A 561,408-nucleotide genomic window follows, 5' to 3' on the forward strand; every position below is an offset into this window, starting at 1 on the left:
GAAGCCAGGGCTTCCCTCCCATCACAGCTACATGGCTCTGGGCAGGGGTCTCACCACGAAGGCTCCACGCCCTTCCACCAGCCGAGTTCCTGGAAAGAGGCTGCTCACTGGCATCTGGGAACCAGGAAGTGCCCTCAGCACCAGCCCACAGGGACACAGGGAGACATCGACCTGCCCCATCGAGTGGTGGTTTGTGGGAGGCTGAAGCAGGAAGTGCCTGGTGCCAGTGCAGTTATTCCCTGGGCCAGTGGATGTGGTGGTGCACGTCTGTGATCTCAGCACTCAGCAGGCTGAGGCAGGAGGATCTCCAGTTCCAGCCCAGCCTGGCCAACTTAATGACTTAGTGAGACCCTGTCTCAAAAAATAGAAAGGGCTGGGGATGCAGCTCAATGGGAAGGCCCTGGGTTCAATCCTCAGTACTGAGAAAAAGGAAGGAAGGACAGGTGGAAGGAAGGGAGGAGAGCGATCATATACACTCGGCACATACTCAGCACTCAAAGGCCGGCTGCCGTTACCATGGTATCAGATAAGTCTATGTAGGCCCGTTTTAGCAATTACACATTCATTTCAATGTCTATATCCCCAAATTTACGTACACATCCACTCTGCTCAAAAAAGTAGATATATCTTGGCTTAAAGCTGCATTTAAAAAAAATAAATGTTTTGTTGGAAAGAACCGGAGAGGAGGAGCCGGTGGAGAGACAGCAGTGGCCAGTATCGGGGAGGCCTGCAGTGGGCCTCGCTGGAGTAACAGATTTCTCAGCCCCTTCCGGAGCCTGGTAATTAATCCTGAGGGGCTTCCGCAGCCACCACTCAGGGCCCAGCTCCAGGCCTCCTGTCCTGCAGGGAGGCCCCGCCTGGCCTGCCCCATCCTGCTGTACGGCACCCACCTCCCTGGGCTTCCTGGTCGGGAATTAAGGTCTAGTCAGGCTGGGGCTCCGGGCGGGTGGGGAGGAGCGGGACACAGCCTGTCCCTGTAAGACACGGTCGCTAATCAATGCAACTTTTCCCCCTATCAAATTAACACCTCGATGAGGGAGGTTGGTGAGGGTTCCAGCTCCACGGGCCTCTGTGCTGCTCCTCCTACACACTGGGCTTCAACCTGCCCTGGGGCCCTTGCACATGCTGTGCCCGTGGCCGCAGTGCTCTTCTTCTGGCTCCCCGGAGCTGCCCCTTTCTCTCACTCTCTCAGCTATGAGAAAGTATTTTGGTCTGTTACTTTGTTTCTTGTCTGTCTGTTGCACTAGACCAACACTTCATCCTGTTCAGTTAGCCACTTCACAAACCCTTCAGAACCCCGCCCTGATGCAGGACAGAGCCAGATGCCTCAGCCTGTGCTGTACAGCTGGAATAGGACTCCGCCTGACACGGGGTGCTGGTGAGAAGTGCCGTCTTCACCACCTGGAGGTGGGAGCCTGGGAGGTGTGTGGACAAAGGGAGCTGACTCTGTGCTCGTGGACCGCCTCTCGTGGCCACTGCGGTGTAAAGCAGCTCACTGACAATTCTGAACATCGAATGCATGCTGCTGTAGTTTGGATCTGCAGCGGCCCCAAAGGCTAAAGTGCTAAAGGCTTGGCCTCCAATCAAGCACTGTTGAGAGGTGGTGGGACTTTTAAGAGGTGGGCTTAGTGGGAGGAAGTGAGGTCATTGGGGGCGTGGCCTTTGTCTTTGCATTGGCCAACAGAGGGCGATGTGCCTCAGGGCTTGTGGGAACCTGGAGGAGGAAAAAGAAGTAGTTCAGGGAAACTGCTGGTCCTGTGTGGTTGTTGTCTAAATTCTTACAACTCGCACCTGTTTGCCGCCCAGCACCTTTCAGTGTCTGAAGCAGTGAATCCTGCTCTCTGAGTGAGGATTCAGACCCCAACCTTGACCCACTTTCTCCTGGCAAGTGGGGGACAGAATTAAGCTTGTAGTCACCTCGCCAGTTCTGCAACATTTATTGGACACCTACCGTAGGCTGCCCTTGATTGCCACTCTCACCCCAGATTCACCCCTACGACGGGAATGGCTTTTTGTTCGTTCCTTTGCGTTACTGGGAATGGAGCCCCGGGGCTTCACACTGAGCTCCATCCCCAGCCCTTTTCATTATTTTTGTTTTGAGACAGGGTCTGGCTAAGTTGCCCAGGTTGTACTCGAATTTATGATCCTCCTGCCTCAGCCTCCTGAGGAGCAGCTGGGATGACACAGAAAGATCTTTTTCTTTTTTTCCAGATGAGAAAACCGAGGCTCAGCCGGGGATTTAGCTCAGTGGTTCTGCCGCCTGCCCCGCAAACGCAAGGTCCTGAGCTCAATCCCCCGTACCAAAAAAGAAGGAAGAGGAGAGGAGAGGAGAGGGGAGGGGAGGGGAGAGGAGGGGAAGAGAAGACTGAGCCTCAGAGAGGAAAAGCATTTGTCCGAAGTGGTCCACCCAGCCTGGCTTCTGCCCCGCCCGGAGGCGTCCAGGACCAGCTGCCCCCAAACCTGTAATAAGGCCCTGGGCAGCGCCAGGCAGGCGGCGACCAGCTGCTCTATCTGTGCTGATCAGCGGCGCCCAGGAGCGGGCAATAATTAATTCCGTTTGCTGGCGCCACGCTGACAGGGACTGCAGAGGAGGGTCCCAGGGACCAGGAGGGGCAGCAAGTGCCGGGCTCCGGCGCTCACCCTCGAGCCTCGCAGGCGAGTGGGGAAACACACGCTGAATGGATAACGCTGTAAATAATTAACGCTGCAGAGGAAAGGAAGAGGCTGCTGTGCGCATACGAACCAGGACGCCAGGGCCGTGGGGGCGACACATACATCCGCAGACGGAAAGGTGCTGGGGCTCCTGGGGGCTGAGGCAGCCACACAAAGGCCCTGGGGTCGGCAGCCACCCCAGAGCTCAGCGAGGCCAGCAGCCCTGAGCGGACACCACGGCCACCTGGGAGAGCAGGGCGCATCCCCCACCGCCTGGGGTGCTGGCCGGGCCGCTTCCGCCCCGCTGGGCCCGACGTGAGGCCTCGCGCCCAGAGCTTCGGTTGTAGCTTTTATTTCTTACAACGCCTTGGCTCTGGGAGGCTTCTTTCCAGACCCCTGGGCACGAAGATGACTCAAGGAGCCTCTGCCAGTGGACAGAGCTCCCCATCACCCCCCAGCACCTTGGCAGCCAGGGGGGAAACTGAGGCTCGGGAGGGCCCACCGTGCTTATTCAGGGAGGGACTTCTGGAAGCCCCAGGGGCCAGCCCAGCCCTGCTGTTTCCATCCCTGCTGCTAGACTCAGCCCCAGGAGGGCCCCGCCAGGCGCCCTGGTCACCATGCTGTCCCCAGCTCCCTACGCATGGAAGATGCTATGGCCCCTGTAGCTCTTCAGCATTGTTTCCTTTGGCATAGCTGAGGGTTGAACCCAGGGCCTCACTCTGAGCTCCATCCCCAGCCCTTTTTACTCTTTGAGACAGGGTCTTGCTAAGTCTCCAAGTTCCCTGGGCTGGACTCAACCTTGCGATCCTCCTGCCTCAGCCTCCCAGAGTGCTGGGATGACAGGTGTGGGAGACAGAGACAAGAAGAGAGGCACAGACACACAGCCAGGGGTGTGGAGAGATAAAGAGGCAGAGATGGGAGGCAGACAGAGAGGCCCAGGTGGAGACACTGGAGAAGGGGGTGGGGGAGAGAACGAGAACAGGCACAGAGAGGAAAAGGCAGCAGGGCCAGGACCACCATGATCAGGTCTCCTTCCTGGGACTCTCTTGCTCCCTCAGCTGGCTGCTCTTGTGCAGTGAACAACCAGACCCACCAACTGTGGCACCCGGGCAGGATTTATCTTGGTATCTCCAGTAGCACAGGGCTGGATCCAGAGAACTTGCCTAATAAATGCCCATTGAATGAATGCACCAAGGAGGAGAGTGAGCGCCTGAAACTTAAGCAAGAGGTGTGGGTGCCGCAGTTTCTGGCTGAGCCGCACGTGCCTCCTCGGAGCAGGAGCACCTGGTTTCCTCAGCCCTAGGAAATGCCGCTCAGCCTTCCTGGTGCATGCCCAGGTGGGCGGCGGCCCCTCCCCCTGGACGCCTCAGGCCCCATGGAGCCAGAGTGGCTGCCAAGTCTCACCGAAACTCTTCTCAGCCCAGACTTGCTCCCAGGGTGGAGACAGAGCCCGAGGCCCTGGGAGAGCAGTGTAGGCAGCTGGGTGCCCCCCCACCCCGGCCCCCCAGTTTTGCAGCCCAGTCACGGAGCTTGAACTTGATCTTGCTTTCAGACACTTAGTCTTTTATTCAGAACAGCACACCCAGGACAGTCCCTCTGTCCCTAGTCCCAGACTGAGTGACTCCAATGGCTTCAGAGCCGAGTCTTCAAGCTATTGGGAGGGGCCACAGACCTCTCCCGGTTTTGTGCATCAAGACTGAGACAGAAATCTTCGGCAGCAGGAGCTCAGAGGAAAGTGGAGGCTTTTCTTGGATGGTGTATGAGAAGGGGCATTGAAGCTGAGGTGTTGAAGGATGAAGAGGAGTTTGCCAAACAGAGAGGGAGGAAATGTAAACCCAAGGGCAGGCACTGTGGGCAGAATCCAGGGAACATGCTGATGGAGTAGCAGGAGAGTCGAAGGCTGGAAAAGCAGGACCAAGTGGTGTGAGAGCCAAGGCCAAGAACCACCAGGCCTCCACACAACCTGACCCCTGACTCTGCCACGTCAGTTCAGGCCCAGTGCTTCCTCAAAGAAGCTTTGGCTCCTCCTCCTGTTGTCCTCTCTCCTCCTTGGACCATGCTTCTGCCCACTGTGATGAGGGAAGCTTTCCCCGGTGTGGAGGCAGAACAGTAGGCCAGGCCCATGCCTCAGTTTACCAATCTAAATCAAGGGATGCTGGAAGCCACTTATGTGTCTCTGGCCATCTCAGGACTGGAAGGACAGGAAGGGAGGAGGAGGAAGAAGTTAGGGAGGGAGGTGCAGGTGGAAGGGAAGGGGAGAAGCGGGGTCCGGCTGCACCCCTCAGGCCGTCACTGAGGGACTGGACTGCATTCCTATCCCAGCGCAGCACACCCCAGCTGTCAAGGCTTAAGGGACGGATGGTGATTTGCATGCCATTTGCATTCATTTGCATACTGTTTGTTAAATGTCAACACAACCTGTGAAGGCTTCCTCCCTCCCCGGCTGCTCCCCCAAGAAGCCCGCATAGAAGCCGGGGAAGGAGCTGGGACAACAAAAGGTCCCCAAGAGTTTGAGGGGGCTCTGGGCTCCAGCGAGGGTACATTAGTCCAAACTCCTACTCTGCAGCCCTGAAGCCACCTCAGTTCCTGTTTCCCCACGCCAGAAGCGGGCACAGAAAAGAGTGCCCTAGGACTGGCCACTGGGGGCTTGGGGACCCGGCCCTGGCCCGCACCAGGGCAGGCATGGGGACAGAAGGACCCCAGTCTTGTGGGGAGAGGCGAGGCCTGGGTCACCCCGAGTCTGAAAGCAGGGTGGGGGGATGTCCCTCAGGCCCCTGCTCCATTTGCACCGCAGGACAGCAGCTGGAGGGAAAAGGCGTGCGCCCATACTCAGAGGGGAGGCGAGCTGACCCCGTAGGCCTGGTGCAGTGCGCGCCCTGGGCAACTGGGAGGGGCGGAGGCGTCCTGGGTACCGAGGCAGTGGGCACCTGGTGGCCTGGCCAGTGTCGCAGTCCGTGGGGGACCCCAGAACCTGTGGGCCGAGGGGAAGAGCAGCTCAGCCCAGAGGTCCCGGCCACTGCTCCCCACCGCGCCCGCCACCCCCGGGGTCCCCGAACTCTCGCAGGGTGGGGCGCAGCTGCCTGAAGCCGCGCGACGGCAACCGATTCCGGAATTGCAGGCAAAGCTCGTGCCCGCGCCTTCCCCCTAACAGCCTGGCGGGGCGGGCGAGAGTAGCGCTTGCCTAGGAGCCCAGCAGTCCGAAGGCTGAGGCAGGGGGATCACCGCGAGCTCCAGGCCGGAGTGAGCTACATAGTGAGTTCAAGGCCAGTCTTTGCTACATAGCGAGACCCTGTCTCAAAAAACTAAAAGAGAGCCCAGAGAGGACTAATACTCCCCAGGTCGCCCAGCAAGCTGGGGACGACACTGCCCGGCCACTTCCCTTGGGCCTCAGAGAAGGAGCTGTGAATCCACATGTCCATCCAGGGCTGGCCGGGTAGGGAGGCGGGCGGCGTGAACACAGGCCAGCCCTCCCCCCTCGTAGCCTCAGTTTCCCCCAATCGCTAAGGTCCCTTCTGAGTCCCCAGCCTGGGCCTGTCTCACCTGGAGTGGGTTCCAGGCTCCCCGGGGGTGGGGAGGCGTCTCCCCAAGGTGTCCCTGACATGGCCTCCTCCTATTCCCGCCACCTGTTGTCCCCTGGTCATGGCTCCGCAGCCTGCAGCCAGAACTACCTGAGGAGAGGACAGAAAGACACGGGTCTCAGACATGCACGGCCCTGACTTTGGCATTCAAGGCCTCCGTGATGGGTCAGTGTCCTGAGGCAGGAGCCCCCGCCCCACATCCGGGCCCTGGGGGTGGGCAGGGAAAGGCTGGGGCGGAAGCTGTTCATCGGGTATCTCCTGAGCCCTTCTCAGAGGCCCCCCAGCTCTGCGCGCCCCTCCCCCCGGGTCACCCTGACCGAGCCGTCTCTGGGGACCCCTGATGGCCAGGGACAAGCGCGGGCAGCGAGGGACAGGATGGGACTGCGGGTGGGGCTGGGGTGACACAAGCGGCCCGGAGACACAGAGACAGGGAAAAAGACACAGAAAGAGTTGGCCGCGGAGGCGCAAGCCGGCCAGCCCAGCACTGGGGAGGCTGAGGCAGGAGGATCGCTGCGGGTTGGAGGCCAGCCTGGGCTACCTAGCGGGACCTTGCCTCAAAAACCAAGCGCACAAAAAGACAGCCGGAGGAGGCGGAGGGGGAAGCGGAGGGGGCAGGACTGGCCCGCGCCGCACCTGGGGTCGTGCAGCAGCAGCAGCACCGCGCCGTCCTGCAGCCGCGCCTCGCGCACCGTCTGGGAGTCGCGGAGCGCGCGCGCATTGTAGTAGAAGGTGCGGCGCCACGAGCCCACGCCGCGGCCCACGAGCTGCGCGCGCACGTCGCTCAGGGTGTCCCCGGGCCGCACGGTCAGCGGCAGCAGCAGCGCCTCGTCGGCCAGGTGCACCTTGATGTGGAAGCGCTTCCAACGCCGCAGCCCCCGGCGGAGCCCCTCCATGGCTGGCCGGCCGGCGCGGACGGGCGGGACGGGGCGGGGACACCAGGCGGGCGGGCGGGCTCCTCCTCCTCCCCCGCCACCACGCCCCGGCCTGGCCCGGAAGTCCCGAAGCTGTGGAGCGCCGCGGCGGGCGGAACCTGGGTCAGAGTGTAGGCTTGGGAGGCCGAGGCAGGAGGCTCGCCGGAGGTTCAAGCGAGTTTAAGCCCAGCCCGGCCTACACAGTGAGATCTGGTCTCCAAAAACAAAGGTACACGCGTAAACATCCTGTGGGAGACGTGCAGAGAGAGCCAGCAGAGGAGAGGTGAGGGCGAGATAAGAGATCGAGGTTGAGGGCAGCCTTTGTCTGAACGGCACTCTGAAGAAGGGGCTGCCGGCCCTGCAGAGTCAGGGGCCAAGGGGGCTGCAGGCTGAGGCGGGAACAGCTGTGCAAAGGCCCTGGGGCGGCACAGAGCCCCGTAGGGGGATCCCGAGAGGGGATGGGTGGGGCTGTAGGAGGAGGCGCTGCCTCCGGGCCCCGTGGGCAGGAGGCTGTTACTCAAGTGGGCCTCATTCCTGAGGACGCCCTCAGGAATCAGAGAACCCTCCCTTGGGCTGGGTGCCAGTGGCCCCCAGCACCCCCAACCTCACATCCACCCTGCAGGACAGACTTCCCAACCCTGCACAGCCAGCACTTCCGCCAAGGGGTTTGGGCTGGGGACACTTTAACAAAGTAGGAGGCACTGGAGCTGGGGCTTCAGCAGATGAGTAAGAGTTCAACACTTCCACCCAGGGGGCACCTGCCCAGGATCACCAGGCATACAGCTCAGTGTGTGGCCAGGGGCGTCAAGGACGTCGCCAGCAGGGGACTCCCCCGCCCCTACATCCGTGCTGTCCTCCAGACACTTGGAGTCCTGTTCTTGGGCCCATGGCCTTTCCCACCCCACTTATGACCCCAGCACCTGCCTGAGAGCTTCCTGTCCTGGTTGCTGCCGCCGCTGCCCTGACAGGACCGACCAGTTCAGGGTGGCAGAAGCTGGCTTGGCCTGGCCATCAGGACTCTGCACTAGGAAGCCACCCTCTCCCTTTCGTCTTCTCTTCTTGTTTTGTTTCCTGTTTTTGCTTGTTTGTTTTTTGAGACAGGATCTCACTATGTAGCCCAGGGTGGCCTCAAACTCATGGCGATCCTTCTGCCTCAGCCTCCCGAGTGCCGGGATTACAGTGGTGCACCACCACAACCGGTGGGATGTGATGGGAATTTTGTTGTTGTTGTTGTTTTGGTGGTTGTTGTTTGTTTTTGGTACCAGGGATGGAACTCAGGACCTTGTGCTTGCATGGCAGCCTCGGTGCCACTGAGCTAAATCCCCGGCCCCCCTGATGGGGATTTTAAGGGTAGCTAAAACCAAATTAAATTACAGACAGACTTCCCCCCCACCCACCCAGGAAAAAACTATAAAACCGAGACGAAAACATGAGTGTTAATAATAATAATAAACCCAGTGTACTGAAGCTTAGCATTAAACCTAGAACCTTTAATTAAAGATTTGTGGCTGGGCGTGATGCCCAGGAGCACATAAGGAGGCTGAGGCAGGAGGATCAGCATGAGTTTGAGGGCAGCCTGGGCTACTTAGTGAGACCTTGTCTGAAAAACTAAACCAGGGCCAGTAATTTAGCTCAGTGGTGTTGCTGCCTGCCTCGAAAGCACAAAGACCCGAGTTTGATCCCCGGTACAAAAAAAAAAGAAAAACTAAACCAAAGCAAAGGAAAATAAAGATTTGTGGGTGCAGTGGTGTACACCTGTCATCCCAGCTACGTGGGAGGCTGAGGCAGGAGGAGTGCAGGTTGAAGGCCACCTGGGCAGCTTCTATCTCAAAATAAAAACGAAAAAGGGGTGGGGATAGAGTTCAGTGTGAAGGCCTTGGGTCCCCTCCCCAGTACTGCAAGGAAAAGAGGAAAAAAGAAGGAAAAGTTTGTTAATTCTCTGTGTCGCTGGATTTTGGGGTGATAGCAGCCCATGTCCATCCTGGGAGCATTCTGGGTGCAGAGAGACGAGGCACTGGCCAAGCAGCTCAGCGGGAGGCTGCTGCGGGCCAGAGCTCACAGGAACCCAGGAGGGAAACAGACCCAGGGGCGGCATAGTGGGCAAGCTCCACCTCCCGCAGGACTGGGTCTCCCCGGCTGGCCAGGCCGCCTGCCTTGCTGGGCTGAGCTCCAGGCAGCACCCACTGCTCCTGCAGGCGTCCAGCCCGATCCAAGCCACGCCGGGACCTTCGCTCCAACAGCTGTTGGTGCCCAAGCCGCGCATGCTCCATGCCAGCCCGGGTCAATTCTGGCTTCCCTGTTCCGCCCTCGCAAAAGCCAGGCGGCTTCCGGTGGCCGGGTGTGCCTGGGCCACGCGATTGGAGCGCCCCTGCTTTCTGCCACCGGGACAGGACACCGCAGACAGCAGGGACCCAGAGCTCTGGGGCAGTCACGGGCTCCAGGCCCTCACACCGCTCCTCCCTCCTCCTGAGACTCCTGGAACTGCAGCTCCGAGAGCGAGAGCGAGAGTGGCTGAGAAAAAGGGCATGCCTGTAATCTGAGCTGCCTGGAGGCTGAGGCAGGAGGGTTGCCAAGTTAGCAACTGAGCAAGATGCTGCCTCGAAATTAAAAAAAAACAAACCCAGAAAGATCTGGGATGTAGCTCAGTGTGAAGGCTTGGGGTTCAATCCCCAGTGACAGAGGGAGAGAGAGAAAGAAAAGAAACAGTGGGCACGTTCTAAAGTAGCATTCTTTATATATAGTGTTGTTAGAATAGGGGTCCACATACTTCAAACGTGGGGGGGGCACCACTTCCAGCTGCTGTGTTTTATCAAAGGCTGCATCCACACCATCTACTGTAAAGAGGGTACAATCCTCTGTATCGTGTCGAGACTGATAGAGATCATACATGAACATCTGTCCCATTTTATAAACAGGAATGGTTGCGTAGACAGCGTAGTTCAGACCCAACAGCATAAGGGAGGGCACCAAGATGGAGAGACAGGGTGAGGGTTAGACAGCAGCACTGCATCAACCTGGTGAATGAGCTTCCTCAGGGAATCTGTGATATCCATAGAAAAGCGTTCATCCCAGCCACAGTCCAATAAAAATCTAAACTCATCAACCTGGAGAAGATAGCAAAGAACAGACTCTTCTTGGACCCCGGACAGAGTAATTAATTTAATAATAGATGTCATCTTTTTGGTCCAGTAACAGCAATCTAAAAGGTTCGGGAGGGAACAAGGTCAGGGACCCACACCATGGCTGGCAGAGGCTGGCACTGTCCTTCCGGAAGCTGAAAGGTCAGGGTGTACTGAGAACCTTCCCTGGGTCAGAACTGCTGAAGTGACTTTCGTTTGTTGAGTGACAACTTCAACTGTACATGGGTATGTCCCCCTCAGACAGGGCCTCACTAGGTAGCCCAGGCTGACCTCAAACTTGCAGTGATCCTCCTGCCTCAGCCTCCTGAGTGCTGGGGTGATGGGCGGCAGCCACCACACCCAGCTGTCTCTCTTGTTCCCTGGGAATCCTTGGTGTCCGGAGCAATGCCTGGCTCTGATTTATATGCATGGCACCATCTAGTCTACTCGTGTTTCTGTACATGGAAGTTTGAGAACTACATCGCTGAACAAAAGAGATTTTCTGCACATCTAACCTATTTCTGAAGTGAGTGACGAATTCTCAGGGGCTCCTGCAGACCCCTGGTGAATGGATGTGCTTGGGTTAGAAGGATTAAATGAGAAGCCAGGTGTGACTGTGCATGCCTGTCAAACCAGCACTCTATGAGGCTGAGGCAAGAGGGTCTCAAATTGGAGTCCAGGCCAAGCAACTTAATGAGGCCCTGTCTCAAAATAAAAAAAATTAAAATGGGCTGGGAATGTCGCTCAGTGCGGAGGCCCTGGGTTCAGAAGAAAACAAAAAAAACCCAACCACGCAGGGCCCTTCAAAAGGCACGCAGGATAGAGGCCAGCACCCCCACTCCCCACAACCCTAAAACCCCCAAGGCAACCACAGACTGGCACACACCAGCCAGGCCCTGGCCTGGGGGCTCCGCAGCCTGCACGGGAGCCCGCTAAGACTCGGGCAGCCAGCTGGGAGCTGCAGCTGCAGAAGCGCGGGAGCGGCGGACGCTGGGCGCAGCGCGTGGCTCTCGGGCGCCACACGGTGGCCAAGTGGGGCAGCGGCGGGCCGTCGTCTCTGTGGGACTTCTTTGCAACCCCCGCCCCAGCCCCCATACTGGGGATTGAACCCCAGGGTCTTCACACTGAGCTACATCCCCGTCCCTTTTTGGTTTTATTTTGAGACAGTGGTTCCTGCAGTCACTAAATTGCCTAGGCTGGGCTGAAACCTGGCATCTTCCTGCCTCAGCCTCCCAAAGTGCTGGGATTACTGGTGTGCACTGTCATACCAGGATTTTTAAAATTGAAAGCCCTTTTTAATGACTTTGCCTTTGAAATGATTAGACTAGGAATAACTGCAGTTTGAGACTGGGTCACTGCAGGCTTGGGACTTCCTGCAAGGCGAGATTTGACCTGGAGCTGTTGTGAAATGTGACGCAATCTCTTTAGGACAGCCTCTCACTACACTGCACAGACTGGCCTCAAACTCATGATCCTCCTGCCTCATCCTCCCTAGTGCTGGGTCAACAGGCATTCGGCTCCTTGCCTGGCCTAGTGAAATCTCTGTGAGCACTAAATTTAGCCAATGGTGACATTTAAAATGGTATTCTGATTTTGCTGCTTTCTTTCCACGTTGTCACAGCTGACCATTTCTTCCCTGCCCCTCAGAGGCCCCCCTGCAAAGCATGAGAGCCCCAGCCCTGGCCTGCAGCCTACAAACATGAGGATTTACTGCATGCCAAGCACAATTCCAGACTTCGTGATGTGCTTTAATCTTCACAAAGATTCCTATGGTACATACTATCACTATTCTCTTTTTTTTTAGGGAGTCAGGGTCTCGCTATGTAGTCCAGTCTGGCCCTGAACTTGTGGCGATCCTCCTGCCTCAGCCTCCTGAGTGCCGGGATGACAGGCCTGCCCACCACGCTGGCCTGTTAGTCTCCCCTTCCAAGTACAGAAGCCGAAGCCCCCCCATGCTGCTGCTCCCCAAGGTGCCCAATAGCACCTCCTCCCCCTGAATACAATCCCTCTTAGGGCTGGGGTGCACCCTGGTGAGGCCCTGGCTCCTACGCCCAGCACCACACACACACACAAGCCATCCACACTGTAAAGGGTGAGCCAGGTGGGGCAGGGAGCTGGTAGGTGGTGACACGTCTGAACTCAGAGAAGGGCGATGTGGACAGGCATGCATGCAGGAAAATCTGACAATGGAGGCAGAGACCAGGGTCACAGTTCTGGTGTTTTCTTTTTTGTACCAGGGATCAAACTCAGGACCTTTCACTTTCAAGGCAGGCAATAGCACCACTGAGCTAAATCCCCAGCCCTGGTTTTTGTTTTCTGAGACAGGGTCTTGCTATGGAGCCCAGACTGGTTTTGAACTCAAGGTGAGCCTCCTGCCTCAGCCTCCTCAGCGCTGGGATCACAGGTGTGCACCACCACAGCTTCCAGGGTGATGTTTCTACAAGCCAAGGGCACTGGGGTCACCAGTGTCCTTAGGTTCTGGAGAGCTAGCCTGGGCCTTCTGGCCCCAGCACCTATCAGAGAACTGCCGGGAGTGGTGTGCTTCAGCACCACAGCAAACAGTGTTTGTGTTTCACGCTTGTTTCCAGCACTGGGGACTGAACAGACCCTTGCACTGAGCCACAGCCAGAGCCCTTTCTAAGCCAGGGTCTCACTAAGTTGTCCAGCCTGGGTTCACACTTGGATCCTCCTGCCTCAGCCTCCTGGGCAGGCAGAATGACAGGTGCATCCCACTGTGCCAAGGGCTAGTAATTGTGTTTCTGTGGTAGGGAGGTGGGTTTCGCCCGGTAGGGCATCCGGGGGTCTGGCCGGCACCTGGACAGCAGTGCCACACAGGGAGGTCAACAGGCCCTACTGCAGGCCACCCAGCCCAAGCTCCAAGGGATTTACCTGCAGCCACCAGAAGAGACAGGCCCTGGGCCAGAGCCGCCTGCCAGGTGGCAGGTTTCTGTGGCTGCTTCGGCACCCCAGTGCCTGTGGGACTGGGGAGACCTAGCCACCACCCAGCCATGGAGGGCAGAGGGGTGCCCGGCAGCCCAGGGCAGATCACATTCAGCACCTCACGGGGACAAGGGGCCCCTCCCCTTCCTGGGCCCAGGGACACAGGCAGCCCAAGGCCCCAAGGGGGCCGTGTGTATTGTTTTGCTGAAAGGTCGCTGAAGGAGGAAATCAGAGGAGACAACACACAGGAACGCACTTTCGGACAGGCGCTGGCTCTGGCTTGGGTGAGGCATGCTTACTTGCACACAACACATGCGAGTGCGAACTGTAAACGTTTATTAATGGAAAATGGAATGCCTCGTTAACAGAAACCTTGTCTTAGAAACGGCAGAACAAGAACACATTTATTAAAAAAAGAGTTCACATTGCACCGAGCTGCAGCCCGGCAGCAGAGCGGCTTGCGTCCCCGCGGGGCGCCTCGGTTTGGTTCGGCCAGGCCGGGGGCGCTGGGCCCGGCCGGTCCAGCGCAGGCTTACGCGCGCCCCCTACAGGCGCAGCGCTCTAGTAGCGGCGGGTGAAGTGCGGGTAGGGGTGCGGGACCCTGCTGCCGCGGTCCTGGCTGGTCACTCCGCCGCCCTCCAGGCTGCCGCCCGGCACCGCGTGACCCTGGGAGTGTGCGCCCTGTGCGAAGCCGCCGCGCCTGGGAGAGAGCGGGGTCCCTGGAGGCGCTGCCCTGACGGAGTCCCCGCACCCGTCCCAGGGCTGGAGAGGCAGTTGCTAAGCTGCGCTCCGGTGTCTGCTCCTCCGCCCCCAGAGCCGGCTGACTACATGCTGGAGCAGGGCAGGCGGAGGGGAGCGAGCAAAGGGCCGCGGCCGCGCTGCTTACCCCGCCAGGCCGCCCCGACTCGCTGCGTGCCCTGGCCCCGAGGGCCCAGATAGGCCCCGCTCGGCACCTGCAAGAGAAGCGGCTTGCAAAGCCCTGCCCAGTCCCCTGCCCGGGGCGCGGCCTCCGCAGGCCACCGTACCTGGCCAGCGCGAGTGCTCCCGGCCCACCGCGCCCGCGTCCACGGTGCCCTGCCAGGCACGGACGGGGTGCTCCTCCAGCCGCGGGTTGTGCTCCGCCCAGTCCCGGCCACCCCTGTGTAGGAAACAGCAGTCACATGAGGGGCAGGGGGCAGGAGGGACAGCTGGATGCGCTCCTTCGGTGGCCCGGGAGTGCACGGCGTGCCAGACGCCACGTGGGCTTTTGTGGACAGGAACTGTCACCCAGGACAGGAGACACCCGAGACGCGGAAGTCCTGGGTGCGGGGCGCCACAGACTAGCTCGTGGTGCTTAGGGGTGCAGGGTTTCTTTGGAGGAATGATGAAAACCTCCTCATCTTTTTTAAACTTTTGAGACAGGGTCTCACTACAGTTGCCCGGGCTGGCCTTGAACGCATATCCTCCTGCTGCTGGAGTGGCTGCAATAGCTGGAGTTGAACACTGTGCCTGGCTTGGAAATATTGTAAAACCGTACTACTAGCTGTCCAACTCTGGAATGTACTAAAAGCTGATGAGTTGTGCACTTTAAATGGGTAAGTTGTAGGGCATGTAAATTATACTTTATTTTTTTGGTATTGGGCATCAAACTTGGGTCCTTGCCCTTGTGAGGCAGGTGGCAGAACCACGGAGCCAAATCCCAGGCCCTCAATAAAGCTGTTTTTAAAAAGCTGCAAGGCAGGCATGGTGGTGCACACCTGTGATCCCAGGATTCTGGGAGGCTGAGGCAAAAGCATCCCAAGTTCCAGCCCAGCCTGGACAACTTACTTAAGATCCTTCCTTTTTTTGATTGAGACAGGGCCCTGCTATGTGGCCCAGGCTGATCTCGAACTCTTGGTGACCCTCCTGCCTCAGCCTCCCGAGTGCTGGGATTACAGGTGTGCGTCACACCTGGCCTTAAAATATGTTTTCTAAAAGGGCTGAAGATGCAGCTCAGTGGAAGCGTGTTTGCCCAGCCCGGTTCAGTTATCAGCGCCGCAAAAACCCAGACCAAAGCAAGCTAGAAAAAAGCTGGTGAAACCAGACTCTCCTCCAGCCCCTTCCTATCCTAGGGCAGTTGAGGCTCAGGCTGAGCAGCCAGGGCCGCCGCACTGGGTGGTGGGGTGGGAGTGCCAGCCACCTCTGTCTCACCCCACAGCACTTAAGATCTGGAGCTAAGCAGGCTGCTTGGGAGAGAGCAAGCGCCTGGCCACCTCAGACCTCTGGAGGGGCGCGCCACACAGCTCCAAGACAGGTGTCCCCAGCAACAGCCACAGGAGAAGGGACAGCCACCGGGTGCACCCAGAAGACACCTGAGATGACGCAGGAACCACCCAGACGACAGCCGCACGGAGACAGGGAGAGCATCAGCCACCGGCACCTCCCAGACCCGCGGGGGGCAGACAGCTGAGCCAGCCCGGGAGCATGGACCCTTGCGCCAGCACCTCAGTTCCTCATGAAGACCCTGTCCACTGCCCGGGAGAAGGTCCCCACCAGGGAGCCCCACAGCCAGCCATGCCCAGGTGACCCTGTCTCACCTGCCACCCACCTCCCGCACCTGAGCCCTTCTGGAAGCCCCCTCACCTGGGGGGTGGGGGCAGCCCTCGGCCTTCACTCAGCCTCTTGTCGGAAGCATAGCCTCCCCAGCCATCGCGGGAGTCCCGGCTGTGGTGCTCAGGGGGGCCGCCGTGGCCGTGGCCGTGGCGGTCATCAGAGTAGTGCTGTGGGGCAGAAGAGGACAGGGCGATGTTCCGACCGCGTCCCCCACCCAGGCCCGGGCAGGTGTGCCTCACTGCCCGATGCCACGCACACAGGGGACCCTGCTCCCCGACTCCCCTCCTTGGGGCCTTGACTCTGCCACTCAGCCCCAGCCCTGCCAGCTGATACCACCCTCCCTTCTGTCTGCAATGGGGCTGAGAGAGGATGCGTCATGTTCTCCTGGAGAAGACACTACCTCAGAGGCTGTGGCACTGTTGCCCACGTTCCTCAGCCCGAGACTCTGGGCCACTGGCACGGTTGTCCTGTCCCTGAGCCCAGCACAGGCACCAGCAGAGGACCCCGCCGCCCACACATGCACAGCCCACACACGGCTCCCACTCACCTGCCCGTCCCGCTCGCCCATTCCTGGCCTGGACCCTTCCCTCCTGCAAAAGGAACAGAGCTCACTGGAGCCACAGCCGCGGCTCCGACGCTCCTGCAGGCCACACCAGGGTCCCAGATGGGACACTTGTTCCTGCTCACAGCGAAGCCCCAGAATGAGCAGCCTGGGGAGAAGCACAGCTTGGAGCAAAGCGGCTGGCACTCAAATGCTCCTCCCGGAGGGCAGCGTGCCAGAGTCCCGGGCGCTAGCCCCTGAGGAAGGGCTAAGAGCGGCCAGACCTCAGGCCTTGGCCCTGGGAGCTCAGCCCCCACCTGGATGACCAGGCCGCTTTAACAGGGCCAGGCCTCGCTGTAGAGGGGACTGCCAAGCCAAAAGGTGAAGTGGGGTGGCACCATGGAGCACAGCATCTGAGGAGGCTGTGCACTCCTGGGGCAGCCCCCGATGCCCCCTGCCCTGGCCTTCCCACCTGTGGTCACCCAGAGCCAGGCGGCCTCCTCCAAGCCCTGCCCAAGTAGGAAAGGGCCAGTGGCTCAGCAGGCATGCCCAGGGAAAGCCATGGTAACCCTGCCCTCCACAGTGCCCAATGGGGGAAGTGACCGGGAGCGACTGCAGCGTGCCCAGCCCAGGACCCAGCCCTACACGGGAGGACGCTGACCTGTCGGCACTGTGGTCCTGGTACTGGCCCCGGTCTCGGTGGTCAAAGTCGTGGAAGCGGTGATCAGGCCGGGGGAAGTCAGCGCGGTACCTGTCCTCCAGGGCCACTCGCTTTCCTTCCGGCCAGTAAGCGTCGTCTCGCCTGTTTGTGTTTTATTTTGCATAACAAGTTTATTTTTTTAAAGGCATACAGACCATACAAAGTAAACATTTAAACAGATTTTAACTTCTGCCCTAAAACTGTTCCATTAAGTGTCAGTCTCTAAACATTTCTAGTTCCGTAATCATCATCTTCATCAGAGTCCATTACTTTTCTTCTGTTGAATTTAACTGGTTTTCTGTTTGCTGACTTACTTTTTCAGGGATTTCTATTAAACCTTGTTCTGAGACCTTCCCACTTAGCTGTCTATACTTTGCCATCTGTATAAAGTAATTCTCTACTGCTTTCATTTTTTCAGGCTTTACAAGTGCTAAGTTACTTAACCTGGCCCAGGCTGATTGATCCAGAACTCACACTGAGATACTGTTTCTCATTTCTGCTTCCCTGTGCTTTGCTTCCTGTTGTGCTGCATCGTTAGGATCTTTCTGGAGCCCCAACTCCGACAGTAAACTCCGTCGGGGCGGAGGCTGCTCTGTCCCCGCAGTACTCACAGCACTTGGACCTCAGCAGACCCTAAATGAATGCTGCCTGCTCGGGACAGAGCAGCTCAATTCTACCTGTTTGTGTTTTAAAGAGAAGGCAAATGTCCCTTATGGATGAGAATGAAAGGAAGGAAAGGGTGGAGGTGGAAGCTCTCCCCAGATGCAGCCTCATTTAAAACATCCTGCAGGGCTCTCTCTAAACCTTCCATTGTTACCACTTTCGTTACACAAATTAAACCCCCAACCTGCCTGGCACTCAGCACGGCTGAGGGGGACTGCTGTGAGCTAATGCAGCACATGGCTGCCAACACCCGGGTCCCGTGTGAGGGCGGGCGACACGTGGGGAATGAAGAGTGACACTCCCCAAGTGCCACTCAGGGCCACACTCCCACCTCCCCGTCTTCTCGCCTGCAGCAGCCTCCTCTGGGTTTGTGCAGAAACAGAGGGAGCGAGATCAGGCGGCGGTGAACTACACAAGGCTCAGGAAGGCATCCAATCATCCTCTCCCCGGCTTTTACCAGAAAAGGAGACTCCCGGGACTGAGATGACAGTGACCGTCAGGCAGCTTGGAGCTGGAGACCAATAAACCTACTTTCTGGACTGGAAGGGGCACCCCCGGCACCACCTCTGCCTCTGCTCCAAGGGCACCGCAGAGGAGAGAGCAGCCTGGCCACCCTGCCCGTGGGCAGGAGAAGCGAGAGCCAGGAGGGAGAGCTCACCGGGCAGGCAAGGGGCTACAGGCCGAGCACAGGCCCCTGGCTTCCATCCCGGACCCCCATGTGACTGAGCCACCAGCTGCATGGGGCTGCAGCTGCAGGCGCTCACCTGTCCAGGTCGTAGGGCCGCCTCAGTGCAGGCCGCCGCTCCTGCTCATAGCGCAGCTGCTCCTGCTGGCGCCGCAGCTCCTCGCGCTCCCGGTGGATGCGCTCCTGCTCCTTCCTGCGCTCTCGCTCCACACGCATGCGCTCTCGCTCCAGCCGCTCCCGCTCTAGCCGCTCGCGCTCCAGCCGCTGCCGCTGGCACTCGAGCTGCACCCGCTCCCGCTGCAGCCGCGCCTTCTCCTTGCGTTCATGGAAGGCCTCCAGGCGCTGCTCCCGCTCCCGCTGCTCGCGCTCCCTGTGGAGCATGACCATCAGCACCCTCCTACTCACCAGGACCTCACCCGGGTGGGCCAAGGGCACCGTGGGCAAGGACGGCGGCCTCGGTCACAGTAGCTCAGACCCAGCAAGTCTGGGCTCAGAGACACCAGGAAGGACATGGCCACATGGAGCAGGGCGTCCTGGGTGACAGGAACATGCAGGGAAACCCTGCAATAAGCACCGAACAGGCCGAGCACCCCGAGCTACAGAACCCTACAGCCCTGAAACTGGAAGTCTGGGCGCCACACAGGGAAGACCCCTTCCTGGCCTTGCAGGAAGGGCCACAGGCAAAAGGTGTGCACACTGAAAGGCCAGGAAAGGAGGTACCCTGGGAACAGCAGAGCCTGTCCTGTCTGTCCCCTCCTCAAGGGACAAATCCTGGCGTGTCGAATCCTTCCCGGGCTGCCAGCACCTCTAATCCAGGTTCACTTGGGCCACACCTGACCCCTCACACACTGACTGCGTACAAAGGCTCAGAGTCAAAAAGAGCACCAAAAAAAGCCACCTGTGCATACAGAAAGAAGGAAGCGACACCACTCTAGAAGAGACAACATAAGCCCCACTAGAAGGAGTTGCCCTTTGTGGGCTCCAGCTCAACAACCTGCCCTGGGGGTAAGCCTTCCACCATAGGGTCAGGAAAGTTCCTTCCCTCCTTCCTGTGGCTGTACTGGGGATGGAACCCAGGGCCTTTGCACCAAGCCACATCCCCAACCCTTTTTAGATTTTACTTCACTAAGTTAGCCAGGCTGGGCTCAAACTTGGCATCCTCCTGCCTCAGCCTCACAGAGTGCTGTGGTGAGAGGTGTATGGCATCATGCCTAGCTTCTGGAAGGGTTTTTCCTTACTAAGTGGTATTTGAGAACCGAATATCACTGTCATGGCTGAAGGTCCCAGCGGAGGTAACAAGCTCATGACAGAACTATGCAGGCCGGCGTGGGTGCGCACCTCCACCCAGAGCTGGGACCTCCTGGGAGTGGGCTTCCCACACGCCATGGGCTGACTGCACCCAGAGACACATGGGGAAAAATGGTCTCTGCACAGCTTGAGGCCATGTGTCACAGGAGCAAGGGTTCTGGCGAAACACGCATGGCCACACACACACACTCAGCCCCACCCCTGCCTGCACTGCGCTCACCGCCGCCGCTCTGTCTCCCGGATCTCCCGCTCCCGCTGCCGCTGCCGCTCTCGCTCCCTCTGCTCTTTGATTTTGTCAAATGACAAGATGTCTCTCTTCTCCTTGCTTTCCGATTTGCGATCCTGGCTCTTGGAGCTCTATGTATTAGAGGCAGTGACAGATTACAGCACCGTAAACAGCAGCACACGGACATTCCAGGAACTAGGATTCTGAAAGCTTCTGCCCTGGTGAAATGCTCAATGTCTGAGGTGACCGGTAACCCAAACCTGGTTTACCTTAAGCAGTGAGGTTTCACTTCTGTTACAGGTAGGAAAGAAACGCACTCTGCAGGGCAAGCATGGCCTGACGAGGAGTCAGAGAAGTGCTCTGCAGGAGAGGGCAGCCTGCGAAGCCCGACTTAAACCGGGCACGGTGTGCATGAGTCTCCACAGACCGGACACTGGTGCCTAACTTGGGTTGCTTTTAGTCTGGGACAGCGCCTCACAAAGTTGCCTCAGGTGGCTTCAAACTTTTGATTCTCCTGCCTCAGTCTCCCAAGCAACTGGGACGACAGATGTTCACCCTCCCGCCTGGCTCAATTTTCATGTTTTATTTAGCAGTTAAAAAATACATTTACTCGGGCAGGGGATTTAGCTCAGTGGTTCTGCCACCTGCCTTGCAAGCGGAAGGACCCGAGTTTGATCGCCGGTATCAAAATAAAAAAACCAAAAAAACCCAACAAACCATTTATTTAAAAAAAAAAAACTTTAAAGAAAGAGTGACTGCAACCAAAGCACAGAATGAAGTGCAGCCCTGGACAGACTGCGCTCTCCGGTCCCACATGGCCCAGCACAGGCTGCAGCCTCACGCAGACGCCGCTCCCAACACCGCAGGGCACTCGAGGGCAGCCTTGTGGGGGCAGCAGACAGAGCCACAGCCTCGCAAGGCCCAGCCACGCCAGCCGCCCACCATGCCAGGGAACAGGGTGGCTGACCACAGTGTCACCTTCCCACTGGTGGTCCAGGCCCCCAGCAGCCCTGAAACAGAACCAGTCAAAGGATTTTCCTGCAAACTGGTGCTCCTGATGACGCCCAGGGTATGCTAGACCTGGGTGAGGGAGGACAGGTCTCCAGGCTTCTGAGCTACAAGCACACACACCCCAGGGCCTCCTGCTGCCCCCAGGACCCTGGGCAGGGAAGGGGATGGCATTTCTAAAATACACCACAGCTTAGTTCCTCAACTAAGCAGTGCAGGAGTGGAGTATAACAAAGACCAAGCACAGGGCATGGTGGCACACACCTGTCATCCCAGCACTCTGGGAGGCTGAGGCAGGAGGATCAAAAGTTCAAACCCAGCTTGGGCGACTTACTGAGACCCTGTCTCAAAATAAAATTTAAAAAGCGCTGAGGATGGAGCTCAGTGTGAAGGCCCTGGGTCCAGTCTCTCAGCATTCCCCTTCTCCTCCCCCAAAACGGACAGAATTAGGCTCAGCCACAAAGCAGTTAGGAAGTTAGGTGTGGCTGCACACACCTGTCATCCCAGCACTGGGGAAGCTGAGGAAGGAGGATTGCTGTGGGTCTGAGGCCAGTCTGGGCTACATAGTGAGTTCTAGGCCAGCCGGAACATCACAGTGAGACCATCTCAAAAAAGCAAAAAAATAAAACAAAGATAAAAACATCAAGTCCTTTCTGTGGGTGCCTTCTCTCCACTTCTCTAGTGCATGGTCTCTGTGTGGCTCAGGAAGCACAGGAAGTGCTGCCTAACAGAACCCACTCTCATTTTTGCTTTTGTCTCCATGACACTGGGGATGGAGGCAGGGTCTTGCACTTGCCAGGCCTGCGCTCATTCTGAAGCCTGCAAGCTGCAGTATGACCCTTGCTGCGAGCGTTTCCACATGAACATCCAGCAGCTGGGAGGCAGAGGTTTTGCATTTGTTCTTTTGTTTTCTCTGGGCGTTATATAACCCAGGCTGGCCCCAATGTCACAGCTATCCTCCTGCCTCAGCCTCCCAAGTGCTGGATTACAGGCACCGCTGAGAAACACAGTACCTTACAACACTGTCTAGGGCCAGGCTCACTTTGGCTAACCCAGCACCCACTACAGGATCACCCAGGTGGGGCAAGGTGACCTGCTCTGCCCTGCAGACAGCCCCTCCAGGAGCCAGTACGGGAAATGTGCTGGAGAGGGCCGGGATTCGCTGTTCGTCTACATACACAAGCAGAAGAGCTCCATGCGCCTGAGCACTAAGTAAGTTTTAGAATCTCAAAGGGAAAAGGGGAGCCAGAGGCAGGATTGGGAAGTTGAGCCCAGCCTGGGGATATCAGTGAGACCCTGTCTCAAAAAAAGGGCAGGGCATATAGCTCAGCACGTTCAACCCACAGTACTGCCAAAAGAAAAAAGAAAGACAAACAGACAAAAAGAGGAAGGAAGGAAAGAAGGAAGGAAGGAGATAAGACGAAGCAAACTCTGGAGCAGAGGTGCACTTGCTCCCTGAGCAGCGGACACTCACCCTCTCCTTGGACCTGCTGGTGGTCTTGACACTGATGACGGGCTCACCCTTGGACTTGTCCATCACCACCGTCCGCTCTGTCCCTCTGCTTCCTTCAGGAAGAAAGGCGGACATCAGAGTGTGTGCACACCTCAGCCCCCACAGCCCTGTCTCCTGTCTTCCCCTCACTATGACATCAAGCGAGCCCTGCAGTGGGGAGCCAAGGGACACAGTGGCCTGGGCACTGTCAGCTGGGTCCTGTGCCCGAGGAAAGCAGGCACTGTGCTGTCATCCCTGAACATCCAGTGTCATCCCTGAACATCCAGTGTGCAGGGATGAACTGTCCCGCACAAGTCCATCACCTCCACTTCTGCTGAGCCCTGGCTGCACGCCTCCACTCCACACACACACACACACACACACAAGCAAGCCCGAAACGCGGGCCTGGGCCTGGGCCTGGGCCAGGGCCAGGGCCAGGCATGACATTGTCCCTCAGGAGTGCCGCACCAGCTGGGCCACTGCTCCCTGACCCAGCAGCAGAGACTCCAAGAGCAGTTCTCACCCACAGCATGCCCATGCCTAGGTCTTGTGCTGGCAGGCTCTGCAGAGCAGTAACTCGTGTGGGGAAATTTATGATGCTGCAGGAACACTTTAAAAGCCTGTTGCTTGAGAGATTGCTGCTAAATTATCCCAAACACCCAGCACTAACTGGCGCTGAGCTGCTCCACATTGAGGCACTCCAGGTGGCTGGGCTCTGGGTCTTTTTTTAGAGATGGGGTAGGGGGGTAATTTTCTGCCACACATGTGGAGCTGCACACAAATTTGTTGGTGCCAAGCGCAATAAACATTTATAAATGACAACAGATCTGGGATCTTCCTAATGTAACTACTTCTACGGGTGTATATGTTCCGAGATTGCAGTTTTCTGTTTTTCTTAAGCAACCAGCTATGCCCCCCAGGCTAGCCCCAACTCCCAGCTCCATCAATCCTCCTGCCTCGTCCTCCTAAGCAGCTGGGACTACAGGTGGACACTGTCATGCCCAGCTGTTTTCTTCTTTCTATCGCTGGGCTCTGACAGCAACTCAGGAAAGGGGATCCCACACTTGCACCAGCAGATCAGCTGCAGGGAGCCAGGTGGACTCCCTCTTGCAAACTGTGGATCTCATCCTGCCCCAGACCAGGGTACGCAGGGATGGAGAGCTCACACCCGACCCAACCTGGATCCCCTGCACCCTACCGGCATGGAACAGGACTTCGCAGGCCACTGCTCTGCCAAGGCGGCTGCCCTGTGGCAAGCAAACCCCCAAGGGCCCCTACTAGCTAGGTCTCTGCACCTCCTTAGCAGACCCTATTGTCACCTGACTTAGTGACTCTGGACCGGTTTGCAGGCCCTGGTTTCAGCTCGTCTTGGTCTTTTTCTTCCATTTTAATATCTTCCGGCCTCTTCTCCTCCTTTTTTTCAGTCTTCTCTTCCTTCTTGATTACAGTTCTATTGAGAAACACGGTAACCACATTAGCGTTCATGGGAGTTGATCACAGGCGCGGCCCGAGCCCTATCCGAGCCAGCATCTGAGTACCAACGGGAAGCCGCACGCACGCACGCTCGCACGGTCCCTCCCACAGGAATGTGCCCGGAGCCCAGGCCGCACACACGTAGGCTGGGCAGGTGCCCTACACCCGCGCCGCAGCCCAGCCTCTTCCCGTCTGCTGGTAGTACTGGGGATTGAACTCAGGGGTGCCCCACCCATAGGCTACACCGGATCCTGCTATGTAGCCTAGGCCAGCCTCAAACTCACACTGGTCTCCCTCCTGAGTGCTGGGATAACAGGCGTGCACCACCACTTGTTTACCTTTTGAGACTGGGACTCGCTGAATTCCCCAGCCTGGCCAAGGTTCTTGCCACAGCCTCCCTGAAGAGCTAGGGTCACAGGTGTGCTAACACCCCGGCCACGGCCAGGTCCCACTCAGCTATCTGCTACTGAACACACAGGGAGGCCGTGCTAAGGATTTGCGCTGCTTCTCCGAGACACCACACAAACTGACTTGAGACAGACTGCAGATGTGCAGGAGAAGCTCCCCAACTACCTAAGGATGCCTCTCAGATGTGTTACATTGGTTTCACTATGTATGCATGAAATATTATTTTTTGAAGTGTTGGGAAGACAACATTGCTTCCAAATAAAGGCAGTGCAGCAAGGACAGAGGTAAAGCAATGAGCAATGCAGGCCTGCAGGGCTCAAGACTACAGCAAGTCTTAAAATGAACAGAGGTCAACTGAGGTGGTTATTTGAAGAAAAGAAGAAAAAAAAAGATAAAAAGGCTCCACTTCCTAGGTAAACCACCCGAAGGCAGATTTTTTTGGTTTGTGATACCAAGGGTGGAACCCAGGGCCTAACACACCCACTCTACCAGAGCTATATCCCCAGCCCTTTTCTCTTTTTTTGTTTTGTTTTGCTTTTTGAGACAGGGTCTCCTTATGTAGTCCAAGGTGGCTTTGACCTTGTGTTAAGACCCTTGCCTTAGCCTCCTGAGTGTTAGGATTACAGGCATGCGGCCCCCACATGTAGCCAGCCCTTTTCATTTTTTGAGACAGGGTCTCATTAGGTCACTAAGCTGCCCAGCCTGGGGTCAAACATGCAATTGTGTCTTAGCCCCTGCAATAGTGGGAATTACATGTGTCATCACTCCTGGCTATAAAGCAGTTTTTTTGTTTTTTCTTTTTGTGACAGGGTCTGGTTGTAGGTGAGGCTGGCCTTGAACTATTACCCTCCTGCTTCAGTCTCCCCAGTGGTGGTATTGCAGGTATGCAGCATTTTTTTGGTACCAGGGATTGAAATCGGGTCCTTGCACTTGGAAGGCAGGTGGCCGAACCACTAAGCTAAATCCCCAGCCCAGCAGTTTATTTATTTTTTTGTTTTAATCCTTATTTACACTTTCAGTTTCCCACACTAGAGAAACTATTCAGTATTTACACGTGTGTCCTATTTATTTCACTTAAGAGTATGGCCTCAATATGCATCCATTTAGCTATAAATGACTCTAGTTTCTCATTGTTTATGACTGAGTAGTACTCCATTTTATAAAAAAACCACATCTTCTTTATCCAGTTTCCAGTTGATGGGCACCTGGGCTGTTTCCAAGCTTTAGCTATTATAAACTGCCACTATAACCATGGGTGCACATATATTGCTGTGGTATGATTCTTTTAATTCTTTGGGGAAGGTACCCAGCAGGGGAATAGCCCAGCAGTTTATTTTTAAGTATCTTAAACCCACTGTCCAGAACAGGCCATGGGGCTCGGAAGAGCCATTCAGGTTAGATGCCGGCCTTGCCACTTACTGGCGGGGCTGGTGACCACAGGCTGGCACCTGCCTTCTGTGGTCCTGCTTCCACTTCTACACAGGGCACAGCTTCCCAGGACTGCTGCTGGATGCAACACGGAGTGCGGGCTGCTGAGCAGCTGCTAGCTGGCCACCATCTTCCTTTCCCACAAACACATCTCAACTTTGGATCAGAACAATGAATAACTGCACTCCAGGATGCTAAGAACGTCCGGTAGGCCCCATTTCCCAAAACAATGCTGACAGGACGTTTGTCTTTGAATAGGGTCTCACTCAAACACCTGAGGAAGGCTTCCAATTCCAATCAGGCCCCCAACTCCAAATGGGGATCACAGTTTTCAAATCCCAGTTCCATCTGAGTGTTACAGGGCATGGGGGCACATGTCTGGCATCTCAGCACTTGGGAGGATCACTGTGAGTTCAAACCAGCCTGAGCTACACAGCGAGACTCTGTCTCAAAAACCAACAATAAGGAGGGCCTGGGATTTAGCTCAGTGATGCTGCCCCTTGCCTCACAAGTGCAAAGTCCCAAGTTTGATCCCTGGTACCGAAAAAAACAAAAACCCAACAAGGAAATCCTTATGAATACTAACAGCGTCCACAGAAATGTTTCCTCCACATATTTCCTTATATAAAATGACACCAAGACAAATTACCACAGGACAGATTCTTAGCAAACAGCTCTGATTTTAGAGCCTGGATGCAGGGGTGAGAATGAATCATGTTGATGCAAATGCGGCCACAACATGCGGCTGACACTGAGCCCCTCTCCCCACCCTGACTTCCAGCACCTCCTCCAGAGACTGTATCTCTACCATGTGCACCCCAAGCTGGTTTGCCCCGGACAGAGGCCGCAGATTTGATAGGGAGACTTGCGTGTCCACAGCCACGCTGCTGGAGAAACACATCCCCCTCTGTGAGAAGTGCTGCTGCTGTCCCGCTCCTACCCTGCCAGGCTGAGGTGCCCTGGGTGCCTGTGCACTCGCAGTGGCTCGGAGTTATTTTTAATTTTGGACGTAAACAATGTGATGCCCAACATCTGCTGCGTACAGCAGAAATGACAAGCTCAAGGTCACCTGCTGCAGGAGGAGACTGGGCTGTGCTCCCCTGGTGGCCTTTTATCTTTGGAAAACTGGGTTTTTTGGCAGTTTCAGTGGTTAAAAGAAAGGCACAAAAATCAGTGCAGATGAGGAAATGATGTTACAGTCTCAGTAGCTGTGCCAGGGCCCAGGATGTTCACAGTGAAAGCAGGGCGCTTTTGTTTTAGGTGCCCCTTTCTCAAACACCACCAAGGGCGAGGATGTCACTTACAGGGATCACCTGCAGCCAGGTAAGGGGAAAGATCACTGGGCTAAAGGCTCTGGAAGGTCTAGGCTGTGAGCTGAAGAGAGGAGCATGACACTGCTCACTCATGGGGACATGGGGGTTGCCACCCGCCTCCTCCTAGGACCCCAAGGGAAAGTTTAGAAACTACATTACTTTTCAATTTTGACCTCCACAGGGTGATGTCTGTCAGCACTGGATAACTTTTCCTTCTTCACCTCACACTCTTTTCTGTCCAACAGTTTCTTCCCAGCAGGTTCGTTTTTGGCCTGAAGCAGAACACGGACAGGGATGATGTGTGGACCAGGGCTTGTCCCTTGTCAACTCTGTGAGTCACGACAGACAGTGATGGCCTCACCTTCTCCACCGAGATCATCCTTCCATGCAGCTCAGTTCTGTGCAGGTGGCTGATGCACTTGGTCGCCTCCTCAGATGTCGACATGGTGACAAACCCATAGCACCGGGCCCCAGGACTGCGGGCATTGGTCACCACTTTGGCCCCGACAACCTTCAAGAAAAAGGGCGCTCTTTTTCTCATACCAATAACCAGACAACTTCTCAACATTACCAGCTGTTAAGGGACGATCAGCATCACTTCCACTCTTTGCTGCTTCCACACAAGTGGGGGGGGCGTTTCTTCATAATTAGCTCTAAAACTGGTTCTAACGAACCCAGACCTACCGAAACATGAGCCCTCCTGACACTAGGTCAGCCCTCACAGTGAACATCTCCTTCACCTTCACCAACCTCAGGCCGGCCCTTGCACTTGTGGACAGAGGGGGCCGACTCGGCAGCCAGGCTCCCGCAGCAGAGAGGCCTTCTGTTCCCAGCCCTGAGTGCCCCGGGGTGGGGACAAATCAAACCTACAGGAAGGAGGGCCCGATGCCTTCACAGCCTGGCCTGCAGGCTGCCCAGGACAGCAATCCCGAGGGATCCCTGTGCTCGCCCCTCTTCCTGCCTGCAGCCTCCAGACCCTAGGCAGGGAGGTGGGTTCCCAGCGAGCTGGGGAGAGTGGAGAAACTGCAGATCCAAGTGGCAGACTGGAGAGAACTGCAGAGATGTGCAGAGGGCCTCTCCTCTCCTCCTGGGCACACAAGCGAGGAGCGCAGAGAACAATCCTCAGGTGGCAGATGCCTCACTCTTCCTGTGAGCCAGAGGGGAACCAAGCTTCCATCCCAAACGGGGTTGGGCAGAGTATTCAGAAAGCTATTGCTCCAGGAGTGAGACCAAGTTTAGCCCTAAGCGAAGGGCCGCTGGGGCCCTGAGTAACAAATCATAAAAGCAAGGCTCAGAAGGTCCAAGCTGTGCTCCAGAGAAAAAGGATTACAATGATAGGCACCCCAGAAGGTAAAATTCGTAACACCTGACACCTCATCAAAACTCTCACTAGGCATTAAAAAAAAAAAAAAAAAAAAAAATCACTGGACCCACATAAGAGGAGGAAAAGTTAACCCACAATGGAGAAAGACCCAATCAACACAAACTGGCCCATACATGACATGGATGAAAGAAGTAGCAGTCATGGATTAAGAAGTTATTTCAGCCCGGTGTGGTGACACACGCCTGTTGTTTTAGCTATTCAAGAGGCTGAAGCAAGAGGATCCCAAGTTCAAGCCAACCGGTGCAACTCAGCAAGACCCCAACTCAAACTGAAACACAAAAGATGGGGAGTGGTCAAGTGCCCTTGGGTTCCACTCCCAAGGTAACTGTTTAATGCAAGAAAGTCCAACCAAAGCAAAGTCCGTAAGGTATAGAGTGATGACTATACAGAAGTCAAGTGCTGGGAGACTGGGAGAGGGGAACAAATAATAAACGTATTCCCACCAAGTTCTTATACTCACACAAGCACAGAACTACTTGGAGATATAAGATGTGTATTATCATTCTTAGAAAACAACCACTAAAGCCCAGTATGGTGGAACTTTCCCATAATCTCAGCACTTAGCAAGACCCTGTCTCAAAATGAAAAAAAGGCTGAATGGGCTGGGGGTTTAGCTCAGTGGCACCATGCCTGCCTCACAAGCACCAGGTCATGAGTTCGATCTCCAGTAAAAAAAAAAAAAAAAAAAAAAAAAAAGGCCGAGAATGTAGCTCAGTGTGAAGGCCCTAGGTTCAATCCACAGCACCGGGGAGAAAAATAGTAAAAAAATAAAAATAGGGGCTGGGGATTTAGCTCAGTGGTTCTGCTGCCTGCCTCGCAGGCACAGGGTCCCGAGTTTGATCCCTGGTACCAAAAAAAAAAGTTTATAGCTAATAACCAAAGGTCATACAAAGAGACTCAGTCCATAAGAAGACAGATGAAAAAAAAAAAAAAGAATAACAAGGCAAGGGCTAACAGAGAGTCAGGTGGGTTCACAATGCTGGTTTAAAGTGCACAGTCCTGGCATAGTGGTGAGCGTCTACCCAGCATGCACGACACCCTGGGCTCCACTCCTGCTACCCCCAAAAGTGCACGCCTGGTGCCTTAAGGCATTCAAAGCTGCAAGGGGCAGGGCCAGTGACTTGGAGCAACGGGAAAAGCCCGGGACAGCCAGGATAGTCTCAGGCCCTCCCAACACCAGTCAGCTTCAGGAGGTCACTTCCTCTCCCTAGACTTGGGGGGCACAGTGCTCTGGGTGCTACTGGACACTGAGGGACACAGACGAAAGTCCCTGTATCAGCAGTGAAGCTCCGTGTTTCCCTCCCCAGTCAGGAAGCCAAGCCAGGATGGAGACAGCTCAGAGAGGTGAGGGCATCACCTCGGCACCAGACCCAGTGGCATAGCCAGCAGCCTAGCTCCAGGTCCCCACCCTGCCACCTGGCCTGACCCCTCCAGCACCCTTCCATTGACCGCATCCCGTGGGTCGCCTGGTCCCTTCCTGTGCCATGACAGAGACATGGACCAGGGAATGAGGCCACTTCACAAAACCTCACCTTCTCCCCAGGATCCTGCACCTTCCCAACACCACGGGGTCCCGAGCTTCCCCCACCAGCTCCGCCTTAAGGGCTGCTGCTCCAGGCACCAGAGGACCAGCAAAGTGCCAGGAGCTAAGCCCAAGAGCACTCCCCGGACTACACATCTTTCTAAATGCCCCAAGTCCCCACAGCAGGAATCTGGATCAGGTAGGGCTTCTGCCACCCTCCAACACAGCCTGGCACATCCCAGTCATCAAACTACACCCTCGCACGCAGCAACGAGGTCTTCACTGCTGAAGAGAGACTCAGATGCCAGCGCTTGGCTCTGCCTGAGCCAGAGACAGACACTTCTTGCAGACAAATGACCAAAAAACACAGGCACACCTGGGTGGCCACTGTCTGCCGAACCTGAGCAGACCTAAGGCGCAACGAACCACCTTGCTCCCTGTGCTCCTGGCTGCCCCTTCTTCAGTCTTTATTTTTACTTTTTTTACGATACTAGGAATTGAATCTAGGGCCTTTCCATTGAACTACACCCCTAATTTAAATTTTGAGACAGGGTCTTGCTAAGTGACTAAGTTGACCAGGCTGGACTTGATTTTCTGATTTTCCTGCCTCAACCTCCAGAGTGCTGGGATGACAGGTATGCACCATGGCACCCAGTCCTTTCCTTTTAATTAAAAAACCAGAAATGAGAACCAGTGAAACTGACAGCATGAACTGAGCTCTCAAGTTTCTTCTTTGTGTGGTCTGGAGCTACACATGTCAAGCCAGTGGCACGGAGGGGCACCCCCGCCCCTGGGCTTCTCTCTCCAATGCGCCCAGGTCGGCAGGGGCACCTACCTTCCCATATTTGCTGAACAGGTTCTTGAGGTCGGTGGCACGCGTGGTAGAAGACAGTCCGCTGACCCACAGGTTCCGCCCAGAGCTGCTGCTGACACGGCCTGGCGCAAGAGAGAGGCTGTCACATGGAGCCTCGTGGGGGACAGAGCACCACTGCTTCACAGTGCAGCCCTCTATAGCCCTCGTTACACCAACAGCAGGATCGGGGCCTGGCTCTCTGCTGGAGGAGCCAAGGGACAATCCCAGGCGGAGAGGCCTCTGCAGCATGGAAACCCATTATGCTGTTACTGCATGGCCAGAGGTCCTGACGTGGGATGCGATCGGCACCACCCTGACAAGCAGGACAGAAATGTAAAATACAGATGCCCCTGACACCGCCAACTCGGCTCTGCAGAAACCACTGGGGGGAAAGTCCCGTGGCCCATAACGTAGGACTTAAACTCCCGGGTGCAGAGGGACATCTGAGGCCCTTCCTCCCAACGCAACTCGAAGCACGTGGCCCCCAGCTGTGTACGTTCAACCATACCTTTTTCATCTTTAATGACTGGCTTTATATCTTTTTCTTCCTTAAAGGAGCTAGAGACAAAAGTTAATGTTACTCATACAGGAAAAAAACTAAAGTGAACTAAATTAAAAGTATGATATGTGCTAAAACTGAATACCTACCAGAATATTAGTCTGAAATAAAATCTTAACAGGCACCTTTGCAAGCTTATATTGGAAAATCTGACCCGAAAAGTACAATGTCAGATTCATAAGTCAATTCAATTAAGCTGAAGATAACAATTAATGACAATTTAAGAACACAACCGTGGTAGGTTGAGAAAAAGAAAAGAAACCGAATCACCCATTAAAAATACACAGAGAAATAAAACATTGTTTGGAAGTAAAACTACAATTTCAGCAGTCTGGCTGGCCAATTGCAGAAAAACAGCTTATGTGTGTCATAAATGACCAATGAAAAGGAGATAGCGTCTGGTCTAAAACTGAGAAACAACAAACCTCATTTTCTGATCAGCGCCCTCACTGGTTGAGGACTCTTTAGGAGCCGGAGGGACTTCATTACAAGCGTCAAACTCAAACTTCTTCACGTCTTCCTTGCTATCTCGGGGCTCCGGGCTCGGGGCTTCCGTGGGCGCTTCTGCCAGCTCCTGGCTAGAGGCCTCCGGCAGCTCGGAGGCCGCGCTACTCTGCTCAACTGGCTTCTCTAGCCCTACAGGCTCACAGTCCGTCCTCGCGCCTTCGCCTGTCTGCTCCACGGGCTCCCTTTTCACTACCGCTAACAGGGTGTCTGCCTCGCTCCACTGAGCGCGCGTTGACTCGCTGGCCAAATCTAAATCTCCCTCCTCCTCCTCCTCTTCTTCCTCTTCCTCCTGCTCTTCCTCCTCTTCCTCTTCCGGGTGGGCGCTGCCAAAAAGGTCCTCTTCCTCCGCCAGCTTCCTGTCTGGCCCCACGCTACTTGTATCCTGTGCAAATGGCTGCTCCAGCTCGGAACCTTCTTCTTTTACTGGCTCAGATTTACAAGTTTCCCCCAAAATGTCGAGTATTTTCTCATTTTCTACGGATTTAACAGGAATAGAATGGCACAAGGTTTAATTACCAGGGAAATAAAGCAATCACAAATGTGGAACTGGCACGGCTGCCACACTAACACGAAGAGCACCGCTAGCTACACAGAGATTGGAAAACCCGCGGGTACACACAGTTACACTGTACACTACCTGCGCTCCGACCACTGCTACGCCAGCCTCTAGCTACGGGGGAGAGAAAAGGCCCCAGACTCAGCAACTAGAACCACTGGCTGCTTTGCGACAGCCTTCTTCTTTCTGGATTTTCTTCAAGTATGGGTCTTCTGACTGATTGTCCAATGTCCACGGTGCAGAACCAAACAAATCACTGTTCTCCGAACAGCTCAACTTCCTGTTTCTTTGAGTTGTGGTTAGCGAACAGTTCAGCAGAGCCTCTTCCGTCTTTGGTGGGACAGAAACATAGTCCAGTGGGGAACGGCAGGTTCAGAGTTTTCTCGAGGAAACCCTGCTCTTCTCTTCGGGGATCCGGCCCCTTCTCGGGCGGCGCGTGCCCTGACACCAGCTTAGTCTGCCTCAACTGCGGTAACCAATCGACTGCAGCCAAATATCACAAGATCTGTTTTGTGTGTGGAAATGCGTGGCGGAATCATGGGGACATTACTTAAATGCCACTCTGCGTGGTCAGAGATGAAAAGCACCCCTGCGTCTCACGCACTACATTTGCCCTGGAGAGGCCCGGACGGCATGCCCACAGATCTGGTGATACGCATGGGTTTCCAATCTCTGACCCTCGTACCACCTGTACTGTCCACCACTAGGGTGATTTACAAGACCACACCACAGCTTAAGATACACACAGCTTTCAAACAGGGCTAGCGTGAGACCTTCCAAACCAGAACTGTCGCGTTTCTCTTATCAGTACCTGGCTCCAAGAGAGGTTCTTCAATATCCTGTTAAAAAGAGAAGAAAAGAGCACATCCACCCGTCACTTTAGGAACTGCACAACTCTGGCTTCTGAGAACAGATCTGCTCCGGGAACACTGCCGGTGCATGCCTGCGGGACCAGCGCTGGGCAGCGGCCATTCCTGGCCGGCCGAGGTAAGCCTGAGTCTGGGTGCTGGCCAAGGCTCTGGGTCAGAGCAGAGGGAATCACACAGCCAGCCAGCCATCGGCCATCACACTGGACTTGGGAACTGAACCACTTCCCCAAGCAGACTACCACGTGGGAGGAGAGCCTGCTACCTTCAACAAACCCGTCCACACTGCTCAAACCTCCGTGAAGTCCCACTGGCTCAGGACACCAGGCCCCACTGTTCCCCAACTTAGGGGCTGAGTTGGTCGCCCCCTTTCTGCAGCAGCTCCTCTGCACTGCCCACACCAGTGCACCTGGCTCTGCTCTCCCTGCTGTTTGGAACAGCCCCAGCAGAGGGCGCGTGCAGGGGCTGAACATGCTCAGCTGACCCTGGCTGCCTAGCTCAGCACCCCACCGTCTCTGCCACACACTCTCCTCAGCTGGGAAAACCACCACGCATTCGTCTCCAGCATCAGCTTACCGGAGTTACTTTGGAGTTCAGTGATGAAGCTTCCAAAGGGTTCTCAAAGTCTTCCCCATCCACCTGAAAGAGGAAATGAGGACCGCTCTGTGGAGACCAGCGCTGCGGCACCAAGGCTTCCACCTCTCTGCCATCTAGGCCACCTATGGCCACATCTGTCCTCTCAACACCTGCTACTCCACTCTGGAGCGCCGCCCCTCACTCCCTCCCTGCTCTGCCACACCTGCACCAGCGGCCATGGCTCTGGCTGAATGAAGGGGAAATGAGCTTGCCTGCCAGTCTCTGCACACTGGTGACCGACTTGTGCCCCCAACTGCACCTGTCCCAAACAACTCCAAATGATCAGGCAGATTTCACTTGGTGACAATAAATATTGTAGCTGAATGCCTGCATCTAGGTTGCTTTATTTATAACATGTATTTTTTTTTTTTTTCAAGACAAGGTCTTGGTATGTAGCCCAAGCTGGCCTTGAACTCACTGCCATCCTCCTGCCTCAGCCTCCTGAGTGCTGGGATTATAGGCATGCACTACGATGCCTGGCTTTACAATACGCACTTATTATGTCTTTTTTTTATTGAGACAGGGTCTTGCTATGCAGTTCAGGCTGGTCTTGAACTCACCATGTAGCCCAGGCTGGCCTTGAGACCCTAGCAATTCTCCTGCCTCAGCCTAAGTGCTGGGATTACAGGTGTGCACCACCACGCCTGGCACGACACATATTTAAAAATTGATGGCCAGGGATTTAGCTCAGTGGTTCCGCTGCCTGCCTCACAAGCGAAAGGTCCTGGTTTGATCCCCGGTACCAGAAAAAAAAAAAAAAAAAAAAAAGGATCATTTTCTTTTTTAGCTCGTTATGAAACAAAAGGAAAAGTGTTACCACCTTAAAGTCCACTAAAATTGAAGACCCTTATCTCTTCATGTGAAAAACAAAAGCATCCCTTCCTCCTCGTGCAGTCGTTAACCTAGCACATGTTTCGGGGGCACAGACAAGCACTCAGAGAGAGCCGCACGGGGAGGAGGGCAGACCCCTGTGGCTTGAGGTGTCCACTGCCCCTCACCCCCACCCCGGGGCAAGCCAGGGACATCTGGAGTTGGTGATTTCTGACTTTAGGGCTATGGTATAACCCTAAGCACTTCCTCCAAAGTGGAAAACTGTAATGCTTCCCAGGAACAACAACAAAACCCCAACTATAACAGCTGGCTGCGCAAGGCCAGTCAGATTAAAATGACAATCAGAACTGGCTCCGGAGGTGTGTGCCCATCATCCCAGCGTTCTGGGAAGCTGAGGCAGGAAGGCTGTGAGCTCAAGCACAGTCTGGGCAACTTAATGAAAACGTTACCGCAAAATAAAAACCAAAAGGGATAGAGATGTAATGCACTGCAAAGGCCCTTTAAGAAAAACCAAAAACAGAACTATTTCTTGAGCCAGATGCATTGGGACCCGCCGGTCACCTCAGCTGCTCGGGAGGCAGAGACAGGAGAATCACAAGTTCAAGGCCAGCCTAAGCAACTTAAGACGACCTTGTCTAAAAATAAAAAAAGGCTGTCCAAAAACTCCCTCTTAAATGGAAAAGGCTATCCTTAGCTGTGCTGGCCTTTGATTTCATAACCTAAATGGTCAGAAAGAGTCTTCTTGCCAAATATTCTAAAAATACTCGCCAGGACTATTTAGCCACATTTAGACAGCAAACTGGGTTCGGGGGACTTAGCGGAGCACTCCCTCGGGACAGGCCCTCGCCCCCGGCGCATACCACGCGTCTCCAAGTTACCTACAGCGTGTTCCGAGAGCCGAGCTGGAAGCTGTCCCAGCTGTGCAGCCACGTACTCTTTACTGTCACACAAGGGACCGAGAATGCTGTCGTCACCGCCGCCGTCCTCCCCGAAGTCCGGAGCACTGCTGTCCTCAGCCTCGTCTAACACGCTCATGCCCACCACGCCCATGCCCTGCAGGTTCTCCAGGCTCACGTCCACATCCTCCTGGAAGAGGGGGTGGCGTGTCAGCCACCACGGCAGCTGGAATTCAGCGCTGCCACACTCTCCCGAGACGCCACGTACCTGCCCGTCTCGAGAATCTTCTTCCAGGCCGTTGTCTTCTGTGCCTTCATCCTCCATCTTTTGCCCTAATTACAGAACAATTGTTTGATCAGGTAACACTCAAGTACTGGCCTCCTACTTAGTTGACCCAGGATGACAGCTCTCAACCTCAGTCAGAACACGTCACAGAGAAGTCAAAGTGTCTGCTCTGTCACTCGGAGTTCCGTTTCAACTGGTGCTCTACAGAAGCCCTCATCTGGGACAGGAGAGGTGAAGACCTCAGTGACTGATCAGTGCTCTGAGATTTTTCACAAGATAGCTAAACACTTCAAAAGACTTCACAATTGTTCCAAACTAAAACAAATACCCCAAAAGAAAATTGAGCCAAAGATAAACGCAAGGCTTTCCCAACCAACCCAGCCAACACAAGGCTCATGAGTAATCACGGAACTGCACCCCACACTAACACACTGTGCAGGGGTCTATCTCCGGGGTGGCACGCACCCAGCACCAAGGCCTGGGCTCCATCCCCAGCCCCAGGAAAAGCCCACCCAAACCATGCAGGCTGGTGCCCAGCTTGCTCGGGCTCCCGCAGCCGCCCATCCTCAGCGCCAGGAGCCCCGCCTTTGCCCCCCTGCAGCTCTGCAGGCAGTGTGGCAGAGGCTGTCACAAAGCTATCGGCCCCGGGCCTTGTGATGGCAGAACTATGCAGTCATGGTAGCTCCTCCACAGGGCTCGGGGGGAGGTGAAATGAAACTCCAACTTGAGAGGCAGAAAAAACTCTGGGGCGCCCACATCTCACATTTGTAAACTTCGCACACCCTCTGCTCCCAGTCAGCTTTCGGGGTGCTCAGTAAAAGTGTGGCGACGAGTTCAAACCAGAGCTACTCTCCTGTCTAAAAAGACACAATGCAGACACCCGAAAGGAAGTCACACCCGCCCGTTTTTGCTCACTGGCAGTAGACAAGGCAGACAGTAGCGCTCAATGGGGCAGGTAGTACAGCCACGGTGGAGACAGCTCTGGTCATCACAACTAAGGGGTCCAGGGGGATCCTGGTGCACCGACGGTAGAGGCCAAGGGGGCTGCCACACGCCTGCAGTACATAGGCACTGCCAGCCCAGAGCACGCAGCGGTGCCCAGGTGAAAGCCAGGGGTGCCACTGGAGCCTGACAACCTGAAAGGGTCTCGCTTTGAAACAGTAATGACACAGGAAAGCTTATGAAGTACACACCAGGTAAACAAAAGCTACTTTTATTAAAAACCTGTATGTGCTGGGTGTGATGCACACCTGTAATACCAGCACCTGGGAGGTTGAGGCAGGATGGCAATTTAGGACCTTGCATGGGTAAATTAGTGACCAAAAATAAAAAAGAGCTGGGGGTGCAGCTCAGTCCAAAGTCCTAGAATTCTATCCTCAGTACCAAAATAAATACATAAAAACAAAAGAAACCCTACAACTTTGCGCGCGCGCGCGCACACACACACACACACACACACACACACACACACACACACGAGTGAGGCCACATTTGTACAACTCACAGATGCATGTGGCTAGGGCCATTACCACTGCAGTTAAAATACTACTAGGTGTTAAAACCCTGACTGGCTGAGGCTACAATTTTATGTTCACGTGCATTTTTCCCATTTTCCAGGTTATCTGTATTTTCAGTTTCAAAAGTAAGAAAATTAAGCATTAAGAAATCTGATTATCAAAGGTCCTCACTGGAGTGTTCACAACATAGGAAAGCCGGAGCACGTCAGTCGCGGGGACCGCCAGGCCATCACCAACAGTCCCCACAATACCTGCAGGTCTCGTCATCCCCGCCTCCCATGGGACAATTTGGTTCCACTCCAGAGCTGGGACTCCCAACTCCACTGTCGCGCTCCCCATGACATCTATACACAGCCTCTCCTTCCCAAACCATGGTTAGGACCGTCCACCAACAGCACTGGCTCCTAGGTCTCCAGAGCCACCTGCAGCTCCCCTTGGGATTCGAGCAGCAGGGACACAGCCCATTGCCCTGTAGGTAGGGGGCGCCCCAGCGCACAAAACCAAATCTTAGGCCCATGCCCAACCTAACCCCGAATTGTCATCTTTCAGCACCACTGGTTACCAACCACTGTGCCTGGCCAGACAGGGTAGGGAAAGTGCTCTCGCTCCAATCTACAGTAAGGAGCTTTCTTTCTGTCCACGAGTTCAGCCACTCTGCCCCAGGAAGAGGCGGCAGTTCCAGGGAAGGTCTCCAAGGAGCCCCGTGACCAAGTGCAGCAGTCACGGCCTTTTCTGTCCAGAGTCTCCAAGCTGGGAGCTCCTGCAGTTCTAGGTGGGAGACTGGGCCCACTGAGGACCTGGGCCACCTGACCCTCCTCACAGGGCCGGACCACTTCCCTGCAGGAAGAAGAAGGGACCAGAGGCCCTTCCAACCCCACTGGAGCCGAAGCTACAATGCTCTCTACCAGGGGAACTCGCACATGACCTTTCCTGACAAAACACTAACTCTGAGTTGCTAGGATTTGACTTGAGCTTTGATCCAGAAATCCAGACAAGTATTGGAAGCACTAATAGCTACAGCTGGCACCAAATCTTCAGAGAAGGGTTAGTTTCTCTAATGATGCAAAAATCTCTGGTGGAAGCTGAGGACATTTGTTAGTATGTCTTGAACTTCACATTTAAATGAGCATGGCTGTTTAAGTTTCATTGGGAGGCTGAGGCAGGAGGATCACAAGTATGATGCCAGCCTGGGCATCAGAGCAAGACCTTATCTCAAAATAAAACTTTTAAAAATGGGCGGGGCTGTGGCTCAGAGTGCTTGCCTACCGTGTACGAGGGCCAAGGTTCAAAGAAAGTTTTAAACTCTAGTAAAGTTTTCTCACAACTAAACAAAAACACATTTCCAATCGCGGCTAATTTCACATCCATGCAGGAGAGATACCGGTGTGGCTCCTGCGGGCCACCAGCCTCTCCCATTCTCCAGCAACTTGGTCAGTTTCTTAGCTGAAATCCCAACACTTCCAAGGACAACAAAAACACATCAATGTCCCAGACGTAAATTCTAATTTCAATTCCTTATGTTGCCTAACTGAAAAAGCTAACCTTTCGAAACACTTGCAGCAGTTTTAAACAGATGTGTTATGGAGAAGTTGTTCTTCTAGGAGCAGCAGCTTAAAGATAAAGGGATACTGTTGGAAGGGCTACCGTTTAATTTCTTTTCACTTTCTCAGCAGCTGTCCTCACTACCTGAATTTAGGGTCTCTTCCCACGATGGGAACATGGGCAGCTGTGAGAAGTTCCACACGGCACCTTCCAGAAAACAAGTTCAGGCTGGGGGAATGAGCTCCGTGCTCAGGACACACAGGCCCGAGCACCGCAAAAGACAAAACCAAGCCCAGCACCCAGAGTCTCAAATGATACTGTCCTTCTCCCTAGAGAATCTGATAAGGACAGAGCCAAGTAGGACGGTGAAGGCTTCAAAGTCATGAATTCAGAGGTCTCTGAAAATAACTTATCAATCACAAAAAGTATGAATGAAATACTGAAATTAGGTTACAAGGCTGAGGGTCAAAAACAGTTACTCAGTAGAAGAAAACACAAAACACCACACCGTGTGATCCTGATCACATGAAATGTCCAAAACAGGCAAATCTAGGCAGAAAGTAGATTCGTGGGTGCCAGGGGCTGTAGAGAGAGGGGCCCAGAGTGACCACTAATGGAGATAAGGTTTCCTCCTGAAATGACAAGAATGTTCCAAACCAGATAAGTGATGGTAGCCATGCAGTCCCATGAATATCCTAGAAAGCACTGAATTGTACACTTTAGGTGAAAGTTTAAGAGCTTGTAAATTATTAGTGTTTTTGGGGGGGTTTTTTTGAGACAGGGTTTCCCTATGTAGTTCAGCCTGTCCTTGAACTATGTAGCTCAGGCTGGCCCAAACTTGCAGAGATCCTCTTGCCTCAGCCTCTTGAGTTCTGGGATGACAGGTGTGCACCACCATGCCTGGTTTTTTTTTGTTTTGGAGACAGGGTCTCACTATGTAGTTCAGGCTAGTCTTGAACTCACAGTGATCCTTCTGCTTCAGTCTCCTGAATACCAAGATTATAGGCCTGTGCCACCATGGCCAGCTGCATCTTGATTTTTAAAACAACACCAGGGTTGGAGGCAAGTCAGTGGCAGAACGAACAACTAGCAGTGCAAGGCCCGAGTATGATCTCAACATCGCAGAAAAACAAAAGACAACACACTGGTAAAAATAGAGGCTGGGTGCAAATATCCCAGCAATCTATTTTGGACCCCAGGGAAGCCAGTCCCTCTTCGGCCTCAGGTTCATGACATTTTCCTTGGTTTAAGACCTATTTTTTGAACAAGGAAGAAAGCCAGGCAGAGGCAGCATTTGTTGCTTGGATTGGTTGGGGCAGCTTTCCTCTGTTCTTTCCTAAAACAAAGGCTGAAACGTTTCCATATCTATTTTAACTCAACTCAGCACCTACATGCTGTTTTGCAGCTTTGACACAACTACCTGACAGGGAGCGAGGAGACAGCTTCCATCCTAGAGGGGGAACTGATGGCTGGCAAAGCAGTTTGGACAGCCAGACCACAGAGCAATCCCTCTGTTCTCTAAGAGAAGACGTGTGGCTACCTTTAGCACATCTCTTTGCTGTCTTCTTGCTAGTGGTTTCCAACTCAATGCCAATTTCATCCGGATCTTGCCCTTCTTCCTTAACCGCCTGTTGGAAAGAAACAGAGTTTTACAAGGTTACTTATTAAGTGCGGCGTGGCACACCCTGTCCCCTAAGTGGCTACTCCCCAGAGCACAAAGGGCTTCTGTTACGTGGGCTGCAACTCCAAGGTACAGGACGAACCCAGCACAACTTGGTTCTGTCTGGGCCCAGGGCCCAAATGACACAGGACAGGGACGCTGTGGATTTTGCTGCAAAATCAGGGTCAACGAGCATTCCTGAAAAGGTCACTTAGCCCCGTGTCACCCAACCCTGTACTTGTCGTAGTTCTGAGAGAGCCTCACTATGTAGCCCAGGCTGGCCTTGAACTTGCACTTGCAGGGAGATCCTCCTGCCTCAGCTGAGACTACCAGGGTGCACCACCACGCCCAGCTTGCAACCCCGTACTTAAAAGTCACACACGGGGACAAATAATAACAGAGAAGAAAAAACAAAAACCAAAAACAGAGAGACTACATCTGGCCCGGCTAGGGCAAAGGGTTGGGTGGGGTTACGTGGTTTTATATATACCCACCCGGTATTTCAATGCCTGAGAAATCATCAGGTCCCCACTCAAGGTGCATGTCTCAGCTGTGGACACCCACAAACGTCACACACATGTCAACCGCTATGAAGCTAAGAGTGTAAGCTCAGGTCCAGGTCTTGACACAGGTGTAGGGAGGTGGAGCCCCACCTCAGGGAGAGTGGTCGGGAAGTGACAGCTTCTACAGCTCCCAGGGTGACCACGGGCTCCACGCAGAAGACCTGGGACACCTGGATGGAGGTGTGAATGCAAAGGCCCTGGGGTAGGGAAAGCCCCGCCCCCTTCTATGCCTCTCAGGCACCCATTCTGCCAGGGGGAAACTGAGGTGCAGAGGGGAAGGAACCCATGTTCAAGGTCACCTGTTCAAGTGTCCACCACGAGCAGAGGGAGCTGCCGGGGCCAGCCCGCAAGCCACCAAGAGCGGCCTGAAGCGCCCTGGGGGCGAGGGGCTGGAAAGAGGCTGGGAAGCACGGCAAAGAGAGGAGCAGTGGCAGCCAAGGTCACACAGCGGGGACCCTGGAGACTGACGGCGGCGGCTGAAGGGGTCGCCCAAAGTCCAGGATCGCGGTGACAGGCCGAGTCCCCGCGCCACCTCACCTTCTTGAGCCGCTCCATCAGGACACTCTTGTTGCCACCGGTGTCCAAATTCCGCTTCTTCAGCTCCGCCCGCAGGTCGATCACTCGCAACTCACTGAGCCGCCGCGTCCCAGTCTCCGAGGGGCCCGAACCCAGAGCAACCGTGCCAGAGCCCGAGTCACCCGACCCTGCCAGAGGTTCCGCCATCCTCGCTATCGCGGTTTAGCGCCCTCACCGCCGGCGGCTGTAGCGGTTCTGAGCACAAAATGGCGCCGCCTAAGAGGAAAACGCACTCGCTTCCTCCCGCCCCGCTTTGCGGCCGCGCATGCGTACCACCCTCACGAGCGTTCTCAGCCTCAGGCAAGCTCGCTCACCGACCAACCTCATGTCCCTCGCCACAACGCGCAGGCGCCGCCACTGCAGCACGCATGCGTCGAGATCGTCCGCGGCGGGAGGCCCAGAAGGAGAAACGCGCCTGCGCACATCTCCCCGGGGTTCTCACCACGCATGTGCAGATGAGACTTGGAGCGTCGGTCTCGCGCCGGATGCGCCTGCGTAGAAGCGAGGCGCGCCGGGCGGCTGGAGCGGTTTCCTCGCAGGCGGCGCCATTTTGTGCTAGAAGCCGAGAAAAAACCGGCCCGGTTCTGTGTGAAGGGGGCGACGGAACCAGGGTCCCTGGAATGGCGGAGACTCTGTCGGGTTTAGGAGATTCGGGTGCGGCGAGCGCAGCTGCTCTGAGTTCCGCCTCGTCGGAAACCGGGACGCGGCGCCTCAGCGACCTGCGGGTGATCGACCTGCGGGCGGAACTGAGGAAACGGAATCTGGATTCCAGTGGTAACAAGAGCGTTTTGATGGAGCGGCTGAAAAAGGTAGAGCGGGGCTCTAGGAGTGGGCCCAGGGTGGCTTGAAGAGCCCCGCAGGCGCGACTGTGTACCCTCGGCTGCCCCCGGCCTGGCGCCGGGGTCTCTTGGCTCTTTCAGGGCCCGGGATGCTCCGAGGCCGGCTGGCCTCGCCGCACTGGGGCGAGGAAAGGGGGGGGGTAAAAACAAGCAAGGTGCAGAGGGGAGAAGCGGTCGCCGTCCCAAGGTCCTGGGAGCAGTGACATCGGCTCCGGCGCTGAGGTACCTCCTCCGCGGGTCCCATCTCGGGTTCTAGCTGGAGCGGGACCCCAAAATCCGCACTGAGTGAGATTGAAGGCGTTCGGTCAAGGTCACACAGCCGGGGCGGGGAGTGTCGGGATTTGAACCCAGACCCGTCCTCCCCCGGGGCTTCAGTGCTGGGTTCCCGGCGGGGGGGGGGGGACGGACACCGAAAAGTAAAGGTAAACTGCTCAGGGAAATATCCGAGGCGAGGAGAAAAAAAGAAACTGGTTTTAACGATTTTCCAAGGACTAGCCGGGGGAAGTAACGTGGCAGGAATGAAGAGCGCCTGTCAGCTCTGGGAAATGTCAGATACATACTGTTACAGTATTTTTTGTTTTGTTTTGTTTTGTTTGAGACAGAGACTTGATTTGTAGTTAAAGCTGGCCTTGAACCCAGTGTTTATCCCAGGGTAGCCTCAAACTCGCGGAGATCCTCCTGGCTCGGCCTCCAGAGTGCTGGAAAACAAGCGCCATCTCGTGCACTTGCTGTTAGGTTTAAAAAAGAAGGAAAAAAACATCGGAACTTTGCCAGTTGTGTCCATCTGGCCTTGCTGTTGGGCACGGAAGACCTTTAACCTCTTGTGGGTCTGTTGTTTTGAGGGTGGGGAAGGGAGAGATTGAACCCAGGGCCTTTGCACTGAGCTACATCTCCAGCTCCTTTTTTAATTATTTATTTTGAGACTGGATCTGGTGCAGTTGCCCAGGATGGGCTGGAGCTTGCAATCTTTTCTGGGGGGGGGCGGCGGGTACGGGGGATTGAACTTGGGTCCTTGAACTTGCTAGACAGGTGGTGAAACTACTGAGCTAAATCCCCGGCCCAGGAGCTTGCAATCTTCCTTCCTACCTCACCCTCTTAGAGTGTAGGGATTAAAGTCTTTTAAAAGAGAAATGATAGTGCTTTGGGATTAGATAAGGTCGCGTGGCATGGTTTGGCATGTTGCCTGGCACAGCTAAACACTACTTGTGATTGTTATCACAGTTTGATTTTCCTGTCAGTGTCACCTTTTGTCATTAATAGATCAGGTCTCTAACCTTGAGGGATTCTTTTTTTCTTTCTTTCTTTTTTTTTTTTTGATACCGGGGATAGAACTCAGGACCTTGCGCTTGTGAGGCAGGCGCCAGAACCACTGAGCTAAATGCCCGGCCCCCTTGGATTCTGAGGGATCCTTTTATAGATGTGGTGAGCACCCCAGTTAGTCCCTATTTTCCTTGTTCTGGGGGGAGAGGGCGATGCTTTTTCTCCTTTCTTTCTCCTATTAGAATCTTGGGGCCTCTCCTCTGCAGTCTTTAGCTGTACCACCTGCCCTCCAGCCCTTTCAGACAGAGGCTGGTGACTCACTCCATCCTCCTGGACGCTAAACAACCAAAGAAGTTTACGGTTTTAGTACCAGTTACTATTAAGATGAAATAGGGATTATTTCCCATTTTTGTAAGGAAGAAGCTTAGGCTCAAGAGTGGTACCTGATGTGCCTAGACGTGCTTGGGCCTTTTTAAAGCTCAAGCTTTTGTTTCTTTCTGTGTAGTTACTGAGTGTTTATTGAGACAGAGCAGGAACTCTATTGACCAAGAGATTTACCTGGAGAAAATGCAGGAAGAGTGGAAATTCACCACTGGGAAGGTGTGGGCCCTGTTCTTAGAGCTTCGTGTCAGCCAAACCAATTTGGGGGGGCCTTATCCCCAGTGAGTAAGCCTGTAAAGCTTCGATGGCCTTGAGTTTCTGTCAGGCTAGGGGCTGGGACTAGTGTATGACCTCCCAAATTGTTTTCTCATTGCCCCCCTGGAGGGCACAAATGTATCTCCCTCTTCTCAGGAATGTAGAGTCAATGCAGAAATGCCACCAACCCATAGGCTGTCTGTTAGCGGGCCTCAGCAAGGCTGGTGAGGCAAGGCTGGTGTCGTGGAGCTTCTTTCTTTCCCACTCTGTCACCGAGTTGGTATCCTGTTCTTGGTTTTTGCCAGGAACTGCAAAAGAGCAAAAAGTGGAGGGATTTGCTGAGGCCTGCAAGGATGACTGTAAACATTGTGCCCATGGGAGACACCAGGGGTTGAATGGGACGCCTCCTGCCTGGGGCAGCTCTGTTCATGTGACAGTTCAGAATTGGCTGTTGCTAGGAAGAGAGCAAGAACTAATTGTGCTTTTCCTTGATCTCAGAACAGAACTCCGATTCCTTCTGGTGTTCATGTAGAGGAGAGATTGTCTTTGCTGTTGGTAGAGATTCTGTGCAGAACCCCAAAGTCCCAATACTAAATTCAGACTTACCAAGCTGGGAAACTCCTGAAAAATCTTAGAGATGTCTGAAGCTGTAGGTAAAACACAGCACTTAACGTGGCTTTAAACAAACCATGTGTAGGTGAGGGTGTGGCTTAATGGTAGAGAACTTGCCTAGTATGTGCCAAGGCCCTGGAACTGGCCCTTAGCACTATGAGAACAAAACAACACAAATGAGAATTTGAGCTCACAAGATAGTACAATAATGAGAGAAAAGGTTATAAGTAAAACCAAACTTGAACCCATTTATAGGAGTGCTGTCAACAATATGGTTACTGATTTGAGGAGTGTCTGCTCTGTGCTGGCGGGTGCTGTGCTGCAAAAGGGGATGAATGACAGATGCTTAGGGTGAGAGGCATCACCTGCCCAGAAACCCTTACTCAGTATGCTGATCGGTACAGAGAACTGATGGCCGAGGAAGGTCCTGGAGGCAGTCGGGGTGTGTGTGGTCCTGTGCCCATCACACTGTGGGTGCTCAGCCAGTGAGTGTCAGTGTTTTACCCAGACTGTTTGGAGCACAGCCGTGCCATAGAGAGGTGAGGCTGGAGGGCTAAACTGCATGTTGCTGGGTAAAGCTGAAGGGAATTCACCGGTGCTTTTCTTTTTTTGAGTTCTTTTGGGCCCAGGAATAGAATGAACCTTTTGGTTGTTGAGTGTTTGCTCTACACCGTGCCAGAGTCTGCACAGCAGCCTGTGTTCCAGAGAGCAGAGTAAAACTGCCTGCATCCCCACACTAAGAACTCATGGTCTGTTTACCTTCAGAGCCCCTGTTCCCATGTAGAGCAGGATAAGAAATGGATGGGAAGATAGGTGTCCATTGGGCTGAGGGCATTTTCAGATTGGTAGCAACTGTGTTCTCCTAAAGATGAGGATTCTGGGAAAGTCCATGTGGGTGTGTGTGAGTTGTTTTTGGTTTTTTAAAAGAGGACTTGTAGTGTTGTCAGGGTTGATCAAACTGCTGGGCCCAAGACGTCTACCGACCTGAGCCTCGTGAGCCACTGGGACTGCAGGTGTGTGCCGCTGCACCGGGCTGTGTGGTTTCTTGGGTCAGCTTCTTTTATACCTTCCCTTTAGGCAATTGAAGATGAAGGTGGTAACCCTGATGAAATTGAAGTTACGTCTGAAGGAAACAAGAAAACATCCAAGAGATCCAGTAAAGGTATGAGGGATTGATAAGCATGTGTGATGCTCTGTGGTTACTGGATTGTCTTTTGTTTTTTGTTTTTTTGGGTACTGGGGATGGAACTTGGGACCTTGTGCTTTCGAGGGAGGCATCGGAACCACTGAGCTAAATCCCCGGCCCTGGATTGTCTTTGGACCAGCAGCTACCCTTCCCAGTCAGAGGCAACACACTAGTAAAAGTTGGGGCCTGCTCTCCAGATTTCCTATGTATATACAGTCATTTAAATAATATAATTAGTTTGCTTTTTTGTCCCCCCAAAGACAGGGTCTCGCTCATGTAGCTTTGGCTGGTGTCAAACTCATCACGATGCTCCTGCCTCAGTCTCCTGAGTGCTGGGATGACAAGTGTGTGCCACCACACCCAGCAAGTAGCTACTAGATAGATATGCATACACAGTTGAATACACACATCTTTGTTTGAAGAAATTGGCCCTGTTACACAAAATCTTATGTAATTTGCTTTTTTCACTTAGAATGGGATATCTTTTCTATGATGGTACAGATGGAATAAATAGGCCCTATTCTTTATCTATAGACTAATACCCTGTATACCAAAGTATTAGTGTTTAGTTCATCGGTCTGTCATAGGTTTTTGCCAGGTTTTACTGGGCATTTCTAATTTTCAGTGTTGGCATGAGCCAGAGGTACTTCTTCAAAGTTAAAGGAATATTTTTGTTTTGCTTTTTGAGATAAAGTCTCACACTGTGTTGCCCAGATTAGCCTAGGACACCTGGGCCCGAGTGATCTTGTCTCAGCCTCCCAAGTAGCTGGGACTACAGGTGTGCACACTTCTATGCCCAGCAGGGAGTGTGTCAGCAAGGAGTGTGTTTTTGATAACTTAGTAAAGGCAGAATTTGGGGGTCAAAAGGTATGGCATTCTATTTTAAACTAACTAGAAACAAATAGCTCTCCAACAGTACTGGTTAATGTCTGTCCAACAGTGGTTGCCTATTTCTTTAAACTCTCATTAACAACTGAGGTTTTAAATTTTTTTAAGTTGTCTATTAGAATAAAAATATTTCATTGTATTCATCTGCATTTCTCTACAGGTAAAATTTCATTTGCATTTCTTTACAGGTTAGACAAGCTTCTGATTATTGGCCATCTGTGTTTTCTCAATTGCCTTTTTATACCTTTTGCATATTTTTTACTGAGTTGTGATTGCTTTCTATAGAAAATATTGCACTTGTTTATTCCAGTCTGTTATTTGAGTTGTTTATGGTGCTTTGGCTAGTGAAGTCTTACTCTTCTATATGGGCAGTGTGGCCAACCTGTTCTATATGGCTCCTAAGCTTTATGTTGTGGTTAAAAAGAAAGATTACCCTATGTTACAAAGTAATGTTTATGTCTTGTTTTGTTTTGTTTTTGAGACAAGGTCTCCCTAATATGTATTTCAGGCTGGCTTGAACTCTCAGAAGCCTCTGGAGTGCTGGGATTATAGGCATATGCTACCACACCTGGCTAATGATTTTATTTTTACCTCAGGGTATTGAAGTCATTCAGACTTTATCATTGCATATGGTGTGAGTGGCAAGTGGAATCCAAAGCATGGAACATTTCCCACATTGAAAACTAGTCACCAGCTCCACCCACCCCAGCCAAAACAAAACACTGTTGTGATTATTTTCACTAGAGATTAGTTTCTGTTTTTCTAGAACTTCATGTAAGATGGCGTCATGCAATAAAACCTTTTGGTGTCTGGTTCCTCCTCTCCCTTGGTATAATTATATTCTGGACCTCTGCAATCCATTTTGATATTTAGTAGCACAAGTCTGGTAAGTTTACTGAATTATTTTTTGAGTACCTCATTAGGTTCTTATCAACATTTTAATTGAAAATAGAGTGATGTGTTTAATGAATGAACTCGTTTAAAATTCTAGAAAGCATAGCTCAAGAAATCTCAGCACCCCTCACTACATTATAGTTTTACATCCATAATGTTTTTAGCAGAATCTTAAAATAATTATCAGCAAAGTAAATTTCTTTGTAGTGGTATTATCACAAACACAATTTAATAGACTGTTTTGCAGTGTTTGAAAATGTAGCTTGGAGACGCAAAGTCAGCTTTTTAAGTATTACTTAATCCTGTGCATTTTGGTTGTTTTGGTGTAACATTTTCGTATTTACAGAACAGTTGTGAGATTAGTGTAAGGAATTCTTGTGTATTCTTCACCCAGATTCACTAAATGTTAACATTTTACTACCTTTGCTTCTTCCTTCACCCTTTTTCCCTAAACTCTGGTTGGTTGGTTGGTTGGTTATTTTTTTGGTTTTGTGAGACAGGGTCTTCCAAGCTGGCCTTGAACTAACCTGCACCCCTGCCTCGGCCTCCAAATGCTGGGATCATAGGTGTGGACCATCACACAGGGCTTTCCTGAACTGGTAACAAATTGCAAGGCATGTGCCTGTTACAGAATTTCCTAAAGGTGAAAGAACTTTATATAATCATAGCTTCCAAAATGAAGAAATTGACAGTGAACTGGGTGTGGCTCAGAGGTGGAGTGCTTTCCTAGCATGCAGAAGCTGAATTTCATATCCAGCAATGCAAAAAAAGAAGAAACTCCACTAGCAGTGCTCTATGCTTCTCAGTATCCTTTTGGGGACGCATGCAGTTGTCATTTTGAGCCATTTCTGGCCACATGAAGTGACCAAAGTGCTGGTGGTCACCTTCCCTGCTGATGAATTTAGGTGCTCCCCTTTCTGACTTGTGGGGAGGATAGTGAGATTGTACATATCTAGTCTGTCTCCACAGGTGCAGAATCCACTGATTTTGTGATAACCTGTCAGATGGTGATTTTCTCCTTTCATTTTTCCTTCTGTGCCAAATTTGGTTTTCTGCCTTAAGGAGTAACTTACTCTTCTCCCCACTTATTAGTGTAAACTCAGACATCTCTATTTTATTTGATAGATGATAAGCCTTTATTCTAATTATGATATGCTAGTTGTTCCAGTGGAAGCCCCATCAGATGGGCTCCTGTATTTCTTCCAAATGTCATTCCTTGAGTGCTCCTATATTTCTGTACTTTCTGGCACAAGAGAGTACTCCAGTGTCACCTATCCTGTTCCATCCCCAGAAACAGGTGTCCTGGTTCCTCATGAACAATGGTGTGAGAAACCAAGGTCTGGATGTGGAGGTGTGCTCTTAGCTACTGGGATCTTCACTCCTCAGCTAGGCCTGTGGTTGTGGAGTCTCCTAGGCTGAATGGTAAAGCAGTCTGAAGCCAGAGTCTTAAACATGAAAAGGTCACTGGCCTGGTGGGACTCACTTGTAATTCTAGCCCTCTGAGAGGCCGAGGCAGGAGAATTGTAAGTTTGAGTCCAGGCAGGGCAACTTAATGGCTTAGCAAGACCCTTTCCTTAAAAAAAAAAACCTGGGGCCGGGGATTTAGCTCAGTGGTTTCGCTGCCTGCTGTGCAAGCGCAAGGACCCAAGTTCGATCCCCGGTGGGGAAAAAAAAAAAAAAAAGATTGACCTATTAGAAAGGATTTTATAGTAAATAATGTTGAAACAGTTGGTTTGCTGGTGCTGGGGAAAAGGTCTAGTCTCAGATCTTTGCATGCAAAATAGACATTCCAGCTAGGGAAGAGAAGTTCTAAAGAGCCAGAAAGAAAAGTTATTAAAAAAAAAAAAAAATATATATATATATATATATATGTGCACATATCTACATACATAAAAGTTTTTAAATCCTATATTAACAAAAGACAATAGCCAGTTGTAGTGGTGCACGTCTAGTCCCAACACTTAGGAGGCTGAGACAGGAGGATCTCAGAGTTCAAGGCCAGCCTGGCCTACAGAGTGAAACCCTGTCTCCAAAAAAAATAAAAAAGAGTAAGTAAGATACATAGCAGTGGGAGAAGATATTATATAGTGTAAAACAGGCAAACGTGTTTAATAGTATTTTCTACAAATTTATAAGGACAATGAACTCAAGAAAAGAGCTTAGACTGGTGATGGCAAACCTCTTAGAGCTTTCAGTGATACAATAGCCCACTGTGGAACTCATGCCGTAGGTTCACCACCACTGGTTTAGACTGAACAGGGAGCCCACAGATAAGGAAGAAGCAAGCATAGCTTAAATACATATATTCCCCCTACTATGTATTAATAGAAGAAAACAAGGTAATAGTCAAACCATTTTTGCTTCAACTGGCAAAAATTTTCACAGTTCCTAATATCCAACATTGGTAAAGATGTAGGGAAATATAGCTGTTGATAGTAAATTAATGAGAAGGTAGCTAAACTGGGGAGTATCCATTTTATAGTATGTAAAATGTTCCAAAGCCTGCTGTTTATTGAGTAATGAAAACAAGTTGTGAAACTGGGCATGGTGCTGCACACTTATAGTCCCAGCATTCGGGAGGCTGAGGCAGGAGAATCGCCCTGAGTTCAAAGCCAACCAGAACTACATAGCAAGACCCTGTCTTAGGAAACAAAAACAAAAAGTTGCAGAATGTACTGACACTGTGACTTCATTTGTAGGACAAGCTTATTTCTGTGTATGAGTGGTTACCTCTTGAGAGGACTGTGGGGAAAAGGCAAACTAGCTTTTTACTTTATATAAAGGTGAATTTTACCTAATTGCATGAGCGTATTTGTATGAAGAAGATTGGCTCTAAGGGCCAGGGTGTAATTTAGTAGTAGAGTGAGGCTAGCATGCTCAGGGACCTGAGTTGCATCCCCAATGCTGCAGGGGAAAAGTGAGAATGATTCTGTACCTGCCTCTCTTAAGGGGGGAGGAGGGCAAGTTTGGGGTAATCGACTTAAAGTTTTCCTAGTAACCAGGGTACAACTGGACAAAAACCAGTGTATATGTTGTGGGATTATAGCAATCTCATCACCTGTGATTATCTGGTAGAAATGCTTCTGGTGCATCTTCCTCCCGTGTTTACAAAGACCAGTGAGTTGAGTTCCAAATGTTTTTTGAAGCTCAGCATTTTTGCCAAAGAAATTATAAAACAAGAATGGGTGACCAGCTGACCAAGGCTGTTTGCACATAATATACTGGTATGATAGTCCTCTGGGTTTGTAAATAAAATAATTTTGAAATATAAATAGAATTAGTATATAGAAAAATCACACAGTATATACTTACTTGTCAGGAGGAAATTTTTTTCCCATTACTGAAAATAGAACCCAGGGCAAGTGCTTTGCCACTGAGCTGCATCCTCCAGCCCATCATGGGATTTGTTTTGTTTTAAACTTTCTTATAGGTAACAATTTCTTTATACAGTATAGGGCTTGTAGATCACTTCTCTGACATGCTTGATGCCGTAGAGCTGGGCCAGAAGTTTTTACATGGGCCAGAAATTTTTACATGGGCCATGAGAATAAGTGAGCATTTTTTACAGGGACACATGATCAGCGACAAAAATTCAATCAAAGCAGCAGGTCAGATAAATTGGAGTTAAAACAAGAATCCCTTTTTGGCCTGGCAAAGATGCAGAAAGATTGGGACTTTAATTCCTTGTGCTAGAACTATGTAAAGTAGAGCAACTTTCATCTGGGCTATCTTGAGGGTATGTGGAAGGTTTTTTGGTCTCCTTTTAAGTTTTAAAAATGGTGCCTTTTTTAAATGAGGGTGCTATTTCTAGAAATATGTCTTAAGATGAAAATTACCTGTTGCAAAAAATCACCATGATATTCTTCTTCATAAGCAGTGTCTTCACTAAGTAGTGCTTAGATCATTGGTGATGTATCTGTGTAATGCTGGTAAAGAATGTAGAAACTGGGATGGGGGTTTAGCTCAGTGGTTCCGCTGCCTGCCTCGAAAGCCCAGGGTCCTGAGTTCGATCCCCAGTACCAAAAGAAAAAAAGAATGTAGAAACCTGGTCACAACACATTAAGCAAAATTTGTATACAACAATAGTGCGTTGACTTCTTTCTATTTTTTCCTTTTCTTTTTGAGACAGAATCTCACTGTGTTGCCCAGGCTGGCCTTGATCTCTTGGGCTCTGCCACAATCCTGCCTTGGCCTCCCATGTAGCCAGGATAACCAGCCCGTGCCCAGTTAGTGCAGTGCCATTTTTGTAAGGAGCACAAGTGTGTCCACAGCCAAGTGCAGAAGTCAGTGTGAATACGTGATAGCCAGAAAGCTAACCCAGCACTAGAGTTCTGAATGATTTTCACTTCCTTTGCTTTGCTTGTTTGCTTTGCTTATTATTGTTTCTGTGGGGAGCATGTTATGTGTACTCTCACCAAAAAGCAGCACCTTGGTATCTGATGCTCCCCTCCCCCCAAAAAAGCCTCTTGACAAGGAGGCCAGGCCTTAAGATCTGGTTGGCCTCCGCCCCTGAGATCCATTTCCAGTACTGCCTGCTCACTCAGCCAGCCGCTAAGAGCAGGTGGAGTGGCTGCTCTTCTTTCTCCTTGAAGCAGGGGTGAGACTCTCCAGCCGTGGGTGCTGCAGTGTTTCTTTCTCATGCCTCCAATGCTTATCTCTTCAGGGCGGAAACCCGAAGAAGAGGGTGTGGAGGATAACGGGCTGGAGGAGAATTCTGGGGATGGACAGGTAAGTGCAGCCCGGCCCGTTGCAGGGGAACTTGGTGGTGGCCAGCAGCAGTCACATACATGATGGGCTCCTTTTGCTTTGTCCCAGGAGGATGTTGAGACCAGTTTGGAGAACTTGCAGGACATAGACATGATGGATATCAGTGTGTTGGATGAAGCAGAAATTGATAATGGAAGCGTTGCTGACTGTGTGGAGGAGGAGGATGCTGACAACCTTCCAGAGTCCCTGTCTGACAGTAGAGAGCTAGTTGAGGGTGAAATGAAAGACCTCCCGGAGCAGCTTCAAGAACATGCTGTAGGTAACTCGGCAGTGTCTGGAATCCACTTTGAGTGTGGCACCCACAAATACTGTGGGAGATGGATATGGTTTATAGTTGGCATGGAAGTTGTCTTTTACTGCCAGCTAACTAGAATAATAGTTAATCCATGTACGTGTAAAATTCAGATGATTCTGAAAACGCACAGGTTGAAAGTGGTCTCACAAAGTACACAGGTGACAGCATGGGATGGTGAGGACCGATGTCCAGACCCTTCCTGCTCTGGGGAGTGGTCTGTGTGGGTGGGGCGTGGATACTTAGAAAATGCTGAGATAGGAAGGGGTTGGGAGTTGATCTTTTGAGATGGGGGCTCACTTTGTTGTCCAGAGTCACTCTCAGGAATCAAGATTCTTCTGGGTCAGCCTCTTAGATAGCTGGGATTGCAGGCAAGTACTGCTGTGCCTGGCTTTGGACGTTTATCTTTCAGTTGCTGTCTTCAGAAGAATCAACCTTTAATACCAACCCTGACATGAATTTTAAAGCCTTAGTCTTTTCCTGTTAGAAACATGTCACCTTATAACAGGCATTGACTTTATGACTTGTAATCCTTTCACATCAGTACCAGATAAAGATACTTTTGTCACGCCGAGGATTTAGCTCAGTGGTTCTGCTCCCTGCCTCACAAGCGCAAGGTCCCCAGTTCAATCCCCAGTACCCCCCTGCCCCCCACAAAAGATACTGTCGTCCTCATTTTCCAGTTGATGAAATTGTGGAATAGAGAGGAAAAGAGATACTTCTATCCTGTAGTGGAATATAAGTTAAGCCAGGCTGATTCTAGAGTTCATGTGCTTAACTTATATACTGCCCTGCCTGGGTGCCATGCTTCATTTACACTAAGATGGGTGCTGTCAGGTGAGAGAGAAGCTGGGAGTTGTGTCTCTGAGGCCCGAGTGAGGGCCTCACTAAGTGTGGGTCCCCCTGCTCTGGGCCTGCTACGCCTGACACCCACACTCCAATGGTTCCTGCACATCCTCCTGCAGCTGGCTCTCTGCATCTGTAGATGAGCCAGATGTATTCGAGTGGGGAGTTACATTCTGAGCTAACTTCAGCGCTTTTCTCACTTAAATAGGGAATAGATTTCTTTTTTATCTTTGTTTGGATTCTCATTCACTGGAATGAGGAATAGCAGAAACATTTGCATAGTCGGGGGCAGTAGGCATATTTCTAATTAGCTGCTTTTTTCCTTCCTAATTGAGTCAGGGGTTCACTGTGTACCCCAGGCTGGCCTTGATCGTCCTCCCTCAGCCTCCCGAGTGCTGGGATTATAGGTGTACACCAACCGCACCTGGCAATACATTTTATAATAAGAGCTTGGAAACACCTAAGTGTCTGTCAGTAATGGTTAAATATACAAGATTTAATAGAACCAGTGTAGTTTAAAAGTTGAGAGAATTTACTCAAGATCTGCCAGTTGCTGGTACAGCCTTGGCCAAGTTCATTAAGATCTCTAGGCCTCAAATTTTGAAAATAATAGATTTAGTGAGGATCAAACGGATGGGCCTTTATCACACCCTCAGAACAGAAGTCACCAAGCTAGGCATGCACTGTGTAGGTGAAGTTTGAAGCAGCGTCACGTCCTTCTCCATTGTCATTCGCTGCTCTCGCATTTCTCTGTGTAGCAGAGATCAGTAGTTGTGTCTGAGACCCTCCTACAAAGCTTAAAATCCTTACTTTGTGACCCTTAACAGAAGTTTGCTGGCCCCTGACCTAGAGCAGTGCCCAGTATCTAGCAGGCACCATGGAGTTATTGTGAAATTTACTCTGACTAGTAATAATACAGAGCAGATCTGTGGGCCCTAGACTGACCTCCAGGGGTTGGGAACGTCATGCCACCTCCTGCAGTTGGAGAAGGAGGGAGGGCTGTGGTGCACACACACGCACAGCTCCTGGGTGTCAGTTGCTTTCATTCATTCATTCATTCATTCATTCATTCATTTATTTATTTATTTATTTATGGTACTGGGGATTGAACTCAGGACCTTGTGCTTGTGAGGCAGGCAGCAGAACCACTGAGCTAAATCCCTGGCCCAACAGTTGCTTTCAGTGTGTGAGCCTTCATTGTACCATTTGAGGTCTTGATCATGGGCACATCTTTCCCACCCAAGCAAAGGCGATGAAGAAGATACATGTCTCACAACTGTCCCCACTAAACTCAGGCAAACATCATGGACTTTAGGCAGACACCCAGAACAACTCTTGAGGCACAGAGCATCCCTGTCCTGTGCTAGGGGATCCTTGGCTTAAGGGAGTAGAACCCCCACCCCCAGAAGAGACGCACTGTGTGTCCAGTCCCCCTTCCCCTGCAGGCGGAGTGTAGACAGGTCACCTGGGCTCCTGCTCTGGGCTTTGGAAGCTGATGTTGGGAGGCAGGGCTGTCCAAGATGCATCGGGGCCGCGGTCCTGGCATCAGTAGCATCCTGTCTTGGGCATGTAGTGGTCAGAGGCTCCACGTTGCAGAGGGGTTATGGACTGTTTCTGGAAGGACAGCCTCCAAGGGCTCCGCTCCACCCAGAGAGTCTGCATCCTGCCCAGTCTGAGTCTCTAATACAGGCTATTTTCTTTTTCCTTTTCCTTTTTTTGGTATTGGGGTTCAAACTCAGGACCTTGCACTTGTGAGGCAGGTGTGGTACCACTGAGCTAAATCCCTGGCCCCAGGCTGTTCTCTGCTTGGGTTTTCATCTTAAACCCACACTTGTACTGCTTCAGTGGATTTCCTAGTCTGGAAATGGACTTTTGCATGTAATATTTCTTTACTCTCGCTGGAATCTTACAATGATTTTTTTTTTTTTTTTGGTTTGTTTGTTGGTTTTCGTTTGGGGTCTCCCCCCAATAAAGACAGGGTCTCATTAAGTTGGCCATGGTGACCTCAAATTTGGTGATCCTCCTCTCCTGCCTTAGCTTCCCAAATAGCTAGGATCACAGGGATGTGCTCCCACGCCTGGCTCTATAATGCTATTTTAACTCCTGTGCAGTGTTATTTTGTTATATGATCTTCTTGGCTGGTACTTTTCATTGTACAGATGTGAGTTTTGTTGCCTTATTGTTGGTTTATGTGTTCACTATTTGTTTCACAGGTAGATGACAAAGAAACTATAAACAATTTAGATACTTCATCATCTGACTTCACTATATTACAGGTAAATTGTTATATATCTCAATTTTGGAATCAAAGATTAGACCACAGTTTCTGGAAACCACTTCTGACCCTGCATGACAGTCCTGCTAGCCGTCATTGCAAGGTTTGTTCATTGGTCAGGCCCTTCAGGGGCTTGTTCTCTACTCTACCCCAGTGCTGCATCTCAGTTGCCAAGGGCTTATCTCCAGCTTACCTGGCGCTCTCAAAGCAGTGTACTAGTGGACTAAGAGTGTATTTGGTGACACTGGTCACAGGTTGAATATCCCTTACCCTGCATACTTTGGACAAGAAGTATTTTTGGTTTTCAGGTTTTTTTCAGAGTTTGAACTGTTTGCTCACACATAATGAGATGCCTTGGGGATGGGACCCAAGTTTGAATACAGAATTTAAGTTTCACGTATACCTTATGCACGTTAGCCTGAAGATCATTTTATGATGCACTGTTTTTAGTGTGCCTGGGTCTCAACCACAACCTGTTGCAGGAGGTCATCCAAGTCCGTGCTCAGAACTTTTCTGATTTTGGGCCTTTTCAGATGAGGGATGCTTGGCTTGTGACTTTATTACTGGGAGGGGCATCTGGATGGCAACCCCCTGCAGAGTGACTGCCCCTGCCCGGAAAGACATGCAGGACACAAAGGTTGTGTGAGGGGTGGGTCCGGGGGCAGGGGCCACAGCAGGGACAAGTGAATCTCCAGGTTCTGCTCCTGTCTTTAGGGTGCTTTTCTCTGAGAAGCTGCCCAGGTTTCTTTTTCTTTTTCTTTTTTTTTTTTGGTACCGGAAGTCGAACTCAGGGCATCGTACTTGCCAGGCAGGCACTGTGCCACTGAGCTACATCTCCAGCCCTCAGGTTTCTTTTTCATGAGTATCATCACTATCTGTGTAAATACTAAATCTTAGAACAAATCAGAGGAGACCTAACAGGATTTTCATGACCTTGAGTCTTGGGTTTCCTCTTAATATTTTTGCAAGCCTACAGAGATGTAAATTTTAGGGATATGCTTACCTGGTTGCTGTTTAGCTTTTGAACAGTTTTTTGTTGTGAGAAAATGAAAGTACAGGCAGCCTTTGCCCCTCCTGCCCCTTAATTGTTGCTTATGTTGTTTAATTAGAAGTCATCTTTCAGGGCCGGGGATTTAGCTCAGTGGTTCCGGCGCCTGCCTCGCAAGCGCAAGGTCCTGAGTTCGATCCCTGGTACCAAAAAAAAAAAAAAAGTCATCTTTCAGATGAGCTCTCCATTTGCTCCCATCGAGCAGGGGCAAGGGAGGTGCTGAGAAGCCAGAGCTCCAGCCTCAAGGAAACTGGGTGCAGCCAGCTGGCCCTCAGAGCTGATGTCTCCAGCTGCAAAGTGACGCAGCCATTCCTGATCAGAGAGGAGAGGAGGAGCTGGATCTTGTCACTCTCTAGTGTCTTTCTAGGTCAAAGACGCCCAAGTTAACATGGAAAACATGTGGCCCCTCCCAGAGGCAGATAGGAGTAGATTTGCTTCTCTCTGAAGGGAGTAAAGGGGGGGAATAATTGTTTTGCTGAGATCATTTGCTTCAGTCATAGTCTTTTTTTTTGAGACAAGGTCTCGCTTTTGTAGTTCAGGGTGCCCTCAAACTGATGGCATCCTCTTGGCTCAGCTTCCTGAGTGCTGGTATTACAGGCTTGCACTGCCATGCCCAGCTCAATCATAGTCTTAATCCCAGTGTGAGGTAGGTTATGGGAGGGAGGAGCAGAGTGACAATAAATCAAACCACAAGGAAATGACCCGTTTCCTATGATGCCCCGGAATAGGATAGTTCCCAGTGGAAGGAACAGACTACTCATAGGCATTGTTAATGTGTGGGCTGCTATATCAGCTACCAAGGCACACAAGTGAAAAATGTGTACAAATGTGAAGTACACAGCATTGGGCTTGAGGGGTTAGGAGCACAGATGGAGTCAAGTGGCCTTCAGCCTGTTATCCATGTGCTGTGTGTCCTTGAGAAAGTTACTCAATTACTCTGGGTCACAGTGTCCTCATCCGCAAAAGGTTGGATGGTATGGTAGCACCCCTCTTGGGCTGCCCGATGACGAATACATGTGTACCCAAGGTTCTTAGCTCTGCACCTGGCTGGAGTTCCAGGCAGTGTTCCTTGTGTGCACAGGGCATGTGGGGCCTTTCAGGGGGATCAGCTGGAGTTGAGGTTAAGAGAGCCGGCTGTTGGGGAGACCATTCTTTTTTTTTTTTTTTTTTGGTACCGGGGATCGAACTCGGGTCTTTGCGCTTACGTGGCAGGCGGCGAAACCACTGAGCTAAATCCCCGGCCCCATGGGGAGACCATTCTTAATGAACCGCTGGAGGTGGCCCGAGGAGCCCTCTCATAGCATGGCACTCACGCCAGACGTCTGGTAGGCAGGAGTGAGCTGCAAGGGCTGGGAGACAGGGCTTCTTGGGACCACCTGGGTGATAGGTGGACCTGGCCCAGCAGGCACATGATCGGAACAGGGTGGAGGTGAACAGGGGAGCATTCCAGGGCCTTAGCTGCCCTGTGGTAGGCCTGGTGCCATGAGGTAAAGTAGGAACGGGCATGAAACCACCTGTGCCTGCTGTCCCCAGTGCTTGGAATTTTTGGAGTTGGCGCTAGGTTAGCAGAGACAGGGTGATTGCCGGAAGGTGGTAGGCATTCAGTGAGGCACTCAGCAGAATGGTGACGGCACTGCCGGCCCAGCTTGAAAGTTCATCTAGAATGACAGGTGGGCAGGGGACTGCCCCTCCCTGTGACAGCCAAGACCTTTCCAGGCTTTGCAAGAGCCACACGAGGGGAGCCAGGTCCCCTTGAGAGGAGACCGGCATGTGGGGCCGGGGCCATGGGTCCTGCACCTGTTCACGGGGTGAGCTTCCAGTCTTGTAAAGTCGCCCTTCTTGCATGGGAGAGCCACAGTGGTGATGAAGCCAAGGTTTCCTCTGCCTGGCACAGTCTTACTTCTGTCTTTTGTTGCAGGAGATTGAAGAGCCATCTCTGGAGCCAGGTACTGTTCAATGAAAAACTTACCAGCGGGGGTTTGGAACCGTCCTAGTTTTCCACCTTCTCTAATTTAAAGTCTTTAATTTAAAAAAGTTACCGTACTATAGTGTACGTTGTTCTAAAGGTTTACAATCCAGAACATAACCAGGATCATAGAGATTGGAAACCCAGCCATATCACCAGATCTGTGAAAGTGGCGAACCTCTCATTTTATAAAATATATTGGTGAAATGAAACAGGCTCAGGCCTTTTTAAACAGAAATGCATTTAAACATAGTGGAAAGAGTGGGCACGCTCTCCAGAACTCCGGCCCTGCACCCCACGAAACAGATCTTGTGATATCGGGCAGTACCTTGACTGTGTGGTGTTTGGTGTAGGCAGTGCAGGCAGTGGTAGGGAGACCACGAAACCTTCGGACATGATGGATTCCAGAAGAGCAAAGAGCTGCTTCATGAGAACACCTCGTAAACATGTTCCCTTCTGGACTGCAAATGTCTCAGCATCCACAGAAGAGTCTGGTATTCATGTTGGACTGTCTGTTAAACGAAATTCAAAGAAATTTGGAAATTGAGCTGTTCAGTGAATGGTGATACAGTCATTCAGTTAAGCAACCCGGACTTCAGAAGCTAAATTTGGAAGAGTCATGTGTACACAGCAACAGAATGAAGATTCTCAAGAATCAGCCAGAAGGTTTTGGGGGTTAAATCTCTGGGATGCTTTTTTCTCCCCTGTAGCTAGAGGCTGGCGTAGCAGTGGTCGGAGCGCAGGTAGTGTACAGTGTAACTGTGTGTACCCGCGGGTTTTCCAATCTCTGTGTAGCTAGCGGTGCTCTTCGTGTTAGTGTGGCAGCCGTGCCAGTTCCACATTTGTGATTGCTTTATTTCCCTGGTAATTAAACCTTGTGCCATTCTATTCCTGTTAAATCCGTAGAAAATGAGAAAATACTCGACATTTTGGGGGAAACTTGTAAATCTGAGCCAGTAAAAGAAGAAGGTTCCGAGCTGGAGCAGCCATTTGCACAGGATACAAGTAGCGTGGGGCCAGACAGGAAGCTGGCGGAGGAAGAGGACCTTTTTGGCAGCGCCCACCCGGAAGAGGAAGAGGAGGAAGAGCAGGAGGAAGAGGAAGAAGAGGAGGAGGAGGAGGGAGATTTAGATTTGGCCAGCGAGTCAACGCGCGCTCAGTGGAGCGAGGCAGACACCCTGTTAGCGGTAGTGAAAAGGGAGCCCGTGGAGCAGACAGGCGAAGGCGCGAGGACGGACTGTGAGCCTGTAGGGCTAGAGAAGCCAGTTGAGCAGAGTAGCGCGGCCTCCGAGCTGCCGGAGGCCTCTAGCCAGGAGCTGGCAGAAGCGCCCACGGAAGCCCCGAGCCCGGAGCCCCGAGATAGCAAGGAAGACGTGAAGAAGTTTGAGTTTGACGCTTGTAATGAAGTCCCTCCGGCTCCTAAAGAGTCCTCAACCAGTGAGGGCGCTGATCAGAAAATGAGGTTTGTTGTTTCTCAGTTTTAGACCAGACGCTATCTCCTTTTCATTGGTCATTTATGACACACATAAGCTGTTTTTCTGCAATTGGCCAGCCAGACTGCTGAAATTGTAGTTTTACTTCCAAACAATGTTTTATTTCTCTTTGTTTATTTTAGACTGATTACGTGATCTTTTTTCTTTTCTCAACCTATCATGGTTGTTTTCTTTAATTCTGTCTAATTATCTTTAGCCCAGCAGAATTAATTAACTCCTGTGGGTCTGAAATCTTATGGTTAGGTCAGATTTCCAATACACGTTTGTCGGGGTATCATTTTTTCAGAGCTAAATTTCGGGTAGGTATGCAACCTCAGCACGTATTTTATAATTTTGAGTTTGTTTCTCGATATTGCTGCCCCTGGAGTGACACTATCTTTTGTCTTTAGTTCTGTCGAAGATGACTCGGACTCTAAAAGGCTTTCCCGAGAGGAGAAGGGTAGGTCACCCGACAGCCCCAGTCCCTTGGAGTATGTTGGGTTGAGGCGGCACCCGAATATTGAATACTAGTTCCCCACATCTGGCATTTCCCACCTAGGTCTACCTGAGTCTTTCAGAAAGTCTTTCCCATTCTCCACTGTTGGCTCCACAGCTCCTGGATTGTAGCAGCAGACTACTTCCTAAGGGCTGATGCTGTGCCCTGATGCAGACCCTGGCTTTTTCTAGAGTGTTCTTAGTTCTTAGTTCCTTGATCCTCTAGCCCTCTAATATAAGTAATTATATTAGATCCAGGTCATACTGGACTCTTTCTAAAAAGGCTGTAAGTACGGAATAGAAACAACTAGAAATGACAGGAACATCTTCACGCTGGCGTTGGCTACTTCATGTTAAAGAGCCACCTTTAGCTGAGACTCACTCAGTGGTGAGCAGTTGCTTAACGTGTGAGGCCCTGGGTTCAACCTCCAGCCACACCCCGCACACATGCAGAAGAAAAAGCCACCTCAGTGTGTGGCCCAGCCAGCCACTAGGTCACTTTTTAAGGAGGCCTCATGCAGTGTCCCCAGCTGGGCTCCCCATTGAAGTGAGTGTTTCAGGCCACGCTGTCAGGCAGTGGACAGGGAGCACAGCAGGCCCAGCCACCAATCCAGCTGGCTTTGGGTGCTGCTGCCGTCTGGGAGCAAGGAGGGACTGTATTGTGGTTTGGAACAGCTTAGGAACTCGGGACCTTGTGGGTGTTGTGCTTTTGATCAGAACTTTCTTTTGAAATAGGTCGTAGCAGTTGTAGTAGAAATTTCTGGGTTAGTGGACTTTCTTCTACGACCAGAGCTACAGATTTGAAGACTCTTTTCAGCAAGTATGGGAAGGTAAGAGCCAGGGCCCCTTGGAACAGGAGGGATCACTACATACACCCTGTTGTGCAGCCTGCCCTTGGCACGCGATCACTGAGCCTTGGGCAATGCTCAGTGGCCTTGGGGCTTCCTCTGGTGTTGCTGTGCTCCACTCAGCCACGCCCTGGCCCACAGATGCCGCTCCGCCACCCCTTCACACATACATACACCTGCCGGCCACCAGGAGCAGGAGTGCAGCCTATGGGAGACAGTAGTGATTGGGGAAATGCCACGTGATGCTGAATTGTAGCACTCCAGAGCAGAGGCCAAGGTGGCCCTGCCTGTGGATGTGTCACAGCCCTTCTCCGAACCCCACCTCTAGCTGGTGACGTGTGGAGTGGCTGCTTCTGTGGCCGAGTAGAGGCAGATCGGACCCCTGCTGCACCTGTGCACCTGCCGTCCCCTGTGGGTTGAGGCTTCTGTTGGGAGTTCTCTTCCTCACTTTCTCACACTCTCACCTCAGTCCATTGTGCTTCCTGGTCTCACTTAGGCATTCTGGACTCCTCGTCTCTCAGGGCAGTTTCAGGGGAGCAGAAGTGAACTTTAGCACAGACGCTTAGCCCTACTGAGGGGTTGGTGTGTCAGAGAGAGCACCAGTACTACGCACGCTGATTATTTATGTGGAAGGGCTGACAGGAGGAAAATAGCTGGGCAAAGTGCTGCATGCCTGTCTTCCCAACTACGCTGGGGCAGAGGCAGGAGGATTGCAAGTTCAAGACCAATGTGGGCAACTCAGACTGTAAGAATGAGGGGTTGAGGTGTAGTTCAGTACAAAGGCCTTGAGTTCAGTCTATCGGAGTGCGCGCGCACACACAGCCCCCAGTGTAGCGTGGTTATAAAGACAGGTACCAGCTACCCAGAGGAGGACAGGGCTAGGTGCACTGCTCCCCATACACTCACAGTGGTCCCTGGGAGGGCAGTGCCGTCAGAGGAAAGGGTCTAGTTGGCGCCTACTGAGCCTGGAGTGCATCACAGCCTTCCATGGGCCTAAGATTCCATGTGGAATCCTGAATGTGGTTGCTGGCAGTGGCCTCTGACACCCATGGGACTGTTCTGAGCCATGGTATCTTGCCATGAAAGGCAGGTGTCACTTGAGCCTGCCAGAGCTGTTGAGAGAACCAGTCCGCACGTGAGAACATGGCCATAGTGTCTGAAACAGCCCTGAATCATGTTGCGAGTGGTCGGGAGCCTGACATGTGGGATGTGGCTCTCTGGGGTGCTTTGGGTTGCACACTGCTCACTCGTATAGCACAGCTGGGTGTCATGTTTCCTACCTGTACAGCACATGACAGAAGGGGCAGAACTTGGTGTTGTCTCGCTTTCCTTCTGCCCCTCAGTCCCCTGGGGGAACCTAGAGGAGGGGCTGAAGAGGGAGGAGCAACAATGAGACTACTGTTTGCTCTCCCAGGCCACTTGTGGCACTGGTCAGGCACTTGGGGATGTGGTGTCCCACTAGCCCCCGTCCCGGGCCGGCACACTGCCTGGGCCTTCTCCCATACCTGTGATGCCCTGTCCCAGGGGTAATGGCTCCGAAGCCCTTCCTGCACCTCGAGTTTAGTAGTTTGTGCCTCTCCTTCAGGTGGTGGGCGCCAAGGTTGTGACAAATGCCCGGAGTCCTGGAGCTCGCTGTTACGGCTTTGTCACCATGTCCACAGCCGAAGAAGCAACGAAATGCATCAACCACCTGCACAAGACGGAGCTGCATGGAAAGATGATCTCTGTGGAAAAAGTGGGTGTCAGGGCTCCCTTGGGTACAGCTGGGTGGGGACGGGCGGTGGCACTTGCACTGGACTCTCTCCTTTAGGCGAAAAATGAACCAGCCAGCAAGAAAACCTCTGAAAAGAGGGACAGCGAGGGCAAGAAGGAGAAGTCAAGCACTAGTGACAGGTACTTCTTTCCCGGTGAGAGGCCTTTGTCACCTGTGTGCGAGCTGGGAGGCTGTTGGTTTCCTTTCCTTTGGTTGGAAGGCTGTGCCCCTGGTAGTGGGAGGTGATTTCCTTACTCTGTCACTTGGCGCTCATACTGAGGGTCTAGACGGGACTGGTCCAAATCCCTGCTGTGACACTCTTGGGGATCCATGGCTGTCACAGATCCGCGAACCTCAAGAGGGACGATAAATCTGACAGAAAAGACGACAGCAAAAAGGGTGAAGATGCAAGTGGAGAAAAGAGTAAAGACCCAGATGAGAAGCTGGGCTCCTCGGAGCGATCTCGAGCCACAAAGTCAGGTAGCCGGGCATCCCCCGCACAGGAGGTCTTGTCTTGTTTCCTGTCCCCAGCCAGCGCGGTGTGTTAATTTGTTCTCATCAGGTGACAACACAAAACCAGTTCCTTTGCGCAACATTGGGAGTGCGTTCTCATCCCGGGCCTGTTTCACTTTTTTTCTTCCTGTAGGAAGTCGAGGCACTGAGCGGATTGTGGTGATGGACAAATCGAAGGGTGTGCCTGTTATCAGTGTGAAGACATCTGGATCCAAAGAGAGAGTGAGTGTTGTTTCCTAATTAAGGTGTTGAGTGTATTTTATGGGGTTTTTGTGTATCTTTAAGGGATCCTTAAGCTGAATTAGAGAAAAGCTCTCACCTTTTACAAAAATATACATATCTTAAACTTTAAAAAAAGAAAGAAACAAGATGTGCTGATACATGCCTCATGTCCCAGCTACTCAGGAGGCTGAGGCAGGAGGATCGCTTAAGCCCAGGAGTTCAAGACCATCCAGACTCTCTTAAAGGGGTTGGGGGCAAGGATGCATATATATGAACAAAGAATCCAGGCACAATAGTACACAGTACACAGTAGTACAGGGGGATCCCAAGTAGTATCAAAAGTCCTGTCCCAGCCTTGAGCAAAACAATTTAAAAGGACTGGGGATGGAGCTCAATGCAGAAGCCCCTGGGTTTGATTTCTAGTAACATCAAAAGAGAAATTGTAAAGCTTTTCTTTGTATTTGATTTTGTGGTAATGTCAGTTGGTGCTATTTCTTTACTTTCTAAAGCTAACTTTCAAGGACAAATGAGAGCAGCTGCTTGCTGCGATCTCCACAGCTCTTTCCTTGTGCAATACAAGCTGCCCACACAGCCACCTGTGCCGGCCCACCCCATCTCCACACAGCTGCTTGGAGCCTCTGCCTCCCTCTCACATTTTGACAGCCTCTCTGCCTTGATCAGGCGTGTCCCAGACCACCCCACACTCAGCGAATCACTGGGGGTCCAGTAGACGTCAGGTGGAGGAGCACTAGGGCTGGGGATACTGCTGGCTGCCTTGTGACTGCCACTCCATACAGCAGTGCCAGTGGGCACAGCAGCACAGGGGGCTTGAGAAGCCTGTCGAGCTTCAGCACCCAGGCCTCAAGAAGAAAGCAGGTGTTCAGCCTAAATGACCACTCACACTTGCAGGGAGTCACCTGTTTGTCACCCTTATAGCTAGCTGTCACCTGAGACACTGAGCCCAGCACTGCCTTGCTCACAGCCTGAGGCTGCCAGGCCTCCTGCATGTGGCTCACAGCAGTGCAAACCCACTTTTCTGTCAGGCGTGCTGTCAGGTGCATTCAGTGTGTGTGCCGATACATTACTGCATTGGAGCCTTTTCCCTTATTTTGTAGTGCAAAAATATGAATTCTGCGGCCGGGGATGTAGGTCAGTGGCACAGGGCCTGCCTGGCAAAGTGCAAGGTCCTGAGTTCGATCCCTGGTACCAAAAAAAAAAAAAAAGAGCGAAAAATATGAATTCTAGGGCTGGAATGGGGAGCTCTCATAAAAATGTAGTCACTGGTGAGAAATTGTTAAACATGACAAGTGGCTACATTTGAGAATCTGTTGAATACTACGAAGGAAAGAACAAAATTAAGGAATGTATTTTGGATGGCAAAGACAAAGCATAAAAGTAAATTGATCTTATGAAAAGTTTTTAGGGGAAATACTCATTTCCATTTTGATCCTGTTGACATACTTGATCCTATTTTATTCTTGTTTATTTTTATTTATTTGGTTTGGTACCGGGGATTGAACTAGGGACCTTGGCGCTTTTGAGGCAGACACCAGAACAACTGAACTAAATCCCTAGCCCCTTATTTGATCCTATTTTAGCCTTAAAGGTCAATGGACATCTGTGACTTTCAGCTGTGAAACATGAGGCTTGTTGGTTGGTTTGTTTATGGTACTGAGCATTGAACATAGGTCCTTCTCACTGAGCTACATCCACAGCCCGCGTTTTATTTCTTGAGACAGGGTCTGGCTGATTTGTCGAGGCTTGGCTCACATTTGTGATACCCCTGACTCAGCCTCTTAGAGTGCTGAGATTACAGGGATGCACACCACACTGGGATACGTGGTTTCTCCAGAGAGAGAACACTTCATTGTCCAGTTGTTTCATTAACCATCCTGTAGGGCTGGGGATTTAGCCCAGCAGCCCCACGCCTGCTTTGCAAGCCAAGGTCCTGAGTTCGATCCCCAGTACCAAAAAGAAAAATTAATCATCCTGTAAACCAGGTGTGTTGGCACACATCTGTAATCTCAGCACTCTAGAAGGCTGAGGCAGGAAAGTTGCCAATTTAGCAATTTAGTAAAACTGTCTCAGCAGAAAAAAACTTAAAAAAAAAAAAAAGGTGTGAACTGTAGCTCAGTGCAGAGGCCCTGGGTTCAGTCGTCAGTGCCACACAAGCACACAGGAAGATTGATCATCTTGTGGGACCTCACATTCGATGCTAAGATGGACATGCCTGTTCTGTTCACTGTCATTTCCACTTGAACTTTTCTGTGTTCTTTGATGAACTAGGCCTCCAAAAGCCAGGATCGCAAATCAGCCAGCAGAGAGAAGCGGTCCGTTGTATCCTTTGATAAGGTCAAAGAGCCTCGGAAGTCAAGAGACTCGGAGTCCCGTAGGTGAGTCGGGATCCCGAAACACTCACTGCTTTGGTTGTGTCCCTAGACTGGTTGTCGCTGTGTCCTGTGAGGGCTCAGTCCCTGTGGGTCGAGCGTCCCCTTAGCCTCGTGGTCCTTTGGCTCTCGCTTCACAGGCCTGTTGTGTTTGGCCTTCATCCCTGGGTCTTTGCAGGTGATGTCATTTAGATGGGCCCTTCTCTCCCCTCAGATTATCAGGGTAGCAGAGGCGGGAGGCGGGGTTTCTTCCTGGTGCAGCAGAGGAAGCCAGCACACAGTACCAAGGTGCTGGGCAGAGGGGAGCAGAAGCAGCCAGCCCCAAAGAGCACCCCGAGTCCTCCTGTAAATAAGCCAAAAAGCATGTCATAATTGTGAAAAACTGAACAATTATTGGTCACTTTAGGCCTCAGTTAATCTTTCCTATCCAGAAGCAATTTGTTTTTCTTTTCTTTTTATGAGACAGGGTCTCACTGTGAAGTCTAGGCTGGCCTTGCACTCACTAAATAGCCCAAGCTGGCCTTGAATTCAAGCAATCCTCCTGCCTCGCCCTCCAGAGTGCTGGGATTACAGCTGTGTGTCACCACACCTGGCTTCAGGAGCAGTTTTTAAAGCATATTTTAAAAAAATAAGAATTAGTAGTTTAAAAAATTAAAAGGCCAGGGATGTAGCTCAGTGGTGCCAAGCCTGCCTGGTAAGCACAAGGTCCTGAGTTCCATTTCCAGTACCAGGAAAGAAGAAAAAGAATTAAAAGCTAGCAGATTAAGAGTGGGAAAGGACGCTGGAGCAGGAGAGTCTCTGATAACCCCACACGGGACTGGTGGCTATAGAGGAAGGAGCAGCAGCAGCTTGCTTTGGCTTTGAGGTTAGCAGCACGGGGCCGTCATGGCATTTCCCACCAGTGGAGAAAGGAGACTCCAGGGACAGCTCAGCCCCATTCTTGTGGGCCAGGCCTCACTTGCATTGTTAGCAGACAGCATGCACCGATGACTGAACAGAAAATAAAGCCGTCAAAAAGCCAGGCATAAATAGAAATTCCATTTGACCTTGCTATAGATCTTCCCAAAAGAGAAAGAAAATCAGCGTATTACAGGGACACATGGAAACCAGTGTTTATAGCAGCACAATTTATAATAGCTAGATCTTGGAAACAGCGTATGTGCCCATCAACAGATGAACAGGTAAGGAAAATGTATACCCAGTGGAGTACTGCTCTGCCATAAAGATAAACTGGTGGCGTTGGTAGGTAAATGGATACTTGAGGCGATAGAAGTCAAAATAAGGGGCTGGGGATTTAGGTCAGTGCTTCTGCCGCCTGCTTCGCAAGCGCAAGGACCTGAGTTCGATCCCCAGTACCAAAAAAAAAAAGTCAAAATAAGCCTAAATATCGCATGGTTTCTCTTATATGAGAAACTGTGTGTGTGTCTGTGTGTGTGTGTGTGTGTGTGTATAAATAAAGAACAAAATAGAAGATACAGAAGTAGTGAGAAGTTGGAATAACTCCCCAAATTGCCTGTCTGTGGTAATTTGATTCATTTATACTATTAGTAATCTCCTAGTTCTTTGAAAAGAAAATTTTGTGCTATCATGTTGATTTCTTTGTAAGTTTTTAAAAATCTGTTTTATACTTTGAGTAACTGCTTTTAACATGACCCATAGTATATTAAGTATGGTTACCTCCTTAAAAGAGGGCGGGTAGGTGTGGTGTGGGGGTGCACTCCTGTCATCCCGGCACTCTAGGAAGCTGAGGAAGGAGGATCACAAGCTCCAGCCCAACCTGGGTGACTTGGTGACTTAGGGAGACCCTGTCTCAAAATTTAAAAAAGAGCCTGAAGATGTAGCTCAGTGTGAAGCCTCTGGATTCCATCCTCATTACCACAAGAAAAAGATCATCATGGGCCAGGGATTTAGCTCAGTTCCGCTGCATGCCTCGCAAGCACAAGGTCCTGAGTTCGATCCCTGGTACCAAAAAACAACAACAAAAAAAGATCACACTAGTTGTCCAGCATGAAAGTAAAAGTTTATGGAATGGTTTAGAAACCCTTAAAAGTTATAAAGAAGTTTACCGTTCTGTGCCATGAAAAACCATAAAGTCAGAGACATGGCAGGTGGGAAGACCGTGACTTGAGGTAATAAACAGATAGAAATGCACAGCCCAGTGGAGAAATGGACAGGTCATGGCAGAGGAGCCACAGGCCGGGGCTCGGATACAGACTTGTCCGCCTCTGTGGCCTGGGAGAGGCCCCTACGCCTGGAGGGACAGAGCTGTGTGGAGACTTGCAGGTTCCTCTCCGAGCACTGCTTCTTGGAGCGGTGTAGGAGGGTGAAGACTGCCTCGCCTGGACTGAACCGAGCTGGCCGCGGCATTCTTAAGACAAACGAAATGAGAGAGTGAGAGTGCTTCTGCTGGCATAGCTGCACCTGGGGACACGGCCAGAGACAAAGCGGTGGCCACCTGCTGCGCCTCCTGTGGCGGAGGAAAGGCGCCCGCGTCCTGCACATAGTAAAGGTGCCCAGCCCTGCCTGTGTTCCACAGCATCTCACTGAGCCTGGTGCTTTAAAGGGCAGGCGTCCCTTGCAGACTGTGTGAAGTAAGGCCCGGTTTCTCTGTTAGTATCTGGTGTCTGGAGACATGAGGCGCAGTTCACACAGAGGCCCCTGCACCTGCACCTCTGCTTCCGCAGCTCCTCCGGCCTCTAGCGTGACCCTGCTGGGGTGAGGTGCGCCTGACCCCAGTGTGCTGTCTCTCCAGGGAGCGGGAGCGCAGTGAGCGGGAGCAGCGCCTGCAGGCACAGTGGGAGCGTGAGGAGCGGGAACGGCTGGAGATTGCCCGCGAGCGGCTGGCCTTCCACCGGCACCGGCTGGAGCGCGAGCGCATGGAGCGGGAGCGGCTGGAGCGCGAGCGCATGCACGTGGAGCAGGAGCGCAGGCGTGAGCAGGAGCGCATCCACCGCGAGCGCGAAGAGCTGCGGCGCCAGCAGGAGCTGCGCTATGAGCAGGAGCGGCGGCCGGCTGTGCGGCGGCCCTACGACCTGGACAGCCGGTGAGCTCGGCCTGGCCGCCAGCCCGCACCATGTTAGCGTGTGGTCTCCTTACCAGGACAAGCCAGCACGTGCTGCTGCAGGTGGGAGCTTAGGTCCCATCTAAGCGCAGGCTCTGGGGGCGCTCAGGTGTCCAGCGCAGCAGGTGACGACACTGGGGTGGTGGTGCGTGGCCTCTCCCTGGACCGTCTCCCTGCCGTGGAGCCCTGGGCCTCCACAGACTCTGGGTGCTGGGGTCCCCACTCTGACTGACGTGAGAGACAACACAACTTGTGCCCGTCAGCTCTTGGTGGAAGAGATGATGTCCCTGAGAGCATGCCAGAAGGTGGCAGGTGTCCCACTGTGTGACTGAGCCTGCTCACTGATGCTCCCTGCCTGGGAGCCTGGTTGCTTCAGACCCAACAGTCGTGCAGCCTGAGCTCAGAATGGCTACCTTGCCCCGAGACAGGGTGGGGGCCAGGTTCACCAGCCCCCCAGAGGCAGGCTGGGAGGAAACACCTGTCCTGTCCCTTCCAGGAGGGACGATGCCTACTGGCCAGAGGCCAAGCGGGCCGCTCTGGACGAGCGCTACCACTCGGACTTCAGCCGCCAGGACCGCTTCCATGACTTTGACCACAGGGACCGGGGCCGCTACCCCAACCACTCTGTGGACAGGTTAGTCGTTTGTCCTCGAAGCTCCAGAGCCCCTGGGGCCAGCTGGTGCGTGCTGCAGAGAGTCACCGCGTGTGGCCTCTTCCTCACCTCACGTATGATTTTAACCCCTTTTTCAGGAGAGAAGGTTCAAGGTCAATGATGGGAGAACGAGAAGGGCAGGTGAGTCTGGGGTGACGTGTGGCTAGCTCCCGCCTGGTCTCGGCCGCCAGAGCAGACAGTGGTGCCAAGGCTCCCTGTGCACCGTGCTGTCTGCACCTGGGTGGCTGTTGGGGACATTCCGGGCACTGAGACTGGCCCTGTGTGGTTTAGCTGAGGTTGTGCTTATGCTCGACCCTATGTACGCATTTCCTCAGCAGAGGACCAGGCCAAGCGGCTGGTGGTAGCAGCTGGCTTCAGGGAAGGCAGGCACTGAAGAGCGAGTTATCAGGAGCCTCAGGGTCTCTTGACTGCTCATGGAGTAGGTTGCTTGGATAGGAAAACTTTGGTAAAATTTTAAATTGTTGCAAGTCCTAGTCCTAACTTCTGCTAGGTGTTTCTGCCCAGTTTTCTGCCTTAAAATTGAAGGTCGTTGACAACAGTGCGGTCTCTTCCTCCTGATTGTCTGTCTCTAAAATTGAGTTGGGCTGGGTGTGTGACGTCAGCGTGCCACGAGGACTGTCCCGGGGTGCTGTGGATCTGCGCCGCCCCCTTTCCCTCTGGCCCAGGGCTTGCACACCGCTAGGGGAGCCTTGAGCTTGGCGGTGGCTCCTCACCACCTGGGTGTCCCAGGCAACTCTGGCCTCCTTTGCTGCAGAGGCAGAGATTTGCAGCAAGTAGAGTATTGGCGGGCGGGCACGAGATTGTGAGCCTGGCCTTCGTAGCACAGCAGGTGAGAGGACGCCCCTAACCGTACACACTCGGCCCGTGAACGCCCTCCTGAGTGTTGTCTGTCGTCCGTGCCCCTCGGCACAGCTGGTCACGTGTCAGGCGAGGTCCCTGCGGTGCGAATTCTCCGCCTCGGGACCAGAGGACCTCAGCCAGGAGCTCTGGGTCCCTTTGCTCACCAGCTTGAGCTTGGCCAGATTTCAGGCCCTTGCATGCCACCAGCGCTTGTGTCTGGGTTATTGTCCTTGTTATCAGTAATGTGTGGCCCGAAAGGCTGCTGAGGCTCCTCCTCATGTGGCTCTCTAATGCCCAGCATTACCCCGAGCGCCATGGAGGACCAGAGCGCCACAGCCGGGACTCACGCGACAGCTGGGGCTATGGCTCGGACAAGAGGATGAGCGAAGGTCGGGGGCTGCCCCCTCCCCCCAGGTTTGTGTCCCTCAGCCCCTCAGACAGGGCCCAGCTCGAGGTGGTTCCTGAGCCGCATCGGGCAAGACCATTCCTGCTCCCCAGGGTACTCGGGGAGGACACAGGGTAGGGACAGGGTGCCGAGTCCATGCTCCAGACGCCCCCGTCCCCCACGTGTGTCCGGCGGACCCTGGAGTCAGACCACTCCAGATCAGAGATGTCTTTCTCCAAGGGACAGGCGAGACTGGGGGGAACATGGCCGAAGACTAGAGGACGACCGGGCATGGCAGGGCGCTGCCGACGGGGGCATGATAGACCGGGACCACAAGAGGTGGCAGGGTAAGGAAGGGGTCACTGCCCAGGCACCACCTGTCTAGGGCGAGAGCCACGGGGAGGGAGGTTGCTGCTGTGCAGTTTTGCCAGCGGCCGCTCAGGCCTTCACTGGCCACCCAAGCGGTGTGGACAGACACTCTGGAGGTCCCGGTGGTGGGGGCACTGCACCGCACGCTGAGGTGGCAGTGGCAGTTGTGAGTCCTGAGGGAGCAGAGGGACTGTGCCCCAGTGAGTGCGCCTTGTCTCTCTCGAAGGTGGAGAGAGGAGTATGTCCGGCCACTCGGGGCCTGGCCACATGATGAACCGGGGCGGCATGTCAGGGTAAGGCAGTGGTGGCCCCGGCTGCCCTGGAGGTCGGGAGGTGGGTCCCCCTTGGGGACCTGGGGGGCAGAGCTGGACAGACAGGCTGCTCGTATGTGTTCCTAGGCGCGGCAGCTTTGCTCCGGGTGGGGCGTCCCGGGGCCACGTGATCCCCCGTGGAGGGATGCAGGGCGGCTTCCGGGGACAGAGCCGGGGGAGCAGACCCAGCGACACCCGCTTCACTCGCCGCTACTGAGTTCTTCGAATCCTGTGTCCTGTCCTGTGACCACAGTATGTTCTGTTAGGAGTTCTCTAAACCGTGTACAAATAATTTTTTTTATCTGCTGCCATATTGTAGCTCAATACAATGTGAATGTTTGTTTTTGTTTTTTTGTAATAAAGGTGTTTCCGTTCACATACCCTAAAGTGCCATTTCGTTTCCACCAGCGAAAGGTGCTTAGCTAAGGATTGGGAGCCCTGGCTGTGAGCGGCGACCGTGCGGTCACGGGCAGCCACAGTGCCATGCATGGCCAGCTGTGACTCAGGGCTGCCTGGCTCCCCCCACTCTGTCTCTACAGCCCCAGGCCACTCTAGGCGCCTGGGGTGCGGGGGGGTCGCCCCACAAGTATGCGTCCTCCCACAGTGAGTCAGGCCTGTGGGTCACCGCACAGGCCTAGGAGCAGCGGCTGCTCTGGGGGTCAGGCTGTCTGCAGGCCACCGAGCACAGGGCGGGCAGTGCTGGAGAGGTCTAGGGGGTGTCCTTGTCATGACCAGCCACACCTGGCTGTCCCACCGAGTGTGGCCTTGCAGGGACACGCCTGGCACCTCCCTTGAGGCTTTGTTGCATTTGCACCTTCTCATGCCAGTCCCATTGCGTGGGCTGCGTGGCTCTTCGGTGAGACCCATGTGTGGGTCAGACCACCACTGGGGCCTGGGGTACACTCAGTGGGGAGTGGTGCCCAGCGGGACCCTGGGGACCAGGGCATCAGGCTGTGCGTGGCAGTTTTTTGCTGAGATTTAAGAGGTTTTACTGAAGTGCAACGCACTGTACTGGTGCCGTCATGTCCTTTCCTATGGACACAGTCACTTCCTCTTGGGAGGCTGTGCTCCCTCAGCCTGCTGCCCCAGTTGTGATCACTTCAGGTCTTCAGTTTGCGTTGGGGGACAGCAGCGTGACTCCCCATGCAGTGCAGTGTTGTCAGGTGTGTGCTGGCCCCTGCCAGCCCCAGAAGCCCAGCAGCACCATGAGCACCTGCCCTTCCCCTGCACCCTGCCCTGACAGGCCACTCGGCTCCCCTTGGGACAGGAAGGAAGTCACCAGAGAGGATCAGCTGACAGCAGACTCTCCTGGGTCTAAGGAGATGGCAGAGTGGTACATGTCCAGGGACAGGAGTTTGAGGGGAACAACTGGGACTCCAGGCGCCAGCAAGGCTGGAGTGAGTGTTCAGAAGAACTGGAAACCACGTGGTGACCCAGCCACCACCTCTGTTGCCCTCCTTACCTTAGTTCAAATGCACAGCAGTACATCTGCCTTAAATTTTGTTTTGTGTGACACTGGGGATTGAACCCTGGGCCTTCACACTGAGCTACAACTTAGCCCTTTTTAGTTTTTGAGAAAGGGTCTCACTAAGTCGCTAAATTGCTCAAGATGAGCTCGAACTTGTGACCCTCCTGCCTCAGCCTCCTAGAGTGCTGGGATGTCAGGCGTGCACCACCAGCCCAGCTAGGATAATTTTTATTTTTGTCAAACACAAAAATGTCAGTACCCACAGCAGGTGCGTGGGCTGAGCATGTTCCTGCAGACTCCGTATCGAGTGCTTTTCTTCGGTCGTATGCCAGGCTCCGCCCCTGCTCAGCGGCCTTATTCCCCCCAGGTGTTAGCAGTCAGGCTTCACAGATGGGGAAATTGAGTGCAGACTGGACTTGCTTCAGGTGGGAGCACTCGGTGCCCAAAGCAGTGACTCCTGCTTGTCCCATCACCAGGGTCGCACACCAGGCTGGGAGAGTTGGAGGGGAACAACTTAGTGAGACGCCGTCTCCCACTTTCAGCAGGGAGCGCGTGCCCAGCACAGTTCCATCTCCAGCACTGGAAAATACAGTATGACTGAGGGCTGCTGGGCCATCACCTGCTCCTCTCCAACCTAGTTCAAGCTGGCTCAGCCCCTGCCCCCACACAGCAGGAACCCAGGCTGCTGCCCTCCCCTCCGGCACCAGGACGGGCAGGCCCAGAGCATGCCACCTTCCACCTCAGCCAGGACCAGAGCCCCTGTGCCCAGGAGCCCTGGCCAGCGTCTCCGAGGTCCTGTGTTTAGGCTGCAGCCACCATCCCTTCCTGCCACCCCTACTTCTGCGAAGTAGCAGCAGAGAGCCCTTGACAGTTGTGTTTAGGGCAAGAGGTGCCTTACCAGGTCCTCCCCTCCAGGCCACCTCGCCTCTGGCACAGCCTAGGCATCACAAGTGCCGACCCCTCCTGTGTCCCAAGGCTTAGGACCCGGGTGCGAGTTTGACATCCTGTGCTCAGGGAGGGTGCTGCCAGCACGGAACGGGCTTTCTTTTATTCGCAGTACTGAGAATCGAGCCCAGAACATGCTATCACTGAGTTATAGCCCCAGGCCTTTTTATTTTGACACAGGGTCTCACAGTCAAAGTGGGAGCAGCACTTGGGAACTTGAACTTGCGATTCTCCTGCCTCAGCCTCCCTAAGTGTTGAGATTACAGGTGCGCCACCACCATGCCCAGCCAGGGCAGGCTCTGTGTCTGACCAAGCAAGTTCTCGCCTTCCAGGGCTTCTAGGCCAGTGTGGGCTGCATGTGGTGTGGCTGGCTTGTGTTCCTCGAAGACCCTCTGGGTGCTTACTGGAGACCTGCTCCCACCCCCGCAAATGACCAGCAAGGATGGAAGGATGGCCTGCAGGTGACACAGTGTGGGGGCCATGTTCCTAGGGGACACATGGCATGGGTGCTGTGGGTACTCTGCTCCCTGGGCCAGGCCAGGGATTCCCTCGGGCCTACGATGCCCACAGACTTTCATTGGGGAGCTGAGTTCAGAGTCAGTCGGTCTGGGGAGCTGCCTGGGGCCTCTATCCCAGCTCCCTCATCTGTAACTTCCATCCCCCCAAGAAGGCCCAGGATGGTGCCACTACCCAGGCCTGCTCCAGGCTTCTGGGCGGCATCCGGGAAGGTGTCTGGCTCCCCCCAAAACCAACTCCTGACATCTGCCGGGTGGTACTGCTGTCCAGGTTCCTGGCATAGGCTTTCGGCCATCATGGTCTTCAATGCCCCCCCGTGGCTGGGTGCCAGGGTCTCCCCAGGAACCACTAGACAAAGCCACATTACCAGGGCTCACAGCCCAACAAGGGACACAAAGAGGCTGCAAGGGTGACAGGGTTGGCAGGGCAGGACTTGTGTCAGAGCCCCTGAGCGCCCCTAACTACAGTACCAGCGTGTGGTCCCTGGGAATCCAGTACCGTGGGCACAGTGGAAGGACGGTGTGTCTGGGAGAGGAAGGGCAGGACAAGGGCTCCATCGAGGTGCGTAATGGGCTTGGGGATGTGGCTCAATAGTTTCTTTTTTTTTTTGGTACTGGGGATTGAACTCAGGACCTTATACTTGCAAAGCAGGCGGCGGAACCACTGAGCTAAATCCCCAGCCCAATGTGGTTCAGCAGTGAGCAACTGCCTGGTCCCCTATGTTCCGTGCTCCAAGTTCTGTCCCCAGATCCACCAAAAAATGACAGAGAGAGAGAAATATTCACTTTCAAAAGAAGAAGTGAGGCACAGTGGTGCACACCTGTCATCCCAGCAAATCAGGAAGCTGAGGCAGGATTGTAAGGTTGAGACCAGCTCGGGCCACTTGGTAATATTCTGTGTCCAAATAAAAAACACTCTGGGGGTGTAGCTTTGTGGTAAGCACCTCTGAGTTTGATCCCTAGGAGCTCCTGCCCAGCCCCACACCAAGGAGGCACCAATTCTGCCACCTTCCCAGAGTCCCCTCTAACCCTGGGCTCAGCCCCCCAAGAACAGTGAAGCCCCAGACCTGGCTTGTGCTCAGCACCCTCTCGGCCCTTCCTGGGGCCCCAGGTGCTGTCTGCAGACCCAGGGACCGGCAGCCTGCTGTGACTCCCCACAGCATGTCCACAGCCAGAGCACACCGGGTCTGCGTGAGCTCAAAGCCCCCACCCTGCCATTCCCCCCAGGCCCAGCACGTGGGGCGGGAAACACTTCCAAAGTCCTTTATTGGGCCGGCAAGGCCAGGAGCTGCCCTCAGAGTGGGGTCCCAGTGCAGAGCTGAGTCTTTGGCGTCCCTGCCCCTGTTGTGCCAGGGTGGGCTTCAGCTTGTGTTGACCTGCTACTTGGTGCGCTCCTTCACATACTCCCAGCCCTCCTTGGAGTACTCGAGGGCCATGGTGGGGGCCACCGACAGGGCTGACATCACTTTGATGATGCCTACAGGGGAGATGGCTCGGTGAGGCCCCTCACCCCAGGGCAACCACTTCTGCCAAAGTAACTGAGGCAGAGGTGGGGCAGAGCTGGGCTCACAGGATGAGCTCTCATGGGGCCCCAGGTGCCCTCCCTCCCATGCCACCAGACAACAGACAGCATCCAAGGGCACTCCACCATGCCCAGCTCCTCTCCGTGATTCTCCACCCTTTCCCCTCCTCTAGGGGAGACACAGGAGCAGGAAGAGGGATCAGCAGAAGGAACGGCCAGGAAGCAGGGAGGGTGCCATGCTGGGTGCCCAGGGCCACCTCCACGCAGAGGCACTGGGCCTACCTGAATTCCAGGACTCCCGGAGGGTAAAGTTAATCTTTGGTGGGGCTGGGAGCTGGGAAGAAAGAGGAGCGAGGGGCTAGTGCCTAGGGAAAGCTCAGCAGCCCCAGCACCCTCAAAGGCGGAGTGAGGGGTGCGGGCTTTCAGGACGGGCCAGCCCTCCTGCAGAGGACACCAAGCAGGGCTGGAGGCACCTGTGCCCAACCCCCGGTACCTGTGGGATCTGCAGGCCCGTCTGCTTGCGCACATACTGGCTGAACTGGTACATGGCCGGCGGAACCACCTCCTCCGCCCGCCGCAGGGCCGCCTCACTCTTGTCGCTGGGTCCCAGCAGCTCCTGGTCATACACCAGGTAGACGGCACCCCCAGCCACGCTGCCTTTGATGAGAAACCTGCCGACGGAGAAGAGAGGGACCCAAGCTCAGGGGACACTGCTCCCCACCTGCCCTCCTGGACGTGCCACGCATGGGCCCAGGGAGCTCATGGGGGAAACACAGGACACCGTGGGCGCCCACAGGGCCGGATCCCTCTGAACGGGACGCGGTGTACACTATGCAAGGCAGGGCCACTTACTTTAACTAGTAAACTGAGAACAGAAAAGGGGCAATGGTTCATTCGAGGTCCCGAAAAGAAAGGAGCAGTGAAACCTTAAGACCCCTGACCTCCTAGAAGACTCCGCAACCCGCGAGGTTTTTACTAAGTGTCCCGGTGCACTTCTTGTCTGTCACGGTGCTCTGGGAGTTAATGGGCATTCCCATTTCACAGACACGGCCACGGTGGCTCGCAGAGCTCTCGGGCACAGTGAGTCCAGGGACAAGGGCTCGCTGGGAAGCAGAAGGGAGGCGAGGAACGACCCCAGGAAGCCCCTATCCGTGGGTCTCAGTTTCGCTCTGTGCGCCAGGGGAGGTGGACTGACACTCCGGGAAGCGCAGAGCAGATGGAGACCCAAGCTGAGCGGGTGGGTACCAGCAGGAGGGGCCTCCCTCGATGGCTCCGGGACCGCCCGGCGCCCTACGCACCTCATCAGCGACCACACACGGGCCACCATGGTCGCTCAGATCCGCGCGCAAGGACACTCGACTCGCCCGCCGCTTCCGGTCGCGGGGGCGCAGAGGCCTCTGGAAGGTGTAGTCTCCCTTGTTGACCGCAAAGGCGTCGGGGAGTGGTAGTCTCGATAGGGCTCTGAGATGGCGCAGCAGCGTGTAGTCCCACGCCAAGAGGCCTCTGGGAAATTCTGGGCCACCGCAAAGCTGTCTGGGAAATGAAGTCGAAACAAGCCCAGAAAGCCCCGGTCTGCCAAGCCTTCTGGGAAAGGTAGTCCACCTCGGCCCTGGCAGGGTGAGATGTAAGAGGCGTAGGGGGTCTGGATTAATCCTAAAGGGGACCCTGGAAAATGGAAATGTCAGACACCAAGAGATCCACCCAAGCCAGCGCGAGTGATCTAGGCCTTGGACCTAGGAAGTGCAAGCCTAGAAGTGGGTTATCAAAGCAACGCTAAGAAGAGATTGTCCCAGGGAGGCGGGCCCGCTGTCACGTGACATGGCTTGGGGGTGTGGCTGCTGGCCGGGGATGGGGCCAGAGCCCGGGCCTTGACAAAAGGTAAAAGCGGACGCTGTTGCCTAGCTGGCACTGGTGGCAGGCTTAGTGCTTTCACTTTGCAGATGAGAAACCTGAGGCTCGGAGGAGCGGTGGGACTTGTCCAGGACACGCTGCCCTGGAGCTCTCCCCATGCCGCACCTGACCCCCAAGCCCCACCTGTACTGCTGTCTGGCCGAGCCGGAGCCCCCGGCTGCAGGCCGCTCAGGGGCACCAGATACGGGATCCCTGGAAGAGGAGGAGAGAGCATGTTCTGAGCTGGGTCCAGCCTCCTGTGTCATAATAAAATCCACCTTCCCTCACCTGTCTCTGAGGCTTACATTTCCTCACGCCTCCTAAGTCACAGGAGCTGGGAGAGGAGCCCATTTCACAGGTGGAAAAATGGAGGCTGAAGCAGAGCTGAACCTCATTCAGTAAGTCAGGGGGAGTCTGCTGGGCGTGATGGTGCACACCTGTGGTCTCAACACACTGGGCGGCTGAGACAGGAGTCCCAAATGGTGAAGCACTCCCGCTATAAAGAACGCAGGTATAAAAATAAAAGCTGAAGAAGGAAACAATGCTATAAAATGCTGCCCCTGTGGGCTAATGACCATTTTAAGGTGAGAAAGGCTGTTCCCACCCCTTGTGGTGGCCTATGGCTGTTATTCCAGGGGTCTGGGGCAAGATAGCAAGTTGAGGCTTAATCCTAATCAATTTAGCCAGACCCTGTCTCGTAATTATGTGTGTGTGTGTAATTTTTTTTTTTTTTTTTTTTTTTTTGGTACCAAGGAATGAACTCGGGTCCTTGCGCTTGCGCAGCAGGCGGCGAAACCACTGAGCTAATCAGTACGCCCTAGGTTTAATCCTCAGTACAGAAGAAAAAAGGTTATCCCAATCAGACCAGTCCCAAATTGAGACTCTTGTCTTGGAGCTAAAACTAAAGGGGGAGAGAGAGAAAGAGAAAAAACAAACACAAAAAAAGAAAAACCAGAAGCTGTTCTTTTGTTGTAACTTTATCTGATTCAGTTATTTAGGGTCCCATCCCTGTGACCTCTTAAATTAGCTCACGTGCCACAGGAGAGCACTGTAACACAGCTGTTCCCTGAAACCAGTACCCTTGTTGATGGTGGTTTTATTTCACGGCATTTGCTGTGCGTGTCCATGCGTGTGTATGTTGTGGGAGTTGAAACCAAGGATCTTGCACTGGGCTACATCCTCAGCTATGTATGTGTGTATGTATGTATTCATGTATGTATGTATGTTTAGAAACAGGGTCTCGCTAATTGGTAAACCATGCAGCTTGGGCTCGAACTTGGAATCCTCCTGTCTCAACCTCCCACAGTGCTGATATGACAGATGTGCACCACCATGCCTGTCTCCAGGTACTCTTCATATCTGAAACAGGCCCTGGAAGCTGAAGACACTGGCTCAGGGTCAGAGAACCAGCGCCAGAAGTGGAACTCAAATCTTTTTTTTTTTTTTTTTTTTTTTGGTACCGGGGATCGAATTCGGAACTTTGCTCTTGCGAGGCAGCCGGCGGCACCACTGAGCTAAATCCCCAACGTGGAACTCAAATCTTTATTCCACCCTGAGACAGCCACCACAAACACGCCTACAGGGTCTGATTCTCGGCTCGGGGCTGGGCTGTACCAACGCGCCTACTGAGAGAGCCCACAGATACCTCCCGCCGCCAGGGGGAGCGCGCGACCTTTGTGCCACTCTGGGCCTCAATTCTGGCAGTGAGTAGATATCCCAGAGTTCCGCTCGGCGTGGGTCCTTCCGCTGCCGCAGCCATTGAAGAGCACCAGGTAAGTGGATTGTCGCTGCCGGCATCCTCCGCCATCCGGGACCCCGGTCCCGTTGTATGGGTTCGAGGATGGATAGGTGCGGCGAGTGAGCCCGAGGAAGCCGGGGCGCGGGGTTCCGAGCCTGAACTCATTTTGTTCTTACCCCTTCTCCCTCCGCTTTCCCCAGCCATGGCTCTACGCTACCCCATGGCCGTGGGCCTCAATAAGGGCCACAAGGTGACCAAGAACGTGAGCAAACCGAGGCACAGCCGCCGCCGCGGGGTGAGTGTAGGGGTCGGCGGAGTCTCGGGGAGGCGCTGCGGGCGGGGTGCTTAGCATCTTGGGGGATTCGAGAGGAAGGGGGGTGTTGGGCCGCCCAGAAGCGCGGCCTAGACTCCATCGCTCGCCTGAGCGAGACAGACCCGGGGGGCGCACGCTGAACCGTCGGGCCGGGCAGATAGGGCAGTGTTGGGGCCGACCTGGGGGTAGCGGGCTTGCGACGTGCGTGTGTGAGCGGAAGTTTGCTCTACATCAGGGGCTTACCCGAGAATGGTGTATGGAGGGGAAGACGAGGCCTTTCGTGTCGTGTTTGGAGGTTTGATTTGGTAGGGTTTTAGGAGCATTCCTGACCCCACGGTACCGGGGACAGTTGTCCACAGCGCCAGGGCTGGCGGTCAGTGCTTCTGTCCCAAACACAGTGAAAGCTTTCCTGGTTTTGGTTCCTTGGCTACTGGGGGGTGCACCCTGGGCTTTCTGCCCTGAGCTACAGCTCCAGCCCTTTAACTTCTCATCCCGAGACAGGAACTTGTTTTATGTTCGCCTCAGCCTCCCAGAGCTGGGGACTAAAAGCTTGTGCGACTGTCTGGCCTCTACCTTTTTTTTTTTTGTTACCGGGGAACGAACTCGGGTCCTTGTGCTTGCGAGGCAGGCGACGGAACGACTGAGCTAAATCCCCGGCCCTCTACCTTGTTTCCTGTATGTGGTGCTGAGGATAGAATCTTGGGCTTGGTGCAGGCTAATTGGTTACAGGCACTCAGAGCAGCCAGGGAAACTGAGGTAGGATGCAGGGTGCCTACGTTAGCGAACAGTGCAAAGGGCTGAGTTCCACGTGACGCCTGCTTTGTCCCCCAGCGCCTCACCAAGCACACCAAGTTTGTGCGGGACATGATCCGGGAGGTGTGTGGCTTTGCCCCCTATGAGCGGCGTGCCATGGAACTGCTCAAGGTCTCCAAGGACAAACGGGCCCTCAAGTTCATCAAGAAAAGGGTAGGTGAGCAGCAGCGGGCACTGGGAGGTGGGGCAGGACCGCCCGGCTGATGGTGGCCCCCCCTTGCTGTACAGGTGGGAACACACATCCGAGCCAAGAGGAAGCGCGAGGAGCTGAGCAATGTGCTGGCCGCCATGAGGAAAGCAGCTGCCAAGAAGGACTGAGCCCCTCCTCTGTGCGGAATAAACCTTTGCAGAAAGTTCTGTGCGGCCTCTTCTGTCCCCCCGCTGGCCAAGGCCCCATTCCTCCTTGGGTGCAGGCAGACACAGGCAGCAGCCGCACAGTACTGAAAATGCTTTACTCGTGATTAACAGCTTCATGATTCAGCCGGTCAGGTCTGGGACCCAGGCCAGTGTCCACAGTGCCGAGCCTGCAGCCCCTCCCCAGTGCAGCTTCCATGTGGCTCACAGTTCTGGAGCCATCACCGCTCCACAGCCAGGGCCTCTGCGTGTCGCTGGGGGACAGGGAAGGCAATGTCGAAGACCTGGGAGTAGTGCTCCACGAAGTGCACCTCCAGGCCCTCGGTGATGAAAGCTGCCAAGTCGTAGAAGTCCTTCTTGTTTTCGGCTGGGAGGACGATGCAGGTCACGCCAGCACGCTTGGCCTATGGGGGGGGCTGGGTGGTCACTCAGCCAGGCCTGGCTGGGTGCAGCTTAGGGTGGGGAAACTGAGGCCTGCCCGCTGCAAAACCATAGGCCCCCACAGACCTCAGTGTAGAAGAGGGTGCTAGGCCCACCCCAACCCACTGGGAACCCAGGCTGCTTTGCACCCTTTGCCCAGCTGGCTGTGCCCCCAACTCTCCTGTACCACATGCCCCGAGCCTGTGGCTGCTGTCCCTCAATGGAGCTGGCCATGTAGCCCAATTCTCCTGCCTCAGCCTCCCAAGCAGGCCCCACTCTTCCAAGACAGTGTTTATGTTTGCCATCAAGCACTGGGCAGCTCCAGAGACAGGAAGCACTGGCCCCATGAACACCCCCCATTTACAGTGCAAGGGGAGGCCTCAGGGTCCCTGCCCAAAAACCCCGTGCAGCCCTCCCCATATGGGCCCCCCCAGGCAAGTGGGCACTTGTGGGGTGATAGGAACTGGGTGGGGGCAGCTGGGACAGCACCCGGCTCACTTGCTTGTCACCATGGCACCCCCAGGACGGGAGCAGTGGCAGGGAACCCTCACCGCAATTGTCTTCTCCTTGATGCCTCCCACCGGCAGGATCTTGCCCGTGAGGGACACCTCGCCTGTCATGGCCAGGTCCTGCTGCACAGGCTGGTCCAGGGCTAGGGACAGCAGGGCCGTGACAATGGTACAGCCAGCACTGGGCCCGTCCTTGGGAGTGGCGCCCTGGGGGAACAGCAGAGGTGGGTGGCCATGGCCACAGTGGGGCAGTGGGCGGGGCGTGGGGCAGGGCTGACCTCTGGTACGTGCAGGTGGATGTGTGAGGTCACCAGGTAGTCGTTGCTGGGGTCGCGCTGCAGCAGGAAGGCCCTGGCGAAGGTGTAGGCGATGCGCGCGCTCTCCTTCATCACATCCCCCAGCTGGCCGGTCACCTCCAGTGAGCCGTCCTTGTTCTCCTTGCTGTCCCTGTCCCTCGGCCGCCGCAGGGATGTCTCAACAAACAATGTGGAGCCTCCTGGGAGAGGGGTGTGGGGTGCTGAGCCCTCCAGTCACCGCCAGGTGGCAGAGCCAGGACATGACCATCGTGTCACATTGTGCGCCCCTCAGCTGGCCAGCACTCAGGCCTGGAGCCCACCCCACCCCGCCCGAGTGTGCAGGGTCCCTGCCACTGAGGCCCAGGACCATGAGGACCCAGATCCCACTGCCAAAGCCGGCTCCCTGGGGTGCCCTTTCCCTCAGCCTCCTGGGCGGTGCCTCTGCATGGTCGTCTGCTGGGGATCTCCCTGGCCAGTGCGGTAGTCACCCCAAGCCCTGGGGCCTTGCCCCACACTGCCCTTCAGTGGGGACAGCAAGCTAAGCCATCAGCGGGTACGGGGCTGGAACTGTCTGGGGTGAGGCCAGCTGGGGTTCCCGCTGTGACAACTGGGCTCACCCAAGGCGGTCCAGGCCAGGCCCATGACCACGCCGGGCGGCGTGGCGTCGTACATGCGCTCCACTGTGAACACCGGCTTGCCCACGAAGTCCTGCAGGTTTTCAGGGGTCACCTCCACCGTCTCGGCCTCACCGCTCACGATCTTGTAGGCCGCCTTTCGAAGCACCTGGGCGGACAGGCAGGCGAGTGGGTGGGGGAGCAGGCAGCCGAGCAGGGACCTCTGGCGCCGGGACACCGCTCACCTTCTCCACCTGCTTCTGCAGGTTGCGCACTCCACTCTCGCGGCAGTACTGCTTGATGAGCAGCGTCAGCACGGGCGCCGACAGCCTGGCCCTGCTCTCATCCAGGCCGCACAGGGCCCGTGCCTGGGGCACCAGGTACCGCTGTGGGCAGGAGCAAACGTCACGGGGAGGGGAGGGCCCATCAGTGCCACCTGTCCCCAGGCTTTTGACCATGCCTCGTCCTGCACCCGGGTCCTCTTCCTACCCCACCCCATGTCACTGTGATGCCACTTCCTCCATGAGGGCCTCCTAGCTCCCAGGGCTGAGCCTGTTACCCACAGCCCTGGGATGCTTCCCGCCAGGTGGTACAGCTGAGGGCATCCGGGTTGCAGGTACAGAGCCACACTGTTGCTCCGCACTGGCCTGGTCCCCACCCCCCACAAAGCTCAGTCCTCTGGGAAGTCAGAAGGGGTGGGTTCAGACCTCCCAGAGGAGCGAGTGTGGGAGGACCACTGGCCTTCCAAAAGCAAAGCACCCTTCCGGACGCCCAGCTGAGAATCGTAGGCCCAGCGCCCTTCCCAGGCAGGGGCAGGAAGGACACGCCCTACACCTCCGCAGGCCCTGCTTGTGGGGAGGCTATTGGACCCAGCTTCTAGGCACCTCGGCTATGGCCAGCTTCTCCTGGGCCACATAGCCGGACACGTTGATCATCTCCATGCGGTCGCGCAGTGGCTCGGGGATGGTGTCAGTGACGTTGGCCGTGCAGATGAACAACACCTTGGACAGGTCCACAGGCACATCCAGGTAGTGGTCCAGGAAGTTGGCATTCTGCTCAGGGTCCAGCAGCTCCAGCAGTGCCGATGACGGGTCCCCCTGGTAGCCACGGCCAATCTTGTCCACCTGGGACAGTGACAGGAGACCAGGGCTGGGACACTGGGCCCTGGCTGAGGGCAGAGGGACATGGCCTCCTCCCTCACCACCAGCAGCACCACGGTGCTTAATTTCCTTTCTCGGTACTGGGGATTGAACCCACCAGCTCCTTGCCTGAGCTCTTTTAGAGGCAGGGTCTCACTGACTCACTAAGTTGCCCAGGCTGGCCTGGACCCTGCCATCCTCCTGCCTCAGCCTCCTGAGTGGCTGGGATGACAAGAGAGGGCAAGGCCTTGGGCACGCCCCACTGGGGCCTCTCGTGAGCCTGAGCTGGTGTGAGCTACCTCATCTATCAGCACCAGGGGGTTCTCAGTCTTCGTCTTCTTCAGGCACTGGATGATCTTCCCGGGCATGGCACCCACGTAGGTCCGCCTGTGGGGCACAGACGGGTCAGAGCCCTCGGGACCCCGGGTCACACACCCTGCACCCTGCACTGCAGTGTGCCACGTGCTCTCCCAGGCAGCTCAGAGGTGGTGGGGAGATGCGCGGCCCCAGCCCCAGCAGAGCTCAGGTGCACATGTGCCAGAGGCCACCTCGCTCCCTCCTCACAGTGCCCACCCGGCAGGCAGGGCCAGGAGCAGTCAGGCCCAGGACCTCACAGAGGTCCCCACCCTATGTCTCCTGTGTGCCCGAGCTGAAGCCGCTACAAGGGTACACGGGAGATGAGGCTCAGGGCCCACATCTATAATCCCAGCATTTGGGAGGCTGAGGCGGGAGGGTCGCTGCGAGCTCAGGCCAGCCTGTGCTGCAGACTGACTTGAGGCCACCTTGAACTAACAGTGAGACCCTACCTCAAAAAACAGAACAAAAGGCAGAGGAAATCACAAGGCAGGGAGACTGCACGCCCAGAAGGTCAGGACTGAGGTGTCTAGCATGCTGCTTGTGGGGTGTGTGTGGTAGGTATTGAGTCTGCGTGTGTATATGCGTTTGCATGTGTGTGAAGACCCAGAAAGAGGCCCTGGCCAAAGGTCAGGAGTAAGCCATGTGGGTGTCAGAAGCTGCAGTACATCAGGTGGAGAGCGTGGCCGTGCAAAGGGTCTGGGGCAGCATGGGGCCCAGCAGGAGCAGTGGGGAGCCCATGTGGCTGGAGCTGAGGGAGCATGGGGACTGGCGTACTGCAGGGCCCTGCGGGATGGAGGGAGGCCCTGTGGGATGGAGGGAGGCCCTGGGCTCTGGCCCCAGGGAGGTGGGAGCCATGGAGAACAGAGGGATTCTCTGCTATCTCTGTGCTCTACTCAACCCCCAGGGTCAGTTTGGTGCCCTCACCCTCCGCGGCCCTCTCCTCAGCCCTCCCCAGATGTCACTTCAATGCCGGGGACATCACTCCTTCAGCAGGTGCCATGCCCTCTCCTCACCCCCAGGGTGGCCTTGGCCTGCAGCTCCTGGACAGAGGGCCCGGGCCTCAGAGCAGGGAGGAACCAGACAGGGCTTGGGGTTTCCTAGCCGGTTGGCACTGGCGAGCCCGCTGCACCCCAGCTCTCACCCCTGGGCCTGGGCTGGGCACACAGCCCACAGGGCCATGAGGCCTCACTGAGCTCCGGCTGGAGTGGGCTTCCAGGTGGAGAGGGGGTCCAGCCACACGCAGTCCTAATTCAGCCAGGCCTGACATCACCCACACCCGGACATTTCAGTTCCGTCCCCCAGCAAGTGGAGCTCGGGGCTCACAGCCAGAGCACGCTAACAAATACAAAAGGCCGACAGGAAGGCAGAGGCCGGTCAGCAGGGAGAGGACAGGACGGTGCCTACCTGTGCCCCTTGATCTCAGCCACGTCAGTCATGCCCCCCACACTGAAGCGGAAGTACTCGCGGTTGAGGGCGCGGGCAATGGAGCGCGCAATGCTGGTCTTGCCTACACCAGGAGGGCCGTAGAAGCAGAGGATCTTGCCCTGGGTGGAGCGGCGGAGCTGGCTGACGGCGATGAACTCCTGTGGGCAGAGGGGGCAGTGGCACTCCTTCCCAGGCTCAGGGCTCCGACCCCCTGGACGTCTGGGGCTGTGGGAAGGGCCAGGCTTGTCCCCGAGGGCCACCCAGTCAGAGGGGCACCTGCCACAGGGGGCAAGGGCCCCCAAAGACCAGGGGGACAACTAGGGCCCAGTGCTGCCGGGCTGACACACAGTGCGCTCCCTCCCCCGGGCCCGCCTCTCTCAGCTGGGCGCCTCTGGCTTCCCCAGCATGACATGGTGGCAGGATGGGCTAGGGACCCCGTGGGGCTGCAGCAGTTCCTCAGCTGGGCCCCTCAAGTCATGAAGCATCCTTAGCTATAGCCTGGGCCCCGCAAACCCGCCGGGGGCTCCTCGGTACAGACTCACAGCCCCACATAAACCCAGAGCACGCCAGGCATGGCCTGGATGTCTGTCCCGGGCACATGGTCCAGGGCCGGGGACACAGGTCTGTGCTGCCTAGTGGGGGCCAGGGCTGCAGTGCCTTGTGGCCCTCAGCACTCGAGCACAGGAGCCCGACATCTGGGAGAGGGGCTTTCGCATGGTGCAGGGATCAGATGGGCTCATGAGCGCAGGGACCTCGCATGGCAGTGGTGGCTCAGGGAGAAGAGACCCCAGCTGGCACCCTGCTGTGTGGCACTCACTGTCCCAGCCTCCAGAACTCAGGCCACATGCACCCTACTCTTCCTTGGCCCCCCGCTGTCTGCAGTGCAGCTGCAGCAGCAGGAAGCAGGCCGGGCCGCGGCCTCACCAGGATGCGCCTCTTGACGTCCTCCATGCCGTAGTGGTCCTCCTCCAGGACCGCCTGGGCCCGGCTCAGGTCCAGATTCTCATCACTGTGCCTGCCCCACGGGACAGATGTGAGCCAGTCCAGGTAGTTGCGGGTGACACTGCGTCGGGACAGAAAGAGCTGGTGAGCAGGTTCATGCCACACACTGGGGCCACTGTGTTGGCGGGGGGACCTCTTAGGAGGCCGCTGGCTTGGCTGGGAGGAAGGGGGGCTGGGCCCTGCTCCGGAAGCCACATGGTGGGGGCACAGCTCGGGCTTCTCAGCACCAGACCCACCCCCCCAAGCTAGACCTGGCACCTGTGGGGACGGCAGCCTGGGCTGTGAGCAACGGTGGGCACAATGGGCACAGACAGCTCTTCTCTTAGGGGTGAGAACTGCTACAAGGGGCCCGGGGGAGCTGGCACCAGGGGCCAGGCAGCTCAGGGATACACAGCCACCAAGGTCACTCTGACGCACAGGATGTGCTGGGAGAGGCCTTCGAGGACATCAAGGGCAGAACCAGCCCTGATCTGCAGGAGCCACAGGCTGCTCTGCGGAGACCAATCTGGAGCTGCTGTAGGCATCGGGGACACGGGGGTGCCCAGGGCTGGTGGACAGTGCCTGAGGAGGGGCAGCAGAGTGGACTGGTCCTGTGGCTGCCCAGGACCTGGGGACAGAACCCTGAAGGAAGGGTGGGCCTGTCCTGGAGGGTGCTGCCTAAGCCAGCCGGCACCCGCCCTGGCCCTAGCGAGCTGAGACATGGGGGACGGACGAGCCCCCAAGAGGTCTACACCCATGCCCAAGACCTGTGGACACACCACCGCACACGGCAAGGAGGCCCTGCCAAGGGGAGCAAGTTAAGGACCCTGGTAGGCCAGGGCTGTGGTGGCAGGTCCTGTCATCCCAGCTTCCTGGGAGGCTGAGGCAAGAGGAGCCACTCAGGTGCCTTAGTGAGGCCGTTTCAAAATAAAACAATACGGGGCCGGGGATTTAGCTCAGTGGTTCTGGCACCTGCCTGGCAAGCACAAGGTCCCAAGTTCGATCCCTGGTACCAAAAATAAATAAAAATGTAAAAAAACAAAACAATAGTGAGCATGAGGCTCAGCAGACTTGCCAGAGACTTGCCAGACAGAATGCATGAGGCCCTGGGTCCAGCCCACATCATCAGGGGCTCAGCACCCTCACAGGGCCTTCTAGGGGGACACAGGAGGATCAGAGGAGGCCATGCTGCCAGCTCTGCAGATGGAGGATGGGGCCACGAGTGGAGGAGCAGCCCTGGTGCCCACGCCTGGATGCGGTCCATGTGGACTTCAGACTCCCGAGACCATGGCAGACACCAAGATGACAGGTTCTGAACAGCCACAGAGGGAAACTCCTCAGCTGCCCCGAAGCAATGTGCAGTGGCTTTGGGGCGGGAGCCCTGATTTCGCCCTCTGTGAAGTCAGGGAGACTTCTGTGCATGTAAGGTGACTGACACGTGACCAAGCATAGGTCAGCACGGTGATGGAGGTGGCAAGAGGTGCGCTGCTCACTTGAACTCCGAGGAGTGGTTGTCCAGCAGGCCCAGCTTGCTCAGCTCCTCGTCCACTACATCCATGACATGCTTGGGCACCACCAGCTCCCGAAGCCGCTCACGGAACTTCTCCTCAATGGCGTCCTTGTCGTCCTTCTCCAGGCCCAGCTCCTTTTTGATGATCTTCAGCTGCTCCTGCAGCAGGTACTTGCGATGCGTCTGCTTGATCTTCTCCTCCACCTGCACTCCGGGAGTGGGGTCAGGTGAGAAGGGGCGGAGCCGAGTGAGAAGACACCAGCCTCAGGTGAGGGCAACCAGCCTGGCCTTGCCACTGGCCCCCAGCCTGTCTGCTTTCTCTTCCTTTTTGTGATGCTGGGCTGAGCCCAGGACTTCCCTTGGTCAGTGAACTCCACCCCCAGCCCTGTAAATTTTTTCAGACAGGGTCTGGCTGACTTGCCCTGCTGGCTTTGAACTTTCGCTCCTCCTTCCTCAGCTTTCAGAGTTGTGGGGTTTCAGAGGTGTGCACCGCCATGCCAGCTCCTCCATCCACCCCAGCATGGGCCTTGCTGACAGCAGTCCTGGGCCAGATGCCATGGCAGGCCCTGCTGCCCCCTATTCTGAAGTGCTGGGCCTCCCTCCTCTCCTCTGAGAGACACAGGTGCAGGAGGACAGCCGAGGTCTGCCACTGCCACATCCCTAGGGCTTGTTAATCAACGGCCAAGTGTGCTGTCTTCCAAATAAAGATGGGAGGGCTGGGGATTTAGCCCAGTGGTTTCGCCACCTGCTGCGCAAGCGCTAGGACCCGAGTTCAATCCCCGGTACCAAAAAAAGACAAATAAAGATGGCATTCAAAACTGTCGTAAAAGTAAATGGAAGGGCCAGGGATTTAGCTCAGTGGTTCCGCCACCTGCCTTGCAAGCAGGAAGTCCCGAGTTCGATCCCCAGTACCAAAAAAAAAAAAAAAAAAAAAGTAAATGGAAAAAGCAAGTCAAATCTGAAAAGCAGTTAGGGGCCAACAACCCAGGCTGACCAGATAGCTCAAGGGGCAAGTGGGCCCCTGAGGGGCCTGAAAGTTGAAAAGAGCATTTCAGCCTTCCTCAGCTGGGCCCTGATTTCCAGGACCATTCCCAGGGTGGCAGAGGCCCAAAAACGTTCCTCAGCGTCAAGACAGGTCTGAGGCCTCTCTGGGAGTGCTGGGACACTAGGGTTGGTGTCATGGTCCCCTCATAAGTTTCAGCACCAGAGCAAAAGTGGCTGGGTACATGTGGGAAGAGGGAGACGACCAGACAGTCGCGGGCACCTGCTGTCACCGCTACTCAGGAAGCTAAGGCAGGAGGATCCAGGTCATCCTGGGGGACACCATGAGACTCCAGCTCAAAATACAAACTACAAGAGATGGAGATGCCTTCCCTGCTCATGGAATCTCGATGCCACCAGTGTATGCTCCAGGCTCCAGGCCCTGGCTGCCAGCGGGCAGCCCGGGTCAGCCCAGTGTCCTGGCCACAGGCCCACAGGCCACAGGCCACAGGCCACAGCCCACAGCCCTTGCTCCGCCCCTCCCCTTACCTCCCTGCCCAGGCGCTGTTGTAGCTTGCTGAGCTCGAACTCCTTCTTCAGCAAGGACAGTGCCTTGTACAGCCGCTTGGGGATCTGTGGGGAGGAGCACAAGAGTGAGGAGCCTGCGTCAAACTCGCCCCACATCCAACACGTCAGGCACACCCCATGGGGCTGACAGCTTGGGGACCCGCTATTCACAGCACGGCTGGGGACACCTACACAGCAGGCCAGGGATCAACCAAGGACAGGATGATACCACACATGCGAGTGGCCACCAGGAAGCCACTCGGGAGCAGGGCAGGACTAACGGGCACCTGTGCGCCATGGCAGGACAAGCAGTCAGGCGCAAGCCCATGCACGGGGACTCACTCACGTTGGCCTCCTCTAGGACGTCCTGCAGCTCGTGGGACTCAGCCCCGGTGAGTGCGGCGCCCATGTCGCTCAGATAGATGGGGTTGTCCACCACCCGCTGGCCAGCCTGCATCATCTGCAACACCGACTCTCTGTGGGGAACAGAGGGGGACAGGGATGCTGCCTCCATCCCTCGCTGGACCGCACCCCCCAGGAGCCCGGGTCCTGGTGTCCTCTTCCCTGGTGGCTCTGAGCAAGGCCTTGGGGACATTGGCGGCAGCCAGCTCTGCTGCCCAAGGCTTCCAAGTTTAGGACTGAAAAGGTCTGTTTGTGTGAGCCTAGAGACGAACACCCATGCAAACCAGCTGACACGGTAACCCCACCATACTCCTTCCTTCGTCCCCCAGCTGCTGACAAGGAAGGCTTTGGGCCAACCCAGCAAGGGACACAGTGTGTAAACAGTGTGGGCGCAGGAGGAGGGGACTTCCACTGCAGAGGGAGGACCACGAACCCCAGCCCCTTGCCCTGCTCCCTGATAGAATGGTGCCTGAGGAAAGCCGTCTGCCCAGCTGTGGACTCTGACCTGTACAGCGGGTTCAAGGCGATGATGTCCCGGATGGTCTTCACGATCTCTGCGGTCAGGGCCTGGGGAGTGGACACCATGCTTGTCACAGGCACAGCCCAGAGCCCTGCCCACCACAGCTTCGCCAGCTCCCCACCCGGCCCTCTGGCAACAACCCCTTGAAGGCCAAGGAGGGGAGGGACAGGGACACGGCACCAGGGGACCAAGAGCTAAAGCCAAAGCTGTCTGCTGAGCCTGCCCTGAGCCTGTCAGCACAAGCAGTCTTAGGAAGAGTGGGGCTTGTTCTCCTTCCCTCCTTCTCCCTGCCTTCTTCCCTCCCTTCCTTCGGTGCTGGGAATGAACCCCAAGCCTCGTGCCTGCTAGGCAAATGTTCACTGTTGAGCCATACACCTAGCTGCTTTTATCAGTTATGCTGAGAAATGGTCTTGCTATATCGCCTAAGCTGGGCTGCAACTTGTGACCTCCTATTTCAGCTTCCCTAGTAGCTGGTGGGAAGCCAGGTTGCACTGGCCTTTTAGAAAATCAACAAGGTGGGTACTGATGCCTTGAGCTGGATCACTAATGTGCCAGGAATGCTACTGGCTCTGGAATAGTGTAATCAAAAACACAGGGAGCCCACCACAGCCAAGCTGCTCACTGACACCCGCTGCTCTCGAGCTGCCGGCCTTGGCCCTAACTGAGCTGACTTTGCACAAGGAACCAGAGCTTGCTAGCTGGAAGTGCTGGCACCTGCCCTACCAAAAAGGTGCCCACTTAGCCAGGTATGGTGGCACGCACCTGTCATCTGAGCATTCTGGGAGGCTGAGGCAGGAGGACTGCAAGTTCAAACCTAGCCTGGGAAAATTAGTGAGACCCTGTCTCAAAAAGGAAAAAAGCACGCTTCGTGTCTTTGGGGTTGCGAGTCTCCTCATCATGCATGGCATCTGAGACCTCTCTCTGGTCTTCCCTCACTACAGGATTCTCATGGAAGATGCTGAAGCCTGCTGCCCAGTACAGCAGAGTCATGGGGAGCTCTCTACATTTCAACTAGTTAAAACTAAATGAAACTGCCGTCCTACTCCTTGGGCACCTTAGGCTATTAAAGCACTCAAAAGCCACAGGGGGCTGAGGGTACAGAATGGCCACCAGGCCTCGTCCTAGCAGCACCATGGCAGACATCACCAATCAATGGTGGCACTACCCATGTCCCAGGAGGGCCCTGGCAGACATGACCAATCGATAGTGGCCATACTTCCCCCCCAACTCTCTTGACAAAGCACCAGACCCACCACGACCAAGAGGGGTGGGACCAGGACCACTGCCTCCACTTGGCGTGTTCCTCTCTGGGAGATACCCAGTGACATCAGGCACACACACAGGAGCTGACCCACTCCAAGTCTTTGACTGAAACCTCTCCTGTCAAGTCACAATGCAGAAAGGACAGCCCAGGCAGGTCACTGGGGTGGCCAGAGATTGTTCTGTCCCCTGCTTCCTCGCCCCACTGCCTGGGCATGAAGGGGAGGCGCTGCGACAAGACTGGGGACTCTCCCTCCCTCATGAGTGCCTAGGGGCCCAGGGTACTGCCTTTACCTCCCAGGTCCATTCCTTCCAAAGACTGGAAGGAAAGGATGTCATTTATGTCAGGAGAACTAGGTACACCAGCCCGGCCCAAGTGACCCTCCCTGGAGAGGCTGCACGGCCTACTCATGGGGCCCCACATGACACTCACGGTGACTTACTTTCACTTCTTCAGTGACCTGAAAGTCTTCGTGGACCACATTCTCGACCTCTACCATGAGCACCTCCCCGGCGGCCTCAGTGGCCGGCTCCTGCCCCACCTCCCTCGGAGTGCTGGGGCTCAGCTCGTCCTCCGCCTCCTTCTTCCCCCGCTTGGCCTTCCTGCGGGGCTTCTGTCTGTTCTCCAGCTCAGCCTCCTCAGGCTCCACTTCCAGCTGTCGGTTGATATGGATCCTGGTGGGGGAGCAGGGCCCAGGTGAAGGCTGGGGCTGGGGGCCCACCCAACTCCGATCACTGACACATAGATACAGAGATGGGGCCTCAATACCTATGGGGTCTCAAGCTGGATACTGAGCTGCAACTCCACAGCCAGGATCCCCTCTACCAGGGGCTTCTGCTAGAGTCCCACACTCCCTGGCTCTACGGCAATGCACCACACGCCTCCTACTTTATTTTTTTTTGGTGGTGGTACTGGAGATTGAACCCAGGGAGTGTCACAACCCTTTTTACTTTCATTTTAAGACAGAATCTCTTCAAGTCACTAAGTTTCCCAGGCTGGGCCTGAACCAGGGCTTTTGCAATGAGCTATATCCCCACCCCTTTTTATTTTGAAACTGAGTATCCTTAAGTTGCCCAATTGGCCTCAAACTCGAGACCCTCCTGCCTCAGCTTCCCAAGTAGCTAGGATGACAGGTGTGGCCACCATACCTGGTAAACTTGCTGTGTCTCACCCTCTCCCCAGCACTGGCCTCAGTGGTAGCGACAAACCTATAGGGCTGACTGACCAGGTGGGTCGGTACGGGGACCTGTGCTACTGGGGCTGCCCTTTCTACCTGCTCATGTCCTTAGTTAAGCCCCACATGCTAGACCACTTGGTGGCAGCTCACGAACCTTCTATGTCCTGTGACAATCATGCGCAGCTTGTCCCCCAGGTCCTGCATCTCATGGATCTGGGCAAACGTCCCCGTGTGATAGATCTCATCCAGGCTTTCGACCACATCAGACTCATTGCTGAAGGAAAGGAACATAAAGGTGTGTTAGCACAGCTGCCCCAATACACAGCAGGGCACCTTAGACTGAGAGGATGAGGGAGAAAGAACACCCCTAGCAGCCACCACTAAAAAGTGAGGGTGGTCTCCTGGGCTTGTGGCAGAGAGATGCCAGCTCTGTTCTGTCACCAGGGGCACAGCACACACACACACAGGCAGCTCCTTGATAAGTCAGCCATGAAGAAGGGACCCGGATGGGACTGATTTTTCTTCCACTCCCCATGACAGTGCCAGCTTCAATGAGCGCACCTTGTAACCTGGAAGTGGAACGAGTTGCTACCTGGAGTCGAGGTGGATGTCCCTACAGCCCTGCTATTCACCTCATCAGCTCTGCTCAGAAGCAGCTTTAGGAGGATTTGAATTCTTTTTTTTTGGTACCAGGGTCCAAACTTGGGATCTTGCACTTGCGCGGCAGGCACCAGAACCACTGAGCTAAATCCCCGGCCCTAGGGGGATTTGAATTCTAAGACCTTGAGGTTCATTTCCCATCTTGACAACACAGTTTTTTCTTTGTGGTGCAGGGGATGGAACCTAGGCAAGTGCTCACCACCAAGTGGCACCCCCAGCCAAATGAATGACGTTTAACACAGGGATATGCTTAGGAAAGGAGCCACACAGCCAGGAGTGGGTGGCAAGCAACTGGGCAAAGCTTCTTCTGGATTCCCCTATGGCTCCATCGCTGCCCAAGCCCTGCCTCCTTCCAGACCATCGCAGCATGATTCTCCTAGGAGAGCGGCTCCTGCTGTGAACTGCACATGCACAGGATGGAGGTTGTGGCTCCTTGAGAGAACCTAATGCCTGGTGAGATATCTGACGGGGGGCCGAGGTAGTGACACTAGTGCTGGGGACTGAGTTACTGCATTACATATCACAAATATGCTAATAAAAGGAAGAAACTAAACCCTCCCCCCACGTCTGTGGAAAATGTGTCTTCCAGGAAACTGGTCCCTGGTGCTGAAGAGGCTGGGGACCACTGGTTCAACATAAGGAGCTACAACCCCATCCTGTGTAAAAGGCAACTGTCTGACTCTTGGTCTTTCTTTTCTGTCAAGGCAAAAAGATCCCAACCACTCCATGGTGCAGGACTGTGGTGAGCTAGGGCAGCTTCAGTGAAGGGATGAAGAAAAAATGACACTTACTTGTCATCTCTCTTTAGAAAGACGCCGACATAGGGCTGGGCAAGTCGAACCTTCCTTCTTAGCAGCTCAACCAACTTCTTATTTTTAACCTAGCATGACAATGACCCCAAAGTGAAATGCAGGGTACGTGGTCTAGCTGGGAAATTGACAGTGGCCCTAGAGTTTTCTAGATCATTCTCTGGGGACAGGCTAATCTAATCTAGGACACTAGTCAAGATAGTCCAGGGAACACTGAACTGAACAAAAGACGAAGCAGGAGTTGGGTGAGGCAAGATTAACTAGTAACTACTTGTTTTCCTTAGGGATCCTTTCCTTTCTGAAGAGAATTTAAACTAGACAAATGGTCAGAAACAAGAAATTAATACCTCACTCCTAAATCTGTTCTAGGGGCAAAATATCTTAGTTTTGTGTTGCTGTGGTACTGGGAATTGAACCTAGGGCCTCTGCACTGAGCTACATCCCCAGTCCTTTTTATTTTTTATTTTTTTGGTACTGGGGATCGAACTCGGGTCCTTGCCCTTGCACAGCAAGCAGCGAAACCACTAAGCTAAATCCCCGGCCTCTCCTTTTTAATTTTTGAGACAGCCTGACTAAGTCACACAGGCTGGGCTCGAATTTGCAATCCTCTTGCCTCAGCCTCCCAGAGTGCTGGGATGACAGATGTACACCAGCTTAAAATGTCTTCATTTGAAAACCAAAACCACTGTTTTCATTAACCTAAGGACAACACTGTGTGTAACTCAAACATGGCCCATCCCCCAGATTGACAACTTCCTCCAATCTTCAGATAAAACTGTTTCCTAACTACAGCTGGGTGCTATGTATTGATGTTCAAAATCCTCAGGATGACAGAACATTCTTGATGTCACTCAGGGCGGGTTCAAGGCTGGTGCTGTCTTCTAGGACACATGTGATGTGCTTAAGCTCAGCTGATTCTTTTCAAGTCCTTGTTCCTTCCTAGGCCAGATTTTTCTTTGTGGTGATACTGTGAATTGACTGAGGAGTATTCTACCACTGAGCTACATCCTCAGCCCTTTTTGAGACAAGGTCTTACCAAGTTGCCCAGGTTAGGCTTGAATTTGGAATTTTTCTGCCTCAGCCTCCTAAGTAGCTGGATTAGAGGTGGGCACTGCCTCGCCTGTCTCCCTGGGCCAGATGTTGATTGACAGCCGTTAAACTCTGAAGGGCACTAGAAACACCAGGAAGACTGGTGTGGGACCTTACCTGTGGGGTTCCTGACTGAGGAGAATGCAGGGGCCGAGAACCTGCATTTCCAACAAATCCCCAGATGATGCTGATCCAGGGATCACACACTGAGGACCGGTGTTTCAACCCACTCCACCACAGGGGCTCTTGGCTTTTGTCTGGGAGTTCTGGACACTAGAAATTACTGTACTTTTGCTGGGAAGAAAACCCAACACATCTGAGGAACCATGACCCACTACAAACTCCTCCAATAAACCCACTGCTCTATACTCAAGAGTTAGGAGAGGTTACTACAAGTTAGTCACATAGTGCCAACTACAAAATCAAGAATAAAGAGCTTTGCTAACCGGTTCAGAAACATTTATTGGCTCCCAGAGGTGTCCCATTTCCCCACAGCCAAGGACTGACTACTGTGTCCTCAGCACCTATCTGCCCACCCTGCAGTCCCCATTGGGTTTTGTTACTTACAAAGCCACACCAACAGAAAACCAGTGAGGACCACGGTCCAGTCTCTAAGTGCTGCCACAGTGACTCACTGAACCCTCCTGGCTAGCCTAGATGGACAGACAGCTCTCCAAAGAGCCATCTCTCTCTGCAGGGGCTGGGGCAAGGAGCATGCGTCTCTTTCCAGGGCTGAGGACCAGACCTGAATTGTCCTGGCCCCAGAAGTCTGGGGTGGTGGGTTTAAGAGGATTGCGAGGGCTAAGGAGAGGATGGGACAAAGTCTTCCAGAACTGTTCTGAAATATCATAAATGTCTTCCATGCTGATAAGTGCTAACTGGCCCCGGGGGAAAAAGCAGCAGCTTATTACTGAGACAAACTAAGTGGCAGGCACAGCTGCAAATCCTTCATATACAGGACCTCATAACTTCCACAACAGCTTCAAGAAATAAAGACACCATTTTGATGTCCATTTCATGGAGGAGAAAATGAAGGTTGTGAAGAATGACTAGCTGACTGGTCTGGCTTTGGGGTCAACCTTTGCAACGACTATAACACTAAGGGCACGCTACACACAGCAGTGTGGGAGAAGGGGCGAGGGGACTCCTGGCCCTGCCCACTCCTGGTCTGCTGCCTCTCTGAACTGTCCTTTCCCTAGCCAAGAGACCCTTGCAGATTTATTTAGCAGAGGATACAGCAAAGGAAGAGCTGAAGGGCGAATATAGAGGCTATGAGACCTTGCTTCCGTAGTTTGCTGTTAACTTTTCTCTTTCATGATCTTAAGTTCCACAGTAAATTGTTTTAAAAATGTTTCTCAAAAACGGAGGTGGAAAAAAAAAATCGGAGGAGGAGGTGGGGGTTATGGGATAAAATAAAATTTATTTTAAAACTTAAAAACATTTTTTAAAGGGAAGTGATAGTGTAATTTAAAAACAAAACGGAGGTGAGGTGGGGAGAAGAAGGCCTGTGAGTCTTTCCTCTGAAAGTTCACATTCCTTTGAACTCACTGATTTCTGGCTGTTACATCATCCTGTTTCTTCCCTTCCCCCTCATAGCTCTTCTTCTGCCAGGATCTTACTGGTTCATGGTCTCTTCCACCAAGACATAAGCTCCTTAGGCCAGAGACTGTGTCTGACTTGTTTAGTACTGTACCCTGGTAGGTCAAACACACTCTACTGAACGAATAAATCGTGTCCTCTTACCACCTTTCTCCAGCCTCGAGTACCGTTCCTTGCTATCCGATTTCTAGTAGTAATTACTGCCCTTCTCAACCCAGAAGATAAGCTGTAAGAGCAAGAATTTTTGTATCTCTGACACCTAGGCCTTTGACACAGCTCAAGCAATCAAAGACATACTTGTTTAAGGCGGGAATGAATCTTGATCCCAAACAGGCTCTCAAACTGTCGCCTGAGGGAGCGCTGCAAAACACTTAACAAGATCCACGGGAAAGTAAGCGGATCTCTATCACCAGGATTCTCAAGAGGACACTCCTAAGTTCATCGGGTTCAACTCCTCTCTTCTGATCCTAAAGGACTCGAAAGGGGGAAGTTTGGCTCAAGCATGCCCAACTAGTGCTGAGCGGACAAGGATTCGAGTCCGAGACCTTTCAAGAGTTGTGAGGCCCGAGGGCGCTAACCTGTTGCTGGCGGGGAAGGGGGCGGGGCCGGGGGGGGCTCATTACCTCGACAATCTTGATAAAGCGCGGGAACACCGGGTTGCGGGTGATGGCGATAAGCGGGAGGTGCGGGAACACGTCCGGGATCGTCATGGGCGTGAGCGCCGTGACGACGGGGCCTTCCCCGCTGCCTGTGCCGCCCCCTACGCCCCCGGCTCCTTCCTCCGCGCCTCCCTCGGAGGCATCCCCGCCTCCGGAGAACGCCCCCCCGCCGCCGCGGCTATTCGCCTCCCAAATCCCTCGCCACTGGCCTGCGGTGGCCGGCCAGTGGCCCCAAAGCGCCCAAGGAGGTATGGCGTCGCAGGCCCGCCGGCCTCTCAGTAACCACACTCCAGTTGCAGTCGGGAGCCGCCCCCCGGCGGCAACCAAGAGAGGCCGCCGCAGTGCCCAGCACCGTGCCGCGGCCCACAGGCGCACGTAGCCTGTGCTCGCCGCCATGGCTTGGCCATACTGCCCGCGCACGGCACTGACTTCACTTCCGCTCACCAGGCTGGTGCGCACGTGACGCGAGGTGCGTATCTAAACTGGGGGGGCGTGGTCAGAAACCGAGCTTTTTCAGAGGGCGGGGCTCGGGAGCGGGTGGAGGCAAGGTGGGGGTGGTACGAGCTCCCTCTTGACCTTCGCTTCCTTTGGCGGTCTTGCTGTCGCGCTCTAGGCCCCTTGGAATCACGTGGGCACGCACTAGCACCACTAAGGAGTACTGCTGCAAGCTCAGCCTTTGAAAATTTTGTAGGCAGCCTTTTGCCCATGTTTAGGCGCGCGGGTGTAAGGAACCAGCTCAAACTCTTGGGGTGTGTAGGCAGGTTCGCACTTCCGGGATACAGCGTGCGATTGCTCAGACTACATTTGCAAGAACGGGCGCGTGCGCATGCCCAGGCCCTGGCTCCACCTTCGGGCGGGCACATTTTGGGGGTCTCAAGGGATACAACTGCGAATGCTCAGATTCCGTGAGGCGCTCTGTGCCGCTGAGTGTGCAGGCTGATTTTGGGATTACTCAGTGCGCATGTTCAGGTTCTGCGCTGCGCATGCCCAGATTGTGCGGCAACTGCGGGTGCCGGTTGAGTGCCCTTGTTGGCTCCGGAGAACCCAACACAGATGCTGATGTCTATATTGATAGCGGTGGCGGCGACCCTGCGGCTCTGGCCGCTGGTTGGAGCTCAGCCACTGTGCCGGTGGGGCTTCCCTCCCGGGGATTACAAGGGATTGGCTCACCCTGAAGCTGAAGCCATTGAGGCTTCGCTTTACTCTTCATGGGCATCCGGCCGCTGCCTCCCTGTCGTCCCACTGTAGAGTCCTATTTCAACTTCCGGACCTGGACCTGGCGCCGATCCCTCCGTGCCCACCCTAGGCTTTGCCCTGCTGTCCACAGACAGATCCCTAAACGATCTGATCTTGTCCTTCCCCTCCCTGGCTCTCTGATGGAAGCTGCCCTAGGAGCCTGTAGCCCATCGCTGCTCACCTCGGGTCGGATAAATCTCTGCCAGAAGCTGTGCTGTGCAGTGCACCATGTTTAGCACCGTCTCTGGTCTCCGCCCTTTAGATGCTGGGAAAACTTCCTCCCCAGCCTTGGTGATCAGTCAAAAAAGAGTCTAGGTATTGCCAGGTGTCCCCTGGGGATCGGAGAACCCCTGGTCTGACCCCTGGGTCTCCATGCTCTAAGCCAGGCCACCTCGGTCCATCTACGGCACCTGCTTGCTTTTTTTTCAATCCCAGTACTGGAAATTGAACGCAGGGCCTTTGCAATGAGCTATATCTCTAGCCCTTTTTATTTATCTAGCCCAGGGTGGTTTCCAATTAGGGATCATCCTGCCTCAGCCTCCCGGAGTGCTGGGATGACAGTTGTGCCCCACCACACCCACCTCCCCTTACCTTTCTATTTTCTGTTCCCCATAGCTGCTTTTTCCTATCACTAACCGATGTTAATTTATTTGACAAATTGTTTCTTGTATGTTACTGTCACTGGAATATTAGTTAATTTGCTTTGTGCTGGGGATAGAACTCAGGGCCTCCCACAGGCTAGGCAAGCATTCTACCACTGAGCTACATCCCTAGCCCTAAAATGCACATTTGATTAACTCCTTTGCCCTAATATTTTTAGATACCAGTAAATGGTAGGTTAGTGGATACCGTGTACAAAGTACCATTAGGACCAAACAGCTGGCAAAGCCAGTTCCTGCCTTCAGAAACAACAATGAACTGTTACATTCAGCAGCTGTTTGCTGTAATATCATAAAAATATGCATCAGTTGTGTGGCTCCAATTCATCCTCACAGCAAAGTTTTTAGAGTAGTGATGCTTTACTGTTATTTCACAAAGGTGAAAACATACCAAGGGAAATTCAAGACACACATGCCGAAAGACACATAGCCAATGTGGGGTTTTCCTGCAAGATTTACTAATCTCAAGATCTGAACTGACAGGTTGCATCTAGTTCTCCCATTTCCCCACTCTGGTTCTCAAGGCAGAGTGCTTTGAGAATTTGTTGTACCTGGCATGGTGGCACATGCCTATAATCTCAGAGGCTGAGGCAGGAGGATTGCTGAGAGTTCGAGGCCAACCTGGGCTCCATAGTGAATTCAAAGCCCACATGAACTATATACCAAGATCCTGTCTCAGAAAACAAAACAAAACAAACCAGGTACTTCATAGTTTGACCAGAGACAATCTGGTAGGAAGAGTCATACTAAATATTCAATAAAAACTAACAAATTGTTTCTCCTGTCACTTTCCTCTAGTGTTCGCAAAGTGAGAACAGGAAAAGTGTTTAATGGTGGACAGCAAGTTCATGGGGTATGTGGTTCCTTCTTTGTAGTTTTCCCTCACTTTTGTCTAATGACCAATCAACATTTCCTGGTATTTCTTTTTTATTTTATTTTTTTTTGTTTTTTTGAGACAGGGTCTCACTATGTAGTTCAAGCTCGCCTTGAACTCATGGCAATCCTCCTGCCTCAGCCTCCCAAGTATAGAATTACAGGCCTGTGGCACCATGCCCAGCTTCTGAGTATTTCTTGGGTTCCAGTAATATTGTCAGGAATTTAAGAACGTTGCTTCATCCAGTCCTTACACTTAATTCCCATTTGAAGTAAAGGTTTGTCATTCCCATATCGATAAACAAATTGAGAACGATTGCCCAGTGTGGTGATACATACCTGTAATTACAGCACTATATGAGGCTGAGGCAGGAGGAGTGCATGTTCTAACCCAGCCTGGACAACCTAGCGAGGCCCTGTCTCAAAATTGAAAATAAAAAGAGCTGGGGTAGCTCAGTGTGAAGTCTTTGGATTCAATCCCTGGTACCATACACACATGCAAAATTCCGAATGATCAAGAAGCCCAAAGAAAGCCAAAGGCAGAGCTGGTTTAGATGTCAGACCATCAGAGTTTTTATTCAGTGACTAGTTTACTCTTATGTTTGAAGAGATCCAACACTGGCCCCCCGCCCCGTACTAGAGATTGAACCACGGCCTCACACATGCTAGACAAGTGCTCTGCCACTGAACTACATCACCAGAACATTTTATTTTTTATTTTGAGACAGGGTTTCACTGTGTTGCCCAGGCTGAGTTCCAGTTTGTGATCTTCCTACCTCAGCCTCCAGAGTGCTGGGATGACAAGCCTGCGCCACCACGCCTGGCTGGTGGAGATGAAATGGAGATTAAATGCAGAGTCACACAGGAAACAAACCCTATAGCTCTGTTTCCATGACAGCTCCACAGGGGAAGTCATGTTGGCCAGTATGTGCTTTAAATGCATAGGGAAAAATTCCGATCTGTTTAAGGGGTCTCCTGTTTATATGGCACCATTTCAGAAGCAGTCTCTGTGCTTATAAGTGATCGACTCTCTGGTTTCTAACAAGTTAGTTCCAAGATTCTTCTTCATCCTCTGGCCCTTCCAAGTAACTAATCACCCTTGGGGTATTTTGTTGTTGTTGTTTTTGTACCAGGGATCGAACCCAGGACCTTGTGCTTGCCAGGCAGTCACTGTGCCACTGAGCTACATCCCCAGCCCCATTGTTGTTTTCAGATAGGATTTCACCATGTGACCTAGGCTGGCCTTGAACTTCTAAATTCAAGCGATTCTCCTACCTCAGCATTTCAACTGTTGGGATAACAAGCGTGAGTCACCATGCCCACCTAGCAATCATCTAAAAATAAGCAGTAACATATATACAAATAAAGCATGATATGAGCTGGGTGTGGTGGCACAAGCCTGTAATCCCAGCAGCACTCAAGAGGCTGAGGAAGGAGGATCACCTGGAGTTTGAAGCCAGCCTGGGCTACATAGCGAGACCCTGTCTCAAAACAGAAAAAGATGTTTTATGAATCATTACCCTGTGGAACTTTTTTTTTTTTTGGTACTGGGGATTGAACTCAGGACCTTGCGCTTTCGAGGCAGGCACAGCACCACTGAACTACATCCCAGCCCCACCCTGTGGTTTTGTTTTTTGTTTTAATTATTTTTTCTTTCTTTTTTTGTTTTCCCCCTGTGGTTTTGATTATAGATCCAGAATAAATTGCAATATTCCAGAGAGGACCCAGGGACTCTCCCTAGCTTCCCCCAATGGTTCCATCTGACATGGCCACACAACCACATCAAAACAGGAAGTAGGGCCGGGGATTTAGCTCAGTGGTTTCACTGCCTGCTGCGCAAGTGCAAGGACCCGAGTTCAATCCCCGGCACACACACACACACAAAAAAACAGGAAGTGAAGGGCTGGGGATGTAGCTCATTGGTGCCGAGCCTCCCTGGCAAGACAAAGGTCCTGAGTTCTATCCTCCGTACAAAAAAAAAAAAAAAAAATCAGGAAGTGAAGCCAAGCATGGTGGCAGGCACCTGCAGTCCCATCGACTTGGGAGGCTGAAGCAAGAGAATCTCTTTGCCCCAGGAGTTTGAGGCCAGTTTAAGCAACAAAGCAAGACCCTGTCTCAAAACAAAAACAAAAACAAAACAAAAGAACAGGAAGAAAACGCCTGTACAATTCAGATTTCACCTTTTATGTTTGTAATGTCATACATTAGGAAATTGTTTTTATTAGTTGTTTATTGTTAATGATTGTATTAAAATTCCATGATCCTTTCTCTAGGGTGTCCTGTATTTTCCATCTACAACGACATGCCTGATTAAACATCCATGTGAGAAAACCACAGCACTATATTTAGGGTAAATAGCAATTGTATGTACTGTTTCCTTCCACTTCTCTGGAAATTTAGGTTTTTGGTCATTCAGTCACTCAGCAAACATTAACAAAGTTACTGCATTGCTGGCTGCAGGCCTGCAAGGCATCTCCAGTCAGGGACTAGGAGTGGAGAGAAGAGGACGACACACCAGGAAGTAAAGTAACTAAGAAAATTGCAGTATGGTTTCTGCAGTCCCGCATCTATGCATTCTACCAACTCCCAATATCTTCTGAATATCTTTTCTAAAAATTGTGTCAGTACTGTACATGTCCACGCTTTTTTCCTCATCGTTATACAGTATACAATGTAGTATTTCCATAGCATTTCCATTGTATCTGGGACTGTAATTCACTGAAGATTATGTCAATTATAGAAGATGATTCATGTAGGTTACGTGCAAACATTACATATTTTATAAAAGGAACTTGAAGTCAGGCTCAGTGGTGCAAGCCTATAATCCCAGCAACTGGGGAGGCTGAGGCAGGAGGATCACAAGTTTGAGGCCAGCCTGGGCACCTTAGTGAGGCTCTGTCTCAAAAAGTAAAAGGGCTAAAGATATCACCCAGTGGTACAGTACCCCTGGGCTGGCTCCCTTGTATCACAAGTAAAGGGACTGTCACATTGGCAGATGTTGGCATCCTTGGGAAGAGAGTCCAGGAACCAATTTTGCAAGGATGCTGAGAGACAACTGTATAGCAGGGAACGGTCTGTTGAAGTTGCTTGATATAAACATGGGGCAGAAAATGTCTAGGCAGTTTCCAATGAGGAGTTGATGTCAAAACTGGGTTTTGAAGGATGAATAGGAATTCCCTGGGAGGCAGAAACGCTGTGGTCTTGGAGAAGAGTTGTCAAAGGAACAGGAACATCATGTACTATACTTAGTGACTCGGGTACCAAGCAGAACACTAGCTATTTGGCCTCATCCCAAAGGCCACAGAAGATTTGGGGCTGTGAGATTTGTGCTTGTGTAGAAGATGCACTGAAGATAGGAGCCAGGACTACAGAAATGTGGAGGCCGAGATATGAGTGCTCAGATTGAAACAAAACAGAACATGATAAAAACAAACAAAAGAAACACCACACAGAAGAGACTCACATGGTAGGCATTCAAGACTAACCTGGACTGCATCACAAGACTCTGTCTCAAAAACAACAACAACAAAACAGAAATAAAACCCAACTAAACACATTACACACTTGCAGCAATGTACCACACGGTAGCTTTTAAATAGGTACAATTACCATGTGTCAATTGAAATTTTTTAAATATATTTTTAAAAAATCAGGGCGGGGATTTAGTTCAGTGGTTCCACTGCCTGCCTTGCAAGTGCAAGGTCCCGAATTCGACCCCCAGTATAAAAAAAAAACCCCAACAAAAATCATCAGGGTTTATAAATCAGCCATGACCAATTATAAAAAGGGAATTCTGAAAAGTACCATTCACAATAGCCATAAAAACTTTTTTTTTGCAATGGCTGGGGATCAGTTAAAACGCAACTGAGCATGGTGGTGCATGCTTGTAATCTCAGCCTTCAGGAGGCTGAGGCAGGAGAATCACCAAAGTTTGAGGCCAGCCTAGGTTGCATAGTTAGTTCAAGGCCAGCTTGAGCTATGTAGCGAGACCCTGTCTCAATTCCCCACCAAATAAAATAAAATAAAATAAAATAAAGCATGTAGGAATTAATTTAGCATTTCCTTATTGTTGAAAACCATAAAATGTTTCCAGGGTAGGAGAAAGCCACCTTGAATATAGAAATGGTATACCATGTTCATGGACAGACTTTCCCCTCTTAAAAGTTTCTGTATGAAGGAACCTATTGTTTTTTATATACCCATCTCTCTTCTGAAATAGTTTACTTTAATGCAATAGACCCATATAAATTATAAAACTGAAGCTCCTCTTGTCACTTAATGTGCATTTTATTTCATATTTGATGTGGCTCTCCACCTTTTAATTTTTTTTACAGTACCAGTGATCTAACCCAGGACCTTTGCACTGAGTTACATCCTCATTGTTTTTTCTTTAAATTTTGAGACAGGGTCTTGCTAAGCTGTCCACACTGGCCTCAAATTTTTTGTCCTCCTGTCTCAGCCTCCCAAGTAGCTGGGATGACAGGTGTGTGCTGTTGAGGCCTGAGTGGTCTCCTTTTTTTTTTTTTTTTTGGTACCAGGGATCAAACTCAGGTCCTTGCACTTGCGCAGCAGGCAGCAAAACCACTGAGCTAAATCCCTAGCCCTGAGTGGTCACCTTTTAAAAACAATGTTACTTCAAGTACCCAGGCTGTAGAGATTTGTTCATGCAAAATAAACAAATACACAATGCTATTTAAATGGTTCCTAGCCAAAGAAGGACTTCACAGGAGTGGGATATTTTCAGAGTATCTTTATTTTCTTATGTGAAATCATCCTAATTTGACTTTTATTGTTTATTTCAGACGGCAGGTTTTTTTCACAAGAGATAACTTTGAGTATAGTCTCCTTCCACTCACCATCCCGACATCAATAATGGTAATGATTTCAGGAAACAGTTGGAAGGCTGCTCAAAATAAGTGATGGGGAAGATGTAGCTGGGAAATAGCAAACTAGTCTGTTTTTTTTAGTTTAAGATTATTTTACAAAGTAAAAGACATTAAGAAGCAAGTTCTTTTTTGATTGTTTTTTATTAGTAACATAATAATTACATTCATCTTGGCTAATTGGTACATATATGGCATAATTTTTACTTTCCCTTTCCCTCCTTGCCCTCCATCCCCTCATCCCTTCCCCACGTCGACAAAATCTAACTCCCTGTTTCCTATCATCTTTCTTTTATTTTGTTCTTTAGATTATTTTTATGTTGGGTTTCTTAGAGAAACCATGGGATACTTAATCATCTGTGTCTGATTTAGTTCACTTAGCATTATGGTCTCAAGGTGCATCTATTTTCCTACAAATGACTCAACTATATCCTTATTTATGGCTGAGTAGTACTCCATTGTATATAAACACCACATTTTATTTATCTGTTCATCTATGGGCCTATAACTGCTTCCAAGATTTAGCTGTAAGAGGTAATTTCTAAGCCAAAAGAAAGGTTGATTTTATTCTATCCCTACTAAAAATGAGCTCTTCTGTTGAGAAAAAAGGACCAGAATGGCTGCTGAATGCTCTTTCTTACTTGGGTTGTACAGTACGTTGATAAATCAGATGCTGTCTGACTTTACCTGCAGTAATTTCAAACCCTTTCTAAAATGTCTTGAGCAGAGAGAGAATGCACCCTTTTGATTACTGTCTTGCAAAGTTTCCCCACTGGAAGCTAAGGAAAGTTCTGGCCTGTATTCACATGCTGTAAATATGCTCTGAAGAGCACTGTTCCTCACTCACGCTGTGCGTCCATCATCTGGACTCTGAGGCTGAGGCTGTAGGCTCAGAGAAGTGGGAGAGAAACCCCGGGTATCTGAGCACACCAAGAACCAGCTTGAGCTTCTTGACTTTGCTCCCAGCCAGACCTGGGCTATGCAGTTGTTTGAGAGAACCAGCCCACTCTGTTGGCATGACCTTTCTGGATGCACGTTCCGAGGCTTGCTGTCTGAATCCATGCCGAGGATGACACAGTGACAGTTGCCAAACATCTTCCTGTTTCTAGGTTGGCCGGCCAGAAGTGACCTCCGCACATTTTGCTGGCTCACACCTGCTGTTAGTAGTGAATCAGAGAGTCTACATGTACAATTACAAAGCTGGCCTCTGGAACACATCCGAGGGTATGTACATGGTGAGATTCAAAATTATAGTGACTGGGCTGGGGATTTAGCTCAGTGGTTCTGCCGCCTGCCTTGCAAGTGCAAGGTCCTGAGTTCAATTCCTGGCACCAACCCCCCCCCCCAAATTACACTGATTATTTAAATTTTGAAAATTTATTATAGCCGGGAGTGGTAGTGCACATCTGTAATCCCAGGACCCAGGAGGCTGAGGCAGGAGAATCACTGTGAGTTTGAGGCCAGCCTGGGATACATAGCAAGACCATGTTCAAAAAGAAAAACAGGGCTGGGGATTTAGTTCAGTGGTTCCACCACCGCCTGCCTTGCAAGCACAAGATCCAGAGTTCGATCCCAGGTACCAAAACAAACAAACACAAAACCAAGAAAAAAAAAATCCTCCCTACTCACTTTGAAAATACTCATCCCATCATCCTTGCCACTTTCTGCAGCAGCTCTGGAATCTTTCTTCAATGTCTTTAGTTGCCTATCCTGGCTGCCTCAATGTCCTGACTGGATTCAAAATGTTTACCTTTCATGGTTGTTTTACCTTTGGGGAAGAGCCAGAAATCACATGGTGCCAGATCTGGTGAATAAGGTGGGCTGCCTTTCCATGGATGGCTCTTAGCACCAGTATCTACCTTATCTTTTCAATCAAGTCTCATAAAGACACTGATGAAAGAGCACTTCCAGAACTGCTGCAGAAAGTGGCGAGAATAATGGGAAAGTGTGTTCAAGGTAAGGGGAGGATTTAGAGGGGGATTCGTGGCAATGTATCTTTTACTGTAATAAAATTTTAGGGCCGGGGTTTTAGCTCAGTGGTTCCACTGCCTGCCCTGCAAGCACAAGGACCTGAGCTCGATCCCCAGTACCAAAAAAAAAAATGTGTATAAAATTTTAAAATTTAAACATTCACTGTATATTTTGATCAACTTTTGTGTATTTTGTGTTTTTTGGTTTCAGTTTAGCCAATATCCAAGAAGAAGTTATTGATTTTGGAAGTATAATTGATACTCTCTACTTAGGTTTCAGGCCCTGGATATCGCTTTGCCGTTTAAAATCCAAATTAAAATTGCCCCAAAACCCACTGAATAGGGCAGACATCCAGGGGTTTTGTCTGGGATTGTAACTATGAGACACAAAAGCCTGCTTGGAGCCAGGTGTGGTACCACACACATGTAATCCCAGCACTTGGGAGACTGAGGCAGGAGTATCCCAAGTTCCAGCCCAGCCTGGATGAGTTAAGGACTGAGTGAGACCCTGTCTCTAAAGAATAAAAAAGCTTGGGAATGTAGCTCAGCACAAAGGCCCTAGGTGCAATCCCCAGTACCATAAAAAGAGAGAGAGAGAGAGGGAAAGAAAGGAAGGGAGGGAAGGAGGGAGGAGGAAAATAGAGAGAGGGTCTTCTTTTCCCTAGAACAGGGAGGCTGGGAGGCACAGTAGTGCCCCTCACCACGGGGACGCTGTCAGTGCAGCGTCCCCATTAAACATCTCTGTGCCCTGTCCCCAGCCCCCCAAACTACCACCCTTCTTCCTGTCTCAGTGGATCTGATGACTCTGGACACCTCCTGGAAGTGGGACCCCTCAGTGTGTTCTGTGTCTGGATTATTTCACTGAATAGGATGCCCTCGAGGTCCATCCGTGTTGCAGCAGGTGTCAGAATTCCCTCCTTTCTCACGGCTGCTCACATTCATCTGGATGGACCACCTCGCATTAATCCATTCATCCATTCATGGACGCGTGGGCATTTCGCTGTTTGGCCTTTGTGACCAGTGCTGCTGTGGACACGGGTGCTCACAAATCTCCTTGAGCCCCTGTTGTGGTATAAACCCACCTGTGGAATTGCCATGTCACATGGGAATTCTGTGTTTAATTTTTTTTAGGAATGGCTGTACTGACCACCAGAGTGGCCACAAAATATCCCACTCCACTGTAGGGGGACACACATTGGGTCCAATATCCCCAGTCCTCTCCAGCACCTTTGTATTTTTTATTTTGAGATAGAGTCTCACTAAGTCACTAAGTTGCTCTGGCTGGGCTTAAACTTGAGATTCTCCTGCCTCAGCCTCCCAAGTGCTGCGGCTACAGGTGTGTATCATCATGCCCAGTTTATGTATTTTAAAAATTATCTTTTCCTTTCAGGTATACAACACCCTGTTTCACATGTTTCTGGTGATAATTGTTGTTTTGTTGGAAATACCTTTTGCCTGGTAAGTGTGGTCCAGAACCTTTCACTTTTCACTTGACTCTGAGTACAAGGCAGGGTAGATGGACCAAAGGACCTGCAAGCTGGCACCATTGTGGCCTGTGCAGTGTCATTGCCCCAGGGCTCAGAAGAGGGCCTGAGAGATGGAAGAAGCTCAGAGGTACTTCCAGATCATCTGCTTGACACAACGGTGAATCTGTCTCCCCCACTTCCTCCTCCTACCCGGTCTGGCACTGGGAACTGAACACAGGGCCTTTGTACTGAGCTATATTCCCAGCCCTCTTGATTTTCATTTTGAGACAAGGTCTCAATAAGTTGCCCAGGCTGGGCTAGAACTTTCAATCCTCCTGCTACAGCCTGCTGAGTAGCTGGGAATATAGATGTGTGTCACCAACCCAAGCTTGGTTCCACTTTTTGCCTATTATGGACAAAGATCTACCAAGTGCCTGAGGGTTTTGTAAAACTGCAGTGCACAGAGTGTGTTCTGACCAGGCATTCAATATACATGCATGTATTGGCCAAGCCTCTGCTCAGGTAGGAAACAGGGCAGGTCAGAACTCTTGATGTACAGGGATGTAGCACAGTGGTAGAGCATGTGCTTGCCATGTGCAAGGACCTAGATTCAATCTCTAGCATCAAAAAAACAAAAACAAAAACAAAACCCTCCTGAATAGGTGTTGCCAGCTGACATGGTATCTGGTAGTTCTAGGCTCTTACTGTCCTGCCCAAAGAATTGGCCAGGACATTGATGAACACAAAAACGTAATGTTGCTTTGAAGTAACAGAAGAAAAAGGGAGACATGAAAAAAAAGATGTGTCAAATAGAAAAGTGAAGATAAATCCTGCACACAGGATGGGCCACTGCAAGAACAGGAAGATGACAGTGAACTTGGACTTACAATCACTGTCTTTTATATCTTTGCTGATCCAGTCCATTGGAAATTATTCTGCACATGAATCCTGGCAGTGATTTGACAGTTTCACATGATTGACAGGTCATGGCCAGGTTGCCCAGACACTGTTTCAGTTTTTTTTTTTTTTCTTTTTTGGTACTGGGGATCAAACTCAGGACCTTGCACTTTTGAGGCAGGTGCGGTGCCACTGAGCTAAATCCCCGGGCCCTGTTTCAGTTTTTTTGTAATTAACAGGTTACATCCTATTGTCCATCCAGCCTCCCAAAAAACAATTTGAGCCAAAATATTTTAAAAACTGTTGCTGAGTTCATATAAATTTTACCATTGTTTTATCTGATGACCCGTAACAGTGGTTAGCTACCAGTGTATCTGGAAACTGTCAGAAGGGGTCAGCAATTGGAGCCTCTTTTTTTTTTTTTGTACCAGGGATTGAACTCAGGACCTTGTGCTTGCAAGGCAGACATGGTGCCACTGAGCTAAATTCCCGGCTGAATTGGAGCCCCCCCACCCCGGTACCAGGGATCCAACTCGGGTCCTTGCGCTTGCACAGCAGGCAGTGAAACCACTGAGCTAAATCCCCAGCCCTGGAGCCTCTTTTTAAGTCTAGCTATATTATTATGGTCTTGAGGTTATATATCTTTAGTTATACTTTTCTATTAGTTGTTTAAGACCAAGTTTCAGTGAGACCTATATTAAATAAAATTAATCTCTTGCTATCTATCAAGGTCAATTAGGTCTCCTCAGGCAATATCTTGGAACCATGCATAAAGCCTCTCAGCTCCTGTCAGTGTCAGCCATCAGGCTATGTTACGGCCTTGCTTGACCATGTTGCTTTCTGTGAAAGCATGGGAGATTTTGCCCTCGAGGTGGCATTCCTTTGGTACATTGCACTTGATGCTTTGGTGTCTTACATTCTCCCTGCTCAGGAAGTTGAGTGACTTACCAAAAATATAGGATTTTGTAGAAAAGGTTCCTGAATCTTTGTTGACCTTGGAGGGCCAGGGCTAAAATATTGGCTGTCTTCTTAGCCCAGGTACATTTCTAGTGCTGGTCTCTGGACTTTAGTGGTTGAACACCCAGAAAAGAAGATCAATAACATTAGCATTCCAATAGGAGTAATGGATTTAACTATTATAATTTCATCTGGATAGCAAGCATTTTGGAATCTAAAATATAGTTGGAGGACTATTATTTTATTTTATTTTTTGGTACCAGGGATTGAATTCGAGTCCTTGTGCTTGTGCAGCAGGTGGTGAAACCACTGAGCTAAATCCCCAGCCCTGAGGATTGTTATTTTTATGAAACATGGTTGTTCTAGTACTTGAATTTCTGTAAAATATTTAAAAATATTTCTGTTGGGCAGGGGATTTAGCTCAGTGGTTTCATCACTTGCCTTGCAAGTGCAAGGACCCGAGTTCAATCCCTGGTACCAAAAAAAAAAAATTCTGTAAAATATTTAAATGAGGAACCACACATAATACTTTAGTATGACAATCATGATGAGATTATCTTTGTAACACACTTAAATATGTATCTTAGTATAAAATAGCCATTGTTAAATGCACTGACTCCCCTCCAAAAACACATAAAAACCAGGAAACACTTACTTAAGTTATTATCTTTTGATAGGTTGCCATCTAAGGAAAATGTAAAGGCCTATAAATGTACCTGCTATCATAAGTAGCTGGAGCATAAGAGAAGGGTGAATACCTGGATCAAAAGGAGGTTATTACCATAAACAATATGTTAGAAGACCTGCACATGGGGTGGGGATTTAGCTCAGTGGTTCCGGCGCCTGCCTCAAAAGTGCAAGGTCCCAAGTTCAATCCCCAGTACCAAAAAGAAAAGGAAAAGAAGAAGAAGAAGAAGCCCCGCACAGTCAGAAGACATGAATACATTTTGTACACCAGAAAAGTAGCAATAATAATTATAACAATTATATGAAACCTTATGTCCTGGAATGTAGCTTGGTACCAAAACATCTTTTTGATAACACTTTGTTTTTCCCACTGAAAATTTTGTTTTGAAGATGACTAATATAAACATATCACAATAACATATTTAGAACTTAGCCCTTTGATGATGACCAATGCAAACATTTTATAATAACATATTTAAGCAATGTTTGCTGGGGGTGTGTCTTCCCATAAGGCTATGAAAATTACTGAGGCTCCCATTAGTCAACAAAGACCAGAATAACTGTTTTCTGGGCAGCTGCTTCTTTATTCATCAAGAGGAGTCCCATTTAGCCATCTCCCCAAACCAAAAAAATCTCAATTTAATTACCTTGACAATATTTAATAACCTGTAAAAACCAGATTGTAACAATTAACACATTATTTGTAACTAATAAAAAATATTTTTGAATTATTGAATGTAGACAGCAATATGCGTTATAATCAAAATTAATATTTGACATTTTGATCAGCTAGCAACCTGGGGGGAAAAAGGTATGCCTTTAACTTTAATAACATTTATCTATAGGTCAATTTAAATTATAGGCAAATATCTTTGAAGAAAAAAAGTTTTAAGGCATAAAAGGGAAAAATTGTTGAGCTCAAACAAAATACCTGTATGATTGGACAGAGAACAGACAAACAAACATATAAGACAATGAAACTAGAGTACACTCAAATATATTTGGCCAGTGAATTATAACAACCCTTTTATAATTTTTTGGCTGTAATTGTAACTAAGACTAGTCAAAACTTTTGTAAGTCAATGAACAGAGATCTCTTGTAATTAGAATCAGTAGGAATAAAAGCCCTTTATACCTGTAAGTGTAATCTTGTATAACAAGCTAGTAATAGAATGGTGGCATAATCTTGCATTATAGCTATTGTCAGAAGTCTGTAAGCACAAAGTAGAGAGAAGAGCAAGTTAATTCTATAATTACAATTCAAGAATTTCAATGTAGAAGAAATGTTTTAAATACACCAATTAAACATCTGGAAACCAAACACCAATTAAACATTACTTTAAGTTGGAAGTGAAAGGTACTTTTGTCAATTAACCAAAATTTATAATTTGATTTTTTGTTTGTTTGTTTGTTTGTTTTTAAGTTTCCTCTGCCTGGCAAGACATCACAGCTGATTTTAATATGGAGCAAGCAGACTGTACCAGGGACTGGGCAGTAGCCTAGTATTTGGTCTTTGAGCTCTGATCTTAAGCATTGCTTTTTTTTTTCTTGGTACCAGGGATTGAACTTGGGACCTTGCACTTGTGAGGCAGGCAGTGGAACTACTGAGCTAAATCCCCAGCTACATTTTGTTTTAATTGTTTTAAATTCTTATATTTTGTTTTCCAATATTTTTGTAGAAAACAATAGGGCCTGATGGAATTTCTTACTAGTATAGCCTGCCAAACAAGTTGTTGATATGTAAATAGCCAGGGCCAGGGGAGAATTTTATATTCCTTTGTTTTGCTGCTGCTTCCCTCTCTCAGGGGGAGATGAGGCAGCAAAAGCAGACAGAGCAGTGGATGTAGGCACCTTAAAAGTCTCCCCAGTGATAAGAGGGAACAGGAAATCTTTGCAAGGAATTAGGAAGCCATGCCATGTGGTGAGTTGGAATTTCTTTGTTCTTGCAAAACTGAAGTACGAGCCTGCAGTGCAGAAAAAGTTGTGGGTTTAACTTTTGGCCACACCAACAACGAAAGTGCTACAATATACTCCTCAAAGGTTCTGCCACCACCCTCCCCACTGAGCATCTCCCCACTAGAGCCACCACAGCAAGAGGCAGCAAACTTCCCAGGTGGAGCAGGAGGCTCAGTAGGAGCAAGCAGCTCCAGACTGGGCAAGGACCTCCCCACAGCCCCACAGTCCTGGGCAGGCCCTTGCTATCTAAGAACACTATTTTTTTGCCAGGTCTTTAGGAGTAGACTCTATGGAGTCTCAATCATCAAAGCACTCACGGATTAGAGTCCATAAGGAAAAGGTATATATAGGGATTTTTTTCTGGTCCCTTAGTTTGGGGATTGGGAAACGAAAGTCCTTCTCCCCCGCCCCCGCCAGGGATCAAGCTCAGGATCCTGCACTTGCCAGGCAGCCACAGCTCCTCTGAGCTACAGCCCTGGCCCCAAGCACACATTTCTTTTTTTCTCCTTAAATTCTTTTATTGGTACATTTTAGGTATACAATACGTTTACATTTATCATTGGGTGTTTGTACCTGTACATGATGTATCTTGGTTCTTCCCCCCCGCCCCCCATTACCTGTGCACCCTTCACCCCCTCCACCCTTCCCTATTTACATAGATTTTGTTTCCATTTTTTTTCATTTCTCATAATTTTTCTTTTCCCTTCTTTCCTTTCCCCTTCCCCTCCCACCACCCCTATACCTTTGAACCTTTTCCTATTTCATTTTAATCATTTTAGTCCTTATTTATACTGTCAGTTTCTCACACTAGAGAAACTATTCGATATTTACATATGTGTGTCCTATTTATTTCACTTAAGAGTATGGGCTCAATATGCATCCATTTAGCTATAAATGTCTCTAGTTTCTCATTCTTTATGGCTGAGTAGTACTCCATTTTATTAAAAAACCACATCTTCTTTATCCAGTTTCCAGTTGATGGGCACTTGGGCTGTTTCCAAGCTTTAGCTATTACAAACTGTGCCGCTATAAACATGGGTGCACATATATCACTGTGGTATGATTCTTTTAATTCTTTGGGGAAGATACCCAGCGGGGCAATAGCTGGGTCAAATGGGACTTCCAGTCCTAGTTCTTTGAGGTATCTCCACACTGATTTCCACAGTGGTTGCACCAGTCTGCACTCCCACCAACAATGGAGAAGGATTCCTTTCTCTCCATACCCTGCCAGCATTTGTTATTGGTTGATTTCTTGATAGCAGCCATTCTTTCTGGGGTGAGGTGGAATCTCAGTGTTGTTTTCATCTGTTTCTCATGAATGATCAGTGATGTTGAACCTTTTTTCATATATTTATTTGCTGCTTTTACCTCTTTGAGAAATGTCTGTTCATTTTAGATGCCCATTTTTGAATTCAGTCTTTGAATTTGAGGAGTCTGATTCTTTTTTTCAATTCTTTATATATTCTTGATAGTAGACCTTTGTCTGAGGTACAGCTGCTAAAAAATTTTTCCCACATTGTAGGTTGTCTCTTGGCTCTGTTGTTGGGTTCTCTTGCAGTGCAGAAGCTTTTTAATAAGATGAGATCCCAGTTGTTGATTCTTTGTGCTAGTTCCCTTGCTACTGAGGTTTTGTTCATAAAGTCTTTTCCTATGCTCACGTCTTCAAGAGTTCTACCTAACTTATCTTCCAGCAAGTTTAGTGTTTCTGTCTTAATATTTAGATCTTTAATCCACTTTGATCTTAGTTTAGTGCATGGTGATAGGTATGGGTCTAGTTTTAATCTTTGGCAGGTTGAAATCCAGTTTTTCCAACACCATTTATTAAATAGGCTATCTTTCCTCCAGTGAAGGTGGTTGGCTTCTTTGTCAAAGATGAGGTGGCTGAGTATGTCTGGAGTTGTTTCTGCATCTTCTAATCTATTCCACTGATCCTCGGGTCTGTTTCTTTGCCAGTACCATGCTGTTATTATCACAGTAGCTTTGTAGTATAGTTTCAAGTTGGGGATTGTGATACCCCCAGCCATGTCTCTATTGCCTAGAATTGCTTTTGCTATTCTAGGTTTCTTCTGAGTCCAAATGAATTTTTGGATTGTGTTCTCTAGCTCTGTGAAGTATATTGTTGGAATTTCAATTGGCATTGCATTAAATCTATATAGTAGTTTTGGAAGTATGGCCATTTTCACTACATTGGTTCTTCCTACCCAGGAACAAGGGGTATCTTTCCATTTTTTGTTCTTTTTTTTTTTTTGGTACCAGGGATCGAACTCAGATCCTTGCGCTTGCGCAGCAGGCGGCAAAACCACTGAGCTAAATCCCTGGCCCCTGACTCTGTTAATATAGTGTATTACATTTATTGATTTACGGATGTTGAACCATCCCTGCATCCCTGGGATAAATCCAAATTGGTCAGGGTGTATGATCTTCTTGATGACACTCTGTATTCTGTTTGCCAGTATCTTGTTGAGGATTTTTGCATCTATGTTCATTAGGGAGATTGGTCTGTAGTTCTCTTTTTGGGTTGGGTCTTTCCCTGGTTTTGGAATCAAAGTAACACTTGCTTCAAGGAATGAATTTGGAAGCCTTGCTTCCCTTTCAATTTCCTTGATGAGTTTAAAGAGTAACGGTGATAGTTCTTCTTTAAATGTCTTGCAGAATTCAGGAGTGAAGCCATCAGGACCTGGGCTTTTCTTTGTTGGTAAATTTTTTATTACATTTTCTATTTCATTCATTGTAATTGGGGTGTTTAGAATTTCTATATCTTCTTCATTTAACTTTGGCAATTCATATGTATCTAGGAATCTGTCCATTTCTTCTGTGTTTTCCATTTTATTAGAGTACAGGTTCTCAAAGTAGGTATTGATGATCCTCTGGATTTCTGCTGGGTCTGTTGTGACTTCACCTTTTTTGTTCTTAATTGCATGGATTTGAGTCTTTTCTTTCCTTTTTTTTTTGATAAGGTTGGCTAAAAGTATATCGATTTTATTTATTTTTTCAAAAAACCAACTCTTTGATTCATTAATTTTTTTTGTATTGTTCTCTTAAAGTCTCCATTGCATTGATTTCTGCTCGGATCTTTATAATTTCCTTTCTTGTATGAGCTTTGGGTTTGTTATGCTTTTCTTTCTCTAGGAGCTTGAAGTTCTGCATTAGGTTATTTAACTGAGTTCTCTCTGTTTTCCTAATATGGGCATTCACTGTTATGAATTTCCCACGTAGAACTGCTTTCATTGTGTCCCACAGATTCCTGTATGTTGTACTGACATTATCATTTATTTGTAGAAACTGTCTAATTTCTTCTTTAATTTCCTCTGTGACCCATTGGTTGTTCAGGAGGGTGTTATTCAATTTCCATCCATTTGTGGGAGTTTTGCAGTTTCTTATGTTATTGATGTCCAATTTTATTGCGCTATGGTCTGATAATATACAAGGGGTAACTTCAATTGTTTATATTTACTTAGACATGTCCTATGAGCTAGCATGTGATCTATTTTAGAGAATGACCTGTGTGCAGTTGAAAAGAATGTGTATTCTGATTTTGTGGGTGGAACACTCTGTAAACATCTATTAAGTCCATTTGTTCAGTAGCTTAGTTCAGTTCTAGAATTTCGTTGTTATTTTTTTGTCTAGATGCTCTGTCTTTTTGTGATAGAGGAGTATTGAGGTCCCCCACTACAATTGTATTAGAGCTTATTTGGTTTTTCTTGTCCATTAATATTTGTTTTGTATAGTTGGGGGCATTTGTATTTGGTGCATATGTATTTAGGATTGTCATCTCTTCCTCTTGGATTGTTCCATTCACAAGGATGTAGTGACCATCTTTGTTTCTCTTAATTAGTTTTGGTTTGAAATCTACTTTGTCTGCAAATAAGATTGCTACCCCTGCTTTTTTCTGGATTCCTGTCACGTGAAGAACTGCTTTCCATTCTTTTACTTTCAGTCTATGGATTTCCTTTGGAGTTAGGTGTGTTTCTTGTATACAGCATATTGCTGCATTTTGTGAAGCACACATTTCTTGAAAGAAATTCAAAAACTTTGCTAATTGAGGGGTCTTTACATCAGACCCTTTACCTTTCAAATGTGCCATGAGCATTTTTGTATACAAATGTTGCTTGCAGGATCCTGATTGGCCCATGTTTTACACCTCGTGAATTTCCAATCTGCCTCATCCCTAACTTAGGCATGCACACCCTGAGGCCTTCCCTCATCTGAATATGCAACTTGTCTCTTATTCCAGTCCTGTACTCTGGTCTCATCTCTTGTTCTCATACTTCACCTCTTTGGGTGCCAACTGCCCAGCTGAAGGGTCCGCAGAGGGAGAATGTTGGGGATGAATAAGTCAAAGAGATACAAAATCTGGGACCAGGTGGAACCTTTCTTCTGATGGGCGAAAAGGACTGCCAGGCAACTGCAGTGCATTTATTTATAGTGGTAGCTACGAGGGAAGTAAAAGGGACTGGTCTATAACTGGAGCCAGGAGAGTAGCTAAGGTTTGGAGATCATCATGCTTTGATGGTTTTATGGGGAATGGACAGGGAGGAAGGCACGTCCTCTTATTGGCCAAGCCTCGCTCCACAATGCCCTCTAGTCACCTATTCTCCTTGTCCGCGGGAGGAGGTGAGTTAAGGCTGGCCATAGTGATCTACAGCGCAGTACTCCCAGGACCACATCCATCTAACTAACTCTCTTCTTTAAAAAAAAAATATATATGCAGCACTGCACCCAGCTCATTTCTCTCTCTCTCTCTCTCTCTCTCTCTCTCTCTCTCTCTTTTGGTACTGGGGATTGAACTCAGGACCTTGTGCTTGTGAGGCAGGTGGCGACACCGCTGAGCTAAATCCCTGGCCCCATCTCTCTTCTTTTAAAGAGATTGTTTTATGTGTGTTTTCTTCCCAGGAGATAAGTAACTCAGTTTTTGCATATTTGCATGGAGAGCAGATATCTCAAGCCAATATCTATTTCTCAAATAATGGAGGATTCAGTTTTCAAAAGTTTACCTATGAAAGACAGGTATGTTCAATTGGTAAGGAAGTGAAAATAAAAACATGTAGCTGAGTGAGACCCTCCCTCATTCTGCAGAGGCTGGTCCCCTCCCTGAGATGAAGACCCATCCAGAAGTCAGTAAGGTGGAATACAGGGAGGCACAAAAGATCTAGGGAAGTGCCTAATAGTGCTTTCACACTGCTTTCTCCAACACCTAAAAACAGAGCTTTCTGTGTGCGTGGACCTGGGCGCTGAGCCCAGGGCCTTCACAATGAACTACATCCCCTGCCTCTTTTATTTTTATTTTTATTTTTGTTATGAGACAGGTTCTTGCTTAGTTGCCTAGGGGGAACTTGTGATCCTCCTGTCTCAGCCTCCTAGAGTGCTGAGATTACAGGTGCAGAGCTGTCTTCATGCAGGCTTCTATATTTCCAAAGACAGGAAATAGATTTTTAATAAGACTTTCTTTCCTTTCAGTTCATTAGATAGATAATCTAGACTTAAACTTAGAATGAAACATATAATGTATTGTTTATTATAATAATGTCTTATTATAATATTTTTGTTTATTTAGTTTTAAGTTTTTGCAGTCCCGGGAATGGAATCTAGGGTCTCCCAAGTGCTAGGCAAACACCCATCACTGACCTATGCCCACAGCCCTGTAATATTTATTCACGGTAATATTTTGTGTTCATTTCATAGGCTGAATTGGTTGGGTCTTTAGGGGGAATCTTCTTCCTTCACGCCTTGTCACAGGTTGGGCTGCTTGTCATTAATAACAGGAAGGTAAGTAATGTGCACTGGGAGAAAATACTTAATGACTCTTGGCCAATGGGAGGATTTTGTTAAAGCTCACATATTTAGCTTTCCATTTGTGAAATCCATCTACCTTTTCATTCATCTATCTATTTATATATCCATCCACCTAACCATCTCTCCATTCAACCCATCCATCTGCTCCTCCCATCCATCCAATCATTTATCCATCCATACCTCCACTGAACCATCTACCCATCTGTCCATCCCATCCATCTATCCATCCACCCCACCCATCTATCCATTCATCCATCTGTCCATCCATCTGGCCATCTATCTATCCATCTGTTCATTCATTCACTCAACCATCCACTTATTCAACCATCTATCCACCCATCTACCCATCAATTTATCTATTATCCATCTATCCATTCATCCATTTGACTATCCACCCACCCATCAGTCATCTATCCATCTGTCCATTCATCCATACAGTCTACCATCCATTCATCCACTCATCCACCTACCCACCCACCCATCCATCCACCTTGCCCATCAGGCATCTATCCATCTATTCATCCATCCATCCATTCAACCATCTATCCATCCAATCAACCATATACCCATCTATCTATTTAACTGTCCATCCACTCAACCATCCAATCATCTATTCACCCATTCACCCACCTGTCTACTCATCTACCCACCCATCCACCCACTTGACTATCTATCCATCCATTATCTATTCAACCATCCACCCAGTCAAACATGCATGCACTCATCCATCCACCCATCCATTCAATCATTCATCTGTCTATCCATTCCCAACTTCCTACTCCACCCAACCTCTGTTTGTCTGTCCTTCAGTTATGAATCCATTGATATTTATATAGTGTCTACTGATTGCTAAGCACTGTGATGAGTACAGGGATTAAATACAAATCTGGTACATGTGTCATGGATGGTACACAAGATTATTTTAAATCCCTCATATCAAACATTGTTTAACACTTCTCTTTTTTATTATTAGTCTGTTTTTAGAGCCGGAATCTCACTATGTAGTTCAGGCTGAGCTTGAACTCATTATGTAGCCCAGACTAATGTTGAACTCACAGCATCCTCCTGCCTCAGCCTCCCCAGCGCCGGGAGCACAGGCATGCACCACCATGCCTCACTGACCGTGGGTTTTTTTCTGGTACCAGGAATTGAACTCAGGACCTTGTGCTTGCCCAGCAGTCATGGTGCCACTGAGCTAAATCCCCAGCCTGACCATGCGATTTTGATTCTGTCCTTACACAATGTTGTTGGAAGGACTCAGGCTTTGTCCTGGGGTTCTCCATAATGAACAGATGAGAGAAGACTTTGGGCACCACACAGTGGGGTTTGCAGTTGATGCAAGAACCACCATCTAGGGGTTTTTAAGGAAAAGAATTCATGTGTGTGCATACATGTGTGTGTGTGCGCACGCAGAGAGAGATCAACTCAAGGAAATCAACCTGAATAACAATCCAGATGCATGGAGGTGTCTACATTCATTTTGTGTTGCTATAAGAGAATACCTCAGAATGAGTACTTTATAAAGCAGACAGGTTTATTTCAGATTCTGATTTTTGAGGCTGAGAAGTCCAAACTCTGATGGCCACATCCAGCAAAGCCTCATAACATTCCATCATCCATGGCGGGTGGCCTCCCATGGCAAGAGGGGAGACACCCAACCTGCTTTCTTGGTCACTAGTCTAGCCCCGAGGGACCCCACGGAGTCCATGGAGATGGGCACTAATCCCTTCTAAGGGCAACTGAATCACACTCCCCACCAGTCCTCACCTCTTAGAAGTTCTGCCACCTCTAAATAGCATTGCAGGGAGCCCAGGTCTCCAGCACCGAAACTTCCGGAGGCCAAAGCACATTCAGACCATAGTGGTAGACAATGTGGGCTGCAGAGAAGGTCTGGCCCCTTCAGCACTGGGCACACTGGGCCAAGGCCTTCTCTGTGGGCGTCCTGGGCCCTGCACAGCTCAAGGGGAAAGTTTAAGGGTGTGTGAATGATCAAGTCTTTTGACTTCACTCTGCTGCCCTGTAACTGCTGCTGCAGGGACTCAGCTGCCTTCTCCTTGCAGGGTATGTTCGCCTACTCTGACCACCCCCTCAACCGGAGTCTGGGGCTGGCCTTCGACTACAATGAGACACTCGAGGTCCTCATACCACCAGGCCAGAGAGGCTTACTGATCCTCTGGAGCCAAAACAACCTCTTCTTGTCCCTCAATGCAGGTGCACAGCCCCCTCCTGTGGCCCAGGTGGGCGGGAAACAGCCTGGAGCAGGGGTTCTGGGGCACAGATGCACCACAAATGTGAGAGGACCATGAGCCCACTGCGCTTTGCCAACCACACCTGGCCCTCTGCACTTCTCACCTTGCAGGATCTTTGTGTGTGTGTATATCGTAGCGGTGGTAGTACTGGGGATTGAGCACTGGGCCTTTTCACTGAGCTACATCCTTGGCCTTTTTCATTTTGAGGCAGGGTCTCACCAAGTTACTAAGTTACCCAGATTGGGCTTAAACTTGTAGCCCTCCTGCCTCAGCCTCTTGAGTCACTGGGAGGTGTGCTTCACTGCTCCTGGCTGGGATCTCCTTTTGGAGGATATGCACAGGTCCTCATGTCACTCCCCTATTGTCTCCCAGGTCAGATCGTGGAAACCATCCAGGTTCAAAAAGGAGGCCAGACTTTGCACCCTTCTATCTTTGGCGCCAATATCACCATCCACACCATTGCTGCCTGTGCGTGCCCAGCCTGAAACCAAACCAGACCCCAATGGTCACAGAAAGGACCACAAACTGGGTGGCTTAGGACAACAGAAATTTAAATCAAGTGTGGTAGTGTATGCCTGTAATAGCATCCTGGGAGGCTGAGGTGGGAGGATCACGAGTTGGAGTCCTATGTGGGCAAACTAGCAAGACTCTATCTCAAAGTTGGTTATTTTTCCTGTCTCAAAGATTTTTTAAAAAATTAAAAATGGCTGGGGATGTAGCTCAGTGCAAAGGCCCTGTGTTCAGTCCTTAGTACTGCAAAGAAAAAGAAAAGGGACAACAGAAATTTATTGTTTTACAGTCCTGGAAGCCCAAAGTCTGAAGCCAAGGTGTGAGCAGGATCTGGCTCCCTCTAAAGGCCCTGGGGGGAGGTGTTCCAGGTATCTGTCCCAGCCTCTGTTGGCCCCTGGGGTTGCTATAGTTGTCTATGGCCATCTTCTCTATGTGTCTCCTCACCTTGTCTTCCATCTTACATGTTTGTCTCTGTGTTCAGATCCTCCCTATCCATATGCCCCCACCCATCTTGGATCAAGGACCAGCCTCATGACCTTATTTTAATTTGCTTACCTTGGTAATGACCCTGTTTCCAAATTCAAATGCTCCCCGACTTACGATGGGGTTACATCTTACATCCCAGTGAACACACTGTAAGTTTGAAATATTGTTAACTTGAAAGTTCATTGACTAAGCCTCACTTGTTGAATGTTCTAGTTCAGCTTGGTGAGCATTAATGGGCTCTGAACAGCCCCAGGAACTCACAGAGTTCCTGTGAGTTGACAGAAACATTATCTGTTTATTGATTGATTGATTGATTGATTGATTGATTGATTGCAGCATTGGGGATTGAACCCAAGGCCTTCATACTGAGCTACATTCTCAGCTCTTTTTTATTTTGAGACAGGATCTCGGTAAGTTGCCCAGGCTGGGTTCAAATTTGCAATCCTCCTGCCTCAGCCTTCCAGAGAGCTGGGATGATAAGTGTGTGCCACTGCGCCAGACTGAGTCCTAGTGTCATGTGTAGTTTATTAAATACTGTACTGAAAATGAAAATCAGAACAATTGGGTGGGAATGCTTGCATGCCATCTTAAAGGGCAGAGATCACGAGTCCAAAGATGATAAGTGAGGACTGTCTGTAAAGTCACATTCTGAGCTCACTGGACATCAAAACTCTGGCATCTTTCTGGACAAGACAGTTCATTCAGTTCATTCAGTTCTGAACACATGGCATCCTTGGGATTCCTTTGCTAGTAAATTGCTGTGCCATTGCCATTTTGTCGTACGTGTTTGGGAGAACTGGTTCATCCTGGCCAATGAAATTTGTTAGAGTAATTTTCCTCCTAATACATTTACTGCCTCAGAAACATTAAGGGAAAGAGCACAATAGTTTGTGGGAGGACTTCACTCTGAAAAGCCAGTATTTCCCCTATTTGCTAATCATTGCATCACATCCCTCCCCTCTATGTCCACTTATCAGTTTAAAATTAATTTAGTTAGAGAAATTAATTATATAAAAATTAATTTATGATTATACCAGTGACACGTGATCTTTTCAAGTTGCTGCTCTTTCATGTCCCCTCCCCACCTCCAGTACTGGGGGACTGAACCAAGGGCTGTGCTACCACTGAGCTACATCTCCAGCCTTTAAAACAAATTTTTTTTTGGTTTGGAGACAGGGCCTTACTTTCACAGGTGGGACTTGAACTTGTGACCCTTCAGCCTCAGTCTCTCTAAACGCTGTCATAGCAGGTATGCACCACCACACCCAGCCTAAAATTTTCTTTTTTTAACATTTCACGTATAGTTGCTCTGACCAGGTTCCCAAATTGAGACTCCTCTCCAGCTTCAAAGATTGAGCCTCAAAATTTGTAATGGAATAAATTTCATATGTATCTTTCCAGCCTAATTTAATCTTTCAACTAAGGACTCAAACACATCATTCTCTTCCCATCTTCCCTCCCATCTTGAGCCCCTGACTTTCTATATGACTCTATGTATCTATCTATCTATCTATCTGGGTGGTACAGGGCCTTTTGTGTGCTAGGCAAGCACTTTATCACTGGGCTATATCCCTAACCCATTTAATTTTTTATTTTGAGACAAGATCTTGCTGTTTCCCAGACTGGCTTTGGAATGTAGCCCTACTACCTCAGCCTCCCAAGTAGCTAGAATTAGAAGTGTGTACTACCACATCTGGCTTTTCTTTGACTATATTAATTAACTTATTTTTTGGGACAGAGATTCACAATATAGTTCAGGCTGATCTTGAACTCTATGTAGGCCAGGCTGGTCTTGACCTCACAGTGATCCTCTTGCCTCAGTCTCCCAGGTGCTGGGATTACAGGCATATGCCATTTACTCCTGGCTTCCTTAACTATTTTAAATTCCATGCATAAGTGAGATCATACAGTATTTGCCCTACTGTACAACACCCTCAAGGCTCATCCCATTTGTTGTATATTGCAAGATTTTATTCTTTTGAGGAAAGAGTAGTATTCCCTTGTCTGGGTGGACACATTTTGCTCATCTATTCGTCAATAGATATTTAGGTTATTTCCATATCTCGGGTTTTGTAAATGCCACAGTGAACACAGGAGTCAGGATATTCAAATCAAAACCTAATAAGATGTGCCAAGGATTTAGCTCAGTGCCTGCTTTGCAAATGCAAGATCGTGAGTTTGATCTCTGGTACCACAAAAAGAAAACAAAAAACAAAAACCACCTACTAAGAGCTGGGCATGGTGGCACACACCAGTCATCCTGACTACCTAGGAGGCTGAAGTAGGTGGATTGCAAGTCTGAGGCCAGCCTGGCTACTTAGCAAGACCCTGCCTTAAAACTTAAAAATTACAAGGATCTGGGGATGGAGCTCTATGGCAGAGCACTTGCCTATCATGTGTGAGACCCTGAGTTTCATCCTTAGCATGGCAGGAAAAAACCAAAAACCCATGTGATAACACCTGGCACCCATTAGAATGGCTATAATCCAAAAAGAAAATCCTAACTGATTCCCAGCATGTGGAGAAGTTGGAACTCTGTGTATTGCTGGTGTGAAAATAAAATTGTTCAGCCACTATGGAAAACAATCTAGCATTTCCTCAAAAAATTTAACATGGGGATGGGGATTTAGCTCAGTGGCACTGCGCCTGCCTCGAAAGCGCAAGGTCCTAAGTTTGATCCCCGATACCAAAAAATAATAATAATAATAATAATTAAACATGGCCAGGTGTGGTGGTGCATGCCCGTAATCCCAGCACTTGAGAACCGGAGGCAGGAGGATCACCATGAGTTCAAGGCCAGCCTGAACTGCATCGCGAGACCCTGTCTCAAAAAAAGAAAAAAAATTAAACATTAAACTCTCATAGAATCCATTAATTCCTCTTCTAGGGACTTACTCAAAAGAATTCCCAATCCTATTTTTGCTATGGCACCATTGCGGCTTGTGGGAGAGTAGCTGTTCTGCCCAGCTACATGGGCAGTCACTCAGCAGCTACACCAACCTTCCCTGGTTCTAAACAGTGTACATTTACAGCCTCACTGGGGAAGTAACACAGAAAAAGCTGATTGGTTATACATACCTAGGAGTTGTCTAATTTGGACAGAATCTGATCAGTTGGCTGCTTCTGATTGGTTGAAGTTCAGCTGCTTGTGATTGGTTGAAGCTTTACCCCTTGTGATTGGCTGAGGCTTGGCTATCTATTACAAAAATATAGACTCTTTAATTAGGTTGTGGTTTGTTTATATGCCAAGTTAGGTTGCAATTCATGATGCAGAAACTCAAAATACAGAGACAGCCCCTGGACAGTGAGCCCCTCTGCTCCTTCACCCTAACATTAGTGTGAAACCTTTAAGAATGATTTATTTTGGTCTATGAAAATGACCATTTCCGCTTTTGTTTGTCTTCCCTAGATGAGAATGGCCTGGCGGTGTTGACCCGAGAGGATCATTTGTATTACGGAAGTCTGGGAGTCCTGTCTGGTTCTAGTTCCATAATCAAAGTAGGTGAAAGTCAAAGTGTGCTTATTGCCCAATCAGTAAGAAAAAACAGACGGTTTTGAAACCTTATCCTATTGTCTGAAGGCTAGACATCACTTTAGTTATTAAAATAATAATAAAGATAATGGCAGCTCAAACTTTTGAGCATGTGAGAAGCAGCAAGTATGGGTCTAAGTCCCCAAGTACATGGATGGAACCCAGGGCCCCATGCATGCTAGGCAAACACTCACCACTGAGCTACACTCCCAGCCCTACTTAAAATATATCTTGCAGAGGGCCAGGGATTTAGCTCAGTGGTTCCACCGCCTGCTTCACAAGCTCAAGGACCTGAGTTCGATCCCTGGTACCAAAAGAAATATATATGTATCTTGCAGTGCCGGGGATTTAGTTCAGTGGTTTCTCTGCCTGCTGGGCAAGCACAAGGACCCGTGTTCGATCTCTGGTACCAAATAAAAAAATGTGTATATATATGTATATATATATATCTTGCAGTCACTCCCTGTCATTGAACAAAGTTTGCTGGTTACTTTTTACAGCTGTGTAATATTTCTCTAGCGTATGTTTCTTTCTTCTTTCTTTTTTTTTTTTTTTTTTTGGAGACAAAGTCTCACTTTATAGTATATGCTGGCCTTGAACTCTCAGTGATTCTCCTGCCTCAGTCTCCCAAATCCTGGTATTACAGATGTGCAGCAACATGCTTGGTGTCTCTTGTGTATTTTTTTGGTGGGGGGATTGTTTTTATTTTTGGTACCGAGGATCAAACTCAGGTCCTTGCACTTGCGAGACAGGCAGCGGCACCACTGAGCTAAATCCCTGGCCCTCTTGTGTATGTTTAAAAAATATTCTTGTTTATTGATTAATTTTTGGGGTGCTAAAGATTGAACCAGGACCTCATTCTTGACCTCATACTTACTAAGCAAATATTGGACATTAGAAGTCATTCCTCCTCCTGGGCATGGTGACACACACCCGTCATCCCAGCCCTCTGGGAAGCTGAGGCAGGACAATCACAAATTCAAGCCCAGCCTAGGCAACTTAGTGACTCAGCAAAATAAAAAAGGACTAGCAATGTAGCTCAGTCCACAGGCCTTGGGTTCAATCCCCGGTGTCTCAAAAGAAAAAGAAGTTATTTGTCCTCTGTCCAGCTGCACCCTGTACCTGTTCACCACTGACCCTCTCCATCTTCCATCTCCTGTGCCCCTCCCAGTCTCTGCTCACTACTCCTTCTCCTCTCTGCTTCTTGGGGATCAACTTTAGCTTCCACATATAACTGTGAACATGCTTTATTTGTCTTTCTGTGCCTGACGTATTTCACTTAAGGTAATGTCCTCAACTACTGTTTTAAGTAGACTCTCACACTGTGCCCATTTGTCAGATGGGAAAACTGAGGCATAGAGAAACTAAGTCATTTGTCCAGGGCCATAGAGATCACAGGTGGTGGTGCTGGGGTTATCATTCATTATGCTCAATTTTATTTCCATCTTCACTGAACCCTGGAGAGATATTAACATCCTTTTCTTATTGTTTTCACCTGTAATGGGGATTGAATTCAAGGCCTTCACACTGATTTATATTCCCAGTCCTTTTTTATTTTTTATTTTGAGACAGAGCCTTGCTGAGATGCTAAATTGCCCAGGCTGGGCTAGAACTTTTGATCCTCCTACCTCAGCCTCCCAGAATACTGGAATTATGGATGTGTAATCCACCCCCCACCCCCACCCCCGTGCCTGGCTAATGTCCTCTATTTTTATCTTTTGAAGCTTGCATTTGTTTGTTTGCCAAGGCCATGAAAGTCATTAGTGGCTGAGCAACATGAATCCCCTAGGTTTATTCAGCACGACTTACATGTGATTCCTACCCCCTTGAGAAGCACCTTACTTCCTGAAGTTACTGACAGCAGAACAAAATAACCTAACTGAATCTGAGGCACAAACATGAGTACCACATGTTTTTGTTTTGTTTTATTTTGTTTTTTGAGATGGGGTCTTGCTATGTAACCCAGGCTGGCCTTGAAGTCTAAGCAATCCTCCTGCCTCAGCCTCCCTAGGAAGATAGGCATCCTCCACTATGTCCGGCTAGAAGAGAACCACTGTGACATGGCAGTGGCCACTGTTTTCCAGGGATAGATTTCTTAGCCTTTCTGTGACTCTCCAAAGAGGTCCACACACTCTGAGTAAGACAATCAAGGGCTGGGGTGCGGCTCAGTGGTGAGCGCCTGCCTAGCATGCAAGAGCCCTGGGTTCCAGCCCCAGCTCTACTAAATTAATAAACAGTCAAACTTAAATCATCTCCCTGATGAAGAAACTCTGAGTATCCCTTATTCATTGCATTTCCAAGGGATAAATGAAACCACAGAGTTGCTAACTCACATTCACTCCTTGGGGAGGTTGTCTATCTTCTTTAACTCTGAATCATAGGCTACAATTCAAATCTTCAAAAGAGAATTGTAAAATTCGTGTGGTGGCACACGCCTGTCATCCAGCACTCAGGAGGCTGAGGCAGGAGGATTGCTGCGAGACTGAGGCCAGCCTGGGCTACACAGTGAGTTCAAGGCCAGTCTGGACTACAGACCAAGACCCTGTCTCAAACAAAAACAAACAAAGCAAAAGAGAATTGGAATGATTTAGGCTCAGAACTCCTCTTCCTCTCAGTTTCCAGACCAACAAGTGTGGTCCCAGGGGGCAGCCCTGATGTTCCTGAACCCAGGGAAGCTTCAGATCCTGACCCCACTTCCTGATGCTGCATCCCCTGTGTACGACTTCCAGAAGTGTGTGGTGAACATTCAGGCAACTCTCATGGATCCTGACCTCCATGTTGAAAAGTGCAAAGTATGTGATTGGAATATGTGGATCAATATCCAGTGTCTTTTTTTTTTTTTTTCAGATCTGGGGATGGAACCCAGGGCCCTGTACATGAGAGGCAAGCACTCATCACTGAGCTGTATCTCTAGCCTTTTTTTTTTTTTTGGAGACAGGGTCTCACTATGTAGTCCAGGCTGGCCTTGAACTCTAGGTGATCATCCTGCCTCAGCCTCATGATGCTGGGATGACAGGCGTGCACCACCACACCTGGCTGCACACATAGCAATTTATTGAACTTAATAGAAGTGACAATGGCAAGACCAGTGGGTCCCTGTGATTTGGATCAAGGCAAGGCGCTTTATGCAGCTGTCAGGGCAAAAGCGACTTCGTGCAAGCCAGGATGTACCCAGTTGATCTCAAGCTAGTATCAAAGATATCAGGCACCTTCCTGACCCAGGTCACACCAGGGTCCAGGTGCAGAGGCCCCCTACCCCCGCTCATGATTTTGTTTATAGAATGCTGTAAAATGAGGGAGGTTGAGGCCAGAGAGGGGGTTCAGATCAGTGCTGGGTACCGTGGTGCACAGCTCTATTATCAGCCCTCGGGAGGCTGAGGCAGGAGAATCGCAAGTTGGAACCCAGCCTGGGTAACTTCATGACTTACCAAGACCCTGTCTTGAAATAAAAAAAATAAAATGAGTTGAGGAAATAGCTCAGTGGTAGGGCACTCCTGGCTTCTATCCCCACTACCCCCCCTCCAAAAAAAAAAAAAAACAAAGAAGAAAAAAGAAACACAAGGAATTGGTGACTGTAGAGGACAGGGAGGGGTGGCTCTGGACAGGCTTCTGGGGGATCCCAGTCCAGCCTGGCGACAGGAGCAAGAGCGGAAGTCCAGGAAGTTGCCCCTGGAAGACCGGAAGTCTCCATCCTTGGACTCTCACATCATTTCCTGTATGCTTCTTACACTTATTGGCCATTTGTAGCTGTTTCTTTTGAGAAATGCCTGTTCAATTCTTCTGCCTTTCTCTTTGTCCTTTCCTTTTGGGAGCATTTCCTTCATTTCTCATTGATCTGTTTGGTCTTCATAACTAGATAGAACTGATGTATGGAAACTTCGAAGGGAAAATGTACACCATGGATATGAACAGCCAGCTGGAAGTGACAGCTGTCCTGATCCCCCGGCCAGACGCATCCCTAATTCCCCAGGCAAGTGAGTCTTCGGTGCCTCTGGTGGCCGGCAGTCTCAGCCCATCCCCAGGCTCTGGACTCCCTGGCACCATCTGTGGCGAGCTGCTCACTCTCGCTGCTCTGCAGAAACCATTTCTAGTTCTCTCTGCAGCTAAGCCCTGTGGCTGTCCATCCATTTAGCTGCCTGGCCTCCTTCTCCATCCTTATTATTTTCTTTCAGTGGAATCCAGGGCCTTGTGCATGCTAGGCAAGTGTTCTACCACAGCTACAGCCCCAGCCATTTTTATTTTTTGAGACAGTGTCTTCCAAAGTTGGCCTTAAACTTGCAGTCCTCCTAGCTCAGCCTACTGAGTAGCTGGGGTTACAGGAATCCACTGTGGCAATTTGCTTTTTTTTTTTTTTTTTAGAAAGAGGTCGGACAGAGCTGGCATGGTGGCACATGCCTATAATCTCAGCACTTGGGAGGTTGAAACTGAGGCTGAGGCAGGAAGATCACTGAAAGTTTGAGGCCAGCATGGACTGCATAGTGAGTTCCAGGCCACTCTGACCTAAATAGCCAGACCCTGTCTCAAAAATCCAAAAAAGAAAAAAAGGAAGGAAGGAAGGAAAGTGTAGGACCTTGGTATGTTGCCCAGGTGGACCTGAAAATCCCAGGTTCAAAGGATCCTCCTGCCTCAGCCTCCTGATTAGCTGTGATAACGGGTGTGTGCTCTACTGTACCTGCTTCAGAAAAAAATCTTTTTAGGGCTGGGGATTTAGCTCAGTGGCACCATGCCTGCCTTGAAAGTGCAAGGTCCTGAGTTCGATTCCTAGTAGTGGAAAAAAAATCTTTTAAATTTTTGTTGTGCTGGATGTCAACTGAGGACCTCGTGTATTCTAGACAAGTGTTCTACCACTGACTCACATGTTCAATCCCAATAATCTGTTTTGTTTTGTTTGAGACAGGTTCTCACTATGTAGTTCAAGCTCGCCCAGGCTATCTTTGAACTCACAGTGATCCTCCTGCCTCAGCCTCCCAAGTGGTGGGATGACAGGCATGTGCCACCACACCCGGCCCAGATGCATCTTTATAGCTTTGTTGGATGTACAAAAAGACAGCCCAAATGGCTCTTTTTCAAATTCCGATTCCTCAGGTAACTGCAGCTTGAAATGAGCCGTGTGCCAATGCAGTGTCTTGAGTCGCCACATCTTTAACCCCTCCCACTGCAAGGAACAGGCTAGGCTGCCTCTGGCTCTTCCCTAGGTGTCCCTGCACACCGTCTCCTCCTGAAGGAAGGACTGGCCTGGGCCTCACACCCCTCAACCACCTGCAGGCCAGGTCTTCTTGGGACGCCTGGCCTGGCGGGTAAGGCGAGGTCATTTGGAATCGGGCTGGGGTCTGCTGCATTTGGAGCGAGCTGTTTTCCGTCCACAGGGTGTCGTCCTTGAGTGTTTGTCCTGACTCAGGCTGGTGGCTCTGTGACATGGGTGTCTCCCCATGCTCCCCCAGGTGATGGTGAGCAACCCCTACTCCCTGGGGCTGAAGACCAGCATCTATGAGTCTGACAACACCTACGAAGGGAATGTCCTGTACAAACTGGTGAGCCGCGTCCTCAGCTCCGCAGCAGCAGCAGCTCGGCCAGTGCCATGGCTGCCTGCGGTTCTTCCCAGAGCCGGACCTCCTGCCTCCTCCCTCACCCACAGGAGCTTGGCTAAGTGCTAAGGAATTGGAGGGGACACAGCACATCAGGCCCACCCTGGGGGGAGGGTGTGAGAGCTGGAATGGCTGTGGAAACCCTGGCAATCGGTCTGAGTCGAATCAGGGAGGGCCCCAAGGGGGTGTGGGCAAATGGGACTCTGGGGCAGGCATGGCAGGGGGGCCCCACACCACACAGGTGATGCTGCGGGCTCAGTCACAGCCTAGGAGCCAGGGTTCACGGTCACAGTCCCCTCGGGACAGGGGCCTCAGCAAGTGGGCATCAGCCATCACAGCTGCTTTGGTCTGGCCCTTGTCACGGACTTTACCCACAGAAGAGGGGAGACAAAGTTCTCCCTCGCTGGGGACCCTAGAGCAGCACTGTGAGGGAGTGGAAGCCCTCTGCTTGGTGCCATGGCCTTGCACTTTCCAGAATCCTCTCCTGGGAAGTGGAGTGGAAGAGAGAAGAGTATACCAGGCATGGTGGCATGCACCTGTCATCCCAGTACTTGGGAGGCTGAAGCAGGAGGACTGCCGCAAAAAAAAAGGAGGGGAAGGGGAAGAGGAAGGGAAGGGGAAGGGGAGGAGGGGGAGGAAGAAGCAGAAGAAGCAGAAGAAGAAGAAGAAGAGGAAGAGGAAGAGGAAGAGGAAGAGGAAGAGGAAGAAGAAGAAGAAGAAGAAGAAGAAGAAGAAGAAGAAGAAGAAGAAGAAGAAGAAGAAGAAGAAGAAGAAGAAGAAGAAGAAGAAGAAGAAGAAGAAACGGAGGAGGAGGAGGAGAGCAGGGCTGGATGGCTTCCAGGTTCTTTTCAACACTGTCCCTCCGACGCTCTGCCTCAATACCCCATCCTGATTTCAGAAATACCAAGCAGAGCCTTGCTACAGGTGGTTCTCTCCCCTGACCCCACCTGGTTTTTAGAGTTTGTTGTTGTTGATTTTTTTTGGTTCAAGGGATCGAACTTGGGACCTTGGGCTTTTGAGGCAGGCAGCGGAACCACTGAACTAAATCCCCACCCCTGTTTTTTTTGTTTCTTCTTTTTGTTTTTTGAGACAGGTTCTCACTATGTAGTCCAGGGTAGTGTTGACCTTACTATGTAGCCCAGGCTGGGCTTGAACTCCTGGCGATCCTCCTGCTTCAGCCTCCTGAGTGCTGGAATGACAGGTGTGCACCATCACACCCGGTCTCTCTCCCCCCCTCTTTGTTTCACAGTACATCAGACTCAAGCAGCAGCACCACTGGGGCTGGTTCGACCCCAACTTCACCTCCAGGTGTGTGGTTGGCTGGACAGGGGAGGGGCCTTGTTTGTCTACCAGGGTTCCTAGATCCAGACATAGCGGAAGCAGGGCTGAATGGGGACCCAGCTCCAGAACACTAGAAACATCTTGCAAATAGATCCTTCAAGAACTTAAACATAGAATTACCATATGTAGGGCCCAACAATCCCACTTGTGGGTGTCCACCCAAAAGAATTGAAAGAAAGGTCTCTCTAATAGATATCTGTGCACCCTGTACAAAGCAGCGTGATTCACAGTAGCAAAGGAAAGAAATAACCCCATGTTTCTGAGCAGATGAATGTGGTCTGTCATAGAGTGGAATAGTACTCAGCCACAAAAAAGAATGAAGCTTTGACACCTGCAGGTGAACCTTGAGGCTGCACTGCTCAGGGAGCACAGCCAGACACAGGAGGACACACACAGCGCAGGCCCCACCCCCAGGAGGCCCAGCGTGGTCAGATCCACAGGGACAGGAAGGAGGACAGTGGTACTGAGCTGGGGAGGGAATGGGGGTCAGCATTTCCTGGGACAGAGCTCAGCTGGGGAGATGGAAAGTCCTGGAGGTGGGCGGTGGGGACAGCGTACAGCCAGGTGAGTACACTTAATGACCTCAAACTGAACATTTACAAACAGCTGACACGAGCCAGGTGTGGTGACACCTCAGGGAGGCTGAGGCAGATTGATCACAGGTTCAAGCCCAGCCTGGACAACTTAACAACTTAGTAAAACCCTGTCTTAAAGTAAAAAATAAGAAGGGCTGGGGATGTAGCTCAGTGCAAAGGTGGGTAGATGAAAGGGTGAATGAGTGCATGCATGGATATGTGGATGGATGGATGCTTGGGTGGATGGATGGATAGTTGTATGGGTGTGTGGGTGTATGACTAGATGGATGAATGAGTGGGCGGATGGGTAGATGGCTGGGTGGGTGGGAGGATGGTTGGTGGATGGTTGGGTGGATGGGTAGATGGGTAGATGGTTGGAAAGGTAGATAGGAGGGTGAGAGGATGAATGGCTAGGTAGGTGGGTGGGTGAGTGAGTGGATGGGCAAATGGATGGACAGCTGGATGGGTGAAAGAATGGATGGCTGGGTGAATGAGAGAATGGATAAACTGTGATGTGTTCACTGTAATAATAGTCAGTCCTAATGCAGGCTCCAATTCCTTGCAGCATAAAGAGACCCACCATGTCTACCCTCACTGTGGACATCGCCAACAAGGAGATCTCGTGTGTGGATTTGAAGCCCCTGGTAGGTCCCAAACCTTTTCTATCATATATTCTGTGTCTGAGTAATAAGTCACAGAAACAGGAGCTAAGGAGCTGACTGAGCTCTTGTTCAGGATCTAAGAATGGTAGGGATTCTGTCTTGATTGCTGGGATCACTGCCCCCCATCCTTGCCCCTGAGAGCTGCCCCACTCCCCAACCTCTGTGTCAGTGCTTTTCCTTACTGGTCATCCTCAGAGCTGCTCCTGGCAAGTCAGGTACTAGCAAGCACTCCATGAGATGCTTCATGAGAACTGAAGACAACACTCCTGACCTGGTAACATTCATGTTCATGGCTGGGTCATTCGCAGTGGCCAATGGTGGAAGTAATGCAAGTGTCCATGGATGGACCAATGGGTACATGCAGTGTACCATGTCCATCCACATGCTGGAATATTACACAGCCACAAAAAGGGATGATGCTGTGATGCTCACCACAGTATGGAGGGACCCTGAGGACGCTGTGCTCAGTGAGAGACGCCAGACACAGAGGACACAGCGTGGGCTCCATGGACAGGAAATGCCCAGGACAGGAGAATCCTCAGAAAAGAGTGGGAAGGAATGGGAGTCAGTGTTTCATGGGGACAGAGGTTCAGTTTGGGAAGTGGAGCAAATTTTGGCCAAAGTGAAGACTGCACAGCCAGGCACATGTGCTCAGTGCTGCTGAGGCTTGGGGCCAGCTGTGGTCACAGCACATCCTGGCGTCCAGGTCCCCGTGTGGGGGACGCAGGCCACAGTGTCTCAAGCCCTTCCCACGTGACTGTGCCCCTCTGTGGGTCCTCACTGAGGCCAGTTCCTGGGGCCCCCCACTAACCTGCGTCCCATCTGTCTCTAGACGGCGCTTATTTCCATTGGTTGTGACCGGGAAAAGAAGCTTATCGTGCAAAAGTGAGTGTGTGTGGATATCTGGATGGACAGGATGGGGGGCAGGCATGTGGGGTGGCAGGGGCCACAAGGTGATGACTGGGAGGTGGATGACATCAGATTTTTCCGCCTACTTTGGGGTATGTTTAACATTTCCCAAAATAAAAGTTAACCCAGGCATGGTGGTCCAAGTCTGTTATCCCAGCACTCGGGAGGCTGAGGTAGGAGGATTGCCACAAGTCTGAGGCCAGCCTGGGCTACATAGCAAGATCCTGTTCAAAAAAGAAAAAGAGGGCTGGGGATTTAGCTCAGTGGTTCTGCCACCTGCCTCACAAGTGCAACGTTCCAAGTTCAATCACCAGTACCAAAAAAATCCCCCCCCAAACAAAAAAACAAACATTAGACAATCCCCAGTGACTGTGCCACAAAACACACCAGCAGTTCCCCACGGAGCCGTTCAGGTCATGCAAAACAAGAGAAGACTGAGCTACTGTCCCCACAAAGAGGAGCCTAGGGAGATGAGGGGACTAAATGTCACATAGGGTCCTGGATGGAGTTTCAGGAAGAAGGACACTAGGGGAAAGCTAAGGAAATATGAGGGAAAAAAATCCCAGGAACTAGTTAACAACAGTGTATCAACATGGGCTCCTTGGTTGTAACAAATATGTCAGACTAATGAAAGATGTTACCTTGGAGACTGTGGGTGGCTGCATGGGAACTTTTTATACTGCTTCTGCAAGGTTTTTGCAAATATAGAATTAATCTAAAATAAAAATATGTCGATCCCTGGTACTAAATAAATAAATAAATAAAATTAAAATATGGGTTTTTTCCATTAAGTTTACTGATACATTTTAGATATAAAATACAGTTACATTCATCATTGGTATCTTGTACCTGTACATGATGTATCTTGGTTCTTGTTTTTTCCCCATGCCCCTGCTCGCCCTTCACCCCCTCCACCCTTCCCTATTTGCAAAGACTTTGTTTCTACTTTTTTCCTTTTCTCATATTTTTTCTTTTCCCTTTTTTCCTTTCCTCTACCCCTCCCACTTCCCCTGTTCCTTTAGACCTTTTCTTCCTATTACACAATATCAATTATACATTTTTTAAAATTACAATATCAAGATCTAGGAGACATTACTACAGATTTTACAGAATTTAAAAGGATATAGCAAGAATATTACAAAAATCTTTTTTGGAATAAATTTGACAACTTCTAAGAAGTACCTTGGAAGACAAATTAATGAAACTAACTCTAGAGGAAATATAAAATTTTAATAGCACCTATTAAAGAAAGTATATTCCTAGCTTGAAAACCTACCTATATGACAACAGCAGGCTCATATACATTTTAACTGATAAATTATATCAAACAATTAAAGCAGGAAAAAGAAGGAACACTTCTCCCCTCATTTTAGGAAATCAACATTGTGCTAATCCTAAAACTGGATAAAGATAATAGAAGAAAAATGTATGAACATAGATAGAAATTTGTTTAACAAAACAAACTATGAGAAGTCAGATCTGGCAGTATGTAGAAAGTGGTTTTGCTATAGGGATGGCAGTGTTGGTTCAGCATTGGAAGATCCACCCCAAAAGTCATCATTTTAACAGAGGAAAGGGAAAAGCCATATGATCCTGTCACTAGTTGGAGAAAAAGTATTGGACTACATTCTACAGCTGTTCATGGTAAAAGCTATCAGACTAGAAGTAGAACAGAACCTTCTCAACAGATTAAAGACATGTACTCCATACTTCCAGTGAGAAAGCTTTATATGAATGGAGAAGATACAATGCTTTCTCCTTAAGGTGGGGAACAAGGGCAGATATGCTTACTCTTTATCTGTCCATTAAACTTTGAAACCTGGGCCCAACAGAAACAGTCTGGAAATAAAATGACACAATTAGGATAGGATTGGCAAGGTAGAAGCAAAATCTTCATATGTAGATGAAATGATCATCTACAGAGAAAATACTAAGAAATCTCTAGGAGCCCCTAGAACTTGTATTTGAATTTAGCAGAATTAGATAACACAAAGTATATATAAAAATTCAGGTCTGTGTATACGTGCTATAAATGAAGAATTGGATATTGAAATTTAAAAGTTATGTAGGAGTACAAAGGACCTAGAAAAGTTTAAAAAAAAACAGTGTTGGAAGACGTTTACTACCTAATTTTAACACTTCTTCTAAAGCTACAGTAATCAAGGCAGTCCTGGTGTAAGGAAAGACATATAGATCATTTGAATAAAACAGAATCTAGAAATAGAACCACACATATATGGTCCACTGAGTTTTGAAAGATTATTTAACATTAGCTCTTTATAGAATATAAACTCAATTCAAGAGCCGAGGAAGAGATAGTGTTTTCAGCAAACTGCACTAGAACACCTGGTATCTGTACATAAAAAATTAACCTCAACCCTTTATTTCCATACATGAAAATAACATGAAGGGATCTATGAACCTAAAAATGAAAGCCTAAAATTATAAAACTTTAAGAAGAAATTATAAAGGAAAATGTTTATGAATTTGGGGTAGGCAAGAACTACCTAGGATACGAAAAACATGATGTATAAAAGAAAAAAATTGATAAATGAGATTCCATCAAAATTTAGAACTTTAGGGGCTGGGGATTTAGCTCAGTGGTTTTGCTGCGTGCTGCCCAAGCGCAAGGACCTGAGTTCGATTCCCAGTACCAAAAAAAAAATTTAGAACTTTAAATGACATTATTAAAATGAAAAATAGTCCTTAAACAGACCATATTTACAATGCATATAACCTATGACCAGAATATATAAAGAACTCTTACAGCTCATTAATAGACAACCCAATTAAAAAGTAGACATAAGAAGATGATAAATAGCCAGTATAGCACAAGGAAAGGTGTGCAACTCTAGAATCAGAAAAATACTAATCAGTACAATAACAAGATTGAATTATACACTCATCAGGGAGATGAAGTTAAAAGTTTTAAAAGCCTCGTCATAACTTTTTCTTTTTGTTGGATTCTCCCCCTTTGCGTTTAATTTGTCACACCCAGTGGATTCATTCTGCTGGGCTTCCTGGGGTTGTGATCCTCATTGTCTTTTCCTAGGGTATTGTCTAAAATTTTTTGGAGGGCCGGTTTGATATTCATGAAGTTCCTGAGTTGCTTTTCATCATGAAAGGATCTTATTTCTCCACCAATTTTGAAAGATAGTTTTGCAGGGTACATCAACCTGGGTTGGAGCCTGTTTTCCTTTAGGGCTTGAAGTACATCACTCCAAGCTCTTCTTGCCTTGAGGGTTTGCATTGAGAAGTTTGCTGTGATTCTGATGGGCTTTCCTTTTCCTTTGTATGTGATTTGTTTCTTTTCTCTCACTGCTTGTAGAATTTTGTTCTTCTGTTGGATTTCTGGAATCCTAACTATTATATGCCTATGTGTAGATTTTTTTTGATCAAGGCTAGCTGGAGTCCTATATGCCTCACTTATCTGTATGTCAAGTTCTTTTCCCCTCCTTGGGAAGTTTTCTGCCATCACTTCTGTGAAGAGTTTTTTTTATGTCATCTGCACTCTCTCCTCTTTCTTCATTGACTCCAATCAGTCTTATGTTATTCTTCTTTGCATCGTCTAGCAGCTGCTGGATTGATTTCTCGTGTTCCCTTACAATTTTAAAGCAATTTTTCTTTTCCTGGTCACTAATTGCAATCTTATCATCTGTATCTGAAATTCTGTCCTCACATTGGCTCATTCTGCTGTGTAGACTTTCAATGGAGTTTTTAATCTCCTGGAAATCTGTTTGTTTCTGTGTTACAGATTCCATTTGTTTCCTGTGTTGGGATTCCATCATGTTCCTCAGAGCCTCTATTTTTTTTAATCTGTGTCTTCTCTAGATTTATTAATCATGTTTTGCACTATGGGCACAATCTCTGCTGTTATCTGAGAAATTATTTCTGATTTCATTTTTTCCAGATCCTCTTTTGTTGCCAGTTCAGGGAGTCCAGGTGGTTGAGTATCAGAGTGTTCCATCTCGTTTTCCTTTGGGGGTTGCTGTAGGTGATCTGCAAGTCTAGTTTTGAGGCTTGTTTATGTGTCTTCTCATTTCAACCAGGGCGTGTGTGGGTGTGTGTGCTGCTGGGGCTCACGTGGCTCACCTCCTCTGCACTGGGAGCTATGCTAAAATAAAAATGTTTTTTTAAAAAGGAGACTGGGGGCCTGGGATTTAGCTCAGTGGTGCCACCACCTGCCTCACAAGCGCAAGGTCCTGAGTTTGATCCCCAATACAAAAAAAAAAAAAAAAAAGAGAGACCAGGTATAATGGCTTGTGCCTATGACCCCAGCTACTCAAGGCTCAGAGTCAAGAGGATCGTGCAAGCCCAGCCTAGGCAACTTAACAAGGGCTGGAGTTAACAGCTCAATGCAAAAACCCTGGATTCAATCCCTAGTGCCCTGGGCACTAGGCTGGGCATGGTGGTGTGCACATTTGTGACCTGAGCCATTTCAAAGGCTGAGGCAGGAGGGTCACTGTGAGTTCAAAGCCAGCCTGGGCTCCATAGCAAGACCTTTTCTCAAAAAAGCAAAAAAAAAGCAAAATCCTAAGTCTGAGGGTGGCAGGGAGCATAGCATGTGTGAGGTCATGGTTTCATCCACAGCACTGGAAAAATAAAATAAAAAAGGGCTGAACCAAAAACACATGAAGAGACAGTTCCCCAAAGAAGGGTTACATATGGCCAGTGAGCACAAGGAATGATGCTAAGCACAAAGGAATGCAGAACCAAATCGCAGGGAGACAATGCCTCACACTCAGTAGGATGCTACTAGTAAAAAAAAAGGAGAGCCAGGCATGATGGCACACACTTGTAGTCCTCAGGAGGCAGGGGCAGGTGGATCACCATGTGTTCGAGGGCAGCCTGGGCTACCTACCCAGACCCTGTCTCAAAAATAAATAAATAAATAAAGTATGGAAAATAATGAGTTGGGAAGGATGCGGAGGAATTAGACCCCATGTGCACTATTGGTGTAAATGTAAAACGGTGCCGCTGTTACTGTGGGAAACAGACTTGCAGGTTCTCAAAACCAAAACAGAAAGGAAAGAAAAAGAAGGAATGACCACACAACATAGCAACACTGTTTCTAGGTCCGCACCCAAAAGCATGGAAAGCAATGTCCACAGCAGCACAATCCTCCCAAGCCAAGAGGCAGAAACACCCAGGGGACCATCAAGGGAGCAATGGATGCACACACTGTGGTCCATCCACACGATGGAGTATTACTCAGTCATGAAAAGGAAGGGAATCCTGACACTGCTCCAGCAGGGATGGATCTTGAGGCCGCGCTGCTCAGGGAGCTGAGCCAGACACAGGAGGACACACACAGTGCAGGCCCCACCCCCAGGAGGCCCAGCATGGTCAGATCCACAGGGACAGGAAGGAGGACGGTGCCGGGCTGGGGAGGGGACGGGAGTCATCGTTTCCTGGGACAGAGCTCAGCTGGGGAGATGGAAAGTCCTGGAGGTGGGCGGCGGGGACGGCACAGCCACGGGCTGCATTTGATGCTGCCGAGCTAGGCACTGAAAATAGTTAAGATGGTGAATAGTAGAACCATTCCTGAAAAAACATGACGGCAGATTTCCTATGACATGTAGTTTCAGACAGTTTGCATCTGTGGGGGCCATGGGGGATGGAACTTATGGCCACACTCACCACTGAGCAACACCCCCCCGCCCCCGCACACAACTTAAATCTTTATTTGATGGACTGATAGGTTGACAGATTGATTGCAGTGCTGGGGGTGGAACCCAGGGCCTTCACACTGAGCTCTATCCGCAGCCCCTTTGTGTGTTTTTTTTGAGACAGGGTCTCGCTAAATTCCACAGGCTGGGCTTAAAGTTGTGATCCCCCTGCCTCAGCCTCTCAGGGTGCTGGGATGACAGGCATGCGCCATCACACCCAGCTTAATCACAATAATAATAATTTTTAAAAATAGGAATATTAGCAAGGTGCCCCAAGAGCAAGCACTATTGCCCACCCACCCCTCCCGAGCCAGGGCTGGGTCCAGCCGCTCTGTCTTGCTCTGTCCCTGGGGAGGGCTGTCTTCCACCCCGTCCTCCCGGGTGAGGGTGCTTCTCACCATCTTCTCTCACTTGCAGCAAGATCTCTGCCTGCTCTGCGGGTGTCCTCGACCCTCGAGTGCTGCAGGACAACTACACCTACGTCATCAAGAAGTAAGCGGGCGACCCACCCTCAGTCCTGCCACCTGACTGCACTGCACAGGGTGGGATGAGGGTCCTGGAGGCCCCGGGGGACTTGGGGGTTCCCTTCCCACACCTCCTCAGCCTGCCAGGTCCCCAGCCTCATTGCCTGCGCACCGGAGAGAGCTGCACCCGTGGGCGTCCTCTGCTGGACACCATCCCCACCTCTTACTATTTTACTCTGAGACAGGGTCCCTTGGTGCTGTCCAGGCTGGGCCTGAACTCATGATGCTCCTGCCTCAGGCTCCCAAGTGGCTGGGATGGCAGCCATGCACCACCCACCCAGGGCCCTCTGCTTCCTACATGGTGCTTTCTGGCCGTGTCCGCACATGATGCAAGGGGCAGATGAGGTCCCTCAGGCCTTTCTTACACAACTTTCTTTCTGTGTGTGGCACTGGGGACTGAACTCAGGACCTCATGTATGCTAGGCGAATGCTCTACTGAAGGATCCTGTAGGCGTAGACATGCGGGAGGAGGGAGAGAGAGAGAGAGAGAGAGAGAGAGAGGGAGAGAGAGATTGCTTTCAAGGACTCTGTTTAACCCACTGCTGAGGTCTGGAATATCACAGTCCACGGGGCAGATGGCACCGGCCCTCAGGGCACAGCTGTGATTTGAGTCCTGGCCGCAGGCTGCAGAATCCCTTCCTGCTCAGCAGGGGTGGCCTGGGGCCCGGTCAATCCTGCTTCTGTTCCAGCTTCACCTGATGGGGCGAGGTCTCCCACATTCTGGAGGCCACAGACTCCACTCAGCATCCTGGCCCGGGAGGGTTCATCTCATTCAGGTAGCAAATGGGTTAGGGTGCAGCTCAGCGGGAGCACTAGCCTGTCATGGGAGGGCCCTGGGTGCCATCCCCAGCACTGAAGAAAAAAAAAAAAAGGAAAAGAAGAAAAGAAGGAAGGGAAAGAAAAGATGAGCCAAGCATGGTGACACACACCTGTAATGCCAACACCTGGGAGGCTGAGGCAGGAGGATCACTGTGAGTTTGAGGCCAGCCTGGGCTACATAGTGACAGCTTTTCTCAAAACAAAAGGCAAAAAGGAAGAAAACTCCACTTTTATAGAAACGTCAACATGGCAGGTTCTGGGATCCGCTGCCTGGGCCACTGGGCTGTGACAGCCAACCTTGCCCTGCGCCACCCCCAGTGCGCAGGAAGGACCTGGGCCAGGGCCTCACCGCCCCCCCCCCCCGCTCCTCTCCACTCTCCCCAGGGGATCCTATGACCTCGGCCCTGGCAGGGAGTCGGCCAAAGGAGACCTGCTGGTGTCCTACCCATTCAAGGACTTCGGCTGCCCCGGCCTTGTCTACTACGAGACCCCCTGGAAGCCAGTGATCGAGCTGTAAGACCCGGCGCCCCCACCCTGGTCCCCAGGCCTCCCTTCGGCCTGGCCCTTCCCCACTCAGCCCAAGTCCACAGTCAGAGTGTGGCTCCGAACAGGGCCCAACTTAATAACCCCATGTAACGACCATTACCTCACTTACTTTATCTATTCATGCATTCTCAAGAGGGTCTCACTCTGTAATTCAGGCTGGCCTTGAACTCACTGTGGAGCCCAGGCTGGCCTCTAACTCACTAGGATCTTCCTGCCTCGGCCTCCCCAGGGCTGGGATTAGTGCTGGGATGATGGGAGTGCGCCACCACATCTGGCTCGGTTGCCCCATTTTTTTTTTTTTTTTTTTGGTACTGGGGATTGAACTCAGGACCTTGTGCTTGCACGACAGGTGCCAGAACCACTGAGCTAAATCCCTGGCCCAAGGTAAGGATTTTTTTTTTGAGGGGGTACCGGGGATCGAACTCAGGACCTTGCACTTGTGAGGTAGGCGCCGGAACGACTGAGCTAAATCCCCGGCCCTTCCGTTGCCCCATTTTAAAGGCTGTCTCCACCCACAGCCAGCTAGGAGCTTCATCACATGCGTTGCCTCCCTCCATTCTATTCTCTTCCACCTCCTTCCCTGGGGGTGATGTCTGCTTCCATGTGGGTGGTTGATGGGTTGGGAAGGATGAGTAGGAGGAGATCATGGGGGACTTGAGAGCGAAGACAGATCCAGACAAGAAGGCTCCAAGAAGCTGAGTTGCCTGTGCAGCTGTCACCATGTAGTAGCACACAAGAAGCTGGGCTGCTGTTCAAATATTCATTCAACAAACATTTACGAGGCACCCACTATAAGCCACACAGTATACCGGACACTGAAGGTGTTGAGGGAACCAGGGCCCCTTTGGAGTCCACAGCCTAAGACGAGAAAGCCAGTCAATAACTTGGCGGGGGGGGGGGCGTGTATTTGAGGGTCTCCCGGGGAAACTCACTGCTCCGTTCAGAGCCTGCAGGCGCCCTTCCCAGCTTTCCTTCCTGGAGCGCTGCAGGGGTGCGGCTGAGTAGCACAGGGCAGGAGCCTGGAGAATCAGAGCCAACGAGGGCCCTCGGCGCAGGGCCTTTTGAGAGCCCCTCCTCCTGCTTCCCTAAGCATCTGGGAGCTGCTGGGGCGAGACGCTGCTTGCTTGGGAGCAGGACCTCACGCCCCACACTCGTCACGCACGTGTGCAAGAACATGCATGCGCACGAGCACACGAGGCATGCGCACACGACACATGCGCACAGGCCCCTGAAGCCAGTGCGCTGGGCCAAACCCTGATCCAGAGATGGAACGTGTGTCAGAGGCCAGGCATGGGTGCGCACACCTGCGATCCCGGCACTCGGGAGGCTGAGGCAGGAGGATCTCTGCGAATTCAAGGCCAGCCTGGGCTACATAGTGAGACCCTGTCTTAAAACAAATAAATCTAAAATTTTATATACGTATACATCTATATCCATACACCTGTGTTTGCCTCTTGGTTTGCTCACATACACGTCTCTGCACATTCCTGTCTGTGCATGTGTCTGCATGGTACAGGCAGACACGATGTATAGACGACTTGTATCTAAAGCTCTATGTTTGTTGGCCTCTGCTTATTGGTGCCATTATTAGGTTCCCTGGTTTGACAGTCGTTTCTTCCCGTTGAACTTTTTATTTTTTCTGCTACTGGGGGTTGAACCCAGGGCCTTCGCATTAAGCTCCATCCCCAGCCCTCTTTATTTTTTATTTTGAGGCAGAGTCTCAGTCACTAAGTTGCCCAGGCTGGGCTTCCACTTGCAACCCTCCTGCCTGAGCCTCCCGGAGTGCTGGGATGACAGAAGACGTGCGCCACCACACAAGGCTCAGCAAGTTGCGAAGCCCCGTCTCCCTTCAGCCCGCTCTGTCTCCTCCCGCAGGTGGCACGGGAACGAGTTCGCGGAGCTGGTGGAGGCCGAGTTCGTGCTGCGCGAGGTGCACGGGCTCCGCACCTTCTCCTACGCGCTCACCGCGAAGGACGCCGGCTGCCGCTCGCAGCCGCAGAACTGGAGCTCGGTGCTGCAGTCCGCGCTCGGGTCCGGACGCGCCCCCTGGAGCAGAGAGGTACCGCCCCCTGGTGCCCGGGGGTGGGCGAGGAGCTCGCTAGCACCCGGGGGCAGGCGCCTTGCTTGGGAAAGTGACAGGACAGGACCCGCGGCAGTCTCACGGGAACAGGAATACAGTACAGGCACAAGGGGTTGGGGTCTGCAGCCTCCGAACACCCACCGCGGGGGGCTGATTCGATTCACGGCTGGAGCTGGGTGACTCACGCTTGTCATCCCAGCACTCAGGAGGCTGAGGCAGGAGGGTCGCAAAGCTAAAGCCCAGCCTGGGCAATTTAGTGACTTAGCAAGACCCTGTCTCAAAATGAAAGGAAAAAAGGGCTGCAACTGTAGCGCAGTGCGAAAGCCCTGGGTTCCATTCCCAGTGCTGGCGGGGGAAAAAAGGCCTTCAGAATCTGGTCTGTGGCAAGAGCTTTTCTGTAACCCGAGTTGGTTCGTAGATGGTCGACAAATAAGGGTGAGGTGTCACCACGCTGAAGAACTTGCGTGGATCCCCACGGGTGTCTTCTTCCTGCCCATAGCTTTTTGCAGTGGCTACGGAGCAGTGGGTCAAGGCCAAAGGCAGGAACACAACGCAACGTGGCAGCGCCACCAGCAGATGGCGCGCGCTCCCCACGCACGCCGCAAGGCCCCTTGCAGGCGCCTGTGCTTTCTTTTTCTATTTTCTTTCCTGTTTTTTTTTTTGTTTCGGGAATCGAACTCAGGACCTTCCTTGCGCTTGCAAGGCAGGCGGCACCACTGAGCTAAATTCCCGGTCCTCTTTTTCCATTTTCTTTTCCTTTCTTTCTTTGTCCCTTCTTCCCTCCCTTCTTCCTTCTTCTCTTTCTTTCTTCCTTTTCTTCTTCATATTGGGGATTATACCAGGGCCTTCACACTGAGCTACACACCCAGCTCTAAAGCTTTCCTCTTGGGACAAGGCCTCACTAAAGTTGCTATCTTGCCCAGGCTGGACTGTAACTGGCGATCTTCCTGCCTCAGCCTCCCAGAGTGTTGGGATGATAGGTATGCGGCACCACACCCCGCTCCAATTCCAACCTTTTCATAGGGACACCAGTCCTATTGGCTCAGTGGACACCCGGTCATCTCATTCTACCCCAAGCACCTCTTTACAAACTTTACTTCTGGAGGAATATGACCTTCATATTGACAGGTCCTGGGGGGATTAAGACTTCAACATTTTTTTTTTTTTTTGCGGGGGCGGGGGAACACAGTCCAATGCATAACATACTGACACACACAGGCTGAATGTGACGAGCAGTGATTAAGGCTCAGCCTCTGGCCAGGTGTGGTGGCTTTCGTCTGGAATCCCAGCACTCAGGAGGCAGAGGCAGGAGGATCGCTGCAAGTTTGAGGCCAGTCTGGGCTATATAGTGAGACCCTGTCTCAAATAATAATAATAATAATAATAAAAAAAATACCCACAGGAAAATAAGACTCAGACTCTGGGGCCGGAGGCCGAGGAGCAGGCTGGGGAGGAGGGGCAGCTGTGCAGTCTGCCCCGGCAGAGGCTTTGCACTGCACTGGTGCCCTTGGCCCTGGGCTCCACCCCTGGTGCTGGCTGAGGGGTGCACTGGGAGAGGGTCTGTGGCACCACTCCCCCTGTCAACTCCCAGAGCTACGTGAGCTGCCACAGTCCCAGTTCCCAAACCCCCCTGAGGTGGCCAGACGTCCAGTATCAGATCCTAGGGGGCCGGACAGACAACAGGGTCATTTTCAAACAATGGAATGGAATCTACGTTTTCCACCTTTCCGTCTTGGATCCGTACTACAGGTGAGCAGGGCCCTGTGAGTGATATCTGTGGATGCTCGCCCGCCTGCCTACCCAAGGGTTCTCCATCTGTAAATCCTCCCATCCAAGCCTCAAAAATAGGTTTTGAGCTGGGAGTGCATGGTGATGCACGCCTGTAATGGCAGCGCTCGGGAGGCTGAGGCAGGAGGATCCCTGGGAGTTTGAGGCCAGCCTGGGCTACATAGTAAAACGGAAAACGGAAACCAAAAACAACAAATGCAAATAGCACACAGAGCAGGTGGCAGGCTCAGATTCCATCAGGGGTGCCGTGGACATAATGGGCCGTGGTGGGTGAGCCCTGTCGCTGCCCCCAGGCTCTGCTACCCCTGGGCTCACAGTGGCCAGGACCAAGGCCTCTGCCTGCCTGTGTCTGCAGCTACTGCCGCCTGGAGACCACCTTCAGCATCTATGTGTACGGCGCCTACCCACTGTCCCTCTTTGCGCCCGGAGTCACCATTGTCCTGCTGGTGGCCAGCATGCTGCTGGCCATGTGGCTGGCCCACATCCTCCCCAAGCTGCTGTGTGCCCACGGCGGCCTCAAGATCAAGGAGGCCTACAGGGAGCTGCGCCGGAGATGCCACGGGCTCTGCCACTGTTGCCGTGGCCGGCAGCACTGACCGGAGCCCCAAAAGCCACCTTGATGCCGCCCACAGGGGTCTTGCTCCAGGCTGCTGTCTTAAAATAAAATATTTGGTAACAAAGCAAGAAGCATGTGTGTGTGCTAGCAATCTTCTGCCCGTATTCTGTGTCACTGTGGTACCTTGGGCCACACTTGTGCGAATGGGAACCAGCTGCTTGCTACAGACAGCAATGAACAACCCAACCCCCCTGCGCCCACCACCACGCGCCTTTTTTTTTTTTGGTACCGGGGATCAAACTCAGGTTCTTGCGCTTGCGAGGCAGGTGGCAGCGGAAACACTGAGCTAAATCCCTGGCCCATCCTTTTTTTTTTTTTTTTTTTTTCAGCCCTGGAGTTTGAACCCAGGGCCTTCATACCAAGCTCCATTCCCACTTTTTAAATTTTGAGACAGGGTCTCGCTAAGTCACTAAACTGCCCGGGCTGGGCTCAAACTGTGTGATCCTCCTGCCTCAGCCTCCAGAATGCTGAGTGTGCGCCACCATGCCCAGCTCACTTTTTTTATGTTTTTGGTACTGGGGATGGAACCTAGGTCCTCCTGCGTGCTGGTAAAGCACTCACCACTGAGCTACACCTCCAGGCATCCCTTAATCTTAAAGCAATCTAGCCAGGCTGCCTTCTTGCATGGTGGTGCAAACCTACCATCCCAACACTCGGGAGGATAAGGCAGGAGGGTTGCCACTAGTTTGAAGCTACATAATGAGACCCTATTTCAAAAAAACCCAAAACCAAAAACCTCATAACACAGGGTTTGGCGGTAGCTTTGGGCCACTTCCGGGGCCACCCCCACTTCCGCCAGATGGCTGTCATCTTCCAAGCCCAGGGCCTTGTTCACCATCTCCTGCGACTCAGGGTTCCCTGCTTGACTCCAGAAGCGTGGGTATTGCCCAGCCTCACTGTGGTCGGTGGGACACAGCCACGCTCATTCTCAGGACAGTGCAGCAGGGGAACAGGTGTCCACACCCAGCCATGGCCAGCAGAACCTGAGGCCACCCCAGAGATGCGAAGCTGAGAAACCAAATCCACTTTAATGGGGGGCAGCGCCCAGGTCCTGCCGGGCCCCTGCAGCAGCCTGCTTGCCCTTGGCCCCCGCCTTGCCCTTCCTGGTGGAGGTGGTGCCCTGCTTCTTTCTCCGTATGCTGGCCTGAGGGACAGGGACAGCGGGGTCAGCTCCGGGGGTCCTGGGGCAGGGCGGTGGCCCCTCATCCAGCACCTTGAAGTTGTTGAACAGATAGTCCACGTTGGACACCATGTCCAGGATCTCAGGGACACTGTAGTCAAACGACAGCAGCTCCTCGGGGAGGTGCAGTGAGCGGATGTCACTGGGCGAGTTGTCCCGGCCGCTGCCACTGTCGGGGAGGGCTGGCCCGGGGACCCTGCACTCTGTGGCTTCGGGTTTGGCACGGCTGGGCAGACAATTGAAGAGCTTCATGGCGTCTTCCAGAAGCACCTTGTCTGGCAGTGCCAAGGTCCGGGCCACCTCGTGCACCTGGGCCTTGCCTGTCCCCAGTTGGGTGGCCTCCTGGGCTTTGGGCTCACTGGGGCCCGGGGGGTGGGACAGGCCCAGCTCAGCTCCATTGCTACCCTGCAGTTCCTTGGTGGGAAAGGCCAAGGGCTCAGCGGGCGACCTGGCTACCTCAGGCCCAGGGACCCAGCCTCGGTGGCCTTGGAAGTGGCCATAGGCATCAGGAGGCAGCGGGGCCTCAGCAGGCAGCGAGGCCTCGGCAGGTAGCATGAGGAGCAGTGGGGACAGCTTGCTGTCTTTGGGGGGTGGCAGAGGGGCCCGGCCTTCCTTGAGCAGCAGTGGAGGCAACTCCACAAAGCCAGGGGGTCCCCCATCCCTCATGAAGCCCAGGGACTCATGGCTGGGCCCCTCGGGCGGGAAGCAGGGCACAAGATATGTGGGCCCCCCAGGCTGGTAGTGGGGGTACAGGGGCGGTACTGGGGCCTTGGCATAGTACTGGGGCTCCAGGAGGTAGCTGTCTGGCGAGGTGGGGCCCCTGGCCACCGCCAGCTTGTACAAGTCCTGGCCGAAGCAGGTGGCAGCCCACTCAATGCGGAAGACGCGGGGGTCGAAGAAACACCCACAGGGGGCCATCTGGAAGCCTGCAGGCAGTGGGGTGGGAACCCTAAGAGCAGCCCCAGGTGTGGGGGGGAAGCGGGGCTAGGGGAGAGGGACAGGTTACAGTCTTCTCAGGGCCCTCTGTGAAGCAGCCCAGGCCTCTGGGGGTCTATTTGGAGAGGGAACACACGGATCTTGTTTTGGGGTGCTGTCTGGAGGATGGGGGCCCGGGCTTTATCAGGGCCGCTCCTTCTGGAGACAACAGCCCCTAGCTTTGCTCTGGGGCCTCATCTGGGGGGATGAGGGATGTGGGCTCTGCCTCTGGGGGTTATCTGTGGATGGGGGACACAGCTTTTGTTCAGGGGTCCCCTAAGTATCGCCACAGTCCCACGTCTGGGGTCCCATCTAGGGATGCACAGGGGCAATCAGGGCCCTATCCACCCCACCCTGCTCCCACATCTTCATTCCAGCTTGAGGGACTTCGGTACCTGCTGGTGGACCCGGAAACACGTCTTTCTCTGGGTTTGGGGGTTGATACAGCGGGTTCGCAGAGGCTGTGGACAGAGGAGGCAGGTGGCAGGGCCCTGAGCGGCCGGTGGCAGCCCCGACCTGACTGCCAGCTGCCCCCAGGTCCCCTCAGCTCATACCCATGGCAGGCAGAGGGTCGGTGCCTGTGAACACAGGACGGCCGCCTGGGCCCTCCATGCTCTCCAGGCCCTGGACACTGAAGCCTTCCTGAGAAGCTACGGGTGTGGAGAAGGGTTCGGGGTGCTGCATGGGTGGGCAGGGGCCCGGCCTGGCACCAGGAGTGGAGGTGGGAGGGGAGGCTGCCATCCAGGACGGAGGCTGCAGCACTGCAGCGTTTTGTCTGCTGGTTACTGGGGCAACAGGTTCCGGGCTGGGCCCAGCTCACTCCTCAGGATTCCAGGGGTGGGGTGGGGTGGGCAGGGGTAGAGAGGAACCCCTGAGGTCACAGCCAGGCATCCCCTAGAGCACCCTGACCCTGGACCAGGCCCCCTACCTTCCACTTCTTCTATCCAGGCCCTACTAACAGCCCCAGGCTGCCACCTCCAGGCAGCTCCCCCGATGCCCACCCCCACTGCACCCCACCAGCATCTTGGTGGACAGCACTTCTATCCGGCCTGGGGCGGGGGTTGCTGAGCCAGGGGCCAACCAGCCAAGGCCAAGCTGTGGGCAGGAAAGGGATGGGGAGGGGCTGCCTGACCAACAAGAGAAACAGCTGGATTTTAAAAGAATACAATTTATTAAGCCAGGTGTGGTGGCACATGGCTGTGATGCCAGCATTGAGGAAGTTGAGGCAGGAAGATCGCCTTGAGTTCGAGGCCAGCCTGGGTTCATAGTGAGACCCTGCCTCCAAAGACCACCCCCCCAAAAAACCAATTTGTTGTCCAAACCAGCCCCGGTCCAGGATGGCAGCTACTTGTAGGCATTGGCCTTGTGCTTGGGCAGGAAGGCGAAGTTGGGCGGCACGGGGCCCAGCAGCATCTCACTGTGGGGAGTGGAGGGAAGGAGGGAGGGCAGGCGGGGATCTGGTCAGGCCTGGAGTCCAGGGTGCCCGGCTCCCATCCCCGCCTGGCCTGGGCAGCCCGCACCTGATGCGGATCCAGTCAGCTGCCTGCTGGCTGGCCATGAGGGTCTCCAGGTAGTCGCGGCCCAGGTAGTAGGGCGGCCGCTCATTAATGCGCTGCGGGAGTAGCTCCAGCAGACCCACAGGCACATACCTGTGGGGGTGGGGCCAGAGCTGAAGGGCGGGGCCAAAGATGCAGGGGCAGGGCCAAGGCCTGGCAGGGCAGACTGGGTTAGGTAAGGATCAAGCCTGGGAGGGCCGGGGACCAAGGTCAGTGGGCGGGGCCACGGGCAGGCAGGGTGGGGTCAAAGCTGGTCAGGGCACAGCCAGGACGGTAAGTCGGGAGGGGCGGGACCTAGATTGGGTGAGGTGGGGCCAAGCCCAGGGCCCACCTGCACAGGAAGGACAGCCACTCCAGCAGGAAGCGCCTTGTCTTCTCCACGCCCTGCGTATCAGAGCCCCAGTGCTCCAGGCCATAGTGCGTGAAGTCCCGCAGGATGTCCAGGCGCTCGGAGGATGAGATGTCCCAGTGCCTCTGCTCCTTGATCTCCGTGAACAGCCAGGGCTTCAGCAGGGCACCCCTGCAGGGATAGGGGCAGAGTTCAGCGGGGACCCAGGGGCTGCAGCTGGAGCCCAGCCCCATGTTACATCTCGAAGCCTGGGGTGTTTACATCCCTGAGCCCACAGCAGACACATCCGGTGTCCTCTGTCCTGTCCCAGCCCACAGCCGCCTCGCTGTCACCCTGCCTTGGGCTGGGCTCCAGGGTGGCCCCAGCTGTCCCAAAAGCCTGCAGGGAACCTACCGGGCAATCATGATCCCGGCGACTCCAGTCTGCTTGGCACGGTTGGCATCCTCATAGGATAAGATGTCCCCATTCCCTGAGGGGAGGGGACAGACTCGGGTCTCAGGAGTTGTAGGCTGGCTAGACCCTGCCAGCTCTTCAGGAATTCCAAGCTCCCCGTGGACCCTGGGAGGGCAGGAGTCCAGGCGTGGGGCAGGGGAGGCAGTGGCATGGGTGGCCCTGGGTGGCAGGGGAGAGCACCCACCGAAGAGCGGCATGGGGCTGGCCACCTCCACGCACTGCTGAATGTACTGCCAGTCGGCCAGCTTCGTGTAGCGCTGCTCCCGGGAGCGGCCGTGGAGCTGGGGGGGAGAGCCGCCGTCCCACCCAAGGAGGGAGGCAGAGAAGGAGATGTGGAGAGGGAGGGACCGAGAGGGACAGGCTGAGAGGGGACAGAGGTGGGGATGGAGACACAGGGAGTAGAGAGAGAATGAGGAGCAAGAAACAGGGAGAGGCCATTAGGAAGGGACACCAGGGCTCCCCACAGCCCAGATGCCCGTGGTACCCCAAGACCCACCGTTACGAGGGCAGCGCCCCAGTCCCGCAGCTCGGGCAGCAGGCGGTGTGCCAAGTTCACGCGCTCCTGGACGCCTGTGCGGATCTTCACAGTCAGTGGCATGTCCAGCACCTGCGGCAGGGGCAGTATGGTCTGGGGGTGGTTGGGCCAAGGCAGGGCTGGGGAAGGTGGGGACGTCCTGCATACCTGACTCATGCCGCGAACGATCTGCTGGAACTTGGCAGGGCGGTTCATGAGGGCGCAGCCCCCACCCTGGGAGAGAGTGGCAGGTGGGGCGTGGGTGCACCCCTCGGGCACCCTCAGGGCCTGTGTGCCCACAGGTGCCACTGGGAGGAAAGGCCAACCCTCCCCAGTCACACACAGGCATCCGAGACCCCACCCCGCCATGTCACCAGCGGCTTTGGGCCCCTCGTGGCCCTGATGGGGAAACCGAGGCACAAGCCCAGTGCAGCTGGGTGCAAGGCTGTGCCCCAGGGGCCCGCAGATGCTACCTTCTTGTACACAAGGTCGATAGGGCAGCCGACATTAATGTCCACGAAGTCCACCTCGACAGTACGGCTCAGCAGCTCCGCGCACTTGGTCATGGTGTCTGGGAAGGCGCCTGCCAGCTGCAGGGACAGCAGGCTGGGGCAGGCCAAGCTGTCCCCTCCCTGTCACTCATGGCCACTGGGGCATCTCAAGCCAGCACCCTGCACTCAAGCTGCCCCAGAAGGCACTGATCTTTGAGGCCATCAGCTATGGATGCCACCCATAGCCAAGAGGGGATGGGGACGTGACCCAGGCTGGTTCCTGAGGTGGCTCCCAAACATGGCAGCTGGGGGTCCCTCCTTCCTCCTGTCCCCAGGGGCGGGCACGGACCTGGACCCCGAAGATGTCCTCGCATGGGTGGCGTTTGAGCAGGGCCCACTCCGACATTTGGCCCTGCAGCAGGTTGGTGCACATGGCCATCTCGCCGCATGTCACGTCCGCCCCGAAGCGCTTACAGATCCGCCGGAAGGGTAGATTCCCGCACTGGGGCCATGGGACACACATGCACTGACGTCAGGAGGGGCAGAAAGGGGCCCCAGACACCCACCCTGCCTGAGACACACAGGAGGGATGCACCACAATGTCCCCAGCCCCCCACCATCTGCTGAGGCCTCAGCAGCTGGTCCTACCGTCGTGAGCGGGGCCAGGTACAGTTTGCCACCGATGTCCAGCTGCAGGGAAAGAAGACGCAGCCATGAGACCTCTGGGGGCACCTTTCTCTCCAGTCTAGGACACGCTTTGCTATGCCCTGCCCAGCCCGGTAACTTTGCACTTCTGGGCCTCTCTACATATGCTAAATATCCTTTATGGCATATTTGCCACTACTGAAGAGCTTCTGTTCAACTGCCAAAGTTCCAGTTTCTGTGCCCGCTCTTTTGGGAAGCCTCCCACATTGTCCTCTGCCCGGCCCTGACCCTCTAGGACTAAGAGTGTGTGTCTAGTTTTTCCTGCCTCTCCAGACCGGAACCTGATGCGGGCTGAGCCCAGAGAGAAGAGAGATGTTCCAGCTGGAGCAATGCGAGGGCGCTGCTCATGAAGCCCCGGTGTCTGGAAGAGGAACATGGATGTGACTGCAACAACTGTGCACTGCTGCTGTCCTCAACAAGAGCCCAAGACTCGTACCCGCTTCTTCTCACAGGGCCGCAGCCTGACGGTGTCCTCGTCTGTCAAGGGCCCGCAGGTCTGCACAGGGCTGCCAGGAGGAGTGCTGGCCCCCAGCCCCATGGGGTCCTGCTGGGTGGCACAGTGGTTCTGCCCCGGGTCACCCTCAGGGGTTGTGAGCTTGGCAACAGCTGCAGCTGGCGCAGGGCCCTGGCTGAGCCCTTGCAGGGCCTGTTCAGCGCGTTCAAAGCGGACCTGGCGCTTGCGCAGCTGTTGCTGCAGGGCCTTGTCCAGGCCATTGCGCAGGGGCGGTGGGTGGGCCCCATAAGCCAGCAGCTCCTCACGCACCAGGTTCTGACCCTCGGGCCCCAAGTGGGCGCCAGCAAAGCGGCAGGTCACCCCATAGGGGCACCTGCCAAAGGTCTCAAACAGCACACAGTGGGGGCCTAGGTCGGGCGGCTTGCTCTCCAGATAGCGGCCCACATCATGCAGGAAGCGGCAGCGGTCCCCAAAGAAACACTGGCCAGGTGACTCCTGTGGGGGAAGGGGGAAGGGGGAAGGGTTGGGGTGCAGGTAGCTGAGAAGCCCATCTGTGAGTGCCAGACCCACCCCACCCCTCAGGCTGTGCTTTGGGCAGGGCAGTGACTTCACTCTGCCTCAATTTTTTCTCCTATAAATGGGAAGAGAAGCAATGCAGGTGGTCCCCAATTTACAGTGGGGTTACACCTGGAAAAGCCCACTGTAAACTGAAAATACCGTCAGACAAAAACAAACTTAAGGAGCCAGGTGTGGTGGTACACAAATGTAAGCCCAGCACTTGGGAGCCTGAAGCAGGAGGATTGCTGTGAGTTCGAGGCCAGCCTGAACTACACAGCAAGACCCCTGTCAAAAACAAAACAAAACATCTTAGATGAGCCACACAATGCACCAGAGTGTCAGTTATTCAACCTCACAATCTCAGGGCGAACTGGGACTGAACATCCCTAGAGGACCAAGTTACACAGTATGGTCCAGAAAAGATCAAAGTTTGCAGTGTACTTTCTACTGAATAGAAATCACTTTTGCACCACCAGAAGTCAAAAAGCAAACTGAGCACAGTGGTACAGCCTGCCATCTCAGCCACCAGGGAGGCCGAGGCAGGGGGACCTCAAGTTCAGTGCCAACTTAGGCAACTTAGCAAGGCTGTCTCAAAGTAAAATAAAGGCAGGGCCAGGGATTTAGCTCAGTGGCGCCTCGCCTGCCTTGGAAGCACAAGGTACTCAGTTCAAACCCTAGTACTGGAAAAAAAAAAGAAGAAATAAAATAAAATAAAGGCTGGGGCTATAGCTGATTGGTGAGTGCTTGCCTAGCATGCATGAGATTCTGGGTTCCATACTCAGCATTGCAAAAAACAAAAAAGGGACAAGAAATGACAAAGTGAACTGTCATAAATCGGGACCACCTGTACTTAGGTCATACTAGGACTGAGGAAGAGAGGAGCAAATGGGCTGAGAGACTCAGATGGACCCTGGAATTGTTTTGGAGGGCCAGGCTCACCTGGACTAGGGAAGGGCACAGCCGGTTCTTGTCATAGTGTGTGGGCTTCATGTGGGGCCGGACCTTGTTCTGGCCCCGTGCCCTCTTCTGTGCCTGGCGCTGTTCCCCAGGCTCTGCTGCCTCCTCTGTCTGCCCATTCTCCAATCGGATCCTCTTGGCCTCAGGCTCAGACACATCACTGCCACCAGGGTTTCCTGACTTAGATTCCTGGGGGAGCTTCTCCTGCCCTTTGGCTTCCAGGAACCTGTGGAAGCCTTCCTTGGTGGTGAGGTATCTGCCGGCAGACAGGGGAGGAAAAGAACACTTCCAGGAGTCCTTCCTGTACTCGGACTCAATGAACACTGAGGGATGAGAACAGATGCCCCTGTTTGAATGTTTTGGGGAGCTCACTACTTTGAACCGTAACTTGCCAGCCTGGGAGAACCTCAAGGCCAGAGGGACAAATCAGTTATTTATATACTTACTTATTTAGGTACTGGGGCTCGAACCCAGCCCTACCATTGAGCTACATCAGCAGCCTTTTATATATTTTGAGAGGATGTCACTAAGTTGTTCAGATGGGACTCTGACTTGCAATCCTCCTGTCTCAACCTACCCCAGTCCTGGGTGTACAGGTGGGAGGGCCTATTTTCCTGATCTACACAGCACTGCCTAGAGTTCTGCTACCAGACATGAACATCCTCACGCATAAGGTTAAAAAAAAAAGTGCCAGAATGCCTTGCGATGAGGACCAAGCTGCCACATTTCCCAGCACGCCTTTAGGCTCATCAGACACCGAAAGTCCCGGAACACTGACTATGGAGCACTCGCCTCAGACACCAGTCATCCTCCTGTAGCTGCAGCTAAAGATGCACATGCGCTATTCCTGCCATTTGCAAGGACTACAATTCCCAGCAAGCACCGCGGTCCTTTCCTCTAACCTCTAACCCCGCCCCCCGCCTGCCTTAGCAAGCACGTGGACGTCCTTTGGACATATGACAGCTTCCAACGTGCAAAATCTCTGGGGCCGCCGCTGACCACTACGCCAGCGGAGAAACAGTCCGTACTGAAGACCCTGAGAGCTTCCCGCTCCAGGCCGCTGCCCCATCTCCCGGCGTGCACTGCTCGGGACGCGCTACGGGTGCCGAAAAGACCACATAAAATTATCCCCATACTGGGCTTGAGGGGTGGAATGGGATTAAAAAAAAAATTATCTCCACATTTCCCTGAAGACTTACTGAGGCTTAATGGGCGCTACTCCCCGTTCCGACGCGCTCACTCCTGAGTCCCCGTCACCACCACTCTCGGCTGGAGCCTCCACCGCTCCCTCCGCCATTGACTCCCCTCACCACGGGTCTGGAGTGTGGCAGGAAAACCTTCCGGGTCGCCCGCGTGCTGCCAGGTTGTACTGGGGAAGTGCGCTTGTGTACGCAAGACGCATGGCGTCACGGGGCGGAGTCTGAACATGGGCGGAGCTTCACATCGCATATAAACTGCGCGGGACAGCCAAGCCTTGAGTGTCCTCGCATTGGAGTGTCTTCCTTGGGTTTGCAAATTGTCCACCTGTGGGTCATAGTTGGGCGATAGGAGTGGTTTGATTTGCTGCGTGGGATTTAAAAATGTTAATTCCACGGGGGAGGATTCTAGTTCACAATAATCTACTACTGTTTTTTATTTTTTAATTTTTAAAGTCTTTTTATTATTGCTTCTCGGCCTTTTGGCTAAGATCAAGTGTAAAGTCTTTTTATTGCTACATTTTAGATATACATAATGATAACATTCATCATAGGGAATTTGTACGTACATGATATATCTTGCTTCTTTTTTTCCCATTCTCCTCCCCTTCCTTCAATCTCTCATCCCCTCCTTATTTACAAAAGCTTTGTTTCCATTTTTTTCCTTCTAGTCTCTTTTTCTTGGCCATTCCTTCCTTTCCCCTTCCCACCCCATTATTCACTTTTTCATTTGAACATTTTTTTTTCTCATTTCCCAATATCTATTATACATTGTGGTCCTTATTTCCACTTTCTGTTTCTCACAACCAGAAAAATAATGTGGTATTTAAACATGGGTGTCCCATTATCTCACTTGCGAGTATGGTCTCAGGTGCATCCATTTAGGTAGAAATGTCTTAAGCATATCCTTCTTTATGGCAGAATAGTACTCCCATTATATAAAAAACCCACATCTTCTTTTTCTTTTTTTTTGGTACTGGGGATGGAACTCGGGTCCTTATGCTTGCGCAGCGGGCGGCAAAACCACTGAGCTAAATCCCCAGCCCAAAACAACCCATATCTTTATCCATTCATTGGTTGATGGGCATTTGGGCTGTTTCCAAGATTTAACTATCACAAACTATGCCACTATAAACATGGGTGTGCATATATTGCTGAGGTAAGATGCTTTTAATTCTTTGGAGAAGATACCAAGAAGGTGAATGGCTGGGTTGAATGGATCCTCTAGTTTTAGTATTTTGAGATATCTCCACACTGATTTCCACAGTGGCGGCACCAGTCTACACTCCCATCAACAGTGGAGAGTTCCTTTTCCCCCACAGCCACCAGCATTTGTTATTGGTGATTTCTTGATAGCAGCCATTCTTTCTGGAGAGAGGTGGAATCTCAGTGCTGTTTTATTTTGCACCTCTTGAATGACCAGTGATGTTGAACTTTTTTTATATATATTCATTTGCCATCTATACTTCATTTCTGAAGTGTCTGTTCATTTCAGGTGCCCATTTTTGGATTGGGTCTTTAAATTTGGGGGGGGGATCTGATTTTTTGAGTTCTAGATATTAGCCCTTTGTCTGAGGAACAGCTGGGAAAATTTTTCCCACAGTGTAGGTTGTCTCTTCATTCTGTTGGTAGTAACTTTTGCTGTGCAAGAGCTTTTTTTGATTTGTTTTATTTTTGGTGCTGAGGATTGAACTTGGGACCTTGCGCTTGTGAGACAGGCAGCAGAACCACTGAGTTAAATCTCCAGCCCTGCAAGAGCTTTTAATAAGAAGAGATCTCAGTTGTTGATACTTTGTGATATTTCCTGTACGTTCCGGGCTTTGTTCATAAAGTTTTTGCCTACACTAATGTCTCCAAGAGTTTTACCTATTCTATCTTTTAGCAGATTTAGTTTGTCTGTTTTAATATTTAGATCTTTGACCCATAGGTCAAACACATAGGTCTAGCTTTTTTTTTTTTTTTCCAGTACCAGGGATTGAACTCAGGACCTTGCACTTGTGAGGCAGGTGCAGCACCACAGAGCTAAATCTCCAGCCCTACGTGGGTCTAGTTTTAATCTTCAGCATGTGGAAAGCTAGTTTTTCCAGCACCATTGATTGAAGAAGCTGTCTTTCTTCCAGTGAAGGTATTTGGCTCCTTTGTCAAAAATGAGGTGGCTGAGAGGGCTGGGGATTCAGCTTAGCGGTGCTGCCGCCTGCCTCACAAGCACAAGGTCCTGAGTTCAATCCCCAGTACCCCCCCCAAATAAGGTGGCTCCATATGTCTGGAGTTGTTTCTACATCTTGTAATCTGTTCCACTTATCCCCCAATCTTTTTTTTTTGCCAGTACCATGCTGTTTTTATTACAGTAGCTTTGTAGTATAATTTCAACTCAGGGATTGTGATACCCCCTGCCTTGCCTTTGTTGCCCAGAATTGCTTTTGCTATTCTAGGTCTCTTCTGGTTCCAAATGAATTTTAGGATTATTTTCTCTAAGTCTATGAGATACGCTATTGGGTTTTGTTTGGTTTTTTTTGGGGGGGGTACTGGGGATCAAACTTGGGACCTTGCACTTGCAAGGCAGGTGGCAGAACCACTGAGCTAAATCCCCGCCCCTGCTATTGGTATTTTGATTGGAATTGCATTAAATCTGTATAACAATTGTGGAAGTATGGCCGTTTTCACTATGTTGATTCTTCCCACTCAAGAACAAGCCATATCTTTTCATTTTCTGATATTCTCTTCAATCTCCTTTTTCAGAGTGCTGTAGTTTTCCATGTAAAGGCCTTTAATTTCCTTTGTTAGACTGATTCTTTGGTATTTCATTTTTTTGGATGCTATTGTGAAAGGTGCTGTTTCCCTAATTTCTCTCTGTGAGTTTGTTTTTTGTGTACAGGATGACTATTGATTTTTGAGTGTTGATTTTGTATTCAGCTATGCTACTGAATTTGGTTATTAAATCTAGAAGCCTTTTGGTGGAGTTTTCAGGGTTTTCTATGTAGAGTATATGTCATCTGCAAATAATGATAATTTATCTTCTTCCTTCCCTATCCTTATTCCTGTTCTCTCTCTTGTCTAATTGCTCTGGCTAGTGTTTCCAGAACTATATCAAATAAGAGTGGTGACAGTGGAGATCCTTGTCTTCTTCCTGATTTTAGAGTGAGAGCTTTCAGTTTTTGTCTAAATAGACTAAATAGTGTAATGTTGGCTGTTGGTTTGTCATAGATGGCTTTTATCAGATTGAGATAAAGACCATCTCTAGCAATTTTCTGTAGGGCTTTTATTATTGTGAATGGGTGTTGGACTGTGTCAAACACTTTTGCTGCATCAATTGAGATGATCCTATGTGGTTTTTGTTCTGGGCAGTGTTAATATGGTGTATTGTATTTATTGATTTGCATATGTTGAACCATCCCTGCATCCCTGGGGTGAATCCTACTTGGTCAGAGTGTATAATCTTCTTGATGATGTGCTGCATTCTGTTTGCCACTATCGTATTGAGGGTTTTTTTGTCTATGTTCATTAGGGAGATTGGCCTGTAGTTCTCATTTTTGGTTGGATCTTTTTCTGGTTTTGGTTGTAGTGTAATGCTTTCTTCCAGGAATGAGTTTTGGAGTACTGATTCCTTTTCAATTTCGTTGAAGAGTTTGAGAAGTAGCAGCAATAGGTCTTTCTTGTAGAATTCAGCAGTGAATCTATCAGGGCTTGAGCTTTTCTTTGTTGGTACATTTTAAATTACATCTTCAATTTCATTGACTGATGTTGGTTTATTTAGAATTTTTATATATCTTCTTGATTCAGATTTGATAATTCATATATATTCAGAAATCTGTCTTTTTCTTCTGTGTTTTCCATCTTATTAGAATACAAGTTCTCAAGGTAGGTATTAATGATCTAGATTTCTGCAGGATCTGTTGTGATTGTACCCCTTTATTCCTAATTTCATGGATTTGAGTCTTTTCTTTCTTTTTTTTGATAAGGTTGTCTAAGGGTTTGTCAATTTTATTTACTCTTTCAGAGAACCAAAACTCTTCGATTCATTGATTTTTTTTTTTTTTTTGGTACTGGGGATCGAACTTAGGACCTTGTGCTTTCGAGGCAGACGGCAGCACCACTGAGCTAAATCCCCAGCCCTCATTGATTATTTATAATATTTTCTTAGTCTACATTGCATTAATTTCTGCTCTGATCTTTTTTTTTTTGGTGGTACTGGGGACAGAACTCAGGACCTTGTGCTTGCAACACAGGCACGGCACCACTGAACTAAATCCCTGGCCCAAGGCAATTTTTTTTTTTTTTTTGGTAAGCGAGATTGAACTCAGGACCTTGTGCTTGCAAGGCAGGCATGGTGCCACTGAGCTAAATCCCTGGCTCTGCTCTGATCTTAATAATTTCCTCCTTCATACGAGCTTTCGGCTTGGCTTGCTCTTCTTTTTCTAGAAGCTTGAGGTTCAACATTAGGTTGTTCATTTGAGCTTGATCTGTTTTTCTGATATGGGACTTCATTGCTATAAATTTCTCCATAAGACTGCTTTCATTGTATCCCATAAGTTCTGGAATGTTGTATTGGCATTATCGTTTAATTGTGGAAACTCCTAATTTCTTCTTTAATTTCACCTGTGACCCATTGTTGTTCAGGAGGGTGTTGTTTTATTTCCATGTGTTTATGAAGTTCTTGTGGTTTCTTTTGCCATTGATTTCCAATTTCACTGCACTATGGTCTCATAATATGCATAGGATAATTTCAATTCCTTTGCATTTACTAAAGAATGTTCTATGAGCTAGTATGTGGTCTATTTTGGAGAACATTCCATGTGCAGCTAAGAAGAATATACATTCTGATGTTTTGAGATGGAACAGTCTGTAGAAATCTATGAAGTTCATTTGTTCAAAAGTTTGGTTTAGTTCTGATATTTCTTTGTTGATTTTTTTGTCTAGTTGATCTGTCTGTTTGTGACAGTGGGGTAGTGAGCACCCTCATTACAATTGTGTTAGTGCTTATTTGATTTTTTGTATGTGTTAATATTTGCTTTATATATTGATGGTGCTGGTATTTGGTACATAGATATTTATAATTGTTATCTCTCCCTCTTGCATTTTTCCCTTTACAAGGGTGTAGTGACCATCTTTGTCTCTCTTGATCAGTCCTAGCTTGAAGTCTACATTGTCTGCAAATAGATTACCTACCCCTGCTTTTTTCCAGATTCCTGTTGCATGGGGTATCTTTTTCCTTCCTTTGATGTTCAGTCTATGAATTTCTTTTTGAAGCAGATGTGTTTCTTGTTTGCAGCATATTGGTTTTTTGTTTTTCGTTTTGGTACCGGGTATCAAACTCGGGTCCTTGCGCTTGTGAGGCAGGCGTCAGAAACACTGAGCTAAATCCCCAGCCCACAGCATATTGTTAGATCTTGCTTATTGATCCATTCTGTCAGTCTACTTCTTTTGGTTGGTGAATTGAGACCATATACATTGCTGGTTATAGCAGATATTTATAGACTTATTCCTCTCATGTCATTTTCCTCTTGTTGGTTCCCATTTCCCCCTCTCTGTTTAATTGATTGCCTTGCCTCTTGATTCATTCTGTTGAGGTTCATGGAGTTGTAATCCTTATTGTCTCTTTCTAGAATATCCTTCAGAACATTTTGGAGTTCTGGTTTGGTGGTCATAAATTTCTTGAAGTGTCCTTTGCCATGGAAGTATAATATTTCTCCATCAATTTTGAAAGATAGTTTTGTGGGGTACACTGATCAGAGTTTGAGGTTATTTTCTTTTAGGGCTTGAAATACTTCGCTCCCAGTTTTCCGTCACTTGAGGGTTTGTGCTGAGAAGTCTGCTGTGGTTCTGATGGGCTTTCTTTTATAGGTGATTTTTTTGTTTTCTACAACAGCTTTTAATATCCTGTTCTCGTTCTTTTTTTTTGCCCGATACTGGGCATCAAACTCAGGACCTTGTACTTGGGAGGCAGGTGCAGTGTCATTGAGCTAAATCCCCAGACCTTAATATCCTGTTCTTGGGCTGAACTTCTGGAATCTTTTTAAAAATTTTTTTTAATTATTTTCTTTTGGTACCAGGCGTCAAACTCGGGATCTTGAGCTTGTGAGGCAGGGGGTGGAACCCCTGAGCTAAATCCCCAGCCCTGGAATCTTGACTATTATATGCCTTGGTGTAGATTTTTTTTAAAAATCATGGTTAATTGCAGTCCTATATGCCTCACTTATCTGTATGTCAAATTAGTTTTCCCTACTTGGGAAGTGTTCTGCCATTACTTCTGTGAACAGGTTTTTTTATGTCATTTGTGTTTTTTCATTGATTCTGATCAATCCTGTGTTATTATTTTTTGCATCATCTAGCAGCTTTTGGATTGATTTCTTGTGGTTCCTTGCTATTTTAAAGAAATCTTTCTTTTTGTGATTGCTAACCCAGTCCTGTCTTCTATATCTGATATTCTGTCCTCAACATTGGCTCATTCTGCTGCATATTCTTTCAATGGAATTTTTAATCTCCTAGATATCTGTTTGAATCTTTTTGATGGGTTCCATTTCTTTCCTATGTTGGGAATTTATGGTTTTCATCATTTTTCTAAGCTCCTGTATTAAAAAAAATCTGTATCTGTTCTAGAGTCACTAACTATGTCTTTCATTATGGTCACCATCTCTGTAGTTATCTGAGAAACTATTTTTTATTTGATTTTTTTTTCTTAAGCCTTACTCATCTGCTTTGTTACTTCTTCTTTTTTTTTTTTTTTTTTTTTTTTTGGTACCAGGGATCAAACTCGGGTCCTTGCACTTGGGAGGCAGGCAGTGGAACCACTGAGCTAAATCCCCGGCCCCTGTTACTTCTTAATTTTTTTTTTTTTTTGGTACTGGAGATCGAACTCGGATCCTTGTGCTTGTGCAGCAGGCGGTGAAACCACTGAGCTAAATCCCTGGCCCTGCTTTGTTACTTCTGTACCAGTTCAGAGTCCAGGTGGGTGGCTTTTGAATTGTTCCACCTCACTGCTCTGTGGGTTTGCCTTTGGTGAGCTGGAAGTCTGAGATTGCATCTTGCTGAAGTATCTTCTCATTTTTCTATTTTTTGTTTTTTGGGTTTTTTTTTTTTGGTACCGGGGATCGAACTCAGAAACTTGTGCTTGCGAGGCAGACAGCAGAACCACTGAGCTAAATCCCCGACCCTCATTTTCTATTTTTTAAAGTTTAATTCCTGGGTTGATGCTTATAAATTGCTTATGGTGAGTAGCTTTATTGCTAGTATTTAGAACCTTAGGAAATGACTACTTCTCAAAGATGTCTTCCAGGTGTAGCTGGCTTTTGGATTTTGAGTCTCTTGCAAGATGCTACCTCTTCAGTTTACTGCTATGAGAAATTGCTACCTGTTTGGCCTAACCCCTGGTTCTTTTTTTATATAAATTTTATTTTATTTTTTCCCATTCCACCCCTGAAGCCCCGTCCCCTCCCTATGTACAAAAGGTTTGTTTGTATTTTTTCCTTCTATTTAGCCCCTGGTTCTTTGTCACTGACCTATCATATTATTTAGGACCCTGTGCAGTCTCAGTCTTGGTGTACCAGGAAGAACAACTGATTAGAACAATTTGGTCACCTTGGATAAAGTGGTACAATCAGCAACAATGAAAGCACCAAACACAGCCTAGAAAATTACAACCCATGGTAACTATTAATTTGCCACCTTTAACTATAGGAACTATATTTGTGGTTATATAACAAAATCTAAAACAAATCAGAAAATTGTACACAGTAAATATGCCCTCAATATCCAGTGAAGAATGTTTGAAAGGGATTAGGGGGGAAAATAGAGATATAGAAGAGAAAGAGATTAGAAGCAAAGTTGGAAGACAAAGGAAGATTAAGTAAACTTTTGGAAATTGGTGAAGAAGACAAGAGGGAAAGAGAGAAGGAAGAAATAAAATCAAGAACAGAACAGAATAACAATAAGAAAAATCTAGAAATAACATTCACACTCATATAAAAGCAATCAAGAGAAAACAAAACAAAAACAGAAAAAAAACAAGAAAAGAAAGAAAAAGAAGAGAAGAAGAAAAATAATGTCCACTTCAAGGTGGTTTCTCTGCTGTCACTGGCAGACAAAGTGGGCAGAGTCCAGATCCATGTTGATGAGTCCCAACAAGCCAGCCATAGATTGATGGCAGGATAATCCCAGCAAGCCTGCACCTTTAGTTCTGAAGCTCTGGGCTGGTTTCTGGCTGTGAGGCTGGAACCTGTTTTGTTCAGCCTACAAAGCCCTGTGTGCCTCCAGCTGGCTTGAACTCAGCTCCTTGACATCCTGCTGGGTTGAATTCCATTCCACCTTGCCCTCAAAGAGCCAGCCCACAGCTGCTCTGAGTTCCCAGTTCAGTTGGCCCCTCTCCAGGCTGGCTACTGGCCATTACCCTCTCCTGGGGAACACCTGAACCCAAATAACTCTCCAGCCACTGTAGTCTGCTGCATCCACTGCTCTGTTCCACTGGTGAGTTTCTCCGTGGAGGCCTCTGGGGTCATCAGTAGTCACTGTGCGTCTGAGGTTTGAGCTGCCCTTCCCACGAAGTGAGTCAGGGCTCAGGGAGAAAGGGCCGCTTGCCACCTCCTTCTTCTGTGTTGAGATCTCTTTTCTCTCCACTCTTCCTGTGGGCTTCAATTCTCTCTTCAGATCCTTTCTGGGTCCTGGGGACCCACTTCTCTCCTTCTTCTCTTCCTCATGTTGCTGTATCCCAGCATCTAGACACCAAATCTGGGAGAGGCTGTTTCTCTGCTGTTCAACACTCTGCCATCTTCCTGGAAGTCAATAATCTATTATGATTATGATTATTATATGTTTTATTTGTTTGGTTTATTTGTTTTTGGTACTGAGGATCAAACTCGGGTCCTTGCGCTTTTGAGGCAGGCGGCAGAACCACTGAGTGAAATCCCCAGCACATTATTATATGTTTTATAATAGTTCACAGGCTCCAAACTCAATAAGGCAAAAGAAATGTTAATTGCCCTGATTGATACGTGTATATCAATGTATTGACGTATTATATTATAACCCTATAAATATGTACAATGTTTACATATTAATAAGATTTTTTAAATGTTTAAGGAGACAAAAATGTTAACTACCCTGATTTGATTGTTACACATTATATACATGTATCAAATTAGCACAGGGTATCCCATAAATTTGTGCAATTAACATATATTTCACAACTTTCTGTTTTGGCTTTTTTCAGCTGCCGGGCATGGACCCAGGGCCTCACACATACTAGCAAACACTCATCCCCAGCTCCTAGATTCTACTGGTTTTATGTGGGACATTTGTTCAACAAATAATTACTTGAGTACCTGTTGCCAGCTCTGTCTAGCTGTCTGCGTGGTAGGGTTAAAGCAGTGAACAAAAGAGACTAAAGGTCCTGTCTGTAAACCAGCCTGGTGGCCCAGGCCTGCAATCCCAGCACTTTGGGAGCCTGGGGCAAGAGGATTGCAATTTTAAGCCCAGCCTCAGCAACTTAGTGAGACCGTGTCTCAAAATAAACAATAAAAGAGGGCTGGGGATGAAGCTCACTGCAAAGGCCATGGGTGGGTTTTAGTCCCCAATACCACCCCAAAACAAAATAAAAACACACTAAAAAAACCCCCCAAAACCACACTTTGTCTTCAAGAGCCGACCTAGGAGTGAAGACAACATGATCCATAAACTCTACTGATAGGTGGGGACAGGGATTTAGCTCAGTGTTTCCACCACCTGCCTAGTAAGCGCAAGGCCTCGAGTTTGATCCCGGTAGCAAAAAAAAAGGAAAGAAAGAAAAGAAAAAAGAAAACTATACTGATAGATGCTGATGAAGCAAGGAAGGGGACTTGGAAATGTAACTTTTGTTGGCTGCAAATTTTGTTTTTTTGTTTTGTTTTTTGTGGTAATGGGGATCAAACTCAGGACCTTGTGCTTGTGAGGCAGGCAGCAGCACCGCTGAGCTATAAATCCCCAGCTCTGTTGGCTGCAAATTTTAACAGGGTGGCCCTGGAAGGCTTCACTAACCAGGAAATATTTGAGAATACTTGGAGAGAAGACAGACATGGAAATCTTGGAGGGAAAATGTTCCAGGCAGAGGGCACAGCCATGCAAAGGCCCTGGGGCAGGACAGAGACCGGCACAGTCCAGGAGCAGCAAGGAGGCCCAGGGAGTGAGGGGCAGAGAGGGAGGCAGGGAGGCAGGGAGGGGATGGGCAGGCCTTCCAGGGCCTGTGGGCTGCAGGGAGGATCTGGGCTTTGGCCCCAGGGAGTTGGGAGCCTCTGAGGACTAAGGGCAGAGGAGGAACAGGGTGTGGTAACCACTTGCTATAGCCCTCAGCACACCCAGTTGTTCCTAAAGCTCCGGCTCCTGGAGGAGGTTTGAAGGTCATAGGGAGCTCAGGGCTCTGGTCTCAGCTAGGTTAGAATCCCTGCCCCTGTCCCTGCCTGCAGGGAACACTGGGTGTCCTTTGTAAGCTCTTATGAGCAATAAAATGGAGCTGATCTTTATTAGAAGGCAAGGGTTCAATGAAGAGCTATCAATAACTTTAAACCCAATGACATTTTAATTTTTTCCCTGTGTTACATTCAGAAACTTCTTGCAGTGTTGGGAACTGTCAATCCCTTCACAGAGCTTTTCCTGGGCCAGACAGGGTGGTTTTCCTGGAACAGAGAGGGAAACTGAGGTCCAAAGAAGGGAGGGATTTGTCCAAGGCTACAGTAACAGACTCAGAACCAATTTTTCTAGGAGAGGGGAGAGGAAGCAGGATTTCTGAGCAATTCATCGCCATCTGCCCTCCACTGCCCCCCTGTAGGATATTCTGGGAATAAAACCATGAAATCTGGGATTTAAACTGGGGGAGAGGAGGTGGTGGCCAACACCTGTGCTCTTAGCACTCGGAGGCTGAGGCAGGAGGATCACGAGTTCAAGACCATCCTGAGCTACATAGCGAATTTGAGGCCCGCCTGAAATGAGACCATGTAATGAAACTGGATGCATGGGCCAGGGATTTAGCTCAGTGGTTGCACAGCCTGCTTCACAAGTGCAAGGTCCTGAGTTCGATCCCTGGTACTAAAAAAAAAAAAACAACACTGGATGGAACTGGAACTGAGGGTCAGGAGCCCCTTCTTCCCACCCGGGCCCCATCTCCCTGTCCGCTGAGGATCTACCAGTGGTCCCCAGGCCGCCTCTCAGAGACCAGTGGACAGGTAGGGTAAACTGAGGCTCACAGAGGGCAACCTCAGGAACAAGAAGGTCAACCTGGCTGTGCCCTGGGATAATTCAGTGCCTTCTAGGGAAGGCAATTCGAGGGGGGCCTCCAGTCAGAGGGGCTGTGGGCTGGCCACTGATGACTGCAGCACTAATATTCATGACATAACAGGGCCTTTTCTTTTTTCAGCAGTACTGGGGGTGGAACCCAAGGCCTTGCCCACGCTCCCCAGGCACGCACACTGAGCTCCATCCCCACTCCTTCTTGTTTCTTAATTAATTAATTAATTTTTTGTACCAGGGATCGAACTCGGGACTTTGTGCTTGCGAGGCAGGCACTGGAACCACTGAGATAAATCCCTGGCCCTTATTTTTTAATTTAATTTAATTTTTTTGGTTTTTTGAGACAGGGTATCACTTTGTAGCCCAGGCTGACCTTGAACTCCGGGGAATCCTCCTGCTTCAGCCTCTGGAGTGCTGGGATTATGGGCCTGAGCCACCACGCCCAGCTTTATTATTTAAATTTGGGGGGGGTCTCCCTAAATAGCCTAGGCTGGGTTTAAACTTGACATCCTCCTGCCTCAGTAAAGGCCCTGGGTTCCACCCCCACTAATACAAAAGAAAGAAAGAAAGAAGAACTCTTCCTGCACTCTGGGGGGGACTCACTCGCCTCAGCACCTCCCAGTGCCCCCTCCCCATCCCACCTCACCTCTCGCCGAAACCAGGGCCTCCCTCACTCCTCTCCAGCCCCCTCGAAGCCTGTTGCCTGCTGTCCTCCTCACTTCCCCTCTGATCCCAAGCCCCCCTTCTGCACTTTGCCCATTTCCCTACTTCCAGTCTTTTCTCATGTTTCCCCAACAGCCCCACCTCTCACAGTTCCTGAAACACCAATCTGACCTTGGTCCTCCCTGCTCCCAATCCTTCCATGGATTCCTATTACCCTGGCCCTTGAGTATGGCCCAAACCCAGCTGCCTTCCCCTGCCTTCCCCCCATCGCCCCTCACTCACTAAACCCAAGCACCCCATCTCCTTTATACCTCCCACGAGCAAGCTTTCCTCTTAGCCACTAAGCATGCTGTCCCCTCTTCCAAGGACCCTGTGTCCTCCCAGTGGCCATGCTCAGCCCGCCCTGTCTCCCCCCTGAAGCCGCTCTGACCATCCTTGCTTGGGCGAGCCCCAAGACCCTGGCCACACACTTGTTCCCAGGGAACCATGGGCCTGGGGAGGGTGGACTAGCTCTACGTCAGTCTCTCTGTGTCCTCAGCCCAGCACCAGCCTGACACAGATAGGGGATCTGTGAACACTTGCTGAGGGACTACACGTTATCCTGCCGGGGAAAGTGAGGCATGGAGTGCAAAGAACCTGCCCTAGGGCTCCCACTTGCACCGAGCCTGTGGCAAGGGCCAAGTGTGTCACTCAGGAGGGTGTAGGGACATTGAGGGACCTGTCTCACCTCCCTGGGCCAGGCCCAGGTGATCCTCCAAGTGCCAGACCTCCACTGACCCCAAGGAAGCAAGAGGGAGGCAGATCTTGTGCCCCAAGAAGGAGGAGAAACTGAGGCACCCAGGGGGCAGTGGGACTGGGCCAGGGAAAGAGCTGCGGGCTCTTTGTTCAGTCTCTCCCCTCTCCCTTTCTCTCTTCCTCTCTTTCAGTACTGGGATTCAACCCAGGCCCTCTGCACTGAGCTCCACCTCCAGCCCTTTTTATTTTGTATTTTGAGACTCAAAAGGGTCTCACTAAATTGCTAAATTTTCCAGGCTGGTCTCAAACTTGCGATCCTCCTGCCTGAGCCTCCCCAGAGTGTTGAGATGACAGTCACCTGTCACCACGCCTGCCTGCCTTTCTTTCTTCTTTCTTCCTTTTTCTCTCTCTCTCTCTCTTTCTTTTTCTTTTTCTCTTTCTTTCTTTTTCTTTCTTTTCTTTCTTTCTTTTTTGTACCAGGGATCGAACTCGGGACCTTGCGCTTTCAAGGCAGGTGCTGGAACCACTGAGCTAAATCCCTGGCCCCCCTGTTTTTCTTTCTTATTTTTCTTATTTCTGTCTCAGAATTTCATTTTGGCTGGGCATGGTAACCCACGCTTGTCACCCTGGCTACTCAGGAGGCTGAGGCAAGAGGATCACAAATTCTAGCCCAACCTGGGTAACTTAGTGAGACCCTGTCTCAAAATTTTAAAAGTTTTAAAAGGGCTAGGAGTGCAGCTTAGCATGAAGGCTTTGAGTTCCATCCCCAGTACCAGGGAGAAGGAAGAAAGAAAGGCAGGGAGGGAGAAAGGGAAGGAAGGAAGAAAAAAAGAAGAAAGGAGAAAGAAAAATACCCAGAAAAACAAATGAAAAAGCACACGATTCCTCGGGTTTGGTTGTGCATCTCCCTGTGTCCCTCCCCCTCGTCCTCTCTGTCCCTCTCAGCAGGCCGGATGGCGGGGGGGCAGGGCCGGGCAGGTGCAGCCTGGGCCGGGTGTGGGCATCGCCACTGCCGAAGCCGCCCAGATTTGTGGCTGTGAGTTCTTTATCTGAGTCTGCAGCTGCCCCTTATCTTCTGGCTTCGGGACAGGAGCCCGGGATTAGGGCGGCCCAGGCCAAGGACAGGAGATGGCCGGGCCAGCGGGCGGCTGGGCGTGTGGCAGTGAGCGGCAGGGAGGGGGGCGCCGTCACCCAGCGCCCCCAGGCCCCGCCCCACGGGCTCGCCCACCCCACCCCCTGCCCAGCCTGATTCATTTCCCACCTTGCTGACCGCAAGAAGCACAGCCTCGACCTGCGACCCCAGGCTGTAAACGGCCCCACCGGGACGGTGAGGCCCTGTTTTTACCATCCTTGCCTGGAACGGCTCCTTCCTGCCGCCCACGGCCCCGAGGGCCCCATCCTAGAGCCGGTTCCTCCAGGAATCCGAATCCCGGGTCTTGTGCTGGCTCAACCTGACCCCCAGCCCGGGGGGCCCATCTGGTCCTGCTAGGGGTGAGCATGACTTTGTGGCATCCACAGCCCAGAAATCCAGGGCTGAAGAAGGACTGTGCTAAAAATCAGCATCCCTAAACTGTACATGGTGGTGTGCACCTGTAATCCCAGAACTCTGGAGGCTGAGGCAGGGGGCTTCCTGTGAGATCCAGGCCAGCCTGGGCTCCATAGTGCGTTCAAGGCCAGCCTGAACTACATAGCAAAACCATGTCTCAAAAAACAAAGCAAAACAAAACAAAAACAAGGGTTCTGAGCGGTCCCAGGGACCCAGGCCAGTCCCAGCGAGGGGTGCCACCCGTTTCTGCGGCTCCCATCAGATGGCATTTGCCGGTGGCTGGAAACCACTTTGAAGATGGAGAAACTGAGGCCTAGCAGTGCCCTTCGGAAAGAGGCCGTGTGTGTGGAGATGGATAACTCTCAGGCCACAGCTGTGAGGACAGAGGACATCGTGAGTGCCTGGATGCCTCCACCCCCTCAGGGCTGGTCCCTGGGGGTCCTTGGGGTGCAGCCCCAGGCCTGCTGGACCTGGACCAACTTCTAGCACTAAGATGGAAATTTCTCCACCAGCCAAGTTCGTCTTGGCCTGCAGCCGATGGCCTCCCAGAACGTCTCCCCGGGTCTGTACTCGGGGACATACCCTCCCCTTGGGAGAGGCAGCCTCCGGGGAGAGGACAGGGGACAGGGGGACAGGGGGACAGGGGCGAAGTGTTCAGCAGTCACCCAGCCCCCAGGTTGGAGCTTCTTGCTGTGTGAGCTGTGGCCTGTGGCTTGACCTCTCTGAGCCTCAGATTTCACCACCATCAAGAGCCCTGCCCCCACCCCTTGGGTGGCTGTCACCTGGAGCCACCTGAGGGAGACATTTGAGGAGACCATGAAGGAGCGAAACTAATTCCCCGGCAAACACTATGGAAAACAGACAGGCTTTGGGGCCTGCGCCTCAGGCACCCTGCACCTTTCCCTCCTGACTTCACGTGGACTTCACCCCAGCAGTGCTAGCAGTCTCCAGTGGGGGACAGGGCCATGCCTCTGGGGGAGCCCTCTGTGCCTCTCTGAGCCTCAGTTTCCCACCTCTCTGCTCTAGGAAGACTGTAGACCCCACCCAGAGTCACCCTGGCAGCTGGGAGGATGGAGGCTCAGCAACGCCCTGCAGCTGCCCCTGTCTGGGACACGGAAAGTTTTAAAAATAAAGCACTGTAAATACCCATGTTTCCTGCAAAGAGCACAGCCCCAGGGTCCCAGGCCTCCCGGGCAGCCTGGCCCAGACGGTGCCTTTGACGCGAGTGTGGCGACCAGAGAGCAGGGCTTCAAGGAGGGTCCCTGAGACTTTCTGGCTGGAGGCACACCGGCCTAGCTGGGGGTGCAGGGATTCTGCATTCTGCCCAGGGAAGGGTGTCCCTGTGTGGCCCAGTTCAAGGCTGCCGTGTGACTCAGAGTGTGACAGGGTGTCTGTCACCACTTGTCTAGGGGTGACACTGTGTGGGCGATTCCAGAGGGGTGGAACCTGTGTTTCCGGTGTGACCACGTAGCAAGCAAGACAGGGTCCCTCTGTGAGACAAGGTGTCTCTGTGGTGTCCCTGGATGTGGTCAGAGGGGGGTGTGGGTCCCGGTGTTTCCCCCTCCACTCAGACATTTGGCCTTACCCCCAGTGCCCCTCCATCCCAGAAGCTGAACCAAGTGTTTCAAGTCTCTGTTGCCGGGACAACCGTTTTATGAGCGTCCACATGGTGGGCATATGTGTGTGTCCTGCACCCCATGTGTCTGACCGCCCCACCCCCATGGCTCCCAGTCCCTGCGCTGAGCAGAGGCGGCCAGGGGCAGCCGGTGACAGCTTAATGGTGGCCGGCCAGGTGGGGCCTTGCTGCCCAGCATGTATGTCCCCGGCAATCCTGTGACTGTCTGGCTGTGTGGCGGGCATCCTCACAGGGATGAGCCCTGTGTGTGTGCATGCAAGGGCTGGGAGGTGTGTTTTCCCGGAGTGGGCATGGTGTGGGTCACCAGCTGGGCTGAGGGTGTGATATTTTGTCTGTGGCACAGTTGGCGGGACTCCTGTGTGTGCATGTGCTTGTGCACGTGCTAACCAGTGCCAGGGAGTGGGGTGTGAGTGTGTAAGGATCTGCTGAGTGTGAGCGCATGCAAATGTGTGGTGAGAAATTTCCTGTGGGCCAATGGCTGGTAAAGGTGTGCAGTGCGTTGGGTTGGTGTCTCTAGGGGACAGCTCTCGGGGTGCGTGTGACTGCGTGTGACTTCGGGAGTCATGTAAGGGAAGAACCCCGTGCGTTCAGGTGCGAGACGCAGGCCAGGGGTTGGTGTCCTTGCGAGTGTGCAGGGCAGGGTGCTTGCCCTGTCCGGCGGCGTGTCTGCCTGTATGTGAGCATGGTGGGGGCTGTGACTTCAGCTCCAGCAAAGGCTCGGGGTCTGACGCCCTTGTGCTGTGTGCGCATTTGTCACTACGGATACGGCAAGGCTTGGGACATCGCGGCCCACGCACCAAGCATGGGAGCTCACACTCATTTGACCCTTACGCACTCCGTGGAGATCTACTAATTATACCCCACAGGGAAACTGAGGCACACGGCATGGACCTGGAAGCCCAAGGCCTTTCAGGACACACAGATCCCTATATTTTCCTCTTGGACTGGGAACAGGCCACCGTGGAGCCGTCACCTCTGTAGCCCACGAATCGTATCCCCTCACACTCGTTCCCGAGTGCACCCCTCGGGCAGCCCCGCAGCGGCCTGGGGGGAGGTGGATGGGATGGAGGGTGGTCCCCGGAAGGCCTAATCCTTGTACCACCCACAGGCTGCTGGGATCGGAGGAATCCAGGACCTGAGCGAGGAGGCCGCAAGAAGGCAGGCGGCGGGGTGTGAAATCACAACGCCAGGCCCCAAGAACGCAGGCAGTAGCTGCTACCTCTTGGGGTTGAGTGCGCTTGCGGGCGCCGGGGGCGGGGCCTCAGGGCAGTGTTTCCCGGCAACGAGCCGGGGGCGTGGTCATGGCCACTTAGGCCCCCGCCCACTTCGCACAGCTATGCTCGAGAGTTAGACGGGTGCTGTCGCCAGGCGGCGCGTTAGGCACGCACGCTTAGCTGTCGGGGAGGGAGTCGGGTGGGTTTGGGCCCAAGAGCAGGTGGGATGACGCGGGGTACCGAGGGTCCTAGTGTCCAAGAGGGGGCACCAGCAGAAGTCTGGGTGGGAAGGGGATCCCCTGCGGGGCTCTGAGGCCAGATTGGGGGAACTGCTCCTGGATGGGGGGCGCTGTGACCACGCTATCGGTATTGTGTGTTGTTTTAGGGGAAACTTCGTGTACCCGCTCTCTGGAGATGGATTTTCTGGGGAAGGGGCTTCTTTTATTTTTTTGAAAGTGGACTTGGGACAGAACGGGGTAATCCTACAATCCTCAGTGAGGGGAGGGCACTTGTGGGGTGCGATCCTTGCCGTCAGGGTGGGCACTGTGGCTCTGTCTGCCAGAGAGGGATCTGGGGACGTCTAGGAACCTCAGATTTGTGGAAGAGAGGCCGTAGGGGTCCCCGGGTTGGGGCTGGGAAACAGTCCTGAAGACATTTCGTTCTGGGGGCTTCTCCCAAGGGGCGTTCTTGGAGACTTGCTTTGGGGAAGCGGTCTTGGGGCAAGGTGGGGGTCTGGCAGCCAGGGAGGATCGAGGGTCCCAGGCCTGGGCGTCAGGGGAACTAGGGTCACCTCTTTCAGGGAGGAGACGTCTTGGGGGTCTGGCTTTACCGAAGCGGCGCCGTCGGGGTCTCAGGGAGCTCGCCGTCTAGGGGGTCCCCCGCGACTCTGCCACCTGCGCTGCCCGAGGTGGGGTGGGGGTGCTCCCCTCGGGCGGGCGCGGGAGGAAAGGGGCGGGGCGGCTCCGGCCCGGGAAACCCGAGCCGCCGTTCAGCCCCGCCCCCGGCCCCGCCCCCGCCCGCCGGCCGAGCGGTCCGCGGCGCAGCTAGGAGAGCGCGCGGTGCAGCCGCTCCGAGCGCCGCCGCCCGAGCCCAGCCGCGCGCCCGCCTGCCCTCCCGCGCGCCATCCGTGCGCCCCGCGCCCTGCAGCCGCCGCCGTCCAGGGGGCCCCCGCCCTAGCCCCTGCCGCCCGGGATGGCCGTCGCCCGGGGCTAAGCGCGCCCGGGGGTGCGGCAGGGGGGACCCCATGGGCCGGCCCGTGCCGCGCACCCCCCGCGGCCGCCTCCTCCGGCCTGGGCCCCCCCGAGCACCTCGGGCCGGGGCGGCCCGGATGGCGGGCGCGGCGGCCAGGGCCGGGGCTGGGTAGTCGGCGCCGCGAGCAGGTAAGCGGCCCGGTCAGGGCGGGGTCGCGGGGATCCCCGCTCTAAGCTCTGGGGAGCCCGGGGTGAGTGAGGTGGTGGGGAGGGGGACAACAGGTCGGCGCGCGGAGGGGCGGGGGTCCCTGTGCGCCTCTCCAGGCCTGCCCGACGGCGCGCGCTCGATAGCTTCCTGCGCCCCCGTGGGTGCCTCCCAGGAGGCCCCCGCGTCCCCTGTCCTGGCCTCCACCCGGGAAAGACCCACGCGCCCCTCTGCTTGTGGTCCCCCGGGGCCGCCAGGGGCTTCGGGACCCCGCAGACCCCGGAAGGGGGCTGCCGTCGCGGCCCAGCTGCGCGCAGAAGTAAACATCTGTCAGCAGCGCGTTCCAGCCGCGTTCCCCGAGCGCCGCCGCCCGCCCGCCGGCCTGCCTGCCTGCCGGGGACACGGTGTCCTCCGGTGAGGGCCTGGCCCTGGCGTAGCTCGCGAGGCCGCCCGTTTAGCCACAAGAGGGCGTGAAACTCTTGGGGGGGGGGGGTCCCTTAAGGGCAAAGATTGCGTTTGCAGGGGGTCGAGGTGGAGGCTGGCTTCCCTGCTCTTGTCCCTTGAGGTCGGTGGTGGCTTCCAGTCATTAGGCCCAGGGGGTGGAGACAGAGGGCAGACTTGGGTGGGATATCGGGAGAAATGGCCCCTCCCCGGGGTCCATGCCACCAGGCTGCCTCCCCAGGAAGCAGCACAGGTACTAGGTACGCTGCCAGGCTCACGGGGCCTCTGGTCACCTGCACGGCTGGGTCACCATAACTTGCAGGGGTCCGGGAGGCTGGACCCCTTCCTGGCCTGTTTCCTCCCTGCCTGGCTGCCCTACCCTGCCCTGGTCCCACTTGCGTCCGGGTTCCCTGACATTCTTTGTCTGTCTCCGGTGCTGCCGCAGGCTGAGGAAGCCCCAGTTCAGCGTGACCAGCCCGGGCAGATTCCCAGCCTTGCCAGCTTCTCTCTCCCCCACCCCCTCCCTGCTCCTTTCATCCCAGGACTTCTGAGGGTCAGAGTTCCCAAGCCCACTGTGTCCCCAGCCAGCTGCAAAAAGCTAATTGTAGGGGCACAGGGAAGAAAACAAATGGCCCCCTCTTAAGCTGGGCGGGGTCTCTGAAATGCCACCAGCAATAGTATTTACCCCTCAGGGTTTGGGCCTTGATTTTCAGGGCACTGAGCAGAGGAGAGCACTTTCAAGTGTCTGGGGCAGAAGGAATCAAGAAGTTAGCAGCCAGACACAGGAATACAAACAAGAGGTTGTTTCAGTCTGTGTCACGATGACTCTTGTCAGGAGCTTGTGTTCTGTCTTTCAGACTCAGAGATACAGAGCTGGTGGAGCCCTGAATGAGGAGTGGGGCCTCTACCGAAAGATAGGAAGATCAAGGTAGACTTCCTGGAGGAGGGACACTGGGGCTGGGGCTGCAAAGGATGAGTAGGAGTTTTCTAAGTGGGGAAAAGAAAGGGCATTCCAGGTGGTGAGAATGGCACATGCAAAGATCTAGAGGCAGAAAGAGGAAAGAAGATGGCTCATTTTGGAATATGTAGGGTAACCCAGAGAGTGGCACAGAGAGACTGTTCTGGAAGGTTGACAGAGGAAGAACCTGTGAGGGTGGCCAAGGACAGATCTCAGCGGAGAAATGGAGAGGGGAGAGGAGCTGGTCCTTCTGGCATCCAGCATCACAAGGCTTCTCTCTAGGGCCTTCTCTGAAGGGACATCTTTCAGGGTCCTCTGGTGGGACAAAAGGTCCAGGCCTCAGGGCCAAGGAGGGATTGAGGGGCAGATGGGGATCTTTTTTCTTTTTCTGGTACTGGGGATCAAACTCAGGACCTTGCACTTGCAAGGCAGGCAAGGTGCCACTGAGCTACATCCCTGGCCCTTGTTTTTTTGAGACAGGGTCTTGCTCTGTAGCCCAGGAGGCCTCGAACTCACAGCAATCCTCCTGCCTCAGCCTCCCAAGTGCTGGGATGATAGGCATGCACCTCTGTACTAGGCGAGATGAGGGTTCTCTGATCTACCTAGTGAGTGCATTCTGAGCTCCAGGCCGGCCCAGCAGAAGCCCAGCCTCAGCTCCCCATTTCACAGCTGGCAAGACCGAGGCAGAGCTAGGCAGAGGGGTCTTTCTGTGAGCTCCTTCGTGCAGGGCTCTGGCCCGGGATGAAGTCAAATGCAAAACAGCTGCCACCCCTGCACAGGGCGGGTGGGGTAAGCAGAGGGGGACCCTTTGCTTGCAGGATACCCATGCTGGAGAGGTCCTGAGTAGGGAGCGAGTGGAAATGGGCCTCCTGGCAGCACTGTCCAGGATCGTGGACCAGACACCTCATCCAGTCCAAGTGAAATCAGGCTTCAGAGGCAGGCATGGTGGCGCACACCTGTCATCCCAGCACTCAGGAGGCTGAGGCAGGAGGATCACTGTGAGTTTGAGGCCAGCCTAGGCTATATAGTGAGACTCTGCTTTGAAAAAAAAAAATCAGGCTTCCAGCAAGCCCTGGAAGAAAGTAGACAGCAGTGCCTGGCTTGTAACACGTGGCTCCACTCTGCTCTGAGGAAACTGAGGTCTAGAGCAGAAACAGCCCTCAGGTCTAAATAGCACAGTTTGTTGCAGGGACCGAGGCCTGATTTGAGTCTGAGGAGATGGCAGAGGTGACTCAGACGCACTGGGCGGGACTGGCCCCGTCTTCGTCAGCGTCATGGTTCTAGCCCCACCTGCACTGCCTTGGTGCCTTGGTTTCCCTTCCACCAGCTGCCCAGCTGCCCAAGGTGGCGTCTTCCTGGCCGCCCCCAGAGGACCTGCATCTGCTGAACTGCGCTCCGGGCACCATGCCAGCTGCTCAGCAGTGCCAGGCCTCATTAGCCTTAAACCTTTTCACCCACCCGAGCCCCGCTGCTGGCTGCAGGTGCCTGTGGGGCCCGCCAGGCCCGCCTGTGTGGTCAAGGTGGGGATTTTACAGACCTACTGCTGGGGCCGAGAACCAGGGCCGCCCACACCGCTTGCTCCCAGGCGGGACTGCCTGCCCTGTTAGCTTCGCTCCTCTTTCCTTTTCTACTTTCAGAACTGGGGACTGAACCCAGGGCCTTCTCACTGAGCTCCATCCCCGGACCTTTTTATTTTTTGTTGTGAGACAGGGTTTGGCTAAGTTGCCCAAGGTGGGCTCAGACTTGTGATCCTCCTGCCTCAGCCTCCCAGAGTGCGGGGATGACAGGGATGCCTCAGTGAGCTTACCTCTGACTGCTTCCTCACCTTGTCCCTGGGCTCTGGTTGCTGCAGCCCCTCTGGTGACACCCAACAGGCAAGGTCCTGCCTCCCAGCCTTGGCCCTGCGTCCCCTGTGCCTGGAACAGCCTCCCCTGTCGGTCACTCGTGGCTGCCCCCTCCGGGAAGCCCTCCCTGGTCCCCCAGGCACCATCGAAATTGCCACCTTTGTTTGATCTTCACCATCTGTCAGAGCAGACCCGCCAGGCTTCTGCACTCTCTGAGGCTTTTCCTTGTTGGTTCCATGCCACTGTGTGTCTTTGAGAAAAGCTCTTAGCCCCCCTGGGTCCGTCTGTGCACCAGGCCTGAGCCCTCTCTCTCTTCTCTTCCTCTCAGCCAGGGGGCTCCTGGGCAGTGGCTGTGGAGTCATTTAGATCCAAACCCTGGTTCAACCTGTGTGACTCTGAGCAATCATTTAAGCTCCCCGAGCCTCCGTTTCCCCATGTAGAAACAAGGCTACCAACATCTTTTTTCAGGGACTGTGCAAGGGATCGAATGTAGGAGAAAGCACTTAGCACTGAGCCAGTGTTGCTGGGTCTTAATATTATTGTTATTGCAGTTACAGAGGCTGTTTACTACGCAGTTAAGAATGTGGAACAGTGGGTGTTGGAACTGGGGTTTTGAGGGGTGACCAGGAGTTTGCCGATCCATGTTCTAATCCTGGCTTAGCCACTTGGGCTGTGTGGCCCTGAGCAAGTCACCTCATTTTTCTGGACCTCAGTTTTCCCATCTACCAAATGGGATGAAATACTGCTTGCTTTGGCAGCACATGTACCAAATGGTACAAAATAATTCATACCTTTTTTCTTCCAGTCCTGGGGATTGAACCCAAGGCCTTCACATTGATGTACATCCTCAGCTCTTGTTTATTTATTTTAATTTTGAGACAAGGTCTTGCTAAGTTTTCCAGGCTGGATTTGAATTTGTAATCCTCCTGCCTCAGCCTTCTAAGGTGCTGAGATTACAGGCATGGGCCACTATACCTACTATGATCTTCACAAACACCTGGCGCAGACCTCCTTGGCACAAGCCACTGTCCCTGTCTGTCCACCTCTTGCTTTAGCAAAGACAGACCCAGAGACAAGCTTGTGGGGCATGGTGGTTTATCCTCAGAGTTGTGGAGAGCCAGTGATGGCTCTAGCAGGTGAGCAGCACTCCATTTCTAGGCACTGGGGAGAACAGGACAGGCTGGGGCCAGACGGCCTTCCCTGGCTGGGACAGGAAGGGACCGCTGGGGGGGTCTCTGCCTCCCCCCAACACCAGGAGCCACCCTGTACCCTGGCCCCTGGCCCCCACAGACACTGCGTGGAAACATCTGTGCTGGCCAGATGTTCCTGGTTTGCCCCCAGATGTATGTCGACGGCTTCCAGCTGCCCCAGCCTCCCTGCTGTCCCCTGGTGGGGAGGGGCCGGCCCTGGGGGCCTGGGGGGGCACATTTTTGTGGGCTGTGAAATTTGTTGCTTTGCAGAGCCATCGTTTCATCTTGAGAGAAGCCCAGACCCCTGGCCAAGTCCTGCCACTCGTGGGGCCTCAGTTTCTCCACCCATTCGACCCCAGGGACCCCCACAGGCCGTCCGGGAAGTGGAGATGCATGGCGCGGCCCTGGGAGTAGACCCAGCTGCCAGCTGTGGAGCTGAGAGCGCTGACAGGGAAACAGAGTCACAGGCGCACGAATGTGTGGGTCCGAGGCCTCGGCCTGCTGGCCTCCACCCCCAGGCCTGGGGAGGAGTTCATTGAATTCCGTGGCTCTCCAAATAGGAGAGACGTCCCGTGCAGACCATTGTACAGTCAGAGAAACTGAGGGCCAGGGAACCTGTTACCATTTAGAACTAGGCAGAACTGGCCTCTGAGCACAGCAGGCCAGAGCCCCGCGCATGCGTACACCCAAGTGCGCGGCCTTTCTACTCGCACATGCGCACACCTGGCTTCACGTCCAGCCTCTCTGCCTCTTGGCAGCCGTGACTGTCCCCACATCCGCCCGGTCAGGTCCTTCCTGGTGTTCCAATGGTCCTTAGCATCACCCTTTGGCTGCAGATGGGGAAACTGAGTCACCAAGGGATCATGAGTGAGGGGAAAGTCGGGGGGGGGGTGGCAGCTGACCCCACGATGGCAGGGCTAGGCAACTGGGCAGAGCTTGCAGCTAGAGGAGCAGGTCAGGCTGTCTCTAGGGGTTTTAAGAGCTAGGGCCTTGAAAGATGAATAGGAGTTTGCCAGACATGGATAAGCCAAATTCCCAGCTCCCGCAAAGTAGAAGAGATGACTGGATGGGAAGAAGGTTCCCCTCACCTTCTTCCTCTCCCTGGAAGGAGCCATGAGGGAAGGCACCTGGCCCCAACTTCGGAGCACCTGGAAGGGGGGGCCATGGGGCCCCAGGGCATCGCCTGTCATTTCTGTATCTTTAACACCCGCACACCCTCGCCCTCCATGCCCTCCTGTGGGCTTCTCGAGGCCCCTCTCAGCCTCAGTTTCTCCTCTCTCCCTGTCGGTCCCAGCAGGAAGCTGCTGACACCTGGCCTGGGTCCTTCTTGCCGAATTCAGACTTGTGTGAGTGGTAGAGAGATGCTCCAGTCCTGGACGGCGGGAATTCTCCAGCCTGGGGACCTTGTCCCCAGAAAGGAGGGGACCACTGCCCAGGCCCTGACTTGGCAGCATGGGTGGGCCTGGCTCCTGCAGGTCACAGACCCCGCCCTGCAGTCCTCTCCCACACCTGCGCCACCCCCTCCCGCACGGGTCTGTGCCACAGACAAACCAGTTGGGTGACCCGCACAGAAGGCCATTGTTAACGCTGCTTATCAGTGGGCCAGCGGCCCCCACAGGAGCGCCAGTGGGGGTCTGGACCCCAAGGCCATCAGGCTGTGGCCCTGCATCCTGGGGCTGGTTCCTCACACACCCGCCCTGTTCCCTATTAAACCCTTGGTGGAAACATGATCAGAACTCAGTCTCTTCCAGCCAAATGGGAAACTGAGGCAAGCCAGTGCCAGACAGGTGTGAGGGCAGCAGGTGCTAGTGGGCCAGTGAGGTCTGGGTGAGCTTCCCTAGCTGTCTCCCCGTCCTGGTGGCCAGGCTGCCACCAGCATTCAAATCCAAGCTCTGTGACCTTGGGCAAGTAACATTACCTCTCTGAGCCACAATTTCCTTTCTTTTCTTTATTTCTTTTTGAGACAAGGTCTTGCTCTGTAGTTCAGTCTGGCCTTGAATAAACAATAGCCCAGGCTGGCCTCACATTTGTGGTGATCCTCCTGCCTCAGCCTCTCCAGAATGCTGGGATTATAGGCCTGTGCCACCATGATCTGCTGTTTCTGGTCTGTAAAATGAAACGCCTATTACTGCCTTTTAGGACTCTTGTGAGGTTGAAATGCTTTAACGTGGGGTAAATTTGTAGAGTGGGACTGGGCATACAGTAGGTGCACATTAAGAGCAGAGGGGCTGGGTTTGGACATCCATGAGTGTCAGGACAGCTGGTCCCTTCCCCACCTGCCCTGCCCTTCCCTCTCTCTGCTCTCACTCCCTCTGCTCCAGCCCATGCTGCTCCTACACCACACCCAGGCTCCATCTTGGCCAATATTTTTGCGTATTGTCTGTCTTGGGCGCACAGTGTCCTCCAGCTGGCCCATCATAGGTGCTCAATAAACAAATGTTAGATGGGTGGGTGGATGCATGTGTGGATTTATTGGGAGTACGAGAGACCTGACAGTTGACATCTGCAGGCTTGGTATATACTTAATAAATGCAGTGGGCTTCTTGAAATGGGCTTGATGCTGGATCAGGGCTACACACTGAGACCTTGAACACTGGAATTTTTATTTTTTGCAGTACTGGGGATTGAATCCAGAGCCTTTATACTGAGCTACATCCCAAGCCCTTTTATTTTTTATTTTGAGATGAAGTGTTGCTAAATTGCCCGGGTTGGGCTTGAACTTGGGATCTTCCTCCCTTAGCCTCCCAGAATAGAACTTGGGATCAGAGCCACCCAATGCCAAGCTTGTCTCTTTCCTTCCTTCCCTTTTCCCTTCTGCAAATATCTATGAAGTGCTTATTCTGTGCCTCTCTCCTCGTTTGAGTCTCATCAGATCTGCAGATCCGTCCAGGATTTGCTTACTCCTGCGCTGGGGAGCTCAACCCTCAACATCAGCAACAGTGACAAAAACAGAAAAATAGCCATACCAGGCTGGGGGGATAGCACTTGCCTAGTATGTGGGAGGGCCTGAGCTCACCCTCCCCACACACATATACAAAGCAATAGCAACTACCACTAATGGAGGGCCCCCACCTATTCTGTGCCTCGGCTTCCCCTGCTATAAAATGAAGATGCAAGCACCTTTCTGATGGTTTAACGCACAAATGGTGCTTGATAATTAATTAAATGGTCCTTGGTAGTGTCGTCACCGTGTGCTAATGCGTCCAAGTGGGAGGGCGTCTGAGTGGAGGAGCGGGTTGGATTTCCGGCCTCGCCCATGCAGAACACAGGTAAATTGCGCGTTAATCAATGCTGCACGCAGCCTGCGGGGCCGGCGGTGCACGCATGGGGGCGCTGGCGACACCAGCCCAAGCCAGGCTGCAGCCACCGGCTCAGCTCCGCGCTGTTGTAAATGTTTACGCTGGGCCAGCGGCCAGGCTCCGCGACCCCAGGCGGCCGGCGGGAATGTAAACGCAGCCCGGGCACCGGCGCGTCTGAGCCCAGGAGGGGGCCGCGCGGCAGTTATTAAACGCCTACTGTATGCAACGAGCTCGTCGTTGCCAGGCAGCCGCAGCACTGAGTAACCTGTGCCCTCATGGGAGGGCAGATTGGGGGTGGTGCGGGCCAGAGGGACCGGCCAGAGGCCGTCAGCGAGGGCTTCCTAGAGGAGGCTCTGTCAGAAGGGGCGCCAGAGTGGGAGGGAGGGAAGAAGAGTGGGGGGGAATCGCCTGGGCCAAGGTAGGGGGTGGGGGTGGCACTCGGCGTTGGGGAAGCGTTGTTCTGTTGCTGCCCACTGTAGAGTATCGGTTTATCCCTCTGGAGGGGAAACTGAGGCTCGGAGAGGGACAAGGAGTCATTCAAGGACACAAATACGCAGGGCAAAGTCGGGCAAAGTGGGCTCAGGTTCCACCCACCCTTGTCCTACACTGCCCCTGCCGGAAGCCCTCACCACCCTCCTCCACTTGCTGGATACACCGGCTGGTTTGGGCCTCTGGGCCTTTGCACCACTCTGCCTCCTTCTCCGCCCCAGACACTATGCTCATAGGCCTGGCGAACTCCCACCCTTGTTCAAGCCTGGGCTCCACCGTGAGCCTCTTAGGAAAACACTCCGGGACCCTGAAAGGGGGGCGGCTCCCCTTTTACTCTGGCACCGAGCCCGCCCCAGCCCTGGCAATGCCTCCCCAGCATGTTCCATGGTTCCCAGATGAATCGTTTCGATGCTACTAATGATTATTAAGCACGGGGTGTTCAAAGGCAGGGGCCCCGCTGTTTGCAGTGCCCGGCACCCCGTTTGTCACCAGAGACAGACGGAGGGCGGCGGCTGACTACCCCGTGCCCGCAGGCCGAGGATGCAGCGCTGGAAGGCGGCAGCCCTGGCTTCCGTGCTCTGTAGCTCCGTGCTGTCCATCTGGATCTGCCGCGAGGGTCTGCTGCTCAGCCACCGCCTGGGACCCGCGCTGGCCCCGCTGCGCCGCCCCCCTCGCACCCTGGACGCCCGCATCGCCCGCCTGGCCCAGTGTAAGCGCGCCCTGCCCTGGGGTGGCCGTCACGCGGGAGTTTCAGGCCATGGCTTTTAGACGCCACAGGGGGAGGCGGGTGCAAATCCCCCCGCGGGACTGACGGGGGAGGGTGGCTGCCGGCAACGGGGTCCCTCAGTTTAGCTGTCGCAAGGAATGAGGCCCTGGCCCTGAGGGACTGTGGGGGCCAGATGGAGATTAGACCTGGCGTTCAGCCCGGCCTTGCAGCACAGCGGGGGTCCAGGGAAAGAGAGAGGCGATCCCAGGGTGACCTGCCCGAGTGTCAGGGGCCAAGGGGAGGGAGACAGAGAAGGAGATCTGGGGATGGGCAGAGGGGCCCAAGATGGGGAGGAACAGAGAGAGAGAGCGCGCCCCAGGCCTGGGTAAGAGCTGCCAGGCGCCCTGGGAACGCTCACCTCCGGGCACAGCCTTTTCTAAACTCCTCACCCAGCCCTGGCGCGCTCGTCTGGCCGCAGATTCGGTCCCGTGAGGGCGGCGCGTGGGCCCTGACTCCACGTGCATGTGCACGTGAACGTGTCCACGCGGGTGGCGGGCACAGAAGCAGGTGTGGGCGCGAGCACGTCTACGCTCGCCCGCTGCCAGCCCACACAATCCTCCATTCTTGTCCTCACAATGGACAAGGGTAGCCTGGGGCAGGAGCTTCGCTCCCCTGTATCCCAATCCCCCACCCTCCTGCAAACAGCCACGTCCTTCGTAGGACACTGGGTCCCCAGACCTAAGCCAGCCTGCAGGACCAGGACCTGGGGGCAAGGGGGAGTGGGTCTACCCAGGGCAAGTGCCTGCCTGTCTCACGTCCTGTCCCTGGGCCCAGCCTGTGGGGGAAGGCAGTGGCTTCTGGTCCCCCCCAAATCCTCAGAGCTCAAGGCCCCGAGCTAACACACAGAAAAGGGGTTGTTTCTCCTCCTCCTCCTCCTCCTCCTCCTCCTCCTCCTTCTTCCTCCCCCCGCCCCTTAATGAGGATTCAATCCAGGGCCTTTGCAGTGATCTATGTACATCCCTGGCCCTTTTTACATTTTTTATTTAAGCTTTTGAGACAGGATCTCACTAAGTTGCTCAGTCTGGGCTCAAACTTGCCACCCTCCTGCCTCAGCCTTTTGAGTAGCCGATGATAGGTGTGCATCATCACACCAGGCTGGACAAGTCTAGGAAGGTGGACAGAGGTGGGGGGAATCTCATTTCTGTTTTTCCAGACCCCTTGTAAATAGCCAGCCCTGCTGGAGGAAGACAGGGACAAACAGGTTATTCGTTGCTCCTGAGAAATTCAAGTTTAACCATGCACCAGTACTTTATGTGGCAACCCCTAGATCACTTTGGGGGAGGAAACATGGTAGAATTACTTTTCCAGTCCTGCAAAGAGAATCCAGGGCCTTTGCATGAGCTCCATCCCCAGGCTTTTTTTGGAGGGGTTTGGATACAGGGTCTCACTATGTAGCTCAGACTGACCTTGAACTCACAGTGATCCTCCTGCCTCAGCTCCCAAGTGTTGGGATTGTAGGCATGTGCCACCACTCTGGGCATCCCCAGACATTTTATATTTTTCATTTTGGGACAGAGTTTCACTAAGTTGCCCAAATTTTAAGCCCCAGAAATGAACTGGGCTTGCACCGAACCCCTCAGCACCGTCCTGCTCACCCCTGTCTCAATCCTGGGCTGAAGGGACACAGAATCTGTGCCCAGAGGTCCCCAAACGCCCACCTATTCAGTTCAATCCTTGACAGGGATGAAGCAAGATTCTTCGAGTAGACAGGGAAACAGGGAAAACAGGGAAGCGAGGAGCAGGGGCCTGGCAGGGATGAAAGTGGCAAAGCCAGGCTCAGAGGTGGAGTTTGTGTGGTGTGAGACACCCCCGGTGGAAAAAGCCTCACCCCCTGGCAAGGAAAGCCCCTCCTCCTCAGGCCTCCCAGAAAGCTCCTTCTCTCCCTGGCCAGGTGTGTGGGCCTCTCGCTGGAGTCAGGCAGGTGCTCGATTCACGATCTCCTTCTGCAGCCCTGTGCCTGGCCGACACCTGCCCTTCCTCCATGGGCACTGCCAGCATTTGCCCCACTCTGACTGGCACTGCTGGGCAGGGCCAGTTCCTTGGGTTATAAATCGGGGCTGGGGGGCTGGGAATCTGACTGGAGGCCAAATTTGGGCAAACGAGAGAGGCAGAATGTTCTTTTTGTCCCCCTCTCTCTTGGCCACCTGCTAGTGGTGTGATCTTGGCCACATCTCCACCCTCCTTACCTCTTACGAGGGGTGGACCTGATAGTACCTGCAGCCACCCATGGGGCAGGGTCCTACACAGGCTTTTTGTACAGTAGTCCTTACTACTGAGAAGCCCAAAATGTTCCTCACTCCCCACCCCCAGTACGCAGGATTGCTCCCAGGCTTTCTCACTGAGCCACAACCCCAGCCTTGTTTTTGGTTTTTGAGTGAATCTTGCTTAACGGCCCAGGCTGGGCTGGATCTTGTGATCCTCCTGCCTCAGCCTCCCAGAATGCTGGGGTGGTAGGTGTGTGTACCACACCTTCAGTTTCTTAGACGGAGAAACAGATCTACCGCAGCTAGGAGAAAGGAGGGTGTTTGGGAAGAGTCCTGAGGCTCAGAGACTGGATATGGGGTCTTTGGGTAGGGACTCCTAACAGCTCAGCTAAAGGATGAGGGCTTGGGGCTGGGGTGGGGGGGAGACGCCCCAGGGCAATCCAGCCCAGGGATAGGTGCCACACAGAATTGAGAGCAGATGGAGGGAAGATGGGCAGCAGTGGGGAGGGGGACCCCAAAGGACATGGTTAGAGACCCATTCAGTTTAAACTCAAGGTGGAAAGAAAAGCGGGGACACCCAGAAAACACAAGCGCAGGGTACAGAGAGGGGTGTTGGTGAGGGTGCATGCTCAGCCCAGCCAGAGGGCAGGGAAGGCAGATCTGGGCGCAGGTCCGAGCAAGGGTCCCCCTGGCCGGGCCGGCGCAGCGCGGACCCACCGATGCCCCTCCTCTCTCCCCGAAGACCGAGCGCTGTTGCAGGGTGCACCGGACGCCGTGGAGCTGCGCGAGCTGACGCCCTGGGCCGACCGCGCCCCAGATCCGCGCCGTCGAGCGGGGTCCAGGCTGCGGCGCGCGCGTGCGCGGTCGGGGTCACGGCCTTGCGGCCTGCGAGAGCTGGAGGTGCGCGTGAGCGAGCTGGGCCTGGGCTACGCCTCAGATGAGACGGTACTGTTCCGCTACTGCGCAGGCGCCTGCCAGGCGTCCTCGCGCGTCTACGACTTGGGGCTACGGCGCCTGCGCCAGCAGCGGCGCTTGCGGCGGGATTTGGTGCGTGCGCAGCCCTGCTGCCGCCCGACGGCCTATGAAGACGAGGTGTCTTTCATGGATGTGCACAGCCGGTACCACACAGTGCAAGAGCTATCGGCGCGCGAGTGCGCCTGCGTGTGACCCTACCTCACCCTGCCCAGCAAGACGATGGCCACGCCCCCCGCCCTCGATGTCACCCACAGTCCAACCTGGACAGCCCCCGAGAAAGACCGCGCATGTGCGGAGGATGCCGTCGAGGCCGTGGGACTCTCGCGATAACTGTATTGAGATAAAGTGTGGGAAGTCGAGCCCGGCTAGTGATTTACTCTATGGAGACCCCACCAGCTGGTGCAGCCTACGGGTCTCCCAAGGGGGGCGTGGGAAGTAATACCTGCAGGGTGGTGGTGGGGACCCTGTTTTGCTTTGGGAAGGAAGAAAAGTTGATGGCAAAGAGGGACCTGTTTCGGGGGGACAAAAAGGAAGGTGTGGTGGCACACGGCTATCATTCTAGCATTCGAGGGGCTGAGGCAGGAGGACAGCATAGCAAGACTATCTCAGAAAAAGGTGGGTGCAGGGTCATTAGGACCATCCTTCCCATCTGCCGCTGGACCCCTACTCCTCCCGGGCATAACCCTATCTGCATCTTCCTTCAGTGTGTGCTGATGAGGGCACAGAGGGGCATTGAGGTCGGAGAGAGGATGAGCCATTATATGGATGAAGATAATGGGGTCTAGGAGGACCCAGGGCTCCCCTGCCTGACGCGCTCTCCTTTCACCAGCTAAAAATACTGTACCCGCACGCTGCCCATCTCTGGGTGGGTGTAGAACTGGGCGGGCGCCAGCCCCATCCAGCCGAAGCCAGCTCCTGCTGGGGCAGAGCTGGGTCCCCAGAGACCTGGGTCCTGGGCCCATAAAAGCCCTGGCCAGGCCTGGAAGAGGGATTTACGACGGGCCTGCACGAAGGATTGGAAAAAAGCTCTGGGCGGGTGTTTGGATTTGTCCCTGGTGTCACCTTGATGCTTGGCAGACCCAGGTGGCGGTAGAAGGCCGGGTGTTTTGTTCCCAGAGCCCAGGGAGGGGTCGGCCGGCGCCAGGGTCTTAGGGTGGGGGAGGGCAGAGAGCGTGCACCTCTCCCCTCCTGTCCCTCTGAGGCTGTCTGCAAGGTACAACTCCCCCTTGTGCCCTGACAGCTTTCCTAAGGCCTGGTCCCCTCCCGCTGTCCTTCCCATTAGGAGACATCACCTCCCTTGCGCCCACCTCCCGGGAGCACTCCTCGGGCCCCCTTTCCCTGAGGTATCTCCTGAGGGCATGGGTCCCTCCTCCCCTAAATCTGGGGGCCCCAGAGGTACCGGCCTCCCCTTCTCTCCCACACCCCTGAGTTCAGGATCTCCTCAAGCACTTCACAGGCTCTGTGCCCATCCTGAGGCTGGAGGGCATCACCATCAGAAGTCACCCCCAGGAGGACCACCGAGCCTTCCGGTGCAGCCTGGTTCCTGGCTCCCTGCCCCACCCCACCCAACCCCTGCCACAGCTGGAGACACTCAAGGCAGCTATGGAGCAGGACTTCCAGGGAGCCCTGGGGCAAGGATTGGTGGCCAGGCCCCAGCCGTGGGTGGTCTGCTTGGAAGCAGTTGCAGGCCCCTGACTGGCTGGGGTCCCTGCCTGCCCCCACAGACTTCTGACTCTGAGGTTTGGGGTGGTGGATTCCTGCTCTGTATGGGCTGACTCAGCCCAGGCTTAGCAGAGGCTGGAGTCCCCAAATGCTGCAAAGGGCAAGTGGCTCAGTTTCCCCATCCTGTCTGGCCCTGGAGGCCCCAAGCCTCAGAGGGGAAATTGCTCAGCCCCGGACAAAAGGGGAAAGATGGGTGCTGGAGCTGGGATATGCAGCGAGGAAGCTCCCTGCCTCGGTGTGTGTGTGTGTGCATGCATGGTATGTGTGCAAGGGTGTGCCTGTGCACACCCTCCCAGGGCCTCCTCATCTCCTGCCAGCTCCAGCACCTGACCACTGGCATGAGCTGCCTAAGAACTGGAAACAAAGGCCCTGGGGCCAGATTCTCAGCAGCACCCAGCATGCACAGGGCAGGGGTCCCAGTGTTACACACACGCATGCACACTCATGGGGGACAGTGTCACCACCAACATGGATCACACACAGACCCCGGACTCTGGTTCCTGCCTGCACAGAGGGGACCCCAAGGTCATGGCTTATCCCCAGAGGCACACGGGTCACTCATGGGGCCACACCCCCCAGCCTCATCCTCACACACACAGACATAGGGTCACACAGGTACAGCCTTGTCCCAGTGGCAGTGACAGATGGCCTCAGTCATTTAAGCACCTTGTACACCAGCCTCTCAGTGTCACAATGGAGGCACCCTTCCAGGGTGACAGAGCCACATGCTCCAAACAACCCTCCACCCACTGGCACACATGGGCCCGCATGCAAGCAGAAGCACACAGGCACACACAAGCCCGAGCCCCCAGCACACCCCCGTGACAGGTCCAGACCACCACAGGCTGAGTCTTCCATACCCATGTGCTCAGTCATGCGCTTGCCCTTCCCTGAGCTCTGCCATCCTGCTACTCATGCCTTGGTCCACACGCCAGCTGCACTCACCCCAGGCACAGGGCAGGAGAGGTCCCGTGTCCCAGCCCAGCCCTGTCAGACCCTGACAGTCTAGCCCTCCACTCCCCGCTCCCTTGGGTCTTTGTCACCTCATCCTGGCAGCACCCACCCCCAGGGACATCCTCCCAAAGGGCCTGACCTTCAGGGTCACAGAAGGGTCAGGAGCAGTGCTTTCCCGTCTCTTGACATTGGGGGTCACATCCATCCTGGTACACAGGGTCTCTCCTGGGCACCTTGGGGTGATTGGCCCAATCCTGGCCTTTGTGCAATAGACAACACCACTCCCCTCCCCCAGATAGGACAGTCCGAAGTGACTCTGGAGATTGGGGTGGGGGCAGAAGGGGAAATGGCTATTTTAGGACAAGGAGGGACACATCCATGTGCCTTGCATCACACCCATCTGGAAAATGGCAAGGACATCACAAGCCAGTCAGCTGGAAGAATTGTCACCAGTGAGCAAGATCCCAGAGAACCAGCTCCCCAGGGACAAGGGTCTGACAGGGTGAGGTCCCCCAGCAGCCAAGGTCCCCAGCAGGGGAGGGTTCTGGATGGTAACAGCATGGTGATGTGTCCCCTAGCAGGGCCTTGGATGATGAGTCCTCCACAGGTGAGTTCCCCGGGGAGGCCAGGCTGGCTGCATCATGTGAACCAGGCAGCAATGCTGCCCACCGTCTGGTACCTGGGCCCCTCCTGCAGCCGCCAGCAGGCCTTGCAGAAAGCCAGGGCCCAGCTACTGGTGCCCACCCGTAGCGTCTCCCGCCAGCGGAAGTAGCTCAGGTAGCGGGCATCGTCCTTGTCCAGTGCCAGCAGGTGCTGCGCCAGGGCCTGGGGGCTCGGGAAGTCGTCGACGTGGATGAAGGCGTCGGGCGGCAGGAAGCGCTCATAGTTGCTCCGGCTGGGGCCCAGGACCACGGGCACAGCGGGCGCCTGCAGTGCGTTCTTCCAGAGCTTCTCCGTGATGTAGTCGGGGTGCTGCGAGTTCTCAAAGGCCAGGTAGAACTTGTACCGGGCCAGGTGCTCCTGCATGGCCTTGTGGGGCAGCGGCAGGTGATGCGAGCCGTACACGTCCACCCGGAGGTGCGCCCGCAGCTGGTTGTAGTACCGCACCCTGGCTGAGTTCTCTTTCCAGTTGGACACAGCCCAGGCCACCAGCCGGGTCTTGGCCGAGAGGTTGACTGGCAGGGCAGTGGGGTGGCCTTCCCGGGGCTCCAGCCAGCCGTAGGGCGTGAAGATGTCCGAGTCGCTGCGGTAGGACATGGTGAGGTTGAAGTAGCCATCCAGGGCCCGCAGCTGGCTGCAGTGGCTGGGCGACTCCATGCTGAACCACACCCAGCGCTGGCCTGGTGGCCGAGGTGAGGGTGGGAGCTTTGTCTTGGGCCCGTAGCTGACCTCCCGGTGGTGTACGATGACCGCGTCTGCCCCGGGGTACACGCTGCGGTTGGCGGTTATGTGGCAGTGGGCTGTGCCCGGCCGTATGTCCGAGCAGCGGGACAGAGACACCGGGCTGTTGAATGGCCACGTCCACAGCAGGATGAGCAGGGCCCGGGGCCCGGTGGGCTGTGTGGGGGACGCCAGCCCTGCAGACCCACAGGGAGCTGTGGGGACAGGATCCGTGGCACTGGGCCCTGGTCTAGGGGACCCTGTGGGATGGTCCTGTGACACTCGCAGGTAAGAGAAGAAGCAGACAGCCAGGAGCAGCTGTAAGAGCAGCCCGGAGAGACAGTGCCGCCTGGGACACTGGAGCCGCTCCATGGGTCAGGGCTGCTGGGGGAGAGGAGAGGACAGAGCATTATGGATGAGAGCGACCACGTCTAGGGGGAACGTGAGTGACACAGTTAATGTTGGAGATCTGCCACAGGAAGTGTTTGTATCCCTCTTTCACAGAGGACGAAGCTGTGACCAAGGAACTCACAGCAAAGAAACAGCACGGCTGGATTTGTCTCTCACTACCACCCCCCAAACCTAACCATAGAGCAGCATGTGGTGACACAAATCTGTAACATCAGCACTCAGGAGAGAATTTTGAGTTCCAGGCCACCTGGGACTACTTAACAGATTGTCTCAACACCGGCCACCAGTGCTATCCAAAGACTCGCCCCTATGTCCCGCATTCCCCTCCATCGAATCTGTGGCAGAGAGAGGCAGGCAGGCATTGGAATGCTCCTGCAGGACCAACGAGCAGCATCCCTGCCAACGGAAGAAAGGTGGATGTCTCCCAAGTGCCCACTGGGAAATGGATGAGCACAGTGTGGTCCATCCACACGGGAGACACTGCATGGCCACCCCAGGGAAGGGAATCCTGGCACCTGCTAGTGCGGGTTGGAGTTTGATACCAGGAAATACCCAGGACACACATGGCTAGGTGAATTCATAAAGACCTACAGAAGATTAGGATGCACTGGGGCTGGGGTTGTGGCTCAGGGGGTGCTAGCATCCAGCAGGCGCTGTGTTCCATCCCCAGCACTGCAAAAAATGTTGCATTTAAATTCAAAAATAAAGTGACCGGAGCTGCAGGGGGAGGAAAGTATGGGGAGCTACTATTTAATGCATGTAGTGTTTCTGGAAAAGTCTTGGAGATGGATGGTGGAGAAGGCTTCATAACAATCTCTCTCTCTCTCTCTCTCTCTCTCTCTCTCTCTCTCTCTCTCTCTCTCTCTCTCTCTGCCCCCTCTCTCCCTCTCCCTCTCCCTCTCCCCCTCCCCCTCCCCCTCCCTCTTCCTCTCCCTCTTCCTCTCCTCTCTCTTGTCCTCTCCCCTTTTACACTTGAATAGGATCAAGGACTAAAAATGGTAGTGTAAAAGCTGGTAGCAAAATACAGTTTCTCTGACACCTGGAACTGACACACCCGGAAGACAAGAAGTTAATGAAAAGAAAAAGAAGAGCTCCAGACATCAAGAAAGAGCTGACAGTAAAACTAGAAACCACAGAGAAACTCAAGACAAGACAAGAACCAAGCAGTCTGGAATAGGAATCCTGGCCCTGTCTCTGTACACACAGTTCATTTGCTCCTCTCTGCATAGTGCTGGGGTCAGGACCCCGGGAGAAGGGTGAACACAAAGAAAACCTCAGACATTATGCTGAGCAGGATGAAGAGGGATGAAAACACCAAAGCAACCAAAGCTCAGGACACATCACATGGAAACAGAACCTAACTAAAGAGATCTCAGTAATGATAGAGTTTTTCCATCTAGGTGATGCCCAACCCACAGCACAGAAACAATAGAAACATGAAAAAGCAAGGTTAACAAGATGCCCCCCGATTCTGAGCTCCCCAAAAGCTGTTCTCACAGACACAGAAGTAGGGGAAGCAATAGGCCAAGAACTCAGAGTAAATGAGCAAAATGTTTGAAGAGATAAAAGAGGAAACATATAAACAGATGCATAAGATGTTTAAGAACCTCAGAGATTTAATTAAGCAGATGAAGAATTGTAATTATAAAATGTCTGATGAGCTTAAAGAAGCAAATAATAAACTAAATGATTTGAATAAGATAATACAAGACATGAATGACCTCTTTGGTGAAGAATGAGAATGGATGAAAAGATATGAAACGGAGATGGATGATACAACAAATTCAATGGAAAGCATAAGTAGCAGACTTGGCCAGTGTGAGGAAAGAGTATCAAAAATAGAAGACAAGATGGATGCAGTACATCATAAATTATAGCAGAAAAATCTACAAATCTAGGAAAAGAATTCACTATTCAAGTACAAGAGAGATGTGAAGTGAACCTCTCCATGACACAAAATCAAAATTCCAAAAATCCAAAAGAGCCAGGGATTTAGCTCAGTGGTTCCACTGCCTGCCTCACAAGTGCAAGGACCCGAGCTCAATCCCTGGTACCAAAAAAAAAAATCTGTTACAGAAAACAAGTAACCTATAGAAGCAAGTCCATCAGAATGCTGCAGTTTTCTCACCAGAAATGTAAAAGATCTGCCCAACACAGAGGAGGAGGCTTCTGGGTCTATGTGCCACCACTCCCAGCGCAGAGGAGGAGGCTTCTGGGCCGATGTACCACTGCTTCCAGCACAGAGGAGGAGAGACACCTGGGCACCAGCAGCAACCCCCACTCCCCCCCCCCTTTGAAATGAGAAGACACATAAACAAGCCTCAAAACCAGACTTCCAGATCACCTACAGCAACCCCAAAGGGAAATGAGATGCAATAATCTGATACTCAACCACCTGGACTCCCTGAACAGCCAACAAAAGAGGATCTGGAAAAAATGAAATCAGAAATAATCTCTCAGATAGCAGCAGAGATTGTGCCCATAGTGCAAGACATGATTACTAAATCTAGAGAGGACACAGATTAAAAAAAAATAGAGGAGCTGAGGAACATGATGGAATCCCACATAGGAAACAAATGGAATCCATAACAGATACAAACAGATTTCCAGAAGATTAAAAACTCCATTGAAAGCTTACACAGCAGAATGAGCCAATGTGAGCGCAGAATTTCAGATATAGAAGATAAAATTGCAATTAGTGACAAGGAATTAAAAAATTGCTTTAAAATTGTAAGGAACCATGAGAAATCAATCCAGCAGCTGCTAGATGATCCAAAGAAGAATAACATAAGAGTGGAGTCAATGAAGAAACAGGAGAGGTGCAGACAATGTAAAAAAAACTGTTCACAGAAGTAATGGCAGAAAATTTCCCAAGCAGGGGAAAAGAACTTGACATACAGTTAAGGCATATTGGACCCCAACTAGCCTTGTTAAAAAAAAATCTACACATAGGCATATATTTGTTAAGATTCCAGAAACCCAACAGAAGAACAAAGTTCTACAAGCAGTTAGAGAAAATAAACAAATCACATTCAAAGGAAAGCCCATCAGAATCACAGCAGACTTCTCAACACAAATCGTGAAGGTAAGAAGAGCTTGGAGTGACTTATTTCAAGCCCTGAAGGAAAACAGTTTCCAACCCAGATTGATGTACACTGCAAAACTATCTTTCCAAATTGATGGAGAAATAAGATATTTCATGACAAAGAACACTTTGGAACTTCATGAATACCAAACCAGGACTCCAAAAAATTTTAGACAAAATCTTAGGAAAAGATGAGGATCATAACCCCAGGAAGCCCAGCAGAATGAATCCAATGGGCATGACAAGAAATTAAAAGCAAAGGGGGAGAATCCAACAAAAAGAAAAAGTCATGACAATGATAAGTCAATACGTATCAGTTATAACCATCAATGTTAAAGGCTTCAACTCACCAATCAAAAGAAATCGACTGGCAGACTGGGTCAAGAAGCAAGATCCAACAATATGCTGCATACAAGAAGCACACTTAATTCAAAAAGAAACTCATAGACTGAAAGTTAAAGGGTGGAAAACAATACTCCATGTGACAGGAACTAAAAAAAAAGCAGGAGTAGCTATCCTCTTTGCAGATCAAGTGGATTTCAAACCAACATTGATTAAGAGAGCCAAAGAAGGACACTACATCCTTGTAAAGGGAACAATCAAAGAGGAAGAGATGACAATCATAAATATCTATGCACCAAACACTAGTGCGCCCAACTATATAAAACAAATACTAACAGACATGAAAAATCATATAAGAACTAATACAATAGTATTGGGGTACATCATGTACAGGTACAAGCATTCAATGACAAATGTAAACGTATTGTATACCTAAAATGTACCAATAAAAGAACTTAAGAATAAAATAAATAAATAAATTAATACAAAAAAAGTATTGGGGGACCTCAGCACTCCACTGTCACAAATAGATAGATGAACTAGACAAAAATTAAATAATGAAATACTAGCACTCAATCAAACTCTTGAACAAATGAACTTAACAGATGTTTACAGGGTGTTCCACCCCACCAATTCAGAATGCACAGTTTTTCAGCTACACACAGGTCATTCTCCAAAATAGACCACATACTCATAGAACTTATTTAAATAAGTGGAAAAGAATTGAAGTTACCCCCTCTATATTATCAGGCCATAGTGCGATGAAATTGGAGATCAATAGCAAAAGAAACTGCAAAAATTTCATAAACACATGGAAATTGAACAACATACTTCTGAATAACCAATGAGTCACAGAGGAAATTAAAGAAGAAATCAGACAGTTCCTTCAATTAAATGACAATGACAATACAACATACCGGAATCTATGGGACACAATGAAAGCAGTCTTGCGAGGGAAATTCATAGCAATGGATACTCATATTAGGAAAACAGAGTGAGCCCAATGAAACAACCTGATGCTGAACCTCAAGCTTCTACAAAAAGAAGAGCAGGACAAACCCAAAGCTCATACAAGGGAGGAAATTATAAAGTTCAGAGCAGAAATCAATGCAATGGAGAGTAAGAGAACAATACAAAAAATTAATGAAGCCAAGAGTTGGTTCTCTGAAAGAATCAACATAATTGACAAACCCTTGGCCAACCTTATCAGAAAAAGGAAAGAAAAGGCCCAAATCCATGCAATAAGGAATGAAAAGGGTGAAATTACAACAGACTCAGTAGAAATCCAGAGGATCATCAATACCTACTTCAAGAACCTATACGCCAATAAGATGGAAAACACAGAAGAAATGGACAGATTCCTAGATATGTATGAATTACCAAAGTTTAATGAAGAAGACCTAAAAATTCTAAACAACCCAATACCAATCAATGAAATTGAAAACGTAATTAAAAACTTACCAACTAAGAAAAGCCCGGGTCCTGATGGCTTCACCACTGAATTCTATAAGACATTTAGAGAGGAACTACTGCCACTACTGTTTAAACTCTTCAATGACATTGAAAGGGAAGCAATACTCCCAAATTCATTCCTGGAAGCAAGCATCACCTTGATCCCCAAAGCAGAGAAAATCTCAACCGAAAAAGAGAACTATAGACCAATCTCACTAATGAACATAGATGCAAAAATCCTTAATAAGATACTGGCAAATAGAATGCAGAAGATCATCAAAAAGATCATACGCCCTGACCAAGTGGGATTCATCTCAGGGATGCAGGGATGGTTCAACATATGCAAATCAATAAATGTAATAATCAATAAATGTAATACACTATATCAATAGAAGCAAGCGCAAAAACCATATGATCATCTCAATAGATGCAGAGAAAGCATTTGACAAAATCCAGCACGGATTTATGATAAAAACCCTACAAAAATTTGGAATAGAGAGTCTCTACCTCAATTTGATAAAAGCCATCTATGAAAAACCAACAGCCAATGTCATACTAAATGGTCAAAAAATGAAATCCTTCACACTAAAATCAGGAACAAGACAAGAATGTCTTGTATCACCACTCCTGTTCAACATAGTTTTGGAAATATTAGCCATGGCAATTAGACAAGAGAAAGAAATAAAAGGAATAAAGATCGGAAATGAAGTCAAATTATCATTATTTGCAGATGACATATACTCTACATAGAAGACCCCAAGAACTCCACCAAAAGTCTTCTAGACTTAATAACCAAATTCAGTAGATTGGCTGGATACAAGGTCAACACACAAAAATCAATAGCTTTTCTGTACATGAACAACAGACTCATTGAGAGAGAAATAGGGCAAACAATTCCTTTCACAATAGCATCCAAAAAACTGAAATACCTAGGAATCAACGTAACTAAAGAAATCAAAGAACTCTTCTCTGAAAACTACAGCACTCTGAAAAGAGAGATTGAGGATGATATCAGAAAATGGAAAGACATCCCTTGCTCCTGGGTAGGAAGGATCAACGTAGTGAAAATGGCCATACTTCCAAAACTGCTATATAGATTCAATGCAATCCCAATTGAAATCCCAGCAGCGTTCTTCACGAACCTTGGGAAAACGACCCAAAAATTCATTTGGAACAAGAAGAGACCCAGAATAGCAAAAGCAATTCTAGGTAACAGAGACATGGCAAAGGGGTATTACAACCCCCAACTTGAAACTATACTACAAAGCTACTGTGATAAAAACAGCATGGTTCTGGCAAAGAAATAGACCTGAGGACCAGTGGAACAGATTAGAAGATGCAGAAACAACCCCAGAGACACTCAGCCACCTCATCTTTGACAAAGGAGCCAAACACCCTCACTGGAGGAAAGATAGCCTCTTTAATAAATGGTGCTGGAGAAATTGGCTTTCAACTTGCCAAAGACTAAAACTATACCCATATCTCTCACCATGCACTAAACTAAAATCTAAATGGATTAAAGATCTAAATATTAAAACAGAAATGCCAAACTGACTGGAACAGAGGTTAGGTAGAACTCTTGAAGACATTGGTGTAGGAAAAGATTTTATGAACAAAACCTCAGTTGCCTGTGAACTAGCACAAACAATCAACAAGTGGGATCTCTTCTTACTTAAAAGCTTCTGCACAGGGGGCCAGGGGTCCCGAGTTCGATCCCTGGTACCAAAAAAAAAAAAAAAAAAAAAAAGGCTTCTGCACAGCAAGAGAAACCACCAACAGAGTGAAGAGACAAACCACAATGTGGGAAAAAATTTTTGCCTGCTGTTCCTCAAAGGTCTACTATCTAGAATCTATAAAGAACTTTTTAAAAAATCGGATCTCCCCAATTTAAAAACCGAATCCAATAATGGGCATCTGGAATGAACAGACATTTCTCAGACAAAGTAGAAATAGCAAATAAACATATGAAAAAATGTTCAACATCATTGGTCATTAGAGAGATGCAAATGAAAATAACACTGAGATTCCACCTCACCCCAGAAAGCATGGCTATCATGAAATCAACCAATAACAAATGCTGGGGGGCCTATGGGGAAAGAGGAACCCTGCTTCACTGCTGGTGGGAGTGTAGACTGGTGCAACCACTGTGGAAATCAGTATGGAGATACCTCAAAGAACTAGGACTGGAAGTCCCATTTGACCCAGCTATTCCCTTGCTGGGTATCTTCCCCAAAGAATTAAAAGAATCATACCACAGTGATATATGTGCACCCATGTTCATAGCAGCGCAGTTTGTAATAGCTAAAACTTGGAAACAGCCCAAATGCCCATCAACTGGAGACTGGATAAAGAAAATGTGTTTTTAAAAAATAAAATGGAGTACTACTCAGCCATAAAAAATGAAAACCCAGAGACATTTTTAGCTAAATGGATGCACATTGAGGCGATACTCTTAAGTGAAATAAATAGGACACACATGTGTAAATACCGAATAGTGTCTCTAGTGTGAGAAACTGAAAGTGTAAATAAGGACTAAAAGTTATAATAGATAATGTGAAATAGGAAGAAAAGGGGCAAAGGGAAAGGGGAAGTGGAAAGGGTAGGGGAAAGGGAAAAAGGGAATGGAATTAATATGAGAAAATGAAAAAATGGAAACAAAGTCTTTTTAAAGAGGGAGGGATGGAGGAGTTGAAGGGAGGGCAGGGGAAGGGAGAAAAAATAAGAACCAAGAGAGATTATGCAAAGGTGCAAATTTCCAGTGATGAATGCCATTGTATTGTATACCTAAAATGTACCGATAAAATAAAAAAAATTTAAAAAGAAATGTAAAAGATCTGGAGAGCTTAGAGTGAAGGTTTTCATTCAAGGCATAAAAGAAAACAATAGTCAATCCAGACATTTGTATCTTGCAAAATTAGCCTTCGAAATTAACAGTAAAGACTTTGGACAGCAAAGAAATATATGACTCCTCAACCAGCATTGCAGAAAGTAGTTAAGGGTATGCTAGACAGAGACAGGGAGGCAACCTGCACCAAAGAGTCCCGAAGGGAGTATAAATCTAACTGGGATAATTGTTAAACCAAAGAAAAGTGAAGGAATCAGCACTGGAACAATAATGCAGTGATAATTCCGGACACACCTTACAGTAGTAACTTTCAATATCAGTGGTCTCAACTCCATAATCAAAAGATACAGACTGGTAGATTTGATAAAAAATGAAAATGCAAACATCTTTTGCCTACATTTCATCCAAAAGAAAGTACATAGACTGAAAAATGTAAGGATGGAAAATGATTCTATTCAGTCAAGGCCTGAAAACAAGAAGGAGTCGCTGCCTTATTTTCAGAAACAGCAGACTTCAAGCCAAAACTGATCAGAAAAGACAAAGATGGCCACTACCTACTGGTAAAGGGAACTATTCAACAGGAAGAGATAACAGATACAAATATCTATGTACTGAATGTCAGCACACCGAACTTCAACTTCATAAAACAAAAATGACTGGACTTAAAAGGACAGATACACAAGGACCTGAGTTCAATCCCCAGTACCAAAAAAAAAAAAAGACTTAAACCTTGGGCCAGCTGTTTAGCTGAGTGGCAACATACCTGCCTTGCAAGCACAAGGTCCTGAGTTCAATCCCCGGTACTGCCAAAAAAAAAAAAAAAGGACAGATAGACACCAGTGCAATCATTGAGGGGGTGGGTCTTCAATATCCCACTCTCAATTAGGTCAAGCAGACAAAAAAATCAACAAAGCAGGCCAGGGATTTAGCTCAGTTGTTCCGGTACCTGCTTCAAAAGTGCAAAGTCCCGAGTTCGATCTCCGGTACAAAAAAAAAATCAACAAAGGAATATCAGAATTAAACTGCACCACTGAACAGATATCTACTGATTGTGTTATCCAACAACAGAATACACATTTTTCTCAACATCACATGAAATTTTATCCAAAGTAGACTATATTTTATGCCACCAAGCATACTTAAATAAATACAAAAGAACTGAAATAATCCTATGCTTACTTCTAAATTATACCAGAAGGAAACTAGAAATCAACAAAAAAAGAAGCCACAGAAACTATGCAAACACATGAAGATTAAATAATATATTATTTAATTATCATTGGATCACAGAATTAATCAGGGAAGAAATACAAAAGTTTCTAGAATCAAATGACAATGGAAGCTTAAAACACCAAAGCTTATGAGACATAATACAGTTCTAAAAGCAGTTCTAAAAGCAAAGTTTATAGCTATAAATGAAAACATCAACAGAATAATGTAATCTCAAACAATGTAATGATGCATCTAAGGGTCCTAGAAAGACAAGAAGTTGGTGCCCCTCACTGACACAAGTAAGCAGGCCTGAGCCACTCCGACCATGCCAGGTTGTGACCATCTGCCAACTCCAAGCGGGCTCTACATTTTCCTTTCCCTTATAGTGCAGGCCAGGAGAGGAGAGGACTAACCAACTGATCTGATTGTGGATAGTGAAAACACCTGTGCAGAGAAAGAAGCAACCAGATCCTGAGACTGTTAACATTATATCCAACAGTCCACAGGAAACCCTGTCCTGGGGTCTGCACCCAGCAAAGACCAGAAAGATGATCCCATTTCCTACCCACCATTGGGAGCAAAGTCATGTGTTGGCTTGGATAGTAACCACAGCCTGGGGTGAACAGACAGAGGGGCTCTGGTACCCATAGGCCCTAAAGTTGGGAAGAGAAAATTATGACTGTTTGGATCCCACAACTGCAGATCTTGGAAATAAATGATTCATTTAAAAACAGAATGTTTTTCTTCAACTCAATGATTTTTCTATTTTTATCTTTCCTTCAGTGAGTTTTGGGTCCCTCCCTTTATTTATCTTTGTTTGTTTGTTTTGTTTTTTTGAGACAGGGTCTCACTATGCAGTCCAGGCTGGCTTTGAGCTCACTATGTAGCCCAGGCTGGCCTCGAATTCATGGTGATCCTCCTGCCTCAGCCTCATAAGTGTTGGGATTACAGGCATGTGCCACCATATCCAGCCCTTCTTTCTTTATTTCGTGTATTTTGCGCTGTTTACTATTTTTCTTCTTTCATTAAACTGTTCTCTAACACTATTAATGTCCTTTTTTTTGGTACTGGGGATTGAACTCAGGACCTTGTGCTTGCGAGGCAGGTGGTGGAACCACTGAGCTAAATCCAGATGCTGGAATATAGCAACATGAGGAAGAGAGGAGAGAAATAGGTTCCTAGGATCCAGCAAGGATCTGAAGCAAGAATTAAAGCCTGTGGGGAGAGTGAAGAGAGAGACTTCAATGAAAAAGAAGGAGGTGGCAAGCAGCACTTTCTTCCTGAGCCCTGACTCACTGTGTGGAAGGGGTGGCTTGAAACTGCAGATGCATGGTGACTATTGGTGACCCCAGAGGCTTCCACAGAGAAACACACCAGTGGAATGAAGCAGTGGACACAGCAGACTTTAGTGGCTGGTGAGTTATTTGGGTTCAGATGTGCCCCAGGACAGGGTAACTGGCTGGTACCATCTTGGAGTGGGCCCAACTGAGCTCAGAACTCAGAGCAGCTGCAGGCCAGCTCAATAGGGAGTGGCAGAACCAAGTCCAGGTCAGCTAGAAGTCAAGGAGCCAAGTTCAAGCTGGCAGGGAGCTGAGTTCAACCAGGCAGGAGGTACATGGAATGTTGCAGGCTGAACAAATTGGGTTCCAGCCTCACAGCCAGAAACCAGATAGAGCTTCAGAACTAAAAGTGCAGGCTTGCTGAAATTATTCACTAACCTTCCATAAATCTACAGCTGGCTTACTCAGATTAATCAACATGGATGCAGGCTCTGTCTGCTCACTCTGTCTACCAGGAGAGATATACCTGAAAGTGAACATTTTTTTTCTTTTCTTCTTCTTCTTTTTTTTTTTTTACATTTTCTTGTTTTTGTTTTTGTTCTGTTTTCTTTTCCTTGATTATTTGTTCTTGTTTTCATAAAAGTTTGGTTGTTCTGTTCTCTTCTTGTTTTTATTTCTTCCTTCTCTCTTTCCCTTCTGTCTTCTTTTGTAATCTGCCTTTGTCCTCCAGCCTTGCTTGTAATCTTTTCCTCCTCTTCTATTTCTCTATTTTCTTCCCATTAACCCCTTTTAAATTTTCTCTCCTGTGGGTAAATCACCATTTTGAGGGTATATTTACTGTATACAATTTTCTGGTTTGTTTTAGATTTTGTTATATAACCACAAATATAGTTGGTTAAAGGTGATAAATTAACAGTTACCACAGTTTGTCATTTTCTAGGCTGTGTTATTACTGACTGCATTACTTTAGTCAAGGTGACAATTGTTCTAATCAGTTGTTCTTCCTTGTATGCCAAGATTGAGATTGCCTAAGGGTCATAAACAATACTATAGGCCAGTGGCAAAGAACCAGGGGCTAGGCCAAATAGGCAGCAACTTCTCATTCCCCATAAAATGCAGAGGTAGGAACTTGAAATAGACACAAAAACCAAAAGCCAGCTACTCCTGGAAGACATCTTTGGGAAGTAGTCATTTCCTAAAGGTTTTAAATGCTAGCAATAAAGCTACCTCCCATAAGCAATTTATAGGCATCAACCCAGGAACTAAACTAAAAAAATAGAAAATGAAAATACACTTCAGCAAGATGCAACCCCAGACTTCCAGCTCACCAAAGGCAAATCTAGGGGACAATAAGGTAGACAATTTCAAAGCTACCCACCTGGACTCTCTGAAGTGTTATCAGCAGAAGTAACAAATCAGATGCATGAGACTCGAGAAAAAAATAAAATCAGAAATAGTTTATCAGATAACTACAGAGATGATGATCATAATGAAAGACATGGTTAGTGACTCTAGAGCAGATACAGATAAAAAAATAGAGGAGTGGGCTGGGGATTTAGCCCAGTGGTTCCACTGCCTGCCTCACAAGCACAAGGTCTCAAGTTTGATCCCTGGTATCAAAAACAACAACAAAAACAACAAAAAGATAGAGGAGCTTAGGAAAATAATGGGAACCATGAGTGCCCAACAGAGGAAAGAAATGGACTCTATGAAACAAATTCAAACAGATGTCCAGGAGATTAAAAATTCCATTGAACATAAATGCAGCAGAATGAGCCAATGTGAGGACAGAATATCAGATATAGAAGGCAGGATTGTGGTTAATGATCCTGAAAAGAGAGATTCTTTAAAAAAAGTAAGGGACCACAAGAAATCTATCCAAGAGCTGCTAAATGATGCAAAGATGAATAACACAAGATTCATTGGCATCAATACAAAACCAGGAGATAGCACAAATGACATAAAAAACCTGTTCACAGAAGTATTGGCAGAAAACTTCCCATGAAGGGAAAAAGAATTGACATACAGATAAGTAAGGCATATAGAACTCCAAAGAACCATCATCATCAAAAAAAAAAAAAAATCTAGGGCTGGGGATTTAGCTCAGTGGTTTCACCACCTGCTGTGCAAGCACAAGGACCTGAGTTCGATCCCCAGTACCAAAAAAAAAAAAAATTACACCAAGGCATATAATAGTCACCATTTCAGAAATTCAACTCAAAAACAGGATATTAAAGGCCATTAGAGGGCTGGGGATTTAGCTCAGTGGTTCCGCCGCCTGCCTTGCAAGCTCAAGGACCCTAGTTTGATCCCCGGTACCAAAAAAAAAATCTATTAAAGGCTGTTGGATACATTTTGGGTAGATGGAAGCAAACCCTTCACCCTTTCTTTTTTTCAGAACCAAATAACATAAATGTGTATGTGTGTACTGTATTTCCCTCTCTACCACATTTTTATGTCACTGTATTTCATCACCTGCTTTTTTGCCTTTCTCTAGGGTTTGTCCTATAGCTTAGCATTTGTGGTTAACACTGACATTAGGGTCCCAACACACAGAAGTCACAGAAGACCAGAAGGGCAAGAATTTAAAGTCTTTGTTTCTACAGTGTGGCAACCACTTTTGTATAGTTGCTTAGGATCCTGTTTGTATTGCTATCATAAATATTCTGTGATTTTGTTTTTCCTCCCTCCCAACTGGAGCTATGGCACTTTTTTTTGGATTTAGTCTAGAAAGAATTTTATCTTGTTGACCCATGAACTGTTTAAAATTATCCTATTCAATGTTGGTTAATAGTTGTGCAGTTTTCATTTTAGAAGACAAGGCAATGCAAAGGTTGTCTTTGTTTTCTGTCACCTTCCAGCCCCTCAGCACTTCTAGTCAGATACAGATTCATCAGTGTAAATGACATCCTTTGTAATTTAAAATAAAAAGATAAAAGGTTTTTTTTAAAGCTGTTATAGAAAAGAAAGAAATTGCCTATTAAGGAAAGTCCATCAGAACCACAGGAAACTTCTCAACACAAACCCTCAAGTGAAGGAGAGCTTGGAGTGAAGAATTTCTAGCCCTAAAAGAAAACAACCTCAAACCCAGATTGATTTACCCCCAAAACTATCTTTCAAAATTGATGGAGAAATATGACACTTCCATAAAAAGAACACCTGAAGACACTGATGACCACTAAACCAGAACTCCAAAATGTTCTGAAGGATATACTAGGAAGAAGTAACAAGGACTACAACTCCATGAAGCCCAACAGAATGAATCCACCAGGCAAGCAATCAATTAAACGGGGTGCAGGGGGGTGGGGAATCAACAACAGAAAAATAACATGACAAGGATAAGTCAATACATATCTGCTATAACCATCAATGTAAATGGTCTCAACTCACCAATCAAAAGAAATAGACTGGCAGAATGGATGAAGAAGCAAGATCCAACAATATGCTGCATACAAGAAACACATCTGATTCAAAAAGAAATTCATAGACTGAAAGTCAAAGGGTGGAAAACAATGCTCCATGTGACAGGAACCTGGAAAAAACAGGGGTAGCTAATCTATTTGCAAAGTGGATTTCAAGCCAAGACTGATCAAGAGAGACAAAGAAGGTCACTACACCCTTATCAAGGGAACAATCTAAGAGGAACAGATAACAATTATAAATATATACATACCAAATACCAGCTCACCTAACTATATAAAACAAATATTCATGGACATAAAAAAAATCAAATAGGTACTCATACAATTGTAATGAGGGACCTCAATACCCTATTGTCACAAATAGACAGATCAACTAGACAAAAAGATCAACAAAGAAATATCAGAACTGAACCAAAATTTTTGAACAAATTAACTTAGTAGATGTTTACAGAGTGTTCTATCTCAAAACATCAGAATACACATTCTTCTCAGCTGCACATGGGACATTCTCCAAAATAGACCACATACTACCCCATAGAACATGCTTAAGTAAATGCAAAGGAATTGAAATTATTCTATGCATATTATGAGACCATAGTGCAATGAAATTGGAAATCAACAGCAAAAGAAACCACAAGAACTTCTTAAACACATGGAAATAGAATAACATCCTCCTGAACAACCAATGGGTCCCAGAAGAAATTAAAGAAGAAATTAGACAGTTTCTACAATTAAACAATAATGCCAGCACAACAAACTGGAACTTATGGGACACAGTGAAAGCAGTCCTATGAGGGAAATTTATAGCAATGAATTCCCATACCTGGAAAAAAAAAAAGAGCAAGCCCAAATGAACAACCTAATGTTGAACCTTAAGCTTTTGGAAAAAGAAAAGAAAGCCAAGCCCAAAGCTTGTAAGAAGGGGGAAATTACAAAGATCAGAGCAGAAATTAATACAATGGAAACTAAGAAAACAATACTAATAGTCAATGAATCAAAGAGTTGGTTTTGTGAAAGATTAAATGAAATTGACAGGGCCAGTGATTTAGCTCAGTGGCAACTATCCCTCCCTCGCAAGCTCCAGCTCCTGAGTTCAATCCCTGGTACCAAAAATAAAAATAAAAGTAAATAAATTGACAAAACCTTAGACAACCTTATTAAAAAAAAAGTAAAAAGACTGAAGTCCATTTCATTAGGAATGAAAAGAGTGAAATCACTACAGATCCTGTAGAAATGCAGAAGATCATCAATACCTACTTTGAGAATGTGTATTTTTTTTAATTGACATTACTTAAGAATTTATTGGACAAAAGTCAAACTTTTTATTTTTTATTAAGCACATTGCACAGTACAAAGCTGTAATGAATAATATCTGTACAATTTAACAGTTTCAATAGCTGTTCAGACACAAATTTATTTCAAACAGATAACTGGGAAACATAATTAATTACAAGTTAAAATTAGACTATCCAAGTGCTTTAAAACATTAATATAGCAGTAATTTACAGTTGCTCAATTATGGTTAGCAAAATAAAGTTCAGACTATGGCCAGGAATTACTTCTGTAATCCCAGAAAGTCGGAATTCCTTGGGTGCCAAAGTCCCCATGGATAATTTAGTAGGCACAGTTCAAAGATTGTGTGCATATTCAAAGGCCATGGTTTCCTAAGGAGCAAGAAGAACTTCTATATTAATCGTTCAAAAACAAAAATAATCTATTCGTTCAGAAAAATCGCCTCTGCCTCTCCTCCCTTTCCCCTGGGCCTTCCTAGCCAGTTTGACGTGAAAGCTGTAACATGAAGAGCAGTCAAAGTCAAGTTGCTTTCACAACCACTGTTAAGCTTACAGCATCCACCTTACAAATGGAGGTTTAATTTTTACACTTTTGAGGCTCAACCTCGCAAAAACAGAAATTAGTAAGATATGAGCAAGAAGGATATATTTAAGAAAAATTGAAAAGGCAAAAGAAAACCTAAAAAGCAAGACTAACTCAACAAACAAATCACACGCACACACATTGATCCCCACACCCTTCTCAATGCAAAGGACGGACAGAGCCCAGGGGCCTTTCCTAGGAGTAGAGTTTGCTTCTTCTAGAAGAGGGGGTGTTCACAGGAGGTGGCTTATTAGTCCTTTAAAACGGGATTGACATTCCTTGCTCAGTGGTTTCGCTCCTTGCTGCTCAAGCGCAAGGACCCAAGTTCAATCCCCAGTACCAAAAAAAAACCCCTAAACCTAATACTGAAGGAGGAAAAGGGAACAGTGACCGAATGGCAACATCCTTCCCATACATGATCAAAGTAACAGTGCTATTCTAGGCTCGGGCTGCAGAGCACTTGAGAGCTTTGAGATCCTGCAGGGGCCGCAGCAATGGGTAAGAGCAGAGCTGACTGGGATGGGACTTCTGGGCCTGGGCTTGGCCCCACTCAGGAAAGCCCTGCCCTCCACACAGCCCTCCAGAGCAGTGTGACCTGCGCTATAGGCTCCAGCACAACCCTGGGCCCTGTGGCCCCTGAGAGGGCCAGGCTGGGAACTCCAGAGTGGGAGGCCCTGTCCATAGGGCCTTCTCATTCTTCCCTTCTCGGGCTTACTACTACGCAGAATGATGGCTTTTGACAAAGAAGCTGAATGAATCCTATGGGAAGTGACCACTAGTACTCAGGAGTATTTATGAGGAAAATAACAACAAAAATATTTAAGGTACCTCTCTATTGCATATCCTACACAACAAATAAAACATTTCTGTGTCAAACTTTAGAAGTTAGATTTTATAACAAGATTCCCATTAAAAACAATACACACACACACACAATGACAGCAACAAAATAAAAACACTGTGTGAATACTCCAGGAAGGGTTCTAGGTCATCCACATCAATCCTAAGTCCAAAGACAATCTGGATTAATGTCTCAGGCACAGGGGCCCCAACTCCAGCAATCTTGAGGTTAAACTGTTATGTACATTATAGCTACATGTGGATATAATTTTTTTTTTTTTTGGCACCGGCGATCAAACTCGGGACCTTGTGCTTGCAAGGCAGGTGCTGGAACCACTGAGCTAAATCCCCAGCCCCGTGGATACAATATTTTTAATTACGAGGTAAGCACGGATAAAGGTGTTACTCTACCAAATATCAGGAGAGGACTGGGAGCAAAGAACAGTTAATAAAAGAAAAGAGACATATTACCTGTAGAGAGATTATATAACTGGCTGATAGTTCTTTAAATTAAAAGAAACTAGTACAGAAAAAAAGTGTAATCCAAAAAATATTGCTAAAACAATCCAGAGAGATTTTTCCTTTGTCCACCGTGTATATTCCTAATACAAGTCAAAATTCATAATGACTTGGACAGTCAAAAGGAGAATGCTAACTTCTGAAAGGAAAGCCCTGGACATTCTGGGTAGGTGTCTGGGACCCAAAATTTCACTGAAGACGAATGCTGCTTCTTAATATCAGACCAAAGTGCAAAGCATTATAAATTAGAGGCCAAGTCTTCTTTCTTTCTTTTTTTTTTTTTTTGGTACCAGGGATCAAACTCGGCCTTGTGCTTTCGAGGCAGGCAATGGAACCACTGAGCTAAATCCCAGGACCCTCTAGTCTTCTCTTGATGGTCAATCTACTTCTGTAAAACAGACTGTTATGTTCCTTTATATGAACAATTTACATTTGAAGCATGATTTTTTTCATGGATGGGGGTAGGAAGTGGGCTTCTGTTCTACTGGAAGTTGGTGAAGCTAAAGTATCCTTCTCAAAGTAGATCCCGGATCAGAGGTGAGAAATGTCAGTACTTGAAGAGTGAGTCTGCTTTGCATCTACCCAGGGTCTAGAACCAGTCCAACTTCATAACTCAGCTGTGAATGAACTCCCATAGGCATTTGGTAACCATGTAGCCAGTAGTTGAAGACTAGGAAACCCTGAAAAGGGTGAAAGTGCAGACTGTTATCTGGAGGTTTAAGTGTATGTTCTGGAGGGAGAACAGGTCTCATTCTGGGCACCAGGAGGCACATTTAAGAAATCCCGAATCAAAATAGTGTCATCATGGGAGCTGCTGATGATTTGAAACCATCAAACTGTAATCAAAACACACAATCAGAATGTTCCACCAAGGTGTGCAAACACAATGTGCTTGCTGGGGCTCGAGGTTCAAGGGCAGCTTCTAAGTCCCAAACTTTAATTTTCCCATCATAGGCCTTGCTGACAATTCTCTTATTATCAAACCGGATGCATCGGACCAATTCTTCATGCCTCTCTAGGACTCTTAAGCAGGCACTACATTCGATATCCCAAAGCCTGATGGTGTTTTCTGACGATCCACTGACCACCAGGCGGTCCCTGTACGGGAGACAGGCAATGCCTCACCTGTGCCCATTGAGAGTGTGCACAAATTCACAGGTGCTCCAGACTTTGATGGTCCTGTTTCCAGAGGTGGAGATGACATACTTATCGTCAAAGTCTACTACATTGACAGCAGCACGGTAGCCAACCAGGACTCGGCATAGAGTGATATCAGCAGCAGAGCCCTACCCCACACAGCAATGGAGCATTCCTTGGAAAAAGTCACTGCCAGTCCATTGGTGAAGTACAAGTGCAGCACAGCCTCATTGTGATGGATCAATGTGTTAAGAACTTTGCCTGTGTTCACATCTCAGAGTCTCACTGTAGATTCTGAAGAGCCAGTTACAATGACACGTTCATCATACTGGAGACAGAGGACAGAGCCTGTGCTCCCTGTTAACACTTTTAAACACTCCAGGCTAGTTTTATCCCAGATCTTAATAGAATTATCTTGTAAGCCACTGATAATTTTTTCATCATCACACTGTAAACAGTAGGCACCTTTACTATTTTCAGAGGAGCGCTGAATCCTCTGCAAATTGTGTCATCCACAACGCCAGTTAGATTCTGTAGTCTCTATGTCCTGAATAATCTTTGGGTATAATGACCTATAAAATGAATTGGGAGGGCCATCTGTGGGTCTGGTTTTTGTTTTTGTTTTTCTTTGGTACTGGGATCAAACTCAGGACCTTGGGCTTGCAAGGCAGGCAGTGGCGCCACTGAGCTAAATCCCCAGCCCTCTGTGTTCTGAATTAAAAGGTACCGATCCCACCCTCTTCTTTCTGAAAGTCCTTTCCATAGAAGATCATTGTGTACCATTCATTCAATAAGCTTCTTCCAAAGCATTCCTTCTGAGATCACTCGCTGCCATTCTCTGCATACCAGCTCTGCTGCACACAGAGATCTGGCATCCAGGTAGGAAAGAATGTTTTCTGCTATGTGATCTAAACCTTGCCCTGGTAACTCAGTGATAAAATCCTGCTGCAACATGGGCTTCAGGTAAGAGTTAATCTGCCCATGCTGGTAATGACACATTCGTGAAGTAAGATGCTCCACAAATTCCACTTGATCTGATTCAGATCACTGGTCAAAATATTTAATACACAAGTCATTTTCTTTTCTTTTCTTTTTTTTTTTTTTTGGTACCAGGGATCGAACTCGGGTCCTTGCTCTTGCGCAGCAGGCGGCGAAACCACTGAGCTAAATCCCTGCCCCCACAAGTCATTTTCTTTTTGATAGATGGCCTCTTTCTGGAGACAATCACAAATGATTACTTATCGTGAGCTCCATCGTCTTGTCCTCAGTCACTGAGTCAGGCTCCCTGGCATCTCCTGGAGCCCTGCCTTGCTTCCTCATGCAGCAGTGAACAGCCCAGGCCGAGGAGGCAATGGTGGAGGTGGCTGAGAACTTGTATTCTAATAAGATGGAAACCATAGAAGAAAAAAAGAGATTCCTGGATACATATGAATTACCAAAGCTGAATTAAGAAGATATAAAAATTCTAAATAAAGCAATATCAATCAATGAAATTGTTGATGTAATAAAAACCTGCCCACAAAGAAAGCCCAGACCCTGACAGATTCATTGCTGAATTCTACAAGAAATTTAGTGAAGACCTCCTGCTACTTCTCAAATTCTTCAACAAAAGTGAAAGGGAAGCAAGCTCCAAAATTCATCCCTGGAAGCAAGTATTACTCTGAAACCAAAACCAGAGAAAGATCCAACCAAAAATGGGAACTACAGGCCAATCTCCCTAATGAACATAGTCGTAAAAGTCCTCAAAAAATATTGACAAACAGAATGCAGCAAATCATCAAGAAGATTATACACCATGACCAAGTAGGATTCATCCCAGGGATGCAGGGATGGTTCAACATGCAAATCAATAAATGTAATATACCATATTAACAGTGCCCAGGACAAAAACCACATGATCATCTCAGTAGATGCAGAAAAGCATTTGACAAGGTCCAACATCCACTCGTGATTAAAACTCTACAGAACAAAACAAAACAAAAAACCCCCAAAACTCTACAGAAGCCGGAGATTTAGCTCAGTGGTTTCGCCGCCTGCTGCGCAAGCGCAAGGACCCAAATTCGATCCCCGGTACAAAAAAAAAAAAAAAAAAAAAAAACTCTACAGAAAACTGGATTAGATGGTCTTTATCTCAATCTGATAAAAGCCATCTATGTCAAACCAACACCCAACATCACACTAAATGGACAAAAACTGAAAGCTTTCACTCTAAAATCAGGAACAAGGGGGCGCCGCACCAGAAGCTGTGTCGCAGAGCCACAGCAGCCCCTCGGAGCCCTGGGAGGAAGTGGCCGCCTAGGACGGCTCTCCCAGCCGCGACCTGTCCTCGCTGCGCCGCGCCGCCGCGGGCTACACCGCCTGCCTGCTTCCCCGGGCGAAGGGCGCGGCCCGAGGTGGAGGCCCTGGACGCCAGCCTCGAAGACCCTCTAGCCAGAGTGGAGGAGTTCTTGGGCATGCTGGAAATGATCCGTGGCGACTCGTTGCAAGTGGTCAGCGAAGTCGTGTCCCGGGTCTGCGCCAAGGCCGGGGAGATGAGGCGCATCTACGGCCAGATCGACAAGCTCGAGGCCTTTATGCGCATGGTGGGCGGCAGCGTGGCCAGGATGGAGGAACAGGTCGCCAGGGACGTGGCAGAGCTGGGGACCTTCCCTAGGGCCTTCAAAAAGCTCCTGCACACCATCAGTGTGCTCTCCTTGTTTAACAAGTCGTCCCCCACGAGGACACAGCACACCACCTATGAGCCACCAGCCCTGTTTCGTACCTAAGACCACTTCCGCTGTTGCAACAGGCCCCTGCTCTGATCCGCGGACCCCTACTGCAAGAGGACCCAGAGGAGCCTCTTAGCTTGAGTAGTAATTAAAAATTTTATTAATTAATGCTTGAGAGTATGTTATTTTAAAGTTTATTTTCTCAGTATCTTCGTTATTTCACATGAGAAGTATAGACTTTTTTTTTTTTTTGGTACCGGGGATCAAACTCCAGACCTTGGGTTTTCGAGGCAGGCAGCAGAACCACTGAGCTAAATCCCTAGTCCCTAAGTATAGACTTTTTTATGTCTTCCAATTCTACTTTGAAAGCTGCTTGGATGGTGGCGTGCACCTGTACTTCCAGCTAGGCGGGAGGATTGCCTGAGCTCAGGAGTTTGAGCCCAGGCTAGACTGCCTCGTGACACCTTGCCTCCAAAACAAGAAAGAAAAGATTCAGTGGAAGCTGCTTGGTGGGGGGAGTGGAGACGCAAAATGAATGAGCGCATATATATGATGTGGTAGAACTCTTATTTTTATGGATTTTTCTAATCAACAGTATTACCCTTTCAAGATTTATATATATGCATATATATATATATATATATATATATTTTGGCATTGGGGATCAAATTCGGGTCCTTGCACCTACAGGGCAGGCAGAGAAACCACTGGGCTAAATCACTGACCCTAAGATTTATATGTTTATATAATCATGAGAAAAATGAGCCAGTAAAGCTTTATTATTATTCAAAAAGTAAATAAATAAAATCAGGAATAAGACAAGGGTGTCCACTGTCACCACTCTTATTCAATATGGTTCTGAAAACACTAGCCAGAGCAATTACACAAGAGAAAAAAATACAAGAACTAAGGATAGGAAAAGAAGTTAAATTATCATTATTTGCAGATGCATGATTCTCTACATAGAAGACTTCGAAAACTCCACTAAGAGACTTCTAGAGTTAATAACCAAATCCAGTAGCATAGCTGGATACAAAGTCAACACTCAAATATCAATAGCATTCCTGTACACAAATAGCAAACTGATTGAGAGAGAAATTAGGGAATAGTACCTTTCACAATAGCATGCAAAAGAGAGAGAGAGAGAGAGAGAGAGCTAAGAATCAACCTAAAAAGGGAAGTAAAAGACCTTTACATGAAAACTACAGTACTCTGGAAAAGGAGATTGAAGAGGATATCAGAAAATGGAAAGATATCCCTTGTTCTTGGGTAGGAAGAACCAATAGAGTGAAAATGGTCATACTTCCAAAATTGTTATGCAGATTTAATGCAATTCCAATCAAAATACCAATAGCATATCTCACAGAATTAGAGAAAACAATCCTTAAATTCATTTGGAATCAGAAGAGACCTAGAATAGCAAAAGCAATTCTGGGCAACAAAGGCAAGGCAGGGGGCATCACAATCCTGGACTTGAAATTATACTACAAAGCTACTGTGATTAAAAAAAAAAAAAAAACAACAGGACCGGGGATTTAGCTCAGTGGTTTCGCTGCCTGCTGCACAAGTGCAAGGACCCAACTTCAATCCCTGGTACCAAAAAAAACCCACAACAGCATGGTACCGGTAACAAAACAAAACAAAAAACAAACCCCGAGGATCAGTGGAACAGATTAGAAGATGCAGAAACAACTCCAAACATACTCAGTCACATTATCATTGACAAAGGAGTCAAACACCTTCACTGGAGGAAAGATAGCCTCTTCAATAAATGGTGCTGGGAAAACTGGCTTCCCACAGGCTGACGATCAAATAAATGAAGCAGTTTGGCCCCTGGGACAGAGGCAAAGACCCCTAGTTACCCACACCCAGAAGAATGTCTACTGAAAAGTTAACTAAAGCAGTCTCCATACTAGAATCAAAGCTCTCCACTACAATCACATGCAAACCTCAACAGAAAACAACCAACCAGACAAAAACAGAAACTTGGGAAAACAAGCCAACAAAATGCATTCAAAAACTCCCAATGCCCGAAAGTTGATCCATGAGGCATCCAAAGGGAGGAAACCAAAAGCCACACAACCAAATTATTTGCAGTGACATGAGGCTGGCGGGGGGGTGGGGGGGTAGATAAAAAAACAGATCAATAAGTCATTTAGCAAGCTCACCGAAGATATCAGTCAACAGATAGTGGGCCAAATAAAATGATCAGTGAGGTTACAGGAGATGCTAATTAAAAGCTAGCAGAGCTAAACAGAACAATGCAGCAGTGATCCATGTGAGAACCAGAAGTCAGGGCTGTTGCTAGTGACCGATTACCACATTCCTGCTTGCTGGAAGCACCAGTGGTACTGCTTGACTGTCCCACACGGTGGCTTGTACCACTGATGCCACAAATAGATCCAATCACTTGTATTGGCCTTTTTACTAATAAAATTAATTAAAAGTGTGTAAGTGGACCAAATCTAGTTAGTGGCTTGAATTTGAATAATTACTGTCCAAATGTAAATTAATACTATTCATACCCCTTAAAATGTATTATAATAAGCAACAAATATATTTCATTAAATTAAAAGAAATTTATTTCTGTGAATTTCTATAAAACATCTTATACACAAAGGCAGATGATTGGTGCAGTGTGCAAACGTCATAATGCGTTTGGCCTTTTTTGGCCACTGTGACAGCCATGTTTTCATACAGGTACCACTGGCGGTTCAACCCACTAGGATGATCAAGCTACTAATTTTTTTCTTTTTGCAGTACTGGGGATCAAACTCAGGACCTTGTGCTTGCAAGGCAGGCACAGTGCCACTGAGCCAAACCCCCGGCCACCTGGGATGATCAAGTTAAAATCAGAGCCAGCTGGCAGGAAGACAAATTACAGCCCCGTCATGAACATGTTAATGAGAAATATGTTAACAACAATAAAAGATCATGAGCAATGGGTCTGACAGCTACTAGATGACCCAAAGAAGACAGGTCTAAGATTAATTGGAATTTAGGGTTGGGTTAAAATAGCAATAAAAACCCTACCAACTAAGAAAACCCCAAGTCCAGATCAATTCACTGCAGAATTCTACAAAAATTCAGGGAAGACCTAACTCCAGTACTCCTTAAACTCTTTGATCAAAGAAAATGGATGGAGTACTCCCCAAATCATTCCTGGAAGCTAGAATTACCCTAATTTCAAAACCAGTAAGGATCCATATGAAAAAGAGAACTATAAACCAATCTCTTTAATGAATAGAGATACAAACAACCTCAACAAGGTACTGGTAAACAGAATGCAATGAATCATCAAAAAGATCATGCATCACGAACAAATAGGCTTCATCCCAGGGATGCAGGGCTGGTTCAACATATGCAAATCAATAAATACACTACAATACAGAAGGAAGGACAAAAATCACAGAGTCATCTAAATAGACACAGAAAAAGCCTTTGAAAAAAATCCAACATCCCTTCACATAAAAATATTGAAGAAAACATGTATTGAAAGACTTTATCTCAATCTGATAAAAGCCATATTAAATGGGGGAAAACCTAAAGCTTTCCTTCTAAAATCAGGAAGAAAACACGTATGTCCATTGTCACCACTCCTGTTCAACATAGCACTGGAAACACAAGCAAAAGCAATTAGGCAAGAAAAAGAAATAAAATAATGGATATGTATAGGGAAGGAAGAGGTCAAATGATCATTATTTGCAGAGTACATGATCTTCTACATAGAAGATGCCCCAAAAATCTACCAAACAATTCTTAGAATCAATAACCAAATTCAGTAATGTGGCAGGATACAAAATCAACAAATAAAAATCAATAGTGTTCCTGTACACTAATAATGAAACCCACTGAGGAAAAAAAATAGGAAAAATACCATTCACAATAGCACCAAGAAAAATACTTAAGAATTAACCTAAATAAGGAAGTGAAAGACCTCTACACTGACAATGACAGTACTCTGAAAAAGGAAATTGCAGTGAACATCAGAAAATGGAAAGATGGCTGGGTGTGGTGGTGCACGCCTGTATTCGCAGCAGTAGAGAGGCTGAGGCAGGAGGATCACTGAGAGTTCGAGGGCAGCCTGGGCTACAAAGTGAGTCCAGGGTCAACCTGGATTACACAGTGAGATCCTGTCTCAAGAAAAAAAAAACCACAAAATGGAAAGATGTCTCTTTTTCCTGGATAAGCAGAACCAATGTAGTCAAAACAGCCATACTTCCAAAACCAATATACAGATTTAACACAATCCTAATCAAAAATGCCAACAGCATTCTTCACAGAACTGGAGAAAACAACCCTAAAATTCATATGGAACCAGAAGAGACCCAGAATAACAAAAGCAGTCTGGGTAACAAGAGGAAAGTGAGAGACATTACAATTCCATGCTTGAAGTTACATTACAAAGCCACTGTGATAAAAACAGCACGATAGTGGCACCAAAACAGACATGAGGTCAATGGAACAGGATAGAGGATGCAGAAACAATCGTGGGCACATTCATCTATTTGTTGTTTGGCAAAAGCGCAAAGAACATTCATTGGAAGAAAGACAGCTTCCTTAATGAGGGAAGGGAGAGAGGATGAGAGAAGGAATTAAGATGTGTTCTGTACACGCACCAACTCCACTCAAAGAGTGTAAGCATGATATGCTGAAAATATGTACTAATAAAAATTTTAAAATAGAAAGACAAGCCCTTCTTGACCCCTAGCCCTTTCTTCCCTTCTTCTCTCCCTACTGCCGCCGTCGCTTCAGGCGCCGCCACTCCCGGAGGAGCTCCTGGCACGGGAATGGGGTCTCGGGCCTCCACGTTACTGAGGGACGAAGAAGCTCGAAGAGCTTGAGGAGATCAAGAAAGAGATCGGGTTTTCCCACAGTCAGATCACTCACCTCTACAGCCGATTCACCAGCTTGTACAAAGGAGAAAACGGGACCCTCAGCCGGGAAGATTTCCAGAGGATCAACCATCAACTTGCCATCAACCCCCTGGGGCACCGGATCATCAATGCCTTCTTTCCAGAGGGAGATGACCAGGTAAATTTCCGTGGATTCATGAGAACTTTGGCTCATTTCCGACCCATTGAGGATAATGAAAAGAGCAAAGATGTGAATGGGCCAGAACCACTCAACAGCAGAAGCAACAAACTACACTTTGCTTTTCGGCTGTACGATCTGGATAAAGATAACAAGATCTCCTGTGACAAGCTGTTACAGGTGCTATGCATGATGGCTGGCGTGAACATCTCAGATGAACAGCTGGGCAGCATTGCAGACAGGACCATTCAGGAGGCTGACCAGGATGGGGACAGTGCCATATCTTTCACAGAATTTGTCAAGGTTTTGGAGAAGGTGGATGTAGAACAGAAAATGAGCATCCGGTTTCTTCACTAAAGGACACAGACCAAACTATTCCTTGCTGTCTAGTATTTAAGAACTGGAACTTCGAGAGTCCTCCTGACCACCCATCCCACCTCTATCCCATCTCTTCCCTTCTCCCGAAGTACCACTGCTGTTGCATGATGACCCCACATGTTTGCCCATCCAGACCCACCCTGTGTATAAACCTGCCTTACAGAAGGGTTCACCTGGCCTCTTTCTGTTCTGTAGCTGTCCACCACCTCTTTATTTCTCAGCACCATCTTTCCTTCTTGTGCTGAGAAACACCACCCATCCATCCAGTCCGAGAAGGGGAGAGGGAATCATGCCTGGATTGGGCCAGCAGACCTCTCGCTGTGTGGACATGTAGCTGTGCTGCCTTCGCTGCAGCAAGGTTCCATTGTCCTCGTGTGCATCCTTGCCTTTCCATTTCCTTGTCATCCAGCCTGCCATCCTGCTGACCCTCACAGTGCACCCTGTTCTACTTGGCGCCCGAAGCTATGCCTGTTAAATCTGTTTCTGACTTGGCAGGATAGTTCTGTGGTCTGGCAGTTTTATCTACCTTCCCTCTTAAATGGGTCTCCAGGATGCTGCCTTTCTAGGAACATTTCAGGAGCCAACACTTCTCTTGGAAGAATGTGACCCTCTCGTCTCTTGCACTGTTTGTCATCAAAGGGCTTCTAGGTGGAAATGACCTTGAAAGGTCACCTTGGTGGCTTGCCCAGGTCACTATACCTCTGGCTTCTGATTCTCAGCGTATGCACCTACATGGCTTCTCTGATGAGTGCTGTGCAGGTCTGCTTGGCTTTGGGTCACCGTCACCACCAGAGTGGCTGCAGAGTTGTTGGGACCGTCTCGTGGCTCTTTGAGCAAAGAAACCAGGAGCCCCTTAGCACCTCCTGCACTCACACTGCAGCATGGCGTATGCCTCAGTGTGATGACAGGAAGATCTCTCCCTTTACATTTCCAAGTAGAGCAGCTAGTGTCACAGAAGTGCCTAACTTATCCCAGTCCAAGAGAATTAAAGATTAGCCTCAATGTCCTGAAGTTCTACACAAAATTCTTGTTTTGGGGTGTTTTTTTTTGCGGGGGGGGGTTGGTACTGGTGATCGAACTCAGGACCTTGCGCATGTGAGGCAGGCAAGGCACTAGAGTTAAATCCCCAGCCCACAAAATTCTTTATGAATTTTACACTTGGCAGTTGTTAATGCGGAAGCCATAGTCAGCTCCTACTACAGCCCAAAGCATTGAATGTATTGTCTTTGCTGGCTGGTTACATGACCCTCCTAGCTCCTGTCTGGACCACTGCTCATCCCTTGGGGACAAGGGGTCTGGCACTAGTGGCACTGAGGTCATTAAGTGAGCCAGAGCAATTTCTCTGCCAAAGCCAGCTTAGACCCCATTGAATCAGGCCATTGCCGTCTTCCGTTTTGTGAGTCCCTTCGTCCATACATCTGCCCTTGGCTGACTCTGTAACTGGCTGCTTGCTTGCTTGTTCCCTTGCTGTCCGAGATGTGTGAACAGTTCTTTAGGAGAGGAACTGCTAAAAAATACCAGTGCAAAGGGATGAACAAAGGTGGGGAACAGGAGTGGCCAGGCTGGGTGGCGTAAGTATAAATGCACGAGAAATTCTTTGTGAGGTATTGTTGTGTCCAGATCGCGAAGTCCCAAAGACCCCCAGGAAGCCGTTTTCGATGTAAGCACACGAGGGTCGTTTATTTAAGCTCGAGCAGGGACTCTCAACTGTCACCGATGCAGCGGGTCAAGATTGAGAGTCTTGACTCTAAAACATTAGGGGTTTTTATAGAGGTTACAGCAAGGCGTGGGGTTTTGAAAAGGCGCGGGGTTTCAAATCACATGCAAATCACGCAATTGGCTAGCATTTAGCAAGTTTTGAAAGTTTAAACCTAATTGGCTGGGCCTTGCGCGCTGAACTGCAAACGGCTGCTCAAGTCATCGAAAAGAACATCTGGGATACTGGGGTTTTGGGGTAATTACTGATTAGCTGTTGCAGGCCATCGAGAAGAGCATCTGGGACATTGAGGCAGCTACCGATTAGCTGTCGCTAGGCTAGTTGTTAGGGGACTGCTGGACATTATCACAAGCAGGTGGCCAAAGTGCATCTTGTGGGTTTTTTTGGAACTAGAATTTATGTCCAGGCCACCTTTACTCTAAAATGGGGCCAAAATTTTAAAATGGAGTCGCTCAGGTCTCACATTCCCCCCTTCTCATGATGTTATAGAGGACCAATCATGGGCCTCTGGGGGTTAATTTTATTAGGTCTGTAGAGACTGGCTGGTATTGGGACCTGAGTACCATCAGCTGTACAGTGTTAATGTATTTTCCGATGAACGAGACTCTGGCAACACTACAGCTAGACGACTCAAACAGCAACGGGTCTTGGTTAAATTTGTTGGAATATAATTAACGGTTATTTTTTTTTTATAGGTATAAAACCGTCTTGTGGGCAGGGAGATATGGCAATTGTTAAACACAATTTTTTGTTTTATATGGCAGGACATCTCTTTTGACCGTTTTATCTTCAAACATTTGGTTGTATAATTTTCATACATAGCACATTTAGTTTTGTTTGACATAATTACATTGGGTGTATATAATTTGACAGCATTTTTAGGTTTACAGCAGGTGTCATGTCTCTAATTATAACTATCTAGGTAAGTAAGATTTTTTTTTTTTGGATGTCCTTAAATAGGGTATAGGGTCATATTAATTTTAAAGAGGTGTATACCGGAATGAGACAGCTTTTCAGCACATAATGGAAATTTACATCAACATTTAAGGAGAATTCAGACAAGTCAAGCGAGTTAGCCAATTGAATCTATATATTTTTGTGTGTGTGATCTAGTCTTTTTGGGGGCAATAATGTCAGTGTCTCAGAGAATATTATCATTAAGGTGAAACATCTCTAATCCATTTTAGTCTTAGCTTTTGGTCACCTGGTTGGCTGATAACCGTTTATTTGTCTTTTTTGATGTCTACGGGGGGTCTTGTTTTTAGATGGTTGTGATGTATCTAGGCAGAATGTCTAGCCACCTTTACCGCCAAGGGAGTTGACAGGACAGCAGGAACCAGTCCCTTTTAACGAGGTTTTAGGGTCTTGGAATCAAACCTGTGAATTAAAACCAAATCTCTCGGCTTATAGGGTAAAGGTTGTAAAGGGTTTTTTTTTTGGACTAGTCATCATTTTTTTTTTTTGGTAATGTCTCATGTAGCTCTGACTGAAGCTGATGAACTGCTTTTAAGGATTTAAGGAGTCAAAGGTGGGAAAATTTTTTTTTAATTTTATATCTATTAATGGAATGATTGGGGGAGATCGCCCATAAACAATCTGGAAGGGGGCCAGATTGAGGGGAGGCTTGGGAGTGCACCTCATTCGGAGGAGGGCAAAAGGGAGAAGCTCTACCCAACCTAATTCAGTCTCCAAGCATAATTTAGTCAGAATCTCTTTTTAAGTTTGATTTGTTTTTTCTATCTGTCTTGAACTTTGAGGCCTATAGGCACAGTGTAGGTTCTACTTTATTTCAAGGATATTACTAATTAACTTAGATATCTTAGCCATAAAGGCTGGACCATTGTCGGACCCCAGAGCTAAGGGCAAACCAAAATGGGGAACTATTTTTGTCAGGAGCCTTTTAACTGTTACTTCTGTTGTCTTTTTTTTAGTGGGGTATGCTTTCACCCATCCTGAAAATGTATCTACAAAAACTAGCAGGTATTTGTACCCATACATGTCCAGCTTTATTTCAGCAAAGTCCAACTCCCAATGTTCTCCTGGAGTTAGTCCTCTGTGTTGGACCCCAGGGGGCCCAGTTACCCAATTAGCATTTACCTTGAGGCAGGTGGGGCATCATCTCACCATGTCCTGGGCCTTTTGGGCTAATCCCTGGCTGACAAAATGGTGTCGTAAGGTAGCCATCATCCTTTTTTTTAAATTCCAGAGCCTTAGTTAAAGCAATCCGCTCAGCCCTCTGTGCTGAAGTCCCTTGAGGTAGCCCCTGTTCCCATTTTACCTGTTGGTCCTGGTTGACCACCGCTGCTCCAGCATACCACACACCATCCCGAATGAAACTGCACCCATCAGTATAGAACGTTATCTCTGTGTGGGGGAGGGCCTGGTCCGTCAAGTCTGGACGTCCTCCCCTCGAGTTTTTGAGAGTCTCGCGGCAATCATGGATGGGCATTTGTTCGTCAGATTTTGGGAGTAGAGTAGCCGGATTGAGGCCAGCGGTGGTGGCAAACTTAATGTGTGGCTGTTTTAATAAGAGTCCTTGATATTGTAACAGTCTGGCATTAGACAGCCATTTGCTAGGTGAGCTGTTTAACAAGGGCTCAATGGCATGGGGAGTGATCAAAGTTAAATCCTGTCCAAAGGTCAATTTGTCAGCCTCTCGGGTTAAAGCAGCTGCTGCTGTTATTGTCCTCAAACAATTAGGCCACCCTTGGGCCACCGGGTCGAGCTTTTTTGAGAGGTACGTCACAGGCCGCTTTCATGGCCCCAAAAGCTGAGTAATCACTCCCTTAGCCACCCCATTTTTCTCTGTCACATACAAGGTAAAGGCCTTGTTTAATTCTGGCAATGCCAGGGCTGGTGCTGATGCAAGTTCAGTCTTAAGCAATTGAAATGTCTGCTGGCAAGCCTCAGTCTATTCGAGGGGTGTATTTCCTCCCGCAGTGGCCTCATGTAGGGGTTTGACAATCTCAGAAAAGCCAGGAATCTAAATCCTGCAATAGCCAACTGCCCCTAGGAACTCTCGCACCTGTTTTTATGAGCCTGGCTTCAGAATCTGGAGAATTGCAGATACTCTCGATTCTGCCAGCCTCTTTTTTCTCTTTTTAAGAATATAGCCCAAGTAGGTTACCTCGATCAGGCAGAGTAGAGCTTTTTTTCAGGACACCTGATATCCCAGTTTCTGGAGGGCTTTCAGGAGGCCCTTGGTGGCTGCAATGCATTTTTTATCAGTTGAAGTCGTCACCAGGAGGTCATCAACATACTGAAGAATAGTCACGTGGGGAAACACTTTTTTTTCCCTCTTGCAGATCTTTGCTGAGAGCTTTTCCAAACAGAGTGGGGAGTTTTTGAATCCCTGCGGCAGCCGGGTCTATGTCAGCTGTCCGGTTGTTCCGGTGTCTGGGTCAGTCCATTCGAAGGCAAAGAGGGGCTGGCTCACAGGTGCTAGAGGCAGGCTGAAAATGCATCTTTAAGGTCTAATACTGAGTACCACACAGGACCGGGAGGGACGAGACTCAACACAGTATAGGGGTTTGGTACTGTTGGGTGAACAGTCTCCACCTGGCTGTTTACTTTTTATAAATCTTGTACCTGTCTGAAGTCTGAGGTGTCAGGCTTTTTTACGGGAAGCAGTGGTGTATTCCAGGCTGTCTAGCAAGGGATCAAGATGCTGGCTTTCTGGAGTCAGTGGATGTGTTTGGAGATCTCCACCTTGGCCTCACCAATCTTTTTTTTTTTATTTTTTTCTGTATTCCTTTCAGATAAAACCTCTATCTGCCAAGGCTGTAATGTTCTCCTTTTTTATCTTTTTAACCATTTTATCCTCAAAAGGATCTCTATTGTTAAACACCTTTATCGCCACACTCATCAACTTTTTTTTATTCTCTCTCTCAAATCCTTTCATCCGCTGCAGTTTCTTTCTAATATCTGGGGCCGACTGAGTAACAAAAGCCAAATTAATTGCCTGTCGATTTGTAGGGGCATCTGGGTCAATTGGAGTATACGTATGGTATGTTTTCAACAGACGCTCCAGAAAGGCAGAAGGGGATTTCTCAGGTCCTTGAAGGACCTTGCTTACCTTGCTCAAATTGGTAGTCTTTCGAGTGGCTCCCCTCAAGCCAGCTAGGAGATGCTGACGGTAGTTTTGGAGAGCTTCTCTCCCGCCCCAGGAATTAACTTGTCATGGGGAACGGGTGGACAGAAGTTGTGCCTCAATACGGGCCCGGTGTTGTTCATCAAGTGGGCCCTCTGTTCTTCCCAACACTGATTTTATGGCTTGCCCTTGGATCCTTTCTCTTTTCTCGGAGGTAAAAAAAAAGGGCTTGGAGAAGTTGTTAACAATCATCTCAGGTGGGCTGATGGGTGAACAAGACAGTTTCTAACAGGTTAATTAAATCCCTAGGGTTATCAGAGAATTTGGCGTGCTGAGTACGCTAGTTGTAAAGGTCACTGGTGGCGAAGGGCCAGTAATGATGAGGCTGGTTACCATGTTCATCAGGAGGCCCTATCGCTCTCAGCGGGAAAACAGTAGAGTCCGCTAGCGAGACGGCGCGCCGGTGGCGAGTGTTCTGGGCGGGGCCATCCCCGCTGCCCGCACCCGGTGCCGGCCCCTCCTCCCCTGCTCTGGCGGGGGCCGGGACCTCTCTCCCCGCCTGTTGTTGTGGGGGAGTAAAGAGAGAGTTGAAAGCGGGGGAAAGGAGATCTTCCTCGGTTCCTCCTTGGAGGACCGGGTAAAGCGGCGTGGTCTCGGTTTGCCTTTTTCCGTCGCGCTCCCTGGGAGTCTTCTCACAGGCTGTCAGGATTACCTCCGGCTGCTGTTTCTGTGGAGGCAGAAAGGGCTTGACCCATGGGGGTGGGTTACAGATTAGACTCTCCCAAGTGACAGTGTAGGGGACCTGATCAGGATGTCCGGTGTAGGGACGGAAAACAGCTCCACGGACCCTCCATGTGATCTGCAAATCAAAAGTTCCCTCGGGGGCAGGGGGCCATCCCTTCTCAAAGGAAGGCCACTCCGAGCTACACAGGGTGACAAGTCTAGACTTTTTTATCTCTAAATTTAGACTATGAGCGCGCTCCCTAACCTCTCCAAAGTGGTCCATCATGAGGGACAGGGGGGTGGTCGCAGTCTGTCTCATCGTCTCAGTCCAAGTCACCACAATAAACAGACAACACAACAGCAGGAAAAAGCAAGACAAAATTGTCCTCCACCCAATTGGAGGCAACACCAAAAAAAATGGGACTTCGGCCTCACGCCGTACTGCGGGAGCAACCCGCACCGTCCCCCTAGGAGTCTCACAGACTCGTACTCATGGGGCACTTTTGTCCCCTCCTGACGGATCCGGAACGTCTTCCAGGAATCCCGGGTCAGCGGCCCTCGCAGCACGTCCGCCTAGACCATTGCCCGACCTACTCAGAATTGGGCCCCCTGGAATGCAGACAAACAAGGAGACACCAGACACTCACCAGTCAGTGTCGACCCTCCAGTACAGAGATCCTGAGGGTCTTGGGGATCCTGGACGAGCCCCCAAATGTTGTGTCCAGATCGCGAAGTCCCAAAGACCCCCAGGAAGCCGTTTTCGATGTAAGCACACGAGGGTCGTTTATTTAAGCTCGAGCAGGGACTCTCAACTGTCACCGATGCAGCGGGTCAAGATTGAGAGTCTTGACTCTAAAACATCAGGGGTTTTTATAGAGGTTACAGCAAGGCGTGGGGTTTTGAAAAGGCGCGGGGTTTCAAATCACATGCAAATCACACAATTGGCTAGCATTTAGCAAGTTTTGAAAGTTTAAACCTAATTGGCTGGGCCTTGCGCGCTGAACTGCAAACGGCTGCTCAAGTCATCGAAAAGAACATCTGGGATACTGGGGTATTGGGGTAACTACTGATTAGCTGTTGCAGGCCAACGAGAAGAGCATCTGGGACATTGAGGCAGCTACCGATTAGCTGTCGCTAGGCTAGTTGTTAGGGGACTGCTGAACATTATCACAGGCAGGTGGCCAAAGTGCATCTTGTGGGTTTTTTTGGAACTAGAATTTATGTCCAGGCCACCTTTACTCTAAAATGGGGCCAAAATTTTAAAATGGAGTCACTCAGGTCTCACAGTATCACTCTGGCTTCATGATCAACATGAAGTAATACAGGAATTATGTAAAAGGGAAGAACTGTATGATAGTGACCTGTTAGGAGTCAGAAGGTCCTTGGTTTGTACATTTAAAGTTCCTAAGATTATGGCTTTCCCCCTGCTTGGCTGTATAGCACACTGTTTTAATCCACAGTTGTGCCTTACTGTCCCATTAAAATTGTATTGTTCATTCTGTCAATAAATACTAGTGGTTAAAATAAAATAGAAAGACAAGAAGAATCCAAATCTGAAATTAATGAAAGGGAAAAAATTATAAATATCAGAGCAGAAATTAATAAAAATTAAGACTAAAAAAGTATGTACAAATGATCACTGAATAGAGTTGGTTCTATTGCTGGGTGTGGTGGAGCACACCTGTCATCCCAGCACTCTGGAGGGTGAGGCAGGAGGGTCACAAGTTCCAGCCCAACCTGGACACCTGTGTGCCTTAGGAAGATCCTGTCCCTAAACAGAAAACTTAAAAAGGGCTAGCCAATTGTGAGATGGGAAGCCTGGGATGAGATGTTACCCAATCCTGACATCAAAATATTTTCCCTAAAAAATTTGATAAATGCTCCTTTTTTTCTGCTTATTTTGGAGACAGGGTCTTGGTTAGTTGCCCAGGTAGGCCACAAACTGGAAATCCTCTTGTCTCAGCATACTGAGTGCTGGGAAGATAGGTGTGCACCACCAACCAAGCTAAAAGTGCCACTTTGGTGGGATACCATGGAGAAAACAAGACACACACAGGACACACACACTCACACAAACACCCTGCATCCCAAGCCTTCTCCTCCCAGCAACAGAAGCAGAGAGAATTTGAGGGTGGGAAGACTGAGTCCACCCAGGAGGCTCTGGGGGTCCCAGGAACAGGTTTCTATCCAGAGCTTACCCAGGAGGGAGGCGACACTAGCGTGTCCTGGCTTGGCAAACCCACCAGGACCTCTGTCCTCTTCCCTGCCCTGTCTACCTGGACCCTGGAAGAACCCAGCTGGTGACCCAGACTGCTGCCCAGCCCCAGGCCCCTCCTTGATCGCTGGACCCCAGTGTCCTTGGGAGCAGCTGGGCTGCTGGCTGGGGCAGAGAAGAGATGGGGAGAGGCCCGGCCTAGAGGGCCCCCTGCATGCTGGGGTGGGTGGGAATCTTTCCTGACCAGCTCTTACCTGGGGCAAGGACAAGGGACAGCTGCTTCCTGGGGCGCTGATGGAGCAAACAGGAGAAGGAAGGAGGAAGCATGGCCACACCCAATGCCTAGCTCAGTCCAGCTCCCTGTACCATTGGTCAGGTGACCGGGAGGGGGGGTGCCATTGTGTACAAAGTTCGCCTCTCACACAGCCAATTGCAGGGCTGTCCTCATTCATCCCAGTTAAACTCAGTAGGAGTGCTGTCCAAAGTTCAAGGCCCCACCCTGGCGTTATGACAGGTTGTGTGGCCTTAGGCCACAAGTGAAAAGTTGCAGTGGAACCAGTGGTTCTCAGAGTGGGTTCCACTGGGGGTCCCAGGGTTCCTTGGGATGCAGGACAGAAGCAGCATCCTCACCTTTCCACCTTTGCTTCTGCCTGATCCTATCCTCTCCTTCTGTCCATCCAGGCACAGCCTGCTGCATACCAGAGCCCGAGGAGACAGTGGGAAGGAAGTGGGCAAGACAGTTGGAGCACTGGATGAGCTTGGCCACCAGAGGAATGGATTCCAGATCTTCAGGTCTGTACAGAAACGCAGAGGTGCCCAGGTCCCTTGTGTGACAGGGAGACGATTTCCACAGAACCTGCACATCCTCCCGTAGACACCAAGCGTCTGTAGACGGCATGCAGTGGGTAACACATTGTAAATGGTATGAAAACATTTATTTTAAGGCAGGTGTTCCCAACCTTTTTGGCACCAACTATTCATTTTGTGGAAGACAGTTTTTCCATGGACCAGAAGGCAGGGATGGTTTTGAGATGGAGGCGAAGCACCCGACTCTCCTATTTTTCTGTGATGGCTGGAGGAGGGCGTGGCTTGGCCAGCGGCAGCCACCACCCCCCCTCCCCTTTGTCCCCCTCTCCCCTCATGGACCGAGACAGTTTGCTTCAGTGTCCTCCCTGGCTATCTAGCAGCCACTGTTATCCACTCCACTCTAACACAGTGCAGTTCCACTGTGAGCTGAGTGCTCCTCCCCTGCTCTGGCTACTTCAGATGTGCTGCTGCTGCCCTTTGAAGAAGAGAGAGGTGCCCTGGTGTAGCTGAGACCAGGGGGGGAAGTATCTGGGCCCATTGTTAGCAACCCAACCCCTCAGCTGGCCTTCCAGAAGATTCCCTGCTTTCAGCCCTGCCCCCTCCCTTGACCATCACCATGACTGCTGAGGCTGTCCTGGAGCACTGCACCAATCACAGCCCTATGCTTGGACCAATCACAGGCCTACAGCTGCTATATAAGCAGCACTCTGCACACACTTCTGGGGTCAGTGTAGGAGGGCTCCCTCCAGGACACTGACCCCTGTGCTGCAGCACAGGCCCTGTTAAAATAGACTTGCTTTGGGATCCTGTAAACCTGCTCTTGATTTATTTCTCAGGTAGTATGGGCTCCAAAAGTCCTGCAGATCTACTCAGGATCCTTATCCTGTCGTGTGGACAGAGCAGTGGTCTCAAAAGAAAGAACAATAGACACGAAGGGCTGTTAGCCCTGCAGAGCTCCAGAGACGAGCAGCCAATGAAGATCAGCAGCAGAGACCAGCACTAGGTAGAGTTGACTTATAGTGTCCAGCATAAGCCTGTGGTAGGCAGCAGCAGCTGGAAGCAGCACTGACCAGCAGCCAGCTGTGTTAACTGTTGGCCTCCAGCATTATCGGATGTCATCTGGTGACATCAGTACTGCTAGTAGAGCTGCACTTTGCCAATTCATGATTTCCATGTGAACTGAGCAAAGGAACCTTCAACTTACTGTCAGCAGTTTTATGATTATCAAGTGCATTCTATCTAGTGCATGGTTTCTACTATTACATTATAATATTTAATAAAATAATTACAGGGGCTGGGGATTTAGCTCAGTGGTTACACCACCTATCTTGCAAGCATAAGGACCCAAGTTCGATCCCCAGTGCCAAAAAAAAAAAAAGTAAAATAATTATACAGCTCATCACAATACAGATCAATGAGCCTGGCATAGTGGTGCACGTTTGTAATCCTAGCATTCAGGAGGCTGAACCAGGAGGATCACTGTAAGTTTGAGACCAGCTTGGGCTACATGGTGAGTTCAAAACATCCTGAACTACATAGCAAGACCTTGTCTAAAAAAAACAAATATAAGGGCCGGGGATTTAGCTCAGTGGTTTCACTGCCTGCTGTGCAAGCACAAGGACCCGAGTTCGATTTCCGGTACCAAAAAACCCCACAAAAAAACAAAAACAAAAACAAATACAGATCACCGAGAGCCCTGAGCTTGGTTTCCTGCAGCTAGATGGTCCCATAGGGGGGTGACTGAGGACAGCAGGACCCTGGGTATGTTCCTTATGGCCAGTCTATTCCATAATCTCTTTTTAGTTACTGTCATTGCAGAAAACCCTGCTTCACAAAGATAGGATGCTGGAAATGGAAGCCAGCTATTCTATTCTTTTTTTTTTTTTTTTTTTTTTTGTACCAGGGATTGAACTCAGGACCTTAGCGCTTGCAAGGCAGGTGTGGCGCCACTGAGCTAAATCCATGGGCAGCTATTCTATTCTTTTGTGGCAACCTCTGGGTATTCTACCTTGACTTTTATCCAAAATGTACAGAGACTTGAATTTGTCTCAAACATTCTTTGAAGTCCACTCTCATTTGCAATCTCAAGCAGTTGCTCCTCTTCTAACATGGAAAAAGCTGAATGACTTGACTTACAACTGGGTCATGAATCCATTCCTTCCCAGTTTTGGGGCCTCTTGTGGTTTGGAAGTAATGACAAATCTCTTTGAAAGCTGAGATAGGTGATCATGCACCAGCTGAGAGAAAGAAGGTCCTGGCTCTGTCTCTTTCAAAATCTTTGCTAATGTTTGAAACATGTCAAGATCCCCAATGTTCACTCTGAGCCCCCATAATTGCAGTTTGGCCTTGAATGCAGCCACTTTATCTGCTGACTTGAACACAGTTTTCATTGTCTCCTGAAGTCACAGGCTAGTTCACTGAACAGGTTAAATATTTCACAAAAGTAAGCAAGTATAGGGCCGGGGATTTAGCTCAGTGGTTTCGCTGCCTGCTGCGTAAGCACAAGGACCCGAGTTCAATCCCTGGTACCAAAAAAAAAAAAGTAGGCAAGTATTGAGACCTATTCAGTGTCACTCAAATGTGTGACCAGTGGTGACTGTTTTTCTAAAGGAAATCTCTGGTGCCACTCTCATACCTCACAAACTGGCCAGTGGTCTACTTTTAGAAAGCCATCTAATTTCAGTATGTAGAGAAAATGAATGTGCTCTGAGTCCAATTTCTCACAGAGCTGCATGAACATCAGTTGAGGACATGTGCTTTAATATGGTTGGTTGATCATATTATTGGTTGAGTTTCTCTGGAGGAACAGAATCAATATAAAATCTAGGTGTAATATACAAAGGAATTTATTAGGGAGGCTGACAGGATCAGGAGAGCCCCAATGCAGGATGATGCGGGATCAGAAATGAATGAAAAATGGCCACCTGCACACTGGAGACCTCGAGGACACAGTAGCAGTTGAAGGTCGAATGCCTGGAAGCTCACTGTAGAGTCACTGATGTGTCTGTATTGGAAGACTGAAGAGTCGGCACTGGAAGAGTGAAAAACAAAAAACAAAAAACTGGAGAGCAATATCCAAAGGAAATGGTGAAGACCGGGGCTCTTCCAAGAAAGAGAAAAACTTCCTTCTTTCCTTTTTTACACTGTGCAAGCCACAAGCCTATTGTTTGGCTCCAGCCACATTTGGGATAGGTTGTCCCCCTTAGTTTGCCAGTCTACATGTGGCGCATCCACAGACACACCCAGAGCCTACTAACCTGCTAGGCAGTTCTTATTCAAGTGAAGTTGACATATCATAATCAACAATCACAGTAATTTAAATCAGGTCATGCAAAACATTGCTGAGTTCAGTTGACATTTTTCAGCTAGCCCGCCTTTTGCGGTGGATGACACATTACATAGACTCACATTCAGAAGCAACTTGTTTGACCTGAGAAGGGATACCAGAAAGCCATTCAGTCATGGTAGCTGCTCCCTGCAGGCACATAATGACACAAAATGACCGACCCAGCTTCGCTGATAGGTAATCCTTCAAAAACTTGAACAGTTCCACAGTTGGTGCTGGTTGGCAACCAAAGTTCCCATAACAGGGGCAGGAGATTTAGTTCAGAGGCACAGCACCTGCCGTGCAAGCACAAGGTCCCGAGTTCAATCCCTGGTACGAAACAACAACAATAACAAAGTACACAAAACATATCTTCATGCACATCCTTCTGAAAATGTAGCACACAAAAACAGTCCTTATGGTCAACAGCATAGACTCATCAACCTAGGCTGTGTTACTGGAGAGACTTATTAATCCTAACATTTGTGCTTCATTATCCTCTGCTATTTCATCAATTCCTCCAGTTACGGTGCTAGCTGAAACAGGAACACCTGCACTTTTTGAACTGGAGCCTCTCCTAAAATTTTACAACAGATGACTTCAGCAGCAGCCGGGGTCAGCTCCTCACCAGTGCTAAAGGGCTCCTTAGCTTTAGCCATTCCGGGAGCAGCTAAGAATGAGGCTCCCATGCAGACACTGGATGAAGTGGGCTTCCATAACTGCTTCCATAACTGCTTCTGTCCTTCATTTTTTTCTTTTCAAAAACTCCAGAGACTTATCTTTTAATGCAAGGTCCTTGGTTGCCAAGTGGCAAAGCAGTTTTGAAGGTGTCCTGGCTTTGCTGGATAGCTGGTCACCACATATTGCACAAAGTGGCTTGGAGAATGTAAATCTCATCCTGGCATCAGCTAGTACTTTAAAGAGGGCTCTTGGTGTTTGTTTCTTTTAATTGCAGTTTTCTTTTCATCGCCAATCTTAGAGTCTTTTGCGGGCCCATCGTTGGGTCTTTCCCTGTATTCAAAGAGGCTCTCCAGTGACATTTATTTTTAACTCATTTTGGCTAGGGTTAGCTTGTAGGCTCACCAAAACTGTGACTAAAACAAGTTCTCGGTCCAAAAAAGAAGTGCAGGTGGAAATGGTCAATAAAATAATGAGAGGGCCACATGCAGACTAAACTAAGTGTCAGATTCTGACTTAAAGCCTGCCCCTGGATGAAGCTGTACCATTGAATTACATCAACTCACTTGCCACTACAAAGCCTGCCACCAGACACAGCTCAATGTCACTTGCCACTCACTGATAAGGTTCTCTTATGAGTCTGCGAGCAATTGATTTATGGCCTCTGTGTAGTCACACCTCTGCTAATGTTAAACTGTATTTGCAGCCGCTCCCCAGGGCTGGCATCACCACCTCAGCTCCACCTCAGATCATCAGGCATTAGACTCTCATAAGGCTCACTCAACCTCATTCCCACACATGCACAGTTCGCAGTGGCTTTGTGCTCCTCTGAGAACCTAATGTCCTGCTGATCTGACAGGAGGCAGAGCTCAGGGAGTGGCTGAAGTGGCAGGGAGTGGCGGGGAGTGGCTGGAAATACAGAGGGAGCTTTGGTCACTGGTCTGCCACTCACCTTCTGGTGTGTGGCCTGGTTCTTAAGAGGCCACGGACAGGAATCAACCCTGTACTAGATGACATCATTCCTCCAGATGTGAAAATCAGAAATATCTCTGGATGTCACCCAGTGTCCCTGGTTCTGGCCAAAAGCAACCTGTGGTGAGAGCTGCTACTCTGGAACAAGGAGAGGACACATCGGTTTTCCTTTTGTCACACCCATGTGGAAAATAGGGACAGGAGGGCCTGTCTGCATGGCCCACTGGCAGGAAACCATGGCAGGGCTGTCAGAAGCTGGAGGAGCCGTCCCTGGTAGGTCAGATGGGATGAGGTCCCCGCAGCCTGGCTACCACAGCCAAGGTCCCCCGCAGGGCAGGGAGGCTCATGTAGGGTAACAACCAGTAGGCAATGTGTCCCCCAGCAGGTGAGGCCGCTGGCAGGTGAGGTCCCAGGGTGCCGGTTCTGGAGCAGAGTTGAGCAGCAGGTGACATCCTAGACCAGTGCTGGCGAACTCTTAGAGACCAAGTGGCCAAACTGCACCCCAAAACCCATGTATTTATCACAAAGTGCCAACACTACCATTAAACCCGAATACCAAGGTTTTGGTTTAGAAAAAACAACTCACGATGCCATCACAGAGAGGACTCTGTGTGCACGCTGTGGCATGTGTGTCATAGCTTTGCCATCATGGTCCTAGGTATGGGGATGTCTGCAAAGTGCCCTGAAGGTGAGGCCCCAGGGAGGTGAGAGCCACACAGGTAATTCCCCAGCAGGTGAGACCCAGGTGGGTGAATCCCCAGGAGCCACATTGCCAGCAGGTGAGTCCTGCAAAGGTGAGATCCCAGACAAGTGAGGGCCCTGCAGGTTGGACCCAGGAAAATGAGACCCCAAATAAGTGAGACTCCCGAAGGTGAAGCCTAGGAAGGTGAGTCCAGCAGGTAAGTCCTCAGCAGGTGAGACGCAAGACAGGTGAGATCCCAACAGTTGAGTCCCCAGGCACTGAGACCCCAGATTGGTGAAACCCCACAGGTGATTCCCGCAGCAGGTGAGACCAGGGCAGATGGGACCCCAGACAGGTGAGACCCCGCAGTTAAGTGAGTCCCCCAGTGTTGAGACTCCCTGCAGGTAAGTACACTGGGAGGTGCATCCCCCCTCAGGTGTGGCCCACCCAGGTGAGTCTCCACAGGTGAGTTCCCCGGGGAGGCCAGGCTGGCTGCATCATGTGAACCAGGCAGCAATGCTGCCCACCGTCTGGTACCTGGGCCCCTCCTGCAGCCGCCAGCAGGCCTTGCAGAAAGCCAGGGCCCAGCTACTGGTGCCCACCCGTAGCGTCTCCCGCCAGCGGAAGTAGCTCAGGTAGCGGGCATCGTCCTTGTCCAGTGCCAGCAGGTGCTGCGCCAGGGCCTGGGGGCTCGGGAAGTCGTCGACGTGGATGAAGGCGTCGGGCGGCAGGAAGCGCTCATAGTTGCTCCGGCTGGGGCCCAGGACCACGGGCACAGCGGGCGCCTGCAGTGCGTTCTTCCAGAGCTTCTCCGTGATGTAGTCGGGGTGCTGCGAGTTCTCAAAGGCCAGGTAGAACTTGTACCGGGCCAGGTGCTCCTGCATGGCCTTGTGGGGCAGCGGCAGGTGGCGTGAGCCGTACACGTCCACCCGGAGGTGCGCCCGCAGCTGGTTGTAGTACCGCACCCTGGCTGAGTTCTCTTTCCAGTTGGACACAGCCCAGGCCACCAGCCGGGTCTTGGCCGAGAGGTTGACTGGCAGGGCAGTGGGGTGGCCTTCCCGGGGCTCCAGCCAGCCGTAGGGCGTGAAGATGTCTGAGTCGCTGCGGTAGGACATGGTGAGGTTGAAGTAGCCATCCAGGGCCCGCAGCTGGCTGCAGTGGCTGGGCGACTCCATGCTGAACCACACCCAGCGCTGGCCTGGTGGCCGAGGTGAGGGTGGGAGCTTTGTCTTGGGCCCGTAGCTGACCTCCCGGTGGTGTACGATGACCGCGTCTGCCCTGGGGTACACGCTGCGGTTGGCGGTTATGTGGCAGTGGGCTGTGCCCGGCCGTATGTCCGAGCAGCGGGACAGAGACACCGGGCTGTTGAATGGCCACGTCCACAGCAGGATGAGCAGGGCCCGGGGCCCGGTGGGCTGTGTGGGGGACGCCAGCCCTGCAGACCCACAGGGAGCTGTGGGGACAGGATCCGTGGCACTGGGCCCTGGTCTAGGGGACCCTGTGGGATGGTCCTGTGACACTCGCAGGTAAGAGAAGAAGCAGACAGCCAGGAGCAGCTGTAAGAGCAGCCCGGAGAGACAGTGCCGCCCGGGACACTGGAGCCGCTCCATGGGTCAGGGCTGCTGGGGGAGAGGAGAGGACAGAGCGTTATGGATGAGAGCGACCACGTCTAGGGGGAACGTGAGTGACACAGTTAATGTTGGAGATCTGCCACAGGAAGTGTTTGTATCCCTCTTTCACAGAGGACGAAGCTGTGACCAAGGAACTCACAGCAAAGAAACAGCAGGGCTGGATTTCTGTTTCATCTCCCGGAAGAAAGTTAACCATAGACTCGCCATGTCCCAGTGGTTCCCACATGGGGCTGCAGGAGAAAATGGAAAGCTGCTATCGGAAGGGACACTGGACACCGATTAGCAGCATCAGTCCCAGCAGACAAAAGGTGGATGCACCCCAGGCCCACTGCAAATGGGTAATTACAGAGTGGTCCATCCACACGGCAGAACATTACAGAGCCACGAAAAGGAAGAAGTCCTACCGCTGCTATGGCATGAATGGACCATCAGCCTTGGTCAGCGAGAGAAGCCACCCACAGAGAACACACAGTGTGTGACCTATGGACAGAAGTATGCAAAACAGGACAACTCATGGAGAGGGATGGTGACTGGAATATACTGGGGCTGGTGTGTGGTCAAAAAAAGAAAGAAAAGCAGCGAGCTGAGGAATTGCACGCCCATGATGTTGTTTTAGGAAACCATGGAGTCCTTGGGGCCAGGCAGGGCTGGGCAGGAACTTGAGCAGGAGAGTTTCCAGCGGGGGAGTCCTGGACTGAGATGTCACCCAACACTGACTCCGAGATATTCTTCCAAGAAAAATGCTGAAAACCGATGCTTGTTTTGCCTGATTATTTGGAAACAGGGTCTTGCTAAGTTGTCCAGGCTGGACTTGAAGTTGGGATCCACCTGTCTCAGCCTTCTGATTGCAGGGATTACAGGTGTGGACCATGATGCCAGTGTGAAAATTGGCACTTTGTTGGGACACCACAGGCAAAACAAGATACACACACACACACACACGCACGCACGCACGCACGCACGCACGCACCCACGCATGGACACACACTACACCACCCTCCTCCATCAGCAGAAGCAGGGAGGATCTGAAGTTGGGAAGACTGAGTCCACCCAGGAGGCTCTGGGGGTCTAGGAAGCAGTTTTCTATCCAGAGCTCGGCCAAGAGGGAGGCGACACCAGAGTGTCCTGGTTTGGCAAACCCACCAGGGCCTCCATCCCCTTCCCCGCCCCATCCACCAGGACCCAGGCTGCTGCCCAGTCCCAGGCCCCTCCCGAGCCTCGGACCCCAGTGTCCTTGAGAGCAGCCCAGCTTCGGGATGAACCAGAGCCAGGGGGCAGGGGTAGAGAAGAAGCGGGGAGCGGCCCGGCCTAGAGGCCCCCAGGGTGTCTTTCCCGACAGCCCTTACCTGGGGGTCCACAAGGCAATCACAGGAGCCCAAGGACTGGGGACAGCTGCTTCCCAGGGTGCTGAGGGAGCGAAGGAGAGAAGGAAGAAGGAAGTGTAGGCACAGCCAACACCTGGCTCAGTCCACCTCCCTACAGTGTCATCAGGTGACCCAGGGTGGCCTGTCAGGAACAGATCCAACCCATCTTTCGAAAGGTATTTTTGGGGGCAGGGATTTAGCTCAGTGGTTTCGCTGCCTGCTGTGCAAGCGCAAAGACCCGAGTTTGATCCCCGGTACCAAAAAAAAAGGTATTTTGGCACTTCCTAATTTGTGTCATTAGACTAGACAGGAGGGGTGCAGAAAGTTCATGACCCCATCTGTGCCCTTGTGTGAGGCACACAGGTAACTCCTCCAGAAGTGCAAATTTTGACTGAAATCATTGGTTCTCAAAGTGGGTGATGAGGGGCACCCAGGGTTCCTTGGAATGGCAGGTGGGGATTGGCTGGTGAGCAAAATCTCCTTCTTCCCACCTTTACTTCTACCTGCGCTACTCAGACCCTCCTCCTTCTCTAAAAGAGGCAGAAAGGCATTTCCAAGTGGAGGGCATAATGTCAGCAAAGGCCCTGAGGCAGTGGAGGCCCAGGGACATTAGACTCCCAGGGAGACTCAGGAAGCTGCATCTTTAGGAGTGAGAGGTGAGAGCTGGTGCCAAGGTTGGGGTCTTACGGAGCCACATCTGGCCAGGCCAGGGAGGCAGCATTCACTCGCTATGAGGCCACAGGGGCTGTGCCAGGGGCCAAGCAGAGGGCTGACGCTCGCGGCGCAGATGTGGTGTCAGGCAGGTGCGCAGGAGCCGACAGCACTGGGTGGCGGCCGAGGCCCAGGTCTGGCTGCCAGGGTGACTCAAAACTAATCTTTTTCTTCCTCTTCCTCTCCTTTTCCAGGTTCTCTTCCTTTTTTTTTTTTTTTCTGTGCTGTAGTAGGGATTGATTGAACTCAGGGCCTTTGCACTGAGCTGCATCCCTAGCCTTTTATATTTTTATATTTTGGGACAGGGTCTTGCTAAGTCACTAAGCTGCCCAGGCTGGCCTGGAACTTGCAATCCTCCTGCTTCAGCCTCCCAGAGTGTCGAGGTGATAGGTGTGCACCACTGCCCCTAGTCTTTTCTTCTATGAGCCCTTAGTCACTAGAGAAATTCAGGGAGCCCCCTGAGCTTCCTGGGTCGGCCAGAGGAATTCTAGAAGACTGGTTTTGAGAGAAGATGGTCTTAACCTGCAAGAATGTCCCTGTTCTTCAGATCACTTCTGCTTAGTAGGGCAGGAGGCTGGGAGTTTCCTGGGGCCGGGTGTTTGCAAACAACTGACCTGGGTCTATTCAGTGCCTATCCCTGGGATGGCTGGGTTTTGTGTGACTTATTGAAACATAACATTGCCTTTCAGTCTTAGTGTCACTGTGTCCTAGGCCCCTGGCCAGCCAGCTCACGTGGACTCCAAAGCCCTGGAGGGAGACTTCCTTGCTCACAATCATTTGCAATCTCAAATATAGCGAGCTGCCAGGTGTCATGATGCACAACTCTAATCCCAGCACTCAGGAGGCCGAGGCAGGAGGATCACTACAAGTTCAAGTCCAGACTGGGCTACATACTGATTTCAAGGCCAGCCTGGACTACACAGCAAGACCCTGTCTCAAAAAAAATAAAACAAATAAAAATTAATTTTTTTGCATCTGTGCGTATAGGCCCCTGCTTCCTGCCGACCTCCCAGTCATCCTTCAGAGCTCAGCATATGACACCTCTTCCAGAAAGCCCTCCTGGAAAGACAGTCCCGGCCCTCTGAACTGGATCAGATTCCTCTTCCCTCTTTCGGTTCCTGAAGCTGCTTGTGTCTCCCATGGTAATCCAGGCCACACTGTGTTGCTTCCTCTGCTAGGGCTGGCAGCCTGGAAAGGACAAATAAGAGAGGAGAGAAGAGAAAGGAAGCAATTGGGTCATATCTTTAAAAATCTAAATGTAAGTGGAGGGCCAAAGGCTCTGCCCACTTCATAGTGTGATGGAAGTGTTTCTGTGCCATGTCTGCAAGTATGAGGGGTGAGTGAAATACACAGTGAACATTTCCTTTTTTAAAATGTATTGCAGGAAAAGTCACATTGCTACGAAGCCCCCTCAAAATTCTCTCCCTCACTTTGAACTCACTTGTCTCATTGTTCTTGCCACTTTCTACAACACTTCTGGAATGCTCTTTCTTGAGAGTCTTTACAAGGTGTGATTAAAAATCTGGTGACTGCTGCTGCCGAGTTCCGTCCAACAGGGAGGCAGCTCGGAAGAACATGAAGGTGTCCTTTTCCACCTTATTCAATGCATCTGGCACCTTGTGACTTCTGGCTCCTCCCCAAAGTCAAGATGACCAGGAAAGGTCAGACTTTTGAACTGATTCAGGCAGCCATGACAGCACAACTAAAGATATAGAAGAGGACTTCGGAATTGCTTCGGAAAGGGCCAAGAAAAATGGGATGAGTGTGTTCGAAGGGAGAGGGAGGATTTTGAAGGCAATTAATGGCCAAAGTGTAATAGAGTTTAAAAAATTTGAAATATTCATCATAGTTTTTGATCACACCTTGTATATTGGGTGGGGTCCCTGCCCCCTTCCTGGAGTCACTGAGGTAGAACAGGATAGGCAGTTCTGCTCAGCAACACTGGGTCTGTGCCCTGCTCCTGGCTGTGCAGGGAGTGAGCCCCCATCCGGGGAGGGTCCTAGGAGGTTGGGTCTCCCGGGGAAGGGGCCTCTGCTCCTTGCCACTTAGATGTCCCGGAGGAGCAGAGACAGGCTCTGCTGTCCTGGGGCGGCGCCAGGAAGGTGGCAGGAGGCCTCTGCCTGTGGCACTGACAGCCCGGGACTGGAGCCAGAGGAGGCCTCCTGGCCTAGCCGTTCAGCTCCACTTACTGTGGGGGTGGTGCTGTTGGGGTGGGGGATCCCACATTCCTGCTCAGGACCCGAGACCCCAGAAGCCTCCGGGAGCAGTAGCCATCTGTCCCCGGGTCAGGGCTGGGGCAGGAGCAGACACACCACCCCACCCCGCCTCAGACTCCCAAAGGCCAGGGCACCTGGCCTCAGCGCCACGGGCAGTGGGTGGCTGGACCCCCGCGCTGGGGCTCCTGGGGGAGCTGAGCTTTGATCCTGGGCTGGACTGAACCCCCATCCCAGGGGGGGCTTGCAGCCCCACTGAGCCCCAGTGTGGTGAAGCACAGGCGGTGAAGGGGGCTTGCAGGTACCCTCAGGACCCCGCTCAACTCTGCCGGCCCTGGGTCCCGGCTGCCAGCCCACAGCCCGCCCGACCTGGCCTCATCCAGGTGGCCTCCCCTCCTGCCCCCTTTTCTCCTCGTGCTACCTCACAAGGTGGCCACCGCCACTGTCCTTCTGGTCATTTGTCTTATGCCTTCAAACCACAAGTTCTGGGGACAATTGCATTCCTGACCTTATCAAATTTTTATTACCCGCTTTTCCCGGACTCACCTGCTCACACAGCTGGAAAGCGGGAGAAGGAAGGTAGGGTAGGCGCTAGGATTTGAACCCAGGCCACCTGAGCTCTGGGCGAAGGGCTGTGCTGCGGGGCGGGAGGGCTTTCCCGACCCTCTCTGGGCACGGCTCACCAGGCCAGCCTCCCCGGCAGAGGGCTGGGCCCGAAGCCCAGAATGGGGCCCTGGGACCCCCTCCCTCGGGCTCGGGACAAGCTGAGGCCGGTGTTCGGGATGTGGCAAGGCCGCCTGCACCTCGAGCTGGGGGCTCTGCCGCCTCGGATGCCCCTGGCTCCCCCAGCCCCAGTTCAGGTGCGTGACGGGGCTGCCAGTTGGGGGGTTCCCAGGAGGCTCCCCAAGCTCCTCCAAGCCCCCAGAAAACGTTCCAGAAAGAGGGATAAAGAGAAGCTCTGAAAAGGAAATGCTTTCTTCGCAGACACTATTTGTGATGCAGGTGGTGACCGTGGGGGCCCCGGGGTGTTAGGGGACAGAGCACCCCATCCCCCCTGGCAGCACCCGCATCTGGACCAGCCCTGCCCCAGCCTGCTGGGAAGCTGGGCCTCCCACCTGGGCTGTCCCTGCAGCCAGGAGCAGGGAGCGGGGCCCAGGTGTGTGGTGTGGGTGGCAGGAGGCTGGTGCAGGCCTGGGGTCACCAGCGGGCTGGCAGAGGCCCCTCAGGTCCCCATACCCTCACCCACCAAGGGGCCCTCCATCTTCCTGCCCAGGCCCAGTTAAACCTGGGCCATGCCTGGTTTCCCTGATCATTCACTGTGAAGATGGGGAAACTGAGGCTCAAGGAGCATTTGGAATTTACCAGTCCCCTCCCAACCCAGTCTCCTTTGGAATTCTCCAGAGAGCAGCCATTTCCCCTAGCCCAGAATGTTCTAGAATATTACAGAGTGTTCTAGAATATCCCAGAAGCTCTTCCTTGCTGTCCTAATCCACCTGTAGCCCCTACAGGGTGGAGCCTGGCTGGAATCTGGGGCTGTCTGACCGCAGAGCTCTCGACTTTGAGAGCTCTGGACAACAGACTTTGGTCTCTGGCAGTTGTGACCTTGGGTGACTTCTCATGCCTCTGGGCCTCAGCCATCTGGTCTGCAAAATGGACCCAAGGTTGGCACCCTCTTCAAGAGGTTTCAGTGACCTGGCACATGCCAGGGGTTGAACCCAGGCCCTTTGTACTGAGCTACATCCCAAGCCCATATTTTATTTATTATTTTGAGACAGGGCCTCACTAAGTTGCTAAGTTGCCCAGGTTGGGGGTCAAACTCAAAATTCTCCTGCCTCAGCCTCCCAGAGTGCTGGCAACCCTCTCTGCAGAGAAGAACTGAAAGCAGAGGACAGTAACCCGCTCTGGGCCTCAGTTTCCCCTCCTGTCATGTTTTTCAAGGTCAGGCTCTCTCAGCTCACTGACACAGTGCAGGAGGGATTGGGGGAGCCTGAGTGACAGTTCTGGCATCCCCTGCCTGCCGCCCGCCCCCGGCCTGTCCTCACCCTGGGCCCCTGGCACGTCGGGGTCTGCCTGCCCGGGGCACCACAGCCCGGCTGGGTTCACACAGCTTGAATTTCAGCCCACAGTGGGCAAAGAGGTGGGGGCCAGACACGCTTCATTTTCCAATTTCTGCAAATAAAAGCTGTTGGGCCATCTTTTGTGAAGTGGAAAAAAACCGCTATTGCAAAAGGCGTGTGAAAAGATAACAGGAGGTGAATTGCAGGGAGCTCTGCCCAGACAAAAAGGCCTTTCTCTCCTGCTGGGAAGGTTTGGGGAGCGCCAGCTCCGCACCTGGGGTGTAAGGCTCGAGAGAGAGCTAGGGATGGTGTTTTGCGAGAAAGAAAAGCCAGGTGATCTGTGGGGAGGAAGAGGTTAAAAAGCATAGGGTCTTTCTGGTTTGATTTCAAAGGTGTTTCGGAGTCCTCTAAGACACCTGTCTCTCCAGCAGCAAAAATCAGATAGGGCCAGGAGGGCGGGCGGCTGGGCCAGCTCTGTGGGGAGGGCACAGAGACACTGTTGCCATCGCAGGCTGCAGTGTGTCCCACCGCCCTGCCCTGTCAGCGTTCTCTGGAGAGCAGCAATTTCCCTCTTCCCCGGCTCTCAAGTGTTCTGGAAGCCCTGCACCTGCAGACACTCAGGCTGCCAGCTCAGCTGCAGCCCCTGGTCCTGCCCAGCTCTGAGGGTACACCCGGATGTGCCAATTTCAGGCCCACATCCTTGACTCAGACCCTCCCTGGATCCCAAAGACCTCACGGGCAAAGCTCCAGATTCCAAGGGCTCTCCACGTGGGCCTCCTCTCCTGCCATTCATGCCCCAGGACCTTTGCATGCACTACCTACATTAGCTCCCTCAGCTGTCTCCCTCTGACTACTTCTTATCTCAAAGTGCACCCACCCCCAGCACATCCTGTCCCCTCCCTGGCTTCATTGTTTTCCATAGCCATTAATCATCTAACAGACCACACATTATACTTCTGGCATTTATTATCTCTTGCCTGTCTCTCTGACCAGAATGTCAGCCCCGTAAGGGACTTTTATCTATTTCATTCTGATCTCAGATTTGAGGACCTTCAATAATGCTGGCCAGATGGCAGGGCTGAATAAGCACACCCAGGAGCCTGGTATGGAAGCACATATCATGCCGAAACTCTGGGAGGCTGAGGCAAGAGGGTCACAACTTTGAGGCCAGCCTGGGCAAATTAGTGACACAGTGAGACAATAATAAAAAAATAAAAAGGGCTGGGGATGGATCTCAGTGCAAAGACTAGGTTCAATCCTCAATACTGAAAGAAAAGAAAAAAAAAAACAAACCCACCTGGAATGAAGAGCACTCAGCAGGTCTGACAATTCTCCTCTGCCTCAGAGCCATCAGTGCCTCTTCGCTCGCCTGCCCCTTCCTTCCTGCCCCCACCCTGGCCATGGTATCTCCAGGGGCCTCAGGTGAGTGACAGGGGCCAGGAGACACAGGGTCTGGACAGAGGTGGGTGACAGGCGCAGGCAGGCAAAGAATGCTCTGGCCAGCAGGAATGGATAAACAGACTGCCGATGTCGGGGCCCAGGTGGGGGATGCTTTGAACCTCAGCTTGGCTGGGGATGTGTGGACCAGGCGGGCGGCCAGCGATGTCATCAGACTAAATTTAGCCTCTGTTCCTGCTCAGCGGGCCAGGAAGGAGACTGGGGCCGCCATCCCGGAGTGAGCACCGGAGAAGTGGCTGGTCAAGCTCCTGGCAGAAACCAGCATGTTTCATCCTCCCGTGGTCCCACATCAGGGTTTCTAGTAGCGTTAGCCCTGTGTCATAGGGAGACAGGGAACACAGCGGACACAGCAGACAAACGGCAGAGTCGGGATTTGAACCCAGGTTTCGGGAACTATGGTCTCAGCATGGAGACCTCCCTGAAGGCCAAGCAGGCGGACTAGTAAGTACTGGGGAGGCCTCCCTTTTCTATCCCCAGGGAGGGGGGCCTCTTGGAGTGTGACAAATTTTTTTCCTGGTCCTGGGCATGGAACCTAGGGCCTTCACTCCAAACTCCACCTCCAGCTCTTTTTGTTTTGACACAGGGTCTCCCTGAGTTGCTAAATTGCCCAGGCTGGGCTTGAATTTGCAATCCTCCTGACTCAGCCTCCCAGAGTACTGGGATGACAGGCGTGCACCACCACGCCCAGCTAACTTTGGGTCTTCTAAGTGAATTCCCAAGAAATGCCTGCCACTCCTGTGACCTGCCAGGGACTCCAAATCCCCTCTTTTGGTCCAGGGAAGGTTGAGGAGTAGATAGAGATGGGACTAAAGACCCGAGGGGACACTATAGATGGCCAGTCATGGTGGTGCACGCCTGTCATCCCAGCTGCTTGAGAGGCTGAGGCAGGAGAATCCCAAGTTCAGCCCTGGCCTTAGCAATTTAGTGGGACCCGGTTTCAAAAAAAAAAAAAAAAAAAAAAAGGGGCCAAGGATGGAGCTCAGTGCAAGGCTCTCGGTTCCATTCACAGCATCAGGGGGAAAAAAGCTGTAATTGTATTCCAAGTATTGCCTGGGATACCCTTACAGCAAAACATTCTCAGAGCTAGATGTGGTGGTGCATGCCTGTCATCCAAGCCACTTGGGATGCTAAGGCAGGAGGATCGAGGGTTCAGGATCTCCTGGGAAAGTCAGTGAGACCCTACCTGGAAACAAAATGGTTTTCCAAAGGGCCAGGGAGTAGCTCAGTGCAAATATACCCTTGGCTAACCCCCAGTACGGGAAACCAAACAAGGCCCATTATGGGCTGACGTGAAAGTCAGGCGGAACTATGTCCTGTGTTTGTATTTGACCTTAGCTGTGGGGAGCGGCCTGGGACAGGCAGGCAGGTGCTAGGGGGCCCCATGGGCAGGGAGGGGGTGAGGGCCAGGAGGCAGTGGTGGCGGTTGATGGGCTTCCCAGGTGTCTCCCGCTGCAGCAAGGGACAGGGCAGTCTCTGGCTCATTACTCATCTTCCAGGGACTCAGGAAGGTGTGGGCCCCTCCCACTCCCTCTTAAAGGGGTACAGAGCTCCAGGGGGGCGGGACAGGAAGTGACCGATTTGGGGCAGGGGCAGAAGAAGTAAGGCCTCCCCGCCCCTCCCTGCCGAGGTGAGTGACCTCACCTCAGGGGCTGTGGGTCTGGCTGCCTCTCCCCATGGGACAGGTGTGGCCGAGTGGGGCTTATGGAGTCCTCACAGCTGTGCTGAAGACTGGAGGGACCATCGGCCCAGCCCAGAGTGGGATCTGATGATGGAACTCGGTACACTCTCAGCCTGACTCCCTTTATTTTTTATTCCCTTTGAGATGGGGTCTTGCTATGTTCAAGATTGGCCTTGAACTCATGGGGATTCTCCTGCCTCAGCCTCCTGATTGCTAGGATTACAGGTGTGCGCCACCCCTGGCTTCTGACTCCCCTTATTTCTCTCCTCTGAGCCATCATCCATGTGGTTCCTCCCTGGGGGCCACTCCTTTTGCCTTCTGGCAAACTCCTACTCAGGCTTCAGCACCCTCTTCTCCAAGCAGTCTCCGTGGACACCAGGCTGGGCCACAGGTCTCCTCTGGGCATCTGATCTGTAGCTGCCTGGTCACACGATCCTCCTGCCTGTAGTCCCAGCACTCAGGAGGCTGAGGCAGGAGGATCACAAGTTCAGCCCTGGGGGCCGGGGATTTAGCCCAGTGGTTCCGTCGCCTGCCTCGAAAGCGCAAGGACCCCAGTTCGATCCCCAGTACTAAAAAAAAAAACCAAGTTCAGCCCTGGCCTTAGTGACTTAAGTGAGATCTGGTCTCAAAACCAAAACCGCAGGGCTGAGGATGAGCTCCCTGTGAAGGCCCTGGGTTCCATTCCCAGCACTGGGGAGCAGAGAGGGTGCTGGGATTGTGCTTGGCATTCAGGAGGTGGCTCAGCAAATGTTTATTTTAAAATGTAGGCAATTAAAATAATGACCTATCATTACACGCCTAATAGAGTGGCGCAAATCCAAAACCCTGCCAACACCCAGCCGGGAGAGTGCGGAGCGAGAGGAACTCCCTCCATCCTCTGCTCATGGGACTCCTGGTGCAGCCACGCCGGACGTCCACCCAGGGACTGGTTCCAAGGGGTTGCAGTGCTTCTGCCCACACGCAAGCCACATGCAGATCTTTCCAGCAGCTCCGTTCTGGCTGCCAGGGCGGGAAAGGCACAGCCAGGCACTGGAAGAGAAGTGAGCTATGGAGCCACAGGACACCTTGGGGACACCGTATGGGCGCCCAGGGCCTTTGCACTGAGCTCCATCCCCAGCCCTTTGTATTTTTTGAGACAGGGCCCTGCAGAACTGCCAGGCTGGGCCTGGACTTGTGATCCTCCTGTTGCAGCCTTCCAGAGTACTGGGATGACAGGCGTGTACCACACTGCCCTGGCTTAATGTAGTTTTTGGTTGTTTTTTTTTTTTGTCACGGAGATCGAACTCGGGACCTTGCACTTTCGAGTCAGTCGCCAGAACCACTGAGGTAAATCCCGGCCCCTGTTGTTTTTGTTTTTTGTTGTTTTTTTTGGTACCGGGGATCGAACTCGGGTCCTTGCGCTTGTGAGGCAGGCGTTGGAACCACTGAGCTAAATCCCTGGCCCTGTTGTTTTTGTTTTTGATGACAAACACCTGTATACCTGTATTCTGGTTGTTTGTTTGGGGTTTTTTTACAATTTGAAGTGAGTATGGATGTTTGGAGAAATCCCAATCCCAATCAGGACACCATCTGGGGCCCCAAATGACCCCGATCCCGTGCACTTAGGACCCTAAGGGCAGCGTACGTCCCCTCAACCCTAGACTCCCTTGGCCCCAGCGCTTCCTACTCTAAAGCACGACTCTGGGTTCCTCAATAGGCCACACAGATTCTACTGGCCCGCAGACCCTTGGGTCCCAAGGATTACCTGGAACCCCCTCCCAGTCGTTTGAACCCTGACTCCCAGCCCCTCTGTGTACCGCAGCAGCTCAACACTAGCTCCTACCACCTCCATCTTGCCCGCAGCTGGTGCTGTTTTGTTGTGTTTGTTTTTTGAGACAGGGTCTCGATATGCAGCCCAAGTTGTCCTTGAACTTGCAGCGATCCTCCTGCCTCAGCCTCCTGAATGCTGGGATTACAGGCGTGTGCCAGCACATGCAGCTAAATGCATATTATTAAATGAAAAAAATACCAATCTGAAAAGGCTACATGGTGTATGATTCCAACTGACATTCTGGGAAAAGCAAAGCTAGGGACACAGGTAAAGATCATTTGTCACTAGGGGCTGGGTGAGGAAGAGATGCCTAGGCGGACAGGACCACACAGGTTTTAGGCTAGAAAAACCATACTGCATGAGTCTATAAAAATGTTTGGGTATACAATAGCAAAGATCACATTAATTGTGCAAAAGCATGACAAATTTAAACTTTTACCTTTAAATAAAAAGCTGTATCATTGGAAAAAAATGTATGGGTGGGCCACGGATTTAGCTCAGTGGTTCTGCTGCCTGCCTCCCAAAGGCAAGGTCCTGATTTGATTCCTGGTACCAAAAATAAGTATGTGTACGAGAACTAAATGTATGGGTGTGCTTGTAATCCCAGCTACTCAGGAGGCTGATGCAGGAGGATTGTAAGTTAGACACCAGCAAGACCCTATTTCAAAATAAGGAAGGCTGAGGTCATAGCTGAGTGCTCCCTGGGTTCAATCCCCAGTGTCACCAGAGTGGTTAGGGGAGGGGACACCAGCTACAGGAGCTTTGTGTAGCAGACTCCTGAGAACAATGAAGTGTTCTTTCACGAGGGGCATCCAGCCACAGAATAGAATATTACACTGCCAGGAGGACAGGAGGAGGAGGAGGAGGAGGGTGCCTACCAGTCAGGAGGAAGTCCAAGATGCATTGTTAAATGGGAGCCGGACTGAAAACTTTGGAATGGAGAGGTGGGGGCATGATACGGTTTCCATGGCAGAAGAGAAAATAAAGCCATCCGTTTGGGCATGATACACTGAAAAGGAGAAATAAGAAAGTGGGCTGGCAGGTGGCCTCTGGGGGCTGTGGTGGGAGGCAGGGGGCTGAGATTTATTCTCAACAGCTCTTGGAATCTTTTTTTTTTTTTTTGGTACCGGGGATCGAACTCCGGTCCTTGCGCCTACGCAGCAGGCGGTGAAACCACTGAGCTAAATCCCCGGCCCCTCCTTTTGGAATCTTTTGAATTCTGTGGCCTGGGTCTGTTTTACCTATTGGGGTGAAAAAAAGCTATACAATGTATTTTAGGGAGACTGCTGTGAAAAATGGGCAAAAGGAGTTTGCAGGGTTTTAAGGAACGGGGAGGAGGCTGGCAGCCCCTCGAGTGGGCGGGACGCACCCCTCCCGCCGGAGCCCTGCCCTTGGCCTGGCTCACACCTCCCCCTCATCGCTCCCTGCTCGGTCAGCAACTGTTCAGAGCCCAGCGGGGGCCCTTGGCGGTGGGGCGGGGCCAGCCAGGCCTGACTGAGCCCCTGGCCCCTCGGACCCCCCAAGCCAGGCCTCCTTTGGCGCCCAGATTCCGAGGAGCACAGGGGGCGGTGGGAAGGTGACTGGAGCAGCTGAGGGCTGCCCTGGGGCTTCCCTGGGTTCTGAGACTCAGATGTCAAGCTGGGGTTTTAGGGGGTGGCAAATCCTGGCCCCCTAAAGCAATGACCAAACTGGCTTCGGGCTTTGAGGCTGAGGCTGGGGCTGCCTGACACGGCCCGAGGGTCCCTGCCCGGACTTCCTGCGTCCTGGCTGCCCCTCTGCTTGTTGTGACTCTCCTGGGGATTCAGCTCCCCTTCTGGTGTACTGGGGGTGGAACCAGGGCCTTCGCACTGGGCTACATCCCGGGCCCTTTTTTACTTTGAGACAGGATCTCGCTAATTTGCAAACTTGTCCAGGCTGAGCTTGAACTTGGGACCCTCCTGCCTCAGCCTCTCACGAGTGCTGGGATGACAGAATTGCACCTGGCTTTGTTCATTTTTATTAAGTCTCACTGCACTCCAGACTCTGAGCCCTGGTGGGGACTCCCTCAGTCACGTTCACCGGCGCAGGTTCACACCTTGGAGTCCTGGGGTGGAGCAGAGCTGGCAGGCTGTGGCCTCACCCAACTCACCCACTGTCCGTCCATCCCCCTGTCCCACGCATCTGTCAAGCCCTGCTGGGTGCTGGGCAGAACCACGGATGCAACAGACGGGATCCAGCCTGGCCCCTGGGGAGGTACACGTTCTGCTAAATGACATGTGTGACAACAATGTCTGATGGCAGGGATGTGAGCTTTAGAAGCCGGAATGGCTATGGGCAATACTAGAACCAGAGGGTTGTGGAGTGTAGCTCACTGGGTGGGAAGAGGAGGTGACATTTCAGCTGAGAACTAAAGGAGATACTGAGGGAGAAGCTGTAGGGGAATCTGAGGGAAGAGAATTCCAGAGAGGACACAGCTGTGCAAAGGCCCTGGGGCAGCATGGAGCCCTAAGTTGCAGGAGCAGCGAGGGGCCTGTGTGGCTGGAGCAGAGGGAGCGAGGGGCAGAGGGAGGAAGGGACGGCAGCCGTGCAGGGTCCTGAGGGCTGCAGGGAGGACTTGGGCTTTGGCTCCAGGGAGGGAGGAGCCATAGAGGACAGAGGTGGAGGACCTGACTTGGTGCTCACAGCGCCCTCTGGTGGCTGCTACAGGAGGACAAACTTCGAGGTGAGAGTGGAGACAACTTCGCCCGTCCAGGTGAGGGATGATGGGAGCCAGATCAGGGCAGGTGTAGGCAGATTCTGACAAGAGCCCCGAGGGGCCTTCTCAAAGCTCGAGTGCCCCACAGCAAGCAGCCCCAGCCCACACGCAAGGATCTGTCTTCCCTCTGGAGGCTGGAGTTAGAACGGGGTGCTCCAGCGGGGCAGCACGCACCTGAGCTGCCCGCCCTCCTCACAGCTGTTTAAAGGAACCCATGGTCTGGCTCTCACGATCTTGGCCAGAGACCTCCTTCCTTTCCCCTTTGGCTTGTTTTTGCTCCAATTGCCATGAGCACTTGGGAACTCTTTCAAAGAATAGCTCACTCGTTTCCAAACAATCGCTAATAATAGTAAACGAATAATGCCAGAGCCCGGTGGCCAGGCTGCCTGGCAGGCGGGAAAGCCTCCTGGGCCCCTTTCCTGCAAGGCACTGGGGATGAAACCCTGGGCCTCCGCTTTTTATTTTTTGAGCCAAGGTCCTGCTAAATTTGCCAGGTGGGATTTGAATTTTGAATCCTCCTGCCTCAGCCTCTGAGAAAGCTGGAATTGCAGCCATTCACCACCAGGCATTCATCACCTTTCCAGCGGTGGGAGAGGGGTTGCTGGGGACGGATCGGCCCTGAAGGCCAGGTAAGCGTTTAGCTGCGCACCACTGAGCGGCGGCCCGGCCCTTTGCCGTCTTGCTGCTGTTGTCCCGGTTCCCTATGGGGTGCCCGCACTCCTGCAGACCTGTCCTTGCAGGAGACCAGGCCAGGTCCTGGCCCTGGGATGCCTTCCCTTGAGCACACCTGGAAAAGCCTCTGCATCCTGCTCATCCTGCCTCCCCCAGGAAGCCCTCCTGACTCCTGCAATGCCCCTGCTGGGCTTCTGTTCCCTCCACCCGGGGCTGGGAAGGGCTCTGTCCAGCGCGGTGTGGCCTCCGGAAGGGCCCCCACCCCACCACAGGGGGCTGCTGGGGCAGAGGGGTGGGGGCTGCATGCTCCAGACAGAGCTCTCACATGGGGCCATGTGGGGCAGGGATGATGTCAGCCCCTCACAACATAGTAAATGTTTATGGGCAAAGGGGCCTGCGTTTTGGGGCTCCCTGGAGTCTGGCGAGCAGCCGCCCCCTCCTGCCCCATGCTGGGGGGCCTGGGCTGCAGGCTGGAGCCCTGGCAGGCGCACCCCAGCCCTGGCGCCCTGCCCAGAAAGGGCTGGGTGGGTGGTGAGCCTGGGCCATGGGCCGGCTCCCCGATCTCACAGGGGAAGCTCAGGCACCCAGGTGGGAGCGCTGCTGGCTGTGACCTTGCGCCACTGCATGCCCTGGGCCTCTACCCAGCATCTGTGCAAGGAGCCTGGGACCTGGACTGGGAGGGTCTGCAGGTGGCAGAGGCAGCCAGGGTGGATCTGTCCAGAGGGGCCCTAGACAATCCCGGCCCGTGGAGTAGAGTGGACCGGAAGGAAAGGTATCAAGACAGTGGCTTGTACCAAAAAGGGAATGGATGATTCCTGTGGCCATCCTGGGCCCCAGGACCTAGGGACCCGGGAGTGTTGTCCCTGTCCCCCTGGCCCCAGGCCAGGCCGTGGTGAGCGGTGCCCTCTGCTGGCCACGATGGGCATGACTGGGCTGGTGCAGGAGCCTGGCCGCAGGCCCACAGTACCCAGGGCCAGTCTTTTTCCGTGGAGCCCTGGTGCATGGCATCTGCTCATCTGTCAGCTGGCAGAGCTGAGGCTTGGGCGCCTTTGTCACTGGAGGACACAGTCAGGACTTGAACTTGGAGCCTTCATTTTAATGCCAGCTCTTAGACTTGGGCACCCAGCCCTGGAGGTGACGCTGAGCTGGCTCCGGGTCCCTGGGTCCAGCACACACAGAGGTCCTAAAGAGGTTTGGGGGAACGAGTGGTGAGGGGACAGCAGGGCAGGGACATGGGTCACAGCCCCCGTGCCTGGTTAATCTTGGGGGGAGGGTTGGCATTTAACTGTCTGGGCCCTAGGGAAGGCTGGAGGGATGGGATGAGGCTGGACACGGAACAGACAGGGCCAGTGGCAGTGCCAGCCCAGCTCCCTTGGGTGGGGCTGAGCCCTGATTTATGGCCACGGTGCAGGCTGGAGCCTGCTGCTTCCTTCCTGGCCGCCAAGAAGCCCGAGCCAGTTCTGGGGAAAGAGCCGGGGGGCTGGGGCCCCTAAATCACTGAGCTGACAGCTGGCGGGCAGAGACCGGGAGGCCCGATGCTCTCGCGGGTCACCTCCGACTGGCCCTCACCTGGCCCTGCCGTCCCAGCCCAGGCACCCGGGGCTGCCAGGGCGGGCTGAGGCTCTTGGGCCAGGACAGACCGGACTGAAGCAGACTGTCCCAGCCCGTCCCAGGCTCTCCACCCCAACGCCCAGCAATTTGGAGCCGGCTCTGTGTGTGGGGCCCAAGCTGTTTTCCACATGCTGCTGGCGCTGGTGCTGGCGCTGGGGCCGGGCCCGGAGAGGGGATGGCCCTCGACCTGCAGCAGTGTTGGCTGGGGCTGCCGAGGGCCGTAAGCAGTGGGGCCGGGTTTCCACTTGGTGGCCACCTGCAGGCCCCTGCCTGGCCTGGGAACAGGCCGGGCGGCCCAGCTGATGCCACCCCCTCGGCAGGGCAGGCTGCATGTGCCCTTGGCCTCCAGGGCCAGCCCAGGCCCAGCACACCTTATCCCACCGCCCCCTCCCACGCTTCCCTGGGGGCTGGCGTGTGGCCGGCACGGAGCACTCGGGATGCTGTCACACACATACACAGGGTTTATTTCCAGGCGGTCTGGTCCAGGGGGCGGAGGTGGCAGGGCTACACCTTGGTGCTTGGAAACAGATCCCATCCCTCCAGCTGGCCCATCTTGACGAGGCTGGCCATCACGCCCATGTACAAGCAGCCGCCCGCGGCGATCCCATAGTTGTGCACTGCGAATGGAGGTCAGCGCGTGGGGCGGGGCTGCCCCTGACACCCAGGGGCCCCCACCCCTGAACTTGGTTGGCTGGGCCAGAGCTGTGCTTCAGGGCAGGGTAAGTTGCTCAAACTGCCACTGGCCTTTAGAAACAGGGAAACTGAGGCACACCAGCAGGGCCGTGTCTGGGGCCCTCACCCTGCCCCACGCCGCCTGGCTCCAGCCTGGGATAGGCCACTACGGCACCTCAGCCTCTCCCCTATTCACCCAGGCTCTCCTGCCCCAAAGCCCTAACCACCGTATGTCACACCCTTCCAGGCCTGCTGGGGACAGGGGCCGGTGAGACCTCAGCTACCCGGCCAGCTCCGGTGAGTGCGGGCCGGAAGTGCAGGCTGGCCAGGCTCCTGCCCCGACCACACTGTGCCCTCTGCTGCTGAGAAAGCCTGCAGTGACCCCATTCCCACATCTGTGCAGCTGGTAAGGGTTGCAGCTCCTGGGCCCTGCACACTTTGGGGCACTGAGAGACAAGTGGCCTTGCGGAAACAGCACCTCTTGCCCTCAAGACCAGAGTTGATAACAGCCAGTGGCCTATGTCCCCTGACAAGATGCAGACAGGATGGGGGAGCTGTGCTGACACATGCAGGAGCAGCACTCCAGGCAGTGGGCTCAGTGCATGCAAAGGCCCTGAGGCACAATGAGAGGCAGAGGGTGGAGGGGTGGCAGGGAGGGTACAGTGCCCTGTGGAATGTGCTGAGAGGCACTGTACCTTCCCTGCGATGCCCCCGCTATCAGGGTGGAGTGGAGAGGGAGGAGGGGCAGGTGGGCACTCACTGCGTGCTCCCAGGGTCAGGCCTCCGGCACAGCCTCCGAGGAAGTAGTTCAGGGGGTCGTCGGGCTTTTCTCGGATCTGGGCACTGATACAGGAGGTCAGGCCGAATATGGCCCCAATGGCGGCTGTGAGTACACGGAGGGGTGCTGTTGGGGGAGCTTCCTGGACTGTTGTCCATCTGAGCAGGGGCCCCACCCCACGGCCGGGCTCCCAGGACCCTGCCCAGGGCCTGTCCCTAGAACATGCAGCCAGGACTGGGAGAAGTGACAGGGCCCTGGCTCACCTGCGGTAAATGTGTACCTTCCGGCCCTGGCCACGCCTTCGAGGATGGAGCCTGGGGCCCTGTGTGTGAGGCTGTAGCCAGACCAGATCAGGCCTGCGAGACAGAGAGGACAGTGGCTGCTCATGTCCCAGCCTCACGGCGCCCACAGCCCACCGTGTCCACCCTGTGCCCAGAGTCCCACTGCTGAGAGCTGCAGGGCTGCAGTCGAACCCAGGTCTGCTGCTCCCAGGCCTGAGCTCAGGGTCCACCTAGCCTGTCCACCCTCCCTGCTCCAGGACCCTTCCTCAAGGCCTGAACATGAGCTCGGAGGGTCCCCTCTGTCCCTGAAGGACTTGTCCCCATGTCTTCCTTGGCAGCTGCTCACTGCCAACGCCTCCTCCCTGCCGTTCCTGCCCTCTCACACCTGGCTGCCCAGTCGCCATCCATGCTCCCCCGGCCTTGTCACTCGGCTGTTCCTCTCTGCTGTCTCCCCGCCACCACACAGCCCGACACTGGCTCTGACCCATGGGCCCCTGGCCCTCTGATACATGGCTGCTCCCCTCGGCCCCAAGCCCTCCGGGCAGTGGACACTGCACAGCCGGACATGGACTCCTTCCCCACACCAGGGGCCTCTGTAGGGACCTCTCAGAGCTGCACATCCCGACATCACAGAAGGCCAGTGCCTCTCATCCTCAGGGCCCCAAGAGGCAGGTGACTGGCCCGATGTCACCCAGCATAGCCAGCTGGCAGCCCAACAGGTTAAAGGGTCGGGCCCCACCCTGTGACCATCCAGGCTCTGAGGTGTTCCCGCTACCTGAGCTGTGGCTGATTCCACACCTACACACCTGGCAGTGGGAGAGACAACCCAGGCGGCCCTGAGGGGCGGAGACAACGCCAAAGGTCTGACCATAAGCAGCTGTGATCTTTCTCTGCAGTTCTGGGGAATGAACCCAAGAACTTTGCAGGGAGCTACACCCCAGAATTTTGTCTAGGCTGAGCTTGAACTTGAGATCCTCCTGCCTCAGCCTCCCAGAGTGCTGGGACTGTGGAAGTGCACCATCACCCTGCTTGAGCTGTGGATCTTGCCTCTTCAAATAAATGCAGGGACCCAGTTTGGCCTCAGTGGATGGTGCTAGGTGCTGGGGAGGATCCAGGGTTCCCCCAGCCCATCCCCACCCACAACTAGGCTTACAGGTGCCCCAGCTGGTAACAATTTCTTTCTTTTTCCCCCATTACTAGGGATCAACTCTACCACTGAGCTATATCCTCTGCGGCCCCTTGAGCCTGGGTTTTGCCAAGTTGCCCAGATGGGACTCAAACTTAGGATCCTCCTGTCAAGCTCCTGAGTGATGGGATCAAGGGCTGCACGAGCCACCGTGTGCCTGGTTTGAGGTCCTTAATGACAGGGATACTCGGCCCCATGCAGAACCCAGTGGGTATCAATCCAGGGCTGGGCTGGTCACAGGGTCTGATAACCGTCTCCCCTTCCCGATTCAATGAGAGCACTGGGACCCAGTCAGAGTGGGTGCTGGGGTGAACCTTACTGACCTCACCCCTAGGCCCCTCAGCCCACAGGGCACAGGACAGGAATGCAAGTCCCAGGACTCTGATTACCCTCTGGAGGCCACAGACAGCCCCAGCCCACTTGGTCCCCAGCAACCACCCGGGTGAGGACCTCCCTCCCACCCCAGCACACAGGCTCTGCCACCTCAGACTGCTCTGCAGCCCCCAGAGCCTGCCGCTGGCCCCGAGCTTCCCCACCACCAGTTGCTCCTTCACTGAGTCATCAGTAATCACTGCTGATGTCATTTCCTGCAGCCTGAGGCTGCTGCCAGGGTCTGGTGTTGTGCAGGTCTCTTGAAATTAGCTCTGGTTCCTGCTCTGGCTGTGACTGTGGTTACAGCGCACCCAAACCTCAAGGGCTCCTTGGCGTCTCACTCGGTTTCAAGTCAACCCACAGTACTGACAACTAGTGATTAGTATCTGCTCCCTGATGAAGTGGGTTTGTTTTGTTTTGTTTTTTCTTTCAGTAACAGGGACGGAACCCAGGGCCTTCACACTAAGCTGTACCTCAGCGCTTTTTCATTTTGACAAGGGGTCTCGCTGAGCTGCCCAGTTGCTAAGCTAGCAATCCTCCTGCCTCAGCCTCCCAGAGTGTCGGGATTATAGGTATGCACCACCACACCTGGCCAGCTGGGGTGTTTCTAAGACAGGGATGTTCTGTAACCGACATGTGGCAGGAAAAATATGTGTGCGTGCGTGTGTGTGTGCGTGTGTGTGTGTGTGTGTCTGTGTGTCTGTGTGTATTATACATATAATGTTTTAGCCTGCAAGTGACTGCGGCATTCAATTTCAGGGTTCAAAAGGGAAGAATATTTTTAAGACCACACTAGCATTTGTCTCAAAAAAACGTTACCAATGCCAGGAGTGGTGCATGTCTGTCATCCCAGCACTCAGGAGGCTGAGGCAGGAGGATCACTGTGAGTTCGAGGCCAGCTTGGGCTACATAGTAAGTTCAAGGACAGCTGCAACTACAAAATGAGACCCTGTTTCAAAAAACTACAAAAAGGCTGGACATGGGCCGGGGATTTAGCTCAGTGGTTTCGCCGCCTGCTGTGCAAGTGCAAGGACCCGAGTTCGATCCCCCGTACCAAAAAAAAAAAAAAAAAGCTGGACATGGTGGCACACACCTGTAATCCCAGCACTCGGGAGGCTGAGGCAGGAGGATCACTGTGAGTTCAAGGCCAGCCCCAGCAACACAGTGAGTTTGAGGCCAGCCTGAACTACATAGCAAGACTCTGTCTAAAAAAAACAAAAACAAAAACCCAGCACCCCAGAAACCAACAAAAAACAAAACCGTCACCAAGGCGAGAACTGATGCCAAACTCAGGTCAAACCCTTGTCACAGCCCACAGCCTATTTCTCTGTCCTAGGGAGCCCAAACCCCTGGCTTCACCAATTCACCACAACTACTGCCTATGCCATTTCAAAGCCTGCAACTGCATTTTTTTTTTTTTTTTTTTTGAGATGGGTCTCACAGTATAGTTCAGAGTTCAGGCTGGTCTTGAACTCACTATGTAGCCCAGGCTGGCTTAGAACTCACGGTGATCCTCCTGCCTCAGCCTGCCCAATGCTGGGACCACAGGAGTGAGCCATCATGCCTAGCTCAACTGTGTCTTTATATTACAATGCTTAAGTATCTTCCTTCTCCAAGTTTGAGAAAGTCAAGGACATGCCTAATGTTACATCACTGCCTGTCCTACACCTCATTTTTTCTTTAGTTGGAAAAGAAACTGGATATAATGAGATATATAGTGAGATACATGGAGCTACTGTAGCTGACAGAGGACTGAGAAGCCAGGTATCTAAGCTTTACCAAGCTCTGAACATGGCAAGGTGCTTACTGACACCATATGCTTTTATTAATCTGTAATTTTCATAAAATGGACAGTTCTCTCTTTATGACTTTTTTTTTTGGTACCGGGGCTCGAACTCCGGTCCTTGCGCTTGCAAGGCAGGCGGCAGAACCACTAAGCTAAATCCCTGGTCCAACTTTTTTTGGCGGGGGGACAGGGTCTCACTATGTAGTCCAGCCTGGTCTCAAACTTAAGGTGATCCTCCTGCATCCTGGGATTACAGGCATGTACCACCAAGGGCCAGGGATTTAGCTCAGTGGTTCCACCACCTGCCTCACAAGCGCAAGGTCCTGAGTTCAATCCCTGCTACCAAACAAAACAAAATAGGTGTGTACCACCAAGCCTGGCTCTTGTGACTGTTTCTGAGAAAGGAGCTTAGAAAAAGTACACTAGAATTAAATGCAATAAATACTGTCTCTTTTGCTAAGACAAAACAAAAATAAACAAAATAAAAACAGTGGGGTCGGGAATTTAGCTCAGTGGTTCCGCCTCCTGCCTCAGAAGCGCAAGGACCCGAGTTCGATCCCTGGTACCAAAAAAAAAAAAGAAAAACAGAAAAACAGTGACTGTGGGCCCCAAAACCACAACATTCCTGTGCTCTAAAGACAAACCTATCCATCCATGTATCCAGTGTGCCCACAAGGTGCCCATCATTCACCCACAGGAACCGCGTGACCACAGGGCCCAGATTCTTTGGGAGGCAGAGGCTCCCCACCAGCCAGGGCTCCCATCCCAGGGAAGCTGGGCAAGAAAGAAGTGCTTCTCTCAGAAGGAGGGCAGGGAACTGGGGGTGGGGGTGGCAAGGGGAGGGCCACTCTCAAATCAAAGATCACCCCAAATCTCACTTCCTCAGTGACTCCTCCTCTGGCAAGGGTTTCCTTACCTAGCCTCAGACTCTGCAGCGACCTCCCATCAAAAGGCCCCTCACCTGGCAGCACCCACCCAACACTGGCTCAGTTTCCCCCCAAAGCCTCCCCACCTGATGCTCCAGCCCGCCCCCACGGTGCGCATGTGCAAGCACAGCCCATGCTCTCCTGTTCAACTGGACACCAAGGATCAAGCAGCAGCTCCCTCCCAGGTACCCGCCTCACACATCTCCCTGAAGGGCCCAGGGCTGTGGTGGAGCACTTGCCTAGCATGTGCAGCCCTGGGTTCCATGCCCAGATCCCCCATTGCAACAAAATAACCCTCCAAAAACTGCAAAGCCCCCAAATACCTCAGGTGGCCTCTGCCTCCATTTACCCTGAAACATGATCATGGTCCCTGAAAAGTTCTGCCAGATGTTCCCTAAGGTCAGATTCCCTCAAGAATCTGCCAGAGCTGGGCATGCCTCTAGTCACTGATACTCAGGAGGCTGACACAGGAGGACTGTGAGGTCCAGGTCAGCCTCGACAACTTATACCCAGTCTCAAAAAATAAGAGATGGGGGCTGTAGCTCAGTAGTGCTGCACAGGGGTCCGATAGTCAGGACTGCAAACAACAGAACAACTGCCAGAATAACTTCCCCTACAGTGACACCCCCGCCAAGGCTGCCCCCATACCGATCAGCCTTCCAGGGCGCCTGAGGTGCTCTCCAGAGACACAAGGGACGACCCCCTCACACCCCAGACTCTCACAGCAACTCAGCACTAACTCCGAGTCTCCGGAAGACTCTCCATCAGTTCCCTGAGGGAACTGCCCTGGCCTGAGACCACAGGACTCTGGGGCAGCTGATACACCCTCCCTCTGTGCTTCAGTCCCACCGAAAAGAAGATAATCATGTCAGTCTTACTAAAAATGGAGAAAATGGTAGCACTCACTACCAGATGCCTCCCAGAGCAGCCTGGATTTCTGCCAGACGCCTTTCAGCTGGAGATCCGGAGGTGGCAAAACTATCCTTTCTAGATGGGCCTGGTGGCAACACCCAGAATTCCAGTGCTCTGGGAGGCTGAGGCAGAAAGATCTCAAATTAGAGCCCAGCAGGGGCAACTTAGTGAGACCCTGTCTCAAAATAAAAAATGAAAAGGGCCTGGGGATGTAGCTCAGTGCCAAGGCCCTGAGTTCAATGCCCTGAACCTCAACAACAAACAACCCACCCACCCCCAAAACAAACCAAAACCACAACAAAAAACAACTCAAAAAACCAAGGCATCTCTTTTACTTCCCGCAGAATGGAGAATTACAGGGGACCGTGCCTGTGAAACACTCTGAGGCTGGAAGGTGGGAAGACTTTGGGGTGCCCCCTGCGGGAGAACGCCAGAGCTGTGGGTCCCCTCACAACCTCTTCCCCCAGGGTATCCTAGGGGATCCTGACCCACCTAATCAAGGACCCTCCGGGTGGGCAAAATACCATATCCTTGAGCACCCTCCACCCTTTGGCCCTAGAAAGACCTATTCGCACCTCAACACTCTCAAACCTGCCTAGACCCTCTTCAGGTACCCTAACAGTGACTCCCCAAGTAACAGCAGTTACCCCATTGCAAAGTCCCACAGGGACCATGACACTGACCCAGTCTGACAACGCACAACTTCCCTGGAGTCTGGCGACCGCCTCCCCCAGACCCCAGCACCCGGGGACCTCTGGCCTATGACGACCCCGGTGGTCAGGCTGTCACCTGTACACGAACCCACCACCGCGTCTACCTCACACACGCGAGACTCCGCGGCCGTCCAGACCCCCGGATTACGACCCGCACCACCTCGCGAGATTCCCCGCCCCGTGACCCGCGGCCAACCCCAGCGACCCTCTGCCCTTCGCGCTCAGAGCCCGGCCGGCGCTAACCGACGGTGGTACTGATAGCGGTGCTAGCGTAGGCCTTGCGGTGGCAGTCGGTGCCGTCTGGGATGTCTGTGTACTGATGGAGCAGCCTCTTCGCCATGGCAGCTCAGCCCGAACCCCGCACTACGAGCCCCGCAAGAACCACGCTCCCAAGGGCAGCCCGCCGCTGACTCTCGCGAGACTTCCGGAACGGCGCGCGCAGCAGCTGGGACTGACGGGCCGGCAACAAGCGCGCAACTTTATTGAGCGCCGCGGACAAAGGACACGGGTCAGGTCGAGACGCTGGGAAAGGCCTGGAGAAGGGAGTCTAGGTGCACTCCTGCCCGGGCTGATTCCTGGAAGGGGAAACTGAGGCTCCTCGCGATCAGTGAAGACAGGCTTTGCTAGTCCCAGCTCAGAGAGTCAGGTTAGGGATAGTTTGATTACTTAAGATGACTGACGGATGCCAGCCAGGCCAATCCTCCTGCACAGGTTGAGGATCGAGGCAAGACTTGATAGGAGGGGGGAAAACGTCGTGGGCGGGGCCTGGAAGGATGCAGCCCCTTTTACAGCCATAACCTGTAAGGAGCATGGTCGTGCTCTATGGCCCATTCCCAAACTGGAGTTAGAAACCGTGCCACTACTTTGGGGTGTGGCTAGAATCAGGGGCAGGGTTTAATGGGTCAGTGACCAAACCCAGTCCTAGGATATTAGCGGGATGAAGTCCATGCCCAACCTGCAGCTGGTCCAGGACCAGGGTCGGATAAAGTAGACTCTTGGCTTGGGGGCGTGGCCAGAATCAGAGGCAGAACGACAGGAATTTAACCTATCGGAGGCTATAAATTTGTCTAAGGGGCTTGGGCATACTTCGGACTACCCCTGACAGAGATGTATCCAATCATGTAGACGCAAGAGGCCAGCCGCAGGTTTCGGAGGGCGTGGTCAGACTTGTTCCCAGAGGTTCCGGCCAATCCTGGAGTTAGTTTCTTATGTAAGGCGGGGTTCATCTGGAAAGTGTGACCAATTCCATTGCTAGAGTCTGAGAAGAGTGAGCCGCAGGAGCCTAGGGCCAACTGGGGGCGTGGTCTGTCAAGACATTGACCAATCTTGGAGTTAGGCCGAGTTTAGGGCGGAGTCTCAGGGAAGCTCACAGCCCAGCCCTGGGGCGGAGCCTAGCAGGGACTGCAACCAATGGAGCCGAGTCCTCGAGGGCCAAGGCCGTCTCAGGGGTGGGGCCTTGCCAGTTCCGGTCGGCCCGGGGGCGTGGCAGGGCCGAGACAGCAGAGGGGGTCATGTCCGCGCCGCCCGCCCTGCAGATCCGGGAGGCGAACGCGCACCTGGCGGCCGTGCACCAGCGCGCGGCGGAGCTGGAGGCGCGGCTGGACGCGGCAGAGCGCACGGTGCGTGCCCAGGCCGAGCGTCTGGCCCGCCACGACCACCAGCTGCGCGCTGCCCTGGAGGAGCTGGGCCACGCCAAGGACCGGTGAGGCCCGGGCGGCCAGGTGGAGTCCAGGAGGTGGGAGGAGGCGGAGCCGAGACGGAAAAGGAAGGAAGGGCAGGGGACTGTGTGCGGGGCGGGGGAGGCCGAACTGCTGGGGCGATTGAAGACAAAAACAACAAAGCAAATTAGTCACGAGTATGTAGTTATATATATATGTATATATAGATATAGATATATTTTTTAAACTGAGGATAGAACCCAGGGCCTTTGCACTAAGTTGCAGCCCCGCCTTCTTTTTTGTTTGTTTTGAGACAAGGTCTTGGAAGTAGCTAAGTGGCCCAGGCGGAGCTAGATCTTGACATCTGCCTGCCTCAGCCTCCCACAGTGCTGGGATTGCAGCCATGATCCACGGCACCGTGTGCATATCATCATTTTTGAAGAGTCCCTGTGCCAGCTAGGAATTGAAAAGGATGAGACAAATCCCCAGGAAGGAGCAAGGTAGTGGGGTCCAGATGGGGAACATCTCTTTCGGGGCCACCTAACTGGACTGGTCCATTCATCTTTACTGAGCACCTACTAAGTGCCAGGCGCTGACTGTGCTGGTACTGGAGCACATCACTAGGAGACAGGCACCGCACTGCTGAGGTTCTTCATGGCTGTCAGGGCTGTGATGGAGGCAGGAAAGCCTCCTGGAGGAGGAGCCAGCTCGGGACAAATGGCGAAGACCCTCGGGCAGCAGGAGTGTGGGAGGAGAGGGGAGAGTGTGAGCGGTGGCCTGCAGGCTTGGGTTCTGTGCACGCTGTCTTCCAGGTGTGCAGACCACCACCTTCTTGCTTCTCTTCCTCCTGCTCCTTACCTCTCCTTCTCTTCTTCCTCTTTTTCTTCCTCCTTTCCCTCCCTCCCTTTCCCCCTCCTTCTCGCCTTTTCTTTTGCTGGGGATTGAACGCTGGGCCTTACACATTCGAGGCAAGCATTTTACCTAGCATGTACTCTGCTGAGCTGCGCCTCCAGCCTAAGTAAGACCCTAAGTAAGACAGGGTCTTACTAAGTTGTTCAGGCTGGCCCCTCGCTTGCGATCCTCCTGCCTCAGCCTCCTGAGTAGGTGAGGTTCCAGGCATGTACCATCTCATTTGGCTTGGTGTCTTGTTTTAAAAGGACACTGATCAGGGCTGGGGATTTAGCTCAGTGGTTCTGGCGCCTGCCCGGAAAGTGTAAGGTCCGGAGTTCAATCCCCAGTACCAAAATATAAATAAAAAATAAAAAATTTTAAAAATTTTTTAAAAAATAAAAGGACACTGATTCCATCGGGGGCCCCACCCTCACGACCTGGTCTGCTGCTGATTACCTCCCACAGGCTCTGTCTCCATATACCATCCATGGGGCAGGGGGGAGGTTAGGGCTGCAGAATAGGAATGTGGGGGACATGCATACAGCCCATAACAAGGGGTGGCCTTGAGGTGGTGGTGGAGAACCTGGATTTTTTCCCGCAGTGCTGGGCACCTCAGGAAAGTCAGGAGTAGGGAGGAGTCGATCCTCTGGCTCCCCAGTACCATAATTGCCTTGTTTTGCCTTCCTGCCAGCGAGATCGAGGCTCTCCAGGAGCAACTCCTGACCTCTGAGGCCGCTGTCCAAAGCCTGCAGGCCGCTGTGCACCAGAGGGACGAGCTCATCGGGCAGCTGCGGCCCCGAGCCGAGCTGCTGCAGGACATCTGTCGCTGGCGGCCACCCTTGGCCGCACTGCTGGCTGCCCTGGCTGAGGCTGAGCATCTGGGGCCCTTGCCGGACAGTGCAGCCAGCCACCTGCTTCCCGGTGGGCCCGGGCCACCCCTCGCCAACAGCACTGCAGAGGAGGACGAGGCGGAGGAGGAAGAGGATCACCTCCAGCCTTCGGTGTTTGGGACAACAGTGTGAGCCCGGGAGCAGACTCCAGAGCTGATGCAGACAGTCCCTTGGGGACTTCCATCCCCTGGGGGATCCCAGGGCAGAGGCAGGATCCTGGCCAAGCAGCAGAAGCTAAAAAGACCATGTTTTCAAGCAGGCCATATGCAGATGTTTAGCTCAGACAAGTCACAAAGAAAATGGAACTTTGAATCCACCACCCTTGTTGAAAAGCTGGCAGTACTGAGCTAAAGCTGCATTCTGGCTTGAGACCTGGCTGGCTTTGCCTGATCTGCGTCCAGGCAGGGCCCGCACTTTAGCCAGGGTGTGCGTTAGCTCACTTCTCCCTGTGCCCCAGATGCATCTGACTCAGAACTCTGTTTGGTGGGGGGCCAATGGCATCAGATCCCACAGGATTTGAACTTCTCTAATTTTTTCCCTTTTGCCTTTTTTGTTGTTTTTTGAGAGAGAGTCTCGTTATGTAGTTCAGGTGGCTTTGAACTCACTATGTAGCCCAGGCTGGCCTTGAACTCATGGAGATCCTCCTGCCTCAGCCTCCCAAGTGCTGGGATGACAGTTGTGCACCACCACGCCCAGCCCTTGTCTTGATTCTTGTTCCTTCTGGACCATCTTATATTCCAGGGCTAAAGCTTTTTCTTACTTTTTTACCCTAGAATGGGGAGTGTCGAGCCACATGCCATTTTTGCATTAGTTGTATGAAGATAGATTTTTTTCATCCTAGATCTATATTCCCTAACTCCATCCTTCCCTCAACCCTTAATCCCCAAAGAAGATCAGGCCAGTGAGAGGTGCTGGCCGCCAGACTGGCCAGGAAAAACCACTCAGCCATTTACCTTTTCCTGGTGGCATCCCGCCCCAGGGCCTTTGCACTAGCTCTTTCTCTGTCTAAAATGCTTTTCCTCCTGATTCCCACGTAATTGTTTCTCAGATCTCTGCTCAAAGGCCACTTTCATCAGAGGCCACCCCGGACCACTTTACTTGACATAATTCCTCCTCCCCACCCCACTCTACCCCCATAATTCTGTTTTATTTTCTTTATGAAATTCTACCATCTCATCTGGAATGTAACCTCCTTCAGGGCAGGGATTTTTGTCTCTCTTGGTCCCTGTCACCAGTGCCTTACATTCCCCAGGAGCCCCTGAAGGAACCGATGGGTCTATGAGCCGAGGGAATCCCGGGGGCCCCTTTCCTCCAGAGCATCTGCCTTTTGGTAGCAGGTGGCTATGTTTTGATAGAGAATCTATTTTTTAATTCCTTGTTTCTATGTTGCCCTTCCTGGCCCAAGACATTGAGGGCATTTTGCTTTTTATCAAGCCAGGGACGGAGAGATGCCCAGCCTGGTCGGTGGCCAGGATCTGCCCAGGGGCAGCGTCTACTCCAGCTGGAAATGTTGGTGGCCATCCAGAGCCCTCGGGGTGGCGCCATCTCCCGGCCTGGCATCTCACAGTGACTCCTTAGAGCAGGGACAATGGTCCCATTTTCTCCTGCAGATGAATAAAGGGGGGTCTGTTTGTGTAGAGGAACGGCAGGCTGGGGCCTGTCTGTGCCTGAGAGTAAACCATACCATTTCTTGGCCTGGGTCCTCCGTTCTTTCTTCCTGGCACGGGGGCTGGAGAGGTGGCCCTCGGTGTTGTGGTCCCTGCTGGGCCTTGGAGATACAAGGTTGTATGGGACGTGGGTGCCAGGCAGGCTATGTACAGTACTGTGTGCAATCTTTGCAGCTACTGGTGGACATATCACTCGCTTGATACTAGGTGAAACCGTGGGGGTGCCTAGAGAGGCAAAATAATTCTCCAGGTCTGGGGGTCTAGGGCTGCTTGGTTTTGTAGGGTGACTGTTGAAATTTTTTTTCTTTTTGAGACAGGGTCTTGCTATGTATTTCAGCCTGGCCTTGAACTTATGGGGATCCTCCTACCTCAGCCGCCTAAGTGCTGAGATTACAGGCATGTGGCACCACGCCCGGCTTGTTTATTTTTTGCAGTACTGGGGATGGAGCCTAGCACTTCACACATGCTAGGCAAGCACTTAGCACTGAGCTACACACACAGCCCAGCAGTCAGTTTCAAAAGAGCCGGGCCTGGCCGGAGACTGAGACAGGAGGATCACTAGTATTAGTCCAGCCTGGGCAACTTAGTGAGACCTTGTGTCAAAAAATACACAAAAAGGCTGGGGATGCAGCTCGGTGTGAAGGTTCCTAGGTTTCATCCCCAGTGCCGCAAATGAAACAAAAACTGTGACTGTATTTTATATTATTTCATCTTTTTATCTTGGTGGGAATCAAATCAGGGCTTCACACATGCTAGGGAAGTGCTCTACCACTGAGCCAAAGCCCTAGCCATAGTTTACATTTTTCCGTAGAAAAAGAAAAACGGACGCCTTTGACACTGGTTACAGAACCACAGTGGGGCCTGCCTGGGGTGCAGCTCAGTGGTGAGAGCTTGCCTGGCCCTCGGGAGGCCCTGGGTTCTCTCCTTGCACCACAAACAAAACAAAGCAAAACACAAAACCAAACAATGAAGTATTTCTCTGCCGGCTCCAAGAATGTTGGGTTGCTGTATGCCCTTGGAATGCGCGCAGTTAAATGTCACTGGAGTTTCTCAGAACCTGTGGACTCCTGGCGCCGGCTTGCTCGTGATCTTGGGGCTGATCTCCGACCGCACATTTCCAAAGGCCTTCGTTGCCCCTGGCTTCTCCCCAGACAGGCCCTGGAGCATGTCTCCAAGTGAGCCGGGGCCTGGTTTGAAGTCCTGGAAGATGCTTTATGTCCCGCCTCTCCGCCAAAGGCCTTCGTGATGACCGCCTTGCTTTCTCCCGGCTATATCAGGGTTCAGGCCTGTTTCTCCACTCAGAGCCCGGCAAGCAATGTTTGAGGGCTGAAAAGCAATCAACAAAAGATTTGTAATGACAAAAACACTGTGACTGGCTCCTAAGTCTACTGGAAACAGCTTTGTCGCAGTGAATGTCCCTCTGTCTCTTTTTTTTGGGTACACGGGGGATCAAACTTGGGACCTTGCACTTTCAAGGCAGGTGCCAGAACCAGAGCTAAATCCCCAGCCCTGTCCCTCTCTTGAAACTGGCTGGGTCCTGGGTTGGCATTCGTGGGCTCATGACAACCTCCCTCCCACTGCACATGGGTCTGAGTTGGGTGTCCTGGGGGGGTGCCAGGACCTGGGCTGCCTGAGCCCTTCTGAGCTGCTGCCCCATGAAGCACAGAGAGGGAAAGGCACCTGCCCTGGGTGGCAGCAGTAGAGCAGTGAGCTGCCTCCAGGAGGCTGCTGGCCCTGCGGGGGCTGTAACTCCCCTCCAGGCTACAAGGCAGCCTAGACCAGGCTCCACCCCAGGCCTGTGAGTGGGAGGGAGTAAGCAGATCCCTCTCAGCCCTGGCACAGGGAGAGTTAAACTGGGAGCCTCCCAGTCTCTGAGGCTGCCTCCCTTAGCAACCATCTCAGTGGCAACAGGACACAAAGCTAAGGTGGGGCAGAGTATGTGGGACCAGGGAGCAGACGCAGGCCAGGTGAGCGGGCGGGGACACTGGGGCAGGGGAAGAACCCGGCTCTGTGCCTGGCTGGCCAAGCAGGCCACTGTGTGACTCTCGCCCTCCAGCTGGACAGCATGGACGCCGTGGACGCCACCATGGAGAAGCTGCGGGCGCAGTGTCTGGCGCGGGGGCCCTCAGGCATCCAGAGCCTGGCCAGGTGAGGGGTCCTTTGCCCTCCGACTCCAGGGCCCACGACGCCATCTGACTGTGCCCTCTTCCCACAGGTTCTTCCGCCGCCTGGACCGGGATGGGAGCCGGTCCCTGGACGCAGTGGAGCTGCAGCGGGGCCTGGCTGAGCTGGGGCTGGTTCTGGAGCTGGCAGAGGCGGAGGCCATGTGCAGGCGCTGGGACCTTGATGGCAGTGGGACGCTGGACCTGCAGGAGTTTCTGCGGGCACTGCGGGTGAGGCTGCCACTGGGGTGTCTGGGACGCGGGCCAGTGAGGGGGAGCCTGCCCCTGAAGTGAGGCGCCTGGTGAGGTGACACCCCTGCTTCCACCCCCAGCCCCCCATGTCCCAGGCCCGGGAGGCCATCATTGCGGCCGCCTTTGCCAAGCTGGACCGCAGCGGGGACAGCGTGGTGACTGTGGACGACCTCCGTGGGGTGTACAGCGGCCGCAGCCACCCCAAGGTGTGCAGTGGGGAGTGGACAGAGGAGGAGGTGCTGCAGCGCTTCCTCGACAACTTTGACGCCCGTGACAAAGATGGGCAGGTGAGTGGCGCGAGGGGCCCTCCAGAGGCAGCTGCAGTGCCGGGCCCTCACACCCGTGTGCCTGCAGGTCACCCTGGAGGAGTTCCAGGACTACTACAGCGGGCTCAGTGCCTCCGTGGACACAGACGAGGAGTTCGTGGCCATGGTGACCAGCGCCTGGCAGCTCTGAGAAGCATGCCCAAGAGGCCCCCAGGTCCCTCCTCACCTGGCTGCGTGACCCCGAGCAGAGCCCAAAGGTGACACAGCAGGAAGGGGGGCTGGGCAGCAGAGCAGAAGAACCGGCCAGACCAGGACTCCTGTTGGGCCCCCGGCTAGCGGTCACTGGGTCAGGACCCCAGGGACAGTGGTGCTGCCCTCCTCTCCCAGCCCATGGCCCCCGAAGCCAGGTAGAGGGGCAGGTCTGGGCAGAGGCCACGTGGGCCGGGCTGGGGGGTCCATCTGGACAACTGCCCGGGCATAGGCTCCCAGGGTGAGGCCCAGACTTCTTGGGGACCTCGCCTTGGGAGGCGGAGATGGTCCTGGCCAGGCTGTTGGCTTCCTGAGGCCCCTGGGGCATGCAGGAGGCCAGGATTTTAGTTAAAAGTTTTAATGTAGTTCCCAAATACATTTCATATGACAATCTTACATAAATGTTCCAAAACACATGGGCATTGTCTGGTTTTACTTGTCACTAGTTGGCTAAGGCTTAAAGCAGAGAAGTGTGGCCAGATCTCCAGGGCGGCCTCTGGTGTCCTCCCAGACCCAGGCGTGCTGGGGGCCGGGCAGTGCCAGTGTCGCTGCCGGAGCCATCCTGGCCCTGGGTGTGGGGGGCACAGCTGGAGGACGAGGCCTCTTCTTCACCCCCGAGGGTGGGGCTGGGCCACTTCTGCCATCCCAAGGAGGCCTACACATGAGGGAATCCTCTGTGGTCTTCCCACTCCCATGCATGGCGTGCCATGGAGGCCTGTCGTGCTGCCCCTGGGCAAGCCTCTCTGCCACTCACAGCACCCCCAGGCCCACAGCAGTTTGGGGGTGACGACCTCGGGGCTGGGCCAGCAGTGGCCAACACACACAGGACGCAGGCGGGTCACGTGACTGGGACAGGGAGCGAGATGGCGGGGCCCCCCCGGGACGTCCCAAGTCCCATGACCTTTTTCCGGGTGCGCTCTCCAGAGACAGGCCCGCTGGAGCCCAAGCCCTTGGTGCCCACAACTTGGCCTGGAAGGACTGGGTGGGCAGAGTGGAGGCCTAGGTTTGTGCCTGCCCAGCACACCAGAGCGTCATAATCCAAGAAACCAAAACCAAAGCCTTTGGACATAAAAAAAAATAAGATCTGTAAAATATAAACCCCAAATCAGAAGATGGGAAATGGGAACAAGAGAGTAGTAAATAGTGTCCAGGGCCCAGTGTTGACGCTTGAGGTCCCGGGGTGCGGCAGGGACCCGTGGGAGGGAGGGAAGGCGGGCGGGCACGAGGCGGGAGGCCCGGAGGCTCGACACGCAGGTGAAGAAACAAGGTCTCCGGTCCAGTGAGAAGCCGTGACAAGTCTAATGTGCCATTTCATTTTGGGGAGGGGAGGAGCGCTCTTTTGCTCATCAATATGATGAGGTCTCGGTCCCGAACCACATCCAGGCAGTTCCAGAGTCTGCTTCGGAACAGGCGTGGGGATCCAGGCTGTGGTTCCACCCCAGCCGATGCTGCCTGCGGGGAGGGTGGGCGGCCACAGACACCAAAGCAGCAGCCTCTGTACAGCGGCGCCTCCGCTATGTGCTCCCAGGCACCTGCCCGTCCCCCTCCTCACTGGCACCTGTGGGGAGAGATGGATGTCACCCCAGTCACCAGCTGGACAGGAGGCCGCCCTGGGGCCCTCGGGGTAGCGCCAGCCACTTACCTGCTCCAGGGGCTCCCGAGGGGGCCAGCAGGTCGTCGTCGCTGTCGTCTTCATTGGATGGGGCTCTGGGCTCAGGGGCGGGGGCCTGGGCCTCTTGCTCCTGCTCCACGCGGCTGCGCAGGGCCAGGATTCGGTGGTGCAGGGCTGCATACAGCTGGCCCGTGTCCTTGGAGCTGGCCTGGGGGACAGGGCCGTGAGGGGCCGGCACAGGAGCACGGACACTCTGCATGCCACCAGGTCACGAAGGCATGACCTGCTGACCCCCTGCAAGAGACCCCAGCACCCCCAGGAGGATGGGAGGGTCTCGGGGGACTGGGCCAAGCAGGGCTGGCCTGAGGCGGGACACAGAGGTCTGTACTGAACAATATGACCGTCATCCCTCCTCCACATGACTTGGGACACGGGTGACCACACACAGGGCTGTCTGCCCTGAATGCACCACCAACACAGTCAGCACCTAACTGTCTCTCTGAGTTGGGGAGAAGAGAAAGGAGCAGGGAGGAGGAGGAAGCACAGAGACAGCCAGGGGACTGTTCCCAGGGTGGGGACCTTGGGTCAGCAGTGAGGGGCCCTTCCTGTCCTGTCCCACTTGACAGGGACCAAACTCACCTGTAGTTCGGGGTGACACGATTTTCCCAGAGCCTCCCTCCTGTGAACTTCCCCAGCCCACTAGAGGTCTTGTGGGGATATGGCAGTGGGGACACCTGCCTGCCTCCCTTCCATGCCCTGCTTAGGCGCTCTGGTGACAGTCCTCCCCTCTCCCGCTCTCCTGCCCCAAGAGCTGAGTGCCCTGGACCAGAGCCCACCCCACCTCCAGAGCGTGAGTCGGCTCACGGCACAGCCCCCATGTACCGAGGAGCCCCATCTGGCTAGTGCCACACAGAGTGTGGCCTCCCTTCTGGTCTGGGCCTGGGTCTGGGAGCTGCGTGGGCTCACCGAGATCAGGAAGACCTTCACACCCTGGTCCTCAGTGTCCATGGCCGTGATACGGATGCTCTTCTCACTGGCCTTGTCGATCTGCATCTGGGCCCACAGCTTGGTGTTGAGGATCAGCCGAAGGCTCCCCTGGGTCCGCATCACTGCAACCAGCAAGGCCACTCAGCTGGGTCGGCCCCACCCGCCCCCAATCTGTACAGCATCAGACAGCAGCTGCCCAGGCACAGCCTGTCCTGAACCCACAAGGCCCTGCCCAGCTGCTCACATGCAGGCACCAGGGCAGTGAGTCCCCAGGAAAGGGACATTGGTCGGGCACAGGCATGGACTGCAGGAGGCAGCAGGACTACACACTCACAAGGTGGCACTTTCTGCACGTGACATGCACAGAGACAGACTGCTCGGCTGACTGTTCCCAGGTATAGGCCAAGCCCTGGCCCCTGTCCTATGGCTTTCTTAGGATAAGGGGAGAGTAGGGTGGCTGCTTACAGCTCCTGCCAAGATAAATGAAAGGCTGCCCAAGGGTGGCATACTGTGGAGGGACACAGGATGGCCTTCCCCCTCCGGGGTGTGATGCCCGCCCTGACAGGGCCCACCCCATGGATGTGGCCAAGAGCTATCTCCCTTTTGGCCCAGCTGTCCTGTCCGGAACAGGCCTGGTAGGGGTTAGAAGTTGTCACCTCACCAGGGGCCCAATGGCCGGGTCTGTCCATGGCCATGTCCCTGGCCAAATGCCCACCTCAGAGGCTGGGGGATGAAGGGACAGTGAGGGCAGGGAGGGCACCACTGTAGCAGGCTGGACACATGGGTGACAACTGGGACACCTTGGTCACCACACAAGCCACAGCCTCTGCTCAGAGGTGTGTGAACATTTCCAAGGGAAGGAAGGAAAAATCCCACAATGTACATGAGCTAGGGAGCGCAGCGGCCAGCCTGGGCCCTTCCTCAGGATTGGTTCTGAGGCGATGTGTGGAAAAGCAGGGCCTCTAAGGTGAATGAGGGCTCCCTCTGGGCCAGAAACCCGAGTTTCCATGCAGGCCAGAGCTCTGTGTAGAGGGGACACAAGGAAAAGACAGTGTCGACACGCGCATGCAGGTGTGTGTGGGTGTGCACTCACTTTTGTAGCAAGTCTGCCTCTTTATTTTTTTTGGAGATAGGGTCTCTCTATGCAGTTCAGACTGGCCTTGAACTCACTATGTAGCCAAGGCTGGCCACAAACTCATGGTGAGCCTCCTGCCTCAGCCTCCTGAGTGCTGGGTTTACAAGCATGTGCCACCTTGCCTGGCTAGCTAAGTCTGTTTCTGGAATAAGTTTCATGTATAAAGATGGCCCCTGAGCCAGGGATTTAGCTCAGTGGTTCCGTCACCTGCCTCGAAAGCACAAGGTCCAGAGTTCGATCCCCGGTACCAAAAAAAAAAACAACAAAAAACAAAAACATGGCCCCAATCTTGTTATTCACAGTAGTAAAAAACAAACAAACAAGGGATAATCTAAATGTCCGTCAGCAGAGAAAAGGTTAAATACATTAACTGCCAATAGAGTCCTAACTTAAAAGTTTAAGGAGACATTTGCTATTTTATATATTTTTTGGTTTTTTTTTCATGCCGGGGATCGAAGTCAGGACATTACACTTGAGAGGCAGGTGCAGCGCCACTGAGTTAAATCCTTGGCCCAACAATTGCTATTTTAAAGGCAAACCTAAGCATGAGGAAATGCTCATGAAGTAGTAGGTGAAAAGAACAAGATCTCAGAGAGCCTGCTTCCTTAGAAAAGGACCCATCACAGGAGGCGTGGCCAGGAGGCCTGCAGAAGCACCACTGCGGCAGCTTCTCACCTCACAGAGACTCTCCCTTTTACCACGGAACTGTAACCTCCACTGAAACTCTAAGTGTGGGCTCCACATTGAGGGCTGACGCTGTGGGCATGGCCTGTGCCCAGGGTGCAGGGCTGGCGCTCTTTGGCCAGGTCAGAGTTTCCGTTCACATGGCATTTCCCATCTGCTCTCCACACAACCCCGCCCCACTGCAGGGCCCCGCCATTCCCACCTCCCGGGGCAGCTCACCTAGTCGGGACTGTAACGTCCCATCGTCGGTCGATGCCATGTCGTTGAGTCTGAGCAGCCCCCGGCCTCGCTCCACCCATGACTGTGAGGTCTTGTCAAAAACAAACAGCTTACACTGGATCTAGAACACATGTGAGGCCTCGGGTGAGCCATGCTGGGGACAGCACCCCATGTCTCCATCAACCCACCTCGGCTACCAGGGCTGGCACTACAGAGATCAAACTCCAACGAGATGCCACCTTGTACCCACGGGGAGAACGACGACGGAAGAGAGAGGAAAGGGCACGTGTGGGGCAATGGCCTGTGGTGCTGGGGCTCCGTAAAGTCAGCAAGGCACAGACACAGCCTCGAGGCCTGGAGGTGTGGAGCGTGGGGTTTCCACACGGCCCCGGCACAGGCCAAGGCAAGTGCAATGCGTGTCTGCACAAATATGTGTACAACAGCCACAGCAGTGTCATTCATCCGGCCCCAAAGTCACAGCAGGTCACATATCAGCTGATGGAGGGACATGCAGTGAGGTTCATCCCCACTCTGGGACACCACGCAGCCAGGACAGGAGTGAGGCTGTGACACTCGCCACAGTGTGGAGGGATCCTGAGGATGCCGTGCTCAGTGAGACGCCAGACACAGGGGACACAGCGCAGGCTCCATGGACAGGAAATGCCCAGGACAGGCGACTCCAGACTGGAAGTGGACTCGCGGGTGCTGGGCTGGGGAGGGGGTGGGATGATGGCTCACGGGGATGGGGCTTTTAGGGAACGAAATATTCTGTATTAGATTGTGGTGAAGGTTGTGTGACTCTGTCAATACCCTAAACCCCCAGAAGTGTTCCCTTTAGAGGGTGAGCTATACAGCATGTGTGGCACCCTTCAAACAAGCAGTTAAACACTCAACCAAAAACACCCGACAGAGACTGTGCGTGACGCTGGGAGAAAAGTGCCATCTCTCCTGTGTCAGTGCCTCCAACATGAACAGGGTGAGAGCCCGTGTGGAAGATGAGGCTGATCGCGCACACCTGTAATCCTGGCACTTGGGAGGCTGAGGCAGGAGGATTGCAAATTCAAGGCCAGTCTGGGCTATGTAGTGAGACCTTATTGCAAAAAAAAAAAAAAAAAAACCTGGGTAGTGGTGGTGCCTGCCTGTCATCCCAGCACTGGAGCGGCTGAGGCAGGAGGATCACTGTGAGTTCGAGGCCAGCCTGGGCTACATAGTGAGTTCAAAGGTAGCCTGAACCTCATAGCAAGACCCTGTCTCAAAACAAAACAAAACTCCCTGAAAATCAAAACAAAAAGCCAGCATGAACTGGGGAAGGAAGCAGTGGTCACAGACCCCTACAGCTCTGGGTGGTTAGGACACACTTGGGCATTGGCATCCATGTGGAAGGCAGGAGGAGGGGCGAGAGTGTGGGGCTCCTTCCCGGTTCCCCTCACTGGGGCCGCGCAGTACACTAGTGCCAAATTAACACTCATGCAGGTGTTCATTCCGGTGACAGAAGGAGGTGTCCGTTACAAGTCTGTCTGAGCCCCAGAAGGTGGCACCAGGGGTGGTCCCACTGCCGGCCCAGCGCAGAGCCCTCACCTGCAGCACGTTGCTCTCTGCCTCCTCGCCGGTGATGACCTCCACCTTCTCCAGCAGACACTTCCGCGCCGTGGCCTTGGTATAGGCGGCCGCCGACTCGGCCAGGGACTCTGAAATGGTACTGGCTAAACGAGATGGACTATTGATTTGGTGAGGGGGAGGGCACACCTCCCGGGGACCTGCTGTCCCTGGTAGGCCGACGGGATCTGGAGGGGACCCTTGAGACAAGCCAGCAAGGTGCAGCCCGGGACTCCATACTTTGAGGCAGAGATGTGTGGACCCCCGAGGAGCATGGAGGAGCACACAGCCCACTGGCCGGGCCCCGAACCTGCCTCCCTGTGGAGGTGGGAGCCCTGCTCACACAGCCGCTGCCCCTAGGCTGTTCCTAAATCCCCACATGGGTACCGCTGCCGGGCATCAGTGCCCCGCTCCTGGGCAGGGAGCAGATGGATGCAGGGTCCCCTCATCACTGGTCACCCCAGCTGACCGCAGCGACTCCCACGAGGTACACTGACCGTGATGTACCTTTCTCGGGGGTGGCCTCCTGGGAAGAGGACTCAGACCCAGACTCGGTGGCTGTGTTTTCCCGGTTGGCATCTGAGCTGACCTCGTTCAATTTGGGGGGACTCTGTGGGGAAACAAAGGTACACAGGGAGGAGGAACATTTGTGGTGCAGGTGGTGAAGCCCTCCCTGAGCTGGTGCTGCTTCTCGGCACCGTGCTGCACGAATCCCAGCAGAGCCCACCTGCACGTCACACTGGAGCCCGAGCATTCCCGCCCAGGGTGCTGCGCTGTCACCCGACACCTGGGGAGGGGCACAGGAGGCACACAGATCACTGCAGGCCGAGGCACAGGTGGAGGGGAACAGGCAGGCAGGAAAAGCCGGGCCACGGAGGCTGGGGAGCAGCACGTGCACTCCATCTGGTGGAGAGGGCCGAGCGGGAAAGAGGAGCGGTCTCCCGGAGCCCTCCCGGCTGGCCAGCTCTCGGTGCACCCAGCAACCTGGCCATAGCGTGGTCAGAGTGGGGTGGCTGCACCCTGTCTGCTGGCACCGATGCCACCATCCCACAGAAGGGGCAGCACCACACTGGTCAACAGGGAACATGGAGGCCCTGTTCCCGCTGGGCTGCAGCCTGCTGGTCTGATGACCGTCATTCACACCAGCCGGCCTCACAGGCGAAGGCATGGACTGTAGCCTGGAGCCATGGCCACATGGGAAGCTTCGACAAAGGTGGCAGTGGCCGGTACCCAGGTAGCCTCCTGGGCCACCAAAGCCAAGGGCTCAGCCCATCTTTAAGCAGAATCTAAGTGGGGCCTTTCTTCTCTGATTACTACTCAGGACTTTCCTGACAATGTGGCAGCCACATGCCACATAGCCCCGACCCAGGACAGTGCCAACAGGGTACTCACCAGCACGCGTTCGCTCATATTCTGGCCAAACACGAACTTGTTGCTGGAGGTGTCGGCACTGTTGGTTGAGTTCTCTGCACTGAAGAGGAGACTCGGTGAGTGAGGGGCCCTTGGACAGGTGCACTGTGGGCAGAGTGGGCAGGAGGCAGGAATCGGCAGCGAGCAGCCTGGATTCCCTCTGCCCAACCTGGGCCTTGCACACTGTCCAAGCAGAAGCGAACCCTCGGCCCCTCCTGGTACACAGGAGGCTCATTTGCTCCACCTCTGCCAGCCCGAGGAGCACCTTCCTTCTGGGCCCCAGGCTCCCATGCCCAGCCCCACGGGCACTGGTGGGTCCCTCATAGCTCCAGGAGGTGAAGGACTGACACTGCCATCAGCTCCGCTCTGGGCACGAGGTCCAGGACCAAGGTCCAAGCCCGTGGGGCTGGGCTGCACAGCCCCTCGAACTCCACTCCTGCCTTGGGTCCATCAGAGCCCAGGACGAAGGTGGCTGGGGGGGTGGGGCGTGCAGACAGGAAAGACCTGGCTTCCGGCCTGAGTCAGGGCTAAGAGCAGCCCCGGACCCCGACACACACCTGGAGCTGATGTACTGGAGGAAATAGTTGGTTGCAGTTGGCATTTCAGAGCTGGGATGTCCTGCATTCTCCATATCAACGGTGTCAGTGTTTTCATTCATTAGCTGGAAACAGAACGGCGAGGCCTGGGTCGCTACAGCCAGGCCTGCATGACGCCACTGTGTGTGCCAGGGCAGGGACTGTAGCCAGTGTGCCACACGGTGCTTTCCACAGTCACCATACAAAGCCAGGCCAGCGGTTGTCAGAGAGCCTTTTCTACTTTGTTACAAAAGCCACACACAAGCTCACATCTCAGGGGCATGTCTGAAACAGAGACGCTCAAAAATCTGGCCTTAGGGGTGTGTCACACACATGACAGTGCCGCAGTTCTCAGGGGCCACTGCTGTGCTAAGCCATGGAACCCTGTGCAGGGGGGCACTGTTACCCTGAGGTGCCAACAAGGCAGCAGATGCTCAGAGGCCCTCCTCACTGGGGCAGTGGGGTCCGTGGTGAAACACTAGAACCCATGCACGCTTCTGACTTTTTAAAGACATGAACCCCAAGCCCATGGGATGGACTCAGCCGGGCCTGAGGTCCTGAGAGTCTGAGCCACCCTGCTCCATGGAGGGAGCAGCCCCCGGGGGACACAGTCCTTTGGCAAGAAGCATGGCAAGGCCAATGCCTACTTTCCATGCCTCACAGGGGACTGGTGATCCGGCCAGACAGTGACCAGCACAGGGACAGCAGGTTCCAGCTGGCATCTCCTGTGTGGCAGGGCGGTTCTGACTGCTCATCTCCGGCCTCCCTCCAGCACATGGGGCCCCGAGATGCTGCCCCTCCTGACTCCCTGTCTCCAGTGCGACTGGATTCGCAGGCTCAGCTGCCTCCCTGCGCTCTCAGCCTTGGAAAGCACTGCTGAGCCCCACGCTGGGCAGGGTGAGTGCCAGGCTCTGGGACCTGAGGTCAGGAAGCACGCACCCCCGCGCCTGTGCCACTGGTCCCAGGAGGCCCCGGGACTGTTGCAAAGCACTTACCTTCACCCGGTCCCTCAAGTTCTGCCCGAACACAAACGCCTGCCGAGCGGCCCCCTCCTTCCTCTCACAGCTCTCCTCCGAGGCTTCCCTACACTCGTTTCGCCAAGGCTCTGTCTTCTATGGAAAAGAGCACAGCACAGTAACCAAAACTGGCAGCAGAGAGCTTGGTCCTCCACACGGCTCCTTCCTGTGTCCCTGGGCAGGGGCTAGGAGGAAGAACCCAGAGTCACAGGATACGAACTGCTGGCTCCCTGGACCGCATGTGTGGACAGGGTGGCCCACGCAGGCAGCAGGGTCTTTAGGGTGGAAGCTGGCCGGTCTCAGACACTGGCTGCCGGCCTCTTCCTCACCTCAGTGAGTGGATGGTGAGGTGGGGTGGCCTGGACAGGCAACACTAGGGCCAGGGCCACGGCCACCGTGCGGCACCGAGCAGAGCTTGCCAGGACGGCATCAGGGCTTCCACACAGACTTTAATCACATCTGCTTAAGAGTCAGTCTGGTTTCTGGCTCTCAAAGTCCCCTGAGGAACAGTGGCCTTTCTGCCTAAGTGGACACCTGCAGAACAGGAAGATCATACCCAGCAGGCCCAAACTGCTGCCAAGACCCTGTCCTCAGACACCCTGGTGGGGCGCCTGCAGGGGCAGAGGGAACAAGGGACTTGCTGCAGCAGCAGCACCCTAAGTGCCATGCAGAGCCAGGCACAATAGGAGACAGCAGATGCAGAGCAGGTGTGGAGGTATGCGCCTGTGGTCCAGCACCATACAGGCTGAGGAAGAAGGGTGTCAAGTTTGAGCTCAACCTCAGGAACTTAGTGAGGTCCTGTCTCAAAATAAAAATTAAGTTCTGGGGATTAGCTCAGTGTAAAGGTCCTGGGGTTCAATCTCCAGTGCTGGGGGGCAGGGGGAGACAATGGGGTAAAAACATACATAAAGCAGCTGCTACCGAAAGAAACAGGTGACTGACCTGAAATGATATCCACAATGCAGCAATTATAGAAAACAGTTGTGGGATACAGAAGCTGGATTCCATTCTGATTAAAAATGAACCCTGGGCTGGGCATGGTGGTGGACACCTATAATCCCAGCACTTGGGAGGCAGAGGCAGGAGAATCACTGCAAGTTCGAGACCAGCCTGGGCTACATAGTGAGACTGTCTCAAAAAAAACAACAACCCATGAAGATTATTTTTATACTAGTTTGAGGCCAGCCTGGGCTATATATATATTTTTATACTAGTTTGAGGCCCTGTCTCAAAAAGTAAAACAAAACAAAACACCACAAAAACAAAAACAAAAACAAAAACAAAAATGAACCCAGCAGCCAGGTGCAGTGGTATATGCCTGTAATCCCAGCAGTCTGGGAGGCTGAGGCAGGAGGATCACAAGTTCAAGTCCAGACTGGGTAATTTTGTGACTTAGCGAGTCTTTGTCTCAAAAAATTAAAAAGGCTGAAGATATAGCTCAATGCAAAGGCTTAGGGCTCAATTCCCCAGTGCTACCAGAACCCCACCCCCAAACCCCAACAACAACAACAACAAAAACCAAACCCAGGGGCTGTGGCTATGGCTCAGTGGCAGAGCATTTGCCTAGCATGTGGGAAGCCCTGGGTAATTAATCTATTTCTAGCAGAAGGAGGAGAAAAGGAAGTGGGGGGAGGAGAGGAGAAAAAGCAGGTGGGGATGTAGCAAACACAATCCCATGCACTATCCTGTGGTGCCTGTGCTTAGAATTACCCAGGAGACAAAGGATAAAAGGCTTGACAGAAGTTCCCTGGGGACCTCTTCACAGGTGGGGTGGGGGGGGTGGGGGGGGTGTGGGTGTGGCCTGCACTCTTCACAGATTTCCATACTACTTAAGTACATTCATCTTGTAGGTGTGACTTTCCTAACTAAAGATTTTAAGAACTGACTCATGCAATTACTTTGGGATAGCCTACAAAGTGCCCAGTAATTCACAATGTTTTCCTACACTACACAATAGAAACTGCTGTACCAGAGAAAGCTTTGGGGCTGCTGCTCTGGGGATCTGCACAGTAGTTTCCCTGTGACCTCCGAGAGGAGAAAGAAAGGATGTGGCTGGCTCAAGGCACCCTCGGGGCTCCTAGCTGGCAGGGAAGGTGGCACTTACACCACCAGCCCCAGGACCTGCCACCACAACGCTAATTGCACCTTCTGGTCACTAGCAAGAGTATAACTGCTTCTCTACTGCACCCCATAAATCCTGCTGTTGACTTCATGTTGAGGTCACATGGCCAGTTTGAGAGTAAACAAGGAGGAGCGATGTGGGCAGATGCAAGGGCCTGGCGGTGCGCATGGCCATCATGGGGGCCCTGGAGGACAGGACCAGCTGAGTCCCCTGCAGCTCACACTTGAACGCCTGTCTCTCTTCGCTCTGTCTTCAGGCCTCAGCACTCAAGAAGCAGTGAGTAGGGGAGGTGACTCTGCTTCCACATTTCCACCCCAGCCTAGGGGCTGGCAGGGTGGGCACGCATGTGTGTGCCCGTGCACAGGCATCTGCAGCCCTCAGGATGTTTAAATAGACAGCCATTCTCCTGCTAGAGCCTGAACATCCCCAAGGGTGGTGTCCTGACCTCAGAAACAGATGAGTGGGAAATAAATACATGGCCCCTGGGGCTTTTCACAGGGACACCACCCCTGGCCGTGTGGCTGAGTGCTGCCACAACTCCACCCTCCAAGGCTGCAGCCAACCTTGAGTGCTGGCTCTTCCTCAAATATCCCTGGCTCTAACTGCAGTGAAACATACTGCCCTTGGCCTGGAAAACCTCAGCATTCTGGAGGACTTTTCCTTCTTAACAAGCCATTCCTGAGCTGACTCCTTGGGCAAACACGCTGATGAGGTCGGGCACATGCCCGTTCTGAGGGGTCACTTCAGTGTGCAAGGTGGGTGATTCTTCACCCAAAACAGTGTGAGGCACCCCCTATGATGGTCACTCCCAGGACTTAGGGTTTCAAGGTGGGCAGAAGGAAGAATGGGACTGTGTAGGCAGACACATGGGCTTGGCAGGGCTTTCCTGTGGCATTATCCTTTCTGACCTACAGAAGGACCACCCTGGAGGGCTGGTGACCCAGATGCAGTTTGTCCTCCAGGGGAATGAAGCCCTGACCTCCATGTGCTGGAAGCCTTGACCCAGTGTGGGACATGACCTGGGAAGGAGTGACGGTTCTCACAGGACTGGGAGTTCTTTGAGCCAAGTTGTCAGAAAGATCAAGATTGTCCCTTCACTACCCTCTGGCTTCCTGTCTGGCCATGAGAGCAGCCAGAGCCCTTACCAGAGCTAGTATTGTTGTCACCATCTGCACATTCAGCTTCTGCACCTTTTTTGTGGACCCAGCCTGGGTAAAACAGACTATGACCACCAGTATATGGTCATCGGTGGTCACTGAGACCACCAAGCAAATGCAGAAAGCTTTTCACACAGGACCCAGTGCAGCTGCTCGGCACAGCCAATGGCTGTGACTCGTGAGACCCTGAGAGCACCGCCCTCCAGCTCCTGTCCTGCACCACCGACCTCAAGGGTGAGCGGCTCGCCAGCAGCCTCAGAGGGACTTCGCCGAGCAGGGTTTTCTGGTGATGATAATGTCGCGACCCCCGTGCAGTCTGTTGGGATACTGACGCCGTTGGTGCCGCTGCTGGGGACTGTGGGAGGAAGGAGAGTGTCCGGCCAGGCCTCAGCCCCTCAAAAAGCCACATGTTCTTAGGTAAGAAACAAAAACAGAAAACAAACGCCTCACAGGAGTGAGGATACCTTATGTTTATTCCAAAAAAGAACTGTGTGACTTTTCAGCATGCGGTATTAGTGCTAATTTAACAAAAAAATAAACAAAAGAAAAGAAAACAAAACAAAAAGAGAAAGGAAAAATACCGGGCAACAACTCTTTTATTTTTTTTTGTTTTCCAGTACTGGAGAAGTGGAGTACTGGCAAGTGCTTTACCAGTGAGCTGCATTTCTACCACTTTTTAAATTTATTAAAAATTTCACACCACCTAGCAAGCACAAGGTCCTGAGTTCGATCCCTAGCACCAAAAAAAAAACAAAACAAAAAAAAAAAATTTCAGACAAGGTCTCACTAAATTGTCCAATCTGGCTTGGACCTTGTGACTCCTGCCTCAGCCTTCCAAGCAGCTGAAATTGTTTTCTTTTCTTTTTTTTTTTGGTACCCGGGATCAAACTCGGGACCTTGAGCTTGCGAGGCAGGCAGCAGAACCACTGAGCTAAATCCCTGGCCCTAACCAGCTGAAATTGCAGGTGGGGATACCTCTTCATGAGCTTTGTGAAACCAGTTTTAATAATAAAGCACTGTATGTGTTTTTTTTCCTTTGCAGTGGAGGATGGGCTGGGGCTAAGGCACTGTGGTGAGCACCTGTCTGGCACAGCAAAATAAAAAAAACAAAACAAAAACAAAGACACACATTTTAAAACCTGGCTTTAACTGTTTAGCATTAGATTAAAATAATTTTCCATGTAATTAAAAAACTCTTCAAAACTATTAATCAGTTCCCCTGTGCTGAAGGCTGAGTCGCTTCTGATAAAGTTCTGAGCTCGAGACCAAGAGGGAAAAAGCTGATTCGTGTTAAGAAAACTAGGATTAGCTGGAAGCCACTCCCTGTGGGCATGCAGGGAACGTAGTTTAGGAGTTAGGGCTCAACAGCTGGCAAGTACGACGAACGCACGTCTCAGCAAAATGACCCTTGGGGCCTCAGGTGGGGTGTCCTGATGTGTGCCTGTCATCCCACCACCAGGGAGCGGGAGGCAGGAGGGTTAGGGATTCAAGCCCTGTCTGGGCAGCACAGTGAGACCCTGTCCCAAAATAAACAAAAAAGGCATAGGGATGTAGCTCAGAGTGAAGACCCTGGGCTCAACCCCTAATACCACAAAAAAAGAAAAAAAGAAAAAAAAAAGAGAGAGAAAGGAAGGAGAAAAAGCCCCTTAGTCTCTCAGATGACCAGCACAGCAGCCAGGCTGAGTTCCAAATCTGCAAACCCATGGGGCCAAGTCTACATGTCCACCGGAGGCGGCCAGCTTTTAAGACAGGGATGGACACACACATTCCACCCAGGGTCACGCTGCTGGAGTGGGGCCGACTGAGGCCCACCACCCTCCACCGCACTTTGAGCCACTTGCCATCCCTCATGCTCCCTGCTGTGCCCACATCTCTTACCGGTCTGTGCCAGTGCCTTGGGCTGGGGGGCCTGCAGCACGGCCGGGCGAAGCACGCTGCGCTGCTGCTCCTTGGGCTTCTGGCTTGGCAGACCTGGGATGGAAGTTGGTGGTTCTGGGCCCAGGTTCTTGTGGGAGCCCAGCACCCGGCCCACCCAGGTGCCTCCAAGGGAACCAACCCAGTGACCTGTTTTTGTCTCCGTGGGCTAGACTGCACAGGGAGGGAGGAGCTTTCTACAAAGTCCTGAGCCCCTTTCTGTACAGCTGGATGCAAAAATCCTGGCCTAATGTTTGGACGCAGCGACAGCTGTTCTCCTGGGGCTGGGCTCACGTCAGGTGGAAATGCAGGGGAGAAGAAAGGAATTCTTGGAGACTCCCAGAGATTTCTGACTCCTCAAAACCCACATGAGGAATGGCCCTCTGCCAAACGCAGCTGGGGCAAAGACTGAGTGAGTGGTGTCTGCCCTTGCAGGCCTCCCTGCCAGCCCCTGGCTCCTGGTCTGGCACCCGGCAGCAGCCCCCGGAGATACAGAGAATCAGCCATGGCATGCCATCACTTCCACAACTAGGCCGCTCCTCCTGCTGTGGTCTGAGGCCCTGGCTCCCTGGTCTAGCAAGCTCTCTACAAACGGCTTTCCGGGGCTCCGTACTGGGAAGGTATGGGAAGGTCTTCAGAGGGGGTCACCTACCTGCGCTGGGTGCCTGGCCATGGATCAGTGTTGGTGGCTTCAACCGGAACCCGCTGCTCTTTTCCTCTGCAAACACAGATGAAATACCGTGTAAAAGACAGGCCTGTCTTGGGTGGGGCAGCCGAGCAGGGAGGGTACCAGGCAGGATCCTGGGCCTAAAGAACCAGGAGAAACGCTTTCACATTAAACCAGATCTGCAGAGGCCCTGGAGTGTCAGGAAGCCGCAGAGCAAAGGTCTGGGGGTCTGCCCGCCACCATCCCTGGAGACAGGAGAAGACAAGGCAGCAGAAGCCTGCTCTTTCCAGGTGTGCCCACACAGCTTTGCAGGCCCTCTTCCTTGGGGACAACACTGCTGGCCACCTTCAAGGGGGCTCTTGACAGCAAGGAGCAAGAGGACGACGAGTATACAGGGCTTAGGGCTACCTCAGGAGCCTGTCCAGGGACCCCTGAATTTGTGTGCCTTGTGACTCTTGTCTGTGGTGGGGGTGGTGGTCTAATCCCATCCACGACAGGAAGGAGCATCATAAAAGGCCGGGTCTCATCCTGAGGAAAGCGCAGGGACAACGGAGGACAGGGCACCACAGGCAACCCCCCTTTTGTGTTAAGAGTCAACCCTTGTCAGGCCACAGGACACTAGACCAAGACACAAAAACCAACCATCTTTCTATATGCTAGCGGTGAGCACTCTGAAGTGAAATAAAGAAAACAATTCCACTTACAGCAGCCCCGAGAGGAATAAGATACTTGGGGGAAAATTCAACAGAAGAAAGCTATAATATAAAACAGTTGGAAAAAAAAGACTTGAATAAATGGAAAGATATGCCAAAAAGCTGCACGCTGTATGAGCCATGGATAGGAAACGTCCAGAACAGGCAAATCCAGACACAGGAAGTAGGCTCGTGGGTGCCAGGGTCTGGGAGGGGACAGGGCTTCTTTTTGGTGCGACAGAAAAGTTCTAAAATCAATAGTAATGATTAGACAACTCTGTGACTATACTCAGTCACTTGACTTCACACTAAAATGTGTCTGGTATGACACACCAGTCACACAAACCACCACGGAGAACCCACTACCTCAGCATACAGTGAAGAGGCGCCGCCAGGCGGTTCTCTGCAGGAGGCAAGTGTGGAGTTTTGCTTCCTTCCAAAGCACAGGGTCATACAGAAGGCGACTGGCAACTGAGATGCATTTTTAAAAGCTGAGGTCAAATTTACAATTAGGATAATTTTTCGGCAGCTCTGAGAGCTGGCTGTAGAATGCGTAGGTCTTGGCTACAGAACACCCTTTGGCAGCCTGCTCCATGCAGAGCCAACACTACCATGGCCAAGCCTCGGCCTGGCCCCCTCTGCAGAAGCACCGGAGACCCACACCGAGCAAGTGCTGCAGAGAACCGACAGACACATGAGGTGTGAGGCACTTATGACAGCAGCTGGGCACAAGAAGGGGACCCAGGACAGTTGCTGGCCTCTTCACGTGGTCTGGTCTCGATCCTCACATAAACGCCTTTTGGGAAGCATATGCAGGGTGCCACACCAGCCCTGCCATGGGCCAGACCTTTGTACCCGCCATACCTTAGCACCCGGGACACAGGCTCCCCAGAGAAGCCGGTGCCCAGTGGGAAGCAAGCGTGAAGAAGAGAGCTCCTGATTCAATCAGGAGCAGGCCCTGGGATAAGCCTGGCCCAAACCAGACTTTGAAAAGCACCCGAGAGCAGGAGGCCTGGCTCGAGCTGCGGCCTATGCAAGGCCAGGGCAGCAGGGGCAGAAGGTGCTGGGGGCCAGGGAGGGGAATTAACACACCAGGGGCCCGGGATAAAACCAACCTGTCAGTACTGGACAGGAAGCTCCATGTGGCCTGGGGAATCTATATGCATGGACAGGCAGGCAGAGGGGCAGCTCACACAGGTAGAGATGTGTGCATGTTCCCAGCTCTGCCACTGAGACGCCGGGAGCAGGGACACAGCCAAGGCATCGAGCAACCACCTTCGGTTCCAGGGAGCGGTCACTGTGACAAAGAACCAATGCCCATCTAAGGAACGACACGGATTCCAGGGCTAGGACAGGGAAAAAGTTTGGGACCCCTTGCCAGGAGAGAAAGTGAAGGAAACACTTGAAAGAATGATAAGGACCTGCCCCAGGGACATAGAGACCAGCCTGACAGGGGCCCTGCTTGGCCAGACCTGGGCCAACACGAGGATTAAAATAAAAACCCTACCAGATTACAGCCCACCAATTAAGGCAGGAGCCCGCACAGCCACACTGCACAAGTCAAGGGATGGGAGAGGGCTCGTCCTTCCAGCACAGCGCCATTCATCAAGGCAGGCGGAGTTCCCATGTGCACATCAGGGTCATGAGTCCTTCAGAGAGAAGACAACGCTGGATGCGGACCAAGGGGGCGACCAGATTCCCCGGAGTCGCCCATAATCGCTTCAGAGTACTGATTACCGGGGAGAAGCAGGGAGCGAGTGCACACAATTGGCATGACTGCTGAATTATGCACAAAGCGACTGGCCACACTAACCAGGGACTGTCATTTACCCTGTCAGGAGGAGCAGCAAACGCGAAGTACACACCAGAGACATCCCAAGATGCATTCCCTGGGTCTGGTCCCCCGGGAATGATGGAAAGACAACCCAAAGGACGTTCATCCGCCAGACACCGTGCTGCAGCGTTAACAGTCACAGAAGGCACAGGCAGAGGAACCGTTGCAGACCGAAGGCGAGACACCCTTGTGTCCCTCTGCTATGAGGGAGAGGTGGACCCTGAGGGGAGGGGGGCGGAAAGGGGTCTCCAAGAAAGAGGGACACGGAAGCACTTTATGAGTCTTCTGTAAGTACTGAAGATTTTCAAAATTCAAGCTAAAGCAGGAGAGGTGGGCGGGCAAGGAAGGACGTGAAGCTCGCTTTTCGGGTGGCCTGACATCTCCGTGTACTCACAGGTTCAATGAAGGACTGCAGACTTTAAACCGAGGCTGTGTCCGAGCCCTGGGATGGCCGCCCTGCTCCTAATGCTGGAGGGGGACACAGGCCGGGAGAGCAGGACGGGGCTCCGTTAGCTTGAGGTGAGCACGAGACTGACTAATACACCACAGCCCGACCACCTGCCCATGGGACCGAGCCCCTCAGCTTCCACAACTGACAACCTGCAGCAGAACCAGACTGCCCGGGGCCGACCTGCTGTCCCGGGAACCCCAGCCCCTTCGCAGGATGAGGTCGGGAGTCAGCTCCTCACAGTTCGCTTCTTGAGCCAAAACAAATTCCACTGTTGGAAACAGTGCCATCAAATCAATCCTTGAAGTTATGAAATGCACCTCGGCTCTGGCCCTGGCATCGCCATCATGGCGGATGACTTATCTCAGGGCGCTTTTGAAGTCAGCAGTGAATTTATATGAGGCAGGCTGGGTTACAGGAGGCAGGCTGTTAAACTCCCTCATTAAATAATATTATATGGGGAATTTCAGCCATGTGGGAGAAACTTTAGGAAATCTTGGAGTTGGTTCTGTAAAGAAACACCAAAAAAGGCAGGCCCTGAATCTTCAGAAGAGATTGAGCTATTTTCCTCAATGTTTTAAAGTTCTGTGAGATACGTTTACCTGAACAGATCGGGGTGATACTGATGTGAAAACTGAACACACAGAAAAGGGTTTGGAAAAATCATCATGCTTCCCAGCAGCTACCTTTGGGATGCGAGAGTGAGCAGGAAGCGGGCAGGGGATTCTTTTACATTTTTGATTCTGATTTTTTTTCTTTCTTAACAATATGAATATATGACTTGTGTGAAATTTGAAAAATAGTGCATCTTTGCAAAAAAATTTGTTTAAATGGATGTCAAACTCCCTACAATGAGGCCTTGCATGGAGAAACAGACACTGGAAGCACTCACACTGGACTCCAAATCTAAAGCTGAAGGTGGGGAAAACCCCACACACCTGGGAACTGACAATGAGTCCTGACTGCCATCACCCACTCCTACTGAAGCTCTCATGGGGCAACACCCACTGCAGTGCACCAGGGAAGCGTCTGGGGACAGCTCGAGGGACGCCAGGTCTGAGAGGCTGATGGCACTGTGCACTGATACGTGAGCAAGGAGGTAGAGGGGAAGGGACAAGAAGAAAAAGCCCGAGTAGGTGGGGTGGCCATGCACAGGACACCTCTCTCAGCAGTTTCGAGTCCTGCCACAGGAGGGGACAGCATGAGGAGACAGCACTAGACCCTCATGACAAAAACCTCTTTACAGGGAGAACAAGGGTTTACAGGCTGACAGCCTCCATCAGCCTGGCAGCTGGCTCCACCTCTCGGCTCATGCCCGGCCATGTCTTGGCATCCTGGGCCTGGAGATGCCAGCCAGCAGGGAAGCAGAACACACAGAGGTCCCTGTGTCTTGTCAGAGGCCCCCTCAACCTCTACTCCTTTTTTTGTATCAGGAATTGAACTCAGGACCTTGCGCTTGCCAGTCAGGCATGGTACCACTGAGCTAAACCCCCAGCCTTCCTTCTTGACAGCCTAATGCCTGCACCCACCTGCTTATGAGCTTTCTTCACAACAGGAAACTTCCAACAATCCAGAACTTGCCAAAGAACCAACTGAGCACTGGGAGGAAAAGGCAGTGAGGGCAGTGCGAAAGCAGCGTTTCCCAGATACGAGTGTCACTTCTGTCCCCAACTCTGACAACTGAGAACTGTGTATTTCGTAGGTGCCAACACCTACCATGGGGCTTCTCACGCAGAAAGTAAATGCAGTTTGAGACACTGAGGACGAAGGGGCAAAACCAACCATCAGGAGGTGCAAGCCGCTCATTCCACAGGGATGTGGGCCTGTCCCACTAGCCACAGATCCTTCAAAAAGAGGACATCCCTGCCACCTGGACTGCAAACCATTGGGCAGCTCTCCACTGGGACCACATGTGGCTGTGGGCAGGGATGCAGCAATGCCCCAAATCAAATCAAAGGGCTACAGGCATGAAATTCAACATGCCAGAGAGACGATTGGAAAGGGATGACTTTGTACCCAGTCCAGTCCTGTAATGTGTGCGCCCCTTTGTGTGTAGAAACTATGTTTATGAGGTTCCCCCTTATGACAGCCTCAGGGTTCACAGCTGTAAAGGCTTTATAGGAACTTCCTAGGAATGGACTTCCCAAGGGGGAACTGTAGGGCACGTGAACCTCCAAGCTGGAGCCAGACAGCTGAGACAGGGACCATGAGACAGTGCCAGTGTGGACCAAGCCACAGTGGGGAGAGGGCATGGCCTGGTGGCTGCAGTGACCTCGAACCTGCAGGGATGCCTCACGGATGGAGGCGGAGGGCCAGCTCTCTGAGCCTCCCACTAAGTGGCCTCGACTTCTCTCTCTGCCCTGGGAAGCTGCCTCTCCCGCACCAGCTTCTGCCAGCCTCACACTGGCCTGCTGTCTTTCACGCCCATGCCACCAGGTCGCACAAAGGCACCTCGAGCAATGGGAGGACGGGTGGGAGGGAAAGCAGCTGTAGGATCCAGGAACACTCCACCCCCTCCACCTTTAAACCTCAGCAACAGCCAGCAGCCTTGGAGAGAGCTTAATTCATGGCCTGTCCCTGAAAGGCTCTCCGCCTTTTCCTTCATTCTGGGGGGAAGACTTTTCACTTTTTCTCAGCACACCACACTTTACCACACCAACACTTTTTTGTTTTTTGAGACAGGGTCTCACTGTGTAGTACAGGCTGGCCTTGAACTCTCCTGCCTCGGCTTCCCAAGTGCTGGGATTACCGGCATGCACCACCACATCTGTTCTCATTCCTGATTCTAAGCAGACCTGGGCAGGAGCCAGTGGGCAGCCGCACAGCAAGCTCCAGGGCACACATGCAGTTACCTGACTGTGAAGGTGGGAGCTGGGTTAAAGAGGACGTTCTTTCTCGTTTAACAGGAGGACAGACATTTCCATCTTCTCGGTCGGAATCTACAGCACAGAGTGAGAGGAAGAGGAGAAATATCAGGCTCCTGGCAGTCTTACCCTCCAGATTGACCAAGGGCTTCAGAGACTCTTACCTTCTCCTGCTTCGGGGCTGGAGCCTCCCGCTGACCTCTGAAATGAGAGCAAGCAGGTGGTGAGGGGTGTCCTGAGTACCCAGAACCCACAGCCCTGGCTCTGGAGCAGGTGGAGCCTAAGACTCAAGGCTGAGGTGGATGCTCCACCTGCTTCCCCAGCAGTGCTGCACCCACAGCTCAGCTATTACCTTGAGGAACCTTCCTGCCAGCTTCCCCAGCCGTGTGCCCAGGACACTCCCTCCTTGCAGCCTCTTGGGTCAAGCTGATGGCGTGCCACCCCGACACGCAAACACCATGCAAGGCTGGTGCACCTCCACCTGGCCATACCACCCTGCCCAGAGCGCCACGGTTCAAAACAGTCGCCTGACAGCACATCGGAGGCGCACCCCCGCCAGCCCTGGCAGGGCAGACTCCTGTTTCACACAGGGCTGATTTCCAGAGCAAGTGAGAGCTTTGATACTCGGGGCCAAAGTCCACTGCAAAGCAGCCAGAACACAAGCTTCAAATCCTGCACAATGATCCTACAGACCCCAGAACAATCACAAGCTCAGGGAAGAGGGCCCAGAACTACCTCCAGCCTGTAGTGTTTTGTACTGTTTTGTTTTGGGACAGGATCTCACTATGCGGTTCAGGTTGGCCTTGAACTCACAGCAATCTTCCTGCCTCAGGCTCCCTGGTGCTGGGGTTATAGGTGTGCACCACCACACCCTGCATTCCAGCCTGTAGAGTTTGAAGATGTGAAGAACTAGCAATTAAATTTAGAAGCAGGGCACCCCTCCCCCAGTCCCCTTCCACAGCCAGCTTGGCAGAAGGACTTCTGGCGCTCTCCACTGACAGCGAGCACAGGAGCCAAGTTCCTCATTTTGGAGCAGCTCTTGGAGGTCAATCCCAGCCACAGGAGGACCACCTGCCTCACTGAACTGTAGGGAGTTTGTGAAAGTTGCAACTGCAATAAAAAGCGAAGATGATGGCAGCCAGGAGATGTTCCCAAGCTGGGGCTGCTGGCATGTTTTTCCCATAAAGGGCCAGACAATGCATTCTGGCTTGGCGGGCCACATTTGGTTTTTGCCATAGTCTTTCCTTTTCTCATAATCCTCTAAAAATGTAAACACTGTCTTAGCTCATTGGCTGTATAAAAGCAGGCTGTGGGCAGGAGTGTGCAGCCATGAGAGGCCGGGGCAGGAAGAGACCTGCCGAGAGTCACACAGCTAACTCAAAGACAGCTGGAAAGGACCCCAGCCTGGACTCTCCTGCCCTCATGGGAGTTGAAAGCCAGGTTTACTCTGGGAAACCAGACCTGGGCTTTCTGCTTGGGGTTCAAGTTCCAAGAGCCCTCAGGAAATGGCTTAGGGGACCATGGCTGTGAGACGAGCAATAGGAACCACTATCTCACATGTGAATCTGGGCAACAGGAGGTTCAGAGGTCACTAAAGTGCCAGGGAAACACAAGGTCCTCTTAACACCAAGGGGCTTGCTGGGCTAGGGTCACCATGGGAGCGCCAGAATCTAAAGGAAATGAAGTCTTGTGTCCAATGGGCTGGCTTCTAGCGGGCACGGAGCAGAGGGTGAGGCTCGAGGGCGGAGTGCAGGGTGCCCCATTCTGCCCATCCCCCAGGGCACGTGGAGCTTTCGCCAGTGGATTCTGTCGCTTCCTTACAAGGGACCCTTACCTTGCCCGAGTTTAGGTTCCCTACTTGAAATGTGGGGATGTGGCTGCGTTTCCCTGGCAGAGACAGGTGGGGCCACTCAGGGAGATGAAGCAGGCTCAGCCTCAGCCTGGGGCCTGACACAGGGCAGCAAAGCTCTGCTTGGCCAGGCTCCAAGCCAGCTTCTTCCAGGATGTCAGACCCCTGGCTGTGTGGGTTGGGTTTCCACGCTGGGGGCACAAGGCCATGAAGCCAGGGTCTAGAAGTGAGTCCTTGGAGCAGGCAGGTGAAGGACCCGGGTTAAGAACCCTTAAAACAGGTTAAGAGGGTCCCATCCCAGGCATGGTGACACACACCTGCAGTCCCGGCACTTGGAGGCTGAGGCAAGGGGACCATTGTGAGTTTGATGCCAGCCTGAACCATACAGTGAGACCTTGTCTCAAAAACAACAGTAACTATAATAACAAAGAAGGTCCCGAGCTCAGGACTTAGTGTGGGGGCTGAGAGACTATTTATTTTGCAGCACTGGAGACTGAACCCAGGGCCTTTGCCCTGAGCTACATCCCCAGGGATTTTTCAGTTTTTAAAACTTTGAGACAGGGTCTTTGTAAATTGCTTGAACTTGTGATCTTCCTGTCTCAGTCTCCTGGAATGCTGGAATGATAGACATGCACCACGACGCCTGCTGAGACACACACTCCTGCAGTGCTCTGAGGCCTGAGGCCAGAGGCCAGAGGCCAGAGCCCAGAGTCAAACCTGCTAACACATGCCTATCTCACTGGCTTTGGCTCTCTTGGGGTCATCTCTTTCCCCAGGTGACATCATGGGGTGTGGGGCCCACAAACTGCTCAGAAGCATACCGGCAAAGGTGAGAGGAGCAAAGGGAGGAAGTGACTGCCACCCTGACACCTGCCCTTGGTGTCCTGGAGACCCGGTCACCCCACCCAGCCCCTGCAGCTCTGGGAAGTGACACAGGCCACCTCTTCCTCATCCCATCCCTGCAGCTAGCTCTGGTCTCCCAGTGCTCCATGCAGGTCCCCTCTGGGCCAGCTCATCTCACAGCCTCCCCTCAGGCCCAGCCTCACCTGTCCTCCCACCTGTCCCTGACAGCGGGCCCAGCACACCCTCACCCCACATCCGGTCCCATGGCTCCAGGCTTCTTTCCTCTGACTGTGTGACCCTGTGATCTGTGCCAGGTACTCCCCACACTGGGGGCTCCCCTAGAGTTTGTTCAACCAAGGGACTTGGCCCCCAACACTGCAGCTGTGGGGAGTCAGTGAAAGCTGTGTCTTGCCTTGTGGTAGAAATCACACACAGTCACATCCACATCCACATGGGCCAGGGCTCCAGCACTGCTGGTCCTGAAGCTGCAGCCATTCCTCAGCTCCTGCAAGGGTATTTCCACCAGCATCATGACCTGTGACTAGCTGGCAATGTGTGTGAATTTCCTGGTTCGTGACTTCTAACTTATTTACTGTGGCTGGAGAACCCACCTTGTTTGGAGATGTGTGCCTGAGAGGACGTGCATCCTGCTGTGGCTGCTGGTGGCAGTGGCTGTCTGGGAGGCCGGTTTGCGTGTTGCTCAAGTCCTCTGCTTACCATCTGCTATCAATTACTGACAGTGGGGGTGCTCGTGGCAGCTGTCATGCTGAAACGACTGTCTCTCCATCAGTTCTGTTGGTTTCTGCTCTGTAGTGTGCTCTGGATCCTTGCTCTCGAGCAGGGTGGCCAGTCTCAAGCTAGGCTGCTGGGCTCCAGCCCAGGCTCTCAAGGTGTGTACATGGCTCTGGCACAACCTGGGGGATAGGAGTGCTTCCCCATTATGGATTCCATCTTCCTCTGTACTCCCATCTCAGCTTCAGCCCCTGCACACATCCTCCTGGCCCCAACTCCACCCACTGTGGCCAGTGTGGTACATCCAGCTGTCCCTGCCAATGGTCTGCTGCTCACAGCAGCCCCGTGTGTCTGATCCCCACTGGGAGAGAGCCCTCGGTGGCTTCCTGCATTGCTTCTGCTCACCACGCTGGTCTCCCTCCTGTTTTCTGAACATGTTGGCTCTGTCTTCTCTCGGTGTGCTTCCCCTGTTCCCTGGGGGGCTTTCCCTCCTGGCCTCCAAGGGGCGAGACACTGTCCTTCAGGGTTTGCAGGCTGTGGCTGCCACCCACACAGTTTTGTCCTAGCAGAGGTGGAAATGACCTTGCACATCCATCTGGTATCTTATCTCCTTCTCTGACAGTTCTGATCCCCAACACCCAGAGTCCTAGGCACAAAAGACGCTTGGCAAGGATCTGCAGCACTGATAGTTCATGTACTCCACTTATCCCCTTTAATGACTCCAAGAAAAGGTATCTGGCCAGACAAGACCCCAGATGCTCCTGGGCCTGACCTCAGGAGACCCTCAAATCTGTGTCCTACCTCTTCCAAGCTCTTTCAGCTCATGGGAGGTGGCATGTCTCTCAGTCCTGGGCAGACAACACAGAAGGCTCACCTCCTTGGGAACCTTCCAGGTGCTGCCAGAATCTCCCGGGAGGAAACTGCTGCCAGCGATTCGTCAGCACCAGAAGAAAAAAGCAGGAAGATGGAATCTAAGCCATCCTGCCTGCCGCCTCTAGCCACACTGCCTCACCTGGAGACCTCCATGGCTGCCCAGATGCTGCCTGCGCCCCTCCCACCAGCTGGTCCCCCTGCCTCCCACTCTGCTGGAGTGGTGCTTCTCTTTCAGAAGGCTGAATTTGCTGTCTGGTGGCCTGTGCCACCTCCAAGGCAGGAAAAGGTCTGGGGCTCCCTTCTATCACTCTGACCCCAACAAGGCTGACATAAGCCCCACCACCCTTTCCGTTTCCCATAGACCCTCTGGCTCAAGGCAGTGGGTTCACAAGGGCCCTCTACAGCAGTGCCTGGGATGCACACAGGGTGGGCTGGCCCGGAGCCCTGTGGCCATGGCTCAGCAGCTACTGAGATGGGACATGTGAGGAAGATGTTGAAGAGAACCCCAAACGTGGCTTCTACTGTGAGGGTTAGGACTCTAGGAGGCATCCCAGAACACAGGGTCTTCGGCGCCTGTTTGGGGCATAGTCATGATCACACCAGGAAGCAGAGGAGAAAGAGGACCCAAGAGTTCCCTTCCACTTATTTTTTTTTTTTTTTTGGTACCGGGGATCGAACGTGGGTCCTTGCGCTTGCATAGCAGGCGGCGAAACCACTGAGCTAAATCCCCGGCCTTTTCCACTTATTTCTTTGACACCAGGAATACATGAAGCAGATCCATAACAGCGGGAGCCCTCACATGCAGTCCAGCCTGAGCTGACCACACACCATGGGACAGGCTGTCAGTCCTGCTGGCCAGACAGATGCAGGGACCACCGATTCCTCTCCTGGGAGCCACTTGTACCTCAGGGCAAACAGCTGAGCTCTGGAGGTACTGGAGTCCCTGTTACCCAGTACAAGATGGGGATATCACATCTAATCCATTCTCTGTGTGAAGGGCAAAATGGTGAACAGTGTGATTGGACATCAAGAATTGCTCGCTCCACAAACACAGCTCTTGAGGCTATCAGGTGTGGCCTTGGGGAGGACTATGGGGACAAGCCAGGCTGGCCTAGGGAAGGGGACGGAGCTAAAGGCTGCTGTCAGAAGCTGACTCTACAAAGAGGAACAGGCAATGAGCAAGAAAGAAGGGCCAGAAAAGGCCAGAAAGCACAGCCAGGCCAGATAAGCCTTGCAGGAAGCAGCAGCTACCACCGGGCCTGACAGAGCCTCAGTGGATTCCACGTGGACTGACCAGCTAGAAAGCCACCTGAGGTTCCTGTGGCTGCAGGAGAATATAGTCTCAGATGGAAAGCAGACGTCAGGCCACTTCAGTACTGTTTATTCTGTCACCAGGGCAACCAGCTCAGAAATGCTTCCGGAAGAGGCTGCCCCCAGAGGTCTGCATGGGGGTGTGTGTGTGTGTGTGTGTCAGGTCCCGTGTGGCAGTGGTCAGGCCAGGGGGCTCATTCCTGGCCCTTCTGAAGCTCCCTGGTGGGTCCAATAAACATGCTTGGAGCTTGGCAGGCCCCTGGCGTGGAGTTCAGTCCTGCACGGTGCTAGCAGGTGCATAAGAAGCTGAGAGTGCCATGTGCCTTCTCAGCATCAGACAGAGAACTTGATCCACATGTGGTTTGGTTCTCTTCAGGCTGTCTTCCGAGAGCCAGGAAATCTGATGTATAAAGACTTTTTCCTGGAACTGGGTCCTCAAAGGTCAGCGCTCTGACCATGCTAAAAGACCAATAAGGGCCCTTTGTAAGGAAGCTGCAATTTGTTATAAAGAACGTTTGGCTTTATGTTTCCCCAGGGATCGTGGAACAGAGAATAGGCTCAACGTGATGGATGAGACCTGCTGGAGAGTGGTATGTGGTTTCCTAAGCTCCAATGTGGGGCAGAGCAAAATCCAAATCTGTTAAGGTGCAAAAGAAACAACCCGAGTTCACCAGAGAAAAACCTTGGCCCAAGAAGTGGTGGGACTGGGTTCCATCTGACCTAATTGAAAATTAAGTTTGCCCTGAATGTGCCCAATCAGTAGAGACAGCCAATCAATGGGAGCCATTAGCAACCAGCCAAGTTCTTCTGTGGATAGCCTGAGTCAGCGAGCCTGTGGCTCACAGCTGTCACCAAGTGGCATGACAGTGCTGCTCCTGGATGTTCCCAAGTCATGAGTGCTAGCACTTGCATGTGCAAATGCTGCACATCTGGTCTTCAGGGTTACACTGGTGCCATTTACAACCTGCTCCCCAGAGTCCTGCAGTGCCTTGCATAGTGCCCTAACTCAGCCCGAGGCTCCCTGCCAGGATGCTCCCATTCCATTGCCAGTGTGGGGACTGCTTGCATTTCTCAGGATTAGAGGCTCTGCCCTGAAGGCCACAGGAATCAGGAAGGCAGTGTCCCCAGTCACAGGCCACTGCCTTGGACTGGCCAGGTCTGAGGGACCAGGGAAGGTGAGGCCCACTTCCTGCAGAGCTTCTGTTAGCAGCGCCAGGGCCTGTGTGCTCGGGGAGGGCTGCCGCCTTCACAAAAGTTGCACCACTGACCTGCTGGCTGCTCTTGCAGTGAAACCTGCTCATCTGCGGCCACCTAGCCTTTCACTGTGCTCTCAAAGACTGAAGTCTGGATAACTCCCAAAGTCTGACTCAAAAGCTCTCGGGAGCTACTCTCACTTCTGAGCCTATCTCCTTACCTAAGCCCACTTCCCATCACTTATTCTTCCAAAACACTATAACAGGACTCCAAACGCTTCTCCCTGCCTGACCCAGGGCTCGGTGACTGTACCTGAATCCTAATAGTATCCTTAAACACAGGAAGGAATCACTCCAGTCTGGGATGTCTGGGACTGTGCTGAAAGAACAGCCAGGCCCGTTTCCTTGTCATGAGACCTTTTCTCTGTCGGGACGGCAGCAGTCTTCTGTCACTAGACACCCAAAGGATGGAGTTTCAATCCTGAACTCAGGATGTTTTCCTTTCCCAGTTTATCAGGCTTCAAAAACCAGAGATATTCTTGCTTTTGAGAGTTCACAATCTTCTCCTCATCCATCTCCAAGAGCCTTTGTTATACACAGAAGAGGGGCATGAGGGCCCATTCTGCACCCAGAGGCTCATCTCTTCTTCCCCAGAAACCCACAGCCAGCTTGGCCATGCACTCCGGCTCCACCACTCTTCTGCCTGAGATCAGGAACCCGGAGTTCCCTAGATGTCTAAGGCACTGATGGAAAGGGCCAATTTCAAGGAAGGAGGGAAAAAGCAAGAGGGGCTCCAATGTGACTTGCAAAGCTCTACCTGCTACTCAATTCATCTTCTGATCCCTCATGTCTCCGAGGAAGCAGGATTACTCTCTGGCTATGGGTACAGAGTCCTCAAATCAAAAAGTCTAAATGTAAAAAGAGACTTAATCTTGCCTGACTGTTCAGCAGCAAGAGTCCAGGAGAGCTAAAGAAATTCTTGTCGCCTCTGATCATCATCGGTGTATGCTGAGCTGGGGGGGGACCCAGTGGAAGTGGCCAGCCTGGAGGTCCCCTGGGCAGCAGGTGGGCAGGGTGCCGCAGACTTACCCCTGACAGTTTTCGAGGAAAAGGAGGCTGGGCTTCAGGAGCGGGAGGTGGAGGAGTGCTGGCCGAAGTGCTATCAGGGGCAGGAGGTTCTAGGGCACGCTGGCCAGCTGACTCGGGGTGACCCGTGCCATGGTGGGGGGCCTCAGCCTCCCCCTGAGGCTCCTCTCCCGAATCCGACAAGTCTTTTTGCTCTGCAGATGACTGGGAGCAAAAAAGACAATTTTCCTTCAATGTAAACAAAAGCTGCAGCACAGGGCAGGGGAGGGTGGGGCAGGGGCCTGGGCAGGGGAGCTGGAGATGGCTTGACCCTGGGGAGGGCGGGCCAGAGAGCCAGCATCTATTTGCCTCTGCGCTTTGAGTAACAAAACTGGGACTTGGAGGCAACAGAGGGAAGATGAAAACAGACTCATTGCTGTTGGATTTTGCAAGGGGTTCTGAGGAATCTAGGAAATCTGGCTCTTTTGTTTCAAAACTATGGGGCACCTGGGCATGGAGCTACTCTGCTTATGGCCCCTGAGGGGAGAAAAACACTCCTGGGGGACAAGGAAAGGAAATGGTTATGCTTTATCCTTATAAATACCCCCTGGGGAGGGGGGTAAGACCTGGACCCACAAGTCAGGGGCCTTGCAGCTCAGTGCCATTCTTACTGTGCCTTCCTGCCTGCAGGCTCAAACTAGAGGGGACACTGTCCTTCTGGCCTGATCCGGTGTATCGAGGAGGAGTTCTGCTGGTAGAGGGTCTGGCTCATACCCTGAGTCCCTTGGGCCTGGGATTCTCCAGGTTCACCCCCCCAAATCCAAGAAAGAGCTTACGGGGAAAATGCCAAAGCAAGAGAAAGCTGCTTCTGGAAGTCTTTGTCCCCAAGGTCTAACACCCTGGAACTCCAAGGCAGCCATGGGATTCTTCCATGGGCTGAGAGCTCTATCACCACCACATGAAGACTCTCTTCTGGAGAAGTGGCTTATACACCTGCTGGCCTGACAGGGGGCTTGGTCCCCAAACCTCCCATGCAACACTGCAAATATGCAGAGCGGCTTCTCTCACTTGGTGACCTAAGTTGACTACGGGGCTACCCTATCTCCCTGGTGATATGTTTTCGTGTCTTCTAAGTGTGAAGTGACTCCCTTCTAGAAAGGGCACTGCTGTTTTGCTCTGGTTTTTTTTTTGAGACAGGTTCTCACCATGTTGCCTAGACTGGGCTCAAACTCCTGGGCTCAAGGAGATCTTCTTGTCTCAGCCTCCTGAGTAGCTGAGACTAGAAGAGCATCGTCATGGCACCCAGCTTGGGCACTACTTTTTTTTTGGGGGGGGCACTATTTTGAAGTGTATGATATTGTAGAAGGAAATGATCTATGTAAAGAGGATTTAACAGAACTTCCAAAAATTCTTAGGAAAGGCAAAGCAATCCAACATTAATTCATTCCTGTGTCTTAAGTCACCAAAGGTGCACTGTCAACTCTTCTCTCCAGGGGACGTCCAGGGACACAGAGGCCTTCTGAGGGGCACGGTGGTCAGTCCAGCCACCAACATCTGCTGCTACTTTATGACACAGATTTAACACCTCACCAGGGAAAATTAAACCCAGAGCTCTGTGGGCAGCTGCCTGTCTTTAATGAGAACCACTTGCATTTTTTTTAACCCCTGCTTTCGGAGTGTAAATGCTCAAACACCGAATGACAGGCTTAAGGGGCAAGCCTAGGGAGGAGGCCCAAAATGAGGTCAAACGCTTCATCTTTGGTTAAAAATGAGTAATTTTTTTTTTTTTGGTACCGGGGATCAAACTCAGGTCCTTGCACTTGCGAGGCAGCAGCGGAACCACTGAGCTAAATCCCCGGCCCAAAAATGAGTAATTCTTAAAAGTGCTGAGAAATATAGTATCACTTCTCTCACAGATTGAGCAAATTTCTTGGAGAATTAACATAACACCCTTTCTTCATCTTCCAATTTGGGTCCTAGATTTTCTTCCAGGCAAGGATCAGGTGCTAAGCCTTCTACATAACTCTGTAATATGCCTGACCGTCAGAAAATACAAGTGGCAAGCCTGTCCCCCAGACAGTAAGTATCAAACATACTAGGACAGGACAGGGTCTTCGGTGACACTATGGCTTCTGTTCCGCAGCCCTTCTGCAACTGTCTCTGTTTATCAAATGGCATCATCCTTGCCAGGGTGACCTTGAAATCCCTCCAGGACATTAAGAAATGCTCCAAAGGGACACCACTAAAAGCAGCACTCGGTCAACCAGAAACCATGAAGCAACCCATATAAAGAAACTTAAACTCATTTCCCATGAAAAAGATAAAGATCACTGTCTCCATTCAAGGCAGTTTGGAAAGAAAGCTCCCCCCCGACACACACACTGCCACACATGCAAGCCCATGTTTCAAGGAAGCGCTGTCTTGGTGGCACCAGCACAGGGAAGTATCCTGGTGCTGTTTGACTGGCCATGGAGTCTCCTTACGTGTCAGGACCGGAATTAAAATTACTCGCCATTTTTTCTAACATGGAACAACAGAAGGATCTAGCAACTCGTCCCAAAGCTAAGTGATGGCACTGGCCTCCGCAGGGCACTCTGGGTGGCTCTGTCATTGAACAAAAACAGAAACTCTTGGGCTGGCAGTTTAGGTTCTTTCTTTCTCAAATCCTTACCTCAGGCACCAGTCAGCAGTGGGTTCTTTGATACATCCCCAACTCGGTGGTTTGAGACTATCTAGTAGCTCCCACAGTGGACAATGGGAATTCTTGATTTTAGGGATCAAAAAGTTAAGAAAATTGCCAGAAGGGACATCAGAGGAACAATTCAAAATATGGGCCATATATTTAAGGCTATTACTGAATTCACGACCACTGCAGGTCTAGCAGCCACGGGAGCCCTATAGCTCAGAGACACCTGTGGAAGTATCTGAGGGAAATGCCACATGGGCACAGTGTATAGCCAGGGCAATTATGACAGAAAGGTCCACAGTGAAGTCAGGTGAAGGATACCTTAATGCTCCCAGTGCATTCTTGTCTTTTCCATGTACTTGAGAATTTTGAAAATAAAATTTCAAAAATGTAAAAAAATGTTGAGGCAAAAAGGTGAAAAAAGATAAAGAGCCTGCTAAAGATCCCCTACAGCCCATTTCTCCAGGCTGGCTTCTGTAGTAAGACGGGAAGGGGCTGATGGTCTCTGTCAGGGGAAATGGTCTTGGACTCTTGTTTTTGACAGAGACTCTGTGGCTAAGCCTGGCATGGGGGTGCACACCTGTCATCCCAGCTCTCAGGAGGCTGAGGTAGGAGGATTGTCACAAGTTTGAGGCCAGCCTGGGCTACATAGTGACTTCAAAGCCAGCCTGAACTACATAGTGAAACCTTCTCTCAAAAACAAAACAAAACAAAACAAAACACTATCATCATGGCTGTTCCTCATAGGCCTGTCTTCCTGTGACCCTTGTGCTAGGAAGCCAAAGAGAGGCCAGGCCAGACAGATACCTGCCCCACTATGCTCACCTTCTCTGCCTTACTCTGAGTGCACAAGAAGCAAGGAAGGGATGGCAGACTGCACCATGTGGACAGTGGGCTGACCCAGCCGTGGGCTTCCAGCTCTGCCCTCAACACAGAGATGAGGCAGTGTGTCCTTCGGATCTTGCTGCTGAAGCTCACAGAAGGTGGAAGTCAGCACTGAGTGCTAAGAGCTAGAGGGCAGTTATTTTTAGAAATCTACTTGGAATTGGTTCCAGTCAATACTTTGATAAGAACCCTTGCACATTTCTTAAATGACTAGGAAGTCTTTCTAGCTACTGTTCTGGTTCAAGTTCAAGCCAACCCTTTAAGATAATTCGTATATGGGGCTGGGGATTTAGCTCAGTGGTTTCGCCGCCTGCCTCACAAGTGCAAGGTCCTGAGTTCGATCCCTGGTACCACACACACACACAAAAGATAATTTGTATAAACCTCTTAAAGGTCTTCATGTCCTCCGGGCAAACACCCTTAGCTGTGAAAACAGTCCTGACCTAGGAACTAGTGATTTTTAAAGCACTTTAAATTCATCTGGACAAATATTACATTTTAGTTTCATCTTGCTAGCTGTCCTAAAGTCTTCATGTTTAAAGAATTAACTCCTTTAGTTGCTTTAAATTAGGGACTGACAAACTTTTTTTCTCCAAAGTGTCAGAAAGATATTCAACGTCCTTTTTTCTCTTAGTGCTGAGGATGGAACCCATGGCATTGTGCTTGCTAAGCATGTATCCTACCACTGAGCTACACCCAATTCTAACTACCTTCCTCTTTGCAGGCTGCATGGTCTCTGTCCATACTCTGCTGCCAAGTGGGCAGGAGACCACAAAGGAGAAGATGTTCCAATACTACTGTTTACAAAAACAGGCAATGGTGGGGGGCTGCTTAGTTTGCTGATCTCTGTTTTAAACTAAAACTGGTCCAAACCATCATAATGAAATCCAAAATTCTAGAAAAGTTTCAATTTTACTAAACACTGGAAAAAAATGTCCTGGGTACCTAAAACACATCCAATTACTAAGACTTTATTTATTATTCTGTTTTGCAAACTAAAGCCCCTTCACACTTATCAGTCTTCCAAAGGACAAACACTGAGAATGGGTGGACTTCAGTCATGTTGTCAGAACCCAGGAGAGAGACATGACAGTACTGTGGAAACCCTTCCTAGGTCACCAAAGCACTGGAAGAAAGCTTTCACAGGCAGCTTCCCTCTTTCTTCACCAGAACAATTAGCAACAGGAAAGTCTAATGGAGAAGAGGCTAAGCAGTTAAAATTACAGGGCTAACAGATGTTGGCCAGGCAAGCACAGAAGTACATGCAAGGTGGGGGTCAGGGCAGCCACTACCCTCTTGTTTCTTTTCCTTTCTCTCCCCCCCACCCTTTCCTGGCAGATCTCTGGAACACTGCCTGGGAAAATCAGGCCACATAATGAGAAAGAAGCCTTGGCTTCTCTTCTCAGACCAAGGGGCAGGATCTAAGAATAGCAGCTGAACTCCTAGGAGCCCCAAATCACCAGACAGACCCATAGAAACTCCCACACTGGGAAAGGAACCCCCAAAGAGGCCTGGGAATCCACCAAGCATGACGACGAGACACTCAAACCCCATCATTCTTACTCTTTTTACCGGGGATCGAACTTGGGTCCTTGTGCTTGCGAGGCAGACAGCGGCTCCACTGAGCTAAATCCCTGGCCCCTGTCATTCTTGACAAAATACAAATATACCTCAGAATCCCTGTTTTAGTGCACTGCTTTGTTGCTATAAAATAGTGCAAGAGGTACTAAATCACAACCGCTTTCAGGTCAAGGGACATCAGGGGTGAGGGACCCTACGAATCTGAGATAGTCAAGAGTCACAAGAGCTAGTCGTCACTGCTGTGTGGCACCAAATACCCTCTGACACGACCTTGCCCCTGGTTTGCAGGGTGAGGTATAAAGCAATGGCTTCACAGTAAACAGCAGCGTCTGTAGCTGCTATCTCATGCCGGGGTCTGCTGGGAGACACTCAGACCCCCGAGGGTCTGCCGCTCACCACCGCTCACCATGTCGGGTCCTTGTAGGACAGTGCACACTGGACACGAGAATCCAAGAGCAATGGGACAAATATGCAAACAAACTCATTACCATTCTCAATGCATCGATGCCACATTGGGTGGGGCATATCATCGCCCTAAAATGTGTGGTGATGCCGGATGGAACCCACTGAACTCACTCCAGACATCCCGGAAATCTTTACAGGTTCTGTTTCCCCCTAACCACCACTGTTCTCCTTCCTCCCCCCCCATTCTCTCCTTCCTTTCACCGTCTCTTCCTATTCCGTTCCTCTGCTGTGGTTTTCCTAACACACACTGGCATTTCTAAAACAAATCACTGGGCATCCAAGGAAGTCACAACCCTTTCCAAAGCCATGTGCTCTGAGCCCTTTCCAGGGAAACCCAAAGCCACTGGGCCTTTCCCTCCCAGCTTGAGGTGAAGGCGTCAAGGCCCCTGCTTGGGCCACCCCATTGGTGGGCAGCAGCTGCCCTGGACAAGTAACCCGGAGAGCAGGCTCTCTGGGAGAGAGCAAGTTGGAGAAATGGTGTGAGAAGAGAACATACCGGCCCCTTACCTTTTGTCCTTTATCCTTCTGAAACACAAAGACGGGCGGAGCAATGGCAGGCTTTTCTGCAAAAAGAAAAATTAGTTTTTTTCCCCCCAACACTATGTTCACACAACAAACAAAGCTAAATTTGTTTGCAATCAGTTAAAAATATACATACATAAACAGACACTAGTAATTCCACAGAACATCAAATGGCTTACAATAGCTTCTTCCTGGGGATGTGAATGTATGTGATCAGCTGGGAAAAACACAACACTGAATACATGATCTGTGCCCCTTTCTTTGTGCTGGGAAGCTGCCGTCCCAGATCTTTATGTGGCATCTCCTGAATTCTAAAGTTTGAAAACAAATTTAGTTGTTAATCCGGGTATTTTTTTTTTTTTTTGGTCCCGGGGATCGGGACCTAGTTGTTATCGTTTTTTAAGCCAATTTTTTTTTTTTGGTACCGGGGATCAAACTCAGGACCTTGTGCTTTCGAGGCAGGCGGCGGCACCACTAAGCTAAATCCCAGGCCCTTGTTATCCGTTTTTTAAGTCTGCAGGTCAGAGGGTGACCAGGCTGCAGCCTCTGGCCATGTGGCTCATCTCTCTGGAAAGGTCACTTGGTGAATAATCCCAACATCAGGCCTGGGTCTCCACAGGATGATGAAAGAAAGGATCTGTGGATTTGCTAAGTCTTAGAGTCTACCTTGACAGTCCTTCCTTGCTGGGAAGGAAGGAAGAAACACTTTGGGATGCTTGGCCAACTGACAAGAGTAACGCAACCTGTGGCTGCCACGTGATACCATGTCTCCTGGCCAGCCCCAGCCCCTGGCCACTCAGCCCTGCTCAGGAAGCCCCTGCTGCTGCCCTGGTGCACGCTGACGGACCACCTGGACCCTAGGAGAGGTCCAGCTCCTACAGCCTCATGGCCTCACCCTGGGTAGAAACCAAGGAGCCCTACAAGTGGGGTACACTCATGGCCTCCTCTACCATTCATTCATGGCACAGAGGATGTGGTGTGGGCTGTGGCACAGGAGCTGGTAATCTGGTGGGTGTGTGCTGTGTGCTCTGTCCTGGTGTCTCGAGGCAGGCAGGATTGAGTCCAGCCCTGGTCTCCTGAGGCCCTGTCCTGGGAGTCAGATGCCACCCTAGGAAGTGTGCATGAGCACAGCATTACCACAAGGGAGCGCTCAGGCAGGGCACTGCTGTCAGGGACAGCAGCAGGCTCAGGGACACAGTGCTTAGGGTGATGGAGTAGGGGTGAGGCTGGGCTCAGGACCTGGGAAGCATTGTATCTAAGAAAAGATATTTGAGGAGAGGGGATGAAGGTAGATGTACAGAGACTGGGGGGTGTGGTGTGGTGACTGTGATCACTGCATGCTGGAGGAAAGGAAAGGACAGTAGTACCAAGGCAACCAAATAAACCCCATCCAGTCCCCAGCCCCTAAACCCACTCCTTGGGGCCCACATTGCAGACAAGCAGCCCACTGGTGATGACATTCCTGACACCACGTCCCTCTAGCCCCACTGTATGAGTCCACCTGAGTCTGACTCACCAAGCATGGCCTGAGGCAAATGACATGCACAGGACCCCGGTGCCACCAGGGGGCGGAAGGATCTCTAATCAGGCTTTCCTTCCCTACTTCCCTAAGCCCCCATGTCCCTGGACATATGCCAATGAATAAATGAACAAATGAATGTGCCTCTGTTGGAAAGTAATGAAACCAAACAAACGGTGGAGAGACTCTGGGGCCAGAGCAGAGCTTATCTGTATCACATCTGCCGCCAGGGATCCTGGTACCCCATAAGCCCAGCCCCACTCTGTATTCCACTCCTTGGCTCTGCAACACAGGAAGGAGCCAGGGTTTCAGCTAGCTCAGCATCCTCTCAACCTTCATCTTCTTTAGGGAACCAGCCCACCCTTGGCCTGGCTCCAGGCCTGATACGGACAGTACTGCCTGCCCCAAGGAACTGGCATGTGAATACACCAGGCCTTTTTTAGGAGTACCAGGGAAGACATGCTTTCTGCTAGGATTGTTGAGCTGATGACATAAGATCTTGGGGCTACCAGAAGCCTCATGTCACCAGGGGCCTCAGATAAGATGGAAACTGAGCTGGGGACAGACAGGGAAGGCCAAATCCTGGTGATACCTGTAGGTGGAGGTCTTGAGCTGGACTTGCCCAGAGCTAACTTTGCCCCTGTCAGCCAACATGATGGCGTTTGCTGAAGCCAGTCTGAGCTAGCTGTCCGCCCTTGTCACAAACACACCGTGGCCTGGGAGGGGTGCTCTAGCCACTGCAGACTCCTTTCAATGTCTAGTACACTCAGGAACCCTGTCAAAGAACCTGGGCTAGCCCTAAAGTAAAGCTAAATTGGGTTCTTTTCCTCCACAGCCAGTATAGCCACTGACCCACTGTATGTTGACAGCTTTAGGGTCTGACTCCCTAGAAGATCAGACTGCTTCTTTCCTCAGCATCACATGGTCTAAGCACTTGGCACACTGTGGGGAGTCAACAAATATCTGAAGAGATGAGTGAGGGGAAGGCACAGAGAAGCTGGGAGAAACAGGCAACCCACAGGACCACATGGCAGGGTGTGAGCTGGGAGAGGACCAACCAATGCAAGGACAACTCTGACTCCTCCTGGGCAAGATACTCAGCTGGGGACAGAACAGGCCTCTGGAAGGGGACCTGGGGGTCAAGGCCTGAAAGCTGCCAGCCAGACATCCCATCAAATTCTCCCAAATTAGCTCTGGTTTCTGGTCCCGAGCCCAAGTACCATCGGGATCTTCTTTTCTTTCTCTACCTCTTCTCTCACGTGCTAGAGCAGTCCTCCACAGAGCAGACAGAACCGCTGGTGGAAAATGCACACTTAAAAATGCAATGCCCTCCTATCAAGGAGGGTCTGGGCTCCTTCAGACAGGCCACTCTCGCCACTGCCCCCCACCTTCCACCAAGTGTTGCTGCGACACTGAAGAGTCTGCTGCCTCTGCACGCCCTGGACCATGGCGCACTTCAGCATTCTTGCATATGGTTACCACCTCTTGCATGGCCAACACTGTCTCCTGTAGAGACACGGCCTCCTTCAGGAGCCTCCTGGGCTGACTCCACACCTGTCCACTGTACTACCTCCTGAGCAGGCCTCCGCCTTGCATCCTGCCACAGGTCACCTGGGGCCACCTTCCAGGGAGGCTAAGAGACCGGTCTCTGCACAGCTGTCCCCAGTGTATCCACTGGTGCCCAGCACCTAAAAGTCATCTACTCAGTCTATTTTACATACATACCACCAGCTGCTGTGTAATCACATAAATACTTATCAAGCTCTTATTTTGTGCAAGGCATTACAGGAAAAAGGTGAACAGGAAGCTGAGAGCAGAAGGCTTTGGTGCAAAACATGTGATTAAAGTGGAGGGGTGTGGCTGCACTTGGCAGCCTGGTCTGTGGAGCCTTGGAGCTCTAAGACAGGTCTGTCTGGGGTCTGTCTGCTTGTGGCAGTACCTATCCCAGATGTAAGTGCACAAATATGGGCCTTGTCTGTTCTGTTCCTCTCTGCACCCTCAGTGCCAAACACAGAGCCTTACAAACAGTGGCCACTAGACAAGCAGTGTCGAATTCCACAGTGATTGGAACTTAGTAAGGCACACTGAGGATCCCTCAGAGGGACAGAACCAATAGGATGTATCAACAGAGATGATGGCTACCGCCCCAGTCATGGAGCCCTGCTTATGGCAGGTCTGGCATTCTCATTAACCTAACTACTGTACTAGCTGAACACCGAAAGGACCCTCAGTTACATCTCTACTGGAAACACAAAGTACCAGATGTGCACTCGTACTGCATCTCTGCTTTGGCCTGGAACACGAAGTCTGTGAACTCCCAGAAAGACCACTACTCACAAGCCCTGGGCCAAGGAGGGGTGACCAGGCTCCCCTTCGGAGCAGCCTGCTGGTTGGGCCGGGAGCAAGTGGCATCCATGCTACTACACAGATGGAAACCAGAGGAGGCGCCGCTTCTATATCCTGCTTTAATCCCTGCCCAGTTTTCCCTAATAGCAAAGGGCGACCCAGCACTGGACACTGCTAGCCAGGCCACCGTGAAAACCTACCCAGTTAAAACATTAATCAAGTGCACTCTTCATCCAGACTCTGCCAATCAAGTGCTCTCTTTTTGTTTTTTTTGGAGGAGGGTGAGGTCCTAGGAAATGCTCCCTGATCAAATCAGCTGGTATAAAAGCAGCCTGCCTGGAGATGGGCCAAAGGCATCAGCAGGAACCCCTCCCCACTGGACCACCTGCACCAAGGCCCTGGACTCCACGCATGGGTGATGGCCAAGCTGGTGAGGGAAGTGAGGATTTAGAGCCTCTCGTACTCTGACTCCAAGTCACCTGCACAACACCATAACACAGGTTGGGGTGGGCTGTACTATCCAGGGCGTGTAGGGGGTTCCCTTTTCTCACCAAGCATTCCCAGGCCCCAAAGTCAGGAGACAGTGAGCAGGGGCTGGAACCCCAGCGTGGTCCTGGTTGACTGCCTGGTTCCCACCTCTCTTGGGATCAGGGATCTCAGGATCCTGTCTTTAAGGTTTTCCCAATCCCTGCAATGCTGTTCATGGCAAACACATGCTGCATCGGCGTGCCCCAAACTCCTCTTGCCTCACATGTTGCTGTTTCACGTGTCAGGCTTCATCTGCACCATCTCATTGTCCTTAGAAGTCCCTCCAGAGACAACTGACAGCAATACCTTTTGACAGGAAAGGAATCAGAGATGCAGAGAGGACCAGTGACTCGTCCAAGCTATGGCCAGATCTCCAACCCCAGTGGTCCTGTCTCTGATGCCCATGTTCCTGAGCACAGGGCCATGTCACGTGGTACCCATGCACCAAAGGTGCGGGGTGGCTTGAGCCCTGTCCCAGTCTGCTGCCTCCCACATCCTTGCCACAGTGGGCTTAGAGCTGCGAAGCAGACACTGTTTTCTTTTGAGAAGTGACATCAGAAAAAAAAACAGCTGTCTGTTAAGATTCTAGATAACCACTTGGGGAAGAGGAAGCTAAACCAGGAGAGGAAGGTGAGTTCTGGGGTCAGAGCAAGGCTGGTTCTCCCATCATGTGCCTCCGCCCCAAGAACACAGTATACAATTACGCCAAAAGCAGATCCGTTGAGGCTGAAATCTTTTCAGATTGTCAAGAAAGGAATCAGATACACTGCAAGGTACACACTCCATGGTGAAACAAGTTGCATTCTGTCTTGGTATGTCAGTGCTAAACCATGGAATACTTTGCATGGCCTGTCAGAATCCATACTGACAATACACTCTGTTCTGCCTCCTCCTGCACAAACTTTCTTCTCTGCTTGGGAGGGAGTAATGTAAGCAGGTGGTGCCTGGGCTTGCTGCCCCACAATGGCCTTGGCACCTCCTGCCCATGGCTACCTGCAGCCTCTGACCTGGAGGGGGGTTCCTGTGAAAACAACATGGAGGACACCCTGCAGAGCCAGGAGAACACAAGCAGAAGAGAACCTGGGATACTACTGCCTTTTCTGTCTCCTCCTCTCCTGACCTTTCCTACACCTGCTGGGAAATGGCTCCTGGGCAGAAAGTCACTTAGAATTCTAGACCAAAATGTCAGCAAAATACTTGTGTAAAACAAGCTTTAATCCTGGACTGATGTGTCTTCTTATCTGTAAAAAAAAAAATATGGAAAGCATCTTGTCAACACAAACAATAGATAAAGCAACTGCTTTAATTTGGCAACACCTACTATCTCCACCCTTCAAGTCCCCGACTTTCTCAGGAATTATTCTAAACAGTTCTGTGCTACAGCACAGGTAAACCTGTCACCCACATGGCTCTCTTGGGTGAAAACTGGAAGTGACCCCAAACATGCTGTTGCTAGGCGATACCTCTCTCTTGGGCATGCGATATACTCAGTGCTCACTGGTCCAGCTGAGGGTGGGGCCCCAGGAGAATTTAACTCTCCTTATATGGGACCTCCAGCAGCTATTAACTGGTGTCTTGGAGACACAGAGGGTACAGTCTTTGGAGGTGACATCTTCCATGTCATACACATCTTTCTGGAATGTTCTTCATCTGGCCACTAATGAAATCCAAGCTGAGCTCTGAACAGCCAGAGCCCTCAACTTCCAACCACCACAGAACAATGAACTACTCACATCTGTTCACTTTACCAGGTACTTGGTAGGTGCTTTATGTATCTAGTTTCATTTAATGTCACCACACTGGGATGATGATGACTTATTACTCATTGGTGAAGCAAGCCTGGGAAGGCTTGGGCAACAGGAAGCTGGGGACTTTGACCTGCCTGACTTCTACACTAGATACCTCGATCCCATGAGACACTCACTGTGCCAACCACATGGTCCCTTTTTATTTCTATCCATACTACCCTGCAGCTAAGCCTTCCTACCCCCTCCACTGCTGCCCCACTGACAGTAAGCCCCCGAGGGCTGGGTACCTTCCAGCCTTGAGTCCCACAGAAACTCCATGAATGAAACAGATAAATCACACAACCATGTCAGCATTTTGTGTAAACCCATGGGGAGAAACTTAGTGATGTAGCTCCTCTCTGCCGGTAGGTGGTGCGACACAGTGCAGCTAAGGTGAAGGGAAAGTGGCCGGAAAGTTGGGGAAAGTTCTTGCAGAGAACGGAAATCCCCCATGTAACTGGCTTGGAAGACATCCAAGGACTACAGCGCTTGCACTGAGGCAGCTAACCCTATGCACATTCAGAATGTGGGCCCTGGTATTCGTGTGCATTCAAACTGCCTCTGCACATGTGCCCAGGGTCCTGGGCACATTAACTGCCCTTCCTGTGCCATGTCCTCGTCTGAACACAGGGATGGGGCCTACCCTGGGAAAGAGTAAGTGCAAAGATATATTTACAGTCCAAAGATATATTTACAGTGTTAGGGGCAGTGGCTGGCACATAGTGAGTTCCACTTCGGCCTTAGTGTTGTTGTTATAATCACACTCCGAAGACTGCACAGTGGACACACGAGAGGCCACCTTGGAGCATGGGTCTTGGACTCTAGGACAGTTGCCAGCTCTCCAGTCCCCAACAGTGGTAAATGTCTCACAGTTTGGACCTTTCCAAGGGACAGAACAGTGGGGTCCACGAGCCGAATTTAAACATGAAATTCATTTATGCCCCATAGGCATCTTAGAACACAGCCTAGAGGCAGTTTATACACTATTTTAAAAGAATTTTCAGCATAAAACAGGTATCATGATATGGGATTTCCCACTTGTGGTGTCATGGTGGTGCTTAGTAAGTTCTGGGTTTGGACATTCTCTGTTTGCAGTTTTCAAATTAGGGTTGCTCAGCTTGTACAATGCTGCAAGGGTCACACTGGGAATGGTCAGACCAGACCTCAGGGACACTGAGGGAACCAGCAAGCAGCCTCAGGAGCCACTGAGGCGAGAAGTGGAGGTGACAAAGGTGGCCTTGGAGATGGAGTTTTCTGCAGATAGACAGACCCGTAAGTGCCTTAGCTGTGATCCAACTGAGATGCCATTGCCAGGCTATGAGGACATCCTGCTCCTTCAGTGGCACATGCCACTTGTTAAAACAGCTACTGCTCAGGGCCGGGGATTTAGCTCAGTGGTTCTGCCGCCTGCCTCACAATTGCAAGGTTCCGAGTTCGATCCTCGGTACCAAAACAAACAAACAAACAACAATAAAAAACAGCTACTGCTCCAACAAAGACTGCACGGGCAGGGCTCACCCTGTACAATGAGCTGAACCCAGGCTCCAGACTCTCAGGTCCCAAGTGGCCACAATCACCAATGCTACAAAACATCTCCTCCTCTGTGCAAAAGGTGGTATTTTCCCAGGCTCATCAGTGGAGCCAGTCAAACTGCCAAGGACTGCTTCCCCTGCTCACACTAGCTCAACCTGTACAGATACCACTCGGGAATGAATTCTGGGTGAACAGGTCCCCAAGATACTGGGTGGAAGACCCCAGAGAACTGAGCTCAGTAAAGGCATCACACACTGGCTGCATAAAGCCTGACTTCTGAATATGTGCAAGGAGCGACCAACACTGGACCGAAGACTTCCTACTTGTTTTTGAGCACCGTAAGCAGTGGTGGCGAATGCTGGGCCCCAGAGCATCAGGTTTTAGGAGAACAAGTGCCTGTTAACATGATCCACTGGAAGGATGAATGTGGGCTCCTGGGGTCACGGGCTGGAGGTGGATATGCTCATCTTGCAGCCCTCCATGCTCACGTGACCTTGGCTTCAGCCCTGGTGCATCTCTGGCATTCAGCAGGCCCTCACCTTGGACCTGAGACAGTGCTGCAGGTCAAGAAAAGCACTGTTCCTCCTTAAGAGGGATAGGCAGCCCACGATACAACTTAGCTGCCAAAGGGTCATTATGGAAAAGAAGCTTGGAGGAGTCAGGAGGGAAAGGAGGGAAAGATAAAAAGGATCAAGATACAGTATTTGTACATGTACCAATACCCCACAACGAATATATTCATTATGTATTGTAAACATATACTGTACAAATAAAGTTTTTAAAAAAGAGAACACACACATATAAGGTTGGGAAGGTAAGTCTTACATTCTGGTTGGCTAGTAATGTATTTCTGGATAGTTTTATTTAATCCTGTAAACTTCAAGAGCCATTGAGGTTTGATGAGCCTGTCCTCAAACAGGATTTAAACAGGATTTGCCCTTTTGGAGACACTGCCAATGTTTGGAGTCATTTCTGGTGATGCAATGGGGGGAGGTGTCCTGCTGATGGCATGTAATGGATGTAATAGATGGAGAGACAAGGACTCCGATTAACACCCTGTGATGCACAAACACCCTGTGATGCACAGAACAGTCCCCTACCACAAAAAGTGATCCAACCCCAAATGAACTGAAGTTTAGAAACCTCATATTAATTTTCTGGAAAAAACTGAGATCTCTGCTCACACCACAGACATGAGAATAAACTCTTGATGGGGCAGATGGTATATAAGCCAGGCGACCTCAGTTTCTGAGACTGACCTCTCTGTCTCCCTACTCAGTGTGTGGATTTAAATGTCTGCAGCATCGTAGGTACTCAGCAGGACAGATGTTTATGGAAAGAAAGTCCCTTGGGTATTAATGGTCTCCACTAACCCAGAGTTCTCAATTGGGGTGATTCTGTCCCTAAGGGGACATCTAGCAATGTCTGAAGACATTTTTCCCTGTCATTACTAGGGGTGGGTGAGTGGTGCTGGCATCAAGTAAGTAGAGGCCATACATGACCCTAACCATCCCACAATGCAGAGCACAGCCCCACCAGCCGCCGTGTCAGTATCATCCGGCCCTAGTACTGATAATGCTGAGCTGGAGAAACCCCAATGTAACTCATGCCAGTGGACTGTGGACTGAAAACTCTACAAACTGTGAACCAACATAAACTTCTCCTTTAATTTGCAGGTGTTGGGTATTTTGTCCCAGTGACAAAGGAAGTAACTAAGACAGATTTTGGTACCTGAGAAGTGTAGTCAGTGCTGTGACACTACCTGACTGTGTAGTTCAAAGTCCTTTGGAACAGGTTTGTAGGGTAGTTTGGAAAGGTTTGGAGAGCCAGGCTGGAGGAGCAGCCCTGGAATGCTGTAAGCCAAGCTTGAAGGGAGATTCTGGTTAGTGCTCACATCAGAATACTGATAGAAATGCAGATAGTAAAGATTAGGCTCAGGAGGTTTCAGTTGGGAATAAGGATTTCATTGGCAACTGGACTCCAGACCACATGTGGTATGTTTTGGCAGAAAATTTGTCTGTATTTTGCTCATGCCCCAAGGCTGTGTGAGAGCTTGAGATCATGGGCAGTGAACTAATCAATCTGGCAATTTCAAGGCAGCCTACTGTTAAGGCTGTAGCATGGCTACTGTTGGGGGCTTTTTGCTACCTCTGCATTGAGAATCAGGAGCAAATGGCACAGGTGAATGATCTAAAAGTTTTGGGTTTCACCAGAAAGGAAGCTCTGGTAAAGTTGGGGCCTGTAAAATTGGAGCAGAGAACCTGGTTGCTGAAAAGATTAGTACTGAAAAGAAGCCAAGTACTTTCAATCAGGACACTAGGAAAAATGCCTTGAGGGCATGTGAGGAATCAGGAAATCCCCATCCTTTGCAGCCTCAAAATGGCAAAAGTTATTGCTTTGAAAAGAGAGCCCCAGGGTACTGTGCTCAGCCATCCAGGTACCCAAAGGCCTCTGCAGCCATGATGCAAAAGGGGCTGGCTACTGCTCAAGCTGGTGGCAGACCTTGGCATCATCCATGTGGTGCTAATTTTATGGGCATACAGAATGCGAGAGTACAAGGTCATGGAGGCTTCCATCCAGATTTCAGAAGGCTTGGGAGGCCAGGCAAGGAGGCCCTAAGAGGGTAGTGCATGAAGCTGTGAGAATAAAGCTCAAGATGCAGCAGAAACCCCAGAAAGCTGGAGAAACCAGGAATGTAGAACATCTGAGGAAAGCCACAAGGAGCGAGCAAAGCCAGCCCAAGACAGAAGCCATGAGGGCTACAACTGGCAATATCATAAAGGGCAGGGTCACTCAAGTCATTTGGAGTTCATATCTTACCTCAGCTTGCCCTGGGTGCTGCACAAAGAGCCACAGGATTTAATGTTTGCCCTGCTAGGTTTCAGTCTCACTTTGGCCTCATTCCTTTCTATTCCCTTATTTCTTTCTACTGGAATGGGAAAGTTTACCCTGTGCCACTGTATGTTAGCAGTGTTTAACTCTTTTTTGAAATTTACAAGGGCTCAAACTAAGACTTTGCCTTAAGTCAGACAGGAGACTTTGGATTTGGACTTTTCAGCAATGCTGAAACTGGGAGGACTTTGGCAACTCAGATATGAACTAAAGCATTTTGCATAAAGGGATGAACATGAGTCTTATGGGGGTTGGGGCAGAATGTTATAGTTTATATCCGGATGCCTCCCAAGAGCCTCACGCACTCATAGATGGGACTTTTAGAAGGTAACTGGATTACTGGGGTTTATAGCTGACTTGCTGTTAGGAGGTGGAGTCTGGCCAGAAGAGGCAGGTGTCTAGGGAGTGGCCTGGAAAGCAAACCTCTTAGTGCTTTCAATGATATAAAAAGCCTGCTGCAACACATGTGCCATAGGTTTGCCACTACTGGTTTATTTCCTTCCCAGCTCCTCTCTTTGCTTTCTGTTTCCTGTCTGCCATGCCTTAAGCAACTCTCCTCTGCCATGCCCCTGTGCCATGCTGCTCTGCCTTGGAGCCAGCTGACTATGGACTGAAACATGAGCTAAAATAAAACTCTCCTTCCTTAAGTTGTGGGTGTCAGGTACTTTGTCCCAGCAACGGGAAGTTTGATACCAGGCATCCAACTAGAAAAATTACAGCTAGTAGTAACTGTATCCTGACAAGCCAGTTGGTCAATTACTCATAAACTCTCTTACAACCAACCCCCATCTTGCTTATGGTCATTTCCATTTTACCAATGTAGGATTTAAGGTCAAACAACTTGCCCAAGGTTCTGAGCTAACAGGTAGAGGCAAGACACACACCAAGAACAGGCAATCTGGGTGCTTCTGACTGTCCAATAAGTTGTCACTGTGGGAGGCTGCTGGCCAGCCCTGGTTTAAACTGTCTCAAGGCCAAAGACAAGGCATGCTAATGCCATTACAAGCATCACGTGGGACCCCAACCCTGAGGCTCCACTATCACAGGCCAGAGGTTTTCAACTTTTTTGATCTCAGGACCTCTTTCTGTGCAAAAATGGATGAGAATCTCCAAGTGTTTCTGTAAACATGGGCTATACTACTATGATATCCTACTAGGACATAAGGCTAAGAAAATTGCAAAACATTAAGCCAATACACCTAATTAACAAATTTGTATGAAAAAAACTATTTTTAGAAATTAAAAAGTAGCATTATATTACATCTTGACAAATCCCCGTAATACATGGCTTAACAGGAGATAGCTGAGCTCTCATTTGCTTGTCTATATATGTGCTGCTATATCATACATTATACAACCTCTGGAAAAAAAACTTTGCTGTTCACCATGTGAGAATGAGAGTAAGAAAAGCAAATATGGGGTAAGGGGTGCAGCTCAGTAGTGAGTGCTTGCCTACCATGTGCAAGGCCCAGGGTTCCATCTCCAGCATGATAATAATAATATCATTTATTATTTTGAAAATCACCTTGAACTTGTAGCCCCTTGAGATGTTGGGGACTCCCATTATTCCCTGGACTGCCTTTGAGAATGGCTCTCATGTGCTATTCCCTAAGGACCAGGATTTCAAGGACACCAAATCCTCGATTCATTATAGACCAGTGATGGCAAACTTTTCAGAGCTTTCAATGATAACCAACAGCTCCCTGCGGCATGAATGTCATAGGTTCACCACCACTATTATAGACTGTCAGGAGTTTTACACCGAGGTTTCCTGCTACAGAGCACTCTGAATGTAGAGAATGCCAAGTCTGAAAGGCTGGATGGTAGCATTGAAACTCAAATGCCAACCAAGGTTGATAGTGGAGACTATGGTGTCCAGGAGGGACACAGTCTATTTCGGCCCCAGCAAATCATTACTGTCCAGGAGCTGGCCAAGGGGCAGGGGTCCTATTTTTCAAGAGAAATCAGAAATCTGGATATTTTCCTCTGATATTTCAAAATTTTAAAGCATTGGCTCCTAATTAAAGATACACAAACGGGGCCAGGGATTTAGCTCCAGTGGTTCTGCTGCTTGCCTTGCAAGCACAAGGACCCAAGTTCGATCCCCAGTACCAAACAACAACAAAAAAGATAAACAGAAACCTAAATGGTTCTAATTAAACATATCCACTTGCCACTCAGGTAGGTTTGTGATTTGTCTGTGGTTTTCCACTTTGGCTTCACATCACAAAACAGCTGTGGAGCTTTTTAAACTGCACGTGCCCTAGACCTCCAGCAACCATTTCAGATGGGGTGGCCCAGGCAGCAGCTCTTATTTTCTTTTAATAAGGGCAAACTCCACAGCCATGGCTGAGATCTGCAGTGAGGACTACGCAGTAGCACTGAGTGCCAACACCACCAAAGAGAAAGCAAACTGGGGAGCTACAGGTGTTGCGGGGGCACCTTTACACTGATGACCTATGCTATACAGTTCTTCAGAGTGTAGAGTCACACAGGAACCACAGGAAGACCACTGCAGAGCTGGCCAAAAAAGATTCCCTTAAAATAGAACAAAGAAACTCCACTACTACCACCACATCTAAAGCAGACAAGGATACAAACCTACTAGCTGTCTAGTGGCCTCAAAGTACCATGGAGAGCTACCAAGGGGCTGCCAAGTCAATACAGCACCAGCCACCTCTGCCTCTGCAGTTTTCCTGTGTTCCCTTCTCAGATCCCCCAAACGCACCCCATCTCCTCTCCCCCTAATTCCTAGTAAGCACACGAGGGTAACAGGACTGCTGGGCTAATTCCAGTTTCCCATGAGGCTGGGTATAGATCTGGTTGAAAGTTTTGGAATACTATAAGCTTCTCTGTCTGCACACAGGATTCTGGGCAAAACTTAAGTTTTCTTCCAAGTGTGTAACAGTTCTGCAGACCCTGAGTTGTCATGACACCCCTCAGCTACCACCGGTCCACTTCTGCTTCAGACAGAGGTGGCACAGCTGAGTCCAAGGCACGCAGCCTGAAATCTCAGGACAAATGAGCAACTTCTGTCATAAACTCACGAAAAATTTCAAACACTTGCTTTTCATTTACTCTCAATATTAAGTTTAAGGCAGGAAAAGGCAGCAGTGAGAAGCGAGTGAATTGATTCCAAATATGGGAGTTCCAATCAATAGAAACTCCATTGCATTCCTGAAGTCAAAAAGAAAGGTGCAAACTGAAAATCTCCACTCACACTTGGTCAGGCTAGATCAGTGTTCTCAACTTGGGGCGATTTTGCCCCCCAGTGAACATAGGGTACAGTCTGTAGACACCTCCGTGTCCTCTCGGAGATGGGGCAGGCACCATCAGCGTCTCTCGGGTAAAGGTCGGGGATGCTGAGCCAGAGCCTGCGTGCACAGGGCGGCCCCCACCACCATGAATACCTGCACCCGGAGGCCGAGCGAGCGATCACACAAGGAGAGGCGGACAGGGCTGGAGAGGACCCACACCCTGCTCTCTCCTGCGCCCATCCTGGGCTCCCCCGGGCCATCTCCGAGAGAGCGGCAGACCCACCGCACTACTGACACTCGCTGCTGGCTCTCTTTGCTGAACTCGGAAGCCAGTCGTGTGTGGAACAGCGTCTGCTGTGTATGCAGCCTCCATAAATCCCAGTGTGGATCCCATGGGCTCAGATTGGTGTCCACAGCAATCACGAGCCAGGCCCTACATTCATGATTCCCATTTTACTGGTGAGGAGACTGAGGCCCCAGTCACCCAAAGTACACAGCAGAGTCACGAAACCAGCCCAGCTCTCCAGAGGGCAGAGCTTGTGCCCACCACGTTACACCAGCAAGTTGCACCTAGGGGCGAATCTGCACCTGCTCCCTCCACCCCCCAACACGTGGCTAGTGTGCAGCATATTTGGTTGTCACAACCCCTGGGGTGTGGGGAAGGGTGTGTGTGCTATTGGCATCTAGTGACTAGGTGTGGGGATGCTACTATGCTGCTAAATATACTACAATGCACAGCACAGCTGCCTCCCCAAGAGAAATTACTCAGTCCAGAAGGTCAGTGGTGCCCAAGATCCCTGCTTTATCCTGTCCCTGGGTTTCCCCTGTGTGTGCCTACAGCCTGCAAAGAACTTACTTTATCTTTTAATGCTGAAATCTGCAATCCAAGATTCCCAACAGTTCAAATACACTACACTCACTCTTTTCCCACTCTTCTTTTCTTTGTTTTGTTTTTTTGGTACCAGGGATCGAACTTGGGTCCTTGCACTTGCTAGGCAAGTGAGAGAACCACTGAGCTAAATCCCCAGCCCCTCCCACTCTTCTTTACATTTACCAGAGACAATACTCTGCCTTCAAATCTAATTCAGGTGATAGTGTAGAGTAACTGCAGAGATGAGAGGATTAATGAGTTTGGGACCAGAGTCCAACGCTATATGGAAGAGAATATTCCTGAACTCAAGTGTAGAACACACACATACTTCTAGGAGAAACATTCCAACTGGACTGTAAAAGCCATAGACTACAGGACTGCTAAGAAAAGGCTGCAAAAGCTGCTGTCCTCATCCAGGAAGCAATTATCATGACAAGGGCCAAGAAGGTGCAGTACTGGGTGCCTAACTTAGATACATTTTGCATACAGCACAGCATACCTCACCTGTACTACTCCAGTCAGTGCTTCTCTCCTTCTTTTTTTTTTTTTTGGTACCAGGGATTGAACTCGTGACCTTGCGCTTGCAAGGCAGGCGGTGGATCAAGTCAGTGTTTCTCAACCCTGACTGCATAGCTGAGACCCCACACCTGTAGCTTTTTTTTTGGCACCAGGGATTGAACTCGGGTCCTCACACTTGCGTAGCAGGCGGCGAAACCACTGAGCTAAGTCCCCGGGGCCCCACACCTGTAGCTTTAAGAGAACTCCCTAGGTGGTTCTGTTGCCCAGCCAGGGTGGACAGCACTGCTTCAGACAGACACAGAGATGGGTTCCACCCAGTGCAGAGGAGCAGCTTAGGATCCCAGTCTGAAAAGGCAGAAGTCAAAAGAAGTGTTTGACTGGAGTTTAAACAGCAAGAGAAAGACATGGCTATGGGCTGTCTGTCCCTAAAGCTTCAAAACACACAAGCCAGGAATTCTTACTTTACACAGTAGATAAGAAATCAGACAACCTACCAGGCCATACATGTCCAAAGCGAGAATGGAGTCTTCTAGAAACATACAATGTCCAATGGGATATTCAAGGCACAGAAATCCACTAAGACTTGATCTGAGGATGACTGTCACAGAACCACCACAGACAAAATGCCAGACGAGTGTGGCATGCTTAAGTAAAAATTACAGTATTAGAACCAAGCATTCCATTTCTGCCTCACACTTATCCTTTCAACTGTGCAATTTACAAGGTACAGCTCATATGTGCTATGCAACAAACAGTAACCCTGGAAAACAGCAGACCGTATTGTCTGCTCAACGGCCTCCCTCACAATGAGGATTCTCACCGGTGAATGCATTCATTTGTTCACTCATTCCTTCCTTTAACAACATGCATTTCTCCAATACCTACTCTGTGCCAGGCACCATTCTAGATGCAGGGGATCCATGAGGGATCAGGGCAGATAAACATTCCTACTCTTACGGAGCTTATACCCTGTCAGTCACATCTAGTATGCTGGGTGGCAATAGGGGCTGTGGAATAAAAGTAGAGTAAAGGGGACAGAAAATGTGGTGGCCAGAGAAGTCCTCAATAATAAAGTAATATATAAGTAAAAACCCAGAGGTGAAAGAGCCAGCCATGAAGTCAAATGTTTCAGACAGAGGAACTACCAGAGAGGAAGAGAGGCTAAAAAGTGGGAGTGCATGGCCCATTCCAGGCTCACTGAGAAAGCCTGGGCCAATACAGCAGAGACTCTGGAAGAGCGTGGTGGGGGAGAAGAGCAGGGAGTTATCAGGGGGCTACTGTAGCTTCCAGGTTAAGTTGTCAGATGGGTAAGGGTGGAGGGAAGGAAAGCCCTAGTGAAAGAAGTGGAGGTGGTGAGACCTGGTCCCTGACTCGATATATGTCTAAGATACAAACAACTGACAGGACTTGCTATGATGTGTGAAAGAGAGGAATCTGTGGCGACTTCAAGGTTTTGGGTGTGAGCAATTCAAAGAATGGACTTGCCATTTACTGCAATGGGCAGAAGGCTGTGAGGTGAAGGGCGGGGAGTAAGAGCAGCACTGTTTTTTGGTGACACACAAATGGGAACATCTAATATGATGCTGGATGCACAGCTCAGGAGTTCAGAAGCTATTAGGGCTTAAGATGTAGTAAATACATAGCAAGTGTCATACAGATTCCCACTTATCCAGTCCCTCTGTCCCCACCCTCCACAGGCTTCTTTACCTTATAAAAGAATGGCCCCTGGGCCGGGGATTTAGCTCAGTGGTTTTCCCACCTGCCGTGCAAGCAGAAGGATCCGAGTTTGATCCCCAGCACCAATAAATACATACATACATACATACATACATACAAGAATGGCCCCTGAGGCCAAACCACCTTGGCTCACATCCCTGCTCCAACCTGATTGTGTGACTTGCCCTGGGTAAGGCAGGATACCTTCACCTGGGTAAGTTAACTGCTCTAAGTCAGTTTTCTCCCCAAGAGAACAGGAGTTAACAGTACCTACCTCACGGAGCTTTTGTGAAGAGTATTATGGGAGATAACAGTATGCCCAGACTGGGGGGGGGGGTTTGAGAGTGGGTCTCGCTATGTATTCCAGGTTGGCCTTGAACTTACTATGTAGACCAAGCTGGCCTCAAACTCACCATGATCCTCCTGCCTTGACCTCTCCGGTGCTGAAATTACCGGCAGTATATCCAGAACTGAGCAGCATCCCAGAGGCTCCCTAAGGCCCAGAACTTAGTTGGACCATTCATGAGTAGGGCGCCACTCAGTACGGTACAGAAACCCTCCAACAACAGGGAGCATAGCTGGGGGGACCCAAGGCAGGACAGACAGGCAGACTGCCTACAGTTATGCACCCAGAAAAAGAGGCGGCTAAAAATAAGGCCTCGGAAGTCCTCAAGCTGCAGCCAGAGTGGCACAACTGTGGATGGCAGCAGCCATCAGTGCATCCCCTGGGGGATTCGCAAGCGGCACCTTGTCACAAACGCGCAGGTGAGATGTCAGCGGGGGATCCCATGCTCTCTCTCAGGAAGTGCAGCCAAAAACGGGTGCGGGGCGGGGGGAATGCAAGAAGCAGTCTGGGCTGTCGGCAGCTCGATCCTGCGGCCAGGCCTGAAGGAGGGGACCTGAGTACCTGGGGAAGGATGCTGGTGGGAAAGGGGTGCCAGGATTGGGCGGGGGTGGGGTGAGCGCGGCTCGGTTTCCTCCATGCTCCGCTCCGAGGCCTCACGCGCGGGGAGGAAGGGATCGCGCAAGGTGAAAGGAATGGGTAGCCAGACCAGGGAAGGGAGCACCGGGTCCCCGAGACTGAGGGAGGAGAGCGAATGAGGATCTCTCGGCCCCGACCAGGCCCCGAGGTCTATTTACATCCGAGGCCGAAGCGCCTCCCGCCCCCTTTCTCCCTGGCCGGGCCCTGAGAGGCGGGAGGGGCTCCGAGTCGCGGACCCGGCGTCCTACCCGCTCCACTGGCCCGCCGGTGGCGGAGGCCGGTGCTGCCGCTGGTGATGGGCCAGGCCAGCGAGCCCAGCCCGAGGGGGCTCAATGGGGGGCGCCTGCGGGCCACGCTGAGCCTCTAGGGCGCAGCGGACGGGACTCCCGCACTCCCGGGGTCTCATCCCAAGGGGCTCCGGCCTCTAGGCCTGCCACTGCCCGTCCTCGGCCGTCAGCTGTCCCCCGACGGCGCCTCCCCTACCTTCGTTCGCCAGGTCCGCCATTTTACTTCCTTAAGCCCTCCCACAAGGCCCCGCGCCGGCCCCCCGGTTGCTCGCTCGCTGCCAGGATTCTTGCGCGTGCGCATTGAACAAGCCGACGCTATGCGAGGCGGGTAGTTTGCGCCTGCGCACTGAGCCGCGCGCCGAGTTGAACTCCAGCTCGCGCTCCGAGCGCGCGCCTGCGCACTAACCGTCCCCGCCTCCTTTTCCCGCCGACGGAGAGGGCGTGGCCAGACCGGCGCGCGTGCGCGGGGAGGGGCGGCATCGCGCTTAGCCGGCTCAGCGGACTGGGTGAATGTCTTGTGGGACTTGACGCCTTCTTCTTTACCTGCTTGTTTTCTGGGGTTTCCCGCAGCGGGGAAGTGAGCGATCCAGGGCGCAGGAGCAGAGGCCTTCTTCCAGGTAAATCCCCCGCCTGCGGGGCTTTCCTCATGCGCAGAACGGTGGCCTGTTGTTACCCCAGGCCTCAGTTTCCCCACCTTAGAAGACAAACACGTTCCCGAGGTCACGCGAGGAGGTGGCGGGAGGGCGCAGGGTACTGGGGGAGAAGCAGAGGTCGGAGATTGGCTCAGGATCGGCGATCTTTAAAATGGGACCATCAACTTCGCAAGGCTGCCCCCACCTACAGCTTCTCCATCTGTAAAGTGGCCTTGAGGTTCCCCAAGTGCAAAAGGGACTGGTACCTTCTTTTCGCAACTGAAGTTGGCACTGTATTAAGACTGCAAATTGTTGTTGTTGTTTTGTTATTATTATTATTATTTCAGAACTGGGGCTCTAACCCTGAGCTTCATGCGTGCTAGGCAGGCACCCTGCCCCTAGCTACATCCCAAACTCCACCTGCAAAATGGGACCGGCGGCCTCACAAACTGAGAATCCGGTTTGTTCTCGGCTCACCTGCTGTCCATCTCGCAGAGAATCATGCAGGATGGGCCTCGCCCCCAGAATGTAGCCCCGCGGCACCCTTCTCAGCACCCTGGATGCCACCACCCCCGCGCGAGACTGGCCTTGGGGCTCTGGAAGACTGGGCAGCCTCGCTGTCCTCCCACCTTTGATTCTAACGAACCTCCAGGCTCTGCTCCACACAGCAGCAGGCTGAAGAAGCTTTTTACAGTGTAAACTAAAAACATGCTAGGGGCACATCTCTTCTCGAGGCTTCCAAAGGGCGTTTAGCTGGGCATGGACTGAATTCTACACCTCTCATTCAGGCTGATAAAGCCCCGAATTTGCCTGGCGTCTCCCACCTTGTTTCCCTTTTGCCCTGCTGTGGTTCCTCTACCCTCAGAGCACAGGATCATTCCAGCCACAGGTCTTTGCCCAGGGGATGCCTTGGTTTGGGACTTTTTCTTTTTTTCTTCTGGTATTGGGGGTGGAACCCAGGGCCTCCCACATCTAGGCAAGTGCTCTGCCACTGAGCTGCATCCCAGCCTCTTTTATTTTTAAAATTTGAGACAGGGTCTTTCTAAGTTACTCAGGCTGGGTTTGCACTCACGATTGTCTGCCTCAGCCTCCTGAGTGATGGCATTACAGACGTGCACCACCACACCTGGCACTAGCAGTTCTTTGAACATATTTATTAATTGAGAAAAATAATAGAAAAAGTTGGCCAATCTCAAATGCAGGATACGTGTTGACCTGGTTATCCTATGTCTGTGCGTTTGTCCTGTACCCATGTACCCTTCTGTGACCCTGTTTCTACCTCTCCCCTCTCTTACCAGTAGTGGGGTGTGGTTGGTGTCATACTAGCTGCTTCTGGGGAGGTGGGGAGAGAGCAGTGTCATTACATACAAGCGCATGGCTTGCTGTTCATTTTACTGATATTGCTCATCTCTTTCTCAGATCCAGAATAACTTAATAATAATTGAGCACTGCTTCGTATCATTTGCTGATTTTCGTGGTATAAGGACTTCCTCCATGGCCCAGTTCAAGCTGTACCTAGCTTGTATGTGATAGCACCACCAACAGAGTTGGGAAGAGATGTGTTGTGCTTAGCACACCTGATTTTTTTTTTTTTTTTTGGTACCAGGGATTGAACTCGGGTCCTTGCGCTTTCGCAGCAGGTGACGAAACCACTGAGCTAAATCCCCGGCCCCCGACACCTGATTTTTTTTCAGAGCACCTGGTGCTTTCTCACTGTGGCTACCAAAATCCCAGGCCCCAAACCAGACCTCAATCAGAATCTGTATTTTAACAAGGTACCCAGGAACTTCCTGTGCATATTAGATCTAGAGGCTCAAAAGAGTTCAAGAGCATTTTGCATAGAGGTTTTCTTTATTCTTGTACAGGAGTGGGGGGATTTAATACCATTAAAATTTTCCCAACCAGCCAGGTATGGTGGTGCACACCTGTAATTCCAGTGCTTGGGAGACTGAGGCAGGAGGATTGCTGTGAGCTGGAGACCAGCCTACGCTACATAGTGAGTTCGAGGCAAGCCTGAACTATGTAGCAAGACTCTATCTCAAAGCAAATCAGAGCTGGGGATTTAGCTCAGTGGCCCTGAGCCTGCCTTGCAAGCGCAAGGTCCTGGTAAGATTGGGGTGTCTACATTACATAGACACTAAAAATAGAAAACCACTGAGCTTCAAGGAAGAGGTCGTTGTAGGAATAAACATGAACACAAAACAGTGTTGCTAAAGCCCAGGTACCAGTGGAGTGCGTGGTCCACCCGGGTGCCCAGCCCCAGCCTGCCCTGTGGACAGGGAGATGAGCGAAGCATTAGAGCAGCATCACGGGCAGATTATCACTCACTGGGAACTTTCTCCTTGAGAGAGAGGAGTGAGGAGAACTGAAAGCAGGAGGACTCTAATCCCTGTGATTTGTTGTCATTCAGTGCCACGTCAACATGTCACCCAAAGTCATGTCGTGCACCACATCCATTCCACACCTGGGAAACTCCCAGCAGTTTGTCATCACTCCCTAAATAGAATCTGCCTGTGGCCTCTCAAGGGACAGGAGAGATGCATGACTCATCAGCCCCATGCGCCAGCTAAGTTTCCATGGTTCCCAGTCCCGCTGTCTGTGATGACTGATGGCTGCCAGGCCCTGCCTGCGGCCCCGCCTGTCTTTGGGTGGTGTCTTCTCACAGGTGAACTTGGTCAACACTGATTTATTCATTCAACAGACTGATATTTGTTGATTGTCTACAGGGCTGGTTCTAAGATGGATCCCAAGTTCTTTGGCCCAGTTCTTTTGGAACTGGGGTCTCTATTTCCTTCTCTCTAATGTGGGTGGCTTGTCAATCAGTACAGCACAGTGGAAATGTCACTATGTAATGTGCCATGCTGGGTCGTATGGACAGTGTGCAACTTGGCCTGCTGAAACTTACTTTTTGCAGTACTGAGGATTGAACCCAGGGCCTGTGCACTGAGTTTATCCTCAGCCCTTTATTATATTTTATTTTGAGACAAGGTCTTCCTAAGTTGCCTGGGCTGGGCTTGAACTCGTAGTCCTCCTGCCTCAGCCTCCTAGAGTGCTGGGGTGGCAGATGTGCACCTAGGACACTTGGCCTAGGACAGTTCTTAAGGCTCCTGGCCACCATACAAGAGGCCCTAGGGTCACTACACTAGAGGAAGTTTAAATCTGGAGAAAGAAGTGCCCAGCAGGCTCCAACTATTGCTGCCACATCCACCATGGATTGCATGAGAGCCTAGAACCTGGAGAGAGTTGCCTGACCCAGCCTTTCCTGTGTGCCACCCACAGGAACCAGGGAGAGAAAGTGAGAGTTACAGGCCACTTGGCTTTGGGGACATTTGTTACACGGCAGTGTGTACTCCGCCTGCTACACACCAGGCACTCTTCTACACAGTAGGATCCCAGGGTGGCAGGACTGATGGACCCTGTCTTGCAGCCTTGTGCCCTTCTGTGGGGAGACTGACAACAGACAAGCAAAATCATTTGGGAAGGGCGATGAAGAAAGCAAAACAATGTGACAGAGAGGGGGAACTTGTAGATCAGCTGGTGTGGAGGATTGATTAATGGTCAACTTGTAACGCCCAGCTGAACTGAATCAGCATGGTCTAGGCATGGAAGATCCACCTGAAGACTGTTACCAATAGCCATAAAAAGAGAACTGGAGGGGAAGAGCTTGGCTTGTTAATTTGTAGGGGAAGCTTGATGTGGATGATTTTCCTGATGCAAACTAGGCTGTTCTCATCAGAGGAGGAGCTCGGAGCCTTGCTGTCGCTGGGAATGGCTGCTGTTTTTGTTGGGGGAGCTCTGATCTTCACCGTGAGCATCACTTCCTGGCTCCAGTGTGGATCCCTCAGCCTGGTGGCACAGATCCTCTACCTCACCAGTGTGGATTTTCTGGCTTCCACCACTGGCCTTTGGGCCTTCCAGGTGCACATCCTCAGTATGGACAAGCGTGACACATCACCATGGTCTCTAGGCCACTGGCTGGACTTGAGTGGGAAACTGCTGGGATCTAAGCCCTCAGTTGAATCCTTTGGGCTTCTAGTGTGCGGTTAATTTCTTGTACTCCTTTGCATTTGACTCTTTGGGTAATTATCATAAAATAACCTTATAAGTTATGTGTCCTGTATTTAATGTATTCCCTTGCTGAATCTTTCTGACTAAAACAGCTGGTCAGGAAGTCTGATCTGCCAGGATGAAGATGACATTTTAGTAGGTCTGTGGGAGAAGCATTCTAGGTGGAGCAGCAAGTGCAAAGGTCCTGGGGTAGAGTGTGCTGGAAGCACAGAGAGAAGCTCAGCATGGCTGAGCAGAGGGAGGGAGGGGAAGGGCCTCCAGGCCACAGTGAAGAGCACGGCCTCTGTTCTCATCCCCAGTTGGAAGCAGGAAATGAAAGGGATTTGAATGATTTGCTCCAAGCTGCTGGTTACTTTGCATGGTACCCCCCAACCCAGGACAAGCCTCAGAGGACCATGGGATCTAGCATGCTCTGTGTCCAGCACACACTGAGGCTGAGGACCCAGAGAGCAGTCGGGTACAATCCCAGCGATAAAAAGGCATGGAGTAGCAGAGCACATTGGCACACACCTGACAGCCCAGCTACCGGGAAGCTAAGGCAGGAGGATTGCTGCAAGTTCGAGGCCAGCCTGGGCTGCATAGTGAGTTCCAGGCCAGCGAATCCTTGTCTCAAAAAAAGATTCTAATCTTGATGGGGGGCAGGGAGCACTGTTACACAGTGCCATGTTTGTCAAAGTTCATAAAACTAAATGTGTGTATTTTACTGTATATAAAAATTTCCTCACACCTGTGAGGATGGCTGTGACCAAAAAGACAAGCTGGTTGTGGTGGTGCATAGCTGTCATCCGAGGTACTCAAGAGGCTGAGGCAGGAGGATCGCAGGTTGAAGACCAGCCTAGGCAGCTTAAACCCTGTCTCAAGATGAAGAATGAAATGGGCCAGAGGCATAGCTCAGTGGTAGAGTGCTTGCCTAGCATGTTCACTTGGGTTCAGTTCCCAGCTCAGGGGAAAAAAACAACAACAAAGACAGTACATATTGGTTAGGATATGGAGAAAGAATTTTCCAGTCTGTTGGTGGGAATGTAAATTAGCATCATGGGGATTAGTATGAAGGTTCCTCAAAAACAAAAAAGTAGAAATACCGTATGATTCAGCCTTCCCACCACTGGGTTATGTGCAAAGGAAATTATGTGTCAAAGAAACATCGTCTCCCCCCCCAATCCATGTTCATGCAGCAATGTTTTCAAGTACTCAAGATATAAAATTAGGCTGGGTGTGGTGGTACACGCCTGTCACCCCCAGCGTGGGAGGCTGAGGCAGGAGGATCACAAGCCCATGCCCTGCCTGGGCAATGTAGTGACTTAGATTCAAAAAATAAAAAGGTCTGGGAACATGGCTCAGTGTGAAGGCCCTGGGTTTGATATCCAGTACCATTTAAAAACAATTTTCTTTGTGGTGATGGATTTGTTAATTAGCTTGATTTCATATCACAGTGTATACATGTTGTACACCTGAAGTGTGTAAAATTTTGTCACACCTTAAAGCCAAGGGGAAATTTTTAAAAAATTACACCCAGTGAAGCTAATTTTACAAATAATCAATGTGTGACTGGGTCTTGTGGAGCACCTCACACCCGAAGTCAACCCAGAACCCTGACCATGGCCCATGGTCAGAGGCTTCCTGGGCATGGAGAAGCCAGTGTGATACCCCAGTCAGCAGGACTCACACAAGTGCCTGTGTTGGTGCTGCACACTCAGCGTGGACAGATACCCTCTGCACTGCTGAGGATGGACGGTTATTGTGGGATGTGAAGTTGAACAGTTCTGCTGGAGTCGGGCCAGGAGCTTACTTTGTGTCTTGGCTCCAATCAACTGCCCAGAATCCTCAGCTTCCGATTTAGAGCTGGGTGGGAAGGAGTTAGGCGGGGAGGGGAAGGAGGAAGCCGAGTACCTGCCTGGGTGCTATAGTCTGGAGGTCATGGGAAAAGAGCCCTTCTTACATAGGAGGCTGAGAAGGATGATTGTAAGTTAGAGCCCAGCCAGAGCAGTTTAGTGACTTAGGGAGACTTTGTCTCAATAAACAAAATTTAAAGAGTCTGCAGATTTAGTTCTGTGCTAAAACCCTGGGTTCAATCCCCAGGACCAGAACCCCCCTCCAAAAAAGCCCAGAAAGACCCCTTGCTTTTCCTTTTACCACACGAGGATAGTGAGAAAGTGCCATCTTCGGAGTCAAAATAGGGGTCCCAGAGCAAGACATGGTGGTGTGCAGCTGTAGTCCCAGTTATTTGGGAGGCTGAGGCAGGAGGATCTCAGGCTTGAAGTCATCCTGAGTAACAGACCCTATCTCAAAAACAAAAATAGTGCGAACAATTCCTGGGTTTGTCTGATGTCCCCTTATAAATTCAGGTTACTCCTCTCTGGCAGGGATTACACACGTGAGGGGCGTCCCTCTGGGGACACCCTAGCCAGAGTCCCATGGTCAGTTTGCACCTTACTGATGAACTTAGCGGTCAACTGCACCTATGTTAACTAGGTGACTCTTGTCCCCTTGGCAATTATTAGGTGTCTGGTGGGGAGGTGCTTCAAGTATGTAGACAAGGGATATTTGAAGAGGGAAAGGAAGGACCTAGTTCGCTCACTGTGGTGCTTGCAGTCTTTCCTGTCACCAATGGAAATGCAGACAGATTCTGGGTTCTTACCAGAGGGAAAATCAAGAGGCTGTGTCACACAGTGACCACTGGGGGGCGGCAGAGGACTGGGATGACTTCAAGGCGCCCCCCTCCAGTGGGGGAACTGCAGTTCTCGCCTTCAATTTAACAGGACTCAGCGGCTTTGCCCGGGTCCTGCAGGCTGAAGTGGGGAGTCTTGGTGACAGCTCGCCCGCCGCTCTGAGGACAGCAGTTGGGCCAGATCCAGCAGTCGCCAGCTGCCAGGCACGCCCGCCTCTGGACAGTGCTGTCGATCCTGGGAAAACTCCTCTGGGATTGCAGCCCTGGCTGCAGAATTCTTGGGTCCCGAGGGGCAGCTGCTTGGAGACTGGCAGCCACCCCAAAACCACCCCAGAAGGGGGAACTGGCTGGAAGGTTTTCAAGGACACCCATAAGATCAAAAGGGAAAGGGAAAACATTGGGCCAGGGGTCTTAGAGACGGGATCACTGAGCAAAACCAGTAAGGTACCTGGGGAAGCACAGCCTGCTTTACAGCTCAGCTCGCGGGCTGGGCAGGCTGCACACACGCCTGTACTAACACTCTGGGAGGCCTAGGCAGGAGGATCTCAAGTTTGACCCCAGCCTGGGTAATTTAGCAACTTACTGAGACCTTATCTCAACATAGAAAATAAAAAGGCGGGCCAGGGATTTAGCCCAGTGGTTCCGCCACCTGCCTCGCAAGCGCAAGGTTCCGAGTTTGATCCCCGGTACCAAAAAAAAAAAAGGGCCGGGGACAGAGTTCAGTGTAGCTTTGGTCTATCCCAGGTACTTGGGGTTAAAAAAATAAAAACACAAAACAAACAAAAACATTACAGCAGAGTGAGGCATCTTTGGAGAACCCCCCCCCCGCCCCGCAAATTCAGTTGATGCCTCCAGCAAATACTTGTCAAGATGAACCTGTGCGGTCAGGCGCTGGTGTGAGATGTCACTTGGGATGCAGACACCCGTGTTCCCCTTCACTGGCCACATGGGACCCTGGACCATGTCTGGGGACACTGGTGATTGTCCTGACAGGGGATGCTGTGGGCACGGAGCGGGTGGAGGCCAGGGATGCTGCTCAGCACCCTGCAGTGCCCAGGGTGCCCCAGAGCACACGGGCCCCAGTGTGTCTGGTGTGCAGGGGACGAGCAGCCGCCCCCCCCCGGTTTCCATGGATACCCTGAGCTCTCCCTGCAGCCATGGGAGGCAAGCACTGGGCCGTCTTTTGTCCGGGTGGGGAACTGACTGGTGGAAGTGATTTCCTTGAGCGCAGCTGGGACTGGGCTCAGCTGGACACTCCTGGAAGGACCAAAGGGACCTGGTGACCCTACAAGAGACTTGAAGCCTGTGGACCCTGTGGGTCCCATGGTGGGTCCCTGGCGTGGCTCAGGGGCTTGGCTGGGAGGGGCTCAGAGTGGGCAGGGGCTGAGGCTGTGATCCAGCCATGGTGGGGGCCTGTGGCTTCCCATCTGTCACCCAGCACTCGGCGGGAGCTGGCAGTCAGGCTGCGGTGAAGCCCTGGGATTCCCCAGGACTGGCCACGTAATTCAGAGCCCCGTGGGATAAAGTGAAATTAATTTAATTAAGTTAATTTTGTTCAAAAAGTAAGAACTTCAAGATGACCCCAGCCTGGGCAACTTAGTGAGACCCTGGCTCAAAACCGGAAATTAAAAGGGCTGGAGATGCAGCTGAGCGCGAAGGCCCTGGGTTCCATCCCTAGTGCTGCAAGACAAAAGAGAACAAATCAAAATGAAAACCCCACAGAATTTCAAGATGGTGACAGCCAAGCAGCGGCTTCGTCTGGGGCATCCTCCTGCCATGGGCTCTTTCTGTCCCGAAAGGGACGGTACCACCTGGTCCCACCCAGACAGGCCCTGCAGAGGGGGCCGCTGTGGATATGGTCAGGCCGATCCTCCAGGATCCACAGCTGAACAGCACCACAGCTCTCCTGTGTAAGTCCAAGAGCCCCCGCGGGGCTCCACAGGCCCACAGCATCTGCTTATCATGGCACATCCAGGCGGTCAGCACCGCCTCCCAGCCAAGCATGGCTCTTGCAGCTCTTGGGGTCCAGGATGGCCTGGATGGGGGAGCTCAGGGCAGGCGCCAGAAGGTTGGAGGTCAGAGGCTTATTCCTGGCTAGACAAGGTGCAGGAGGGTGGGGCTGGAGTGTGAACAAGGACCCCCAAAATGGGGATGTGCGATGTGCTGATTGCTACAAGAAACAGGAATAGAGCTGGGCGTGGGTGGTGCATGCTCGCCATCTCAGCACTCTGGGAGGCTGAGGCAGGAAGGTCACAAGTTTGACTACAGCCTGGGAACCTCAGTGACTTATCAAGAAACCATCTCAAAATAAAAAATAAAAATGGGGTTGGTTATGTAGCTCCATGTGAAGGCCCTGGGTTCCATCTCCAGTACCAGAAAGAAAGAAGAAAACGGCATGGCAGCATATACCTGTCCTCTTAGCCCTTGGGAGGCTGAGGCACGAGGATCGCCATGAGTTCGAGGCCAGCCTGAACTACAGACCAAGACCCTGTCTCAAAAAAAAGAGAAAAGGAAAAGAGAGGGGGATGAGGTTGGGAGCTTGTGTTGCCTCTGTTACCCCTATTCTTCCTCATGGACCCCACAAAGGACACAGCAGAGCGCAGAGCAGAAACCCCATCTGTATTGGTTCCACACAGGAACAAACTGCCATTACAGCACATCAGTGAACTTGGACGACATTCTTCCTGTCTGAGTTCATCTAAGTCTTCTGTATAAGACCAGGCAAACATGGTGATTACTATGGGCCTCAGAACATCTCCACACCTTTCTCTCCGTGCCTCCTGCACCCCAGCACGGCCAGAGGGGTGCAGTTTTCAAAGCCATGGGAGCTGATATTAGTGCATTTTGTGTGAGGGAGAACAAAATACTGGAGACTGAGTATGTGTGAGACATACGTTCATAAAGAAACCTAAGAACAATTAGCGCACAAAACTATTGGCATCAACATTTCCCAAGGAGAGGAAGTATTGCATTTCCTTAGACAGCCTTTCTTTGTGATCTCTGCATGTGGTTCGGGGCAGTGCCCATTGAGTCTGGAGCTCAGGGTTGCACGGGTCCTTAGTTGTCATCTGTCCCCACAGTTTTGATTTGAAGAGGTTGAGATGGGACTCGCGGGCCTCAGAGCCATCTGAGGTCACAGGGCACGGGGAAGCAGCTGCCACCGTCCCAGCTGGATGTTGTTGACTGTGAGCCTGGGTCCTTGCTGTTGCAGATCAGACTTGCGGTTGTGAGTTTTTGAGGACACGAGTGGACTCAATGCTATGGCTTGCTCTTTCTCAGGCTGCAGATGTGCTGTTGGAGAGGAGCTCTGCAGGGCAAGGAGCCTGGAACCCTCCAGCTGGCAAAGGCCACAAGGCACACGCTGGGACGGGTTCTTCTGCCCAGAAGCACTGGGGCCTCTGATCTCAAGGGGACCCACGGGGCCAGGGCTCTGTGCCCCAAACAGTGCAGGACCAGGCAGGGCCGGGCTGTCGCACCCTGTCCACTCAGCCAGGTTAGGGTTTGTCATTGTGGTGAAGACAGAGGAGCAGCTTGTGGTGGGGACCAGCTCTCCGCATGGCTCTCCGCACGGCTCTTACGGAGACACAGAGCGAAGCTCACGTCCAGCAGAGGGGCGTCCCCAGAACAAGGGACACAGGGCCTTGCTGCAGCTTTGGCAGCGTTTATAACCATTTTTTTCCCATCAGTCCCAGTTGCGCGACCCCAGGGCAGAGTCGCAGTAAACATCAAGTCATCTAAGAGGCACAAGTGCGGTGGGGCTGGGAGGTCCAGGTTCCCAGAGTGGCTGGGTGACATCTTCTGGGACCTTGTGTCTGGAAGGCACCTGGGGGAGGTGCTAGATGCCACCCTGCAGGTGGTGGCCCGAGTCACTGCGCTCACGTTTCACCAGCGGCTCCCCCAGGCTGCAGCCATCTTCGCCACCCCGACCACTGCTGATGTTGTCTGTGGGGCAAGCGTGGGAGGAGGGACAGAGGAGCGCGTGATCAGAGAGGTGCAGTGGCACAGGGGACGCGTGGCCACCTGTGAAACTTCCCGGCCACACACAGCGCCCTAGCCTGGGCGTCACCAAGGGTAGCCTATGTCATGATCCTGGGAGGGCTGGGCCTCGGGGTCCCTGGGACACAAATGTGGCTGCAGGAGGCCTGGGGCCCCTGCCGCTTGTCACAGGGACTCCTGGCCACTCCCCAGCTACCACCCGCTGTCTGCATAGCAGCCCCCGGGGTCCCCAATTTCTACCTGCTTTGGTGACCTGGGGCCAGGGGACCTGGGGGAAGCCAGGACATACGCACCTTTGTCAAGCAGCGTCAGCGACAGGGAGGTGAGGTCATTGAACTGCAAGAGAAGCTCAGAGTCAGGGCCCACAGGGGCCAGAGCGACTGCAGTCCTGGGGAGGCACGGCTCAGTCATGACCACACCCACTTCCGGTTCTGTTTAGATTCAGCTTCTGCCAGGACAAGTGGCTATGACCCTTTCCTGGCACCCAGGAGCTGCTGGGGCTGGGTGGGAAGTGCTGGGCTTCCAGGTGGCAGCTGGGGCTATGGGGCCAGCCAGCTGCGGCCGGGCTCTGTGCTCGAGGCTCCCTCCAGGCCCCAGTGCCCAGCTGTGGGCAAGGTACAAACGTCCTCCCCCAGCTTCCCACAAGGTGTGGACTGGTCCCAAGTCTCAGGGTGTGTGACCTCCACATACTGAGAGCCAGGGGCAGTGGCACATGCCCAGGAGCCCAGCACCCAGAGGCTGAGGCAGGAGGATCACAAGTTTCAGCAACTTAACGAGACAGCAAGGGCATACTTGGCCAGGACTGGAGCGAGGCTGTGACACCCGCCACAGCGGGGACGGACCCTGAGGACGCCGTGCTCAGGGAGAGACGCCAGACACAGGGGACACAGCGTGGGCTCCACGGACAGCAAACGCCCAGGGCGGGCAACTCCAGGGACAGGAAGTGGCCTCGGGGGTGCTGGGCTGGCAGGACGAATGGGAAGTGACTTCCCACAGGGTGGGGCTTCTTCTTGGGGGTGCAATGTTCTGGAACTGGCTGGCAGTGCGGCAGGGCACCTGCGGACTGGCCAGGCTGGGGACCCGGGCCTCACCTCCCCCATGACGGCGATGGGCGTCTCCCCGGTGGCCTCGGCGACTCGGTGCTCCACCAGGTAGAACATGTACTCGTCATAGAGCAGGCGGATGAGGTGGAAGGAGCCAAAGCTGGCGGCACTGCGCAGGGTCAGGTCCCGGATCACCATGGAGCTGGGGGCAGGTGACAGGAACACTCAGGGTACAGAGCCCGGGCCTCAGGCAGGCTGTGGTGACCTGGGCTCAGCATCCCAGTCACCCGAGCAGTCTCAGACCTTCAGCCTGCAGGAAGCTCTGTCAGCAGGCGGCCACCAGAGGGTGTGAGGGGATACGCCGACACATGGGACAGGAGGGGCAGAAGAGGACAAAGGACACGCAATTTAGAGAGGTCTAGGGTGGAGTGGGTCTAATGGGTGCCTGCAGGAAAAGATGTTCCCTGCAGGGGAAGAGCGAGTGTTGCCAAGTCCCCGAGGCACCGAGGCCAGGAAGAAACATGAGGAGAGGGCCGAGGAGGAGGAGGAAGCTGGCAGCCAGCAGAGGGCTCAGCAAAGCCCTTTTTTTTGCTTTTGCTGGGCATGGTAGTGCACTCCTGTCATCCCAGCACTCAGGAGGCTGAGACAGGAGGATCACTACTACTAGTCCAAGGCCAGCCTGGGCCTCATTAGTGAGTTCAAGGGCTGAACTACAGAGCAAGACCCTGTCTCAAAAGAAATCTTTGTTTTTGGTGGTACTGGGGATGGAAGCCAGGGCCTGGCGCATGCTAGGCAAGCCCCCACCACTGAGCCACACAGCAGTCCAGCCAGCTGGTTTTGACGGGAGCCAGGTGGGAAATATTTTTGGCCTTTGGGACAACAGTCACATTTCCCTGTTAGAAGCTTCTCAGTTCTGCTGCTGGTTTGTGAATGGATGGGTGTGACAGAAGTCACAACCAGGTGGACAGTGATTTGGCCCAGCGGCCACAGCTCGACCATAATCATGCAGGGCTTGTAGGGTATAGAACAGCTTATTGTTTCCCTGAGGGTAATAACAGCCTTTCTTCCTTCCCCCCGCCCCCACTCCTTCCTTCCCAGCACTGGAGATTGAACCCACTGCCTTCACGATCAACTACAACCCCAACTTTTTAAATTACTTTTTTAATTTGAGTTTCACTAAGTCCCTGAGTTGCCCAGGCTGGACTTGAACTTGGAATCCTCCTGCCTCGGCCTCCTAGAGTGCTGGGATGACAGGCTTGTGCCACCGCACTCAGATCCTATCACTTTCTTGTCGCCTTAGTGAGGTTTGCTAGGGAACATACTTCCCCAGGAGGCCCCCATGATGACTTCCAGCAGGGGAAGCTTGGGGCTGAGCTGGAGGCCATGGTGGCCCTGTGCACCTTCCTGGGCAGATGGCCAAGAGACAGGACTGTGCAGGACCTGGGGACCCCTCCTCAGCTGGGGCACCGTGGGGCTCACCTGTAGAAGGACCACTTGAGCAGGAACTGCCTCGCAGCCTTGGGAAAGCTGGGGCTGCCTGCGTGCTGCTTGAGCACCTGGCTGACCACGCCATCCAGCCAGCGCGCCCACTGCTCGAGCGAGCTCTGCTGCTGTAGGGTCACCTTGAAGTCCTGCTCCAGCCGTTGTACCACGCCCTCCTCACACTGGCACACCCACGAGGCCTGTTCCTGCAGGAGAGGGGCACAGACAGGCGCTGGTGTGGCTTGGGTTGCACTCCCGCTTTTTAAAAAAATTAATTTTGGGTTCTGGGGATGGAACTCAGGGCCTCACACATGCTGGACAAGTGCCCGTCACTGAGCAGCATCCCAGCCCTTTGAATTTTTTATTTTGAGACAAGGTCTCAGTAAGTTGCCCAGACTGGCTTTGAACCTTTGGTCCTTCTGCCTCAGCCTCCTTAGTGGCTGGGGTTACAGGTGTGCATGAGCATATCCACCTGTTTTTATAGTTTTTTTGGTGCTGGGGAGGTGCCCAGGGCCTCATGATGAGAACACCCTGTAGCAATGAGCTGCACCCCAGCCTGGACTCTCCAGACCTTGGCCTTTGACAGCTGTAAACTGAGCATCGTTAGCACAGCCCCCAAAGAGGGAGCCTGACCTGACTCTAGGGACTCACACGAGGCCTTTCTGGATCAAAGTTCACGTTATAGCACGACTGTTTTGTTTTACAGTGATCCCTCTTCTCCCTGTATGTGTTTATTCGTTTCATTATTATTTGCCATGCTGAAGGCGGAACCCAGGCAGGGCCTTGCACGTGCTAGGCAAGTGCTCATTACTCTGCTACACTTCCAGCCCTTTTTATTTTGAAACAGGATATCACTTAAGTCACTAAATTGTCCAGGCTTGGCTCAAACTTTCGATCCTCCTGCCTCAGCCTCCCCATGCTGGGATGACCAGTGTGCACCACCCTCAGGTTGTATTCATTTTTTAAATGGCTAAACTCAGAGGCAAATGAGGTAAAAGAGCAGCCTCAGGGCTTGTGACCTGGCCATCTGCCATGTCCCTGCAGTGTCCTAAGCCGGGAGAGGCAGATATGGTGCTGGCATCCAGGAAGCTGAGCACCCAGGCACAAAAGGGGCCTGAGAGATGTCAAGGCGGCTACGGGCCTCTGCTTTGGGCCTGTTTTGTGCCAGCTTTCCAAGCAGGAGAGAGGCGTCACCTGCACGTTGGCGAAGTCCACCCGGTTGAGGTCGCTGAGCATCTGGCTGATCTGGGACGCATTCTGCAGCACTGCACGCGCTGCCTGGGCCAGGTGGTTGAGCGACGTGTAGCGCCTCAGAGTCTGCGCGAAGGCACTGACCACGCCCACCTGTGGGCCGGGAGGGGCGTGGGCAGCGGGGGGGGGGGCGACACAGTTCGAGGACTCAGGGACCCCGCTGGGAGGGGGACAGGGAAGACCCCCAGTAAGGGTCCGTGGTGATAATGGCTAGAAGACACTGGCTCCACCAGCGCATCCCGCGGCACCAGAGTCCCGACAGGGTAGCCTTGTCCTCCTGGGCTCCTACAGGCCCTTTGGCTGTTGAAAATACTGATTCCTGGGCATGTGCTGAGAATCTGAATTCTCGACACTAGCTAAGCGATTCTTGCACGCAGAGCTCTGTGGTCTAATAGATCAGTTCCCAAGTGTGCACGGGTAAAGCAGACGTTGGAGCCTGGCCCTCAGAGGCACCCGACACCTTGTTTTATTTTTTGTTTTGTTTTGTTTTTGTGCAGTGCTAAGGAATGCAAGGCCTCCTGCATGCTGACCAAGTCCCCACCACTGAGATACATCCCAGACTTTTTCCATTTTCATTTTGAGATAGTCTTGCTTAATTGCCCAGGCTGGGCTGGAACTCAAGACCTTCCTGCCTCAGCCTCCTGAATAGCTGGGATTACAGGTGTGCATCACAGCACCTGGCCATACAAAGCCATTTAAGATACATTGGAAAGAATGGCAGAGACTTGTTTTCACAGCCAGGCTACCTCTCTACATTTTTTTGTACCGGAGATCGAACTCAGGAGCTTGAGCTTTAAAGGCAGGCACTGTGCTGCTGAGCTACATCCTTGGCCCCAATTCTCTACATTTTAAATTCTGATTTGTGGCCAAGTAATAGGGCAAAGGCAAGGAGATTAAGTTCCCCTCCTGTGATGGCCGTGGGAACAATCTGTCCTGAATCAGCCCCAATGGATGACATCAGGTGACACCTTCTGTGCCTCCCTGAGGCCAGCTGTCACCCTGTGACACGGGCACCATGGTCCTCACACCCCCGTCCTCCCGGCCACTCCAGGCTCTGTCCCCAGAGTGCGGGCCATGCCGTCTGTCACCTTGGTCTGGATGACCTGCTGCGGGAAGTCACTCATGGCATTTGTCAGCCAGCCTTCCAGGCTCTTGGCGAAGTTCCGGATGGCCTGGGTCAGGGTACCTGGGGACAGGAGCCAAGAGGCCAGTGGTGAGGACGGCACAGGCACAGGGGAGGGAGGGGAGGGACACGGAGCAGCCCAAGTGGGACGGGGGAGGGCTCAGAACACGTGTCCCTGGGTTGCTGCCCTCTGTCGGCACAGCCAGTCTCAGCAGGGTGGCCCCACCCCCAGGGATACTGGCAGTCGATCCCCTGTGCCCGTCACCTGGGGAGCTCTGATAGACACGGCCCCCAGGGCACCCTGGTGCCCTCACACGTGCAGTTAAATATGTTCTCTCAGCTTTCAAGTCTATTTTGAGGTGAATTATAAGAAGCAGCATTGGGCTGGGGATTTAGCTCAGTGGTTCCACTGCCTGTCTCGAAAGTGCAAGGTCCCGAGTTCAATCCCCGGTACCAAAAAAACCAAAAAAAAAACCCCCAGAAAAATTAAAGGAAACAGGCTATAAACTCATACCTTCGTGTAGGACCCTGAGTGCTCATAGGTATGCTGACCAGTTTCCAGGCAGCTGAGACCAAAGAGACAATGGATCTGTGGTTTCTCATTTTTGGGAAAGAGTAGCAGATCAGGTTTGTTCGTTTGGTACTGAGGATTGAACCCAGGGCCTTTGCACTGAGCTGCATCTCCAGCTCTTTTTATTTTGAGACAGAATCTCACCAGGTTGCTAAGTTGTCCACGCTGAACAGGTTGAACTTGTGATCCTCCTGCCTCAGCCTCCCAGAGTGCTGGGTTGACCAGTATTTGCTACCGTGGCTGGCTGCAGCTAATTATTAAGAAAGACTGAGGTAGGCTGGGGATTTAGCTCAGTGGTTCTGCCGCCTGCCTTGAAAGTGCAAGGTCCTGAGTTCCATCCCCAGTATCAAAAAAAAAGAAAGACTGAGAGCTGCCAAATTAACTAAAGCTCTGAGCCTCAATGTCTACATAAGGCCTCCGTGGGGCTCCCTGTCCTCACTAGGAAGGCGGAAGCATGGCCTGCCCTGGGCACAGGCCTGGGCAGGCTCAGGGGCTTAGGCTGGCCAGGTGCCATGGTGCCCGAGAGAGCCTCCCAGGAGCCCTCGGTGTGGGTCTCTGCACCAGGAAAGGTGGGGACTCTGCAGGGGTTAAAGGTTGGCCCCGCTCCTACAGGAACCACAGGCATAGCTGTTCCTGTCACACGGGAAATGTCCCCCAGAGTTTGCAGGGACCCTGGGGACAGCAGGTGCTGGTGCGACCTTAGGACGAGAGCGGCAGCGGCCCCACGCGGCCCTCAGCAGTGGCTCCCCCGGCCTGTTGCGGGCTGAGCTCACAGGGCCACGCATGCTGCCTGTCGCCTTGGGTCAGCAATGAGGGGAAAGGGAAGCGGGTGACTCGGCATCCGGGGCGCAGGTGGTCACTCACTGGGGACCGGGCGCAGCACATCTGGGATGAGGATCTCCACGAGCGCCTGGTACAGGATGTGGTCGCAGTTTCGCATCCACTTGAGGATGGGCGTGCACTTGCACAGTGAGATGAGCTTGTCCTGGGGCAGCACGGCCTGTCCCTCGGGCTCCTCGTCACTGCAGGGCACAGGCGCCATGAGGCGGGGACGGCCGGGCCCATCTGCCCCCCGGTGCCCAGGTCCCGGGCCATCCCTCCCTGCTGTGGCCAGGTCCCTTCTTCCCCAGCCGTGGGGAGCTGACGCAGGTGTGCGGGGGTCCCCGGGCTTAGGTGTGGGAGCCTGGGAGGCAGATGGGCTGTGGCTACTCTGCACGTCTGGGGGATGATGGCTGTCACCTGGCAGGGAGGGAGGTGGGGCCGTCACTGCAGGTGGCTTTGGAGTTCCAAAAGGACAGCCACAGCTTCTCGATGTAGTGGAACTGGAGGTTCGTGACGACATCCAAGGTGGCCTAGAGGGAAAGAGACAGGGTCCACAGATGCTACGTGGGTTCCAGCGTTTCTGTCGCTCATGTGTCCTGGGCAAGGAGCCAGAACACGGGCTGTGGCAGGGGGTGACAGGAGAGACAGGAGGCCCAGCAGACCGAGCCGCTGCCGTCCAGAGAGAGGACACCTGTGGTAGACATGGGGCTCCTGTCACCTGTGTGCCACCCAGGCCACCCGGGGCTGGAGTGGTCACCTCGCAGTGCTGTCGGTACACCAGCTGCAGGGCCTTGACATCGCGCAGTGTGACGCTCTCCTGTAGCAGCGTGCTGCCCAGCTCAGGCACCGGGAACTCTGGGAACACGTGGGATACGTCTGGGGAGGACACGGGCTATCAGACACAGGACCTTAGGAGCCTTGGCCATGCGCAGCCATGGCGGGGGGGGCTCCTAGCTCTGCATGTACTTGGGTGACTTTTGTGTAATTTTCAGTTTTTCTCAGCATCAAAACAAGGACAATTTTGTCACCTCCCAGGGCTATGACATAAGTTGAGCACTGGTCCGAGGACACAGTGAGGGCTCAGAAGCTCAGCTCACATCACTGCCACATGGGGTGGCAAAGCCACAGCACCCTGGGCACCATCTCAGTCTGCCTCAAACACTCAACTCCTAGAACCCAAGAGTTCTGTCCAGATTAAAAAACCACAGGAGATGGGTGAGGTGGCGCAGGCCTGAAATCCCAGCACCTTGGGAGGCTGAGGCAGGAGGATCACAAGCTCCAACCCAGCCTGGGCGACTTAAGGAGATCCTATCTCAAAATAGAAAATAAAGAAATGGGCTGGAGATGTGGCTCAGTGTGAAGGCCCTAGGTTCTATCTCCAGTATGGCCCAAACAAAACAAAACAGCCCACAATGCAACTGTGAAGCTGCCAAGTGTCCCCCGGTATAATGGCCTTTCCTGGGCGGTCCTGGTGGCAGGCTCCAAAGTTAGACCCCATCCCTGCAGGGTCCCCAGGAACGAGTGTGAGGCTGCTGCCACCTGGAGGACCCTAAGCGCTCCAGGTGAGGAAGAGACCCCGGGACAGAGCCACATCCTGCTGTACCCCAAGCACAAGGGTTTTAAAAGAACGTTTTTCTGATGGTCTAAGTACTCATTTTTGTTTTTGTTGAACCCAGGCTCTCTGCACTGAGCTCCATCCCCAACCTTTTTTTTGAGACAGGGTTTTGCTAAGTCATCCAGGCTGGCCTCCAGCTTGTGATCCTCCCACCTCAGCCTCCCAGAGGGCTGGATGACAGGTGTGCGCCCCCATGCTCGGCCATGCACTTATTTTTCTGATGGTGACTTTATGCATCACATTTTGGGGTGCATGCTGATTGTTCTAACTCTCAGGGACTGCAGAAAGAAGATTCATCCAGAGCTTTCTGCACACTGGAAGGTGTCACCCGAGGGCATCATCCCGGCAGGCGGCTGGCCTTACCTATGTACTGCTGGTGGTGCTGGCTCTGTGTGGCCATGGCCTGCTCTGGCGTGCTGTGCAGGCTGCTGTCCCCGAGGCCGTCCGTCTTCTGGGCTGGCCGGTATCTGGGCAGGGGACACATGTGCTACCATGAGGTCCATTTTTTAGCGTGGTGAAGCCACATAAGATCAACTATACCATTGTGATCATTCTTAAGCGCCCACCTCAGCAGCACTAAACGCATTCCCAGGGCCGTGTGGCAGTCTCCACTGCCCACCTCCAGAACTTTCTCATTTCCCCAAACTCAGCCTCTGTCCCCATGAAATGATGACTGCTGTCCCCTACCCAACCCCGGCACCACCATCCTCCTTCCTGTCTCTGTGGATCTGACAGGGACCTCCTGGGAGTGGGTGTGCCCTTCCATGTCTGCCTTAGTGCACTGAGCAGCCTGGCCTCAAGCCCAGCTGCACTATAGCAGGGTCAGGATTTCCTTCCTTTTCACGGCTGAGCAATAGTCTAGCATGTGGACGGACCCCGCTGTGTGATCTGTGGGTGCCTACCCAGGCTGTGTACCTGAGTATGTGCTTCCTTAATGTCTCCCCTAGAAGGCCAGGAAGTTCTCTGCACAGAATCACGGACATCTCCCTGCTGTGTGTCCAAAGCAGATTCTGACTTGGTTTTGCCCCAAACAGGAGGGCAGGGGTGGCCTGTCCAGGCCACAGAAAGAGGCCACCCAGACTGTGAGGCAGGAAGGGCAGGGGTGGCCTGTCCCCATGTGCAGGGGGAGGGAGAGGTGCTGGGGTGGGGGGGCCAGGCTGTGGCTTTCCAGATAATGGTGGCACAAGCCTGTCCTCATGACAGGTGTGCCCTGCTCCTGAAATGACAGCACGACGTCACAGGTGTTTGCTGGGGGCCAAAACTGAGTGATAAGTGACACATCTGTGTGGACAGGGCTGGAGATTTAGCTCAGTGATTCCGCCACCTGCCTTACAAGCTCGAGGTCCCGAGTTTGATCCCTGATACCAAAAAAAAAAATCTGTGTGGACAACAGGAGCAGGAGAGCAGCGGGCTCCTCCTCTCCTCCTGGGCCCTGGACGTGCCCCCTGCTGTCCTCTGCAGCCCGAGGGCTGCATCTGAGCCCCCAGAGGAGAATGTGCCATGGTCCCCGCCCTCAGGGTGCTCACGCTGGGTGAGGGGCAGGCTGTGCTCCCTGGCCCGTGGGAGCGCACCGGAAGGCTGTCGGAAGGAGACATCTGGGGGACCCTTAACCAGGCACCTGGGGCCAGTGCTGCCAGGTATGTTTGTAAATAAAGTTGCATTGGCACACAGCCACATCCACTTGTGCAGCTGTCACCTGCGGCTGCTTTTGTGACACAACCCCAGAGAGAAATCACCCACAGAGACCTTCAGGTCTGCAGAGCTGAGGGCTTTGATCTCTGGCTCCTTACAAAAGGCGTCTGCCAGAGAATGTTCCTGAAAGGAACCAGCCTTTTGTGGCCACTGGATGAAGATGTCAGGAAGGGACTGCGACTTCAGCACAGAGCTCCTTTCTCCTGACGTGCTGCTGGCTTATTTGTGGGGCTCCCTCTCCCGCCTCCCTCCTAAATTTAAAAAATGAAAGCAGTGTGTTTCCAACTCCATGGCCATCTGGAAAAGGAGACAATAAAAGCTCGGAGGCTGCCAGGGGCTGGGGGAGCACAGGGCATGGCCAGGGCAGCCGTGACACTGTGCTGTGTGACACTGGTGGAGCTTCATCCTGCTGCATCCATCCAGACCCACAGAACGAAAGCAGCCAGAGCAAGCCCTGGCATGGACTGTGGGCTCTGGAGAACAGCAATGTATCACTGTGGCACACTGGTTGTCACAAATATGAGTGTGTGGACAGGGTACATGGGAGATTTGGCCTTTCCACTAACTTTTGCTGTGAATTTAAAATTGGTATAAAATATAAGAAAATTCTAATTTTTTTTCAGTGCTGAGGATAGAACCCAATCCTCACATATGCTAGCCAAGCACTCACCACTGAGATACACCCGCAGCACTGAAATTTTAATGTGATGATGGTGGTGATTATCATCATTTTGGTGTTTGTGAAATCAGGTCTCACCATGGAGTTCAGGCTGGTCTTGAACTCACAGTGATCCTCCTGCCTCAGCCTCCCTGGTGCTGGGATGCCTTTTCTTTTTTAAATGACTGATCTGAGAACTCTACCAGTGGCTGAGGCTGTGGGCAGGCTGGCATGTCCCAGATGCGCGGGGGGCTCATGTGTGAGTTTGTCTGCAGGTCAGGAATCCCTGAAGACCCGTCAGCCCACCTCAGGCTTGGGGAAGTCACCCACCTGGGCTTCTGGTGCAGGGGCTGCTGCCGCATGGCCATGTACTGAGTGTCCTCCTGGAGCCGGTTCAGCGGGGAGTCTGGTTTCAGACGGATGCCATAGTAGTGGTACTTCGAGTTGCCCCTGCAGACACAGGCAGGACAGAGTAATAAGCCAGGAGCCCTCTCACCTGCTCTCAGCCCTTCTTTTTGGCCAATGTGGTTTGGTCTCTCCTGAATGATGTGAAAAATGTTCATGGGGAAATTCTGCCCATAATAGCCCCTCATAGAGAGGCCCCTCATTTGTTTATTTATTTTGCAGCGCTGGGGATGGAACCCAAGGCCTTTGCACTGAGTTGCCTCCCCAGCCCTTTTTATTTTGAGACAGGGTCTCACTAAGTGTAAGTTGCCCAGGATGGGGTTGAACTTGGGCTCCTCCTGCCTCAGCCTCCCAGAGTGCTGGGATGACAGGAGTGCACCATCGCCCCTGGCTGGAGTCCCCTTTTGTTTTACTGTAACGAGGCTCTGACAACCCTGTGGTGGGCAAAGCAGGTGGACCATGCTGGGATTATTATTAAGAACTCTTCCGCACCCTTTGGAATATAACACGTTCTGCCAAATGGCAGAATGTGGGAAACACTACCTTAGTTTATTGCAGTTAGAAGGGGGACGGGAGGGTTGTAATTTAATTAAGGAAATGGCCCAAGGGGCTCCACAGGAGGGAGTAGCTAGCTGACAGACCGCCCAGGTCACACAAGCCATTTCTCCAGGGCTGGTAATAAGGACAAGCAGGAGGCACCTGGGCCTCTCTTTCTAGAAAAGAAATGCCACCAGGGATTTAGCTCAGTGGTTTCACCGCCTGCCCTGCAAACACATGGTCCTGAGTTCGATCCCCAGTACCAAAAAAAAAAAAGAAAAAAGAAAAGGAATGCCTGTTCTCAGGGAGAACGAAGAAAAGCACAGGGAAATAGGAAGGGAAACAGAGAAATAAGCCTGATGCCCGAAGCTGTTGCTGGGACTCCCCAAAGGTACAGGCCTCAAAGGCAACAGGGCTGTGATCCCAAGACCCAGGTTCCCTGGCCGTTCTCCCCATGGCCTGCCCTCCTTTTTCTGTGGTGGGTATTGCAGTTTGAACCTCAGACCCTTTGCATTGAGCCACATTCCCAGCCCTTCTTACATCTTTTATTTTGAGACAGGGTTTTGCTAAGTCACTAAGCTGCTCAGGCTGGGCTCGAACTAGTGATCCTCTCGCCTCAGCCTCCCAGAGCATGGGCTGATAGGTGTGCACCACCGCACCCAGGCCTGCCCTCCTCTACCCTCTAGTTCTGTAAGGACGTCCTCTGGAAAGGACCAGCAGGTCGCAGAGACCAAAGGACTCTGGTCCCTTGGTCCCAAGGCCACGGTGTCTACGGGCAGCCACGGTGCCCACTTCTGCCAGTGCACAGATGGCCTTGACACCTTTCTGTCATGGCCACAGGGCCTTGGAGTCAGGGCCACTGCAGGGAGGAACCTGAAGGTGCTCTGGGCCCCTGGCCCCAACTTAGCCATGGGGCTCCTTTCAATTAGGAGGTGCAAGGGCGGAATGGCGGGGGTGCGTGGGGCACACAGTGTTTCCCAGACGAGTGGTAACAGAGCTGAGGCGTGCGGAGGGGGTAACTCCTACTCAGGCATGCCTGAGGAGGAGGGGGAGGGCGAGGGCGGGGCAGCGCTACCCACCTGGTGCCCAGGCGCCGTGTGCGCAGCCCCATGAACACAGAGCGGATGAGCTTCCCGAAGGAGGCAGCGTTCACAGGGTCCAGCTTGTGATCCTGGCAGTGGCGCAGGTAGTGGTTGTAGAGGGAGCTTCTGGGGAGGCTCACGCCCTCGGCTGTCTCGTAGTTGTCCAGCAGCCACTGGAGCTGGGCGGGGAAGAGCACGGGAGGTCAGAGCCCAGGGAGAACGGAGGATGGAGGACAGAGGACTGCCCCGGAAGCCACGTGGGCCCCACACGGCCTGTGTGCTCTGACCGGCTCACTGACAGCATCTCTCCATGCATGCATTTGTACTTTCCATGCCAGGCCTGGCTCTCAGATCCCTCCATGTATTTGATAAAAACCTGCGTGGGATGGAGACTCCTGGGCTCTGTCCTGGTGACCGATGTAGAAGTGTGCACCCTGACAGGTCTCCTGAGCCCACAGGACGGAGCCAGGCTGTGACGCCAACCATGAAAGCAGAGCCCTGCGCTGTGTGACACAGCGCCAGGGACAGAGGTGGCCAGTGTCCCCACACCCTGCTGCTCAAGTGCAGCGGGGACTGAGTTAAGGACCTGACCGCAAAGTGACCAGGCCAAGAGCCATCCTTGGGAACTAGCAGTCCCCACAAGGACGTCAGCGCCCTCGGGCAGAGCACCCTGGAAGCTGTGGCTCGTTTCTGTGCCTCCACCCAGAAAAGTCCCACTGATGTGGAACAGACAGATCAGCCCTGGTGTCCCGCCCATGACATGCCCTTGTCCCCACGGTCAACATCCTGCAGGACCCAAAGTGGGCGTCTCTCCTGGGAGCTCTCCACCCACTAGGGAATCTACACAGCTGTGTGCCCTCTAAGCAGGTGTTAAGCACTTGAGAAAATGCATCCTGGGGAAGGAGCTGCAAGCCCTAGGACGGCAGGGGGCTGGAGGAAGCACTGCAGTTTTAAATCAGAGCAGGAAGGCTCACTGAGAATGTACAATGAGCAAGGAGGCAAAGAAGCCATGGACAGCAGCACTCTAGGCAGAGGACACAGCCTGTGCAAAGGCCCTGGGGCACCTCAGAACCCGGAGAGATGCAGAAGTCATGAAGAAGCTGTGTGCAGAGGCCTGGAAGCCATGAAGAGGCCTGCAGCAGAGGGAGCAAAGGGCAGAGAGGAAGGCAGGGAGGCTGGGAGGGGATAGGCAGCCTCGGAGGGACCTGTGCGGTGCAGGGAGATCCTGGGAACCGTGGAAGGCTGAGCACAGAGAAGAGCCATGACCTGCCTCAGGTGCCAGGATGATCACTGGTGGGGCATGAGAAGGGACGGGAAGCTGGGCAGGGCTGGCTGGGAGGTAGCCAAGATAACCCTATTGGTAGCTGGCATGTGGTCCCAGTGAAGGAGGCGGGAAGCAGTGTGACCCTGGGCCTTCCCTGAAGATGGGCGCTGGAGGAGGCTGTGCCCTTGAAGGGCAGCATTGCCCCCGACCAAGGCAGGACAATGGAGGGGCACAGGCTGGGATGCACTTGGACCTCCCGGATCCCAGAGGCGCAGTCTGTGGCTGTGCCCCCACCAGGACTTCCAGAAGGGCACTGGCCTCTCGCCCTGCCTTTCACCTCTCCTCTCCCTCTCTGGCTCTCACGGTGGCCTAGACCAGGTCCAGGGTGATTTACACCAGCGGGTGGTGGACTTCGCTGACAGATCTTATCACCTTTCCCTTGCTAAGTCACCATGCCCCAAAGCTCATGATGGAAGAAAACAGCTCGACGACAGATCCCCAGGGAGAAGGGGGCCAGGGGAGATTTCGTCTGCTAGGAAAGTCATGTCAGAACACGAATGTGCAGGGAAGCAGCCCCAGGTGTCCTCCTCTTGGGATTCGCTAGAGACAGAGGCTCCCAGCAGCCGGTGACAAGCAGCCACACAGCCCTGTCTGCGGGCACTGCTGCCTGCCCGGGCTCTGTGGCCCCATCTGCCTCCTGTCTCCGTCTGACTTCCTCTGCCCAGGGCCCAGGCTGCCTGCTGGCCGCAGGTCTTTGCTCCCCAGCGGAAGCCTGGCCAAGCCTACTGGAGTCGTGAATGCCACTGTGCAGACTCAACCCAGGTTCACCTGAGCTTAGGACCCCGGGCTGCTCCAGACTTGGTCCACAGCAGGGACCTTGCCCAGCAGGGGGGACAACCCAGCCACATCCCCACCGCCAGCAGGCAGCCACCAGCAGGGCCTCGTTTTATTTTTATTTCTGTTTTTGCTTTGCACTGCTAGGTAGAGGACACATTTCTGTTGGAACCTGCGGCAGCCGATCACTTCTGTACCTGTTTCTGGACCTTTCCTGAGATCACCTTCTGCCGCAGCACTGTGGCTTTTCCAACCACTGGCAGGAAAGTCTTGGGGTCCCAGTCAGGATGGGGTTAGACAGGCAGCCCATCTCCAGTGCAATGCCAGGAGCCTATCCTGGCTTCAAGGCTGGTCCCAGTTTCAAGATGCCCAACACATTGTCAGTTCTGTGTACAGCCGGATGGGGGCGCTCAAAGAAGTGACAAGGGACACAAGGGAGAGAACCAAGCTTTCCTTCTCATCTGTCCCCAGAACCAAGCACTGAGCGGTTCCCTCCTCCAGGTCCACTTGAGGACAGACACTCACCACCTCCCAAGTAGGACCTGGGGTTGCCATGTCCTCTGAGAATCCAGCGAAGGAGGAAAATCTCACACTGCTAAAATCAGAAGGAATGAGTTCCTTTATACTTCTATCAAATTATCATTTCTTTCAAAGAGCTGATCCTAAGAACATTAGCTGAGGATCTCTGACATTTCTGATCTTATGTCACTTTTTCTCTTTTTTTGTTGCTTATTTTATTGATCTTGGACTGTTCTGGTACTTATGTTTTGAGTGTTAAGTCTTTTTTTGTTTATTGTGGTGCCAGGGATTGAACCTGGTTCCTTCCCACTGAGCTATGTCCTTGGCCCTTTTATTTTATTTTGAGACAGGGTCTCATTTAGTCCTAAATTACCCAGGCTGAGCTGGAACTTTCGATCCTCCTGCCTCAGCCTTCCACAGTGCTGGGACTAAGGCGTGTAATGTCAAGCCTGGCTGAAATCTTTCAGACACATTAAATAATCCGGTGCCTAGGACAAGCCCTTTCTATTGTGAGACAGGGTCTTTTCTAAGTTGCCCAGACTGCGCTTGAACTTGTGATCCTTCTGCCTCCCAGGGTGCTGGGGTGACAGGCGTGTGTCACCGCGCCCGCCTGCCTTTGCTTTTAAAATGTGCTTGACAGCCTCGGGCAGGGCAGGGACAGCACGGGTCAGACACGCACTTACATGGCTGTTGAGTAAACAAACCGCTTTTGTGTGGGGTGATTCCTTCGCTTTTTTGGAGGTTTTCAATCTCCATTTGAAGCTAAAGAAAATGTGTGCAGAACAAAACAAAACAAAGTGGAAGGAGAAAAAAAAGAAAAGGCAATCAGATGGTTAGCAACAGCCAGGATGTGGTTTTTATTAATATCCAAATAATGATTTGAGCGCTTATAAAAGGAGGCGCGACACAGGCGGGGCCGGGGTGAAGTGGCAGGCGCGGGGAACAACAGCAGCAGGGGCAGCAGCAGAGCAAGGGGAGAAGTCGCAAGGTGCCAGATGCGCGCATGCGCAGGCCACGAGCGCCGTTGCTGCAGAGCAGCGTAGCTGCAGCAGCGCGTCCTCCCGCGCATCCTCTTCGGCCTCGGCCTCGGGATCAGGTGATCGAAGCCAAGGACGGATGGCGGCACTGATGTCCTGGCCAGCCTGCCGTATTGCAGGGCCTAGCGTCCCCCTGCGGAACGCTGCGGGAAGATTCGAGCGAGCCCAAGGCGCAGGACATGGGGCACCGCTCTCCAGCAGAGGTCGCTGCTGCAGAGGGGTGACACGAGCTGGGAGTGCTTTGCGGCCGGGCTTCCCGGGAGGAGGGCAGGTGGCTGGCAGGACTGTGCACAGGAGGAGCCAGCTCTGTACAGCTGTCACCGCATCTGCACGCAACAATGTCACCTGGACTTGGATGTGGGAAAGCCCTAGAGCGCACCCGTCCTTTCCTGAAACACCCAGTGAAGGCCAGACTTCAGCCACGCCGTGTGGAAAGCTGATGGAGTGCGCCTTGGGGAAACCGGGTCCCCAGAGCTCAGTCAGGGACCCGAGGGAGGGTCTCTTTGCTGACCGGACAGCCACAGCCCGTGACAGAGACATCCTGACCAGCAGCTCTGCCAGCTTCCATGCTGGACACCTCACTCTGGGTGCCCAGAGATGGAGGTCTGCCCCTGGGAGTTGGCCGTGCCCTGGAGGCTGCTCAGTGTTTCCAGGAAGGGGAAGAAAATGTGCCCCTCCAGGCCATCCGGCCTCAACATTGTGGCCTAGTGACTCTTTCACATTGTTAAGCATTTTTGAGGCCCTCCCTCCAAATGAGCTTTTTTTTGTGAGTTAAATACTTCCCATATTAGAAATTGTAGTGGAAAAAATTAAAAATGTGTACATTAATTTATTTAAAGCATTGATAAACCCATTACAGGTGAAGGTAAGATTAGGCTGGGCATGGTGGTGCATGCCTGTTATCCCAACACATGGGAAGCTGAGGCAGGAGGATCATGGTGAGTTCCAGGCCAGCCTGAACCCTGTCTCAAAACCCAAAGAACAACAAATAAAAGCATGTCTGGCTGTATGTTTTAGTTGGCCATGAATATGTGTACTGGGCACTACATCACCCAACAGCTGGTTGCTTCTTATGTCAAGTCAGCTGCTTGTAGGATCTGGGAACCCTAGCAAGGAGCATTGTGATCAGTTACCTCAAAATCCTGAGCCAGTGGTGACAACGGGGGAGGGCAGCCCTCCCAGGAGCAGTGCGGAAAGGGGAAAAACCCTCCAGAATGCACATTCCTGAACTCTGGGAATGAGAAGTTTATAGCAACCAGGTGGACACTTAATATAATGATGATAATGCTAATGATAAAAAAAACCCAGCCGAAATGTGGCATCCAAGGGAACGTTTCAGATCACTAGCTGACCACTGAATACAGGTTTCAGGAGCCACCCCTGACAAAGAATGAAGATTTCATAAAAGTGGTCCTGAAAGGTCATTAAACAAATGATCAACAACTCTAAAAATAAATCCTGGGGAGGGTGGAAGGATTTGATATCTAGAGTTGCTATATTATAATATTAAAGATATCTATTTTTCTACAAATTATGAGGTGTGCAAACAAATAAGGAACTCCACACACATACAAAAAACAAAGAAATAAAGCTGCCCCAGAGGAAGACCAGACATGGATTTATGAAATAAAGAGTTCAAATCAACTATTTAAATAGATTCAGAGAATTACAGGAATTATGTGCAAAGAACTAAAACAAACTATGATCATCCTATCTCACCAAATAGAGAATATCAACAAAAAGAAATTATAGGCTGGGGATTTAGTTCAGTGGTTCCGCCACCTGCCTCACAAGCACAAGGTCCCAAGTTTGATCCCTGGTACCAAAAAAAAAAGAAAAAAAAAGAAAAGAAAAGAAATTATAAAAAGGAACCAAGCCAGGTGTGGTGGCACATGGCTGTGATCCTAGCACTCAGGAGGCCGAGGCAGGAGGATCACTGCAAGTTCAAGGCCAGCCTGGGCTACATAGTGAGTTCTAGGCAGCCTGAACTACATAATAAGACCTTGTCCCATACAAATAAACAAGTGAAGAAAAAAACACCAATGAAATGGAAGCAAATTAGAATTCTAGAATTGAAAGTATGTTTGAAGGGGCCCAGGGATTTAGCTCAGTGGTTCCGTCGCCTGTCCAGCAAGCCCAAGGACTCGAGTTCAATCCCTGGTACCAAAAGAAAAAAAAAGTTTGAAGGTATAATGGCTAAAAATACTTCCCAAATTCAATGAAAGACATGAACTCACATATTCAAAAATCACAACAAAGCACATTATCATCAAACTGCTTAAAGACAGAATTTCCAGGAAGCAACGCACACAAACAAGTGATCTCCCATCAGAGTAACAGCTCATTTCTTACCAGCAATCACAAGGGCCAAAACGGTTAAAAGGGTGAATTTTACATTACATGAATTTTACCACAATAAAAATATGTTCATATAACTAAACTAAAGAGATATTAGTCTCTCCTGTAGTGGGAACAAACTTTTATTGATGGGCACAATTTTCTAACATCACCTGGAAAATATCAGCTCCCTGAATTTGCAGATCTTCCACCTGTGGACACAGCTCGTTCAACAGCCTCAAGATCGACACTCACTTCTGAGAATATCAAGCCACTCTCTCTGGACACCATCCAGTTCCCTGTGACACACACAAGTGCTCCCAAACTCTCATTTTTTTTTTTTGAAAACTTAACTATGGTCAAACTTGCCAGTCGTTTCCCATAATAGGTCAGGCTTACTTCATTTGTATTTGAGAAAGTCTCTGCCAAATACGACCTGAGGCAGAAGAATGATAGTTGTCATCTGTCCAAGCAAAAACAGCTTCTTGTGAAACAATGGTGAGTTCTGTCTGCAACTCAAACAACTGTGCTGGGGCCTCTTCTGGAGATGTGACTGTACCGGGGTGGGACAGCAGGGCCTCTGAGGCCTTTCCATGCCACCACACAGGATACCGAGGACATGTGCACACGAGGATTAACATTTAATAAAAATATCATTTTTACTGCATTATCAAAGACATATTATTTTCTTTCTTTCCTCCTTTCTTTCTTTCTTGATTGCTTGGCAGTACTGGGGATGAAAACCAGGGCTGTTGCACTGAACTACACCCTCAACCCCTTATGTATTTATTTTTGGTACCAGGGATTGAACTCAGGACCTTGAGTTTTTGAGGCAGGCGGGGTGCCCCCAGCCGAATTTTTGAGATAGGGTCTTATAAACTGCCCAGGCTGGGTTCAAACTTATAATAATCCTGCCTCAGCCTCCTAGAGTGCTGGGATTACAGGCATGTGCCACTGTGCTTGACTAAGGACATTTTTAAGTGAAACTAGTATTTTGTCTCTGTCTCTGTCTCTTTCCCTCTCTCTCCTCTTTCAAAACATTTCCAAACTTCTTCTTCCTCCTCCTCCTCCTCCTCGTGTGTGTGTATGTGTGTTTGGGGGGACAGAACCTTACTCTGTAGCACAGGTTGGCCTTGAACTCACTATGTAGCCCAGGCTGGGCTCGAACTCCCATTGATCCTCCTGCTTCAACCTCCTGAGTGGTAGGATCACAGGCGTGCGCCCCCACGACCAGCTACAGGGGCTTCTCAGAGTCTGGTCCCTCTGCCTTGATTTGTTGCTGTTTCACCCACTTGGATTCTGCTCAATCAATGCAGATACCAACACAGCCAAAGGCAACGAATGGTTTACTGCTATTATGAAAATAGTTTAGGTCTTGCGGACACACTAAGAGGGTCCTAGGGACACCCAGAGGCTTCCTTCTAAAGCTGGGCATGGTGGCACACACCTGTAAACCCAGCACTGGGTGGGGAGGCTGAGGCAGGAGGGTCACTGAGAGTTCGAGGCCAGCCTGGGCTACACAGTGAGACCCTGTCTCAAAAAACAAAACAAAACAGGCCAGGGATTCAGCTCAGTGGTTCCGCCACCTGCCTCAAAAGTGCAAGGTCCCAAAACAAAAATCCCTCAAGCTGAGACTGCCAACACAGGTAAGGGTCATTTCTATGACTTCCGGTGGCATTCTCAGGGTATACCCAGCAGAGCTTGAATCCAACAGCCCAGGCCCCCTAAAAAATGGTGATTTTTATTTTTTTTTTGGTCAGGGGAGGGAACCCAATACCTCATGCACTCTATGCAAGTGCTACCACTGATTGTCACCTATGGCCCAAATGTGGTGAATTAATCTTAGGAGTAGGATTTCAGGATTTTTGAAAAAGATCCTACATGTTCCCTGGGGACTGAGCTCCTGACTCTCTGACTTGCCACTGGCACTTCAGAATTTGCTCACCTGGGGCAGGAAGAAGACACAGAGGTGTTTTTAGGCATACCTAAATTTTTTTTATTTTGAGACCAGATCTTAAGTCACCAGGTTTCCTAGGCTTGGCTCCAAGTTATGATCCTCTTGCCTCAGCCTCCCAGAGCGCTGGGTTATAGGTGTGCACCACCATGCCCAGCTAAAAATCAACTGTATTTTCATATCCTAGTAATGAGCATTTGAGAACTGAAATTAAAAAAAAAAATCAAAGCCATTTACAGTAGCTCCAAAACATTAAACACTTAGATATAAATCTAACAAGACAGCTACAGAATCTATCTGTTAAACATGATCAGTGAAATCAAAGATGATATAAATAAATGGAGACAACATACCATGCTCATGGATTGCAAGATCCAACTGTGGTAAAGATGCGGGTTCTCCCCAAATCCATCTACAGATTGAGTGCAATTTAATCAAAACCCCAGGGTGATTTTTTTTTTCTATAGATATAGATAAAATGACCTAAAGCTCATATAGAAACTTGAAATTTATATAAATGGCCAACATAATTCTGAGGAGAAGAAATTGGGAGCAATCATTTGATTTGATGTGAAGACTTACTATAAAGCTGTAGTAATTAAGACAGGGTGCTTTTGGCAGAAGAGCTGGCACATAGATCAATGGAACACAACGAGAAGGATACCCTGAAATACAGCTGCACACATATGGACAACTGGTCATTTCATACGTTAAAAACACCAAACTAGGGCCGGAGATTTAGCTCAGTGGTTCTGCCGCCTGCCTCACAAGTGCAAGGTCCCAAGTTCAACACCTAGTACCAAAAAAATAAATAAATAAAATAAAGAAAACCAGCTGCAGATTCAGCTACAACTTGATGGAATCACAAAGGCCCCACACTGAGTGAAAGAAGCCAATCTCAAGAGGATACCCACTCTGTGATTCCTTGTATGTGAGACGCCTGAAAGATCAACCCATAGTGACAGAGGATACAGATCAGCGGTGGCGGGGTGGGGGGCCCTGGCTGCACAGACACCCTGCAGGCGCTTTCAGGGCTCCGGCCTGTGTGTACTGATTATGGGGACAATGACACAAGTCTACACGCATATCCAATCTCACAGTCTTGCACACCCAAAAAGGCAATTCCACTCCATGTTTTTTGGGTGTTTTTGGTACCAGGGATTAAACTCAGGACGCTGTGCTTGCGAGGCAGGCGGTGGCACCACTGAACTAAATCCCCGGCCCTACTCCATGTTAATTTTAAAAAACACAACCAAGTAAAAGTAAACGTGGAAAGTCAAGTTTTAAAAGTAGAGTCAGGTTGGGCTGGGGATTTAGCTCAGTGGTTCTGATGCCTGCCTCGCAAGCGCAAGGTTCCGAGTTCGATCCCCAGTACCCAAAAAATAAAAAATAAAAAATGTCAAGCTGGGTTTAGAGCAGGTCAGTAATAATCTTGCAAGGGGTTGCAGAGCTAAGAATCTGGGGGCACTCTAGAGGGGTTCGACCTTTGTTTGTGCAGGGCCCTGTCCTCTGGAAGGGCTGTCGGACAGCTCCAGGAGGTAGGTGGTGACAACAACGACAACGGCGATGACAAAGACCACCGCAGAGGCAGCATCTACCATCGGGGAAAGCCCTCCTCGGGCTCAGTTTCCACAAGACCCTGCGACCACAACAAGCCTTCCTCTGTCCCCCGGGGCACCGAGGTTCACAGAGCCTCACATGTCTAGCACAGTACCCTGCTGTCCCCCAGTCCCGTACATACCGTGGCTGGTGAGGACCGGGCGGTGTGGGCCAGGGAGTGTCTCGCGCTGTCCATCCCGTGGATGAGGTAGGCGCCTGCGCTGGACACGATGGGGTTCCCTGCGACGTCCATGGTGATGCCCACCATGCCATGAGCAGGAACCAATGGCGGGGATGAAGCTGCCACTGTCACCGGGGTGCCGCCTGGGGCCTCGAAGTAAGAGGCTGCGCTGCTGGGGGCATACATCGGAGGCTCGGGGTTGTAGGCGTAGGCCGCTCGTCTGGCAGAAAGACAGAGGTCACTCTGAACCCAGCCCTTCTGAATGCCCCGGCTGAGTAAAGGGTCTGCCCAACTGTGTGTGTGAGCGACAGGTCCTCCAGGCCAAGTATGTGGCGCTGCTCATCCAGAGGACAGGAAGCTCAAATCCAAGCTGAAGCTCAAAGCTAGAACAGACTCAGGATCACAGGCTGACTAATGGAAACCGATCATTTAAAAATCCTAAGTGGGGGCCAGGGATTTAGCTCAGTGGTTCCACTGCCACCTGCCTCACAAGCGCAAGGTCCTGAGTTCGATCCCCAGGTACCACAAAACAAACAAACAAACAAACAAACAAAAAATTCTAAGTGGGCCAGGCGTGGTGGTGCATACCTGCCATCCCGGCACTCGAGAGGTGGAGGCAGGAGGATCGCTGCAAGTTTGAGGCCAGCCTGGACTACATAGTGAGACCCTGTCTCAAAAAACCAACAAAACAAAACAGGAAGCAAATCGAAGTGGCGAGTGGGTCGCATGGAGGAGCCTTGGTGGGGACGGGCTAGTTTTGTGCCTTGTGGTTGTAGTCACACAAACCTACGCATGGGGTAAAGTGCACAGAACTGAGCACATACACACATGTGCATGCAAATGTGTGTGAGGACTGGTGAAACTGTCCAATGTCACATTCCTGTCCTTGATGTCCTGGGGTCACACTGGAGGTCACCACCAGAAGCTGGAGGGCCGGAGGGCTCTGTGAGGCTGTGAGTTTTTCAAAACATAAACCAGGGCTGGGGAGGTGGCTCAGTGCCAAGCGCTTAGCTCCATCCCAGCCCTGCAAAAAAGAAGGGAAAAAACCCTACAAACCGTTAAAAAAAAAATGACGCTGCATCATAAAAGAATTTCCAAGCCGTAGCACGCATGTGCCTGGCATTCCTCTAACAACTGGATGATGGATTCACCGCGTGTACTGAGAAGGAAGCATTTAAACTCCTCCTGACAAACTCTGGTCACGGTCTGAGTGGCCATGGTGGCTTCCCTTCTCAGTGAGTAAAGGCGTGTCCTGAGGGAGGGCCCACGGTGACATCCTACAGAACTGTGGCCCAATGTCAAGCCAGAAAGTGAACCTGGAACAACCCACAGGCCTCGTTTGGACTTCACGTGAGTGCACTCAGGTCTGTGTGTGATTGGGGACAGTTAGTGTCGGGCTTTGGGAAATGACACATTGCCCTCTGTCACAAAGCCTTGCACGCAGTCCCCACACTGAAGAAGGCCTTGGCAAAACCAAAGAACAAGAAAGAGCGAGCAGAGGCCGATGGGCTGCATGGGGGCATGGACAGGCTTCAGCCCCAAGTATCCCCTGGTGGGGCAGAAAACTCTAGAAGTCTTGGTAAAATGGAAAACCACGTTTCGTCGAGAGCCTAGAAAGGTAGAGCTTGACAAAGGTGAGGACCAAAGGGCACTGAGGGCAATGGCTTCCGGAACATGAGTCTTCAGGTTGAGAAGTTGGGTTCTTTGTTTTTTCTGTCTATAGATGGAACCCAGGGCCTTCACACTGAGCTTCATCCCCAGCCCTTTTCATTTTTTGAGACAGGGTCATGCTAAGTCGCTATGTCGTGATCCTCCTGCCTCAGCCTCCCATGGTGCTGGAATGATATTGGCATGCACCAACATGCCCAGCTTTTTAATCTTTACTTTCTTCACACAGACTTTTCTAGACATTGAAATACAAGGCTATGGTTTCTGAACTCTCTGATGGGCATCAGGGTGGGTAAGGGAGAGATGGGCAAAAAGCGTCCTTCCTGGGAGAGGGCGGTGGCCCGGGGCACACGTACATGGCTCCATTTGCGTAGACAGCGTCGCCCCCTTCCACGTACTGCACCTGAGCGGGGTACACGTGCTGCACAGGCGGAACCTGTAAGCACACCGGGCGGACGCCGAGTCACGGCAGGCACTTCCTGCTCGTCCCCTTAAGCCCCAGGTGTCTCCTCTCCCCACTGAGGACACTGAGGACCACGTGGCCCTGGCCTCTCCGTGGTCAGTTTGTTTACATGCTGGGAGAGGCATCGGGGCGGGATGAGATGCCAGCGGCCCCAGCAGGTGACAGAGCCACTGGAACCCACAGAGTCCGGCTGCATGTTCTGGGACCCTGGCTCGCTTCTGCTTCCCACCTGGGGGACGAGACCTGAGCACCACAATCTGTCCAGGTGGGGCACGTGAGGCAGGGACCACACCTGCCAGCTCCGCAGTGAAGCCAGAGCTGTGGACAGAGGCTCGTATCGGGTGCCACGCGGATCCTGGCCCCAGAGGAGGGGCCGTGGCCAGGAGCCAGTTCAGCCCTGGGCCCAGCAGTGGGACTTCCAACTCCTCCCATGATGGGAACCCTAGCAGAGGCCCAGGCCACCCTGCCTGGGGGGGAGGGCAGGGGTAGCTGCAGGGCCCCGGGGCTCTTCCTCTGAGCCTTTGTCTGCAGCTTCAGGAGGCACTGGCCCCCTCCCAGGGCACCCCTACGCCACTGTCTACACCTGCCCAGCTCGCAGTCCCTGAACGAGCTCCAGGCGGTGTCCCCAGGAGAGGGAGTGGCAGTCTGGGGACCAGGTAAATGCAGGTCACCAGGGAAGCTCGTCACCCAGAAAGAGCTGGAATCATCTACTGGTAGTTTGTCTTTTCTTTTTTTTTTTTTCTGGTACTGGGGATTGAACCCAGGAACTTCTCACTGATATACCTGCAGCCCTTTTCTTATTTTTTATTTCAAGACATAGTCTTGCTAAGTCACTCAGGCTGGGCTTGAACTTCTGATCCTCCTGCCTCAGCCTCCCAGAACCTCCCCGAGTGCTAAGATGATGGGCGTATGTCTCTCTCTATCTGGCTAGACACTGGCCCTTGTGTCCTTGGGGAGGGCTTTGACAGAGACAAGGCCTATGGCAGGGACCTTCACCTGGGTGCCTAGGTGTCAGAGTGTCTGTTTATTTCCTGGGGCCCTGTAGACCTTCCCAGCTCCAGATGACAGACACCTGGAAACATCCCACTAGTCTACAAAGGGACCTGGAAGTCTGTAGGCTCTGCCCTGAGGGCCAAATCTGGGGCCTCATATGTGTTTTTGTAAATAAAGTTTTATTGGTGCACAGCTGGGCTTACATATGGATTATGGCTACTTCTGTGCTATAAAGACAGAGTCCAGTAGCTTCATTTGAGACCCTCTGACCATGAACCCAAAAGATGTGAGGCACAGGCTGCCCCGAACTGATGGTCTGGGGGCTGCAAAGCTGTCAGTCCACAGCTACAAACTTTGTTCTGAGATAAACCATTCAGGAAAGCCATCTCCTCTGTCAGTTCACCATCTGAGGAGGCAGTACCTGTCTGTGGGTGCGTCTGCCTCCCCAGGGGCCTGTGTTCCTTCCTCCATGGGGACTGGGTGCTTGCCCACACCCCAAATGTGGCTGAATTTATGAATGAATGAAAGATCACCACCTTTCTTGGTTCACTGCAAAACTATCTGTAGTAAAGGAAGAACTTTCTGGATAAATGAAGGCACCAGGCAAAAAGAAACAACAAAACTGGCCACAGTGGCGCACACCTGTCATTCCAGCACTCTGAGAGGCTGAGGCAGGAGGATTGCAAGTTCAAGCCCAGCTTGGGCAATTTAGTGACATCCTGTCTCAAAATTGAAAAGGGCTGGGGATATAGCTCAGTGCAAAGGCCCTGGGTTCCATCAAAAGGAAAGGACAGGACAGGATAGGACAGGACAGGACAGGAAGGAGGAGAAGGGATGGAAAGTGGCTGCATCCACCAGAGATTGTTCTGGATGCGAAGTGCCAACTGTGCCCTGGACAGGGGCGTGGCCTTACCTGCTGTGGCACCTGCGGAGCTCTGGGGAGGGACAGTGGCTGCATCGAGGCCCCCTTGGGTGTGGGGCCTGCGACCTGGACCAGCACCCTCTGAAAGGGAAAGGGACAGACAGTCAGACGCGCTGTGGATGGACCTTCACCCAGAGGCCTCAGCCAGAGCTGGCTCGCCTGTCCCCACATGCTTCCTCCCTAGGTCGTGGGGCGGACGGAGAAGGAAGGCAGGTCACACAGACAAGCTCGTTCATGCTCACGCTGGGCTAGGTGGGTCCAGGGGCAGGCGTGTGTGCACGCACACACACACACACACACACACACACACACACACACACCCTCTACCCGCCCGGTGAGGCCTGCAGTCTGTGGGGAGGTGACAGAAGGGGGTGCTGGGTGGGGTCGGGGCCCACCCGGAGAGCTATCTGCTGTCCACGGGCCACTGGCCCTGGGGGAGCACTCTGCAGCTCCCTATGGTTTTACAGGTCACACTGACCTTAGACAAGAGGACCGAGTGGCCACACAGAAAAGAAGGGCCCAAGGGGACCTCAGGGTCACAGGAGGAATGGCATGGGTGCTTTGTGCTTGTTTATTCTGAGCAGAGACCTTCAGTGTCACTGACCAAGACGCGTGCTGTTTTTCCCAGATGGACCCTGAATGTCACTGACTGTGACATCTGTGATCCTGTGGTGCCTGGCAGGTAAACACCAGGAAGGGGGACGCACAGTCTCCAGCATTCAGGGTGAGGCACCGGATAGGAAGACTCCTCTAAGGACTCCAGCCAAGGGGCATCTGAGCCTGGCCGTGGAGACAAGAGTTCGTGGGCCCTGGCCAGCATGAGCGCATGGCCAGAAACAAAAGCAACACAAATATTTGACATGAGCAGATGAGTAGTCAGCTGCACTGGCTCTACCCCCATGCCAGAATATTATGCAGCCAGGAAAATAAGTGGGGCCGTGACACTTGCCACATCACGGACGGACCCTCAGTGAGAGACGCCAGACACAGAGGTCACAGTGTGGGCTCCACGGACAGGAAACGCCCAGGACAGGCGACTCCAGAGACAGGAAGTGGACTCGGGGGTGCTGGGGCTGGGGTAAGGGTAGAGTGATTGCTCATCAGGATGGGGTTTCTTTATAAGGTGATGCAATGTTCCAGAACTTGATAGAAGTGGTGGTTGTACAATTCTGACTATATTAAAAACCACTCAATTATCCACCTTAAAGTGACCAATTTTATGATGTGCTGTGAATTTCACCTCAATTTAAAAGACAATTAAGAAAACTAAGGGGGGATTTAGCTCAGTGGCACTGTGCCTACCTCACAAGCACAGGGTCCTGAGTTTGGTCCCTGTTGCCAAAAAAAAGAAAGAGTATTAAGGCTTAAGCTAGACATCATGGTGCATGCCTGTCACCCCCAAAACTTGAAAGGCTGAGGCAAGATGATCACTTGAGATGGTGATGTAGGGAAACCCCAGCTCAAAAAGAAAAAAAAAAATATCTGTCTCTATATATGGAGTTTACATTTGTGCAGCCACTCGGAGGCGCTGAGTACAAATTGCATAGCCGCCTGGCCGTTTAAGTAGGATTCAGTGCCAAGAAGTCCTGCCAGCACCCCGGGCCCATGAAAGACAGGGCAGGGCAGGGGGGCAGGAAAGGCCTCCAGGACAGAAGGTGGGTGCTGGGTGCAGCGCGGGAGGCAGGAGTCCAGGGATAGGGACCCAAGCAGTGGTGGTAGCAGAAGGAATCCCCAGCCCCAGGGGCACTGGGCAGGTGGGTTGCGGGTGTGGGGAAGGAGCGTGTGAGGCCCAGCCCCGAGACAACATCTGATCCCCATAGAGCCACGCTTCCCTGCCTGGTGGCCCCAGTTACAAGCAATAAAAGCTAAAGGCGGCTCATTACCCACTCTAACTGGAATGAGCTGCTTCTGGGTATGCCTTTTTGTTTTTGCGGAAGTATGCTTTTTCATCTGAATCATTTCTGTGTTCCTGCTAGATCATAAATCATGGATGGTCCCAGGGCCACAGCGACCTCTGTACACTGCCCTGAGCTTCCAGCTTCCCTTTGTCTGCTCCATGGACTCCCTCTTTGTGTGAGCTGTTTTTGTCTTTTTGTTGTTGTTGTTTGATTTCTTTTTTTTTTCGTACGGGGGATCGAACTCAGGCAGGACCTTGCACTTGCAAGGTAGGTGAGGTGCCACTAAGCTAAATCCCTAGCCCTGACTTTTGCTTTTGAGACAGGGTCACATTATGTAGCCCAGGCTGGCCTCAAATTCGTGGCAATCCTCCTGCCTCAGCCTCCCAAGAGCTAGTACAGAGGTGTGCCATAGTGCCCAGTTTGTATACATTTTTATGATTTACTTCAAGCCATGGGAGCCACCCAGACACAAACATAGCCTGAATGTGAACATTTTCTTTGCTAACTTTAAATAATATATTCATCTCTTTCTTTTTGTTGCTTTTCGAGACAAGGTCTCACTCTGTAGTTCAGGCTGGCCTTGAATTCACTATGTAGCCCAGGTTGGCCTTGAATTCCAGGCGATCCTCCTGCCTCAGCCTCCTGAGTGCTGGCATTACAGGCATGCGCCACGATGCCCTAGTCAAGAATATATCACCTTCTCATGCTAGTCTCCATTTTGAACCAAATCCTAAGAAGTCTAATCTACTTTTTGCCTCGTGCATGAAGTCTTTCTGTGTAAAAGGTTCATTTCCAAGGTAGAAGAAAAGTTGCACTGAAAGAAAAGAAGTGACAGTTGGACTTCAGAGTAGGGTTGTTTCTTACTGAATTTTTATCATGCTTTCTCTGGAGGGCCTTTTTTTTTTTATTTTTATTTTTTAAGTTTTTTGTGGTACTGGGGCTGGAACCCAGGGCCTTCACACTGAGCTCCAATCCCAGCCTTTTTTATTTCTCACTTTGAGACAGAGTCTGGCTAGGCTGTAAGTTGCCCAGGCTGGGCTTGAACGTATGATCCTCCTGCCATATCTTAGCAACAGTGCATAGACCACACAGCGTCCCGGGTTGCAGCTCCGCTAACCGCAGGCAGGGGCTGAGAAGTCCGCAGATCAGAGACGACCCCCCCCCCCCCCGCAGAGCCGGCGCGCACGCATGCGCACTGGGCGGTTACCTGCGGGGAGGGGGGCACAGGCTGGGCTGCAGCTGCCGGGGGTCGCAGAGTCACTGAAGTCGGCGAGTCCTCTCCTCCCTCGGAATTCTGCATGCTCCTTCTAGACAGAGGGAGAGACGGGCGTGGGCGAGGGCGGAAGAACCCAGGACCGCCTCAATCTCCAGAGGGCCAGTGCAGAGACGGAGACCCGGCAGGGCAGGGCGGAGGCGGGCGGAGGCGCGCACAGGCCTCGCCCTCTCGCACACGAGCAAAACCCAGCCCCGCGTGCCCTCCTCCAGCCGCGGCGCCTCCGCTTTCCACGTCGGACCAGGCTGGACTATCCCGAAGGGCCGAGACAACTCTATTCCTTTTGGCAGCAAGCTACCGGTTCCATCAGGGTGGTTGTCACTCGGGAAGCCTGACAAGGGCAGAAGCACAAGTTTCGCTGCACCAGTGGCGTTTGGGGCTTGAATTTTTGAGACAAGGTCTCACTGTTAGTTCAGGCTAGCCTTGAACTCTTTGTGTAGCCCAGGTTGGCCTCGAACTGGCGGCGATCCTCCTGCCTCAGCCTCCTGGGTGCTGGATCACAGGCAGGCACCATCACCCCCGGCTGCATGCTGCATGCTTTGTCATGGGGGACTATAGGGCGCTCAGCAACAGCCCTAGTCTCTGTCCACAAGATACCAGGAGCCCCCACATGACATCGGGAGGCAGAGTCGCCCGGGCTCTGGAACCCTTGCCTTGGTACTAGGCAGACTGACCTGCAGAGGGGCCAGAGAAACAGCATATTCTCTGTGGGGTTGGATGGGGATCCTCGGGGATTTCGGGAAAAACCCAAGGCTGCCTTCTGCTTCTGGAGATGTCCACAGGAAGCGCGGAACTCTACTGCGCTGCTGTCAGACCCATACAGCTTTCGAAAAGGGAGCTTGTACTTCTATTTTTTTGTTGCATTGCCGGGGATGGAACCCACGGCCTTCACACTGAGCTGCATCCCCTGCCTTTTTAAATTTTTTATTTTGAGACGGGGTCTCGCTAAATCACTAAGTTGTCCAGGCTGGGCTTTAACTTTCGATCCTCCTGCCTCAGCCTGCCAGAGCGCTGGGATCACAGGCGTGCGCCACTGCACCCAGCTGTGTTTGTGACGGGTAACAGATGAAATGGAGTTTCCTAAAGGCTGCGGAAAGGGGGGCGCGCGTGCGCTGGTCTAATCTCATGTTGAGGGCGGGGCGGGGCGGGACGGGGCGGGCCGGGGGGTTCAATTCTCGGACTTCCAGTCCGTCCCAGGCCCGGGTCTGCGCGTTTTTCCGGCCAGCGTGAGCCCGGCGGGTCGACCACTGGATGGCGCTGGAGCCACGCGCGCCGCCGGAGCCGGCAGTCTCTCCTGAACCCCGCGTCCTGACGCGCTTGCTCCAGGCCTAGGGTCTCACTCTTCTCTAAACGTTTACATCAGTTGTTTGCACGCGGTCACCACTTTGTCCCACCCGCTGCTAAGTGGGGCGATGTGAGCGGCGCTGCAGGAGAGCGCTGGGTTAGAGTCCCCAAGTGCCAAGGGAGGGGCAGACTCGGCTGGGCCAGGGCCTCGTCCACGGGCAGGAGTGACCATGCTCCGAGGTGCAGGTTACTTAAGTGTCACAGGTCCGTCCTTCTGCTTCCTCCCTTTCATTACAGTACTGGGGATAGAACCCAGGGTCTTCCCACGGAGCTCGACCCCCGGCCCTTTTTATTTTTTATTTTTAGACAGGGTCTCGCTAAAGTTGCCCAGGTTGGCTCGGACTTGAGATCTTCCTGCCTAAGCCTCCCATCACTCGCGTTCCCCCAGTCATCAGGCTATTGACTGTTTGCGGTCCTGAGGTCACACACGGCATGGGTGGCAGGAGGTAGCAGCCTGTGACCTGGAGGCCAGAGCGCTGGGGCCGGCTGGAGGGATTCCTGGAGTGGGGAGAAGCAGAGGGGAGCCCTCAGATCTGCCCACAAGATCCACTCAAATTTCATATCGATGGGCTGAACCTCACAGGTATGGGGGAGCCCCTGAGGCCTCAGGAAAAGCAGCTCCATGCCGGCAAACCTTAGAGATCAGCTGGGGATGTAACTCAGTGGCACCACGCCTGCCTTGCAAGTGCAAGGTCCTGAGTTCAATCCCAGGTACCAAAGAAAAGGAAGAGATTTCAGCAGCTGCCCATGCTGGCAACAGCGTTAGACTAGTGGTGCAGCTGCCTTAAGATGGCGCAGCACAGCCATCATAGGGCCCAGCAAAGCTTGGGCCATGGGCTCCGAGATGGAACAGGAAGGTGCAGCGTATGTTCAAGAGAAAAAACAGAGCTCATTCTCATCAAACTAAGGGTAAGCCGGATGATTTGGAAAGAGGACAAGAAGCAAGAGCAGCTAAGAGTAGGTTCCAGATGTGAAAGCTGAGTATATCCTTAATGAGTGAACATACAGAAACCTAAGAAACAGAAACTATTATAAAGGACCACATTGTGCTGCTGTCATGGTGAGCAGCTGTCATCCCAGTCATAGGGAGGCTGAGGCAGGAGGGTCCCCAGTTCAAGGCCAGCTTGGGCTACATAGCCAGTTTGAGGTTAGCCTGTTACATAGCAATTCTAAATAAAATAAAATGACCAAATAGAAATGTAGGAATTCTGGATAGTAGATCTCAACACATTTCCAAAGACTGATGCCACACAAAGGATGCACATACTTTGACCGTAAAGGAGTAAGAAGGCATTGATAGGATGGTCTGAAAAATCCCAAGTACTTGGAAAATTTTAAACATGCTATTAAAATTACCCATTGGTCAAGGACTAATATTAACTTTTTTTGTTCTATAATTGGGTTTTTTTGGGGGGGGGTTGGATTTTTTTTGGTACTGGGGAATCAAACCTGGGACCTTGCGCTTGTGAGGCAGGCAGTGGAACCACTGAGCTAAATCCCCGGGCCCTCTTTGACTTTTTTATAGGGTTTTTTTTTTATTAATAAAGTTAATTTTATTCTATCCCACCCCCCCTTCTCAACCCAAAGAATAAACTGCAAGGAAAATTTAAAGTTTTTTGAAGTGAATGATCATGAAAATACCACATATATTAAAACTGGTTAGGGCCGGGGATTTAGCTCAGTGGTTCCACCGCTTGCCTCGAAAGCACAAGGACCCGAGTTCGATTCCCAGTACCAATAACAAAACAAAAACAAAAAAAACCTGGTTATTACTTAACAAACAGATACTAAGTTTAAAAAAATTGTAAGATGCATTGAAAGCAGTGCTTAGGAGAAAATGGTTAGTTTTGTATTAGAAAAAATGCAAAAGAACCAATCATTTAAGTTTTTGACTTTAAAAAGCTATAAAAAAGGGCAGGTATGGTGGTGAAGGCCTGGAATCCCAGCACTCTGAGAGGCTGAGGCAGGAGGATCACAAATTGGAGCCCAACATAGGCAACACACCGAGTTAGCAAAACCCCTGTCTCAAAATAAAAGCTAAAAGATAGCCTGGGGATGGAGCTCAGTGTGAAGGTCCTGGGTTCAATTCTCAGTACTGGGGGTGAAAAGCTATTAAAGAATAAGGAAATGAAACTCAAATTATATTGAAAAAAAGAAAAACAATAAAGAATAAAATAAGATAAAAATTTCACTAACAACAGAAAATGAAAATTTTTTCTTCAAAATAGAAGTGAGCTATCAAGTCATGAAAAGCTCTGGAGGAAAATTAAGCACATACTATGCAGGGAATGAAGCCAGGGGCTGCATACTGTATGATTCCAGCTATCGGATTTCTGGAAAACGAAAAACTATGGAGAGAGTAGAAGACTGAAGTTGTCAAAGGTTGTGGGGAGGGCATGACTAGACAGAGCACAGAGGACTTTAAAGACAGTGAAACTACTCTTTATGACACTATAATGGTGGAGTCATGTCACTGAGCAACTGTCCAAACCTGCAGAATGTACACATGGTGGTGCACACCTGTAATCCTAGCATTCTGGGAGGCTGAGGCAGGAGCATCACAAGTTCAAGCCCAGCGTTGGCAACTTAGCAACTTAGTAAGACCCTGCCACAAAATAAGAAATAAAAATAAAAAGGGCTGTATATCCAGTTCAGTGTGAAGGCCTTGGGTTCAATCTCCAGTAACACAAGGAAGGAAGGAGGGAGGGAAAGAGAGAAAGAGAGATCGTGAAAAGATAAGCTACAATCTAGGAGAAAATATTTGCAAAGCACACATCTGAAAAAGTGCTCTTATTAACCACAATATATTAAAAGTATCCTACAATTAAAGAAGACACATAACCTAATAGTAAAAATGTGCAAAAGACCTGAACAAGCACTTAGCAAAGAAAGATACACAATTGCCCAAAAACCATACAAAATAGCATTGAGCCTTGCAGGTCATTAGGGAAATACTGATTCCAGCCAGGAAAACACCTAAGCATTTGCCTCATTGACTAAATAAACAAGTCTGACAATATCCTCGGGAACCTTGCACATTCCTCGTGGGGATGCAAAATCGATACAACTGTGCTGGAAAAGAGGTTGGCAGTTTTTTAAAAAGTTAAACATATCCTTTAATCCCCTTCTTCTCTAGGTATTTATCCAAGCAACAGGAAAACATCTGTCCATAAACAGAAAACAACAGTGTAGAAGCAACTCTGTAGCATGTTATTCACAAGGAAGTAGAACAAACCCAAAGGCTCAACAGCATAAATGAGAAACCTTAGATTGTGATGATTCAAAGATATCCACACTGTAATTCTAAAAAGGAAAGAAAAAAAGGTGTAGTTAAAAAGCAAATGGAGGATGGGGACTGGAACACTTCCTTTATAGAAAGGGATGAGCTGTCCATCTTCAGTGTGTGGATAAATCTCAAAACCATTACACGGAAAGCAGAGAGGCTATCCCGAGAAAGGGACAAAACTATTTTAAGGTGAAAAACAAAAAGCCACAGTGGGAGGGACTGAGTTTCCAGGGAGACGGGCACCTGCTCTGTGATCAGGGAGCATGGTAACGTAGAGGACCCATTTGTCAAAATCAGCCAGCCAAGATTTGCGTACTTATTGAATGTGCATTTTAACAATAAAAAATATAAAAATATCAGAGCGGAGGGTGGGGAGCAAGTGGGGATATATAGGTGGCATAAGAATACCAGAGTAGCCAGCAGTGGTGGTGTACGCCTGTCATGCCAGTACTCCAGAGGCTGAGGCGGGAGGATGGCAAGTTGCAGCCCAGCCTGAGCAGCATACCAATTTAGTGAGATCCTGTGTCAACATGGAAGATAAAAAAGGGCTGAGGAAATAGTGCTGTGGATTCAATCCTCAGTACTGCAAAAGAAAGAAGGAAGGAGGAAGGCAGAAAGAGAGGGAGAGAAAGAAGAAACAAGAAGGTATGAATAATGACAACCACGGTGGGTGATGGCCACACTGGACTCAATGCATTGCGTATACTTTGTAGATGTGTGAAATTTCCATGATCAAAAGTAAAACATGCACACATGCGTACACGAGCGCGCACGTGTGCATGCGCGCACACACGCAGAGCTGTCAGCTCAAGAGGATGCACAGACCACCAGCCGGGACCCCTCCATCTGTCTGAGGATGTGAATCACCTCTCTGCCCACCGTATCCACACTGCCTGTGCTATCCTCCCGTTAGTCATTGTACAGCTGGCCCAGTGACCAGATTGGTTGTCAAGTATCGCAGTGCCTATGTTCAAGGGATGCTTACTTCACATTCTTATTTTTATATTTAGGTGTTTTTGAGGGTTTCGCTATACAGTCCAGTCTGGCCTTGAACTCGCTATGTAGCCCAGGCTGGACTTAAATTCTCGGTGGTCCACCTGCCTCAGCCTCCTGAGTGCTGGGATCACAGGTGTGCCCTGTTTACTTAATAGTGACCCCAAAGCACAAAGGTTGGCAGTTCAGACAGGACAAAGAGAAGCTGGGAAGTGCCTCTTCTAAGTGAGAGGTGAAAGTTCTTGACTTAGTAAGAAAAAGATCGTATGCAGAGGTTGTGAAGCTCTACGGGAGTTACTGCTGTTAACTCTGCCTGGGCCTGGGTTACAAGTCTGGCTTTACTGCACGTGTGCAGGGATACACAGGAGCTGGCACTACCTGTGGTTTCAGGCACTAGTGGGGGCTGGGGTGTGGCTATAGTGGGTGAGTGCGGAGTGAGAGCTGCTTCTGTCGTGGACCTGAGCTCGCCCAGTGACTAGGTGGGCATCATTTGGTCAGGGCCTCCCATGCTTGTGCTGTCACATCCCTTAGTACTTCCTCCTGTCTCTCTTTTCTTTTTTCTGGTGGGGGTACTGGAGATTGAACTTAGAGCCTTTGCACTAAGTTACATCCCCAGCTCTTTTTAAAATTTTTAACTTTGAGACAGTGTCTTGCTAAGTTGCTCAGACTGGGCTTGAACTTGTGGTCCTCCTGCCTCAGCCTCCCAGAGTGCTGAGATGACAGGTGAACACCACCATACCCACCTCCGAGCAGCCACTCCAAAGGACAGGGGCTGCAGACACAACACACTGACATCGCTTTGTCACAGGGCCTGGCTCCAGGCCCATTGTGGCTCAGAAACACACGGAGGGTGTGGTCCAAGCTAAGGGCAGTGGGCAATAAAGCTAGAAAGGGCAGAAGCAAGGGTACCATGCCCCCTTCCAGCCAGGCACCAGCCTCTGGAATCACAGAATTGCGCATTTGACCTTGAAGGAATGTCAAGGTGACCAAATGTGTGTTCAACCTGTTGGAGACACTAGTGTGTGAAGGTCACTGGTGGGGACGGGGACGAGTGCCGTGCCGGGTCTCAGCCCGCAGCAGCAGCTGGCTTAGGGCCTGATGAAGGAATGTGCCTGGGCACAGAGGGAAGAGGCTTCTGTTTACAGGGAAATACTCCCGTTGCCTAGCAACTGGCAATGTCAGGAAACGGAACGCTGAATGCTGGGAGCAGTTTCTGGGCCCTGTCCCTGGCTTGCCGCTGACTCATGGCGACCTTAAGCAATCTCTTTTCTATTCCTGCTCCTCCATAAGCCAAATGGAGCTGTCACCTGCCGGCGCAGGCCAGATCAATATTTAGACATCTTGTCATCATCGTCGGGGTAATTAGGGAAGTGGAAGCAGAGCGGTTTCCTGGGCCTTTGCTGTGATCAGCCACTTCACTTCTGCTTACACCTGGGGCTCCTTGGTGGCACCAGCAGTCCTTGAGGTTGATTTTCTCCCCTGAACAAGAGGGACAGGCCTGGGATGCTCTCGGGGTGCCAGCTGCTTTGAGGCCAGAATCTGCCCCAGAGCTGCCTTCAGGAGCCCTGGGTGTGATGGTGACCAGTCATGTCTGGGTCCCCCTCTGGCCGCCCTTCCACCGGAGGTCAGGCCTCCAGAGCAAGGGACAGTGCTGAGACTCGATGTGAACGGCCCCTGCCTCTGTGTGGCCCTTGTCAGCCGCCAGGAAGAAGAGGCTGATGAGATGTCTGGGAGGTGATGCCCTTTCCCGCATGCTAAAAAGCGGGTCCCTTTGCCTTCCTGACAGCAGCCCGTGTGCTGCATCACACCTGGTCACTCCCGGTGCCCAGGAGGCGGGAATACAGGTGTCCCTGTCACAGCACCGAGGACACTGTGGCATCCCGAGCATCACATGGCCCTGAGGAGCAGCTCTGGCCCCCTCCCGGCCCCAGCTCCTCCAGTTGTCGCAAGCACAGATGTCCCCAGACAGGGCCTTGTGTCCCCTGGGGGGCAGGATGGCCCCATGTAGATCACTATTTTCAGTGGACACATGACACCCAAGAAAGAGTCTAGACAAATGGTCCCTGAGCAAAATAAAGTCGCAGGCAGGCTGAGGACAGGGAGAAGGACCGGCAGAGGGGAGGGGAGGGCACCCACCGGGTTTGGGGCTGCTGCTCCCCGACTCCCACCAGCAGACATCAGCCCCCAGGGTGCCCCGTCTGTGCCCCTGCGCACCCCAGCCCTTGTCACTTCCCCCTCGAGCATTGCACTTGCACGGGTCTGAGCGGGCTCTGAGCTCCTTGGAAATAAAGCATCTGTGGAATTCAAATTCCTTTTGCTTTCGGTAAGAACTGGGCCTGTGTTCCCGTCTCCTCTGCAGGAGCCAGTGTCCCAGAGCAGCAGCAGGAGCAGCCCTCAGTAACCAGCAGGACGAACCCGTGGGTGGCAGCCAGCACCCTGTCCCTTAGGTGACAGAGTCTCCCCTTCAGGGCTGGGATGGGCCACACTGACCCAGGCTGCTCCAACTCAGGGGACCACTGTTGTAACCAGCACCGGGAAACGCCCAAGGACGTCTCTCTTAAAGAGACAAGAGGCACAGCGTGGTGGTGCACGCCTGCTATCCCAGCACTCAGGGAGGCTGAGGCAGGAGGATCGCTGCAAGTTTGAGGCCAGCCTGGGCTACATATTGAGTTAAAAGCCAGACTGAACTGCACAATGAGATGGGGGGAGGGGCAGAATGAATGAATCTGACGTAGTCTGAGTCTTCATCAACATTTTCACCCTGCAGACATTCTTTCAGTGGGCAACTCGGGTCCACTGCTTATTACTAATAATTTGAACAGCAAAGAGCACCATTTCAAAAATTCGCCTTGGGTCAGGTGTGCCCCAAGTTCACCACCATTAGGAGAATGGAAAGAAGCCAAAGGCAGAGATGGAGGCTGCGCTTGGTGTATCTTTTTCCTCAGAAAGCAGGAGGGACAAGTGTCACAGAGACACGGATACACACACACACACACACACACAGCCTTACCTTCATATCACCTGATGCAAGTGAACAGGAGAAAACAGGCCAAAAGCACTCCTAAGACACTGGCATTTGTTTTTCTTTGTTGTTTTGGTTTTTTGAGACAGGGTCTCACTATGTAGCTCAGGCTGGCCTTGAAGTCGCCAGTGATCCTCCTACCTCAGCCTCCCAAGTGCTGGGATTCCAGGCATGAGCCACCATCCCTAGCTACGACATTTGTCATCTGTGGTCCCCCCAGACATTTTGCTGTTAAGCAGAGTGCTGATCCCTCCATGGCCCCTGAATCAATGATGGTCCCACTGGAGGGAGGGAGGGGCTCCAGTTACACAATCACACACTCACATTTGGGAGAAAATCTCAAAACACGCATTTCTCACTGTGGCTGACCCTCCTGAAGTAGTCACCCTGTCCTGCTTCCCAATGCCCCTCTTCCCCTCCCCACCAAGTCCCCATCCTCCATGGTGGCCTCCCCATCTCCCTTCTGTTTGTCCCCACGTCTACTCTTCCTAGCACCTACAAGTCCCTTTTGTGTCTCATCCACGGGTTAGCGTTAGGGTTAGGAATGGGGAGCTGAGGAGTGAGTGGCATCAGGGACCAGCAGAAACCTAAGCTTTACAGAGAAAGGCAGTCACCCTCCCTGCTTCTAGAAGGTTCTGGAGGCTTCCACCCCCTCGGAAGAACCATCAGCCAAGCCCACCACAGGCCCCAGCTCCTCCAGCTCATAAACAAGTTCATGCCACACTGGCTCAGGAGAGTGGCCACTGCCACCACGTTCACCGTGACCTGTCCTCTGTCCTGTATGTGGGCCAAGCTGCTGAGACTGCTTTCTTGAGCCCAGTCCTGGGAGCAGTGGCTGCCTGGCTTCCCACCACCCTGCGCATGTCACCCTGGCTCTGTGTTCGCCCAGGTCCCCTGGCCATTCCAGCTCTCGACTCTGACCTCAGGGAAGTGTCTGGAACTCATCAGCCACCGCTGCCTCCTGCCTCAGCCTTCCCTGATGGTCCCTTCTTGATCCCTACACTGGCCACTCTCTGGGGCCTTTCTCCCCTTTGGTGTGGGGACCTCATGGTACACAACTCCCAACACGACCCCAGGGCCCAGCCAGATGCTCACCAGCTGCCCCAGACCTTTGGCCTGGGCGCCCTCAGAAGCCCCCTCCTTGAAGCCTGCCACTACCCTGTGGGGGTCACTGGGCGCCTCCTAGCCCCAGCAGTGTATGGCTGGGGATTCAGCCCTGCTGTGTCCACTGACACCATGGCCATGTTCTCCTTGTATTTTGGGGGGTGGGGGAGGTGAGACAGGGTCTCGCTATGTAGCCCAGGCTGACCTCGAACTTGCCGAGACCCTCCTGACTCAGCCTCCCGGGTGCTAGTGCTGGGATTGCAGGTGTGTGTGCCACCGCACCCCACTGCCATGCCACCTCTGCTTTCAGAGGTCCCCACCTTGTCTCCCACCTGGGTGCGTTGAAGCTGTCTCCTGACTGGCCCCAGCTTCCAGCCTCAGCTTCTGCCCGCCAACTTCCATTCTCTTTGGGAGGATTTAAAAGACCCCAATGTCTCAGCACTCCCCACGGCCCCAACACATCCGCAGCCAGCCGAGCACGGACCCTGGCTGCTCACAGAGCATGTGTGCACTGAATCCAAGAACATTGAGAGCCTGGTGACCCAGGCAGCTGGGGTCTAGCACCCTGGATGTCATCACAAGGGTCCCTTTTCCCTGCATTGCATGGCACCCGCCATGGAAACAACACCATAAATCTGAACTCAGCAAGGCAGGAAGTAGCCGGGTCTACACCAGGGCTCTGGCTCCTGGCCTGGTTCGGTGCCACCGGGAACAGAAGGAGGCACAAGGCCTTCAAGACCCTGGTCCTCCATCCCATGCCAAAGAGAACTCCCAATAACAGGGCCAGTGTAGGATTCTGCTTTAGAAGTTTCTATAGTTGAAGCTGAGCGTGGTGGCTCCCAAAGGCTGAAGCAGGAGGATCACAAGTTTGAGCTCAGCCTAGATGACTTAGCAAGATCTTGTCTCAAAAATAAAAAGGACTGGAGATATAGCTCAGTGTGAAGCTCTTGGGTTCAATCCCCTGTACTGGGGGAAAAAAGAAGTTTCCAGGACTTGGCTTATGTTACAAAAAGTGAATTAATCGACCTCACTGCTGCTGGCTTTGGGGCCTGGGTCATTCTGGTTATGGGGGTTGGTCCGGGGCACTATAGGGTGCTGAGTACCTCAAGTCATGACAGCCACATACGTCCCCATATGCAGCCCAGGGTCCCCACTGAGAACCCGTGTAGGGCCACATCAGTGCTGAACCTGTTGCTTTCTGGCCCCCAGTCTGTCTCAGAGAGCAAAGCCTGGGTCTCAGGGTCTCCCTAGCATGCGCCCGTAGTTCTCCAGATGCACTTGGCAGACACTAGCAAGCGAGGGCCACCTGCCCACTGTGCCTGCCCCCAGGTGGCCACCGGACCCTGGCCACAGGGACCTGGGGAGTGACCACTTGGAGTCACTCTTGTGATTATGTCTTCCACTCTCCCTGCTTTCCTTCCCTCTCACTTGCATCTGCTCTTCCTCTTCTGGGAGAGGGGATGAAGTGGAGAAGGGTGTGGACTTCCCTTGTCCCTTCTTGTCTTCCCTTCAAAGTGACAAGTGTCCACCACAGGAGGCTTGGTCCTCCACAGCATCTTCTGGGTTCTGGTTGAGCCTGGTGACTGGTCTTGGCCATGCCTACCTGCTGATAGTGGTCTCGTCAGGCCTGAGTGTGGCACTTCCTGTCCCTCATGGCCATCTCATGAGACAGCCAATGACCCCAGGGTGACGAGTGGGCCATCTCTCTATGTCCCCAGGACCCACTCAGGAGATGGGGAGGATGCCTTTCGGGTCCTCCAACTATGTCCCACAGCCTCTCCAGGCTGGCACTACCTCCCTGACAGCTGTCAACTCTACTCTGGAATTCTTTTTCTTAGTACTGGGAGTTAAACCAGGGCCTTTGCACTGAGCTCCATCCCCAGCCCTTTTTATTCTTTATTTTGAGACAGGGTCTCGCTGAGTTGCTCAGTTGCCCAGGCTGGGCTCCAGCTTGGTATCTTGCTGCCTCAGCCTCCCAGAGTGCTGGGATGACCAGTATGCGCCACCGCACCTGGCTATTCAGGAATGTTCAAATGGAAGAAGTGGCCTAGCTCCACTGTAGGATTTCCACTTAAAGCCACAGCACGGGAGGGGCCTGATGATCACCCAAGCCCACTGTCAGCTGATTTGGGAGGAAACTGAGAAGTCTTTGCCCAAGCTGGGCAGCCTGATGCAGGAACATGGAAAGGTTTTTTTGTTTTTTAAGTGATAAATTTAAAAAAAAAAATTTTAAATGAGGCTCTCTTTCCTGAAAACTGACTTGCTGACTGGCATACTATATGAAATAATATGCGGAATGAAAGCACACTTTTTCGGAAAGGATTTATCTTTAAGTAATGATTTTCTTTGTCGATCCTACTGCAAGAAGTGGCAGAGGGCGTGTGAATTTCAATTAAACTTTTTAAACGTTTTTTTTGGTACCGGGGATCAAATTCAGGTCCTTGCACTTTCGAGGCAGGCGGTGGAACCACTGACCTAAATCCCAGGCCTCAATTAAACTTTTGAGGAATTTTCATGTAAGACAGAACTTACTTATTTTGATTCCAGCAAAATTTGCCATCGTTGGATCTTTTTTTTTTTGGTACCAGGGATCAAACTCGGGACCTTGCACTTGAGAGGCAGGCGCCGGAACCACTGAGCTACATACATCCCCGGCCCTGTTGTTGGATCTTAATTGCATCTAATAGGGTGACAGCTAACAAGCTTGCCTTAAAAATAAAAACAGCCGGTTTTCGTTTGTTACATAACACAGTGACATTCCATTGTAAGACCCGCTGCAAAAGGAAGTTGGGGAACTCATTCAGATGCTTTATTCTTGAGACACTAGCTGAATCGCTGATATACAAGGACAGTGAATGGTTTCTTCTTTCTTTGGACTAAATTGAGGGCCTTTGCACTGAGTTAAAGACCTAGCCCTTTTTAATTTTTATATTTAGAAACAGAGTCTCCCTCAGTCACTAAGTTGCTCCAGCTGGGCTCAAACTTGGGATCCTCCTGCCTCAGCCTTCTAGAGTGCTGGGATGATAGGCGTGCACCACCATGCCTGGCCAGTGCACGTTTCTTGGGGCATTCAGCTACAGAATGAATTGCCCATAAGAGAGAAAGAGAGAGAGAGAGAGAGAGAGAGAAAATCCACACCAGTAAAGTGGTTCTCACCAGAGCTGTTACTGCGGGGCTGGCATGTCTGATACGGGCTGCACATTTGCAGTTGGTCCGCACTAGTCAGACTGCACTTGAGCAGAATACAGGAGGAGAAAGCCCCCAACAGAAACCTACCCTGGCTACCAGGTCTCAATTTATAACTCTGGCTGTGGGGGCGGGGGCAGAGCTGGGCAGAGGGAAAGACATGTGTGCCCAGCTCTGAATGAGCTCAGGGGTGTGTTTACCTAAGCAACAAGTCCTTGTAAACAGTTGCTATCTCTGGCTGCCACTGTGTGGGGGGGGGGCTGTTCTGATCAAAATCTAACCTGTAGGTAGCTGCAGCATGCTGATGACGGGTCAGACTCCCTGTGAGCAGGAACGCACGCAACCCTCCCTCATAAACACAGTGCACTCAGGTTCCAGGTTCAGTTCCGTCTCCCCCCAACCCTATACGTGATCGTCCCTCCTGCATGCATGTGACCTGGGGTTTGGCTCTGCTCTCTTGACATTGTTGAGCAGAAAGAATGAAAACATGGTGCTCAGAAGTGCTCAGAAATTGCAGATTCATCAGTGACGTGGGGTAGTAGGTTGGCCAAGTCATAATTTTATAAACACAAGGAATTAGATCAAAGAAGAAATTCCACTTAAGGCTAAAATAAGTCTCTAGTTGGGCACAGTCGAGGGCAGAGTCAAATGGCCAGAAACCTCCTCTTTCATCTACAGACAGTCAGCAACCCCCGGTTTAAGCAGACCCCCGGTGGACGCCTGTACCTGTTGAGGCTCCACAAACTCCAACATCATTCAGGCAGAGAAAAATATATGCAGATGTTCAATTAAAACCTGGAGTCCCCAGCTCTGGCGCTGTTTGCCCAGCCCTCATTGTTTGCTAAGTAACAACGGTTGCCAGGGACAACGCAGTCCACTCCTGTTTCCAAGCGCCCGTTGCTGGGCAACCGGGAGAATACTTCCCAAACCAAACAATGTCATCCCCAGAGCAACCCCCTCTATCTCACATTAACCAGATCTAAAAAAAAACCCTCCCAAATATGTAATCTATTATTTTCAGAAGACCGAAGAGAAAGGCAAATAATCTTTTCTCTATAGTAACCGAAGGGAAAACAGTTTACCATATTTGTTCTGAAATAACAAAACCTAAGAAGGACCAACTTTCCCCTTGGTATGAGGGCATCCGAGGAGGGATTTTGATCCTTCCTCGGTCTGGGAGAAGTGCGTTTTTCTCCAAGAGGAAAGAATGTATTTATCATCAAACAAACAATGCCGAGAGTTCATAGAGGCACAAGTGTTTCCTGGGCAAACTAAAGGGACTCGGGGATTGGGACCTTTGAAAAAAATGTAAAAGCAGAGTGGCAGATGCCTAATCTAACAGCCTTCTTCCACTGCAGCCGCTGACTCAGCTCCAGCCCTGTCCTGGTGGACTTCACCCGATGTCACTGTGTCTCCCCTCCTCGGGGACCAGAAACTGCTAAGAGGAGGCCACACCAGATGCCCTCCGATGGCAGGACGCACAGGGCACCGCTCTGGCCAGAGGCACCAGGGATGTCCCTAGCAGGAAGCAGTCTTGACCCTGGAGAAAAAAACTGTAGGCTTCATGTCCAAGCTAAGTGGTGGTAGCTTTGCCCTGAGCAGCCAGTGGCACATGGGTGCCCCAGCTCTGGCCCCAGAAGAGGACGGGGTGCCACTGTCTTACCAGGGGATCAGGGAGCACGAGGCCGTGGGAGGGGTGGCTCTGGCCGCCACGGGTCAACAGTGGACAATACGAAAGCACACACTGAGGATGTAGTAGGGGTTTGTGTGGGATCAAACGACCCTTTAGCCCTCCACTTGGGTTTGGCTTTCGAGACAGATAAGGCTGCTGCGTAGATAAGGCTGTTTCCTTAAGATACCACCCTGGAGTTGTTTCTAGAACAAACAGAAGGGGCCCACACAGCTCCCTGAGAAGGGAAGGTAGATTCCACGCTGCTGGAATGGAAACTTGCACTCCAGAAAGACGAGGAGCGTGCAGCCCAGACTCTTGCGCCATCACCTACAATGGAGGCGTCATGTGTCCTGTGGCGGGTGACAGTGTCGCTGTCTAGGCCTGGGGGTGGCACTGCCAGCAGCCAAAGCCTCAGGACTCTGGGGTTAGGGGACGTGGCTAGACTCTGCCTGAGCTCTCCATCCACAGGGAAGATTTGGTGCACAGCTGTGAGGACCCCAAATCTCGTATCCTAAAGGGGTTAATGCAGGGATCCTGGATGTATCATGCATTGATTTCCATTCAATAATACTTGCCTAGTGCTTAGTGTGGGCCAGGACAGGCACTGACCAGTAACCCGGGCAGATGAAGCCCCCTCCCCTTCCTTCAGGGAGCTTATGCGCCAGTACGCATGTGTTGGGGGACACAGACACACACAGAACAAGTGGGAAAATACACGACATGTCTATCAGATAGTGTCAGATGCCACAGGGTGGAGGGATGAGACAGCGACAAGGAGCCCAGTTGGGATGGGGTGTAACTTTCAAAGGGTTTTCCAGTGCCCCCAGAGCAGTTCACTAGAGGAAAGTGAGAGATAGCACCAGATATCAAGGGAGGAACATTCTTGCTGTTGGGAACAGGCAGTGCAAAGGCCCTGGGGCGGGACCTGTAGGCCTTGGGATGGAGCCCAGTGAACCAGAAGGTGAGGAGTTGGAGAAAAGGCTGTGGCCCAGACCTGGTTTGACTTGCTCTCTGACCAAGTCCCTCTAGCTGCTGAGATGAAAAGAGCAGAGAAGGAATTGTCTGAAGCAGGGAGGGCAGTTAAGAGGCTAATACAATACTCCAGGCAAAGGAAAGTGGCCTGGCCTAGGAGGCGGCAATAGAGAGGCACAAAGCGGTCAGACGCTGGATAAAATCCGAGGCGGAGTTTGCTGATGGTTTAGATGTGGGATCAGAGAGAAAGGAGGAGTCCAGGTGCCTCCAGGGTTTCTGGCAACTAAAAGGATGGCCAGGAAAACCACAGGAGAAGCAGCCTGGGAGCTCAGTTCTAAAGGTATGAACTCAACACGCCTGCGAGAGGCTCTTAGACACCCTGGCTGGGAGGCTGAAAAAGCAGGCAGAGAGGAAGTCTGGGGCCCAGGGGCAGCGTTGGAGCCATCAGTGTACGGAGGATGCAGGCTGGAGCCATCAGTGTACAGAGGATGCAGGCTGGAGCCATCAGCGTATAAATGACCTATTAAAAGCCACAAGACTATTGGGGCTCACTGAGGAATAGCAAGGAGAAGGGGCCCAGGACTGAGTTCCAAGGCTCTTGCTCATTTAGAGATCTTAAAGAGGAGGGAACCCAGCAAAGACACCTAACAAGTATAAGCAAGTGGAAGCACCATGCGAATTTGCAGCTGAGAAGGGATGACTGGACTCAATGAAGTGGCAGTCACCAAGGACCAGGACAGAGCAGTTCTGGGGGAAGAGTGCGGGAACCAGCCACAGAGATCAGCGAGGACATGAGACCCAGGTAGAGCATCGGGAGCATCCGGAAGAGCCCTTGGGGGCACTTTGGTGGCATGGGAAGGAGAGGAGGGGCTGGAGCTAGAAGGAGAAGGTGGAGAAAGGGCTGAACATGGTAGAGCAAGCGTGGATTTTGGTGGGAAAGACGTATCATGAGGAGGAGCAGGAGGGCAAAGGAGGGTTGCCAGGGGGACATTCTTACATGGATGGGACATGATGTGACTCATTATTATTACTATTATTGTTACTATTTTGGTTTTTGAGACAGGATCTCGCTATGTAGCCCAGGCTGGCCTCAAACTTGCTGTGATCCTCCTGCCTCAGCCTCCCAAGTGCTGGGAGAACAGGCATGTGCCACCACAAAGGCTCACAGTGCGATTTTCTGTGGAAGACAAGAGGGGCTGCCAGAGCTGGGTCTGTGGCAGTGTCCGCCTGGGTGCAAGGTGTGGGGCGTCACGAAGCCCGGTCCCTTTGGGGAGCTCCTGCCCCACTTCCATCCCTTGGCCATGGAAGACCCGCATGTCCTGGCAGCCCTGGCAGCCAGAGCAGCGTCCCCTGTAGCCGCCAGGACAGCCAGGAGACCTTGGAGCCAGCCACAGGCGGGGCTGGGCATCAGGTGTTGTGGCCTGGGTCTGTGGACCTCACCTCAAAGTCACTGGCCCCAGGCTTTGGGGCTCCGCAGGAGCAGAGCCTGCCCCCAGCCCAGGGCCTCATCCTTCGCGTTCACACCCACACACTTTGCTCCAGCTCTGCCAAAGTGGCCGATCCATCCACACTCAAGTCTTCCTCAGTCTGAGGTCTAATAACCCTAACTAGTTTTCCTGCCTGCTCAGTGTACAGAGAGACACACAACTTGCAGTAAGAAGAGGTTCCAGATCACATCAAACACAAATGTCTGTTTCTCACGAAGTCATGCTTGAACTATGCAAGATGAGCAAGAAATGTAACACGAGACTAAGGAGTGAGGCCAGGAACCTTGCTGAACAGTGAGTGTTTCAAAGGCTGAGTTCTAGCCGGGGCTGATGGCACAAGGCTGACATCCCAGTACTTCCCTGTCACTTGCATCTGCTCTTCCTCTTCTGGAAGTGGAGAAGGGTGTGGACTTCCCTTGTCCCTTCTTGTCCTCCCTTCAAAGTGACAAGTGTCCACCACAGGAGGCTTGGTCCTCCACAGCATCTTCTGGGTTCTGGTTGAGCCTGGTGACTGGTCTTGGCCATGCCTACCTGCTGACAGTTGTCTCATCAGGCACTCGAGGTCACAAGGTCACTTGAGGAGCCAACCGTGGGGGGCAGAGAGCTGTGGGAGGCTGAGACCGGATGTGTCTCCCAACCAGGGGATTGGGTCACAGGGCTCAGTGTCCTTGCAAAGGGGACCCCAGAGAGCTCTCTGGTGTGCTTCCACCCGATGAAGGCACAGCAAGAAGCAGCCATCTGCAGCCCAGGAGAGGGTCCCCCAAAGCCCAACCCCGCAGGCACCCCGATCTCAGATGTCCAGAGCTACAGCTGTGAGAGGTGTCTGCCATATGAGCCACCCAGCCTGGGGCACTTTCTTATGGCAGATGGAAGGAGGGAGGGGAGGAAGAAGAGGAAGGTGAGGGAGGTGGTCTTACAGAGGGAAGGGCCACAGCGGGTCTGGGAGTGTGGTGGGCAGGCCCTGGAAGGTGGGGCTCAGGGACACCGAGTAACACATCTGGAAGCATCAGGACCACTTAGTGGGGAGCATTCAGTGGAGGCAGAAGCCCAGGCTGGACACCAGTCAGAGGTGGCAGGGACCCAGGTGACAAAAGCACTCTGAGGTGGAGACACTGAAGAGGCCCGAGGGACAGGAGGAGTCAATGCCAGAGGCTGGGGGTGGGGAGCCCAATGGCGGGGGACGAGGCAGCAGCTCTGCACCTGCGGGGCAGACAGAGCCACAAGACACAGCCAGGCTGGGACACAGAGCGCTGTCCTGAGATGCACTTCAACTCTTGTGACTTGATGCAGTCGCCAGGAAAGTGGGCATAGAGAGGCCCTCCTCAAGTTCAAGGTCACACGCAGGTGGAGGATGCGGTGGAGGAGACTGAGAGGGGCAGCCAGGGAGAAAGGAGGAGAACTGAGGGGACACAGAGCTCCGGAAGCCAAGCGGAGGGCAGGCGCCCCTGTGTCCACACAACGCAGTTGCTGAGAGGAGGGTTTGTGTCCAAAGCCTGCATCCTCTGGGCTTTAGCTGGGTGACATTTAGCCAGTGAGTTAAACCCTTCTGCGCTTCCATTTCTTTGCCCATCCATGGAGCAAATAATTCTAAACCACCTCAGCTGGTTGTATGACATAACTCTGGAGCATGACGCAACCCGCTGGGGCCCAGCACATAGTCAATGCTCAATAAATACCCATCAGCCTCATCGCGGGAATTCACTCCATTATAACATAACCAGGGTTGCCTGCTGATGTTCGCCAATTTAAACCTCTGAAACCCTAAAAGCAGTTGTGCTCTTTGCCATTTGTGACTGGAAAAACAAATCATCTTGATAAAGTCTTTAGGGAGTGCCTCCTGCTATGGTACAACCATTCCAGGGCATATTTGTGCACTTGGTCATTTTAACCAAACACTTAGTGCTCATTTCTCGCCCGGTACTTCGCGCCAAAGGTAGCAGCCCTCCTTTCCGAGGGTAGTGTGTAGTTCTGCTTGGGGAATGGTACTTTTTCACTCATCCTCTTTTCCCTCCTTAGAAATCCAGCCCTTCTGTGAGACCTGGGGGCATCAGAGCCAAGTACGGCACAGTGGAGGAGCATGTAAATGGCTTGATAAGTAGCAACTGATGAAAGGAGAAGAGAGAGAGAGAGAGAGAGACAGACAGACAGACAGACAGACACAGAGAGACAGAGAGACCGAGAAATCTGTAGCCCGAGCAAAGATCAAAATTCAAACTATCAGCCAGGTGTGGGGGCTCAGGCCTATAATCCCAGATACTTGGAAGGCTGAGGAAGGAGGATCGCAAGTTTGAGACTAGCCTGGATTGGTCCTTAAATTCACCTTAGCTCCCCTGAAGGAGAACCTTTCTGCTCCCTCCTTTGTTGCCAGTTTCTGGGGTTTCTGTCATTGTGCTGGTGGCCCTGCCCACCCCTTGTGCAGCATGGATTGGAAGACAGGAGAGGATCTGGCAGTGTGCCCATCCCGGGCAGGGCCACTTGCTGCAGGAAAGGTTCGGGACAAGGCCAAAGCAACAGTCAGAGATGGAGAGTGGGGCTCCGAAGGTATCTTAAAAATACCCGTATGGGCCGGGGATTTAGCTCAGTGGTTTCGTCGCCTGCTGCACAAAGCACAAGGACCCGAGTTCAATCCCCGGTGCCAAAAAAAAAAAAAACTACCCATGTACGCTGAGCATGTACATCTGAATACCGTGTACATCTGACACCCCAGCACTCTAGGAGGCTGAGGCAGGAGGATCTCAAGTTGAGTCCAGCATGAGCAATTTAGCAAGACCCTGTCTGAAAATAAAAAATGAAAAGGGCTGGGGATGGAGCTCAGTGTGAAAGCCCTGGGTTCAATCTCCAGTACTGGGCAGGGCAGGGGGTGGGGGTGGGGTGGGGGGGGAGGATACAGACACCACGTCCCTGGTGGCTTAGCTAAAGTTACAAGTACAAACAGAAACAAAGTGTTCGCCCACAGGGAAATGGTTACATGAATCACTGTACAACTTTGAGTAATTCTCTGCGGCCATTAAAAAAGGAAGCATGCTCTCCAAAAAGAAACCCAGGACCTGCAGGGCCTGGAATGCAGCAAACCTTCAAATATTTGTATGATGAATTTACATTTAAAAAATCCAGCCATGGGCCAGGAATTTAGCTCAGTGGTTCTGCCACCTGCTTCGAAAGCTCAAGGTCCCGAGTTCAACCCCCGGTACCAAAAAAAAAAAAAATCCAGCCATAACCCAGGCATGAGGGAGAATGCCTATAATTCTAGCCACTTGGAAGGCTGAGGCAGGAGGATCCAAGTTTGAGTCCTGCCCTAACCCAGTATAGCAATGGCGAACCATTTAGAGACAAGTGCCCAAACTGCAACCCAAAACCCATTTATTTATCGCAAAATGCCAACACTGCAATTAAACCTGAATACTGAGGTTTCACTTTAGAAAAAACAACTCATACATTAACAGCTTTTGTCCTAAAAGAAAAACACAATAACAGCTTTCAGTGGTACAAACAGCCCACTGCAGCATGAATGCCATAGGTTCGTCACCACTGACCTAGTGACTTAGCAAGGCCCTGTCCCAAAATAAAAAGTTTTAAAAGGGCTGGGGATGGAGCCACTGGGGTGAAGGCCCTGGGTTCAATCCCCAGTACTGAAAAAAAAAAAAGGAATAAAGGAAGGAAGGGAGGAAGGGAGGGAGGGAGGAGGGAAAAACAGACGAAGACCCCCTTACACCCAGTGGCTGCACTGTTACCCCCCATCCACCATGAACAGAAAATGAAGCGGAGGCTCAGGCTGTGGCCCAATCACACAACAGACCACTTGGCCACCAACAGACGCAACAACAGGCAGGGTGAATCTCAAAGCCAAGGTCAAAAGCGGGCCCTGTGTTCCCACTTATGTGACACCTGAAAAAGGCACTGCTAGAGGGACAGGCAGCAGATGGCGGCCAGGATCTACATGACTGAGCGTGTGGACTGAGAATATGAAGAAATAAAAGGGGTTTTTTTGGAGTCCTCGTGTGTATCAGGCAAGCACCACCACGGAGCTACACTCCAACCCTTAAAAGGAGAAAAAGAAAGAAAAAGTGGATTTACTGAGTGCTGAGCAGCATTCTGGGTTCTGAGGACCTTCGGGTGAACAAATCAGATGAAAGTACTGCTCTTAAGCCAGGTGTTGTGGCAAAGACCCATCATCCCAGCACTCAGGAGGCTGAGGCAGGAGGATCAAGAGTCTGAGCCCAGCCTGGGCTCCATAGGGAGAACTTGTCTCAAAAAAAAAAAAAACAAACAAAGAAAGAAAGAAAGAAAGAAAGAAAGAAAGAAAGAAAGAAAGAAAGAAAGAAAGAAAGAAAGAAAGAAATCAGACAGGCACCCAGAAAGGACCAGCTTCAGGAAGATGTGGGCAAGGACACTGGGCCCAGAGACCAGTACATGCAAAGGCCCCGGGGTAGCAGGGACCCTCGGGCAGCAGAGGTCTGGAATTTATTCCAGTTGCCAAGGGAATTGCTGAAAGGCTGAATCCACAGGTGCAAAAGAATCTGACTTACATTTATCAAAGAGCACTGTTAATTTATTTTTAGTATTTTATTTATTTGTTTGTTTTGGTTTTTTGAGACAAAGACTCACTATGTAGCCCAGGCTACCCTCAAATTTGCTGCACTCCTGCCTCAGCCTCCCTACTGTGGGAATTACAGGTGAACACTACCATATCTAGCTAAAAATCACTTTTTAAATCATAGGGAGAAAGAACAAGAGCAAAAAACAAAACAAAATACCAAGAAGCAATTTGCTATTTAAAAATCTGTCATAGTTGGGGATGGTGGCTCACACTTGTAAGCCCAGCACTCAGGAGGCTGAGGCAGGAGGATTGCCTCAAGTTCGAGGCCAGCCTGGGCTACATAGCAAGACCCTATCTCAAAAAAAAAGAAGCCTAGTGACGTTAAAGCCCTCTAAGTGAAGAGTTGACTGATTGAGTATTTATTTAACCTGAATGTAAGGTGGTGGCTTCTACCAATGTTTCCTGCGAGTCATCTTGCAAGTAGCCAGCCAGCGCAAGGCATTAGTGTGCCTATTAATTCGGTGCTAATTGCCGCTATTGACTTTCAAATGCCATTATCCCCACATTAAATAATTAAGGAGTGTACACTCATTTTTCCCCAGGAGATACACAGAAAGGCAGGCGGAGGAGACAGAGGACAGGGCAGATGTGTGGTTGGTGGCAGTTGTGGCTCGGGACTAAGGAGGCAGGGGACGGTCCTCTCCCAAAGTGATGTCCTTCGGGCCTTCGCCAACCCCCCAGGGAGCACCAGGGATTCCATCTTTCAGGCTTTGTGGGCCACATAAGTCTCTGTCGCCACTGCTCAAAGGCCACACTGCAGCCTGGGGCTGGAGGAAAAGCCTAGAATGTTGATCCTATTTTCATTTAAAATTTTGATAATTTGCTCCTCACGGATTTTTATTTTTGGCTTTTTTTGTTGTTTCTTTGTTTGGGTTTTTTTTTTTTTTGGTTTGGTTTGGTTTATTTTTTGAGACAGAGTCCCACCATGTGGTCCATGCTGGCCTCAAACTCGAGACCCTCCTGCCTCAGCCTCCCAAGTGCCAGTATGACAGGTGTTTGACACTGGTCCTGGCTGGCAATACTTGGATTTTTAAAAGTACTGCATTAAAATATTCTGTTGGTTGAAGACTGAGTTTCTTTGGCACATTTTCAAGCCAAGTGCCCCGGGAGAGCGCCTCCTTGCCCAATCCTCCTCCGGGCCTGGTGCTCTTCCAATAAAACTTTATTTATAGTTCACACCGCTTCCTGCCATTAAATATTCTTTTTTCCTCAATCACTTAAAAATGCAAAAAAAAAAAAAAACATTCTTAGCTTGTGGAAACTAAGAAAAGTAATAAAAAGCTGTGATCCCGTGACTTGGCCTGGGAGCTGTGGAAATGCGCAGGTGCAGACTGGAAAGGACAGGCTTCCTCCAGTGTCGGTCTGGGAAACGCCATCAGAGTAAGTCATCTTGTCAGTATTATTATTTCACATTGTGCTAAAACAAAATTTACCATTCTAAACCATGTTTAAGAACCCAGCTCAGCAGCATCGAGCGTATCCCACAGCTGGGCCGTCCCCGCCGCCCACCTCCAGGACTTTCCATCTCCCCAGCTGAGCTCTGTCCCAGGAAATGCTGACCCCCCTCCCTCCCCAGCCCAGCACCATCCTCCTTCCTGTCCCTGTGGATCTGACCACGCTGGACCTCCTGGGAGTGGGGCCCTGAGCTGCATGTCCTGTTGTGCGTGGCTCAGGTCTTGAGCAGTGCAGCCTCAAGGTCCATCGTTGCTGTGGCATGTCAGGACTCCTTTTCACGGCTGAGTAATAGTCCATCATGCAGATGGACCACACCGTGTGTATCCACCCTTCCTTCACTGGAGACTTGGGTCACTTGTACTGTTGGGCTGTAGTGAATAACACTGTAATAAACATTTGTCCAGTTTCAGGGTATAATTCCAGAAGTGGAACTGCTGGATCACATGATAATTCTTTTAATCTTTGAGGCACCACTGTGCTGTTTTCCATTGTAGCATATCCATTTTACACTCTCACCAACGGGTCACACGGGTTCCAACTTCCTCCACATCCTCGCCAACGTGTTTCCTTCCTTTCTGCTAATACCCATCCAAATGGCTGTGAAGTGCTATCTCGTGGTTTTGCTTGCATTTCCCTGAGGATTCGTGGTGCTCAGCAGCGTTCATGAACCAACTGTGTATCTTCTTTGGAGAAATGTCTATTCAAAACCTTCCTTCTGATTTAAGTAGAGCTGTGTCTTTTTCCGTATTTATAGTTGTTTATATGTCCTGAAATTCTGGACCCCATTCTCCCCCCTTTGCAATATTGGGGATTAAACCCATTCCCTTGGCACTGAGCTGCATCGCCAGCCTTTTTTTTTTTTTGGTACCAGGGATCAAACTCCCGTCGCGTTTTGCGCAGCAGGTGGCGAAACCACTGAGCTAAATCCCCGGCCCCTCCAGCCTTTTTTTTTTTAAAGACAGTCTTGCTAAGTCGCTAAGTTGCCCAAGCTAGAATTTGAGATCGTCCTGCCTCAGCCTCCCAGAGTGCTGGGATCACAGATGTGTGCCGCCACTCCATGACTCAGAGCTATGCGGAGTTTACCCCAGTGACAGCTTGGCTATTCACAGAAGGAAAGAGGAGGCTGTTTTGATAGCAAACATGTATTTTTCTCCTTACTGATGACTTGAGGCAGACTCTCATTTCTTTTAAGAAACTTTTTTTTTTGGTGTTTTGAGACAGGGTTTCACCATGCGGCCCAGGCTGGCCTTGAACTTGTGGCAATCCTCCTGCCTCAGCCTCCTGAGTGCTGGGATTCTTGTGTGTGCCACCATGCCCGGTTTTATTAGGTATTGTGAGTCAGCTAGAGGATTCAAAGCTGGAGGATGTGCAAATGCTCCATCACATCACACAGGCAACCAGGGCATCTTGGTGTCTGAGTGGGGCCTGGAACCCATCCCCACAGATACCAAGGGAAGTTTGTAAAAAAGCAAAGGAATTCCAGCCTGCAGGATGGAGTGGCCAAAGACTATAATTACAACAAATGGGCGAAGACAAGAAAGTACGAATCATTCCTCTCTCATTAAGAAAGCAAAAATTGAGCTGGGGATTTAGCTCAGTGGTTTCGCCGCCTGCTGCGCAAGCACAAGGACTGGAGTTCGATCCCTGGTACCAAAAAAAAAAAAAAAAAAAAAAAAGAATGAACATGTTCTAGTCAGGGTTCGATCATGGGAGTTCTGATTGGAGATTGTGTAAAGAGAAAGACCACACAATCATCAGACCAACTGTAAGAGCAGAAGGAGGCCAAGGACAGGGCAAGATGCTGGGTGCTGTGCTCTGCTCGCTGGCACAATGGGGCTGGGGGTCAGACAGCCCAGGGCGAGAGCGAGGCCCCCCCGGGCGGCTCGGAGTGTAGGGAGGGCAAAGTTTAAGCCGTGGATCAACAGGGACTTGGAGCGGGCAGGGCCACGAGGTTGCTAGGTGATATCAGCACAGATTCGCGGCAACAAGCACGGACTTGCAACAAGGATGGCACAAATCTGCCGGGCAGCCGGGCCTCCCCCGGGAGCTCTCGGTGACAGCGAGGCTGAGCCGGGCGCATGGGGACTGCGAGAGGGCAGAGCAGCTGTGACGGCCAGGAGTCCCAGGCAGGGGCTGCCAGGGCCCCAGGGAGCAGGGGTCCTGCAGGACTTGGACGCCTTCCTGGGGAGGACACGGGTCTGGCCAGATGGCCCAGGGGTCCTGAAGTGGCTAGGAGGTCAGAGGCCCTCGGAAGGGGACACGAGCGGGAAGTCACCTTCCTTCAGGAAGGCCTTGAGGGGTATGTGGAAGTGAGTGGTACTGGGGATGGAGCCCAGGCACTCCACACTGAGCCACTCCCGGCTCTCTTTTACTTTTCATTTTGAGACAAGTTTCCTCTAAGTGGCCCAGGCTGGTCTCTAAATTGGGATCCTCCTGCCCCAGCCTCTCAAGGAGCTGGGATTACAAGTGTGTACCCCCACGCCCAGCCAAAATGCCGCTTAATAAGGAGCTCATCCAATACATCACTCAGGACACAACTGTGAAGCAGAATCTGACAGGCAGAAAGAACCGAACAGAAACAGAGATAGTAGGGAAAGAGACTGGGCAGAGAGGGGGCTGAATTCTAATGACCTTTATTTGCAAAAACCCTGAAACTGTGAGTTCGCCATGAAAAGGGGTGAAACATCCATACTGGCTACAAAGGAGAACAATGGCGACGCTACACTAAGGCGCGGTCCCCGTGGACCCCCTGCTGCACGGCTCCCTTCGGAGTTCCACGTTATCTCAGGACCATGTCACCAGAAAACAGGCAAAATGGTTCTTAGATCAATGAATGACCTCACCGTACTCAGAACACCTGTCAGTCCTGCAAATCATTCTCCTTTGGTGTCCCACAAAGATACGTATCTTTCCTCTGAGGTTTTGCATGGGGGGGGGGGGGGAGGCGTGCACCAATAACTCCTTACAGGCCAGGAGGCAACCAGTGCAAGCTAAGGGTGGTTTTACACTGTGAAGTAGTTGCAAGAAGTCAAAATCGGGCGCGCGGCCTACTTCTGTCCGGCGGACATCTAGTGGCGGTGTCGCGCGGAGCCCCGTCGGCCGGGGAGGCGCCTAGGCGAGGTCAGGCGAGGAGCCCCGGCCTGGCCTCTGGCCGTGTCTGAGCCGCTGGGAGCTGAGGACCATCCAGACGCGGCGGGACCGGCAAGTACCATGGCGCCGAAGCGGATTAATAAGGAACTTAGTGATTTGGCCCGTGACCCTCCAGCACAATGTTCTGCAGGCCCAGTTGGGGATGACATGTTCCAGGGGCAAGCCACAATTATGGGACCTAATGACAGCCCATATCAAGGTGGTGTATTCTTTTTGACAATTCATTTTCCTACAGACTACCCCCTTCAAACCACCTAAGGTTGCATTTACAACAAGAATTTATCATCCAAATATTAACAGTAATGGCAGCATTTGTCTTGATATCCTAAGATCACAGTGGTCTCCTGCTTTAACTGTTTCTAAAGTTCTTTTATCCATTTGTTCACTGCTGTGTGATCCAAACCCAGATTGACCCCCTAGTGCCAGAGATTGCACGGATCTATAAAACAGAGACAAGTACAACAGAATATCTCGAGAATGGACTCAGAAGTATGCCATGTGATGCTACCTTAAAAGCAGAATAACCTGCATTATAGATGGAATTAACTTTAAATTACTGTTCTTTTTGATTTTCTTATCTGGCTGCTCCCATATCCGACCTCATCTTTTTTTAATTTTATTTTTTGCTTACCTCCCTCCATTCATTCACATGCTCATTTGAGAAGACTTAAGCTCTTCCAGCTTTGGACAACAAGTGCTTTTAGAAACTGTAAAGTAGTTACAAGAGAACAGTTGCCCAAGATTCAGAACTTTTTTAAAAAATGGAGCATGTGTATTATGTGGCCAATGTCATCACTCTAACCTGGTTATGAGACTAAACCATTCCTCACAGCTCTAACTGCTGAAGAAGCCACCTGAGGGTGGGAGATGGATGCTCGGTTGTCACGGCGAGGAAGCAGCATTATTCTAGCAGCATCCATTCTTGTTAAGCCTTCCACTGTTAGAGATATGAGGTTACATGATATACTTTGTGCTCATAACTGATGTGGCTGGAGAACTGGTATTGAATTTATAGCATCGGCAGAACAGAAAATGTGATGTATTTTATGCATGTCAATAAAGGAATGACCTGTTCTTGTTCTACAGAGAATGGAAATTGGAACTCAAACACCCTTTGTATTCCAAAATAGGGTCTCAAAACATTTTGTAATTTTCATTCAAATTGTTAGGAGGCTTGGAGCTATTAGTTACTCTATCTTCCAAAACACTGTTTAATACAGCACTGAGTAAATGATGCAAGTTGTCAATGGATGAGTGATCAACTAATAGCTCTGCTAGTAACTGATTTATTTTTCTTCAATAAAGCTGCATAACCCGCCCCCCAAAAAAGTCAAAATCAAAATATTTTGTGATGCATGCAAATTGGATGCAATTCAAGCGTGAGGGTGCTGGAATAAGGTTTTCTTGGCACATGTCCACGCCCATGTGTCCACTCAGAGAGATGATCTCGCAGCCTGGAAACTGTTCCGACCAGGAGCCTCACGCAGGCTTGTCTGCCCATCCCTGCTTGCTTGCAATGCTAAGGCGTTCTGTGGGATTTCCTTGCTCAAATAAAACAAGGGCTCTGTTGCCAATTTGCAGAAGTATTTAAATTTAAAACAAATTTCCCTACAGATGTTTCTTAAGCCTTTTGGGATGGGTTTCCCGAGTACCAAGGAAAAAGCACTCGGCAACAAGAGTCCCAGCAAGTACCGGCATATTGGGAAACACAGGCGTGGCCTGTCGCACCTGTTGTACCTGATGGACAGCAGTTTCAAGGACTCTTGTTCACACCAAGACGTGGGGGGACTGGGAGGGCGGAGGAGAAAGGGGTGAAAAAGGAATTTACTGTGTTACAGCCATGCATCAACTCCCTGTGAGGACCGCAGCCATGATATACTTCAAATACAGACTACTAAAATGAAAAAAAAATAAGGAACATGTGTTCAAACCTGGCACTCCAACCGCTGTATCTCAGAGTCTAATCATGTTTTATTAAAAACCTTACAATTTCTCACGACTCAATGAAATGCATTCACAGTATCCCGTGGTGCTTAAGACAACAGAAGCATTTGGTTTGGGGGAGGGTGCAAATAATAGGACCTGCTTGGTCCCTTTTGTTCCCTTCCCGAGTGGCAAAAATCAGGTGATTGCAACAGCCTTGATAATAGAGGCTTGGAACCAAGCAGGCTGCTCGGAAATGGAGAGAGAAGGATCCACACTAGCACTGTTAGAGTAGTGGGACCTACAGGAACCAGGAGAAGGGATGGGGGCAGTGGGCTCATGGGCTACAGGAGAAGAGAAGATGGGGTGACCCCAGCCTTCAAGCCTGGGCAATGAAGGGGACATTGATTTTGTTGTTCTTTGGTTGTTTGAGGCAGGGTCTCACTCTGTAGCCTGAAACTCACTATGTAGCCCAGCCTGGCCTCAAACTCACAGCAATCCTCCAGCCTCAGCCTCCTGAGTACGCCACCACTTCAGCCTGATTACTTTTTTAGGGTATGAAAATCATACTGGCCTTGCTGAATTTTTGCAAGGATCGGAAATAATTTAGTATCCCCAAACCCCAGTGGGTGCCTGAAATTGTGGCTAGTACTAAAGCTCATCCTTATGATACATCCTATATACATCCTTATGATAAAACTGAAGTTGTAAATTAGGCATAGTAAGAGATGAATACCAATAATAATCCCACAATAGGATACTTATCAAAATATGCTGTAAGGAAAGTTAGTGAAAATCTATGACCTGTTTATTTCTGGGATTTCTCCGGTTACTATTTCTGGAGCATGAGTAACTGAAACTGTGAAAGGGAAACTTAAAACAATTTGCCCCCAGGTATTTCTGAAACCTTCAGTACAGGTTTCTCTTATCTAATAGGGAACTGAACTCTGAATTGAGCATGTTCCCTGCCGGCAAGGAACTGGAGGGGGCTGCCGTAGTTGTAGAACCCAGCACCCAAGGTCAGGGCAAACTCTTCATTTTCAAAACTTAACTCTGTAGATTTAACAGTGATCCAGGCACTAACCCAGTAGGCAAGCTCTTTACCGCTGCACTCCCTCCCCAGGCCCCCAGGCCCTCATATTTTTATCTTGAGACAGTTGCCCAGTTATCTCAATAAGTTGCTGAGTTGCCCAGGCTGGGCTCAAACTTGTGATCCTCCTGCCTCAGCCTCCCAGAGTGCTGGGATCACAGACGTGCACCACCAGGCCAGGCCACCTAAGAGTTTTGTAACCAGACTATTGAATGAACGATTGTTTCAGAGTTTCTACTGAGAAACAATCAGAATTTTGCTGTCCATGCAGTTTATCTCAACCTCTCTAGCTACTTTATGGTTTGATTTGCATTAAAATGACTCTGGGGAGCCGGATGTGGTGGTGCACAGGCATAATCCCAGCACTCGGAGGCTGAGGCAGGAAGATCACCATGAGTTTGAGGCCAGCCTGGGCTCCACAGTGAGTTCAAGGTCACCCTGAACTACAGAGTGACACCTTGTCTCAAAAAAAAAAAAAAAGCCACCAAAGAATTATTCTTCTGGTCAGTTGATAAGACAGCCTAGTTTTGCTCCAAATTCACTTTTTTTTTTCCTTCTGGTACCGGGGATCAAACTCAGGACCTTGGGCTTTTGAGGCAGGTGGGCTGAACTACATCCCCGGCCCTCCAAACTGACTTTTTTTTTTAAATTCTAAGAATTTTTATTTATTTCTAACCTTGTAATTTCACTTTCACATGTCAATCCTAAAGAAATAATTCTGAGGGCCAGGGATTTAGCTCAATGGATCCGGCACCTGCCTTGCAAGTGCAAGGTCCTGAGTTCAATCCCCAGTACCATAAAAATAAAAAAAGAAATAATTCTGAAATATGTGATGTTAAATCCTTTAACATTACTTAAAATAGTACAAAATTTAGAGATAGCTTGAGAGCCCAACACAAAGAGTATCATTAACTAAATTAAGGGGTAATCTTTTTAAAAAATTAATTTTAGTGGTACATTTTAGGTATACAATATAATGACATTCATCATTGGAAATTTGTACCTTTATGGAATCTATCTTGGTTCTTATTTTTTCCCCCAAATTGACTTAACAGTAAAATCTTTGAAAAGTTCCAAAACAAAACAAAGAGACCAATCAAACCCCTGTGATGGGCTTAAGAGATAAACTGAGGCATTTCATATTCTCCCAATGTGTCCTAATTAGCTCCTAGGGCTGAGACAGGCAGCATTTCTGTCAGACTCCACCTCCTGAACTTTCTGGAAAAGAACTTGACTCGCAGTTTTGGCTGGGCAAAAAGGGAAGTCAATTAAGAGTAAAGGCTTCTGATTAAAATTTCTCTGGGGATTTAGTAAAAGAAATGACATCTGGAAAGGGATGGACTGTTGATTTAGATGGAATCCAGACCACGGAGATTATCAGCTCTTGGACAAGGGCTCCGCAATGTAGGGTTTTGTAACACTGTAGGCCTTGTGGGCCTGACTCGTGCGTTTACTGTGAAACCCTCCTCACAGTGCCCAGTGGGAAGGGTAGGCGGGATAGCTGTCACCACCTTCCAGGATTCTGTTACAACCCAGAAGAGGAAATGAGACACATGAATCACTAGCGCACATCAGAACAGCCTTTCAATGCTACAGTGAGCACTGTGGTGGGAGCCCCCTCGGTCCCTGTCTCTCCAGCTGCTCAGTCCAGGGCTCTCCACTGAGGCGTGATCTGCTCTCCCCGCCCCAACATCTGGCAGTGTCTGAGACATGGTTGGCAGTGGCAGCTCTGGGAAGGGAGTGCGCTGCTGGAGGGTGGCGATGGGAGGCTGCTGGACACCGCACAGTGGCCAGCAGAGCCCCACCACCAAAGACCATCTGGCCCCCAGCGTCAGCCATACTGTGGCGGGAAGTCCCAGCGTTCGTCTTACATTTTCCTACTTAACTCCAACGAGATTCTGACGTTCATGGTGAGGAAGCACAAGACCTTAGCATCTGGCAAGTCCAAGCAGAGAAGAGAAAAATGCAACAAGGAGAGGGGAGTTGGGGCAGGACTAAGGAGGCCTTGAATACCCAGCTAAGTCCGATGCAGTTAGGACAAAGGGAAGGGCCCTGTCATCTGTCTGGCGGACTAAAGCAGAAAGAAAGTGCCCATCTGTCCCTCCTGATGTAGCCCAGAAGGGCCTGGAAGGCAGGAGGGAGGAGACAAAGGGATAAGAAAGAACAGGAGAGGCTGGAGCCCTAGAGCTCTGCAAGGAGCCACCAGGACATCAGACCCAGAAGCGATTCTGGAGCGGCCCTGACGGACTGAACTTCAGGCCAGACACCACTGTTTCCAGGACAGGGGAGGAGGGCTGCTCCCAACAAGCTGAAGGCGAAGACACCAGCAGCTACAGAAAGTGGAAGAGGGTGAGAAGCTGGGCCTGAGCAGGGATGCATGGACAGGAGGTGGGAGAGTCCCGACCAGAAGTCCAGGCTGGGAAGCGCCATATTGGGCCTTGCCCTCCCAACTCCAGCCGCCCACAGCTCAGTCAGTAACTGCGGGCCATGAACATTTTCTTTGGCGTGCTGGGCCTCCCCAGTGAGTGCAGCCAAGGTTAAATACTGTAGTACCTGCCTAGTTGTGAGTGAGCGACTGAGTTGAACACAGCTTCCAGAAGGATCTTTCACCTGAAGGGTCTGCAGTGTCACAAGGCCAATTTAAAATTTCTCTAGGAACGTCTCCCTTCGTAACGTTCTACATGATGATATATAAATCTATACATATTGACATATCTCCAGTGAAATATATAATATATAGATATATAGATAACCATCTATATATTTTTTCCTTTCTTTGAGACAGGGTCTCGCTATGTAGAGGATCCTCCTGCTTCAGCCTCCCTAGTGCGGGGATGACAGGGGTCCACCACCACACGGGACTCTACAAGATGATTATTACCTAATTTTGGGGGGGGGGTACCAGGGATTGAACTCAGGACCTTATGCTTGCGAGGCAGGCGGCGGAACCACTGCGCTAAATCCCCGGCCCTTACAAGATGATTATTAATACATGAAAATACATTATTCATTATAAGCTCTTCAGCTGCTTGATATATGGGACACACAAATATTTGCTGAACGAATGGAGACCACAGAACACTCTGCACAAACAAAAAAAATCCTGATGGAGGTGAATTCTTTTAGAAAATGAATTCTTTTTACAACCAGAAGCACATCATTTCCTCTCTTCTTTCTTTTTGTGGGTCTGGAATTCCAAAAAAACATTTTGTTTTCCTCAAAGCTGGCTGCATGTGGCTGTACATATTTGGGGAGAACAGGAGAGGTGGGAAAAGCCCTGTGTGTTTGCTTTGGGCTCCCACTGGTCCCGGGATGGGAAGAGCCACACATTTTTGTGGGCTGCTCGTTTTTCTAGAAACTGCTTCCAAGGCATTGCCTCAAAAATGGTCTTTTGCACCAAAATGTAGTCTTGGAAACATAGCAGTGTTTCTAAAAGATAAACAGTTTACATTAAAAAAAATAAGCATAATTAGGTGTCACTGTAAATTTAGGAATGGACTTTTTTTTTTTTTGCTTTTCTTTTTGAGTTGTTTGGGGGGTGAGAAAGAGAGAGAGAGAGAGAGGGAGGGAGAGCGAGAGAGAGAGAGAGCATTGAACCCAGGGCCTCTGCACTGAGCTACATCCCCAGCCCTTTGCATTTTTTATTTTGAGACTGGGTCTAAATGGTCCAGGCTGGGGTCAAACTCACGATTCTCCCATCTCAGCCTCCCCGAGCACTGGGTCACAGGCATGCACCACCACACCTGGCAGGAATGGACTTCTGTATCAGTGGTACAACTTCAGCAGTTTTCTGGGGAGACAGGTACTCATGAGCTAGACCTTCTGGCTTTTTTGAGGAGATCCTTTTTCCCTTGGAAGCTGCCCAAGCCTCATCTTTCTGGTTTTGATCAGACCTTGACCTACCTGCCCTTGAACTTGTTTCCTCCTCTGCCTTCCCAGCCTCATTCCAGGTTCTCACCCTGTCCAGGATTTCTAGCAGCCGAGAAGTGTGAAAAGCCCGGTGTCCATGGGCAGATGAATGGATACACACAGGGTGATCCGTCCGTAGGATGAGATATTAGTCATGGAAAGGAAGGCAATCCTGGCACTGCTACAGCCCGGATGGACCTTGAGGCCATGCTGCTCAGGGAGCTGTGGCAGACACAGGAGGACACGCAACGCAGGGCCCCATTCCCAGGAGGCCCAGCGTGGTCAGATCCACAGGGACAGGAAGGAGGACGGTGGTGCCGGGCTGGGGAGGGGACGGGGGTCAGCGTTTCCTGGGACAGAGCTCAGCTGGGGAGATGGAAAGTCCTGGAGGTGGACGGCGAGGATGGCACAGCCGAGGGATGTACTCGATGCTGCTAAGCTGGGTGCTTAGACATGCTTAAGAGAGCCAATTTTATGTCATATAGATTTTTGCCAAAATTTAAAGAAAGGACCAACATCCCTTCCTGCCTTGCCACCTTGGTTCCCTGTCCTTCAATGCTCAGTGGCTCTTGGCTTCTTTTCCCACTCGACACCCACTTCCCCTGTGACCCTGCCATTGTCAGGACCAATGAGCCATTCTGAGCCAAAGCTCCTGGAGCTGGACCTCTAGCCAGGACAGTCCTTCCGGCTCCCACTGTGGCACTGTCCCCCATGTCCCATGTGCATCTCCACTGGCCAAGCATGTGAGCAGCTCATTACCCTCCTCCACTCCCAACCCAGCCCCCTCCATGTTCCTCGACTCACAGAAGTGTCACATCCCACCAGGGCCCTAACACCAAGGACCTGGGATGGCCATGGCCATCAGCTCTGCAGTCACAGAGCCCCTGAGAGCCCACAGCTTGGCCTTCCTCCCCTCCCTGGTGGTGGCTTTAGGCTGGGGCTGTACTCCCCTGAGCCATGCCGGCAGTAACACCTGTTTGATTCCTCCAGCAGATACCAGCTGTCCAGGGCACCTACTAAGGGCATGTTTGAGCCAGGCATGGTATAATCCCAGCACTCAGGAGGCTGAGGCAGGAAGATCACCATGAATTTGAGGTCAGCCTGGGCTACATAGTGAGTTCAAGGCCAGCTAGAACTGCAGAGCAAGACCCTGTCTCAAAAAGAAAGGAAAGAAGAAAGAAAGAAAGAAAGAAAGAAAGAAAGAAAGAAAGACAAAGAAAGAATATATATATAAATAAATAAAGGCCTGTGTGACTCCAGAACTTTTTCCCTGCCGCCATACCAGCTCAGCAGGACCAGAGACAAATCCACCCATCCAGGCGGGGAAGGGCCAGACTGTAAATATTTAAGGCTTTACCAGCCACATTCCATTTCTGTCACAAATACTCTACTCCAATCTGTTACTGTTCATACAAGTAGCCAGAGATGGTCCATGTGTGAGTGGCTGGGTGCCAATAAAACTTTACTTCCAGCCCCCTGCCCCCCCCCAGCCTCTTATCTGTGCAGCTACTTGGTTCCACACTACAGAGGCACAGGGGGACATAAAGGCCATTGTCCTGAGCTGCAGAAGTGAACAACAGAGAGAGGGCCTCTCTCAAGCTCCCTGATGAAAACTGAAGCCCACTGGAACAGTGAAGAGAATCTCTGCAATAAAGGCACACCAGACCACCGTACTTGGTAAGTTGGAGGGATCATCACCTCCCATCGGCATCTGGACTATCTTCAGGGGAAGGGAGCTGGAATCTGCAGTACAGCCTTGCAGAGTTCAACCCTGTAGGAGGACAGGGAGCTCAACTCGGGATTTGCAGCCAGAAATCTACCTGAATCTCACGGGTCTGTGACTGGCTTGCTGAGACTCATTGACTTATAACTGCACAATGCTGCCCACGTTATCTATTATGACAGCAGAGACATACCCTGAAGGAGGCCCTTCATTTTTATCTTTTATTTATTGTTTTCAAAATTACCACTATTTTTTTGCTCTTATTTTTAATTCTTTTCTTCTTTTTCTACTCTTTAAAAATTTTTTTTTCTCTTTTTTCTTTCTTTTTTCTTTTCTTTCTCTCTCCCTCACTCCATTGCTGTCCCACATTGTTCTTCATCTCCCTTTGTGTTCCTGTTCTGGCCCTAATTCCTATTTCTTCTATATTTTTCTTTTCTTCTCTTTCCTTCTCTTGCCTGTGCCCTCTAGCCTCACTGCTAACCTTCCCCTATTCTACCTACCTATTCCTCCCTCCCCAACTCCTTCTAACTCCCCATTCCAAAGGGTAAAGTTGCTATGTTGAAAAGTTTATTTACTATAAACATACGTTGGTTTGGTTCTTGATTTTGATTTAATTCACACAGTTAAAGGTGACAGATTAATAACTACCACAAATTGCCATTTTCTAAGAGGTACTTGATGCTATTGTATTGCTGATTGTATCATTGGGCTAAGGTGTTGTGATTGATCTAATCAGTTGTCCTTCCTGGTATAATGAAAATGAGATAGCCTCAGAGCCATTAGAGACTCAAAACCTAAAGACCAGCTATATCTAGAAGACACCTCTGAGAAGCAATCATTCCATAAGGGTTCTAACTATAAGCAACAAAGATACTTACAATAAGCAACTTCGGAGTATCAACCCAGGAATTAAACCAAGGACAATACCAAAAACAAAAAATGAGAAGACATTTAAGCAAGGCACAAACTCAGACTTCCACTCCAGCAAAGGCAAATTCTGGGGGAAACGAGGTGGAAAAGTCTGATAATCAACCACCTGGACACCCTGAACTGATAGCACAGGAAGTAACAAAACAGATAAATAGGGCTCTAGAAAAATTCAAAACAGAAATAATTTCCCAGATAACAACAGAGATGGTGAACAGAGTGAAAGACATGATTAGAGGCTCTAGAATAGAAGCAGATAAAAAAAATAGATGAGCTCAGAAACATGCTGGAAGCCATGAATGCCCAGCATAAGAAAGAAATGGAAACCATGATTGCCCAACATAAGAAAGAAATGGGATCCATGAAACAGATTCAAACAGATATTCAGGACATTTAAAACTCCACTGAAAGCATGCACAGCGATTAAGGGAAACTGAAGATAGAATATCAGATATAGAAGACAAGACTGTAGTTAGGGACCATGAAAACAGATTTCTTAAAAATAATAAGGGACCATGAGAAATCAATCCAGCAGCTGCTAGATGATGCAAAGAAGAATAACATAAGACTAATAGGAGTCCACGAAAAAACAGGAGAAAGTACAATTGACATAGAAACTCTGTTCACAGAAGTAATAGTAGAAAACTTCCCAGACAGAGGTGGAGAATTGGACATACAGATAAGTGAGGCAGGGCCGGGGATTTAGCTCAGTGGTTCCACCACCTGCCTTGCAAGCACAAGGTCCTGAGTTCAATCCCTGGTACCAAAAAAAAAAAAAAATACTAAGGTAAGTGAGGCATATAGAACTCCAACTAGCCACAATCAAAAAAATCTACACCTAGACATATAATAGTCAAGATCCCAGAAACCCAACAGAATAATAAAATCCTACAAGCAATTAGAGAAAAGAAACAAATCACCTATAAAGGAAAGCCCATCAGAATCACGGCAGACTTCTCAACACAAATCCTCAAATCAAGGAGAGCCTGGAGTGAAGTATTTCAAACCCTAAAAGAAAGTAACTTCCAACCTAGACTGTTGTATCCTACAGAATTATCTTTCAAAATCCATGGGGAAATTAGATACTTTCACGACAAAAAACACCTGAGAAATTTCTTGAACACCAAACCAGCACTCCAAACAATTCTAAGCAATATCCTAGAAAAAAACAATGAAGGTCACAGCTCCATGAGGCCCAACAGAGGGAAGCCATTAGGCAAGGTAAGAAACTAAAGGGAAAAGCGGGGGTGGGGAAGAAATAAAAGAGCCAACAAGAGTAAAACATCATGACAAGAATGAGTCAATATCTATCAATTATAACTATCAATGTTAATGGCCTCAATTCACCAATCAAAAGAAATAGACTGACAACAGATTAAGAAACAAAATCCAGCAATATGCTGTATACAAGAAACACACCTAACTCAAAAAGAATTTCATAGACTGAAAGTAAAAGGATGGCAAACAGTTCTCCACGTGACAGAAACCAAGAAAGAAAGCAGGGGTAGCAATCTTATTTGCAGACAAAGTAGATTTCAAACCAAAACTAATTAAGAGAGACAAAGATGGTCACTACATCCTTGTGAACAGAACAATCCAAGAGGAAGAGATGACAATCCTACACATATATGCAACAAATACGAATGCCCCCAACTATACAAAACAAATATTGATGGACATGAAAAGCCAAATAAGCACTAATACAATTGTAGTGGGGGACCTCAATGCCCCACTTTCACAAATAGACAGATCATCTAGACAAAATATTAACAATGAAATTCTAGAACTGAACTAAGCTACTGAACAAATGGACTTAATAGATGTTTACAGAGTGTTTCACCCCACAAAATCAGAATACAGATTCTTTTCAGCTGCACACGGGTCATTTTCCAAAATAGACCACAGGTTAGGTCATAGGACATGTCTAAGTAAATGTAAAAGAACTGAAGTTACCCCCTGTATATTATCAGACCATAGTGCAATAAAATCGGACATCAAAAACATAAGAAACCACAAAACTCCCACAAACAGATGGAAATTGAATAACACCCTCCTGAACCACCAATGGGTCACAGAGGAAATTAAAGAAGAAATTAGACAGTTTCTACAAATAAATGATAATGCCAGTACAACATACAGGAATCTATGGGACACAATGAAAGCAATGCTATCCTGGAAATTCATAGCAATGAATGCCCATATTAGGAAAACAGAGAGAACTCAGTTAAATAACCTAATGCAGAACCTCAAGCTCCTAGAAAAAGAAGAGCATAACAAATCCAAAGCTCATACAAGAGAGGAAATTATAAAGATCAGAGCAGAAATCAATGCAATGGAGACTAAGAGAAGTATACCAAAAAAAAAAAAATCAATGAATCAAAAGAGTTGGTTTTTTGAGAGAATAAATAAAATCAATACACCTTTAGCCAACCTTATCAAAAAAAGGAAAGAAAAGGCACAAATACATGCAATTAAGAAGGAAAAAGATGAAGTCACAATGGACCCAGAAGAAATCCAGAGAACCATCAATACCTGCTTCGAGAACCTGTACTCTAATAAAATGGAAAACACAGAAGAAATGGACAGATTCCTAGATACAAACGAAATGCCAAAGTTAAATGAAGAAGATATAGAAATTCTAAACACCCCAATTACAAAGAGTGAAATTGAAAATGTAATAAAAAATTTACCAACAAAGAAAAGCCCAGGTCCTGATGGCTTCACTCCTGAATTCTGCAAGACATTTAAAGAAGAACTATCACCATTACTCTTTAAACTCATCAAGGAAATTGAAAGGGAAGCAAGGCTTCCAAATTCATTCCTTGAAGCAAGTGTTACTTTGATTCCAAAACCAGGGAAAGGCCCAACCCAAAAAGAGAACTACAGACCAATCTCCCTAATGAACATAGATGCAAAAGTCCTCAACAAGATACTGGCAAACAGAATACAGAGGGTCATCAAGAAGATCATATACCCTGACCAAGTCGGATTTATCCCAGGGATGCAAGGATGGTTCAATGTTCATAAATCAATAAACGTAGTACACTATATTAACAGAGTCAAGGACAAAAACCATAAGATCATCTCAATAGATGCAGAAAAGGCATTCGACAAAATCCAACAACCACTCATGATAAAAAACGCTACAGAAAACTGGAATAGAAGGTCTTTATCTCAACCTGATTAAGGCTATCTATGAAAAACCAATAGCCAGCATCATACTAAATGGTCAAAAACTGAAGACTTTCACACTAAAATCAGGAACAAGACAAGGATGCCCACTATCATGACTCCTGTTCAATATAGTTCTGGAAACATTAGCCACAGCAATTGGAAAAGAGAAAGAAATACAAGGAATAAAGATAGGAAAGGAAGAAGTTAAATTGTCATTATTTGCTCACAATATGATACTCTACATAGAAGACCCAAAAAATTTGGCCAAAAGATTTCTAGACTTAATTGACAGATTCAGTAGAGTAGCTGGATACAAGGTCAACACTCAAAAAACAATAGCCTTCTTATACACAAATAACAGATTCACTGAGAGAGAAATAATTAGGGAAACAATTCCTTTTACAATAGCATCTAAAAGAATGAAATATCTAGGATCAACCTAACAAAGGAAGCAAGAGAACTCTACACTGAAAACTACAGCTCTCTGAAAAAAGGAGATCGAAGAGGATATAAGAAAATGGAAAGACATCCCTTGTTCCTGGGTAGGAAGAACCAATATAGTGAAAATGGCCATACTTCCAAAACTACTATATAGATTTAATGCAATGCCGATTGAAATTCCAACAATATACTTCACAGAACTAGAGAAAACAATCCAAAAATTCATTTGGACTCAGAAGAAACCTAGAATAGCAAAAGCAATTCAAACAGAGACATGGCTGGGGGTATCACAATCCCCAACTTGAAACTATACTACAAAGCTACTGTGATAAAAACAGCATGGTACTGGCAAAGAAACAGACCTGAGGATCAATGGAATAGATTAGAAGATGCAGAAACAACTCCAGACATACTCAGCCACCTCATCTTTGACAAAGGAGCCAACCACCCTCATTGGAGGAAAGATAGCCTATTTAATAAATGGTGTTGGAAAAACTGGATTTCAACCTGCCAAAGATTAAAACTAGACCCATACCTATCACCATGCACTAAACTAAGATCAAAGTGGATTAAGGATCTAAATATTAAGACAGGAACACTAAACTTGCTGGAAAATAAGTTAGGTGCAACTCTTGAAGACATTGGCATAGGAAAAGACTTTATCAACAAAACCTCAGTAGCACGGGAACTAGCACAAAGAATCAACAACTGGGATCTCATGTTATTAAAAAGCTCCTAGGGCCGGGGATTTAGCTCAGTGGTTTTGCCGTCTGCTGCGCAAGTGTGCAAGGACTGGAGTTTGATCCCCGGTACCAAAAGAAAAAAAAGAAAAAAGCTTCTGCACTGCAAGAGAAACCACCAGCAGAGCTAAGAGACAACCTACAATGTAGGAAAAAATTTTTAGCAGCTGTACCTCAGACAAAGGACTACTATCTAGAATATATAAAGAACTGAAAAAAATCATACCCCCCAAATTCAAAGACCCAATTCAAAAACGGGCAACTGAAATGAACAGACATTTCTTCAGACAAAGAAGTAAAAGCAGCAAATAAATATATGAAAAAATGTTCAACATCACTGGTCATTCGAGAAATGCAGATGAAAACAGCACTGAGATTCCACCTCACCCCAGAAAGAATGGCTGCTATCAAGAAATCATCCAATAACAAATGCTGGTGGGGGTGCGGGGAGAAAGGAACCCTTCTCCATTGTTGGTGGGAGTGCAGACTGGTGCAACCACTGTGGAAATCAGTATGGAGATACCTCAAAGACCTAGGGCTAGAGGTCCCATTTGACCCAGCTATTCCCCTGCTGGGTATCTTCCCCAAATAATTTAAAGAATCATACCACAGCGATATATGTGCACCTATGTTTATAGCGGCACAGTTTGTAATAGCTAAAGCTTGGAAACAGCCCAGGTGCCCATCAACTGGAAAATGGATAAAGATGTGTTTTTTTATAAAATGGAGTACTACTCAGCCATAAAGAATGAGAAACTAGAGACATTTATAGCTAAATGGATGCATATTGAGGCCATCCTCTTAAGTGAAATAAATAGGAGACACATGTGTAAATACCGAATACTTTCTCTAGTGTGAGAAAGTGACAGTGTAATTAAGGAGTAAAAGGATTAAAATGAATAACTGACAGTTTGAAATAGGAAGAAAAGGTCCAACGGGGGAGGGGTGGGGGGAGGGGAAGGGGAAAGGAAAAATTATGAGAAAAGAAAAAAAATGGAAACGAAATCTATGTATATATATATAGGGAAGGGTGGAGGAGGTGAAGGGTGCACAGGTAATGGGGAAAAGATAAAAAATTTAATTAAAAAAAAAAACAATTTTACTTCCAAAAGTGAGCCCAGGCTTCAGGGGCTGAGAGCCATAGTTCACCATCGCCTGCGAGGGAGACCGGGGCCCTTCCAGCTCTGTCCCCAGGCCCCTGCCCCAGCCTCGCCTCCTTGGCACCCAGCCCCTGCAGACACAGCGGCCTCCTCCTTAGGGTCCCCACTGTGCCCGCAGAGACAACTGGCACAGCCCCCGCTGGGCACCATCTCCTCCTGGATGGTCTTACATCTCCATCCTCATAGGTGGTGCTTGGCTCACAAGCAATGAATGAACAAACGTATGATGACTGGTGAGCAGATGACCCAGCAAACACTGCACACCATGACCTGATTCCCATAGCAGAGGCGATAGCTATGGATGATCTCACTTATACGTGGACCAGCACCCAGACTCTTCCCCGGGATCCCTGAACCCTGGAGCTGCCCTCCCTTTGCTCACCAAGCATCGGCCCCACTGCCCCTGTTCTCTGTCCCAGCCAGGCCTGAAGGATTCCCCCTACCCCACCCCAGGCCCTTTGCACCTGCTACCCCTGCCCGTGCTCCTCCCTCTGAACTCCACACACTGGAGGCCTAGTCAGCATCCCATAGTCCTGTTTTGTGGCCTCTACCATGCAAGTTTTGGCTGAGTTTGTATCTGCAAAGTCTCTTATTACGAAGGACCCTTCTGTCCTCAACACACACTCACACTCAAAATAACCAGAGATTGTTAGAGAAACAGGCTCTCTGTACAGGGCATATCTGGGCTTCATTCATAATAAACGGCATCTAACCGCTCTGCTGAGCCATTACATGTGCATTCTACATATGTTTAATGGCTTTATGGCTTTTTTCCATTTTAAGACATGCAGGACGGCAGGTGCCAAGTGATTCACGACATCCGAAATGCTCTGGCCTTGTGACTCATCCTTGCAGGTAGCGGCAAGTCTCAGAATCACACCATTAACAGCAAGGGGAAGGGACTGCCAGGTGGGCGAGGCCAGAGCCTGTAGGCCTGAGAGACCTCATGAGCAAGAGGCAACTTGGAGAGGACAGGGCGGAGGGGCTCAGACCCGAGCATGGGTTCTGCACTTCCTGCCAGGTCCCTGTGTCCACGCGGCTCACTTCCGGGCACTGGGAGCAAAAGAGGTGATAACAGACAGGAAGCCAGGCCTGACCCACTGCCTGCAGCTCTCCACAGGGCCAGGGCCCGGGTCAGCTGGGCCCCTCCGCAGCCGCCTGGCACAAGTGCATGCGCTGTGTTTGTTTTTCTGCTCGTGTGGAGCACTTGCAATTGCAAAGTGACGTATTTGTACCACTGAATTTCTAAATTAATTCAAGAGCCTTTCCTTCCCTAAAGCAGAGGCTGAAGCAGGAGAATTGCAAGTCTGAGTCCCACCTGGACAATTTAGCGAGAGCCTGTCTCAAAATAAAAAAATAAAAAAGGCCTAGGGATGTAGCTCAGTGCAAATGCCCTGTTTTAAATCCCCAGTACTGCTAATAATAATAAAAACAGTAATATTAATAATAATAACAAATGTTATGGCTCGTGTCTACATGTCCCCCCAGTGCCTCATGCAGTCATAGGTGGGGCTTTTTCAGAGGTGGCTGGGTCTACAGTGTGTGCTGCTGGGATTGATTCATGGTGCAATGCTAGGCTCAAGGGCACTAGGATTAAGGGTGTGAGTGCCACCTGTTCTGATTAGCCTGGAGAAGATAAAAGGGGTAGAAAGAGCTGCGATCATCCCTTTGCTACCTTCTGCCCACCATGAACTGTTTCTCTTTTGCCGTGCCACCCTGCCCCGGCGGCAGCCGACTATGGACTGAACCTCTCTCTATGAACTGTGAGCTAAAATAAACCTTTCCTCCTTCAACTTTGGCTATCAGGTATTTTGTCTCAGCAATGAGAAAAATAACTAAGACAATAGCATTTAGTCTTTGCTGAGCACTTACTAAGTGACAAGCCCCATGCTAAATAATAGAAGTTATTTTGAGCAGGGCAACTGTACCAGCTGTTACTATGGATGTCACAGATGCCAACAGGTTAATGAAACGGAGCTTCCTCCCCTCACCAAGTTGAAACTCTACAGAGGAGTTAGCGTTAATAAAATGAGTGCATATAATCCACAGGGCACTCTGTACTGATAAAACACCAAGGAGACAAAGGCCACGGGGAAAGAGGCTCAGTGTGGTGTGCTCTCATTTCCCAGTAGGTGGCCTGGTGACAGTGGAGAAAAGGCTTGAAGAAAGGGAAGGCGTGGGGCCCCCAAAAGCCTGGACAAAGACTCTGCAAGTCAGGACTTCCAGGAGGCCAGCAGGGTTCAAGTGCAGGCAGCCCAGGGAGGTCACAGATGACCTTGGACTCAGGATTAATAGGACCCCCATGAACAGCCTCCAACCGGCTGCTGGGGAGGATGGTGACACGAGCCACTGCTGGAAGGACAATGACAGCTTGGACTGGGGGCTGGCAGTGGAGGTGGCGAACTGTGCTAACATGAGGGCAGCAGGATTTGCTGATGGCTTGGGAGAAAGGGAGGGGTCAAGGTCAACTCCAAGGTTTTGGCCTGAGCAACCTGGACAAATAAGTTGATATTTACCAAGGTGAGGGGTGGGGCCTGGGAGGAGCAGATTTTGGGAGACTGTGGCAAGCTTAGATCTAGAGTACCAAGCAGAACCACCTAGATGTTCCTTGCAGGCAGGTGGACAGACTTTTGCGACTAGAAGATTTCAGAATCCTAAGTCAGAGCCTCCCAGGCCCAGATTTCCTGCAGAACCTCTAGTGGGCTCTCCTTGGCTCTTCTCCCACAACTCCTTTAGCCACTCCTTCATCTACACACGTCTTAATTCTGCTCTTCCTCTTGTAAAGTTCTCTCTCTGTTTTTTTCCTATAAGAGTTGTTTTGCTGATCTTGGGACTTGCAAGAAGCACATAAATAGTTTTTAGTTTCTAGTCTAATTCTGAACACACATCATCCATCCATCCACCCACTCATCCATCCACCCACGCATCTACCCATCCACCCACCCATCCATCCATCCATCCACACATCCATCAATCCACCTGCCTACCTCAACCATCCATCCATCCATCCATCCATCCATCCATCCATCCAACAGATTAAGTACATATCTTATGCCAGGCATATGTCTAAGAGCACATAGCCTGCAGAAGAGCTAACTGCACTGCAGAATCCAGAAAATAATACACAAGTCATGAGAAACTAAAAGTGCAAATGGGACCAAAATGTATAATAGATAAGGGCCAGGGTTAGCTCAGTGGCTCTGCACCTGCCTGGCAAGCGCAAGGTCCTGAGTTCAATCCCTGGTACCAAAAAACTTAATTCCAAAGTCTATAATAGATAACATGAAATAGGAACCAAAGGTTCAAAGGGGAAGGGGAAGTAGAAGAGGTGGGGGAAAGGAAAGAAGGGAAAGAAAAAATGAGAAAAGAAGGAAAAAATGGAAACAAAGCTTTTGTAAATAGGGAAGGGTGGAAGAGTGGAAGGGAGGGAAGGGGAAGGGGAAAAAGCAAGAACCAAGATAAATCATGTCCAGGTACAAATTCCCAATGATGAATGTGATCATAATGTACCTAAAATGTACCAATAAAGTAAATAATAAAAAAATACACAAGCCTACAATCCCTCCTAACAATACCAAAATCCAGGAAATCTTCAACAGTGGAATTTTTTTTAAAATTTGGTACAGATTCATTTGGCAACAAAACCTGACCTGAACAGATCTGAGGTTGCTTACCATCCTTCTCTACTCTGGTTCATGGGGGTATTTAGATAATTCGGAACAGGAGTATGGATGAGTCTACTGGGGTGCCCACACCTGGAACATCAGGATGGGATGCAGACTTGTACTTTCAGCTCCTCCAGTTTGCTGAGGGGCCTGACAAGTGAGATGGCCTCTCTGGGGGCTTCCCTTGGCTTTTCAGAAAGCTTTAGAAAGTTTCATATTTAGCTGAGTGTCTTAGTTACTTTTCTCCTTGCTCAGGCAAAATACTCAACACCCAAAGTTAAAAGGGGAAAGGTTTATTATTTAGCCCACAGTTCATAGAGGTTTCAGTCCATAGTCAGGTGGCTCCAAGGCAGGGTGACAGAGGGGAAACAGTTCATGGTGGGCAGAAGGCAGCAAAGCAACCAAAGGACAACACAAGTCTTTCTGTCCCTGTATCCAGGCTACCGGGATTAGGGCAGTGCCAAACCAATCAGTGTACTGATTTGGTAAGCACCCATCCTTAATTCTAGCATTGCACCATGAATTGATCACATTCTCTAGATCTAGGCACTTCTGAAGAAGTCCCACCTATGACTGCATGAGGTTTTGGGGGGAGATCTAGACACAAGTCATAACAGGTGGCCATGGTGGTGCACACCTGTATTCCCAGCACACTGGGAGGCTGAGGCAGGAGGATTGCAAGTTTGAGGCAGCCTGGGCAACTCAGTGCCTTAGCAAGACTCTGTCTCAAAATTTAAAAAGGGGGGGCTGGAGATTTAGCTCAGTGGTTCCACTGCCTGCCTCACAAGTGCAAGGTCCTGAGTTCGATCCCCACTACCAAATAATAATAATAATAAATAAAATAAAATAAAATAAAAAACAAAGAAGGCCGGGGATGGAGCTCAGTGCAAAGGCACTGGTTTCCATCCCCAGTGCAACCCCCCCCCCCGTTTCATAATTTACAAATAATGTACGCGTGGGCATGCATTTTTAAGTAAGTAGTTGGACTAAGGATGTAGCTCAATGGTGAGCACCTGCCTAGCATATGCTATGGCCTGGGTTCCAACCCTAGTACCACCACCACCAAAACCCAAACAAAAAAACCACCTCCTAAATAAGCAGGCAACCTTTACTTAATTAAAAAAAAAAAAAAAGAAAGAAAAACAAATATAAGATCCTCCCAGCCCTAGAATTTTGCAAGCAAAACAATCACCAATTACTATAAAACTCACAAGTGGATTCAAACTTTTGACTTGATTATAATCTTAAAGTTAATTAAAATCAAAGGAAATGAATAATACTATTCATTTAACCTGAAGATGAAACTTAAAATTAGATCTTAGCTGAGGCCTAGAATAAACAGTTCCCCAGAACGGGCATTTCTGTTGCAGTCCAGCCTCTCAGCATCCGAGTCAGCAGCACTGTTAACAGATGAAAAAAAGCGAGTCTGCACGCTGTCAGAGTCCCGTGTGCTGTCACCCAAGAAGCAAGCGTCGCCCATCGCGGGGGGGGGGGGCGGGGGGGGGCGGCTGTGCCTCTCAGATTCGGGTTCACAGGGACGCAACACAATGGTGAAGTCACTTGGGATTGTTTTTGTGCAGGCACAATTTTTTAGCTCACTCAAAACCCAAACCTGCTGCAACATACAGGACCCCCCAAACCCGGCAGCTTTGCCAGCCCATAACTCCCGTTGCAGTTTGGCCAGGCCGGAAGCTAACCAGGCCAGGGCTGAAGGAAATCAAATTCATTTCCTTAGGGCTCTGACCACAGCCCTCGCCTTCCAGCCCAGGTAGATAAGTAGCCATTTCCAAGCTTGTTTTAAAACCACTCAAGTCCTGTCACCCAGAAGGGGAAGGGCCCTGATTGGCACCGGAATAAAATACTGCTCAGAGAAACGAAAAGATCAAAACATAAACAGATAGAGAAAAACATCCTGACCGACCATACATACAGGAAAAAAGGCTTCACTGATGGGGTTTTCTCTATTTCACATTTGCCATAGATATATATAGATATGGTACATGCATTCTTATTATTTATATTATTGTTGTTGTTGTTGTACTGGGGATGCAGCCCAGGATCTTCACACTGAACTCCATCTCCAGCCCATATTTATTTTTTATTTTGAGACAGGGTCTCGATAAGTTAAGATGCTGGGGGCTGGGCTTGAACTTGGGATCCTCCTGCCTCAGCCTCCCAGAGTGCTGAGATGACAGTGTCCACCACCCAAGCCTGGCCCGTTATTCTATTATTATTGTTATTATTATTATCTTGTAGAAGAAGTCCTCGCTGAAACAGTAAATCTTTTGTAAGCACAGGACTGACGACCGGAAAGGGAGAAACCGCATCAAACCCGAGCCCAGCCGACCGTTTATCGCACCAGGCACAGCGTCTGGGAGAGTCGAATCAAAAACACCCCCAAAAGGGGTCGAGCTCGCCAGCAGGGGTAAGCAGAGGCTCCCGACACCCGCAGCCTCCGGCCCGTCCCTTCCCCTCTCCGGGCCGGACCAGGAGGTTAAAATAAGAAGGCGACGCCCCCGCCCCGCCCCACCTCCAGCACCCGAGTGGCCCGGGCAGCTGGAGCCTGGGGCCCTGGAAATAGCGAGGGGCTCAGGAACCCAACTACCCCAGCAGAGCGGCGTGAAAAAGCGGAAGCAGCGGCCGACCCCGGGTTGAGGCAGGGGAGAGAGGGAGCGTTTGGGGCGAGGCTAGGGTCAGCTCGGGAGAAAACGCGCCCGCAGCGTGGGCTCTTCGACAACACCAGTAAAACTCAGGTTTTAAAAAAAGTCTTAAAAAACCTTTGGCGAAACTTTTCTCGCTCGCTCCTAGCTCGGTCCCAACAGGGGGAGCTGCAAGCGCGAAGAGACTTTCTGGGGCCCGGGATCCCCCAAGCCAGGGATGGGGGCAGACGCGAGAAGGGGACTAAGGAGATGAGAGACGGTTCCCCGGGAAGGCCGAGAAGTTTGGGGCGAAAAGGGGAGAAGGGACAGAGGGTGTCTCCCCAGGAGAAATGCACCCACGTTTTGGTCAGAGGGAAAGGGTTTAAAGAGCGCCCTCAAATTCAATGTCGGGGGGCAAAAGGGGTCCCCGGGACACCCCACATCCAGGAATTTGGGATGAACTAAAAGGGTTACCGAGAGGCCCCCATGGAGTTTGAGACTAAAAGTGGGAGGAAGGACCCGGGGGCCCCGATTTCGGAAATCTGGGGCGTTAAAGAGAGGCGAACTCTCCCGAGTCAGGAATTTGGGGGCTAAAAGGGCTCAGGGGCCCCCAATTCGGGGCGATTCAGGGTGAGAGTAAGAGAGGGGTCCCAGGGCGCCCCCAAATCAGGGACTTGCGAGATAAAAGTGAGAAAAGTCCGTGGGAATCCTCAGTTCAGGAACTTGGGGGGTAAAAGCAAGAGATAGGTCCCCGGGAGCCCCCAATTCCGGAAGCGGCAAGGCAAATAAGAGGGGGGTCCCGAGGCACCCCCAAATCACGGATTCGGTAAGTAAAAACCACCCGAGGCCTCCACTCCAGGACCCTGAGGAGCAGAGGGTCCCCGGCGCCCCCAATTCGGCGAGTCGGACTCAGGCGCGGAGCGGGGTCCCTGGCGCCCCCACTCAGGAAAGTTTTCTCAGAAGTAAGGAGCCGGGGCCCCCGGTCCGCAGCGCGGGCGGAGCAGAGGGCGGTGTCGCCGAGGTCCCCAAACTCCGGCGCGTGCGCGGGACCCGGGGTCCCGACTTCGGGGCGCTCGGCGGGGTCCGCGCCCCAGCTCGGCCCCGCATACCCCGCCACCCCGGCCCCGGGCGGTCGCATCGGTCACCTGGAGTTCGGCCGGGAGTTCGCGGCGGCTCCCGCGGCGGCTGCGCTGCGTGCTGCTCGGCGTTGGTAAGTAACAGTCTCCACGGCTACAGTCTCTATGGCGGCGCCGCGGCCCCGCCGCTCCTCGCCGGCTCCCGCCGCCGCCGCCGCCGCCCGCCCTCCCGCCCTGCGGCGAAGACGGGGCGGGGCGTTGTGCCCGGCAACGGTTACTAGGTCCACGCCCCACCCCCTCCAACGTCCCCGCCTCCAACAGGCGCGAGGAGGGCGGGGCGCGAGGCGCCACTGCGTTCCATTGGTTTCAGGTGGGGCCTGTTAGAGGGGGCGTTCCCTAATGAGGAAGAGGGCGAGACCCGGCCAATCGCCGTGCAGATGGGCGGGGCCGGGCGGGAGGCGCGCGAGGCTCCGAGGGTTGGTGAAGGGGAGGCGCTCGTCGGCCGGCCTGTTGGAGCGTCTGAACTGCAGTTTTTCAGGACTTGGGCACTCTGCTGTGTTCTTTCCACAGGCGGAGTACTCGATCTATAGACACAAAATGGCTAGAGGGTCAGCAAACTGGCCCGCTACCTCCTTTTTATGGCCCACAAGCTGAGAATTGTAGTTTTTACTTTATTGTTTTCTTTTCTTTGTAACTTGGTTAAAAAACAGCCTTCCCAGCACTCGGGAGGCTGAGGCAAAAGGATCGCTGCTAGTCCCAGGCCAATTTGGACTCAAAAAACAATTTTTTTGTGGCAAGTGAAAACTATAGGAAACTCCATTTTATTTTATTTTGTGTATCCGGTATTTTCAACTAGTTTAAAAGTTGGCCAACTGTGGCCTGTGGTCACATTCTGCCTGCCTGTGTTTAAATTGTTTTATTGGAGCACAGCCACCTACCTTCCTTGGTGGAGTAATGAAGAGTCCAGTAGCGGGACAGAGGCCTTGTGGCACAAGCAAAGCCTAAAATATTGACTGGCTCCTGGTCAAAAAAATATTTTGCTACACTTCCACTCTTCCTCAAGAGAGTAGGCTCAGCTACAAACTCTCTCAGAGCTTTTATTCGGGTGGGGGGGTCATTGGTCATAAACAGAATAAGAAAATGTATATAGTTATTTAGAAGAAGGGGCAGGAACGCGAGTCACCAGCTAGCGTAGGTCCTTGCTTTAGTAATAGTAAAGCAGTAGTATGAATTTACAGGCAAAAGTTTGAATGGGAAGATGACAGAAGATAGGAGTTGCTGAAGTAAAGACTGGAGGGGACATACTGATGAACAGAATCAGACTGGCCATGGTGGCGGACACCTGTAGTCTCAGCACTCCTGAGCCTGAGGCAGGAGGATCTCTGTGAGTCTGAGGGTAGCCTGAGTTACATAGAGAGACCCTGTCTCGCAAGGGAGGGGGCGTATCAGACTCGGTTGTTGGCAAAAGGAGATCAGTTTTGTGGGGAGCTGTGGTGCATCGGGGTCCAGTCAATCATGATCTCTGTCCTGATTTCGCAGCTCTGGAAGCACCCTTATGATCTGAGTGGAAGTGTCAGTCACATGAGGTGCTGCTGGGATCCAGGGTGACCACAGGCTTAGGGCAGTGGCAATTTCAGGGTGTAGCCAAGTGTCCTGTCAGTCTCTTTATCTTGGGGTCCTGAGTCTCCATAGGTAATGAGCAAAGCCAGGGAAACTTAGGGCTCATGAACCTCATTTTGCCAAGTTTTAGGCTGACATTTTCTGGATGGCTCATGTGCCTCTGTGCCAGATAGAGGAGCTGACTCAGAGTTTCACAAAATTGTTCTGCTTTTGGGGACTTGTAATCTATGTGTAGGCCCAAGTGAAGAGCTGTGGTTTTCAGCAAAAACCACCTCTCAAGTCCCTGACAGCCTCAGAAAAATACACAAATCATGCTTGTTTTGTTTTGTTTTTGTTTTGTGACAGGGTCTTGCTATGCCATTCAGGCCGGCCCCAGGCTGGCCTTGAACTCCTGGGGGTCCTCCTGCTTCAGCCTCCCAGAGGTCACAGATAACAGGTGTGCACCACCAAGTGCAGCTCAATGGGTGGCTTTTCAAGCATTTCTTGACCACAGTATATAGCAGGAAATACAGTTTACTCAGAGACAGTCTACACAAACACATCTATAATAAAACAAGGACTCTTACAGATAAAATTGTGCACAAGCAAAGGCAAAGTTTGGTTATCTTCCAACTGTATCCTTTCAGCAGTTGCTGTGATTTGGGGATGGTTCGAGTGTATCCCCTAAGAGTTCATGTGCTGGAAGCCTAGACCTCAGTATGGAAATGCTAGGAAGTGGTGAAATCTTTAAGAAGTGTAACCAGCCAGGCGTCATACTGCAGGCCTGTAATTCCAATGCTCTAGGAGACTGAGGCAGGAGGATCTCAAGTTTGAGCCCAGCCTGGACAACTTAGCAATTTAGTGAGACCCTGTCTCAAAATAAGAAAGAGCTAAGAATGTTGGTTAGTGGGAAGGCCCTGGGTTCGATCCCTAATACTGACAGAGAGAGAAGGAGACCCATAGCAACTTGATCTTGGATTTTCAGCCTCCATAACTCTGAGCAAAATAAACCTTTTTTATTTATAACTGTGCAACCTCACATATTTTGTTATAGTGCCAGAAAATAAACTAGTACAGACTAGTAAAACAGACTAGTACTCTTAATATTTTCCACTGGGCTCCATGTTTGTTTTTGGTGTTTGTTGTTTGTTTGTTTATTTGAGATAAGGTCTCACTACATAATTCTGACTGGGCTTGAACTCACTATGTAGCCCAGGCTGGCCTCAAACTCAAGGTAGTCCTCCTGGCTCAGCCTCCTGAGTGCTGCGATTATAGGTGCAGGCTACCACATCCAGCTGATATTCTAAATAAGCATCAGTCACCTTGAGTAGGGACCAAAACCTCCCTAGCCCATTCCTTCCTAAAAAAGTCTGTGTTTATTCCATGATTCCTTCCTGGAAAAGTCCTTGTTTGGTCCATATACACTTGCTATGTGACTTGCTTCCTCATTTGATCCACCCCCCCCTCTTTTTTTGGTACCGGGGATCAAACTCAGGTCCTTGCACTCGTGAGACAGGTGGCCGTTGATCCCCATTTAATCAATATCACCTAAGCAACTATACTTGTAATCTTATTGGTTGACTATAGTTTTGTTTTGTTTTGTTTTTGGTACTGGGGATCGAACTTGGGACCTTGTGCTTGCAAGGCAGGCATCAGAACCACTGAGCTAAATCCCCGCCCCCTGGTTGACTATAGTTTTGTTCCACCTTACACCTGCCTCACCTCTACAAAATTCCCTTGAGAAATGGGGCTCATGGCCAACCCACTTTCCGGGGCCCCTTCTGTCTCTCTTAGGCAGAAGCTGTCTGTCAATAAATTCTTCCTACTCTTAACCTCCATTGTTCCTAGAACTCATTCTTCAATTTTAGAGAACACGAACTCTGTGTGTCAGACATCCAGCAGGTTGGGAGTTATAATATTTCCCTATTTCCCTTATATCATTTGGAGGTCCATATATCATGCACCTCGTATCATTTTATGGTGATGGTCACAGACCACCATGGGTACAAGGGACTGATTGCTGTGCCCTTAAACTATCACTCATTAAAAGCATTGTTTGTGTTTTTTATTTTCCTCAGATAGGAACTTAAAGGTCGTTTTGCTAAAAATAAATAAATAACAGCAACATGACCCTTTTGTGCCTCCAGATGCCCCATAGGCACCTAAGAGTAGACAAAGCTTGACCTTCATTTTGGGATACTGGGCCAGCTCCTCCTCAGCTGTGCAGAGAGGCATGTTAGTCATTAGGGAATATGGCCAAAACGTGGCTGAACAAGGTTTGTGAGTCCTACATTCACCTGGCCTACCTTGTTATCCTTCAAGCCATGTCCTGAAACGGCCCCTGCCCTGAGTCCTTGGTCATCTGGTCCCCAGTGGAGCCTCCCATGACTGAAATTTCCCCGGAAGTCACAAGGATTCCTCCAGAGCTGTAAAATCGGGACTGAGAAACAGACCAGGACCCCAGCCCGCCACACACCCTGTAGACCTGGTCTCCTTCTGTGATCCTCTTCACTAACATGTCCCTCCAGTCACTCTGCAAGTAAGAATCCTTCTTTCTTCCCTCTCCAATTCAACCTTCTGCCTGCAAATTCATCCTGTTGCTTTATTTTAATTCCCATTATCACTGAAGCAAGGACCCACACTAGCCGGTGACACTATTCACACATTTTACACGTGGTCCAAATATACAGTGAATATTTGAATTTTTAAGAATGTACTACAGTGAGAGCCGGGGATTTAGTTCAGTGGTTCTGCCGCCTGCCTCACAAGCGCAAGGTCCTGAGTTTGATGCCCTGTACCAAAAAAAAAATACAGTGACTGCTACTGCCAAGCGCTGTCCAACAGAAAGATAGTTCATAAAAACACGATGGTGTCCTCATGCATCTTAATCACCAGATCCGGTACCTTGCAACTTCTGGCTCTCCCCTAAAGTCAAAATGACCATGAAAGGGAAATATTTTGAATCCACCCAGGACATTGAGGCAGTTGGGACAGAGCCACTGAAGACCCTGATGAAGGTGGCAGGAGGGAGAGTTTTGAGGGGGATTCATGGAAACGTCTCTCACAGTAATAATTTTTTTTAAATGCAAACATTCACTGTATATATTGATCACACTGCACAGTTGCTAGGAATACTGCTATTATATTTTAATTCACAGGCCCATAGGAGAATCACTACAGGAGCGATTGAGGGGGATGATCCTCAGGGGTCACTTCGTCCTGCCTGGTTGAGACCTAGGGTTCTCCTGGGACATGGGACTTTCAGTGCTAAAACTGGGAAATCCTAGGGCAAGGCAGGAAGGGTGGCCACCCTGGGCCTCTCTACAGAAATTCCATTTAGCCAAGGCCAGAATAAAGGAAAGGGGGAAGGCAATTGCGAATCCGAGGTCCCTGGGGTGGAGACTCCCATGGGGAAATGGAAGCGGGGCTGGGTTGTGGCCGGAGGGGTGTGGTAGGGGTGACACAGAGAGCAGCCCCCGCCGGGTCACCTGAGGCCTCCCAGGCTGTGGGAAGGAGCCCCGAGGAGGCCAGGAAGCTATGGAGTATAGGGACAGGGACTGCAGATGAGGAAAGAAAATAGGGGCCTCCTTAGGACTTCTAGCTAATCCTGACCAGAAGGAGTTAAAGGCAAACTTTACTAGAGACATTCCCCTGGGAAGCGAATCACAGACAGGGGTGTAGGGAACAGGGAAAGGGGACGTAACTAGAACCTCTGCAGTAAGTCCTGGTCTCCTGCAAGCCACGGCAGCACACGGCGAATTACAGGAAAGGTAGAAAAATGAGACTGAGAAGAAGCTGAGCTTCGGGTCTGATCACTGCTGCTCTGGGCGGCAAAGACGCAAGCCCCCGGCTTACTCAGTCCATCCGGAGAAACAAATGTAGCAAATGACTTGCAGAGAGTTCAGTACATCCTAGCGTAAACAAGATGTAACACTCCAAGAACAACCAGGAACTGAGTAGATGAAGATTTTGTTCCTCCCAGGATGTCTTCAGCTAGTGTAATCTTGTCCTGGAGCATCACAGCATCACCACATCATTGAGGTTTCGGTTGTGACCGGAGGCCAAAATGGAATTCTGTCTCTGAATGCCATAGCAGGGCTGTAGGCAGGAGAACTAGGGTAACCAAATGATTTTTCCTTAAAATTATGTAGCATTGCTCCCGACACAGGGGTAGAAAAGGAAGAAGGGGAAAGAGAAGGAGAAGAAAGGAGAAGGAGAAAAACAGGTAAAGAAAGGCACCAAATGGCCTTGGGACTTGCACCCAGATCAGAAAAAGAGCAGACAGGCAGGATGGAGAGAGAAAGCCAGGTGCACAAATGACAGGCCGCCCCCACTTCCAATAAAATATAGGGGAAGCAAGGGGGGAGCTGAGTAACTTTAAGGCAGCGTGAACGCACACCGCTGCACTAACATATACATGTGTATTACATACATGGGTGTTCACTCTAGGGTCACTATCTTATTCACTCGAGTCGTTATAGAGTACAGCGGACATCCACACGCCCCCTGACCAACTCTAAGCTAACCTAGAGTAAGACACCCCCTTGCCAACTAGCAGCCCACCCCAAAGATAAGGCCTTAAAAGGTACATCAATGACAAGGAAACAGATAGAAAAAAGCTGCACACAGACCACCGGAAGAAATGACATTAGACAGAGGGGCCCAGAAGCCAATCCAGATATGACGGGTTCCAGGAAGGGATTCTATGAAAACATCTGGGAACACAGGGCCTCGGGCCCTCCATCTTTCTGGAGCCCCCTACCCTGATTCTTTATCAGGGCAGCTACCTATCTTCTCTCTCCCCCTTCCTTCTCCTCCTTACAAACAAAATGTCTTCCTTGCCTTAAACTTTGTCCCTGTAATTTATTATTGGCACTGAGTTACGATCCGGGTGGGCTGAGGGGACAGCAGAGCAGCGATGGTTGTCCTCCAGATACGTCAGGAGGCCGCAGGGAGATGGAGCCCAGTTTGTGACCATCAACTCAGGGAAGCCAGTGTGTGGGGAACAGAGTGCAGAGGGACAGCCAGAGAGACAGCATTTCGGTGTCGCCCTGTTCTCTGGCTGGAGAGTACGGCAGCTGGGATTGGGCGCCTGGCGATGGAGGTGGATCGGCAAGTGGGGTAGGGCTTGGAGGATCCTCCACAGGCTTGGAGGATGTTCCAAAGCATGTGTGGGGAAGAGAGAGGCCCTTACACTGAGCCACAGGCCCAGCTCTTTTACGACATACATTCTTTTGAGACAGGTTCTAAGTCACTAAGTTACCCAGACTGGGGTGGAACTTGGCATCCTCCTGCCTCAGCCTCCCAGCGTGCTGGGGTGACAGTGTGCACCACCACACTCTCCTGTGTCTCGCATCTTGTTCTTGCACCATCCAGTTAGGACTGTGATGGTTCCATTTGCTCAGCAAGACTTCTTTTCATATCACTTTCTGTGAATAGTAACGGTGTCACAGCCTAAATCCTGGCTTTGACTTTGTATTCAGAGATGATTTAGAACTTTTTTGTTTGCTTGTTTGTTTCGTTTTTCTTACTTTTTAGACCAGGGAAGGCAGGCCCATGGCATATGTACCACAGTGGGCTGTTTGTATCATTGAAAGCTCTAAAAGGTTCACCATCACTGCTTTACACCTTTATCAAAGCAAAATGGCATATTTACTCTAGTATTGATATATTCCTTAGCCACTTAAAAGGTGGAAAATCAGGGCTGGGGATTTAGCTCAGTGGCACCGCGCCTGTTTGGCAAGGATGAGGTCTTGAGTTCAATCCCCGGTACCAAAAGAAAAAAATGTGGAAAATGCTGGGCACGGTGATCCGCGCCTGTCATCCTAGCACTCTGGGAGGCTGAGGCAGGAGGATCTCAGGTTCCAGCCCAGCCTGGGCAACTCAGCAAGACCCTGTCTCAAAAAATAAAAAGGGCTGGGAATGTAGCTCAGTCTGAAAGCCTTGAGTTCAATCCCAGATACCGGAGAAAAAGAGAGAGAGAGAGAGAGAGAGAGAATGAAATACAGATATAACATGGATTAACCTTAAAAATAATATGCTCCAGGGCCAGGGATTTAGCTCAGTGGTTTCGTCGCCTGCTGCGCAAGCACAAGGACCCAAGTTTGATCCCCGGTACCAAATAATAATAATAATAATAATAATAATAATAATAATAATAATATGCTACAGGGGCCAGGGATTTAGCTCAGTGGTTTCGCCGCCTGCCTCGAAAGAGCAACATCCTGAGTTCGATCCCTGTACCCAAAAAAAAAATAATAATAATAATAATAATATGCTCAGTGGAAGGTGCCGATCCCCAAGGATTACATAGCGCCCAACTCCATTTACATATATTTTTTTTTATTTAAAAATTTTTTTGGTACTGGAGATCAAACTCGGGACCTTGAGCTTGTGAGGCAGGCAGCGGCACCACTGAGCTAAATCCCCAGCCCAACTCCATTTGTATATAAGGTCCAGAATAAATTCACAGATACAGAAAATTAATGAGTGGTTGGGGGAGTGGTGGCTGAGGAAACGGGGGGTGGAGAGTAACTTCTAAAGTATAAGGGATTTCGTTGGGGGCCAAAGATAATGTTCTAAAATGGACTGTACACATCCACGAGTGTGCGGGAAAACACTGAATTACACACTTTTTTGGCCAGGGAGGTTGAGACAGGGTCTAGCTGTGTAGTGCAGGGTGGCCTTGAACTCACTATGTAGCCCAGGCTGGCCTCGAACTCATGGTGATCCTCCTGAATTATATACCTTCAAACACATTTTTTGTGCTATGTGAATTAATATCAATAAAACTTATTTAGAAATCCCTGCTACATATTTATTCGATATGTATGTATGTGCCTACCAGGGATAGATCCCTGAGTCTTCACACTGAGCTGTATCCCCTGCCCCTTTTTTATTTTTAAATTTTGAGACAGGGTCTTGCTAAATTGATAAATTGCCCAGCTTGGGCTTGAACTTTCGATCCTCCTGCCTCAGCCTCCCAGAGCGCTGGGATGACAGCCACCATGCCCAGCTTTCAGTCACCTTTTAAGGGCTGAATAATGTCCCCTGTGTGGGGGTGCATCTCGCCTGTGTATTTCTCCATCCACCATCTGTGGATACTGGGTGATCCCACCTCTTGGCTGTTGTGAGTCGTACTGCTTAAAAGGGGGCCCATGTGTCTCTTCAACACCCTGCTTTCAATGCATGCCTTGCCCACACGCCTGTCATCCCAGTACTCAGGAGGCTGAGGCAGGAGGATCACAAGTTCAAGCTCAGGCTGGGCAACTTAATGGCTTAGTTAAGACCCTGTCTCAAAATTTAAAAGAAACATTTTTTTTTTCTTAAAAAGGGCTGTGGGTGTAGCTCAGTTTTGGCCCTGAGTTCAATCCCCAGTGCTGGAAAAAAAAAAATCCAAGGGCCAGGGATTTAGCTCAGTAGCACCACGCCTGCCTCACAAGTGCAAGGTTCTGAGTTCGATCTCCGGTACCGGAAAAAAAAAAACTCAGGAAAGAAATTTGAGAGTCCTTCTATGATTCATCCTCAGCTTTTCACTGCAATTCTGCAGTTTCCCACACTTGGTGTGATTACACCAGGGGTGATCAAAATATATGGTGTGTGTTTATAATTAAGTTTACAGTAGAAGATACACTGCCACTAACTTCCTTCAAAACCCTCCTACTCACTGTACACACACACATATCCTGTCTTCCTCTCCACCTTCTGCAACATTTCTGGAAATCCTTTCACCAGTGTCTTTGCAAGGTGTGATCAAAAAATACGGTGACTATCCCTGGCACACACACACACACACACACACACACAAACAAAAATACAGTGACTGCTGCTGCCGAGTGCCATCCAACAGAAAGGCAGCTCGGAAAGCATGATGGTGTGTCCCGGTCCACCTCATTCACCAGATCTGTCACCACACAACTCCTGGCTCTTCACAAAGTCAAAATGACCACAAAAGGTCAACACTATGAATCCATTCAGGCCATCAAGGCAGCCAGGACAACGCAACTAAAGACATGAAAGAGGACTCTAGAACTGCTTCTGAAAGTGGCAGGAACACTGGGATAAGTGTGTTTGAAGCCAGGGGGAGGATTTTAACAGGGATTCAAGGCAATGCATCTTTTAGGGTAGTAATGTTAGGGGTGTATGGAAGGCAACATCTCGATGGCTTCACCTTCAGACCCAAGGCTGCAAAGGCCCGGGCCTCGGAGGAGGGATCTTTCCTAGGATGATCACCTCAGCCAGGTTCTTTGGGATTTCCCTGCTTTAAAAACTGAAAGTCCTGCTTCCTACAAGAATCACACATGGAACTATCCTATGACCAGCAATTCTGCACCTAGGGGTAGACCCAAGGAACCAAAAATATGTGCACACCAAGACTTGTCCTCGACGAGTGACACCACGATGCATAACAGCCAAAAGGTGGAAGGACCTCATGTCCACCACCGACGAATGAACAGACACATGGGCTGTATCTGCACGGAGAAATACCACTTGGCCACCAGAGGGCAACGTTTGGGTCTGTGCTGCAGTGTGGATGACCCAAAGTCAGGATGCTAAGGGGGAGAAGCCTCAGACAAAGACACAGGCGGTCTGATTCCATTTATATGACATCTTCAGAGTAGAAAAATCCATAGGGCCGGGGCCGTGGCACACACCCGTAATCCCAGCACTCAGGAGGCTGAGGCAGGAGGATCACGGTGGGTTGAGGCCAGCCTGGGCTACATAGCAAGCTGCTGTCTCAAAAATCAAAACAAAACAAAAACTATCAGGAATTCTCTAGGGATATTCCCAAATTGCAGGCTGTGAAACGACGTTCCCTGCCACCCATCCACCCATGGTAAAGCTGCAGCTGCATCCCCAAAGGAGGCTTGGGATATGGATTAGGGACCAGAGACCTGTGTTTGGGTTAGACAGGTAAAAATTGAGGTGGTTTTCATTCCCACAGAGCCCTGAGGATGTGAAGCCAATGGTCACCACTGAGCTACACTCTCAGCTCTGGAGTTATTTTGATGGAAGGCAGGATGGGTGGGAACCACAGAGCACAGCCTCCTGGAGCTACAGCTTGGAGCTCCATCTTCAAATGAGTGCAGAGATGGGTTCTTTCCACCTTGAACAATCTGTGTCTAAAAACATTATGGTTTAAGGTGTGAACATGAGACAAACTGATGGACAAAAACCTAGAAACATCCTAAATAGCTTGCAAGCAAGCAATGAATAAAGTGGCACTCACTTAAATGATCGAATATTATGCAGCAGTGGATGTGGTGGCACATACCTGTAATCCTACATAGACTATTATGCAGCAGTGAAAAAGAATTAGCTGAACCTATTTGGGGGAGAATGACTATAACCTATTACAGGAAAAGGTAAGTGCATATGGGATGAAGATTTAGCTCAGTGGCACCGCACCTGCCTCACAAGCACAAGGTCCTGAGTTGGATCCCTGAGTTGGATCCAAAAAAAAAAAAAAAAGTAAGTGCATAGCAGTGTTTGTTTGTTTACTTATCTGAGACAAGATCTCACTATGTAGTGAAAGGTGGTCTTGAACTCACTATGCAGCCCAGGCTGGCCACGAACTCATGACAATCTTCCTGCCTCAGCCTTCTGAGCTCTGAAATTCCAAGTGAATGTATTCATCTTATATAATTGAAACTTTATACCTACAAAACAGCACCTCCCCACAGAGGAGGATTTTTTTCTCAGCTCACTCGTGTCATTGCTGGTGGACATCAGTCCCTTGAGAGCTATTAGCTTCAGACATCAGTTCCTTGCCACAGGGGCTCTTTGGCAAGTGCTTTAGTGTCTTTTTATGACATGACATCGTAGTGTAATCCCATCACTCCACTTACCTGTTAGAAGGAAGTCAGTGGTTACATTGGAGTCTCGACAGGAGGGGCCTGCGTGAGAGTGTGAATACCAGCCCGTGGGGACCCTGCTGGCTGCTGCCGCCCTGGAGGGCAGAATGGGTCATGCACTTGCCCACATGTGCAGGGCTGGAGCTCAGATGCCAGCCCCCAGATCCCAACATGGTGCACTGGTTATTTCAAACTAGAATTCCTGTCACAGAAAGAGCTGTCTGACCTGCCTTTTCCTATATGCTAGAAGTCACCATGGATTTTGGGGTGAGATGCATCTCCTCATCTCAGGGGGGAAAATAGCTGCTATCACTGGGACTGGGAATCAGGGTGTGGTGGAGCCGAATGAACTCCTTGACGTAACCCTTGTCACCCCAAATCCAAGCTCCCCTTCCATCTCCTAGTGACTGCCTTTGAATTTACTGCCACCACCTAAAATTCCTTCATGCTGTAATTTCTCCACAAATGTATTATTCTTTGGTTAAAAAGTAAGCCGGGCATGGTGGCACAAGCCTGTAATCCCAGCACTCAGGAGGCTGAGGCAGGAGGATCCCTGTGAGTTTGAAGCCAGCCTGAGCTACACAGTGAATTCAAGGCCACCCTTGGCTACATAGTGAGACCCTATTTCAAAAACTGTGTATGCTTTTCTCTTGTTAATCTGGCTTGGTGTTCGTTTGGTTCTTAGACCCTGCTAAAGAGCCCACTTCAGCTCTAACATTGATAGAAGTGACTATTCATCCCTTCCATGCTAATAAACTCCAAGGCTGGAATTTCCTTCTAGACAGCCTGGCTCTGAGACCCACATGCTTAACTCTTCCACATACTATGTCTCTTCCATGTGCTTTCTACATGCTTACAGATGCACAGAATATTTCCAGAAAAGTAATAAATATGAAACTATGATTATATGTTACAGCAAGTGTGGTGGCACACACCTGCCATCCCAGCACTCTGGGAGGCTGAGATAGGAAGATTCCAAATTGAAGGCCAATCTCAGCAACTTAATAAGACCCTGTCTCGAAAAAAAAAAATAAAAAGGGCTGGGAATGAAGCTCAGTATGAAGACCTTGGATTCAATCCCTGTTACTATTTTAAAAAAAGATTATGCACCACACTAAGAGGGAGGCTTCTCCATATATTAAAGGTCCTTTCATACCATGGAGTTGTCTGTATGTCTATATGTCTTTTTTTATTTTCTGGTTTTTTGAGACAGGATCTCGCTATATAGTCCAGGCTGGCCTTGAACTCACTATGGAGCTCAGGCTGGCCCTGAACTCACAGGGATCCTCCTGACTCAGCCTCTCGGAGTGCTGGAATTACAGGTGTGCAGCACCATGCTGGCTTCATCTGCATGTCTTTGTTTCTGTTTGCCAAGTGCAAACAATACTTTTTCATTCCATTTCTGTTTGCCAGGAAAGCCTAAAACGATGATAAAATGAAAGAATATTTTTCTGCTAAAAATATAAAAATAAAAATTGAACAAAAATGTTAACTGCCCATTTATAAGGAAAGGGTTAGCTGATGAAACCACTGATGTTTATGTTGAGGACAAGAAGCCTGATAAAACTATCTACCTGGGGACTTTCCAGACCCTCGAAGAGATTTGCTCCCCAACTGTTGGAACTTCTTTCTCCTCCCAGAAGGGCTTTTTCCTAATGGAGTGTTTATGTCGCTAATGACTGTTAATTAACTCTGCCAGGCATCTAAGAGCCAAGGGATGGCATGAGAGCCTCTTGGCTGGCAGAGATTCGAGCTTAAGCATGGACTCTCCAAAGAGCAGAAGAAAAGAATAATTTACGCAATGACAGGACCTCAGAAGCGTGGATTGTGCGTAGATGGCACCTGAGATACTTCTGTTACGGTTTTCTCGCCATCTGGAGCTTCATTCTCTGCAACATGGAATCGTTTCCATAGCAAACTGTCGTGACCCCGATAGCCATGCAAACGGAGGTTGAATCCACATGAAACACATTTCGGAAAAGCACGCGCACATTTTTATCTCCAGCCAAACGTATTATTAAACACGGCTAGGCAACCAGGGAGCAGGGAAGAGAATGGCTGTGCTTAGGTTCTCTGCCAACTGTCAATGAAAAGAAGGAAAGAAGCCAGGTGTGGTGGCGCACGCCTGTCATCCCAACACTTGGGAGGCTGAGGCAGGAGGATCTCTGGGAGTTACAGTCCTGCCTGAGCTAGATAGTGAGTTCAATGCCAACCTGAGCTACACAGTGAGACCTGAAAAAGAAAAAAAGAAAAAGCAAAGAGAGAGAGAGAGAGAGAGAGAGGAAAAAGAAGGAAGAGAATGGGGGGGATGAAAGGGCGGAAGAATGAGAAGTTTAAAAGGTTAAAAAAAAACCCAGGAAGTGAAACAAAAAGTTTCAATAACAAAGGCTGCCAAGTGTAGCCAGTTGGGGCCACGCCACATCCACAGGGTCCACGCATCCGTGGAATCCAACCAACTTCAGACTGGCAGATCTGGGAGCTCATCCCGAATGCCCTGGGGTCTCTCTTAGCCCACTGTTGGGTTTGGTCAGGGTGGGGGCCTGGGGACCTGGGGTCTCCGTGGTGTGACCACCATTCCTCAGGTTCTTGCCCTCACCCTGGAGAGGAATGCAAGGGTGGGGCGAAGCTGACTCATCCTTGGAGATCCCCCCAAGTGGAAAATGCAGAAGTCAGTTCCACAAAGAACAGTGAAGTCAGAAAAGAAAGCAGAGGTTTATTCCTAAGATGACAAAGGCCAAGGTAAAGCTTCCCTGTGACAAGCGACACAGAAGTTCAATTTGAACTTCTCAACCTGGTATCTTTGCTCTGGCCATACTTATAAAGGGTTCCAGGGCACTCAGGGTCTCTGCCTTTGTTTAAGTGTCGTGAGGTCTTCACTGATTGGCATGTTCTAGGCCAGTCAGGATCTTAACCTTTGTTGCTGGGACAAACTGTTGCAAGGGTGAATGTGGGGTTTTGGGAATTTTCCAGCAAATGTGAGCGGGTCCCCTAAAACTAACTGTTCTACACCTACAAAACTTTCACAGAGGGCAATTTCTAGTAATCAGATGATCATTTCTATAGCTGTCTGCCATGTCAGCCGTGCCATGCCAGCCACTTCATGTCCTATGCTGCCTGTGTCCCTCTGACTGGCCCTCCAGTTCTATAACAAAACACCTGGTGCCAGGCAATTCCTAAGCCATAAAAGTGTATTTGGCTTCTGTTCTGGGGGCTGGGAAGTCTGAGTGCATGGTGCTGGTTGGTATCTATTCAGCGTCTGGTGAGAACTTTCTTCCTACCTCAGACCAGGGCAGAGGGCACCCCAGAACCACATGGAGCCAGACTGGAGCCTGGGTCTCTCCCTCTTATGGTATGGTTTGGATGTGACCTGTCCGCCCAAACTCATGCATTGAAAGCTTGGTCCCCAGTAAAACAATGTTCAGAGGTATGGCCTTTGGTAGGTGATAGGATCATGAGGGTTCTGATCTCAATGGATTACTCCATTTATTGGTCAGAACTGGGCAGGTTAATCTTGGTAGTCAACTTGATGGGGATTAGGAGACTCCTGGAGAGCTGCTGTGATTGTGAAGGCGCGGACCTCCTCTGTGGCTTAACTCATTGATGAGTTCGTGGCTGAGTGGACTATTGGGGGAGCCTGGAGGGAGGAAGTGGGTCACGTGGCCATGACCTTTCAGATGATATGTGGTCCCTGGACCCATCCTCTCTGGATCTCCTCCTGTTCCCTGCTTCCTGGTTGCCATGAGGTGAGCAACTTTTCTCTGCCATGCCCTTCCACCATGATGTTTCTGCCTTCAGCAGCCAACCATGGACTGAAACCTCTGGAACTGTGAGCCAAACCTCTGAAATCTTTTCTCTTCCTCCTCCTCCTCCTCTCCTTCTCCTCCTCCTCCTCTTCTTCCTCCTCCTCTTCCTTCTCCTCCTCCTCTTCCTTCTTCTTCTCCTTCTCTTTTTTCTTTGCAGTTTTTTAGAAACAGAGCCTTGCTGTGTAGTTCAGGCTGGCCTTGAACTCATTATGCAGCACACCCTGGCCTCAAACACATAGTGATCCTCCTGCTTCAGCCTCCTGAGTGCTAGGATTACAGGCATGTGCCACCACTGTTGGCTTTCTTTCTTTTAAGTTTTCTCAGATATTTTGTCATTGTGATGGAGACCTAACACCCACCATCATGACCTCATCCGATTCTAATCACCAAGCCCCCACCTCCAGCCATCATGAACATCATTAATTTTTTTTTTTTTGGTACCAGGGATCGAACTCGGGTCCTTGCGCTTGCAAGGCAGGCGACGGAATCACTGAGCTAAATCCCTGGCCCATGAACATCATTAATTTTGAACTCTTGGAATCCATGAGCAAATCTGGAGTATTGCCATGGATGGGCCCGGACTTAGGGAGCCGATGCTGGATGCTAAATCCGAGGTCACCAACCAGCTTATAGATTTTCAGTGGAAACTGGGTATGGCTGTGAGCTCCAACAGTTGCAGATCTCTTAAATATCCTTACATTACAGTGGTGCTAAAAGTGGCAGATCATTCAGGTCAAGTAAAGAACAAATCTTTTGAAATGACAATTCCACAGTTTCAGAATTTCTACAGACAGTTCAAGGAAATTGCTGCTGTTATTGAAACTGTGTGAAAACTGATTACTTGTGTTGATAAATTGTTATCATCATTTTGAAACAATGGACTTCACCTTGTATAAAAGAACATTTTCATTTTCCCATTTTTTAAAATAATTAGAAGATAAGCAGGAATTAGTGGTGATTGATGCACAACTTTGTGAATGTAGAAGTGACTGAATTGCACAACTTTAAAGGGTAGATTTTGTATGTGAATTATGTCCTAATAAAAAAGATCAGACAATTGAGTGATTGATATTGAAGACAGTTCATTGTTATGTATTTAACAGAACAATAGTTGGAAAACTTACTGGTAATGGAACCCACTTTTAAACAAAATTTTATACAGTCCTATAAATATATATGTCAGAAAAAGAGTGTTTGAAAGTCACTACAAATTTAATCTTAACATTCCCTTATAAAGCAATGGACAATATCCTGACACGTTAAAAGAGTTCATCAGTGAATTCTATCTAACATTTATGACAATGTTGTAACCTAAACCAGAAGTTGTAATTAAAACTGTTAAAATTCTTGAATTATAATGATTAGGGAATCTCTAAATTTTATTGGTAATGGATTTATATATAATTTATATATAATTTTATATATAATTTCTTATGCCGGGGTGCAAACTGATTCTTTTAAAAAGTGGATTAGAGCATTGTTTCGGAGGTCTGTGATAGTTGATTCTGTCAATTTGAGTAAGTAGTGAGTAACTAAATTGGCTCAGCATAGTTCTGAATATGGAAGACCCACCTTAGGATTATCACCAGAATGCTATAAAGGGGAAATAAAGAAGGAAGGATTGCTTCTGTTTGCTTCAGAGAAGCTCCAGTTTTTGCCTTCACCTTGGATGTCATTTCCTGGCTTCCAGTGCAGACTCTTCAGCTTCCAGCACTGATCCTTCAGCCTTCTAGCACAGAGCCTTCAGCCTCCTGGTGCAGACTCGCACCAGATATGACACAAACCTCCAGGCCTTCAACTGGGTCCTTTGGATCCCCAGTACACAGACTGAGCTTTTGAACTCTCCCACACCTGACTCGCTGGATGGCTGTTGTAAGCCAATCCTGTAAATTCTTATATATTTGTATGTCTTGTATAGTATATGTTTTTCTAGTAAGCACTGACTGATACATGGTATTTACAAAAAATAATTTTGAACTCTTGAATTTTGGGGGACTGTAGCAGGGTCCAAAACCCCCTGCCCAGAGAGGTAGCAGTGGAGGACACACAGGTGACTCCCACTCCCAGGAGATTTCCCTTCCCATTTCTGGTATGGAAGTATGAAGTCTTCCCCAGAATCGCCCTGGACTTCAACTGACTTGGTCTGGGCTTTGGGATCTGCTGGAGTTTGCTGTGTTGGGTTTTGCCAAATGTCTGCTTCTCTTTCTATAGCTGCGGCATCCATACAATCCCGTTTCTATGCTTACTCCTTTCTTGCTTAAAAGAAAAGCAATGGCCAGGGCCTGATGGCACATTACTTGTCATTCCACCACTCTGGGAGGCTGAGGCAGGAGGATTCCAAGTTTGAGTTCACCTTGGATGACCTAGTGACATAAAGAGATACTGCCTCAAACTAAAAAATAAAGGAGGGCTAGGGATTTAGCTCAGTGGTTCTGCCACCTGCCTTGCAAGCGCAAGGTCCTGAGTTCAATCTCCGGTACCAAAAATTAAAAAAAGAGAAAGAAAGGAAAAGGGCTGGGGATGTAACTCAGTGCCAAGGCCCTAGGATCAGTCCCCAGGGCTGGGCTGGAAGAAGTACCATCACCCGGCTGGAGCTGGGGCCTGTGTAGGAAGAGCTCCTTCAAGGAAGGGGCTGGCTCTGAAAGGTCACAGTGCAGGACAATAGGAGAGGGGCATATGGCAGTGAGGGTCCGTGCTGCGCTCCAGCCGGGGCCAGCGATGAGCAGCTGCTCCCCTGTGTGGACAGGGTCACCAGGAAGCAGATGAGGGACAGTGGGGCCTGAGGACCTGGGTGGGGGGCCTCCCCAGGACCTGCACTGCTGGACGGCAAGGAGGCAGCAGTGGGCAGAGGGAGGGAGAAGTTTGGGGGCCCCAGGGAAGCTCCGGAGCAGGGCTGGCCGGTACTTCATCCCCCCATGCGGTGTGCCCAAAGGATGGAGAGAAAGTCTGCTTCTGGCTGTATTCCCGGAAGCTGGGAAGGAAGTTGTTCTTCCCCCAAAACATCTAGGAACATGGCAGACTCATCTTCATCCTTGCTAAGTCTTTCTTTCTTTTTTTCTTTCCAGTGCTGGAGATGGAACTCAGGGCCTTGCGCATGCTAGGCAAGTGCTCACCATGGAGCTACATTCCAGCCCTTTTTATTTTGAGTCAGGGTCTCAGTAACTTGCCCAGGATGGGCTTGAACTTGTGATCCTCCTCTCCTGCCTCAGCCTTCTGAATAGCTGGGATGACTGGTGTGCACCGCTGCACCCAGATATTGATGAGCCCTGTGGGGGACAACTACAGACAGGTTCTCCCTAAGTGAATGTGGTTTTCTGTATGTGTGTGTGTGTGTGTGTGTGTGTGTGTGCAGTGTGAGTGTGTGTGTGCCATGCATGCGTGTGTGACAGCGCTGGAGGCTGGGACAGCAGGGATATTCTTTCTGCATCTCCAACTCGCAGCTAGAGGACCCATTGCTGATGCCCAGCCTGGCTCGGGTCCCTGACGGAACCTTCTCGCTGCCCCTTGGTGTCTCATCACAACTGCAAGTGCACGTGTCTGGGCTTCCCTGCTGTCTCTCGAAACGGATCACAGCCAGTTCTGCTCATCTTTATGTCTCTAGCCCCATAATTCCGGCATTCTAGGAGGCTGAGGCAGAAAGATCACATGTTTAAGTCCAGTGTGGGCAAGTTAGCAACTTAGTGAGACTCTATCTCAAAATAAGAATAAAAAAAGAGCCCGGGATGTAGCTCAGTACTGTTGTGCCCAGATCGCGAGGTCCCCAAAGACCACCAAGGAGCCGATTCCGATGCAAACACATGAGGGTCGTTTATTCAAGCTCGAGCAGGGACTCCCAACTGTCACCGCACAGCGGGTCAAGATTGAGAGCCCCGACTCTAAAACACCAGGGGTTTTTATAGAGGTTACAGCAAGGCGCAGGGTTTTCAAAAAGGCACGGGGTTTCAAATCACATGCAAATCACACAATTGGCTAGCATTTAGCAAGTTTTGAAAGTTTAAACCTGATTGGCTGTGCCTTGCGCGCTGAACTGCAAACGGTTGCTCAAGTCATCGAAAAGAACATCTGGGATACTGGGGTATTGGGGTAACTACTGATTAGCTGTCGCAGGCCATGAGAAGAGCATCTGGGACTTTGAGGCAGCTACTGATTAGCTGTTGCTAGGCTAGTTGCTAGGGGACTGCTGAACATTATCAAAGGCAGGTGGCCAAAGTACATCTTGTGGTTTTTCTTGGAACTAGAATTTATGTCCAGGCCACCTTACTCTAAGATGGGTCCAAATTTTAAAATGGAGTTACTCAGGTCTCACAGTACAAAGGCTCTGGCTTTGTTAGGAGCAATTCTACATAACTTGGGGGAAAATCATTTGATTAGGCCTAGTTCTCCTGCCTGCAGGCCAGCTATGGCATGTTGAGACAGAACTCCATTTTGGCCTCCAGTCACAGCTAAGACCTCAATGGTCTGGTGATGCTGTGATGCTCCGGGGCAAGATTACACCAGCTGAGGACATCCCTGGAGGAACAAAATCTTCATCTGCATAGTTCCTCATTGTTCTAGGATTTCTGCCACCCCCCAGTCATCCATTACATTTGTTTCTCCCGATGTACTGAACTCTGTGTCCTGAGTCATCCGTTACATTTCTTTCTCCTGATGTACTGAATAAAAGGTGCAGCAAGCTGGGGGCTGGGGGCTGGGGGCTGGGGAGTGGGGGGGCCTTCGGCTTTGCCGCCCAGAGCAGCACTGATCAGGCCCAAAGCTCAGCTTCTTCTCAAAGTCTCATTTTTTTCTACCTTTCCTGTATATTAAGTTAATTCGCCTTGCGCTGCCATGGCTCGCAGGAGATTAGGACTTACTGCAGAGGTTCTAGTAACATCCCCTTTCCCTGTTCCCTACATGGGTTCAATCCTTAGTACTGAAAAATAAAAGTAATTTCAAAAAGCTGAAGGCAAGAGATAGAGTAGAAGTCTGTTCTCCCTCAAGCAGGTCAGGAATGAGGAGTCACAGGAAACCTGGTGACACAAAGTGTTGGAATTTCAATCAGTCTAGCTAGGATTTCATTAAGTGTGGACAATGTGCCCTCATTTCAGAGGTGACAAGACCAGGGACATCAAGACCAGCTGTGACCAGAGGATGCCATCAATAGCAAGATGTATTTCTTCTCTGAAGATGCTACAAAGTGAAGACATATGTGGCTTAGGGCAGTGACATAGGGCAGGGGTGGTGGCCTCTGGCACGCATGCCACCAAGGACTGTTTTTATCGTTGAAAGCTCCGAAAGGTTCACCATCATTGACATAGGGTATTAAGGAAATGGTCACAGTTGCTGTCAAGCTGAATGATGAATCTGGCCACCTAGGCTTCTCCCAAGTACTGTCCTTTCCATCAGAAACTTCCTACCGAAAGCTGATTGTGGAAACCGAGGTTCATTCAAATGCATGTGAGACACCGGAAACATCTCTCCAGTATCCATACAAAGACAGTACAGGAAGAGAGGGGGAGGGGACCATATATCACTATGCACAAAGATAACTCATCAGACAGTTCAGCCTAAAGCAAAAGAAAATTGCTATCCAACATAAACTTTAAAATGTAAAGAAGCTCTTCATCTTGACTGACCAGAAAAGACCTGATTTGGGGACTAGAGATTCTCTGTGGCCTTTGACAGTCAAAGGTAGAGGACAGCAGCAATCTCCAGAGCCACACATCTCTGACCGAATTCTGCTACACTGAATGCAGACCTTGAGCTAAAGGACTTTCCAGCTTGCTGTCTTCTGGCACTTTGCGCTATACAGCCAAGGTCTGGCTAAACTTCTAGTTGGACTCAGGCAATTCAAAGATGCCTGGGACCTGACACATTGCGAACCCTCTCCCCACACCCAGCCTGTGAGGGTCAGGTGACTGCTGGGGTCCTCATACCCCGTTTATGCAAAAGGAGGAGGGCAGCTCTAGAACATTTCTAGCCAACCCAATGAAAAGGGCACTTCTGATATCCATTATGCAGAGTATGGCCACGGCTCTGTCATGGGTGGAGAAAAGATGGCACAAGTTGGTAGAGAACCTGGGGCAAGAGTTTTCCAGGGGGAAGGAACAGACCTTCAAAAAGCCTGGAGCCAGCAGTAGCTGGTAGTGTCTGGCGACTGGAATAAGCTCGGGATGGCTGGAGCGGCACCTAGAGAGCTGGGTAAGGGAGGCGGCCGGAAAGAATGGGGAGGAGGATTGGAGGCAAAGGCAAAGAGTCCGGAACTTATTCTAAGGAACACAGGGAGCCTTCCGAGGGTGGGAGGATATAAGCAGAGAGGAGCTATGATTCCGACCCCAAAGCAAAGATCTCCAAGCGCAGCCTGACAGCCACTTTCGAACCTGGTTTTGAAATTTTCAGACAGAGCAGCTGAAACACTGAATCCCCCACAGATTCCACTTTTCTTGAACTCGGAGACAGAAATAGTTCAGGTACTGCGCTATGCATGGGAGACCCAAATATACCACGAGCCTACAGCACTGAGGCAGGTGTGGAGCATATTCCAGCGGCAGAAAACTCATATTAAGTCAGATTCAGGGGAGGAAGGAGGCCCTCAGACACCTACCACCACCTTTCCAGAGTGTTTCTCTAAGAACAAACAGGGACAATGTATTGGGGACGACAGAAAAGGATCACTTAAGGAAATAATTTCAAGCCATGTGTGGTGGCCGGGGACTTAGCTCAGTGCCACTTGCAAGTGCAAGGTCCTGAGTTTGATCCCTGGTACAAAAAAAAAAAAAAGCTGGGGAAAGAGGCTTGTAAGGCAACAAGTTCCATTTATTTATGTATTTCTTTTTAATTGATACAGAACTGTACATATTATGGGGTTCAGTGTGGGATGTCTTTTTGTTTTTGTTTGTTCATTGTTTTTGAGACAAGATCTTTCTCTGTAATCCAGGCTGGCCTTGAACTCACAGTAATCCTCCTGCTTCAGCCTCCCGACTACTGCCATTACCAGCGTGCACCACTGTGCACCACTAGCTTCAGAAATGTCCATTTATATATTAACACTAGGATGAGGACTAATTAGGCAACTGATCAGAATTACAGGTATTTTAGAGGTTCCAACCATATCAACAGCCTTTTAAATCATGGATAATTTGAAAGCTTTCTTGGTTAGAAATAGCCCTGACAGAGCCATACCTGTGATCCCTGATGCTCAGGCTGAGGCAGGAAGGAAGATCTCAAGTTCAAGCCCACCCTGGGGAACTTAGCGACTTAGTGAGACCCTGTCTCAAAATTTAAAAAAAATAAAAAGGACTAGGGATGGAGCTCAAGTGTACAGCCTCGCTGGGTTCGATCTCCTGCACTGCAAATAGCAAACAAACAAAAACACCTGACAACCGGGTTTCTCCACCTCCCTCCTGACCGAACAACGATTCTTGGTTTGAAAGCCGGGTCCTAGGCATTGCAGGGTGCTGAGCGGCATCCCTGGCCTCCACCCGCTAGGTGGCAGTATCACCTCTCTACTGACACAACCAAAACTGGCTCCAGAAGTTGCTCCAGATCCCCAGGGGGGCAGAATCACTCTGGGTTGAGGACACTGATTTACTGGGAACAGTTTTGTGACATCGAACAGCATCTACTTCTCTGCAAGGGTGGGTAGACCGGAAAGTTTTAAAATTCCGTTTGGAAACACATTCATTAGGACTGAGAGCTACGTATGAACTCAAACATGAAATTTGGGGATAAAAATGGCAGAATAAGGGGCCAGGGATTTAGCTCAGTAGTTCCACCGCCTGCCTCACAAGCACAAGGTCCTGAGTTTGATCCCTCGTACCAAAAAAAAAAAAAAGGCAGAATAAGTCGTTTAACCGGGCAGATCGCAATGCTTGGCATCTCAGTACCCGGCAAAAGGGACTGGTCTCGGGTTCCCAAGAAAGAGGATAGGACTGGCCCAGCTCGGGTCTGGTACCTGCCCCAAATCCACTTGCCCTGGGAGAGCGGTCTTCTGCCAGCTGTTAGGAAGCAGCCTTGGGGGAGGGGACTGGACATCTGTCACTAAGGGACAAGGACCCCCTTCCCCTAAAGTGCTAGAGGTGACCTGGAGCTGCCTGCTCAGAATGGCCTGAACAGCACTGGCCATTTCTGAAGAACTCAGAAGATCTTTCATCTTGAAGTCAGTGTGTCCCCTCACCCGGTGCCTTGTTGGGGTCTTGGTGGTAGAAATTCTTCAGGTCTCGCTTAGTGTTCACTTTGAGGCAACAAATTCATGGTAGCACAGACTGCAGTCACAACATCTTGGTTTGTTTGCACCTTCTCAGTTTATTTGCTATGTGGCCTTGGACACAGTGGGGGAGAGGACACACCTGTTATTAGCAAGGTTCCCACTGGTTGCTAGTGACAAAAGCTTGATTCCAAATATCTTAAGCAAAAGAGGATAATCCGTTTGGCCCAGGGAGTTACAACTCAGCATATGGATTTCAGGCAATCATAGGAACCAGGTGCTTAATAAATGTTCCTTGGGCTCAATTTTGCTCTCTTGGTTTCATGGATCCACTCTAGCCTTGCTTTGTCTCATAATCCTGAGATGATTCAGCATGTTCTGGAGCTACATCTTGGCTCTTTCACCTCCATTCTATGTCCTAGAATTCCCAGCTAAAGTCTTCATCTTCTCTGTGATTGGACCACTTCAAGTCACTTGCTCAGACCCTATCCAACCCCTGTGACCCATGTTGATGGAATATTCTGGCTTCATCCAATCAGAGTGGATCCCTGGAGCTGGGGTGCAGTTAGCCCCATCCAATCAGCAGCTAAGAAATAGAGGGTGAGGCTGAACTGGGGAAGGCAGTACACAATAGTATCTGCCTTTTTTTGTCCACAGTGGGATGATTTCATGGAACTTGACAACAGCGTTCCTGACACGCAGCTGGATCAGATCATCAAGAGCCAGAAAGTGAATCAGTGTGCAGTACTCATCTACACTTCCGGGACTGTGGGCGACCCCAAGGCCGTGATGCTTAGTCATGACAATGTAAGCAAAGTCTGCTCCTGTCCCTGGGTTGGTGGATCTTGACCCTCAACCTGACTGGCTTGGGAGATGCCTAGGAGGTGTGCAAACCAAGCACACTTCCAGATGCGTCTGGGTAGGTCACACCAGTGTGACCTTGGGGACTCTATCTGGTCGTTGGTCCCTTCCCCCTTCTGCTTCCTGGCTGCCACGTGGTGAGCAGCTTTGCTCTGCTGCACCCTTCTCTTTTATTTTTATTAATACACGTTAGCCATGCATAATGTCTGCATTCCTGTGAGGAGTTGGCACACCTACATAACACATCTTAATTCCTTTTTTTTTTTTTAATGGTACTGGGGATTGAACTCAGGACCTTGCGCTTGCAAGGCAGGTGCAGTAACACTGAGCTAAATTCCCAGCCCCTCTTATTCCTTTATAAAATCCCCTTTCCCTCCCCTCTCTCACCCTTCCTCCATCTCCCAATCCCCTTTCCACTGGAGAAAGATCTATCTCTCTACTTCCTGTTACCTATCTTTTATTTCGCTCTTTATTTATATTTCAGGTTTCTCATATAAGAGAAACCATGTGATATTTAAGCTTGTGTGTCTGATTTATTTCACTTAACATTATGGTCTCAAAGTGTATTCATTTTCCTACAAATGACTCACATTTATCTTTCTTTGTGGTTGAGTAGTACTCCATTGTATGTAAATAACACATTTTCTTTATTCATCTCTTGAAGCACACAGAGGCTGCTTCCAAGATTTAGCTATTATAAGAGTTGTGCTGCTATGAACATGGGTGTGCATGGATCATCGTAATATGACATCTTCAACTCTTTTCAGGAAGATACCTAGAAGGAGAATAGCTAGGTCAAATCAAATTTCTAGTTTTAGTTTTTTGAGGAATCTCCATACTGATTTTCATAGTGGTTGTTACTAGTTTACATTCCTACCAACAGTGTAGACAGGTTCCTTTTTCTTCACATCCTTAATGGCATTTGTTGGTATTTGATTTCTTGATGTTGGCTGTTCTTTCGGTGGTAAGATGGAATCTCAGTGTGGATTTAATCTGGATTTCTCTTAATGGTCCACCAGGCCCTTCTGCCATGATGTTTCTGCCTTGAAGCTAGCTGACCAAGGACTGAACTCCCTGAAACCATGAGCCAAAATAAACCTCTTCTCCTTTAAATTGTACTTTGTTCCAGTATTGCAGGGCTGACTAGTGCAGTCCCCAGGAGCAGGGTGGTGTTTAGGGGTGTAGCACAGAGCGAGTGTGGGTCCTTAGCCATTGGGGTAGAGAGTCGAGGAGTGGCTTCAAAGGAGGTGGTGGAGTGCAAGGGTGATTTGATCACAGCTGTAAAAGAATCAGGCATGCCGGGTGTGCCATGCAGAAATAAGTCTTCGAGCTGGGAACGGTGGCACACACCTGTCATCGCAGTGCTCTGGCAGGCTGAGGCAGGAGGATCTCAAAAGCTGAGCACATCCCGGGCAACTTAGTGATTTATCGAGACTGCGTCTCCAAAAATACAAAAGGGTTGGGGATGGAGCTCAGTGGAAAGTCCTGAGTTCCATCCTAGTACTGTGAAAATAAACAAAAAAAAAAGCCAGAGGTTTGGCGTTGGAGAGCGCTACCTGCACACATAGGTGTTGGTAGGTGCTCACTATGTGAACACAGCCTGCATGTGCCGCCCGAGGGCGAGGACGGTCACTAGGCTGTCCCTGTGTTCCAGGTCACGTGGACAGCTGGGGCTGTGGTGCAGGCTGTAGGGCTCCCTGGATCCCCATGAAGATTGGGGGGCTCACGCACTTTGCACAGCCAGACGTGCTCAAGGTGAGGCTGAGGGAGGCCCCACCGCTGAGGCCCATGGGGCGAGTATTCCACAGATGCTGTTTTAGGCATGGGGTTTTTCTGTTATTTGTTTTGCTTTGTTTGAGACAGGGTCTCACTATGCAGTTCAGGCTGGCTTGAACTCTGTGTAGCCCAGGCTGGTGTCGAACTCATGGTGGTCCTCCTGCCTCAGCCTCCCAAGTGCTGGGATTACAGGCATTTGCTGGGTTTTGAGGGGTTTTTTTGAGATGAAGTCTCTCTATGTAGCCCAGGCTAGGCTCAAACTCCCGGCAAACCTCCTGCCTCAGCCTCCGGAATGCTGGGATGATAGTGCACCACCACACCCAGCTCTTTCAGATATTTAAGATTTTTTTCTTTGGTGTTCACCTCCATTTTTTAAAATATGTGATACCACCTTTTCTTTTTCTTTTTCCTTTTCCTTTTGGTATTGGGAATGGAACCTAGGACTACTCTACCACTGAGCTACATCCCCAGGCCTTTTATTTTTAATTTTGAAACAGGGTCTCACTAAGTTGCCCAGATTGGCCTCAAACTTGTGATCCTCCTGCCTGAGCCTCCTGAGTAGCTGGGATTACTGGCATATGCCACTGTGCCCATCTCACCTAGTTGCTAGGTTGTCCAGGCTGCCCTTGAACTCAGGGCAGTCCTCCTCCCTCAGCCTCCCACATGCTGGGAGTGCAGGTGTGTACCACCACGCCTGGCTGATTATGCTGATTTTAGCTCAACTTACCCCTGTGTCCTTGGACTTGATCACCTTTAAAAAGGGAAAACCTCACTTTTCAGGAACCCCTGCAGTACTAGTAAAACCAGACCTGTTTACCATCCTACTTTATAATAAGTTTTGGAGACAGGTAGTAACTCCTCTCATTTTTTTTCATTCTTTGCTACAATTGCTTTGGCTATTCTAGGGCTTCTCCATCTCTCTATAAAGCTTAAGATTAAGCCAGTGTAGGGCCAGGGATTTAGCTCAGTGGTTGTACCACCTTCCTCGAAAGTGCAAGGTTCTGAGTTCGATCCCCAGTACCAAAAAAAAAAAAGATTAAGCCAGTGTGGTAGCACATGCCTGCCATCCCAGCTACTCAGGAGGCTGAGGCAGGGGGATCACAAGTTCAAGGCTGGCCTGGACAACTTAGTAAGATGCTGTCTTAAAAAATAGAAAGGACCGGGGCTTAGCTCAGTGGTAGAGTCCTTGCCTTGTATGTATGAGGCCCTGGGTTCTGTCACCTGTTAATAGGAGGCACACAAAAAAAATTCAGATCAGCTTGTCATTTTGTATGACAGAGTCTGCCTAGGTTTCACATCCAGGATTGCATTAAATTTATAAGTCAATTTGGAGGAGAATCTTGCCCCCTTTTAACAGTTGCATAATATTCCACATGTGGTTAGATAATTTCTTTACCAGTCTCCAATTGTCTAACATATAAGTTGTTTTCATTCCATTATAAAACAACTTGTTTGCATTTCTCCGTATATTCATGTCTTTCATTCAGCTAAATCCCTTCATCCACAGAACTAAAGTTGCTGGCTTACCCTTAAAACATTGATAGTACTTGAGTGTGGTGGCACACACCTGTAATTCTAGCATTCTGGGAGGTCAAAGCAGGAGGATTGTAAATTTGAGCCCAGCCTGGGCTACTTGGAAAATTAGGGAGGCCCTGTGTCAAAACAAAAAATTTAGGGCTGGGGATTTAGCTCAGTGGTTTCGCCACCTGCTGCGCAAGCGCAAGGACCTGACTTCAATCTCTGGTACCAAAAAACCCCAAAACAAACAAACAAAACAAACAAAAAATTTAAAAAGGGATGGGGATGTAGCTCAGTGTGAAGGCCCTGGGTTCAATCTATTACCACCAAAAATTTTTTTTAATTAAAAAGTTGATAGTATTTTCAACATTACCTTCCAAAAATATCAGTTGCTGCACCCCATCAAATCCCTAGAGGTAATACAAAAATCTGACTGGCTGCCAGCCAGCCAATGGGTTGGCTACCTTGGGTTGGGCCCCCTCCCTGGTCCAATCAGTGAAAGGAGGGTTCTCTGGCTGCCTTGGGTGGGTGGACGGGGAGAGATGGACATTTAGGGTCCATGAATGTCACTGCCATGACTAACCTGGCTGGGTCCCCACAGGGCACCTTGATAAGCACTCTGAAGGAGGTAAGGCCAACCACTTTCCTTGGGGTGCCCCAAATTTGGGAGAAGTTGCAGGAGACCATAAAGGGAAATGTTACCAAGTTCTCAAGCTTCAAGAAGAAGATATTCCCTGGGCCAAAATGATTGGTTTAAAGGTCCACACAAGGCAGATGTTGGGGTAGGTGGAGGCTCCGGGGAGCTGAGAGGGTGGTGAGTGAGGAGGTCCCAACTTCTGCCCAGTGGCTGGCAGCTGCCTTTGGTGTTGTCCTTCACAGGAGAGCTGACACTTCCATGAACTACCACATGGCTAAGAAACTTGTGTTCCGCAAAATCAAGAGGTCCCTGGGCCTCAATTACTGCCACTGGTTCTTGAGCTGGGCCGCGCCCCTGTCCCATGAGACCTCTGAGTTCTTTCTGAGCTTGGACATCCCCATCGGCGAGACCTATGGCATGAGCGAGAGCTCGGGACCCCACAGCGTCTCCAGCTGCAGTAACTACAGGGTTCTCAGGTATGAGCCTCCATCTCCCTGCACCTGCACCTTGCATCTTCCCGGGCCTCTTCTGGCTTCCTCCCCTGCTCAGCTCACCCCAGGCTTCGGGGATAGCCGCGGTGATACCAGAACCATTGACATCCCAAAGGCAACTTCAGTTCTGAGGCAGAGCCATGTTCATTCACAGAATCTTCTACCCGGTCTCTCTCTCCCTGGTCCACCCCCGTCACCATACTGAGCATCTCAATTCCTTGTCTGCCATTGAGTTTCAACTTAAGGAGCAAAAAAAATAAGTTAAATCTTCATGTGGCAGAACCTTCTCCTTCCTTTGATAGTGTGATCAATGTGTGGGCAGCACTGGCTTCTGCTTAGGCCATAGGGAAGAAATTTTCACAGGCCCCTCCCAGTGTCTAGTGGTGGTGATCTATGGCGGTCTGTTGCACTGATGGCTCCAGCCTGCATCCTGTGTACACTGATGGCTCCAGCCTGCATCCTCCATGCACTGATGGCTCCAGCCTGCATCCTCCATGCACTGATGGCTCCAGCCTGCATCCTGTGTACACTGATGGCTCCAGCCTGCATCCTCCGTACACTGATGGCTCCAGCCTGCATCCTGCATACACTAATGATTCCAGCCTGCATCCTCCATGCACTGATGGCTCCAACCCTGCCCCTGGGCCCCAGACTTCCTCTCTGCCTGCTTTTTCAGCCTCCCAGCCAGGGTGTCTAAGAGCCTCTCGCAGGCGTGTTGAGTTCATACCTTTAGAACTGAGCTCCCAGGCTGCTTCTCCTGTGGTTTTCCTGGCCATCCTTTTAGTTGCCAGAAACCCTGGAGGCACCTGGACTCCTCCTTTCTCTCTGATCCCACATCTAAACCATCAGCAAACTCCGCCTCGGATGTTTATCCAGCGTCTGACTGCTTTGCACCCGTCCACTAACCCAGCAAATATCACTTGAGAAGGGAGTCTGAGAACTCAGGTTTCAGATGTTGCCTTTCTATCTTTTTTTTTTTTGGTAAAGGGGATTGAACTCGGGTCCTTGCGCTTGCGCAGCAGGCGGTGAAACCACTGAGCTAAATCCCCGGCCATTGTTTTTGTTTTTTGAGACAAAGTCTCACCATGTAGTTCTGGCTGGCCTTGAACTCACTGTGTAGCCCAGGCTGGTCTCAAACTTACAGCAATCCTCCTGCCTCAGCCTCCTGAGTGCTGGAATGACAGGTGTGCACCACCACACCCGGTATTTGCCTTTCCATCTTATAGAAGTATATGTGTTGCCAAAGCAAGCACTCCATCTTATAGAAGTAACTTGGACCTCTGAAGAGATTCTTGTTGACTGTTTCCCTTAAGAGCAGCTACCGTGGTCATTGCAAGATGTGTGCTATAGGCAGTGAGGTCTAAAAAGGTGTTTTCTCAATGCTGATAGGTTTTGTGCTCCTGTCTTCAAGCAGTTTTCCTTCCTCCCATGTATGTGGAATAAAAACAGCCTATAGCACCGCTGAGTTTCCCAGTTCCCAAAGTGCTGGGTCTCTGGATTTGCAGGAGACACTGAGTCATTACCTCTGGTTCCCTGGGTGCTCGAGAGGGGGCAGCTGAGCAGTGCACTAGGAGTCCGGGCCACAGACCCAGGCAGACCTGGGTGGGAGACCTTGTCTCTGAGTCTCGGTTCCCCCACGCCTGTCCCCCCTGCAAGAACCTGCTGCTGCAGGAGGACGAGGCCAGCAACGGGGAGGTGTGCATGTGGGGCCGGCACATCTTCATGGGCTGCCTGGAAAGGGAAGACGCCACCATGGAGGCGGTGGACAAGGAAGGCTGGCTGCACACTGGGGACCTGGGCCGTGTGGACGGCCAGGGTTTCCTCTGCATCACCGGCCGCATCAAAGGTTCTGGGGCTGGGGGAGCCGGGCGTGGTGGTGCACACCTACCATCTTGGCACTCTGGAGCCTGAGGCAGGAGGATCACAGGTTCTGAGCCCAGCTTGGGCAACTTGGTGACTGAGACTGTGTCTCAAAATAAAAATAAAAAATAAAAAGGGCTGGGGATGGAGCTCAGTGTAATGGCCCTGGATTCCATCCCTAGAACCAAAGGGAGAAGGGGACGGCATCCAGGTGGAGTGCTCTGGTGTGGACACGGTGGCACTGAGGTGGATGGTGGATGGAGATGTGCAAGAAAAGCCCTGTGCTTCTGGGATTTCTGCTGTCTGAGATGTCCGGGGCAGGAGGGTGGTCGTGGTCAGACCTGTGCCGAGTGTGTTTTGTGGCAGAACACCCCATCACCGCCAGCGGGGAAAACGTGGCCCCCGTTCCCATCGAGGCCCTGGTGAAGATGATCCCCACCGTCAGTAACGCGGTGCTGGTCGGCGACAAGGCCAGGTTCCCGAGCATGCTCCTGAGGCTGAAGGCGACCTCTCCGCACCCCCAGGGTTCACGATTGCTTTCCATGTCTTTGGGGCCTGCATTGGGGTCAGGGGCTGGCCGAGGAGCATGTGTGGTGACAGAGGTGTCCTGGGCAGTGCCACACGAACCAGATGAGTGGGGAGCCCCTGGACAAGCTGACCTTGACGGCCATCGACTTCTGCCGGGCCCTGGGCAGCCAAGTGTCCACCGTGTCAGAGATCCTGAACTCACAAGACCTGCCTGTCTATGCCGGCACCCAGCAAGGCATAGACGCTGTGAACCAGGAGGCTGCTTCCAATGCCCAGAGGATCCGCAAGTGGGCCATCCTGGAGGAGGACTTTTCTGTCAGAGGAGGGGAACTAGGTGAGTAGGCTGGAGTGTGGGTGACCTTGGCTTTGACCTTCAGAGCTCTGATGATCCCCTGCCAGTGTAGAGCCATGTGGGCTCTTGGGAAATGTGCCCTTTTTTAGGAGTCAAAGATTCTGTGAGACCAGCCAGGGACTGGGATGCTGCCACCTCCTTTCACTTACTCCATGCTATCCATATGGATTTTCTTGCTGTTCCAGCAATTCTCTCCACCGGCCAACCACAGGGCCTTTGAACCTGCCATTTCTGCTCCCTAGAAAGCTCTTTTCCCTTCACTGTGTCTAGATGGCTTTCGGCCCTTGTACAAACCTGACTCTACAGACCACTTTCTCAGCAGACTTCCCTGACCACCCTGGCTATAGTGGCTCACCACGGCCCTCAATGGGTCACCTTGGAGCCATGGTATCAGCCCCCAATATCAGCCTCCTTAATGGGTCAGAATCTGAAATTATCCTCTGTGTGTGTTTCTTTCTTTGTCTTCCGCCATGAAAGGAGGGCTCACTCTAGGGGTGGGGGACGTGGATTCTACTCAAGTTCTTTCGTTGGGAACTTTGTCTAAGCATGTGGCTATAATTTGTTGGGGAGGGGTTGTTTTGTTGAGTCAGGGTCTCACTGTGTAGCCCAGGCTGCCATTGAGCCCACAGCAATTCTCCTGCCTCAGCCTCCCAAGTGCTGTGATGACAGATGTGTGCCATCACGCCCAGCTTTTGGCTATAATTTGAGTGTGGATGGAAGGGAGTCAGAGCAGGGTTAAGCATGCAGCACTGAATAATCTGGGTTTGCATCCTGTCCCCTCCATGCAAAGAAGTGACCTGTCCCTCTGGGCCTCTGTCTTTTCATCTCTAAGTTGAAAGTAGTCATACAGAGTTGGGATGCTATCTCCTGTCTCCAAAGCCACTGTGACAGTTTTCTTGATGTCTCGGGTTGTGCGGCAGACATCTTCCCATGTGAGTCTGGATCTTATCACACAGTTTTTCCACCCCATCTAAAAGGTGGGCTTACTTTGAGATGGTGGTGGTATCTCTCTCCTCCTAGGTGCAGAGTCAGAGCCCCAGCCTGGAATGATAGGGACAGCCCATCTGGTCCACAGATGGCAGATGCACCCAGGACCAGCCCCGGCATCCTGTCGCCTGGTCATGCACAGAGTGTGGAATTTTCCTGCACCTCCACAACTCCATTGATTTCTCCTATCTTGGTAGGTCCAACAACAAAAATGAGAAGATATTTCACAACCCAGAAATACAAATCTCAGATCAAAAGTTTCTACCTCTGACGGTTTCAGCAGAGCTGCTCCTTGCGGTGAGTTCTGTTGCTTGGCTTTGCCGGGCTGTGTGTTGACCGGGTCCAGCAGAGGGCTCCTGTGTATGGCAGGCAGGTCTGTGTGGCGCTGCAGAGAGAACACACACCCCTGTGGTTGCAGTGGGTTCTGGGTAGTCCCGTGCCTTATGCTCCACCTGCTGGGTCATGGTAGGGTATGTAGTGTCCTGGACAGTTGGTCTCCATTATTGGGGGCTGTGTTTCCTGCCTTTTCTGCGAGGAAGAAGGGGAGCAGTGTTCCCACTAAGGACCAAAGTTATTTTGTGAAATCCCCAAATGTTTTTCTGTGGTGATCTACAGAAGGGTTTTGGAAACTTTAATGGGGGAAGTTCCACTTGCCGGGAACTCAAGGAACAAAGTGTGCTGGTGCATCACACTCCCCCTGCTGACCTTTTCTCTTCTCCTCCCCGAGACATGTGCGCAGGGTGCCGCCATGACACTGTGAATCGGTGATGGGAATTTTGGGGACCCAGCCCTGTGCACAGTGAGGGTCAAGAGTAGAGTTCATCTGCAGTTTTTGGAAGGGCCACCTGGAACCTTTTATAGGAAAAACTGTTCCCTTATGAGCCAACTGCAGTGGCCCAGGCTGGTCTCCCCAACATTCGGGAGGCTGAGGCAGGAGGATCACAAATTTGAGACCAGCCTGGACTGTATACGTAGTGACACCCTGATCCCAAATCAAATCAGACCAAACCAAAACAAAATGTTCTCTTTGATGCTCCCAGACAGCCCATTTGCACGAGTCTATTTAGGCTGCTTTCTTTTTTTTTGCTGTTTTTTTTTTGGTACCAGGGATCGAACTTGGGTCCTTGCGCTTGCGCAGCAGGCGGCGAAACCACAGAGCTAAATCCCCGGCCCTATTTAGGCTGCTTCAATAAAATACCACAGATGGAGGGGTTAAAAAACAGAAATTTATTGTCTCACAGTCCTGGAGGTAAAATCAGATATCAAGGTGACAGCTGCCAGTCCCTTTCATGGGGTGTGAGGATGGACCTGCTCCAGACTCTCCATGATGTGGGGATGGCACCTCCTCCGTGTGTGTGTCCATGTGCACATTTCCCCATTATAAGAACACTGGTCACACTGGCCTAGGCACCCCCATGACCTCATTTTACCTTCTCTAACACCCCTTTCTCCAAACAAGACCACATTCTGAAGTCCTGAGGGTCAAGACTCTAACACGGTAATTTTGGAGGGGACCCAGTTAAGCCCACAACATCACCATATCTATTTTTCCTTGCCCGATGTTACTGAACTCTTGCACACTTGGCATTTGTCAGGGTCTTGTGCATGGGCCCAGCAGTTCCACCCATCACATTTTTCATTTCCCATCCTCTGCAATATTTTCCATTTCACTTTGCAGTTGAGAGACTATTGCATGATGTGGGGATGAGGGGGAGAGGGACTCTATGCCTGTGCACTGCTCACCTGTCCCCATGGGGAAGTGCTGCCGGGCCGGGGCTGTAGCTCAGTGGTGAGTGGCGTGTGCTAGGCCCTGGGTTCGATTCCCAGACCACTGAAAAAAAAAGTTAAAAGTTAAAATAAAGTGCTGTAAATGTAAAACACTATATTTCAAAGGCTCAGTTATGAAAAACATATAGAATATCTAATATTTTTTGTTTTGTTGTTGTTGTTTGGTACTGGGGATTGAACTCGGGACCTTGTGCTTGCAAGGCAGGCAGTGGAACCACTAAGCTAAATCCCTGGCCCTCTCACAAATATTTTAAAATCTTGATGACACTGCAATTATATTTTGGGCATACTGTATTGCATAAAATACATTTAAATCAATTTTATCAGTACCTTTCTAAAAATGTGGCTCTGGGAACATTTTAAATTGCATGAATGGCTCACATGATTTCTCTCAGATGGCGCCAAGCTGATGTTCACTGTGGAGGGAACTTGGGGTGACAGTTTATGAATGACCAGTTCCCTCAGGAGTATTTTCTCTGTATGGTAACTGTGGGATTTGGGGGGAATGAATGCCTGTTACTGCCGGGATCCCCATGTGATGACTTATGTTTCTCCAGTCTCCAACAGGAAAACCCCAGTGTAGCAGGTGGGAGTCATCCTCCTGCTAGTGAGAAGCTGGATCTGACTCTCCATCTGTCAGTTTCTTTGTTGGTCACCTACTGAAGAGATGCCCCTAGTCAACGCTGCCATACTTTTAAGAGCAGTAAGATCACCACCGAGCTTTCTATGAACCCTTGGGCCATGGTCCCCATCCAGGAAGCCTACTGGGAGGTCTGCAGACAAATGCCTGTTTTAGACAGTTGTGGACTCCAGTTGGATTTTTTTTTTCCTCCACAGAGGACTTGAGACATTAGAAAGAAACAACCCTCACAAGATTGAAGAACTGGATCCCCAAACTTACTTGCCTGCCTGGACACAACTTGGGAAGCCTTCCAGTAAGTTCTGACAATAAGGCACTTCAGTGTCTCTCTCCTGTCTTCATTTTAATTAGCACACGTGTGCAGTACATAATGTTTACACTCCTTGTGTGGAGTTGGTACATGCACAGAACACATCTTAATTCCTTTTCTCATCCCCTTTCCCCCTCCCTCCATTTTTTCTTTTTGGTACTGGGGATTGAACTCGGGACCTTGCGCTTTCAAGGCAGGTGGTGAGACCACGGAGCTAAATCCCTGGCTCCTCCCTCCCTCTCTTGATCTCCTTCCCGTTTGAGAAAGGTCTCCCTATTTCCTATTATCCAAGTTTTCTTTTGCTCTTTATAATTTGAGTTTCTCTATATGATATTTGAGCTTGTGTGTCTGATTTATTTCTCAGGGTGCACCCATTTTCCTATGACTGAAGCTTACCCTTCTTTATGACAGATTAGTACTCCATGGTGTGTAAACACCGCATTCTCTTTATCAATTCATTTTTAGCCAGACACAGACACTGTCCTGTGTGGTTTGATGGGAAAGGCTAGGGTTTTGAAATTGGGTAGGGATTCAAATTCCAGCCACCTGTGTGTGAGCTCAAACTTATGAGGCTGGGAAGTTTTGAACCTGGAAATCTCACGGGGTGACCAGGAGATAATGTACAGGGATTGCAGTGACTGATTCCTAACAGCTGTCCGTATTGTTGCCATCAGAACTGTTTAGCAGGTGTGTCTCTTGACTAATTCCCTATTTTTTTTTTTTGTACCAAGGATTGAACTCAGGTCCTTGCACTTGCAAGGCAATTTTACTATGGTAATAAAGTCCAGAATAACAGCTACTTAGAATAGATGTTTATTTCTCTCTTACCCAAGAGCTTATAAGATGATCAGAGCTGATATAGTATATTAGTCAACTTTCTGTTCTATAAAAAATACGAGAGGGGCCAGAGATTTGGCTCAGTGGCGCCCGTGCCTGCCTCGCAAGCACAAGGTCCTGAGTTCAATCCCCAATACCAAAAAAAACCCAAACAAACAAAAGAAACCTGAAATAGAATTAAAGAGAAAAAGTTCATTTTGGCTTATAGTCTTGGAGGTTTCAGTCCACGGCCAGTGAGCCCTGTTGCTTTTGGGCCTGTGGTGAGACAGTGCATCACGGTGGGGAGCACATGGTGAAGCTCAGCTTTTCACCTTAGGCGGATAGGAAGCAAAGAGAGAGGAAGTGCAGGAGCCAGGGTTCCATACCTCTTCAAGACCACACCCTCAATGATCTAACTTTCTCCCACTAGGCTCTGGTTCATTTTTTCTTTTGGTACCAGGAATCAAACGTAGAACCTTGCACTTGTGAGGCAAGCATGGTACCACAGAGCTAAATCCCTTGCCCTAGGCTCTGTCTCTTAACACCTCCAAAGACAAAAGAAAAGAATGTTCAAGAATCCTTTACCTGGGCTGGGGATTTAGCTCAGTGGTTCTGCCGCCTGGCTCAAAAGCACAAGGTCCCAAGTTCGATCCCCGGTACCAAAAAACAAAACAAAACAAAGAATCCTGTATCTGCTTTAAAAAAAAAAACTACAGCCAGAATGTACAAGGAACTCTTACAACCCAATAATAAAAAGATAAATGAATATAACTAGAAAAAAAAGAAAATAACTGGAAAACATTGTAAAGATATCAAAATTTTCTCTGATGTCAAGAACATAAAAAGTGCTCTACTCAATATAATTGTGTGATACTTTTAGTTCAGTCTATTAACTGTGTCCAAATAGGTCCTTAAATTCAACTTGTTTTGGTTTCTAGAGTTTGCAGTATAGATACTTCCAAAAAGTAGCATGAACCAAGAACTACCTATGCTTTAAGGAAGGAAAAGAGTAAAAGGGAGAAGTAATTTACAAACTATACCTGAAAATCATTTGAGCATAACATTACCATTATAATTTTAAAAGAGCTAGCTAGTTGTGACACATGCCCATAATCCCAGGACTCTGGGAGGCTGAGGCAGGAGCACCACAAATTCAAGCCCAACCTGAGCAATTTAGCAACTTAGACCCTATCTTAAAAAACAAAAAGGACTGAGGATGTAGCTCAGTGCAAAGGCCCTGGATTCCACCCTCCATACCACATACACACGACAAATAACCCAATTTAAAAATGGATAAAAGGTCAAATAATCCCAGCTCTTGGGAGGCTGAGGCAGGATTGCTCTGGGCTCAAGGCCAGCCTGAACTACATAGGGAGACCTTGTCCAAATTTTTTTTTTAAATGGACCAAAGAAGCTGGGCATAGTATTGCATGCCTGAAATCTCAGCACTCAGGAGGCTGAACCAAGAGTATTGCTGTGAGTTCAAGGCCAGCCTGACCTACACAGTGAGACCCTTTTTTTTTTGGTGCCAGGGATCGAACTCAGGTCCTTGGCTTGCAAGGCAGGCAGCGGAACCACTGAGCTAAATCCCTGGTCCAAGACCCTATTTTTTTTTTTTTGAAAGGACAAAGGATTTGAATGCATGTTTTCATAAAGATACACAAATGGCTGATAAGCACGTGAAAGGAAGCTCAACATCACCAGCCATCACCATCGAGGGAGATGCAAATCAAAACCACAATGAGGTAGCACTTTATATTCACAGAATGCTAACATTTTTGACATCCGGTAATACCAAGGTAGGACATAGGGCACTCATACATCACTGGTGGGAATGTGAAATGGCACAGCCACTTTGGAAAATGAGGTGGGAGTTTAACATGTTCAGCACGGAGGTACTGCAGCCCAGCAATTTAGTTCCTACATATAAACCCAACAGAAAACATACCTATCAAACAAAACAGGGCTGGGGATTTAGCTCAGTGGTTCTGCCACCTGCCTCAAAAGCACAAGGTCCCAAATTCAATCCCCAGTACCAAAAAAACCCAAAAAACGACAAAAACAAAAACCCTTGTACAAGAATGTTCACATCAGTATTAGTCACAATTACCAAGTGGTGGGAGAAAATCCAAATATATGTCAAAGTGATATAGGGGAAAAATATGTAACTCCCAACCTGCTAGATGTCAGATATGCTGAGTTTGTGTTCCCTGAAGTCAAAGAATAAATTCTAAGGAACAACAGAGGTTAAAATAGGAAAATTTACCAGGGAATAGGAATGGGAATAGGAATAGGGCCTGAGAGACAGGAGGGGTCCCAAATGAGTCCCAATGAGCACACTTCTCTGAGAAAGTTTTATAGGGCAAAATCAAGAGGTGAGTACAATGTGGCTCAAAACTATTATCAAACAGTAAGATTACAGGTATAGCTGCTTGGCTAACACTGATCCAGTAGTAGAAAGGGCACATGGATGACATTAACCTTGGAAAAGCTATAGTCTTAGTTTTGCCTTTAGTCTGGTGGGAGATGATGGCCCACCCCTAAGGAGATAATACTTTATTTATTCAGGAAATCTCAAAAGAGTGGAACTGATAATTTCAAGCTTATAATCTCAAGTATGTAAATCTGGCCATTGTGACTTTTTTTTTTTTTGGTACTGAATATCAAACTCGGGTCCTTGTGCTTGCATAGCAGGCGGCGAAACCACTGAGCTAAATCCCTGGCCCTGGCCATTATGACCTTAATCTTTAGTCCCAGTGTGTTACTTTCTGCACTGACTCACTGACTCCCTCAAGGGCCTGCCCATCTGATTGCCTGTAATATTTCTGCCTAACTTAGCTGTCCATAAAAAAGGATGAACATATCAACAAAATGTGGTATATCCACACAGTGGAGTGTTCTCTCACAATAAAAAGAAATGAATTATGGACATGTGCAGGTAAATTTTTGGTCAGTTAATGAATTGAGACACAAAAACCTCATCTTCTCTTTTGATTTTTGGTTGTTTGACACAGGGTGTCACTGTGTAGTTCAGACTGGCCTTTGAACTCACTATGTAGCCCAAGCTGGTCTTGAACTCATGGTGATTCTCCTTCCTCAGCCTCTTGAGTGCTGGGATTGCAGCTGTGTGCCACTGCATCTAACAATATTCTGTGATTCCATTTATTTACCAGAAATTTCTAGTAAAGGCAGAACTAGAAATATAGAAAGCAGACGGGTGGCTGGCTGGAACTCAGCTTGACCTCACAGAGGTCCAAGGGAACTTTCAAGGAAATAAGACTGTTCTAACATCAGACTGTGGAGATGGCCACACAGCTGTACGAATTCATTGAGCATTCTTTTACTCTTCCTTTATAACTAGTTTGTAAATGATAGTTCAAATCAGGGCAAAATAAAATTACAGCTAAGTGCACTAGTCTGTCTTCCATAGCTATAACAAAATACCTGAGGATGAGTACTCTACAAATAAGGTTAAATTTGGGGGATTTCTTTGTTGTGACATGGTCTCACTATGTAGTTCAGGCTGGCCTTGAACCGGGGGATCCTCTTGCCTCCCAACTGCTAGGATTACAGGCATGCACCACCATAACCCCCAAAAGAGGTTAAATTATTTAGCTCAGAATTTTGGAGGTTCAAGGGCATGGCTCTGATGAAGACCTCATGGTGGTTGGGATCACAATGGCACCATCTCAACAGACATAGAGAAACAGAGGGGGAGATCACATGATCACATCAGGAGGATAGGAAGCCAGAGGGAAGGGAGGGGCCAGTCTTGCTATAGTTCTGTTTCTGTTTTTTTCAGGAAGGTCTCACTATGTAGTCCAGACTAGGCTCGAACTCACTGTAGCCCAAGCAGGCCTCAAACTAGGGGTGATCCTCCTGCCTCAGCCTCCCAAGTTCTGGGATGACAGCCATGTGCCACCAGGCCCAGAGGACCATTCTTTTTTTTTTTAAGACCCAGAAAGGCTTTTAGATGACCTGCCAGTCTCAGCATCCAAAGATATGTGAAAACCATAGTGGTAGACGCATGTGGGAGATGGTTTATTCTATAGATGGGGCACACCTGGTGGGGGTATGAATTCACAGACTTGAAGGTCCTAGTCTCACAGACCTGGCAAGGGGGCAAGGCCCTGCTTCCTTGCCTCCCCTCGTCTTCAGGCTCTTTCTTTACCAACTCTGCCACTAGGACACCGACTCTGGAGTCCCTCCAGCTCCTCCCTGGGGACCATCATCTTGGAGATCGCTGGCTCATGGGGGTGGCGGGGGTCTTCTTGGTGGACCCGTCCCTGCCCCTGGACCAGCCCCTGAAAAGGGACAGCAAGCTGTCTGCCACCACAGAAGCTGGTGAAGTCACAAGGGCTGGCTGTAGACAGGAACGTTCTGGATGTCCAGCCTGGAGACTGCTTATGACATGGCTGGAAAGAAACTGGAGCCAATGACAGAGAGGGGTGCCAATGTGCTGTGGGTGGGAAGCAGGGCCTGGAGGCTGTATATGTTCCAGCTCCTCTAGGCGGGAACCAGGCAGCATGCTGGGTGGGAGATGGGCATAGAAGGGGCTAGAAAACAACACTATCCTCCACTTTACCCCATTCCCTTCTATGCTCCCCCTGTCCTTCCAGCCCAGCCCCAGTGACCTTTATCACCTTACTCCCTCTCCCAACAGGCTCCTGCCTCCCGTCCAAGCCTTCCCTAACCACCCCATGACTAGGTGGGAATCCTCCTCCTCCTGGCCAGTCACCTCCTACTCTTCACATGCTGGACCGCTATTAGGGTGACTATCTGTCACCTGCAAACTGGATGTCCCTGTGGCGGTGAGACAGGAAGCAAAGGCACTATGGATACCATGCCCTCGGATGGGAGTCAGAGCTCATCAAAAGGCAGCGTTCTGCACTCAGAGAACCAGAGGTCGGGCATCCCTGGGTCCCTGGGTGGGAGAACCCTCGAGACTGGGGCAGAGTGGGCTCAGCCATTGCTGGAACCCTTGAGGTACCACTGTCCCTTCAGGGCAGGTCGTCCGGGAGAGGGCAGACGGGAGGGAACGTGTCCCTCTGCGTGGCCGGGATCTGGGGACATGGGTTGCAGGTGAGCAGCGTTGCCAGAGGCGTCTGGGCCCTGCGGTTCCGTGCCTGAACTCTGCTTGCTGGAGGTGACTCCTGATCGCCTCTCCCAGGGCAACGCGTCTGTCACCTGTCCCTGTTCTCTGCACTTCCCTGCGCGTCTCCATCTTCCCCCTTTGTCACCTGCTTCCTCTCGCTCTCCGACCCCAGGTCTCTCCCTGTCCCCACCAGGGCCACCCCTCTGTGCCCCTCTCCCCGTCCCTGTCTCGTTCCAGTCCCCCCCCACCATGGGTCCCGGTAGGCGCTGATCCCCACCCCCACCCCGGCAGCTACTGGACCACAGAGCGAGCCGGCGAGGTGAGGCTACGGCTGGGCAGGAACTCGAGTGACCAGGAGACGCCGCTCACCGTGCACGACATGGTCATGCACTTGGCCGTAAAGTACGCCAACTACATCGCGCTCGGCACCAAGCGCAGGAACCACTGGCACCTGCTCACCTACGGCGAGTACTATGAACTGTGTCGCCGCGCTGCCAAGGGCTTCCTCAAGGTACCGCTCGAGCGGCCTGCGCCTGCGCCTCTCCGGGGACGCTCCTGCGCCTGCGCGCCTTTCGGGGTTCTTTCCCGCTCACCTCCTGCGCCTGCGCACTTCTGTGGCCGTCCTCTCCTGCGCCTGCGTGGGTCTCGTTTTCAGTGTCCACCCCCCCCTTCCCGCTCCGGTGCCGTGCTCATCTTTGTGCGCCTGCGCGTACTCCCCGCTTCCCGGCCCTCCCTCCCGTTTAAACTCCTGTGTAGCACTGCCTTCTTACGGCGCTGCGTATCCTATCTGTTCTTCACGATTCCTGAGAACCAGATTTAGAGGTGGAACTTGTGTGTTCATGGGTTCGAATCCCAGCCCTGCTGTAAGCCACGGGTTCTTGTACAAATTACTTTGCCTCTCTGCTGCTCAGTTTCCCCATATGTAAGAGAGTTTTGCATATAAAATAAGTATAATGTATAAAACACATGCTTTACATGATACATATATAAAATAAATTGTTACTATGATACATATCTGTAAATGTACAATGTTTAAAACGTATCTGAAATGTATCTGCTGTTTACATATTAATCTCATACATTTGATACTTTTCTGGGTTGTTTTTTTTTGGTATCTGGGATCAAACTCAGGACCTTGTGCATGCGAGGCAGGCAGCAGAACCACTGAGCTAAATCCCTGGCTTTTGATACTTGCATAATACATTTAGTATAACATGTTATGTATAAGTTAAATAACAAATAGATAAATAAATTATATTGACAAAAACATATTATTTGCAAATAAATATAAGTGCTATCAACAAATTATTCATATTTAAGACCACTTAGCTTGCAGATTTGCAGCAAGGACTCGGTGGTTGACCCAGTCAGACAGCTCTGCAATTTGGTCATTTGAGACAGAGCCTTGCTATGTAGCCCAGGCTGGCCTCAAACTCACAGCAATCCTCCTGCCTCAGCCTCCTGAGTGCTGGGATGACTGGAGTGCACCTCCATGCCCAGCTTGGTGTCATTCTTACACGGTGATGGCCTCTTTTTCTTTTCTGATGGCACATCCATAGTGAGGTGCTCAGAACCCACACCCCTCTTTTCTCCTCCTGTCACAGCTCCTTGACCCTCCTCCACCCAGGGGCTGGCGGTGTGGCTCAGTGGCACAGCACTTGCCTAGCATATTCAAGGCCCTGGGTTCAGTCCCTACCACTGCGAAATAAAAAACTTCGCCCAGCCTTCACTGCTACCTGGGAGCATGTTCACTGTCTAGGCGGTCAGCTCCAGGAGGGCAGGAAGCTGGGCCTGCCTTATTCTACTACAGCTCCTGCTCTGGTGTTTGTGAACTGAATGAATGCCCATTTTTCAGATTAGTATAGGGAATAAGAGACCTCAGATGACTTGCCCAGTCAAAATAAATAAACCTGTCATGCCAGCACTCAGGAGGCTGAGGCAGGAGGATCACCAAGAGTTCAAGGCCAGCCTGGGCTACATAGTGGGTCCTTTTCTCAACAATAACAATAAACATGTAAGATCTTTGAGACAGTAATGTAACCCGGAGGAAAATAAAGTGTGTGGCGGGGCAGCCCGTGTGGCTGGAGCAGTGGAAGCGAGGGGCAGAGAGGGAGAAGGGGAGGCAGGGGGGAGACGGGCAGGCCAGAGTTCTGTGGGCTGCAGGGAGGACCTGGGCTTTGGCCCAGGGAGCTGGGAGCCGTGGGGGGCTGAGGGCAGAGGGGGAGGATCTGATGCGGTGCTGCGGCTGTGGAGACGAGGTGGGGCACTGGGGTGGAGCAGGTGGAGTCGTGCAGACTCAAAGGGTGGAGGGCCATGGACTGACGGGAACAACTGTAGTGGAGGGAGCTGACTTGGGGGTTGGAGGGGAGTGACGTAAGCAGCTTCATCGGGGTCTGTTGGGGCTGAGACACCTGTTGGGTGAGCAAACAGCAGGTGGGTAGTTGTATATGACAGTACAGAGTGGAAGGGAGAGATGGCCCCTGAATTCAGATCACTTCTGCCAGCGACAAGCAAGTGGGGGCTAGATGTGCACCATCCTGGATGGTCAGGGTCACACAAACACGTGTGGGAACGAACTGGAGTTCCCGGGATGCTTTTTGAGACAGGGTCTCGCTATGGAGCCCAGGCTGGCTTGGAACTTGCAGTGATCCTCCTGCCTCAGCCTCCCAAGTGCTGGGATTACAGGATTGTGACACCGTGCCCAGCCCAAGATTTTATCTAATAAAAATGAAAAAAAAATTTTAATATACCACAGACCAGAGGGAAGCCAGGGTTCTCACCCCAGCTGAAGGCAGGATGGGGCGGTGGTGGCCAAGTCCCTCTGTCCCTCATAAGGGTGTCCCTCTGGCAGCTGGGCCTGGAGCGCTTTCACGCCATGGGCATCCTGGGACTCAACTCAGAGGAGTGAGTGATCGCCAACATCGGGGCCATCATGGCAGGGTAAGGAGAGTCTGTCTCCCCAAAGCATGCCAAGGCAGGATGCCTCCAGCCTGGCCCTTTTGGAGATAGTTGGAGTCTCATTGCTGAGTCCCCAGGGCAGGCGCTGAGCCCAATCCAGTTTAGTCTTCTCAGTGGGATTCATCCCTAGCCCAGGCCTGAGCACACTCAGTTCACCCTTCTCCCTAGACATTGGTTCCCCCAGTGAACTCCTATACATCTAGTGAAGCCCAGCCCCCTTACCCTCTTCTCCAGAAGGCCCTTCCAGTCCTCAAGATTCCCCAGCACTGAGCACTCCCTCCACCTGTCCAGATCATGGGGGAAGCCTTCTGGGCAGGACCCAGACCCCAGATGTCCCTGAGCCCCACCTTCAAACAGGGCACACTGTGGGTGTCCGGTTGTTGGGGACTCCTGAGCCTCTCAGTTTCCAGAAGCACTCGCTGCAGGCCTTGAGCTCCTGGATTCTGCTTTCAGAGGCTTCTCTGTCGGCATCTTGTCCACTGCCACCCCGAAAGCCTGCCAGATCATTGCCAAGAACTCTGAGATAAACGTGTTGGTGGTGGACACTGATAAACAGCTTCAGAAGATCGTCCAGGTGAGAGACACTCAGGCCGAGGAGACAAGAGGGCACAGCACAGCCAAGGCAGGGACCACACCTCACAGAGAAAAGAAGAGCTGAGCGTGGTGCTGCACACCTGTCATCCTAGTACTCAGGAGGCTGAGGCAGGAGGATCACTGAGAGTTTGAGGCCAGCCTGGGCTCCATAGTGAGACCTTGTCTCAAAAACAAACCAAAAAACCCTTCAAAATGGTCAAACATGGTTCAATTGTGTGTTTTACCCCATTAGGAAGAACCTTGTGGTGGTGCCCATCTGTAATCCCTGTGGTCTGGAAGGCTGAAGCAAGAAGGTCCCAAGTTCAAGCCCAGCCTGCACACCTTAGTGACTTAGCAAGACGGGGGAAGAAACGACACTGGGTAGAAGGCTTCGGGCAGGGGCATTGCAAGTCTGAACCCAGCTCGGGCAACTCATTGAGGCCCAATCTCCAGATAAAATTTATAAAGAGCCTGGGGTGTAGCTCGGTGGTGAGCACTTGCTCAGGACACGCAAAGTCCTGGGCTCCATTCCCAGCACTGAAAACAAACAAAAAGGATTAGGGTCCCCTTGCCACCTCGGCCCGGTTCCCCGCAGTCCACGTTGAGCGCCTCGTGTCCTCCGGATCCAGGGCTCCCTGAAGCACCTCAAGGTGATCGTGCAGTACTCGATATGTGCAGCCCCACTGGGCCCCCGGCCGGAGCCAAGGCCACTGGGACCCGGGGGCTTCCAGTTCAGCTCTGTCCCCAGGCCCACTCCTGGCCTCTCGGCAGTGGCAAAGTTTCCTGGATCTTGGCAGTGACATCTCAGATGAGACACTGGACCACGTCATCGACTCCCAGAAGCCCAATCAGTGCTGCACCTTGGTCAACAGCCTGGGGGCCACAGGTCCCCCCAAAGTCATAATGCTCAGCCACGACAATGTGAACGTCCCACCGGGTCGGGGGTGACTGGCCCTGCTCTGTCCCCAGCTGGCGGTGCAGAGGCTGCAGCTGACCACTGGGTCCCTGCAGATCACCTGGACCACGGCAGCCACCGTGCAGAGCCTGTGCTACAAGTGTCCCCCCGCCAGGCAGGAGGTGCTGGTGAGCTACCTGCCGCTCAGCTACATCTGCGCTCAGATCTTCCACATGTGGCTGGCCATCGCCGTGGGGGCTGCATTCTACTTCTCCCCCCAGGAGGCCAAGAGCCTGGGTGAGGCCCCGCACCCACCTGGCGCTGTGAGTACCGCCAGAGCCGGTGCTTACTCCACAACAGGAATCCCCACCCTGCACTCCACTGGCTGTGCAGTCTCCTTTCGTTCCTGTCTGGGCCTCAGTTTCCCCATCTGTGAGGCAAAGCAGGTGAAACAGATGTGAACTGTTACCCTGGGACGGCATGCAGTGCCCCCCCCACCACTAGGGGCTGACTTTTCTCATTGCTGAAATACCTGACACCCACGATTTAAGGAAGAGATGTTTATTGATTGATTGATAGTTTTTAAATTTTATTATTCATTTATTTATTTATTTTGAGACAGGGTGTGGCCTTGAACTCACTATGTAGCTCAGGCTGGTCTTGATCCTGGTGATCCTCCTGCCTCAGCCTCCCAAGTGCTGGGGTTGCAGGTGTGAGCCACCACACCCGGTGAGGAAAGCTTTATGCTGGTGCAGTTAGAGTCCATGGTTGGCTGGCTCCAAGGCAGAAACAGGAAGGCAGAGGGGCCTGTCGGAGGAAAAGCTGCTCACACCATGGCTGTCAGGAAGCAGAGACGGAAGCGTGGTGCTGGGGAGACAGTGCCTTTCCTCAAACAGTCCCAGTAACCCTGACAGCAGGTCAGCAGTGGCGCCCTCTAGTGCAGTCACCTTCTACATGCGCCACCTCTGAGCACACGAGGCCTTGAGGGAACGTCTGTATCCAAACCCCAACAAGGGGAAACGGCAAATGCAGGGAAGCTAAATGGAGCCATTAAAAGCAGACTGGACACGAGTCAGGCATCTGTGGAAAGCTGTGCAGGTACCACAGTGTGGTCCACACACTGGCACAGCTCTCAGCCTTCAGAGGAAGGAATTAGCTGGCTGTGGCACTTATCTACCATCCCAGCACTCTGGGAAGCTGAGGCAGGAGGATCGTAAATTCCAGCTCTGCCTGGGCAATTTAGCAAGTGAGAGAGATGCTGTCTCAAAATAAAAAAATACAAAAAGGGCTGGGATGGAGTTCAATGTGAAGACCCTGGGGTTCCATCTGTAGTACTAAAAAAAAAGAAAGAAAGAAATTGAAAAGAAAAAAACAAATAAAGCCCTGGCACTGCTACAGCCTGGATGGACTTTGAGGCTGCGCTGCTCAGGGAGCTGCGGCAGACACAGGAGGACACGCAGCGCAGGGCCCCACCCCCAGGAGGCCCAGTGTGGTCAGATCCACAGGGACAGGAAGGAGGACGGTGCCAGGCTGGGGGCGGGGGGCGGTCAGCGCTTCCTGGGACAGAGCTCAGCTGGGGAGGTGGAAAGTCCTGGAGGTGGGCGGCGGGGCCGGCACAGCCGAGGGATGCACTCGATGCTGCTGAACTGTACAGCTGGAAATGGTTAAGGTTAACCAGGTGGGGTGATGCATGTCTACAGTCCCAGCTACTGGGGAGGCTGAAGCAGGAGGATCATTGAGCCCAGGAATTCAACACCACCCTGGGCCACATAACAAGACCCTGTCTCAAAACAACAACAGCAGGGGCTGGGGATTTAGCTCAGTGCTTCCGGGGCCTGCCTGACAAGCGCAAGGTCCCAAGTTCGATCCCCAGTACCAAAAAAAAAAAATCAAAACATCAGCAGCAAAGCAATTTAACACGATGAATTTTTTTGTTGCTTGAGTTTACTACCAAAAAATTAGCACCCAGGACAACAACCTACATGGTAAAACCACAGTCACACACAGGGATCACTCTGAATGTAGAAAGTCACGAGCTGCCTGTTGAGCAGGAATAGTCACAGTGAGTGCTTGCTTCTGATTTTTTTTTTTTTTTTTGGTACTGGGGATCGAACTCGGGTCCTTCCACTTTCGAGGCAAGCAGCGGAACCACTGAGCTAAATCCCTGGCCCTGCTTCTGATCATTTAACAGCCCGTCATTCCAGAGGCCAGGTAGTAGAGAACTCGGGCTTCCCGAGTTGTATAGGCATTAGGAAGAGAAGAACTTCCGCAAAGGTCTCATTGAAAAAAATAAAAAAGGCCATGGGGCTGGGGTGCATCTTGGAGGTGAGCACTTGTCTGGCTTGGGTGAGGGCCTGGGTTCCCTCTGCAGTGCCACAAAATTTTTAAAAAGCCAAAATTTTACAGACATGAATGTGTTAGAAATTCACATCATTTTCACGTGGCATGAAACAGTATTCTTTTTTTGGTGCTGGGGACGAACCCAGGGCCTTTGCACATGCTAGGCAAGCACTCACCAGAGCTGCACTATATGGCCTCCGTTGACCTCAAATTCACAGTGATCCTCCTGCCTTAGCCTCCCAAGTACTAGGATTATAGGTTTGTGCCCACCACCGTTGATTTTTTTGGCATCTAATTCAAATTTTTTCTTTTTAATTGACATAGAACACATTTACGGAATACAGAGTGCGTCTGATACACATGTACAATGCTCAGTGAGAAGTCAGGGCAGTTAGCACTTCCATCTCCTTACACATGGAGCCTTAGTTTGTAAAGAGCCTGTGCACAAGCCCCTCACAGCCGAGAGCTTGAGGAGCACAGGCCGTTGGGGGAGCTCCAAGCACAGCCTGCTCTCTGTCCTTGCTTACCGGTATTTTGGTTGGGATCGTTGCGGGATCCCTTCTGGTAACAGCGACACAACCAGACTTGATTCCACCCACTTCCTTCCCTGTCTCTCACTTTGTGCTTTGTGTGGCTTTGTCTCTGTGTCCTTCTCTCCCTCTGTCTCACTGTGTTCTTCCTCCCTCTTTTTCCCTCCCCTCCTTTCTCCCCCTTTCCCCTTTTCTCTGCTTCTTTTTGTCTCTTTCTGTCTCGTTCTTCCTCTTCCCCTCTCTCCACTGTTTCTCTTCATCTCTCTCTTCCCCTCTGTCCCCCTCTGTCCCCCATGCCTTCACCTCCCCTTCTCTCCTGCCCCCCGGAGCTGTGGGACAGGCTGGGCACGGACCCCTGAGCTGAGCTGGCCATGTAGTGTGGCTGCCCGCCCTGCATCTCTCCGGGTGGCGGGGGACCCCGTGCAGCCCCGCTGGTCACCATACCCCGACCCTGCGTCCCACTGTCTGGCCTGCAGGGTTACCTGACGGACCTGCTGCGGGAGGTGCAGCCCACCACGTTCGCAGGCACCCCGTGGATGTGGGACAGGGTGATGGATGGGCTCAGGACCAGGCAGCTGGCGGCCACGGCACTGTGCAGGCGCGTGGACGCCTGGGCCATGGACGTGGGGCTGAACACCAACAAGAAGCGCATGTTCGGGTGAGGCCGGGCCGGGGGACTGGGCGGCGTGGCGGGGAGTCCCCAGGCCACGTGGCCATGCTGGGCCTTTGCGTTCTGTTTCGCAAGGGACCTGCATTCTTCGCTGAGCTTCCGCCTGGCCAAGAAGCTGACCTTCAGCCGCGCTCGCAAGCTGCTGGGCCTGGGCCGCTGCAAACAGTTCTTCAGCATGGGCGCAGGGCTGCCCAGGGCCACGCTGGACATCTTCCTCAGCCTCGACGTCCCTATGTACGAGCTCTACGGGCTGTCCGAGTGCACAGGCGTCCACACGCTCGCCACCCGCCAGGACTTCCGGCTGCTGAGGTGGGCAGGGCCCAGGGTGGGAGGGACAGCAGGGCGGGGCCAGCCATCAGGGACCCTCCGTCCTCACCTGGGTGCAACCATCACCCCGCCTGGCTGTTCCCCAGGGGCAAAGGGCCCAGAGCGCGTGACAGGGAACCTCTGTGGGAACAACCAGAAGCCCTTTTGGATCAGTGTTTGGATTTGCAAAAGGATTTTGACGGAAGGACAATTATTTGGACACCGTGGTTTTTCTTGTGAGAACCACTGTATTGATTTATCTGCTGCTAGCTGGGCATGGAGGCCCAAGGCGGTAACCTCAACACTCTGGAGGCTGAGGCAGGAGGATCACTGTGAGTTTGAGGCCAGTCTGGACTACATAGTGAGACCCTGCCTCAAAAACAGAAACAAAAACAAAAAAAACTCCAAAAAAACAAACAAAAAAACCCACCCCATAACTTTATCTGCTGCTGTGTGCAAAGGATCTGCCACTAAGAGTGTAAGGTAACAAACATTTTGCTTTTTTTTTTTTGGTAACGGGGATCAAACTCGGGTCCTTGCGCTTGCACAGCAGGTGGTGAAACCACTGAGCTAAATTCCCGGCCCTTTTTTTTTTTTTTAATGGTACTAGGGATGGAACCCAGGGCCTTCACACCGAGCTACATCCCTAGCCCTTTTCAAATTTTTTTTTCTGGTACCAGGGATCGAACTTGGGACCTTGTGCTTGCAGGAACCACTGAGCTAAATCCCCAGCCCTTCAATATATATATATTTTTGGTACCAGGGATCGAACTTGGATCCTTCCTTGCACTTGCCCAGCAGGGGGCAAAACCACTGAGCTAAATCCCCAGCCCTCAATATTTTTTTTTTTTTTTAAGAGACAAGGTCTTGCTAAGTCTCTAACTTGCCCAGGCTGGGCTCAAACTTGCAACCCTCCTGCCTCAGCCTCCCAGAGTACTGGCATGACAGGCCTGTGCCACTATGCCCAGCCTAACATTTTCATTTAACTAGGGGCCTTATTTGATCTGATGCCTAAGTTAGGATACAATGTCATCACCCACTAAGAGCACTAAGGCTAAGACTACAGATTATCGGCCAAGGTCAATGATGTCATCCATGGACCTGTTACTATGGAGTCAATATTACCTAAGCGACTATCCTTGCAATCTTATTGGTTGATTATAGTTTTGACCCACATTGTACCCATCCCTCGTGACTTTGCCCTATAAAACTTCTTTTCAGAAGTGTGCTTGTTTGCAACCCATCCAGGACCCCTCCGGTCTCCCAGGAGCTATTCTTATTTCCCACTCCTATTCCCCAATCCATTTTCCTACTCTTAAAAAAAAGAAAAGGATATCATGTCAGAAGTGACACTTGGTCATTTGCCACACCTGATGAATCACGAAGGTCAGCCTTGTTCGGGGCAGGGCAGGGGCTACACAAGGCTGTGGATTTGGCAGGCACCATTCATACCTTCCGCGTCTCGTCAGGCCAGTGGAGGAGAGGTGGTCTCCCATCTGCAGGTGTATGTTACTGTACTTAACCCCAGGGGCTCATGCAAGTGAGGCAAGCACTCTACCACTGAGCTTCTCCCCCAGCCCTTCTTGTTCTGAGACAGGGTCTCACTAAGTAATTTAGTTGCCCAGGCTGGGCTCAAACTCATGATCCTCCTGCTTCAGCCTCCAGAGGGCCGGTAGGTATGTCAGGCATGGGCCGCTCTGCCTGGCAAGGAGAGGTTTTGAGTGGGGATTTCCAGGCAGCTCACTGGCTGGCAGAAGTCCTAATGTGCCAGTCCTCTGTTGGGGCTAACTTGCACGTTAGTTCATCAGGGTGTCGGGGTTGAGGCCCTGACCTCGGCTGCTCATACAGGCCTGCAGGGACACTCTGTGGTTTGGCCTGGACCGTGCCCTGTGCTGCCTCCAGTAGCCTCCTGACAGCTCTTCAGGGTCTTAGTCCTAATCAGTCATTTCTGTCACTGGACTTGCAAGTGGCAGCCTTCTCACTGAGTCCTCATTTGCCACAGAAAGACAGCCAGGGCTCTCTGGGATCTGTAATAAGGACACTAATCCTGTCACAGGGGCTTCACCCTCCTGACTCATCTGACCCCTGATCCCCTCCCAAAGGATTAAAGACCCGGTTTAGGAATCTTTAATTTGGGCCAGAGCATCCTGCATCCTATGTGTTGGCCGGGGTCAGGTTTTCTGTACTGAGGATTGAACCCAGACCCTTCGCAGTGAGCTCCATCCGCAGCCTTTTTTATTTTTATTTTATTTTAGTTTTTTGGTACCAGGGATCGAACTCGGGTCCTTGCGCTTGCACAGGAGGCGGCGAAACCACTGAGCTAAATCCCTGGCCCACCTTTTTTATTTTTTGAGACACGGTTTTGCTAAGTTGCTGAGTTGCCCAGACCATGCTCAAACCTGCAGTCCCCCTGCCTCAGTCTCCCAGAATGCTGGGACGACAGGCGTGCGCCACCATGGCTGACGCGGGGCCAGTTTTCGGCCCCCCATCCCTGTCTCCAGACAGCTCAGGAAAAAGCAGGGCTGGTGTGTGGGGTCCTGGGGTCCCAGGACACAGTCCAGGCCCCTGTGCCCTCTGCTCTGTCCCCTGACAGCAGTCTGTTTCCCCAAAAAGTGTCACCCTGTGCCCACGCTGGCGTGTGGGCCCAGGTGGCCAAGGGCCAGGTGTGCTGCATCCATGTCTGCCCTGTGCTTGGCTCCGACCTGAGCCCAGCCAGGCGCTTGTCTTGTCACCTGTGGGTTCATGTCCTGTGGGAGCTGAGGGGAATCCAGGAACACTTAGGGCACGAGCGGCTTTGCGGGAACTTGGGGCGGGGGCGTCCCTACCCTGGTGGAGAGCATCTGGCTGAGTCTCAGGGCCCCCTCCTGCCCCCAGCTGTGGGAAGGGGCTTCTCAACATCTGCACCAAGGTGAAGGAGGAAGATGAGGAGGGATTGGGAGCATCAGCATCTGGGGCCGGAACATCTTCATGGGGTATCTCAGCAACAACAAGGGCACCATGAAGAAGACAGACTGCTACGGCTGGCTGCGCACGGGGGACCTGGGCTTCTTGGATGTCGACAACTTTCTCTACATCAGGGGCAACATCAAGGGTGAGCAAAAGAGGGCTGGGGCCCACATGGCTGCTGTGGACAGCAGCGCAGGTTGAACACAGTACAAGGCCAAGTGAGGGCTCCAGTCCAACGAGGAGGAAGGGACCCCTTTACGACAGTGTTCCCCACCCCGGCCCCACCCTGGCCCCCATAAGCAGCAACACATCCCCTTCCTGCATGCAGACATCATCACGCTGAGTTCAGGGAAGATGATCAACCTGAACCCCATCGAGGAGCGGGTGAAGACCTACATCCCCACTGTCCGCTACGTCATGGTGATGGGCCAGGGCGCCCCCTACCTGTGTGCCCTCCTCACGCTGAAGGTGTGCGGGCTGCCTTGGGCCTCGTGGCCTGGACACTGGGGGTTGGATGGGAGGGAACCGAGGCTCGGAGAGGAGGGGTGACCTGGTCGACTGGGGGTGGGAATTGTCCCCACCTGAGGGGCCTGCGGGCTCTGGGAGCCTGCATAGGGTGCTGGGGTGGGGACAGAGGCAGCACCGGCTGCCCTGACCCTGAGCCCTCCGCAGTACCAGGTGAACTGGGAGGCCGGGGAGCCCCGCATGGCGCTGAGCAGCGAGACCGTGGAGCTGTGCCGGGGCCTGGGGAGCCAGGCCACCAGGCTGATGGACATTGCCCACAATGACGACCCCATCATTGCCGAGTTCATCAGCAAAGGCATGGAGGCCGTGAACGCCAAGGCAACCTCAGAGAGCGCCAGGGTCGTCAAGTGGGCCTTGCTGGACACGGACTTCTCAGTGAGCAGCGGGGAGCTTGGTGAGTGGCGAGGGGGCCTGGTCAGTCAATTGCTCCCTGCTCAGCGTCGCCCGGCTGTCCTTGTTCAGCAAAACACATTCAGTTCCACTGCACACAGGTCGCAGGGCCGAGACCCTAGCTCTTTCCTCTCTCCTGGAAGACGTGCTGCCCACCACGATCCCCCCAGATTCCACCCTGATTTTGGGCTACGAGGCCCCTATATGCTAGTGTCAAAGGAGTCTAAAACCCTGACCTCCGGGATGGGGCCTCACTCCTGTGACCGGTACGTTTTGTTTTGTTTTTGAGATGAGCTCTTGCTGTGTAGCCCAGCCTGGCCTCAAACTTGCAGCAATCCTGCCTCAGCCTCCTGAGTGCTAGGATGACAGGCCAGTGTCACCACGAGTGCCATCACACCAGGCACCCATGCTTTTCGTCCACTATCTCATACAGTGAAGGCTGCTGTGCCTGAAGTGGTCGCTGTGGCAGGTGGGAATTGTTGGGGTGTTCTGGCATGGGCTATGGCCCCCAGTTCCCTTCCGCTGGTTCCTAGGCAAATCTCCAGCCACCCTGGTCCCTCTGGACCCCTGACATGGACTCAGCCCCTGAGGACTTGGGCTCCGAGCTCCTGTGTGGCCCGCTAAGGACTCCTCCCATCACCCAGGAGTCACCTCAAGACGAAAGAGGGCGGCTGTGGTGAAGATATATCAAGCAGAGATCGAGAGCTTGTACAAGGATGCGCGGAGTCTCTAGGGACCAGGGAAGGCCCCTGCGGCTCTGCCCCTCATACAGGCCGGCTGTGCCCCTGTACGATGTCAAGGGACCCGTTCCTAGAGGGCTGCAGTTAAAAGGAACAAGCTCCTCTCTGGGCTCCGCCTTCAAGTAGAAAAGAATAATAAAATCGGTTCCCTAGAGTGGGCTCCTCAGCCCCCGGGGCTGTCCGCTCCCAGGGACCCTACGGGAGGCTGGGGGACACCTGTGGTTGTCCCAGCTGGGCCGCTGCTGGCACGGAGAGGGCGGAAGCCAGGGGCACTGCTCAGCACCCCACAGTGCCCAGGATGCCTGAGACTGCCCAGCGGGTCCTGAATTCACACCACCCCTGCCCTGGCTGTGTGCTGAGGGCCATGGTGAGATAGACCCGTGGGCTTCTCCTCCCACCTGGAGAAACACACGCACACTTTCACATGAGAAGGGCAGAGCCTCGGGGCCCTCCTTAGGATGGCACCGGAGCGTCCCTCAGCTTGGTGCAATCACCCTGAGACAGAGGAAGAAGGGGGTGCCGAGATCAGCCCCCCGGGTAGTGGGGAACCCGGGTTCAAGGGTTTCATGTGCTACATTCATCAGAATCACTTAGGAGACTCAGGGTTCAAACTAAACCCCACTCAGCACCCAACTGATAGAAAAGACACAGAAATTAAAAAAAAAAAAAAAGACAAGACACAGAAATGAGCTCATAACTGGGCATGGTGGAACATGCCTGTGATCCCTGCTATTCAGGAGGCTGAGGCAGGGGATCTCAAGTTTGAGGCCAGCCTAGGGAACTTAGAAAGATCCTGTCTCAAAAGAGCTGGAGATAGAGCTCAGGGCTCCTTGGATTTAATCCCCAGTGTGATGAGGAGGGAGGGAGAGAGAGGAGAGAAAGGTTTATTGAGCAGACAGTGCTGGGGGTCAGTAGTCTTCAGAGTATGGTGCTGGTTCTGCTGTGGCCGCACCATGAGGTGGGTGGCACTGTGGCGAGACCAGAAGTGACAGGGAGAACTCACAGGACAAGACCCCAAGCTTGAAGACATCACTTCCTCCCCAGGGACCTCCTCCCCTCCCAACTCCACTCCTTGTGCCCTTGGGGACACAGGACCTTCTGAAGGCTGCCCTAGGTGGGGAGAGGGAAACACCCAACTCCAGGAAGGGCCCCCAGGGACTCCTGTGTCCCAGTGCAGTCTCCGTGCAGTGCTGTTCAGAGGAGAGGGCCGGGCCACGAGGGCTCCCTCACCTGATGCCATCAGCATTATGGAGTCGGGATCCTGTCCACACTGCAAGGCTTGCGTGTCTGTCCCGCACAGTCCCTGTGCTGAGAGCCGGGTCCCAGGCGCTGAGGGGAGCCTCCACTCTCAGACAGGACCCCCCCACTTACTCCTGCGGCACGGGGGGTGGTCATAAAACAGCAGGCCTGGCCCCGACCTCTCCGGCTTCCTGTTTCCCCACGTGACCTCTGTACATGGCTCCATCCCCACCCTCAGCACAGGCCAGACTGAACTGATGGGGTGTCCTGAGTGTGGATCTGCAGCCTCCCTAACGGTGGGCTAAGTAAACGTCTGTCCTTTGGTACCCGGGATCGAACTCGGGACCTTATGCTTATGAGGCAGGTGCTGGAACCACTGAGCTAAATCCCCAGCCCAACGTTGTCTTTATAAAGTAGCTGGCCTCAGCTTTTGTGTGAGAGCAACAGTGCTAATAGAGCGGTCTCCTCTCCCCTCACTTTAACCGTCACATTGACAGGGCTCCTGTGTGGTGACCATGGACTGATGATGATGGAGCTGAGCTGTAAGGCTCAGAGCCAGTTTATTTCATTTATTTACAGCACCACAGAGTGAGTACAAGGCCTTTGTGCTGAACCACATCTCCAGCCCTTTAAAAAAAATTTTTATTTATTTATTTTTTGGCAGTTACTTTTACTTTTTGAATTCTGTGTCACATGAACGTGTTGGCTGTTTAAAAACCACTACCACAGCTAGGCACAGTGTCACACACCTGTCATCCTAGCATTCTGGGAGGCTGAGGCAAGAGGATTTCGAGTTCAAGCCCAGCCTGGACAACTCAGTGACTCAGCAAACTGTTTCAAAATTTAAAGCAATCTAAAGGGCTAGGGGTGTGGCACAGCACCAAGGCCCTTGGGTTCAATCTCCAGTGCCACAAAAACAAGCGAGCAAAAGCCCACTACCAGATAGAGCAGGGCTGAGCCAGGTCCTCACTCCTTGGCTGCACGGCTGGAAGTTCCCAATGGAATGTCACTGGGGGATGAATCAGGTGACAGGGCTGGGGCAAGGTACGTGGGTCCACACAACTGAGGGGGTCAAATGCCAATAGAGCTGGGCCGCCGAGTGGAAATGCACCAGCTGGAGACTGAGCCAGGCACAGGTGCGCCAGGGTCCCTGCCACATTGCCATGCTGGGAGGGCTGCCGGGCCTCCCTCCGCCCACTGAGGAGCTCTCAGGTACAGAGCAGCCGGCGCCCTACTCAGCCAGGCCAGGTGAGGTCACTGCGTGCCGGGATGGCCCTGTGCTACAGGTCCCTCCAGGTGGGGTCTGTCTGGGGTCAGGCACAGGGCCTGGGTTCCGGCCCAGCTTTCCAAGGGCCACTACCCTGGATCCTCCCAGCCCTGTCTGCCCTGCCAGGTCCTGGGCCAGCACAAGCTCAGCTCCCGTCTGTCCTCTCCCTGGGTCACTGGGGAGGCCGGCAGTGCTGTGCAGGCACGCATGTCACTGCTGTGGATGCAGGGAGCCACTGGCCTGGAGTTCTCAGAGGCCTGGAGGCTGCTCAGCACCTGCAGGGGCCAGAATGCCCACCTGAGAGACGCTCCAGATGCCCACAGTGCCAGCATGAGACCTGCCCACTCCTTGACACAGGGACTCTAGGGGCTTCCAGGCTTCTGAGGGGAAGGGGGCTGGACTCTTCTGTGCTGGGCAGCACGGGACAGGACCCCCAGAGCCCACCCCAGCCTCAACTTCCCCCAGGAACAGCCCTTTTAATTTTTTGAGACAGGGTCTCATTAAGTTGCTAAGTTGCCCAGGCTGGTCTAGAACTTGCAATTCTCCCGCCTCAGCCTCCCAGTGTGTCAGGATGACAGGCATGTGCCACCAGGCCTATTTCAGGGCCTATTTTAATAGTGATATCTAGGGAAACGGAAACAGAGGAGACACAAGCAAGGAGGCTAGGAAACATTTCAGCTTTTGACAACACAGCAGCTGCAGCCCAACTTCTAGCTGGAGCCTGCAGATCCTCTGAGCTAATAGATGTCAAAAGACAGGACAATTCTCAGAATGAGGCGCAGGTACAGCAGAGATTTTGGAATGACCTGAAGTGTGGTGGTACATGCCTGACATCCCAGCATTCTGAAGGGTGAGGCATGAGGATAGCAAGTTTAAACTCAGGCAGGCAACTTGGTGACTCAGCGAGACCCTAGGATCAATCTCCAGTACCAAAAAGAAACTGTTGGTGAGCACACTGGGAGACTGGATATGGCTGAGGGAACAGAGCTGGGAGGTGTGTGGTTTCACAGTAGGCGTGCAGGTTATACGGAACCTCATCCATTCATCCTTCCCTCCCTCCCTCCTTCCTTCCCTCCTTTTCCCAGGAACAAGTTAGCTATTGTGAGAGTTCAGTCTCCTTTCCCCTCTTGTTCTGCTTTTCCGACATGCACTGAGGAGCCTGAGATCCTCACCAAAAGCCAAGCAGATGCTGCCACCACCCGACTTTGGAGTTCTGGCCTCCAGAGTCATATGCTAATAAAACCTTTCCTTTATAAATTATCCAGTCTTGGGTATTTTGTGATAGCATCAAAAAATGGGCTAATCCAGTATCCCTGGGTGATCTGACCCAAGCTGAGCTCACAGGAAAGCCTATAAAGTATTGTACTAATGTATGAGAATTCACACAATTTTTTTTTTGGTATCGGGGATCAAACTTGGGTCCTTGCGCTTGCAGGGCAGGTGGTGGAACCACTGAGCTAAATCCCTGGCCCTCAAACTAATTTTTAAAAAGCTCACTAGTGGATTGTGACAGCCTTGCATCTCTTTGACTGGTGGGTAGGCACATGAGGGCAAGAGAATCTGCCATGCACAGCTGGCTATGCAGCGTTACCTGGGGCAGGTGTGCTCTGTGAGACTGCTTCCCCACCTGTCAACAGGGATTCTGGTCAGGTGTTGGGGCGCATGCCTGTTATTCCAGCACTTGGGAGGCTGAGGCAGGAGGACAGCCATGAATTCCAGGCCAGCCTGGGCTACACAGTGAGACCGTCTCAAAAAACCAAAACCAAATGAACAAATGGGGATTCTGATGCAGTACCCACCTCAAGTGCCAAATGGAGATGACCAGGCCCCACGGGGAGCCACACGAAACCCTGGTGGACTTCACAGTCCTCCTGTGGGGGCGCAGAAACTACAAAGCCTGCAGCTGTCTCTGGCAGGAAAGGCGGAGGTTCCAGCAGCCACAGCCCTGAGTGGGGACAGACGATACGCTCCCGAGGGACCCGGTGCTAGGCTGTGCCTGACCGGGGAGGCCCCCAGCTGCCACCTGCTGAGACAAGTGGTCTCAACTGGCAGCACCACTGCGGGCAGGGTGGCCAGATACAGGCTGGTAATGTGCACCGCTCATGAGGGCATCTGCGCCTCTGGGTGGAGCTGGAGCCTGGAATACACAGGTCTGGCTCAACACAACCAGCAAGAGCTGTGCAGGGTCCCTCAGCTCTGTCACACCAGGGCCACAGGAAAATCTACATGGAATGGGGCGGGCAGGCACCTGGGCTCCTCTCAGCGGAGGTCTTTGCCCATTTTCCTATCCATCTCCACCCACCCACCCTCCATCCCCTTACCCACCTACCCGCCCATCCACCTACTCATCCATCCACTTTTGTACCCTCCCATCTACCCATCCATCCAACAAAACCAAATTTGCTCTGCGAGCCCAACCCTGATGCCTGCTTCCAAGGACAGAGACCAGCATGGCTTGGCACTGGCCTCCGCTCTACTACCCGCCACCCGCCCCTGGATTCCGGTGGTACCTTCTCTGTTCCTCCAGGATGCCAAGCCCACTCACACCCCCACCAGACCTGGTCCCAGTCGGTCCCAGTCCCCCCTCTCCGGGTCTCTGACCTGGAGGCCCCGGGACACAAGCAGGGACTCAATGCTCCTCCCACCACCTACCCATGGCACGGGACACCAGAGATGCAGAGGTCTGCTTTACCATCTGACTTTATTTCACTTTTTTTTCTATAAAACTCCTCCATAATTTCACAATTTAACAAAAAGTTTAAAATCCAGGACAGAAACAATCCTGTAACTCGTTACAAACACACTCCTCCTTTTTCCTTTGATCCAGGAGTTGGTCTTGGGCCCGTGAAGTGTCTAGTTCCTATCGAGACACATTCTTGGTTAAAAACCCTTGTGGGGAAGGAAGGTATTCGATACCTTTTGTGTTCTGGAGTCGGTTTACAATTCATTCAGGAAAGAGGAAACATGGGGGTTTGGATTAGGGGCAGGCGGCTTAACACGAGACGCGTGGCAATCACAAGGTGCCAGCCCCTTCCTATGGAAGTGTCCCCAGAGCCCCCTGGGCCCAGCTGCCTGAGCTGTGGCAGGGAGGGAGCAGCTGGGGAGGCTGCAGTCAGGGCCCCAGTGCCCAGCACATTTATCCTTGGCTGGTCAGTGAGCTGGCCCTGGGCCCAGAGCAGTTCTGGAGAATAGCGGTGAGGCCTTCTAGCCTGAGGAGGTAACTGAGAAGTGGGTCGGTGCTCCTGGAGATCCTGAAACCACAGCAAGGGCCAGACACCACTGTCCGGGTGGCGGAGCGCCAGCCCAGGTCACTGTGGGGCTCCCGGGACCCTCAGGCAGGAGGAAGGCCATTGCTCGGAGCTGAGGCTTCTCCATGTGGCCCCACGGCTGCTTGTGGAGCCAGGCCCTTCTGTTCCACGTCTTGGAGAGTTCCCCGAGGGGAGGCGGCGAGGACGTACTGTGAGTATTGCTGGCCTGCCTGGGAAGGGGATGTGGCGGCGGGGCCTGAGGGCAGTGGGAGCAGGAGACAGAGGCTCCCTGCGGAGCTGTCGGGCCTCTCCCCAAGAACCAGGGGAGCCCCCAGCAATGCTGGTGTGGGGGACGCCTTGGAGGCAGGGGTCCCCCAGGAGTGTTCCGGTAGACTCCGAGCAAGGACAGGACCATGGACCCCAGGAAAGAAAAGCCAGGGCTTCCCACAACCGAGCTCGTAACAGGGAAGAATGGACATCTAACAACAGGGTAGAGGACAGGGGCCAACCCAGGCCCCGTTCCCCTGGCCACACCCAGGTCAGGGTACCAACACTGGCAGCGACTCTCAAGTCAGGACGGGGGTCTGGAGGCGCAGGGCCCGGGTCCAGGAAAACTGGGTGTGGGCACACTGTGCCAGGGCTCCCGGCTCTGAGAGGGTGACCGGTACAGCCCTTGGAGAACTTCAGGCAGATAGGAAAATGTCCCAGGCTGGGCCTGGCGGGAGCCGCAACGGCGGAAGCGGAGGCCACGGCTGGAGAGGCAGCAACCCAGACGCACCTCCCAGCGCAATCCATCCTGTCTTATTTGGCAAAAGCTCATTTGTTCAAAGTTCGAAGACTTGATCGATGACAGTGGAGGAAGAAGGTCCTATGGAGGAGGAGCCCCAGGGATGCAGACATGTCTATCCCCGGGGGCCCTGAGGACAGGCCACCCCGTCGTGGCTGTAGTGTTCACTGGCCCAGGGGCCCAGGAGCCCAGAGTCCTTGAAACCAGAGGGAGGCTCCCTCCACGCCCTGGAGAGGGTCAGCCCGAGACAAGACCCCCAGACTTCTTAACCTACAAGCCCTTCCCTTGCCCCCCACCCCCCACGTGCAGCTCAGCACAGAAACGCACACGGGACCCGCTCCTGAACACACGCAGCGCACATATATATAATACAGACAGCTGTACAGACGGGCCAGCCTGGCTGGCCTCGGCCCCACATGGGTCTCTGAGGGCCTGGCACCCCAGGGAGCTTCCAAACCGTTGGGGAGGGGGGGTGCACACAGGATGGCTGGCTGCTTAGAGGCCCACAGTTCCGAGGGCGAGTGAGGGGCCCTCAGCCACATGCATTCTACGAAAGCTTCTTCCTCTTTTAGGAGCCAGGCCCGGCTCTGCTTTCTGCACAAAGCACCCTCCAAGGGGAGCCTGGGTGACCGTGCCCAGGTGATCGTGCCTGGGTGCCCACCGGGCAGCCTGGGGTGCTCGGGAGCCACCCAGGAAAGTGCAGCTGGCTGTGAGGGCTGGGCAGGGCGGTCACTAAGGCAGTGCTGCGCGGGTGGTGCATGGAGAGAAGGGAGGCGTGCGGGGCCTGCTCGGCCTCCCAGGACCCCAGTGGGTGGCAGGGCCCAGCTCCCACCCAGGGTCATGTGGCCACGGCCTCCAGGTAGCTCTGCAACTTGCGCACGGTGCTCTCGTCCAGGGAGAAGAGGTCAAAGTCAAAGGTGGTGTTGGTGACATTGAAGTGGCCAGTCTCCTCGATCAGGTTCACGATCTGCAAGGGGGAGCAGGGCCTCAGGGGCTGGAGGCTGAGAGACAGAGGGAGGAGGGGCTCCAGGCCCAGGCCTACCTGCTGCAGCACGTTGCGCTCCCGCAGAGCCATCAGCCTCCGGTGCAGCTCCACCAGCTCATCTGTGTAGGCCTAGGAGGGGCACGCAAGGCTCAGCCCAGCAGGCGACCCCTCCCAGCCCCAGCCAAGGCAGCTCCACCGGGAGGGGCCGTGCCACCCTTCCCACTAGCACCCATGGTCACCTTGTCATAGGCACCCTTCTTGAGAATCTTCTCGGGCTTGCTGCAGGGCTCGGGGCTCCTCCGGCCCGACGCCTATGGGAGACCCAGGTGTCTGCTGAGCTCCTCCCCTCCCCTCCCCCACCCCTCAGCCTCCCTTGCCCCAACCGACCCCAGCCCCATGCCCTCACCTTGCTGTTGGGCGGGGGCGGCTTCTGGGGGGGTGGGGGCTCACGGCCAGGCAGGCAGGAGTCGGCGCTGTTGTCACTCTCGCTGTCGCTGAAGCTCAACCTAGATACCACATGGAGCTGCATCAGGCCACGCCCAACCTGGCCCCAGGACTCTGAGAGGCCCAGCTCTTTGCAAGCATCAAGCCTGAGTGTGCCCGCCCTGCTGGTGCATCCTTCAGCTTGGAGGAGCTGCCTACAGGAGTCTCTCCCCCAGCCCTAATGCTGCTACACGGGCCCTGATGGGGCCGGGGGGCTAAACGGAGTCTGGTGGCGGTCAAAGGGCTGGGGCAGGTCCCAACCTCTGCCAGTTTCCTCCTCTGTAGAAGGCGGCTGCGTGAGGAGACTGAGCTCTAATCTGCAGTGACACATGACCACTTGGGCCAGGGCAAGGTGGCACTGATGGCCAGTGAACTCTGGCTGGCTCTTACTCTTGGTCTGGAGGACACCTGCTGCCTGGTGCAGCTCTGGGCACTGGAACCCGGCCTCACACCAGCAGGCACTCACCACTGAGCTGTAAACCACCCCTGCTCGTTGCTCTCTCCTGCAGACACATGCCCTATCTCCACAGGCCCTGCACAATGTCCTCAGCAGTCTCTGTGTTGGGTCCGTTTTACCAGGTCCACTTTGAGCTTGATCCACTAAGGGCCCCAACAACTGCTACCTGACAACGTGTTGAATCCACTTCCTCCTCTGTCTGGGGAGAGGGTGCTGCCATCTTCACCTCACTACTAAAGGAGTGCCAGGACAGGTGAAGGACCCTCTGCAGGCTGGAACCAGGCAGTGTGACCACCTCTTGGCTCCTGTCCTGCTCCCCGCCCAGGTGTGGCCTGTGCCTTTCATTTACCTCTTCCCACAGCGAGCGCCAGGCTCTGCCCAGGGCTCCTGCTCTGAGGCCAAGGACCCAGCTCCAGGTCACTCTGGTTGCCAGGGCAACATGGCAGCCTCTAGCTTGCTCCTCAAGGCTGCCTCTTGCTGCTCCAACAGGTAGCCTAGCCAGCACCTGTTGTGCCTCCACACAGCCTGTGTGGCCCCCTCCCAACAGTGCAAGGACAGCAGCCATTCAGCCCTGCATCAGTGAGCTCCCACCCAGGGCCCCTGGCAAAGAGGATGTCACAGGGGCCCCTTCCGTCAGGTCCCCACACCTCTGCTCAGCCCTCGATCAGGACAGTGCCTGCCGAATCCACACCACATCGTCCCGTCAGAACCTACTCTACCTGTGGCAGAAGTGGGGCCCTACCTGCCGGGGTGGGGGTGGGGGGATGGTGGCACTTGCCACACAGGGTTCCTGTGTGAAGACTGTCAGGCCTGGCTTTCAGTTTGGTGTTTTTTTGTTGTTTTTTTTGCCAGTAACAGAATGGCTGCAAGTGTCCCTTAGCTTCCTGTGCCTTGTGCTGTGGACCGACACAGGTACCAACTTACAGAAGCCCTGGAGACCGGGGGGCTCAGCCTCTTGGGGAAAGAATTCTGACTGGCCCCACCCAGTGCCTGTGTCCAGCTGTTGCTCCCAGCCCTGAACAAGCCCAGAGCCTCCCACCAAACCTGAGGGCCTGAGGACAGGGCAGGTGGAGGCCAAAGCACAGAGCCTCCATAGAGCTGGGATCTCCAAGGACCCAGGGCACCCGAGGGCACACAGACCTTATCCCCACACCAGGGCGTCTGTGGCACAAATGTAGGCAAGGGCTGGGGGGCACAGGACCCTTCAGGGCCCAACCCCTTCTGAGAGGAGCAGTGGTTGAGTTGCCTGTGGCAACCACACCTCCTGTAATAGTGAGGGATGCCACCTCGGGGCCCCCGTAGCAGGAGAGGACAGCCGGCCCGGCCCAGCCCACCCAGGGCCCAGGTGGGGTGGGGTCACGCAGAGTCCTCATGTCCAGCAGGCTTGGGAGTTCCCTCACAGGGGACCTGATCCTGACTCAGCCCTCCCTCAGTCCCAGACCATCCCCTAGGGATCTCAATCACAGCAGGCCCCGGGTCACCCTGGTCACCACCAGTGCCCACTCCCTCCTGCTAGCCCAGTCACCTGGAATCCCGGCCTGGGTTCACCTTGACAGTGGCCTCCTCACCCGATGAAGAGTCGTCCTCATCCGACTCCTCGGACTGCAGGTCCTCCACCATGGAGCGCAGGGGTCCTGGGGGGGGAGGAGGGGCAGGGACAGCAGGGCTCCAGATGGGCCTCTGGGGCGCCTCTCCCAAGCCCACAGCAGCTTGACACTGATGACCCCAAATCACACAAGTAAGTGCCTGTGGTCGCCGCTGCCAATACCTTAGAGAGGCCCCTAGCCCCCTTACCTTCCTGCACTTCCTCACAGACCTCAGGCCCTTGGCCTGCAGCAGGGCCACAGGGACCCTCCATCACCAAAGCCCCAAGATCAGACCAAGCCAGTCCCTGCTGGAGAAGGCACAGGGGCCAGGGCCACGGGCCCTTCGTCCAGCTGGCACTCCTACTCAGGGCTGTCCAGCCCTTCAGGAACCCTGACTGCTGCTCCCAGCCCACCGTCCTCCCCTTTCTCCAGAGGCACCCGGTTCCAGTCCCCTACAGACAGCATCTTGGTTTATATTCCTGTTGCCAAGGCAACAGAGGGACACAAAGCCCTCAATTACCTTGGTCATGTGACATCACTTCAGTAGGTCCCCTCCCTAACCCACCGATAGGAACCAAAGCCAGGCTGTGGGCTTCCAAGACCCCATCCCCCAGCTCACATGGATTCCCGGGCAGACCCCCGTACATTCCCTCCCCCAGCACCCCTAGAAGAATTCCACTGAGGGGCAGAGGAGATTCCAACCCACTAGAAGACCTGCTTCTGGTCTGTGGGTGTCCCTGGGGGCCCACTCCGGGGCAGGCTTGTGTACTCCCTCAAAAAGCCCTCGAGGGCAGCTTGCAGGAAGACAGCAGGGAGAGGGCAGATGTGCAGACTCAGTGGCCACAGACCATCTGGAGCCCCAGGCCATGGAGATCACACACCTCAGACACGATGAGACAGGACAGGGGAGGCTTGGCCCAGGGTGCGCTGCCCATAGTGCTGAGCAGCAGCCAATGAGCCTTGCTTGGGAGGCACTGCAGAGCCCTCCTGACAGCTGCCAGGTCTCACAGGGGGGGCCACAGCCCTTCACAAGGACACCTGGGCTACAGCAGGGAAGAATCATCCCCTAGACCTGGCCCAAGGTCTGGAGACTTGTTTTTGTTCCACTTTTCAATGCCAGCTCCCCAGGCTACGAGGAATCAACATGCATGGGTCTGCCAGTCCAGGCTGGCTGAGCACCCCCGTCCCGAAGGGTCTGCACACAGGACAGGTGGACGTCTCCACCGCCGCCCCCCAACCTCCAGCCGGTCACCACCAAGGCCCCGTACGAATCCATCTGATGAGGGGGCAGCTACAAGTGCTCCAATCACCATGCCTGCTGCTCCTCCGTCCACCTCGGCCTCCACCTCATCACCCACCTTGGCTGTGGTTCTGAGAAGGCTCAAAATCTGAGTCAGAGCTGGAGTCAGGGCTGGAGCTTGAGTTGGATGGGCTTGACTGGGCAGACTTCCCCCGGACGGCGGTGGCAGGGACAGAAGGGGAAAAAACAGTCACCTTTCAGGGCCGAGGAGAGGCAGTGGGACGCTGACAGCACTTCCCCGAGGTGCCCGAGCCAGCCTTTCCCAGACCCTGTAGGGAGCCGGCAACCACTACGCAGCCCCAGGCCACTTCTGGCTTGCACCAGAGCATCCTTCCCACCAAAGGGCCTGAGTTTACCACAGTGACCAGGCCATGGACCCTGCCTGCCTCCCAGGAACAGGCACTGGCTGGGGTTGCAGGTGGGGCTGGGAAAGCTGCCGAGGAGCCCTGGCTTCTCATTCTGACCCTCACTCTGCCGGGGGTCCATCCAGCTGTTGCTGCCAGTCTCGCAGGAGCTGAGGAAGGGAGCTGCGTATCCATGCATGGGAGACACCTGGGGCTTGGCCATGCTTCTGCAGCTGTGCACCTGACTCAGTCACCAGGGGGCAATAAAGCCAAAGCAAAGGTGATGTGGACACAGGGTAAGATGCGCAGGGGGGTTATGGTGCGTGTGTGCGTGCGTATGTGTGTACACACGCAGGTGTATGTGCCCGTGGCTGCGTCTCCCAGGGCAGATACACCACTCACAGCAGATACTGCATGGTGGAGGGACCAATGGTGAGGATGGGCTGCAGTGGACAGCCCTGGTGTGGGCCAGGCACCTAGCAAGCCCTTCCCCTTGGGGACCTCAGTGCCTTCAGCCTCTTCCAGCTGTTAAGAGCAGGTGGAAGGGGACAGCCAGCCAGCCAGTCTCCTGGGCTCGGGTAGACACCATTGTAGCTGCCCGCGCCAGGAGAGAAGAGCAGGGGAAGCCTCAGGCAGGAACAGGCTGCCTGGGGCGTGTGGGAGGCTCTTTCCTCAGCTTCCCGGGCCGCTGGCCCGCCACAGTCTCAGAGGGCACCCGGTCACAGCAGCTCTTCACTCATCTTCCTACTGGCATTCAGACTTCCCTGGGGAGCCTGCCCTGGAGAGAGAGCCATCCAGCTCCCCATGGGCCCTGTGCGCTTTGATGGAAGCCCTGAGACAGCACGCAGCACAACTGCGCTCCCCAGCATGTGAGCTAAGCCCCGGATCACCCAGCTCCAGAGGCTACTCTTGAACACAGGGAGTGGAGAACAAATGGTGAGTAAGAGTTGGCTGCTCCCAGGGCCCTGTTGTCACTTTAGCTTTCTCACAGCTAGCCTTGGTACTCGGCGAGGCAGTCCCTAGTTTTAAGCCTCGGTTTCCCCTTCTATAAAGGAGCTAGCTATGGGTTCCAGCCTTCAGCACACAGAGGCCCATGCGACGCTCCCCTAGCCTCTGGGGCTGAGTCTGCACAGCACTGCTGGGTGGGTGGCGGTGGCACCCTTCCTGAAGGTCCCATGCATGCACTCACACCCAGGGGTGAGGCAGGAGGCTGAAATGGGAACCAGCTGTGGGCTGCACAGGGTGGCAGGGACGCTGGCCTTGGCAGAGGATGATGGCCGGAAGAGCTTTGCAGTCCCACTTGCCCCCTCCCTGTGCACATCCAAGGGGAAGGGAGGAATGGAACCAGGAGATGATTTCAGCCAGAAATTCTAGAGGTGGCCCAAATCAGAAGCTGTAGGAGTGAGCACTCCTGGCTCATCATGGGTCCTTGGGCAGACGGGACAGGGTGGCTCAGGAATCCCAAGGGCCAAGAAGACTCACAAGCAGCCGCTAGAGGCACTGGCAAGCTGGGCCTGGGACGCAGACAGGAGGCTGCCTGTGGCCTCTGCATGCACCAGCTGAGCACTAGCAGTGAGGAGGCGGTGATGTCGGGTGTGCAGAGCTGCCAGCTTTCCAGCAGTGGGGCCAAATGTGGCCTCAGGAGAGGATCCCCCAAGGGTCAAGAGAGGCCAGGAGACTGTACTGCATCCTTAGCTGTGGGGATCTGGGCTCTGCTGAGGCCCCATGGCAGGAAAAATCAGAGGCCACCTGCTGGTGGCCAGGGGGTCACAGTGCTGGGCAGCCACTCAAGGCACAGTTGCTCCTTGTGGCCAGGGAGTGAACCCAGGGTTCTGGGAACAACATCTTTTTTTTTGGTACCGGGGATCGAACTCGGGTTCTTGCACCTGCGCAGCAGGCAGCGAAACCATTGAGCTAAATCCCCGGCCCTGGAACAACATCTCTTGGGGCCACATTGCCCACAGGCCACAGGGGTGAAATCCAGCCCCATTCAGAGTCACGGTACCCCAGGAGGAAGGAAGCACCCACAGAACATTACAGTGTTCCCTGATGTCAGCACAGAACTACAGGTGAAGTTGGCAGGGCAGGGCCTGGGGGTGCCAGCCCTCACCACTTTGCAGCATGGCACATGGTAGCGTTGGGTGCAGAACCCTCACCTGGCAATGCCAACAACCGACACTTGTCCCAACCCAAGACTCTGACGCAGGCAGAAGGGGACAGGCAGCTGCCCAGAGATACAGCCAAGGAGTGCTGGCAGATGCCATCATGTCCTCAAGGTCCCTGGCTGTAAGATGCTCTGGGCTGGGCCTCATCTGCTTTGTATGTGTACCGAGGAGGACGTGCTTGGCCTACAGGCAAATGGTTACCTCCACCAGATGCTGCCACCTCCATGAAGGGCCCCCGAAGCCCTATGCACACAAAAGCAGCAAAGCCAGCAAAGACTACCTGTAGCTTCGTCTCCGGGAATCACTTCAAAGTGGAGGTCCACAAGGTGGCCCTAATGGCAAAGTGCAATCGCCGGAAGGTGAGAGAGGCCCTGGGCCAGCCTGTGCGTTCTTTCATTTCAGCACTGTTTCTCTGAATGCCAGGTGCCAACAGGGCGCTCAGAGATAGTGCCACCATCGGAGGCCTCAAAGGAGGTCCAGTTGAGGCCGAGGGCCTGGCAGTGGTCATGTGACTCAGGTCACCCCCGACTGCAGTCTCCTGGGAGCTGTGGACACACTGTTGCTGGTGGGTGGGAGAGGGTGATGGTGCCTCCAACCCATCTGGGAGGGAACTGGGAGTGGTCCAGTCACCACCATTAAATGTCTGAATGGGCACAGTGGACAAAGGCTTGCAGGGACACCAGTTGGCAGAGGGTAAAGTTCCTCACTGTGCTGACCATGCAGTGGCCAGGAAGGGTACCACCATGAGACACATTCGCCTGCCTGGCCCTAAAGCAGCTGCCGGGACCCAGCCCATGCAGTGGGCAGCACAGGACCAGAGCTCTGGACCCAGGCAGGCACCAGTAAGGCCCTGCCAGAGCCCCAGAAGACACCAGCCAGGATCCACTAACTATGGTCCACGCTGGGGTCATTCTCATAAGACAGGCCCAATCACTGTGACAGAAGGGGAAACAGGTTCAGTGAGGTATGAAAATTTGGCTAGGGTGACAGAGAGTCAGTGGGAGGAGGCACTGAGCAGGCCTAAGCTCTGGGCTTCTGGCTCCCGCCCACCTCCTGCACTTGAGTCTGTCCCCTGCCACTCTGGCCTGTCTGCTGATCAATGATGAGAAAGGAGGACTGTGCTCTCACCTCGGACTTGAAGGAGGCTTCATCCTCCGAGTTGGAGCCCTCCACCTCCAGGGCCTTCCGGGCCTCCCTGGGCTCGCTCTCCGTCTTCACCTTCTCCACTCGGGGGCCGCTTTTGTCCTTGGCCAGCTTCTTGTCAGGGAAGGAGGAAGATGAGGTGCGAGGCGAGGTGCCAGGGGCGCTCCGGGACCCCTTTGAGCTGCTCTTCTTCTGCTTTTTGGCGCTGGGCTTTGGCGAGTCCGCAGGGGGTGGCCGCTTGCTGGAAGCCTTGGCCAGGGCCGGGGGCTGGGGTGCCCCCTTGGGGGACATGCCTTCCAGCTTGGTCTCCTTCAGGGCCATCTTGGGCTCCTTGAACGCAGCCTTGGGTGGTGGGGCCTTCTCCTCCTTGGGCAGCCGGCCCTCTCCCAGCTTGCGAGTGGCGTCCTTGGAGCTCTTGGCCTGCTCACGCTCCAGCTCCTTGGAGGAGCTCTTGCTCTCCGAGTCCTTGCGGGGCCGCTCTCGGTGCTCCTTGGTCACCTTGTGCTGCTTGGAGGCCTTGCTGCTCTCCTTGTTGGCATCCTGTAACAGATGCCAAAAGCAGGGGTCCCAGGGGAGAGACATGGTCAGCCAGCATCACGAACCGCCCGGCTACGCCACCCCCTGGCCCCAACCAAATGAGATCCACCTGAAAGAGACTCAGCTAGAAGAAATCTGGAAATGAGAAAGTGTGGCAGCTGGTCAGAGTGTTAAGTGGAGCTGACCCTTCACACTACAGGGAGGGTCAGCAGGTCCCGGCAACTGCAGGCTAAGATTCTGAGGGATTTGAGAACACACGAAAGAAGGGCCCTGTGGCCACCGTGCCCAGGCCTGTAGCTGCTCACAGCCTAGGAGAAGGGAGGCTCAGCGACCCTGGTGGGCTCTTCCCCGCCCCCTCAGCCCTTCTCCTGCAGGTCTCCCAGCTCTGGTTGTCCAGCTGTTCACTGGATCCGGGCAGAGAGCATTTACTGAGTGCTTGCTGCTTCCAGGGACTGCACAGAGCACACAGCTGCCAGGCCTTGGGAATGGAACCTGCCTGCGCAGCTCTCTCGAGACAGAGGCCACTCCCGCTCTCACAGAGGATCTGGGTAGAGCCTGCACTCAGGCGCATCAGCCAGGCCTGTGCCACTGGCTCCACCACCTGCATCTGTGATCCCTCTGACCCGAGGAAGAGGGAACACCTACCTGCTGGGCTGAGGACTTGTCCGACAGACGGGAGCACTGTCAGTGGGGGCAGCGCCAGTAGCCTGCCTGAGCTCTGGCCCCTTGGTCCTCACCACACGGCCAGCACTCTCTGAGGCAGGAGCCCTGTTTTCCCTAGTGTCACCCCGCACACCCCAGGGGACTCCATGGGGCTTCTGTTCGCAGCTTCCCAGTAGCCTTGGAGCTCTGCAGGTGCAGTGACCAACAGGACTGGGTGGGCTTCCGCAAGGCAGCTAGGAATGTCACGGGGGGAGGCAACACACTGAGTGGTTAGGATGGCCAGGTCCGCCCCCAGCAGCAGGAAGGGCCTCTGCTACCTGCTCTTAGGGCCACCTGAGGGACACACACAGCCACCTCCACACCTCTGATCTGTGTAGTCTGCCATCAACTTGGAAACTTAAAACCCATGTCAGAGTCAAGGGGTTAAGGATGGTTTTCCTGAAGATGGGCAGGCGTGGGCAGCAGTGCACATTCTGAATCACCACCATTGGCCTGGCCACAGCGTGAGCCTGAGAGTGACCCCCCCGTGGGTCTCTGTCTGGAAGGTGGCTCCACTTCCTGTGAGCTTTGAGGGAGGCAAGAAGCAGAATAGGCTGTATGCAATCTCTACGTCACAGCCTCAAGGGAAAGATGGAGAAGCAAACCCCAAGGACACACCAGTGGCCAGACAGCAGTTCCTGGGGTGGCACTAGCACCTGCCTGGTGGGAAGAAATCTTCCTAGGGGGTGTGTCCAGCCTCCCTCAGGCTCTCTGAAATTCATGCTGAATTTTTTTTTTTTTGGTACCAGGGATCGAACTCGGGACCTTGAGCTTGCAAGGCAGGTGGAGGCACCGAGGTAAATCCCTGGCTATGCTGGATTTTGAAAAGCTGACCATACAGGTGAGGGTCATGAGTCCTGTTCTCAAAGCTACCTAGAGCCACAAAGCAGTTAAGAACCAAGTTTTAGGAAAACCACCCAAGGGGCTGGGGATGTAGCTCAGTGGCACTGTGTCTGCCTTGCAAGTACAAGGTCCTGAGTTTGATCCCCCGTACCGCAGGAAAAAAAAGAAAGAAAGAAAAACCACCCAAACCAGCAGTCTGACACAGACAGGGCAATGGGGGAGGCCCAGCAGCTTCAGGTGAGCAGGCCCAAGGGTGGGCTCTCCAAGCAGGGCCACCAGGACTGTCCCACAGGCACTGCGGGGCTCACTCCTGCCCGCCGCTACCTCAGGTCAGGCAGAGCCACCAGAGACTGACCCATACACACTGTAACAGCCGGACTGCCTCGGTGACCCAGCCTACAGATTTGCACGGGTCAGGCCTCAGGACCCCACTCTGCCAAGCAGGTGATGGACACTCAGGCTCCCTAGGCCTGGGCAGTGAAGGACCAACGTGGAAGCAAAGAGCCAGGGCCCAAGGAGAGGGAGAGGCTGCTCACAGGCTCGTGGTCACAGGATGGTGCAGAGGCCAGCAGCGTACATGGGGTACCTGTGGCAGCAAGGCTGGGGCTTCCTGGAAAGGGAGCCCCAGAGAAGCGCATGGGGGGCCCCACACAGCTGCCTTGTAAGAGGGTCCTCGAGTGGCAGAGCAAGCTCAAGGTGCTGCCTACAGCCTCTGGGACTGGCAGATACCACTGGGCTGTGGCTCTCGGCTGGGGGGCTGGCAAGACATGAAGCTTCCAGAGATGAACCCTGTGGGTCAGGGGCCTTGCCACCTAGGAAGGTGTTTCCTCAGAGGGCTTTAGGTAACCCTGTGGCACCCAGCCCTAAGAAATAGCAGCCCCTTCCCTTCTTGTCTTGCATGGACATCCAAAGAACTGTGCGTGGCTGGAGAGAAGATGCCAAGATCCCTGGCAAGGACTGGCTTGTTAGTCACAAGGCCTCCCAGAGGCTGGTGTGGGAAGACCAGAGTCACAATCAGACTCCAAGACAGGAGGTGCCTGAGGGTTTCCAAGAACTGTTGGCCTTCTGGAAGAGGCCAGAATGACCCTGTGCCTTGTGTTCCTCCAGCATGGTTCATAGGAAGACTAAGGTGGCCCAGGTGCCCAGGGTCATGACATCCCACAGGAAGGGAGCAAGAAGAACACAGAGATGAGAAGAGAACAGACGTGGGGGTCAGTCACATGATCAGCAGCTGCCCTGAGAGTCACGTAGCACTGAGCCAAGCGTGTGGCCAACAGAGGGATAGGTCACTGGCTCATGGGTGCAGTGCTGCCCCCAGAGCTTTCTAGTCTCACAGCTACTCTGGGAGGGTCAGCAAGAGAGGTGTCAGAAAGGCCAAGTACCACCTGCACAACAAGATAGAGATGGGACCTGAACACGTGCCTTCATCAGTGGAAGTCAGCTCCACCTCCTGTGCCACATGCCACCCCTCAAGTTGTCTGGCAGGGAGAAGCTAGGGACAGCAGGGCAGGAGACACAGACTGGGCAGCCACAGCTGCGATGGAAACACTATCAGCCACAGCCTCAGGGCTGAGTGTCCGCGGTCAGTAAGTGTGGCCAAGGCAGGAAGGGAAGCCTGGGTAGACCTCGGCCTCAAGAGGAACAGGCGAGGAGCCTGTAATCACATGTCCTACACTCTGTGATCCTGGAGAAGCAAGAGTGAGCAGAAAGGTGAGGCAGAGAGCTCAAGAAGCAAGATGCCAAGGGAGCAGGGCTGGATCGCAGGGCCAGCTCGGCACAGGGGCCCTGTGCACCCGCTCGGAGACCTGGGCCTTCCACCTCACTAACCTTGGAGCCGTGGGATGGTTTGGTCTTCTTGGGGTCAGAGAAGGCAGAGAGTGGAATTGTGGGTAACATGGGGTAGTCGGGACTGGGCCTGGACACCGTTTCTGCTCCTTCGGGCATTACCATGACCTAGTGATAAAGAAGAGACAGATGTTATCAACGGGCAAGGGGTAGCTGCACCCCAAGGCCGTGAAGCTTGCTTCTTGAAGCAGGGGAGAAGGGGAGCCTGAGATCCACCTTCCCAAAAGAATCACAGGTATTTTCTCTGTGGGGGGAGTGGGTGCTGAGTGAGGAACTTGAGGAGGAGCCCAGGCTCCCAGGATGGCAGGGCCCAGGGGGACCTCCAGAACAGGTCAGGCCTGGCAGAGACAGCACTGGGCCAAGAATACTTGAGCAGCATGCAGGCAGAGAAGCATAAGGCAGCTGAGACCCCAGGCTGACCTTCATGTGAGGCTTAGAGAGCTGGGCAGAGCTGGGAAGGCAGGAGCCAGCTGGACCCCAAAGGGCAGCCATGTGGGAGAGCAAGCAGCTTCCAAGGGCTTGATGGATGCGGCTTTGGCGGGTCCCATGGTGCCGGGCACGGCCTCCCTCCCTCCCCTTGCAGGCAGCTGAAGCTGACTCAAACACAGCACGAGCATAAGGCTGAGCAAGATGGGACCAAGACCAAGACCACGGCAGAAGACCAGCAGCTGTGACAGGAGCTGCCCGCAGGCATCCCTGCCTAAGCCACCTCAAAGGCCCAGAGAGGCAACAGCCCAAGGTTGGAAGGCCGGCTCCTGCTCTGCTAGATAGCTACAGATGAGGAAGGGCCAGGTCCTTCTAGCAAACGCCTGCCCAGCCACAACAGGTACCTGGGTAGGGAGAGAATGCTCGGAGTGAGATCTCCAAACACCCACACTGTGAACAACACAGCAATGGGGTGGCTATTTGGACACCTTCCAGATGGCAGCAAGATAGGACAAAAAAATAAAAGCAGCAGCAGCAACAGCAACAACAACAACAGACTCCAACTTGGAAGCAGCAGCAGCCCTGGTAACCATGAGTACCTGGGCTTTGTCACCAAGCCAACCCTTTCATTTGAGGCCGCTGATGTCACACGGTCACCGGGCAACAATCCTGGGGCTGTCCTGGCTGCTGACAGCCAATAGAGCCTGTCTGTCCACAATGCTGAGGCTTCCACCAAGGCCGCGCCCACCCCAGCCACAAGCATGAGCCACGTGAGGTCCTCCTGCCTCAGGGCTGCACACCCTCTGCACTCCCAGCATCCTCCTCCCCATGTCACCTCACCCTGCCCATCAAGTCTCCTTTCCTGAGCGGCTCCTCAGAACCAGCATCTCTCCTTGACAGGGTGCTCAGAGCCAGGGGAAAGGAAGAGCTGTCAGGTCTCCTGCTCCCTCTGCAGGCACTGTTGCGAGGCCCTCAGCCCACAGGCAGAGGACAAGAAATAGCTGTGGGGCTGCAGGGCTGGCTCTGCCTGGCTAGGACAGCAGGAAACCCACTCTCCTCTGAGCTCCACAACTCCAGCCACAGTGGAGGGGACAGATCGCAGCTCTCTGGAACTTACAGCTCGGCTCCTTGCTCTGGCTCCTCCAGCACAACAGCCACACGTTGGGGCTGGGACCACCTGCTGTTCCCAGGATGCCTGGAGCTCTGGGACAGCCAGCATGAGGGCTGGTTAGCCAGTCCTGGGAACCCCGAGAGCTGCCGTTTGGGGATCAGGGTGGTTCTCAGCTGGACAGCATTGCTCTGCTGTCAGCATAGGACGGCCGGGGAGCTCCTGACAGCCAGCCAGCTTCTCAGGCAGCTGTGGCCAAGGGAGAGCCCAGCAGGCACCTCTGGCAGGGACTTGCATGCTGACCTGTCTGGCCTCCCTGCCCGGTTTTACGTGTTTAGATGATGCCCTTGGAAGTCTGTTTCCTCCATGCAGGAGCAGGGGAGACGCCTCCTGTGGGAGCCGAGAGGCTCAGAGAGGCCCAAGGACGCGAGCATCTTCCACACAAGTGTGACCTTGGGGACGCCCATAAACACCTTGTGAACACTATGGAAGACAGCTGGCCACAAACAGGAGGTGGGACCAGGGCTGCAGCCAGAAGCAGCTCTGGTTGGCAGAAGCACAAGCCATGGGCTGCACCTGTTAGGACACGCAGGATCCAGCCCCTCGAAGACTTTCTTCAGGAATGTACTGGCTCTCGTGGGGAAGGAGCCATTCCTCAGACCCAGCTGTGTGAGTGACAGTAAGGGGCTGTGCCCCAGCCCCAAGCAGCACATGACTGCTCTCATGCACCTGGGAGGTGGGCTGGTCCCACATGTGTGCACACACCTCACACCCATGCTTCACACACCTCACACATGCATCAAACACCACATCATTTACACCACTACACATCCACCTCACATTACACACACACTCCCCACAACACAAACATACTGTACTCCATACACATCTCACATACTCGACACCACACATACCCCACACCCCAACACAAACAGCCCCACACCACAGTGTACACCACATGTACTCCATGTACCCCCCCACTCCCCATACACCCTAAGGCCCTGGGCCGGCTCTGTTGCATGTGTGTGCCTGGCACCCAAGCATGCTGGGTGACCTCTGCCTGTACCGCCTCTTCCACGTCATGCCCACAGGGCTCCATGCAGTGCACCACACATCACATGGGTGTCCCACTGAGTGGCTCCTGAGGACAAATGTGGCAGGCAGTGTGCACCACACACCAGGGCTCCTCGATGGCTGGAGACAGCAGCAGCCCAGCCCTGGCCTAGCACACGGACAGCCCAGTCTCATGTGGAAGACGCCAATTACCCATGGTTGCTGGGGAAACAGTCCAACAGGTGGCACTGGAAGCTGCCCCACTGTGAAGGCCGGGGAGCCCTGCAGGCACACTTACCCCGCCAGCCATGAGCAGCTTGTAGCGGAACTCGGTGGTAGGATTGTTGAAGGTGAGCTTCTCACAACGCAGGTGGTTCACGGGCGGGTTGCCCTCCAGGTTCAGGAACAGGTCGTAGGTGAAGCAAACCTTCCTTGGCTCCTCCTGGAACAAAGGAAATGGAAGTCCATGTCAGCATGGGCGGGACAAGGACAGTGGGGATGACATGGATTGCCCCCTCCGAGCCCTCTCACCTGCCCCCGGTTCTCCTCCCTGGGTCCATGCTGCTTCTCCTCCTTTCTGTCATTCAAAATAAATGAACTATCACTTACAGCAGATGGGGCAAAGCGGACCCCCCAGGGAAACCAAGATCACTGACAACAGCTTCAATCTTGTTGCTAGTCTGGCGCCTGCTTCTCTCTTCAGCCCCCAGCACAGTGGACAAATGGGGAAACCGAGGCTCAGAGACACACTGCCCTGGGGAGCAGGGCAAAGCCCCCATCTCAACACCTTGACTCCCTGCCTCCGCCCAGCCAGCGTGAGACCAAGGCTCCCAGGTGGGTCAGGTCTGCCCACATTTATGGACAACCGGTGTCTGGCCAGGGTGCTGAGAGAATTCAAGGTGGACAGGAGTCTCTTCAACAAATGCTGCTGGGACAACCGGACAGTCACATGCGAAAGAATGAAACAGGATCCCTACCTCACACCACACGCAGCAAATAACTCAAAAGAGACCAGCAACCTAAATGACAAAACTCTCCAAAGAAAACCAGGGTTTCATGACCTGGGATTGGGTGAATTTTCTTATATGAGACACCAAATGCACAGACAGCAGAAGAAAAAACACGTAATTTGAACTGCATCAAAATGACAAACCTTGTAAATATACTTACCAAGAGGGTAAAAAAGATAACTCACAGGATGGGAGACTATATTTGGAAATCAGTAATCTGGTAATAGGTCATACATAAAAAATATTCTTATAACTCAACAGTACAAAGACAACACATTAAAAAACAGATGAAGGACTTGAATAGATGTTTCCCCAAAGGTGTACAAGTGGTCAAGAAGCATGCAAAACCTGGTCCAATGGTAACTGTTAGCAGGATACACACCCAAACCCAGTTCATACCCATTAGGATGGCTAAAATCTACACATACACATGTGCATGTGGCTTGTGTCTAGATGTCGCCCCAAAGCCTCATGGGGTCATAGGTGGGGCTTTTTCAGAGGTGGTTGGATTTAGAGTGTGACACTAGGATTAAGGGTGTGTGGTTACTAAATGAATCCACTGATTGGTCTGGCATAGTTCTAGGGTGAGTGTTACCCACTCTAAGGACAAGTAGCCTAGATAGAACATAAGGGACAGAAAGAGAGGGTTGTCACTTGTCACTTGCTGCTTTCTGCTTACCTGCTCCGTGATGCCCTTGATTCCCCTCTGCCATGCCCCCATCTTGGAGCCAGCTATGAACTGAAACTTTGACAAACTGTGCACTGAATAAATCCTTCCTTTAACTTTAGGTGGTAGGTATTTTGTCTCAGCAATGAGAAAAGACACACACACACACACACACATGCTGGAACCCTTGTGTGCTGCTGGGGGAGTGCAGCATGGACAGCCCCTCTGGAAAACTATCCGGCAGGTCTTCCATATGCCACACAGAGTCACCACACGACCCAGGTTGAAAGAACTGAAAATATTTTCACACGAAGTATTAGCCGGCCACGACCACAGCAGGATTACTCAAAATAGTCGCCAAGTGGAAACAACCCAGTGGCCATGCAGAAAGCAGGAGGAACAAAGTGTGGTCCACTCACCACTGGAATATTCCTCGGCCTTAAAAAAGGACAAGGCACTAATACATGGTACAGTGGATGGCCCTTGGGAACACTGTGCTCAGAAGCCAGACACAAAGAAACACATCTCATGGCCCTGTTCACACCTAACACCCACAGAGGCAGATGGTGGATTCGTGGGTGCCAGGGGGTGGGGGGAGAGATACAGGAGTGGCTGCTCATGGGGAACCAGGTGTTTCTGGGGGGGTGATGGAAATATTATGGAATCAAAAACTGACAACTACACATTGTAATTTATATATTTTAAAAGGGTGAGGGCTGGGGTAGTGCACCTGCCTGGCAGGTGAGATCCTGGGTTCTAGCCCCAGCACCACATGAAAACAAGAGTAAAAACAAAGAAGGGGCGAAGTTTATTGTATGTGAATATATCTGAGTCTAGTGCAGTGTGATACGCTGGGAGAGGAGAGACCAGGAGCAGAGGCGTGGGAGAACGCTGTGACCTGAAATTCAGGAACTCAAAGGTGCCGCCCGCCTGCTCAGGAGGAGGCTCGGACAGTGCAGCTCCCAGCCTTGCTGTCTCGGCCTTTCCATCTGCCTTTCTTGGGCAGGCTGAGCTCCTGGCTCCCGCATGTTCAGTCCTGGTGGGATTGCTCAGGGGCAGAGGAGGCCTGGCTGCCCAGGGTGGGTGGGTGACACGGTGGACATGCCAGCTCTGCAAGCTCCAGGGATGGCGATGTGTGAGAGTGGGCGCTCAGGGAGGACAGTGCTGCGGACCACATTGTGAAGGTGTCTCCAGCAGCAGCAAGTCCCTCAAGGATGGACAGGCGAATGGGCCTCTCCAAGCAACACCCAGCAGCATGACTTTTACTCGAGCCCAGGGTGGGATCAAGATGGGTCTACACCATACTGGAAAATCTTCCCCTCATCCCAGGTGGCTGTGGTCTCTCTGGGGTAAGGGAACTGGCAAAGCAAGGCTTCCTTGCCCCAATCACCAATCCTAAGGAAAAGCCTTCTGTCCGTCTCCCCCGCTGCAAATAGTGACAGAGGATAGAGGCAGCAGATGGCCAACCTCTTCTCCCAGCATCTAGCCTCACACACCTGCTACAGACAGTGGCATGACCCTCAGCGACCTCAACACAGCCCACTCCTTCCTTCTCCATACCCCATCCCTGATCAAGATGCTTGTCCCAAGGGGTGTGTGACCCACACTCCCCCAACTTGAACTGACAGACAGATGCCAGGGCAGAAAGGGGTGGGCGTCTCGAGGAGGCTTCCGGGAGGCTGACAGGCTGGGGGAGGAACGGAGTCAGTCAGGTCACAAAGGGTAAGGCGGGTGGGGGGCACTCCAGGGTGGGCCAGCAAGGAGCAGCCTATCCTTGTGGGTGACAGTGTCACAGCCTGCAGAGCCCTCACCTGGGACCCTGCAGGTCCTGTGTGGCTGAGGCTGAAGGGAGGGGAGGGAGCACAGCAGGTGCCCAGGAAGGAACAGGGCCTCACTCCCTGGAGGGCTGTCCCAGGGACAGTACGTGAGCAGTCTCAGTCCATTCTCTCTTGGAAGCTGCAGGAGTCACATGGAACATGGGTGGGGACCCAGCACACATCCCGCCTTCCCTCAGAAACCACACAGCCAGGAAAACACACGCAGAGCACAGGTAGGGGACCCAAAGGCAGGTCCAGGGAAGGCACGGGGGTCAGGGAGGTCATGGATGTGCAGCCCTAGAGCCTGTGATCAGAACACCTGCTCAGCCAATGTGACAGACACAGGGGTTGTCCTACAGGGAGCCCAGCGCCTGGGCTTGGTACCAGCTGACAGGGACACAGCTCCTAGCAGGGCGCTGAATGCCTTGGGGGTGGAGGCACCAAACCCAGACATGTCTGCAAGATGAGGGACAGGGTTTCTTCAACAAAGGAGCCCCAAAGGGAAGGAAGGGGAAGGTAGAGGGAAACCTAAAATCACAGCGTGGGGGTCTCACTGAAGTCTTGATTCAATCAGAAAGAAACAAGACTTTAAACACTGATTTACTGGGGACTGTCAATCATAAACTAATGCCACCAACGATAACAGCATTAGAGAAGGGCTTCAAGACACCCATCAGACTGTGCATGTCACCACAGCCTGGCGCTGAGCTCCTCATTCATCCCCCACATACACCAGGGTTACAGTGCCTGCTGTGGTGACCAAGAAAGAGGAAGGGGGCCTAACCCAAGGGACAGGCAGGATGGACCCCACCGCCACCACCACGGGAGGTCAGGTCAGGACAGTGGGCCCTTTCCTGAGCACCTACTGTGTGCAGCACTTCCTGGTGTCCCCACTGCATGGATGAAGACATGGGGAGAGCAGAGTCGGGCAGACCCTGGCTCCCAGATCCCGAGAGGCCCTTGTGCCCACACAGAGGGGTCTCTCCACCATGTTCTTCATGGCTCCCTGGAGAGGGTGAAGTTGGAGCCAGCATCTCGAGCTGAGACTGGGTCAGGAGCACCCAGCAAACTGCCTGGGAATCTGGGGATGGTCTCTGGATGCTGACAATGGCCAAAAGGACTCCTTCTGGCCCAGACCTCGATCCCAGGCTTGGGAACTCCCAGGAGGGTCACAGAGCCCTCCCTGGAAGTACAGCCTCTCAGAGTGGCCAATGTGCACCAGTACTCTGGTGCCAGCCCCAGCTCCCTCTCTAAGCAGTGGCAGCGCTGGCTGGACTCACCCTTCTCAGACCAGGCCAAGGGAAGCCGTCCACTTCCCAGGCCTTGGGCTGCAAGCCAGTGTCTCCCCACCCCAGCCGGCCGAGATGCAGACAAACTGGACAGACTGGTGCCGCTGCCAAAAACCACAGTGTGCATCCCGGCCTCACCCCGAGTCCAGGCCATGTCCCCACGGTCATCTCCTGGGAAGCAAGTCTTGGAGGTCCAAGGGTGGGGCCATCAAGGCAAAGCCCACGTCTATGGCTGGCTGATCATGCCCAGAGTCCCTGCTGTGGCCACCATCTCTGAGATGACCCACATAGGGCCCTCTTCGCAGAGCAGTACTAGCCCTGTGAGGACCTAGCCTGGCTCACGGGCACCTCTGCCTGCCCACACATGCCCTGTAAGAGATTCACAGAGGGCTCACAAGTCGAGCTAAAACCAAGTGTGGCCCCAGGTCTAAGGGCCAGTGTGTAAGAAACTCCAGGGAAATGTGACCACGGGGCCACTGTCAGCAACTTCCCTACAGCGTCTCTAAGATTGTGTGCGGGTGGGTTGGGCTGAATGAGTTTCAGATTGGTGGGATAGGTATGTGTACCAATTCCCAAGGTGAGTGCAGTCACTGTGTACCACACATTAGTACACTAGTACAGAGGAGGCTCAAGCGACAGCAACCAAGAGCAATGCACCCACCTTAAGCAAATTCTCACTAAAACAAATTAAGAAAGCAACATGGGGCTAGGGTACATCTCAGTGGTAGGATGTGGTCTTGGCATGTGCAGGTTCCATCCCCAGACCCCAAATAAATACACACACGCACACACGGGAAACTTTGATATGACTGGAAACACAACACTAAGGAATCAATTACTTGTTAATTTCTAGGTAGGATGATTTTGTGGTTAGGTTTAAGAAGCCTTATCTCTTACAGACACATTCGGAAATATTTGTGGATGACAAGGTATGATGTTTGGGACTTGAATTCAAACAATCCTGGCGGTAGTGACGAGAAAATGTCGCCTGTGAGCCAGAAACTGTCAAGAGCTGGATGTGGCAGGATCTGCTGGCTTGTTCTGTGTTCTCCTTACTTCTGTGTATAGTTTTAAGTTTTCCATATTTAAAGAAAATTAAGTGAGGCTTGGCATAATGGTGCATAGCTGTAATCCCAGCACTTAGGAGGCTGAGGCAGGAGGATCATAGCAAGTTTGAGGCCACCCTGGGCTACATAGTGAGTTCAAGGCCAACCTGAACTGCATAGCGAAACCCTGTCTCAAAAACCAAGAAGTATATTTGCTTGGCTCCGCCCCTAGCTTTCCCACAGCCCAAGGTTTAATTTGGAGTCATCTGCATCCTACGAGCCTCTGCCTGGTGCAGGTGGACAGCAGCTGCAGGCCAAGCCTCTCATGGAGCCCAGGCTGGGATGGGGGAGCCCTGTGCCCAGTGCTCAGGAGTCCTCTTAAGCCATCGGGCACACATCCGGCCCTCTGCTCTGCCACAGGCTGACACAGAGCCTGGCGTCAACCTGTGAGTCACTGTTCTTGCCACCTGGATGCTGAGGTCTGCTGTAGCCAGACAAGGCCAATAAGGGGGAAACACTCCTGTACATGAATCCAAAGCCCAGGTCCGTGTCCTCGGAGCCTGTCCCTCCACTGAATCAAGTTCTTGCTTTCTGGCTCTCAGGCTCCCAGACTCTGCCCACAGCAAACTGGAACAGGGCCACTGTCACTACAAAAAGAGGGAAGAGCTGGCTGTCCAGCGAGGAAGCAGGGGAAGAAACAAGGCAGAGGTCCAGGGAGCAAACACCACGAAACCAGAAATCTCACATCCAGGCATGATCCACCCAAACCAGCCCCAGAGGTGCTTCTGCAATGCCTGAGACATCTTTGTGACCTGGACATCCCTCAGTTCTCTAGTGCCATGAAACAAGAACGGGCGGGAAGTCATGGCTGACGACAACATGGGGTGGCCAGGCAGGCATAAGGAGGATGAGGCACGGCTGTGGCACAGGTGGTCCAGAGATGGTGAGGTTAGACAGGCAATATGTGCACGTGTGTGCACACAGATACACTTCGCACAAACACACACACACACACACACACACTGCTGGTCATTGTTACTCCGAGGAAATGGGCTGGAGACAGGATCTCAAGTCCTTGTAAACTACACTCATCACCTTTCTATATAACCATGTTTATTCAGTTATTTATTTATTTTTTGGATACTGGGGACTGAACTCGGGTCCTTCCGCATGCAAGGCAGGCGGCAGAACCACTGAACTAAATCCTGGCCCATCACCTTTCTAATTAGAAGAAAAACTTTTTAAAAAAAGGTTTAAGAATAACACTACAATGTGGGCTGAAAATTGGGCTTTGGGGTCTGATCTCCTGGGTGACAACACCTCTGCCACTGACTTGCTGTGTGATCTGCACACAGCACTGTGCCTCTCTGGGCCTCAGTGAGAGAAGGAAATCAACGGGGAAGAGAAAGGACAACAGTGGGCCTGCCTGACGGCTCCACCAAGGGGCCCGGGGGACCATCCACAGGTGCACTCAGGATGGCCACTGACTCTCCATGTGGGGCGGCAGCCGGAACTCATGCGGCCGCCACTCAGGGGCTGCGCAGGACAGGGAGGGAGGGGACTGCTCCTTGTTCGTCTGAACTGCAACCTCCACTGCCAAATGCCCTGCCCTGTGGCCACTGGAAAGAGCAGAGTGGTCACAGTGCAGGGACAGAAAAGACAGACTTGAGCCACACTGGCTCCCCACAGACCATGTGACCCCTAGTGGGGATTTCTCCTGCTTTCCTGCAGTGTCCCCCTGCAAAGCGGAAACAAGGAACCCACCTCCCGTGCAGGTGCCAGACACATGTAGGGAGATAACAACCTTGGTACCCTGAATGCATCCTAGCCCAGGAGCGATCAGACACCACTCTGGAGGCAGAAAGGCACACAACCTAGCAAGGAGCTTGCCATGGAAACAGTCTCTCTGAGGCTTCAGTTGGCTTCTACATCAGGAAACCTAACTGCCTGACACCTCCCCAGCCGGACACCAAAGGTGCAGGAAGCAGCCTGCAATGCACACACTTGCACACAGGAAATGCAAGAAAGCAGCCTGGGTCTGCACCTGTGGAGAAGCCCCAGGATGGTCCCCTGAAAGCCATCAGCAGCCACAGGGCCAGCCCAAGTGGTCCCGAACCTCACTGTGTGCCTTCCTACAAGAGGCTACCCTGCCTGTACACAGGGCGGTTGTGAGACAGAGACACAAGTGATGCACAATCCAGGACACAGGCTGGGAAGACGTCCCCAAGCCGCCCCCAGGTGGCCAACAGTGGCCTGGCCTACTAAGGGCTCCAGAGTGCTGGCACTTCCTCCTCTGTGGGACAGAGGCGTGAGGTGGTGAGGGTGGCATCAGGTGTGGGCCTGGGTAAGGGACCTGGGGAGCACACTGAGCGCTCTCTACTCCATGCCATCCTTCCTGCCCTTCCTGGGACCCAGAGTGGGACAGAGATGGGGGTGAGCCTGTGCCTGGGCACGATCACCACACGGGATGCACCACCCCGCCCAAGGACCCTGGTTGGCCCACTTTTTACCCTAGGCAGCAGTTCCTGCAGCCTTCGTGCTTCTCTCCAGGTGTCAGAGCCATCCACTGGAGGTCCTGACACCTCCTTGGTCCCGACAGGGTGGCCACTCAGCACACATCCATGTGGCTGCACCGCTTGGCAGCCCCTGACCATGCTGTGTCTCCCACAATGCCACTCTGTCTGGCTCCTTGGCAACCCACTGACAAGGCCTTGTGGCAACTATCCCTGGATCAAGGGGAAGCATCACTCATGAGCCACTTTCACTCCCAAGAGGGTGTGCAGGATCTGGTGGTCCTAGGACATCCCCTGGCATGTCACCAGGCCTGCCTAAATGGCTGACAGCCAACTATGGCCCCCAGTACAAGTCAGCCAGGATGTGACGGGAAGATGCCTCCAAGGGTCCTGAGGCTCTGATGTGCTGTTTAACTTACTTTTAAAACCCTTTCCACATAAAACTGTGCAAACTTCTGCAAAAACGTACCAGTGCCTGCCTCTGCCTTCAGAAGCTGTGTGTGAGGAAAGACAGGCAGAGCCGGCGAGGTCAGGCTCACCGTCCAGGGGGGATGCAGATGACCAAGATGAAATTTCTCTCACATTTCAAAGCTTCTGAACACTGGATTCTCTTAGATCTCCCTCCTCCCAAACATGCCACTCACTGATCGGATGGCTCGCAGTGAGGGAGACTCAGACTGCAGGGAAGAAATCTGAGGTTGGGGTGGGGAAGCTATAGGCGCTCTGGACACAGCATGGCACCAGTGACATCCATGGCAGCGCTCGGGCAGTCAGAGACAGACACGGGCCCGCACTTGGTGACTCTGAGTGCAGGACGGCCTCTGCATCTCAGGGCTGACTCTCACCTCCTCTCAACCATGCCAAGTGCTCCGAGCCAGAAATGAGGGGCTGAGTGGAACTGGCTTTCATTTGCAAAAGGGCATGTTAGATCTAAGAGGTTTCCGTAGATGATGAAGTCCAACCCTGGTCTCAGCTGATGACTCAGAACAAAGCAAACTGGAAGCCCCAGCTTGCGCAAGTGCACTGGGGTGACCACGAGGGAGGTGAATGGTGGGCTGGCTCATAAGCAACGCTGTGGGCCACAGTGGGGCAGGAAGGTGAGGGACTGTGGGTTGGGCTCGGGCTTGGGTGGGCATCAGTGTCCAGGCCCCTCTCTGCACCCTGTCCCCCCAGAGACTAAACCACACGCCTGTGGAGCCCCCACATGGACACCTGAGGCCTGAGGCCCTGACCTTGTCCCCTAGCCCAACTTGGCACACAGACTAGCACTTCTGTCAGGAAGGTGCTGAGTTCTGGGAAAGACCGAGCTGGGCTGTTCCATGATGTGACTGATCTGCTATCAAGAGATGTTGGACAATGGCCTCACCAGGGACTCTGAAGCCACCCCATGGTTCTTTACCCACAAACAGGGAGGCGGACTGCTACGGTTAAATCTAAAATGTCCCCCAAAGCTCTCCTGTGCTCGGGTGGGGCTGAGGCGCTAAGCATGCACAGCTGAGCTGCTGTCAGGAGGCGAGTGGCCGGGAGGTGACCTGGAAGGGTGCATCCCCTTCCCAGTCCTCCCTGTGCGGGAGCTTCCTGGTCACCATGAAGTGAGGAGCTCTCCTCCTCTGTGTCCCTCAGCCATCCTGCCTGGGAGCCAGCTGGCCATGGACCGTGACTGAGCCAAAATAAACCTCTCCTTTCAGCTGCAGGTGTCGTTTTGCCTCGACAATAGGAAACTGACAAAGACATTGACCTAGACAGCACTGAGGGACCTGTCCGTCATGTTACCACCAACATAACTTGTTCCAGGGCACCCCAGGTGCATGGCCTGCCCTCCTCCTTCTGCACCCACAAATCTGTGTTCCGGTCACTCTGACTGCTGGGTCCTGCATCCTGGCTGCCTGGTCCAGGGCTCTGGGTCACCCTTGTCTCCTAGCAGACTCTGCCAATCCCCTGGGGGACTCAGGCACTGGCTCTTCAACTTCCAAAAACTGAGCATCTCTGTGATATGGTCACCTGGTGGTTCTGCATGGGTCCCTCCACCATGGCAGGCTGTGAGCTCCATGAGAAATGGGGCCACGTCCTCTTAGGTCCCCATCAGGCCTGAGACTCAGTGTAGAAAAATCAGTAGCACTTAAGCAAGGAGCTGAAGAAAAGTACTTCCTTATAGATTGACTTTTTAAAACCAGGCATGGCACACAGATCACAAGTTCGAGCCCAGCCTGGACAACATAGACTCTGTCTCAAAAATAAAAGGAACTGGGGATATAGCTAAGTGCAAAGATTCTGGGTTCAATCCCCAGTGTGGGGGGAAAAAAGTAAACAACTCTTCATTCACATAATAATCTTAGGCACGATTTGCTAAGTGAGAGAAACCAGACGTGAAGGGCTGCATGTCATCTGATTCTATTTATACAGCAATCTGGACGAGGCAAAACCACAGAGATGGAAAACAGATGAGGGGATCTGCAGGGCTGGGTGCAGGGTAGGCTGACTTCAAAAGGGCAGTGCGAGGGATTGTGGGCCTGAGCTGCTCCGTGCGGATAGGCCCTGGTGGCCGTATGGCTGTGTGCACGTCAAGCCCTGAGAAATTTCACCGAGGACACTCTGGGAAACAGTGACAGTGGTGACTAATGGATGGAAGGGGAGGGGAGCCACAATGCCATAGAACCTGATGAATGCAAAGCCACACGAAGGAAGAGGAGGCAGAAGGAGCTGCCCTGAGTTGCTAGGAACACTGCACCCGGACCAGATCCTGGGGCCTGAGGCGAAGACTGAGACAAAGGCTGGCCTCCAGAATGGCACTCTGGTGCTCTGGGCAGCAAATCTGACGCCACCTTCCAGGCTTCCTGGGGTGGAGCTGACATGCCAGCCCTCCCGTGACAAGCAGGGTGACGTGCAACCGGGGTGGCGTGATGAAGTCCATGAGGCTGAGGTGGAATCTCAGCCAGGCACAGAATCAACAGGTGTATGGGAGGCTGTGCATACACACACAGCCCCGGGCTGTCATGGGGAGTCAGAGCCCACTTAGCTCCCAGATCATGCCCCTGAAATCCCCTTCTCCAAGGAAAGGACCCCCAGCCTGTGGAGCAAGGGTGACTTGGGCTGGGGCAGGACACTGTCCAGTGAGCAGGGCTGCAACATGCAGACCCCAAACACCACAGCAAGGGGATGACAAAGCACAGAGGACACACAGAGGGAGCTTCCACTGGCCACAGTGGCAGCAATTTGAACAATAAACGGGAGGGCTGGATTACAATCCAAAGGAAAGACAAATACCTAGCTGGAAATCCATCCGAGAAGGGAGGCTGGAAAGCCTGAAAATACACTGAAGTTAAACAACACATTCTTAAACCACCACCAGGTCAAACAAGAAAGCATCAGGAAAGATAGAAATTATGCTGAGAAATCAGGCCTGGTGACACAGGTCTGCAATCCTGGCTCTCGGGAAGCTGAGGCAGGAATTCCAGTCCAGGCTACGCTGTGAGTTCAAAGCTGGCCAAAAACAAAAAAGGAAGGAGGGAAGGGAGGGAAGAAGGAAGGAAGGAAGGAAGGCAGGAAGCTGAGATAATGAAAACCAAACAAAACATATACCAAATGTATGAGATACAGTATGACCCAGTGCTTAGAGGGAAATTCATAGGCATAAACTCCTATAATTAAAATTAGGAACAAGCCAGGCACAGTGGCACAGATCGGTAATCACAGCACTCTGGAAGGCTGAGGCAGGAGAATCCCAAGTTTGACTCTAGCCTGAAAAACTTAGTGACTTAGTCAGAGCCTGTCTTACAAGTTTTAAAAGGGGTAGAGATGTAGCTAAGTGAGAAGATCCTAGGTTCCATCCCTAGTATTGAAGAAAAAAAGAACAAGCTGGGCATGGTGGCATATGCCAGTAAGCCCATCTGTTCAGGAAGGAGGCTGAGGCAGGGAAGGCAGCAAATTTGAGGCCAGTTAGGACTACATAACAAGGCTGTCTCAAAATAAAATTATAAAAAGTGGGAGTGCAGCTCAGTGTTAGAGCACTTGCCTAGCATATGCATGGCCCTGGGTTTCATTCCCAGCACCGCCAAAATAAAAGCTAATCAGTACCTAATTTACACCTTAAGGAACTAAAAAAGAAGTAAAACTCAAAGACAACACAAAGGACAAAATAAAAGAGCACACAAGACAACAGAGTAAATTAAATCAAAAGTTGGTTCTTTGAAGACATTAAACTGACAAACTTTTACCTAGATTAAAAGAAAACATGCAAGTAATAAAAATCAGGGAAAAAAGTGGAAACTACCAACTTTACAGAAAGTAAAAGAACTGTAAGAGAACACTACAATTATATACCAACAAATTAGATGATCTAGAAAAAATGGCCATGTTCCTAGACATGAATAACCCAACTCACAGAAGTCGAAATTCCAATGTGTCTCTAGTAAGTAAGAGGCAGAGTAAGCCATCAGAAACCTCCCAGAAAGCATGCCCAGGAACAGAGAGAGGGCTTCCCTAGTGGACTCTACTGAAGAGCCACAGAATGACACCAACCCTACTCGATCAATTCTACCAACATCAAGTCATCGTGGTGGCGCACGCCTGTAATCCCAGCACTTTGGGAGGCTGAGGAGGATCGAAAGTTTGAGCCCAGGCTGGGAAGCTCAATCACTCAGTGAGACCCTGTCTCAAAATAAAAAATAAAACATGGCTGGAGAGGCAGCTCAGTGCAGAAGTGTTGGGTTCAATCCCCAGTACCAGAAAGTTAAATAAATAAATCCCCTAAAACCAAAATAATTCTACCAAAATGAGAAGGTAGGGAACGCTTCTGAACACATTCTGTGAGGTTGGCATTACCCTCAACCTAAGCCAGACAAAAAGCCCACAGGATACCACAGACCAGTATTTCTTATGAACACAGACCCTGAAACTTTCAATAAAATTCTAGCAAGCCAAACATAAGAGTACAAGGAGAAGATGACACATTATAACTGAGAGGGATTTATCCCAGGAATGCAAGACAGGCTCAATATAAAATCATTAATATAAGGAAAAAGAATGTCCACATGGGCTGGGGATTTAGTTCAGTGGTTCTGCCACCTGCCTCGCAAGTGCAAGGTCCCGAGTTAGGTCCCGAGTTAGATCCCAAGAAAAAAAAAAAAAAAGTTCACATGATTTTCTCAATAGAGGCAAAAAGTATCTGACAAAAGTCAACACTTGCTCATTATTTAAAAACAAAACAAAACAACATTTAAGAACTGGGAATGGTGGTGCATGCCTGTAATCCCAGCACTCAGGAGTCTGAGGCAGGAGGATCACTGTGAGGTCAAGGCCAGCGTGGGCTATATAGTAAGTTCAAGGCCAGCCTGGACTGCATAGCAAGACCCTGTCTCAAAAAAACAACAAAAGAAAAAAACAACATGCAAGAATTGGGGGTAGGTGCTGTGGCACATGCCTATAATCCCAGCAGTCAGGAGGCTGAAGCAGGAGGACCACCAAGAGTTCAAGACCCTGAGCTACATAGTAAGTTTGAGGTCAGCCTGAATTACATAAGGAAACTCTGTCTCCAGGGAAAAAAACCCCCAAAAGTTGGACATGCCTATAATCCCAGCCACATGACGGGCTGAAACAGGAGGAGGATAAGTTCAAGGCCAGAGGGGCAACTTCGAGACTCAGCAAGGCCCTGTTTCAAAATAAAAAATAGAAAAGGTATGAGGATGGAGCTCAGTACAAAGGCCCTAAATTCAATCCAATACCACAGTATCCTGTGCCCCTGGTCCTGGCAGAGATTCTAAACTGCTCGTGACTTCTCCAGTGACGGGCAGGACAAGAGCATCTTTTGTTGGAATATCTGGTTTCGGTCCGAGGCTCCTCTCACAAGAGCATCTAAGACCCCTGGAATCTTCAAAGTAAGCTTTGTATGTTTCCTACGAAAGCTGTTGGCAAAGAACCAGAGAAAACCCACATATCTGGTGTCAGAAATGTGGGTAGAAAAAGGTGGTTTTTTCCTTTTAGAAGGGGATTTCCTTAATCTGATGAGGCACAGCTGACATCATATTCCATGAAGGGGAAGGAGAGAAGACCAGGCCCCGGAAGAACCCAAGGGTGCCACTGTCACCAGAGCTACTCAGCACTGTGCTGGAGGTCCCAGCAGGGCCAGGAAACAGAAGAAGGCATCCAAGTAGGAAAAGAAGAAGCACAGATAGCTCTAGTTGCAGGTGACATGATCCTATACACAGAGAACCCTAAAAAAAGCCACAAAGAAACTGTAAGAGCTAATAAATTCAGTAATGTTGTAGGTTCTAAGGCCAACACACAAAGATCAGTTGTGTTTCTACATACATCACCAGCAATGAAAAGCTCACAAAGCAAATTCAGGAAGCCCGGTGTGGTGCTGCATGCCTGCCATCCCAGCACTCCACTCTGGGAGGCCGAGGCAGGTGGATCACAAGTTCAAATCCAGCCATGGCAACTTAGTGAGACCTTGTTTCAAAATAAAAAGGTGGGTGGGGATGTAGCTCAGTGCACAGGCTCCCTGGGTTCAATCCCCAGTAGTGAAGAAGGAGAAGAGGAGGAGGTAGGAAGAAGAGAAGAAGAACGATGACTAGCTAAAATATAAAAACTGAAACTGGGGCTGGGGATGTAGCTCAGTGGCACTGCACATGCCTTGCAAGCACAAGGTCCTGAGTTTGGTCCCCGGTATAAAAACAAACACTGTATCAAGGCCTTGGAGTGTATGTAGCTTGCGTAGTGTGTGCTTATTAGCATGTGCAAGGCTCCAGTTAAGCCCAGCACCAAACAAAAAACTGCACAAGTATGAATGAACATAAGGAGGAATCTGTGACCTCAGACTTGACAATGAAGTCACAGACTTGCCACCCAAAGTGCAAACAACATAAGAAAAAACCCACATAACTGAACTTCATAAAAAATTAAATCTTTTATGCATGAAAGAGTATTATGAAGGCCCGGGGGTTTAGTTCAGTGATTCTGGCACCTGCCTTGCAAGCACATGGTTCTGAGTTCGATCCCTGGTACCAAATAAAGAAAAGAGTATTATCAAGAATGGAAACAATCCAGGATGGGGACTTAGCTCAGTGGCAGCATGCCTGCCTCACAAACGCAAGGTCCTGAGTTCAATCCCCAGTACCGCAAAAAAATAAAATAAAAAGAATGGAAACAACCCATAGAGGGAGGAAAATATCTGCCAATCACACATCTGGTAAAGGATTAACATCTAGAATATGTAAAGCACTTCTGGAATGCCACCACAGAGACAGCCGGATGTGAAACTGCGTGAGGGCCGTAAGGAGACCCCTCTCTAAAGAAGACAGCCAGACAGCCGAGGAGCACCATGGGCATTGAGGAAACGCAAACAAAGCCTCAGTGAGATGCCTCTTCACACCCACTGGGATGGCCACACCTTGACATGGAAAACAAGCCTTGCCAAGGACACGGACAAACAGGACTCCTGTATGCCGCTAGTAAAGACGTCAAACAGCGTGGTGAGTCCGCAGGAAGCGAACGTGTAGCAGCTGCACTTTTGGGTGTCCACACCCCAAAAAACTGAAAGCTGCTACTCAAACTGCATCCACAGATGGTCCAGAGCAGCACTCAAGGACAAGCAGCCCCAATGTTCATTAGCACGGTGGGGGGACAAACAAATCACAGTACAGAGGAGTCTCACTGTTATGTGGATTCTACATTTATAATTGCCCACTGCTGAAGTTTAGTTGTAAACCCAAATACTCGGCGCTTCTGTAGTTATCTGTGAACATGCACAGAACAGCAAAAACTCAGAGGTGCCCAGTGAACACACTCCTGGACTGGTGCTTAGCCCAGCAGCACTGTCCCCTGCTATGGCTCCCACGCTGTGACCCACTGTGCTTTCCACAGTGTATTTAGTGCCACTGCTTTCACTTCTCTGTGCTGGTTTTGTTTTCAGTGACCTGGCTGTTTGAAATGGTCTCTAATCCCATGTATGGTGGTGCACACCTGTGATCCCAGCACCAGGAAGCTGAGACAGGAGGATTGCAAGTTCCAGCCCAGCCTGGGCAACTTAGCAACTCTGTGAGACCCCATCTCAAGATAAAAAAATGGGCTGAAAATGCAACTCAGTTCGAAGGCCCCGAGTTCAATCTCCAGTACCACAAAACAAAAACAAAAACAAAAACCCTAAGATGGCCTGAGAGCGTATTGTTAAAGGCACCTAACCCTCTGAAGGCCAGGGCTGTGATGTGCCTGAGGAAACACTGCATGGGAGGAGGTGAGCTTCATGTAGGCGGGACTCACAGTGCCACTGGCCAAGGGGTCAATGTCCATGAAGCATCAGTGTGTCCTAAATCAGGGGTCCATGAACAGAAACACTTACATATTCATCGGTGGGTGAAGAGCTGTGACCAGAGCTGGCCAGAGCCCAGGCCTGCATTTCCCCTGGGAGGTCAGGATTGGCTAATTCAGTGTCTGCCCTTTAATAACAGCTGACTGGACACACGTGGGGCAGAGAACTCAGGCGAAGGAGCGAAGTCCAGGGTGAGCAGCTCCAATCTTAAATTTGAAACCCAACTCTTTCCCAGTGCTTGGTTTACTCTGAATTTTGGAGTAACACCTGTGCAAAGATTCCCAAATCCAAAAGAGCTCCAAAATGTAAAAAACTTCTGGCCCTCAACCTGCACCGGCACCTGCTACAGCCTGAGGGAACCTCAAGAAGATGAGGCTAAGTGAAAGAAGTCGCCAGACGCTGAAGTTCCCACATTGTGTGATCCATGTGTCAGAAATGCTGACCTGGGCAGACCCATGGAGCAGAAATCAGGTGAGAGGGGGGCGGGGCAAGCAGAGAGGCAGGGTCTCCTCCCAGGTAGTAAAGAGCTCAGGCTGGAGAGGCGGCAGTCACAAACACTGTCATGCACTCAGCACCACGAACGGAGCACCCTGAGATGGTTATACCATGTGTGTGTGGGCCTCTCCTCAATTGAAAACACTTCCTTGCAGTGCACAGGTATTAATTTGTAAGCAGAGGAGGCCCCCCCAATTCTCCCTTTACTGATCTATGGAAAGCATCCTGCCAACCGACCAAACCCAACGCAGCCTCCATGAATGCTGGTACCCAACACCACCTAGGACATGCATCCTCCCCCCTTCAGACAGCCACATCCTCAGGCAAGCGCTTGATCTCAAAGAACCTCAGGCTTAGAACGACAGAGGGGTCTGACATGGCATCCCCCCACATCAGGCTCACCTCTGGCCCCACAGAAGCCAGATGACATCCTGTTGCCACTGAGACCCCCGTCTCCCTGGGCCTTTCTCCCTGCACCTCCTTGTCCCGATCATGGGGAAAGACCTAGACTATAGACAGTGGCACCAGCACACGCCTCCATCCAGCTACTCAAGAGGCTGAGGCAGGAGAACTGCAAGCTCCAGGCCAGCCTGCACAACTTAGCAAGACTTGGTCTGAAAATAAAATAAAAAGGGCTGAGAGGCAGCTCAGGGGAACTTGGGGTTAGAGTACCCCTGGATTCAATTGCTACCACTGCAAAACTACCACAGCAAAGCCGATGACAGCAGCAGGCAGGCACAGAACAATGTGCTCAGGGGCTGCACGCACCCCACACTCTGGACCTCCCAAGTGCACCCAGCCAGGAACCTCACCTCGTGGACAGAGAACCCCCCCTGGGGAGGTAACCTGTCCTGGCAACTGACCCCATTTGTCCACTGGCTGCCTGTGCCCCTGGCGGCCCTGCTGACCCCTCAGGGTGACCGACCACAGGACAGCCTTGGGATCCTCCTCCTTCATCTCCAACTTTGACATTCAACTTTTCTGTTTTTTTTTATAGATCATCAGATATGCATTAACTATATTATGTTTTTCATTCTTATTTAGGTTATATTTAATGTTCATAAACATCTTACTTGCACTGTGTTGAATTTTCACAACAAAGTCTAAAATGCTTAATGGTAGAAGCCGTGCCTAGTGAGACAATGTGTGCCCTCCATCTAGGTGGCTCCCCGCTGTGGGCACGTGTGGTACATTTTGCTGTGGGAACTTTCACAGGGATGCCTGGAGAAAATGAGTGAATGACCGCAGACGTCATTCCCACACACACCTCAGGACACCGGTCCTTTTTTTTTTTAAGTATACATTTGCAGTACACAACGATTACACTCCCCATGGGGAGTTGGTACATGGAGATCTTAATTCTTTTTCATCCCCTTCCCCTCCCTGCTGCTATCTCCTGGCCCCTTCTCATTTGCAAAGGATCTATCTACCTATTTCCTATTACCTGTCCTTTACTTCCCCTGAAAGATTCTAATACAGCTGTGCCACAGCACAAGAATCTACCACATCCAGAAACCCCAGGGCAAGATATCTGATGAGCACTCCATCAAAGCGACTGGAGTATTGAGGAAGTGAGGGAAGGGTTACAGCAATGCTTTTGCCCTGCCCTGCAGCTTGGGAGTAAGAGTGGCTGAGAACCCAGTGTGAGCTCTGCTGCACAGAGCAGGAAAATCCTGCACACCCGCTCCCTGTGGCCTGTCTCAAACACTCCTCCAAGCCTGGGTAAGCTGCTTCCCAAATTAACCAACGCTCATTTTTGATTCACTAAACTTCTAAAGCAGGGCCCTGTGGTTAGACAGCATTTGCAGAGTGCAGTGCACAGGACAATGGTGACCCTGTCAGCTAGAAGTGAAAATCACTAGCAGTCGTCCTGGGTCACATCTGTCTCAAGGGTTAAGCTCTGGTGTCTACACACAGCTGGTTCAAATCCCCACCCCGCCGATATGTGGCCTTGACCAGGTGATATGTCCCCAAGAGCTCCTTCGTCCTCAAATGTGGGCAATCTAGGACACCTGGCACACTGGACACCTACAGCCACAGCTGTGACCAAGGCCTGTGCGCCAGCTCCATGGGGGGCACACACCAGGGCTCCTGAAACCACCGCCACCAGGAGGCGAGGTCTCCTGGGCACCCTGTAGAGGAGAGGAAGCAAACAGCCTGGCCCATAGCCTCTGCAGGGACTGAGCCAGGATCTGGGCTGGGAAGAGGAAAACTGGCCATTCTCCATGAGGGTTCCAGTGAAAACCTGCTGAGACTCAAATCCCTGCTCCAACTGACAAAGGAGGGTTTTACTCAGTGCAAATTATACCTCGACAGACTTGGCTTATGCAAAGCGTCCTGACCCAAAGCCACACAGCTGGGGTTGCTGGAGGTAGAGAAGCAGTGAGTCGTGCATGTGGCCCCCAGAGGACAAAGGTGGGGGTGGGTACCGAGCTTGAGGCAGCCTGGGGACCTCTGAAGGAATACGGAGTCCCACATCAACATGGAAGCCCCACACAAGGGAGGATGCTGAGCCCGGCAAGGACAGTTCACAGCCGAAGGGCCACCTAGTCCAGTCCCTCCCCCAGCAGGGGCAGGACAAAGCCCCAGAGACCTCAAAGTCTGGGTGGTAGGCTGAGGGGAGCACTGCGCAGGTGCGGCTGTGGGCGAGGCAACAGCTGAGCTGAGCAGGAGCCACTCAGGGCTCTTGTCCCCTCTCAGGGCAGCCTCCAGATGCCTCAGAGGCCCCATGACCACCCAGACAGGGCACCAGTCTGCCCCCATGGAGACTCATGGAGATGTCCATGAACACAGACGTCAGCTCACCCACCAGGGACACTGGGACGTGGCTCCCACACAGAAAATAACTAAGAAAGGGATGGGCCAGAACACAGACCCACTGGGCCTCCGAGGCCTCAACAGCATCGAGGGGCTCAGGGAAGTGGGGCCCAAGCCTGGCCTCACAGGTAGGGTACAGAATGGATCTGAGGCCTGCAGCCAGTGCGAACACCGCAGTGAGACACAGTGGGGCCACAGTGATTCAGAAAGCAGTAGACTTTGCTGGGGCACTGGGCTGGGCAGTGGCAGGGGATGAGCAAGGCAGGTGGTTGGGGAGCAAAGGGGGTGGTGGCCACACTGGGCACAAATATGAGGTCACATTCAGCTTATCACCAAGAAGCTAGGCAGCAACCAAGCACCATCCACCCTCCCAGAACCGTGTGGACACGGTGTCCATCCCCACCTGCAGCGAGAGCTCTGGCTCAGCCACAGGCTGCATGGATACTGCAGGGCGGGAGCAGGGGTTGTCCCAGCTGAGGTGCAAACAGCACCCTCCCTGGCGAGAGGATTTAGCCAAGACTCCCCAGCCTTGCTGGGGTCACCTTCCAAGCCCAGTAGGGTCCCAGGGTCCCAGGGAAAGCTCTAGGAACCAGTACCCACCCAGCAGTACTGTCTGGCCCACATGCTGGGCCCAGGCAAGGAGAGGAAGGTCTGCGTACCAGGGATCACAGGCATGGGAGACATAAAAGCCCCACAGGCTGGTGGGACCCCAGACTGCTTCCCAGACTCAAAGGCTCTTCCTCTAAGTCACCCCGGAGGAGAGTTTAACTGGTCAAAGCGATGAGGTCCTGCCACCCCGCAGAACACTGAGGCAGGCAGGGACTTAGGAGAGGGATGGATGCAATCCCTCAGCCGCCAAGACAGGGTTCTACTGTCACTGAACGGTGACACACACCTATCACAAGACCTGCCCCACAGGGCCAAGAGCCAGGACACCCCGACCCTCAGAGTCCCCTGCAGCTGGGCTGGCTCTAGCCCAGGGGTGCTGGTCCCAGGCTTGAGGCCTCTGTGCCACCAATGCCTCAGAATGACTGAGGGTTCTGACATGGAGTTCGGCTGGAGGCACTGCTGAGATGCATGTGGCTCCAGGGAAGGCAGCACATCTGAGCACCACGCCCATAGCTCCCGCAGGCCTGGTCAGGTATAAAGGTATACAGCGACTGGCATGGCTCCTACCTTGTTTTTGAAGTACACCTCAATGGGCATGATGAAGCCAGCATAACCCGACTCCTCCACTTTGTAGGGGGGCTCCTTGCACACTAAAAAGAAAGGGAAAACCATTGGTCAGCTTCCTGTCCCTTCCCAGGCCCAGCCAGCAATGCCCACACCACCTCCTCCCTGGCTGCCCAGTGGTTCCATGCTGAAGGAAGGAAGTCCAGGAAGTCAGAGAGGCAGGCTGGGCAGGAGAAAGGTGAGTAAAGGAGCAGTCAGCAGGGGGACAGCAGGAGGGGTGAGACTGTCATCTGGGGACTTGCTCCTGCATTATATGAGGAAGTGAAGGCCAGGCCAGGCCAGGCCACTGAGTCCACTGACTCAGCCAGTTGCTAGGCAGGACAGAACCTCCACGGCACCCACCTCCCTGCATGGCTGGCTCTGGCTGAGCTCTGTGCCCTACTCTGTGCTGGACACACATGGAGCAGGTCTCACAGGACTGTCCTTCTGGGCTCCACTTCAGGACTAACAAGAGTAGTCCGAAGCCAGGGTGGTGGAACGTGCCTGTGATCTCAGCACTCTAAAGAGGCTGAGGTAGGGGAATTTGGAGCCTATCTAAGACAACTCAGGGAAACCTTGTCTCAAAATAAAAAATTATAAAGTGGTAGGGCTACAGCTCAGTGCAAAGGCTCTGGGTTCAACTTCCAGTACTAGGAGAGAAAAAACAAAACTGAAATGAGCATCGCAAAGTACACATAAAATAATCAATGTCCACAATCTCATCCAAAATAAGCTGCATGCTCCAAGTCTACCGCCATCCAGTGAATACCACGAAGATACCATTTCTCTGCTTTAAAAAACGAGAGAGGGCCGGGGATTTAGCTCAATGGTTCCACCGCCTGTCTCGTTGCGCAAGGTCCCTAGTTCGATCCCCAGTAACAAACAAAACAAACAAACAAAAGAAAAGAATTATAAAGATCAAATCCCGGGCCGGGGATTTACCTCAGTGGTTTCGCCGCCTGCTGTGCAAGTGCAAGGACCAGAATTCGATCCCCAGTCTTCTGGCCCTTCATCTCTGGAGGCAATGCAACCACTACACTGAGATAAAGGAAAAAATCCTGCCAACTGCTGATGGCAGGGGTGGGAGTCGCCCAACCCCTCAAGTTTGACCAACATGGAGAAAGCCATGTGTTTAAAGTGCACATCTGACACATGTGAGCACAGCCACACACCTGCGTAACCAACGACACCACTGAGGGAGAGACACACTCGTCAGCCCGAAAGCTTCCTCCAGTCCATTTGTCCCTTAAGGACATGTACAGTATGGTCACCCTCTTAGCCATCTGACACCCACATCCAGTCTTGCTGGCTGTACATGTACGCTGCACAGACCTCGGCCATCCTGCACAAGTGGCAGCCGTGTCCTCTGATGTCACCTCCCCAGCCCCTGGCAGCACCATCCTGCTGTCTCTCTGAGCTGGACAACTGCAGGTTCTACACACAGATGAGTTCATATAGGATTTCATCTATGTCTGGCATACTTCACTTAATACAATGTCAACTGTTAAAAACCTTTATACATGTACATCTGTACTAGCAAGGTAATTCTTACAGCACTTGCTGGAAAGCAATTAATGGAACACAATAAAACATGACTTCTTAACATTAAAACCATGACTTTCCTAAAGAGAAAAGACTCCACTAAGGGCCTCGTGTATCTTCTCCATCTAGAGAAATAAGCTGGGCCAGTGGAGCAGATGTGGGTGACCAGGGGCCCTCAAAGCCAAGGCTGGCTTGCCTGACAGCTGTGCGGGGGACTCTGGCACAAGAGGATGAGTGTCCCCAAGGTTCCTGGTGCCCCTCTCCACCTTCCCCCAGCTGCCTGCTAGAGCCCCATGGGCACCTCCATCCCCTTGTAGCGTACTCCTGGGGGGTTGTCACCCTCAAACCAAGGGTGGGGAAGCAGCCCTGTCTGTAGGACAATGCTGGGACAACAGGCAGAATCTGCAGCTGGGGATAGTGATCCTGACAGACTTGTCCCAAATCTCCACTCCAGCCTGGCTCCTTCCTGCTCCGCCGACAGGCTCCAGAGATGCTGCAGAGGGACCTCAGATGCAGCCCACCCCAAAGAGACTCCAGGTGCACCCACAAATCTGCAATCAATCCCCTGCATGCCACAGCCACCCTCCACCCAGGGACCTGCTTCCTCTTCTAAGGCTCACCTGTCACCAAGTGCTATCAAATCACAAGCCTTGGGGCAATGAGGCAGTGGCCCAGGTTCCTTCCCGGGCAGCCGCAGGCCAGGAAGCCAGAACGGGGGACCATGTGAAGCTCAAGTCTAACTTGCCCTGCTGGCTCCCACTGCCCACAGTGCACTTCTCACCACCCCCAGGCCTGCAAGGTGCTCAGCCTCTTCCAGCCGCCTCTCCCATAGGCCAGCCTCAGGTCACAGGGCCCAGCCTGGGCTGCAGGTCACTTCCTCCAGCAACCTTGCTAGGCACCCAGCCCTACCTCCTTGCCTGGCCCCAGGGTTCTGCAGTGCTCCCTCCATCTGTCCTTGTCCATCCCCACATGTGGGCTCTGTCTCCCTCAGTGTCACAGCCCCAGGGCCTGGACCAGGGACAGAACCTGCCTCAAGGACATACACTTCCTTTTGGAAGCATTCACTAAGTATCTGTCAAGTGCAGCTGGTGAGGGGTACATGCCACACCTCTGCCAGGCACCCAAGGCCACATTCTGGCCCCTCCTCCAGGCCCCACATTCTGTGAGGGTAGGCAGCTAGGAACTGGGGTCTCTCAGCTGCAGAAGAGCTGCCCAACCCCAGCCCTGGACATCTGCAGTCTGCTCTTGGGACTCCACGTGCAGAGCAGGCCGTGCACTCTGTGGGCACCCAGATCCAGGTTACTGGATCTGTACCTGGGAAAGAGCAGAGGTAGCTCCAGGAAGGAGGAGGGATGAGCCCGCAGATCTCAAACCCGTGTCCGTGTCCTCCCCACCCAGCCATGAAGGGCTCCCAGCAGGTCCAGGCCGGGTTTCCTTGGCCTCTGATACCCATGTCACTTGCTTATGCTCAGGGCAGTCATCTTTCCAAATCTCTGTCACATATTCTCTCTCAGTGCCCAACAGATTAAACAGCCCCTCAGGGAAGTGACCTTTCTGAGTTCCCCTGCCTCTTCCCAGAGGGCATGCATGCAGCCAGCCCTCCAGAGGTGGCCTTCCAGAGAATCAGGGAAGGCCAGGTTGCTGTGTCACCTGCTGGCTCACGGGAGTCACAGCCAAGTCAATATGATGTGAAATCAAGCCAGCTGTGAAGAGAGGAGGCAAGAGACGCAGGTGGTGGTCAGGGAGGGGACAGGAGGCCCTTCTGGTGCCAGAACTGTAGGAGGCCTGGGCAGTGGCATTACGGCCCCAAGAGGGGCAGAGAGAGGATGAGAAGCTGGAGGTGGGAAGGGAGGCAGAGGCAGTAGTGACAGTGAATCATGGCCCTGGGGCTTCTCTCTCAGGGCACAGAAATGTCCGAGATGGTGGTGACATAAAATTGGCAGTGATGTCTGCACAAATGCTGAGTATGGTCCATCACTCAGTGCACAGAGCAACAGGGTAGTTTGTGGTGTGTGATTAGATCTCAGGAAAGTAGTTATTTTGTTAGAAAAATGAAACTGAAAGCCTGTACTTGGACCATCAGCCCTGGGGACCCCACCCTTCGCTCACCACTCCAGGGCAGGGCAGCTGCAAGCGTCCCTCAGGGAAATCCAGAGGCTTCCCTGTCCTCAGAGAGCAGCTGTCCCTGGGAGCAAAAGCTTCAGGGTAGAAACAAGAGAGGAAATTCCTCCTCAGCAGGAAATCTGGAAGTCCTGTGGGTGAACAGAAACCACCTTGCCACAAACAGAGTACTCAAGAAGAACGTCACCTGGAGGTCAGAGCCCAAGGACACAGGAAAGACTTGGAGACCGCAAGAGAACTGAAAAAAGAAAAAAGCCAGGCAAGACCAGTGCATATTTATAATCCTAGTACTCTGGGAGGCTGAGGCAGGAGGATTTTAAGTTCCAACCAAACAATGCAACTTATAAGACTTTGTCTCAAAATAAAATTTTTAAAAAGGGCTGGGGATGTGGCTCAGTACAAAGGCCTTGGGTTTTCCCTACTATTGCAAAAATAAATAAATACATAAAAATAAAGGAAAGATGAAAGGACTAGATTGTCATGGGTTAGCACTTGCTTAGCATAAACCAGGGTCCTGGATTCCATCCCCAGCACTAAAACATTAAAAAATAAAACATATAAGTAAATGATAACCATCACCCAGTCAATGTGCTAAGAACCAAAGAGGTACAGCCAACAAGGGAAAGACTAAAGAACAGGAATGGATTCTTAGTATAAGAATACATAGTTTTTTAATTCAATGGGATGAGTAGAAAATAAAATCTCCCGATAGTACAGTGAGAGCCGGGTGAGGTGGTGCACTTCTACAATTCCAGCACTGTGGGAGGCTGAGGCAGGATTACAAATTCAAGCCCAACTTGGGCAACTTAGCAACACCTGGTCTCAAAATAAAAAATTAAGACGGTTGGGGATGTAGCTCGGTGCCAAGGCTCTGGGTTCAATATCCAGTAAACCTCCCCCACCCCAAAAGGTGAGATATGAGGCCAGGAATGGTGTCTGTCATCCCAGAACTTGGGAGGCTGAGGCGGGAGGATTTTGAGTTGAAAAGTCAGCCAGAACAACACTGCAAATTTCAGGCTGGCCTGTACTACTCGGCAAGACCCTGTCTCAAAAAACCAAAAAAACCCCAGTGAGACATGAAGAAATGACTCCAATTCAATGATTTAGCTGACAAAGCTACCATTTCTCAGCAGCTAGAGTGTGGGTCTCCTATCAGCTCAGTTAATCCTCACAACACCCTTATGAACACACACGATTCTTGTTTTATAGATGATAATATTTAAGCACAGAAAAGTCATGTAAAGCACCCCAGAAAGAGCAAACTGAGGAAATGCATAGACGGAAACTGAGGTGAAATGTCACAAAACACAAAGAACAACAAAAATACCAGCCACAATGTCATTTGCAACATCCTAAATGCAGGAGCCTACAGTAGAATAAGGACCCAGGAGCCCCAGACTTCTTGGGGGTAATGAAGCAACACTGCGCTTCTCCCACCCAGAATGTGACTGACCCAACTTGCACTCACTTGCATGGGCAGGGGTGGCGGCAGATGCCAGCCACTGGGGCTCAGAGGGCCCGGCTGCCCACGCAGCTCTCAGGAAATTTCCCCAGCAATTAACCTCTGGGGATGGCACCTGAGAAACTGCTCTATTACAGGAGAAAATAAACCAAAGCAAAGGGGAATAAATACCTCCACACACTGGGAGCACAGTGAAGAAAGAGCCTAGGATACAGTCTGGAGGACCTAGTCTGATGAGAGGGGGAAGGCAGAAGGATGGGATGGGATGGAATATTCAGCAGTGAAAGAAAAAACCCTGTCCCACAGAATAAATGACCAAGAAGATGCAAAAAAAGAAGACAGGATAAAGACACAGAACAAAAAAGAGAAGCAAATAGTTACTCAAAATGTCATGACACAAACTAAAATGAAGCAAAATTTTAAACATAAATGATCAAAAACTCATCTGACCTTGATATGACCTTGGGCAGTCTCTATCACAGCCTAGAATTCAGGATGCAGGAGACACAGAGTGGAGGGAAGAAGCCCAACACCCAGCCAGCCGGCCAGAGCCAAAGGTCTTGGTTTTAGCACTACCATCTTCACCATGGCAGCTCTTTACAGGAGGGTCCAGAAGGCCCAGAAAGACAGGGTCTTATCTCAGGCCTCATCTTCCCCAGAGGGGAGTAGGAAGGCAGCACGGAAGAGCCTGATGGTTCAGGTCGTGACATTCACTGAGCAACTACTGTGTCCGGATGGGCACCAGGGACAGACACTACAGCAAACAAATCAAAAAAAACCCTTCACCTGGGGCAAAGGGTGAGAGACACAACAGATGTCTTAGGATGTGCTAACAAGAAAAATGAAAAACCAAAGCAGCATGAGCCCGGGTAGATGTACTGGGCAAAGCAGCAGTAATTTAGACCTGGAAGCCAGAGGACGCCCCGGAAAAGGGGGACACAGGGCTCTTCTGTGGAGGACCCTGAAGGTGAACAGGTTCGCCTCATCACGCAGTCCCCAGATGGAACTGGTCGCGCAGCCTAGGGACAGGGCACATGCCTACTGGATTCCATCCCCAGCAGCAGGATAAAACAGACACAAAAAACCCCAAATTAAAATTGTTTAACTACAAACAGCTTAATTAGGAGCGGCGGTGCACACCTGTCCCAGCATTCTGGGAGGCTGAGGCAGGAGGATTACAAGTTTGAGCCTAGCCTGGGCATTTCATTGAGACCCTGTCTCAAAATAAAAAATAAAAGGGCCCTGGATGTACCTCAGCACTCCCTCCATCCCCACTGTGAAAAGAAAAAGAACTGGGGAGTCACTGGGCAAAAGGGGGTAGGTTTGGAATAATTCTCAACCTTTCACGTGGTAAATCAATAAGCATTATTTACAACTGAAAAATAAATCAAGAAATAGGATTTCAATCAGCTGGTGTTAAAGACACATTCCAATCTGCCCCTGGGGCATAGAACTGCCAACCTACTCTCTCACTTGCAGGGTCCCCCCCGTTCATGCTACAATGTATGCATGTTTGGAAAGATGCTTTTCAAGTATGTAAAGTATCCTTCCAGAGGCTGAATCCTCTCAGCAGGCCCTCCCTCCCTAAGAGCTGCTGCATTTCTCACTGACAACAAAGCGCAAACTGGGTACTTAGTCTCCGATATCTCTGAGGAGCTGAGGAGTTATTCTATAACAAGTGATGAGCTGGGTGGTTCTCTGATGGATGGGAATGAACCACACAGTCCTTCGCCATGTGTGATGAACAGAGTGCTTACCCTGCTGTTACTCTGTGGTGTGAACGCTCCATCTCATGAGCTAATAAGCAGGGTCAGGCCAGTTAGTACCTGGATGGGAAGAACGGGAAGCTCACCCTGCGGCCCAGTCCAGACAAAGAGCCCTGGCTCCTCATGACAATGGGCCTCAGGCACCACCAATCTTTCAAGGGTTCAGACCTCAGAACCTACAGGTTCCTCCAGCCCTCGAGCAGGTGACTGGGCCTCTGTCACCTCTGTTCCACGTCCGAGTCACAGGGATCCTGAGGCCCTAGGGCACAGGGATGTCACCAGGAGCGCAGGCATGGAGCCAAAGCCAGATGAAAGCAGGCTGCTATTAGTATGACTTCGAGGAGCTGCTCAGTTGTTGCCAGGGTGGAGACAAAGACGGATGGCTTCAAGGTGAGGGGAAACTGTCACCAGGGCCTGTCCCCACACCATGCCGACAGGCAGAAGGGCAGAGAAGAGCCGGGCAGGGGGGCTAGATGATGGCCGGGCTGCCACCCCTAAGAGATGAGGAAGGATGAAGGTGAAGGCTCAGGGAGGACAGATGAGGAGGGAAAGCAAGAGCCCACACCTGAGCGGAAAACTGCTGCCACGAGCAGCCTCAGGAAGGTGCCCCTACAGGAGCACAAGCTCCTACATTTGTGACGCCTGGCAGCCCTGCTTGAGCGGAAGCTCTTGCTTAGAAGCTACTTCCGCAGCTGCTGGACCCAAGCACACCAGGTGGGGCATCAGCAGCCGGTAACAGGTCCCCACCAAAAGCCCTTGGGTGCATAAAGGTTTTTCTTCTGCTAAGGCACATTCATCCGGACAGTTCTGCTGGGGTGGTGACACACTCCTATCATCCCAATTCCTTGGGGGCTGGCAAGTTCCAGGCAAACTAGGGTGACTTAGGGAGATGTTATCTAAAAGGGCTGCTGATGCAGCTCAGAAGTAGAACACTCGTCGGGTATGTAGAGGTCCTGGGTGGGAGGGGGAGAAGGGAGAAAGGGAGGATGGGAAGGAGGGAGGCGGGGATGGGAAGAGGGAAGAAAGCAGGCAGGAAGGAAGGGTGGGGGGAGGAAGGCAAGGTGGTTTATTGGGAGGAATGGGGGTACAGCTCACTGGTGAGCACTTGCCTGGCATGTATCAGGCCCTGGGTTCCAACCCCAGCACTGCAAAGAAAAACCAGTACTGGGCCTTGTTAGATGCCAGGCCGGGGCTTCACACCGGGGACTCAATGGTGTTCAAATCAGATAGTCCTCAGTCCCCAAAGAGCTCAGGAGAGACCACCAACCTTGTCTCCAAGTCACCACCGAACCCATCTTCCCCTGGGACCCCCTCCCCAAGAAGTCATCCCTGATCACAGACTGGGTGAGCCCCACCCCTATGTCCTCCAGGAAGCCCAGGGCTACTGCACCACGTTGGAGACGTTTGGGGTACAAACAGGGCTCTGCTGCTCATCAGGCAGCAGCAGACAGTGATGCAGGGAAAGGAGCCACAAAAGGCAACAGACAGCAGTGACAGGCCTCCCTCCGACGCTTCCTGCCTGAAATACTACGAAGTCTCAGAACAGCACCCTAGTAGGGTCCATGAGTGGTTTCTAGATTATGCACAGCCGGCTCCGGTCAGTCACCCCCATCCACTAGCGACTGGTGCCTCTCGGAGTGGCTTTACGTGGTGACACACAGACAGTCCCCATGGCAGACTTGACAGCTGGGGAGGGGCCGGACACGGCCACATCAGAGAACGGCTGGGCACCGAGTGCTGCCGGCCTGAGGAAGAGGGACCGAAGCAGGGCCACTCACCACGCTTGGGCTTGGGGAAGCTGTCGTGCAGCCGGAAGATCACCTTCTCCACAAAGTGCTGGATCTCGCACTGCTCAGGGCCTCGGACAAACACCATCCAGTCGTGGGTGAAGCCCTCCGTGGTGGGCTTCTTGCGCAGCTGGGCGCGGTGTCCCAGCTCTAACTTGACCTGCACGGTGCACTGCAGGGGGAGAGAGGTGGGATGGTCAGCTGGAGTCTCAGGCAGGGCTGGGAGCGCAGTCAGGGAGGCCATGGGATGGAAGCACCTCTTCCAAGGGAGCGAGGGGACCACAGAAGATTCCCAGGCAGCAGTGTCCCCACCTGCACCTCCACATCCTCTGTCCCACACACAGTCGGCCGCTCCGCAGATGCTCCTCTTCTGGGCACCCCACTCACCCAGAGCCCCGAATGTCACCTCGGCAGGGAAGCCACCCCTGGCCCCCGAGAGAAAGCACCACATCCTCATCCTTTCAGCACTTTCTCCACAGGAAACCAGCTTGCCGAATGTGGGCATCCACCTGCTCCCCATGGAGATGTCACCAAGGATGGCCACACTCCTGACCCGCAACACTGCAGAGGGACACTGAGGCTCTAAGAGCAGCTGCTCACCCTGGAGGAGCAGGCCTCAGACTCAGGCCTAGGGGTGCAGAGGCCAAGGGCTACCCCTGGACCCTGCCTCCCTGCCACAGCGCCAAGGCATCGCAAGGCGCCCACCTCCACTCCACACACTCAGGACATAGAGTGGACGATTTCTCACCCCTAGGTCATCGGCAATGGTGGCTCTCGGTCCCCACAGCACAAAGAGTGCTGCCAATGGGAAAGCAACAGCCAGCACGGCCCCCGGCGACAGGTCCAGGTGGCCCTGCAGCCTCCTTAGGGAGCCACCTCAGCCCTCCGCCATCCATGAGCCTGAGAATGTGCCCTGAGGTAGGAGGTGGCTGAGGCCAGTTCCCCTCCGCTGAGCATAAAGCCGCAGCCTTCAAAGCACTCGTCACACCTCCGGCAGCCAAGCCACCGATGGGGAACCTATTGTAAACATCCACTCTGGTTTGTAAAAACCTCCTGACTTTTATTTATTTATTTATTTTTGGTACTGGGGATGGAACTTGGGACCTTGTGCTTGTGAGGCAGGCACCGGAACCACTAAGCTAAATCCCTGGCCCCTCCTGACTTTTAATAGACACAGCCCCAATACCTAGTAGCAAATACACAAGTGTTACAGAAGGAAGCACAGCCAAGTGCACACGTGTTTCTAAGTGCCAGATAAGCGGGGGTGGCAGCCAGGGGCCAGTGCCACATTGCCAGGGCAACTCCCCCGAGCTGGGCACCCTCCCCACGGGGCCACCCTCCTGTCCTGGCCTGCCCACAGAGCTCCATCTGCGCCTTTCGGCCTCCTTCACCCGAGCCTGCCTTGGTCTAGACCTCTGCCACCAGGCTGGTAGGAGGCACCCCACTCCTGCAGGTGCCACCCCTGGGGCCAAAGCGCAGGCTCCCCACACCTCCATCTCCCAGTCCATCACAGTTCACCCCTTCAAAGTCGGGACATATCTGGTGGTTCACAGTCCACTGTACGGTTCCCACTGAGGGCTCCCCACCCTGCACACACTCGCACGTGCACACAGAGGCAGCTACTAAGCTGGCGGTGTCTCCGGTCCCAGAACTAAGGAAACAGGAAACCCCCCACCCTGTGTCCCAGCTCAGATGCCCACGCCTGCTCCGCGGCCTGGGGGGCTCAAGACTCATTTCTCCACTCAGCAAAGTTCTACCATGCCTCGAGCCCAGCTGCAGGGTTGGCCACTCACTCCCCAGGGACCCATTCTGGCTGCCATACAGGACACTGGTCACCACTGAAGTTCACAGCCAACCCCCTGTACCCCTCATCCTGCCCCAGGACCTGGGCCCTTCCCTGCTTCATCCCTACCCCTGGAGGTGACCACATGGTGCTCATCCTGGTGCTGTCTTGGAAGCATGGTACGCAGTGTGTCAACAACACGGGACCAACTTAACCAGAGCACGCTCAGGTCAGGCACTCTGGGGATGGCTTTCCCAAAGGGAAGGGCCAGCGGCAGATGAGAACAGGGAGGCTCCAGGGTGTGACAGCTGGCAGGAGGCTTGGGCTCCAGGTGCTCAGCTAGCCAGGTCTAAGTCACAGGGGAATTTTTCCAATTAAAAATAAACAAAAAAAAGGTGCATCATAGGCATATGCAATCTCTATTGATTTAAAAAATTAATTTTAAAAAGAGTGGTGGGATGGAAGTAGCTCCCCTGGCCCAGAATGATGATCCCTTTGGGGCTCCCAGGAAAGAGCAGTGACTCACTAGTGACACTGAAAGGAGAGGCTGGGACCGGGATGGGCATCCAGATTGCACACAAGAATGATAGCCTAAGTACACAATGGATACAAGGAGTAACATCTGAGCAGCAGTTCTCAGCAATCTATATACAGTCCAAGCTAAAGGCAGGAAGGGAAAAGAAGCAAACAAGACGGGGCGGTGGCACACACCTGTCATCTCAGCTACTCAGGAGGCTGAAGCAACAGGATTTAAGTTCCAGACCAGCTTGGGCAACTTAGCAAGACTCTGACTCAAAACTAAAAATCAAAAGGGCTGGGGATGTAGCTCACGAGAACTTCCTGAGTTCCATCCCCAGCACCACCAAAAAAGCAGCAAGACGAGCGGCTTGGTAGGAGGCACGCAGAGGGAGAGCATAGAAAGAGAATTAACTGAGTACATCGGGGAGAACACCAGTATCAGGGGAGAACCAGCCAGATCCGAGGGCACAGGAGATTCAGGAACTCTGAGACCCAGGCCAGGGCTGGCAGCTACAGGAGGAATGGCGAGGAGAGAGGAAAAGAGAGGTTGCTGAACTCCCACAAGCCAGGCCTGAGGGAACACTCAGGCGGAAAGATGCACCAAAAGCCAGAGCTGATAACTAAGGAACACTCAAATCAACCACAAGGACCCATCTGAAGACCGCTGCCCATGGAGGATGCCCAACAAAAACAATCCCGAAACACTATTTCCAGTCCCAGCAGACTGGGGCTGCAGCTGTCCTATATGCTTACACCTGTCAGCCTCTGCCTTTTCCATCCTGAGAAAGGGGACCCAACTCCTGAGCAGCTGGGAGAGTCACAAGTGAAAACTTCACTCTGACGTGGTGATGCACATCTGTCATCCTAGCACTCAGGAAGCTGAGGCAGGAGGACTGCTGTGAATTTGAGGCCAGCCTGAACCACACAGTGATAACAGATTGCAGGTGGATGATGGATACAAGGAATTTCAGAAAGAAAAACCCAAAAATCAGAAAACTTCAACTTTTGTTTCTCTGGACTTTACTCCTGGAGAACAAGATTGCCTCCTTGGAGTTAGTTACTTGCCAATCTGGCTGCTCAGCCCTCAGCTGCCTGCCCGGCATTTTGGACAACGGAGAATTGCTACTCCGGTCAGGCAAGCGGTAGAGCCAAGATTGTGAAAGAATGGAGACCAAGGCTCCAATGCAGAGGGGAGAATATAGGTGCCAAAACTGTGCTGCAGAGGCCAAAGTAAACAGGAAGGTTCCAGGCGGCAATGGGTAATCTTTGCAGCCAGGAGGCCATGCCCAAAGCACGGCCTGGTGACATTTATGCCCCAGGGGCTGGCGCCGAGTACAGCCTCAACAGCCCCACGTAAGGTACACTGAGCTGTAGATTAGGCCAACAGAGCAGAAGATCCTGGCCTGACCCTGTGCATGCTGGAAATGCACTGGAGGGGTAACACAGACTCAGTGCCACTGCCTTAAAAAGGAACCAGTGACTCAGGAAGACGTTTAAGCTATGCTAATTGGAGCCCAGGGGGATGCCGAGCCCCTGCCAACCTCTCTGACTTGTCAAGTCAGGATAGCTTACTAGCACAGCAAGGCCAATCCCACAGTCCGAGGTTATATCCCTCCTTCCTCTACTCTCTCCCCAGCCACCAAACCAATCAGCCACTTCTCCAGCAGAATGCTTGGCTTTGAGGCTAAATGGTGCAGAGACTCAGCTAGAGACCCCTGGAATAAATGCATCTCACCTGTCAAGAGCCATTGCCCCAACCAGCCCAGGAGGCTCCTACTGCTGCCCGGAGGTCACGTTGCAGGAACTCCAGAATGCCTGGCTAGCTGCATGCAACACCAAGGGCTGGATGACTGCCACTTCTCTGCATAGTTGAGGATCACCTTGCCACCTGCTCCCCAATAAAAGTCCAGAACGAAGGAAAGCAGAAAGTGACTGCAGAAAGTGATAACCACCTTTCTTCCAGAAAATCATCCACAAGTCAACAACAGATGGGGGCCCAAGGGCTCCAAGTGTCATCTGGGGATACTTAAGCTTGGGCAGGAGCCTCAAGTGGGCCAGTGTCCTCAGTCCAGGCCAGCTGGCAGAGGGCACATAGAACACAGGGCCAGAATCCTAAATCTGGCAGCCACGCAAACAGATACCGCAGGGGGCTTCCCAGACTGTTCCCTCGAGCAGAGAGCAGCTCTCTCCAGGTAGGGACTGAACTGGTCTCTGCCTGGCACAGGGCAGACAGCTCTACTCGATTCCAAGCTCTTCTTCATCGGTGCCATCTTGCTTCCCCTGAGACCTACTGTAAGCCTAGGCCACAGATGTCAGGTCATTAGCAATTAGTTTACCTGTAAGAGTCCCACAAATGGCCTCTCCTCTGGGGAGTCGCACTTTACCAAGTGGTATAATTACACCCGGAGTTTGGCTACTGTGTCTCATTCCCTGTGATGTGCCAATCCCACCCCTCTCAGGAGCAGAAGTGCTCAGTCTTGTCTCTTTCAGCCTCAACTGGCTGTGAAGTCCGACTGCACAGAGTGAGGCTCCACACACGCAATGGTGGGAGAAAGTAACAGGATTCAGGCGATCCCTCGGAGCCAAGGCAAAGTAAGACTATATAAAGAATGTTCTGCGGGACTTTCTCCCCCTGGGCCCAGACAGGGGCTCTCAGGGACAGCCACTGAACTAGGTAAGAAGGGGAACCAAAGGACAGGTGCTCCTTGGTGATGATTCTCTACAGAAGAGCACTGCCTGCCCAGAAGGCGGGGAAAAAGCCAGAGGGCCAGCACTGCTCACTGGCAGCTGCACCAGGCCCCAGACCTCTAACCACAGTACAAGGGGGCCGATGGCCAGCACCTCCACCCTTTCCTGGCTCCATCCACCCTCGTCCTGCTGATGCAGGGCACAAGGTTAATGACAAAAGGAGGAGGAGGCTTGCAATAAATTTCTCTCTGGAAACACTGAAGATAGGTGTGCAGATCTTGTGGATATGCACATTACCCATCACCCTTCACTGTCAGGTCCCTGGGACAGGCTATTCATACACAAGGTACCATTGTGAGTACACCATGGCCAGGGTCTTTCAACTTCGCTGGGGAAGAAAGGGAGCAGTCTTAGGGGAGAATTTTTAATGTGCACAAATCCCTTTGGGGCGTCTGTCACTTGGTCAGGAGGAGCTGGTTGCAAAGAGATTGATTCGTGGTTACTTTTAGTTAGAGTGGAACGCAAAACCTAGCATTAGAGATTACAAGGGACATTAAAAGGAAAGAGGATGTGGGTCTCTTGTCTCAACAACCCAACATGAAAACTTCAGGACAAAAGTGTGGCAGGCTGACTTTCACAGGACTTTAAAAGTCGGGAGTTGGGGGTAAATCAGTCACCCTGGTTTAACACACTGGGTAATTGCTAACTTTTCAGCAAAGGTCTGGGGAGAAGAGTAGAGGTACCAGAGAAAAAAATCCAACTGGGCTCTGACCCATCTGGGGACATTCCTGGGCCTGAATTTCCTCATGCAAAATGGGTGGCTTGGGGGCTACTCATGGCCACCATCATCAGACACAAGCCTGCCCTCCAGGAAGAGCCCAGTCACAAGGCAGTGGCTCTGAGTTACACAGCAGGCCACGTGGAGAACAAGCAGGCAGCGATCCCACCCTCTCATCAGCCTGTCAGAGGCCAGGTCGTCCAAAGGGACACTCCCAGTCCTTTTAAGGCACGGGACCACCCGGCTGCTGATACCACTTCCCAGCTTCCACGGTGAGTCTGGTCCTAGTGACCCGTGGCCAGGTCCCTTCTCCTCTTTTCAGCATCCACTCAGTCTTCATCCAAGTCCTCACCCAGATCCTTCTCCATCTGGGCCTGCAGATAAACCACACTCCTCCCAGACACAACCCCTAAGTGAGCAGAGATCGCGAGCACCTGCCTGCCAAAGAAAACACAAGTGCCACAGACAGCACCAGCACAGCAGGGCAGGGAGAGCGGCCGGCTTGTGGGTAGGGTTGGGGCCAAGACAACCAGACTCTTCTCAGGCCATGAGGAAGCAAAGATGCCAATGGGGAGAAGGTGGGAGCCCAGAACAGAACGGGAAATCCTGCTTCCCAGCTGGGCCTGAGTCCTAGGGGAAGGGGAACCCGACAGGTAAAAAGAGCATCAAAGCCTCTGGAAGCCAGAGTGCACCCAGGGGGAAACCACGCCATTCGCTACTATAATGAGCCATTTATAGGTCTGGGGCCTCTCTGGGCGGGGAGGAAGGTTCTGCGGAGTCAAAGCCTTCTCTGTGCACCAAGAGCCACTCTGGATACTCGCAGCAACCCACCTACCCGGTCAAGGACACCATTCTCTCTCTCATCTCCCCGGGTGCCTCACTCTATAAGCAAGAGACAGAGCCCCCGGTGTCTCCCAAGTGCGCTCTTCCCTCTGGACCCTCGCACACACAAGGACCTAGACTGTAGAACTTTCTGTTCTGATGGAAATGTCAGCCCCACAAGGGGGCCGGCTGGCGGTCGGTTACTGACTACTCAGAAGGTGGCTGGTAGGACCGAGGAACTGAATTTTTCATGTTACCTGGCTGAAGTTTGTAACAGCCACAGGTACTGGTAGCTACATACTGGGCAGTGCAGACAGAGCCAGCTCTCCACAGCCAATGTCACCTAAGTGGGGCCTTTATCTCTCTGTCACAGACCAAAAATGCCCCTTCTTCCCACCATCCTACTTATCTCAGTGACAGCCGCCCACACACCCAGGGCTCAGCACATCACAGAGAAACGGCCTGGGCACTCTGGAGGCTGAGGGGCGGGGACAGGGGGCATACTCAGCACCTCTGTGGGACCAAGAGACTTTCCCAGGGGTGGGCTTCATGGATGGCGGACGCTGAAGGGACATCTCATTGGGTTAACTCAAGAGGGAGCAGAGACAGCAAGCTGATTCTTTGAGGGTTTGTGAAAATCCACCAACTGCGTGCTGTGCACCTTTGCTCACCTCTCAAAACAGAGACCGCCACACCAAAGATGGAAGGGAAGCCAGAAGCCCGAGCCACCTGCCTCAGTGATCCTGTGCCACTGGTGGGGGACGGGCAGAACAGTCCCTTGACCCCCACCCCAGAAACCAGAGTCCCACAGTGCCTTACCAGGCAGAGCTGCCTCTGTGGCGCCAGCAGCCAGTGACGCCCCAACCTGCCCTCGCTCCCAGCAGAGTTTGGCTGCCACCCCCACAATGCCTGCCTCCCTGGCCCGGTGCCCCTGGAAGCCAGAACAGAAGGGGAGGATGAAGAAGTGGCCCTGGGTTGGAGACAGCAGTGGTACTGAGTTTGAGGAAAAGGGGAAGGGGCTTGGGTGCTGAAGGTGGAAGACAACACAGGGCTGGGTGTCGGGAGCCAGAAAGGCCTTGGGTCCACAAGAACAGGACTGGCAATGGCATGGCTTCCAGATCGAAGTGGGAGGTGCCAACAGGAGAAAGGAGGTGGGGGATCCACCTTGAGCCCATACTGAGGCTCTAAGATGCTGGGGAAGGAATGGAAAATGAAGGGGAGAGGGTAGTGGCTAAAGATGAAACCAGATCAGAGAAAAAACAGTCCCTGCTTCTGGTCTAAGAGAAGAGGGTCTAAAGGTAAAACAGACAGCCCTCAGGCTCGGAGGTCCAAAGGAAAATGACAAGGGGCCTGTAAATAGAGGGGGCCCTGGGTCAACAGTGGGTCACACAAGCCCAAGTTCAAAGGGAAGAGACGCTCTAGGCAGGCCCGAGTCCTTGAAGCAAAGGATGGCAGCTCGGGTCCCAGGGAGATGAGGGAGCGCAGGTTCCGGCTGGGAAGCGAGGAGAAAGATGCTCCGTAGGGCAGGATGGTTCCGGCCCAGGCAGGGGACTGGGGGAAAGGTGGCCTGGGCTGGCCTGCGTTGGAGGGGGGAGGGCACCAGAAGGACTCAAACCTGGGCTAAGGCTGAAGGGAGAACAGGTAGCAGGTTGGCGGTTTATGGAGTTTGAGGCGACTTGGGGTCCAGAGAGAAGGGAAGACAGGGCCTGGTCATAGAAGGAGAGGGAGTGTGAGGGGTCGCTGGGCTGGGCTCAAGTCCCCAGAGCTGTCCGCAGTGACTCTGGGCGGAGCTGGAGGTCCCCAGCGGCGTCCTAAGAGGTTCTGGGTCGGACTGGGGTTCCCAGGAGCTTCCTAAGGGTTCTGGGTCGAACTGGAGTCCCCAGGGCCATCCCAGGGAGCTCTGGTTCGCACCGGGTTTCCGAGGCGCGTCCCAGGGGGCTCGGAAGCCAGGCCGCTCTCCCCAGGAGGGGGGCTGGGGGTGCGGGTGGGAGAGGGGCGCCCCGCCCCACTTCGAGGCCTGGGAGCAACGGGCGCGCACAAAGCGGGCGGGGAGGCTGGGGCCGGCCGGGCGGGCGGAGGGGGGAGGAGGAGGGGCGGCCGCTCCTCACCTGATTGTCCATGGCTGGCGCCCCGCCCCGCCCCCGGGCCCCGCGTCTCTCGCCGCCGCCGCTTAACGCCGCCTCGCCGCCCTCATTGTCTGTCAGGCGCCACAACCGCCGCCACTCCGGGCCGCCAGCCCGCCCGCCAGCCCCGCGGAACCGGAAACCACCGCCAGCCCAGGTCGCTCACCGACCGCGGGCCCCCGACGCCGACTCGGGCCCGCCGCCTAGATGGACAGTCATCTGGGCCAATCCGCGGAATGGACCACCGTTCGAAGGGCGGGACTTCCGACCTGTCGGGGGCCTGCCGGGCTGCGGTCGGAGGAACGAAGCCGGCTGCCAATGGGAGGCCGGGACCGGTGGGGCGGGAGGAGGGAGAGAGGCAGGCCCGAGCCGAGCTCAGCTGAGGGGAGCACGAGGTGTGCGCCGCACGTGGAGGAGGGTGGGGGGCGGGACGCGCTTTGCGCCTGCGCACTCTGGCTGGTGCCTCGCGGGCTGGAGTGCCTCGCGGGTGGGCCGCCCAGAGCGAGGGTGTTGGGGACTGTGTCCCAAGGATGGCTTTTGTGGCCTAGCCGCGTGTTTCTCCTATGTGATGGAATGCGCTGTGGAAGTGAAATTCAGTTTCCAGCCCTGGATTTGAATGGCAAATGAAGTTGCCTGCTTCTTCCTCCTACCTGGAGTCTCAGTAAAATAGGGACAGGAACACTGGGGCGCAGGAGCCCATGCTGATTGGAGTCACAGCAGTCGAACACTGGACTGATCAGGAGGGTCTCATGTGTTCAGTAAGGAGGGATGCTTTCTGGTACCTCCTGAACAACAAGGTGACTATAGTTAATAACGATGGATGTATTTCTTTTATCTGATTTTGTAGGACAGGACATTGCTATGTGGCCCTCGCTGGTTTTGAACTCCTGAGAGCAAGAGAACCTCCTGACTCAGCTTCCTGAGTAACTGGGAAATAATGTAGATTTTAAAATTATGAAAACTCTTCCCACCGCAAAAATGATGAGTATAGGAGGTGTTGGATACGTTAATTAGCCCAGGTTTTTCTTTGCACACTGTATACACATATTGAAGCATTACACTGTATCCTGTAAGTACTGGCAGCTAACAATAAAAGTTAAAATTTTTAGGACTTAGTGATGTCCATCGGTGGTATGTGCAAGGACCTGGGTTCAGCTGCCAGTACTGAAATACAGTGGACCCTTGATTTATGAACTTAATTTGTTCGCAAGAGCTGGTTGTAACTGAAGCTGGTTATAATTGAAGTTGGTTGTAAGTCGAGACTATTTTTTCCTTAAGAAATCATGGAAATGCCCATAATGCATTCCGAACCTCCCAAAGCACCACTTAACTAATCTTTTCATAATAAAAAGAGTTGTATAATGTGCGTAGTTTATCAGAAACACTAATAATCTTCCTAGTGTTTTCACCAAAATTTATAAAATGTGCCTAGTTTACCAGAGACAATTTCATACCATACTCACCGTTCAAGTTGCTATCTTTGACTTGCAGGATGGAAGGATGAAATGGAAGGTGGTTATTGTTTTTCTTTTCCTTTTTTATTTTTTGTACTGGGAATCAAACGCAGGGCCTCAAGCTTGCCAGGCAGGTCCTGTACCGCTGAGCTACATCCCCAGCCAGTGGTTATTGTTTGGAAGGAAAGTTCCCTTCCATAAAAATACCAGGAATCTGGCTCTCTGGTGTCCTTTCTCTCCTTGGGAGAGTCTGTAGCCCACTAGAACCTGCTTCTCGCTCACTAGATCTCGACCTTTTCAGTACTAAAGACTGATCTAAGGTTGTCTGTTTCTGTCTTTTCTTTAACACTGTTATGTAGTATGATGTGACAGTGCCATTAAGCAGGTGAATGCAACAATTGGCTTTTTTTTGTTTGTTTGTTTGTTTGTTTTTGGTACCGGTGATCAGACTTGGGTCCTTCTGCTTGTGGGACAAGCGGTGGAGCTACCAACTACCAAGCTAAATCCCCGGCCCAACAATTGGCTTTTTCTTGGTCTGGGTGATTCTTCTCTACAAATGTTTGTAGCTCTCTCCTTTTTTTTTTTTTTTTTTTGGTACCGGGGATTGAACTCCGGACCTTGTGCTTGCAAGGCAGGCGGTGGAACCACTGAGCTCTGTCCGTTTTTTCAGGATTTCCTATATTTCAGAAGAACTTTGCTGCACTGATTGTTGATACTCCCCCTCCTCTTTAGAAAGCTCCTCAGCTGCCATTCTCTGTTGCTCAGCCAGAAGTTGCTGAAATTCCTCTGTAGACAGTTCCTCTGTTCCTCCACCAGTTCCTCAACATCACCACTGTCCACCTGCAAGCCTATGGACTCTGCTGTAGTGACAGTGTCATCCACCACAGGGTCAATTGAAGGCTCAGGCTCCTCTACGCAGCCTTCAAAGTCTTTCTCATATATGATTTTAGGCCACACGTTCTTCTGGGCAGATCTCAGTGTCCTCAGAAAGACATTGGCCCAGGATTTCTCAACCCTACCCAAGAAAGGATGTTGTGATGTTCCTTCCAGAACACTTTAAGGGTTAAATCTGTATCTAAGACCATCTGGAAGTACTTCAGGAACAGTCCCTTGGTGTATAGCTTCTTTTGGTTTTTGTTTTGTTTTTTCCAGTACCGGGCATCAAACTCAGGACCTTGTGGTTGCAAGGGAGGTGCAGCACCACTGAGCTAAATCCCTGGCCCTGGTGTATAGCTTCTTAAAGTTAGCTATAACCACATGGTCCACAGGCTGCAGTAGAGGGATTGTATTAGGTGGGAGGAACTCAACAGAGCTATGGGAATTCTTCATCCAATTCTTCTTCCGAATCTGGGTGACCAGGAGCATTGTCCATGATGAAGAGAGCCTTGAGTGGTAAACTTTTGTCCTCTAGGTATTTCTTAACAGTAGGGGAGAAAACCTCCCTGATCCACTCAAGAAAAAGTACTCTTGTTACCCAGGCTTTTTAGATCTCCACATGACCCCCTAGCCTATGCTTCTTGACTTTATGTTTTCTGAACACTCTAGGGGTCTCAGGATGATAAACCAAGAGAGGCTTTATCTTGAGGTCACTACTCAAATTGGCGTATAGCAGTAAAGTTAGCATATCCTTCACAGGCTTGTGGCCTGGCATTTTCTTCTCTTCCTGGGTAACCTATGTTCTCCTGGGCAGTTTCCTCCATAAAAGACCAGTTTCGTCACAAACTTGATGAAAGCAAAAGCCATTTCTCTGAGTGATCATTTTGAAGTGGTGTATATACTTTTCAGCAGCCCTTTTATCAGCACTGGCTGCTTCACTATGCCTACTTGTGCCATGAACCCCAGTTCTCACTTTAAAATTGTGAAAACACCCCTTACTGGCACAAAATGTTTCACCATTATCACTTGTTGGTGGATTATCCTTTACCAGGTCTGCATTTATAGCCCTAGCTCTTTCACAAATTACAGACTCAGATAGATTATAACCTGCTGTCTGCCTTTTGTTTATCCACACTAATAATGGCCTACCTCGCCTAACATTGTTGATTGTGACTTACTGATTTGAGTAACACCTGAAGCAGCACTAGCTTCCTTATTCAAATCTTTTCTCTGTAAGATGGTCGAGTTGGTGGATTTTGACATGCTGTACGTATTAGATCAGTCACACGAATGCCACTCTCATATTTCTCCTCAGTTTCCTTCTTCTTTTCAATCATGATTACTTCCTTTCCCTTCCTTTTCTTCCTTAGCTTCTTTTCTAGCTTTTTGGGGGCCATTTTGATAGCACTAATCATAGCAGTTATATAAAGGACTGATCAAAATCACATCCACAAACATGCATCTGGGCTCAGACTGGCACTGACCTACGCTTACATATGCTTCTCTGGCATCGCAAGTCTTTGTTTACAACTGAACAAGTGGCCGGCATTTGGCTTATAACCCAAGACTTTGGTCATAAATTAAAACTAAAATTCCAGTGGTAACCCAAATTGTTCATATGTGAGGCTGGTTGTAACTCGAGGGTCCACTGTACATAAATAAATACCAGCAGGTGGTGGTGCTCATCACCTGTAATCCCTGGTTCTCTGGAGGATGACACAGGAGGATCACAAGTTCATGGAGACTCCGGGAAGTCTAGCAAGATCTAGTCTAGAGCTGGGCATGGTGCAGCACACCTATAATCCCAGCACTTGGGAGGCTGAGGCAGGTGGATTGCTGCAAGTTCGAGGCCAGCCTGAACTACAAAATGAGACCCTATCTCAAAAAAAAAAAAAAAAGAAGAAGATCTAGTCTAAAGAACTAAAAGGGGCTGAGGATGGAGCTCTGTGGTAAAGTGCTTGCCTAGGATTCACAAGGCCCTGGGTTCGATCTCCAGTACTGGATACAAAACAAACCAAACACTTCTGAAGAAGGCCAGATTGCTGTCAAGATAATGCCACCATACTTTTTAATCTAAGGCAGGACGTGCTAGAAAGAAAAATATATGGAGGCAAGGGTGAGAAAATAAGCAGCAGCCAGATGTGGCAGCACACACCTATAATCCAGCACTCGCAAGGCTGAGGCAGGATTGCTGTGAGTTCAAGGCCAGCCTGAACTACATAGCAAGACTGTCTCAAAAAAAAGAACAAGAAAGACTGATGGGACCTAGGAGTGTCAAGTCCACCAACATAAGATTCAAGGAGAGGAAGATCTCTATCTCTGTCTCTCTGTCTCTATCTCTGTCTATCTATCTCTGTCATCTCCATCTGCAGTACTGGGGATTGAATCCAGGGTCTTCACACTGAGCTACATCCCCTTAGTGACAACAGGGTCTCACTAATCACTAAGTTGCCCAGGCTGACCTCAAACTCACAGTCCTCCTGCCTCAGCCTCTCAGAGTGCTGGGAAGACAGGCACCACGATGGCTTGCCTTGATATTTTAGCAGGGCCCACCTTCCCCTAAGATGTCTATTGGTTCACCTCTTCCCTTCCTCCAGGTCTGTTTTCAAATTGTCCCTCCTCAGTAAAGGAGACCTTGAACCCCCTGTTTGATCTGTACCCCAGCTTCACTCCCCAGCCTTCCTCACCCTGTTCTAATTTTCCCTCTCCTCACAGCACACATCCTTGCCTCCCGATACAGTTACTTAGTAAGTTCATTTCTATCTTCCCTGCCTAGAATGAAAGCTCCGAGAAAACAGGGGTGGCTGTCTTGTTTTGCTGGTGTATCCTGAACACAAAACCTGGCACATAATAGGGGCTCAGCAGGAGAAGGCCTCAGCTTGGTGTTTGTCCATCTTTTTTTTTTCTTCTAATTTTTGGTTTTTTGAGACAGGGTCTCACCGTGCAGCCTAAGCTGCCCTCGAACTCACATTGATCCTCCTGCCTCAGCCTCCCGAGTGCTGGGACTGCAGGTGTGTGCTACCATGCCCAGGTGTTTGTCCATCTTCAGCGTCTCCCTAGCAACTTTTATTAAAAATACAGATTTCTGAGAAAATAAATGAGTATTGCAGTTTTAAGTCACCTGCTTTGATGAGAAAGGGAACAGCTTTGGAGAGCAGAGCCATAGTCAGATGTCTTAGTTATTTTTCTCATTGCTGAGACAAAATACCTGACACCCAGTTAGGAAAGGAAAAGTTTATTTAGCTCACAGTTTGTAGAGGTTTCAGTTCATAATCGGCTGGCTCCTGGCAGATAGGCATGGCAGAGGAGAAACAGTTCATGGTGGGCAGAAGGTAGCAAAGCAACAAGGGACGACCACAACTCTTCCTGTCCCTTATATCTTATTCAGACTACTTAGAGCAGGTAGCACTCACACCCTTAATCCTAGTGTCCTCGAGCCTAGCACTGCACCATGAATCAATCCCGGCCTCCCACTCTAGATCCAGCCACCTCTGAAAAAGCCCCGCCTATGACTACAGGAGGCTTTGGGGGGAACAGCTAGACACAAGCCATAACAGCAGGTGACAGTTTCTGGTGCAGGGTTCTCCAACCTTGTTTGGGCATGGAAGCCTCCTGAGGAGGTTTAAAATACACCAGTGAGCTCTGGGAGGCTGAGGCAGGAGGATAGCAAGTTGGAGGCCACCTTGTGCAATTTAGGAAAACTCTACCTCAAAATAAAAAATAAAAGGGGCCGAGCATGTAGATTAGTGATAGAGTCCCTGTGAGTTGGATACCGAGTACAAAAAGGGAGGGAAGGAGGGAGATTGGTTCCACTTTTATTACCCCAGGGTGGGACGGAGCCAGCTCCTTCCTTTTTCTTTCAAGAACCACTGCCCTGCAGTTAATGACGCTTGCGTTACTGTATCTACTTTTGTGACCCACGACTGATAACTTCTTGAGCTTGACACATGATGTTTCCCCTTGTATCCATGTAAGCAGAGGGAGTAGATTCAAAGAAAATGATACAGTAACTTGAGGATTTGGCAGAATGCACAATTCCTTGTGCTCAATCTATTTTGTAGCTATTTTACCTGTTATCCCAATGTAGCAAGCCATGGGATTGAGGCATAGAGGGGGCATAATTGACCCAAGATTTCAAGGCTCCAAAACAATATTTTGGATGTTTGTGGCTTGGCTTCTGATCTGTAACTGATCCACTGCTACACTAAGTCTCTACCGCCCTCTGCTGGGACAATTTGCACCCAAGGAAGGAGCGCTCTCTCTGTCTCTCTTTCGGGTGCTCTCCCCCCCCCCCCGCCACTCCCCACCCTTGATACTTTGGCTCAAACCCAGGAACACTTGCTCTACCACTGAGCTACATCCCCTGCTCTTTTTATTCATTTATTTATTTTTATTTTGAGACAGGGCCTCACTAAATTCCCCAGACAGAACTTGAATCTGTGATCCTCCTGCCTCAGCCTCCCACGGTACTGGGATAACAGGTGTGCGCCACTGCACCTGGCAGGATTGAACACATATTTCCTTCCATTTCACCTTCTAGATGATCCAGCCCTTCAGGAAATTTTTTGGAATCCTCTTTCTGGCCTCCAGGGTGTTCTCTGCCTCTCTCTGTTCACTGCCAACCGCAAACGCATACAAACCACCCATCATAGTGTTGCCCAAGCTGGAGCAGCAGACCCAGGGGCAGTCAGTTGAGACCCACCCCAGATGAACTTCAGCATGGAGCAAACCTTGAATATTATACTGAGATGTTTGGCCCTTGCCCCACAGGCAATAGGGAGCCACAAATGGTTTTGGAGCAAACCAAAAAAATATAAAAATCAAATATGTACTTAGATAAGGTCAGAATGATGAACATTTGCAATTTCTTGTCTCCTAATATCATTCCTTTTGGAATGGTTCCTGATTTGGGGGCTTCCTGCCCAGGGCCAATGTGAGCCCTTGCAACATCTCTCAATGAATTTTTCTTTCAGTAATTGAGATTGAACCCAGGGCCAGCACTCAAGAGGCTGAGACAGGAGGATCTCAAGTTCAAGACCAGCCTGGACAATTTAGCAACTTAGTGACACCCTGTCTCAAAACAAAATATGTAAAGGGCTGAGGACATAGCTCAGCACTCTCTGGGTCCAAGCTCCAGGACTGCCCCCTCCTCCTACCACTCTAGAAACAAACAAACATACAAATATCCAAGTGAGTCATGACCTGAGCTTGTCTGTGAGTAACTCTAGAATTTCTTTTCAATGTTTAATTGAGGGTGAACCCACCTGAAGTACAATTGACTGTTCACCATATTGAACTGTAGAATCCATTTAGAACGTTCACAGTGTTGGGCAATGGGTGCCCTGGAAGGAGAACCCGACCCTAGGAAGCAGTTCCTCTCCAAGCCCCTCCTTCACCATCTGGCCCCCACCAAATGGTGTCTGCTGTCTGTCCCCATGGATTTCCCTTTTCTGTGCATTTCATGTAAACAACATCACACAAGGAGTGTCCTTTGGTGTCACCAATTGGTAGAGGATTTTGGGGTGATTTCACACCATCGCCACAGGAGCCAGCAGAGAAGGGGAAGAAATGGAAACAAGACAGAGCCAGATGCTTCTCTACCCTTTCCCCCCAGGAAGCAAGCTCACTTGGTTGCTTGCTTTTTCAGTGCTGGGGATTGAACCCAGGGTCTTTACACTGAGTTACCTTTCCAGCCTCTACTATTTTTAATTTTGAGACAGGATCTTGCTAAAGTGCCCAGGCTGGCCTGGAACTTGTGATCCTCCTGCGTCCACCTCCTAGATTTCTGGAATTATAGGCAGAGCCACCGCTGTGACACCCCAGGAAGTTTTTGATCATGGAAGTACAATTCCTTTTGCCCAGACACCAAGACACACAGTATTTTGCAGGTTATTTCACAAACACACAGAAACACACACACACACACACACACACGACCCAAGAACATCTAGTCTCTGAAAAACCACCAGGAAGACCTGGAAGCAGGGGACCCAAGGCCCACTTCAATCCCACCGATAACTCAGTGCACTGTAAGGAGACACTCAGGAGAGGGATCTAGCTAGGTTCAATCCCAGGCTCTGGCCTTGGGCAACTCACTTGCCCTCTCTGAGCCACACCTACCATATGACAGTGTCTCTTCCCAAGACCCACCTTTGGCAGACAGTGTCAGCAGCATTGTGAATACTGAACTCATCCAGGGACCCCACATTAAGGGCCTCAAGCCCAGTATGATGGTGCACGGCAGTTATCCCAGTATATGAGAGGCTGAGGCAGGAGGATCGCCATAAGTTTGAGGTCAGCCTAAAGTATATAACAAGAACCTGTCTCTAAAACAAACAAACAAATAAACCAATGAATGGATGGATGATTTAATGGATAGGTAAATCAATTGTTTTAGCATGTGTGCTGCCAACACGAGCACACAGATAGGTAAATCAAAGGGTACGCGGACAGATGGATAGATTAATCATGTATTGATGAGTAGATAATTTTATAAATAAATGGATGGTTGAATTAAAGTATAAATGGATGGATGGATCTTTGGCAGACTCAACAGAAAACACTTTACACACATTAACTTCTTTTATTCGCAGAGAGACCCCATGAGGGAGGGAATACTGTTTACAAAAAAGATGCTGAGCTTCAGAAGTAGGGGAAATCACATCCTTGAGATTGCACAGCTGGACGAGGATTAAGCAGGGACCCACACGCAGGTCTGTGTGGCTCCAAGGCCTCCCCCTTAATCCCCATGCATTCCACGCTCCCCACAAACCCACCACTGCTTGAGACGTAGACTGGACACCCCACTCCCCTCTGGGTCCCCAGGGTCCACAGTGCCCACATGGCCCAGGGTGTCCCCCACTGTCCTCAGATGTCCACCGGCGATGACTTCCTCCCTCAAGTCCAGGGCACCTGCCTGAGCGTCTGTGAGGTCTCTGCGTGTCTGTGAGGCTGTATGGTGAGGGACCCGGATGTTATCTGTTCTCTGTGATGCTCCTCAAGTACCGGGGACATTGTCACGGACAAAGCCAGATCTAACCCACACTGGTATGGCATTCAGCCCACCTGGTCCCTGGGGACCCAGCCTCAGGAGCTGATGTGACAGTGTCCAGGGGGGAGGTGTGGATGCAGAGGAGGAAGTGAAGGAGGACAGGAAGGTGATGGAGGGGAGCCATGGCAGGGGCATCAGACTGCCACTCGGGACACTAGGACACTGTCCCCCTGCTGTGGGGCAGGATAGGGCAGGATATAGCAGGGGACGAGAACGAGAGAAGCACCCAGAGTGTCCTTCCAGTGCAGAGCTGGTGCAGGCCTCCACCCTCACATCCCGGGTGAATCCACAAGCATGGGCAAGGGGTCAGCCGCCCTCAGCAGTTCTTGTCATCAGCCTGGATTTCAATGTAGGGCAGCCCCACGGGCCAAGAGTCCCGTGGCCAGTAGCGGACTTTGAGGGTCTGGCCTGGCATCTCATACGTGGCATCCATCAAGGCCAAGGTGACCATGCCATAAGGGAAGGTGATGCTGATGAGCACATGCCTGTGGGGTGCAGGGAGAGGGTGGGGAGGGCGCAGGATGCCCCTGGTCTCCTCCAGCCTCTCCTGACCCTCATGGATCTCTGCCACTCCAAGGGACCTTAGGGTTAGGTTCCCAACTCCACCCTTCCCCCCACCAAGTCTCAGTATCTAGATCTCCCCCTTTGGCTCCCTACCCCATCCCAGGCTCCTGCTCTAAGCTCTGGCCCCTGAGCTCCTCTGATTCCCAGGTTCCAGGTCTGGGGCAGGGGCTCACCAGATGCTGTGCAGGTAGAAGAAACGAATTCGCTGCCAGAAGCTGCAGAAGAAGAGGTCACTGATCCAGCTGATCAGGGCACTGGCCCACAGAAGTACTGATATCTCAATCATATGCCGGAGCTGCTTGTTGCAGGTCCTGGGAGGGCACAAGGGGCATGGGGCCGGCTCAGACAGTAGCACCCGAAGGGGCTTGTGGGAATTCCCTCCATCCAAGGACCAGAGGAAGGAAGGAGCAAGGCTTTAAGGTGTCTGTGAGTTGGTGCTTTGGATCGTTTGGACCTGGAGTGTCCCCAAAGGCCCCTGTGTTAAAGGCTGTGCTGGGGGGAGGTAGTGGGACCTTTAAGAGGCTGGCATGGTGAGCAGTCATTGCACATTGAAGACCCTGATCTCTTCGCCTCTTTCCCTTTCATTTCCTGGACATAAGAAGACAGGCATTGCATTCCTGCTCCCCTGTGCCAACACAGACCCAAAGAGATGGGACCATCTAATCATGGACTGGAACCTCTAAAACTGTGAGCCCGATTACACCTTACCTTTCTTTTGTGGGGAAGAGTCTTGCTATGTTCCCCATGCTGGCTTGATCTCCTAGGCCCAAGCCATCCTCCTGCCTCAGCCTCTTGAGTAACTGAGACCACAGGTGCATGCCACCATGTCCTGCTCACCTCACCTCTTTATAAGTGGATTTACCTCAGGTCTTTGTTACAGTAGTAGAAATCTGACTAACACAGTGCTTACTCTGTGCTTATAGCTAACAGTTGCTAATTATTTACAGCCCACTAAGAGTAGATATTAACTCTGGTCAATGGTTACCAGTTGGCTTTGACAATGAGTTTCTAGTTGGCATAGCCAATGGTTTCTACCTGGATTGGCCATTAGTTTGCAGTTGGGTTGGTCAATGGTTATCAGGTGGTTTGGCCCATGCTTTCCAATTGGCTTGACCAATGGTTACTAGTTGGCTTGGCCATTGGTTTCTAGTTGTCTTGGCCATTGATTTCCAGTTGTCTTGGCCATTTGTTTCCAGTTGGCTTGGCCAATGGTTTCCAATTTGCTTGACCCAAATGGGACTCTACCAGGAGATCAAAGAGTTGGAAGAGGGTACTGCTAGAATATTTATTTCCTTACTTCCTCTGAGGGGCTGCTTCAGGCTAGTCGCAACCAGTAACTGGAGATGGCATCTTCAAGGAGCTCTCTCCATGGGACTGGGAATGGCTCCTTCTTGATTCTTGTAGTCACCCCCTCCATCACCTCTTGCCCCACATCTCTGGATAGTCACACAATCCCACACTTACAGGCACAGGAATGCTAAACAGCACCCACAGATTTTCCTAATACCCTGCTTTCTCCTTTGTTTATAATCTCTTGATTCTTCTTAAAAGGACCCATTTGAGACTCCCCTCTCTCTCCTCCTAGGACTCAGTGTAGGTGGAAGCTGATGATTGTTGGGAGAATTAATTCCTGAAAAGTTTAAGGGTAAAAGTATGTGGATCAAGGGGAAACGTGTAACACACATTGGTAAAATGTTGATGGTTATTGGAGCTGGTTGATGGGTGCATAGAAGTTTATGGGGGCTGTGTCAGTCACCTTTCAGTTGCTGGGACAAAATATCCTGACATATCCAATTCAAAGGGGGAAAGGTTTACTGTGGCTGACGGATTCAGAGGTTTCAGTCCATAGTTGGATAGCTCCAAGGCAGAAGGGCCTGGCAGAGGAAAGCTGCTCACCCCAAGGCAGGCAGGAAGCAGAGTTTAAAAGATCCAGAGAGAGAGGAGGGGCAGAAATGAGAAAAATGACACTCTGGGTCACGTGCTCAGTGACCTACTTCCTCCAACAGGCTCCGCCCCTCTCAGTGCACTCAGCTAGGAACTCATGATGGACTCAGCCTTTGGTGAGATTAGTGCCTGGGATCTAATCATCTTCCAAAAGCCCTGCTTCTGCACACATGAGCTTTCTGGGGGACATTTCTTGTTTTTATCCAAACCGTAACAGGGCTATTCTCTCTGGTGATAGTTATGTTTTTAAGGGTTTTGTCATGAAAAGGACCGGCTCAGCAGTGAAACAGACACAGATCCGAATCCTGGTGCTGTCTGTCATTGCAGGGTGACCTGGGGAGAGAGGTCCCTTCCAGGAGCCTGTGCTTCAGGGGGCTCAGTTCTCAGAACATGATGTGTATCGAGAGGTTCTTGGGCTGGGGGACAGGAGGCCCCTCCCATGAGCATTTAACCTCAATTCAGTTTTTGGTTTGTTTTTTTTTTAAACAGCACTGGGAATAAACCCAGGCCTTCACACTGAGCTCCATCCCCAGCCTTTTTTATTTTTTATTTTGAGACAGGGTTTCTCTTGAGTCACTGAGTTGCCCAGACTGGGGTCAAACTTGCAGTCCTCCTGCCTCAGCCTTCCAGAGTGCTGGGAATGACAGCCCTGTGCCACCACACCTGACTTCACTCACTTCTTATATTCCAAGCGCACAATGTAGACGATGTGGATGGCGATGCTGTTGAGGGCGTATGCATTGACTGTGGGCCTCACGAGGGACAGGAAGGTGACAAGTACAGTGCCGCTGAGGATCATGCAGGTGAACTGAGACCTAGGGACCAGGGTTCAACTGTGAGTGTGGGGAGGTCTGGGGGGGGCTCAGTAAGGCCATCCTGGGGCCCGTGTGGGTGAGAAAGGTGTCCTGGGGTTTCCAGGTAGGGTCCCATGAGGTCCAAGGAGCCCAGGTGAACACGGGAGCAGAGGCATAGGATGGAGAGAGGGACTGGGGGCAGGGCAGTCAGCAGAAGCTCTAGGGGCCCAGTGAGGTCAGGTAAGGGGTTTAGGGGAAGCCAGGTGGGCTCAGAGGAGGGATCCCCAAACCCAGCTGCATCTCAGGGGTCCCCAAATGCCTGGAGATGGCAGAAGTGCCAGAGTGGTGGGGGGAAGGGGCTCCCGTGAGGCCGGCTGGGTCAGAAAAGAACCCTAGGGTCCGCAGGGGAGATGGCCCACGTGGGACTGGGGTCAGCATCGCAGAGGGGCTGGGTGCCGCCCCATGCGCACAGCCAGGGCCTGCCTCACCTGCTGCCCCTGAAGAAGGCAGGGAAGTGGCAGCGGGGCATCCAGATGCTGTAGCCGCTGGCCAGCAGCCATAGGATGGAGACCTCATCCAGCAGCTGGCCCAGGAAGCTGAGCGTCATGTGGAAGTACATGGAGAAAAGGCCTAGGGAGCAGCAGGCCACGTCAGGGGCCATTCCTACCCCACCTCCCCATGCTCCCAGCCCCGCACCCACCTGTGAACACAAAGAATGCCAAGGTGCAGTAGATGTAGCGGGTGCGCTTCTGGATGTAGGAGTGCATCAGGGAGCCCATGAGAGGCCCGATGATTAAGAAGGTGACATTGCTGACCTGGAACAGAGACACAGAGGGGCCTTGTGACTCGGGGCAGGCAGGGGATGGCTGCCCCAAACCTCAGCCGTGCGCTGGTTACACACACTGTCCGGGCCAGCGGCCAAGCCAAGGGCTGTCACTCTCCCCTGTCACCTTCCAGTTGTCTTTCTCCTTAGGATGTTGCTGCTCTATGTTGTTGGGGACGGAACCCAGGGCCTCACCTATGCTAGGCAAGCTCTATGCTGTGGAGCTTCAGCCCCAGCCCTAGCTGTCAGAGCAACGCATTGGGCATCAATAGATCCCTTGTCCACCAGTTACTCTATGGGTTCCTTTACTCGCTCAGTAGGCAAAGACAGACTACTGGCCCTCTCTATATAGCCCCACCTTTTCTTGTTGGAAGGAAGTGCTTTGTATCCATTAGTTCCATAACCATTGACTGAACCAATGCAGATTGAAAATATTCTGAACGTAGCCCATTAGATAAATGGATAAACTTGGCCATAAAGAAAGATAAGCTTTTTTTTTCTCTCTTTTGAGGCAGGGTTTCACTCTGTAAATCAGGCTGGCCTTAAATTCACTGTTTAGCCAGGCTGGCCTCAAACTCAAGGTAATCCTCCTGCCTCAGCCTCCTGAGTGCTGGGATTACAGTTATTCACCACCAAGCCCAGCTATGAAGGATAAACGTGAGTCATTTGCAGGCAATGGGATGTACCTTGAGATCATAAAGCTAAATGAAGTTAATCAGTCACAGAAGATTAAATATCGCATGGTTTCTCTTATATGAGAAACTCCAAATATAACTAACATGAAAAGCAAAATAGGGCCGGGATTTAGCTCAGTGGTGCCAAGCCTGCCTTGCAAGCACAAGGTCCTGAGTTTAATCCCTGGCACTGCCAAAAAAAAAAGAAAAAAAAAAAGAAAAAGAAAGGGTAGATGATAGGAACAAGGAGACAGATTTGTGGAGATCAGTACAGGATCTAGGGATGAGCAGACATGGGAGGGTGGGGAGGAGGAGGGGAAGTTAAAATAATTAAGATTCAATTCCCCAAGATAAATGTAATTATTTTAGTGTATGTGCTACTGAAGTGAGCACAAGATGAATGTTATTATGTATCACAAATATATACTAATAAAAAAGAAAACATTCGTTTTTTATTTTTTGTTTTTTGTTTTTTGTTTTTGAGACAAGGTCTTCCTGTGTAGTTGAGACTTACCTTAAACTCACAATGTAGCCCAGGCTGGCCTCAAACTCATGGCAATCCTCCTGCCTCAGTCTCCCAAGTGCTGGGATTATAGACATGTGCCACCACGCTTGACTTAAAAGAAAACATTCTGGGGCCTGGGATTTAGCTCAGGGGTTCCAGCGCCTGCCTCGAAAGAGCAAGGTCCTGAGTTTGATCCCTGGTACCAAAAAAACCCCCAAAACATTCTGAACATATAGACTTTGTCATTATCCACTAAACAATACAACAGCTAGGCACACAGCGTTTGCATTATCTTAGGAGTTATAAATCATCTAGAGATGATTTCATCGTATGAAAGGATTCAGTAATAATGCCATTTTATATAAGGTACTTCAGTATCCATGGATTTTGGTATCCATAGGGTTCCTGTGACCAATGCCTCATGGATTCTAAGGAACAATTGTAGTATAGCATCTTCCAAGTTTTGGCTGGGACATGACTTTTTAATAAAACACTGAATTTCCCAGCATACCTTGCAGCTCACTGTAACCTTGTGACTGGATCTGGCCAATAGGATGAGGCTGTAAATGACACCTACTGCTTCCAAGTCAATTCTTTTTTTTCTTATAGCAAAACATTTATCGGTATATTTAGGCATACATAATGATAAGACTTGTCATAGGGAATTTGCACCTGTACATGGTACATCCCTCGTCTTTTTTCTTCTTCTCCTCCTCCCAAGCCCCCTTCCCTCCTTATGTATAAAAGCTGTTTCCATTTTTTCCTTCTATTTTCACTTTGTTTCTTAGCCCTTCCTTCCTCTCTCCCTCCTCCCTTGTTCCCCTTATCATTTGAACATTTTCTTCTTATACATTTTAATCCTTATTTCCACTTTCAGTTTCTTACACCAGAGAAACAATGCGGTATTTAAACCCATGTGTCTGATTTATTTCACTTAAGAGTATGGTCTAGGGGCCCAGGACTTAGCTCAGTGGTTCTGCCGCCTGCCCTGCAAGCACAAGGACCCGAGTTCGATCCCCGGTACCAAAAAAAAAAAAAGAGTATGGTCTCAAGATCCATCCATTTAGCTTGAAATGTCTGAAGCTCATCCTTCTTTATGGCAGAGTAATACTTCATTGTATAGAAAAAACACATCTTCTTTATCCATTCATCAGTCAACAGGCATTTAGGCTGTTTCCAAGATTTAGCTGTGCAAACTGTGCCTCTGTAAACATGTGTGTGCCCATATCACTATGATATGATGTTTTTAATTCTTTCGGGAAGATACCAAGAAGGGGAATATCTGGGTCAAATGGAACCTCTAGTTTTAGTTTTTTGTTTGTTTTGTTTTTTATTTTTTGGTACCAGGGATCAAACTCTGGTCCTTGCGCTTCCAAGGCAAGCGACAGAACCACCGAGCTAAATCCCCGGCCCTAGTTTTAGTTTTTTGAGAAGTCTCTACATCCAGGTCAGCTCTTAAGAAGCCATTTCTGGCTTTCTTTCTAGGCTTCTTTCTCCTTCCTGCAGGCTGAAATGCAGACTGGTGGTTGTGAGTTGGCCTTCACTTTGTAGACAAGAAAGGATGATACAATGCCCTGATGATTCACTTTTAACAAACAGCAAGAAGCAGAAGTGAGGTTGTGTGACTTCTCAGGTTAGATCATAAAAGGAACTGTGGCTTCCACCTGATATTCTCTCTCTCTCTCTCTCTCTCTCTCTCTCTCTCTCAATGAGGATGGAATCTAGGGGTCCTCTCCTACAGCACTACACCCCAGCTACTCCCCCCTTCTATTTATTTTTAGGTACCGGAGTTCGAACTCGGGACCTTGCCCTTGCAAGGCAGGTGCCAGAACCACTGAGCTAAATCCCCATGCCTCCCCGCCCCCCCGCCCCGCTTTTTTAAAAATTTTGAGACAAGAGCTTGCCCAGGCTGGCCTTGGGCTTCTGATCCTCTTGCCTCAGCCTCCTGGGGAGCTGGGATTACAGGCATGTGCCACCATGCCAGGCCCACGTAATTTTATTATTCTTAGAACACGAGAGTTTGGGGTCTTGAGCCACCGAGATGGAAGCCTGGCTATATTTAAATCAATTGTGCTGGAGAGACTACATCTCTATGCTGGAGAGAGATGCTGGAGAGTATCTGTTCCAACCCCAGATATTTCACTTCCTCCTGCTCAGTTGCTGTACCTGAGGAACAAAACTTCAAAGCATTCCAGCCCCATCCTGTCCTCAAGCTGGTTCCAAGTAGAGCACAGATGAGCTGCCCCTGCCAAACCTGCCCTGATTTATGAGCAACATAAAACCTATCATTGTTTTCAAGCCACTAATTTTTAGAATGATTTGTTATGCAGCATTAACAAGCTGAGACTAAAAGTAAATATATTATTGTGGGCTGAGATGGCTGGTGAAGGAGGAGGAGAAAGAGAGGCCAGAGGACATGATTGCACCAGAGCCCCATGATTACATTGTTGCTGTTTGATAAGGTAATCTGAGGGCTAATTATCTGTCTCCCTGTAATTAGATACCTGCTGAATTCCCGGTCCTAGGAGAAGTTTATTATTCCCAGAGTTTTGTCTCATCCTCAGAACAGCATTATACATTCTCAGCTAGGCACAGTGGCACATGTCTGTAATCCCAGCACTCGGGAGGCTGAGGCAGGAAGATGACCGGGAGTTCAAGGCCAGCCTGAGGTAAACAGTGAGTGTTCAAGGTCAACCTGAACTACATAGCAAGATCCTGTCAAAAAAAAAAAAAAAAAAAGTAGAACTGATTCTCAGAGTGGTCAATTCATCCAAATCCATCATTAGCCAGTAAGTGAAGAATCCAAGATTTGAAACCAGAGCCCAAGAACTTGTGAGTTTCTTCTCTTTTTCCTTCCATCCTTCCTTCCTCCCCCTTTTTTCCCCCTCCACCTATGTACCCAGCCCTTTTTTATTTTTTATTTTGTGACAAAGTCTCACTAGGTCACTAAATTGCCCAGGTTGGGCTTGAACTTGTGATCCTTGTGACTCAGCACCCCCAGAGTGCTAGGATTAGGGGTGTTCGTCACCATGCTCAGCGGGAACATAGGAGTTTCTTTTTCTTTCTTTTCTTTTGTATTTCATCAACATTTTTTTCTTCGGTACTGAGGATCAAATTCAGGACCTTGTGCTTGCGAGGCAGGCGCACTACCACTGAGCTCCCCGGCCCTAACATTTATTATTGATATAAACTTTTTTCTTTTTTATTAGGGTGTTTCTTATGAGGTGGATCAGAATTCTGTTTACGATAACCACAGAAATTGTTTAACAGGTGACAGTTGTTTGTTAAAAATCTAATAACTCAAGGTAATAAAACCATAAAAATATGGCATATGAGTCTAGAGTGGAGATAGAGTACTTCTACAACCACCCTCCCTTCTTCCTAACCAAACAGTGACTTGGTTTTGTATTAGCAGGACACAAACCTCAGACCCAGGGAGTGGATAACAATCAGTGTAAGATAAGCTACTCTGATTCTCTGCTTTCTTTCATAATAGAACAGTTATTTCCCACACTCCCTTGCAGCTGCACACAACCACGTGACTAGGTTCTAGTCAATGGGGTGTGAGTACAACAGCCATTCCAGGTTATGCTTTTAAAGGGAAAGGCTGCGCCTTGTCTTTCCCACTCTCTGCTGGAATGCAGATGTGATGAGGCAATTTCCTGGACCATACAGCTGAGGACAATGGCTTAGAGATAGATGTCAAAGTGATCATGGAGAAGGATCCTGGCTTCCTGGCACCAAAGAACTTGCACACCAGCCCTGAAAGTTTACGATTAGATGTTATGTAAGAGAGAAATAATGTTCCTACTCCATGGAATCATTGTTACTTTAGATTTTAGCTACATTTGCTGAACCAATTCTTTAAGTTACACATCCCCCATTTCTTTCTTGATGAATAAACTCAAATTTTGCCCAGGCCACAGGAGGACATGGCCTTCAAGGGAGGTAGGACTGAGACCTAAAGTGTAAGTCATCCCCAGTGTCCTACGAAGTGGATATGGGAAGGCTAAGTGTAGTGGTGCGAGCCTGTCATCCCAGCACTCAGGAGGCTGAGGCAGGAGGATCACTGCGAGTTGGAGGCCAGCCTGGGCCACATAGTGAGTTCAAGGTCAGCCTGGAGTACAGAGCAAGACCCTGTCTAGAAAAAAAAAAGAAAGAAAAAGAAAAAAGAAAATGCCCCCAAGAACTTTTCTGTACCTGAATTACATCAGACAAGATGGATGGTATTAAAATTTGTTTGTTTGGGTTTTTTGGTTTTTGTTTTTTTGAGGCAGGATCTCACTATGTAACCCAGGCTGGCCTTGAACTCATGGTGATCCTCCTGCCTCAGCCTCCCAAGAGCAGGGATTAGGTATGCAGCTTCACACCTGGCTAAATTTTAATTTTAAAAAGTTTTTTATATTATTGGTACATTTTAGATATACATAATGATAGCATTCATCACAGGGAATTTGTGCTTCTACATGATATATCTTGCTTCTTTTTTTTTCCATTCCCAGGCCCTCCCTTCTACCCCTCTTCCCCTCTTTATTTAAAAAAGCTTTGTTTCTGGGCTGGAGATTTAGCTCAGTGGTTTCGCCGCCTGCTGCGCAAGCGCAAGGACCTGAGTTGAATCCCTGGTACCAACCCCCGCCCCCCAAAAAAAGCTCTGTTTCCTTTTTTCCTTCCATTCTCTTTTTTCCCCCTTGTTCCTTCTTTTCTTTCTCCCCTCCTGAATTTTATTTTGGTGCAGGGTCTCACTAAATTTCCTAGGCTGGCCTTGGGCCTCCTGAGTAACAGATTTACACACGTGTGCCACTGTGCCCGGCTTAATTGAATGTTTTATTGAAACTAAAACATCCCAGTGACAAACTTCGATAAGGGATTGGATTCTTGCTACCTTTGTCACTAACCAGGGAGCCTTGGGAATGTAACATAAATCTCCTAACCCCCCTCTCTGATCTGTGAAATGTGCACCATGCCACCTATGTCTTGATGCTGTTGATCTAAGCTCCAGGTGTCCTTAGCTTTGAGTACAGTTCGGGTCAGGAGAACATGTGCACTAGATTTTCAATGGCTCAAGGCCCAGCTTGAATCCTCAGCAGCTGCAGGATTCTGATTCCCCGTAAAGACTCCCTCCGACACATCTGAGCCACAGGGAACATCTCATGTGACCTCAGAAGTACTTTTGTGTGCGCACGTGATGGGGAGGCTGGGGATTGAACCTAGGGCATTTGGACTGAGCAACACCTCAAATCTTTTTTAATTTTAATTTTAATTTTTTCAATTTTGAGGTAGGGACTGTGCAGTGGATTGACTAATGGGCAACTTGTAACACTCAGATGAACTGAATCAGCATGGTCTGGGCGTGGAGGATCCACCCAAAGATCGTTACCGATTGCCATAAAAAGAGAACTGGAGGGGAAGAGCTTGGCCTGTTGATTTGCCAGGAGAAACTTGCTGCGGATGGTTTTCCTGATGCAAACTAGGCTGTTCTCATCGGAGGAGGAGCTCGGGACCTCGATGAGGAGGAGCTCGGGGCCTTGCTGTCGCTGGGAATGGCTGCTGTTTTCATCGGGGGAGCTCTGACCTTCACCATGAGCATCACTTCCTGGCTCCAATATGGATCCCTCAGCCTGGTGGCACAAATCCTTCATCTCACCAGTGTGGATTTTCTGGCTTCCGCCACTGGCCTTTGGGCCTTCCAGGTGCAGATCCTCAATACGAACAAGCATGAGACATTGCCGTGGGCTCCAGGCCACTGGCTGGACTCGAGGAGGACATTGCTTTGGGCTCTAGGCCTTCAGCTAGACTTGTGTGGGACACTGCTGGGATCCAGGCTCTCAGCTGAATTCTTTGGGCTTCTAGTGTGCGGTTAATCTCTTGCACTCCTTTGCATTTAAATCTTTGGGTAATTATCATAAAATAACCTTATAAGTTATATGTCCTGTATTTAATGTATTCTCTTGCCGAATCCTTCTGACTACAACAGACTGGAACTTGGAATCCTCCTGTCTCAGCCTCCCAGAGAGCTGGGATTACCACTGTATACTACAATGCCCAGTTTGAGAAATACTTTTCTTCTGTGTTTGCCAACTTGCCAACTTTCTCAATTATGCCTTCCCCCTGTCAGGTATGGTGGGCATACCTGTCATCCTAGCACTTAGGAGACTGAGGCAGGAGGATCTCTGGGAGTTCAAGGCCAGCCTGGGTGACATAGTAAGTTCAAGGTCTCCTCAATTACCTATCTCCTTCTTAAGCAGGGAAAAGGTGTCGCCCTGTTAATAGGACTCTGTAGCTCTCAGCCTTGATCTTTAGGATGCTACCTAAAAGCCTGCCCGCCACGGCAGGTGTGGGGCCATCGCTCACCCCACCCACAGTCAGCACCATGGCCTTCATCCTGGGCACCTGCACTGGCTCCCGACCAGAGGCCTCCTGGTTCTAGGGCAGTCCTGGCTCTTTTCAGGAGGTCATAGAACTAGCCCAAAGGTGACAATTACAGAGCACAGGCGGAGACCCATGGGTGAACTGGTTGCGGAGCCCACATCTACACCTTTGTCCTGGTTTTCCACCCCGATCTGGTGTCTGCAAATAGACAAGATCGTAGACACCTCCAGACCAGCCTCCCCAGGGTACCCAAGTGACTCCTCTGAACAGCTGTCTCTGTCACAAGGCCTCACTCCACTAGGGCAGATGCCTATGCCTGGCTGGGGTGGTCAGGTACACTCTCTTATGAGGATTTGAAATTCAAGGCAGACAGAAAAATTGACATCGGCAACTCTAAAGAGGCCTTTGGACACTGTTGTAATGATGAAGACATGGCAGCTATCTTGTGTTCTCAAGGCAACAGGGCTAAGAGCAAAAGCAAATATTCCAAGATGATATTTGCTCTTGGGCCTACTGCAGAGATGACCTGGGTCCTGGGCTTCCCAGGCGCGCTCTCTCTGTCTCTCTCCCCGCACCCCAAAATCCTGCCTCAGCCTCCTGAGTGCTGGGATTACAGGTGTGCGCCATGATTTGTTCCCAGCTTATGGGAGATTTATCGGTATGTCAGCCATGCTAAGGGAAGCAGCAGCCATGTTTCATTCGTTCCACTCCAGGCTGCTCCCTAGGAATTGCTGCACCCCAAACCGAAGCCAGAGCCTCTCCAAGCCTCAGTGTGCGACCGTGAATGAAGATAGCAACACCTAGTCCTTCCCTCGCCCAGGTCGGGGTGCAGACCGCGGAGGGGAAGGGATGTGGGAGTGAGCGCCCACAGCGGCTGCCTTGTCCCCTCGGAACGTGGTGCTGAAGTGAGACCCCGAGGAGATGAAGAGGGTGGGACCATGACTGCTGCGGGGGCCCAGTCTGTGCTGACTCTCGCCGTCCCAGAGAACCCCAATGTCGCCGAGGCCTCTGGGCTGCCCTGGCCCTCGGGGACATCTGAGAGTACCTGGAGACAGTGACCCAGCCAGTCCCCAGGAGGCTTCCGCCTCCACTCGCAGCGCGCGTGCCTGCAGCGCCCAGGAACCAAAGCCAAACTCTTAGACATGCGATCAGTGCCTTCCCTAGTAACTGGCTCGCCGCCCTGATGGCCCCGCAAACACCCTGGCAAAGGGCAGGCGGCTGTCTTTGTACCCTGCAGTCTCTCCATTTGCTTTGTCTCTCAGCACTGGGGATGGAACCCAGGCCCTTCTTGTAGAGGCTTTTTAGTTTTTGAGACATTGTTTTGCTAATTGCCCAGGCTTGGATGTGATCCTCCTGCTTCAGCCTCCCAGCCTTGCCATGGAGGTGGTAGACGTTCTGAAAATAGCAAGAGCTGCTGTGGCTTCTGTTTTGTTTTGTTTTCTTGTCTTTTGTTTGAGGCAGGGTCTCCCTATGTATCTCAGGGGAGCCTTGAACTCACAGAGATCCTCCTGCCTCAGCCTCCTGAATGCTGGGAATGACAGGTGTGCACCACCACAAAGCCCTCCTGGGCAGTTGTTGAGGGAGATAATAGTAGGGAGCAGAGTGTCACAAGTCCCGGGCCAGAGACTGCGAAAGTCCCCAGCAGGCTCCAGTCCCTGATAACATCAGCCGAAGCCCTAACACCTGGCTCCCCTCCTTGCCTCCGGGGCTCAGGCCCCACAGTTCCCAGGGCTCACCCCATCCAGCCACCGAGAATCAGAAGATGCAGAAACCTGGGACCTGTCCAAGCCCAGCCTGGCTCTGAGTCATGACACAGGTGACAAGGACGCCCTGGGTCCCAGCCCCGGCAGCTGACTTTGCCTCCATCCATCCATGGGTTGAACGGGCTTTCCCCGAGGGCCTAATTCATTGTGCCTGAGGACCTCACAGTGCCTCAAACCACAGTCCCTGTGTCGAAGGCTGGCTGCAGGGAGGAGGACACTGGCAACTCTCCTATCTCCAAGTGCTGTGGTAGGGTGTCTTCAGTTTTGTTTTTCACAGTTCTGGGGCTGGAACCCAGTGCCTTTATAGTGAGCAGCATCCCCAGCCCTTTTTATTTTTAATTTTGAGACAGGGTCTTGCTAAGTTTCCCAAGCTGCCCTTGATCCTGAGATCCTCCTGCCTCAGCCTCCCAGAGTGTGGGATGACAGGCGTGCACCCCCACACCAGGTCTTGTTCATTCATTTCTTGACTTGTCAGTATCTCCATGCTCCCTCAGCGGGCCAGGACTTCTCTGAGGACCCCTCTGTTCACCTCTGTCTCCTCCCCATGTTCCTAGCAACTGTCACTTAACCCGCTGGGTGCTGGGGTATAGGAAGCCAGCGTCAGAGCCCCGAGTGCTGTGGGCCTCAGCACTCCTGGCATTAGAAACTCTCACCCACTGCCATGGAGTTGGCCCAGGAGGGGGCTCTCACCTCTCTGAGCCTTTATTTCCCCACCCACCGGGGGCAGAAGAGAAGCTCTTCTGCCAAGCGCATGGGGTCACACATGCCCAGAACTTGGGAGGCTTTGGCAGGAGGATGGCGAGTTCAAGCCCAGCTGGGGATAATTAGGGAGACTCTGTCTCAAAATAAAAAATAAAATAAAATGGGCTGGGGATGGAGCTCAGTGCCAAAGCCCTGGGTTCAGTAAGTACTGATTTCATAGGGTTTTCGGAAGATCAGTATGTGCTACAGCAAGAGAAACCACCGACAGAGCTAAGAGACAACCTACAACGTGGGAAAAAATTCTCACCTGCTCTTCCTCAGACAAAGGGCTACTATCTCGAATCTATAAAGAGCTCAAAAAAAACCAGACCCTCCCAAATTTAAAGACCCAATTAAAAAATGGGCATCTGAAATGAACAGACATTTCTCAGACAAAGAAGTAAAAGCAGCAAATAAACATATGAAAAAATGTTCAACATCACTGGTCATTCGAGAGATGCAGATGAAAACAACACTGAGATTCTACCTCACCCCAGAAAGAATGGCTGCTATCAAGAAATCAGCCAATAACAAATGCCTGCGGGGGTTTGGGGAGAAAGGAACCCTTCTCCATTGCTGGTGGGAGTGCAGACTGGTGCAACCACTGTGGAAATCAGTATGGAGATACCTCAAAGACCTAGGCTTGGAGGTCCCATTTGACCCAGCTATTCCCCTGCTGGCTATCTTCCCAAAAGAATTAAAAGAATCATACCACAGCAATATATGCGCACCCATGTTTATAGCGGCACAGTTTGTAGTAGCTAAAACTTGGAAACCGCCCAACTGCCCATCAACTCTCCAATTAAAGAAGATTTTTTTTATAAAACCTCATTTATAAAATGGAGTACTACTCAGCCATAAAGAATGAGAAATTAGGTTCCGCCTGCCTCGCAAGCGCAAGGTCCTGAGTTCGATCCCTGGTACTAAAAAGTAAAATGAGAAACTAGAGACATTTATAGCTAAATGGATGCATACTGAGGCCATACTCTTAAGTGAAATAAGTAGGACACACATGTGTAAATACCGAAGAGTTTCTCTAGTGTGAGAAACTAAGTGTAAATAAGGATCAAAATGTATAATTGATACTGTGAAATAGGAAGAAAAGTTCCAAAGGGGTAGGGGAAGTGGGAGAGGTAGGGGAAAGGAAAGAAGGGAAAGGAAAAAATATGAGAAGTGGAAAAAATGGAAACAAAGTCTCTGTAAATAGGGAAAGGTGGAGGGGGTGAAGGACGGGCAGAGGAATGGGGAAAAATAAGAACCAAGATGCATCATGTAAAGGTACAAGATCCCAATAACTTGTATTGTTACTGTATTGTATACCTAAAATGTACCAATAAACTTAATGGACAAAAAAGATCAGTAGGTGCTATGCATTACATAAAATTAATAATTGTCAAATAAAATTAATAAATATCACTTTTTGCATCTCACTTACATCTAAGGATGATGGCTTCAATTTGTTCAATCTTAAAGAGATACCAGGAGCCATGCGTTTTCTTATAGCTCTACTTTTCAAAAAATGAGACATAAATCACATAAAGGTTATTTTGTTTTGTTTTGTTTGTTTTGAGACAGGATCTTGCTAGCTCAGGCTGGCCTTGAACTCAGAGATCCTCCTGCCTCAGCCTCCCATGTGCTGGGATGACAGGTTTACACCAGGATGCCTGTCACAATCTATTCTTTTAAAGGGTAGCATTCAGCAGTTTTTAGGACACTCACGATGCTATATAACCATCACCTCTAATTCCAAAACATTTTCATCACCACAAAAGGAAACCCCATCAGTCACCCATCTCGTCGCCAGCCTGTGGCCACCACAAATCCAATTCCTGTCTCTGGGTTTGTCTGTCCTGAGCATTTCCTGTCCACGGAGCCCACACTGTGTCCGTCTATGTCTGGCATCTCTCACTGAGCACAGCATCCTCAGGTCCCTCCATGCTGTGGTCAGTGTTACAGCCTCATTCCTTTTCCTGGCTGCACAATATTCCATCCTGTGGTGCATACACCACTGTTGTTTATCCATTCCTGTGCCTGGATATTTGGGTGGTTTGGCAGCTGCTTGATGCTCTTCCTGGTCCTGTGACTTAGTGCCCTGCTGCTGTCCCCTACTGTCACAGAAATCACTGTTTACTTGCAGAATAGACAGATGACAGAATGACGAATTCTGCCTAGCACTTACCACTGCCCAGCCTCCTGCACCATCGACCTTGGTGCTCCCCAGGTCTAGAGCATCAGTGCCCAGAACAGTGCCAGGCACATGCCCAGTGCTCTGTGGCTGGGTGAGCTCTAAACTGCAGACAGTTTTCCCACCACTGTGGCCCCTCCATCCGCCCTTCGAGACCAGCAGGGTAGAGACCTCAGCGCCTAGTTTTCCAAAGGAGAAAAGCAGTCCAGACAGACCCATCATGACTGGGCTGGAACCAGGCATGGTGGCACATGCCTGTCATCCCAGCACTCTGGAGGCTGAGGCAGGAGGATCACCGGGAGTTTGAGGCCACAGAGCGAGACTCTGTCTCAAAAAGTAAAAACTCAAAGGACGCTCCAGGGCCGGACCACACTTCGGAGGTCCGCATGGGCAGGGGAAGCTGTAGCAGAGGAGGTAGAGGCACTGCAGCCACATCCCCATGCCCTCCCTGCTCTCTGCAGTGCCGCCCTGCAGACCCCTCATCCTCACTGCCCCCGACCATCCCTGTTTCTGCACCTGACTGTCTGAGGGGGAGTTCCCTGGAGAAGGTGAGGGGCACAGCCTCTGAAGCTTCGTCAGAACCCCAAGAGGAAAATCAGCATCATAGCAGCCTCTGGGGAGCCTTGAAACTTCCACGGGCACCACTTGAAACTCTCCTAAATTGTCAGCTGCCTAGAAGGATTCCAGGCCCATGTGAGCAGCTGTGAACTGGGATGACCCACGGCCCTGCCGTGTTCAGGGCGGCCCCCCAACGCACCCTTGACTTCTGATGCTGTTGATGAGCCCTCCTGGCTCTCCCAGCCCACCTGCAGCTGACCTCACACCGAACCATGTGTGGCTCCTCAGCCTGGCGTTGCCGGTTTGGATTTGACCCCGGGAATGCGTGGTGCTTTCCCTCACCCTGCAGTTCTGGTCCCATAGGCAGCCTGGGTTCTGGCTTCCAGCCACCAGCTTTTTCCCCACAGCCTGTGAGCTCCTGCTCTAGGCCTTGGCACCTGCCGTTCCCTTTGACCCAGTGGCCTTAGAGAACATCTCCTCCATCCCTGAAGACTTGGTGTCCCCAGCCTGGCGCCCTTCACTCCTCATTCAGTAAGCAGAGTCCTCAGGCTCCACCCCATGGCCCGGAGGAGACCGTCCTGCTTCTGCCTCCCTCTGAGGCTGGAGGAGCACACTTGGAATTCTGGACCCTCAGGGCTGGGAGCACAGAGCCTCCCTCGGAACCCAGGATCACCCAGCACAGGCCAGTATACAGCATTTTGGTTGGACAAATCAACCCATCAATAAACACTTGATAAATTTCAGACCCAGCATTCAGAATGTGTCTGATTCTCACCACTTTCCAGCCACAAAAGCATACTTTCTCCTTTTCTAGTCTGACCATCTCCTCCTGTACTTCAAAGACTTTTAATATATCCTTTCCCTTCTTCTGTCCTCTTCTCCTGGACTTCTACCCACTCCTCGAACTCCTGTTCACCGTTCAAAACCCAACTCCCGGTGCCCTTCTCCACACAGCCGCCCAACAGCTGGCTGCTGCCTTTTTCTCTGACCCTGACTATTAAGGGCTAGGCTCTGCCACCCTAAGCCGACTCCTAATTGCTTCCAAATAGCACTGAGAAAACAACAGTTTCCAACTGTGAGCCATGATTCATAGATAAGTGGGTCATGATGAAATCAACGCGAAGAGATCTTTAGCTTTTTTTTTCTGCTACATATTTTACCTGTCATTCACATCTCTACAAAAGCAGGCTTGTAAATAGCTGCATAGTATTTTACTAGAATATATTCAGCCTCACACGAGATAGCTACAACATTGTGGTTTCTATTTTATTTGTTCATTTATTTCTTGCAATGAAAAGTGACTCAGGGATGACTTTGTACGTGACTCTTGTTGCTTACTGGGATGATTCGTTTGGTAAAAATTCCTAACGATACAGTGGCTAAGTTGGGGGAGCATCATTTGTAAATTCATCTCCTGATGAAAATCATCAAATTGCCCACTGGAAGTAGCTATATGTGAGTGTGCTATATTCACTACAAATAGACTCAGCTGAAATTTTATTGGGGGGGGGGTGTTTGTTGACACAGGGTGTTGCTTTATAGTCCAGGTTGGACTTAAACTCACTTTGTAGCCCAGGCTGGCCTTGAACTCTCAGTGATCCTCCTGCCTCAGCTTCCAGAGTACTGGAATTATGAATGTGCATCACCACGCCTGGCTTTTATGTTACTCTTTTTTTTGGTACCGGGGATCGAACTTGGGTCCTTGCGCTTGCGCAGCAGGTGACGAAACCACTGAGCCAAATCCCCAGCCCATTTATGTTACTCTTTGAAGCGAGATCTGAGTGTGTTGTCCAGACTGGCCTTGAACTCCTGGGCTCAAGCAATTCTCCTGCCTCAGCCTCTGGAATAGCAGGGACTATAGGTGTGTGCCACCATGCCAGCTTAAACTCTTTACTTAGTTATTATCTGTAGTGCTGGTGATTCAGCGGAGACCTCATGTGTGCTAGGAGGTGCTTGACCACAGAACTGTCATTAGCCCTTGATCTCTCTCTCTCTCTCTCTCTCTCTCTCTCTCTCTCTCTCTCTCTCTCTCTGTGTCTCTTTTCATTGAAGTACTGGGGACTGAACACAGGGGCTTTTTCCTGCTATACCCCCACCCCTTTAAAATCTTTTATTCAGAGACAGGGTCTTGCTCAATTGCCCGGGCTGACCTTGAACTTGCAATCCTCCTGCCTCAGCCTCCCAAGTAGCTGGGATGACAGGTGAGCACCACAGTGCCTGGCTCCTCAATTCATTTTTTTTTTTTTTTTGGTACCAGGGATCGAACTCGGGTCCTTGCGCTTGCGCAGCAGGCGGCGAAAGCACTGAGCTAAATCCCCAGCCCAGTTGTTTTCCATTTGACTCTTTGTTTATATACATACGTGTACCAGAGGCTGGCCAACTGTGGCCCATGGCTCAAGTTCAACCCTTTGTCTTGTATTATAAGGATGGCATGCTAAGAATGAGTCACATTTTCAAACAACTAAATAATAATAATAATAATAATAATAATAACTGATCGTTATTTTGTGACCTGTGAAATGACAGGAAATTCACACTTCAGGAGCGAAGTTGTAGGCGCGTGGCCACGCCCGCTCATTTGCATGTCGCCTGGGCTGCTGGGAGTCCTGCGCAGAGGCGGGGCGTCTGGGAGACACCGCTCGTCCCCTAAAGCCAAAAAGATTTACTAGCTGGGTCTATAAAGAGAAACCCCATCCCTCCTCAGCCTCCTTGAACAATGTGACTATCACTCCATGGTGTTCTGGGGAAACAAAGCTCGGGAGAAGCTAATAGAACTCTGATTCTGCTCCTTTACACCTGCCCTGCTTGGTCTCAGCCTTTTTTTTTTTTTTAAGACAAGGTCTCACTATGTTATTCAAGCTGGCTTCAAACTCAAAGTGATCCCCCTGCCTCAGCTTCCCAAGTCCTGGGATTACAGGCCTGTAATCCCACCCTGTCCCGAATCTTTCTTTCTTTTTCTTTGTGTTGCTGGGGATGGAACCCAGGACCTCACACATGCTAGGCAAATACGCACCACTGAGCTACACCCCAGACCCCTTTTTCTTTTGTGGTACAAGGAATCAACCCCAGGGCCTTTGCACCTACATCCCCAGCTCTTTTTATTTGTTGTTTTGAGTCACGGTCTTGCTAAATTACTAACTTACCCAGGCTGGCCTCAAACACATGGTGATCCTCCTGCCTCAACCTCCCAAAACACTAGGATTATAAACAGTGCCACCAGGCCCAGGCAGAGCCTTTTTGATAAGAAAGATCCAAGTCTAGCCGGGTGTGGTGCTGCACACCTGTAATCCCAGCACTCAGGAGGCTGAGGCAGGAGGATCACTGGGAGTTCAAGGCCAGCCTGGGCTACCTAATGAGACCCTGTCTCAAAAATCCAAACTGAACAAGAAAGATCCAAATCCATTCAAGCCAGTGAAAGACAAAGACTGATTTGTGGAAGGCTGGATCAAGGCCTGGAAAGGCAGGTCTGGGTGGGGATGATGTAAAATCTCTTTCCTAACTCAGGTCCTGATGGAGTTGAGTGTTGGACACGAACACATCTACACAGATTGCCTCACTTGCTTCACTTCACACAGGCTAGAGGAGGGTTCTGGGGACAAGGATTTGAAGTGAGTGTGTGGGTGAGGCCAGGGCTGGCCAGGCTGCTCCTGAGTCACCTTCGTCCTGGGGCTCAGGGGGCCCTCGGGAGTGGGCAGAGCAGAGGACGCCCTGGCCACGGGGCCTCTGGGGAATCCAGAAAGAACCTGGCCCCTTCAAGCCCCTCCTGGGACCCCTGGGACCTCTGAGGGCCAGGAATGGCATCCCCAGCCAAGAGGAGCAAGTTCCAGGGAGCCACTGAGTCACAGGCCACAGGGTCGGAACAACCCTGGCAGGCTGACAGAGCCCCCCTTTCCATACTGCAGGCTCTGCACTGAGCTACATCCCTTCCCTTTTTCTATCTCATTCTGATTTCTTGCTAAGATGCTAAATCACCCAGGCTGGTTTTAAAGTACAGATCCTCTTGGCTCAGCCTCCTGAGCAGCTGGGATTATAGGTACACACCACGACCCCTGACTTTCTCACCTCTAAGAGTCCCAGAACAAGAGTGTCCCGGACTTGCCAGGTTCAAATCCTGGCTATAAGTGCCAGGGTGACCTGGGCAGATCTCCATGGACATCTGTTTCCTCACCTACAAAATGGGACGAACTCTATATTGGCCAAACTCCCAGAGTCATTGTAGAGAAGAAATGCAATTCTTTAGGTTAAATGCTTAGTACAACACTTGGCCTGCAGCCATTGCTCAATAAAGGGCAGTGTCACGTGACTGTGTTGCCACCCCTTACTGAGCACAGGCTGTATGCAGGGACTGAGGAGCTTGCTCTCTCTCTCTCTCTCTCTCTCTCTCTCTCTCTCTCTCTCTCTCTCTCTCCCTTGATTTGTTTGTTTGGTTGATCTTTTGAGACAAGGTCTCACTATGTAGTCCAGGCTGGGGTCAAACTTGGTGGAATCCTCCTGCCTCAGCCTCCTGAGGGCTGGGTTCAGTTCTTTTTATTTTTTATTTGGAGACAGGGTCTTGCTAAGTCTCTAAGTTGCTCAGGCTGGGCTCAAACTTGGGATGCTCCTGTGTCAACCTCCCAGAGCACTGGGATGACAGGAGGTCCTCATACCTGGCTTGGCGGTAACACTTTGCTATGCTGCCCTCAGGCTGAGTCAGGGGGAAGAGGAGCTCCTGCCTCTTTCAGCAGTCAGCTTCCTACAGTTCCTGCATCGTCCACACTTGGGTCCAAAGCTGTTGTTCTGTGTGCAAGGTGATTTTTGAGCATTCCCAATGCCATGCTGTAGGAGGGGTTGGGAGAAGGGGACCACTCACTCTGCCCAGAACGGAGGGATTTGCTGGGAGGGGGAATTTTCAGTCTTAAAAATAGGATAGTAGGGCCGGGGATTTGGCTCAGTGGCGCCATGCCGTGCCTGCCTGGTAAGCTCAAGGTCCTGAGTTTGATTTCAGGAACAACAACAACAACAAAAGGATAGTAAGGGGGGAAAATAACATCCAAGAGAGATTATGTAAAGGTGCAAATTTTCAGTGATGAATGTCATTATATTATATACCTAAAATGTACCAATAAAATAAAATAAAATAAAATAAAAAAGGATGGTAAATGGATGCATTATTTTTCCTTTCTTTTCTTTTCTTCTTTTTTTGGGGGGGCGGTATCAGGGATCCAACTCAGGACCTTGTGCTTGCCAGGCAGGCGCAGTGCCATTAAGCTACAGGCCCAGTAGATGCATCAGGAGATTTAAAAAAATTTTTAGACAGGGTCTTGCCATGTAGCCCAGGCTGGCCTCAAACTCATGGCGATTATCTTGCCTCAGCCTCCAGAGTGCTGGAACTCTAAGTATGAGCCACCATGCCCAGCCAAGACCGTATTTTTATGTGAAATAAATAGGACACATATGTTTAAATATCGCATTGTTTCTCTATATGAGAAACTGAAAGCATAAGTAAGGTCCAACAGGGATGATAGGTATGGGAAGTAGGAAGAAAATGTTCAAGTAGGAAGAAGAACAAGGGAGGAGAAAGGAGAAGGGAAGCAAGGGAAAAGAAAAACAGAGTAGAAGGAAAAAATGGAAGCAAAGCTTTTGTAAATAAGGAGGCCAAGAAGGGTTTCAGGGAGGGGAGGGAGAAGGGAAACAAAGAAGAATCAAGACATACTATGTACAGGTACAAATTCCCTATGATGAATGGGATCATTTCTTTTATCGAAAGTGTCTTGCCGGGGATTTAGCTCAGTGCTGCCCCCGCCTGCCTCGCAAGTGCAAGGTCCGAAGTTTCATTCCTGGTACCAAAACCAAAACAAAACAAAAAAAACAAAACAAGACTCCTATGCAAAAGTATACCAATATAACTTATGGGGAGAAAAAAAAGGATAGTCCCAGCTGGCCGTGGGGGCACATGCCTGTCATCCCAGCACTGTGGAGGCTGAGGCAGGAGGATCACAATCTTGAGGCCAGTGTGGATTACACAGACACCTGTGTATAGTGGCTGCAGATGTAGCTCAGTAGTAGAGCACTTGGCTGACATGTAAGTCTCTGTGTTCAATCCTCAGTATAATTAAATAAATGAAGCAAGCAGGGAGACCCTGGCTCAATTTTTAAAAGGTGGGTGGATTATCCAAGGAGAGTTAGTCACCCTGGGCTGGGATTCCAGCTGGGAAGGAGTCAGACACAGTCACTCCCCACACACACACACCCAGGGAGCCTTCTCTGATCCTCCCTCATTGACTCAAAGGCCTCTCAGGGTCTCTCCAGGGCTGCCTCTGCGCCCCCTATTACAACACCATCCCCCCAGGTTGCATTTCTATGTTCTCTGCCCGGGAACCCAGCCACCGTCTGCTGCTGTGTATCTAAAACCTATCACATCCCTTGGTACCAGGTAAAGATGAATGAATGAATGAGAGCCAACAGTCCTTGTGTGGCGGAAGAGTGAGCCGAGCCACAGTCACGAATAGTAGAACCGATCCAGCAAGATTCCCCAGCGAGGATGAGGAAGGAGAAGCCGGGTTTTGAACCCACGGCCCGAGCCTGCTGCAGTCCCTTCCCCCGACGGCGCTCACCGTGTTGTAGAACTCAGCCACCAGCGCCGAGTGCTGGAAGTTGCTCTCACACCAGTCCACTTCGGAGCTCTGGTAAGCCAGGATGCTGGGCATGGTCCTCACGCAGTGCCTGCCGCGGCTCCCTGTGCCGGCACAGCCCGCCAGGGTTAGGGTGCCTGGAGGAGGCCCGGCCCAGGCGAGGCGGGGAGAGGACAGCAGCCCTGAGAGGAAAAACCTGCCAGGCGGCTCCCCGATTGCACCAGGGCCGCCTGGCAGGTGCTATCCAGGGGCGCTGGCGGCTCAGGTGGGGCGGAGGTGAGCGGGCAGGAGGAGGAGGAGCCGGGCTGCTGCTGTGGCGAGGGCCTCCCTGAGGCCAGAACATCACTCTCCCCGTTTGACAGGCACACAAACTGAGGCCAGGAAGCAAAGGGACTCAGTGGCAGCAACCAGGCTGGCTGGGACCCGGGCTTTTTTTTTTTTTTTTTTTTTTAAGGCAGGTTCTCACTGTGTAGCCCAGGATGGACCTGAACTCATGGTGATCCTCCTGCCTCAGCCTCCCAAGAGCTAGGATTACAAACTTGGCTGGTCACCATGCCCAGCAAGGGACCCAGGCCCTTAACCACTGGGCCTGGCTGCCTGGGTACCTCCCCAAACCCCCACGTTGCTTCTGATAGTGGGGTGTGTGGCTGGACGCTTACGTGAAGGGCCTGGCCTAGCCCAGAAGGAGCCCTCGGCTAAGTAAACCTGCCCTGTCATTTTCCCCTGGGAAGTTCCTTTGGGGACCTCAGTCTCACTGTGGGTGTTACGGACAGATGGATTGGATTGAAGCCATTGCAAACCTGTCATCCAGCACCCTGGGAGGCTGAGGCAGGAGGATCACTTCCAGTTCAAGGCCAGCCTGGACTAGATAGTGAGATCCTGTCTCAAAAAACCAAAAATTAAAAATAAGAACCAAGAGAGATTATGTAAAGGTGCAAATCTCCAATGATGAATGACATTCTATTGTATACCTAAAACGTACCAATAAAATTAGTTTTCAACCCCCCCAACTTAATTAATTATTAATTAAAGGAAATGAGCTTGGAGTGGGCATGGTGGCACCCCACACAGAAGGCTGAGGCAATTGGACTGCAAGGACAAGTCCAGCCTAGGCAGTCAAGTGACGTGGTGAGAGCCTGTCTCAAAATAAAAACTACAAAAGGGCTGGGGACGTCATTTCGTGTGAAAGCCCTGGGTTCCATCCCCAGCACCCCAAAGAAACAAACAAAGAAAGATTTTCTTACTGTGGTTGACCTCGACCTCAAAGGCAGACTTGTGAGAACAAGAATAACGTCACACTTTTACCGACTGCTTACCGGCGCCAGGCTCTTCTGTGGGTGCTCAGCGTTCAGCACTCTCTCATTTAATATTCCAATGTTAGTACACGTGCTGCGGGAGCGAGCGCTCTCGCTTACTATTCTGGTCACTCGAAGAGAAAGGAATGATTTTGATCTCCAGGTTACCAGAGGAAGTGAAACCCAGAGAAGTGAAACAAGTTTTCCTAGGTCACACAACCGGTAAGCGGTAGCGTGAGGCAGCCCGCATCACCCCGAAGCCTTGCTTTGCCCATCTGGAAAGTGGGAGTAATAACGGTACCTGCGAAGGATTTTTTTTTTTCCACATTGAATCCAGAGCGTTCTCCCTGAGCTACAACCCCAGCCCTTTTTTGAGTTGTTTTTTTTTTTTTTAATTTTGAGACAGGGTCTTGCTAAATCATTGAATTCCTCAGGGCAGACTCACAACTTGTGATCCTCCTGTCTCAGCCTCCCAGAGTGCTGGGGTGATAGGTGTGCACTACCACACCCAGCCTTGTCAGAGTTGGTTTTTTTAGACAGGGTCTCACTGTGTAGTTCAGCCTGGACTATACGCTAGCAGGAGTCTTTAGGAGGAGCCCACAGATTCCTCTCTGCCTCGGAGGATCAGTGGTGGTGTGCTTCTCCCCGACATGATTTTTACTGGTAGCACAAAGGTAGGCACATTCGGGCCCCTTCACTACCTGACAGGGATGGAAGTTCTGCCTCTCTCTTCTCCTGTAGGTATTTTCTGATACAACCCTAAACGCATGGGCGGGCCAGAGTGCTTCTAGGTAGCCTAGTGAGTGTGGCTCCCTAGGCATGTTTCCCGCTCAGACTTTGATAGGAGGTCATGGATTTTTCCATGATGTTTTATTTTAATAGAGAGACTGTAGCCTAAAATTATGCATACCCTTCTCCTAGTCCTTAGGTAACGTGTGCAGGCCTGCGTTCTAGGTTTCATTTCGGCTTTTCTGAATCTTATGGCATGTTTGGAATGCTATCTTGTTCAGGATATACGGAACCAGAAGAAAAACAGACAGTTTACCACATCGATCCTGATATACCAAAGTCACTCGCTAGTGTTCCTTGTTTTCTGCTTTACAGTCTTCTCCTCTCCAAGTTTATTTTATCAGGACATGTTTGTATCACATGCATTTTACAGTCTCCTTGGAAGGTTGGTACATGTTTCCTTTTGTAAATTCCCCCTCCTCCCTCCCTCCTCCAATAGTTCTCTTAGCCCCCTTTTCCAATCTTGTTGATGTTGTTAATCTTAGATCATGTTTGGCACATGTAATGTCCACGTTCACTCAGGTTATTAGGACCTTGTACCTGGCGAAACTGCACTCTACACATTTCCTTATCTCCTCCCCTCATCCCTCACCCTTGATCCTCTGGATCCTTTCTCATCTTTAAGAGATCCATCCACTTGTCTCCTTCTATCCTTTTGTTATTTTTCTCTTTGTGTGTACTTTGCCTCACTCAGATTAAAGATACCATACAATATTTAACTTTGTGTGTCTGATTTATTTCACTCAAAATTATAATTTGTAGGTGCATCCATTTTCCTACAAATGTCTCAAATTTCTCATTCTTTATAGCCCAGTAGTATTCTGTTCTATATACTAGACATGACAATTTCTCTATCCAATTGTCTGGTGATGGTTATACAAAGTGTTTCTGGGATTTAGTTAATATGAATTGTGCTGCTGTAAACATTGATATGCATGTATCAATGTAGTACAATGTCTTAAGATCTTTGGAGAAGATACCTAGAAGTGGGATAGAGTGGTCATACTTTTCATTTCTGTTCTTTGAGAAATGTCCATATTGATTTCCTCAATGGTGTACCAGCTACATTCCCACCGACAATGGAGGAGGGTTCCTTTTCCACCACAGCCACACCAGCATTTGTTATTACTTGGTTTCTTGATTATTTCCTTTCTTTCTGGAGTAAGATGAAATCTTAACGTTGTTTTAATTTGTATCTTTCTAATGGCCAGGAGCGTTGAACAGTTTTTCATATATTTGATAGACATTTGTGTTTTTTCCTTGGTGAAGTGTCTGTTTATTTCAGTTGCCCCTCTCTTGACTGGGTCTTTAATTTTAGGTGTGTAAATATTTGAGTTCTTTACATATTCTAGATATTAGTTCTCTGAGAAATAGCTGGTAAAAAGTCATTTTATATTTTTCAGGTTGTCTCTCTCGCTTTTTTTTTCTCCCCTAGGCCGGGGATCGAACTTGGATCCTTGCGCTTGCGCACCAGGCAGCTAAACCACTGAGTTAAATCCCCGGCCTAGGTTGTCTCTTTACTCTACTGATTGATTTATTTGCTGCACAGAAGCATTTTAGTTTGATATAATCCAATTTGTTGATTCTGGCTATTATTTCTTGTGCAGTTGAGGTCCTGTTTAGAAAATCCTTTCCTACATCTGCATCTTCAAGTGTTTTATCTATTTTATCTTCAAGTATGTTTAATGTTTCTGTTTTAATCTTTGCTCCATTTTTATTTTAATTTAGTACGTAGTGAGAGATATGGGTTCAGTTTCAATCCCTTGCAAAGAGATAACCAATTTTCCCAGCACTGCTTGTTGAATAGGCTGTTTTTCCTCCAACATCATATACTTTTGGCCCTTTTGTCAAAGATCAAATAGCTGGATGTGCCTGGCAGTGTTTCTGCATCCTCTATTCTCTTCCATTGATCCACATATCTGGTTTTGTACCAGTACCATACCATTTTTATCACTGTTGCTTTGTAGTATAATTTGAACTCTGGTATTGTAAGGCCTCATGCTTTGCTCTTGTTGCTCAAAATTGCTATTGCTATTCTTGATCTCTTGTGGTTCCGTAT

The 561,408-nt window shown here is 51.4% G+C and overlaps 22 protein-coding genes, 1 long non-coding RNA gene and 4 pseudogenes across 60 annotated transcripts; 13 read left to right on the forward strand and 14 right to left on the reverse strand.

The window, feature by feature from the left end:
• Positions 1-4,194: 4,194 nt before the first annotated feature.
• Tincr (TINCR ubiquitin domain containing) lies at positions 4,195-7,175 on the reverse strand. Of its 2 annotated transcripts, none has more exons than XM_087201288.1 (3): positions 6,864-7,175; positions 6,193-6,320; positions 4,195-4,552 (listed from the first exon to the last, which is right to left on the reverse strand). In XM_087201288.1, exons 1-2 carry the CDS (start codon positions 7,121-7,123, stop codon positions 6,317-6,319), a joined length of 264 nt encoding a protein of 87 aa, XP_087057414.1. In that variant the 5' UTR covers positions 7,124-7,175; the 3' UTR covers positions 4,195-4,552; positions 6,193-6,316. The 2 variants fall into 2 exon arrangements, with proteins under 2 accessions (XP_087057414.1, XP_087057413.1); XM_087201287.1 differs by having other exon boundaries at positions 4,195-5,623; positions 6,864-7,174.
• Positions 7,176-13,516: 6,341 nt separating this feature from the next.
• On the reverse strand, positions 13,517-42,111 carry Safb2 (scaffold attachment factor B2). Of its 6 annotated transcripts, none has more exons than XM_004865684.4 (21): positions 41,732-42,111; positions 40,512-40,599; positions 35,895-35,959; positions 35,613-35,816; positions 33,840-33,902; positions 33,209-33,236; positions 31,760-32,315; positions 31,284-31,333; positions 30,758-30,858; positions 27,378-27,527; positions 27,176-27,288; positions 23,714-23,844; positions 22,377-22,468; positions 19,889-20,025; positions 18,440-18,730; positions 16,974-17,114; positions 16,319-16,361; positions 15,802-15,938; positions 14,226-14,338; positions 14,087-14,153; positions 13,517-13,900 (listed from the first exon to the last, which is right to left on the reverse strand). In XM_004865684.4, the coding sequence occupies exons 1-21, from the start codon at positions 41,915-41,917 to the stop codon at positions 13,762-13,764; spliced, it is 2,895 nt and encodes a 964-aa protein (XP_004865741.1). In that variant the 5' UTR covers positions 41,918-42,111; the 3' UTR covers positions 13,517-13,761. The 6 variants fall into 6 exon arrangements, with proteins under 6 accessions (XP_004865741.1, XP_021100544.1, XP_004865740.1 ...); XM_021244885.2 differs by having other exon boundaries at positions 16,319-16,481; XM_004865683.4 differs by having other exon boundaries at positions 14,087-14,338.
• Positions 42,112-42,239: 128 nt separating this feature from the next.
• Safb (scaffold attachment factor B) lies at positions 42,240-72,988 on the forward strand. Of its 2 annotated transcripts, none has more exons than XM_004865687.4 (21): positions 42,240-42,579; positions 46,195-46,279; positions 52,749-52,813; positions 52,901-53,107; positions 56,204-56,266; positions 59,232-59,259; positions 60,186-60,741; positions 61,162-61,211; positions 61,982-62,076; positions 63,680-63,829; positions 63,905-63,987; positions 64,191-64,327; positions 64,494-64,582; positions 66,869-66,975; positions 69,722-70,012; positions 70,527-70,664; positions 70,781-70,823; positions 71,842-71,957; positions 72,175-72,275; positions 72,524-72,590; positions 72,696-72,988. In XM_004865687.4, the coding sequence occupies exons 1-21, from the start codon at positions 42,256-42,258 to the stop codon at positions 72,823-72,825; spliced, it is 2,925 nt and encodes a 974-aa protein (XP_004865744.3). In that variant the 5' UTR covers positions 42,240-42,255; the 3' UTR covers positions 72,826-72,988. The 2 variants fall into 2 exon arrangements, with proteins under 2 accessions (XP_004865744.3, XP_004865743.3); XM_004865686.4 differs by having other exon boundaries at positions 42,253-42,579; positions 72,169-72,275.
• A 1,299-nt stretch (positions 72,989-74,287) lies between these two features.
• On the reverse strand, positions 74,288-78,549 carry Micos13 (mitochondrial contact site and cristae organizing system subunit 13). Of its 2 annotated transcripts, none has more exons than XM_087201286.1 (4): positions 78,357-78,549; positions 77,552-77,729; positions 77,341-77,392; positions 74,288-74,566 (listed from the first exon to the last, which is right to left on the reverse strand). In XM_087201286.1, exons 1-4 carry the CDS (start codon positions 78,383-78,385, stop codon positions 74,454-74,456), a joined length of 372 nt encoding a protein of 123 aa, XP_087057412.1. In that variant the 5' UTR covers positions 78,386-78,549; the 3' UTR covers positions 74,288-74,453. The 2 variants fall into 2 exon arrangements, with proteins under 2 accessions (XP_087057412.1, XP_004865737.1); XM_004865680.3 differs by lacking the exon at positions 74,288-74,566 and adding an exon at positions 76,784-77,013 and having other exon boundaries at positions 78,357-78,548.
• A 1,987-nt stretch (positions 78,550-80,536) lies between these two features.
• Positions 80,537-82,169, forward strand: Rpl36 (ribosomal protein L36). 2 transcript variants are annotated; one of them, XM_004865677.4, is made up of 4 exons: positions 80,537-80,720; positions 80,887-80,981; positions 81,831-81,965; positions 82,041-82,169. In XM_004865677.4, the coding sequence occupies exons 2-4, from the start codon at positions 80,889-80,891 to the stop codon at positions 82,128-82,130; spliced, it is 318 nt and encodes a 105-aa protein (XP_004865734.1). In that variant the 5' UTR covers positions 80,537-80,720; positions 80,887-80,888; the 3' UTR covers positions 82,131-82,169. The 2 variants fall into 2 exon arrangements, with proteins under 2 accessions (XP_004865734.1, XP_004865735.1); XM_004865678.4 differs by having other exon boundaries at positions 80,698-80,796.
• Positions 82,170-82,245: 76 nt separating this feature from the next.
• On the reverse strand, positions 82,246-99,576 carry Lonp1 (lon peptidase 1, mitochondrial). Its single transcript, XM_087201279.1, has 17 exons — positions 99,106-99,576; positions 95,777-95,865; positions 94,480-94,599; positions 93,591-93,822; positions 91,873-91,934; positions 91,312-91,441; positions 90,948-91,031; positions 89,401-89,621; positions 87,851-87,989; positions 86,906-87,084; positions 85,444-85,531; positions 84,890-85,129; positions 84,251-84,391; positions 84,009-84,174; positions 83,374-83,591; positions 83,138-83,302; positions 82,246-82,570 (listed from the first exon to the last, which is right to left on the reverse strand). The coding sequence occupies exons 1-17, from the start codon at positions 99,535-99,537 to the stop codon at positions 82,388-82,390; spliced, it is 2,889 nt and encodes a 962-aa protein (XP_087057405.1). The 5' UTR covers positions 99,538-99,576; the 3' UTR covers positions 82,246-82,387.
• A 95-nt stretch (positions 99,577-99,671) lies between these two features.
• Positions 99,672-148,502, forward strand: Catsperd (catsper channel auxiliary subunit delta). Of its 3 annotated transcripts, XM_021244868.2 has the most exons (22): positions 99,672-100,271; positions 101,835-101,889; positions 104,183-104,259; positions 106,712-106,784; positions 107,902-108,016; positions 110,153-110,220; positions 119,619-119,732; positions 120,408-120,491; positions 122,579-122,729; positions 123,140-123,235; positions 127,173-127,261; positions 129,911-130,087; positions 131,152-131,265; positions 132,737-132,826; positions 134,130-134,188; positions 135,362-135,440; positions 136,291-136,343; positions 142,454-142,528; positions 143,764-143,892; positions 145,801-145,984; positions 147,597-147,754; positions 148,149-148,502. In XM_021244868.2, exons 1-22 carry the CDS (start codon positions 100,195-100,197, stop codon positions 148,387-148,389), a joined length of 2,358 nt encoding a protein of 785 aa, XP_021100527.1. In that variant the 5' UTR covers positions 99,672-100,194; the 3' UTR covers positions 148,390-148,502. The 3 variants fall into 3 exon arrangements, with proteins under 3 accessions (XP_021100527.1, XP_021100528.1, XP_021100530.1); XM_021244869.2 differs by lacking the exon at positions 123,140-123,235; XM_021244871.2 differs by lacking the exons at positions 99,672-100,271; positions 101,835-101,889; positions 106,712-106,784 and having other exon boundaries at positions 104,182-104,259.
• Positions 148,503-149,416: 914 nt separating this feature from the next.
• Prr22 (proline rich 22) lies at positions 149,417-151,561 on the reverse strand. Its single transcript, XM_004866068.3, has 3 exons — positions 151,119-151,561; positions 150,960-151,025; positions 149,417-150,515 (listed from the first exon to the last, which is right to left on the reverse strand). The coding sequence occupies exons 1-3, from the start codon at positions 151,303-151,305 to the stop codon at positions 149,437-149,439; spliced, it is 1,332 nt and encodes a 443-aa protein (XP_004866125.2). The 5' UTR covers positions 151,306-151,561; the 3' UTR covers positions 149,417-149,436.
• Positions 151,562-151,712: 151 nt separating this feature from the next.
• Dus3l (dihydrouridine synthase 3 like) lies at positions 151,713-157,995 on the reverse strand. Of its 4 annotated transcripts, none has more exons than XR_015447426.1 (13): positions 157,801-157,995; positions 156,584-156,857; positions 155,069-155,581; positions 154,576-154,617; positions 154,277-154,429; positions 153,910-154,026; positions 153,605-153,670; positions 153,419-153,529; positions 153,107-153,283; positions 152,863-152,938; positions 152,452-152,640; positions 152,085-152,213; positions 151,713-151,981 (listed from the first exon to the last, which is right to left on the reverse strand). XR_015447426.1 is itself a non-coding variant. In XM_004865675.3 (13 exons), the coding sequence occupies exons 1-13, from the start codon at positions 157,896-157,898 to the stop codon at positions 151,909-151,911; spliced, it is 1,938 nt and encodes a 645-aa protein (XP_004865732.2). In that variant the 5' UTR covers positions 157,899-157,995; the 3' UTR covers positions 151,713-151,908. The 4 variants fall into 4 exon arrangements, 3 of the variants coding, with proteins under 3 accessions (XP_004865732.2, XP_087057406.1, XP_012921460.2); XM_004865675.3 differs by having other exon boundaries at positions 153,107-153,203; XM_087201280.1 differs by having other exon boundaries at positions 153,107-153,355; positions 153,397-153,529.
• A 17,872-nt stretch (positions 157,996-175,867) lies between these two features.
• Positions 175,868-188,761, forward strand: Nrtn (neurturin). 2 transcript variants are annotated; one of them, XM_004865673.4, is made up of 3 exons: positions 175,868-176,220; positions 184,991-185,166; positions 188,170-188,761. In XM_004865673.4, exons 2-3 carry the CDS (start codon positions 184,998-185,000, stop codon positions 188,592-188,594), a joined length of 594 nt encoding a protein of 197 aa, XP_004865730.1. In that variant the 5' UTR covers positions 175,868-176,220; positions 184,991-184,997; the 3' UTR covers positions 188,595-188,761. The 2 variants fall into 2 exon arrangements, with proteins under 2 accessions (XP_004865730.1, XP_087057845.1); XM_087201719.1 differs by lacking the exon at positions 175,868-176,220 and adding an exon at positions 176,657-177,605.
• A 1,262-nt stretch (positions 188,762-190,023) lies between these two features.
• On the reverse strand, positions 190,024-228,447 carry LOC101714266 (3-galactosyl-N-acetylglucosaminide 4-alpha-L-fucosyltransferase FUT3). The gene is made up of 2 exons (XM_004866067.3): positions 226,176-228,447; positions 190,024-192,839 (listed from the first exon to the last, which is right to left on the reverse strand). The coding sequence occupies exon 2, from the start codon at positions 192,828-192,830 to the stop codon at positions 191,718-191,720; it is 1,113 nt and encodes a 370-aa protein (XP_004866124.1). The 5' UTR covers positions 192,831-192,839; positions 226,176-228,447; the 3' UTR covers positions 190,024-191,717.
• On the reverse strand, positions 209,634-211,641 carry LOC101713921 (F-box/WD repeat-containing protein 11 pseudogene; annotated as a pseudogene).
• On the forward strand, positions 211,860-213,740 carry LOC101713570 (biogenesis of lysosome-related organelles complex 1 subunit 4-like; annotated as a pseudogene).
• Positions 218,290-219,292, forward strand: LOC101708754 (calcineurin B homologous protein 1 pseudogene; annotated as a pseudogene).
• A 1,990-nt stretch (positions 228,448-230,437) lies between the features above and the next one.
• On the reverse strand, positions 230,438-244,166 carry LOC101708404 (3-galactosyl-N-acetylglucosaminide 4-alpha-L-fucosyltransferase FUT3). The gene is made up of 2 exons (XM_021245142.2): positions 243,481-244,166; positions 230,438-239,101 (listed from the first exon to the last, which is right to left on the reverse strand). Exon 2 carries the CDS (start codon positions 235,815-235,817, stop codon positions 234,705-234,707), a length of 1,113 nt encoding a protein of 370 aa, XP_021100801.2. The 5' UTR covers positions 235,818-239,101; positions 243,481-244,166; the 3' UTR covers positions 230,438-234,704.
• Positions 244,167-251,610: 7,444 nt separating this feature from the next.
• Positions 251,611-260,218, reverse strand: Ndufa11 (NADH:ubiquinone oxidoreductase subunit A11). Of its 2 annotated transcripts, XM_004865660.4 has the most exons (5): positions 260,016-260,218; positions 253,860-253,952; positions 253,579-253,701; positions 252,602-252,763; positions 251,611-251,718 (listed from the first exon to the last, which is right to left on the reverse strand). In XM_004865660.4, exons 1-4 carry the CDS (start codon positions 260,110-260,112, stop codon positions 252,651-252,653), a joined length of 426 nt encoding a protein of 141 aa, XP_004865717.1. In that variant the 5' UTR covers positions 260,113-260,218; the 3' UTR covers positions 251,611-251,718; positions 252,602-252,650. The 2 variants fall into 2 exon arrangements, with proteins under 2 accessions (XP_004865717.1, XP_004865718.1); XM_004865661.3 differs by lacking the exon at positions 251,611-251,718 and having other exon boundaries at positions 252,588-252,763.
• A 43-nt stretch (positions 260,219-260,261) lies between these two features.
• Vmac (vimentin type intermediate filament associated coiled-coil protein) lies at positions 260,262-264,911 on the forward strand. Its single transcript, XM_004865662.3, has 2 exons — positions 260,262-261,474; positions 263,013-264,911. Exons 1-2 carry the CDS (start codon positions 261,284-261,286, stop codon positions 263,341-263,343), a joined length of 522 nt encoding a protein of 173 aa, XP_004865719.2. The 5' UTR covers positions 260,262-261,283; the 3' UTR covers positions 263,344-264,911.
• Positions 264,912-265,098: 187 nt separating this feature from the next.
• Caps (calcyphosine) lies at positions 265,099-268,223 on the forward strand. The gene is made up of 5 exons (XM_004865664.4): positions 265,099-266,845; positions 266,935-267,026; positions 267,094-267,271; positions 267,373-267,579; positions 267,647-268,223. Exons 1-5 carry the CDS (start codon positions 266,816-266,818, stop codon positions 267,746-267,748), a joined length of 609 nt encoding a protein of 202 aa, XP_004865721.1. The 5' UTR covers positions 265,099-266,815; the 3' UTR covers positions 267,749-268,223.
• Ranbp3 (RAN binding protein 3) lies at positions 268,150-321,335 on the reverse strand. Of its 9 annotated transcripts, none has more exons than XM_087201332.1 (18): positions 321,178-321,334; positions 302,730-302,785; positions 296,630-296,830; positions 288,904-288,940; positions 288,728-288,814; positions 282,887-282,952; positions 282,199-282,291; positions 280,548-280,714; positions 277,021-277,137; positions 276,008-276,111; positions 275,433-275,511; positions 274,768-274,827; positions 274,548-274,650; positions 274,023-274,132; positions 272,445-272,565; positions 270,386-270,528; positions 269,450-269,627; positions 268,150-269,365 (listed from the first exon to the last, which is right to left on the reverse strand). In XM_087201332.1, the coding sequence occupies exons 1-18, from the start codon at positions 321,197-321,199 to the stop codon at positions 269,322-269,324; spliced, it is 1,788 nt and encodes a 595-aa protein (XP_087057458.1). In that variant the 5' UTR covers positions 321,200-321,334; the 3' UTR covers positions 268,150-269,321. The 9 variants fall into 9 exon arrangements, with proteins under 9 accessions (XP_087057458.1, XP_021100812.1, XP_021100813.1 ...); XM_021245153.2 differs by having other exon boundaries at positions 280,548-280,675; positions 321,178-321,333; XM_021245154.2 differs by lacking the exon at positions 296,630-296,830 and having other exon boundaries at positions 280,548-280,675; positions 321,178-321,333.
• Positions 321,336-321,399: 64 nt separating this feature from the next.
• Positions 321,400-325,718, forward strand: LOC101704320 (uncharacterized). The gene is made up of 2 exons (XR_206115.3): positions 321,400-321,598; positions 321,961-325,718. It is a non-coding gene; the product is annotated as an uncharacterized LOC101704320 (long non-coding RNA).
• Positions 325,719-330,948: 5,230 nt separating this feature from the next.
• Positions 330,949-451,994, reverse strand: Rfx2 (regulatory factor X2). 12 transcript variants are annotated; one of them, XM_021245284.2, is made up of 20 exons: positions 451,860-451,994; positions 444,495-444,582; positions 443,017-443,136; positions 361,503-361,602; positions 359,700-359,729; positions 358,389-358,478; positions 356,376-356,455; positions 354,313-354,571; positions 344,624-344,805; positions 342,933-343,052; positions 340,616-340,719; positions 339,395-339,513; positions 339,055-339,167; positions 338,680-338,837; positions 337,210-337,307; positions 336,065-336,214; positions 334,868-335,076; positions 333,437-333,590; positions 332,639-332,681; positions 330,949-332,291 (listed from the first exon to the last, which is right to left on the reverse strand). In XM_021245284.2, the coding sequence occupies exons 4-20, from the start codon at positions 361,593-361,595 to the stop codon at positions 332,185-332,187; spliced, it is 2,109 nt and encodes a 702-aa protein (XP_021100943.1). In that variant the 5' UTR covers positions 361,596-361,602; positions 443,017-443,136; positions 444,495-444,582; positions 451,860-451,994; the 3' UTR covers positions 330,949-332,184. The 12 variants fall into 12 exon arrangements, with proteins under 12 accessions (XP_021100943.1, XP_087057454.1, XP_021100944.1 ...); XM_087201328.1 differs by having other exon boundaries at positions 451,770-451,901; XM_021245285.2 differs by lacking the exon at positions 451,860-451,994 and adding an exon at positions 450,417-450,585.
• LOC101703943 (ubiquitin-conjugating enzyme E2 D3 pseudogene) lies at positions 386,309-388,916 on the forward strand (annotated as a pseudogene).
• On the forward strand, positions 403,150-445,242 carry LOC101713217 (long-chain-fatty-acid--CoA ligase ACSBG2). Its single transcript, XM_087201423.1, is given in 14 exon segments — positions 403,150-403,156; positions 403,779-403,832; positions 409,920-410,437; positions 434,399-434,587; positions 436,202-436,357; positions 438,498-438,627; positions 438,630-438,678; positions 438,776-439,009; positions 439,809-439,826; positions 440,671-440,870; positions 441,251-441,387; positions 441,500-441,746; positions 442,949-443,048; positions 445,097-445,242. Coding segments are annotated over 13 exon segments (2,013 nt in total). The 3' UTR covers positions 443,023-443,048; positions 445,097-445,242.
• Positions 426,076-426,630, forward strand: LOC101703225 (COMM domain-containing protein 6). Its single transcript, XM_013065865.3, has one exon. The coding sequence runs from the start codon at positions 426,126-426,128 to the stop codon at positions 426,387-426,389; it is 264 nt and encodes an 87-aa protein (XP_012921319.1). The 5' UTR covers positions 426,076-426,125; the 3' UTR covers positions 426,390-426,630.
• LOC101712836 (long-chain-fatty-acid--CoA ligase ACSBG2-like) lies at positions 451,037-464,959 on the forward strand. Its single transcript, XM_087201337.1, is given in 14 exon segments — positions 451,037-451,210; positions 451,692-451,911; positions 454,252-454,340; positions 454,812-454,932; positions 455,561-455,603; positions 455,680-455,852; positions 455,943-456,149; positions 459,173-459,354; positions 459,442-459,675; positions 462,547-462,596; positions 462,599-462,763; positions 462,947-463,086; positions 463,291-463,537; positions 464,178-464,959. Coding segments are annotated over 14 exon segments (2,031 nt in total). The 5' UTR covers positions 451,037-451,139; the 3' UTR covers positions 464,267-464,959.
• Positions 464,960-469,461: 4,502 nt separating this feature from the next.
• Positions 469,462-524,526, reverse strand: Mllt1 (MLLT1 super elongation complex subunit). Of its 2 annotated transcripts, XM_004865657.4 has the most exons (12): positions 524,339-524,526; positions 515,632-515,812; positions 506,927-507,009; positions 486,090-486,233; positions 483,187-483,312; positions 479,263-479,817; positions 475,684-475,771; positions 474,265-474,373; positions 472,206-472,305; positions 472,039-472,110; positions 471,857-471,928; positions 469,462-471,781 (listed from the first exon to the last, which is right to left on the reverse strand). In XM_004865657.4, the coding sequence occupies exons 1-12, from the start codon at positions 524,348-524,350 to the stop codon at positions 471,653-471,655; spliced, it is 1,671 nt and encodes a 556-aa protein (XP_004865714.1). In that variant the 5' UTR covers positions 524,351-524,526; the 3' UTR covers positions 469,462-471,652. The 2 variants fall into 2 exon arrangements, with proteins under 2 accessions (XP_004865714.1, XP_004865713.1); XM_004865656.4 differs by lacking the exon at positions 483,187-483,312 and having other exon boundaries at positions 524,339-524,511.
• Positions 524,527-533,246: 8,720 nt separating this feature from the next.
• Acer1 (alkaline ceramidase 1) lies at positions 533,247-557,418 on the reverse strand. 2 transcript variants are annotated; one of them, XM_004865654.3, is made up of 6 exons: positions 557,248-557,417; positions 537,737-537,851; positions 537,525-537,666; positions 536,920-537,057; positions 534,472-534,609; positions 533,247-534,219 (listed from the first exon to the last, which is right to left on the reverse strand). In XM_004865654.3, the coding sequence occupies exons 1-6, from the start codon at positions 557,338-557,340 to the stop codon at positions 534,051-534,053; spliced, it is 795 nt and encodes a 264-aa protein (XP_004865711.1). In that variant the 5' UTR covers positions 557,341-557,417; the 3' UTR covers positions 533,247-534,050. The 2 variants fall into 2 exon arrangements, with proteins under 2 accessions (XP_004865711.1, XP_087057452.1); XM_087201326.1 differs by lacking the exon at positions 536,920-537,057 and having other exon boundaries at positions 557,248-557,418.
• Between the last annotated feature and the right edge of the window lie 3,990 nt (positions 557,419-561,408).

This window comes from Heterocephalus glaber, unplaced genomic scaffold (genome assembly GCF_053883595.1).
Source record: "Heterocephalus glaber isolate CG9 unplaced genomic scaffold, H.glaber_assembly_v1.0 deba00001760, whole genome shotgun sequence".
NCBI lineage: Eukaryota > Metazoa > Chordata > Mammalia > Rodentia > Bathyergidae > Heterocephalus > Heterocephalus glaber.

Coding starts and splice junctions, on each gene's coding strand:
- Caps (XM_004865664.4), top strand. CDS start 266,816: ATGTGGGACCAGGGAGCAGACGCAGGCCAG. Junction 267,272..267,372: donor AGTTTCTGCGGGCACTGCGG/GTGAGGCTGCCA, acceptor TTCCACCCCCAG/CCCCCCATGTCCCAGGCCCG. Junction 267,580..267,646: donor CCCGTGACAAAGATGGGCAG/GTGAGTGGCGCG, acceptor GTGTGCCTGCAG/GTCACCCTGGAGGAGTTCCA.
- Acer1 (XM_004865654.3), bottom strand. CDS start 557,340: ATGCCCAGCATCCTGGCTTACCAGAGCTCCGAAGTGGACTGGTGTGAG. Junction 537,852..557,247: donor TGGCTGAGTTCTACAACACG/GTGAGCGCCGTC, acceptor TCTCTGTTCCAG/GTCAGCAATGTCACCTTCTT. Junction 534,220..534,471: donor TTCTACCTGCACAGCATCTG/GTGAGCCCCTGC, acceptor TGCACCCCACAG/GCATGTGCTCATCAGCATCA.
- LOC101714266 (XM_004866067.3), bottom strand. CDS start 192,830: ATGGAGCGGCTCCAGTGTCCCAGGCGGCACTGTCTCTCCGGGCTGCTC.
- LOC101708404 (XM_021245142.2), bottom strand. CDS start 235,817: ATGGAGCGGCTCCAGTGTCCCGGGCGGCACTGTCTCTCCGGGCTGCTC.
- Vmac (XM_004865662.3), top strand. CDS start 261,284: ATGTCCGCGCCGCCCGCCCTGCAGATCCGGGAGGCGAACGCGCACCTG. Junction 261,475..263,012: donor CTGGGCCACGCCAAGGACCG/GTGAGGCCCGGG, acceptor CCTTCCTGCCAG/CGAGATCGAGGCTCTCCAGG.
- LOC101703225 (XM_013065865.3), top strand. CDS start 426,126: ATGGATGGGCCCGGACTTAGGGAGCCGATGCTGGATGCTAAATCCGAG.
- Nrtn (XM_087201719.1), top strand. CDS start 177,340: ATGCCACCAGCAATAGTATTTACCCCTCAGGGTTTGGGCCTTGATTTT. Junction 177,606..184,990: donor CGAAAGATAGGAAGATCAAG/GTAGACTTCCTG, acceptor CCGTGCCCGCAG/GCCGAGGATGCAGCGCTGGA. Junction 185,167..188,169: donor CATCGCCCGCCTGGCCCAGT/GTAAGCGCGCCC, acceptor CTCTCCCCGAAG/ACCGAGCGCTGTTGCAGGGT.
- Lonp1 (XM_087201279.1), bottom strand. CDS start 99,537: ATGGCGGCGAGCACAGGCTACGTGCGCCTGTGGGCCGCGGCACGGTGC. Junction 85,532..86,905: donor GCTGAGATCAAGGGGCACAG/GTAGGCACCGTC, acceptor TGTGCCCCACAG/GCGGACCTACGTGGGTGCCA. Junction 84,392..84,889: donor AGAAGCTGGCCATAGCCGAG/GTGCCTAGAAGC, acceptor TCCTGCCCACAG/CGGTACCTGGTGCCCCAGGC.
- Mllt1 (XM_004865657.4), bottom strand. Junction 483,313..486,089: donor AGCTGCTCATGGCTGGCGGG/GTAAGTGTGCCT, acceptor CTTTATCACTAG/GTCATGGTAATGCCCGAAGG. Junction 472,306..474,264: donor AACCCAGGCCGGGATTCCAG/GTGACTGGGCTA, acceptor TGTGGTATCTAG/GTTGAGCTTCAGCGACAGCG.
- Ndufa11 (XM_004865660.4), bottom strand. CDS start 260,112: ATGGCGAAGAGGCTGCTCCATCAGTACACAGACATCCCAGACGGCACC. Junction 253,953..260,015: donor CGCTATCAGTACCACCGTCG/GTTAGCGCCGGC, acceptor TCTGTCTCGCAG/GCCTGATCTGGTCTGGCTAC. Junction 253,702..253,859: donor AAGGTACACATTTACCGCAG/GTGAGCCAGGGC, acceptor GTGTACTCACAG/CCGCCATTGGGGCCATATTC.
- Ranbp3 (XM_087201332.1), bottom strand. CDS start 321,199: ATGGCGGACCTGGCGAACGAAG. Junction 282,292..282,886: donor TGGCCAGGCACCCAGCGCAG/GTAGGTGACCCC, acceptor CTTCCATCCCAG/GTCTGCCAAGCCAGAAGCCC. Junction 269,366..269,449: donor CTCGGGAGCCCCTGGAGCAG/GTAAGTGGCTGG, acceptor CTCTCCCCACAG/GTGCCAGTGAGGAGGGGGAC.
- Prr22 (XM_004866068.3), bottom strand. CDS start 151,305: ATGGCAGCCTCCCCTCCCACCTCCACTCCTGGTGCCAGGCCGGGCCCC. Junction 151,026..151,118: donor CGACCCTCTGCCTGCCATGG/GTATGAGCTGAG, acceptor CTCTGTCCACAG/CCTCTGCGAACCCGCTGTAT. Junction 150,516..150,959: donor GTTTCCGGGTCCACCAGCAG/GTACCGAAGTCC, acceptor CACTGCCTGCAG/GCTTCCAGATGGCCCCCTGT.
- Safb (XM_004865686.4), top strand. CDS start 42,256: ATGCGCCTGCGTAGAAGCGAGGCGCGCCGGGCGGCTGGAGCGGTTTCC. Junction 53,108..56,203: donor AGCAGCTTCAAGAACATGCT/GTAGGTAACTCG, acceptor TTTGTTTCACAG/GTAGATGACAAAGAAACTAT. Junction 66,976..69,721: donor AGAGACTCGGAGTCCCGTAG/GTGAGTCGGGAT, acceptor CTGTCTCTCCAG/GGAGCGGGAGCGCAGTGAGC.
- Rpl36 (XM_004865677.4), top strand. CDS start 80,889: ATGGCTCTACGCTACCCCATGGCCGTGGGCCTCAATAAGGGCCACAAG. Junction 80,982..81,830: donor GGCACAGCCGCCGCCGCGGG/GTGAGTGTAGGG, acceptor TTTGTCCCCCAG/CGCCTCACCAAGCACACCAA. Junction 81,966..82,040: donor TCAAGTTCATCAAGAAAAGG/GTAGGTGAGCAG, acceptor CTTGCTGTACAG/GTGGGAACACACATCCGAGC.
- Rfx2 (XM_021245284.2), bottom strand. CDS start 361,595: ATGCAGAATTCCGAGGGAGGAGAGGACTCGCCGACTTCAGTGACTCTG. Junction 339,168..339,394: donor TGTACCGACAGCACTGCGAG/GTGACCACTCCA, acceptor CTTTCCCTCTAG/GCCACCTTGGATGTCGTCAC. Junction 332,292..332,638: donor GCTGACGCTGCTTGACAAAG/GTGCGTATGTCC, acceptor CTTGCCCCACAG/ACAACATCAGCAGTGGTCGG.
- Micos13 (XM_087201286.1), bottom strand. CDS start 78,385: ATGGTGGCCCGTGTGTGGTCGCTGATGAG. Junction 77,393..77,551: donor CGGGCCTGCAGATCCCACAG/GTACCGGGGGTT, acceptor CTTTCTTCCCAG/CTCCCAGCCCCACCAAAGAT. Junction 74,567..77,340: donor CCGGGAGTCCTGGAATTCAG/GTAGGCCCAGTG, acceptor CAACTCTCCCAG/CCTGGTGTGCGACCCTGGTG.
- Dus3l (XM_087201280.1), bottom strand. CDS start 157,898: ATGGCGGAGGGAGCGGTGGAGGCTCCAGCCGAGAGTGGTGGTGACGGG. Junction 153,530..153,604: donor TCGTTCGCGGCATGAGTCAG/GTATGCAGGACG, acceptor CCCCTGCCGCAG/GTGCTGGACATGCCACTGAC. Junction 151,982..152,084: donor GCTGACTGGATCCGCATCAG/GTGCGGGCTGCC, acceptor CACTCCCCACAG/TGAGATGCTGCTGGGCCCCG.
- Safb2 (XM_021244884.2), bottom strand. CDS start 41,917: ATGGCGGAACCTCTGGCAGGGTCGGGTGACTCGGGCTCTGGCACGGTT. Junction 33,237..33,839: donor TGAACTCCAAAGTAACTCCG/GTAAGCTGATGC, acceptor TCTTTTTAACAG/GATATTGAAGAACCTCTCTT. Junction 15,939..16,318: donor TGGGCGAGCGGGACGGGCAG/GTGAGTGGGAGC, acceptor TCTGCCCCACAG/CACTACTCTGATGACCGCCA.
- Tincr (XM_087201288.1), bottom strand. CDS start 7,123: ATGGAGGGGCTCCGCCGGGGGCTGCGGCGTTGGAAGCGCTTCCACATC.
- Catsperd (XM_021244868.2), top strand. CDS start 100,195: ATGCTGATGTCTATATTGATAGCGGTGGCGGCGACCCTGCGGCTCTGG. Junction 104,260..106,711: donor ACCACAGCACTATATTTAGG/GTAAATAGCAAT, acceptor TGTTTATTTCAG/ACGGCAGGTTTTTTTCACAA. Junction 132,827..134,129: donor GGAATGTCCTGTACAAACTG/GTGAGCCGCGTC, acceptor TTTGTTTCACAG/TACATCAGACTCAAGCAGCA.